Source organism: Rhyacophila brunnea, unplaced genomic scaffold (assembly GCF_057557595.1).
Source record: "Rhyacophila brunnea isolate RB1 unplaced genomic scaffold, BYU_Rbru_1.0 scaffold_4, whole genome shotgun sequence".
In the NCBI taxonomy this organism is placed as follows: domain Eukaryota; kingdom Metazoa; phylum Arthropoda; class Insecta; order Trichoptera; family Rhyacophilidae; genus Rhyacophila; species Rhyacophila brunnea.
The window spans coordinates 11,674,806-12,159,141 of record NW_028233068.1 but is presented as its reverse complement, the minus strand read 5'-3'; the positions used below and the strand labels follow the sequence as shown (position 1 = coordinate 12,159,141).

The window sequence follows — 484,336 nt, the reverse complement described above, 5'->3', positions numbered from 1 at the left end:
TTTTTCATTTATACGTAGATTATTACTATTAATTACGCTCATGAATTTGGAAACCCACAAAAAATACATGTTAGAATTATATAATAATTTCTTAAATGAGTCCCGTTTGGGATTCACACCTCGTTATATTCTTAAAGCATTACATATTAGTTAATTATGTTGGCAAAGCAAAATAGTATTATTTTTTATTTAGTTGAAAAGTAGACCATTCTAATGGACCATACCATAAATGTGTTTTTTTTTGTTGTCAATCAAATGTTTCCTGTGTCTTATATTAACAGTTTATTATATTCCTCATACATCAACCTAATGATTTGCCACTACATTATTTCTCGCTAATACTAAATGAAACCAATTTTATTAAAACAGTATTCTGAATTTTTTTTTTTTAAAACTTTATGCTTTTGATATCATTTTAAATTGATACAGCATTAAAAATAAAAGCATTGCCTTGATCTACTATATTAAAAAAATATTCACCTATATGTGTATGTTTTTCTTATTATTCAATGATTTAGAAAGTATTTTCTCAGTTGAAAGTAACACACAACCTTGTAAAAGTGAACCTGTGACATGTCTAAACTTTAATTTATCACAATTTTCCTTATATGCTGATAATATTATATATAATAATTATTTCCAACAAAATTTGACATTTCTTAATATGAAACTTAAATTTAAATAAAAGCCAAGAGTAGTGCTTTGTGATCTTGCCATACTGTGTACTACTCAACTGACTGAAGGAATTAATATGCCATGTTTGAATATTTAAAAAATGATTTCAACATAATTCATAATTCTAAATTTGGTTCATTATTCGTACCTTCCTACAGAGTTTTTTTTTATCAATACTTAATTGCAAATTGATTAAAGGAAATTTACAATTTAAGATATATAATATAATTAATATTTGTTTAAAATCTATGTACTTACGCGTCTTTTTGCCATCTGCCTGTAAAATATGGCAAAACTATTATGTTGATTTCTTGTATTAACCTTTATTAACTGTTTTTTCTTGTATTTATACTGTTTAAGTGAACTAGATTTCTCTGTTACAATGCTGTGACTTATTAATACATATGATATGTACATTTTTCTAGAGCTGTGTTACAAAAATAATAAATGATATGTTTACAAAAGTATTTAGGTATGTACATTAATGATTACCTTCTGTTTTTCTTCTTTTTTTTTTACACATTTTTGTAGATAAACTTATTATACTGTTTTGTTATATACATAAATAAAAATATTTTAAATTTACTGTTTTATTGATTGTTTTTCACCTATTATGAAACATATCAACGTAGAGACATAACATTGAGCATATCCATTACTTGTCTACAAAGTCGAAGCCTAGATGTTAAAAAAATGAATCATAATATTTGAGGCTTTCGAGATGTCGCTGTATCGGCGTAACATGAATATATTCTTGGGTGATCACGTTACCGATGAGGTTTTAAGACAAGCCAAGAACAAGCTATTGTTAAGCGCAGAACAGCTGCATACTTTGGCTAATGAGTCCGCAATGAAATTTGTGATTTCTAATGCAGAGAAAAGTAGAAGTCAGCAGAAGCGTATCTAGAAGAAGATTTTCTTGATCCGCTTACATTTATAATTGATTAAAATAATTGTAACTACTCTACAATTAATATGTCATTACTGCGATATCAGAATGCAATATGTAGTATAAAGAACAATGGGCGGTCAGGGACAAAGATATGTGTGTGAAAGTGCGTGGGTTTGTGAATTTTGTCAGGTCGCTCGTCCCACGTTTGCCGCCATAACCATAACGAGTAAATCTATTTTTCTATAACCAATGTGGTGCACTGAAATTTTTACTGAGCTTCCTTGGCCAAAATTAGGATCAACCCATATATTTTCAGTTTTTTGTTCATGAATTAAAATTCATGAGATATGAACATTCACAGTTTTCGTACTTCATTTTATATCCCGGAACAACAAAATTTTTTGGTTTTGATATCAGAAATATCTCAATTCAAACCTAAAAAGATAATTTATAGGCTTGGATTGACTTTTTCGAGAAATGCTCATTTTCATAATAATGTACCTATATTTAATTTCACAATAGAGACGGAGTGGGGTATCTTTCCGGAAACGTGGAAGATGTCAAAGATTACTCCAATTCATAAGTCATAATAGAGTGGTACCTACAGAGTCATCAGTACATAACTACAGGCCGGTAGCTAGTATCTTAGTACCATTAAAAGTTCTTGACATGATCATTCACAGCCTGATTTCTCCAGAACTTGAGTCATTAACAACGAATGAACAACATGGATTTAGAGCAGGTCGATAACACCAAGCGAATCTGGGTAGTAATGTAAATTTGAGAACACAAAATATTCTTATAAAATTTTATTGAACACTTGTTACAAAATAATACTATTATTAAAGTACTCTATGATATTCAATATGTGTAATAGTTGCTCATGTATTACTTGTCATGGTTATACTTATCTCTAATCTGCCTGATTACTTATGATAAGTTTAGTGTCTCTATGGCCATACAACACTCTCTATCCACGGAATATATACAGAAACTCTTGTGTAGATTCCAGGGATTCCCGGATTGGCACATCCTTTCCCCATCGACACAATTCCAATGATGGTGTATGTGCAGAATACATTGTCGTTCTGAATTTGCAGAGGACCTCCTGAATCACCCTGGAACAAATGAAAAAAAAATAATAACTGAAATAATAATATATAAATCAAACTATTATTATAAAGTCAGTTCAAGATGTCGTCACGTTTGTGTCAGGTTATTGAGTTACTAGTTACCTAGTTATTGATTGGTTTACCTGACAAGAGTCCTTGATTTCTATTCTGCTTCCATAACATATCTGTGTATTATTATCAATACCTTTTGAAGATTTCAGTGTTGAAGGATAAGCTTTGTTGCATTCTTTATGGGAAAATTTTTCCAAGGTCACCTAAAATAAGGTAATTTATCGATAAGTCCTGACAAATACATTTGGTAGAAAATTAATAATAAATGAAAAAAGTATGTAACAGCCTTAATTAACACTACCTGTTAATATTGATATATTTTTTGCAAAGTTATATATTTGAATATTATTTCTTATAACCAAAATACTGAGCGTTGTAAGGTCATAATGCTACTCGGTGACATAAATTAATTAATAAAAATTAAAATAGATAAACATTCACAAACCTCTTGAAGAATATTACTTTGATTTCCTCTGTTTGTTGTGACACCCCAGCCGGTCACGACAGCTGTTTCAACATTTGCAGGTCCAATATGAAGACATGCCGGTATTATAGATGGACCAAATGTTGCACTAGTGACAGAAAATTCATATTTGAGTAATCGAGAAAGGGTGTGAGAGAACAAAATATTTTTTGTATTCATTCATGAAATTTTTGGCATTTACAGGTTTGTTCCCGTTACAGATAATAAATTGGTTTTTGAACATTTTTATGACCAAAGCAAATTGCCACGTTTAATGCTAAGTAGCCACGCACGTTCTTGCTCGATGGTTTTATGCTCATTCGGACATGTCTCAATGTGTGTACCATCTCGCTCGATGCTTTTTTGTTCGATGCGAAAAAGATTCTAGGGCTGTAATTCTTGCTTGTTGTTTGACAGAAATTCGCTCGAGCATCTTTCAACGTTTTCCGCTTTGACTGAGCGTCTTGCGTCGAACTGCTCGAGTGTGTGGACGCAACGACGAGCATGCTTCCAAGTCAACATGTTCGATCGAGCAAGAACGTGCATGGGTACTCAGCAATAGCTTCCCAATTTTGGCCAAAACTAATAGCGGTTTTTGGTACGCGGATACTGCTCGGTTTAAAGACCCCCTTGCGAATTTACACTTTGATTGGTTTTAATGTTTAATTGATTTTTTACATTCAGATTGTGAAAAATGCATATTTTTTTTTAGATATTTGTACTTTTGATTTTTAGATACTGGCGCTTCAATAATAACCGCCACTACGCAAAGCATTATTGTCGAAGCAAGTCAAATCCAGAAGGATTTTGCATTTTTTTTATAATTCAATATAATCATACTCTCTGTCGAGCTGGAGCAATGCTAGATCATTGTATGTCTGTGGAAGGTCTCTGTCTGGATGCTCAACAATTCTGACGACATTAAATGTTTTGCTTTCGTCGATTGGGTCTTCCACGTTAGGTGAGCCAAGCCGCACAAACTTGACGTCAGTTCTGAAAGAATTTTGTCTTTATTAAAATAATTATTTTACAAATGATCACCCCAGTTCTAACTTATTGTTATAAGTTATACAGTACACTCTCAGTAATCCGCCGCTCGATTATCCGACAATTACTATAATCCGCCGATATTTTTACTAGTTGTAAGCACAAAATCAAGCTCTATAATTCACTGGTATTGGATTGTCAAATTCAGTAGTCCGCCGCGTACAAGTATTCAACGCAGATGAGATGGGTTTATTTTGGAAACTTCTCCTTCATAAACGTACGTTCATCACGAAGAAAGTAATGTACCGGGGAGGAAAGTGCCCAAGAACCGCATCACAATAAATTATGTCGTGCTGACCACACAAACTGAAGCTTTTGGTCATAGGGAAAGCCAGGAATCCTAAGCCATTCAAGAATATCTGCCGCACTGAACAACTGGTTGTGTCAAGTGATTTACTGTTTAATATTTAGTTAATAAACTTAGTTTATAAATATGTATAATTTAGTAAATAAGTAGGTACTTGATTTTGATTATAAATAAAACTGTAATTTGCTAGTATAAATTTCTCAAAAAAACTAATTTTACGAAATACTTACCTGTTTTAATTTTTAACATATTTTGTATGTATGCACTATAATCCGCCGCATTCATTAATTGGACACTTGTCTGGTTTTTGAAGTGGTGGATTACTGAGAGAGTACTGTAAGTGCAATTTATTATTTTTCAGTTAAGTCGAGTTTGAAGATTGAATGCTAAAATATGCAATGTTAATATATATCAGTGGTTTAAAAACTTTATGTTACCACGCCTCCCTTTTAAAAAAATATAAACTTGGCGCCTCCCCCCCCCCCCTTTTTTATTTTATTAATTAATACAGATACCTTTTTAAATAGCCAAAAATGTAGTAATACAAAAATGAAAAAAAAACTTATTTATAAAAATAAACAAGGTTTTACTAGTTATATATTATATTCATTTTTAAATTTATTTATTTTTCATGCGATTTATGTGCTTGTTTATTTACACAAAGTGCTCTTTTTCTACTAAACGGGATCGATATTATTTCATTGGACCTAATGCAGAAAATCTAGCTAATGTAGCAGTACTTTATTGACAACTTGCATTGCTTTTCTTGACAAAGTATTATATTATTCTTCACTTCGATTTAACCAAAATTGAACTAGGGTTTTTGTCTCAGTGAAATATCGCATGATAATATATAATAAACTGGAGTGCTAAATAATGTTCCGAATTTATTAACAATCTAATTTTATGTGTATTTTATAAAAATAAGTATGTTCGATTTTTTTGTTAAACGGCCTAACTAGCTCTAATGGTCAAATATTTTTTTCCACGAGACGTAGCGATAATTTAGGGATTTCATGAACCAGAACGGCGCTCCGGTCATTTCGAGCCCTGGTTTATTTATCTTGCAACTAGCATTTTTGACTTGTCTTACTGTTGGTCTATGGTTGTGATATTATGCCAGGTACTCATTAGCGAGTCGTAACTGTTACCGTTGCAGATACAGTAACCAGCATAGATGCCGAATAATTAGTTCGCGATCCTAATAAATAATTATTTCGCATCTAGAGTTCGTTTCAGTATCTGGAACGGTTACAGTAAGTTACAGCTCGCTAATGAGTACCCTGCTTACAGACACTCACAACTGATAATATTTATAATTCTTAATTACATTATTTAAATATGTCATTTATTTCGGGTCAACACTTTTTTGACACATCAAACGTTTTTTCCGCCAAATCTGTCCATTCAAACTGTATTTTTATATACACCCATTTTGATAAGTTGGATTTCAAAATTGAGTATGTTAATTGAGTAAGTATGTATAAAATATTACTCGGCCCTTCTGCTGTACAGGCAATGGGCTGCCGTCAACACCCATTTTTCACTGACGAGAGTACCTCCACACTGCCATAAGGCTGTCGCCAGTTCTCCGTATCCAAGGAGTGCCTAAAAGAATATCACGAACTTTACTATTTTGTATACAATGATCAAAGATTGCATCTAAAGCCGGGTACTCATTAGCGAGCCGTAACTGTAACCGTTCCAGATACTGTAGCCAACTCTAGGTGCGAAATAATTATTTGTTACTGTATCTGCAACCACGTCCTCTGGGAATGTCCAAGAATGTGCTCCGAGAGAAAAGAGATGCTTAAGTCGGTCCAACCAGCTGTTGGGCCCATCGGGCTGTCCGACCTAGTCTCCACAAAGACAGGGCTCGAAATGGACTGGAGCGCCGTTCCTGTTTTCACAAAATCGGTAAAATTATCGCTCCGTCTCGTCGAGAAAATAATTTTACCGTCTGAGCTAGATAGATAATAGAAAATCAAACACACTTATTTTTATGAAATATGCATAAAATTTGATAACTATGTAAATATCTTTAGAAAACTTTCGAGCGCTCCGGTTCGTAAACTTTTCCATTTCGAGCGCTGCACAAAGACCAATTATATCGTATTTTAAAAAATTGTGGCGTCTCATTGCGTACGTGAAGATCTCTTCACATAATTTTGTTTGTCCGTATTGTTTTAGCTTTGTTTTTCTGTATTTTATATATCATTAAATTCATTCTCCGTGCCTTTCTCTCCAACGACATTTTTTATTAAATTACGTCTTTCAGTAAACTCAGTCAAAGCTCACTTGAGAGCATGGCGATCTCAGTACTTGGGCATCTGCTCCTGAGACATTCCCTCGCGTAAAAAAACTGCTGATGCTTCACACCAAACGTAGGGCCTCGTGATACGCTTGATTAAGACCGAATATGGTGCGAGGCGGGTTGATTTGAAGGGGTCTATGTACATGTTGTATCTACAACGGTCATAGTTACGGCTCGCTAATGAGTAGGAACCCGGCATAATATGTATAATATTATATACTGTGATGTATTTTATTTGTCTGTAAACAATGACACAATATTAACACAATTTAATGGGTTTAATTGAATTTAAAAGCTAACAAACACTATCTACACATTATAGTCTTAGTTCAATGAAAACAAATACGTTTGACTGACAAAGTTAAGTGTGCACTGTGCACTATTAATTTATGTTAACAGCTTACCTCCACCATTCGCCACTGGTAAATAATATTATGTACTATTTACAAATTTCATTCTACAGTGGCACCATAGATATGTACGGCAAAAGCGATTTGCAGCTGTCTTGGTATTGGTTGCAAACATTGAAATTAAAATAGACATTGTAGCAAATTCACCAATACATCTGTGAACCATCCTTGGTGCCACTGTTATTAATAATTACATCATATACACATTTGGGAGCTGGGAGTTCCCAAAAATCTTCATTTCCAACCCTTACACGCCACGTAGACTAATGAATATAAGTATTATTACTGCTTACCATATGAGGAAATTCATTCGGGGTAGCTATATCACCACCAATGATAATGTCTTCTATGCTATGGGCACACAGCTCCACCCTCCGTCTGACACCATCAGAACTGTCCGCGCATGTAAACATGATATTCGCCAGGTCGATGCAATCTATAATTTATTATGAATGACAAAGGTAATTGAATATTTTGTTTACTCTCAACAAAATAAAATACTTGGTATGTACTAAAAAAAGGTAGGTGGCCAATAGGACACCGAAAGAGTGTGTGACGAGTTCTAACCATCGGGTCCTTGCTCAGGATCTAACAATCATTTAAACAGGGCTCGAAAATGACCGGAGCGCCGTTCTGGGTTGTAAAATCGGCAACATTGTCATTCCGTCTCGTGGAAAAATAATATTAGCGTTTGAGCTAGAATGGCCACATAAAAAAAATCAAACACACTTATTTTTATAAAAGACACATAAAACTAGATAACTATGTTATTTTTTTCAGAAAATTAACGAGCGCTTCGGTTCCTAAAATTGTCCATTTCGAGTGCTGCCTTTAATAAAGAATGTGTTATTTTGATCGAGCTACAGGATTTAACCCGTGAATAACTATTATGGTACTTACCTAATCCATTGCACTAATTTTTTTGAAAATAGGCTTATTCTAGTTTTCAGTTTCCTGAATTTTCTATGTCCGGAGTTTGAGTCAAGAATTTTTTGTCCGCAATTTTCGTACCCATAATAATCACCGAACCTTTAAATTATGTTATGACAAACTCAGATAGGAAGGTCATCCGTTCGAATACCGATGGATGAGTATTGCCCATACGTTTTTTTCAACCAATTTGAGTAGGTAGGTGCTCTTAGTGGTGCCCGTGAAGTATTTCTACTCTTTGTAGTTTTTAACACTTATATCGTTTTCTCAAGTAGTAGTTCAAGACTTCCTGATTGATGACCTTACCTTTCTATAATAAGATAGGTATATACCTAATATTTTATAACGGGGGATTCCAACTAGTTTTTTTTTATCAAGGCACATTTTTATGATTACGGAGTGGCTGACACATTATTTAATTAAGTTCCAAAAACTATCGTCCTTTCAAATGTTTTCAATAAGTAATTAATTTTGTAAGTCCAGATCACAGAACATATTAATATGTTCCTAGGCTTGGTTCAACAGTCTGATTGAATATTGAGACATGAGTTGAATTCTTAATTGATTCATAGATATTAGTTATTTTTGCATTGTGAAAACACACCGGTTTTGAATTTCAATATTTACATCGTACAAAATTGTGACAATTTTTAAGTACTTACATAGGCATGGGCATGGCCCCCACAAGGGGGGGTCTGACAGGGCTCTAGCCTGGGGGCCCGGGCTCAGGAGGGGCCCGGCGTGGCGAATCGACCAGATAAGTGAGGTAAACACACATCACAAATTTGCTTTAATAGCAAAAAAAATTTGCCTACGGCGCTATTTTCCTTCGAAAGTGTTATTATTTAAAAATATGTGATTGTACAATACAATATTTATTTGGATATCGATACTCGACACCTCCATAATTCAAATGGATGTATTAAAACATATAAAAAGTCACTAAATTTACACATTAATTTTACCGCGTACACCGTTTGGAAAACGCCACTGTAGAGCGTCACACTACCTTTATCTTTAGTGACAGGTAGGGCGGCCCGTCAAAGATCCTAGCCTGGGGCCCGCTTCGGGATGTGGGGCCCATGGGTATGGGACAAACATTATCATGAAAAAATATTAATTTTCATTAGAAATCACAAGATTTTGACAGGGATAAAATCTTTTTGGTAATAAAAAGAAAATTTTACACTTTTGCTCACATAACTGAGACTAAAAACAAGTCTAGATTAACATATTCCGATTTAGGTATATAATAATCATGACCATTTATTCTTTCTGGTGATTTATGTGTACTGTATTTGAATGGTGTCGTTTGTTCGTGGAGTAGAGTGAATAGAGGGATACATTCCAGACACAAACCTTTTGTGATGAAACTCGCACACTTGTTTTGTTTATTGTAGGATGGAGTTACATGTTACTCGCGCGCCAAGTAACCTTGTATTTTTTGGTGTATTCGTTATATATTGTAATTTCATTGTTTAACTGTTGTTACCCCTGCGGCGATCGATTTGGCACTGTCTGATGAGATGCCCAGAAGGAATTAAAATGTTAGGAAGGTGGAGTGGGAATTAGAAGAAATTGGCTCAACTACTTACTTATACCTTGCCGAATATGAACTAATAGTTGCTACATATACTTAGTTGGTAGGTACTCCTAACCAGGGTTTCGAACCGGAACTTAACCGAAAACCGGAAAAACCTTTACTATTCTCAGAACGAAAACCGGAACTAAACTGAAAAAAAAATCGGTTTTTTCGGTTCGGTACATATTTAACCACGCGCGTTAACATGATCTTACTCCTCACTGTAGTTGTAGTTCAGTTGTCGTAGGCGCAACCATCTACAAACAAGACAAACAAACCGACTACAAACAAATAAAAACATTTAAAAATTAATCACTCAGAGTTGCACCGAAAACCGAAGAAACCGTTATTTTTTTCGGAGCGAAAACCGGAACCAAACCGATATAAAACTTTGTTTTTACTTGAACCGAAACGAAAAAAATAGCGATTCAAACATTTTTTTTTTTAAATCGTGTATCATTATTTTGAAACGGATGCAAGCAAATGTATCCTCTGTTGAGAACCCCTGTTCTACGATGTGTGTTAATATTAATCGTCTCAATATTTTAATTATTTACACAATATGCTTTTTTGATTGTCCATGTTGTCATACCATATAATATAATTAACCCATGCAGGATCTATCACCTGAATATTCTCACCATGATTTCAAGTGAGATGTCTGTATCGTAGTAGTGAAATAGTTTAGTAACCAACTAGAAAAATCTCTGATATCATCACACTGTAGACGTCACTAAGAAAAGTGCCGCCCCAAGCCTCCAGTAGCTCTTTCCAACTTTTTTGGTTTCAATCATTTCTCACTGTTTATGTGAATTCTTTCACTACATACTAAAAACTGTATTATTTTAATGGATAAACGCAATAAAAATCTGATCTATATTGTCCATTAAAATTAATATGTCAGCGCCGCAGGCAAAAACATCTCGTCTTAACAGAATATATTCTAAAAAATTGCATTTTTTAATATATTTCTTACTTTGCCACCCTTTAGGATTTGTCGCCCTTCAGCAACGCCAGACCTACCTACCCCCAGAGACATCACCGGTCCGTATCATCGAAAAAGAGCCAATTTTCTCATTAAAATATATGTCATTAAAATATATTATATCATTGACATATAACATAATATAAAGAAAAGTAAAGTTCGCAATGATGTGCATAATGGGTAAAATCAAATCCTTTCAACTAACTAAATTTAAAATGTAGTTTTTTAATTAATGCAATAGGTATATTGTATATGAAACCAGTTCATGGGTGCAGCGGTGCTCTTGGACTTAGAATGCCGTCCCATTTCAGTTTTAGTCTCAAATTGAATGCAAATTCATCAGGTAGGCACCTACCTATATATTTTGTTATTTAATTTCGGCTAGCTATATCAAACAGCAATTAATTCAACAAAAATCTTTAAAAAAAAATGACATACCTACATCATACATACTGAGGATATATGCAATAATTTACGATACTCACTCGCAGACAGGGGTATTTTTAGATACGCTGAATTCTGAGGCGCTGACAGGTTTGGAGGCTCCCTTGTGAAATTTTGCCTCTGCACTAAATCCCCATTACTTAAGTAATACAAACATTGGATAAGTTTCCAGGATTTGTTATACTTTTATTATTATTAACTATAAAATTTATATTCGTCCCTTTATAGTGTGCCATCCTTAAGCAACACATGACCTGCACTACCCAGTGGCCGTTATAGGTAAGTGGATTTTGAGATCCCACATAACAAAAATGACCTGTGCGTTATTAAGCCGCCATTAGATTTAAAATATAATATAATATTGAAACAGTAAAATTACTATGCTACTCAGACTTACAATCCCAAGCTTTCTGGCCTGTTTTTTCAACATTTAAAGCCTTTTCTGGAAGGGGTGGACATTCTTCTTCCCCAGCCGAAGACCTAAGTACTGGTACTGGTGCTGCAGATATCTCCTCCAAGGGTGGTAAACCATCTTCCAGTGGAAAGTCTATGACGCAACACACTATCGGCACGTGCTTCATGTATGCACAAATCTTAAAGGAAAAATTTAAACATGTCAATATATCAGCTATAAGAACACGCAATCTTACTATGGTTAGCAATGTATTTTAATAGCAGCTAAAACTTTTGTTAATATAACTCCCACTCTGAGGATACACATTTGCTCCGCTTAGGAAAGAAACATACTTTAAAAATCAAGATTTCAAAACACTTACTCTGTTACTAAAAAGGTTTCAAATTATTAGTATGTTTTGGGAAACCTTTTGCGAATGTTCGCGGAACCCCGATTGCGAATCACAGCTATAAAGTCCTGGGCCAGTGTTTCTCAACCGCCTGTCCGCAAATAGTATTGTGCAATGCATTTGGACGCCAAAAAATCACGGAACACCAGAAAATTTCTGCGGCCCACCGGTTGAGAAAAACTGGTCTAGGCCGTTACACGACAAAACTTCCAGCGTGACATAGGCTGCCGACCACTGGTAAGGTACGACAAGGTAACCTTACTATATTTTAATAAGGAATATCAAAATACCTGTGGGTCAGAACCATTTTCTAAATCAACAGCGGCTGCTGGACAATCCTCCAGTAACAAACAGCATCCATGTGCTTTAGCGATGTGATTGAAGCAAGGGTCACCTAAAAAGAGGACATACTAGTAATAATTGAGTTAATCATGGGATTCGGTGCGGAAAGTAATTTTTGACCACGACGCGTTTTTTGACGCGTTTAGCGTTTTATCGATAGATAGATTGTGCATCCCTAAATTATTCCAAGATATTTAAATATTTAATATACCTATTCAAATTCTTTTTTTAAAACATACGGTGAAAATTATAAATTTAACACGTTCACAGTTGACAACACGACATTTAAAAACAAGGAAATTGTATTAAACAGTGTAAAGAAGAAATAAATATATGTATGCAGTGCAATGACATTATTCACAAAAACAGTATGAAAAGTAAAGTAAAAGTACAAAAATTATAAACTGTAAAGCATGGAAGCACACCGAACGAGCTAAGTGGACCCTATTTTAAGAATTTATAAAACAACGCCCATCTATACTCATCCTCACGTAGGTGGAATATATCAACATCCGAAGTGACGATAGTGAGTTGAACAGAGTTATTGCCCTCCCAATTGGCAACACCAATGGCAGGTTAGTTCTGCTCTTTGGGAGGACAAACAACTAATGCTCCCTATTTCTAAGATAGTTATCACAACTCAATACCACCATATTTCCGAATAAAATCATTTCATTAGTCATGGAAATACGCTAATATTATCATACCATAAACATATTAATACTGTTTACTGCACCTACTTAAATATTACCTGTATTTTGTTGCGATCGCTGCATTGCCATGTACATTTTTTTAAGTATCCAAATCCAACATAAGTTGGTATATATATTATATATAGGTAGCAGTGGCGAAGGGTGGAGTTAGGCTATTAAGATCCGACATAAATAGTACAAACTAAACTTCTTAACAGCCTACCTCCACCCCTCGCCACTGATTTCAAGTTCAATTACTTTAAACGACTAATTAATTTTAAAGAGCATACCTCATCTCAAAAGTCACCGCACGCTACTAGTAAGTACATTTTATTTTAACTGTGTCTATTGCATTTTCTCGGCTTAACTATTTATTATTGGATACCTACTTTGTAGTTTTAGTTGTACTGTGTATTACGACATATTGGTGAATCGCTGTTATTTCGAAATAGTACTGTATTTTCTGATAAATAAATAAATAAACAAACTAACAAACAAACAAACAAACAAATAAATAAATATTAAAATAAAAAAAAATTACCTAATTGATTTATGTTTATCAGTATTATACTATACTGAATGAAACAGAAGTCTACTTCAAATCACAGTGAAGCCATAATCCAACAAGTATACCATAATCCAATACATATTATATTATTTTATATTATAATGAAGTCTGTATAATGAATTTATAAACCAGCAGCAAAGCGTATTTGCTAGGCTTTTTATTGTTGAACATCTCAAAAATGAAACAATTTAAAATGTGTGTTGAAAAATACAATAAAATACATTTTTCTAAAAATTTCCCTTACTATGTTTTAATTTAAACAGCCGCGAAGTTCTTTTTTGCCTAATGTATTATTTGGATGCAATCTTTTAAACTCAATTAACACAAAACTAATAAATCGTATTTACGACATGTTAAAAATGGGATGTTTTGCAAATGTAATGTTAATATTATGTATAAGTCGATCGGTAATCAAAAATATATGTATATTTTAAAATCTGTCTTACCTTCTTGTGGAAGATGGTGGGCAGCTATCGAAGGAATTACCGCCAAAAACACTATCAACAGCATAATTTCACCAGTTTCCTAATAAAACAATAATAAGTGTAATTGACAGATTATTTTCCATCGTATTTATGAAGTAAATGAGCTGTTTTAACTATAATACTTATTTAATTTAAAAAATCATCTAGCTTCAATATATTTACAATAAAGTTAAACGTTTTTACCATGTTACCAAATGTAGCTAACTAACACGTTCGAATTTCGATCTCACTCACTTATCAACTAATTTTATTATATCCTGCACACACGTAAATAGCTGTTACTGAGTTGACGTCATACCAATATTTAAGACAAGTTTTTCCCATACATAAATTGTGTTTTAATAATAAAAAAAAACAATTGATGAAGTACTTACTGACTTATCATTCTCTTACATGTAGCCATGACTAAAACCACTTTCGAACTAGGAAGCTACATATTCAATTTATATATTATTTTTGCTACTGGATTTGTTAAATATAGTAATTATAATTGTTGGCCAAACTTTGCACGAAATCGTCGGTAAACAATATAACATTTTAAAAATAGAATCTTCGCATTGTCCATAGAAGATGTAGAGTTTCTCAAACGTTTGTGCTGTGACTTTTAATTTCATATTATTACAGGGGTTTCAACCAAGGACTGAACAAAAACGATGCATAAGTGCGAGTGAGAAAGTATTCGGCACCCTTATAATCTCTGCGATACGCGCTAGAGTACGGTAAAAGGTTTACAGATGTGTGAGATGATTTGCTGTGGTGTCAAATCTTTGTTTGTTTCTTAACTAAGCGTCGATAACTTGCTAAAATTGATATTTTTTGTGTTAAACATAAAGTCAGTGGTAAATATTTTTAGTTATTAAGTAGAAAATATGGTTCTGTGTGTTGTATTAAAATGTGGTAGCCGTACTGATAAACAAGAAGATTGTATTACATTTCATAGTAAGTTGATACATGTTCGTGATAATTTATTTGTATATTATTATATATTTTAATATCAGTGACCTAGGGTTTCTTTAAAATAACTTCAATTATTATGGATATCTTTACCTAATGGTTGCATTTTGACCGCTTAAAAATACTGTATACCGTAAAAAAATAGAAAATTATATTTTAATTCTGAGCGTCTAGTGCGAGCACTAGCGAAATGGTCTATGGTCTCGAACATTTGTGTACGAATGCGTTCGCTCGCCCACAAACCAAACGCACGCCACGTAGCTTCATTTAGCAATACAATGGGTGGCGTCTAGATGTATCTATAGTCTAAAGTTTCAACACTACCACAGAAAAAAGCCGATACAAATAATATTATTGGTATAAATGACGCTTAATACCAAATATAAAAAAGTTAGATCTAGAAGATAATATGCGAACAATGGCTTTTTTCTAAAGTTTTACATAATGACTACCTACTTGCACGTATACAGGAACATAATCTTTATATAAACGAGAGAACAGATTAATAAGATAGAAAATGTGAAAGCCAGTTGCCATGGACGAAAGTTTTAAAGCAGGGTTTGGTTTATTTGTTTAGGACTTAAGTCATGAAACCAAGGTACACAAAGTGCACCAACTATCCCCAAATATTGAAAGCGCGTTTCTTGTACGTAAAAAAACTATACTTAATGCAATTTATGTGACAGACGTAACAAATGAAAATAACACGTGTTTAAATTTATCGCATATTTGTCCACACTCGAGATCCATAATATGTTCTACCATACCTGATACAGTAAGCTTAATTTTGTGTTCCCTGACCAGTGATGCCAACCGTACTATAATTATAGTACAATACTATAATTTTAATTTCGCGAAAAATGTAAAATACTATAGTTTTATGCCAAATATGCCAAAATACTATAATTTTAAAGGATTCAAGACGTAAAATGTTCCTGTACCATATATTTTTCAGAAATACTATAATTTTTACACCTTTGTACTATAATCAGCATAAAAAGATAGCAACACTGTCCCTGATACAAACATATTATTATTATTATAATTATTTACAAATACATCATTTTACGCCGTGGGTCCCAGGTTCGAATCCTGGCTCTGGCAAGTACACATATTGTTTTTCAATTTGTGGGTGTCAGGGTATGGACCTAATAGGTTAACACAATCGCTGCGTAACTTTTAATTACTTTTTAATTACCGTATTTAAATAACATGTTGATTGGATCGATCGGCCGCTTAACGGGGACACGGCAGCCGTGTCATCCGCGTCGAATGAGTTAAGCAAGTGGCTGACATCCATTTCTCGTAAAAAAAACAAAATCTGTCAATACAAACCTCTACTCTGTGGAGGCCCATAATATGATCCTATTAGAATCGGACATGGTCGAACGAAAGAAGAATTTTGAAATCACTCAGAAATACACATACTTATTAGAAAAAAGTCATAGAGAAAAAAGTTGGTTTGAGTAAAACTCGAACATACCTCTTTCACTTTCCGGGGAGTGCTCTATCCATCCGTGGTGGATGTGAATTATTTTATTATAACTTAAAATAGCAGTAATGTACAAATTAGTATATGTATACAACCTCCCCAAAAGTTCTGAAATTAAATTAAATTAAAATGATGTATAAATTAGCGATGCTGAAAATTTAAAAATAAAATTCGAAGACGTATATAAAACACAATATACCCAGCGTTGTTAAATGTTGGGAAATTCTGTGTTAACTACATAATTATATTTTACTGTGAAGTATGTGTTGTGTTCAGTTTTTTTTCAAATAGGTATAACTACATACATACTCACATCTTAATGCCATTATTCGGTACTAACTCTGGAAGTAAGAATTGACCATCATTAGTGGAAGTTAAATACAACATTATTATGACCCAGTGACGTCCCTGGATAAAGTTCCGCCCTTAAATAGACCAAGAATGCCTTTCCCTGTTATTTTTAGTGTCGAATTGTCTACAAATTTGTTAGGTACCTACTAATACAAAAACTACCTTACCCTATAAAAATCCATACAATTAATGGGTGAATTCCTCATCAGAAACCTTAAAATAGTTAGAAGCGAACATATACTAAAATAATTACAAGACAAAAAGAACTTTTAATATACCTACAACGTTTTTAAATTTTCTGTTGAATCATATAAACTTAAAATAAAAAAAAAAATTTTGTACTTGATAGAAATACTGAATAATGAAATGTCATTTCATATTGATTTCCATAGTAACGAACGTATATATTGTTTAATAATTTAGTTGGTAGGACCACCTAGCAACCAATAATGGTATCGAAAGAACTTTTCATACAAAACAGAATTAACTAACAATGAATTCAATCCTACTTAAAGATGGCTAAAATAAAAAGATGCAAATGCATTTAAAAGATGCATTAAAATTAAATTAAAATTAAAAATGTTCTGATATATTCTAAAAGTTTCAAATGTCTAGCTAGTCGATAAGTTAGTTAAAAATCGATTGCAAGATTTGTACCGGACAAATAAGAATACGACCTAAGAAAAACGTTGTAAAATAAGAAGTTATTCTAACTTCTCACCGTGTCCGGAAATGTGTACGTATGAAGTTCGCCGTATCACACTTCACCGTGAAATGCTGTATCGGAAATATATGGTCGTATATTAAAAACCGTCCAACCTCTTTGGGTCGTATAGTCCTGAGATAAAATTCATGTCTAAGTAAAACACGGTTCTTGCCGCTTTACAGGAAGCCAGCGGCAAACAAATTTTGAAAATAGCCGATGTACTAACTAGGTTATTTGTTAGGTTAGGTTAGGGTAGGTTAGGTTAAGATAGGTTAAGTTAGGTTAGGTTTTCATCCTTGAACTTTTCCAAAATCGGCTATGAAAATTGAATTAATGTTCATATGGTATGGCCCCCACAAGGGGGGGGGGGGGGGGTGGCTTGCCAGGTCGACCAGTTTAGTGAGATAAATACACACCACAAATTCTGTAATAATTTTTTGTGTGTTTCCCGACTAATAAAAATGACAATTTATCAAATATGGCGAAGGGTCGCATGTTACATAGATATTACAAAATGGGGTCGCCCTGTCGGAACCCTGGAGTTTCACGGAATCCCATTTGGGGAACAGTCCTGTAGAACATTACAACACTGTCCTTAAGTTTAGCGATATTTGGGGGGGGGGGCAAACATCGTGGCCTGGGATGTGGGGGCCATGGTATACGGTCATTTCTTTCCGATAGAAAGCTTACGGTGAACTGTGCTACGGTGAATTGTTTTACGCAGCGCGAATCCGGTGTGAATAATATAATTAATAGTCTACGCAGACTTATAAAAAAATGTGTTTCAATTTTGTTTCTATAACATCGAATTAACCCAATGTGCAATGTCTCTGGAAATATGCGATGGCAAAACACAGTGGCGGCTCGACAACTTTGTAGGTGGTGGGGTTTAGCCATTGATTATTAAATACATAGGTAGGTACCTACATACTTTCTCATATTATACATTATGTACAAATCCACTTATAATGATATGATTTTATTCATGAGGAAATGAGTAATTTTACAGAATAAATCATATGATTATTTGAGTGAAATTTATTATAGATATCATTTTGAACAACGACATACATCGAGCGTTTTTACTCACCTAGGGGTCATTTGATTCGCTCGTATACTAGGTATAATGCTTCCACATAATTTATGTGGTAAAATTTGGATTCACAGTAAAATTCTGAAGAAAATGTGATGATAATATTATAATTAAACGATAAACCAAGAGTAAATAATGATTCTATTTTATCATTTTTTTCACTTTATTAAAATGCCTCTTGGGTGTCAGGTTACTTGGCTATTGCAAAAGGAAAACGCGACAAGAAAATGGTTGCAGCTTTGGTTGCAGTGCTGAACATGGTTCTAAATTTTATTGAGAATAAGACAATTATTGGTACATTTACAAAAATATTTTATTATTGAAGTTTGACCAAATTAATTATAGATAGGTAGGTACTAAAGTATTTACATTGTATGTATCCATATGTCATAATACCTCGCTTGTACAATATTGAGTTGTAGGCACACAACTTTTTGATGTATGTATGTATATTATATAATTTTCGAAATAGTAATAATAATAGATAATTAGGTATAGACAGATATTCTTGGTAACAATATGTTCGTTTGTCTGTATTCAATGTAAGCAATATAACTATCATTAAATATAACTGATTAGGGATAGTATTGGTAATATACAGGTACAGATGGGCAAGCAGGGCATTGTACTGACGGGCATGGTGGACAGGCTGGCGGTGGTGGTGGTGGTGGCGGCGGCGGCGGTGGTGGTGGCGGCGGCGGCGGTGGTGGTGGCGGCGGTGGTGGTGGTGGCGGTGGTGGAGGTGGTGGTGGTGGAGGTGGAGGTGGTGGTGGAGGTGGTGGTGGAGGTGGTGGTGGAGGTGGTGGTGGAGGTGGTGGTGGAGGTGGTGGTGGCGGTGGTGGAGGTGGTGGTGGTGGCGGCGGCGGTGGTGGCGGTGGCGGTGGTGGAGGTGGTGGAGGTGGCGGTGGTGGAGGTGGTGGAGGTGGTGGAGGTGGCGGTGGAGGTGGTGGAGGTGGAGGTGGTGGAGGTGGAGGTGGTGGAGGTGGTGGAGGAGGTGGCGGTGGAGGTGGTGGAGGTGGTGGTGGTGGAGGTGGTGGAGGAGGTGGTGGTGGTGGAGGAGGTGGTGGTGGAGGAGGTGGTGGAGGAGGTGGAGGTGGTGGCGGTGGAGGAGGTGGTGACGTTCCATCATTAGGCGGAGTGCATGGCGGCGGTGGTGGAGGAGGAGGTGGTGGAGGAGGTGGTGGAGGAGGTGGTGGAGGAGGTGGTGGAGGAGGTGGTGGAGGAGGTGGTGGAGGAGGTGGTGGTGGAGGAGGTGGTGGCGGTGGAGGAGGTGGAGGAGGTGGAGGTGGTGGCGGTGGAGGAGGTGGTGACGTTTCATCATTAGGCGGAATGCATGGCGGCGGTGGTGGAGGAGGAGGTGGTGGAGGAGGAGGTGGTGGAGGAGGCGGTGGCTGTACATCATTGTATGGTGATGGTGGTGGCGGTGGTGGAGGTGGTGGAGGTGGTGGAGGTGGTGGAGGTGGTGGAGGTGGTGGAGGTGGTGGAGGTGGTGGTGGAGGTGGTGGTGGTGGCGGAAGTAAATTATCGTTTGGCGGTGGTGATGGTGGAGGAGGGGGTGGTGGTGGAGGAGGTGGTGGAGGAGGAGGTGGTGGAGGAGGAGGTGGTGGAGGAGGAGGAGGTGGTGGAGGAGGAGGAGGTGGTGGGGAAATAGGTGGTGGGGTAGGAGGTGGTGGCGGTGGTGGTGGTGGAAGGGGAGGAGGAGAAGGTGGTAGACATGGTGGACAGAACGGGGGTCGAGGAACTCCAATTAAACCAGGATTGTTGTAACAGTAGTTGTATGGTGCCCACTCGGCTTGGTTTGGTCCAGGAACTTGCACCCAGGCTGCGAACACTCCCTGAAATAAAATAACATTCAGATATAATTATTATTCTTCACACTCACATCTGTAACATTGTATTTTTTTCAGAAATACCAGGACCACAATATAGGCACCAGAGAACAGTCAAAATTGTTTTTAACCAGTGGGTTTTCATAAATCTCTAAATATAAATAATTAAAAAAAAATACCCACCTGGACCACGAAGGTCAGAAAGAAAATTCTTAATATGGGAGACATGCTCGCTAAATGGAAGCAAGCAAGCTTCTGTCATTTCTTGACCATCTATCAGCTTTTATATATTTCGATTTGTTCCAAAATACTTATGAATTTCAAAATTCGCGCTATTTTATGCAACGACATACATGCTTGTCTGAAACGCTAGCTTGTGCATTTTTTATTCAAACAAATACAAACAGTAAATTGCACGAAAATATTTCCTAGAAAAAAATGTATAGATATTTGTATAAAATGTATAGCTACACAAATTATTGATTACGATATTACTGCTTAGGCTTAGATCTACACCTTCTCTAAACCCAATGTCTATGAGTTTTCACCATGGACCATTTCATTAAAAAACTACTTCCTCTTTTCAAAGAATATGCCAGATTTCGATAATAAATACCATATCTATGCTTTGTCAATTAATTAATTATTTTAAATAGAGCATTTCCCAATGATTCGAAGATCTATTGATTGAATTTTCCAAAGAGATCCACAATGCCCTCGGAAAATATATAATGTTGGAAAATCGCATTAGGTATGTATTAAGAAATAATATAATTAGGATAACAGAGGCCGAGATTTATTAGCATATTATGGGAGTCAGTAACGTCTCGTGGGGGTAGGCAGGGTGTGCCTTGCTTATGGGCGGCGATGAAGGAATGAATAGATTGGCGGTTTTCTATAAAGCTCCATTAGAAATCCTGACAACACAGATATTGTTGTATTATAATTAACCAGTGGCGATTTTTTTGACGGATATGACACAATCGATTGATCGTCAAAAGATTTTTTAATGGGACCTCGAAACAGGCCAAGCCAGTCATACACACGTATTTGTTCTTTCCTGATATTAAATGGCGATTGGAGATAACTCCTGATTGACTCCTGACCACTACACTAGCCAGTTTTTGACAGGTCATGGTGGGTCCGACCGGCATGTCCATGCGGCGGAGAAAAACAGGATGCAAACCATATCCTCTGGGAATGTCCGAGAACGTGCTCCGAGAAGGAAGAGATATCTAAGTCGGTCCAACCAGCTGTTGGGCCCATCGGGCCGTCCGACTTAGTCGCCACAAAGGCCAATTATCTTGCATTTAAAAAAAATGCGGCGTCTTACCGAGGGCGTGAAGATCTCTTCACATAAATTTTGCTGTCCGTATGGATTAGCTTCATTTTTTGTTATAAGTATATATTTAAATTCATTTTCTTTTTTGTTGGTTCCCTGTGCCTTTTCTCTCCCCGGCAGTTTAGAGTAAAATCAGTAAACTCAGTAAACTCAGTCAAAGCTCACCAAGACTTGGGTATCTGCTCCAGAGACATTACCAGTCGTAAACAACTGTACAGATGCTTCACATCAAACGTAGTACCTCGTGATACGCTCGATTAAGACCGAGTGTGTGCGGGGCGGGTTTGGTTTGGAGGACGTGTTTGTGTTATTAAATTATACAAACGATTATGTAAAAAAATGTGTATTCCTCAAAAATTGAGTAAGTATAATAAAAGCATAATAAAATCCCCTAAAAGTAACATCGAAGTTGCCTATAAAATAACCATTTACGAAATCATAAAATGTGCAATGTAAGTAGGTACCTTTATTAAGACATTATTAAATGTATAATATCAATTTTCAAAGCGATTCGATTATAAATCGGGATCATCATTAATAATTGTTTGTTCTCCCAAGGCGCAGATGTGATCTGTCATTTTCAATATCAATTGAGAAGACAATGACTGTGTTCAACCAAATCGCTTTTGATATTATATACACTAGCATAAAGATATTTTAAATGGACGTTATTTAATGAATTCTTAAGATACCTACTTACATTGCACTTTTTTATGATTTCCTAAGTGGTTATATTTTTATGATTGTTACATACTGCAGTCTGCAATTTAGAAGAGATCTTTATTTATACGAGGTATAACTGAGAACTCTGCCATTCTGGGCAGTGTTGACCTCTTCGTCCTTGATAACTATCTTAGTAATAGAAAGCATCAGTTGTTTATTCTGCTAAGGTGCAGAACCAACCTGCCACTTGTAACGGCAATTGGAAGGACGATTACTATGTTCAACCAAATCACTTCGGATATTGACATATTCCACCTGCGTGAGGATGAGTATAGGTGGCAATTGCTTTATGAATTCTTAAAATAAGGTCTGCTTAGCTCATTTGGTGTACTTCCTTGTATCTAATTTATATATATATATAATTTTTTGGTATTTCCACTTTTCTACTATTTAATAACTTTTATAATATAATACTGTTTTAATAATATTTCTTTTATTTCTAAATGTCATGTTGTGACCATTTTAAATTAATAATTTGTAATGTTCACTATATTTAATAAAAAAAAAATATGGTAATCATGGAGCCAGCGAACTCTCACTTCGCCCTGTGTGATTCCTAACATGTTACATCATACTTTGGAGAATATTATGAAATTATTTGGTTACAATAACTCAATTAGCTAGTTATTGACATTACCCTGAGATTCGATAGTTTTAGCACGAAACAAGAAATAATTGAACGGGCGCCGAGTGAGAGAAAGCACTGCAATATTATGCGAGATATAAGTACGGTCAACATAGTAGTATGCCTACATTTTCGCATGTCCCCTGCTTTACTTTTAAGGTTTGAGGGACACCGACGATTTATTCTAACGCGAATCGATTCCACTCGCCAGAAAATTTTAAAAGGGGGCCTCGAAACAGTTCAAACATTCATAGAATTATTAAAATATATCAAAATCTTAAAAATATAATATCGACAGCTTAAAAAAATCCCAACAACTAATATCAAAGTGGTCCATAACATAACCACTCAAACTGATACATAGGTACTTGTACATATAAAATAAACCACTTATAGAGTATACATTTTATAACTTTACTTTTTACTACACTGATACGCCTCTTTGCCTGATTAGGTACATCGCATAGAATTAGTTCAAATGATATTCACTTGTATTCATATATTATGTACCTAGTAATAAATAAATACATAGATAATAGGTATATGTAAAAAATATATTTTATATTATATTAATATATTATATTATAAATATTATATTTATATTAATATATTACATCGTTTTCATCCTAGAGCTGGAGTGCAAAGTTATGAAACATATACTCTACAATTATATGTATCCATTATCATCTTCGATAATATTTTATTAGTTTAAAGGTGTTTTTCTATGAAATATATAATTTATAATGTCTTAGGTCCCAGGTTTTAATCTTGGGCTTGGCAAATAGACATTATTTTTCAATGTGTGTTTAGAGTCATGGTATGGACCTAATAGATTGGGCAAGTGGCTAACATCCATTTCTCGTTTAAAACAATATCTGTTAATATGAACCTCTAATCTGTGGAGTCCCATCATAATATGATCTTCTTAGGATCGGAAATGGTAAAAAAAAATTTAACCACTCGGGTTTTTATTTTTTATTATAATTTTTTATATTGGATGGCCTTAAAATCGTACGTCCTCGGTACGTCGAACATCTACGTCCCTTAGGCCGCCACAGTTGAGAGAATTGCTTTGAACTAATCAAGAGAGAAGAGAGTACAAAATTAAGACACATCCACTCATGATATTGGGTTAGACCAGTGGTCGGCAAACCGCAGCTCTCTGGCCCCTTGAATGCGGCTCTTCCACAAATTCCCTCTGCCCTATTTAGCATGGCTACAAAGAAGAAGCAAAGAAATCGGAAGATGAAAACCGCGAATTTAAAGTTGAATGGACCGAGACTTTCGCGTTTATTCAAAACTTAAATGGCCTACCGACCTGTATTATCTGTCGGGAAAAATTGGCGCATTACAAGAGGTCAAATTTGGAGAGACACTTTACAACTAAACACGCCCTGTCACGTCATTTAGCACTAAATATCATGTCGGTGATGCAAGGAATAAAGCAGTTGAGGAACTTTAGATGAGTCAAGAAAAATCAATTTCTGTATTTAATTACTGAATACAATTCCAACAATGTTAATATTGCATGTTTTGTGGTTAGTACAGAGATTTCTAAGAGAGGAAATCAAGAATAAATTGAGAAGTCGTCTTATTGATGAGAACCTAGACTCGTGCTTAAAATTACAAACATCCACATACAAACCTGACTTACCCAAACTTTTCCGTGTCAGTCATTGTCGTGATTTAATTATATGGATGCCTTAATTATAATTTAATTTTTATCAATAAATGAGATCATTATTAAGTATGATATCAAGTTTTATTCAGTGTACCTATAGTTTGATTATAACTATAGTGTATTAAGTTAATAAACAGTGTAAGTACCTATATCTTATATAATTTCGGTTTAAGAAATTGGCTCTCAAAAGAAATCTCGATCGTTGTACTGTTGATATTTGGCTCTTTTGACTAATGAGTTTGCCGACCACTGGGTTAGACACTCGGAGAAGACGAGAAAAATATCCATCCAAATGGACATATCAAAATATCAAGAGTGTCATAGGTTTTACATTGACGAAAGCTGTGCGTGCCATTGAATGTCGTGGAGGATGGAGCAAAACCGTGAAGAAGGTTGTCAGACGGCCGAATAATCTGATCATGATCACGATCCTCAGTCATTAAGTCCCAACGAAGAAGAACAAAAAATACTGATTGCTGCTTTTTACGGAGGGATGATCATGATACAATAATTGATGGTCGAGCGGCTAGGCGTATAGATATTGTTTTTTAAATTGTTTTTGGAGTCTAATGGTCTGAACTGTCAAAACTGTCTATCTCGGTCTAAAATTTATCACAGCCAAGAGAGGTGTTGTTAAAACATAGTGCTTACTGTAACAATTCCCGACCATGTCCGATCCTAATAGGATCATATGGGCCTCCACAGAGTAGAGGTTTGTATTGATAGATTTTGTTTTTATGAGAAATGGATGTCAGCCACTTGCTCAACCTATTAGGTCCATACCCTGACTCACACACAAATTGAAAAACAATATGTGTACTTGCCAGACCCAGGATTCGAACCTGAGACCCACGGCGTGATAGTCCAACGCTTATGCCGCGCGGCCACCGTGGGCGTAACTGTAACAATTAATTATAACTAAATTATTGTAATTGTTACAATAAGTGTTAATAATTCGATACTTTCGTACCATATTTAGCTGCCGTAGCGGACCGAAAGCAGCATTGTGTATAGAATAGACCTGCTGATAGGTTTAGCAAGTGGTTACCATCCAATTCTCGTAAAAAAAAAAATTATCTACTAATACAAACCTTCACTCTATAGAGCTCCATATTATGATCTTCTTAGGATCGTACAAGGTCAAAAAAAAAAATTGTACCCACTAGGGTTTTCATTTTTTTCGGCCTCAAAAATCGTACGTCCTCAGTATGTCAGACCTCTGCGTCCCTAGACCCACCACAGTTGAGAGAATTGGTTTCAACTACTAATCAAGAGAGAAGTGAGTAAACATTTAAAACACATCCACATTGTGTAGGTCCATATGCTGAGTCTGAGTAGGAAAGATGTCGTATCTTTTGATAGCTTAATAATAAATTTTGAAAATACCATAATAAATGCTTGTTGTATTAGTAGGTAGGTAAATAATATGTCTATAGTATAAGTGCACGTGAATTACTGTCAGCATTTTTGCAATATTTTTAGTAATTAGGTATGGACCTACTTATTGCAAAAAAATATTTGTCAGCAAAATTTCTCTGATGAAAAATAATTAATAATAAAATTATTGAGTCATTTAAAGTGCAATTCCTTTCCTGAAAATAATGTTAATGTTTTTTTTGTATATATAATATATACTTACGTCTATTAATAATGCAGGCGCGTACACAGATTTTTTTTTTGAGGGGGTCCATTTTGAAAAATTATCCATAATATTATTTTATTGATTTTTAAAGAAAATGTAACAGGTGGCACTGCCATTTATTCCGTCTCGGTTCAACCGTGAAATACTGCATTTTTCAGGTACATTCTGTATACTCAGACACTCCGAACGTTGAGTTTAGATATAAACAACTAGCCCGCAGGTATAAATAAGGGTGTTCACCTAAGAGTTATTGCGAGCTGTCTCATCCGCAAGTTATCAAATGCGTGTGCTATAATTATTAGGATCGTTTGTGTCCGTTTGTGTCGACCACGCTGTCTTATTTTTTTTAGACTATATACAGTGTTTAGTTTTTAGTTTTTATCTTAGTCTTCCAGTGGCCACAGGCTTTGCGTGTCGTAGAATGCCAACTCGTTCAGAAGGCGACATCCAGGTCACCATCCTCAATCTTCAAGTCCTGAAAGTCCCAACGAAGAAGAAGAAACTGATTGTTGCTTTTTACGGAGGGAGGATTATGATACATTAATTGTAATTGCACCCGCGATGGCCGAGCGGCTTAAGCGCCTGACTATAGCGTCGTGGGTCCCAGGTTCGAATCCCAAGCAAGTACACATATTGTTTTTCAATTTGCGTATGAGTCAGAGTATGAACCTAATAGGTTGAGCAAGTGGCTGACATCCATTTCTCGTAAAAACAAAAAAAATCTGTTAATACAAACCTCCACTCTGTCGAGGCCCATATGATTTTATTAGGATCGGACATAGTAAAATGGCTATAGAGTGCGGAAAGTACACAGCTAGCCGGTACCACTGACGCGTTAATACTTACCGCACCTTGTTGTTGCCACCGTGGACCCCTGCACTCTCACAAGTACATTCCACATCTCCTGATACTTCGCATTTTGAATCTAGAGATGGACACGTCTTGGTCTACGCCTATAACCACTGGCGTGATATGGGTCCTAACTATTAAGACAATGGCCCTCATATGGGGGAGGCTGACAGGGCTCTAGCCTGGGGACCCGGGCGAGTCAACAAGCTTAGTGAGATAAACATCATGAATTTCCTCCGATAGTAAACAAACGTACATTACACTTTAGGTATGACTTTTTAAAATATATGATTGATATGTTATTACAATATGTAGAATTTTATTTTTGTACATACATAATTCTGAAAACACTCATGAGAAAATATAGCCAATAGAAAAAAATCTTTTTCGAAAAAAGTAAGACACCCGGCTGGAATCAGACCAGCGTCTTTTGGGTTTCGCGCCCTGTAGCATTACCACTATGCTACGACTGCCATGCCTAATTGCGACAAATTTTAACTATTGGCCTTATTAAATACCTGCTCATAAGCGATCTCTAAATTGAGTTACGGTAGGCAATCGATTTTATATTTTTCTGTAGCAACTTACTTGAACTTACCTACTAATAATTTTAAAAATTGTGCCACTGTTCTAAACTAAAGAAATTTATTGCCGACCTTTCTGTAGGGACGAAGAATTTAGTCTTGTATTTATTACAGGTCTTGATCCAATATCGTAGGGATTTGGCTTTACGAACGCGATGAGTTCTCCATTGATGAAAAACTTTGGAAGAATTAGTATAAATTTCAACTTCGTTATTATAACGTGTTTTCAAACCTTATTATTTGTGCCATGCCCCACTTCAACGCTTCAAAAATCTATATGCCCCCCTATCAAAATGTTATAGTTACCTAACAAATTCTGAAAAAACAATATTTGCTTCAAATAAAAAATACACATAGGCAATACTGTTTTTAATTTAACTTTCGTAAGTAAATTATGTTACATGTACAACTCGGAAGAAAATTAGTGCGGTCCACAGAACAGATTAATAAATAGAATTCCGATAGGTTATATTCAATACACTACATTTTGATGCAGGGTTTTAAATATGTGAGTGTCTTATGAAAATGTAACACGCATTATGCACGTGCAATGGTGTGTGTAATACATCAATATTAAATGAACGTCAATGCATAAACCGAGAGCAGTTGTCAGTATTCGACGTATGACGTATTCTTGACACGTGTTTAAGTTTATCCCGGGTTCTTCCTTACTCGAGATCGGTTGCTTGCTACTCCTTACCCGTTAGGTATTTTAGTTCCAATTACTTCTGAGTTCCCTGGTGCGATCCTTGTGCTATGCTTCGTCTTCAAATGAGTTTCAAGACGGCCTTTTTGCCCCTCAAAACATTCAAATTGCCCCCCGGTGGGGCGTAGTTAAAATCTTCGACGTTTCAATGTTTTTTAGCCAAGGAAGTATGGAAGGAAGATTTCGCGATACAAATCTTTCTGCAAACCAGTTTTATCAGATATAATTTATAGAATTTCTCACCCATAAAGACCCAATCGTTAAACCACATTTTTACTATTCATGGAAATTCATAATTTGGTTAGCTTAGGCTTTTCATCAGAATCAAGAAAATTTAATGACCCATGACCCTCCCCCCAGGTTGGATTTGTAACCCGTGCCTTAGGTACGTTTGATGCCATGATACCGATCCTAATAAGACCATATGGGCCTCCACAGAGTGAAGGTTTGTATTAACAGAGTTTTTGTTTTTTTACGAGAAATGGATGTCAGCCACTTGCTCTACTTATTAGGTCCATACTCATACACAAATTGAAAAACAATATGTGTACTCGCCAGACCCATGATTCGAACCTGGGACCTACGACGTTATAGGGCAGGCCGACGCTTAAGCCGCGCGGCCATCGTAGTCAACGTAGTCAGCAATAAATTATACGATGTATAATTTATCAGTTAAAACGGTTAAGTATACTGAAATCATTCTACAATGGCACTCAAGAATATAGTCAACTTCGAGTGACTCGAAAGTTTATTGGTATTGTTTGGTGCAACTTGAAAACAACTCCAATACAACTGCGAATCACTGTTGCAGTACCCATGGCACTCTAGAATTATTCCGGTATAACACTAACGAAAAATTTAAAGAAATGAACGACGCTTATAGGAAAATATAATCATATTTCTAACGTTTTTCTTTCATCGACAATGACCGATGATCATATTATTTGGATTTACAATTATTACCCCAACATTATGTGATCTACTTAAAATCTCCGGGTACCTGACGTATAATAAATAATATTGGTTTACTTAGGTAACGTTAATATTGTCCAATATTTTGAAAAAAATTCAAACAGTCATCAAAACAATGAGAATAATGCGGAAAAAATCAAAATAAACAATATAAATAGTTTCATTTCACAACAAATAAACAAACATAGAAAACAAAACGTTTTGTTTCAATAAATTTAAGCAGTTTTTTTATACATGTACATACCTACATATCGTAATCACATTATATTTTACAGTTGTTTTAGATGCAAATATACGTACCTAAGTAGTAGCTATAAATGTTAGACGCTTTTCAAAAGAAGCATCAGACTCCTAGGGCGTCTTGAAGTAACATTGCCTGATAATGTTTTAAATTCAAGAATAATTCTGAAAAATATTCATAAGACAATGGGTCGTATCCTCGAGATATTTGTCGTTGCGTTGGCTGTGCAGGTAAGATTGTGATCATTCAGAATATCTTAATACACGTGTGAACTTGAATACATAGTCGAACCGATAACATAACATTGTTTTGTTACTGGTTGGATTTTATTGTGTTTAAATAGGTATATGATTATAATTAATTATATTATCGCATAGTAAAATAATATTACTGTTTACACTTGAATAATTTCATGATGCTATGAAATAAGGTAAATACAGAAAAGTGATTTTTTTTTTACATATTATATTTTATTCTATCGGAAAAACTGCTTTTGGAAAACAATCATGCAAAATATTTTAAAAAAACCAGAAAATGATCGATGTCAATTTTCAATTATTATCAAAATTACATAATTTTCCCCAAAAAACTAACTAAAAAGTAATGGTACACTCTCGTAATGCTGGTTCGTTCAATTAATATGCTAATTACCTATAGCTATACTTTGAGATAAAAGTTTTGGGTGCAGTTCTACCTAACCTAACCTAACCCAAATTAACAAATAATCCAGTATATCGGGTATTTTCAAAATGTGTTTTCCGCTGTGTTCCTCATAACCGATCTGTACCAAGTTTTGTTTTTAAGTATATTCTAATTAGCGTCCCCATTATGAATTGGACAGAACGTCGGTCGCTAGAGGCGCGGATTGCCGGTTCGAATCCCGCCTTTGAACATAACTCACATGTTGTCTTATTCATTGTATGATGCAAGATCCTTCTTATCTTAGATAACAATCATTTCTCGTCTCACTCGTCAGGGGTACATAATAATATGATGCTCTGTCTTCGAACAGTAATGGATAAATTATCTTTATCTGAATATTTAACATGAACAAACGTGTGTTGATGTCAGATTTAATTAAGAAATTAAATAGTATGATATTATGGTAATTGTAGAATTTTATTAATGAATTACTGTCGGGAAAAAACACATTTAAAACTTAAACACATGTGTGATTAATGATTATATATATAATATATATACTATATACATAGTATGAAACTCTTTAGGTAAAAAACAGATCTACTTATTGATGAAGGTAATAATAGCTGTGTTCTAGAATCTAGATCACTGTACCAAATGTAGGTGCCTACTTTCCGTTCAGTACTAGGGATAATAAATGAATTATGTTTTATTGCAGGGCGCCTATTCCGCGTGGATACCTTGTGGCACCTGTTCGCCGTATCCTTGGCAGTGGGTCGCTGACCCTGTTGCAGTGGTACCCCCACCTCCACCGCCGACTCCTGTTGTTGCGCAACCACCAGCTCCTTGTCCCAGCTCTCAAACACCGCAGCCTCCTCCATCACCGCCCCCAGCCCCGTGTAGTCTGCCGCTTTCACCTCCGCCACCACCGCCATCCCCTCCACCTCCACTTCCGTGCCCTTACTCACAATCCGCAAAACCTTCACAGCCTCCCCCTTCAATACCACCACCACAATATGTAGTACCTCCCCCGCCAACATGCGGTTGCATTTCTAAGCCTCCATGTGCATCTTCACCACCACCTCCTCCACCTCCTCCACCTCCTCCACCTCCACCACCTCCACCACCTCCACCCTCTTCACCACCACCATGTTCCCAACCATCACCGCCACCCCCTCCATCTCCGCCATGTTCCCAACCTCCAACGTCACCTAGCAGTGCTTCACTCCCACTTCCACCTCCATGTGGATGTCGATCACCCTCTCCACTCCCTCCACCACCTCCACCACCTCCACCCCCTCCACCGCCTCCACCTCCCCCACCACCTCCACCTTCATGTGGATGTCGAACACCCCCTCCACCCCCGCCACCACCTCCACCTCCACCTTCATGTGGATGTCAACCACCCCCTCCACCACCCCCACCTCCACCACCACCACCACCACCTCCACCTCCACCACCACCACCTCCACCACCACCACCACCACCTCCTCCACCATGTGCCCAGCCCACTCCATCTCTTCCCTATGGAAAATCTCCTCAGCCGCCCCCTCCCCTTCTACCGCCATCTGCATGTACATGTCGTCTGTGTCAACCACAACTTTATTGATTTTGAAATTTGATGATTGTCGCAGATTTTATACCTACGATAAAGTCATGGTTACATTGTTACATTATTATAATATCTTCTGTTATAAATAATACTTACGTATATTAAATTTAAATATTAAACTGACTTCTTTTATTATTGTACAAATTGACACATTTAATATACCTACTAGTAGTTGTACCCAGAGGATTGTTACATAAAAAAGATCCATCTCAGCTATATTTATGGGATTTGGATTTGGATATGAATTTTATTTTATCTTCAATATTATACTGAACATAAAATATTATATTTAAAAATGTTAGGTGTTAGTAAACTTTCTTATATAGCCAGAGCAGGGTAGAAGCGTAGCGCTACGGCCGCTACGGGCTACGCCGCGTAGCACGTGTATGTCGCAAGAGTTTTCAGGCGTGTCTCGAAAGAAGAAGTTTGTGAATCTTTGTATTCTGCGTTATAGTATATTTATTTACGTACATAGTAGTGCAGTATTTTCCATCAGTTGATCTAATGTATAGGAGTGAGTCCTCAATCGGTACACACGTTGCATGAACAGTGGAAGAGGATTTATGTAATATAACCTGAAAATTAATCCTGTAAACCAGCGATTTCCAAACTGGGAGGCGCGGAGTGTTGCAAAGGAAGGCGGGAAAAGTTTAACACAAATATAACCACAGGTTTGCCGTTTGCAAATGCATAATTTATAAAGAGCCTGGGGCCCGGGCATAACAGACATCAAAAATTGAATCTAATAGTTTAAAAAAAGGCGCTATTTTGTTTCAAGACTATTAAATATTTTAAATATGTAGTTGAGCATTGCAATTTGATGTAATACCTATATGATAATTGCTATAGGTATTTAAATGATAACTCCCGTGTATAATTTAGGAAACACTACTTTAGAGCACTACACTGCCCTTAACCTCAGCGATAGGTAGGTGGGCCCGCCAAAGATTTTGGCCTGGTGGACCCACTTCAGGATGTGGGGCCCATGATAGAATCCATTTTGTCAATGAACGATGATGAATTTGGATTGACTACTATTGAAAAGGAAAAAAAAATGATAGAATTATCATGCGATAATTCATTGAAACAAAAACCCTAGTTCAATTTTGATTGAATCAAAGTGAAGATAAGGAAGTGAAGTAAAGTAGGTAGGATCATATGGGCCTCCATAGGGTAGAGGTTTGTATTAAAAGATTTTGTTTTTTTACGAGAAATGGATGTCAGCCACTTGCTCAACCTATTAGGTCCATACCCTGACACACACAAATTGAAAAACAATATGTGTACTTGCCAGACCCAGGATTCGAACCTGAGACCCACGGTGTGGTAGTCCAACGCTTAAGACGCGCGGCCACCGTGGGTGATTTTCTGCATTAGCTGCAATGAAATCCAAATATCGACCCCGTTTAGTTGAAAAAGAGCACTTTCTGCTAAGAAACAAGCACATCCATCGCATGAACAACGAATTAATTTAATAAAAGTACTTAAAATTAAAATCTTGTTTATTTTTATACTTAATTAGGTTTTTTTTCTTTGTTGTATTAAGTAGTACATTTTTGGTTATTTAAAAAGGTGTCTGTATTATTTAATGAAATAAAGGGGAGGAGGCGCCAAGATTAGATTCTTTTAAAAGGGAGGCGTAGTAACATAAAGTTTGGAAACCACTGCTGTAAAAAGTGAACTGAGTCTTTGAATTTTGAATGCATATCGTCGATTAGTTACTACAGCCATTTAATCTCTGTTGTAGTTCCTTCGCGAATAAGATTATTCTGCGTTCATGAAAATGAAAAAAATGGAAACGATTACAGCTGGTACCTATATGAGGAGTTAATTGTTTATCTAATTAAGAACCGCGAATTGACACTATTCTTTCTCAAAATCAATTGCATCCTTCTGTCAAAAAAAAATATTATAATTATATTACAGTGCGTTGGGGCGGAGCTCGGAGCAGGACCACGGAGCAGTGGAGCAATGTGGTTAATGGCAGTGGCAATCCGGAGCACTTAAAATTTGTATTCCTCCACTGCTCCGGATGTTTTTGTTATAATTCAATTTTCGTTCTAAAATCCAATTAAAATATTATATTTGGCATTTTGCAATACTTCAATTATTTGAAATACGGCAACACTGCCGAGTGATAAATAACCTCACTTTTTGACAGAAGATAATGAAAGACGATTTGCTGTCGGTTTTGGTTAAGTAATAGAATTAATAATGAAGAGGACGAATAATAAACCTTATTTACACAACAGTACTTATTTTTTAAACATTTGTATACATATAATACCTATTGAAACTTTTTACCCGGAGTGGAGCAGAACCTGGAGCGGAGCTGGAGCAAGTATTAGGTCCCGGAGCGGAGCAACTCAAAAAAGGGTCTCTGATATATTACTATCTATCTATCTGTATATAATATAATATATTGATAAACTATAATAATATTTTATTTTATTATAGGAAGATTCTAGATAACGAAGATTATTTTTGTTGTGCCAAGAAAGAAATTCTCCTTTCTGAATGTACCGTCAGCTAAAAAAATGGCAAACACCATCATAAATGTTCTCGTACGTACCTATTGGAAATAATATACCTCTAAAAATTTGAAAACATCATAAAATAATAATATAATGATATGATTATATTAGTATCTAGTAGGTTTTAAATTAAGATTAAAAATAAGCTTACAAATTTAATAAAAAAATATATTAGTCGTAGAATACATATTTAGATAGTTATTTTTTATATTATTTAATTGGTTTATTTTAGACTAATAATTTTATTCTTTGTGAAGCATCTTTGCTGAAGAAATAAACTTTCGCAAAGCTGTATCTATTTTCCAAACTTGGTTTTTCCATAAAGAATAATTTTATTTTTAACACACTAAAATAATTAAAAAAAAAAATCAACCTGCAAGAGTAAGAACTTTATTCAGGCTTGCAGAACGTTGGTGAGTCATGGGATGGATTTTATGTCTAAGTGTGGTCCTGCTTGAAAAAACTGCGAGATTGACTTGTAGCTAATTTAATCAGTAGGCCAGAGGTCTTCCTTTTGCTTCATTTTCATTATTTTAGTACTTACCATCTCTATAGTAGAAGGTTTTTCTTCATCATCTTTGAGTGGCACATATTCTCTTCCATGCCGATATTGAAAATTCTAAAATTCTACCCACCATTAGAACCCTAGTTAGAATTCACCTTCATTCTCATATGTTATGCATCAGGATTTTAATTTACAATATTATCCAAAATTAACATTATTTACTTTTAGGTACGAGTAGTATGTAAATATTACATTTATTGTGAATTAATGAAAATGATTTCTATAATAAGAATCTAACATTCACAAGTCATAACATAACAACAGTGACGAAGGGTGGAGGTAGGCTGTTAAAATCCAAGATAAATAGTGCATACTAAACTTTGTCAGTGAAACGTATTTGTTTTCATTGAATTAAGACTACTATGCGTAGATAGTGTTTTTTTAGGTTTTGTGGAGGTAGTGGAGGTAGGCTGTTAAGTTATACATAAATAGTGCACACGAAACTTTGTCAGTCATACTTATTTGTTTTCATTGAACTAAGAATACAATTTGTAAATGGTGCTGTTTAGTTTTTAAAATTCAATTAAACCCAGCCCAATCCAAGTCATACTAGAATATAATAGTCAAAAAGTATTCGTTTATCTATAAAATATCTAAAATTATGCCATTAAACCATACATAATTTTAAATATTTTTAGATAGAATAATATTTTTATCAATTATGGTTTGGTTTAGACAAGGTACAATGGATTTTATAAAACTAACCAACACCAACTGTAGTATGTATTCTTAATTTAACGAAAACATATAAGTGTGGCTGCAAAAGTGTGCACTACTTTTTGTCGGATCGACCATAGCATACCTAAACACGTTACGGATTTCTCCAATCGGACGTCGGTTAGTAATTGAAGTAGTAGGTACCTACTTTGATTTAATAAACAAAAACCAATTGCCAATAATAGCATGATTTAGAGAAGCGCTGATGAGCAGGTATTAAAAGGCCAATAGTTAAAATTTGTCGTAATTAGTATGTCACCTCGTAGCATAGTGGATAATGCGCGGTCTGGGCGTAAACACAAGATATGCAGGTTCGATTCCTGCCGGGTGTCTAACTTTTTTCAAAAAGATTTTTTCTATTGGTTATAATATATTTTCTCATACGTGTTTTTCAAAATTATGTATGTTCAATAATTAGAATGGTACATGATTAAGTCTTGCGAATTATTCGTTGAATAAAAGAAATAGTTTATTAAATATTATGTTGTGGTGACGTAGGGTTTAATTGAATTTTAAAAACTAACCAGCACCATTTGCAAATAATTGTATTCGTAGTTCAATGAAAACAAATAAGTATCACTGACAATGTTTCGCGTGCACTATTTATGTCGAATCTTAACACCCTACCTCCACCCCTCGCCACTGCATTACAGGTGACGCATCAGTGAAACGCCAAATAATTTTCAACTGTACGCGCGACGAAATTTTGGACTCGCTGCCATTCAGTGAGAGAATGTTGACCCAGGAACACGTCACTTTGCTGCGTGATGGCGACGGGTCAATTAATTCTAAAATCGTGTAAAGATGACTAAAAACGTTACCCATTTACTTTAAAAAGAAAACATGTCAATGAATATATTATTATTGTTACTAATAGAACAATAAACAGAACATAAAATGGACGTATGTTGGATTTATATGACAAATAATATTTCGTTTGACAGGCGTCATTTTCACCCGCCACCCGCAATCCGCGCATCGCCTAGAAACGATCTTTTTAGACCGTGCCTCAACTAATGCATGGCCTTAATTTAAATTTAAATATTTAATAGCTAATGAATAAAAAAATATTTTTCTAGGTAATTAATTATAAAAGGATTATAAGCGCAAATCGTGGCGTAATGTATGACCATAGTATTTTGAAATTATAATAATTTGTGAATTATTTTATTTCGAGTGCTAACATTATGTGTCAGCATTGCAAGGCAGGTGTGCAAATCGAATTTTGCAATGTTGTATTAAAATGCTTACATGCTTACGCGTATTATTTTATAGTGCAGAAAAACGGAAAATCAACACGTTTGGTAATTATGCAAATCAGCCATACTTTTGATAATGACATTTACATATTATTAAAATTGGTTAATTACTTAATCTGCTATGAATATTTGATCACTTATTTAAAAAATGTATAAAACTGGAAAAATCTAACATAAATTTTAAACTTTCAAACCGCTTGGCGAAATTAATTATTGTAGGTAGTAATATCTACTACCAATACCAGTATAAATGTAATGCATTATGTAACAGTGATTATATAGAACAGTGCTCCGCAACTCTTAACCGGACACGGTGGTTTTGCCTCCAAGCTCTGTCAGCTTGGCCTAATAGAATCTCCGACTTGCTTATGTGGCGAATTGCAGGATGCCGATCACATCCTCTGGGAGTGTCCCCATATGTCGGTTGAAAGGGAAGAGCTCGGTCCGACCCTCAGTTGGACCGGTCGGCCATTGCGACTTGGTATCTACGAGGGAAAATTTCTCAGCTTTTAAAAAGTTTGCGGCATTATACGGCGAGCGAGAAGGTCTTTTCTCGTCGATAATTGACCGTAACACATTATATGGAAGTAGGGATCACGCACACTCTAGTGCACGCCAACCAAGGTCTTGGGAAATTGCTCCTGGGACACTTTCGGCACAAATTTGAACAGCGCCTATCGTTCGTTACGCCACGGTATATGCCTGCATAACGGGTGTGAAGACGTGGCGGGTGGTGGAGGGAAAAGCAAGTGCTCCGCAACCGGTGTGCCGTGAGACGATGCTAGGTGTGCCGCGGAGCACTGCTAAAAAAAACACAACTAATTTAGTATATTATACAATACTTACTTAATAGCCAACTTTGCGTACATGACTGGTAATATATTTGAGCACCTGCATGAACTTAATAAAACAATGCAAGGTCAGAATCAAAATAATATATTGACGTGCTCTGATAAATTAGAAGGAGTTAAGACAAGGATCTCTACAAAATGTACCAAATGTAAACAAACAATTAATTTTGGATCCTTCTCAAAAATATTTAACTTTGCTGCAAGAGAAATTTCATCATCACTTTCATGCAATCAATACGACTGGCTTCGAAACCCTTTTGCAAACAATGCCGAAAATTCTATAGAAGCGCTCTCCCTATAAATTCGATAGGAATTGGTTGAATTGAGAAATGACGGGACGCTAAAACTGAACTTCGCCGATGTTCCATTGGCTATTTTCTGGATTTCGCTTAATAAAGATTATCCTCGGATTTCAGACAAGGCTATCGCAATTCAGCTTCCATTTTCAACGACATATCTACGTGAGCGAAGTTTTTCAACTCAAGTTATAATTATAAATAAAAAGCAGTTTTGCTTGAAGCGTCTTGATCGAGAATTTTTGCTCTTTCAAATATCAAGTCAAAATATACATATAAAACTTTTACGTTCATTGAAACAAGCTCAGTTAACACATTAATTAGTCATTATTGATAGTATACATGGAAACATGTGCATTTAGTTCTTCATCGTATGTTATGTATATTTAATTACGTATCAAATAAAAAAAACATAAATTAATGTAATTTTGGTGCATGGCCCCCAGAAGGGGGAGCTGACAGGGCTCTAGCCTGGGGGCTCAGGCTCAGGGGGGCGGCGTGGAAAGGCAACCAGATAAGTGAAACACAAATTCCAAATTTGTTCTAATAGTAAAAAAAGTCGCCTGCGCTGATATTAATATTTTAAAACATGCGAGTGTAGGATACAATTTATGATTATTATGTCAATACTCGTCAAATTATTATTCTTAACCCGACAACTAGCCATAATTTAAGTACCTAGATGTATTAATAAATAATACAAAAAAATCGCTAAACATGCAATCAATACCATTAATTTTACCTCGAATATCATTTGAAAAACGCTATTTTAGAGTATCACACTGTCTTTAACCCTAGGGATAAGTAGGGGGGGCAAATATCCTGGCCTGGGGTCCCCCTTCAGGGTGTGGGGTCCATGTTTAGGTGTATAAATTGTTTTACTTGTGGTATGCCGCAGAATTCTGTGAAGACCTTTGGTGTGCCGTGGGTGAGAAAAGGTTGCGGAGCACTGATATAAATATATCTAGAATATAGATAAACCATTTTGATTGTAATAAAAAATGTAGAATAATATTATTATCTTAACGTTTGTCATCTCCCTGGTTGTTCAGGCGCATGCCTGAATGTGAATATTATACCTTCTTCTTTCTGTGCCATATCCAAGAGCCGCCCTTAAGCATACATAGTGTCATCCCCTTACATTGTTAGTTTTAAATTATGTGCAATTTCGTTCTTACGTATTTTATTGTTTATCTTCGGCTACCTTAAAACGACGAATATACACAGAAAATCTTTAAATTTGCATTCACACCATCGAGTATTTCCACGAAACCTACTCTCAAACAATTGTGTTTTCAGGTATATTGAGGTTTGCTACGCTGGCAGGTTTGGAGGCACTCTTTTGGAAAATTTCCATTAAATCCGAAATTAAAATATATTACAATACAATAATTTACAGGCGTGGGCAAATGTGGCTCTTCGTTGGGTTAAGTGCGGCTCCCAATCAGTGACGTCCCTAGACAAAATGCCACCCCTAGGCAACGCCAAGATGTCACCTCATTTTTATACAGTATTTTTTATCATCCTTTCACGACTCCAATATCTAAGAAATGTACACTAAGTATGGATACATTACTAACAAAATATATTTATACCACTAAAAGTTTTACGAATTATTAAATCGATAATCTATGGCACGACGCTTCGATAAAGACTAAAATCGTGGACCAGAAGCGGCAGGTGGAACTCTGTGTAAGATGGGGGTGCATCTTTAGTTTCGACGGTCAACGCAACTTCCGCGCGCACTGGTTATTAAGTCAGACTGTAATTACTACTAAGTTTAGGTAGGTAGCTATTTCTATATACTTATATCAAATGATTTTCCTCGATTTGCCGCCCTTTAATTGACTGCCGCCTCCAAGCGACGCTCAATCTGCCTACCCCCACGGGACGTCACTGCTCCCAATATCTCTTGATAAAAATATTTTCTTTTCTCATTATACTTTTATTTTCGCGAGTTTTACTTTCTAAATGGTGAAAGTGACATTTTGTGTATTTAATACTACGTGAGAACGTGACTATGGTGTGGCTCTTTATACATATAAAAATCCCAGCTGAATAATAGTTATGTTATCAAGATATTTTTTGCTTCGATTATTTTTTAAACTGATGTGCCAATACTTTCAAATGATGCGACAGCATCGCCTGTTACAAAGAAAACTGCCAATGTTACCGAAAGTCGTAATATTTGTTTTTATAATGTACCGCCCCTATGCAACGCATGATCTGCATACCCCCCCCCATGAGATGTCAGTGCATAATTCATTATCGGACGTCGGGGATTATTTCGGCCATCTTTTCCCGCTGTTCTAAATATAGATGAAGTGCTAAGCTCAACATAGTACGATATGTATTATAATATTATTTAATATAACCTGTCTAAAATGGTAGTTAACAATTAATTGTGCAGATATATGTACTCAGATACGTAGCAAAGTATTTTTACACCGGAGGCAGTAATAAGAAATGCGTCCCTTGCGTGATTCAGAACTTGTACCATAATATGCATATTTTTACCTTTACTACCAATACATAGTTCGATTACCATTAAAAGATTTAAATAAAACGGATTAAAATAACTCATAATATACTGCCGCCTAAAATTGAAGATTCAACTCAGGGATCTCCGATTTTTTGTTGGTATAAAAAGTATAGCACTATTATATTATATACTTGCGTATAACCAGTCAAAACTGCTAAATAATCAATAAACGAAAATCGAGAACATTTTTACAGATAATAAATACTTCGGCCAAATAATAAAATCATAAAAAGAATCATTCTCCGCATAATTTGGTAATTTCATGATTATATTTTCCTTTCACTATTTCCGTTTTCTACTCCCAAAAATTTCCGCGATCTGGAAACACTACACTGATGTTTATGTACAATTTAGGATCTATAACAGTATATTATAAAGGATGGAATCAGGGAACTCAGAAATAATGGGCACTGAAATACCTAACGGGTGTGGATAAACAGGTAACCGATCTCGAGTGTGGAAGAATATGGGATAAACTTAAACACGTGTCAAGAATACGCTTGTATTTCGTTTTGACAACCTCGTTTTATGCACTGACCTATTTGAAGGTTGCAACACACGCTATTGCACGTCTATAATAATACGTGGTTGATTTTCGTAGGACACTCACACATTCAAACCCCTGCGTCAAAATGTAGTGTATTGGGATATAGAGTATCGGAATTCTATTTATTAATCTGTTCTGTGGGTGGAATCTTTGAAGTGGAGGGGGGCGTGCCATCATTAGCCATCGTTTGATATCAATTTCACTAAACACAAAGATCTGACTGACGTATTTTCGTAGTTAGCACTAACTGAACAACTATAAACTGTGTTAAATTATAAATATGAGGATTATGAAAAAAATTCTAGTAGATTAATCGTCAACTTTTCTTCTGAAAAAAGTTTTCGATATCAAGTTTTATTTTTTACGTCGAATTAAACTCCATTTCTGCGCCCCCACCCTGGACTGCGCCCGGGGCGGCTGTTGCAGTCGCCCAACCTTTACTACGCCACTGTATCTACTCGTAATTAGTTAATTTTTAATGGAAAACAAACACGTACAAAACTGTATTTAACCATTGCCGACTCAAGTAGAAAGCCGATACATTCACAACGACTGGTCCTACTTTTTCCTCCCCTCCCGTTGTTGTATATGTATGAACTGTCATTGCCTGTCATTGTTTTATAGAGTGCTCATACTGACGGGTCTGTCATGTTGGGAATGGTTTGATTTGAATAGATAAGTTACATGATAAATAATACACTAGCATTAACACACCTTTTACAGTAAAATTAATATAATGCATAGATCAATGCTACATATTTTTTGGAAATCAATATAACCACCGGTTTTGTGTGAAGGACTAGTCTGACTTTGACAGTGCTGATGAATAACAGGAATGCATATTATTTATTAATAACACCGATAGTTAATATATTTGATTTGAGATTTTTTTATAATTCAATTTGAAACGAGAAAGGGCGAATTAATATGTCAAGCAATCTGGGATCTGATTTTGACAGCTGAAAAGTGCTTGTGCAAAAAGTTATTCTCAGGCTTTATTAAGGCTTTACCTCAGTTGAGGCATGGTCTAAAAAGATCGTGGCTAGGCGATGCGCGGGTTGCGGGTCGCGGGTGCAAATGACGCATGCCGAATGAAATATAATTTGTCATATAAATCCAACATGCGTCCATTTAATGTTCTGTTTATTGTTCTACGGCTGTGCATATATGACGGGTGGTGGTGGGCACTATTATTGTTCTATTAGTAACAATAATAATGTATTCATTGACATGTTTTCTTTTTCAAGTAAATTGGTAACGTTTTTAGTCATATTTACACGATTTAAGAATCAATACCCCCGTCGCCATCACGAAACAAAATTACGTGTTCATGGCGGTGATTTAACATATTAATTTTTAATAGATTCATTTGTCGTGCATTTATAAACGTTTATTAAAAGTTCATTTTCACTTAAGTTCGCAAATATTGCGATGTATAGAAAATTTAATAGAATGTGACCAAACATGCTGACATTTTTTACCTTCGAAAGAGTTTTTAAAAATCGGCACGTAGTTTTTTTACGAGACTTTATAAAAGATAACTATATTCTTTACAAGTTACCATTAATTATAACTTCGTGTTGTAGAAGTCGCGAATACGATGGGGTCCCATAAACCTCAAATAGTACGTTTTATATTTTTAGTACCTGTTATTATTTTATTATCTGTTCATGTAAGTATTAAAACCATTTTAATGTCCCTTTCGAACTCTGGCGATTTAGTATTAATAATTAAGTACCTACTATTTATTGTCCGGTGGTTGTTTATCCAGTACAAATCTTGCAATCGATTTTTAACTAACTTCCCAACTAGCTAGACATTTTAAACTTTTAGAATATATCAGAACACGATGCCAATGCATTATTTTAATACTTTTAGCCATCTTTAAGTAGAATTGAATTCATTTTCAGTTAATTCTGTTTTGTATGAAAAGTTATTTCGGAAGAAATCCGTAATCCAATCCACTATTATTGGTTGCTAAGGGGTGGTCCTAGCAACAAAATTATTAATAAATAGGTACGTGCGTTATGATTTGATGCGTTTGGAAATCAAAATGACATTTCAGTATTCTATATTTGTTTGTGCCTTATTTGTCCTAAATTATTAATAGGTACATAGAATTGTCAAGTTTATATGATACAACAGAAATTTAAAAAACGTGGTATAGGTAAAAAGTTCTTTTTATCCTGTAATTATTTGTTTCTTAGTTTGTAGGTATAATATGTAGACTTTATAGAAAAGATGTGGTTATATGTCATTATTGTGTCCCAGTAGCGATGGGTGGAGGTAGGCTGTTAAGATCCGCGACCGCCATAAATAGTGCACATTAAACATTGTCAGTTAAACGTATTTGTTTTCATTTAAGTAAAACTACAATTTACAGATCTGATGGTGTTGGTTATTCTTTAAAATTCATTTAAACCCTGCGAAACCAAGCCATGTTAGATAATAGTAAAAAAATACTCGTCTATCTATAAAATATCTAAAACTATGCAATTAAATCATACATAACTTTGGATATTTTATAGATAGAATAATGTTTATTTATCTATAATAGTTTGGTTTAGAAAATGAACCAACAACAAATAAGTATGAATGAAAACGTCTGCATAATTTTGTCGTATCGCCCAAAGTATACCAAAACTATTATGGTTTGGTTTAGGCAGGGTTCAATTGATTTTAAAAAAATTAGCCGACATAATCTGTAAATAATATTATTATAGTATTGGTTTAATAAAAGTTTAAAAAATGTGTTTTAGGAAAAGTAGGGGATGCTTAAGACTAAAAGTGTTTATATTGTCGATACTTTCGAACTAAGCAAATACATCGTCTGCTTCACAGAAAACCACAACTGCTCTAATGAGTTGTAATATTCGTATTCGTTTCTTAATTTGCCGCCCATAAGCAGCGCGTGGCCTACCTAACACCACGGGATGTCACTGCTCGGCACTATTCTATTTAGCACTACACCACTGTGCATGATGCACGAAATATTTTATCCGCTAATCCCTCGTAGTCCAGTCCTTAAGGTGCTGGCCTCTCATCCGGGGCTCCGGGTTCGACTCGGTGAGGTCACAATATATTTATGTGATTTTTTCATAGTCTGTGTGTATGTGATTGTTTTACTTTCATTACTAACTATACTACTGTTTCACTATAGTACTGCCATTGGCCTGTTATAGTGTTAAAAAAAAAGAAGAAAGAAAATAATATAATATAATATGAGAATTATAACATAACATAATCCTACTAGTGTGAAGTTATATTCAGGCTAAAAAGATAATAATAATGATACCTATAATTTTATTGTCTAGCTAATTTTTTATTCGCTTTATTTTCAGTTATCAGCTGTCAACGGCGACCACCAAAATGAATGGAGAACTTTCGTGCTAGCGGATGCGAAGCCGCGTGTCATGTATATACCAGAATCGTGGCTCCAGTACCTGGAAGGCATGCAAGGACAAAGTCCAAAGAATTCACAACCATCACATGGTTCATCCACTACAGATGGGATTGTCTCAAATAATCCTGGTGTAGCTCCAAAGATTGAATCTTGCGAAGTCGGCAAAGATGTCGCTACGCGGGTACCTGAAAATTCAAACGATATTCCATTGATTGGAGAAGAAAAGCCATGCTTAGATTTGGTACCACCTGAAGATCTGTCTTTAGACGAAGTTGGCGATTCGGAATTATATAAAGAACTTGAAACTGTACTTTTACAAAATCCGTCTTTATTAGCGGATATAGACAGTTCGGTCATAAATGAAGAACCAAAACCAGTTCCTTCAAATATCCCTCTAGAAGAATCGCCGAAGAACATAAGTAAATCAGAAGAAAAACTTCATGATAAACATTTTAGTGAACCATCTTTGCCGTGTCTAGACGAAAGGTTGCTTAAGGATCATCCAGAGCCTTGTCCAAATCTTCCTCCGAATGTTATATACAATGTACAACCTTCAAAGAACGAATGCCCGACACCAGTAATTGACCCAATTCCTCCGCCACTGTGTGCATCATATGTTCTGCCAAATGATCCAGCTACTCCCGAATTACCTTCTTTAGATCCAACATTCACAAGTCCTTGTTTTCCAACTGAAAATTTACCCACTGAAAGTTTACCATTACCAGGCAAAGTGAATTCAAACCTACCTGTACCCACAGACGTTTTACCATCTTTAAAACCAACAAAAACTATTGGACCAAATATTTACCCATCTTCGCCAAGCGTTGTCTTCCCTAAACCGCATCCACCTACACATGTATTGCCGATTCAAATGCCAATACCAACTGAAGTTTTACCATACCGTAGTCCAACTTTTCCTTATCCATTGCCGCCAGGTCAAGTAATACCGGAAGCTTTTCCAGTAGGAATACCACCAAATCAACCATTCTCACTATTTTCCCCGCTTCCCAATTTGCCACCCTATCAAATCAATCCCCATCCTCCTATGCCCCCGATATTCAACCCCCCAGTATGTCCATTATCTCCAGTGAATCATTTCTCACCATATCTACCGCCTACGCCATATTTCCCAAACTACCAGTCTTATTACTCACCTTATTGCAACTCTCCAAGACCAAATAATAATGTTCTACCGCCATTTGCACCGTGGTACAATTCATTTCCTCAATGCTTTCCCCCCAACCCACCACAAAAACATTGAAAATAATTAATTTAAAATTACTAAATTACGTAATTAAATACAGTGATTGGCTTTTAAATTTATTGGATATTTAATTAAACCATAATATTGTATTTGTTATATAATAATATAATACGAAGTGGCACATAGGTATACTATACATTATTTTACCACGTTTTTATTAGTTCGTATTCTTGTTTGTCCAAGATTTGTATTGGACGATTGAAGATTTTTAACTAACTTCCCGACTAACTAGACATTTGAAACTTTTAGAATATATCAGAACATGATTACCAGTGACGTCCCGTGGGGGTAGGCAGATTGAGCGTCGCTTGGGGGCGGAAGTTACCCAAAGGGCGGCAAATCGAGGAGAATCATTAGGTATACATAGAAAGCTACCTAAACTTAGTAATAACGGAAATATTATCTTTCATAAAATATCGTTGGAAACAAAATATATTTATTAGGTACCTACCTACAATAAAAGTTTTAACAGGACTTTATTTTTTTGTCGGGTTCGCGATGTCTAGTTTACATCCGTTGTCCATGGACGTCACGTTCTTGGTGAACAGCAATGACACGTGCATACCTAATTTAAAATTTATCCAAATATGTTTGCCAGTCACTCGTGAGTTTTGGAAGTTGTCAGGTGTATTTTTAAATGTACCTATCACCTATATACCTATATACCAACAAAAAATTTAATAACGTGGTATATAAAAAGTTTTTTTATCTTGTAATAATTATTACCTATTAACTCTAACTGAAATGGGTCCTAGTATAATGGATGCAGCTTTATACGAAATCGATCCAAGAACAGTGAAAATCAGAATACCTGCCTAGGTATTGCTATAATTTATTTCTAATTAAGTATCAATAAATAAAAGAACTGTTAAAAATATGATATATATCGCTTTTTTATTTGTTTCATTATCTGTGTTCTTTTAACCAGTGGTGTGCTGAACCGGATTGCGCCTGGCGGCTCTCTGGCACTTCTCCAGTTTTCATCCATACAGCGGTCGAAATTAAAAATTTTACGAACCGGAGCGCTCGATAATTTTCCGAAAATATTAACATATTTACCGAATCTTTAAAAAAACTCTAGAAGGCATTGCCATTTTTTCATGAACAATCTACCTGCAGGGGTCTATGAGAGCCTGATATATTTTTTTTTTAATAATTATGCAATATCTATATTATTTTAAGCTTAGTAATCAATAGGTGAAAATTCTAGAAGGCATTGCCATTTTTCATAAACAATCTACCTGCAGGATCTTATGAGAGCCTAATACATTTTTTTTTTTTTTTTAAATATTGTCGTTGATTCTACAATACCTGCTGAGTACAAAACCAAATTGTCTAGGAGACAAATAAAACTGATTTAAAAAATCGGAATGTGTCGTTAGAAGTTATACTTCTTTGGCGTAACAAAACAAAAACAAAACTTGTGATAACCTAGATTCTTCGACTAGCTCTTAATTATCTTGTTAAATTACACACTCAAGAAAAAGGACCGCTTATTGGAACGCTGTCGGTTTATTTCTGCACACTTTAACTTATATTACTAAATTTTATAATTATTTATCGTTGTTTTTATTTTTAAAGTAACAACTGCCACTATGACGTTTAATAGTTGCAAGGAATTGCAAATGGCTGACAATAATAAATTTGCTGCCTAGGCAACGGAACAATTCTAAGCTACAATATTATACCGTATAATCGTCACGATTGCAGTGTCATACTGTGGCGTAGTGGTAGTGTGTTCGGCTGATAACCGAACAATTGGTGGTTCGAATCCAATCGAGTGCGATTTTTTTCGTGTGGAAAATACACAGTCACATGCCAAAAATACACTGATCTGATTTCCCAAAGGTGCCTAAAGAAGTATAACTTCAAAAATTGTCAGTGGTCTCAAGCTGGAGATTGCTTTCATAGAAGAGTCGGACAAGAAGAATGGAAGAGTTCTTGATGAATTGTATAAAAAAGGCAACTATGTACTTATAAATAGGGACATGAAAATATACGTGTCTTAAATATATTTTTACCAACATCTAATACAATAATTATAGGGATCAAGTTTATCAGAAATATATTATAATAATATGCCTTTGATTAATATACTATTGCCAGAAATATAAATAATGTAGATATCTTAGATTACGAGTACGCTGGTTATATTTTATTACACATAACCCACTACTCCTTTTTGAGACATTTACGTCATACATCAAATTTTATTGAGCTCTTATTATGCTTTTTTGTGTAGGGCAAGCTTTGCCGAGTATAAACGGGAGAGAAGTGTAGATGTCGTTAGTAATTTTTAATAATATGCTTCTGCCATCTGTCGGTTTAAATGTAAAGTTAAGTCCAGAACTCAAAAATAGCTAACGGGTGAGGAGAAACAAGCGACCGATCTCAAGTGTGGAAGAATATTGGATAAACTTAAACACATGTCAAAAATACGTTTGTTCTGACAACTGCTCTTGGTTTATGCACTGGCGCTCATTCAATATTGGTGTATTTGAAGGTTGCAACACACACTGTTGCACGTCTATGTGTGGTTCATTTTCGTATGACACTCACACATTCAAAACTCTGCGTCAAAATGTAGTGTATTGGATAGCCTATCGGAATACTATTAATTTGTTTTGCACCTTTACCCGAGTGTAGGAGTTTTATTTACCTGCTTTACCTTATACAGATGATGCCTGCGGTGGAGTAGTAAATATAAATTTTGTCAGTGGGTCGCGGGTTCAAATAACCCTTAATGTGGTAGCTGGCCTGGGTAATATGATATAATAAATCATGTATTATACGATAACTACCATTTTCAGTTCAGTCATCTGTTCTTTTTGCATGTTTGTTATATTTATATTTCATATTATACAAATTGTGAGGGTGGGGGGGGGGATAATAAGTTGAAACGCTGGTACCTGTATCAACATTTGACAGCCATTTATTTAAATAATAAAAACAAAATAATAATTATGCAATTTTATGAAGAAACAAGTATTTTATAAATACATATTATGTTACACAGATTACAATCATAATATAATAATAATTACAATAAATTGATATTTTTTTGTTGTTCAAAAGTTTTTAAGTTGTTTTACAATGCAAGAGGACTGACTAAATGAAAGTTGAATTCCCAAGATACAGTCTTTTAGTCAAATCAAAAGCACAGTGTCAGGGAATAGGAATAAGTTTAAAACACCTTTATTGTTTGTCCATATGCATTTCTTCGTAACATTACAGACATTTGAAATTGTTACAATTTATTAATGCAACTATCATATTATAAAAAGACAAGGGAAATAATATTAATTGTAATGCTACACGGTAATGGAATATTTTCGTGATATATTAGCATCGTCGAGGTCCTGACGCGTTCAGCCATTTTGATTTTAGGCAAACATTGTCGGAAGCAAAATATAACAAGAGAAATAATTAAGACAACCCAAACCGAAACTGTAATTCTATTAATGAGGTCATGCGGTCAGTATCAGTCCCCGGATTATTTGTTTTTCAATTAGAACTTGTCAACAATTTGTAATATTTATTTTTGTTAAGATTAGGTTAAGTTAAACCCTTGTTCAAACCCATGAAAGAATTTGACAATTCTGTTTTTAGATGGACAGTTTCGAGTTGGAAATTAACTTAACTTAATTTTGCAATTGACAATACAGTATATAATAACCATTATGAAATTTACAAAGTAGGATTGAGTATATAAAATTCTCTACAAAAATTCTTAAAAAAAATATACCATTTCTCGTGAAAGTTGCTTCCTACAAAAATTATAACACGGATGGCTGTTGTTTTTAAAAATCTAGCACCATTTTTATTTCATTCAAAAAACCTTACACAAAATTTAAAACCGAACCAATCTTTTTTATAAATATTTTTAATAATCACATTATTCACCGGGTGACAGCGAAAAACAAAAGTTCACGATGACATTCTGTTTGTATTAATCTTATTTTCGGTAGTTAAATCATATTCAGCCGAGAGATTCCCTCATGCGCCAATGAAAATCATTCAAAATACAATATTTATAAATAAAGTTGTCATTGTGTTACATTTTTTTTAATAATTAATATTAGATATATTTTTAACCTAATAATGCCAACCTGAAAAGAAAACATGCTGCAATAAGGATACTTTTGCTTAAAATGCCAAATCTGAAGATTACTGTCAAAAACTAAACACGCTAAATCCCTTCTATTCAATTAGAAATACTTCAATTTCTATTCTATAACAATTGTAATTATCACTGCGGATAGGGCATAGTGAACTTTTACTAATATAAACAACTTGAATGCAGCATAGTTATAATTATGTCAATGTTGAATTATATATGTCAATAGAACAACTCAGAAAATGCCATCTTGACATGCGGGACAGCAAGCTATAAAAATGAAACATCAAAGTGTGTACATATTACAGTATATCATTGCAGCATGCTTGTACACTTCAGTTAACGTGACAGGCATTTAATATATAAACATCGTAATCAACAGGTGCATAAAACTACTTGTGGATCCCACATCGGGTCCCACAAAAAGGCCTATCGTGTGTGACATATATTATATATAATTTTTTCCTAACATTCAAACGGCGCGTCAAAACATGAATCCGAACGATTCGCTAATCGGCGTGCACGCATATAATTTTTTGTTTTGTTTGATGCCGTCGATACGTAAAATATCGATCCGAATTTTCTACCTGACAAACGACGATTCCGTACAAGTTATAATATTAAAATTTAATTAAAAACAAGGCAGTAAAAATGCAGCAGGCAAATAACCAATCTGTTTAAAAATGTATTGTTCATATTTTTGAGCATATAATAGTATTTCCCACTCTGAATTACATCTATAGAATTCATTTGATTTGCTAATTTTAAACGCATTTATTTAGTAGATCTCCGTTATAATAATATCTGATTCTCACCGTTACACAATTTATATTCATACTTACAACAAATAAAACTTTCATCAGAGAATATACATTTCAGGTATGCCACATTATATTTAAATGTCTTTGTTTTTTGCACACGGCGAGTGCCCATGGAAAGAATAAAAAATAAAAATTCACAACACCCAAATTTATAAAAATAAGAAGAGAGAAAGTTTTCCCTCGCAACTCAGACAGGAAAGATTACGTTAACTATTATTTTTAGGTCAATCGAAGTGACTAAAAAAAATTGGTATAGAATGTGCTGGGAATGAGAATACAATAAATAATAATTTATCGTTCAAAAATAATTTTAATACATAACTATTCACACGGAATCCACCCTGATTTTATTATAGAAATGTACATATTTGAAAAATAAACTAAGCTCCGTCCTCGACATCTAAAATTTCCTACACTTAAAACCACTTTAATACGATGAAGAAAAATAAATTACACTTTTTAAGCTTACAGAATAATAATCGCTCCAAAAAGAGTACAACAGATTACGGCGATGTCGAAATCGATTCAAATAAGTAGATTAAATAAAAAATAACACCGTTGAGTCAACTGGTATTTGGTACTAAACTCCCATGTAATATAAAATTCATCAGGTTATAAAAATAGTGACGTAATTCGAATTGGCAGTTACACTTAATATAATATTGTCAAAATGGAACTAAATTATCATAAGGATCAATGATAAAACCTTTCGTTTGACAATGATAATTTAGTTACACATAGACAATAACGCTAACACAATCTTGCTCGCTCTGATATAGTAGAATTTCGATGGCAAAAACACCAATAAGGAAGCTTGCTACGGTACATTTAAGATTGTGCACATGAGCTGAATAGGGTGACAGAGTGGATTTGTGTATGATGTTGGATATTGACTACATTAGTTGTGTGAGGTTAGCTTAGTTCTTGGGCATGTAGGTGATGTCGTCCCATGGGTGCCGGTAGAGGGGCTGCTGCAGCCTGTTCTGGTCGAGGTAGTGGCCGATGAGACCGATGCTACGGCCCAACACAAACAGAGCGTTTATTGAGCCCATACTAATGTACTGCTCAGCCTCTTCCCTGGAAGACAAATACATAACATGTTCATTATGTTTCATTCAATATTGAAAATATGTATCAATGTAGCCATTATTTTTATTGTAATTAATACATTAAGTTTTTCCGGCGTGCGTGGCAATGTAGCGCATGCCAATTGGGAGGGGAATGACTATGTTTAATCAAATAGCTTCAGATATTGATATATTCCTCATACGCGAGGTGAATTTGGGTGGACTTGTTTGTGAATGTTCATTATATGTAAAATAAATTTGAATTTGAAAAAATGAAACCGAGACGATTGGAATCAACTTGGAGAAGCCTTCGTCCAGCAATGGTTTAATCCAGGCTGATGATGACATGACTTTGAAAAACCTCAGAAACAAACCTACATATTAGAAAAAAATCTTAGACCGAGTCAGATTCGAGCACATAGCCTTCGTTTGCTGGGCATGCTTTATTCGTTAAGCTTCCAATTGTATTACAAGTCATAATCAGCTTAAATCAATCCAATGATGGAAGGACACACTTCAGAGTTGATTCTATTCCTCTCAATCTTATGGATTGGGTTACCACAACATACTTCTACAGAATTTATGAATCTTGTCGATCCAGCGGCCTGTAGGAGATCCTCTACCCCTCTGGTACCACTGGAACTGAATAACTAGATTTGTACAGCGATTGCCTTTTCCCGAGCTATATGCTTGCCCTCTTTTATTTCAAGTTTTAAGGTAACTCTACCACTTGACATACCCATGTTTATTACCATATCCCAAAACAAATTACATACGTTTTATGATGTATTATGCCCGTTCAAGCTAACGTAATAAAAGTTAAAATGTAGAACAGTTTACCCCATGAAATGAACACTGAAATATTTCCAATTTAACTGAAATCTGAATAGAATGTGAAAGATTGAATGAACTTAAATGATTGTGAATGAATTGAAATTGATTGAATTGAAGTGAATAGATTGAACACATGAAAAGGGTAAAAATTGAAAATTACTCACTCTGAGAACTGTCCACTGTGCCTGAAGAGGTCCACGAAGGCGGCGGCGATGAGACCGTCCACGTTGAGGATGAGGTTGGGCTTCTTGCGAGTGGTGATGGCCTCCACAGCCAACGCATAGTCGAGTGTGGGGTGCTTCTCGAAGCTCCTTTCCACATAACCCTTCAAACTGCGGACTCTCTCATCAGGGTTGTTTATCGACTTCACTCTGCAGAGGAAAAAAACTATTTTTAGATTCTAGGTTACCAGTTGTTTTCAATAACAAAGGATACATCGATTGTTGTCAAATTAAGAACTTTTGTTGAATAATTCATGACAAGTATTATTCAATGTTTCCATCTTCAGTGATCTGATAACTATTATCCACGCAAATCAGGTCAGGTGTGAATAAACTATTTTTTATTCAATGATTTTGGATAACGGTTCCTCAATTGGTAAAACACATTAGTCAAAATCCGACGGATGTAGCTTCAAGTACTTGGGTACAAACTATGTATTATCCAAGATTTGTCAAATGTACCCATCATAACACAAAAGTTGTATGCATTCTGCCATTAGGCAAGTGCACAAATGTTGGTAATCCACCAGCAATAGATTGTAAAAATGTGTGACAAACCTGTGACCGATTCCCATAATAAGTTCTCCCTTGGCTCTCTTCTCGTTGACAAAGTCCATGGGATGTTTGCCGGCAGCACACGCTGCCGAAAAGTCTACCGCCGCTTTGTCTAAAGCTCCTCCAAATCTGTCACCCTGAAAATGACCATTTATTTCATTTACTTGTATAATATGTTCTATGTATTCAGATAAACTATCCACGAGTTTTAAACCACAATATGAGTGGCTAATAATAATTAAAACATGATCTTACAATCGTGAGTAATCCACTGACGAGTGAAGAAATGAGATCTTTTCCTGCTCTGGCACAGACCATGGTGTTGTGAGCTCCGCTGACGGCTGGACCGTGATCGGCGGTGATCACCAAACATATTTCTAAGAACCTGCATAGGCTCGGAGGCAACTCTCGCTGGAACCTGAATGAAATTAATAAATATTGTATTATTACAGTTATCGTAATATAAATATTTGTTTTATCAATGTAATGAGTATAATTTAGTTGGCCAAATGCAGCATTGTGCATCTTTATTAAATTATGCATGCTCCTAAAAGTGTTTATTAGAATCTCCAATATCTATCGGGTATATTTATTTAATACAAAGATATCATATTATTTGAAATGATATATACAAGAAAACTTCAGAGTTAAAATTATGTAAGAATTGTAGTTGATTCTTTTTACAGACATCCGCTGAATTATATATCAACATATAATTTACTGTTATGCCTACCATAGAAGACTGAGTGAGAGTCCAATTCCATATTCCCTTTCGACGAGTTGACTGATTGGCACTCCGCTATAGCACAACTCTTTTCCTCTCTCGTCGCAGATTGTGCTGATGAAGGCTGCCGGTTTCCTGATCAATCCCAGTTTCTATAATGATAGATAAAATAAGGGATATGAGTTACCTTCCATAAATTCATCTTTATCACTTGAATCTTACAAAACTAATATTATGTTAAATTGTAAATGAATAATTGATAAAAAGATGACCATAGTGTTGAAGACGTATTCATATAATATCTATACTAATTCCTTACCATGGCCCAATCATAATCCATGGGCAGCTTCGGTGGCACGACGTCAGGCTTCGGAGTGACCACACCCGAGGCAACCAGTTGCCTGTAGACGTTGCCAACCTCTGCTCCCAGCACGTCGAAACTGTCTGGCACGTACGCGCCGTGTCTCGCCAACAGTGTGTTCTTCGCCCCGGCCTCTTCCAGTTTGGATCCCGCGCATGAGCCCGCATGTCCGAATTGCACTTCGGATGTGAACATGGCTGCAAAGAAACAACACATAAATTTAAGTGTCACATAAAGAAAACCAGGGTCGATCCACTAATTACGGATCTAATCCACGGATTAAGACCTCCTCATAATAGCTTCCTACATTCCTCTCTGTTCTTGATTTTTCATACCCTTCTGCCAAAGCTAATCAGTTGGTCAATTCAGCGACTTTGAGGCCACCTCCATTTAAGTGCCCCTTGGTTAGCACAATACGACGATAATAAAAATTAGGTGGCTCTCGTGGTGCAGTGCGTAAGGCGCTTGCCTTCCACCCGAGAGTTCCTGGGTTCGATTCCCGGTCAGGACACACAATATTTATGTGTTTTTCTCAAAGCCTGGGTGTTTGTGATTGTTCAAAATTACTAACAACCACCTTGTACGAAAAAGCAAGGACATGGTTATTAATAATTCTAAAAAAAATAAAATTATTTTGTTCATTTGCCGAGTGACATGTCCAGCTCATTGCCTCAAGGTAACATTTATCACAATCGCACAACCTCGTCTACTTCCTTATCTGTTCGTTTCTCTTGTGGTCTTTCCGCATTATATCCAACAGGAACCTTTCTATGCCACGTTGCACTATCCTTAATTTTTCGATCTCCATGTTTCTCATTCATATGTGAGCACTGGCAGCATACATTGATTCAACAATAAACAATGTGGAGATCACATTTCAAAATCCTGTTCAAGTGCCCCAATACGCCTCCCAGTTTGGTTCTCATACATAAATACCCTGTCTATTATAGACTTATCATTACGCAAAAAGAAAGATAATCAAGTAACAACAAAAGTAATGTTTAAAAACAAAACAGTTTTGAGCTGCTGACCTGAGCAAGTACCGATGCACCAAGCTACCAAAGGTTTTGTGATCTTCCCCTCAAGCATCGCTCGGCAGACATGGTATTCTTCCACTCCTCCAACTTCTCCAAGAAGCACCATCATCTTTACATTGGGGTCTTTTTCATACCTATAATAAAACAATTTAAGAAGTGTCAGTAAACCAAGCAAGCAGCCAGTTCTTTCTTTGACATTTGGCAGAATAATCTTATTTTTAATTGTTTGGTTACATTGTTTATAAGTGTTTGGTTACATTGACACGATTTCATAGGATTAACTAAATCTTAGGAAAAATTCTTAGGTTATATGAAAAAAGTATCGAACACAACGTCAACTTTAACACATTTATAACCAAAAAGAGGATTCGCCATCTGCATAATACGACAATAATACTTCAATAACAATTTATGAAATTTGTCTGTTTCAGTAAATCTAAAATTGTGTTTGGTTGATATAGATCCACACTGCGTAATGCTAATTTAAACAGTAGCAATTAGTTTTATTTCTGCATCACTTTTCTATATTTGGTCTGTCTTATAGAGAAGGCATCCATCAATGTCTTTAGTATTATGTAACACATAAAAAATAATTGTAATTACCTGATCAAGTGGTCGAGGAAAGTGCTGGCGGGGTAACGATCTCCACCGATTGCCACACCCTCGTACACTCCATCCGTCTCCTTCGAGATGATGTTGTTCAGCTCGTTTGACATGCCTCCTGACTTCGATACATACGCCACACTAAAATGCAACAGAAATATTACACATGTAATGTTTGATCATTTATTATGATTAATGTAATATTATTATATTTTTCAAATTTCAAAATTCCTAGTTTAACAATAATCAGCTTACCTCTGCAATAAGCTTATCTCTAAATCGATATTTTTGAGTTGTTAATATTTTATTGTTCAAATCTCATTAGCTTCCCTATCACTCGACCCATTTAAATTCATTGTCGAACATCTCTTGACTTGCAGTGGTGGAAGAAAAGTGATCCACCCGATGCAGTTTTACAACATAAAATTAAGTAGATTGTGTTTGATCTGGGAAACGGGGTAACCTTAGTGCCCATATGCACTTGCGGCTAGGCCGCCTATCGTTTTTTTGTATGCAAAGTGCGATATGCGGCAGGCCGCTGCGGTTAGCCGGCATACAAAAAACGATAGGCGGCCTGCCGCATGTGCGTATAGGCACTTATTGTTAAAAGGGTGAAATAGATATAAATATACATGAGCCAATTATTCTTACCTGCCGGGCCTGTACAGTTTTGATTCCAAGATGTTGTCGATCATGCCGGCCGTGTTGCCGATCTTGAAGCAACCAGGCTTGATGCCTCCCACCGTAGCTGGACCAATGATTGTTACCTGAAGTAATACAAACCTATATTTAATTTATACTTAAATGCTTAAGCCTCAAGCGTCACTTAACCGTATTAAGCCGAAATCGGTCGCTCAAGTGCTAATGACACTTAGTGGCAGAATTGAGAAACACAAATGACAGCTGTCAAAATTATTAAGTATGTCATATACAGAAAAAAGAATTTAGTTTGGGATAATAATTTTTTTATTGAGTAATGATTACCGATGTTAATGCATGTTTGTTGTAGTGTCATTAAAATTTATATTGCACAATTTTCATAATTTTGCCATTATATGTAGGTATATGTGAGTCATATACAGTAAAACCTCGTTAATACGAATTCCATGGGACCGAAAATCGAAAAAAATTCGAATTATGAATTATGAAATGTATGGGGGAAAAATAATAAAATTTTGAAAAAAAATTTTTTTTTTGATTTTCATGAATTTTGTTTCCGATTATAGATGTACCTGTGATGTGATTATAGATTATTTTTATTACCTTATTAAAATATTTGATTTTTGATTTGATTTGATTGATTGATTTTATAAGAAAAGTCTGTCACACTTTTCAATGACTGGCTCATGAAATAGTGTACTTTATTACGATTTATTGAATATTTTTGTATGCCAGGGACTCTGAAATCATTTCGAATTATCAGTGTTATTACTAATGAGGTTTTACTGTGGTATCAAAAGTAGATCTGTGCGTTATTCATAATTTCAAGAGAATGACGAAAAACGTTTTGTTTGGTTTTTTAGTGTTATAATAGCATGAAATATGTTTCTACATTTAGAAATTAGAAATTCAATTCAAATTCAACAGTTCTACTTTTGTTTCCAAAGTATTGAACAGTTCTAATTCTGATACCAAGCCCTATTTTCCATCACAATTTTATATCACACAGATATGATTTTGATTCGAATATTATATTGCTAGTCGTACATTATGGTCATAAGAATAATTTGGCATACTTAGTTAAATTTCGATATATTTGCGACAGTTCTACTTTTGATCCTATACGACTCATGTGATCAATTAAAAACTATTTAATAAATTTATGGAAAATAGGAATTTTAAAGATGGTAGCACATTGGATTGCATGATTATTAGCAAAGATGATGGAGAAGAAAATAAAGAAACATACCATTTTTTCATCAGCAGCCTTGATGAGTTTCCTGGTCATGTTCTCGGGAATTCCCTCGGCAATGATAACGACAGTCTTGAGAGTTTTGTGCTCCATAGCTTGGAGGGTGGAATCGTACGCGGAACGCAGGGATGCAAAGTTGATGAGGACAGTAGCCTCTGGGTGGTTTCGGAAACCGAGATCCAAGTCACTGTACACTGGAATAAGTAAAGGCAAAATAACATTATTATCGCTATGATAAAATATAACTATATCCTACACAATATATTATAATATACGGTGACTGTAATAGCTAACCAGTCAAGGGTCCCAAATTGATATTTTCTTCACTGTTCATAGCAAATGATGTGAATTTATATTATAGGTAGAGTGAGTAAGTAGCTAATTACCTGGTACAAATATCTCTCTGTTTCCGAAGTAGAATTTCTGCTTATGGTCGGATGTGAATGGGTAAACCACGGCCACTACTGACGGCTCTTTGCGACTGCACACATAGTCAAAGTCCAACATATTCTGTTAAAGAGAGAATACATCCATGTAATACATTACCATGTTAGTATCAAATTAAACCCCAGTTGAAAATGTCCCTCTGAGGCGGACGAAACCGGTCCTAATCTATTGATTAAAAGTGAAATAAGTACTACAAAAAAAATTGCGTTTTATTAAATAAAAACAACAATACAATGCAGTTCCACCATGAATTGACAGTTAACAAAATAAAAGAAATTAAACCCTAAGGTTCTCTAATGGAACATATTGTGTCGGTACTCTTGTGTGGATATGAAACATGGAGAATTAGAGTACCGATCACGAGAAGGATAGAGAAGTTAGAGCTCGAGTGCTACAGGACAATTATGTGAATGTTTTGTATTAATGCGAGTGACCAATTAAGCTAGCCGTTCTGCACAAAATAAACACTGAAATAACCTCTCTTAAAATAGTGAAAAAAAAGAATGAATCGTCTACATCGGACACAATATTATTATTTGTTAATTTCTATTCATTCAACATAATTTATTTCTTTATAATCGTAAAACGGTAAATGAAGTTGCCCAAAATAATAAAGGCAATACCTGTATGGCTCTGTTCTGCATGCCCCAGACGATGCTCTTGGTTTCTTGAGTGAAGAGAACTTGCCCAGTCGGCACAGGCCGGTCTCCGTCTCTCTTGCAAATAGCGTCCAGTTCTTTCTTTGTCATCGGCTTACCACCGCTGATATCATCAGTCTCCATCTGTGAAATGCCGAAAGAGCTAATTAAATTAAAAACTGTCCCAAATTCTCATTACATTTGTCATTTAAAAATTGAACAAAAATAAATAATGGCAATTGGAATACTGTGTACAATGGTCAGATGATAAAGGTAATACTGCCGTATAATCAATCATCAAGATTTGATATTGATATACCATAGAATGCGAAAGTTACCTTTGTAGGGGGAGGATTAAGTTTCGGTAGCATCTTGGGAGCTCCCTGCTGTCTCATATCTTCAGGTACAGGTTCATGGCCTAGAGCCAATCGGCAGATGTGTGTCATGTGAGCTTCCGGACCAAATACGTACAGGGGAATACCCAGTTTTTGACCGACCTCTCTCATTTGTCTGTAAAAGATATTTGGAGAATATTAGTAAAATAAGTTTATCTTAATTAAAATGGTTAAACCAAATAGGCTAGCTCCAGATAGTTAATGTTTTAATTCATAACATGACCTGATGAACATTAATTTCCACTACATATCGGCATATACATATAGTATCAATTGTCATAGCAGCGCAGCGTCCACAGTGACAATCATCGTAGGAAATTACAATTTTTTTCATGCGATTATCAATATTGAGTGAATGTTATCAAATAGCAGTTGATGCATTTGCATGCATTCTACATTTTACTATGAATTTTGGCAGAAATATTGAAATGCCATGATCGCATTCAACCAAATTGAATGTGTACAACCAATTCACATTGCAGGTGCATGCATTATAATACAACTGCTCATTATTACCTATACACAAAAATTCAGCAGTCGCCTTGAACAAATAATAAAATAAAAAGTTCAAATCACAAATAGAATCAAATATTTATTTAATCGATTAATTACCTTAGACCTTCTTGGTAATTAGGACCACCTCTCCTGACAAAGATTGTCACGGCGTGCTGCCGTAGACGGTCTTTGAACACTTCAATGGCTGCGATGATCCCTCGGAATGTGTCAGCCACATTTGTGAAGTTGGCAATGCCACCACCGATAATCAAAACCTATATGAAGAAACGATAACATTTTTTATAGTGTTTCGGGCATGGATCCTGATATGGCACTCAGGTTGCAGAAAATTACATTATCAGAAGATACACATTGGCTAATTTATTTCAGTTTATTTTAGCTGCTGGATAATTTGATTTAATTGAATTTGTGTAATTTGATTGAATATGCTATTGAAGCTTTATGAAAATCAGTTTCAGGATTATTTATTTCTGAGATGTGTTAAAAATTAGCTTCAAAAAGATGATTCCAAATTGAACCAACCGCATAATTCCTGAGATGGTTGTTGACTCATCAAATAACCTCACATTTCACAACGTTAAAGGCATTTTTTGTTTCATCATAAAAAAGGTATCTGATGTAAATTAATATGTTACCTTTCCAAGCGGATGTGGGTTTCCCGTGCACATCAGTTCGAAGATAGTCTTAGCATATGCGGCGGTCTGCGACTCGGTGGGTGCTCCGCTGTACTCTCCGTAGTTAGCCAGCTCGGCCGCCCCGCCCAAGTCACACAGCGTGTCTGTGTATACTACTGACGCTCCACCTCCTGCCACCATCGTCCACACGCGCCCCGATTTGTTAAGAACTGTCAACTGTAAAAAAAAAAAGAATCGAGTTAATTTGCAAATTTTATAACATTATCCCCAGTGTAGAGTAATTTAAGATTAGTATTGCTAATTGGGAGGGCAATGGCCGTGCCATGGTTCAACCATATCGATTAGGACAGTATTTCTTAAACAGTGGTCAGCAGAGATTTTCTGGTGGTTCACGAATTTTTGGCGAACAAATGCCTATGCTGAAAATTCCAAAAAAATCTTCAAAACAAATGCACCTTCAAATGTTTGTCCATCGTGTTTTTGATCTTAAAAAAAAATTTATGGTTTTACGTGACAAACCCAACGGCGATCAAACGTTTTACTTGCATTTATTGTTTTGCAATATAGTCGTTTCATACCACTGAATTGATATTTTTTATTTTTACGTTAACAGCCCGCAAAACATTTTTCCTATTTTCAGTGGTCCTCAGGTGTAAAAAGGTTGAGAAACGCTAGTTTAGGACATTAATATGTTTCTCTTGCATATGGGTGAGTTTAGATGGATATTATTTTAAAGATCCTTTACATAGGGGTCCTCACATTTAGACTCAAGCTATACACCCTAGGAACAGATTTAAGAAAAAACACGAAGGCTGATAAATTCAGTTGACTAAATCATCACTTAATCTATTTAATTTTCTATTGGCTTTATAATCCGTGATCGTATGGATCAAATGAATATAATGAATGTAAGCCACTTGGCCAATCTCACGGTCTATGATCTATAGTTGTAAAATACAGTGGAAAAGATGATAACTTAATATACATCTCTTTGAAGAATTGTAATTCACTTGGTATTCCTTACTTTCAAGCTAGCCCCACTCTTGGCATCCAGCTCAGCGATATATCTCTCCTCGGCGAAGGCGTCCCGTCCGAAGGGTGGCGGGAACTCGGCTCCCTCCCACAGCTTGGCGCAGGCAAAGTCTGCCGTCTGGTCCAATTTTGCCGCCAGATCTAGCACGTAGATCTTATTGCTTGTTACGACCAGGGGGTTTATTTCTAAGTAGGTGAAGTGAAGCTCTACGTACACTCGGTATAGCTCTTCTATAAAAGGGAGTAGCATTCTGTGGGAATAGATACAAAATAATTAATAATAATGACAGCCTATGTTTTGCTTCTATAGATAGAATGCACATCAAAATATTCAGATCCAAAGTTTGGAGATGAACACTAACTATGTGGCGGTTCCACAACATTTTTAGTATAGGTAATTTGTTGATGGCTACCTGATGGCCCATTTTATTGTTATGTTAGAATGTAGGTACATGATAAACAATCATTTGCCGGCTCGCACATCTAAGCTCGTCTCATCTGCAACGTGTCGAATACGTCGATGTGACATCATTGTTATTCACAAAATACACATTGCCAAATATAGCTCCGCTCCGCACATCGGTGGAATGCGTTATTTTAGTTTGAAAAGAACAGCTTGAGTCACATGCACTATTTTCACCCGACATGCAGCGCGCAGGGTATAATCCCGAAATGACGCACTTCATCATCCGTTTTGGATTACCGAGTGACATCACTGTGCTCGCACGACCTTGCCTATACTCACATAAGAATGTTGCATGTTGCGCACAGTTTTGATTTATGATCATTATCCCAGTCGAGACAATTTTCAATCTTAGCCTTTTTGTAAATTTCAGTCTTCGGTGAGATCCTTTAAACAGGATTTTAGCAATATAATAAATCGTGTCCAGAAATTTGTACGTATGCAGTTGGCCGTGTTACACTTCACCGTGAGATATTGTATCGGAAACGTATTGCCGTACAGCAACTAAATCAAATTTATGTCTAAATACAACGTTTAAAATAGTTACATAATAAAAACCACCAGAATACAAGGGAAAGACGATAGGATAGAAGGATAGAAAATAGTTAGGTAAGTAACTTAAAAATACAACCATATCGTATTATTCATGTAAAATTCTAGTAGGTGCCCGTAAGTAACAAATCGTACCTCTAAAATATCTGATAATGATAGAGTTATTGTCAGATATGTGATACAAATCAAATGTTTCCATGGAATCTAATAAAATTGGAACATTACTGTCTGAAATGCTCCACGAGCAACGCATAATTTTTTGATCTGAATGCTATATGAATATGGCCATTTCTTTCCGGTAAGACAGCTCACAGTTAACTGTGCTACGGTGAAATGTAATATGTACAATTTACTTGTAACCATAGGTAATAAATAATTAATATTGCAGACTTTAATAAATCACCATGTCTTTTAAAGAGATATCGAAAAATGAGAAGCTTATTACAAGGTATGAATTAGATTATTCCAAATCAAATTTAAAGAGATATCGAAAAATGAGAAGCTTATTACAAGGTATGAATTAGATTATTCCAAATCAAATTCTTTATCTACACATGGAAGTATTTTTCTTCCAAAAAATGAGATTTTAATAATTTAATAATAATAGAATGTGTAAATTATACTAACTTTCTTTTATCCGCAGAAACTCCTTGAAGGAGTGACTTTTCGGTGAGGGCGGGGTTGATTTTTGTTCCAGTGGGCACTGTGTAGGTGACGGCCACTTCGTCCACGTCTCCGATGTCCACTCCACCGGCCGGGTGGAACAGGATTGTGTCGCCACCTCTGCCGGATGCAATGCATATGTACATTTCTTCTGACTGAAAATAAGTCATCAAGTTAATGCCGATCAATACCTTTCCGTGTAATAATGAATTTTGCCAAGTTGATACAATGTTAATAACAAACACAATATGTAAGGTGTATGTCAAGTACACATTGACGCAGCGATTAGGGCGCTCGCGCAAAATTTCTACAAGTGGCGCGTAAATCGTCTAAAATACAACGTAATCAAATACGCCAGCGCACACTGGATTTGACGACGCCTTGTGCTCCGCCTGCCGCATGAGTCACCGTTTTTCGCTTCTCAGCGATACGATTTAACGAAAATACAATGGAGTCCATTCATTGAACACAGCAAGCAAAATCACGCTCCTCGAAGCGTCGTCGATAAGACGGGCGAGAAGCCATTATTAAGAACAGTGTACGCTTTGTTTAGTTATTACGTGTCCGATATTTAATTACAAGCCCCGAGAAATAATATAATATTTTTATTGCTTTGTTATGAGAGACGCTGTAATAATAATTATTTTGTGCTTCTTGGGCCCCTTATTACATAGGTGAATGGTAATGCGCGGCAAGAGGCGTGTGATTATGGTTATGAATATACGCTTCTTACGCCGACTGCGCCCGCTCGTCCGTCTTGATGGGCTTTATGCCTTAGACAGATCGCTCAAGAAGATTACTCTTGTTTGTTCCCTGTCTCAACAAAAATGTGTATTTCTCAAGCATTATTAAAATGAACCAATACCTATATATATATATACCTATATATAATAATTAGCCCCTTCCACTTTTACAATATATATTGAAAAGGCGTATGTAACTTTTAACCTCCTATGCAATAATAATCGTGCAATTAATGTAACCAAAATGCTCTGGCGTAATAATTACAACCTGTTTAAAAAATTCAATGAATAAATCTAAATCATGTGTTTTCTTCACTTTTACTACTAAATAACCATGTGATGCAAGTCCCTATCGAAGCCCCTCTCCACTCTAACCCCAAAAAGAAGGACTCCCTAAGCATCCCAGCTTGGAAGAGTATCAATAGATATTCTAACATTTTGTGATGTGGACTTTATTTTATTGCTAAAGTATTTTTGTTATTATCCTGACATGTATATAAATAGTTATAATTTTATATTTAAAAAGGGCAGTTAGGATTATTGTATTTAAATAAGTTTTGTGAGTTTTAAATTTAAGTGACATGCAATCTCGGAGGAAGCCCAAGTGTCCTTATACTTTAACCAACGAATGGGTATAAATAGAAAACAAGATGAATTTCGTTAACAAACCTGTTGGTGAGGTACAAAAGGTTCTATGATGAAGTTGTGTAGCCGTCCTGTGGTGGCACCGACCTGGCACTCTTTGCCTGCTCGGTCTCCGATCCACTTCTGTACTCCCGCCAACTCCTCGCCCACACACACCAGACCCATTTTGCCCCGACGCTTGATCAGCTGATCTGCTTTTGCTACCAATTTTTGACCCTGGAAACGTTAACAATGGATTGAGTATTTTACAATATAAATTGAAATGAATGGAATATACAAATTGGTTGGAACTGAAAGAAACTTTACTTTAAATTAAATTTACGTATTCATTATTCTAGATGGAGCCAGTAACAGTTTCCAACTAGTGACATTAAATTTACGTATTCATTATTCTAGATGGAGCCAGTAACAGTTTCCAACTAGTGACAAAGAGTCTTCCTTTAATAAATTAGAATTAATAATAATATTATTAATAAAATCACACATTTTTCTTTCATTCAAAGTGCGTTAATGGCTTAGAATGATTCTTCGTAAAAATGGCCTGTTAAAATAAGCATCACTGTGTGTGGAGGCCAATATTCTATTCTCCACTCAACTGTGAATTATTGGTGAAAGGACACTGTTTTAGTAAAAGATATTACCTATTTAATTATTGATTAATATGCATAGTATATTATTTAATATATTGTGTTTTAATTTTAATTAGGACAAAACACATTATGGCTAATGTTTGATTAAATTCGAATGTTATTTTATTATACTTGGATAGAATTTCTTATCATTTAAAATACCAGCAATTATATAGGACAGTGGCAAAGTGGCAGTGTGTTAGTTATCTAGTATCATACAAATTTAATAATGCCTACATAATGCAAATTAAAATTATATAGGTAAATTAAGCATATTACATGGACACTTTAAGAGATCATTTTTATGAAGAATGATGGATCAAAACATGCATTGAAAAAATACAAGTGTATTTTATGATTGTGGAACTTGCGACACATGATTTTGTGCAATACTTCGCTATTCGTAAATTAATAAATATTTATCCCAAATTTGAAAGAATAAATTTTTACGTGAAAGGAAAAAGGAGATACGTCTAAAATCTTTACATTTTAGGAGAGCCAAAAGAAGATTGAGTTTTGAACAACTTTCAATAAGAATTTCTTTTTCTCTGTGAAAATCACTAAATCAGAGGCATTGATTCGATGAGTCCTTTATGCATTATAGATTATAGGTTAATTTGGCATATTATTCAACTCATTTTACTTATTTTTAGACTTGTCTCTCTTTTTCTTTGAAACAGAAAAATATCTCCTGGTATAATTGGTAAATATGTAGAGCCATAAGGAAACCTAGATCACTAAAACTGATACCTATCGTTGTATGTTATGATTCTCAGTTGGTTAATTAGTGCAATCTTACGAAATGTTGTATAGGGTTTCTAGCATTAATGCGATTTGCAAGTCTCAGTTATTCCCAGAGAGCGAGCCGGAGAAGGGTTATTGCGCGCTTCTGTGATTCTATGCCATTGGAGCTTACCTACTTCCAGGCCGGAGACAAATATTTGAATTTTTGCTACGTACTTATTTGAATACAGAATTACTTTAATTAATAAGACATTACGCCATATGGTAACACTATATAATAAATGTTTAAAACTCTCATCAATTAGATTTAATTCAATTTCCATCAAGTATTTATCATCAGATAGTAGATGTAAGTTTATAAATCAATTACTTAAAAGATACACAACATATTTTAGCTCTAAATTTAATTCAAGGGATAAATCTATATGTATAATGATAATAATCAAAATAATATAATGATTTGTATGTTCACAAAAATTAACTGCCATCAAAAAATTCATAACAGACGAAAAACTATATTTATATCTTATCTGTACCCGAAAGCAGACTGCCTTATCCTCAAAAAGAACACTTTCGGGAAAACAAAATTTAAAAAAATTCATGGCCTGTAGTAAATGTTTCAAGAATTTTAGGTTTTTCTTAAGAACAGATTAAAAGTGTGAATTTGGCACAACAGATAAGATAAATCGACAAAGGGTTCCGAGGTACAGATTTTTATTATTCATTTCTCTATTTATTATGATTGGTGCATTATGCATTCATTATTCAGTAATGGATGGAATTTGAATTATTCAAAATGTCAAGGGAGACATGAACATCCCAATTATTAAACATTATTTGTGGTTAAATGAGGACAATAAACATAATTAATGTTTTGTTCATGTGATAGTGATTATCATATTCATCATTAATGCAGTAAGTATAAGTATCTAGGTATTTAATTTTTAACTCTTTAATTAGGAGTCTGAAAAAATACTTAATCCAGGTAATAAAACAAGGCACTTTATTTAATCAATCTAGAGTTAAGATAATCTAATATGGAAATATATACACAGCCCAGCTATTCTAACATATCACTTAACATCCAAAAAGAGGTAATTGTGATAAATGTATCACATTTATCACTTAACATATTCTGGCAGTCAATTATATAAAAAAAGTTGACCGTCTTAAATGTCAAAAGGTGTTATCTTTTAACAGCGCCTCTGTTGACCATGCTAACATTAGAATGAAACAGAGTATGTCAATTTTACATAATATTGAGAATTGAGCTGCAAGATCCGACAGTTTTGCTGCAATCGCAATGACATGACTAATAGAATTGTAGGTTATGTTGATATGTCTGACGTGTATGATATTGTTCTTGTGTTCGGCTCATTGCCAACTAGATGGCGCTCATTCGGCTTTATCCGCTTGGGTTCGGCATTATGAACATATCCGAATTTGACCGACATATCTAATTTTTTTACCATATTATGAATTGGAGATAGCCGCCGCTAACCGTCTATTGTAAAGAATACATTTTGTGCTAATTTGTATAATGGAAACGTGCTAAAGTGATAACCGTTAAGAATAGACCTACTGGAGTTGCAACGCGTTGACGCAGGTCTTACTTGATTCTAAATTCATCCGATTAGAAACTCCAGTTGGATAAAAAATTCCGATTAAAAATTTAAATCGAGTAAGATCTGCGTCAATACGTTGCAACTGTAGTGCTGTGTCTGCGCCCTTATTAGTTTTCAAAACGGTAATGTATGAATCCAATGACACATAAATAAATTTACATTGAAAAACCAATTCTTTTATTCAATGAATAATTCACAAGATTTTAGAATGTAACATTCTTTATTGAACATAAAGAAATTTACATTGTGTTCAAACTGCATATAGGTAGGTACTTGATACTTTTCATAATGAAAAAATCTGGAAATATTTCTTTATTTCTTAATTTATTGACAGTGTATGGTGTATATTTTTATATCTCATGGAGGCTCACTCACCCCCTAGGCAGAATACACAGTAGAAAAATTCATATGAGAAACTGATCTGCGTAAGTATGCAGTTAGTGGGACAGGGACACACCTTCGTGAGATTAATACACTATACCTAATATTCAATAATTTCAATTTTAAATATTCCCCCTTAAAATATTAATGTAGTGGTATTGGGAGCCAGTGATGTTTATGTTTGCAAGAACCGTTACATGGATAAAGTTATGCGGTCCCAATCGGACGATTAGTGACTAACATCATACATTTTCCAGCAAATTTGAGAACAACGATGGTGAATGTTAAAATAATCAAGTTCCGTAGCAGTGACATGCGGTCACCATTGCTTGTACTATAAATACTATTGAAATTAAATTTGGAGGTGCCTACCAACTAATTGCAAATCGCTATCCTAGCTCTGCGATATTCCAATAATATTTATATAATATTAAAAATTATTAGAACCTTCTGAAAAAACATAGTTACACAAAATTCCTCATACAAATTGCACCTGCCACTTGTGTTTCTCAATTTCGTCACTATTCGACTGATTTCAACTGCATAAGTTAAGAGGCACACAAGATCACTTATATGACTATACATCTGGCCCATAGAGCACTCTTTTTACACTTGCAAAGTAAGCTACCTTGTGACACTTGCTGTCAAATACAATAATAACCAATAAGTAATATTATGACCATATAATTTATCATCTGGGTCACCGTTACAGTAAAACCTCAAATTTGTAGACTCCAGATTGGACAAAATTCCATTTTGTATTCCTCATGTAAACAATGTTCGGCACATGTAATCTAACCTGTCATCGGAGATGCTAATTGGGAGGGCAATAACTTCAGATGTTGATATATTCCACCTGTGAGGATGAGTATTATAGATTGATGTTGTTTTACAGATTCTTAAAATAGGATCCACTTAGCTCATTCAGTTTACTTCCATTTTATAATTTATGTAACTATTTACTCTTTATACTGTTTTTAATACTGCATATTATATTATTTTGTTCTTTAAATTTGTAATATGTAAATAAGTAAAAATAAATAAATTTTAGTCCGCAGTTTTAAATCTTGTGACCGATGATCTGACTTGTAAATAGGATTTTATTTGTGTTTATTATAAAATTTAAGTACATTGTCTATTCCTTATTACATATAATTTTAAACAGGCAAACTAACTTCACTAGTTTGACAATTTTTTATCATAAGCATTCGGAAAAGTTACTTTAATGTTTAATATAATATAATGGACTTTTAGCTTTAACTGACACTATATCAATAGAATTAGTCTATTACACGGAGGTTTTTTTATTGTACATGAAAGTTGAAATAGACTATCATATTATATTGTATAATCATTTAACGAATAAAGATTCTTTTGCCCTAGAATAATCATTAATGTGATCACTTTCTCAAAATACGAAGACTAACTAAATAATAACTAAAAAGTCTCTCACCTTTTGTTTTAACCATGTGTTAGCCTCGACGACTCGCGGCCACTCTGACCCTTCACCATATGATGCACAGATGCAGGGAGCCATCGCTGTGCTGGTGCCCATGTGCCTGTCCAACAGGCGTTTGCCCGACACTTCACTGATTGCCTTCGAAGACATATTTGATTATTAACGTATCACTAGCACAATTTAAAAACACACTAACTTCACAACGGACGGTTCGTAGTAAAACTGTTTCGGTGACAACTCTCGATGATTGTTTCCAAATCAGTTTAAGAGTATTATTTTAGATTAAGCTAATAAGTCACTGGTGTCTGCAATGCTGGGAGGGGTTATCGGTGACTCTGCCGTGGTATCATTTGTTCTTGGGCTTTGTATGACGACTCTCTTGTCGGGATGTTAGTTTCCCGGGCGGCTAACCGCTGTACTGCCTCTGAAAAGATAAATACATCAAATCAGTATTGATTGAAAGTAATTATACCGTCAATTTGTTACTATCGATAATGTTATTGCAATTTTTCAATTAATATAAGTTTTTTACTATTTAAATTAAATATACAGGAAACGCTGCATATTGAATGTAATGCAAATGCATCGGTGACCAAGTTGCGTAAATCAACTCAATTCAAAATTCTGTAAATGAAAATATCATTCTCAAATGATTCTTTATGTTAAGTAATTAAAATTTTTCGTGTTAAGTAATTAAAAGTCAAAACATTCAAATTATTAATGGTGACTATGAAAATAAGGACATTTTATACACCCATTCATGGGATTTAACTCCACGGTTGGGAATAAAAAGCGCTTATATATTTTCATACAAAGTAATTATGTACATGTGAGAATCCTATTTAACACAAAACTAGGTATGTGGTGATGTGAAAACTGCTTCTAACTTATTTTTTAAATATATGTCACCTGTACTCATTCCATCCTCAGACAGATCCATAGAATACGCACATGAAGGATAAACATGTTTGGGCCACCTTTTGTGCAAATATTGTGTAAAAACAAGTATTGTTATACCAGTTATGAAATAAATTATAACAGTTTATTGACTAAAGGAAGATAATACCAATTGCATTATGTAATTTGTAAAAATACTATTCTTTGGCAGAATTTTTTTTATTGTTATTATATATATTACATGCAGGCTTCTTATCGATTATCAACATTTCTCAATACACTTTGCTCCTATTATTTATTGTCTTTTACTTTGGAATAATACAGCATAACTAATAAAACTTAATTTTTGTGAACCCTGAGTACGGAACATAGTAAGATAGATAGGAAACTGATTTAAAAACTAATACAAATATCCCAGCACCTCGACTAGACTAGGTGCAATTTATTTGATTTGAGTTAATTGAATTTGAAGATCCAATCCAAAAATGTGTGACATTGATACAATATTTTCAATAACTACCGAAGAGAAACCAAAACTACATACATCTATTATAACATAGATAACTTACTGATCATTTTTTCCCTATAAAAGTGACAAATGGGGTAAGGATATTATAATCAAATTATAATCAGAATTCGACACCACAAACAGCTTAAAACTTCTCATAAAAAAGTTTGACTATTTAAGCCGCAAAACATAACTATAGACCCCCTCCAAACCAACCCGGCCCACACCACCAAGCATATCACAATGTCGTACATTGAAGCTTCAGCAGTTTTTTACAGTCCTGGGAATGTCGCAGGAGCAGATGCCCAAGACTGAGGTCGCTACGCACTCAAGTGTGTTTTGACTAATTCATTCTACAAACATTTAAATTTTTTTTAATATCCCACCGTGGATAGAAAAGCATGTGAAAATGTACCCACAAACAAGCAAGACAGTGTGGCCATATTTTGGGAATAATTTTTAACCATTTCATCGGTAGCAGTGACGAGTGATCTTCTGGAATGAGGTTTTTATTGAAACACGATTATTTTACGATGTGGACTATCCAAACTACATTTAAGTCAATAGCAATGTTTTCAGGACGTGTGGATGTGCGTTGTATGTCAAAACTTTCAAACTAATTACTGTGGATGAACATTTGAGTTCAAAATTTTTTAAATAATAATTGTATTAATCTGTCCATGTATCTTGATCTCCACTTTATAATAAAAATTATTATTATTTATTGCAGAAAAGAGTTGGTACCTATATCATTCTCGTCAATTAATATCGTCGATCGCGCGGTCCAAAGTTTCAAGTAATGCAAATTTTTAAGTCTCACAAAAATCAAGTGTCAGTTTTTTTTCTTTACAAAAATATAGCAGAGTTTGCAACTTTGAACTCAGCTTATTCTTCTCGAAGACTACAAATTGATTTTTTTATATTTAGTAGTTGAAAAACAAATAAAAGCCGCATTAAAAAAGAACACGAATGGACCTTTTACCCGGTTTAATCATTCCTACAACGGAAACGAACACACATTGAAAAAATGATAGTCGCGAGATGTAGTTAAGTAGGTACTATTGTTTGTAATAGTGGGATCACTCTTGACTTCTTAATCGCGAAATCGGTTTTATCTGTTTACCAAAGAAACATAAATATAATTTAATCTATAGAATTATTGATGTAAATTCATTTTATTAGACATAATTTAATATTGGTTTTTTACTCGTCAAAAATAATAATAGTGTTTGCAGCTTGAAAATTTTATAATAAAAAAAACGCCTAAAATTAATTAAAATAATATTGCGTAGGTACCTATTTATTATCTTGGGATTAGGGGATCGGAGCCTACAAAACTTCTACAATATAAATAATAAAAAAAATGTCTTTAAATGGGAAAGCTGTTTAATATAAATTTATTTATTCGGTTATATTATAATATGGGTTTCAACAATCACACTACTACGTGATCGGCATTGAAGATCCGGGATTGCCAATTGTATTAAACGCGCACAGAACAATCTTTCGATTTTATAATACATATAACAATTAATTGAACATACATAATTTTGAAAACACTTCTGAGAAAATAAATTATAACCAATAGAATAGCATCTCTCGGGTATCGCGCCCATAACTAATGGCTTTTGATACTCACTGAAGCGCTTTCCAAATTGAGCCACTATTAGCGATCGGCTTTTGTATTTTAAATCAAAGTAGGTAGACAATTACTTTAATTACTGACCGACGTCACGGATCAATCCAAGATTTTTTGTTGTAACTTACTTGAACTTGCTAATAACTTTTAATGAACTATAATTTTATTTAACGAATGCTTCACAAGATTTAAGAATGTAACATTCTAATTATTGAACATACATAATTAAAACACCCCTGAGAAAATATATTATAATCAATATAAATTATACACTATTTATGTCAGATCGTAACACCTTACGTCCACCCTTCGCCACAGCTATCTATTTACCGACTTCTTCTTTAGTGGTTTTCCATTAACGGAAGGTGTGCATGACATTTTTGATTGCTTCCTTATTCACCGCGCCCTTAGACTATAAATACATCACCGGGCCCCTGTAAATTGGTGCTTTTGTTGAAACAACGGCAGAGATCAGTTAAAAAACAGTATTTAGTGGTATCATACTGAGTATGAATTGATTCGCATACTGTGGCCAAAGACATCGATTTTCGTTTCAGTTACGGTTCAATAATTAGAATGTTACATTCTCAAATCTTGTGAATTATTCGTTGAAAAAAAATAGTTAATTAACAATTATATTTTATTTGTCCTGTTTTCGGCCGGAATTACTGCGTTTCCGAATTACTGTTTATATGGATAACAAAATAAAACTGTGATGTTATAACCTCACACCGATGAATGTCAACATAGACGATTCACACGCATTCCACCATAAATAACCATCAGAATCAGTATTTCCCGCGACGAGTGAGCGTCGGATCGCATCGCGAAGTTGCTTTGCCTGCCTATTGTGTCACGAGACGGAGAAGAATCAAATCAATCACTGCAAGCAGAAGCCGCCGACCTCGACCGGCACTCGAACTGTGAACCCAGCCGTCAGCCATACGAGTGTGTACAATAGGTTTAATTTATAATTCAATAAACCGCAAATAAAAATGCATCTACTCGTTACAATAATAGCAATCGCCGACAAGCTACTGCTAAATGAATAAACAAGAATCTTAACAATCCGAGAGATCTATACTTAAAAAAATATTAAAACCTGAAATAAATAAACCAATCACAGCAAACAATTCCATATGGTGCCACTGTATACAGCAGTAGCGAAGGGTGGAGATAGGCTGTTAAGATCCGCACTAAATAGTGCACATTAAACTTTGTTAAATATACGTATTTGTTTTTATTGAAATAAGACCACAATTTACAGATGGTGTTGGTTATTTTTTTAAATCAATTAAACCGTGCCTAAACCAAACCATAATAGTTGTGGTATATTTTGGGCAATACAACAAAATTGTGCACACTTTTTCATTCATACTTATTTGTTTTCATTGGATTAAGAATACATACTACACAATTACTGTAGGTTCATTTTTTTTAAATTCATTAAGTCCTAGCCCTGCCTTAACCAAATTATAATAGATAAAAAATATTCCATCTATAAAATATTCAAAGTTATGTGTGATTTAATTGCATCATTTTAGGTATTTTATAGATATACGAGTAGTTTTTGATTATTATCTATTATGGCTTGGTTTCGCAGGGTTTGATTGAATTTTAAAAACTAACCAACACCATCGGTAAATTGTAGTTGTATTTCAATGAAAACAAATACGTATGACTGACAAAGTTTAATGTGCACTATTTATGGCAGATCTTAACAGCCTACCTTCACCCTTCGCCACTGGTATATAGATCTACCCATAGCTATGACAACTTAATAATAAGTAGGTACCTATGTCAATTTCGTCAAATCAATAATTTACAATTGTTATCGTAAATACAAAAAAAAAAATGTCAAAAGAAACCTCCAGTCACCTACCGAATTTACAATGTCAATGACCAATAATAAATGAATGTTATTTCCTTGCACGTTTAATTAAAAATACACTATCGCGTCCCTAATTATATGCAATGAAATTATCATAATACAGGTAAAATTAGTATGTATAATATGTAGTAGATACGTAAAGGCTTGCACGCACAGACAAAAGAGTTGGCAGCCGAATAAATTAATAATACCTACACGTCATAATTTTATTACGGTCAATTATTTGAATTGTTGCTGAGTTAAGTTAGCGACTTTTCTGTTACAGAAATAATTGACGAAGCTTCATTTTTATTGTCCCTTTTTAAGATTTAATAAGAGTCAATCTGTGCTGCCCATTGTATGATGTTGTCAACTTGAGTGAGGTCACTACTTATAATTATTTATTATTCATGCTACAAGATCACTCACTATACGTTTTTACGCAACGGTTATATTGTTACTTTCAATCAATAATAATAATAATTATCGTTGTTTTTTTAATGTACCAATTAAATAATAATAAATCACCGTTGGCATTACTAAAATCAATGTCAAATAAACAAAAAAAAAAAACAACACAGGTTAAGGTCCATTAGACATTAACTGGCACGTGCAATAATTTAAAATGTATTGTATCCTACATATTACTGAAGTTTTATTATTTGCGTATAAACCCAATGTCTGCTGGATTAGATAAATTTGTCAAACATTCATATGGTCATAGACCAGAGTTATCATTAGGGCCCGGATTTGTATGCAACAAAAAACATGGTTATATGCATGCACGTATGCACTTAAAATCAATAAAATATGCACTAAAGCCGAAGAAATATGCAGTTGAAAATTGTCATTTTTTGTGGGAAAAATTGTAAATACCCACTTTACCCAATATTATTGACAAAAAATCGAATAACTAGTTAATAATTTTTCAACATAATACGATATCAGAACAAAAAACACAAACGAAGAATATAAAGTTAATCAATTACAATTTTCAAAACAGTTTTTTCACAAGTCCCTACAAATAATTGAATAATAAATGCAATGTAAACCAAACATAACTTAAAAAACAAAAACGACACACTTAACTATTCCTAAATACTATTTTCTGTTTTTTGTCCGAAAAAAAATTACATAATTTTTTTCAATATTATGCTCTGGCATTAAATTTTTCCGCATAAGTATCTGTCAGTATTTTGTTTATATGCGGAAAACTACCTCTCAACGTCCACTTGGGCAAATTTTAAATAATAGTGCCCGAGTTGACTTCACTTTTTCCACTGATAAATCCACAGCTCGGAGATGGCATTAAAAATGCAAGTGCATCTAAACTATCTTCCTTCCTAACTTAGTTATATTTCGATAAAATAATTTAAAAAAAACTAAAATTACACATTCAAAAGCTCTAAAATATGCATTTAGTTATAAAATATGCACTAATGTCTCAAATATGCTCTAACGTCTCAAATATGCATTTATATGCACAATAAAATTTTATTTTTGGATTCTGTGTCTTTCAAAACAGATTTCTGTGCAACTCTCATAGCTGTGCATACACCCTAACAAAACATGCACTAGCATATAAATCCGGGCCCTAGTTATCATTAACCAACATAACAATTAAGCCGGAATCAAGAAAAACCTTTATATTCCATTTGATTATCTGACGTTTTATATTAAATTATTCTAGGTAGATACCTACATTAAATTTAATACAGGAGCCAGCTGCATTTACAGTAATGTATTTAGAATATCAATTTGCTTGGTGATTCGCGAGATATACCTACTAGCGGCCACAGATTCTCAATAACTTTACTGGGTAGCCGCGCGTTCGAGGGCGCATACAATGACATTCGCGTCACAAAAATAATAGGTATAATAATATATAACTACTGTCTATAACCATTATTTTTACGTTACTTTAATATATTGTTTATTAATTTTTATTATTATAAATTATTTTATAAAATAACACATTTGAGTATTGTTGTAAAATAAGGTTACATGCAAAAATAAGGAAATTGATAAACGAATATGACATAATGTATATTATATTATTATTAATTATTGTATGTATAAACCAAAATGATCAGTCATTTTATTTCAGAAATTCTATTTTACTCGACTAAATGAAATCTTTAATTAAACCCTAATATCCCCAAATTGTCATTAGCGTTTACTATGATTTTAAACTCACGGTGAGATATGTATGAAATAATGTTCGATCTCGTTCGAATCAAACATATGAATATCGTATATATTTATGAATAGAATTGTCACTTTCATTTAGAGTTGCTACTTCATAAATTTGCACCCCGGCTCTAGGATGAAAATGATGTAATATATTCTAAAAACATTTGTTTAAATATATATATTATCTATTCATTTTCTTATTACTATATATTTTATATCAATACAAGTGAATATCATTTGATCTAATTTTATGCGAGGTAATCAGGCAAATAGGCGTATCAGTGTAGTAAAAAGTGGGAAAAAAGTGCAAAGTTATAAAACGTATACTCTCACTATAAATATAACACAAAACCTAAGTAGATGCCAATTGTTTATATTTTTATAAACAATAATTCGCTATATTGGAGACAATATCTTGAACTACAGTATTTTATGTAGGTATGATAGGAACGCACAAGGTTTATTTAACTGTACCTAAGTATATTTATTTACCCACGATGGCCGCGTGGCTTGAGCGCCGGTCTATAGTGTCGAGGGTCCCAGGTTCGAATCCTGGGTCTGGCAAGTACACATATTATTTTTCAATTTGTGCATGAGTCAGAGTATGGACCTAATAGGTTGAGCAAATGGCTGACATACATTTCTCGTAAAAAAAATCTGTTAATACAAAACCTCCACTCTGTGGAGGCCCATATAATCGTATCAGGGTCGGACATGGTCGAAAAAAAAAGAAGTATATTTGAATTTAAGAAAATATGTATTATTGTTTTTGATCCAGTAAAACTTGAAAACACAATGTTTCAGTAATTTTATTGTATTTAACTGTGTCTCGTAATTACGCCGTTCGATGTATAATACCACGACCGGCAACCCCGTAACAGATTTTCCTTGGATAATATTTTGGACAGCGCGACCCGCGGATTGGTGTTATCCACTGTCAAGAAAGTGCGTATGGCGTGACTTCGCCGGCCGCTCTGATTGGCCGCTGAGCATCGCGCTACGTCCAATACCTCAGGCGGCCCTGTCTCCTGTCACGGTTAAACTCTCATAAAATTTACAAACTATACCTACACTTCTTTTAATCTAATTAGTAATAAAAATAACCACCTACGTCCTACAATATGAGTTTTGATTTATGTAGGTACGTCCATGTTGATTACTTCAATTTCCAACTGATTTGTTCGAGGCCCTGGTTACACACCGCGACAAATTCACAAATAAATACTCAATTTCCCATTCGCCGTGAAAATGATAGCTGTTTGTATTCTTTCGGGAGCTCAATGCATTCATTGTCAAACTATCATCCTACTATTATGCAAAGAGCCCACTGCGCGACGGTGAGAGTAAATTACGTCTCAGTTGAAAGCGCGGGGATTACTATCTTATTATTCTATAACCCCTGCGGCATGCCGTACGTGATGTAAAACGACTCGAGTGATACGACAAGGTTACGCGGGCTTCCACGCGGTTAATTTAAAAACGGCTTACAAGCAATTACAACGAAATCATATATTAGATGGTGGGATCGACCACTGCTGGACATGCCTGGTGTACGTTATTCTCCATCTTCTTATCTCACATACAATATGACGAACAAGATTTATTGTTTGATTTTGTATTACAAAAAAAAAAATGTCAATACCTTAACATTAAGCCGAATAAACGAAATTGCACATCCGCTTACTCATAGCAATTTTGATTTTGTATTACAAAAAAAAATGTCAATACCTTAACATTAAGCCGAATAAACGAAATTGCACATCCGCTTACTCATAGCAATGCACTCACTGCAATTTTGAAGAAATCTTTATTTAGCTACGTATTTTTTTCGACTTATACGAGGTATAAATGAGAACTCTGCCATTCTGGGCAGTGTTGACCTGTGTGTCCCTGATAACTATCTTAGAGATAGAGACCACCAGTTGTTTATTCTCCCAAGGTGCAGAACCAACCTGCCACTGGTAATGCCAATTGGGAGAGCGATAACTATGTTCAACGAAATTGCTTCGGGTGTTGATATATTCCACCTACGTGAGAATGAGTTTAGGTGGATGTTGTTTTATAAATTCTTAAAATAGGGTCTGCTTAGCTCATCCGGTGTACTTCCTTGTACCTATCTAATTTATCTACTGATATATCTCTTTTTCATGTAATACTGTTATATTTATATATCTTTGTTTCTAAATGTCATGTTGTGAACGTCTTGAACTTATAATTTGTAATGTCCACAATATGTTAAAAAAAAAAAAAAATGAATTGAAATATTGGCGTAAAGAATATTTTTTACGTATGAAATTAATATTATTACAACAAACACACACTATATGACATAATCGTGAACTTGACTAAATCAGTCATATTTCTTCTTGCATAAAATATAGCAGACCTTAAATGTCATTTTTTGTCTGTTTTGAGCACTGACTGTGTTAAATAAGTAATGATTTTTGATGTGTATATGTTTAGGAAAACACATTATTTAAACTAATCGCTCAATTTTATATCGTCAGTTAGATAATGAAATTTCATCGATTTACTGTGACGTTATTAGTGTGTACCTATTCAACAGTAGCAATATCGTATTATCGTCTTATTTACCTTAAGTATACCTGACAATTCGGCCTATTTCTCTGCAAAGGTTACCCTTCACCACCGCTAAATACCGTGATTAAAGGTGTTATTATGTATTAAATTCATTAAGTAAGTTCATAACTGTTTCCACTGTAGTATTATTAAGTATTTGGGGTATTTATTACGCCTAAAAAATATCAGGAGTGAAAGAAAGGGAGGATCCGTCCCTTCCTGCGAGTTGAATTACATACGCTATAATACGCATAAGTTTGATAATGGTGTGACAACTGAACTAGCTATCGACTAATAAACCAACATGTAGAATTTTATATAACTAATTTAGATTATCATTTTGTAAAAAGGAATTCTACGAAGAGGTTGGAGGATATGTATTAATATATTTATTATTATATCAAACAGAATATTAAAAATAGTATAATGGTTAGCATACCTATGCACGTACTGATTCGTTTAAAATAATCATCGGAAAACTGCAGAGCTGTTTTATCAACATCCCAATCCAAAATACGCGTAAATGTAAATGTAAACAAAAGTGCAGAACGTGCCGTCCAACTGTACTTTTATTATTACTCACTGTGTGCAGCGCGAAATTGCACAAAACTGAATTTCAAGTTAAGTTATGGCGGCGAATAATATTATAATTATTATATCAAAATCTGTTTAGTAATTTCCGCACTGACACATTCAACAACAACAACAAAAACTCTCAATCCAACAAAAAAAAAAAATAACGCGCGTCATCGATTTATACGCGAAACTTTGAAATGTCTGGTTTGAAGAGACACGAAAATTACACTGAAGACTCCCCACAAACACAGTAATTATATATGCGGATAAAACGATGAAAAAAAAATGTTCAAGTATGTCGTATTAATACTATTAATAGCAAAAAAAATATATAAAGATGTTCCAGAAATCACATGCCCGTTTCGTAAAGGTCGCGTCGTTTTGGCGGGAGAAGTGAATTACGGAGAAAATGATTACCTAATAAAATGTTGTACGAAGTATTTTTAAAATGCGTCCCAGAAATTAATGATATTACAGCTACATTTCACCAGATTAAATCATTTTGAATGGAAAACAATTTTGTGCTAAGGTATTTTTAGAAATACATTTCAGGAATTGGTAGCCCCATTTCCGAAAACATACCGTAGTATGGCGAAGTGATTCATGTATGAAATCCTAACCACTGAGCTAGAAAATTCTGGTCCGCATTTGCCATAATATAGATAGAGAGAGCAGTAAGCATGGCCCCCCAAGGGGGGGCTGACAGGGTTTAGTCTGGGGGCCCAGGCTCAGGAAGGGCCCGGCGTGACGAGTCGACCAGATAAGTGAGATATACATAGATCTAATAGTAAAAAAAGACGCCTGCGGCGCTATTTTTCTACAATAACATTAATAATTAAAAATATTTATTTTAACTGTATTTTAATGGATGTACGTATTAAGAATACAAAAAATCGCTAAAAATACACCTTAATTTTACCATGTAGGTACACCATTTGGAAAACGCTACTTCAGCGCGTCACACTGCCTTTACCCTTAGCGATAGGTAAGGGGGGGGGGCGCCAAACATCTTAGCCTGGGGGCCCGCTTCAGGATGTGGGGCCATGGCAGTAAGTAGGAGTTTGCTAAGAACGTGTGCGATCTATAATAGTTGACAACGGATACGTTAATTGGTGACAGTCGTTACCAATGTATTTTGCACTGATTCTTGAAAATGACTAGAGGGATTGCGAAATGAATATTAAAACTATGACACGACTTGCGCGTTTCACTTCGCGGACATTATTATTATAGTTTGAAACAAAGTTTGCATTAAAAAATCAGATCGTGAACAAACGTTTGCTGTTTAAATTATAGGTTTATAGTTATATTTGGATCGTCCTCACGACGGGCAAGTAGGGTAAGTATATGGCCTGAAACGTCCATCGGTTACAATATGTAAACTGTACATATTATTACATTTCACCGTATCACAGTTCGCCGTGAGCTTTCTTATCGAAAAAATTACGCGTTGTTCGTGGAGCATTGCGGACAATAATGTACCCAACCTAACCGAATCTAACAAATAATCCAGTATATCGGATATTTTCAAAATTTGTTTGCCGCTAGCTTCCTGTAAACCGACAAGAACCGTACGAATAAGAACAGACATCGTAACGAAATTTTAACAACATTAATATTGTTATATTAAAAAATATTCCATCTTACCAGTATAACATATTGGTTTCAAGTTATAATCAAAGTCGTGTGAAAAGCAACCGTATTTTGTATGGCATTTCACGTAATAAGCCAAAACTATATCATGGTATCTATACACAGCGAAGGGTGGAGGTACACTAAACCTTCAAATTCAAACATATTTGTTTGCTTCGAACTGGAACTACAATGTGTAGATAGTGTTAGTTTTTAAATTCAATTAAACCCTGCCTAATCCAAGCCATTGCAGATAATAGTCAAATAATATTCGTTTATCTATAAAATATAAGTACATATTAAATTATGCCATTAAACCGTACATAATTTTGGATATTTATAGATAAAAGAATATTTTTATCGATTATTGTTTGTTTAGCAGGGTTTAATAGATCTAACCCATTGGAGACAAGAGTAAATTTTTGAGGATCACTTAAAAAGGCACAATGATTACTAAAATTGATATAAATCATTTAATTCAAAAAAATCCTTCAAATACTTGTAGGTATTAAATTCTTATATTATTTATTTATATTTTAAGTTAATTTTGTGTATAATTGGAATCAAGAAAACATGTCAAATATAGGTTTTTGTGTTTTTTAGCCTTTTTTATACAAAATGATAAACGAAAAAAGTCTATGATAGAAGTAAATGATAAAGAAAGATGTACTAAAGCTGGAGCTAAATATAATACTCATCAATATATTTAGAAGATAGAGGGCCATTATATGTTTTTTACTCACTCAAACACCTACATACCTACCAGACCGATCATTATTTTGACAGATTTAAATAAAAATAGATTTTATAAATCAAAAATTTCTTTAAAAATATATCGGACTCCATACAACTAACACCATAAAATGATAACTACATCTATTGTTAAGTAAGTTCAACTTAAAAAAAATCAAAATATGATTAAAAATATTTGATTTTCATAATGTCCCGCACCCTGTATCAGCGGCGCCAAATTGGCGCCGGTTGTCGCCAATGGGTTAAAAAGAAAAACTAACCGACACCATCAGCTATAATATTACATAATATTCAACGAAAACAACTAACTATGATTGGAAAAGTGTGCAATATTTTTGTCGGAACGCCCATAACATACCTAAACTATTATGGTTTGGTTTAGGCAGGGTTTAATTGAATTTTAAAAACTAACCAGCGCTATGTACCCATCTGCTAAATAGCTAAATGGATTCTTAGTACAATGAAAACAAATATGTAAGTATGACTGACAAAGTTTAGTGTGCACTATTTATGTCGAAACTTAACAGTCTTCGTTCACCCCTCGCCGCCGGTGTATAGAGCGTAGAGCAAATCTCCGCAGTACAGAGGGAAAAACTAAACATAGATAAATTTAATGATATACCAGTCATCTAATGATGATATTGTGAGTAAATATAATATTAGGTATATTGTATGACAAAAATTCGTTTTAGTAATTATAGTCCCATTTCGACAAGTAATCTTTCATGAAATTAACATGATGGCGCGTCCGAATTAGCATTCAGATTTGAAAGCGGTGCCGTGTCACTTTCGTACAATAATTATTGTACGCCGCATTGCATAGTAACGACAAAGTGAAAGAGATAGCTGACACTGTCACTGTGTTCATCCAAATTCATTCAATGAATGGTAAGCAAAGAATGAAGATGGTGATAATGATACGGGGCCTAAGCGACTTTTGAGTATTGTTATCCCTCCCTGGCACTATAGCTCACATGACACCTCCATTCAGCCCGGTCATCCAGACTCCTTGCAGTCAGTTATTTAATATCGCCGATCAATATGCTGACACCAATGACATATTAAATGGACGACTCACTTCATACCCGGCGCGCACGAGAAATTGTGCATGAAAGTCATTCACAGATGTATAGGTAGATGTCACGTGACCATTGACGTATCCGTTTCCATTATGCGATACAAGCTTCGAGAATTTATAGTAATATAACCTTTATTGTAATGGCGTATTAGTGTCATGACTCATTGCGTTAGAAACAGATTCTCGGTTACTTACGACTTCTCGGAGATTAGACGCAAGTGAGCGCAGCGAATCACAGGCGACTGACTGTCCAATGGTTCCTGTCATTCAATTGCATTGAATAAACATTCATCAATATCTTAAAATGGCATTTTATAAATAATAAATAATACTAACACATGCAAAGTGATATCCCATTTTTCTTGGAGTGTTTAGTAGATTTTTTTACAATTTTTAACTAGGCACATTGGCATTTTGTAACACAATAATCGGTGGAGCAGTCAGAAATTTTGTATGGGCAGACCCAGCGGTGTCGCCAGACCGCTTGCAAACAGAATGTTCATTTGAGCGTAGGATACCGATATTAAAATATGAATTTCGCCATCCGGCAGACCCGACACAAAGTGAGTGTCATTTTATTTTCTAGATGCTTCGTCCATATTAATGTCATTGGCTGACACGGATTGAGTTGTTTATCCCCTTAAATTGTGTTTTATCTTTTTCATGGGTGGTGCCATAATAGGCACTATGGGCAATGCAGTTACTATCGGAAGCTGTATAACTTTGGTTGATGTTATTACCTACCACTGTATAAAGTAATATCGGAGGACTTTCGAGGGTGTCTGACCAGTTTCAGTCAATGGGGAGAAACGACTGATAATAATTACGGTCGACAATCAGATAAACAGGTAGGTATCTGAATTGTCATGAATTTACGTATTTTGAATTAACAGTGTATATTCTGGTATATTAAATCGATCGTCCAGTTTTTATATATCAAACTGGTATTTATAAAATTGAAATAAATCATTATTTAAAAAAAAAACTATAAACACGTTTCTCCATACGTTTATGACGTCAAATCATACTTGGTTAAAATAAATACGTACCTACATACATACATCACCTATGTAGGTACGTAATAATAAATATTTCAATTGAACGCAATTGTTTGACAAAGCAAATCCGTTTGTTCTCTCTGTTAAATACAAGACAATATCTTTTGGAAGTCCTAGGCTATAAGGGCCCAAGAGAATTATGAACGAAATATGAACAGGAACAATCAGACAGTTTGCAAACTTATACAGCGTGTGACTTCACTTATTGAGCTTTTGCACGGAAGAAAAATCCATCACCGATAACAGCTGCAGGTTCACTACACGACGTGCATTCGCTGCAATAATTCGCTGTCGTATCTATTGGTATACGTGGCGTACAATGAAACTGCGATTTTCCAGGAGTTGGGTAATCTGACAGAACTGGCCCAAGACAAGGAGATGTGCTACAATTTGGTCGTCAACCTTCCACAGACAATGGCATCGAGATATAAACATGTAGCGGGTGTCGGACGAAATCCCGTAGGCCGAAATCCCGAATGGCCGGAATCCCGAAAAATAAAAAAAATACAATCATCAATAATTGCGCAATTTTTACAAGAGAGACAAAAACCATTTTTTGCTGAACAAATGGGTTTTTGTCTCTCCTGCAAAAAATTGCACAATCCTAACACTTATCTTGAATTGCGCAAATTTTACAAGAGACAAAAACCCATTTCCACAAAAAATGGGGTTTTGTCTCTCTTGTAAAAATTGCACACTTCAATATTGCGCAATTATTGATGTTTGTATTTTTTTATTTTTCGGGATTCCGGCCATTCGGGATTTCAGCGTTCGGGATTTCGGTATTCGGGATTACGGCTTTCGGGATTTAGGCTTTCGGGATTTCGGCCATTCGGGATTTTAGCATTCGGGATTTCGGCCTTCGGGATTTCGACCCAAACCCCATGTAGCAATACATTACAATAATTACATATTATTATTAAGTTTGTTCATAAGTCAAACTTTACTGGAGACAGGGTCGACCCGACTCATATCGGAGTGAGTTGCTGGGCGGAGTAATGTAACAGTAAAATAACTGGATTCGCGTCTAGTGGTCAGTGGAGCATAGTCTTCAATATTTTTGGGGGTCGAATAATTGAGTCGGGCACGGCAGATGAAACGTCGTAACTCATCCACCGCACGCGTGGACAAAATACGCCCGAAAACACATCACTACAAATATTTCATCCGACAATCAAACAACTAGTTCCCTCGTATTCCGGTGGTTTTTATTGAGTATTTTATTTAGACAGGAATGTGATCTCAATACTATACGACACGATGGCATGGACTAGGGAAGTATTGATTTTTAACAGACACTTCAGTCTATTAGCATTTTTTTAAATACTCTCCAGTCTCTTCTCCGTCATTGAATCGGGTCATGACTGATCATATTGCAAATGTCACGTTACTACACTTTAACCCTGTCGCACATAGAGACTCGCTACGACTGCAACATGTCGAATTTTTTGATGTGATTTTTTTGTCATTTGCAAAACACATGTAGCTTAATGTACTGCTGTACACAGCGTTAGTGCGATATTTTTGAGAAAAAAATGCTTGTCTGGTCACCAGACATTTGTGCCGCAGGTAGAATAACAAAATCTTACATCGGCACATGTGCAAATGCTGTTTTTTCATTTATTTCGGCTAGCCACGCGACGTCATAGTCCCGGCATGATCTCACCTGTGCGCGCGCGCGTAAGGCCTTGTCCACAGTGCGCGTTTTGACTCGCGCGTATTCCATGTACATGTGACCTTATTGAGTCATCCCCGTGCACTCGCGCGCGGTCGAGGTAAAGAAGACCTCATTGAGGTGACCACATTCACTCGCGGCGAGACACGCGCCATGTGGACAAGGCCTAAGATTTGCAACATTGCGGCGGTTTTGATTTATGACCAAGACTCAGGCGAGACTGATTTTCTATGTGCGACCGGGTTTAGGTCAATCAAAAGTGAATATAAATTATTAAAATAATAATTATCACGTCATAAATGTTAAACATCTTTGATTGTTACCGATGAACGTTATCGTGTTTCTGTGAGTATAGAAACTTTCTGTATCCGATCGCCGATCGCCGATCGCCGAACGCATACCTACCGATCAAGTTATCTTATCGATGTGAAGAGAGAACCAACAAATTTTAGTATGCTGTGTAAGAGCCCTACATTCAAATTATTCAGTGAGACGAGTTTCATAGTAGAATAAAACCGGTTGTAAAAGCAAACAAGTGATCTCCCGTTTCTGAGTCAAGAAATCCATTGAAGTTTGAATATGCGATGGAATTTGTAATATCATATTACATACATAATACTTGAATCAAGCAGACAAGAAACCTTCTTATATTATAGCATGAATATATGAAAGTGAAACAGAAAAAAAATGTTACCAAGGTTAACTATGTCAAGATTAAAATAAAATCACAGATAGCAGCAAAAAAAAAAATAAAAAAAAAATAACTTGATTAACCAAACTTCCAAAACCAGCTTCCAATGTCAATCAAGCGGTCATTCGAAGATGTTAAATTTTCTTCAAGATCGTTCTGTGATTTCCCTATAAAAATCACTGAAGGGAATTTCAGTTTAACGTAAATTGCTCCTTTTGTATAAAAATTAGTGGTCCATTATGCCATCAAGGTTTCTTCAACGTCTTGAGAAAAATCTCATCCAATCAATCGTATGAAGAGCTTTTATATCAATGAGAATATGACGTTGAAGTTAAAATTATCTGCAAATAATTTCAAGCTCCGGGTAAATTTAATTTGAATTGAGGCGAACAAGCCCAGCCAAGATCGTGCCCCTAGACTAGGGATATTGTCCCAACAAGCCACTAGTATGACTATGAAATACATAAAAATTAAAAAAAAAAACTACAACAGAAGTACGCCAGAATGATCATTGTTTTGATAAGTCCTTATCAACGTCGTTATCGTCCACTATTATCTCATGATTTCATAAATTGTTTTCATATCAGATTGTGCGTACCCAGGTAATATTAATTACACATTTATTAAAAAAATCCCCAACCGGATTAATCATGGCACAACATTGAAATACTAAAGAAATTCGTAACGTCAAAATATTACACGCTGATAATTTTTGACGGATATAAAAAGTATGCAATCACCTGTTATCGCGACTTAATTAGATCTACAGTACCTTACAGGTCTTTAAGCAGAGTTTACGACCGAAATTATTCTGTTCAATACTTAACTAAATTAAAATGGCATTGTCAAAATTTGGTGGGGCTACACGGCACTAAATGTGGCCTAGTCGATAGAGAGCCCATCTCTAAATATTGTAGCCGCCAGTTCGAACCCCACGTGTGGCAAAATTCACACGTTTCATCAAAGAAATAAATGTATAGGTCTGAGTCTGTTCACCCAGTTCACTACTTATTACAAATTGAATCGGTGATGCAACCCCGCGGTGGAGTTGATAAAATAAAGTTTTTCTGTAACTGTCCTTGTGTTACATACTGTATGTCATAAAATGTATGTCAATATTACATACGTAATAATATCATCATCAATCCATTGCTTACGTCTCCGTACGAAAATAATATGCAAAAAAAATGATGATTCGAGATCAAAAGAGAAAAAGACAGCGGTCACATTTACTTTTCACTTCGGCGTAAGAGGCACGGCACGTGCTTCGTATTGCTAGGAGGCACACCTTACTGCAATAATTATTGTCCACCCATAGACATCGCTATGTCCGATGTACAAGTACATACAATGTGAAAGTTGTTGTCTTACTTTTATTTACTAATGACATGAATAAATCTTTTCCACATATTCGTTTTCGGCGAACGGTTATTTTCAGAAATATTTATTAAACAGACCACGTCGTAAAAATATTGACTCCATCGGTTTTCTCGCCAGTGTGGAGGACTAACTGTGCGGAAAATTGCTTTTGATTGACGAATCACGGAATCTTTGATGTTTAAAATTGACCGGTTGTTTTTTATTAATGAATTGAGTACGTATTTCGATCCAGCGGCGATCTGCGGAACTAAAACCCATCACTCGTTTACGTACTTATCTTACCCGACCCTCGCTTCTGTCTTTTACACTAAATACAGAGATATGTAACCACAGTCATGATTTGACTATTCGGCTGTACAATATGAGGCGCATTTACTGTTATTAAGGCTCACTATTGATTAAACGCGCACAGAATTTCTACATGGCTTAATGGATACATAATGCATAACTAGATAAAAGTGACATTTTAACGAGTTTGCTCATGATATACCTACTCTGTGTCTAATCGAGTAATAATAATCTACCTCAAGCTGAAAATTAGGATTTAACCATTTAAATGTCAATAATTTTTTTTTTTTTTAAAACTCACGGTTGAAAATGTTTGTTCCCAAACGCGACTACTTGATTAAACCATAATTTTTGAACGCATCGCCCAGCGACTCACACAGTTGGATGGCAATATAATAAATAGTACAAGTTCTATAAAGTTATACTCAATACATTAATTCATATACAATTAGTTATTTAAGTAGGTAACTCAACTTACTGGCCGGCGGTGTAGTAGTGCTAAATAAAATAGTGCCGGTCGTAGTTTTAAATGTCCTAATCCCCCCCCCCCCCCCCCCAACCACCAAGTTTTCCAAGGCCCGTGTTTTAATATTGCGGCAGATGACAACGATTATATCGATAAATTGAAGCGACGGGAAGTATTAGCAAAAGATCATTATATTTTCGCAGATAATCACGTAGAAATTGAACTGAATAATCGCTTCTCCCGCAAGTTTACGCCCAGTTCACTGGATCGCGACTATTTTCAAATTAAAAATAACAGTTATAGGTATAATTCTCCTGATCCAACTGAATGAAAATTATTGCGTGCAACGAGAACTGTCTGGAGAAATGCCGGAGCCCCGACCGGGACAGTATAAGCATAAACTATACAGCATTACACGTCATATATTATTACGCTCTTCCCTCACAACGAAGATTACCTTAGTACAAAAAGTCATCAAGCTTGAAAAGTGTAGCAAATTTTATTAGTATTATGGTGCACACTACAATGACGTGTGACGTGTTGCAGAGGGTGGGGAAAGCGGGGAAAGACGAACAGTTGGTACGTCAATAATATTATAAAATAGTGGCAGCTAATGGATGACCCTGCGACCCGTTATAATAATTATTAAACATCGCTTCCGGTCATTAATGTTACTTTGCAATGGCAGTTTTCAGTGTGCATTAGAAAATCTAAGCAGCGCGGAACGATTTTTCGTATCCAAAACTCAACATTCTAGTATCCGTGAAACGAAATACTTTTATACTAATACATTATTTTCCCGGGGTCCCAGAGACGCTGCTGTCGGGGATTTTTTGTATTGGTAACTTGTGTGAATTAGCTACAGAATAACAACCCCAATTAGATGAAGCTCGCATTAAGAACAGCATTTTTACCAGACGGTTACTGTCACCCGTGTAATCTGACTAGATATGTACCAATTGTGTATAGGTACCTACATATCGTCGGTGTTTTGTAAAAAGGGCGAATTAACCAAAATGCTACTTTACATGAGGAGGATTTTTAGCTTTTGACATTTATTTGTTTTTTACCTGTAGATGATTATAAATATCTAACAAGTTTATAATAAAGCTTAGAAAGAATACTGTCATTATAATAGGTATTATTATATAATATTTTAAAAGGCCTAATACCTATGTCACATTTGCTTTTTATTTTGTAATTTTAATTAATTTTATTTTAGTCGATTATCGTTTTTAAGTACTTTCCTATAGAGATAAAAATTCGCCGTTTTTACAGAACAAAGCTAGTGGGGTACATATTGTATTTTCATTAAAATCTCGATTTCGCCAAAATGGTTGATTCGCCCTTTTTACAAAACACCGACGATATTATGTTATATTAATATAAAACAGGTAAATAATAATTATTGACATGGATTGATCTGCATACATACACCTGCTACCTACCCAAGGGCACTAATGACTAAACGCCCACTGGTAGGTACGTTCTAAAGAGCTCATAAAGTTCGGTGGATATACGTGGCAGCAAAGAACTAGGGACCGATAAGAGTGGAGAGCCAGGGAACCCTTGATCATCATTGATGATGACATACACCTGCCTATACCTACATAATGACGTATTAATTATTGAATTCAAAATAATCACAAAATAAGGAATTAAAATTTAAGATACCGAGGTAAATATTGTATCTGTTTATTGATAATATTACTTATATGAAACGTTATATGCGGCGATTGAAATATGTATGACAGATTGGTAAAAATCTCTGAAGTATGCAGAGTTACATAAAAAAATCGTTTTTTAACATTCACTATCTAGAAATGATATTTGTGAAGAAGTGCTACTCAGTGTAACGATTTTGTGGGCATGTAGAAATCGAATCGAAAGTGACAGACAATTCGTTCTACAAAACTTTTAACGTAGGTATAACGTAGACCTAAATAAGCGATCAATTATTATTAGTAGGGATTCCAATCCCGGGATCCCAAGCTATTTTTGATACATATGAATCCCGGGATTAATATAAACATAATCCCGAAGCTTTCGGGATTTATTTTTTTATCAATTTTTATAAAAAATAAAATAAAAACGAAAATATAACAAAAAATACATTTAATAACAAATAACTACATTAGAAATAAACTGAGTTTGAATGAAGTTTGATTTATACCCATGTAAGTTGCCGATTCATTTTATTTTTTCACATGAATTAATAAAAATGAGAAAGATTGGAAAAAAACAATGCTTCGCACTATTAACAAAGTAATTCCACCATGATCTCATACGTTTTACGGCATTTTCATAGTTGGCTGACTAATTAGATCTATGAAGCGGAAAGGCCATAAGTACACCATGATTTGCTTTACTATCAGTAACGGCAATCTCATATTAAATTCACATTATTATTGATATTACAATATTATTTACTCCATTAAACCTATGTATTTCCAAGATTGAACGTATACAATATTAACAATAAATGTCTTAAATAGTATAAATTATACTAGATTTATTTTTGACCGATTTTATCAATGTTATTTGTAAATATAAATTTTTTATATTAACAATGGAAAAAAAAACCAATCCCGGGACCAGTCCCGGGATTGTCAAATTGAAATCCCGAAATCCCGGGATCAGAATTTTGGCTCGGGATTGGATTCCTTAATCATTAGCCAATTGTAACGAAATTATGTTTTTTCCGGTATGGTATTGAATTTTATACTTATTATGAAACTATTTGTCTAATTAAAATGATACGGTAGTTAACCTAGTTTCCTGAATTACATTGTGTATTTAGATACTTAGCGAGATATAGTTACGATAGATAACTAACGTAAATATGTTGCTTACAATACCTATTAATTATCAACATTAAGTAATAATCCCATGACCACAGTTGTAACTATACACTATACCTACAGCATAGACAGGTATAGATTTATAATATCAACAAGGCACAACCCTCAGTCTGCTAAGCACGAAGAGAAGCAAGAAAAACAAAAGAGACATAATTTCAAATTGTTCTGGATACGAGGGTGGGGACGTGCTCTCCTGAGATAAAACAATTTATTACAGTTACCTGTAATTTATACGTATCTATATGTTACTAAATTTATTATATACCATGAAAAGAATACTACCATGACAGCGACGGTTCAACCACACTCTTCGCATAATATGTTTTGGTTTTTCTCTAACAGCTGGTAACTTAAAATAGCCGAAGACATTAACGTTCTAGTTTGTAGGTTAATAAATGAAGAAATAACCGGCCTTGATTCAGACGGAGAAAGAAGTTCAAGGTGACAGCTTACCCAATTTTTGAAATATCACACACAGTAGTGTAAGTTGTCTGTCCTACGAGAGAAATTTTTAAAGAAAGTTGCTCGGAAAATGTATTTAGTAGTAAGCACACATTTGAAATTAGATTATAAAAATAATTATAACGTTTTATACATGAGTTTTCAGTAGAAACAGACAAAACTGTGTAAACACAGAACATCAACATCACAAATTTGACAGAATGAAACCAATTGTCATCCAGTAACCAATGCCGACTATATTCAGGCCGTGGCACTTAATTCCGTATTACGGCGGTGGTTCTAGTTATTGATTATCTTCGAATGTAATGCGGCACCTGTTCGCGATAAATGAAGCTTTCAGATCGCATATTTCGTTCAAATTATTACCATTTATTTCAATATGCAATAATCATCTTACATTGCATTCGAAGTAGGAGCAATAACTAGAACTACGATCGAAGTTTACAGTTTCGTGTCGGCATTGTCCAGTAACTTATAAGTTTATAACTTATAAATGTACATTATTATAAGTCATCCAGTATTACAACATTCCAATATTATTATTTTTAAATAATCACAATTCTGGCTTGTGTGTTTTTCTACCCTTCTTTACAGTGGTAGACAACTTACTTCATTAAAATCTTGTTTGAAATATGAATAACATTTTCCAAACAGCATTTGACTTTTATGTGCTTATACACAAATGTACGCATTCTTATTGACTTATTGAATCAGTAATAAAATGAAAAATATTATAATTTCATGACTTATGTTATGTCAAGTGGCAAAAGAAATATTAAGTAATTTATATATTTTTCGTGCGAATCAGGGTATAAACCGGACATACATTTCTAGACCAATCGGTGTTGTATGATGTTAGACGTGATATAATCAACTTTTAAAGTTTGTAACAATTATTTAAGGTTATACCTCAGTTGAGGCACGGTCTAAAAAGATCGTGGCTAGGCGATGCGCGGATTGCGGGTCGCGGGTGCAAATGACGCATGCCAAACGAAATATAATTTGTCATATAAATCCAACATGTGTCCATTAATGTTCTATCAGTAACAATAATAATATATTCATTGACATGTTTTCTTTATAAAGTAAATGGGTAACGTTTTTAGTCATCTTTACACGATTTAAGACTAGATTTAAGATTTAAGAATTAATACGCCCGTTGCTATCACGAAACAAATTGACGTGTTTCCAGCTCGACGTTCTCTCTCCGAATGGCAGCGAGTCCAAAATTTCGTCGCGCCTATAGTTGAAAATTATTTGCCGTTTCACTGATGTATCACCTTAATTAATGTAATGAAATCAGTGCCAACGCGCAAGGGCCGATGCCCTTGATTAGATATTATTTCAAAGGGACCCTAAACACTGGTTAATATTTATCTATATTAAACTTCAAGCGTCTATTCCCCACTTTCATTCATTATTTACATACTGTGAAATATCGCTTGATCTGTAAATACATAATCCGGTATAACTAGTGTAGTTTAACTTCGTTGCTATCGACCTGTGGGTCACACGTGCTCTACAATGCATATAATTGAATACGTAGGTAAATACCGTAGATACATTATTTATGTTTATGATATTTTACAATTTACATTTTTAATTGTGTGAATAATAATTAGACAGTAAAAAACTGACGTTAGAGATTCTAATGTGAATAGTAAATATATAAATTAGCCAATGATTACTGCGAAAAAAAATCATACTTTTCCGAAATTTGAAAACAGGTAATCTTTCGAGGAAAATGACTAGTGAAATATCTACAGGAAAATAATATCTTATTTGGAAATTATGCCAAGAACAATGTGCAGTTAGTTTCAAACTTGCAATGCCAAAAATGGCTCCGATTGACTCCTGAAAATAAACGATATAATTCTATGTCGTTATTGAATATTGTGGTTGCAAAATTGCTGATTGGATTTTCCACTTGAACTTTTGCGTAGTGCATTAATCGTATCCCTAGTGGATTTCCATATCCGAGCATGAGAGGTTGCCAAAGTATATACAAAATGAACTCGAACTGTACGTAGGGACCATAAATTTCAAAAAGCAGGACGGAACTAAACTATTATAACAAACTAAAAGAAAAACAATACAGACGTGGTGAGTAATCACAATCAGTGTGTTATCAAATGCATTCAGTAGATAATAATACATAATAACGTTCGCAATATGTTTAATAATATTCAGTGACTTTCAAATTTCATAATAAACGAAACATGTTCAGTTTATATTACATATTATTTATATAGAGACAAATAATTATCTTTGATAATTCGTCAAAGCGGGGTGCCAATATAAAATCAAAACTATCATAATAATGTAATAATAAGTTAATTTGTAAATTAATTCTTGATTTAATAGTTAATAATGAATAACGTGTTATAGTGATGCAACAGCCAGTGAAGCTTCAAGGCATGGTCAAGTAGCTACCTCAAATATTTTGATACGAGAAGTAGGTACGATACCAAAATCCGTATTACACGAGAAACGAAATCACTGACAGATCCGACCGAGAAAGGTGCGTTGCCGATCGCAACTCTGCAATTCATCCTCTCGACGGGGTAAGAAGATACAATTTTGTTCGTGCATATTTCGTTTTTGGTAGAACTGTTAATATATTCCGACGCAAATTTAAAAAGTAAATGATTGCTTTCGCAAAAAAAACAGTCGGTATCGGTCAATTCCCAACGACTTATTCCAACAAAAATGTTACAAATCACGACCAAGAAATAATGTCAAAAATGTGTTTTTCTTTTGCATAATTATCAAATTGCGCGCACCGAACTACACCTTTATTATTGGATCTAATTTGCTTTCAAGTGTTTGAGTGTACAAATTAAATATTGATTCATCCATTATTGGCCGATATAAAATTACAACGGGTAGGGGCCATACATTATGATTAAGATTATAATAATAAACGTCCATAATATCAAAGGAATTTTACTAAGTAAATTCCAAATAAATAACTGGTTGGAAAGTAAATACAAACTTCACTTTGATTAATATAAATTGGCGCCCAACGCCTCAATGATCACTGATGATGAATAATTCATCGGTATGTAGGTACCTACCACACTCTACAGAGTTTGCCAAACGATGAGCCAAAGTGTACAGCAAAATCACAATCGAGTTTTTAACAATTTGCCACAATATCACTGTGAGCAATATTTCTCTCCGATGATCACTATTCAAAAAGGTCATCCCGGCGTGACGGGTCGATCAGATATGTGAGATAAACCCCCATCACAAATTTGCTCTATGGTAAAAAAAAATCGACTACGGCGCTATTTCATAAAGGGGGTTATTAACATTCAAAAAATGTGCCTGTAAGGTGCAATTTTTGATTGTTTTGTGTGGATACTCCGACAACTCCATAATTCAAGTATAGTAGATGTATTAAAACTACAAAAAAATCGATAAAATACACTGTAGGCCCTTACTTTTTACATGTAACACTTTTGAAAACACTTCTGTTGTGCATCACCATGCCATTAAACTTAGCGATAGGTAGGGGGGCCCACCAAAGATCTTGGCGGGGGGGGGGGCGCTTTAGGATGTGGGGGTCATGGGTGTGGCTGTTTGTATTATAATATATGAAAATCCAGAATGTGGCTTTCGTTGACCTCATGTATGCCCCATGCCTGGTATATGTTTCGGATGAAAAAAATAAAAGCATGAAAAGGTTGGAAATCACTGCTTCAAAGCGACAAAGAAAGTGTTTGTCATTTAACATAATACTGTTAAGAGTGAAACGAACCATTAAGTTAATTTAAATCCAGCTGAACTCCAACAGGACGGTCAGTATTTTTCCCACCACAATTAGGCACTAGGAACTATCACGAAACAAAAAAAAACGAATGACACAGGCACAATTTGACGGCAAGATCCATACGAATTACACACAGTCAGGGAAAAAATATGAAAGTCACTACATGTTAAAAATTATAATACGACACGGTGGGTCATGCGCACGACCGGCACTTTCGCGACAGTAGTGATCGTGTGACGTCACGATCGCACACAGTCGAAGTGTGTGGAACTGTCACTTTGGGCGGCCGGGCCTGAATGGCAGCGGACCGAGCGGACTGTGTAGTACTGACTGGACGACCGGAACACTACTGGCCGGCCGATTGACAGACGACGTGATACGGCTGCATACATTCGGAATATTAATTATTTACACTCTTCAGGATCCGGTCCAATTTTCCACGGAAAGCTAGAAAATAATTATTTGTGGCATTATAGTCTCGGTCAATCTCGCATTTGTGGGTCTAAGTACGTGGAAGCCCGAGGCACTGACTGATTTTGAGACCCCCCACGATAAAAAAAACCACAAATTCCAATTACCGACGTACCTAGTAAAAATGTCAATGGGGATGACACAATAATATTAGTGCTATATTTTCTGTGTACAAATACGTATATGTTTAATTAAATGGTTACCTTTTGGTAATATTTTATATTAAATTAGTAAGAAACTTGAGTGAAAATATTTTATTATAATTTAATAATTGTACGACTGACAGGCGGCTCTTGTGGTGCAGTGCGTAAGGCGCTGGCCTTTCATCCGGGAGCTTTGGGTTCGAGCCCGGTGAAGACACAATATATTAGTGATATTTTCAAAGCTTGGATGTTTGTCATTGTTCAAAATTACTAACAACCACCTTATACGAAAAATCAAAGACATGATTATTAATAATTAAAAAATGACTATTTTGAACTGTTTCGGGGGCCCTTTAAATCTCTTGACAAATCGATTGCGTCATCTGCGTTAAAATGTTCAAGCTATCCGACGCACGCTTAATAATTCCATCACTACTAATACATCGCACTGATTAATGGCACTACCAAAATGATAAATTCCAGGTTGCACCAGTTTGTGACCTCCAATACTCCTTCACGATACAAATTTAAACTTACAGGAAGTTAATTTACAAAACTTTACATGTTGACATTATAAGAGAAATGAGGATACCTAGCTTCGATGACGTCCCATATGGCTACAATCTCGTGCATTACTTGAGGATGGCAAATTAAGAAAGGAGTCCGAATATGTTGAGAATAGATAGAGAATAGTCAACAAAATTTTCGCTCGTGGTGCAAATGGTTTGAGTATGTTCGAATTTTAAAACTTTGCATATTATATTCCATCATATGAAAATAGTGAAATATGGGGGTTAATTTTAAGTCTACTTAAGGGTGACCATTTTGCCTAGGTATGTTACCTACTGCGTAGTTGTGTCGACTTCGATTCCGAGGTTCAAGAACAGCAGGGCTTGTCCGTCTCAGGTACCTAATGGTATTTTTAGGGCACCGTGAAAATATATAGCGCCGCTTTAAAAAAACATTTTAAAACCACTGTCATAAGCATTTGGCCCTATATAGTATAGACGATTCCAACCTTTCGTTACGCCTCGGTAGACGCATTCGTGAGTAATTAAATTTGGGTTTGAGAATTTCGTTTTTTAAGTATGCGGAGGGTGGTTCTCAAAGTGTTAAAAATGCTAAACATACAATAGGGAAAGCGCGTGTATAGGAAGTCATCGAGTACAGAATAATTACATTTATACTGACATACGTCGGCAATCTTTGGTGTTTTACTCGTACTAATCCAATATCACAAAACAGTTTACTAGAACAGCCGATCCCAAGCACAATATGTCGATATGCATATTATAAAAATAAGGAATACAAAATAACTGTTACGATTGTAAACTGTAGGGACTCTAAGGCATAAAGCCCACCAAAAAAGCGTTCGGTGCGCTCACTACTGAGTAGGCCCCCTCCCACCCGAGCATTACCCATCACCAATGTAATAAGGGGCCCAAGAAGCACAAAATAATTATTATTATCAGCGTCTCTCATAAAAAAGCAATAAAAATATTATATTATTTCTCGGGGATTGTAATTACGCAATAACTAAACAATGAGTTCTCTGTTATTAAATAATGGCTTCTCGCCCGTCTATCGACGACGCTTCCAGAGCGTGATTTTGCTCGCCGTGTTCAATGAATGGACTACGTTGTATTTTCGTTAATTCGTCCGGCTGAAAAGCCACACAACGGTGACTCATGGGGCAGACGGGCACAATGCGTCGTCAAATCCAGTGTGCGCTGGCGTATTTGATTACGTTGTATTTTCGACGATTTACACGCCACTTGTGAAATTTTGCGCGAGAGCCCCACTCGCTCCGTTAAGTGGGTTTTACGCCTAAGACTTATGTCGTAATGCAGATTTCCTACCTGCAAATGTGAATGACAAGGCTATACACTCTCACCGAAACTATACACCGCTACATATATATATATATTAGTCACCCGCGCTGTGTACATGACAAGTATTGTCTTTGTACTTGACCAGGAGACCTCCTTAGATTAAGTACAATATATTATTATTATAGAGAGCAAGAGTTTGCTGATTAAACTAGGTAAAAAGACGGTAATGTCTCGAAGTCCTAAGTAATAATAAACTACTTGACTGACATGACAGCATTGATATACTACAATGCATGACAGTCAAAATTATCGGGTCAACTACTACATCTATCTCGAACGTGCTTCCACTGATAGGGGTGAGACGAGATTGAACCAGAACTAAGTACTGACTAGGTAATACCGAATACCGGTAATACCGAATGAAAATTTCAATACCGGCATTTGTTTAAAAATACAGAGCAGTGTAAGATTTGCAAGACATCTGAAATGTCAGTCCGCCTATTGTATACCTTTTTCATAAATTGAAATTGCAGAGTAGCTTGTACTAGAAATGTTTGCGTCTTGACAGCACAGAGCTTTAGCACCAAATTTAATAGTAAATAAAGTAGAAAGTAATGAAGAACCAACATTAAATTCGTTTTCGAAAAGAGGAAACACATCTCTTTTTTGAAATACCGGTATTGCAATCCCTAGTACAGACACCTGAATCATATTGACCTTTCAATGTACCCAAAGCGAAAAGTCTTTAACCAATGTGTGGATGCAATCATGCATCGTTCTTATACGCGGAGAGTCTACAAAAAAGTCTACAAAAGAAACCAGTTAATAAGGAAACGTATGTGATATATGTTGCCATACTAATAAAATGTCACTCAGAGGATGTATAGCCGCTGGAAAAGGACAGTCACACTGAGCAGTACCTATGTACCCAGTGGACCGACAAACTGATTATGTTTGGCGACGATGCATGGTAGCATTAAAGTGAGAGATCAAAGAGGCTTTCAACTAGCTTCCGATCGACTCTGGAATATAATATATAATATGGTGATGATTTGTTAATACCAAACTTCACCATTTTTCGTGTAAATAAGATACCTGGTTTTAGGTTAGCCATTTTCACCCGTCATGTACCTATGTTAAGTATAATGAAGGGAAAATGTTGACCATTAATGACTCTATCCCTCCCCACGGATCATATACGTAATATAACGGCTAGCTCCGCCTGCCTAATTAATAATAATAAAGCCGATATGAATAATTTCCTGAATTTCAATAAGTCTAGTGTGACATTTCGCTGGAAAGGCCATCCACAGCGAAGGCCGAAAGTCATGTCACAATAAAATTAATAATCTATCGGTATTGGATTGATATTTCTACCGACGCATTGCCCAACTAAAATTTGTGTCTAGGCTACACAAGATTTGGAAAGAGAGAACAGTGATGAAAAGAATCTCTGAAAATGCGCATAATTTGATTAAATTGAACCAACTGAAGACAAGAAATTTTGGTGTCGAAGTTCGAATTCCATATTATTATGCACGTACGTTATATGTACGTGAATTACATTGTCTCTCCGGTTAGGCACCGATGTCATCTATAATCATTGTTGTAAAATATCAATGTAATATATCAATGTCTTTTCCCAGAGACAGGGTTTCCCAAACTATGTTCCGCGGAACACTGGCGTTCCGTAGAACGTGAATAAGTTTCTCGTGGAAACCTGGAATGGTCTTATAAGCTACAACAGCTGCAACAAATTCAAACAAGTTTTGTATATTGACAGGTGACGCAGGGTTTTCTTATTATGCTGCAACGAAGTCAAAGTCCAGGAACAGACTCGACGCCACACCAGATAAGATGAGAATTCAACAATATTGTGTCTGATATCAAGAAGATTTTCAATTCAAGGACCGAAAATCATCGAAGACATTAAGAACTTCATTCATTTATATTATGAACAACTTTGAAAATGAATAAGGTACAAAATAATTATTGTTTTTTTTAATTTTTTTTAAATTCAATTGATTATGTATCAATAGATTGCAAAAAATGCGATGACACGCCTTACCACTATATGGAAGGATTGGGGAATTTCGATTGCCACAAAAATAATGCTTGTGCAAACATTAGTGTTCTCGATATTTCTATACGGAGTCGAGTCGTGGACCCTGAAGGCAAGAGAACGGAAGGCAATTGATGCCTTTGAGATGTGGTGTTGGCGCCGAATGCTTCGCATTTCTTGGAAGGAGCACAGGACGAACCAGTCAATTATCCAGAGACTGAAGATAAAGGAACGGCTCTCGACGATATGTCTGAGAAGAATTCTGCAGTTTTTTGGACATATTGTCAGGCGCAGACCGGACAACCTGGAGAGACTGGTAGTTTTGGGTAGCCTCCAGGGAAGGCGAAGCAGAGGAAGAGCGTCTGCGCGATGGAGCGACTAAACGAAAGAGCTGACTGGGGGCACCACCCATTCTGCCCTGAGAGAAGCGGAAGATCGAGAAGGATGGAAAGTCTTGGTCGCTCAAAGGATGGCGAAATTTAAATGTGGTCACGATCCTCAGCCATGAGTGCGCGACCAAGAAGAAGATGTATCTATTATTTACCTATTCTACAAAATAAACTATGTGTTTCGTTAAAATTTCAGAATTTGAAAAGTCTTCCATCGCAGGAAAAGTTTGGGAAACTGAGTGTATGATCATATTACCGAAAATTGTATAATGTCATTCCAACCATCAATCTTGTTCATGGGATCAACCACACCACATAGTTAGTTCAACAGATGCTCTTTAATTAATTAACTAATGCGAGGATTGCTTGGTGACGATGTTAACTGTTTCCAATCCTAAGTGAAGCGTTTTCTTCAAATGTCACACTAAATTATGTTAGCCATATCATTAAAGATAAAACTGATAACATAAAAAAATGCTACCGAGTGAAATAAAGGGTTGCGAATGCCCTTTACTAATGCCGATTAATGGATCCAGAATAAGCAATGTGTCAGATTCTCGATACGTAGAACTATGATAACTTGGAAAGGTTTATTTATGTTCGTAATAACTGGTCACCAGATTCGCATAAGAGTATGGGGAAAAGATTAAAGTAGCATGCGTTATAATCCTGAATCCCATACGAACCGTTGCAGAACACCTCTACCGGTGGAGGAATGACAAGGACGTACATAATGACCAATCATCGAAAATACAACGTAATCAAATACGCCAGCGCACACTGGATTTGACGACGCATTGTGCCCGCCTGCCCCATGAGTCACCGTCGTGTGGCTTCTCAGCGGCACGAATTAACGAAAATACAACTAGTCCATTCATTGAACACGGCAAGCAAAATCACGCTCCTGGAAGCGTCGTCGATAGACGGGCGAGAAGCCATTATTTAATAACAGTGAACTTATTGTTTAGTTATTGCGTGTCCGATATTTCGCTGGTAGAATGGTGTCACCGTGAATATTAATTACAAGCCCCGAGAAATAATATAATATTTTTATTGCTTTGTTATGAGAGACGCTGATAATAATAATTATTTTGTGCTTCTTGGGCCCCTTATTACATAGGTGAGGGGTAATGCGAGGGTGGGAGGGGGCCTACTCAGTAGTGAGCGCACCGAGCGCCGCTTTGGTGGGCTTTATGCCTTAGGACTGTCTACAGAACACACGGATAGCGAATGACTGGGAAGAGATTTATCAACGTATTCCTGTCAAACGTGATTGACCATAAGCAATGAATAAAAAAAATGTACACCATACGTATAAGTACCTACTGATATTACTACATTGTATAGTTGTCTTGATTTATCAGTCTGTCTGTAACGCATGAGCTGTCCCTCTATGATCCACGTAAATTTGTATGCGAAATATTTTGCGTATTTGTAGCACGATCTCATAAATAGAACACTATCCCTATCTTGCGTGCTGCACTTTAACCGTTTAGTCACGTATAAGCATTTCGCTCACACGTTTCTTAACCTATTCACTCATGAAACTCAAGTAAAATACACCGGCTTTATCAAAATAGATACCTACAAAATTTATATTAGTTTGGTTATGATATTATTGTTATTGAACGCACCGACGATAATGTTGGCAGGCGACACCGCCATTTATGCAAGTAACGATCAAACATGCACCACAAAAACACCAATAAAATCACCTGGTATTGGAATGTTTTTCCATTGCAATAAAATTGTCATTATTTTAAAACAATGTGCAAGTTATATGTTTATATTTCAAACAATAGGTACTAGCTAGTAGCTAGCCAATATCGACCTTGTGCAGAAGAAATCTGTCCAATCATGGTCCAATCAATCCTAAACGTCGATTTACTTTACCAAGAAATATTGCGGTGAAACAAAGGCCAGCAATTAAACAAAACATTCGATATTACAATGTGTGGAAAGAAATAATCAATCAGTGTACTAGCGACATATTATTAAATTATGGAATAAATTCAACAGGTAGGTACCTAGTTAGATTACATTGTGTATCTAATTGACAATGCAGTTGATTTGATATACGACGTTCTGTATCGTTCTTATATAAAAATTCACAATATGACAACATTTATTATGCATGTACCTATTAATACTATTGACCCAGGGTACTTGGTGGAATTTGATTTTAATTCAAATGGATTTAAGTTTTGTACTATTCCATTTGAGTCGTTTTTTGCGACCTTTCGGCATCTACAAGCACTATGCGCACTCACCAATGGCAAATACACGCTGACAACGAAGACAGTTAATTCGATAAACGATAGTGGCTAACCTGCCGGCAAAAAACGAGCTATACTCATTTTGAGGTTACGGCTATACCTCAGTTGAGGCACAGTCTAAAAAGATCTGGCTAGGCGATGCGCGGATTGCGGGTCGCGGGTGCAAATGACGCATGTCAAACGAAATATAATTTGTCATATAAATCCAACATGTGTCCATTTAATGTTCTGTTTATTGTTCTATCAGTAACAATAATAATATATTCATTGACATGTTTTCTTTTTAAAGTAAATAGGTAACGTTTTAGTCATCTTTACACGATTTAAGAATTAATACGCCCGTCGCCATCACGAAACAAATTGACGTGTTTCCAGCTCGACGTTCTCTCTCCGAATGCCAGCGAGTCCAAAATTTCGTCGCGCATAGGCGAGTTCATATAGAGTTGAAAATTATTTGCCGTTTCACTGATGTATCACCTTAACCGATTTTCACTACCTGTCAAATAGTACCATAGAATGACAACATCGCGTCTCGCTTACTTTTGAAAAATGAGATTGGAGAGACAGTCAGCCAGAGTTGCCATATTTCCAAACTGGTATTATAGTTCCGAGAGCTTCCAAAATTATAGTATTTTGGCAAAAAATATAGTAGGCGTTAAATGATCAATACCTATTTTTCTGCATTTTCAAAAAATTGCGCGTAGGGTAATTAACGTCACCTTCTTTTTTTAGACAAAAATTCAAGTGTAAAGTAATTAACGTCTCGTTTTTTTAGACAAAAGTTCAAATTTAATGTTAGGTGATTAACGTCTCGTTTTTAGACAACATTTCAAAAACGTAGGTATCTTAGTTCTCCGGAGCAGCTTTAGAGCTATTTATAATCTATTGCCAACTTTTATCCGAATTTTGAAAAGTATAGTATTTTGGGCGTACTATATGTACAAAGTACGCAGACGAAAATTATAGTACAAATACTATAATTATAGTACGGTTGGCAACACTGCAGTCAGCACTTTTACGTGTCAACAGTTATTGTCACGATAGTTTAAAATACGCACCATTGCTGCCAGTTAATCCATGCACGTGTACAGGCACTATTAAGCTATGGAAAAACCTACTTTAAAAAAATTTTCCGCGCGGCTTAAGCGTTGGACTATCACGCCGTGGATTCCAGGTTCGAATCTTGGGTCTGGCAAGTACACATATTGTTTTTCAATTTGTGTCTGTCAGTGTATGGACCTAATAGGTTGAGCAAGTGGCTGACATCCATTTCTCGTAAAAAACAAAATCTGTTAATACAAACCTCTACTCGTGGAGGCCCATATGATACTATTAGGATCGGACATGGTCGAAAGAAGAAGAAAAGAAAAGAAGAATAATATTATAATGTACCGAATTGAAATCGATATTTAATTTGAAATTTTGTTTACCTAAAATTTTTATTTTTGTTTATGTAAACATTACGTGTCTCCATACCTAAATAGGAATTTTTGTTTGATTTGCACTTTCTGTACCGTTCTTATAAAACGAGAAAGCTTATTTTTGAATGAGCATCACCACTACCTCTAGCAGGTGTACTTAAAGAAATTATTACTTACGACGGTGTCATAAGAGTTTCTAAAAAATACTATAAGGTAGTATATATGTAGGTAAATTATTGATTAAAACACAGTCTCATCAACTATAAGAAAATGCCATAGTTTAATATAGACATAATTTGGTAGTTTTGATCAATCTAAACATATTCAAACTTTACTGAACTATTAGTAAGTATCAATTATGACAGATAGATAACGCCAGTACTCAAAATTCAATTATCACAGATAAAATATCCATCCAATGTTTTAATAAAGTATTTTTTATATAGCACTTCAACTAATTACATTACATACACATAATGTAATCCAAATGAATCTCAATATAACAATATATTGTGCCTGAAACACAAATATTTAAAAAAAAATTCAAGAGAATTAAAATTAATTTATATCCCCTATGACTCATTCCCAGAAAAACATATTACCGACTTAATGAATCGCCCTAGGTGCCTCCTACTAGGTTTTGGTCACAAATCAATTTAAGTTCCCTGGTATAAAATTTTGCAAGCCCTGGATACCGCTCGATATACAGGAGGACCTCGACTTTCGCACATAATTGGTTCCTGAAAAGGTGTGCGAATGTTGAATGTTCGAAAGTAGAGGGAAGTAAAAAAAAAAAATTGTGTGTATTTTGAAATATGTATTTATCAAGTAAATATAAGATGTTTAAGAGACATGTTTAAGTGGGGTTTGCGGATGTTTCCCTTAAAAAGTTATCAAGAGTTAACTGTTTGCCACTCTTCTTTTTCTTATTTTAAATGGTAAATTATTAACTTTACAATATTGCTTAACTGCTGGCACGAAATGTAAAGTGAACCAATCTTTTAATATTAACGCAGTAAACCCAGTTTTTTTAAATCTTTATTTGATTACTGGAAGCAATTCTTTATCCTTCCCTTTCAATGCCCTGGGATTTTCTGGTTGATAAATTAACATTGGCATCAATTTTAAATCACCAGCCAAGTTTCCACCAAGAAGCAATGTCAATCGGTTTTTAGAAGGTTTATGCCAAGGGGCAACTGATTCTTCCTTAGATAAGAATGTACGACTAGGCATTTTTTTCCAAAATAAACCTGTGTCACCTACATTAAATATTTGGCTAGAAGAATATTCTCCATCTTCAATAATTTTGGATAATGAGGAAATAAATTCTCCGCGAAAATCAGCTGATTCTCCAGTGAATTTAATATAAACCAATCGTTACTTACTTGAAAAATCGTGTTAGAATCTTCTTTTAATCTAGCCTTCCAATCTTTGTGCAAACAAAGAGCCTTCGCTTGAATAATTGAAATATTCAGAGGGACATCTTTTTGATGTTGGTCGTCGATCCATGATGACAAATATTTTTTTTCAAAATTGAACATATCGTAGTAGACCTGTTTGTATCATACGAACGTCCGATTGAAGAAAAAGATTCACCGCAATCAGAACGTCGTGTGAAGTTTATAAGTCCTTGATTTCTCTTTGTTCGTATCAACACTGCAGTTTTTCTGTTTCTCATTCTTGTTTATAAATCTTTAGGGTGAAATATTTCAAATGAATAAAATTAGCAAAACGCACAACATAACACGCCCGCACGCGCTCCTGCGTAAGATAAAACCTATCCTAGCTAGCTCACAAGCAAAGTGACGAGTGCGAGCAGGATGCAAGTGACGCAAGAAATGCATTTGCTTGTGAGCGAGCGAGAAGGGGATATCTTATCCCCACGGCCAACGCGACGTTTTAAAAAAAACGATTTTTTTTGAAATGTGCGAAATAGCGAATTGTGCGAAAGTCGAATGTTCGTAAGTCGAGGTCCGCCTGTATTCAGCACGAACTCGGTTTTAGGATTGTTTATATTAGGTATACCTATATTTTTTTTATTTGCCAACGTAAAGAAAGTGATTCAAATCGTTATCAATGATCAATGGCAAAATAACACCGACTTTATCATAATTAAGATTTTACTAGACACTTATCCTAATTGATATTGCTTATATTATAATATAATATGTACGTATAAATCGCGAAACATTAGTTTTAATCATAATTAAATATGGTTTTAAGATTATCCGTTTTGAATCAGGCATACAACAGATTCATTTTCCCGGGGTTACTAAGCCAGCACTGTTATTTAAATTTTAACATATCCATAAAACTCCTCATAAATTTCCTACTCAATCATAATAAAACGTCTCCAGATATGAAAAAAAATCAAAGGTGTTGGATATAAACTTATACGATATAGATATACAGTATATCCACATATATACATATATCTTGGTAAAAATGGTATTTATAATAGGTATATTGAAAAATCCCAATACAGGAATTTGAATTGCAGGTCAACGTCTATAGAAAAAAACAAATTTGCTTAGTTTAATTGGGACTCGTTATTGATCACGGGATGAAATTACCAAAACAAAATATATTACTTATATACCTATAATAAATAAAAAAAAACTATGCATACATTCCACACGGTCATTGACTTCGCATAACGAAATAAAAAAAAAAGAAAAACTCGGGCCTGCCATTTCGGAAAATGTCACTCGGGTATGTCATTAAATATCATATAAAATGTTCTTCAATATTGATTTTATTATTATAAACGGAGATGTTATAAGGTCTGCATCGGATTGACCTTCCATAAGTATGACCTTGCGGCGACCTTGTGACGATGTCACAATAACCTTGCCCCTACATCGGCTTATATTGAAGATAACCAGCGTCGTGAACTCGGCAATGTCAACACTAGTACAATAATTCAAGTATCAATGGTTATGCAATGGGGTATTAAATTTATTACATAAGTATAAGTGAAGACTGTGAACAGGTAGCACGCGCGTGATGTGTTGCAATAAAAATGAAATAAGCGGCAAGTATTAAACTTTTACTGGCACACAAACAATGTATGTTAGATACGTAAAACCATACTATGAAAGTAAATCTTTCTTCCGCTGTTTCAGAACCGGTGCTGAGTGAGCAATATCGACGAAGCCATACAATTACAAGAGCGTTTATGCAAGGAACATAATTGCCATAATACATTTAGTACATTTTCAAGTACAGGTAAGCTGCAAATATTGAACTTCGAATGACAAGTTGATCCAGGTCACACTCATAGAACAGATCAACATTAAAGTAGACACGTTAGCGATTTAAAGAACCCTTATATTGTAAATAGAATAATTATTTTTTTCAATTACATACAAATATAGTATATGTGATAATAATAGCTATGCAGGCCGCATGCAGCAGCGTTAGCAGAATAGGACAACAATCCTGGTTGAGACATAGACGCGGATTTGCAATAATGACCCCACATTTAACTATAAGCAGAGTTCATTTTCCAACCACATTCATCTGTATTTTATATTTATAGAAAATAATAGTAAAAGTGTACGATCGAACCAGATGTATCTGAGCAAAATCTTTTACAACGACCATTTAATACTTCACATGGGGCTAAGGCAATGAATATACAACTCCTTACGGGGTACACATCGTTTTTAGAAGCACCATAAACGCTGGCATACCGCGATCCTCGAAAAGTTGCGCCACTTTTTGTCAACTATGTATTGCATCATATCTAAATGGCGCTTCTAAAAAACGCTAGTGTAAGGGTTCTAAAAGCAAGTATGAATAAGCGACCTTTGGTTGCACAACCTTAAAAATCGGATAAACGATCGGGGTGTCCGAAGAATCTATGCGTTTGCCACAGGGCGACGACGCGTACTTGCGTCAATTCAGACTCTAACCTTCCATTAGAAGACGATAATGTAAAAATAGTGACAGCCACGACAACATCAGCTGTTCAACAGCTGAAAAGAGCCAGTACACAGGGATCAGTGAACCGGTACACTCAATTAGTGGCGGTCAAGGGTATCTCGAAAAATGAGAGGTACTATGTCATCCCTATAGAATAAATCCAAGTGGAGTCGAGGTCAGCCAAGTGGTAAATAAAACTGTACAATAAATCAAGCAGTGAGCAAAATTTAGAGATTTAACGCTGATTATAATAACTATTGGAGAGAGTTTAAAATTCATAATCTTGGTTCGAATATATCACCATTCTTGAATACATCTTAATACGTCCAGGACAGGAAGGTGACCTGATAGCTGACGCAGTATCGATACAACTTGAGCACTTAATTCACGTGCGATCAACCTTTGGACAATACTAAGAATGTATATTCATACGAAAAAAAACAAACGAGGAAATAGTACAGAACAATTTGTTGCTTTTTAATTAATATCATAATCCTATTACGAACAAGTATTAGGTACGGATAATTTAAATAATAAAAAAGTTGTTTCTATTACAGTAAAATGGGCGAAAAAATATCCTAAGTATAGTGTCTTAATAACCGATATATAAAAATAATCATAAATAAGTGAAATAATATATTTGTTTAAAAACCTCACCTGTGGTATCCAAAAACTCACTGCCCAACAGTGGGCCACTTTCAAAGAAATGAGCCGCAATATTAATACTATTGCCCCGAATAACGCAAAGCAATAAAACCCGTATGATAATAAAAATATGATTAATAAAAAATGCTAATATTTCTATACGAGAGAGAGAGTGGACCGCCTTGGACGGTCGACTTAAACACACTGACTAAGTAAGGAGATTTTTCCCCTTCAAAGTTTAGAACTTTAGATGAATAAGTGTTATACTTTTTAGATTCAGCATGTTATTGAATAAATTCATTGCAATATAATAAATCTAATGTAAACAAGATACATAAGAGCTGATTAATGAGGAAATCGAGCGTATACAATTTTTCTGATTAAGGAAATAATCACAGTGTAATGTTATGATTTATAAAATAAATATGATTTATAAATAATCCCACAATTATTCAGTCGTTGGTTAATTCGTGCCCTTCACTATAAATTTATTAGAGCAGCTCACAAAAAAATAAACGTTAATTATAGGTACGATTAAATTGTAATCTTTTGTTTATGAATATTGGCAATACAAAATATTCATGAAATAGGCGAGTTATTACCGTTATGAGTAGATTAAAACTTGAGATTCGAGATAGACTCCTCGTAACTCTTAAATTTTGGTCATATAGCACACAGAGAAGATGACAACCTGGAAAAACTCGTGATATTGAGTCAGGTGAATGAACTCCCTCCAGATGGACAGACAGAATCAAGAGTATTACAGGTTTCACATTGGGGAAGGACCTACTGAACGCCGACAGGGACGGAGCAATGACGTGGAGAAGGTTGTCACGGTCTAAAGGTCCTTTTGGATACCAGTTCTATCACGGTTTCCGTTTTGGTCAGTTTAGTTTTGAAACGGCAGTGTATTAAGACGATCAGTTTCATTATCCTTTCAGTCTCAGTTAACGGTTTAGCTGGGAAACGGCGATGTATATTTACGTATCTTTTATACTAAAAATCATAGAGGTATTAAATAAAAAAAGGGCAAAGAATCGGCATTCTCATACAACTGAATCAAGCAGGTCAACAATAGCCGATAACTTACGAGTAATAGCGACGCGATATCAGGGCATCACAGAGGATTTACTTTGGTCATTATAATGTAGGGGAGCAAGGGGGAATTGGAGTCTACTAAGGAAATTGTTGAAAAAAAGTAACAAAATGTTCTAATCGTTTATTATTAAGACTTGAAATGAGTCCTTTGGTTACATAGTAATAATATTACTTCAATTTCCACTCAAAAATTCTATAACTAAGGTACAAAAAAAACGTTTTCCCAAAAAACACATTTGGCTCCAATTACCCCACATGTAGGGTAATGAGAGCCAAAAATTTACCAAATATGTAATGAGAGCTTCATATTTTAATATGCTTACAAACACTTATACACATTATAACAGATATAGGTACAATAAAATGTTAAATATTTACTAATGTAATTCAACAAAAATATGCTCTAGTACTAAAAATATCAAAAGAATCAACACGTCATGTTATGAAACTAAGCAAAAAACACAAATATAATCTTTCTGGTTTCGGAGGGCATTTTCCAACGAAGTCACCGTCCAACCAGCCTTGAAAGTCGCCAGCTTTCTATTTCTGGGCATCTGGAACAATTAAAATCTTTTCTACTAGTAAAAGAGGTGTGAAATTTATATAGGGGTAAAGGGAGCCACCTAGGCTCCAATTACCCGAATGTCAACCACTTTGAAGTTTGATAAATAATGTAACCAAACCATTTTAAACCTTGATTCTGAAACTACTAAACAAAAATACATGTATCTGGCTATACAATGGACACAAAATATGATAAAATAAGTAAAATTTTAAGTACTTACGTTGATGTTTATGTATTGTAAATTGATATAAGCACCTAGCCCAAAACACACTTCCACTCGCCACGCGCGTGCATGTGCCACTAAGCAGCTGACAGCGATCGACGGGGTTAGCCGACGATTGACGAAGATGTTTTGGTTATTTCCGAGTCATTTTAGTGTTAGATGGTACCTGTTTTGCAGTCGCTCCCATTACCCGCAAGCTCCCATTACCCCACGCTCCCCATCTCATATAATATAATGTTAACGTGGAGATTTTGCCGCAAATTGATTACCAACCTGCCCCATCATACTTTCCTGATTCACCATACTTTCATATAATCTGCCGCCTCTAGCTAAAAATGAATATTATTTTTTATAATAACATTCTAAACATATTGTTGGCTGGTTGGTACAATACAGTACCTACGTTTGAAGAAATAAAAACATTTCAATCGAAATTAGAAAAATAGTATGAAAAGTACGGATAGTATAAAATAGTATGAATAATTTACACGTAAATTTAACTGGCGACTCTAAGAACGGATATATGAATACTGATGGAAAACCCATCCTATCTCGTTTCCGTTTCGGTTTCAGTCGGCCGCTTCAGTTTTGCATTTACACGTGACAGCTCGACTGAAAGAGAGACTAATCGGACAGCAAAACTGACGGTTTAAACGTTTAAAGCACCTTAATGTCCTGGGTCACGATCGTTGATTGGTGCCTACCCCCGCTACGTGCAAAAACGTGTTATATACCGCATATCGGAACGAGACTCGGGGTCTCTGTTACAATTCAGGAGGCTTTGCAGGATCTGTTCAACCCAAGCCAGCATTATAAATGGAAGATAAAACAGCAGTAGTGACACGTTTTGAACTACGTCAATTATTTATCTGTAAACCTAAATATCGCAAAAAAAATTAACCTACATGTACCTACGTACCTACGAGAAATGACGGAAAAAGCCTTGACAAAATGAAAATGTAATACCTAATAAATATAAATTTAATCAGAAATGTGCCCGTTAATAACAAAGTATTACTGATAAGGTACATTTTATCTCTTTCATAATCAGATGGATTATCAGTGTAGCAAAATTCCAGGCATGCTTTCAAAAAAAACCTCATTATGTTAAAAATTTCCTACATAAAATATTCGACTGGCAAACTGAAGGGGACTTTTTTGGTTCTGGAGTTAGAATTGGATTTTTACTTGAAGGAGCCATGGGCTAAACTCAGAAATAATACCCAACGGGTGTGGAGTAACAGGCAACCGATCTCGAGTGTGGAAGAATAAGGGATAAACTCAAAGACGTGTCAAGAATACGCTTGTCCTTCGATCTGACAACTGCTCTTGGTTTAACCACTGACGCTAATTCGATATTGGTGTATTTGAAGTTTGCAACACACTATTGCACGTCTATAATGTGTGGTTCATTTTCGTAGGACACTCACACATTCAAAACCCTGCGTCAAAATATAGTGTATTGGGGTAGGTACTTATAGCCGATCAGAATTATATTTATTAATCTGTTCTGTGGCTAAACAATATTGGGTAGGTATATATTTTAAAAAAAAAGTGATGCTCGAAGTTTCTTTATGGATGCCTTCATTATAATTTTCCAAAAAAATCAGCCTGAAATGCGCACTGGTTTTCTGCGCAGTTACGATTTTAAAAACATTATTTTGAAGTCAATACAGATGAACAAAACAAATGAAAATATCGTTGCTGTCGTTCGCATTGCGCATTGAAAAATGTTATTAATTAAATTGTAGTGGTTTTTATAATAATGGTGAACATTTTGCAACACATGAAAATAATTTATTGGACGGTTTAAGAAGAGACATTTTGGATGATTTATTGTGGAAATAATACTTTCACGTGCGAGTACTCGACACTGGGGTACAAGGAAACCAAGTGCTAGGATTCCCGCCAAAAATACCAGTGGACCAGCTGTGATGTCGGTAGCCATCTTGTGAAATTTTTCCGAGTGTCATTCAGGAATATGGACGCTATTTGTCATAATTCCGCCACGAAGACATTTTCCTTGGGAGTGGTAAAAAAGATTAGGCAAGTAGATACCTATATCTACCAACTTCATTTAGTGACAACAGGCAATCATATTTTCTGTTATTTTAATAATTAACAGGAATTTAGATATTTTTCAAACATCCTGGGATGGCTTTCCAACTATGTACTAAGAACCTATATATAATATGTATTGACGTCCGTACAACTAGGTACTCGATAAGAAGTCATTGTTATGTAATATTTAGAGCAGAACACAAAGCAGGAACCATTTATATGCAGTCTCTAGTGAGTGCAGTTAATGATAAATAATATATGCAATTGTATCTATCATAGTAATAATACGTAGGTGTATTGTCAAAAAACTTTAGCCTTTCAAACAAGAACAAACCTGTTAAACACGTTACGGCTTAAAATAATGATAACGGAGTAATATCCGGTAATCACAGATACAGTGGGTACAGTGCAATGACGAAGACTACCTGTTAGACGGAGGTTAACTACTATAGCTAACAAAAATATAACAGTACACACTTAGTAACGCCTGGTAACGGTTGACTAGCTCGACTCGGAAATATCAGAATAAACTGAATATGACGTCTAGTTTACTTTTTTATAGAAATTGTTTTTATAAATTATTATTCAAGGTGAGGTGCTAAATACTGATGTTCATACTAATGTTAGTTTCGATCACAGATCGAATAATATCGTATTTAAAGGTGTCGCTAGTTTCTCACTGTGGATTAATATAACGACAATCGAACGGGATAATCCCGTTCGATTAATACCTCTATGGAGATAATAAACCAATTCGCGCAATTGTGTTGTGACTGTTTTGAGTATTATGGTTTTTTTTTCTAGGTGCCTTTATATGTAATACCTTGCCTTTACTATCAAGGTCTCTTTTGAAGGGTTTTGGCACGCAAAGTACTAACCTACTTGATACTAATATAAGGGAAATTTGTGTTAGTTGAAAATAAATCGCTATTGAAAACAGGTCGTCTACCCGCATCGGGTAGTGCTGATTTGGATTCGGTCACGGCCTATGAAACTACCATCTAGCAAGAACCATTGAAAATTCTTTGTAGCGCAATGCTGAATATTAGTTTAACGTTAAACAATCACTTAGTCGCGATTAATCGCGACTCGCGGCAGTGAATATAGTATACGATTATTATCTGGCACGACAAAATCTGAGAAGAAATAACATGTTCAAATATCCTTGATGTAAATCAAGTTGGGGTTCATATTATGCACAGCTTACATAATTATTATTGAAGTGATTGTTTCTGACCGTTGTTTCTTTACATTACATACAATGATATTGTACAATGTCATATAATCAAACGACCTAAACAATATAATTAATATGCAGACATTGTGCGCTATAACTGCAACTTTTACTTCATAGATATTGACATCATTACTGTGGTGGACATAGACAAGAGGTCTTGGACACTTGGATCACTTGGCGACGTAACATGCGTGAATGAAAATATATTTTAAGATAGTACAAAATATTTTATCAAGTTTAGTGTATTCGTTAGTTAAATTACAAGTAGTATGTCAGTATAATATGTACGACTAGGCCAGCGATGACAAACCTATGGCACGCGAATGTTTTATTTTGAAGAGAAAATGAAATGAAATGAATGACGTCAGCAAAACGGTTATTATGAGACAAACAATATATCACTCCTTGAAAAAATCAAGGACGAATAATAATAAAAAGAATTTATTGATCGGGCAATTAAAAATAAAAATATTCCATAAACAAACCTAATGAATTTTACGGCAGTCAATCAAATATAACAACTGCTTGTTCTTTGGCTCAAACATAATCGCTAAAAATGGATAACCATTCAGTGATCTCTTTGAAAATTTTGAAAAAGGAAAAAAATATTCAAAGGGCTGGAAACACGGTGAAAGATAGAATCTCAAGAACTCAGTTGTAATTTAATAGAATTTTTAAAAAATATTTTTTTCATTTTCCTCCCCACAAAAAACTGCTCAGCACATCACGGTATAATATTTGGGAAATTTCTTAATACTCTCTAAATTTGGCACGCGGGTCACGGCTTTACCATCGCTGTACTATACAAACAGTATTAATTATCCTTTTAGTTTTTAATAAATGTATAGGTTAAATCACGGGTTCCCAACTTTTGTCGAGTGTTATAAGTATCCTACGGGAACAGAGATTTAATGGCGTAGTCAATCGAGTATATCGACTCCAAACCAAAATTCACAACATCAGAAAATAAGACTATTCGAAGACAGGATTGTGTTTTTCTCTAGTCTGTTAAATTTTCTTCCACTGCCAACGTCAGTTATATACTGTCGTATCTTGCGAACGGATTGATGACCCACCGGTACATTTGACAATCAAGTAGTGACGGCAAATATTTTTTTAAAATATGCAGAAATCTTTTCTACTGTCTTTTACACATTTATTTAAATTTATTATGAGGAAACACGTCTACGCCTGGAAAGCAAACAAGCTGCGAGTTTTTTTTTTAACTTTTCTGGTCCACAGTTCTAATTAATCGAGAGGGAAAGATTTCCATTTACCCGTAATTATTGCAAAATATGTTTCTTCTTTCGCGGCACACCTGTGACCTCTCGCGGCACATGGTTTGTTAGACACTGCTCTAAACTAAAGATAAGACTATAAAATGAGCGAAAAATTAAATAAGTATATACGTAATCTCCAACGTCAAGATTAGATAATAATTATTTTAACGCAAACAAATAATTGATGTAAATACATATATATTAAAACTATAAAGCAGTATTCTAGGACAGAGAACACTTATTTTTTTCACGTGCTCGTTCGTAATGCACGTAATCAGAATATAAGTAACTCATAGTCTGCTAGCATCGTCAAATAAGTAGATACTCGAAATTAAGAAAATTGAAATAATTACCTAGGTACTTGCATCCACAAGTTCAGGAACCGTATCAAGATAGACATGCAGTAGCTGGTTCAATGAAGGTATGCTGGTTTTGCTAGCGCAGTTAAATTGCATATTGTCGCTTCTATAATAATGTAAAGCACGCTGACTACCAGTATGTTATACAGTAGTGCATATCAGTGGCACGCGAGCATGGGTGCGGACCTTAACACGCTCGGTACCGCAAACGAGAATCCTCGTTATATCAATAATTACGCTGAGTACCGCGCGCGAGGATCCTCGTTTTGTTACGCGTTTTTAAATAAATATGTTTACTGTGACATCTATGTACGAGGGTGGGTCAATAATTCCTTAGAAAAAAGCATTAAAACAGTTTTTATTTTTGTATTTTTTTTTTATTTCTCAACATAATCTCCTTGGAGCTCAATACACTTGGTTAGACGTTTCTCAATTTTTTTTAAACCGTCAGAAAAATAAGTTTTCGGAAGGTCCTCAAAATAAGCATTTGTCCGATCGATGACTTCTTCATTTGAAAAAAAACGTTGTCCACTTAGCCATTTTTTTAAGTTTGGGAAAAGGAAAAAGTCACTGGGGGCTAAATCTGGCGAATACGGTGAGTGGTCGACCAATTCGAACTTAAATTCTTCAATTTTAGCCATTGATCGTAAACATGTGTGAACACGGGCATTGTCCTGATGAAAGAGGATTTTTTTCCTGTTTAAATGAGGCCGTTTTTCTTCAATTTCGTTTTTTAGCTGGTCCAATAAAGATGCATAATAATCCCCTGTTATTGTTTTTCCTTTTTCCAAATAGTCAACGAAAATAATTTCACGTGCATCCCAAAATACAGTAGCCATAACCTTACCAGCTGATTTTACGGTTTTCGCCTTCTTTGGACATGGTTTGTCTTCGCAATCCACTGCTTTGACTGTTTTTTCGTCTCGGGAGTATAGTGGTGTATCCATGTTTCATCTACAGTCACAAAGCGACGAAAAAATTCATCCGGATTGCGTTGCATGAGAGACAACAGGGCTTTAGAGGCCACCACCCTATTGCGTTTATTGTCGACTGTGAGCAAACGCGGCACCCATCTTGCAAAAATATTTTTCATGCCCAATTTGTCATGTAAAATAGAAATGACGCTACCTTTTGAGATCCCTGTAACCTCAATTATCTCACTCAACTTTAATCTTCGGTCACTTAACACCATATCGTGGATTTTATTGATCATTTCTGGTGTAGTCACCTCTACAGGACGTCCTGAGCGTGGTTCATCCTTTGTTGATGTAAGACCACGTTTAAATTCATTTAACCAGTTATAAATAGTTGCAAGTGAAGGAGCAGATATGCCGTGAACTAAATCCAACTCATTTTTTATTTCCTTTGCTGTTAACCCTTTTATATTAAAATGTTTAATAACAGCTCTAAACTCAATTTTCTCCATTTTCCATTTTTCCATTTTCCACAAGCAAATTTTTTTTTTAAATGTACGAGAAACACACAACAACCCGACCAATCTGATTGAAACTTCGCAGCATACTGAATCGGTAGTGCCGCTGCATGAAAACAAACCGCTTACAGTACTAGTCGCGCCACCTGTCGGCTTTTCTAAGGACTTATTGACCCACCCTCGTATTTTCAACGAAAACATTTGACATATCCTGTTAGATTATAAAATTCAGTACCGACTGGTATAGATAAAATATCGATATCTGTTTTACCTTCAGTGATATTATTAAATAAAAATCACAATTTTATTATTATGAGACGCCATTTTTGATCATTCTCTCGTGTGACTTTACCGAATTATGTACTGATTTTGGAGACGAAAATTACAGTAATAAGCAATAAAGGGATTCAATAAGGTAAGAGAAATAATTTATCTATGATATTTTATATAAATATTTATGGTTTCTGGCAATATAAATTAATTTTACATGTTTCTTCATTCACGTAACTTTACTGTCAAAATTTCCGAATGCAAAGTTTGAATGTTCTCATTATTTACCAATCCCTTGATAATGTGCCGATATATTACTTTATAAGCTTAGAATATTGAATTATTATGAATAATCTATATAATTATATGTGTTTAAACGAGTATTTAGTTGATTTCACGTATTTTTCCAACATTCAAAATTTGTTGACTAATGGCGATTTCGTTGTTGTTCATAGGTGTTCCAAACCAACCGATTTGCCTCCAGAGGACAAAAATGACATAAATAAGCAAAAGAAAGATTGAATAAGGTAAGATAAATAATTTATCTATGATATTTTATATGTTTATTGATGGTTTCTAGCAATTTAAATTAATTTTACGTGTTTATTCGTACACGATACTTTACTGTCAAAATTTCCGAATGCAAAGTTTGAATGTTCGCATTATTTGCCAAATACTTGATTATGTGCCGATATATTACTTTATAAGCCTAGAATATTGAATTATTATAAATATTCTATATAATTATATGTGTTTGAACGAGTATTTAGTTAATTCCACGTGTTTTCCCAACATTCAAAATTCGTTTACTAATGGCGATTTTTTTGTTGTTTACAACTAATGCAAACCAACCGATTTGCCACATTATATACGTCACAAGGTAATAATTTATACGCAAAATATAATTTATATAAGATTATCGAACATTTTGATAAAGCCACATGTTTCCCAAGAATTAAATTCTGTTTACTAATGTGGAATTTTGTTTTGATTCCAGCCTATTGTCACTCATTGAAATAGAGGCCTTTGGAACAGACGACTCTGAGCAGGATTATGCATTCGAGTTATTATATGACTCTGATTGAGATGTTCTACTGGATGCCACCACCGATGTCGCAGACATCACCGATTTCACCGCCGGCCACTCGAGCAACTTTAAGGACGACTTCAACGGTTTCATTGACCGCATTGCAGAGGTGCTAGATGAAACCAGTATGGTGTCAGGAGTCGACACGTCCGAGGACCTACTCCCTGGCCCATCTCGGACAGAAACCAGAGGTCGAGCGGGTCGACGGCGTGGAAGAGGAAGTAGAAGCGGTCGTCCCAGAGGCAGCCGAGGAGGACATGCGAGGTTTAGTGCCAGTGTTACTGAACCGTGGTCAACAGAAGACTACACTCCAGCACCTGGACCGTTTACTGCTGACCCAAGTGTAAAAGTGAATGTTGACGTTCAATCAGTTCATTGATTATTAAAAAATGTAACCCTAGTCGTAAGTTAGAATTTAAAGATTTTTTAGTAGAGTATTCAATTTCTTTAATGTCTATTGGTACCGATGTCTCGTCTTCTCCGGCTCTGAGGCGTCATGTGACGCTAGATTCGCCTGTAAGATTATCTGGAGACATGTCCAGACATACCTTACAGGCGATTCTAGCGACGCAGAAAAAGGCATATCCAACAAGGCTATGCAAGGTATGTGCCAAAGATAAAAAAGGGGCGAGACTCGGTACGTGTGTAAAGAGTGTGATGTTCCTCTTCAAAAAGGCATCTGCTGGCAGAAATATCACACTATTCGTAATTATTAAACTGTTTTTGATTGTTACTGAAATTTTTATTTAAATATTCCCACAAATAAGCCAATAAACCAAGATTATATCATTTACTAGAAAAAACCAATTTCACTCAAATTTGTCCGGGAATAGGGGTAAACTTTATAAAAACCTGCCGGGGCTGAAAGTGTTAAAATGGCCTGATAATATGGTTGTGAAGCGGGCCCAACGTCGTGTCACAGATGCCACTTTTCCAGAAAAGGGGAGGTTTTGAAAGAATTTGTCGGATACTGTATAAATGAATTCTTAATTCATCATTTTTTTTTTAACTTTAATTTTATTTGAACAGTTTCGTTTTACATGTCTTTTTTTCTCCTCTGAGACTAGGCCCGAGGTGCCTCCCCCACCTTAGCCGCCCTAATCAGAATCTTCCACTCGGCCCAGTCGGATCTCGTATGGTGGCCGTTCCTAGACCATAAAACGTGTACCATTTTGTAGGTATTTGTAGTTCAACGTAGGATTTTGACGATTAAAGATTATAGAGAGCCATTGCCAGATGCCATCCTCACAAATCGAACCAAAGATCTTTCGCAAGATTCCCCGATCAAATACATGTAACTCCTGGGAATCACTGACAGTTTGGATGCATTCGTTATTTGGTGCGAGGTTGGCCTATTCTTGGAGTTTACCAATGCATAGAATTTTTGTGGTTTACGACAAGATAATTTCATATGTGAAGGCCGAAGGGATTCTATACCAAAATACATTAATAAATATTTCATTTAAAGTAAGATACGTACGAGATTTTTTAAATGCAAGATTTCGTCGTCCCACGTAAAGGAATGTCGTGTCAGTGGCCTATTAATAGGATTTATTCCAAAAGAGTAGTCGACCGACATTGACACAAGTAAACAACGCATCACTATGCATGCCAACAGAGATAAAAATATAAATTAAATATACTCGTAATAGTTTAATGTATAATAATTTAATCGGTGATACGAGGGTAAACATGTTATGATATGTTTACTTTGTGTGGAGCACAGATAAGAAACGGTCAACCGTGCAAAACGCGAGAATCGGATGCAGTTTGTGGTCCTGGAGAGTGACGCAGAAGAGCATCGACATTCGAAGACCTCTGCGGAGAAGTACGTCAGCATCAGCGTGCGAAAACAACTGCAAACTTTATAGGTCAAACGGGGCGATAAAACCGCTTACGCTATAGGTTATCAATATTTACACGAAACACTTATGTTTAATCCGATTAAAACTATAATCGATATTATAATATTATTATGAAATGCATTACATAAGTAATGAACAGTGTTATTTATGAATTACCATTAATATTTCGTATTGAGTCAAAAATGTGAGTTTTATTATTTGAACTAGGTACGTAAAAAAACATACCGACCCATCAGAAAAATGGGACTTTAACTCACATGCATCGTATTATGGACGGTGAGCTTTCCCGGCTACCGATACATTTACTGATCACGCAGAAATTTCTTAACCATTCGTTTGAGGTAGGTATATTGTAATTTTAAATAAATGTATTAACTTTCAACTACTAGACGGCGTCCAAATCTCTCGAAATACAAGTATTTTTTTTAATTAAACTAATATTAGGTTTTTTGAAAGACTTCTTTATTCGAGCTAAAAAAACAGTATCTTCTGGTACACCTTTTCTCAATTAATCTTTTTATGCCATGTTCGCGTTACCAAACGACGGCGATGATTTTGGCAACTTTTCCCCTGTCTGACGATGGTCTGAACAGGGATTTTCTTCTTCGTCGCTATAATATATATCAGTGGGTCTATTCTATAATTATCGACCGCTAAAGTGATACAGTGATAGATATTATCAAACTTAGGGTTGGTTTTTATCAAATATTAGCACTTATTATAACAATTATAAAAGTTGGTTGTAATACTTGTAATTGTTGCAATAACTGCTATATTTTAACAGCAGCAAGACAGGTGCTGTTAAAATGTAGCGCTTATTGCAACAATTACAACCAACGTATTGTAATTGTTACAATAAGTGATAATACTTTGATACAAACCAGTGGCGAAGGGTGACTTTTGGAAAGAGGTAGGCTGTGGAGATATGATAAAAAGAGCACACTTGTCAGGTATACTTACGAGAATAGTACGATATTTACTACTAATGAATAGGCACACACTAATAAATGATAACGACACACTAATTCAATGAAACTTCAAAAACTCATTGACGACATAAAAATGAGCGATGTGTTTAAATTACGTATTTTTCAAAACATGTATACGCATCAAAAATCATTAGATAAAATTTATTTTTATTTTTAAAAACAATCTATACTTATTTATTAATATTCGATTAAACGCCGTTGAAATTATTATTTTAATTATCTAATTATTAATGATTTTGGACAAAGTGCGCAGTCGTGACAACAATATTATGCGCGAATGTTTTAGGCTCTGCGAAAGGAGCTTGCCTCATTTCGTACAAATCAGCAGACTTGCTGAGGTTACGAGACGTAAAGTCCATACGAAAAAAACTCAGAATTATTCCAAACATAATCGGAAATTTATTTACCGAGAAGTCGCGGCGCGGCGTTTATTATTTAATTTACGGCGCGGCGCGCTGTGGTTTTTTTAATACCTTTGCAGTTGTTTTGTAAACTGTGTAATACTGTAATACATTCCTACATATGCGATCTCGTTGGCAAAATAAATTATTGTTATATAACATAAAATAATGAAGTGATTAAGTATATAAATATGTCAATATGCAATTAAAAAATATTTTTCTTAAGAAGGTAGGCTTTAAATAATCGCCTAGTATGGAGTCTTCGCCACTGATACAAACCTACCCTAAGTTTGAAAATATTTATCACTTCAGGGATCGATAAGTACAGAATAGACCCACAGGTAGTTTTAACATTTAACAAAATTAACGTTTTGACAAAGTGTGAAAAATGCGTTACATTCATTCCCCCTTCCTAAAAAAATAGTTTGTGTTTATTAAGCAAAAAAGCAAACATGTGCTTTCTCGGATCGCCTTCATTCATCCATATAATTATGGCATTCAACAAGATCCCATAATGTATGCCTCTGCGATGACGGGATAGGTCGAAATGGATTTGACGCTATTTGAAAATGAATCTAGATGGATTTGCCGACGATCGAAAATTAGTCACATATTTAGTAGATAGTAGAGTCAAGCACTTTCGAGAGTGTTCTGTAATCGCTATCACGGGTTGGAATACAAACACTTCGTAATTCGTATTAACCTCTATCTATACCTATGTCATAACTTATAACAGTTAGGTATAACAACTCAGTATATATGTTTTCCTTAATAATACAAGGCTATCACTCAATCTACCATAGACGACCAATCGATATCGTCTATTTATAAACTGCCATACAAAATAATATGGGTGAATTATAGGTAAGTAATAATAAAACTCCTACGGACGAGTTAAAGCCTTACGTTGATGCGTTAATCGTATTATTCAATACCAATAACAATGAAAACCGCAAATACGCAAGACAACAAGATTAGATGCAATACAATAACGTTAAAAGTATCACAAAGTCTGCCAAGACTTACACATATCTCCATAGTTAATCGGCACAGGATTATAGGTCAATCTGCGAGTCACGCAGAGGTGCGCACGCAGGCACGAGAGCCGCCACGCAAGATTTCGTAATACTCACTAATAACTAATGATAACAGTATTATCAGGCCGCTGATAAGTACGAAAAAACTCAACACCCAACCCAAGATCTGTCAAACAAAAATATTGTATCAATTATTTATTTATATGATGGGTTGCTGTGGAGGCTTAACATTTGTATCTTTTTCCAATGGTCGTGAGTTCGATCAAATCCACAATGAGTATAATGCCGGGTCCTCACTAGCAACGTGTCGCGCGACAACCTCGTTAAATTTTACGATAATTATCATTAGTGCTTAAGAAATTTTACGATAATTATCACACTTATCGTAAAATTTAACGAGGTTGTCGCGCGACATGTTGCCAGTGTGGACCCGGCATAATGTCTCATGGATCCAGATCTCTTTTCCTAAATTAATCTGTCTTTAAAATCCGTTATACGTGCTCTACAAAAGTTTGGCTTACCATGACTCCTTAATAGAATATATAAAATAAAACATACTTAAACCCATTCACTGCTGGCCAGATAATTACCACAACTCGGTCAGTGCTAAAGACACGCCTGGCGTGTAGCAATTAGCATGGTAATTAAATGTGGTAATTAACTGGTCAGCAGTGAATGTATATTTATCTAATGGCCACACGCCAGGTGTGTTTTGAGCACTGGGCGTACTAATACAGTTTTATGTTATTTTTTATATTGTGAACAAAAAAATATGCACAAACTTGTCAAGAGTAAGTAATTGGTTGATTTTTCTTATCGATGTCTGGAGCAGCAGCCATCTTGGATTCAGGATGTCACATGGGACATATGCCAAGATTTTAAGCAAAACACCCGCTAAGCCGTTATTGTACGTGATATGTACATAAGGAATGTATTTAAGGTACTCTATGACAACATCTTCTTGGCTACGTGTTAAAACTGTGAACTAACATGCTCCTCCCACTTTTAACCGCACTTCCATTATAAACTAACAAGCTCCTCCCATTTAGTCGACAACAACGCCTTCCTTCACGTAGCCAAGAAGATGTTGTCGTACAATAGTCATTCAATTTCTCCATTGAAAATAACAAGGACTTTTATTTAATTGCATTTTTCCCAGGACTGTCGATTTGTAAATATAATATCATCACAGTAAGTAATTAATTGCTTAAAAAATAGGTACAGACCAACAAACTTATCTGAAGAACGGGATGAGGGAGCCACTGTCGAAAACTACCCAATCAAGACTCGTATCTGGACAAAATCTGACATTCGAATGAAATTTTCAAAATGGCGTCCTATTCGTAGTTTCATTTTTGGCCATTCTACAGATAAGTTTGTAGGTACACAACGTTTTTCATTCATAGTTGATTGGATCTACATAGGTATTAAATTACGGATCGTTTTACTTTTGATTCAAAACAACTCATATGCAAACTTATGGAAAATGAAGATTTTCTCTTGAGGAGATGTAGGTAATTGAAAGAGTTGTGATAGTGTGCAATTAAAAAAAAAATCGCAAAACAATAATTATTATTTGTCACCGCACGGTGTCAGTGAGCGAGCAAGGAGTGCATGTGATTACAGCACTACATTATTGCGTCCGGGGTCAATACAAATTAAGTAATATCATCTCCGGTAATCGCACGGAATTTCTTTCGCAGAAATTACACAATTTTAATTATAAATAAATAAAAATGTACATATAGGTATTCCTGGAATTATAAGGTGATGCTGTTTCCGTGAGCATTCACATTTCGCGATGCGGTTAAAATATTGCAAAACAAATTTTTGTATAAATGGTATTATAAACTAGGCATGTTCAACGCGCCGATCGTACAATAGGAATTATTGAGAGGTGATAATGTAAAAAGCGTAATATACTTTATGACGTTACGACCTTCCGTAGGAGTGAGAGAAAGAGAATATGTGAAACCCATCAAACTGACAACGTAATTTAGTCACATGCCATTCGTCTGGGTAACCGTAGGAAGAAAACGTGTCAGTTAAAACCAAAGATTTTGAATTAAATATATAGCTTATCTTATTTTCTATAAAAAAAAAAATCATTGAAGCAAAGCACTATTGTCCGTTAACTAAGAGAAAGGGGGGTCCTAGCAATTAAATTGTTATATAAGTGAGTTACTATGGAAACCAATATGAGATGTCAAAATGACATTTCGGTTCTTCTATGAAAATTAGTGGCAGGTTCGAACTTATTTTTGATTATTCTTTGTGTTGTTATTTTCGAGATACAAATTATAATTAATTACATATACTTTTAAATATTCACCTCATTTATCGAATAAGCTGAAAACATCATAAAATAATACGATTATATTACTAGTAGGTATTTAACTCGGATTAAAACAGAGCTTATAATAAATTGTTATTCTTTTAATACATTCAAATATCTACTTATCTCTTATATAAGTATGTTACTGCTTAATTATTTAATGGAATAATTTATTCTTTGTGGACGGCGTCTTTCCTGTAGAAATAAACTTTCGAAATGGTACACCTAATTATTTCCAGTTTTGGATTTCTAGCAAGGAATGATTTTCTTTTAAATCTAAATTAATAAGAAAGAATAGTTTAAACTTTGAGGTTTAAAGGATAAAACTACATAATATTCAACATGAAACGTTGGCAAAACATGAGCTTTATTTAGTGCGGTTCTGTATGGAAAAATTGCGAGATTGACTTGTGGTTAATTTCATACATGGACACCGGTGGTTATTTTTTGATTCAATTTCATACATTTAGGCTCTATCCCTACAGAGTACTTATAGAAGTTTTTTTTAAACATATTTGGTTAAAACTGGATTTTTTATCGAATTATGTGGACGGTTCATGAAAATAAACGATCCACACGGAAGCGAAAATGATGATTTACTTTTTATAAACTCAACTTAAGCGAAGTTACTCGACTCCTATAAAGCTGCCAAAATATTATGACGTGTAAGTATGCACGTACGCTGTGGGGTGCTATTAGCTGGTGGTAGGTATAACAAGCTACGCGAAGAAATCGTGACTGGGGCGAACACTGCGAACAGAATAGCAATGACCTAACCAGCCAGCCACCCTTTCACATTCTCGCTGCGATCGAGAGGAATGATAAAAATCTAATATGGGTCAATGACGCAAGACGGTGTCGATCAATGCACCTCACAGCCGTAACACAGCGGTTGTCCACCTTTTGAATACAATAATTCAGGTCCAGATCCGTAGATAGGAAAGGTATTTTAACTACTTGCCTTATATGTAAATATATAGGAATGTCAGTTGTTTGTGAAGTTCATGAAGATTATAAATATTAAACATAATCCGGCATCTAACCAGGCTGAGGTTATTAAGTTCAATCTTGTTGGAGATGAGACCTTCTCGACCTACCATCATTAAAAATAATAAATAAATAATTACAAGATAAAAAGAACTTTTTATATAAGTATCGTTTTTAAATTTTCTGTTGAACCAAACGTGACAATTCTATGTATTAATAAAAACTTTTTATTGTACTTGATAGAAATACTGAATAAATATAGAATGTTGAAATGTCATTTTGACATTTCATATTGATTTCCATAGTAACGCACGTGGTTGACCCTTTCAAAAGTGCTGTTATGCACATTGAAAGTGTCACATGTTCCGCCTAGCCCTCTGATTATGATCATATAACTTTTTCTCACAATAACGATGGGTCCTAGTGTGTTGTCGTTTTCCTCAAGATCCACAAATATTTCTCTGACATCATTTTCATTTCGAAATAAGAAAGACAGAAAGAGAAATAACGCAGGTACATAGGTACAAATCTGAATTATTCAAAAGTAGGTTAATAAATAGGCGCAAGTCCTATCAAATACCTATCTGATTTAAACTAAATACGTAATAATTGCAAGATATAAAGAACTTTTTATAGGTATACAACGTTTTTAAATTTTTGAATTTCTGTTGAATTATTATGCTCAAATTTGTACTTGATATGAAGTAAATAAAAAACCAACAAACAAATATAGAATACTGAAATGTCATTTTGACATTTCATTTTGATTTCCATAGTAGTAATCTAGTTGCTAGGACCCCTTAGCAACCAACAATAATAACTTTCCATACAAAACAGAATTAACTGAAAATGAATTCAATTCTGCTTAAAAATGGTTAAAAGTATTAAAAGAATGCATTGTCGTCGTGTTATGATATACTTATTCGAAAAGTTTCAAATGTCGTTAAAAAATGAAGTTTCAAATGAAGTTAGTTAAAAATCTTCAATCGTCCAATACAAATCTTGGACAAACAAGAAAAAATTGTACTGGACACACAAGAAAAAATGTGTACTGGATAAACAAGAATACGAGCTAATAAAAACGTGGTAAAAAGACAAATATGGTGTACGTTTGTCAAATGAATGGAAATCGGAGAAACTTTGGCCGTAAACGATGTCTTTTTTGTAAAACTTATGAGAAGACTGATCGAAAATTTGATTCCAAAGTGTACCTACTATACATTGAATAATTTTGTTTTACAACTCTTAAGTATTAACATTTATTTCCATATAAGAATTTGTAGAATATCTATGCCTAATGTAATAATGTCCTCGTCGTCTAATCATCAAGGCAGTGGCTTCTCTTCCGAGGACTCCTGGAAATTTCCGGTGAGGTCACAACTCAAAACACAATACGTCACAATAGGTCACAATACGTCAGTGTGATTTTCTCAACGCCTAGATGTCTGTGTTTCTTTCATTGTTACAACTACATAACTGTTTCACTCACGGAACACACATAACCTTCCGGGTGGGGTAGTGAAAAGGTTTAATTCTCAAGTGTGGTGAAATATGGAATATGCATTGATTAAAGTTTACACCCACGTTGGCCGCGCAGCTTAATCGTCGGCCTATAGCGTCGTGGGTCCCAGGTTCAAATCATGGGTCTGGCAAGTACACATAATATATTGTTTTTTAATTTGTGTATGAGTCGGAGTATGGACCTAATAGGCTGAGCAAGTGGCTGACATCCATTTCTCGTAAAAACAAAATCTGTTAATACAAAACTCCACGCCCATGGTGGAGGCTGTTACACCCCCGTATGGTCCCCATTTGGGGACGTCTTTGTGTATCTGGAGAGGCCCGAATCGGTATCGAATCCAACAAATAGTAACGGCTGATTGCGAAAATAATTAAATAATGTTTAATATCTGTCTAATAAATATTTGACCGGCAACATTGTCAAAAAAAAAATACGAATGGCAACGCTGCATTTTTGCACGGCTCGCAAGTGTGACCGTTTGTTTTGGCGGCAGAAGCTTCTTTGACAGCACGCAGAAAACACTGTTCGCTCGCGCTACGCATATTTCGTCATCCGAAAAATAAAATATATAAAATGTAGTAATCTAGTATATATTATCATCAAATAAACTCGTCGTTTCCGAAACAATTCCGGTGTGTTATTGTCCACCTCCAAATCCTAAAATGCAGACGAAAAACCAGATACTAAAAATAAAAGTGACAGTTTGAAATTCTCTTACCAAAATGGAGGGAAATGAGAAGGCCCATATTATGATCCTATTAGGATCGGACATGGTCCGAGAAAGTTTGTCAATCACAGAACGCTCATTCAATATTGGTCATATTTAAAAACATTCCAGAAGCTTTGCACTTTCGTGCTATTGTCTGAACGTCAAAGAAAATTAAGCCTTATTTTATGGCGACTGGCTTTGCATTTCTATTCTAATAATTCTGTTCTGTGGTTTCACTACTAGTAGGAACACTCATTGAGGCGCTGCATGAAAAATGGGGAAATCTACGGGTTATAATTATTATATTAAAAATAATAAACTTTATAATGATAAATAACGACAAGCAGATACAGTGGGTTGTTTTCAATAAATTCATAAGTTGTCGATTACCGACTGATTCGCCAATATTGTAATGTGAATATTGAAATTCTTGAACAAATGGGTTAGTAGGCATTCGCCTACGTTTTCAAATGTTTATTTTTATACCAAAATACAATGCAAACTGTACACGTCACGTGTGTTAGCTAAACACTTAAAAACTCGTATGATTAATAGCTGTGAAGTATTATTGAACATTATGTATAAGTTAATGATTCAATCTTTTACTAGAAGTAAAATTCATTGAAGTAGGTACCGCAATCAAACACAATATTATAATATCTAAGGTAAATATCACAACATTATGTCAATGTATAATGTATCACCAAGAATGGTATAAAATAAATAAGTATTACCCGAGTACCCAGTGGCGCACCCAGGGGGGGGGGGCAAGGTGCCCTGGCACCCCCCAAACATGAAAATTATCGGAATGATTTAAACATTGAAATTGAAAGCCAATAAACTATACCTATGGGCTTAGACAAATAAAAACACGGCAAAAAATGATTTGTAATAATTCTCCAGCATCCTTTTTAGAAAAATCTCTTAGATTTTAATTTCTATACAAAATTTCGAAACACTATTGTCAGGTTGTTTTAGAAACCCAATCCCTAATGGAACTGTCGAAAAATTCTCGGTGTCCACCCGAATTCCGGAGTGGTGTAGGTCATGGCTAGGGAGGGCTGACAGGGCTCCAGCCTGGAGGCCCGGCGTGTGGGATTGACCAGATAAGTGAAATAAACACACATCATAAATTAGCTTTAATAGTAAAAAAAAGTTGCCTGATTATACTTCATGGCCATGAACATTTTCAATTACGTATATAATTGTGAAATATATTTTATATGCTCAGATATACTATATTTAGATACTCGACAGCTCCATTATTAAAGTAGATGTAGAAAAATCGCCAATCATTCACTGTATAAGTACCCTTAATTTGAACAAAAACACAATTTGAAAAACCTTTAATGTAGTGATTCACACTACCTTTAATCTTAGCGGTAGGTAGGGGGGCCGCCAAATATCCTAGCCTGAGGGCCCGTTTCAGGACATGGGGACCATGGTGTAGGTACACCGAGTGCAATAGACAAAAGACCGATAAACGAGAAATTAGACTGTGAAGAAGACAAAGAGCCTATGAGACTAATTTACATTCTCCTCCTTGGGCCCCCACCAATATTAAATCCTGGGTGCGCCACTGCGAGTACCTACCGATTAGGACAGCGATGAGCAACCCGTAGCATGAGATGCAGGAGACATTTTTTAATCGAATGATGAGTAAGGTTCTGTTTTGTAAAATAATCGATTTGGATAATTGTGTAAAATTACGTGTTATATTTCGCCGTATCACACTAAACTTAATTGTGAGCTATCGTACCGAAAAGATGGCCGTATAGCAATGAGATTTTAAAAAAAATGACGCGTTTTTTGTGGACCATTTCGGACAGTTAGTAAGTAGTGCTCCACTCTTATATAGGTATCAATTATAAGAATTATCTGATAATAACACTGTCATTAATATCAGGTAGGTATTTGATAGGTGGTATATACGACTTGATACTTACGAGCACCTACCAAAATTTTATATAAGTAGGTATTACTTAATTATGATATGATCGTATGATCTATATCACATTTACTTGCCTAGGTAGGTACCTATTTTCTTCTGTCTTTGTCTTTTCCTTTTTACAACGTTTTTATTAGCTCGTATTCTTGTTTGTCCGGTGGTTGTTTGTCCAGTACAAATCTTGCAATCGATTTTTAACTAACTTCCCGACTAGCTAGATATTTGAAACTTTTAGAATATATCAGAACACGATGCCAATGCATTCTTTTGATACTTTTAGCCAGGGCTTTTTTTCCATTTAACGCGGTGGAACGGCGTTCCGGCACCTTTTTTCACGGTTTTATTTCAAAATCAATTAAACGAAAAAATATTTGCGCTTAAGTAATTACAATAATAATTCGTTAAAATGATAAAATAAGGTACAGGTGGAAGCCATTTTGAATGTTGGCGTGTTAGTGTTAGTGAAGTAACCGTATAGTTTAAATAGCAAACATGCGTATGTAACTAGCTTCATACGTATGCTGCGTATTATGATTTTGACAGTTTGACGTTTATCGCATGGCAGCATCTGCGTATATTGTTATTTACGTTTGTTTAGTCAGTTTGTGTTACGATTACGTGTTGTGCAACTATTTTATATATTATTTAGTGCAACCCCAAGTTTAAATATGAAAAAAATTTCCTGTTACTTCTCAACCACCGGCTGCGGCGCCGATTCCGCAAATAAAAAGCTCAAAACAGTAACGATGACAGAAGATATGGAAATATCGGTACATGTAGATGTTCCTGAATCATCTCTAGCTGATCTCGGGGATCAAGGTCGAACTCAAAACGATTGGCCAGACTGCTGGTCATTAGATCAAAAAAACGATTTTTGCTCAAAAAACGAATGGTTGAATGTACACAAAATGAAACTTGGCTGCACAATTTGCAGAAACGTTGGAACTCTTGGAACTGAAACGACAATGGGAATGAAAATATCCAAAGAATGGGCCAATAATGAAATCACGTATTCTGGGAAAGAAAGGAAGCTACAATTGGGGTCACTTCGAAAAAAAATTTTCGATCACAGAGGATCTATTGCACACAAAGCAGCGTTAAAATCATTTCTGAAGCCAAAAAAAAGCAGATTGAAAATACTTTTTTAAAATCGTTATCTCGCGAAAAAGTAATAACAGCAAACATTTTTCGAACTGCATATAAAGTAGCTAAGGAAAATCAATCATTCAATATGTTTGAAAGTGAAATTAATCTCCAAGAACTAAATGGGATCGAAATGGGTCATATTCTACATTCCACTAACGCATGTGTTAACATTGTAAATCATATATGTGATGAAATGAGAAAAAATGTTTTCAAAGAAATTGTTCAATCGAAAAATATAATTTCTTTGATAATTGATGAGTCTACCACCATAAGCGAAAAAACCACCCTCATTGTGTATGTTCGATGCTGTGTCGAAAGTGTTGGAATGAATTCACCAATTAATTTGTTTTTGGATTTGATTGAACTTAAAGACGTAACGGCAAAAGGAATATTTGAATCATTACTCCAATCTCTTGATTTATATGGGATGACAGAAGAATATTTAAAAAAATATTTAGTTTCGGTTGCATGCGACGGCGCTGCTGTGATGTTAGGTTCTAAAAATGGAGTGAAAAAATTGCTGACAGAAAAATTTCCTTCAATTATAGTTTGGCATTGTACTAATCACAGATTAGAATTATCAGTAAGTGATGTTGTAAAAAAAATTTCAGGGATCAATAGATTCAAATCATTTATTGATAAACTTTATGTTTTATACCACGCGTCGCCGAAAAATAATAGAGAGTTGCATTTATGTGCAGAATCACTAGGCGTTGAGGTACTGAAAATCGGAAGAGTTTTAAGTACCCGATGGGTGGCATCTAGTTTTCGTTCAGTTTCGGCTGTGTGGAATAATTATGAATCCCTTGTGCGTCATTTTGAAGAAGCGATGAATGACCCTACAAGAGATAAAAATGACAAATGTACTTACAGTGGCTTAAAGAACAAAATAACATCAACAGCATTTTTATTGGATCTAGCATTGATGTGCGACGCTCTCCAAGAAATGTCGGAACTTAGTTTGGACCTACAAAATCGCAATGTGAACCTTTACATTGCAAATCGAAAAATAAATGAACTCGTTCAAGTTTTTGAAGAAAGAAAACAGAATTTTGGACCCTATTATAAATGTGCTGCAGCTGCTATAAGCAATCTGCATTTTCGTGGAGTTTTACTTCACGAAAAAGTTTCTAAAAATGATCCTCCTATTGATCCGAAAATATTTTATTCCACGTTGAAAACGTCAATTGAAAAAAGGCTGCTAGATAATAAAGATGTTGAGTTTGCACTTTGGGCTCGCGTACTTGACCAAAAATATTGGCCTGAAGACATTGATAATCGGTTGACATTTGGAGAGATGGAAATTAGAAACATTTCGATCAGGCTACAACTAGATGAACGAGAAATGATTCGTGGATTTCGCGAATACATTCTCGAAAAGACATATTCTGAAAAACTCTTGCGTTTGGTATATGCTCTGAATTCTATTCCCATTTCTTCAAGTGAATGTGAACGGGGGTTTTCGCAAATGAATCTTATTATTACCCCAACAAGAGCTTCGTTAAACACTAAAACAGTTTCGGCACTCTTGTTCATCAAACTCGTGGGACCACCCTTGACACTTTTCGATCCTTCAAAATATGTTGATAGGTGGTTACTTAAAGGAAGACATTCGGCCTTAGACTCTAACACTAAGAAAAGGAATCGAGATGATGTATCAGACGAGAATTGGAAAAAACTTTGGAAATCACTCTAAACTTTTATTCAAGTTCATAAATAAATACATTACATATGTATTTACAATTATATTTTAAAGTTAGTCTTATTTAGTCTTATTTGTACAATATATTTCAAATATAATGTATGTATTTTATTGTTTCTGTAGCTTTGTTTTGACTAAAATAAAAAATTATCGTAAAAATCAACCTTTTTTGTTCGCTTCGTGGCATAGCTCCTTTAAATTTCATTTAAGTGACATTTGAATATAATTTTATTTAGTAAAAAGCTTGACATGAAGTGAGTTCCGGCACCTTTTTTTTTAAAAAAAAAGCCCTGCTTTTAGCCATCTTTAAGCAGAATTGAATTCATTTTCAGTAAATTCTGTTTTGTATGGAAAGTTATTTCAGAAAAGTCCGTAAAAAGTAAGACTATTATTGGTTGCTAAGGAGGTGGTCCTAGCAACTAAATTATTAATATATAGGTGCGTTACTATGGAAATCAAAATGGAATGTCAAAATGACATTTCAGTATTCTATATTTGTTTGTTGGTTTTTTATTTACTTCATATCAAGTACTAGTTTGAGCATAATAATTCAACAGAAATTCAAAAATTTAAAAACGTTGTATTTACCTACCTACCTATAAAAAGTTTTTTATATCTTGTAATTATTACGTATTTAGTTTAAATCAGGTAGGTATTTGATAGGACTTGCACCTATTTGTTAACCTACTTTTGAATAATTCAGATTTGTATGTACCTGCGTTATTTCTCTTTCTGTCTTTCTTATTTCGAAATGAAAATGATGTCAGAGAAATATTTGTGGATCTTGAGGATAACGACAACACACTAGGACCCATCGTTATTGTGAGAAAAAGTTATATGATCTTAATCAGAGGGCTAGGCGGAACATGTGACACTTTCAGTGTGCACAACAGCGTTTTTGAAAGGGTCAACCATGTTGTATACCACCAACCTGTGATCCTCCCCATTCACAGCGACAGTAGCCTAAAGAGAATTTGTGCAAGGCAACAAAAATGATGCTCGTACAAGACTGAGGGATAGTGTGGAGTTGAATTTAAAGGCCATGGGCCGTCAAAACTGGGGACAAGCAACTTTGTAAAACAAATTTAATTGCAGAATAAGGGGGCAATACACAAATAGGGTTGCAGCGCCAGAAAGGAGAAGAATATATTAGTATTATTAATTTGGAATACCTATTTAGAATTAATTTTATTCTAAGCCTATGTATAAAAAGTGTAGTTCAAACACGGTAAGTAGTTTTTATTAAATTATTTACTTTCATTGGGTTTAGAATGAAATAATAATATCAATCAAATTGAACTGTATCGGAAGATACAGAAGAAAACGATGAAAGCCTTCTCAACTCTCCCCGTGCGTCATAAAAGGGGTATTGACATTGTGCATTCTACACCATTTTGTGTGGAGATTACGTATTCGTAGTAAAATTACTACGTCTATTAACAGCTTGTATAACCACTATAAAGTCGTAGCCATCAGCAGCTCTAGATTCCACAAATTCATAATTAATGTTAATTATGTAGCATAGTAATTAATTTAAATTAAGTAACTATTGCTTGCTGAAAATTCTGTCAGTAACAATTAAGTTAGGTACTTACAAAAATGACTGATTAAGTATAAAATATAAATAATACACGGTAATTATCGGACTGAGAGTTATGCAAAAAGTTTTCTGCGAATCATCCTCTGATTTTGTGTGGTGAAACGCCACAATAACGGAGAATAACACAAGAACAATCGAGCGGACGAAATTTGCACCTCGGAGTGTGTACTACTTTATACCGTGTTCAGAAGTAGGTTTCTCATTATTCGCACATGAAAATGTACGTCAAACAATTTGAACAATAATTACGACGTAGAAAGGTTATCATAAGACACTTTGTCGAAACGGGATATGACCTGTATAAGCAAAAAATCTACAAATAAACTCCACGCATAGTCAATACATTGTTTACATGTAACCTGGACAGGTCATGGTGACGAAAAATCGACCGGCACCTTGCAATCTACGTAAGCAAGTGATCATGATAATTGCAATGAAATTTCACAAGAGACCGCCCAGGAATGAATGATAATACGTCAACTCACCAATATTCTGGATGAATTCAGCCGAAAGGGGAGAAAAATGCGTAAACGTAATTAACCGCGCACGACCGATGGGTCCAATTTTTCGACTAAAGCATAGACTAATAAATTATGCCGGCCATGTTGGAACTTGGAACCGTCAACATTGCCCAAAATAATACCAAGATTTTCCGTACATTCAAACTCCGAAGTCCGAAGTATGAAACTAATTATTATAATACCTACTGCAAAAAAAAAACGTTTTAAAGAAAGTTATATGAAATTTTATCATTTCCACAGTGTCGATTTATGAAAACTGTTGTCAGCAAAGAGATTGGACGCTTCGATTGGAGTCTTTCAATCTCTTTGGTTGTCAGTATGTAAAGTGTCAAGTGATTTTTTATAATTATTGTCGAAACATTCACATCATCGTTTACAATTTACGTGGTAGGCATAGGTACCACCGTATTATTGTTTTTTTTTCTGTACACAAGTTATTAAATTATTTTACCAATAATTCTGACCTCCTATATTATTTCTATTACATTCGTCTCTGTTCTGGCAGAACACACTAACTGGAGAATACTAGTTTTGAGTAATTTGACTTTGAAGTCGTTAAAATGTTTGAAATAATGGTTTATCATCTGAGTTTAATCGTATCGCATAATCGTAAAAAGAATGACTTTAAAATAGAGACTGTTTATTTATTAAAAAGGTTTCCAGACGGTAAAGTTTGAAATAAGGAACATTTTGGTATAAATCAATATGTAATTTTTTCGAATTAGTATCTTCTGCCAGAACAGTGACGAAATTATATTCTTTTTACAAAATAATCTTTCAATAATTTTAATCCTTTCCAGTGTAAAGTGTAAAGTAAACTGATTACTGGCAACTTTCAATTTTGTTGTTTATGGTTAATTTGACTCTCTTGAAGGCGTCAAAAACTTCCGGAGAAAAATAGTTGCGGAAAAAATTAAATTCTCTTGCTGAATCCTCTGAATTTGTGTTGACTATAATATTTACCTCTGGTAAATGTTATAACAATGGATGACGATTACAACGATTCGCAGGATTCACAGGCGAATGAGCGGCAGAGTGAAGATGAATCTCGGGCGAGCAAAGATGTCGGCGGGCCGGTAGGAGACCGAAATCGCATGGATGATAACAGCTATCACGATAATGACTATCAGGAAGAATGCTACGACGATGATTACAGGCAAAATCGAGGAGGAGGAGGCCGCGGGAATTTCAGGTTTGATGATATTAACCATTTTGCAGATATTTCAATTTTGATATTTTAGGGTTAGCAAATAATGGTTACTATCGATACAATGTTGTTGACATTGACGTTACAAACTTACAAAGTATTTCAGTAAAGTCCGTCATTTCCCAAACCATTGCCGTGACCTAATATATTTAATTTTTTTTTCTCAAGTTCGTAAATAAATAGGCTTAAAAATATAGGTAATTTTATCGCATGTGTGCACACATTCATTTTTATTTTACTGTAGAAATTAATAGTTTACCAATAAAGTCACTTCTGAATCCTGTAGCGCTCCAACATCAGAATGAGGCCCCATTTCTCTTGGTCAATCGCAATTTCAAGACATAAGTACAATTATTTCTAGTTTTAGCAATATGGTTGGGCCAATTGTGGTGGTTGTCATTCCTTACTTTCCCACCTGCATAGAATTCTTATTTATTTTTGACGCAAGACCACGCGACCAGCAGTCACGGGTTATTAGTTAACCATGATTGGAGTTACATTCAGTGACATCAAAAAAGCGGACGCGTGCCTGCTTATTATAGCTAAGCCGTCGCTAACTGGCACTTGCGAATTGTTCGAATAACGCTGTACGTATTCATACTCGACGTTACAAGGAGTTACATCTAGACAACGGGCATGTGTTGGCTTGTTACAGCTAAGCCGTGGTTAATCACAGGGTGACTCAGACAAAACACAAACTCTCAACATAAAAGGTCAGTGTATGGCATCCTGTTAACCCCCCCCTAGATCTGTAATCCACCAACATCTTCAAATTACAGTCCACATTTTGACAGACGATGTTGATTATCTTCACATAGAAACTTACTACGAGAAAAAAGCTCAGTTTTATACTTAAATTTGATTCGACAATATTTAGTAAATTTCTGTGTTATTGTTTTTAAATAATTAGATGTAACACATTACCATGAGGTTCGATTAGTTTTGGAGTGAATTAAGACATAATCAGAGGCGATGAGTGAGAGAAAGCAATACAATATTGTTGATGTGAGTAGAGTACAGTCGACGATAACTTCTGTGGCATTCACATCATCTCTGTGCACTAGAATAAATCGCGTTTGCGCAAATTAGTCCACTACAGAGACGAGACAATAATGTTATTTTTATATTATGTCATTACGTACCTACGTTTATTGTTTATATTTAAATATACTATATTTTATATCTTCGATTGTGCACTTTAATTAGCTTTTTTTTCCCCATTCATTTTGTCAATATTATACCCCGTTTGCACATGCATGGATTTACTGCTGACAGTACATATCGTCGGCGTTTTGTAAAACGGGCGAATCAACCATTTTGGCAAAATCGAGATTTTAATGAAAATACAATATGTACCCCCACTAGCTTTGTTGTGTGAAAACGGCGAATTTTTATCTCCACAGGAAAGTACTTAAAAACGATAATCGACTAAAATTAAATTAATTAAAATTACGAAATAAAAAGCAAATGTGACATATTAGGCCTTTTAAAATATTATATAATAATACAGTATAACCCCTATTTTACGTTTTTTAAGGGACTGAAGAAAAAAAACCTAATTGGAGGGAAAATGTAAAAGGGGGGTATTGAATAAAAGAACATTTAAATATTATGTTTCTAAAAAAATATCTTTTTATTAAAAAACAAGTCAATTAAAAAAATTATTGAAATTTTTTTTATTTTTTATTAAAAAAATCATGTATATTAGTTTGTTGCATTTTTGTTTTTTTGTTATGTAAAGACCAATCACCGTGCGCCATTCTAAAGACACGGAGTTATCCCTCCAAACACCTTACGCCGTTCGAATGTCGTGACCCAATCATTGTCAAGCGCGCGTAACTAGCATATTTTGAATATTTCCGACGTAAATCGCAGGAAAGAAAAATGTAAATGCGGGTATTAAATGTACTGAAATACATCGGGACTGAAAAAATTACACGCAATTGCCGGGAAAACGTGATATCCGGGCACGTAAAAACGAGGTTATACTGTATCTATTATAATGACAGTATTCTTTCTAAGCTTTATTATAAACTTGTTAGATATTTATAATCATCTACAGGTAAAAAACAAATAAATGTCAAAAGTTAAAAATCCTCCTCCTGTAAAGTAGCATTTTGGTTGATTCGCCCTTTTTACAAAACACCGACAATATTATCGCAGCCATAACAAGAAAATGTACGTGTAAACATGTATTATCCTGTGGTTGCAAGCTTGCACGCATGAATCAAATAAGTTCAGAAGTTTCTGAATTTTCATGCAACAGTTGGGATTTTTTCGATTTGCGCCTGCGCAGTAGAACAATAGTGGCGAACCTGCCGACAAAAATGAACTACACCGGGCAGACTCATTTTGAGGTTAACCGATTTTCACTACCTGTCAAATAGTAGCATAAAATGACAACATCGCGTCTCGCTTACTTTTGAACAATAAGATTGTAGAGACAGTCCGCACTTTTACGTGGAAACAGTTATTGTCATGATAGTTTAAAATACACACTATTGCTCCTAGTAAATCCATGCATGTATTCAGGCGTTATTAACCCTTTAGCTTGCATAAGCCCATTCCGGTTACATATGTAACCACCTGCATTATGGGTCATATTTTAACCAAATCTGTATGTAACGTCACCCTTATTGTTTAAAATGGCTCTGCGGGAATGCGCGCAGAGCACAAACGTGCGGAGTGAAGTTAACCTTAAAACAAATTATGACAGTTTAACGCTGCCGGCTACATTTGTATCCTTGAACTTTATTGTTTGTGTCATACAAATGAAATAGTTAACGATGTTTATTTTGTTTTTTTCTGTATTTTATAATAGATGATAATGGTAAAATTATTTGTATAACATTATTAAAACTCATTTAGTGCTTACAACGTTACTGGCGCGTTTGCGTTAGTTGCCCATTAGATATAATTAACATGATATTTAAAATTATCTGGTCAGCAGTGATTGTGTTAACAGTGGGTTATCTCAGACGTCCCACTGTTGCTTTGAAGTTACAGGACAGTTTTAATGAACACAGCATTGGCATTTTTTTTTTTAAACTCAGGCTTTGGAGCAATGGATTGGCATACTTATCTCAAAATTGACTTTTTTCACCTTATCTCACTGTTGCCTTTAGGCACTGATAAGTAAAACATGAGGGAGAGATTTTAATTTTTCTACGAACAATGTGTGCAATGCTGCCAATGCAGGGAATATTAATTTTTCTCTTATTAATCCCACTGTACTAAAAATACATGAGTATCAAAGTGTTGTAATATAATACTATTTCCCCCTCTATTTCAATTCATAGTACAAACTTTCTGTTTCGAGTATAATTTTTGTTCTGTATGCTATAACCTAACAGTGTTTTAACGAAAGGCCCACTGCCTTTTCTTGTTTAAATAATCCACATTTTGAATGCAAAATTAATTATTGTGCAGGGGCAGAGGCCGCGGAGGACCACCTCCCGGCTGGATGGGACCAGGTGCCAGGTTTAGAGGTCGCGGTTACGGTCCCGGAGGCCCTCCTGGTCCAAGATCTCGGCCCTTCTTTCCCCGACCGCCACATCGTCACATGGCACCGCCTCCTGGTGGCCATCCACCAAGATTTCCACCCGATCACCAACCATGGGGACCTCCAGGTACGCATTATTTTTTTACTGAAATTAATTGTATTTTTACATTACATCACCGTGTACAGAGTGTAAGTTGTATTATCAAATTTTTGTTTTTACGAGAAATCAATGTTAGCCACTTGCTCAATCTATTGAATCAGACCTGGGATTCGACTCCTGGATCCATGACATTATAAGTTAACACATTACCGCTCGGCCATTGTGAACATTAATTTAGGTCTATACGACCAATTACATTCAAAAAACTTAAAATTTAATGATTGGAAATGATATTGATCATAGTCTCAGCCACTCACGATTGAGGAAAAATATTCCTAACGATTATATTGATGATTTAAAATGTGTTGGGCAAGGTTCTTTACCTGACCCCTCTTTCTCTTCTCTCTGTTATCTTCATAGTATAATAATGTATATGTTGGTTGTAGGTATGATGGGAGGGCCAGGGCCTTACGGACCTCCGGGGATGATGGGACCTGGTGGACCTCCACCGCCTCACATGATGGGACCCAATGGACCTTTTGGCGGCCCACCCAATATGGGACCACCACCTAATATGGTATGATATTGATTTTGTAAAAATTGCATTTTCTCTACTTTTTATCGCACCGCTTAGAATTAAATGCATTAGTAAAATTGCATTCAATATTTTCATTTTAACCTAATTTAAATATATTTAATGGTGAGGCTTAAGAAATAGTGTATTTTACAATAAAGCGTATTATGAAGGAAAAAGAATTACAGTAGAATCTCAATAATCCGGAACTTCAGGGGTCCGGCATTATCTGAAGACATGTTGGTTTTGTGTAAATTACGAGACTTTTTAACGATGGTTTGAGTGAGAAAAAAGAATCGTCAATAAGAGATTATTTTGGTAAACAATAGAAAAACACTATGTTCTACTTACTACCCATAAAATTTTAATGATTTTTTAAATTCATATGTAGGAAATATTTTCTTATTCCATACATTCCGGTAATCTGGCAACATTCGGTTTTATATTGTTAGAATCTATTGTAGGTTCATATCATTCATAAACGGACGGTTTGATTTGTTGGATTTGGGACCATTTGGTAGAATGACCACGGGAACGCTTTTGTGACGACTAATTCTGTGGCCGCGTGGCTTAAGCGTTAGACTATCACGCCGTGGGTCCCAGGTTCGAATCCTGAGTCTGGCAAGTACACATATTGTTTTTCAATTATGTACCTTATAGGTTGAGCAAGTGGCTAACATCCATTTCTCGTAAAAAACAAAATCTGGTAATACAAACCTCTACTCTGTGGAGGCCCATATGATCCTATTAGGATCGGACATGGTCGGAAAAAAATAAGTCCCTTTTTCTATTTTTTAAAGAAAGAAGACTGCATGTTCTGACAAACATATAATTTTATTGTAATAAAAAAAATCACATTGTATAACGCTAAAGTCACAAAGTTTACAATTGTTTTACATTAAACATCACCACTGGTTGGAGCCTCTTCCGTTGTGGGTAGCTTTACAGGGAGTACAGGCTTAGAGACATATCTATTCTGCCAAATTGAGAATTACAAAAATGGTTAATTATTAAAATTACCAAATATGATATATTATCATACATGTCATAAATTGCCTTTTTATCTGGGATAAAAGTGTAAAATTGTAGGAAGCCAAAATAAGTCACGTCATGACATATCATAGTTTTCCATCTTAAGAAATTCAAATAATGGACAATTCACATATTGACACAGCTTATTTCTCCGAACATATAAGACCTAGACATACCATATTTTGACAGCTTGTCGATCTCACCTAGACGAGTCTGGTGGTATACATAACTCTATTTGCCAAAAAAACGGACATATTGGGTATTGCCATCTTACTACAGAATTAGTGTTGCCAGTACTTCTCATACGTCTCTAAAACAGTAACACGTTTATTGAAATGTCAACTTGTTATGAAATTCTAACCCCCTACCGTCGTCTACAATAACACAAATTTATCTGTCGTATTAATTTATTTTAAATGTAGAAAATATAAATAATGCTTCATGAATAGGTAGCCATTTAGTTCATTTATAAGATTTATGGGTATGACAAAAGTTTTTAAAAATTACTTTTGCCCAAAGCTTTTTATAATCGCCCACTTGTTAGATTGTTTTCATGTCGACAGTATGATATTGTGACTTAGGCGACAATCGAACATAAATTGATTAAAATCGTTAGGTAATATAAAATCATTTCTGATGGTATGGTATCTTAGACAATAGATACAGATAGACGCTTCACATTGCCTTGGTACGTGAAGCTGCGTGCCGTGTGTTTGGTTGTGTGAGTGAGTGGACATATGCGTATACAAACGTTCGAGACCATAGGCGTGCGGGAGAAACGGAATATTATTAAAATTATTAATATTCATTGATGTTCATTGATGGATATCTTCAATATAATAAATACAGAAACTTCAAAATGTATTATTATTTAATTATCATAATAATATGGTACTTACATTAAAATTAACAAAGTAAATAACTAAGTAGGTACATGAGTATAATCAATATTAAATTGACAAATTATCATATTAATTTACGAGTATCAATAATTCAAAGGTATGAAATCACATCATGTAAAAATATATACCTACAGAGTATATAAATAGACATGCACAATAGCGAATCGAATACAAAATATGGATCAAAGAAAATCACTTTGAAAAATTCAGATTATTAAAACACAAGTTGAAGGACGTGCAAAAAAAACCTATACAAATTATAATATTTGGATTATATAGAACAGGTCTGGGCAAGCGGCCCGCCAAGTTTTTCTGCGGGACCCGCGAGTTTTAATCGTATTTTTGAAAAAAAATACTTTTTTCTACATTTAATGCTTTGTTAAAAATAAAATTTTATAAATACATAAATTGCACCGTCGAGAAGATATCTGCAAATTTTACAACACTCTTAATTCAGACAAATTAGAACAACTTAAATAAAGATTCTGATCGAAAAATGTTGGTTATTTCTAGATCAACTTATATAATTATGTGAACAAACAATTTCAATTAGGATGATTATCAATACAAACTCTTTACAATCAAACATCACTGATGAACATTTACAAGCAGTTTTAAGAATCTTAAAAATTAACATCTGAAATTAAAAGGATGTTGAAGAATGTAAAACAGTTCTTATTCATTCTTCTCATTAAATTGTTGGCTATTAAAGAATTATTTATTTTTTTATGTTGAAATTCTTTTTTCATGATAACGAATAACGTGTGTCTAGAAAATAATATTTTACTTGCGGCCCGCCGTTCATTTTATATTCCTAACTTAGCCCTTAATCCAAAAAGTTTGCACATACCTGAAATAGAACAACAAATAACAAAATACATATTATATTATTAATTATATATATTATTATATTACTATTATCCTAGAACTCTTTCCATTTTGGCAAGCGATACGATAGACCTTCTTTTTTATGTCCGATATAATATAATATAATTATAGACATGACAAAAAAGTGTTATTTGAGAGAAGATCTAGTTTTAAAATAATTGTCTAGCAATGCAGAAACTGCAGAACTTTTCAGTGCCTTTTAATCTGTAATCCATTAGGGAGCAACATTACAATAACATTCATAAACCAATTACATTTAGGAAATCACGAAGCAAAAATGTTAACAAACAGGGCACTAAATCGATTATTCCTCGGGAGTTTTTCAACATGTATACTAAATTCCATTACTTTAGCAAAGCAATAAAATGATTGCCTACTATAGGTAATCTTTACTAATATTTTTTTTCAGTTTTTTGTTACTTCAACTTTAACCACATACCCACTTTTTGCGGACGCCTATGAATAATCATTTCGCTAGTGCTCGCCCAAAGTGCTCGCACTAGACGTTCAGCATTAAAATATAATTTTCTATTTTTTTACATTATATAGTATTGTTAAGCGGTGAAAATGCAACCATTAGATAAAGATATGCATCATTAAAGTTATTTCGAAAAAAACACTAGGTCACTTGATATTAAAATATATAATAATATACAAATAAATTATCACGAACATGTATCAACTTACCTATGAAACGTAATACCATCTTCTTGCTTATCAGTACGGCTACCACAATTTAAGACAACACACAGAACCATCTTTTCTACTTAATTAACTAAAAATATTTACCACTGACTTTATGTTTACCACAAAAAACAGCAATTGTAGCAACGCGAGCTCGCGGTTATGGACGCTTTCTGAAGCGTTTCACCACGATTTGCCAGCGACATTGTTGGAAACTAACTAACACATGTGTAGACCTTTTATCTTACTCTAGCGCGTGTCGCAGAGATTGTAAGGGTGCCGAATACTTTCTCACTCGCACTCATGCATCGTTTTTGTTCAGGCCTTGTATGGAATGGTTTGATTTTCAATGGAACACTGAACCAAATGTCAAATCTCAAACCGTTTCCGGTTTACTTTCTAACCATACAATTTGTACGTATATTGTCTATGGTTTAGTTTGATTTGTTTCATTTAGTTCCAATATAATGAACCTTGTACTGTGTTTCATATTCCAGCCGGTGCCTGAGTTGTGGGTGGAGACTAAAACAGAAGAGGGGAAGTCTTATTTCTACCATGCAAGAAACCGAGAAACCACTTGGACGCGGCCACAAGAAGGTCCTCACTGCAAAGTCATCACGCAGGGCGAAGTGGAAGCCATGGCGCAAGGTCAGATGACTGCTCCCAATTGCGCCATGGGTCCGAATGGTCTAATGAATCAGAACGGTCCTATGGGACCCAACGGACCAATGGGCCCCAACGGTTCGATGGGACCCAATGGACCTATGGGGCCTAATGGCCCAATGGGCGGACCTATGGGTCCGGGTGGACCGATGGGCCCGGGTGGACCTATGGGACCTGGAGGACCAATGGGACCGATGGGTCCAGGCGGTCCAATGGGTGGACCTATGGGTCCAGGCGGGCCTATGGGTCCAATGGGTCCAGGTGGCCCGATGGGAGGACCGATGGGTCCTGGCGGCCCTATGGGTATGGGGCCAATGGGACCCGGAGGTCAAATGGGCCCCGGCGGTCCAATGGGTCCGAACGGCCCTATGGGGCCCGGAGGTCCTATGGGATCCATGGGACCTAATCCTGGATTTATGGGCGGTCCTAATCAAGGCCCGATGGGACCTGGTGGACCCAATCAGATGGGCGGTATGGGAGGCATGCCGCACAAAATGGATGGTCAGTAATTACATTTTTTTTCTTATAATCATGTCTATGTGTACATTATAATATGGACTTATTTTAATATTTTGGTAAAATGGATCTTCTTGCTTGGATGCTTAGGCTCTCATCGATCTGATGAGGAGCATAAAGAGGAAGGAGGCGACCGAAGCAATTTGGACAATGAAAACTCTCCCGCACAATTTAACCAAGGTTTGTTACTCTTATTTACCTCTTACTTTCTGTACAAATATTTTTAAATCTTATTCACAAGTCCGACCTTGCGATGGAAGAGCGGTTATGTATCTACCTATGATGTCTTGGGTTCGAATCTCTAGTCTGGCCAATTTATTTGTTGTTTTTCAATGTGTTTTTGGACCCAGCACATGGGCCTAATAAGTTGCACAGTGGCTAATATACATTACTCATAAAAACATCTTTCAAGAAACTCCTTTATGAGGCGGCCAAGATAAGACCTTACAATGAATTTTTACACGTTTTCCAGGCGGTCCTGTGTCGCAAAACAATGAGATTGGCTCCCAGTTTGCTCAACCACCTCCAGGATTCCCGCAGTGGGCTCCTGCATGGCCCCCACAGTGGGCCCCACAGCAGGTAAGGCACTATTGTTTCCAATATCAAATATACTAACTGTAGATTTAGATAGTGATAGTACATTCATAATAATAATTGTCTTTTGGCAGGCTCCCCCGCCCGAATTGGTGGCCAAAGCTGCCGAATGGACCTCTCACCGAGCACCCGATGGTCGTACTTATTACTACCACTCTAAAAATCAGGAGAGTGTCTGGGAAAAACCTCAACCACTCAAGGACTTAGAAGGTTGGCTCCGATTTTTTTTTATGTCTTCGAAAGTAAAAGATTTAAATGGTTTTGGCTTTATTAGATACTAGTATTATAAATAAATGAAACTACACCAATACATAAAAAAACAAAGTGGCAGAAAGAGGTCAATATGACTGTAATTATAAATTTCGTCTCCTGAACATTTTAACAAAACTGACATCCCTCTGTTTTTCCTGTACCCATCATATATTGAGACTTGCTATATTCTTACTGACTTTTGATTACAGAACATCCCGTTCTTTGTTTTTTTTTATGAATTTTTGTTTTGTGAAACCGTTGAAATTGAGTTTCTTAAATTTATGTGCAGCTTTCCAAAAAGGCCCTGGAAGTAACGGAGTGCCTCCGCCGGCCGCAAACCAATCACCTGTTCAGCCAGTCGTCTCTGCTCCACCCACAGTTGCTGCGGTCAGTAAATCTTTATTAATCACTATAATGTCATCTGAATGCGTATACCGACTATTGTACTGAAAACAAACAGAATCACATTATCACAGCATATTGACATCGATCATTGGTCTTCATAGCCTCCGGGTAACGTGGTCAATTTGTGTAATGGTGAGCCGAATCGATCGGAGCAATTCTTCCCTTCCTCTATTCATCAGAACAATCCTGCACGGGTAAGTGATTTAAACGACTGCTTACAAGATCACTTCAGTTATTCATACATACTGCGTTTAGTTCAATCTCAATTTCATTATGGGCTTACACTACTCATCATTTTTACAACAGATCTTAGAATTAAGCAGACAACTAAAATGACTACGTAATAATGTAATTTCACATTGATCAAATTACCATTGTCATTTCTTTTTAAACTTAGGCTGCAACCGCAAATCAGACTCCTGTATCCCAGGCCGCCCCGGGGATCATTCCTGCTTTGCAGCCTGCTGTGGGCATGGACGTAGACCCTGCAGTTCAATCCGGCACCACTGCATCGATTTCTAGCGCATCTGATATCAACGCAACCCAAGGTTTGTTTTCATTTGCCTCATCATCACTACTGAGTGGAAAATTTTTTCCTTCATATGGAAGTACGGTAGAGCCTGTATTTTTCTGATTTCATTTTGATAATCAGTTTTATATGAGATTCAGTAGAAGGCATGGTGAAATTTTCAACATTGTTCAAAAAACCATGTTCATGCTAGCAGTAAATATTTTTTTCAATATCTAGACTACTTTTATCCCTAGTTAAGCCAAATGATCAAGGTTCTAGTGAAAGTTTTTAATATATGTGTATTTTTTTCAGACGCCAACGGTGCAGACAAAGACCAAGACATGGAAACGGTTCGCAAGCAAGCTGAAGAAGAAGCCGAGAGGCAAAGGGAGAGGGAACGTGAAAGGGAGAAAGAGAAGGAGCGGGAGCAGCAGGCGAAGCAAATGGACAAGTCGCGACCTGTTTCCAGTACACCCATATCAGGAACTCCATGGTAAGTTCATTCGTTTTCTGCACTACGTAGTGCATGATTATGTGACGCTATACTCTGTTGGACACCTGTGAGTTTTGTGGCAAAGCCAACAACTAATCTTCGTACAAGAAATAATTGAAAGTAAAAAATTCCTCTTTTGCATGGCATCCATAGATGCTGTAGATGCGATTCTACATTTATATTTTACCAAAACCAAACAGATGATAAAAGAAGTCACATCACACCTTCGTATAACAACACTTCATACTGTATGAAATCAACAAGCACCATTGCAATTTTTTAGCTTTATTTATGTTACTATACTCTAATTTATCAAGTTAAATATTAAATACAGAAACCTGTTATGTACATAATAGGAATGCCCGAAGCAATATTCAATGTGTGTGGAATGTCTCACACTCTGAGCTGCTGTATTCTGACTACTGTGGTTAAAATGTAGCTCTCATTTGAGAAAATGTCTTGATCATTTTTTAAAAGATCATATTTTTTGTTCAGCATTATTATTAAGGACATTATTTAGTCAGGCATTTTAACCAACAGTATTTTTTTAAAATTACTTGTGTAGGTGTGTGGTGTGGACAGGCGATGGGCGGGTGTTCTTCTACAACCCGACTGCGCACTCCTCCGTGTGGGAGAGACCCGAGCAGCTGACAGGCAGAGCTGATGTGGACCGCGCCGTGAGCAACCCTCCAGAAGCCCTGGCTGACAGTCAGGTTAGGCATTCTTATTCCAACCGATATTATATACACCGCTGGAATAACATATTTTTTTTGTTCAAACAATTCAATGTGTACTGTCTAATAACAGTAAGGCGCGAACCAAATTGAGGTGCATGTCACGCTGTCGTGTCGAAAATTTAGTCTATGGTTTCGTCACTTTGCAGAATATTTTGAATGTGCACCATGTCCGTAAATTCACTGAAGAATGACACTGATGAAGAGTGCGGACTATAATGTATTAGTAATTTGAATTACATATTATTAATTATTCATGCTAATTTTAACAGTTTCTATATATAGATAATATTTTGAACAAAACTCAACCTGCAGACCATAGATAATAGACATACATATTGCCAACCGCTAAAAACAAAAAAAATCGTGATTTTGACATGACATTCGAAAAGTGTAGGCATGTGGAATATGATAAAAACGTCATGCAGGTGTCGATGCAGTGTAGTTCAACGTGAGGTGACCTCATTGTTGTTTTAGTGATTACGGCAGATTTTGCCAACTGACAATGTTTGTTTAAAGGTTCAAAATGTGCTACGGGATGGGAGCATCAGTCTGTTAACATTTTAAATACCAAGAACAACGACATTACACACTTCTTTCCCGTAGCGGCAGCACATGACAGTAGGCGACATGTGCCATAACAAGCACCTCAATTTGGGTCGCGCTTAAGACTCGTCAACTCCTGTTGAATCATGAAAATTTAAATGTTGGTACAATATGTCATGTAACAGCAACAGGCTACATTACTGGATAGAGATATATTGTCACAATCTAACATATTTATCACAGTGCGACAGGTGATATAACTATCTGGAAGTAGTAGTGTAGCCTTAGTCGAAGAATTAAAACAGCTAGCGATAACAAAACAAGAATGTATAATCATTTTGGAACCTGAAACTACAGTACGACTTTCATATCAAGTTTTCTGCATCACAGCACTGCATGCGCTTACACTGTAACGTTATGTGGTTTTTACGCACTTATACTATTTCATCATGTGCTCTTTACGTGTTGACTTTTACTCTATCTCTGGCATTATTCAGAAGAATTAAAAGCTTTTGTTTCCTTGTCTCTTCCTCACAATACTTCTACATTCAAAATAATGCTCTACGTCTGCTTATGCACGGGCTTAGGCATTTTAATATCAATAAAATTTCACGCAATATCGAACACACACTGAATAATTATAGGCGTGGGAAATGTAGTAGAGGAGGGCGGGTTTTGGTTCTAGAAACTGTAGTTACTGGAATCATAATAATTTTAATACCTAGACCAAACTCTAAAATGGTCGCTGTTCCACTTGTATCATTAAAATGTATAATTTTTCACCACAAATTTTCTCAATTTATTGTTAAAAGGGTCAGAAATAAGTATCCAGACCCTATGTATAAAAGTGGGAGACTTAGGTGGATAATATAGATGAAAAGTCACCTAGTACAGGTAAACCCCCCCCCCTCCGTTCATCGCGAGGGATAAGTTCTGGACATGGTCGCGATGAGCGAAATTTCGCAATCAACGGAGGGATCCCTTTGTTTGGCCTCTCTACGTTTATTGTACAAAATTTGCGATTACATAGTCAGGTAATGCATTACAGCCACGTTTAACAGCACTCACTCGCTCGTAATCTTCGTCCTTCTGTTCTAACAACTCCATGCATTGATTATGAAGAGAAAGGGCCTTTTCAATGGTTTTAACACTTTCGCACAGGAACAGGTACGGAGACGTCATTTTCTAGGGACATATGGCAGTCCATTTCCTACAGCTCTTCATTAGTTAAGGGTTCGCCGTGTGATTTTAACTAAGTGTGAATATCATCTACATCAACACCTTCGATACCTCCAGATATAGCTATATGACCAATCTCTTCTATGATATTTTGAATATCATTTTCATAATTGCAGTGAACTTCAACAATTTCACTGAACAACCTTTTCCAAACACCCTTCATACACGACTGGGTGACTTCATTCCACGCTTCGTTGATGTTTCTGATTGCTTTCATAATATTAAATTGTTTCCACCAAACCCGCATGGCATCTCTATCACCTCCATCAGTTTCTTCAATGAGTTGAGAGAAGAAGAATTATCCTCGATCGATTATTATCGGTCCTTGGATGCTTTAAATCCAAAAGCAGTCTTCTCCTCTATGTAAATAAACGGCCGTGTTGGCATTTGTTTCCAATAGAGTCCCGTCTCATCCACATTAAAAATTGAATTCGGTGGATAATTTCCCCTTTCCACAATTTCCAATTTTAAAAAAAGATCGCGATATAATGAATCCGCACTCGCCGGTGTCGCGATGAACGGGGGTACCTGAACTACATGTTAATCTGTCATAGACTTAATATGTGTTTTTGTAAACGAAGCTCGATGCTATGGCATGAAAACATGATAATATATGTAAATTTATAATATTCTTATACTATTGTATACACAATTTGTAGGCGGCCGCTGCTACAGCTGCCTCTCACATGGTGTCCGTGTCTTTGGCGTCGGCAGCCAACAATGCGGCGGGAAATGCCGCCCCGGCTGCCGCTGCAGCCGCTGCGTCTTCTGCTGCACTGACTGCGTCTGCCACTCAACCACCGGTTGCCAAGCGTGCTGCGCCACCTTCTGATGAAGACAGCGATGTGGAAGCCGTCCAGCTGGTGCACCCTACTCCCGTTAAGAAAGGACGTCCTCAAGACTCTATTGCTCCAGATGGTATGCTTCTCTCTTCTAAAATCCATTTAAACTGTATTTCGAAGTAGGCTTTATATTATAAGGATCTTCAACTTATCAAAATATCCAAGGGCAGATACATGTCACTAAAAATCCAATTATTTTCATGGTATGGAAGACACTGTATAACAGAGACTCAATCGAAGGCTTCATAGCATCATCGAACGTGTTCAGTGGCGAATTAAGACCCTCCGAAGTCCTTCAAATAATTATTCAGTGTTATGTTTTATTACTCTGTTCAATGTTAATCATATCCAAAGTAAATGGCCAGCTTTATATAGTCGAAGATCTTGTCAGTCACTGTTATCTTCTTCTTTGTCCATGTCTGCTCCCTAGGTAAAGCAATGGACACCACGCAGGTCTGCTTGCATCTTTCCAGGTCATGCCAGCATCATCCTGTAGGTCAAACATATATACTCCGTGGACGGTATTTAACGGCCATTCGATATGCGGAAATCTGGTCAGTTTCCAGGTTGAGACTCTGGAGGCATCTGTAACACTCAGCCGAGTCTTGTCCAACGTCCCATCTTCACCTGCGATGTGAAGAGGGGCTGTATTATAGTCTACCCTATTATATCCACATTTCTGATGAAACTCACACCACTGCTCTACCAATATCTGTCGTAAGCATTTGTTTTTGAAACCCAACATATCGTTGCTCTGGGTCACCGTAAGTTCGCTGCTTTAGTATAATATCTATTCACTAAACTGCATTACAAGTCAGAGGAGTTGAAAAAAATGGGATGATAATATGTCAAGCGTAATCTTTTTGTGGTGACTTTTCATATGCAGACAGTGAAGTGATTTAATTGGTTGTATTAATTGAAAGATACAGCGATGTCAAGCGGGGTGGTGGGCGTGGCAGTGGTGGAGCGCAAGCAGGGAACAATCGACGCGGGGAAGGAGGCCGCCATCGAGGCGGAAGTGCGGGCCGCCCGCGAGAGGGCCATGGTACCTCTCGACATCCGCATCAAGAGCTTCAGGGAAATGCTCAAAGAGAAGGAGGTACGTATATTCAATTGGGAAAAATATATTTTATCTAGTATTGCTTGTGTAGGGCAGTGAATAAAGCTTGCTTTAACCGCCAGTGAATGTATGTATATATTTTTCAATGGCAACATAGAAATGTTAAATTTGGCAGCCACTGTAGCTGTGTGATGATGCCAATGGCTCGTTGCAATAATTATGGAGTTAAAAAATAAATCCTCTTTGAAGTTAAATGCTGTACAAGGTACAACACAGCACTTGCCGAAATGATAATGCCGTTGATTGTTATTTCATCAGTTTTATATCTTTTCAGGTTTCTGCATTCTCCACATGGGAAAAAGAACTTCATAAGATTGTATTCGACTCTCGTTATCTGGTTCTCACATCTAAAGAAAGGAAGCAGGTGAGCTCATTCTATATAGATTATGAGATTATGACAGTAATATTGTCTCTGAGAGAAGATCTCACTGTTTATTTGCATAATGCAAGTAACTCTTCTTATATCACGATCCACTGCATACTGGGCATACATTTCTTAGTTACTTCTGAGATATTCCCAGCATCAGTTTGAAATACATTGTGAGAAATATGTTCTGTGAGAAGTCAGAAAGAAACCGTATAGAAGTGTAACAATGGTCTTTATATTTCTAATACATTTTTCTTTCGTAGGTGTTCGACAAGTATGTGAGAGAGAGGGCCGAAGAAGAGCGCAAGGAAAAGCGGAATAGACTGCGTCAACGCAAAGAGGATTTCAGGTCACTGATGGAAGAAGCTAAACTGCACGGAAAGTAAGTTGACACTTTTATATAAGTTAACTGAAAATGTTCGCAATTATTGAATAATATTATTGATGTCACCTAATATTTAATTTATTCATCGCAGGTCGTCGTTCTCCGATTTTGCTGCCAAGTATGGAAAGGAGGAACGTTTCAAGGGCGTCGACAAGCAGAGGGAGCGAGAGGGCCTGTTCAACGAATACGTCGTTGAGGTGCGCAAGAAGGAGAAGGAGGAAAAGGCTGTGAAGCGCGATCAGGTAATGTTACAATTTCCTCTATCGCCTTTTACGTTGCAATGCAATTTCTTTGCAGATTTACTCCAGAGATTGCGATTACTGGACCTTCCTTCGAAAGACAGATTTTTAGGTGGCGCGTGCTTATCGAAACGCTGCATATTATTGAAATTTATCTGATTTATAGTATTACATCACTCATCTTTTTTTATATAGGTCTTATGGAGGATTTTATATAAGAGTCTTATGATTTTTATTATTATCCTTCAGTCATTCATTCGATTCAAATGAAAAATCACCACTGTTGTGAAAGATACATTCAATAACAATCCAGACACTCGGTTGTCAGCGAGTAAAATCTGTCACAAAATCACAAAGAATATAATTAAATGTTTTCCCTTTTTGTTTTTTATTAATTTCACTTTTCTACAAAATTTTAAATGTTCCAAAGAATGCGGTTCTAGATTACCGCCATGATCGGTAGTCAGCGGTGATATTATTTATAATTTATTTTTTGCTTTGAATTCAATGAAAAAAATATTCCAAATTATTTATATTTGTAAAAATAATACAATGTATCGATCCTGAATTTGACTGATCCCGAAAACTGTATTTATTTAAAACTATTGCATACATAATTTAATTGTTTTTTGCTTAATGGAATTTGTTTGACAAGATTTGGATTATTCATACTGTAGGAATATTGACTGTCTTATTTTCAGCTCTCAGATGCGGGCGGGCACTGTGTATTCTACTCATTTCTACAAGATTACTTATTTAAACTAATTATGTATTTGAAGATTCATATTATTATGTATAAAGTGTTTCATATTTTACAGGTATATATTTAAAAACATTGTAATTATGTAATAAGTCACCATAGAATCTTGGTAATTTAGATTATGAATGTAATTAATTTATTAATTAATGTAATTAGCAGGGCTGCCAAGACGTGGTTCATAATATTTTTGAGTTGTCAGAAATCGACTGACTACCATTTTTTTTTTTATTAAACATTATGTTTATCTATCTATATATTATTAATTAATCAGTGATCTATGACTATTTTACTAAAATTGTTTTTTTTTCTGGTCTGGTTGTAGTCGAAGTCAATTTTTTTTTCAAACGTCTACATCCTTGGTACAGACCTACAAACTTATCTGTAGAATGGCCAAAAATGGAACTACGAACTACCATAGGATGCCATTTTGAAAATTTCGAATGTCATTTTCTCAAGTTACAAGTCTTGATTGGGTAGTTTTCGACAGTGGCTCCCCCATCCCATTCTTCAGATAAGTTTGTAGGTCTGTAATTAGATTGGGAAAAAATATGTCTTATCGTAAATCACGAAATCAATTTGTACTTTTTCTTGAAGCATTTTTTTTTAGCCATTTTCTAGATTGCCAAGTTTCCGGTACATGTTTAACAAATCTTACATGATTTCTTTCAGATGTCGTAAGATACCTTTTTATATTAATCTTATTGACAGTAACACAGAAAGTTTTGGCATGCAATGTATGGGTTTTATGACATCCTTTTTATACATTTTTAGTGTCGTTCAATAATACTAAATTTTTTGAACTAAAATACTAAAATATATTTAAACAATTTAAATTAATCACTGCAATCAAAAACACATTTATTATTATTGTATCTCATTTAAAAATTTTGAGGTCCGAAGCCGCGCTGTATTTCATCGATTCAGTTTTAGTATGCAACAGTTTCCGACAAGATCAGATAAAAATAAAGTGATCTTTTTAATATCTAATAATAATAAATACATAAAAAATGACTAGGGTTGAAGACATCAAGAAACAAGACCGTTTGTGATGGTAGGAGTTGTAAAAGTTGTGTTCGCAAATTACGTGAAATGAGCCACTTGTACACCAGGTTAATTATAATCAATAGAGATGGCTCAATTCATCCTGGCTCCTTTTTTGTAGGTATATTTAGATTTCTGCCATTTCCTGTTTTGGCAGCAATCCCAGGATGGATTCAAAATACATATATATTATTATTTATTTTTTTATAGATGCACCTGTTTTTTTAATTTTTTTAATAATGTTAGGTTATTGAGACAATCATTTCAATGGTGGACATGAGTCATAGTTACTATATAATGATCAGAAAAATATGGTAACTATGTTGTGTTGGTAGTGGAAAATTTACTAGTCGATTCGACTTTTATGGTATTCCTTGTGTGTAGTTGTTGTAGACATTTTTTATACGATAGCAAACATTGGTTGCATTCAACAAGTGAAATCTTTAAATAGTTTGACTTAGACCTTGGTTACGATGTGTACTAGTCATGAAATATAGATTATTGAAGACATCACTTAAAAACATGACTGTTTTTGGACTTATTGATGCTACCAAAAGTTGGATTAGCATAATATACATATTTCAATATTTATGAAATCAATTTATATTGTTTTTAGTTCCAAAAAGTCTTATTGAGACAATGACAGCTTATTTCTCTGCGGTCTGTCTAAATAAATGGCTGGATCTATTCAATATTCCTATTGTTTTCATAAAATATTCAAATAATATTAGTTGAAGAGGAACACAAGTTTATATTATAATATATAACTAAAGATACTGTATTTGTATGGAAATATATTTTTGTGTACCAATTTGTTGTCAATATTTCATATATTTGAATCCCAAACAAATTTTTAAAGAATGTAGACTGCCACTTTGACCAATGCATGAATTTAAAATGCCCGAATAGAACATATGAATGTAATACTACAAGAAATGATAGGTTCCTCGCCGTTATCCATCGGTTCATGCCAGAGCTGCTTAATGGTCTACGCGGAGATGCCGCAGAATTTTGGAGAACCGATGATTGACGCCCGACTGTCGGCGAGCTGCCTCGAGTGCAGCGCCCGGCTTCCGGCAACGTTCACTGACCCCGAGATTAGAAATACGTACGATATATGTAATCTATTTCATATTTTATTTCGGTGGCATTATGTTAACAACATGGTAGTGTTTTATGATTCAAAATTGACTCTGGGGGATATTAATGAACAGCCCCGAGAAGAAGTTCAATTACAGATTGAGTTACGATAGTAAGTATTCTGTGATGTGAGATTATCAACTAAATACCCGAGTGATATTAGAATCACTTTTTTACTACAGAGAACAGAATGTCGCTTAACAACAATAATCTTTGGAATACCTGTATTATTAGTACACAATTAAGAATATTTGTGGATATATTCAAAATGACTTTCAAAGCTTTGTCTACTCAACAATGATTTTTTAATTTAGGGAAACTATTTAACGGTGAATTAGTTTTTATAACATACCGTGAAGTGTGATTTTAACATCTGCTAATTTATAAAATAACTTTACACAACGTACATGCTTTGCATCAAAGCTTTTCTTGTCTAAAATATTTAACTATGAAGAAAAACTCCCACAGTTAATTTTTAATCATTACACTATGATAAACTATCAAAGTACTTATACTGTTTTCTAAACATTACTCACTCTTCAATAGGAAAGTATCGATTAAATAATTTGTAATAAAGAATTATAGGGAAATACAGTTGGATACAGCAAACATGGTAAAATTTGTGATTCATTAATTTATCAACAAAATAATTATTCTTTGACTTTCGGTTATCTCCAGAAATCTGGTGTTAATTGAAAAAGTAAAAATATAGAAATATGTATGCTACAATTTTAGTAAACCACTTAAATTTTGTAAATTAAATTATTTAAAATTCAAATTTAGTGAGTAGTTACTTAAATTTTACTGGAGTTTGTGTTTCAACAAATACTACCAAGTTTGCTCCGAGTATTGCCTAAAAAATCATTTTTGTTCATTATTATTTAAAAATCATTGAATAAAATTAGATTGTGTTCAGAAAATAATGTGAAAACTTATATTTAATTTAGATAAATAATCAGACTAAATAAATGAATTTCCCTGGTCTCATTATGGCGATACTAGCATCAGTACTCGAGGGTCATTTTCTGTAAAGCATAAAAAAAAATTACACTCGATGCAAAGAATTGACATTCTTTATTTAATTTATCTTTCCCATTAAATTGAGCCAAAATTCTTCCATTTTTTTTATTTTTCTTCGGTATCAGAGATTAACAAAAATTATTGTCAGTGAAGAAATGAATGCTACAATTTCTAGGGTCTATTTTTATTTATATAAAAATAATTTCGTAGTGATATGATTGGTATTGTATGCAAAATACCATATTTGGTAATGTATATTATGATAGCATGAAATGTGGGAATTATGACATTTTTATGTGAAAGGTGTGATGTTAGTGTCGCCTTAATGATTTCAATAATCTAATATATATTACTTAATATTTGTGTACCTATATAAAATTGTGAATATATACTTGGTTTATCTCAAAAGATAAATTGACCTAAATATATGATAAATATAGAAATTTAAAATATGCAAAACAGTTCTGAAAAAGTTCTGTATGATAACTGTAGCGGAAGGAAAGGAATCACATCTTTAATAAATGTAAAATGATTTTAAATGTATCATTTATCTGTTTGAAGTTAATTTGCCCTTCCACATTCCTGCGCGCGCAGCACACTTCTTATTAACAATAGAACTTGTAATTTGTTTTCAATATCAGCAAACTCTACAGGCAATCAATTTTGGCATATATCTAATAATGTAGTAATGTCTTTGTTAAAATTGAGTTAATTTTTAGAATCAAAATAAATAAATATACCTAGTAGTGCCGCGTAATATATATTTTTTTTTTGTGTGGTTTCATATCAATGGAGATAGCGGATATTGGAAATAGGTTACTCAAATGGAAGCAAATCTGTTAAAATAGACAGTATGCCATTTTCCTCAACTAATTGTGTAAATATATATGATCATTATTTCACCCGTAATAGTTCAAAGTGTCAATGTTGAAAAAATGTTAATTGAAGAATTAAAAACAAATTGAATTGTTAAGCATGAAAATCTTTTAAATAACACGAGAATTGTGTTAACAGAAGGAAATCCATCACCAACCATCCGCCCGCTTGATATTATGTCTGTTTTGCTTTACATAGTTTGTAGAATATGAAAAATCTTTTGGAATATCGCAGAAGGTACCATTTTTTTTTGAATCCCTACTGATGCCAGTATTTTATAGATGCAATAGCATCGCGAGACATAATCTGACCTCAGTTACCGAGGAAATAATTTTATCAAATCTTGGAAACAAAAAAATCAATGTTCGGCATCTCCCTCAAAGAGCCTACATAAATTTCTATCGATATCTATAAAAGTTATTTATTTTTACATTACGCTAATTAAATTTTGATATGAAAAAGTGATGCCATCTGCTTTATTGATATGGTAACTACCCTCTTGAAAAAATATATTTTTTAGATTAAATTGGAGTCGCTGATACCAACATGATTTTAATGTAATACATGTACATTGAATTTTTTACATTACACTACTTATTACATACCCATGTTGATTAACTCATTTAGTGCTGACAATGCGACTGGCGCGTTTGCATTAGTTGGCCATTAGATATAATTAACATGATATTTAAATGTGGTAATTAAAAAGTAGTGATGTATATTTAATGGAGTTACTATTCATGGGTTTGCCAGTGAAGCTTAGAGGCCATGTGTGACATACTAAACTTATGATTTTTTTCAAAGAAATAAAGTTTCACAAAACATATAAGGCATATAATATGTAAACGGATATGGTCAGTATATTATAAGCATTTAATCGTTTCCATTTATATACCATATATGTTTTGTGAAACTTTATTTCCTTGAAAAAAATCATAAGTTTAGTATGCCACTTATATGTACTTTGTGAAACTTTATTTTCACGAACAGAAATCATAATGTTTAGTATGTCACTTGGTACAAAATCACATGCGAATTTCTTATATGGATAGTGCCAAAGACCGTGACGTCGGTCCAGTGGTACTGGGATTATGAATTTGAAAAGTCACACTCGTGTGTAATTATAATAATAAGAAAACTCCTCTCCGCTTCTAGACAGGAATGACTCGTTTATAAAGTCAATATAGTGGTGAACACTGATAATTGAATGCGAGAATGAATGTGTCGAAAAGTATTGTCACATTTTATTTTATATAATTCATAACAATCATTAGACATAACATAAACTGCACACCGTTGAGCTATTGTGGTAACTATTGAGAGACCGTATATAGTAAAATGAGACCAAGGTCTCAGTTACGGCATTATTGAATTATTGCTATAACCGATGGCAATATGGCACAAAAGAAACAGGAAGGTAAAAAATACAGGCTCTAAGTTGCTAAGTAGCTTTCAACGGTCACAACAAGAAAACTCACATTTTCCAGCTTTACTGTCCTTATCTCGTCAATATGACATTAAAATTTGTTATGTTATGTACACTTTTGTACGTTATGCTTTAAAATTTTGTAATGAATTATGGAAAATAATTCAAATATTAAATCACTGTTTTTACTTTGGTTGATGGAAGTAATTTATTATTTTATTAGAATTTTTGTTGAATGTAAATGTGCTGTTTGTTTTAGAAATAATTTTAAAATCATTCCGGTCAATCCACACTCGCTGATATTCCTTCAATATTATATAATATTATAAATTCTGATATAGTTTTTTTTTATATTTTGTATTACAATACAACAGATTACATCTGCTTTATGCAGCTAAAATCACAAAGATTAAATTATCTTATGTTTCATATATTTTCACAACCTGTAGTAAAATTTTGTTTTATTATCAAATTTTGAAATTTACATGTTAAATTAAAAACAATAATTTAACTGCCGTAAAATATTGAACGAAGACCTGCGAGTATATTTCTCATACCTTGATAGATAATTAAAAATAATTAACCTTAATATTTTTTTCCAGAAATTAATATATTTTCTCACGATAATATTTCAGGATTTTTTCAGAATTTGTAAGCTTTTCTAGCAGTTTTTTCAGACAAAATGATCAAATGATAATTGACTTTGCAGAAATTTAATCTTAAAATTTATTCTAGCATCAGCTTGATGTTTCGGAGCCACTGTGCTAAAACAAATGAACTTTTTTTTAATTCCCTACCATTAAATAGCGAAAGCACTTGTCAGTACCATAGTCAGTATTATTCGTATTGGTAACTATAAAATCTATTCATATAAATTTTAATATCGAAAAAGAATCAGTCCATCTTGCTTACGCTGTTCGTGTGGAAAGTATTATGTGATTTATGATTTCATAAGATCTGTACCTACATATATTGAAAGTATACCGATGGTAGTAATTAAAAAAAAAATCATTTGTTAAAACATCAAAGAACCGGTTTAATCGTCAACCATCAAAACTGCTTGCATTATGTTTTTTCGTGTATCTAATTTGTGTATTTTTTCTTTTTCCAAACCTCGTTCCGACTGTCCCGTCTCTCGCCATTTAAAAATTCATCGATGAACAAATAAATGGCCATGATGCAAATGCGCGGGTGATCAGGTGAAGAAAGATTTCGTGGCGTTGCTGAAGGAGTGCAAAGAGGTGGACCGCCACTCCCGCTGGTCCGATGTGAAGAAGCGTTTCGACTCGGATCCCAGGTATAAGGCCGTCGATGGATCGGCCGTGCGGGAGGACTACTTCAGGGACTACGTCAAGACTTTGAAGGAAGAACGGAGGAAGGAGAAAGATAAAGGTCAGCAACTTTCTATAACTATAGCCAAGGATGTTAATGTGTTCAGGAAAGCCATTTAGTAAATTGAATCAGTCAGCGACATTCGAAATTAAAATATATTGTACTCTACTGTTGGATCAACTTTTTAATCAAAATATACACCGTGCTCTTGAATTGACAGATCGTGAATCTCGCGGCAGCAAGAAGGATAAGAGAGACAAGGAGCGAGACAGGGAAGACAAGGACACAGATAAAGAGAGGGAAAAGGACAAAGACAGGGACAAGGAAAGGGATAGAGAACGAGACTCCAAATCTAAGGGGAGAGACAGAAAGGATAGCGGCAAAGAAATCTCTGACGTAAGTAAAATTGGATAACATTAAAAATATATACGATTAATTGACACATCCTAAAGAAATGAATTATGAATTAGCTCATTCACTTGTATGGCGGCAAAGTGTACAACAGCGACTCTGTAGAGCTATTCAAATAAAACTAGTCTCAAACATTAAATCACATTGTTACAATGTCAACACTAAAGAGGCACCAGTAGAGCCTCAATCCATGCTAACATGTTTTCGTCAGCAGCTGATGCATGCAGCAGTATATGGCATGGAACCCACAGGCCAGGCATACATGACTAGGGATCCCGAGCTATTTTCAATACCTATGAATCCCGGGATTGATAAACATAATCCCGGGATTTCGGGATTGATTTTTTTATCAATTTTTATGGAAAATAAAATAAAAGCGAAAATAAAACGGAAAAAATACTTTTAATAAAAAATAACTACATTAGAAATAAACTGAGTTTGAATGAAGTTTGATTTATACCCATGTGTAGGTTGCCGATTCATTTTATTTTTTCACATGAATTATTAACCCGATCGCCGCGGATGGGACATATGTTGTTTTTTACATAAGCTCTGATACTGGGCGGATGTCGCAACTGTTGATATCGAAAATTGAAATGTCGGTAAAGTAGGAAATACTTCACGCATAGTATTAATTTTTGTATTGAAAAATGCTCTGATTCGTGTTCGTACCACCATATCGATAACTCTGTCAAAAATATGTTGTTTTAATTTCATAAACATCGATCTTTCGAACCCCTTCGATCTATCGAGATTCGCCGGTCCGATTGCATCAGTTCAAATCTACGCGGTATTTTTCGCGGCTGCGCAGTAGGTATACAAAATATATTTCATTCGAGTTGAGTGTGCGCCGAGTATTTACCGTGTAAAGTTGAATTCACCGCGATTTTTACATCATGTGCGGGAATACGAAAAAGACAACCAAAAAACGAAAAGAAATTTGTCGTAATATTTCTAAAAATGTACTTGAACTTGTGTTCTGGATTATGTCATTTATTACTCATGTGTCTCCCTAATTGTTTCAAAGTCATAAATCGAGCTCATTATTGAAAGTCGTAAATATTTAGTAAAGATGCGTCCACACGGAATGAAAAAATATATATTATTATATTTTAGAGGATTGCAATTTTTATAAATAAATTACGAATTACTATGAAGGAATATATAAAACGTATAAATTTTTGCTAAAAAAACACACACGGGTAGGTATAAAATATAAATCATGGAATATTGACTTTTCAACTATATTACATATTATCTTCGCGTACAATTTAATGCTTATAAATTTTTAAAACCTTACCCAAAAAAAAGTTTTTATAGCACTTGGAAAAATTTACGCAATTTAAAAAATAAATATTGTTTTTTTTACAAAACATAAAATGACAATCACTAACATAACACAATGCTCAATAAAACTGAAAAGTAATCTACAAAATCCAAGTTTCACTAAAAAAAAAACAAAAAAAATATTATAATATTTTCAATCAGTGTGGACTCACCTTTACGCTTAAATTATAATGGCCCATAAAACATGTAAAATGCTGACACAATCTATGCCACTAAATAAAACTGGTGACTACCATCCAATTTTAATGGATTTGTCATCAATAAAACTTACACTAATTAACAATAATTCATAAGTCACCAATAAAAGCTATTATTTTCAATAATTTTTATGGCATTTTTAAGTGTTTTTAACACGAGTAAAATAAAATTAGTCAGTGATTAATTGTCTTCATCGGCGCACTTGTTTTGAAGTCAAGTGCTTTGTCATCGAAAATGGCTACAGAGTTTATCCGAACAAAGCAATACAGTAGTTTTGTTAAAGTAAACACAGCTAAATTCAACACTCTATTATGTGTTTTAGTGTGGCACTTGGATCCTTATGTATCTAGGCATGATAACAGTTGTAGCCACAATTTTTAACTGCCGTATTTATTATAATACAGCGAAGAATAACATTTCGAAAAACCTACCGCGGACAGCACATCTTTTGTATGGAAACTTAACGCGCCGATCGGGTTAAAAATGAGAAAGATTGGAAAAAAACAATGCTTCGCACTTTCAACAAAGTAATTCTACCGTGATATCATACGTTTTACGGCAGTTTCATATTTGGCTGGCTAATTAGATTTATGATGCGGAAAGGCCATACGTACGCCATGATTATTTGCTTTACTATTTTAAATCTCGCTAATCCATTCATTATGTCTTTACTATCAGAAACAGCAATCTCATATTCAATTCACATTATTATTTATATTACAATATTATTTACTCCATTAAACTTGTGTATTTCCAAGATTGAACGTATACAATATTAACAATAAATGTCTTCAATAGTATAAATTATACTAGATTTATTTTTGACCGATTTTATCAATGTTATTTGTAAATATAAAATTTTTATATTAACAATGGAAAAAAATGTCAATCCCGGGACCAGTCCCGGGATCCCGGGATTGTCAAATTGTAATCCCGAAATCCCGGAATCAGAATTTTGGCTCGGGATTGGATTACCTATACATGACGCACGTTTCAACAACATGGCTTGGATTTCTACAAAGTCACATATAGGAGAGAGATTTAATCCCTGCTCATAAGAGGATGGTTTGCACAAAAGTCGATGGAGTGTAATCCAATATTATGAATAAAATATTTATTAGTTTTCATACAAAACAGAAGCATGTTTCAATATTTTCACGGTTAAATAGGTACATATGTGGCGATGTGAAAATTATTCCCAACTCATTTTTTATTTATATATCATTTGTACTCCTTCAATCCTCAGCTCCTCATTTTACCAATTTAAATACATCTATATCAATTAATGTTTATTTAGATTCAGGGAATGGGTGGGTATTTATAATGTAGTCCCTGTATGTGCTGTCTTAAAATAGGTAGTAAGTGTGTAACACTTAGTCGGCTCGCACATCAGAATTCGCCTCATGCGCCGCATGTCGAAATCGTCGATGTGACGTCATCGTTATCGTCATAACACATGCTATCAAATGGAGCTTCGCAGATTGGTTGAATGCAACTTAACAATAAATGTGACAGGTTGACTATCGACTCTTCTAACATGTTGGATGTCGCGAGCACCTAGAACATGCTAGACGTTAGTGCACGCACGCCGGTCACTGGGTGCTTGATGAGTTCTGCTGCGATAAATGATCCACTGTGCATGGATATTATGCCTAATAATTGACGGCTTAATCCAATATTTTCGCCTTCTGCTTAAAATTCTGCAGTACCAATACATATTAATCGCTGTTTGAGCGTCCGATGACATATATGCGTAATGGCGCTGGCCAGAGTACTTGTTATTTTGACGTTTTGAGACGCAAGTGTCTGTGACACTAGTAGATGTGCGCGTTCATCACGTGCAACAATGTTTCGTGCGGCTCGGAACTCGGTCGCGTCGAACTAAGCGAGTTTTGATATGAGAGCCGCCTAACAATCATTTACCACCATAGAGGACACGGAGAAAGCCAAGTTTTAATAAAGTTTATGACGATCATGTTTTTTGTCATTAGAATGAAGAAGAGATGGAAGAAGATGAGGAAGGAGTGTCGGAGAAGGCGGCCAGAGACAAAGCAGCGAGGACAGAGGCATCCATCAAGGAAAGGGAGAGGGAAGTGCAGAGAGCACTCGCAACATCTCTCAGAGACCGGGACAAGGAAAGGGAGTTTCACAAGCGGGAAGAAGCGGTTCAGGTATATTTTTTTTATTCTGTCATAATATTGTACCTGTCTTTTTATGTTATTTTATGTCATTAAATGCTATTAAAAATAGGATTGATGAGACTTCAGGAATGAAATTTAATATAATATTGAATGAGGACATTCAATAAAGGAACTTTTGAATAATTTGGGACAATTGAAAATGGGAACTCTACAGAATTTTTATTTTTGCTTAAATTGCAGCAGTCAGTATAAATTAATAGTATCACACAATATCAAGATTGCTAAGCCATAAGGGTGATAGTGTCCAATTCAACAATCCAACCCCATAAATAATTCATTTTAACCAAAACGCCTTTAGATCCTTCGTAGCAACCTTGATTATAATGGGTATAAATAACGAAATAATAACAAGTAGAGACGATTTGTAAAATGGAATCTAACTTGTTTATCAAATGAGTATTACCAGCTATATTAGTATTAATATTATTGAGTCTCAGTGAACACCTTTTTATTTTAGCATTTTAATGCTCTGCTGGCTGACTTGGTGAGGAATCCCGAGCTGTCATGGCGCGATGCCAAGAAACAGTTGAAGAAGGATCACCGTTGGCCCCTGGCTGATCTTCTCTCCAAAGAGGATAAGGAGCGTCTGTTTGGATCTCACACCGGTTCGCTGACTCTGAAACGTCGGGACAAATTCCGTGAGATGCTGGACGAACAGGGCGGAGGCAAGATATCACTCACCAGCTCTTGGAGGGACATCAGGAAACTGGTGAAAGAGGATCCCAGATACGCCAAGCTTTCTAGTTCTGATAAGGTACATTGGCTTCATACTATATTTTTCTTTTATTTAAGAAAGCTTGGTTGGGTGCAGAGGGAATTTTTTGAATTATCTATGTTTGCTTTTAGGGAGAACGTGAGTTTCGCGAATACATCCGCGACAAGACATCGGTAGCTCGAGTTCAGCTGCGTGCTCTTCTCCAGGAAACGAGAGGGCTCACTCACCGATCTCTGGCCACCACCAAGGAACAGCCGTCACACCTGGCGGAGCTGGAAGGCATCCTCAGTCAAGATGCTAGGTCCGTAATTAATGTGATATCTAAAAAATTTTTGGCAGCCTTCATAAGACATTGGCTTCGCATACAGGTTCAATTCCTAGTAAGGTTACAGTACATCTATGAGATTTTATGAAGTCTGGATGATTCAGTGATGTAATTCGGAATTATGGTATGTTGTGGTGTTTAAAAAACTGATTTTATTCATTTGTAGCTAAAATTCACACTCTGAGATTTATTTGCCAGGGCTGCATTGAGATAATACGTGTTACGATCAGCCATTGTAAATATTTATTAGTATCATGATTGACAAAGAAACAGATCCGATACCAGAGAAAAATCAACGTTGTGTTATTTTGATTGATTACAGATACCTGATCCTGGATCACTTGGCAGATGAACGAAAGCAAATGCTGATGACATATCTGGAGGAGCTGGAGAAGAGAGGACCGCCGCCGCCCCCCACTGCCTCAGAACCATCCCGCAGATCCGCCAAATGAATCGTTGCGCCGCCGCATTGACGAAATACTAATTCACACTTCTATGGTTATTACCAAATTTTAAGTATTTGAGGATGTTGATTTTTTTTATTAGGTATTATACCAATTGCATAAATTTTATGATGTTTACGTATAATTGTTCTGATCTAAATTTCAAATTAGGGATGTTTTATTTGGGGTATTAGGTAATTTAATTAAAACTATTATTAATGCTTAAGTGAAATTCACTTTTTAAATAAATGTCGGCATAATAAGTAATTTACTTTGCTGATATGTTAAAATTATTCTCATAATAATTTTCATCTGATTCAAAATCAAAAATGGCTCCTTTTATAGTGCATAGTTTTGCAGGTATTGCTAGTCATTTATCCGATGTCAATCAATTGGATTGAAGTGTTTTTTTTTTTTATTTGAAACTATGTATATAAAGAAGAATTATCCAATAAATTTAATTGTATTAAGTCTTTTCCGCTGACTGATGCTTCTTTTCTTAGTCCAGACATAGTGTTATAAAATGAATAGCGTGTATTTATACTTTGTTTCATTTCTTGGTTCGAATGAGATACGTACAATGTTACAAAATGAGTTGCGCGTATATATAAATATACCTTGTTTCATTTTTAATTTGTCAATTCTCATTCATATGTTATTTGCCTTCTGGTGTACTGTAAAGACTTATATGCAGATGATTTGAGTATAATGTAAAATGGTTTAGTCTGTAGTTCTACAGTAAAGCTCCGTTAATACGGACACGATTAATTCGAAATTCTTCCGAAATTAAAATATTCACCAAAATTTTTAAAATGTATTTATAGTGGGATTTCCACTTATTCGATGAATGAAACATAATAGTCACCACTAGTAATAATCTTAATATACATTTTGTAATTTGAATTTTTTTTCGATTTTCGATCCCGCTATTTTCGAATTAATGTGGTTTTACTGTACTTCACTCAGTCTGGAATATTATGCATAACTTGTCATTAAAATATGTATTTTGAGTTCTTTCAACTAAATTACAATTCATAAATATCAGTAATCCGTCAAAAAGGTAAGTCAATTTTTGTGTGAAATGCACTTTGTATTTGTGTGTTACTAAGGCACCAACCACTCTAAGATGTACTCCATATTGTATGAATTAAGTTCACAATTCGTATTCGGGGTTTTTTCTTACCACACAGTGTTGTTTTATAAATGGTAGCAGTCTTTTAAGTAGAAATGAATGAGTTTTCATATAATTGTGTTGGAAAAATAGTGAAGACACATTATTAATTGATGGTATTGATTTATGATAATTATATTTGAAAATGGTCCATTGCCCAGAAGTTTGATGTTAGAACTGTTGGAACTATCTGGTCAACAATTTCCATTTTGACTGCCCCCTATCGAGTCATTAAAATAATAAACAAGTTTAGAAACTTATAGAAAATGCAACCATTTTATACTGGACTAATCCTTTCAATTGAATGTATGCTTGTTTTAACTTACATTCATAATTATTACAAATGAATATTGTAACTCCAAATTTGACGCGCTTGCAAATTAATATTTGAGCACAGACTGTTCTTCTTTTGAATATAATTCTATATTAATATATTTAAGCTTTTAGACTAAATTATAGGAATAGTTTTAGTAAAATTAAGATTATTGATATAGGTATGTGTAGATTATGCACTTACTCTAGGTTATATCTGGATTCGAGAGTGTAAGTGAGAAATGCGAGATATCTCATTTAAAACACATTTGTAATTACTTATATAAGTACCAACCCATATTCATTGCCAAATAAACAAATAGTAAGAGGAATTTGTTAACGCAATTGAAAAAAACTCAATTCTCCTCTTACTCTCTAGTTTCCAGATTCATACTAAATTGACATATAAAAAAATTCCCACTGTTCACATTAGAAATGTACACAGTAAAGCCCCATTAATATGAACACTGTTAATTCGCATTTCGCCGTAAATCAAAATATTTGCTAAAATTCATAAAATCTATTTACATTGCGGTTTCCACTAATTCAATGAATGAACCATAATAGTCATCACCGGTAATCCTCTGAAACAGAAACAATGTTACAGAATTGCAACGAAAAAACTTATGTTTTACTGTTTTTTGCCATACATTTTGTAATTCGATTTTCGGTGCTGTCAATTTCATATTAACGGAGTTTTACTGTAGGCATGTTAAATTGACATAAAATCGTTTTCCCACACATCACTTTAGAATTTTATAATATTATACATTTGTATTTTATTTTGACAGACATAGGCGACAATCATCTGTTCATTATTAAGATTCTGTTTTAAAAATATAAGATACATAATTTATGTAGTTATGTCAGTCACTGGACTTTTAATAATATCTAAATTTATGTTTAATTTTTATGATACTTGGACTGTGTATTGCATTAACAGGCAAAGAGAGATTGATCGACATTTCTTAAAGAGAATTTTGAAATCAATGCCATTGATGTAAATGCACATCACATTTTAATTAATAATGAATACTTTTTATATTTACTTGCATAGTGTAAGAATTAATATTATATTCTTTGAACTTTAAGAATAATAATTATTGTTTGCACTTTCTATTACTAGACAACATGTAGTATCCTGAAATAAATATTTAGGTACATATTATTAATATCAAAATTAGATTGATGTTTCTACTTTTGATTCTCTATGACTCACATAATGTCTCAGGATAGCAGGCAGTCAGTCGCATGGAACGAATGGTAAAGTTTATGGAACTTTAAATTTGTAGTTTTACTATTGATTCCAAAGACCATTTCAGAAATCAAAATATTATGTAAAATGTTACTTTTAAACTGATTCATTTCGTTCATTACAAATGAAATTAACGTTTAACTGAATGGATATATTCTTATTTCATACTAGTTTACGTTAGTATGTATTTTTTTTTTAATTTGGAAGTCTACTGTTCTACTGCCATTTTGTGGAACAATCGATAATACATATTATTCTAATGAGTTTAATTAATATTAAATTTATTGACACTACTTTAAAGTTCAGTTATTCATAAGGTTGTTTGATAAATTAACGAAAACTGTTCTGATTTATCGTTTGTTTCATGTTTCATTAAAAATTGGCTACCGACTGGCGCAATGTACAACAGAAAAATATCCGAAAATGTAATGTTTGTTTTAGAAATCCCAATTTTAATAAATATGAAAATTTAAGAAGTTTTTTAATACGTCACCTCCCGTCCTTCCGCTTATAGGTGTAGAATAAGATACATTTTAAAATACATAATGTCCCTACAGGATTCCAACCCAAGAACAGATGTCAAAACATTTGTTTACTTTTCAAATAACCTAATCGATAATCCACCATCACCATTTCAGCTCTAAATGGAGCATATGGACATACTCGTGATGGATCCTAACAGATCGGCTGTTGGCCATTCGGTGTATATGTTACGCCGATTGTGCGAAATTGAATATTACATGAAATGTTCAAAATTTTGCCTAAATCATGAAAAATGCAAGCCCGTTACCTTATTCATGAATTAGACAAAATATCTGGAGAGTGCGTGAATTCGGCAGTAATTTTTCTGTCTAGTTCATGTCTTGGACAAATTAGATAGTAGCACTACGGTGGTATTTTTTGCAACTAAACTAAATGTATCAAAATGCTCGTGCATTGGTCAAAATGTACATATAATATATAATATTATTATCTATGGTCAAAATAGATGATCGCGCTCCGGTGGTATTTTTTGTAACTAATCAAACTAAACAAATGTCATTGATTATAATATAAAAATATACCAATCAATATGTAACTGCAATGACTTTCATATCTATTTGCTATGCGCAAAGAAATCTAGAACTATAATATGATAACGGAAGAATTTTATTGAAAAGTATTTTCGTGATTTGATGCGTGCTTGGTCGATTGAATGTTTGTGATAGTTTGTTGACACTTGATAGCTAACCTCAAAATGGACATTCAGTTGAATACTTTAATTCAGAATTACAAAACCAAACCTAACCTAATAATAATAATATTATATTATGTCCAATTATAACTAATAAAACCATCCGTATTAAATTTACTTTTTCTTCTGTCATGTTGACAGTTCAAGAATTCCATACCCTGGCGAATTCATGTACCCAGCAGAAAATTTACCTAATTCATGAATAAGGCAACAGGCTTGACTGTTACATGAATTAGCCAAAATTTTGGCCATCTCATGTAATAGTCAATTTCGCACATTCGGTGTAACATATACACCAAATCTAAACAAAGATACATATTAATGGAAAAAGCAACACATGTGAATTTTACTCTTGTCAATGTTATAAGATTTGAATAGGGATCAATACTATAGATAGGCCATCATATCATGACTAGGTACGAGGTAAAAATATGAACTAGCCACTCCCTCCATCGCGCTGCTACACGTGACTTCCGCTTTCAAATGTTTGACTTCTCAAGGTGCACAGTTCTCTAAAATGATGTATTTTCAACCTATTCATTATCGTTGGGGGACAAACCGTTTAAAGTACAAGGAATATTATTTTGAAAATATTGACTTATTGTGAAGTGGGAAAACATCCAATACTGAAAAGGGATACAACCCAACACTTGGATAATACCATTGAACAAGTAGCTGCAATGACAGATATAGTATTGCCATAGTATAAATTTTCTCACGCATTCTGAAACGGTTGTTTTAATGAATGTTTTATTATTGTGTATCGTATTGGTATTTTGTTACGTTGTTTAGTCTTGTTTACGAATGTTTTCATTAATTTACAAGGATGTCTCCAAGAACCATTTCCAGAATTAAGAGGGAGATGAACATGGCTGACACCACATATTCAATAAATTGTGACACCTGGAAAATAGAGCTTACTCATATTTATCTATTTTTATTAAAACATCCATTGCATGTTATTTATAGCAAGGCTTCCCAAGCGGGGTAGCCAAGGGTTTTCTGCGTGGTCACGGGGTGAAACAGTAAACATGAAAAAATATATTGATTATGAACCAAATCGCACGCCTAGGACATGGTCCTAAGTATGTATTGATATTCCATTTATATAATAAAAGAAAGTTATGTAGTATGTACCTACATATTCATTAAGTAAGATTCTTAATACCTTAATGACATTACACATTATTATGTCAGGGTTTATGTTCATAATATATACATTAACATTGAAATATTATTTCCCAATAACTGATTTTAATCAAAACTAGTTTCTAATGACCAATTTCAATTTCTGGTGATACTTGACAAAGTATGTACCAAGTCAGTCTTGTTAGTTCTATTTACTACAATGGAGATAAAAGAAATATTTTTTCTCATTTTCCTGTTCATTTCTTCTATAAATGCACAGGACTATGAAGATGGTAAGTTAAACTTTTTTTATATCAAAAATGTAGGATTATCAGATTATCTGTAAATAAATATATTTTCGTTTCTGAAATTCTCGTGAGCGGAAGGCCTTACTATAGTGGAACAATGTAACCTTGTATTTGCACAGTTTGCGATTTCTTGTGCGCAAAAATTACACTGAGTCAATTTAATTATTGTTACCGTTATTATTTCCGTTTTCTCGCGCTCAACTTCACACTTATGTGTTATGTTTACAACTATATTGATTGTTGGATAGGTGACGCACCCAGGGAGGGGGCTAAGGGGCCCTGGCACCACCCAAACATGAAAATTATCAGAATGATTTTAAACATTGAAATTGAAAGGCAATAAACTATACCTTGGGCTTAGACAAATAAAAACAAGGCAAAAAAATGATTTGTAACTATTCTCCAGTAACCTTTTTAGAAAAATTTCTTAGATTTTAATTTCGAAACACTAATGTCCATATCAAAAAATTTTCAGTGTCCACCCGAATTCCAGAGTGGTATAGGTCATGGCTGGGGAGGGCTGACAGGGCTCTAGCCTGGGGGCCCGGGCTGTGGGGGGCCCGGCGTGTCTGGTTGACCAGATAAGTGAGATAAACACACATAAATTAGTTTTAACAGTAAAAAAAGTCGCCTACGGCGCTATTATACTTCATGGCCATAAACATTTTAAATTATATAATTGTGCAATATATTTTCTGATTATCATGTGTCGATACTCGACAGCTCCATTATTAAAGTAGATGTATTAAAATTCGCCAATAATTCACTGTATAAGTAGATACCCTTAATTTGAACTAAAACACTATTTGAAAAACGTTAATGTAGTGTTTCACACTGCCTTTAATCGTAGCGGTAGGTAGGGGGCCCGCCAAATATCCTAGCCTGAGGGCCCGTTTCAGGATGTGGGGGCCATGGTATAGGTACACCGAGTGCAATAGACAAAAGACCGATAAACGAGAAATTAGGCTGTGTTGTGTTGAGTAGGTTTGTGTATCAGTTAAATGCAATAATACTTGTTTTGTCCATTTTCAATTAATATTTTGGAACCTCAATAAAAAAACCAAAAATCGACGATAAACATTCGGCGAAAAGAACAACTACAGTCGGTGGTGGTTGTAGTAAATCAAAAGAACATTTTTTTTCACTGGTATTCGTCATAAATATTGTAGCTCTCTAGACCAAGCGGGTAGCACAGCCGATATTATTTGAGTAATGTTTTAGCATACTAGGCGCACATGTCCAGCATGGTCGCTATTAGTCACTTCCAATCCGCCAGTCGCTAATGACACGCTCAACGGTTACCGCCACTATGCCTCAAATTTAATAAAAACTAGGAGAAACTGTAAAAATATACCGCTGTGTATTGTGAAAATATGTAAAAATAATTATATGAAGAAGAAAAAGAGCCTATGGGACTAATTTATATTCTCCTTGGGCCCCCTCCAATATTAAATCCTGAGTGCGCCACTGTGTTGGATAGTATATTAGAAGGGAAGGTAAGATTAGGATTTATAAAAACTGGCATGACATACTGCTTTTTACTATCTGTTACTTTCATCATCATAATAAAATAATTATAATATCCTATAATTCATGCAATGTGGTAGTAATGTTGGCTACAGCATTTAACGAATGGTTATGGTAAGCAATAGAAATGAACACTGATTTTTCTTCAAGGCGACAGCTGTGAAGATGATTTCACTGGAGCAGAAGGTCAGTGTGTCCACCTTGAAGATTGTCCCTCTGCCATCGAGAATTTGCACAGAGGAATTAGACCGCAGGTATACCTAACATGTATTCAAGTAGTGTGTTTATTGGGGTGAAAGCAGAACTGGAAAATTTTACGAACCGAAGCGCACGTTAAGTTTACGAAAATATTAACATATTTGTCCAAAGTTATGTGTAAATAAGTATGTTGGATTTTTTGTTATATGACCTATCTAGTTCAGACGGTCAAATATTTTTATCCACGTGATGGAGCGATAATTTTGGGTATTGTATGAACTGTACCCGGCGCTCCGGTTATTTCGAGCTCAGGGTACCCCAGTACACCCTTTTGTAAATTAATAAAGTAATATGTAAACAATATGTTAATTATGTACATAAATTGTATACATACATTACACAATATTTACAGTAAGTACATTAGACACATACTGTTACCGAAATTACATACATTGTTTAAAAAAAAAAGATTATTATTGTTAAATGTAATAATTCTACCTAGAAAATGCTGTGTCACTCAACATTTACATGAATTACCATAGCGACACGACCTCTACCTACCTTATATCATGTTCAAAAATTATGATAATATGAAATTGGTGAAAATTTAATGTACTGGTCATAATATAATTAGGTTAAGTCACCAAAGATCCAGGTGGGTGCTCTACAGATTAGGAGACCCAAGCTTGACGATTATGGTTTACACAAATGACCAACATAGGCTTTATTGGTTATACACAAAATATATACATTTGCTATACATATTTAACACAAGTTATAAATATTTTTTTTTATATTTAGTTCTTTATTAAACACCACAAGAGACCGTAAAGCCCAATTACAGTGGCAAAACTCCCAGGCTTGAAGAATTCACATATTATATTATGTAAATAATATATTGTGACCTCACCAGGATCAAACCCTGAGTCCCGGGTGAAAGCCCAGTGCCTATGGACTGGACTACGAGGGGTTATTAAATTAATTAGGTACACAAGGATTGCAAATAAAAATTAAAACAAATTAAACCATATTAGTAAATGAACAAAATCATTTGAATTAATATTGAGTATTACTTACACAGTCTTAAGTGAAATGAATCACAACTTTTTTTTAGTTTTAACTAATTCCTGAAAGGTATCAAGAAACATGAATGTTTCCTTTTTTTCATACCTACACCCAGTGATGGGATACAAAAATTTTAACAACCTGTTCGCCCTTAAACGCGAATATGCACACACTTTTTCACCGGTACATTTGCACAAGTTTCCTATGCAACACTTTGAATGTTTTCATACAAATGTTTCTAATTCCTAGTACAGACTAAACCAACGAAAATTCTATAAACATGCATCTTCTTTTTCGTCGAGACCTCATGACTGAGGATCGTAACCCAAATGATTTGGCCGTCTGACAGCCTTCTCCTTCATTCTCCGTCATTCAGTAGCACACAGGGCTTAAAGATCCACAAACATTGCATAAAGATTGTATACACCTCTGTTTTTTGCCAACCGTTTTGAAACATTTGTGCAGACCTGCTCATTCATCCGCAATAAACCAATTGTTTGCTGCCCGGACGATAATTCAGAGCCTGAAATGGATTGTACGGACAAACCAAATTTTGAGGGACGTTTGTTATCAGTGGACGGATGTACTCTCTCCCCCGGTGACATACTGGATGAAGATACAACTGGAACATTAGCAGGAGATTGTGAGTAATATTGAACAAGTTTTTAGAATGAATTATATTCTACAACCACCATAATATAATAGTTTTCCATTAAAGATATTGATGAAAATGTTCACTATGTAGACGTAGCCTAATAACTGATAATTATATAAGCTGCAAGTTATTTGCAGATTCTTTTGTAGCAAGATTCACACTGTTATCAACTGCATTTGTCGACAATTGCAAGCATTTCAAAATATTCAACTCTTGGATTCATTCAGAGTCAATTCCATAAAATATTAAATGTGCAGATACTGCTAAGGTATACCTACCCATACAGAATCTTAAAATGGTTATGAACTATTTATTGATGAAATTTCATTATTTAGATGAACAATTACATAAAATCGCTAAAACCATTTTTATACAATTTATCATTAATATTTAGAATAGGTACTTAAAAGAATTATACAAACTACTAAACTATTATGCCATTTAAATATTTTAACATAACTTTAAAATATAAACACAGAAATCAATGTAGAATTCGAGTGCTTAAAGTCAAACGTTATCTACAAAAACTTTTTTGAGATAACGTTATTTTACATTTCCGGCTACATGATAGTCAAACAACGTTATGTCAATCTTTTCTAATTTCTTCTTAAATCGTCAGTGAAGTTTAACGTTAACTACATAAGTTACCCTTATTTTCATATTTTTTAAAAACTATTCCTATAAATTTTAACATCATCATAAGCAATATAAATGTACAATACACAATAAATTATAAAATATGAACATTATGCCGGGTCCCCACTGGCAACATGTCGCGCGACAACCTTGTTAAATTTTACGATAAGTATGATAATTATCGTAAAATTTCTTAAGCAATTATGATAATTATCGTACAATTTAACGAGGTTGTCGCGCGACATGTTACCAGTGTGGACCCGGCATTAGGTTTTAAATAAACATTTCCCTTGTTGAGTTACAAGAATCTAAAATAACGATTTTTGGCTCTCCTGTAAAGTTGCACTTGTGTAGATAGTGTTGTTTGACATCAAGCCCTCGAATTGCCACCAAGTAATAAAATAATCAATATGAAAATTTTATATGACTGTGATACCAGATGAAGGTCTCCCACAGGAGACCACCTCAAAGGGCAGACCGAACCATCATATTTCCCAAAATACCACAGCCTACGTCCACTCTACGCGGTTCTCGCAACCCTTTGCCGAGCGAAGCCCGCCTCAAAGAATCGTAAATTCAAATTCTTCAGAATCCCGCCAAACACAGACGCGGCCTGTCAAAAACGGTCGCTCGCACCGCCACTAGTCGATTCGTCGGTAAAACAGAGAGCGGGTTAATGCCGGCAATCTGACAGTGGGACGCGCGCGAAAAGCTCTCTCTTTCCCGTGACGCCGAACCAACAGCATCGCCCGCAAAAGCTCTCTCTCGTATCAGACGTCGACCAACCAGGATCTCTGCTCGCCTCGGACGCGAAGCCAAGCCAGCATCCCCTATTCTCCAGCCAAAAGGACCGTGTCGGCGCCAAGCAAGATACCAAGCTAAAGCATTCCGGACAGCCAGCCAAAAAGACTGCATCGCCATGACCAACCCACCGCCACGACAATAACCTGTACCCACTTAAAATATACCAGCCTTGACAAAATACCCCGTGCGTTTCTGTCTCCCACCCCCGCTTTGGCCTTGACGTTATCACGGCCTGCCATCTCCGCTTAAGAGCGCGCGGAAGGCCGGTGATAACTGTTTAGATATAGGTAGTCTAAGATCTTGAAAATAATGTTGTTTTATTCCATTTAGATTGCAAAGGACTGGTAAAGACACTTTCAACATGCAAAAATGTGTTTAACGATTGTCCAAGAGAAGCAAGAGTATACCTACAAGTTGTTGGAGGCATGCCGGCCTACCGCAATGAATTTCCACACATGGTAACCCTGAACAGATTATATTCATCAAAATAACATCAATGGATTAGTGCATAATATGCTGTATGTTTAATTTTGTTTGCTTTCAGAAAATCAAAAGCGAAATGGACATAAGATGTTTTAAAACGATACAATAATATCTTCTCAAATATACTATTTGGATATACAATATTTTGGCATTTGTGTAAATAACTTAATTTCACTAAAAACTGAACATACAACATCTGTGCATTAACCCATCAGATTATACTTGGCATAATTTAGTTCTAATTAATATATATAACGAATTATTGAATTAATATTGCATAGTTCGATTTAAATTAGGCATTTCATGCATCTCATATATTGCTGTATCAAGGCACTTGAATATAAAATTTAGCTATAAATAAATACCTGTGGAAAGACACTCCCTTGTCAATTTAATGTAGGCAGCCAAAAGCAATACATTGACCATTATTTTTAAAATGAAGGTTGTGTGAACAAAACAACAGACTATAAACGAGAACACTAGCTGCCATTTTATTTTTGGGGCTGCCAATAGAAGAAGAAAATAATGAACTTGTTACCAATACAACCACACATAAAAATTATGTTGGATTCAAAAATCAACTACCTTCAAAATTCTTAATACAGAATATAAAAGACTCATTCTATCTTAAAGTTGGCACTTACCAGCTATTCACAATTAAAGATTTAAAATTTCTCACACTTTTATCCGCTCTTGTATTAATCCTTTTTTTACATAAATTATTATTTTTACATATTATTAAATTTAGAATTTAAACATTTTTTCCGAATATCAGATATTAAAAACTATATAGAAGCCATTTGTTAGTAAGATATAATGTACTAGATTTTAATCTAAACGTGGGGTTTTACTGAGAATGTACATAATATTATCTTTCGAAATCTTTCAAACCATAACACATAATTATAATCAGTTCTATGCTTTCAGTGAGTTATCTCACTCTACGAGGACGTGACATTTTGCAAGTTATCTCGTCCGACTTTAAACTTAAATTACTAGCCACTGTCGATTGATTTGCATAATCTAAAAAATTAAGCACGCAGTGACAATAATTATGAAATACTAAGCAAAAAATTATCGGTATTACAGCGATTGTGGTAAGAGCTTCGCTCTACATTTAATGTGTGTCATTAAAAGTCTGCAGTCTGTCAGATAGTGTCATATAGAGGTGAGTTGGAAATACTGTCACCAGTTTGTGTACTCGAGTATCAGATGAAACTACCCATACTTAGTACGTGTAACAAAATAAACTTGTTCTAAAAAACTTGTGATGATATCATCGCGAATCGCTGGCTAGTTGGTAGACTTTCAATACTATTGACATTAAATGCGCGCGAGTGAGGTAGCACTTGAATACAATTATATTTTAATTTATTAGCCTATGCATGCGAATGACATCGTCTTATGTATGAACAAATAGGTCATAAATTTTCTGTAGCAGCATATTATTCCCTCGGAAATGTGGTGAGGTGACTGAGGTGACGCAGTTTACAATAAAAAATCATTGTTATTCATTTTATGTTAACAAGAATATTATAACATAACATAAAAACAACTCATAAATTTAACATGTGTTTAAAATTTTATAATAAATGGGACATTTCGAAAAGCATTCTATTGAAGCCGATATTTCAAATATTTATATGGAGTTAAGTTTTAGTTCCAGTTTAGTATGAGACTTATGTCGCATACGCACGCCAACCGCTCTATATAGTATTCCACAGTGGCGAAGGGTGGAGGTAGGCTGTTAAGATCCGCCATAAATAGTGCATATTAAACTTTTTCAGACATACATATTTGTTTTCATTGAAATTAGACTACAATTTACAGAAAGTGTTGGTTAGTTTTTAAAATTCAATTAAACCCTGAGAAACCAAGCCATAATAGATAATAGTCAAAAAATACATGTCTATCTATAAAATATCTAAAATTATGCAATTAAATCATACATAACTTTGAATATTTTATAGATATAATAATATTTTTTTATTTATTATAGTTTGTTTTAGGCAGGGCTTAATGAAATAAAAAAATGAACCAAAAATATGTGTAATATGTATTTTTAATCCAACAAAAACAAATAACTATGAATGAAAACGTGTGCACAATTTTGTTGTATCGCCCAAATTAGACCAAAACTATTATGTTTTCGTTTAGGCAGGGCTTTATTGATTTTTAAAAACTAACTAACACCATCTGTAAATTGTAGTCTTAGTTCAATAAAAACAAATACATATGATCAACAAAGTTTAGTGTGCACTATTTATAGCGAATCTTAACAGCCTACCTCCACCCTTCGCCACTGGTATTCCAAATACTAGTAAGCATTTTGGAACAAGTTTTGACACTAATTATTTTTTTATACTGGTAGTAAGTATACTTAGTCTTCAAAGTCGACCAGTTTTCCCATCTCTAGTGTCATAGTAATACCGTGAGGCATAGAAAAGGTTAAGAAAATAGTTTAACAGTAAGAATTTACAGGCACTTCTGGGGTTTGGTGATACACCTGAAAAAGCGAGATGGGAATGCGGGGGATCACTCATCAGCGACATCTGGGTTATGACAGCCGCTCACTGCCTGTACAGCAGAACAGCTCAGTATAACATTTTTTATCTATTTGAATAATATTGATAATATTATTAGGTCCATACTGATATCTGATCCAAACACACATGTGATTTCTGCCGGACCGAGATTCGAACCCGGGACCCATGACAATATAAACCAACGCAATAACTGCTCGGCCATTGTTACGCAATAAATAATTATTAGAAAATTAAATTAAATTAAATTAAATAGCAATACATATTGTGTGAAATTACTCATAGAATGTGTAGTACCTGTGTGTTTTTTGTTAGATTTTGACTATGTTGTGGACTTACGGTTTTATTAGATTTAATAATCCAAATTGGAGTATCTCAATTGAATGAGTTACGTCAATTTCTTTTTATCGTTTTATGAATAACACAACCACAAAGTAAATTTAAAAAGTATCATAGAATCAAAAACAAAACTCAGTTTTTCATCTGCGTCAACTGTCTCCGGCGGTTAATATTACTCGTGAATCATAATACGTAACTATGTGCACATATTGTTTGTTTGCAGATCCGATGTGAAATATGTGCGTCTCGGGGTGGATAAAGTGAGTGACCCCATCGACAACAGCACGTTGTTCACTATCGCTAAGATCGTTGAACATCCGGACAGAAATCTTCCACAGAAATACAACGATATCGCCCTGTTACAACTTAGCAGAAAGTGCGTTATAATTATTTAGACTACCTTTATATACTACCGACTGCATTTAAAACCAAACCAATTGTCGTAACCCTCAAATATCAAATTGTTCAGGAAGTGAAAAAAACTGTAGGCATTGGACTTATTTTAATATTAATCAAAATTATCAATCATGTTTGTTTGAAAACGGACTTCAAAGCTCTGTTAAAGTTTACGCAATAATAGGATGAGTAGATATCTAACTATTAATGTTTTTCATAAAAAAATGAGGGTTACGGTACTTGGCTCGGAGCACTTTGGAGGAGTAATGTGCAAAAAATCAACTCATTGTGAACATTGACAATTCTATTTGAAATATTATTTTATTACAAATTGAGAATTGTCTTTTATTGACACACCAGTGGTTTACGTTTAGAGGGTTACAGCAATTTGGCTGAAATATTTTTTGTCAAGTTATAAATGGCTTAAAAATTAGTTTTGAATTATTTTGACATGAAATAATTTTAGGGATTTATGATACTTGGCCAGTTTGTGTTAGAATACCTATGCAATAAGTCCAATGCCATCAAAATGTCACTTCGGTGAAAAGTGAGCGTTACGACAATTGGCCTGTACTGTGATGAATTATAATCCTTGTATATATTGACATTAAACCTTTCATTATTAACATCATGTGCGAATAGGATATATTATATTATTAGTATGACTTTTCATATGGCCCTTACTTTTAATAAAATTGCACTGTCCCATAAAAATATTTAGCGCAATACCTACTGCTATTTTAAATAATCCGACCATGTCCGATCCTAATTAGATCATATGGGAATCCACAGGGTGGAGGTTTGTATTAACAGATTTTATTTTTTACGAGAAATGGATATCAGTCACTTGTTCAACCTATAAAAGCACTTCAAATTATTTATGCTCAGTAGTAAAATAAATATATGTATTTATAAAATTATGGTGTTCCTCAAGGGTTGAACCTGGGTCCTATGTTTTTTTTTATTTGGGAAGTTTAATAATAATCGGTTTTTCTGTTCAGAGTCACCATAGGTCCAGCGGTGATACCAGCATGTCTGCATACTGGAGTTGGTAAAACCACAAGTGGCATTATCACAGGATGGGGTGTGACAAAATCAAAAGGGTCACAAAGTGATGATCTTCAAAAGGTAATAAAGATATCAATGAATTATAAATATCATACCATTAGTAACCAAATACATCAAACTTATTGGTGGAATAATCTCATTCTATAAATTCCTCAAATAATTTGGCGTAATTTGACACAAGGTGCAAAGTAGAGATTATTAAAAGAATTTGTTTGATGAAACTAGGGCCCAAATCCACACTTAAATTCTATTGTGATGAATATTAATATGCACCTGTGAATGTGAGTTTGACATTACAAAATCATGGTTTTATTGACGATAATAAAATAAAACAATTAATACATCTAGGTTTTCATGGGTAATTTTCACTAGGTAATTTCAGAAAACTTTGCTTCGGTGTCCATCAAGGTGTCATTGGCATATAAATAAATGGTGGTATTGTGGTCATATTTTAAGATAACGGAGTATTCTGCTAATTCTTGATTATTAAATGAATCTTCTTTTATTCTAGTGAGTCAAATGAAATATGACGACTTCAGTATTACCATCTTATTACAAAAATGTAAAAATTATAGTCTATTTAATGGAGACATTTTTCGTATTGAATCCTTAAGTTATCGTATGGTTGGCGACACTATATCAGGCATGATTTCTTAATGACGAGGACCTTATGGATTACTAATGTAGGTGTTGTTACCAGGTGACTCTGTATGAAGTTTCTCATGAAGAATGTTCGAAAGCCCATCCTCCATCAGCAACAACTAGAATGGGAATCGTCAACAATACTCAAATCTGCTACAGCGGGGGATCAGAATACAAAGACTCTTGTCAGGTATGTAAACTTAATAGAATTTTTTGGTCATAATTGAAATGTATACAAATTATCTGTTCCAGTCGAAGCTTTAGGGGTAGATTGGTTCGGCAAGATACCAGAAGAAATTTTGGTAGGTGTTGATACTTCACCTCCCAGGTACTTCTTGAAAAGGGCAAGAAAGGAGTGAGTAACAGTGGCTCTTCGTCAAAATGGTATGGCACGTATTCAAGGCATTTTTTGAGAGAACCACTGTCTATTCTATTTAGAGATTATGTCAAAACAATCCAATAATTTGACATAATATAAGAGAAAAGGTAGCTTAAAACTTGGGTTCCCATTTCTCTAAGACCAAAAACACTGTTTACTTAGCAGGGTAGTATTAATGTAGCATAATTTATTTAGTTACACACCTCCTGGTTTACTCAGATACATTACATTTATTAAAAGTCAGCCTAATTCCTACTAAACACACAAAAGGTCTCGAATCCCTGAAGAGACAAGGATGGGTCATTATGATAAAGAGAGAATGCACATTGGCAAACAAACACATTAATAAACATCATTTTGTAGTCACTTTGAAACTAAAAAACGCATATTACACAGTGGGGGGATACTGATCTCTTCATCTGGTGACAGTGTTATACTCAATTATAAATTCCAAATGTGAAATCATAAAAATTGAACTCTTTTCAAAAAATCTTGGCGTCTAGCCGTCCTGTGTTCATTACTCTCTGTACCAACTTAATAATACGGTTCATTAAGTTTCATTTCAAAAATTTCGTCATCTTATCATCATTATCATAAGTGGCCCAACAAACCGAGGCGGATCCTAACCCCCTCCAAGAACTTCCTGCATCTCCCTCTATCCTGAGCCAGTGTCCCCCACATGTCTATAACAATATAAACAAATAAGTAATATTCACAATGACATTATCAAACTCACTTTATAATAATTCAGGTATGTTTTTATAGATGATTATTAATTTGTTTGTCCATTGATTTGTCTTTCAGGGTGATTCCGGTGGTCCAATCCAAACATCTAACATGGAGGACTGTATTTATACTGTAGTAGGAATTGTCTCCAACGGGAAAGGGTGTGCCATTCCAGGCATACCTGGAATTTATACGAGAGTCGCTTCCTTCGTGCCTTGGATAGAAAGTGTTGTTTGGCCGTCGGAACAGCAAGATGTGGATTATAGTGATTAATTGAATATATTATGAACCATTGAAACTACATATTTATTTTCTTTTCAATATAATGCAACATTAATAAAAAAAAAACCTGGAAATTAACCCCTCAAACCAAATGAATTGACCCCTCCATTTGAAATTAAATTATTATAAAATAATAATATAAAAAAAAATTAACAAGTAAATTGCATTCTATAGCAGTTCACATTCTCTTCTGCATGAAGCTGTCAGTCACAGTATCTGATACTGGGTGACCTTTTCAGAAATGGCTCACTGGCAGAACATTCAGGAAAAGTTGTTATCATCTTACACCTACTCAAATATGTACAAAAACATAAAATACTTACAAGATGTTAATATATCCGACCATGTCCGATCCTAATAGGATCATATGGGCCTCGCAGTGGCCGCGTGGCTTAAGCGTTGGACTATCACGCCGTGGGACCCAGGTTCGAATCCTGGGTCTGGCAAGATGTTAATATTATTACATATTAATTTAATAAGAGCTAATTAATCCCTGAAGGGGAGTCAATATAGTTGATGTTACTATAGGTAAATTATTATACGGTGACACCATGGGTACCGCAAACGTAATTAACAGTGTAGTAGTATTGTTTCCTAGCATTGAAACAGGCATTGCAGCGAATAATTCCAATACATACACTTATGGTGCGACTGTGGAATGATTTACCCATGGCCACCCTCCACAGTCCACGTACAGAAGCGGTCCCCCAGGTCATGACCTTTAGCGGGCCCTCTTACCTATTAATTGATAAGTTTAAAGGCAGTCTGATGCTCTACAGCAGTGCTCCGCAACATATTATACAATACTTACTTAATAGCCAATTTTGCGAACATGGATGGTAATATATTTGAGCACCTGCATGAACTTAATAAAACAATGCAAGGTCAGAATGAAAATATATTGACATGCTCTGATAAATTAGTAGGAGTTATTACAAGGATCTCTACAAATGTACCAATTAATGATCTTCCAGACCACCATTGAAAACAAACAATTAATTTTGGATCCATCTCAAAAACATTTAACTTTGCGGCAAAAGAAATGTTATCATTACTTTCATACAATCAATACGACTGGATTCGAAACCCTTTTGCAACCAATGCCGAAAATTCTATAGAAGCGCTTTTTGGTTGCTTGGAGTACATGTTCAAACACGCGCGTTTACATGATCTTACTCCCTACTTCATTTATTGTTTGTCAATTTATGGTTACGGCCGTATGTTGTAGCTGAGCCACGAAATGCCAATAGAAATGGCGTATTTCAAAAAAATACTACCTTATTCTTAGGTCAATAATTATTATAAAGCAAACATTATTCGTAGGATGTTTATCACATTTAGGTTTATCACATCACAAGACATAGCTTATAATCAGTAGGTATATTTAGAATTGTCTACAAATGTGTTAATAGTGCCCATTTTTTAATAATAAAATGCCTAATTCTTGACAAATTTTGGGATCAAAAAGATTATAAAGTATAATTTTTTATCGTAAATATGTCACTATATAATGTTAACATTAATTTTACTAATGGTTTTGTAAATGCGTTTAAAAATTAATAAATCTAAAACAACTTAACACCACTTTACATGGACATACTGAAATATGACTATATTCTAAAACATTGGAGCGAGAGGTTTAAAAGAACACTATTTTATGTAATAAAAATACTTTATGCAGTCATCAAATGTTTAAAATAAATATAAAGGATAATAAGGCTTCAAAATTATATTAATAGATTATCTACAACGTTTAAGGAATGTCCAGGGTTATGCTCTGAAAATACCATAAAAGCTTCATTTTGACCTACGCTGAGCATGTGGGCCGTTAAACATAATTTGAATACGACTCCGGCGGTGATATTTATAGTTGACATATATGGTAATAATGACTATGCGAATTCATAGAAAATATATGGGGAAAGTGTGACACAAAACAAAGGCACACTTACCCCACGCGTTTACTTTCGTGGGGGAAGTATGTCTACTCAATTAAAGCTTTAAAATGCTTATCAATAAGTAAAACGATAACAACACGTGAAGCAGGGTATCAAAACACATATACTCACCAAATTTTACAACCATAATGTGCAGATTTCCGTGTTTTAAAAAATAGTTTAGTAACAGCTACAGGTACCATCTCACTCGTCGACTTCAAAATGTCGTCTGGAGAATAACCCACGTAGTCACCTCAAAAAACATGGTATCGACACCATTTCTGATTATTTTTATAAATCGGTGACTTTGCTATCACCTTTCCATAGACGGCAACATCCAATTTGTAGTACATACTGAGATATATTAGTAGCTACACTTACCCCAAAGTTACACTTACCCCGACTCTCCTTATTTAATTTAATTGATTTGGTGTGAACGGAAACTGAGTATGTAGTAGAATGTAAAAAAACAAATATTTAAAGCTATAGGTACCTACCGCATTTTTAAATCGTAGTGCCAAAACCACTAATCATTTAGGTATAGGTAATAGGTGAGTAGATATAAGTTTATTACATTGTCGCGGTCACAGTGTACTCGAGTTTTAATAATATCGAGAAAACAAGGCATAATGATAAATAATAATATATGTCGACCCTTTTATGAATCGCTTGTGTAAACATATTACGTCCACACATAATACTTACTGCGATAATAGCAGCAACAGAAGTGAACTGAGGAAGCGGGCACGTTACCTATGCGACAGGTATGAAGGGCGCGAATAAAATGAATTACCATTGTCAAATATCCATATTAACCGTGAAAAATAAAATATCTTATTTGATTGTAAATCTTGCGAAAACAACTTGGCAGGTACGTACAACTTACACACAACAGTACATACTTACACATAACTTGTGTTGACGTTGTGATCGAGAAATTTTGTCACGAGAATTCTCGATAAATAATCAAAGAAAAGGCCAATCTCGAATCTCGAGCAATTAATTTTCCGAAATTTCGAAAAAAAAATCGAGAATTTTTCAATCTGACAACCAGAATTTAAAAAAACAGAATGGAGACAATTTCTCATTAAAATGGCCTCGAACGGATATTTTTAATTTTGTAAAAAAAAAATTGTCTGGAAGATCAAAAAAATAAAAAAAAAAATAGCAAAAAGAGGTAATCTCGAATACTCGGGAAAACAAATCTTCTCGATTTCGAAGACAATTCTCGAATCTTGATAAATTACAAGATTACATTAAGTTCTCATTAAATGTCATCATTTATGGCACTACAACCCTTGGTGGGTATTGGCCTCCTTGAAAAAAGCGCCGACACTCTCCAATTGTTTTGACTGAGCATTTTTAAATTTCCCGTGGCACAGTCCAGCCATCTCAATTTTGGCCGTCCAGGTCTTCTCTTGCCATTGGGGGTTGCGTACATAGCCCGCCTCGCCGGTACTCTATGCACGTGGCCGATCCAGCGCAGTCTCTGCATTTTCATATTTTTGAAATGTGTTTAACTGAAAATTCTTGAATATGACCTTATTACGTTACACCTGACTGATTGCGGCCATCCATTAAGAAAAAGGTTTCACTGTTATAATTTATTTATATTGATACATACTACCTACTTACAATAATTATTAGTACCTACTCATATCTGGCTGGCGTATTTATTAGATTTCTTTCTCTACGTGTTAACAATCAGCTGTGTACTCCCCACAGGGCCGCTCGTTTATTGAAAATTAGAAATAATGTGCACATGACTGTGCAGTGGCGCACCCAGGGGGAGGGGGGCAAGGGGCCCCAAAAATATTGAAATTGAAACCCAATAGCTTAGACAAATAAAAACACGGCAAAAAAAATGATTTCAAATTCGTCAGCACCCTCTTTAGAAAAATTTCTTAGATTTTAATTTCTAACAAAAAAAAATCGAAACACTAATATCGGGTTTTTTTAGAAACCCAATCTCTAATGGAAATGTCAAAAAATTCTCGGTGTCCACCCGAATTCCGTAGTGGTGTACACCAAGTGCAACAGACAAAAGTCCGATAAACGAGAAATTAGGCTGTGTACTGTTGGATAGGTTTGTGTATAAGTTAAATGCAATAATATTTTTTTTCCATTTTCAATTAATATTTTGGAACTTCACTATTAAAAAATTCAAAATCGACGATAAAAATTCGGTGAAAAGAACGACTACACCCACCACCATGGCCCATGGCTGCCATGGCCACCATGGGCAGACAGGGTTACAGCCTGGGGGCCCGGGCTTAAGAGGGTCCGGCGTGGCGGCTCGTCAAATTGTGAATAAACACACACCAGAAATTTGTTATATTGTAAAAAAAACGCATGTAGAGAGAGCTATACTACTTCATCAAAATTAACATAAAAAATAAATGTAGTATGATGAAAATATAATATACGTAACTACGTGATAATTCACGTGTATCATTTTATATTACAATTATTTTTAGTGTTTCTAGAAAAATAAAAATGGTTATTTTATCCAATATCGAAGGGTCGAATGCTACTTGGCTACCACAAGAGGGGGTCGCGACAAGTGATTCATAGTATGATAATGATCGATAATATGATATGAGGTCCGACAAATCAATAATCCACGGGGGCTATTTAAACATATAGATAAATCCACGGAATACCATTTGGGAACACTACTGTAGAACATCACATTGCCCTTAACCCTGGTGATAGGTAAGGGGGCCGGCCAAACATCCTGGCCTAAGGACCCGATTCATGATGTGGGGGCCATGCCCACCACAGTCGGTGGTGGTGTAAATTAAAAAAACATTTTTTTCGGTGGAATTCGGGATAAATATTGTAGCTCTAGACCAGTGGTTCTTAACCGGTGCACCGCTGGCTTGTTGCAAGTGCACCGCGAAAATAATGATAAAAGCAGAAAAATCTGCGAAATAGTGAAAACCGAAAAAGTCCTTCGTGAAGTTACGAAAGTCGATGAAAGATCTAATGTGATTTCGATGTTGCCGAATCGATCGCACGCATTTTCCGTTGCCTCGCAGGTTTTCGTTTCATAAATGAAAACAAAATAGTGAATCCAATATCTATGCTGCAAAGAACTCACCGAACGTACGACATGACAAGATGTTTTTGATTCTATTTCTTCATATTTAGAACAATTTAAAATATCATGGAGGAATTTGTATGGATGGTGCTCCGTCAATGGTAGGCTCATTTAAAGGATTTTTTAGCCTCGCAAGGACAAGAAACCCTAATATTATATCTACGCACAGTTTTTTTTACACATGGAATCTATAGTTTCGAAAACATTACCGCAGCACTAAAGCCTGTACTAGACCAAGTTGTAAATATGGTAAATTTCATCAAATCCAGACCTTTAAAAACAGGTATTTTTAAAAAACTTTGCATTTCTATGGAAGCTAAGTACGAATGTTTGCTTTTTCACACTGAAGTGAGATGGTTATCTAGGGGTAAAATTTTATGCCAATTCATAGAACTTAAGAATGAATTGTTAATCTTTTTTCCAAAATTAAGGATGGATAACAAAGTATGGAAGATTTTGTAAAACGTCTTCAGAATGATGATGATTGGTGTGCTAAAATGGCATATTTAGCAGATACTTTTAATTAAGTACTTAAATAACATTAGCACAAGCATTCAAGGAAAAGACGATTTTTTTTTAAATCTAGTGACAAATTGACAAGGTTTCGAAAAAAATAACTCTTTGGAAAAATCGAATAATAGGGAAAAATAAAGTAGATATGTTTCCTTCACTGAACGAAAACATTGCCGTGGGAATTATTCCCGTTATAACAGAACATTTCAGTTTATTGAAAGAAAAGATTGCATATCCTTAAGGGGGGACATGCTCGTCGTAGGTCAAAATTGAGTTTTACTCCCTACTTTAATTATAGTTTGTCAATTTATGGCTACGGCCGTATGTTGTAGCTTAACCACTGGGGAATGCCAAAAGAAATGGCGTATTTATAAAAAACACTACCTTATTCTTAGGTCAATAATTATTATAAATCAATCATTATTCGTAGGATATTTATCACACTTGAATGGTCAAAGACATAGCTTATAATGAGTATCTTTAGAATTATCTTCAAATGTGTTAATCTTGCCGATTTTTTGAATAATAAAATGCCTAATTCTTGTCAAATTTGGGATCACAGAGATTATCAATATAATTTTTTATCATGAATATTTTACTAAAATTATCTAGTCATAAATTATACTAATGGTTTTATAAATGTGATTAAAAATTAATAAATGTAAAAAATCTTAACACCACTGCACATTCATGTACCGAAATATGACTATATTCTAAAACATTAGAGCGAGAGGTTTAAAAGAATACTATTTTATGTAACAAAAATACTTTATGCAGTCATCAAATGTTTAAAATAAATATAAAGGATAATAAGGCTTCAAAATTATATAAATAGATTATCTACAACGTTTAAGGAGTGTCCAGGATCATGGTTTGAAAATACAATAAAAACTCAATTTTGACCTACGACGAGCATGTGGGCCGTTAAATATAGAAAATTATGACTGAATACGAAATCCATTTGCTACGATTGATACATCGAGTTTTGAATTTTCGTACCAAGAGAAGATGAAGAATTGGTCACCTTGTCGGATCGTACTCTGAAAATATTTTTTCTAAAATAACTACGGAGGAACTTTGGATTTCTGCCCAAGATGAATATCCAGGTCTCTACACGAGGGCACTGAAAATCTTGCTATAGTTTTCAACATCATGTTTGTGCTCGGTTTCTCAACAATAACTAATATAAAAACTAAAAACGAGAAAGTCTTATAATTTTAGATGAAGAATTCTGAAATCTGCAAAATCCGACAAGCTCAGGTATCACATTAATTTTATTGATTTTCACATCAAATAAATTCCATTTTGTTAAGGGTAATTTTAGTTACAGTTTTTCCATATATGTGTATATCTTTTCTTTAAAAAAAATTTGACTGTTATATAATCTGTTTATTTTGTAATAAAAGTTATGTCCGCATATTTTTTTATTTTCTGACGGTTTGATTTTTGTGCACCGCTTTTTTTCTTATGATGCACCGTGACTTCGAATAGGTTAAGAACCACTGCTGTAGACCAAGCGGGTAGCACAGCCGATATTATTTGAGTAATGGTTTAGCATACTAGGCGCACATGTCCAGCATGGTTGCTGTTAGTCACTTCCAATCCGCCAGTCGCTGATGACACGCTCAACGGTTACCGCCACTATGCCTTCAATTTAATATAAATGTTTTTCAATCCTTACCGACGAAACTTGTGACATTTCGACAACGCAACAATTTTCTTTGTGTGTTAGATACATAGACGATGAAAATAACAACAAAATTTGTGAACAATTCATTCAATTTGTTCCTGTAACAAGCACCACAGGAGAAAGCTTATCTGACAAATTATTGGAAAGTTTCCATAATTATGGAATCGATTTGTCATATTTACATGGATAAGGTTACGACGGTGCCATACCAATGAGCGGGAAGTTTAATGGTGTCCAATCTCATACATCCGCCATATATCCACAAGTTTTCTATGTAGGTACATTGTGCATCACAGTTTGAATTTGGCAATTGCGATAAAATGTGTGCAAAAACCAATAACTTTAAGGTTGAAATAAAAAAGCGGCGAACTACATCGAAACAAACATTGAGGTGTAATGTTCCAGCTGATTCAGTAGAAGAGTCTTTCAGAAGAACTGTCTTCGTTCCATTTATTGACCAAATATTAAATCAGCTCAATGAACGTTTCATGAGACATCGCGAAGTACTGAGGCAGTTTATAACTCTTCTACCAAACGGAAAAGATGCTCCAACCGAAAGTGCATTTCAAGAATTTCGTGAGCTGTGCGAATTTTATGACCGTAATATGCCTTCTACAAATCTTGCAATTTTAAATGCCGAATTGAAATTATGGTACAAAAAGTTCTATAAATCAAATACAGTCACTCCATGCAGAAATGGTGTTGATGCCATATCAAAATGCGACAAAACGATTAACCCCAACATCTTTTAAAATATGTGAAATACTTCCCGTCACAACATGCGTCAGTGAAAGATCATTTTTAACCTTACGCCTTTTAAAAACATACATAAAACAAACATTATATAAGGTGTACATGGTGACATACATAAGGTGACATACCATGACGTAGTCAAGATTAAACGGACTGGCCTTACTTTATATACACAGAGAGATTAAAACACATTGACTGCTGACTGGATAATTACTTTTTAATTACCACATTTAAATAACATGCTAATTATATCGAATGACCACCTTAATTGTTACGCGCTGGGCGCGTCTTTAGCGTCCAATGTATTAAAGTAACCACGGCCGAAATAATTCAAAAGCTTTGTAAAAAGAAAAGAAAACTTGATTTTGTTCTGTAAATAAAATTTTCAAATCCTACTAAATGTTTCTTTTTCATTTGCATGAAAACTATATTTAACCCTCCTACTTGCCCCCCCCCAATAATAAATCCTGGGTGCGCCACTGTGACTGTGATGAATAGTACCAGATCGAAGATTTTAAACGCCTAAGTAATAATAATACTCGTATGTTACTAAGCGCCGTTCTTTGGCAGTAGGCAACGTCTATTATGTACGAGTATCTCATAATATATCTGATCGTAAGATCCAGTTTAGAATTAAACAATTCTAAAACCATTTCAAATGTGTATTTTTTACTTTTCGCATCCCCAACACCCCTTATTGGCGCGTCCCTGACTTATCATACAAAATTTTGAATACCACGAATAAAGAAAACTTGAAAGAACAATCAACAGTGTCCCCGAATTCTTTATTTTGAATGCTGTACCCTTGCAAAAAATTGCCTTTGTGTTTACATAATACCTACACCAGGATTTTTTTTAAATATTTTATTAGTGTTAAAATATAAGATTATAATATAAGATTATGAATAATATTTTATGTGCGAAACTTTTGGTAGATTGACTGCCTCGTCTGCCAGCTCTGCCTATAGAAATATAAATAAATTGGTCCTGCCACTGCTGCCAATTAGACTGTTCTCTCGAATTACTGCCATTCTCGAATATACATAATTACACATTAGATGGAAATACTTGAATAAGATTCTACGTGTGATTAATATGATTGCATTTAAAATGCTTGACCTTGGAAGACTAAACTTGACAAGTTGCGTTGCGACTAGGGAATCCAATCCCGAGCCAAAATTCTGATCCCGGGATTTCGGGATTACAATCTGACAATCCCGAGATCCCGGGACTGGTCCCGGGATTGGCATTTTTTTCCATTGTTAATATAACAATTTAATATTTACAAATAACATTGATAAAATCGGTCAAAAATAGATCTAGTAAAAGTTATACTATTTAAGACATTAATTGTTAATATTGTATACGTTCAATCTTGGAAATACATAAGTTTAATGGAGTAAATAATATTGTAATATAAATAATAATGTGAATAATATGATATTGCTGTTTCTGATAGTAAAGACTTAATGATAGTATAGCAAATCATGGTGTACTTATGGCCTTTCCGCTTCATAAATCTAATTAGTCAAATATGAAACTGCCGTAAAACGTATGAGATCATGGTGGAATTACTTTGTTAATAGTGCGAAGCATTGTTTTTTTTCCAATCTTTCCCATTTTTATTAATTTGTGAATAAAATGTGAAAAAAAAAATCAATCGACAACTTACACATGGGTATAAATCAAACTTCATTCAAACTCAGTTTATTTCTAATGTAGTTATTTGTTAATAAAAGTATTGTTTCTGTTTTATTTTCCATAAAAATTGATAAAAAAAATCAATCCCGAATGTTTCGGGATTATGTTTACCAATCCCGGGATTCATATGTATCGAAAATAGTTCGGCATCCCGGGATCTCAGGATTCGGGATCACGGGATTGGAATCCCTAGTTGCGACCTAACAAAATTCACAAGAGTTAAATAAAACCGAAATTGCGGCGCCGGCATCGGAGGGCCAATATCCAACTCCGTCCCTGAATTTAATTATTACAAAAAAATATATATTATAAACTGTTATAGTAAACAAATCTTTCTCGTTGGGTTTTTCTACAAATTATTTTTTAAAAATTTCCGTATTCTTTGGCCTTCCGAGTGGCTGAATACGAAAACTTGTTTTTAGTGGGCATTCGAAGTGACGTCGGTGTTGACATGTACGTTTTCACCAGCCTCTAGTGATTTATAATTTTATTCATCACGAATGATACAATGTGTCAACAGCATCATGATGAAGATGACCAGTGTGAAGATGCTGTGCTTCATATTTGTGACAGCAATCATCTCTTCGATCAGCGCTGATATTTTAGAAGAAGGTAAGCCTTAATTACGATTTTTATTGGAAATATTAACATGTCAATATGTACGCCACAGATTCAAACTATGTCAAATAGGTACCTTTCACAATTTATTTATTAATAGAAAGAATTAAGTTCGTATATTTCGCGTAATAATTCGGCGTAATAAACTTAATGTAATACTAATAACTGGTAAACTACAGAAACATTAAAAGTTAAATGGTTAATTAACCGTTTATTCCTGACTTTATTTTTATAATTTTCCGATAGTACATACCGGTGGATTTATTAATATTACCTTAGATCTAAAAATATTAAACTCGCCATAATTCCTATATTAAATGTCAAAAACGTATTTTTCCCGTGATTAAAATAAATTAATAAATGTATATAATTGCTGGCGTATTAATTAAAATAAACCTTCTTACAAGAAAACCCTAAAAAGTCTATTAGAAGGCTTACTCATTATTTTAAATGATCCAATGAAATCCTCATACAAAACACAATCAAAAATAAATTAATTGGATTTAAAAGCTGCTTGTCTGGTTATCATAATATTGTCAGTTTTCGATACCTAACTGCGAATGTAAAAAAATAAATATTTTGATGTGGGTACCCAGTCACCCAGGGACTTACTACTTTCGGCTGGATATTTTTTTTTTTTATGTTCGCGAGAGGTGGCAAATCATCGTGAGGATGATATTATAAATAAAATCACTCGTGTGAAAAGCATACAGAGGATTTTAGCGCACAGGAAATACGTATTATTTCTATAGTTTTTCACCGAATTCGTGTATCTCCAACAAACCGCATTTTAAATCCAAACGAATTCGGGGAGGAATGAACACTGAGTATATTTAAAAATGGGTCATGGTCCCGGGTTCGAATCCTGGATCTGGTTAGGCGGCTCTCGTGGTGCAGTGGGTCCACCCGAGAGTTCTGGGTTCGATTCCCGGTCATGACAAAAACATTTATGCGTTTTTCTCAAAGCCTGGGTGTTTGTGATTGTTCAAAATTACTAACAACCACCTTGTACGAAAAAGCAAGGACATGATTATTAATAATTCTAAAAAAAACCTGTGTCTGGCAAAAGTGCACATATTGTTTTTCAATTTATGTATGAGTCAGAGTATGGACCTAATATTATGTTGAGCAAGTGGCTAATGTCCATTTCTCGTAAAAACAAAATATGTTAATACAAACCTCCACTCTGTGGAGGCCCATATGATCTTATTAGGATCGGACATGGTCGAATATAATAAAATACTTATTTAAAAATACAAATATTATATTTTTATTTATATAGGTAGTTAATCCAGGGCTCAAAATGGACCGGAGCGCCGTTCCGGTCGTGAAATCGGTAACATTATCGCTCCGTCTTGTGTAAAAAATATTTTGATCGTCTGAGCTAGAATATATACTTAATAGAAAATCGAACACACTTATTTTTATAAAATACACATAAAATTTGATAACTATGTAAATATTTTCAGAAAATTGTCGAGCGCTACGGTTCGTAAACTTTTCCATTTCGAGCGCTGAGTTAATCTATGACTAATGCAACACAGTTTTATACAAAAATATATAAAAGTTTCTACAAAAATATAAATTGTAAAAATGTAATGAAAGGTGCCAGAAAACATATTCATAAACGTACAAAATTTGAAAAGGGGGCAATTTTTCATAAGTTTGTTTCATGGTTAGTAAAAAAGCATCTTTTTGTACTTTTGTTCTGTCTCTGGCCACCTACATCAACCGATCACCTCCCCTCCCTCCAATCGATACATAATATTATTGATTATTTAAAATTTACTAATCAAATTCAATTCAAATACTTCAAGAATATTGAATATTTTTTATATAAAAATATGAGATTATTTTTGTTACTTGTAATCATTTTGATAAAAATAAAGTTATACACCCAAACATTTTTGTCCTAGATTTCCACTAAATTTCCATCTGAACACTTCTGCTAAATGTTTTTTATTTGCCCTGGGAATGGCAATTTTGGACAGGCACCCAGGCGGCAGTCACCCTTGATGGGGCCCTAATGTTTTCCCGTTATGGAGTCCATTATATGTGCTTCGCCTATAGCAAATATTATCTATCTATTAAATAGAAATCAAATAGATACCTACCTATTAGGTTCATTAGGTAGACCTTATTTTTTCTTATAAGAATTAAAATTAAATCTCATTCAACACTTTTAGGTGACAACTGCGTAAACGCGTTGACAAGGTCTCGAGGAAGGTGCCTTCGGTTCGGAGATTGCAAGTCTGCCGTCATAGATGTTAAGTTGGGTCGGAGACCACAGGTCAGTAACATATTTATAGTAGTATCCATATATTCTATAAGATATTTAGATATGAGTTGAGCAGTACTTGTACAGAACTTAGTTGAAACAGCAATTCGACTCGACATTAGGTACCTAATTAAAATTGTAGCTTTTATGTAGTCCAGACTAAGATACATATGTGAGTAAACAAATGAAACATTGTATAATTATTTACAAACATCTGTATGCACCAGTGGCGAAGGGTGGAGGTAGGCTGTTAAGATGAGTCACTAAACTTGTCAGTCAAACGTACCTATTTGTTTATATTGAACTAAGACTACAGTGTGTAGATAGTGTTTGTTAGTTTTTAAAATTCAGTTAAACCAGGGCTCAAAATGGACCGGAACGCACCGGATCGCCGTTCTGGGTCGTAAAATCGGCAACATTGTCGTTCCGCCTCATGGAAAAAATAATTTTACCATTAGAGCTAGAATGGCCATAATATAACAAAAAATCACACACTCATTTTTTATAAAACATATAAAATTAGATAACTATGTTAATATTTTCATAAACTTACCGAGCGCTCCGGTTCGTAAAATTCTCCATTTTGAGTGCTGAGTTAAACCCTGCTAAATCAAGCCATAATAAATAATAATTAAAAAAATACTCGTCTATCTATAAAATATCTAAGATTATGCAATTAAATCATACATAACTTTGGATATTTTATAGATAGAATAATATTTTTTATTTATTATAGTTTGGTTTTAAGCAGGGCTTAATGAATTTAAAAAAATAACTAATAATATGTGTAATATTATGTATTCTTAATCCAACGAAAACAAATAATTAGTATGAATGAAAAAGTGTGCACAATTTTATCGTATCGCCCAAAGTATACCAAAACTATTAGTAGGGTTTAATTGATTTTTAGAAACTAACCAACACCATCTGTAAATTGTAGCCTTAGCTCAATAAAAACAAATACGTATGACTAACAAAGTTCAATGTGCACTATATATGGCGGATCTTATTATCTTTTATATTATTATTATTAGGATTATCTCCACCCTTCGCTACTGGTATGCACACATTTGAAATGTTTTTATACGAATGACTTTTTTTTATAATTCAACGCAAATGAAAAACATCTTCAAATGTACTGACAAACAAGCAAGTGTGAGCATAATTGGGAGAAAGTTTTTTATAGTTTCATCGGAGGTAGCAACATACGGTCTCGTGGAATGTTGTTTTTATTAAAGCGCACAAATTTGTACGATGTGGACTGTCGAAACTACATGTAATTTGATGAATGTTTGCAGGTGTGGAAGAGTTTTGAGTTTCAATGAAATGATTGTGCATAAAATTATTTTTTGTGTAGTAGTAAAAGTTTACAAACAATAATTATATAATTTGTATGCAGATATAATATGTATCTAACTATAAACTAGCAATTAGCACAACACAGTTATATAATAACCAATAGAGGTTGACAACTTTTTCTGTGTTTCAGTTTAACGTTATGTTTGCACCAATAGAATGTGTAATTCAAATTTCATCTTCTTCATGACTGCACGGCAATTTTGATCTTTAATTGCATTGTTCGGCTCATATATAATGCATCCTTCACTGTTATTAAAATCAATATCCACAAAAATATCTTTACTAGGCGTTGGTACCTACTATCTTTGTTGCACTGGTAGTACATCATATCATCAGCTAAACAATTTATAGTTTCACAAATCACTGCTGAGATGTTGGCACCACTGTTCGTTCTAAAGCGTTGGCTCAAAGGAGTGCTCACAAGAAATTGATTGCCATATATAACTCTATCGAGTTAAAAACCTGTATAAGTATTTCAAATTATACAATACAATATTAAAACACAATTTTTTTTTTAGTATAAAGCCTTATTTATAAAATTAATTATTAGTGCGAATGACCGCTTCTAGTAACTTGTTCTATACCTATCTGACAATTTCAAACCACGTTAATTCATGATTTTTTTTCATGTCCATCTATGTTGCCGCACAAGAACCCTTTACAGTATATAGGTATGCAACATATACTTAGGGAGAACATTAATTTTGTTGTCACTCTCTAAGAAAAGTTATTCTGTAGTTGGGTACATTCAGCATGGCCCCCACAGAGGGGGCTGACAAGGCTCTAGCCTGGAGGCCCGGGATCAGGAAGGGCCCGGTGTGGCGATTCGACCTTCGTGATATAAACATACATCACAAATTCTCTCTAATAATAAAAAAAAAAGACTTTTTTTCTTCGATAATGTTATTATTTAGGATAATGTGGTTGTACGATACAATTTTTAATTGTGTATCGATGCTCGACAACTCCATAATTATTCAAATGAAAGTATTAAACTATACAAAAAAAACACTAAATATACACATTAATTTTACTACGTACACCATTTGGAAAACACTACTGTAGAGCATCACACTGCCTTTATCTTTAGCGATAGGTAGGGGGGCCCGCCAAAAATCCTAGCCTGGGGGCCCGCTTCAGGATGTGGGGGACATGACACTCAGTATACATGTTTACTAATTTAGAACTTCCTTGATATTATCTATCTTGTTTAATATACTCATTAATAATGTTTTTGTCGCAGATTTGTTCGTTTATTGGAAATGTATCAGTCGTTTGCTGTCCTCGAAATGATCGGGAAGATCTTCTAAGTATTCCGTCTCCAGCCATCACAAAATATGTGGCGACTCCATTATCAGTTGTCGGTTGCAGTCCACCTTCTGAACGAGCTTACAATAGAACTCAAACAGGAAGTAAAGCCAGAGACCGTAAGTAACCCAACATTTTTTTACTGCCTACTCTTGATATATGGTACTCCTTTTCTTGACAACATACAGATATTCAAAGAATTTAGCAGGAGTTGAATAAATTTATTTTTAGTAATTAGATTAACTATGTGTTATCACATTCGCAGACATGACGTCTACAAACGTCGTATTTTGTGAGATGTGATATGACAGGACATCCTGTACTGTGGAACGAAATACGACACGACGTTTATAGAAGTCGTATTTTGGATTAAAACCCTGCTACTTGTGGGTGCGAACATATTTCCATTAGATAGTGTCTTATCTTATATCTAAATCGAAAATTTAAAAAATTTAGATTTTAATGTGTCATATCACCAACATGTGTCCACAAATGTTTTAATTAATGCACCAGATGAAAATAATAAGTTAATAAGTAAAATAAGTTTTTTTTTTTTAATCTTTTAAATGTGATTTATTTTATAGATTGCATTGATTTGGTCAAAACAATTTTGAGATGCAAAAATATCTTTGAAAATTGCCCAAGAGAACAACAATTTTACACAAGTATTGTCGGTGGTAAACCAACATCCGTCAATGAATTTCCACACATGGTAAATATGAAGTTTATTTAATCGTAGACACAATTTTCTTTGCAATTGATTAAAACTAAGTCCTTGTCACGGACAAATAGATTAAATAATTTTTGACACTAATTAAATTGGTTGTGCAGCATTTATAATCAATAAGCGCTATATTCAAGGTAATGTGTTATATTTTTTCAGGCACTTCTGGGATTTGGTCAAGGGATAGAAACGGCATCATGGGAATGTGGAGGATCTCTCATCAGCAACAGATGGGTAATGACAGCCGGCCATTGTATCTACAGCAGATCAGTTGGGTAATATCAGCGGCGATTTTCTTCGACGCAAATGTCATAATTGATTTGTCAGAAAATTTGAAAAGGGCCTACTAAATAGTTCAAATCCGTCATAAAATTATTAGATTATACTGGAATTTAAAAAAATGTTTGTATTGATATCGATTCAGATTTCACAGAAATGCTCAACGCGCATTTAACAATTATAAGCGAATAAATTTAATTAAACGCGATTAAACAATGTTTGTATAATTTATACAAAATTTAAATAGTAAATTCTTCGAATACATGGATATATTTGCCAAATTAAAAAACAATTATTGTTTATTTAGGTTTGCAAATATTTCTGTTGTATGGACCAGGGCTTTGAACCGTTATTTTTTTTCATTTCAGTTTTCGTTCGGGTTCAAGTTAAAAATTATATATCGGTTCGGTTTCGATTTTCGTTCCGAAAAAATAACAGTTTTTCCGGTTTTCGGTTCAGCTCCGAGTTATTAATTTTTAAATGTTTTCATTTGTATTAAAAATTTATTTTCTACCGTAATTTAGAACATTCTATGGTACTTGTATGATAGCCCGGTGCCACGATCTGAAACCAACGGTTATATTTTTTTTAAATACTAAGACAACTGAAGTGGAGAGTAATATCATGTTATGGATTGATTTTTTAAATGATGATACGTGTTATGGGTGCAAGAATATTCGACAATACCGGTATGTTCTAAAAAACAAATTTTTGACTAAATATAACAATGAGGGATTTTATAATAAAGTCGAACTTGGTTATTACGAGGAAGATGGGACCGACTGAATTTGCTCGTTATATCAGAGAATAGGTATTTTTAAATGAGCAGTCACATTACACAAAAAGTCGAAAAAAAGTCGAAAATAAAATATCTGAAAACCATCATAAAAATCCCCGAAACAAGCATGGCATTCATAAACTACAAAAGAAGTTGTTTATTGTAATGAACGCTGGTAGGTACTGATACACCCCTGTTACAGGCGGGCTTCTCCCGGTGTAAAATAATCATTTAGTAGCTTAAGTCGAAACGTAACCCTGACCTCTAGAAACGGCTTCATAAAACATCTAATCTGATTCCTTGCTCAACCACGTAAGTATTTCTTTTTAATTTAAAAAGTAAAAATGATGATGGATGAAAGAGATAATTTTAAGACTAAATATAAGGATTTAAATATAATAAATTTTGCCGCGCATTGTGCGTGAAATCCTCGCGCGCCGGCGCCAGGGTCAGGCTCGTGATTCGCCGAATCAAAGATCACGCGATAAAATTTGGCCAATCACGAGAGCCCTTTTGCTGGACGGCGTCGGTACGAGGAATTTAAAAAGAAAGAAAAAAAAGGATGTTAGTAAGCGTCCCCTTTCCGATAGGTACGGACCTGACGACTACAACTGTAAAAATCCCAAATATAATTTGTAAAACTAAAAATTAAGAAAATATAAGAAGACCACGTTACGAGCACGAAAGACCGAGTTTTATTTATACTCCAACCGTTGAAATTACTTTTTTTGTGAATCCGGGGTTCGATGGACTCCTGAGCTAGCCGCTGGAACCCCGGGGATCTCAGTACCTACGGACTTCACAAACATTGGGTTTTTCAACCATATGCGTGGATACTTTTTCATTGTCGGCGAAACACCAATTAGGTAGGTACTTAGACACTTAACTAGTGTCATAAACGTAATCCGACCTGGCGGCATCATATCGGATTTTATTGCTTAGGGTCGAAATGTTTTTAAACAGTATTTTAGCTCGGTATATCCGATAAAATAAGTTGCTCGTTATAACAGTGAATAAATGTATGGAGAAAATCATAAACCAAAATGTCAACGAATGTTTCCTCATTACATCCGATATCTCGCTATGTCCGAAATCGTAATAACCAAGTTCGACTGTATTTTCTATTTTCAGAACGGACGTGAAATATGTGCGGCTGGGATTGAATGACCTGAATGAGCCAATAATAAGAAGCAAAGTGTTTCATGTCGCTTTGATTGTCGACCATCCGGACAGAAGACCTCCACAAAAATATGACGACATTGCTTTGCTACAACTTGACAGAGAGTAAGCTATAATTCATATATTCAATTATCTCATTTATAATTTTATATTAGGCCAAAATGCGCATGAATTTTATTAGTATCTAATTAGCGAGTACGTGGGGTCTGAGATTTTTTTTCTCGAAACCTCCCAAGCCAAGATTACTAAACGATTTATAAATAACATAAGAGAGAAAATGGAGTGAGAATTGAAGTGAAAGTGAAGTGCAAGGATGGAGTCACAATCTAACCAAATTTTCTCTTTCACTCACAAACCAAATCTCTCACAAAAAGTTTCACCATTCTTGTACTCCGACCATGTCCGATCCTAATAAGATCATATGGGCCTCCACAGATTTTGTTTTTACGAGAAATGGGTGTCAGCCACTTGCTCAACGTATTAGGTCCATACCATAGAGGTATTAAATAAAAAGAGGGGCAAGGAATCGGCTTTCTCATATAACTGAATGAAGCAGGCCAACAATAGCCGACAACTTACGAGAAATAGCGACGCGATAAAAAAAATTCAGGGCATCACGGAGGATTTACTTTGGTCATTATAACGTACCCATATAATATAATGTTAAGGTGGAAATTTTGCCGCAACTTGCTTCACCATACTTTCATATAACCTGCCGCCCCTAGGTCCATACTCTGACTCTGGGCGAAGGATGGAGGTAGGCTGTTAAGATCGGACATAAATAGTTCACATTAAACTTTGTTAGTCAAACATATTTATTTTCATTGAACTAAAACTACAATATACACTATACAGTGATTGGTTAGTTTTTAAAATTAATTAAAACGTGCGTAGACCAAGCCATTATTAGATAATAGTCAAAAAATACTCGTCTATCTATAAAACATCTAAAACTATGCCATTAAATTATATTTAATGTTTGATATTTTATAGATTTAATAATATTTTTTAACTATTATTGTTTGGTTTAGGTAGAGCTTAATGAATTTAAAAAATGAACCAACAATATTATGTATTCTTAATCCAACGAAAACAAATAAGTTTGAATGAAAAACTGTGCACAATTTTGTCATATCGCCCAAAGTAAACAAAAACTAAATGGTTTGGTAAGGCAGGGTTTAATTGATTTTTAAAACTAACCACCACCATCTGTAAATTGCAGTCTTAGTTCAATAAAAAGAAATACGTGTGACTGATAAAAATTAGTGTGCACTATTTATATCGGATCTTAACAGCCTACCTCTTCTTTTCGTCACAGCTCTGACTCATACACAAATTGAAAAACAATGTGTACTTGCCAAACCCAGGATTCGAACTTGGGACCCACGACGCGATAGGCCTTATATTCACTAATAATAATATATTTCTTATCATAAACACCTTTTCCACATTTGAACGTCTTTTCTTTGCAGGGTTGTGCTTAGTCCATCAATGATACCCGCGTGCATTCATTTTGGACCCGACAGTATAAATTCAGGAGTAGTTACTGGATGGGGAGTCACACAATCCCGAGGAAAACAGAGTAATATACTTCAGCAGGTGATTATTTTCATAGGCTCTCTCTTTCATTGTCGGATTATGTCTATACATGTCTGCGTAAAGGCCTCCCCATCGGTAGTGGCTGCACATAGGCACATAGGACCGTCAAAAACATATCATTACTTTTTTGTCAATATTGCATAATTGTATACTTTTTTCTTAGTAGGGATATTTAAATGGTGCATTATTTAAGGCAATGGTCTCCAAGCTCAATAAGGATGTGAGCTACTTTCAGAAATTGAAATTGTCTGGTGAGTTAGTTATACATATTCCTTCTTTATAATGTTTTATCATCGTCCTTTATCGTACCATACATAATATTATTATATTACTTAAAATAAATTAGGACATCGGACTTCCAATAAAACATAAAATGCGTACTTTAATTATTTATTTATAAACAAAATAATAATTACTACTAAACTTCTCTATTTTACTTTGTCTGTACGCACTGCCAAGAAATTCATATTACAACGGCATTTCATTGAAACTTAGTCTGAGAAATATTTTATTTCGGAGTCCAATAAAAAAATTTGGAGGCAAATATATAAATATGATAAAATATCCTATGCGAGCTAACGAAAATGCCACCGCGAGCTACCAACGATCACTGATTTAAGCCATAATATTCAAATGTATGATTGAATGAATGTATGTTTTTTTTTTTCAACATAGAATAATTCATCCCCATGAAGAAGACATTAATTTTTGTAATGGAATTGTGATTTTTTATGACACTTCTCTTTACGGTCAACTTCCCAGGAATGTGTCTTGGCTGTAAAGCGAAGTTTTAGTGTGCGTTTGTAGGTATTAGGCGCATGAGAGAGTATTATGTGCCTAATTGTAATTACTTATAACTTTATATTTATTGGTTGTGTAATGTGTCTTTTGTTAAGACAATGCCGACATAGGAACCACCCTCAGCCGGTGAGTTAATATGTATATGCTTTATAAGTTTGTCATGCTTGCTTTGTCGCCAGGTGACTCTTCAACAAGTACAGTACGAGGAGTGCACGGTAGCTCATCCTCCTTCGCCAACAAATGTGTTGGGAATCTACAATCGCACACAGATCTGTTACGGCAGCAGTCTTCAACTGAAAGATGCTTGTCAGGTAGTACATTTTCATCTTGTTGCAATAAATAAAAAGGGCTCTATTTCGAATTGAAGGGTTGAAAGTCTATAGGGTCTAAGTGCCAAAAAATTGTATAACAAGTTTTTTACTTCAATTCTATATGCCAAGCCTAATGATATTCTGAAGGGTCTAAGTTCCTAACTCTACCATTTTTGTCACACAAATACATTGGAAATATGGGCGGGGTCTATGTGTCCCTACATAGCCCTTCTACATAGAGCGTTTCAATATTGTCCATGTTTAAATATTTTATTCTTCCTTAGTTCATTTAATCTTTAGAATTATGTAAACTAATCATAAGTGATGTTCTCCTGTAACTTTGTAAAAATAAAAATGTAAGTTTTCATATATGCATGATTTTATTCTTTTTTTTTGTTATATCTCAGTTTCACATTTTTGGCACTTAGACAACAGACAACATAGACTTTCAACCCTTCAATTGACTTTCACTATTTTTTTAACAAGACTGTTCAATCTATCCAGTGCTCGAAATGGAAAAGTTTACGAACCGGAGCGCTCGACAGTTTTCTGAAGAACAATACATAGTTATCATAGTTAGAAGACATAGTTATCAAATTTTATGTGTATTTCATAAAAATAAGTGTGTTAAATTTTCTATTATATGGCCTATCTAGCTCAGACGGTCGAATTATTATTTTACCGATTTCACGAACAGGAACGGCGCTCCGGTGCGCTCTGGTCCATTTCGAGCCCTGAATCTATCACATAATTAAAGTATGCTTAATTAAATTAGTTCATAAATCTATTGTCCTAAATTAGGAGGGATGACCTATTACGTCTAATTAAGTCTTAAAATCAAATGGAATTCAATCAGAACCCCGATTTCACATTTTCCCGCTATTTGAATGTAGTTTCTGCATTCTTGTTTAATTTTAGGGCATTTAAGTCATAGTTTTACATTTTTATTTACAATTTATTTCTGAAATGTTCAAAATTCAATTAAAATGAAAAATCCAATTTATTTGAACACATTCAATTCAATGCACGCTTTTCTATTTATACGCCTGCAGTACCCAAGATCAAGGTTACACAATGTGACAGTATTTTTTTTTGTTTACGTAAAGAAAAACATAGTCAGTACAAGAGAAAAGGAACATTCTCGAAAAGGTCATAAATATGCTCGAAATCGATTTGATTAAAACAAAAAAAAATTAATTTACCCCTCAATATACGCTTTCCATTATTTAGGTTTATTTGTCAATCCTTTTAAAAATGTAATGTCAGGGTTTTGTTTCGCTCTAAGTGTTTATATAATATAGTTCTGTGGCTATTTGGCAGAAGCAGATATGACCATTTCACCTACTTTTCAGGGGAGCAATTTGAATGTTGTGTGTCTTCTGATAAATCCTATGTATTTAATTATGAAAGAAAGTTAATGAAATAGTATGACGACATGAACTGAATTTTAATTACTTATAAGCATTTGTATTTAAATAGTATAGTTTTTCTTAAAAATCACTTTAAAGAACATATCAGGTTTTGGCAAATTCAATATTAAAAATAATGTACCATATCTCACACATATCTAGGTTAGGCATATTATTATTTTAAAGTTACAGGTAGCTTAAAAATAACATCCAGGTTTTAATCGTCTTCGCTGGTTTCAGCATCACCATAATTGGGTACAGAAGGTTGCGTTTCAAGTAAATTATAGAAAGTATGATACACGGGATCTATCAAATACATCATGCTCAGTAAGTCCTTCTTTTTTTGAGGATTTATTGGGGCAGGTGCCATATGAGTCCTCGGTATTATAGGAATATGTGGATGCCCTCTGGAATTCCTTAATAACTGCATTGTTCTGAAGGGCTCCTCATCATTCAGAGAGTATTTGAATTTTTTATCACCGACTTGTTTTTCATACCGGAGCCACTTTATACTGTGCCAATTGATCGGTTGCCCTTTAGTAAGTCTGAATAAGAGAGAAAAGTTTCTGCTGACATTTCCACCACATTAAACGGATGTTTGCCTCGTACAGTTCGTACAAATTGGTACCAGTCTTGTGGGATGTTAATGTTAAGTTCAATAGATTTTTTAGCTTTTTCTATGCGGGCATGATCTGTGTCGCATTCCATTCTGGTGTGTCCCACTTCCAATAATTTGTGGTCTATAGAATGCACGTGTTCAGATTCACTGACAAAATAAGACAATGCTGAAGAAAAGTTTGTTTTTGTTTTGCCCTGGACAGGAGTCTGAATAGGCTAGTATATTAGTTACTGTTTTTGGAAGATTCTGTAAATGCTGTACGAAGCACGATGCTATTTGATCAGATCCCCGACCAGCAATCCCTTCATGCCACATGTAACAGCTTGCAGTATCTGTTTTACAATCTCTAATTGTAAAATTATAAGTCCACAGTTGCCTTTTATAGTTGTCGGTCTTTCTTCTCGCAAATCCGATTATTTTTATGCCCATTCAAAATTGAATTACGTCACCTGGCTTGTTCACTCTCAAATTAAACGCGTCAGGACACAGTAAATTTCGGCGTCAGGGACGCGCCATGCGGGGTGTTGGGGGTACAAAACACCAGAGCGGCTGGATTTAGGGGGATACAAAACTCCGTTTTTTTTAAAAATGGTATAATTATAAAATACGATTACATAAAATGAACCTTTCGACAAAATACACAATTTTCTTCCATGTCATTCATTATAAATTCGTGGGTCGGGATGTGTAGTCAGGTAAGTCACAAAACAGCAAAAATGAGATATGAATGCCACTATACTAAAAAAAAAAAAATCTTTCATTCTGTATAGTCAGATAAGTCGTACGTCTCACCATTAGCGAGATGCATTTTCAGTCTAAACATATTTTTTATTTTACGGGGTGTGTACACAGTTAAGTCACATGAGTAGTCAGATAAGTCAACGTTTTGTGTGACTTACCTTACTACTCATGGTTGGCTTATCTTCAAACGTCATACCTACTCACGACTTTTTTAAGACAACGATTTTTTTAAGATATTTTGAGAAATTTTGAAAAAAAAATTACAGAACGTTAGTAAAATAGTCATATTTTAATAAATTATGTCTTATATAAATAAGTATGTGTATTATTAGTAAATTATAAAAAATATACCAAATTTATCGAATTTGATTTATTTAAATCTAAAAACACGTAAACAATATCCAAACAAATAATCTTGCTTCTAGATTCAACCACATACTCCAATAACTTGTATGTTGACGATTCATAAAAGATCCTGATATTAATATTCAAGAATTATTAGTCTAATTTACCAACATTGAAGAACCACACCCATCATGCTTAAATAATGCTTCCACGATTACACATCACAACGTTGTTTTAAGCTATGACCCTCGTTCTCGATTCAGAAGAAATAATCACCAAAAACGTAACTTAAAGGATGATACAAAAGCCTCCAGAAATGATAAAGAAGTTGCACGAATTACTGGCAAAAGTAAGAATGTACCTATAATGAAAGTTATGAATATGGAAAAAGTCGTATCAGACAAAGCGAACCAGGAAAACAACATTTTTGCGAAGTAACAGTTCAATATTACTTGACTGTTGTACTGTTACAGAAACCAATTTGTAAAGGTTGTACATTAAAAACATTAAGTGAAAGTCACAATTTTTTTGAACATGTTTTGAAGAAAAAAAACGTGCGACTGTTTCCGGTATACTCATTCAAGAAGATGCAAGAGGAAAAATATCCCTAAAAACAAAGATCTCGAACAAGATAGGCAAATAGCAAAGACACATTTGTGACTGTCAGAAAATACTTACCGCCACATTTGACAATAACTGTGATGTATTCTCAATATTTGAAGAGTATTAGATGTAATCCCATCAATATTCGTTTATACGCAGAAATATTCCATGGCATGAACTTAACATTGAAACGGCTAAATAAGGATACTTGCCAAACATGCGATAAACTTATATACATGTATACAAATTAATAATTCCACCGATGATGAAGAAAGAAATAAAAATCGTGAGGAATTGAAAGAGCATCATATCATGACGAAGCTGACTTTGCATATTCAGCTAAGAGTTGTGATAAAGAGTACTTGCAAGATTCCTCTTGCCAAATTGTAACATTTGACATGCAGCAATGTATGCCCATACCAGTTGTTGAAAGTTCCTTGGCTTTTACAAACGACATTTTGACAGTGCATGATTGTGATAATAACTAGGGATATTGCTTTGTATGCCATGAGGCTCTTGCTAATAGAGAAGCTAACATAGATGTTGAAGCTAACGATATCGCTGCATGCCTGTTCAAATACTTAACCAAGGGGATACATGGTAATATTAAGCATGTGATCATGTATTCTGATAGATGTGCGGTTCAAAACAAAAATAGCCACGTAGCTGTAATATGCATGATAGCAGTAAAACATTCTGAGACTTGAAACAAAATTGATTAAAACATTTTAGTCCCTGGCCACACACATATGGCGTGCGATAGTGACCATCGCATAATTGAGAAGAAAAAAAAGACATTTGGTGGAACGATCGAACATCCTCATGATTGGGCCAAATCAATATGCGAGACTGCAAAGAAAAATCCTTTTCAAGTCACTAAAATAACTCGTGCAGATTTTTTTAACTAGGTACTCGTATCGTATAGACACATATGGGAATAAGTTTGTTTGGAGAGATGTTAAGTGGCTTTAATTCAACAAACACGAACCGGGAATAGTGAAATTTAAAAGAACTCTCGACGAGACGACTGCATTTTAACAAATTTCATACATAAGACGAGACAAGACGAAAGATTTGATAGACTTACTTCCATACATTTCAACTTATTATAGAGAATTTTATGAGTCACTTGAGACATCTGAGACAGTCAGGGATATTTAACCTGATACAATTGAAGAAATCCGTACTGAAGTTTAATGATAACGATGAACCTTTATAATATTCAGGTTTGTGTGCCTTTTCACTACTTAAATAACATTAAAGTAAAAATAAGTTATAAAAATTCTAATTTTAAATTTATATAATATTTTGTTCAATAAACCAATAAGATTTATGTATAAAATGTGTGTTTTATTGCTAATATTAGTCGGATTTACATGAAAAAATGATAATTTTGCTTTGTGCGTAGTAAGGTAAGTCAATCATTTTTTGTGCAAATCCAGGTAAGTGAATTCCCTTTTTTTTAAACCAATTAAATTTTAATGAAACAAAATAGTTAGAATACTTCTAGGACATATAATTGAAAGCCAATTACATGTATTTTGATTTGTTACTCATAAAAAAACATAACTATAATTAGGGGAATGTGGGGAATTTTTTGAACTTTGTTTTTGCTATATCTCAAAATGACAATTTGTGACTTATCTGACTTCACATCCCGACCCACGAATTGTGCTTACAATTCCATGCTTCATTCGATATAATATTAAGATATTATCTATCGATTTACAACGCTGTTACACGTAAAATATTACATACTTTTTGTTGAGTAAGTATTATATAATTTAATAACAATAAAATATTTTTTTCGACTTTCTTTGACTTCTGTCTTATTTCCACGTCATATCAAAGGCAAATCAGGGAAGGCGTTGGCAGGCATTGTTGCAAATCAAGAACTAGCATTCGAGTGGACTGACTAGTTTTAGATAACAATTTGTCGTGTTCTTTCTTCTTATATGATTCATCAGCCTTAGCCAAGTGTTCGTTTTTTTTTCATTACGTTCAGCATTCCTTTCTAAATCATTTGTACACTTAATCTGAATGTTATATGTATCACATACTTTACAAGTGTCTATACTAGGACTTTTAAATTTGTAGCCTAGTTCACGAAAGATTGAAGCATATTTAGAATATGTAAAAGGTATTTTCTGTTGAGAAGTCCGTTCATTTTTATACATATTATACATCTTTGCAATATTAAGTTGCGGAGATAAATAAAGCTTGCGTGTATGTATGTCTTCGGGAGTAGTGACTTTGGTTTTTCGGAAACCTGTTAATATGATTAGTTACTTCAATTTCTTCAATGTTATTTTTATTGTGTGGTTCGTGACGCCCTCTTTGGTCACCGTCTATGATTCCTGTTTCCGAGCTGCGTTTTTTCACAATTGCGACATCAATTTTATTTCGGGATACGCCAAAAACATTCTGAAACATCTTCTTGCAAACTTTTACTGAATTTACTTTATAAATAGCTGTAATCATGCGTTCTTTTACTTGACCACATTTGCCTCTTCCTTTCCTCTCTATTAATTTGTCATTAATGGTAATGTTGTCTGCGAGGAATTGGTCAGCCGTGTCTTTACTATTCATTCCCAGAATTTTTGCGAACATATCCTTCTGATTGTTTTCACTAAGCATGCTAAAACATTTATAACGGCAACAGGACTCTAATGGAATAAACAGCTTTTCAGGTTTAGCCACACCACCACGAGTTTTATACTCTTTGCCGCAGTCTTTCAAGTTCTTCATGTACCTTCTTTTATTCTTGATTTTTTCTTGGGATGAATTCGTGCTTCGAGATGTAGATGTACACGGATTATAAGAGCTGTTAGCAGAATTTCTTCTAATCTGTTGAGCAAGGGGTTCGTCATCCGACGAGGCAAAGTTTTGTTGAGATTCGGTAATTTGAATATCATAATCTGCTTGCGACACAGACATTGGAATCGCGTGTTCTGTGGCTTGCTCATCTAGTACTGCATTTTCGCTGCGCCATGTTGAGGATAGAATATCAGAGTTGTCAATTTCAGTTATTATAAGACATTATAATAAAAAAACTGTTCCTACAAAAAACAGTAACTACCAAAACAGCAGCCATATCTTGTTTTGGCAAATAGAATACATTGATTATATTCAATACTTATTATTTTGCCAGAATCAGATATGGTACCATAACTTGTTTTGGCAAATATGACTTGCTTAATTTTAAACATCTCTGAAACTTGTTTCGTTGATTATGAAGTCAGTAGAAGAGATAAGCCATATCTGATTTTGGCAAATAAAAATATAGACACAGAAGAACAAATCTGCATTTAAACCTCAAAACACCAAAAATCGACATATCTGCCTCTGCCAATAGCCACAGAGTTATATTACCATTAATTTTAATGAATTTATTTTTTTACTTTTAGGGTGATTCCGGTGGACCCCTGCAAATAGTTAACAATGATGACTGCGTTTACACAGTTTTTGGAATAGTATCAATCGGGAAAGGTTGCGCCATCCGGGGAATACCGGGAATTTACACGAGAGTCGCTGCCTACGTTCCCTGGATTGAGTCCATCGTCTGGCCATAGAATCAAGAATTACTTGAACTTGAACGAGATCTCATTACATTAATTTATATCATCAGTTTGAATACCAGTGTACTTTTAGATTTTCTTCCAAAAATATTGAATATTTAAATAAAGTGTGTGATAATATGTAACTTAGTTTTTCATTTCTTTGCCGGGATATTTTAATATCGTTGGTTTCATTATTCAGTGGCATTTATAAGATAATTGATTAATCTCTGAATATTAATTGTTAATTTTTAGCTGCCCAATGACTCACAAAAACCCGCCGTTTCAAGAGTGAGAATGAGCAGGAGGATGCCTGGCGTGTGACGGGCTAGAAACGGCGAAGGTTGGAGGTAGTCTGTGGATATCCGACATAAATAGTACAAACTAAACTTTGTCGGTCAAACTTATTTTGTTTTCATTGAACTAATACAAGTTGCAGATGGTGTATGGTGTTGGTTAGTTTTCCTATACGAAATATAATTTCACTTGTCAAATTTTGCTTTCTTTTCTAATTTTGACATGTGCTACGATCAATCTGACTTTCCTCGAGTTGGTAGTTCAGGGATTTCTTTTATGGTACCGATCCTGGCCAAACTGAGACAGTTGACAACTCTTCAATCATATCATCGGTGCCCTTTGGAGTTCTACAATTTTTTCACATACCAACACAGTTTTCGTGTATACCATAGGTTCTCTACCGCTGCCCACATAACCATCATTTATAGCTTTGGTATTTAGCAACCTTCAAGGTTCAGACAAAATTCTGAATAATAATGCCATTCTTGTTTTGAAATACTTTATTTAAATGTAATTCAAATCTCTACATGTATGTAAATGTTTAAAAATTTATTTTCCTTACAATTAATGTTTCAACAACAAAATGGGCTAGTTTTAATCAATAACTCCAGGAAAAATTCAGCAAAAAAAAATATTATCCATAACAAAATATAATAGTAATAAATCATGTACTATGAAAAGAAAATTATGCCCAACCTGAGGATGGAAAGAAAACAGGTATCTGCTTTATTTGACAAGTCACAAAAGGTCGACCACTAAGAAAGGAAATAACTGTTTCACTCCCAATCCCGAGGTTAAACGTCAATAAATTAAACTTTGTTTATAAAGTTGATATAATATTTTTCTTTAAACATATTTTTCAAAAATCATACATAAAGTACAGTTGACAAAATAGTTTATTATTATTTATACATTTCAGAACAGAAAAAAGAAAACAATAAGGAGTTTAAGAAACATCACATTTTTGAAAACATTTTCTGATATTACACCGATCATGACGGGTATTAAATAAAATTATTGTATTTTGATTAGGAAAAAATTTCTTATTGTTTTATTTAATATATAGTATATAAAAAGCAGTGGGTTACGTTATTAACAAGCTAAGGCACATTTAAGAAGTTTAATGTTAAGTATAATAATTATAATAAGTAACTAAAAACTGAAATAAACTAAATTTGGTTCAAACTCTGTTTACAACGATTATTAAAATGCACAACATAACAATGTTAAATATTACTTTTTACCTGCTGTCTTTATATTAAAATATACAACAGAAAGGAGTCGGGGATTATTCAAATGCAGAATCACCTTTATATCCATTCCATTAATAACCGCATAACAAGGTTAGGTTAGTCAACTAATCGAAATATCTTTATATTCATGTTGAGGTCTTTTATGTTAATTGTCGGACTTCATAAACAGAATGACGGCATTGCGCGCGAACAAATAAATATTCTGAATGTATCGAAACAAATGTGTTTCGTATACAGTGTTGTTCTTAAAGACTAACGTATTATAAATAAAATTAAGATTAAATAACTTCTTAAGCATCTTGTAGAATGTTGCAATGATTCCCTGCATATATTATTATTCAGATTTCAATGCGACTTGCAACTTTTCAATCGACTGAAACGATCTCTCTTACAACTTAAATTTTGACTAAGAATATCAAAATATAATATGAATTTATATACATCTTTGTATAGTTTGCAGGATTCTATTGAAGTACATTATTATAAGTCATTAGGATACCTTGTCAGCTTACTGATAATTACTATTAAAATTCTTCCTCTGATTTTAACAGTAAGAATTATTTACCATTAATAATTTTCTGAAAATTTATAACATTTAAAAACCTAAAATTTGTAAATTGGTCCCGAAAAATACTTGTTTCATATTCAAAATATTATATACATTAAATATACACAATTTTTAATATAATTCTATAATATGATAGAACAATAATAGTTATATCAATTTAAGTATTAATAAGTACAAAAAATATATAAATTGAATGCTTAAAATTATTATTACAATAATAGAAGCTATTCAAAAAATAAACAAAATATAGATAATAGCAATCTGTTAATAAAACAATTCATGATTTATTATAACGTAATAATATGTAATTATTTTCTCAGGCAAAAGTTGTGATTTGCACAATTAATATGGCCGTAGTGCTGTCCTTTACCATAATATTTCAGTTATTCAGGACATCATATTATATATTTACCGATCGTCAACATGTTGGTAAATTAAGTACAACACTTTCGAGGCAGTTTAAGTCAACAAAATTGATATCAAATGATACCATGTCACTCCGCAACCTTCAAATTTAAAACAGATGACTTTAAAATCTCGTGTCAATTTTGTAAAAATACGTTGACATGAAAAGGGTGGGCGATGTACTCAATACCAAAGTGCAGTAAGGCAAGACTCGTCAGGTTACAAATTTGAAGTAAGCACCGTTTATACAAAATGATTTAAAAAAAAAATCGAGAAAAAAGAAGTATGTAGCACTTGAACCGTTAGTAATGACAGAATTGCCGACGGTCTAGTGCGAAGATATAAATTAATAGTGCCTTTACACGTGCATGGATTTACTGGCAGCAATAGTGCATATTTTAAACTATCGTGACAATAATTGTTTACATGTAAAAAGTGCTGACTGTCTCTCCAATCTCATTCTTCAAGAGTAAGTGAGGCACGATGTTGTCATTTTATGGTAATATCTGATAGGTAGTGAAAATCGGTCAACCTCAAGATGAGTATAGTTCGTATTTTTTGCCGGCAGGTTCGCCACTATCGTTCTACTGCGCATGCGCAGATCGAAAATATCCCTACTGTCGCATGAAAACTCCTAAAAAGCTTTCAAACTTTTTAGATTCATGCATACAAGCTTGCAACTGCATGATAATACATGTTTACCCATACATTTTCTTGTTATGGCCGTGATAATACTTACTGTCAACAGTAAATCCATGAACGTGTAAACGGGGTATAATGCTTCACTGTAATAATCAGCTATATTAGTGCAAATAAGTAAAATCAACATTTTAGTCGATGACATTCGATATGGTACTAAGTAAGTAACATATATGTTTACATATGCGAATTGGGTCTCTTTTTTCTGTTGAACAGTCCGTGGAAGACTCCTTTCTTGTCTTTCTTATCAGAAGTTCCGCTCACCGACAGCTCTGACTCTCCCGAACTTTCCGCGTTGCCGTGAGATGACGAACTTTGCATGTACGCTGCTCAAACAAAATAAGGTATTATTATACTATAATCCAATATAAAGGAATAACATATGCCTAAAACTAGGGTAGAATTAGGGGTAATAACTTACGGATGTGTCAAAAGTACCTTTTTATAAATACAATAAACATTACAATATACGTACATATAATATGTATTATTTCAATTTAAGTTCTCGGGTTAATATCGTAGTAAATTTTTGGGTTTCCACCGTGTGTCCTTCTTCCTTCTTTACTCGACGTTTCGGGCTCGTTACAGAGGCCATTATCAAGAGATGATATGTTTTATGATGAAAATGTAGTGAAGGTATATGAATGTAAACATTGCTCTAAGAATGTCGAAAGGAATCCGATTAGCTATGAGCAAACGTTGCTCAGAGTAATCAGTCAATCGTTACGACCAGAGATACCGGCTCGAATATTGGATTTTGCCGGAAGCCAAGACGTTTTTAACCATAATCCATCATCCCTATTAATATTTTCAGGGTTTTTATGGATTTCAATGGCCTCCTTTAGAAGGACACACGGTGGAAACCCAAAAATCTACTATGATAAAAAAACAACCGTGAAAGCCTCAAACATTATATCTCGGGTTAATGATTGCTATTTGATGTACATTTTTCCCCTTTATAATTCAGTATAGAAACAAATAAAATCGAGTAACCATTTAAGGTATAAATCATTATTTTAATTCTATACATGGTTGGTTCATTATTGAACTGTAAAATTTCATTGAGCACGGTTAAATTCTGTTCAGGATAAATAAAAATCTCTCAAAAATCAAGGATTGTGGTGAAATGACAATGTGTGCAAACATTTCAAATACTATCTTAAAATAAGGTTTATGAGTTGATTCTACTACATTAAACTGGGATATCGAAATGTAAATTGCTGGGAGGAATTTGAGGAAAAAAAATTCTATAGACACAAAAACCTTAAATTAAACTAAGTAGTGCAATGATTGACGAGTTTTGATGATATTTAACAAAATTACTTGGAGAAAAACCTATGTTAAATCTTAAAAGATGTTTTTGTTTATATTATAATATGTACATGGAAAAAATGTTTCAATCCTGAAAGACAAAAAAAATATAATATTTTAAATAAACTCCACCACAATACATGCTTTATTAAAGAGGGAAGATGCCTACAAAAACAATTAGACAAAATAATATTAGAGTTGTCAAATTATTTAGGTCTGGAAAAAATAAAACAAATTAATACAATGTACAGTAAAAACAAAACAATGATTGGGTTGGTCGATGGTGTGCGTATGGATGGGAAGTCGTACTAAATACCTGGCAGCCGATGAGCGCGTATTCGTACGTATACGTACGCATACAGTCCACGAACCGGATCATTGTTTTGTTTTTACTGCACATATTACTATTACCATTAATACTTTTTAAATGTGACATAAGTGAGTAATTTTATTATTCCATCATGACTCCAATTTCCCCGGTTGACTTTGGGCAATGTACAAATATTTATCCAGGTAGAAATACAGAGCTAAGATCCGAAACCGTCATGAGTTCTAGAATCTAAGGCCGTCGGCATGATTAATTTCAATAGTGACAGTGAAGACTTTTCAAACATATGCCAAAAACTACGCATCGAAGAAGTCATTCTTATATACGAGGAATGTGCGAGGTTACAAGAACAGAAAGGATTAATATTAGAAGGGTAAGTGTAGAAAACAACATACTCAGTGGAAGTGCTAAAAATATGAGAAAGCGTTCGATAGAGAAAGATGAAGCAGAGGTAATTATGAAAAACAGAGTTTCCTATATTAGACTCGTTATATTCTTTGAGAACACTGTCTTCCATAATCAAAGATTATAATCCCCCAATGGTGTCACGACAAAATCCTACAGAAACTGATAAAGTCATGCAGTGGGAATGGGCAAATCGATTAGCAATAAATACAGGCGTGAATAAGAATTATATAGTACGGAATCTGTAAGGGCAAAACAAGTTTCAATTAGAAGTCTCTCTTACATAAGTGTTGTAGCTGTGGAAGCCTACGAAACCAAATTACCGATCTCATGCTGTGAAGGGGCTACGCCAAATATTTCATACTCTTATTCGCTGAGAATCGAATTTTTGTGAATAAAATTGTCATTCTTCGTAACGAGAGAAGCTTCAGTACAAGCTTTTGCTCGAAGGTTTATATTTACATTTATTTTGAATTTTTATAAAACATACGAAAAATGAATGATTAGAAGATGTTAGTTTAAATTCGGCCAAAGAAACGTATCTCAATTTTTAGCAATTTTGAGATACTGGACATAAAATAAAAAATTACATTAAATGACAAAAATTCAACAGATAAAGATAGTTCAATATGCGTCGCTTGAAAATACTTTCTTGTTAATGTGCATTTGATATGTTTCTTTGATCTTAGGGGGTTGATTTGTGGCCTATCAGTTATCTGTAAAAAACATCATTCATTCAAAAATATACGATTTTCTCTGCGAAAAGTGTACAAGTTATGTTACCACCGACCGCCGTCCCGTTATCAGACTGACCGTTGCTGTAATCGCTGGCAGTATAGAAGTGAGCGGTTGGTGCGCTCTCGTTCCACGCGCCTCCGTTGTTGGCGTTGTTATCCGAGTGTCGCGACTGTGACTGTTTGTACTGCCACGACTCGCAAGTCTGCTGCGGCAGTTGCCCGCCCGCGTAATGCGCTTGCGTTTGCGAGCTTGTTACATTTCTATTGACAACGGAATGGGGATGATGGTGGCGGTGCTGAGACTGATCCTGATGATGCAGCGAGGATGCCGTCACGGGACGCCGCGGGGCCGGTGGGAGGGACTGTGGCAGGGGTGGCGCCATTCCGCGCCTTTCCATCATTGTCGATACTGTTTCACATTTCCCATATTATGTTAACGAAGACACTAATTTTATGTTTATTTCACTAATAAAAACTAGGAAAATTCAGCTGGCATTCAAAAAATATAGTATATTGAGAAATTTCTCCCTCTCATTTCATTCGCCCAAATTAACAATGGAAAGAAATAATAAGAATATCATAAAAATGGTTAAGAAAGAAATGGATGATACATCGATGACATTGCATATTACTCTGATATGTTATTATAGATATACCATCATAAATCACCCGGTGTTCAAATTTAGAACTAAGCTAATCACAGTATAAAAAGTATTGAACGATATATCAAATGTTAGCATGTGGGTGCCCTCACTCACGGATAACTTATACTGATGGATCTATAGTGACCTACACAAATTTTCTACCATTCCTACGAAAACTGGCCATCTGTATTCCGTTTATATGTAGAGATGAATAGATCTATTCATTGAATAGCCGGTACTAATTACAATCTTTAACTTTCAAAGAAAGTTAGTATATCGATCGTAATATTCAAACATTCACCATCATCAAAAAGCAAACCACACAAATCTAGGCTTACTAACAATCACATAATTATAATATAATCTACCCTAAGACAAAAAAAACCCTAATATTATATTAATATTATTAAATATTAATTAATTATCCAATAATAATGTTTTAGTACCTTGTTGTGAATCGATAAATTCTGAGTTGATATCTCTACGCCTGATGTACGGATTCTTTTCAGGCATGGCGAACTGCTGGTGCTGGCCCAAGTCGGACGCGGGCCGCGAACCGTTGCTCACCGATCGATCTGACTGATCTCCCGAGCGCCTGAACACACAATTAGAACAGATTAATAATTTCTTCGGTGAAAATATTGTACAATTAGCTGCCGTCCTATTAGACATTCTATTTACCTCAGTTGAACTTGTTCTGATAAGTTCGTCTGCGATAGTCTCGGAGGAACGGCAGGGGCTTCTGTAAGAAAAAAAAATCAATTGTCAAAATCTATCGTCAATTCTATATGTATATAAAGACAAATTTTATTGTACCTACACAATACATCCACATAATTTAAACAAACCACTTTTCTTTTTTTTCCATAATTACTTATAGTTAGGCTTATCATAATTATTAGACTCTTAACCGGGATATGAACAGGAGATAGGTCAATTTAACCAATAAAAATTGTTTTATTATTAAAAGTATATACATATAAAAGAAGTATTATGAGATATGAACGTATGATATATGATTGAGATATGATATTTATATATTTTCTGAACTACAGCTTGAATTTCGATTGGCAGACCATCCACAGGAGATTGAAGTATAGATATTGTGCACAATATGTGCTCCACATCCAATGCTGACGATATTAACACCAAGTTCTTGTTTGAGTCGGCTATAAACGTTATATTTTGTCGTTTTCTATCTACGCCTCCAAAATTCGTGTTACAATAAATTGTCACCACAAAATGCAGCTATCTTTTTATCAATCCCATGATGACGCAATGTTGAAATTATGTTTTCAATCAATATTTCCGATGTATCGCCGTGAATAAACTCAAAATCCAGTAGTTTTACGTTCACAGTGTTCACACTTTCCAATGGTAAAAAGTATCTAACAACAACTGGCGCTAGTTTTACTTATTTTCTATTTGAAGTGTCGTTAGTAACACTTACAAAATACGTCTTCTGTCTACCCGGCCAATCATGAAAATTTATTATTGCCAATCATTCATACGCGGAATAACAGCCGGGACATAATGCCAAACCGGCCGGGACGCCAGGACCAATGTGTGAAACCGGGACGTATGGTAAGCCTACTTATAATAATACCTGTTTTATTTAATGAATCTCATTAATTTAAATTCATGATAGTTTTGTGAAAACGTAATGTAATCAAAAAAATAGAACCAATCGTCATACAACGTCAACATGGTTTAATTTACTGATGAGAATATTACAGTAGACCAAAATATTATAATTACTGTAATGAAAATATTACATATGTAATGTAATATTCTTGTCATGAATAATAGACTTACCGGATTTTGTTGGTGTGTCGGGAATCAAGGAAGAGCGTGGAGGTGCCGGGGGAGTGCCTGGCGGTTCTGACGTCATCGACTGCAATAAGGTGAATTCGTTTTAAAATCATCATATTTATTTTATTGTAACTGGCATTGTCAATGTTCAAATGTTCAATGTAAAAGAAAGAGTGAAATAAAATTTGTTGTAATGAAGGAATAAATAAATACCTGTCGCGATGTTCTATGTTGCTGTAAAATTTCTGTCTGCGTTCTCAGCTTTGGTCTGGGTTCTGGCGTGGAGCCGGCTGACGAGCTTGAAGATCCATTACTGTATCATAAAAGAAAAAGTGGTATTAATAAGTAGTAAATAAGAGTGAAACATAATGTGGAATTTGGCCAAGAAAATATTCAATCACTTTATCAAATTATTATGCAACAGGTGTCTATGCCTTCAGCGAGAGGGAAATTTCGAGTTATGTCGTCTGACTTTAAACTCAAATTACTAGCCACTGTCGGTTGATTTGCATAATCTAAAAAATTAAACACAGTGACATCTGCTTGAATAATTATGAAATACCAAGCCACAAATTATCGGTATTACAACGATTTTAATAAGAGAGCTTCGCTCTACATTCAACATGTGTCATTAAAAATCTGCAGCCTGTCGGAACTGATAGAATTGACTGAATAGAGAGTCATCCTGGTGATTGTCGATTCTCTTTATTTACATGTTTATATACCCACACTAAATGATTATGCTATTGTCAAGCAATGTGTCATGTTTCGGGTATTAAAATTGGTTTGTTTTAATGATGTTGATTCATGACGTTATCCCACCCCAGGACAATAGTGCAGCAAATGGCCAACAACTAACATAACCGTAAGATAACACCCCATTTGTCTGGCAGTGAAAAGAGTTTAAGCAAGACAATGAAACAAGAATACTCACTGATGCAATTTGTGTCGAAGAGCAGCTTCAGTGTCGGCCTGTTCTCCGTAGCTGAGGAGCTGAAGACTGGGCGGTAAGCGGGCGTGGAAAGCCACTTTGGCCACCCAATCGTTTAGCTCCTCCGCACTGTTGCACGTGAATAGGAACTCTGCGCCGTCCGTGCAGCGCAGGCGAAAAACGTGCTTGCGCTTCGTGTAGTCGGAGGCTCGCTCACATTCCGCCTGAAATAAAAGTTGTAGTCTAAGTAAAGTAACTCGTATATCTATCTGCAAGAAATGTTTTTCTTTGAGCTTCTTGCTTCTATTGGAAGGAATGGACTGGCATGCATTATAGCCAGCACTGTGATTATTTATCAAACAGATGTTAAAAGTAATTATTGATAAATTGAAGATGACTTCCTACAATAACTCTTCTAGTATAAAACGGTTATAAATAGTAGCTGTGAAACACATATAATTTATTTATACAATAGATCAATGAAGTCAAAGAAAAAACAAAACTGCATTAAGCTAATTCCATACTTGATATATCTAGTAGTTTTGAATTTAATAATGAGCAATTTGAATACATAAAAAGTAAATTTTGGTAAATATACATTTATCTTACTTAACAAAACAATAATAATGAAATTACATTCTTCAATATTAAAACATCTGTATCTGGGCATACAACATGTCACAATGAAAATAATTCTGACGGCCAAGTAAAACAAAAGAAATTAAAATTGAATCCAGAATATCTAATCTTTATCTGTCGTGAAAATTCAAAATTGGAATTGGCAGAAAAGGTAATTTGAACAAATATTTTTGTATTTTTGTAGTAGAAATATGAATTGATGATAAACAATACCTTGAGGATGACAACTGGAGGTGCAGCGGCCTTGGACTGCGCAAAGTCGTATTCATCTCTGAAGAAGCAGAGGAGTTGTCCGCACAGAACCGTGTGGTAACCTCGCCACGACCGCACCGCCGCTCGCTTGCCTCCAATTCCCGCCTCGTGCTTTCTCTCCAAGTATCCTGCAAAGATTTTTTCAACATCACTATAGGAAGACATAAAATCAAAGAGCCACTTTTCAACATTTAAAGGGTGATACATTATGTTATGATCAAAGATACCACCTCCTTTGTGTGTATAAAATGTATAAGCATGTCGTTTATTTTAATAAAATTTGATTTTTTAATGTTAGAATAATTTATGTGTATACAGTAGAACTTCGATATAATGGACTAATGCCGGTGAGGGGGTGTCCGTTAAAGCTAGTCCGTTTTATAAAACCACAAACAAAATCCTGTTTATCCGTCTTCGGATTATATAATATCCAGACACACCCATTGTGGAGTGACATTAATGTTTGATGTCGACGTGCTTGCTTTCCTTTCGGTAATCTTGCTTTGAAAAAAGAATCAAGTTTTATTTGCACTTTTCAAGTCTACTACCTTTATATAATCAACACTCTAAAATTACGAAAATGCGTGTAATATAGTCAATAAATTTTTTTAGATTATCATGGGCAGAATATTGTTTACAAGCGGTGACACTTGGATTTAAACATATACAACATTAACGATTAACATTTAACGATTTCTCATTTGACTGTATATTTTGTCTGTTATATCCAAAGTTCGTTATATCGAGATTCTATTGTATTTTCATCTACTTAAGAAGCCGACACAGTTCTTTTAACTGTGTCAACTCCTTTCAAGTATTCATCTAAAAGCATGAAATATAACCAGATGCCCGTCAAATTGAAACTGTGACTTATTTAATGGCATGATTAAACGATGGGCGGGACATGTGGAGAGAATGCCTGAAGTTAGAGCGCCAAGGATCATGACGAAGTGGCTACTCCAACGGAAGAGACCGTCCAAGAAGGAGATGGGCTGTCGCCGTAGAAGTGGACTGGCTTCATATAGGAAGACCCGGTAACTGGAGAAGTGTGGCGAGGGACCGGAGTGAGTGGAGAGCTGTTGTGGAGGAGGCCAAATCCCACCCCGGGATGTAGCGCCGTAGAAGAAGGATTAAACGATGCAATGCTACATCTACAACAGTGGTCTCCAAACTCAATAAGGATGTGAGCTATTTACAGAAATTGTCTGGCGAGCTACTTATACATAGGTATTCCTTCTTTATAATTTTTAACCATTATTATTATATTACTTAAAATAAATTAGGAAATCGGACTTCCAATAAAACATAAAATGCGTAGGTACTTTAATTATTTATTTATAAACAAAATAATAATTGATAAATATCTTGAAAAAAGTGAGTAAAAGCAAAAATAATTGGTGAAAAGAATGGCATTCACCTTCCTCCACATCTTTTTCAATTCTCGGTGAGTACCTTACCTTGTCACTCCCACCCGAATGCAATTATCAAGATGTACATCTGTGAGTCTGTTTATATATTTACTTTTAACCACCTTCATAGTGGAAAACGTTGATTCACATAAGTAGGTATAACAAAACAATGCTCTCATTTTGAGCGCAGTTGGAACTAAAATTGGATAACTTTCTGTTGGGACGAAAGGCCATACAGATTCTACAGTTGAGGCAACACTCTTAAGCGACAAATCACATTCAAATTTATAAATATGATAAAACATCATACGCCAGCTACCGAAAATTCCGCCGCGAGCGACCGTTTGGCGATCACTGATCTAAAATAACGGTAAAATACCTTCGATTTCTACAGGCGGTAGATTGGGTACATCGCCTCGCTGCATCTTCCTGAAGCTCTGAGTTCGTCGCCTGGTTGTGAATGAAGGCGTCCTCTTTGGTTGTTTTCCCCCCACAACATCCTGCATTACATTACATAATAAATGAGAAAATGGGTCATAAGAGTCAATGAAACAAATAATTTACAAGGCTTCTAATGTAGACCGTTTCATTTTATTAATCATTCTTTAACCCTTTTACTCCCACGGGGCCGATATTTCGGCCCACCATACCTATGCGAAAACTCCATCTGGGCCGATCCATCGGCCGAAAGTTTGGAACCAAATTTACGATTTATTCCAAATTTTTTCCCGTCATATTTCGTTCATGTAGACGAAGCATTATATTCACTGTGTGTTGGGTGGTGACTAACATTTATTTTAGTGTCGGCATTGTTTATAATTATGCCATACCCTAATAACTCACAAGTCATAATTGCTCTGCTGTCGAACTTGAGACCAAAGAGGGTCATAAAAATAATAAAACATTATTTTTATGACACATTTTAAATTCTGATATTTCTTTTAGTTGTTTTATGATTCATATATCACATTACAAAATGAAATTTGTAATTTTTGAACTAACAATGGATGCCACTGTATTTTTGGTAAGATGGTGAAAAAATACATGAATATAAATAATATTATAAATGATTTAGTGCTTTGAGACTTATTTTTTGAAATTACTTCATTCCATATCAGTTAGTCGTCGATACTGTATCGAATTCTCTTGCGATTTCGTGAATTGAATAATATTCTTGAATACCTTGACACTATACGATTTTTTTTGATTACTTTATAAAAATTCTATTTCATAGAGAAATAATAATATGTTTATTTTTTTTTCTGTTACTACATAAGGATAGATTATATTATAAAATTTGATATATCAATTATAAATAAAAAAATGTTGTCACACTTGTTTTGTTGTTCAAACATAGTTTTATCCGTTCATTTCTAAATAAATATTGATACATTATTTTTTTCTTTTGTTTTATTGATGTAAACTATCAATATTATTAATTATTATTGCTTTATACACCATTGAGAACACACAAAAAAAGTTTCAAATTTTTAAAACATGTGTAGAATTAGTTATTTAAAAAAAACTAAATCGACGATTTGTTGTCAAAAAACGCTTGGGAGTTTTCGCATATGCTAGGCTAAATCAGCTGGGAGTAAAAGAGTTAAAATCAAGGAGGCGGTTAACATTTATACAATTTGAATGATGTCCAGTATATTTTTTTATTTCATCAGTATAAAAAAAATTATCCTTATAAAACAGTTTTGCAATGAAAGTTAAGAGTAGACCTGATGTTATAGAGTTAATATTATTTAATATGCTACTTTAAAAAAAGGTTACCCACCCGCATAAGTCCAATATCCATAAAGCATATTTCCCAATCCCATTATACCAAATATGACAATCTATATTCTACGAGCATATTTCAAACATTTTCTTAAAATAATGAAAATAAGGTATTAAGCGATACAAAAAATAATAAATGATTGTTAATGACAAATAGATTTACATAACCCATTAACAATTAATAATAGTACTACATACAAATTATGAATACAAACCATACAAATTAGAGATGAATATAAAAAATTTACCAACAGTTATCATTTTCATAGAGGACCACTGAACATTGGCACATTTGCCAATGTTTAGTGTCAAAAATAAAGGATGTAATGACAATAAATAATTTATTCAAACCATAAAAGTCAATTTATATTAATCGGCTAGGGTAGCGATGGTGAACCCTTTTCCGCAGATCGGTCAAAATTTTATTCAAAATTTGGAACTCCAAATCGTAGGTGAAATATTTAAATTTGAATTTAACAAAAAAAAAAATTGAATATACAAATAAATTTCGTTAAATTGAACTTATTAATCTATATCATAAAAATAATAATAAGCTCATAGCAAATAAGAAAAAAAAAATTTTTTTGAAAAGGGAAAATGTAAAAGGAAATCTGTCATACAGGTCACAGGTTCGCATAGGTCATATGATTTAAAGACCAGTAATATGGTGTAAAGTAAAACAATCCTAACAAATAATATAAATCGAGGTCAGAATACCTGGGAGCTATAAATTATTGTTACCAAAATTTTTCATAACAGAATTTTTTTTATCGTGGTAGGTGCTATTCAAATTCTATTACAAATTAAGGTTTGTAAATCATGATAAGGATTCTTTGGGCACAGTGCCTGACTATGACGAAAGGCGAAACCCGAGTCGCAATAAACGACTCAAATGGAATAGTACAACACTTAAATCCATTAGAATTCTTCAACTCATTTATAAATAGTTTTATTTAGCTGTAGAAAATAAATAATTTTGTCAAGTATAGTGGTGGAAGCATTCTGAAGTGAATAAGTATATGTTGAATGTTACCCGTTTGGGTTGACATCTTTCAAGCAATGGGTTATAATGTGTAATAATTGATATTAATTTGATCCATGCGATACCAATAGTACCTATTCGGTGCAATCTGTGGTACAATACAAGCACATCTTAAGGGAGAGGTGACATTAATATGGAGAAAAAAATGACCGATGTAACCATGAATACAAATATCATTTTTTCTCGAAATATTTGCGTAGCACCCTTAAAATATTTGTACAGCATATAGACCACCAAGTAAAGTGTGATTTAATTTAAATTATTGTATGGTGAAAATACGATTTAATGAATACAATAAATTATCGGCATGGTGTCTTGCAGTTAATGAATGAAGGTGTGATTGGAATACAGTAAAACATCATTGATTCAAAAATCCATTATTCGAAATTTGCCGTAATTCAATTTTTTTTGCATAATTTAAAAACTGACATACCAAGTATAAATTCGAAATGGTTTTTGTCAGTAAAAATTAATAATAATAAAAAAAAATCAAAGAAATGAATGTCTCAGATTTGCAAATATTTTATTATTATTTATCAACGTTGACTCTTTATTTTACATCTGCAATAAAAGGAGTATTTTGAATTATTAAAAATCAGTGAAAAAAATTTAAAAAAGCGAAATTGCATAATATACGATTTGTAATTTAGATTCTGATTCAAATTTTTGTCTATTCAATTTCGAATTAAAGAAGTTTTACTGCAGCCCATTGCCATGGATGTGATGATGATGAGAGGGTCTGTACCTTTCCTTGCTGGCTCACTTCTCCTTTTGACTCAGCGATCGGATCGGGCTGCATTGCAGACGGCATTGTCAAGCAGCAACGATATCACAAAACACAACAATATATAATATAATGGATGATAAAACATACCGAATTAACCCAAAGCCCACAAACAACATACGTATTATAATGTATATATATATTATATATAAATAATAGTCCATCGAATACAAGTGGAGTGCTGTTGTTATCTTTGTAGTAGAATTAACATACATGAACAATCAAAAGAACAAAGTAATTTCAAATTTGTACATTTGGTTTAAAAAAAATGTTAACTTATGAAATAGCTCAGATAACCAAAATGAGTTTGAATAACGGTATGCATTTCAGCAATATCTTGATATTGGCTATCAAAAAAAAATATTTGTAGCCCATCGTTAGCGTGAGCATTTACCAATATGACAAAGGATCCATTTTTACTTATTTCAGTGTCAACTTATATTCGATGTTCTACCTAATGTATAAATAAACAAATGATTAAACCAAAATAACATAATATGTGAGACAAAAAAATACAAATAACTAATTTAAGCAATTATTAGGCCAAGTATTAACACCTCTGTATAGGTACAACAACTGTGATTCAATATCACGCAGATATTGAATCAAAATCATTATATGTAAATGTAATTATCTCTGGCTGAATTTTCAGCATAATGCAAAATTAATTTTTTGCACATAATAAAAAAATATTTGGCCACACCGGTACGGGACTTAATGCTTATTGAAAACAGTTAATGGTTGAATCAATTAGAGGGAAAGACCAACATCTACTTTCAAACTACTCACATTGAACAAAGCATAATTAATAAAGGACATAATTTATATTGCCCGTAAATACAATGAAAACTGAAAAATCTGAAATTATAAAATTGTGATATAATAATATATATTGAAAAGTTTTTTTTTCTCAGTTTTTATTGTATACCTACAACATAACTTATGACAATTTTTTCTCTTGTAATATAATATATACATAAATAATATTATACAAGCATAGATAAATTATATTTCATATTATATTGAAGCATCTTTTTAAATTAAAGCGTCAACAAATTTCAAACAGTAATAATGTGAACAAGCTAAAAAAAAAACTCCCAATGAAAAAAGCTTTGGAATTAACCCAAAATAAAAAATTAAATAAAATGATCAGATTAACTTATCAATGTCACATTTCACTATTGGAAAATCTACTCACAATAAAAATGTAGCATAAAAAATAAACGTTAATCACAAGTGCGCCATCGTTTTGGATTGTAAAAATTCCATCAAATAATAAGTCATAACAGTAGAATATTGATAATGTAAAATTCATTAAAATTATCATCATTCTGTTATAAAATGAAATCTATCAATTAAATGTCATCTGAATCAGTAAACTGTAAGCAGTGATCGATTGAACAGGGCTGTTCAAAAAGTATCCGACCAATGTTTTTCCTACTCACTCACTTCTCCCCATTTGGGAAGGTGGTGGGTACCTTCATGGACATGCATGAATTTTTTCCCACTCACATAGAGCGTCAGTCGCTGGCAATCAGCCACTGAGTAAGGAAGTGCACTCAGCTTCTACACGATTTTCATTCCACATTCTGCATTAACTTTCTCTGTCACTTTCTGTAAACTTGCGGACAAGGAGCACTGATTCAGTACATTCCATTTCCAGAAAAGATTTGGATTTGGGAATCGAAGCCACAATTATGGAACTGAAGCAACTCTATCTGCAAGTATTGCGGGTTATAATACTGTACGGCACAAACGGCTCCTGACATGGCTGAAAATGTCACGGTAAGACCCGAGAAGGCATAATGTGGAATACGACGGCCGAGCTGTACTCCATTCCCATAAAGACATTTCAGAAATACTTCCAATAACAGCGAGACTGCTGGGAGAAGTTTGCGCAATCTCGAGGAGACTATTTTAAATGGGATTAGGATTTCGGACTTCCCTGTGAGTAATTGTATGTTTCCCGGCGAAAGGTTGGATACGTTTTGAACAGACCTCGCATGGAAGATTAAAAAATCCATCTGGGGCCTATCCAGTATGGTCTCTCATTCCGTTTAGCTCTTGTTTTAGCACACAACGAACAGGAAATACTAGGTGAGTTGGGTCAGGTGAGTTGAAAATGTCCCTTTGAGGTGGACGAAACCGGTCCTAATTTATTGATTAAAAGTGGAATAAGTACTACAAAAAAATTGCGTTTTATTAAATTAAAACAACAATACAATGCAGTTCCACCATGAATTGACAGTTAACAAAATGAAAGAAAAAAAATACTAGGTTTTTAATGGATTTGATGTAAGCAATTAGTGACCTAGGTTTCTGGTATTGAGGTCACGATATCTTCATATGTGTTATACTACTAATAGTTATTATTGGTCTAATCTATCTATTGAATTGTCAGATTGCTTGGAGAAGAATGAGTGCGTATAAAGTCTGACCTTCATGCTCTCGGCTCGTTTGACATTGGTGACCCTCCTCAATCTGTCACCGAAGGCTTGAGCGGCCGAGTGTGACTTGTGGATGGCAGGAGACTGTTGTTGTGGGTCGATGGCGGTGGCGGGAGACTGGCCACTCTGCTGTGGCGACTGTTGCTGAGCTTGAGGAGTGATCACGGCCGCGTTGTGAGCTTGCGTTATGTTGATCTGCTGTTGGTTTTTGGGCGCTTGCCGGTCTTGGACCAGAATTGGAGATACCGCTTCCACCTGGAAATGAAGAAACACATTCAAGAAAATATTATTGTCAGTTTGAGAGCGCCTATAATGGGTGTAATAATATTTTATTAGCCATCGTAACTGAACAGTACTGCATACTTAGCAATGACGCTGGATGAATATTTAACTTCACATTGTAAGGTTCATATGTTCCATCTACGAGTGGATATGGTGAAAGAAAAGTGCAGATTCTTTTGTTTAATTAGAAATTTGAGATAATAGTTATTGATGGAGCCAGTTTTAGAAGATATAAAAACCTGTTGTGTGTTATGTCTCTCTTGTTCCATCTTCCGTTGCTGTTCGATTCGCTTTCTTTCGGCGGCGCGCCTTCCTTCCGCTCTCTCCATCTCTTGCCTCTCTCTTTCGGCGCGGCGAGCTTCAGCTTCGCGATTACGCATTTCTCCGAATGCTTGCTCAATCTGACGTAAATAAATTTCAACATTTTTGAAAGTTCAATTACTATATTACGAGGGTGGGTCAATAAGTCCTTAGAAAAGCCGACAGGTGGCGCGACTAGTACTGTAAGCGGTTTGTTTTCATGCAGCGGCACTACCGATTCAGTATGCTGCGAAGTTTCAATCAGATTGGTCGGGTTGTTGTGTGTTTCTTGTACATTTAAAAAAAAAATTTGCTTGTTTACAAAAATGGAGAAAATTGAGTTTAGAGCTGTTATTAAACATTTTAATATAAAAGGGTTAACAGCAAAGGAAATAAAAAATGAGTTGGATTTAGTTCACGGCACATCCGCTCTTTCACTTGCAACTATTTATAACTGGTTAAATGAATTTAAACGTGGTCGTACATCAACAAAGGATGAACCACGCTCAGGACGTCCTGTAGAGGTGACTACACCAGAAATGATCAATAAAATCCACGATATGGTGTTAAGTGACCGAAGATTAAAGTTGAGTGAGATAATTGAGGTTACAGGGATCTCAAAAGGTAGCGTCATTTCTATTTTACATGACAAATTGGGCATGAAAAAAAATTCTGCAAGATGGGTGCCGCGTTTGCTCACAGTCGACAATAAACGCAATAGGGTGGTGGCCTCTAAAGCCCTGTTGTCGCTCATGCAACGCAATCCGGATGAATTTTTTCGTCGCTTTGTGACTGTAGATGAAACATGGATACTATACTATACACCACTATACTCCCGAGACGAAAGAACAGTCAAAGCAGTGGATTGCGAAAGACGAACCATGTCCAAAGAAGGCGAAAACCGTAAAATCAGCTGGTAAGGTTATGGCTACTGTATTTTGGGATGCACGTGGAATTATTTTCGTTGACTATTTGGAAAAAGGAAAAACAATAACAGGGGATTATTATGCATCTTTATTGGACCAGCTAAAAAACAAAATTGAAGAAAAACGGCCTCATTTAAACAGGAAAAAAATCCTCTTTCATCAGGACAATGCCCGTGTTCACACATGTTTACGATCAATGGCTAAAATTGAAGAATTGAAGTTCGAATTGGTCGACCACCCACCGTATTCGCCAGATTTAGCCCCCAGTTACTTTTTCCTTTTCCCAAACTTAAAAAAATGGCTAAGTGGACAACGTTTTTTTTTCAAATGAAGAAGTCATCGATCGGACAAATGCTTATTTTGAGGACCTTCCGAAAACTTATTTTTCTGACGGTTTAAAAAAAATTGAGAAACGTCTAACCAAGTGTATTGAGCTCCAAGGAGATTATGTCGAGAAATAAAAAAAAATACAAAAATAAAAACTGTTTTAATGCTTTTTTCTAAGGAATTATTGACCCACCCTCGTATTATGTAAATACATTATTATTCGGCCCCTTAACCTGGCACTCGCGGGCTATTGTTGTATGACGAATTCACTCTCTGGGGTTTTTGTTTAATTTAACTTCTGTGTTTCATAATAAAAATGGTAATAAAAAATGAGTTTTATGGCTCTTTAGGCGCCTAGACATGTTCAGATTATTTTACAACATTAAAAAACCGTAATAAATCAGTCATAATGTCAAAAATATCCGAAGAAATTAATTCTATACAAAGACTCACCATTTAGAAGATTTCCGCCATTTTGTTTTATGTATATGGAGCACTGCAAGGCTTGTATTTTGTTATTCGTCACGCTCGTGCTTGACGCGAGTATAGAAACACTTCACAAATGGTAATAAAATCACACATAATGTTTTTTCCCTGAGTAGGGTCGTAAATATAGCACAATAATTTTAGACTAAACAAACTTTTAGGCAGACACTTAAACAGCTATTAAATATTATTACTGAGTTACATATTTATTTTTACTTTTCACATTTAAAATTGTTTTGAAGAGTGGTAGATTTTATAACACGGACTGAGACATAAAGCCACATTGCAAATACAACACATATATCTAGATAGAGATGTTTTTTTTTTATTAATTTTTGAATTTCCGCACACATGACAGCGTCTTCTGGGCTTTTTATTATTTTCCGTGGGCGGAATGTGTTCCGGCAAATGATCTGTTAAAGTTCTAGGTAACAACCTCAATGGATTTTCACTAGTCGATGGTCTGGGTTGTGGAGTTTTCGTGATTTTCACAGCGTACTTAGCAACTAATTGTTTTATCACGACTAACTGAAATTCTCCTAAAGTTTTTTTACTACCAGTAACAGATTTATACATATAGAATGAATTTAATAAATAGAGGTCAATCATGTGAAATGCTACTTTTTTGTACCATTTCACAGATTTCCTCATGCACGACAAGCTGCTGAGCATCATGTCGGCCTTGTCGACAGTCCCCATATTTTTATTATACTCTAAGATGCACTTTGGCTTCATAATGGGTTCTCCGGTTCTAAAATTAGTTTTACCGGTTGGACCGAAGGAGTCATCGTGCATGGTTGTAAGCATGTGGACATCTCTTCTGTCACACCATTTGAGAGCCAACAGTGGGCTTTTTGACTTTGCCTCTGTCTCCCCCTTTTTCAGCTTTTTGAAGCATGGCATTTCTTTGCGATTCTTACGTACAGTCCCACAAGCATTGGTTTTATTTTCATGGAGGTGTTTGAATAACTGTGGACCGGTGTACCAGTTATCGCACCACAACGAATGCCCTTTGCCCAGATACTCGGTCAGCAGCGTTGTCACAACAGCTCCGGAAATTCCAAAGTTTTGGCTATCCACTATGTCTGTCCCGTCACCACAATAAATAATAAAATCTAAAATATAACCCGTCATAACGTCACACAGCACGAACATTTTGATACCGAAACGATGACGCTTCGATGGAATAAATTGTTTAAAAATAAGTCTCCCTTTAAAAACAATAATGCTCTCATCGATACAGAGATTTTGATGCGGAATCATCGTGTCTTTGAAAATTTTGCGTGTATGCTCTAAAAGTAACCTAATTTTATTTAGTCTATCTGAGGTAACACTTGTTGGATCGGAAAAATGGAGCATTTGGAGCAATAACTCATATCGGTCTCTAGGCATTGTCTGACCGAAAATGGGTGCACTTAAAAAACAATCCGTACTCCAGTGTTCTTCTAGTGACAAATGTTTGTTTCGTGTCATGAGCATTGACACCGCAAAAAATGCATATAATTCTGATACAGTTGTATCGATCCAATTATGAGAACGTGATTTTGGTCCAAGTTCTTGAGTATTATATTGATAGTGAAAAAAAATGTTTGTTTGTTGGACTACCTTCAACATTATATCACGGTTTAAAAAATGTTCAAAAAAAAGACACTCAGGCGAAGTCTCAGTCAAATCGCTGTTTGCTATGCCGGATTGAAAATCATCAAACTCATACACGATCGGGACATGGGGTCCGGATGTCCATGTTCTCAAGTGTTCAATTGGCTCTTCTGATATATCTACATCACTGAGGTCAGATGGTTCCAATTCTTCTTCAGACATTTCGTAATCGGAGTCCAATTCCTCACTTAAACCAGCCATATTGAAGTTTGAAAAAAGTTTTCAACCAAACACTCACACGATAACAAAGGTAAAATAGTCCAAAAAAATATAGTCAAAACACCTTATAACAGTTTAATACACATGAATGGAATAGTTAAAAACACATAAACAATAACACAGACAAAATATTTATAAATATTATAATAGTATTCACACAATAGATCGCGTAAAATACGTAATATTTTGTACGGAAAAACGACAAGAGCGATTCCTTGCACAGTCCTCTCACAACAGTGATATTACGCATACTGCGCAAACGCAGTAAAGTGGCGCGATGTTTCAAGCCAAAATTAAATGAGCGTAGATTGACGGCCTGTCGAAGGCATGTCAAACATCGAAGTTTTAGTATTGTAACATAATTTATTTGACAATATTATATATATGTCACCGTTGGTAATGAAATAAGGCAAATTATGGTAGAGATTTCAAAATCATGCGTCATGTATATTCTACATAATCGACCGGCGCATTTTTGCGTACAACATTGGCGACAGAAGCGCTGTAGCCCCGTAGTTTTGCGCAATTTCGCGTACTACTTTCGTGACAGAAGCGGGCGCCGGGTTAAGAGTCAAAAAAGCCTATCTTAATTTTTAACAATTTTGTGTTACGTATGGTACTGGACATTAAATGACATGTTATGTTAAGTGACAAAGAAACTTATCAAAAAATTCAATGGATAAAAGATAAATCAATACATATCTCCTGCAAACACGTTATTGTCAATGTCTGTGTAATGTAAACTTACTAGTTTTTGGGGTATCCTGTAAAGTAGAGAAAAATGAAATACATTTCATTGACTCTAAGGGGCCGTAATTATGAATCAAACACTTAAGCTATCATTAACGTCAGTCATCTCACCAGAGTGATTCTCTTGAGAGCATTGAATCTGTCTTGCTGAGCTTCAATCGTCTTTTGGAAGTCTTCATGCTTCTTCAGCAGTTCCTCCACTTGAGTAATGTTCTCTCCCACTTTTCCATCACGCAGCGTTGGTTCTCTGAAAATATAATCAATCAATATGACATCAAAAATTCATAAAACCTATTTCTAGCGATTTCGAATCAACGGGGTTTTACTGTAGATTATGAACAGCCAATTGTTAGACCCAAGGATGCAGTAGAAAAAAGGCTGGACACTGTCAACTTCGATTCCTTTGATATAAATCAAATACACGTCAAGTTTCTCCTAAAATATAATATTATATCTTCCGTACGAGGTTGCCTTTGCTAATAACTATAAGCTAAAATTGATGGGTGATTGATTACAAGTCAAAGCAATAACTACCTGTTGATGATCCAGTTATCGAGCATGTCGGCGTCTCTCTTGAAAATGAGAGTGTCTAGGTGCTGTTCATACACGGTGTGTCGGCGCGACCATGTCTCCTGTAGCAAGGCGGCCCTCATCTTCAGCGCTGCGATCTTGTCATTCAGCTCAGAAGCTAAGAAATGCTCTTCCGCAACCAGATCGTCACCTATAGATAGAAATGCGTAGAAGCGTTAGAAGAAGGCATACATCGATACTGAACATTTTTAACACGTTGGACGCTGAAGACGCACCGTGTGCGTAATCGTATACATTGGTAAGGCGCTGATTACGAGACTGGTGCGTCAGACGTTAGTATGGGTTTGTATGGTAAAAAATATTCGTCAGCGTGTTACAAATGAACACATACACATGTAGCATATCATATACGTTCATTCCAATACCTTTCGTCGACGAAATCGGGCGTTTCGCGTGGCTTCATAAAAAATCTAGATAAAGGTGCATTCACACTCTCGGTCGTAATATTATTTAGAGCTTTTTTTTATAAACTTATTTACGGTTCTTTACAAACATAAACATTGAGCAGTGAAGATAAACAACGTGAACATTTTACATTTTTTTTACTCTTTATCATTTATACATAGTCTGCTACTGTTTTTTTTATTATCAAAATGGATGGTCCTTCAAATTCTAAAAGAGCAAGGGTTGAAGATGACGATAGTGACGGTGAATCTATTGACATTGGTGATGATAGTGACTTTGAATTTGAGGTACATAGTGAATCGGAAACAGACTCAGGAAGTGATGATGGGGTGATTAGACTGGCACGGTTGCCACCCGATCGCACTTCAACATCGGGACAGGATGATTTTCAGATCAGTGAAACACCTGAATTATTACGACCATCAACTTCTGGATCCACACAATGGTCGAGTACGCGAAAACCGGCTAAAAATATACCATTTTTGGGAATACCGGGTGTAAAAATTGACATCCCAAGCAAGGATCCTGTAGATATTTTCAATGTATTATTCAATAATGACTTTTATAATTTAGTTATAAGTGAGTCAAACGCTTACGCAGTAGAGGTCTTGGCTCAATCGGAAGGAGAAAAAAGCAGAATAACTCATTGGAAAGATATTACTGAGGAAGAATTCCGTGTTTGGCTAGGGCTTTTGTTTCATATGGGCACTATCCGCATAAATAGGATAAATGATTACTGGAAAACAGATGAGCTGTTCAATCTCAAAATGTTTTCGAAGTATATGTCTAGAGATAGGTTTTTATTGATAATGCGTGCATTACATTTCAATAAGAATGTCGAAAATAGTTCTACATTGGATAAAGTAAAGCCGCTGATAGATTTTTTCAACCAACGAATGGACACTATTTATGCACCTCAAAAAAATTTATCTATTGATGAATCTCTCATGCTGTGGAGAGGCAGATTGATTATTCGTCAATACATCAAGGGTAAAAAGGCCAAATACGGGATAAAATTATACATACTGGCGGAATCGAATGGCCTGGCTTTGAAAATGATAGTTTATGGTGGCGCCGCTGACAAGGAGTTGGGTGGCAAAAATCATACAAACAAAGTGGTTTTCAAACTAATGAATGGGAAAACTGGATACGGTCATTCATTGTTCATGGACAATTTTTATAATAGCGTAGAACTAACAGAATCTATGCTAAATGAAGACACGTTTGTAACTGGAACACTGAGAAGCAACAGAAAAGAAAACTCAGTAGATGTTGCAAATAAAAAACTAAAAACGGGAGAATCGATTAGTCAATATACAGAGCACGGAGTCTGTATTACGAAGTGGAAGGATAGAAGAGAAGTTCTATCAATATCTTCAGAATTTGACGGCGAACTTACGGAAACAACAAATCGCTTCGGGAAACGGGTTACAAAACCAAAAATGATAGTGGAGTACAATAAATTTATGGGTGGCATCGACTACCATGATCAAATGATGGCATACTATCCATGTCAACGGAAGACACTTCGGTGGTATAAAAAACTCGGAATACATATTTTTCAATCAATGTTGCTAAATTCTTATTATTTATACCGAGAAACTTGTGATAAAAAAGCTACATTATATGATTTTAGGCTAGCCATTATCAAAAAATTGTTGCATTCTACCACACCGTTGAGTTCTACTCTACCATGTAAAATACATTTACCCATTTTATTAGAAAAGGGGAATAACGGGAAAAAAAAAAGAAAAAGGTGTAAATATTGTTTGGATACTCTCAATAAACGCTGTGATTCCATGTATTGCTGCCCAGATTGTTCCGGAAATCCCGGATTTTGTCTTGACCCATGTTTTAGGTTGTTCCATAAATATAAGTAGTGTGAATAATAACTTTTATAAAGCTAATTGGATATAAACATGGTGTAATTTCATTGATTTTTCTAATACATAAGTAGTTTTATATAATGTAATAAATACATCGATAATGTTCGAAAACCTATAATAATAAAAAAAAAAAATGTAATAAAATGAGTGAAAACAATGTGAATGTAAACAATGTGAATGCAAGATAAGATTAGCCTACATTGAGACGCCATCACTTCCAGCATAAAGTAAAAAATAATAAAACGTAAGTTATGTGTAATGTGTGAACGCAGCTTTAGTCGTCTTGAAATTGCTTGTTTCATCATTCTTTGACGACGTGCTGTGAGTCACGCATCCGGTAGATGCGGCGCGTGTTGTTCGCATTCTTCGAGTCAAATAGTCAACTGACGTTTTCAATTTAACACTTTTGAATATTTCATATTTTTGATAGGGTTTTCGGGTTTTGAAAATTGCCATTTTTTCAGCATCTTATAATGCTCATGATAATGTGTACGCAGTGAATGTGTTAATAGTGTGAAAAAAAATTAAAAAGTAAAGTTAAAAAGTGTTTTTCGATTATCTGGATTCATCATCCAATGGAAAATCCAATGAGATTTTATTTTCTCTCCAAGATCATTGACCACTCAACTTGGACTTTACGAAACAATAACGAAATAAAACCTCACTCGCCACACACTACCTCATACCAATAATTAATTATTGGCAACCAACCACGAAATGTCAAAATCATTTATAAAAATCAAATATTGTCTTTACCAGATTTATAGAAGCTGTTAAAGTCGTCTTGTCTTGCGTCAATTTCCGTTTTGATTTCCGCATGTCTCCCGAGCAGCTGCTCCGCTCCGGAAACATCGGCAGCCAGTTCAGGGGCAGTCACTCTGGCCAACATCTCACTCGTCCAAGCCCTAAACAAGTAATTCATCATTATTTTCACTTCTCAGATGCGAGCCCAATCATTAAAGCATGTTGTCCATTATATACACAGACAAATATATTTAGAATAATGCAACATGTACTCACATAAGTTCTCCGTATTCATCAAAGAGAGCCTGAAGTTTGCCCGCCTGCCGCAGCTTCCTTTTGCCCAGTGCAGCTCTCTCGAGGAGAATTCCGAAGGACTCTGACACTTCATCTAGTTTCACTGACACATGCTCCTTAGCATCAGGGAACGCCTGGCCGAGTCTGCAATGCACATTTTCAATTTTCACATATTATGTTTAGATGTACTCAGCCCGGTTAGCATAATTTCAAAATCACGCTATGTGATAAATTAAAAATACAACAAAATAAAATTGTTACCTATTGGCCTCAACACTGAGTTGTTCCACTTGAGACTTAACAGCAGCTGTATCGGCTTCCAAAGAGTCGTGTTTCTTCACCAAGTACTGAAATTATCAAACATTTGATTGAAGTTCTGTCTCTTCTTCTAATCTGTAGTTATATTATTACCTATTAAATTCAAAGGTTACAACAAATCTGTGTTCAATAAAACTATATTCTACAATTAATATTTTGTTTTGACAGTTATTAGGGCCTTATATGCATAGTCTTCCTTATTTAAATTGTTGGGTTTGTGAGTTATATAGCTAAATTTGGGGCGCATAAGACATCACAGAGCACGCTGCATATAAAGAATGGCCTACAGGATCTTTTTTCAAATCTAAATCGCAGAGGCTGTACTCAAACCTACTCAAACAAAAATTTAAAAAATCCCATGTTGCTTATTGTTTAGCTTTAACTTTACAATGCATAGGGTTGATAATTAGTTGGTTTTGAATAACATCAACACCTTTGTATTTGACTCTTAGTAATCAATTATTTTCCTAACCTGAATAGCGTGAAGATCATGGTTTCCACCGTAGCCGGGTTCAGAACCAAGCGCCGAATCTTTCTCTGCGATCCATGATATCGTCTCGTCGGCAGTTCTGTCAAAGATGTGTACTTGACGTGCACCAGCTAACGCCTATTAAAATAAAAATTATTAAGCAATGTATTTTTATCAAGCGAATGCTGCCAAACCTAGAAATATTTCTTTTATAAAGAAATTAAAAGTTTTCACATCATACCTCTTGTCTGGCATTGGCGAGGTCCCGGAGATCATCCCAGAGTGCTCTGGTGTCAGCGACATGCTTCTTAACCCTCTCCGCTTCGGGGGTTCGCTCTTCTATCAGTCGTTCACCAGCTTCTGCGATGCCTTCTACTCGACCTTCGTTAGCTGTTGAGAATAATTTGCTTTAAACTGGCTATGCTCTGAGATTTCTCTTAGGTTTATGTACAGTTTCACCTTATATTTACAATGCATAAAGAAAATCACATGTGTATATTACCTAAACAACTTAGGAACCCAAACTCTGATTAAAATTTAACGAAAGTCCATTTTGAAATGGTTGATTGTTATTTTTTACCTATCAATCCAGCGATGAAATTATCAAAGGCCTGAATAAGGATTTCGACATGTTCCACATCCATTCCGTAATCTTCAGAGGCGGCCACCGTCGTCTGGTCGTTGATCCATTCATGGACTTCTTCACATTCTCGGACAAAACTAGAAGAAACAACAAAAAGTCGAGTTAATGTGATAAATTTATGAAACCGGTTTTCCAAAAAACATTAATAAAAAAAAATTGGTGAGGTTTTGAAAAGGTATTCATGTCCAACCTGAAATATTTGTCACTGTCCTGCAACCTCTGCTGCCTCTTCGCTCCGAGCAATGTCAGTTGATGGAGTGCTTTCCTCAGCGCGTCGGCTCGGGCGGCGGCCTCTTCTCCGCCTTCAGCTTTACGAGCCGCTAACGCCGCTCCCAGGGTCTCCAAGCGAGAGGCCGTTTGCTTTTCGAACGTAGCAATCTAAAACAACACAAAGTTTTCATATCATACAAGCAACTGACCAAACACTAAGCCCATCATAATGAATGCAAGTATGGGATAGAGGAATTTCTAAAATGTAACATGATGTTTTCACTGATGAGTAGATGTAAACAATCCATACACTTAATAACTAAAATAATAGAAAAGATGCAATTTTAGTGGAAATGAAAAATTACTTTTTTCAAAACCATTATAATGGAGCTCTACCACATAAACGCCAATTCAATTAATAATGAAAACAATCTACATACGGTTTTTGGGCAAAATAAAGCATTATTTAGATGGTAACACAATTGGTTGAAGATAACACGTGTATAAATTTTAATAAGAATTTTTTTTTCATGCCGAAAAACTGAATCAACACGTTTGCATGCAAAGTAAAATACAAATTTAGAGCTATGTATCCATAGTCTATAAATTGTGGATAAATTAGATAATATTCACTTTCTAGGAAAGGCGTTTTGAAATAGGGAATGTTACCTCTCGTTGCACAGCTTCTAGCCTTCGCTGAAGAGCTCTGACAGAGTCCTCATCACGGCCATATTCTGTGCTCGCCAGCAGCGGTTGTCTCTCTGCAATCCAAGCCTCAGCTTCTGCTGCTTCACCCAAGAACTAAGTAAAATTACAAGAATAACACAGTCAGTTTCGTCTCTATTTAAATTTTAGTAAATAACCACAAGCTGTAGAAATCCAGGATATTTTATTTTTTTCTTCTCCCTAAAGGAACATAATATTATTGTGTACCATGCATGGTGTTGCCCGACTGACAATCACCTGCTGTCGGTTCTTGCTCCTTTCAAGTCATACCAGCATCCTTTGAATACCAAAATATCATTTTTAGAAGAGAATGTAATCCTCCCACAAAGTACTTATTGCTTTCAAAAAATAATACTTGCAATCGTTGAATGATAATATTGATTCCAAACTTACGATATGCAAATCAACAGCATCCTGCAGCCTCAACCTTCGATTGGCGGCTTGCTCCTTCAACAGTCGGAGAGCGTCCTGTAACTCAGCAGCTTGCTGTTCCAAGCGAGAACCGGCAAAGTGACCGCGTAGTTGCATCTGCGCCGCGCGAGCCGAAAGACCACCAATCACTGGCTCCCTGCAAACCAAACAAATTAATAAAATCAAAATGAAATAAAATATTTGTTCCTAACATGAAGTAGTAAAAATGTCACATTTGCCAACCCCTGAAATATTATTTATGCTGGAAGTTTTGACGAATTTTTAGATGTTGAGAAATGTATTTAGAGATTGAAAAAAATTACCTCGAAAGAAGTTCAGCTTCCAAAGCGGTGTGTTTCTTCTGAGCACTCTGAGCATGCGTGAGGGAGTGTGAATTGTTGGTGGGGGCGGAAGAGAGCGGTGCCCTTTCCTTGAGCCACCTCAGTTCTTCACTGGCGTCCCGGCTCCACCTTTGGAGCTCAGCCGCGTCTTCCAGATTGTCTCGTCGGATCTGCATCGGTTCTTGCAGTTGGCGATAGCTTTGAAAAAAACGTTTACATTTCAATAATTTGGATAAATTAGTATTATACAGGAGCATGTTGAAATTAATAAATGACACAATTCTGAAAAAGTCTGAAAAGATCGTCAAATTTGAAAGTCATAATAGTAAGCCGTAAGTAAGTTAAGTAAGTAAGTAGTCATAGTAATAACATAATATGGAAATTACCTGGCGAGAGCCGCATCGACCTTCTGTTTGATATCATCAGCCATGAAGTGTTTGGCGGCGGTGAGATGCTCGGCGGTCTCTCTGAGCTGGGTGGCCTCTTCACCTCTCTGCGTGACCTCCTGCTCGAGGCGGGAATGTCGGGCCAGCAAAGCAGCCACGGACGCCAGATCTTTGCCGTGATCTTCGCTCTGCAGCTGAGCTTCCACATCGTCAGCCCAAGCCTTGAAGTCATCGAGGCCTCGGAGGAACACTCTGGCCTGGTAAGCGGCGGCCAGCTTCTCTCGCCTTTCGGCAGCGGCCGCCAGCAACGCTCTCCACTCGCCCTCCAAACCGCCTGTGTGCTCCGATATTTCAGTCGCGGCGTAATGTTCAGATTCTGCAAGAATGCAAATCATGAGACATCAATTGCATAATACGAGAATTGTTTATTTAAAAAGTTCCATCAATATTCAAAAGATTTCAAGATGGTATGGAGAATTGTATGTGCATAACGCCATAGATTAGAGTTACGGGTCAATGGGTTTAATACAGAAAAAAACTAAAAAGGTATTGGGTCCAATACAAACAGTAAATCTGTTTTGTTATGTATTTCTAAATTAGAAAGAAACAAAATGTTATATTAGGTAGAAAACATGACTACATATTTCAATAATATCTATATAAATTTATGTACATTTAGCATGGCGGATGAACTCAATTGGATTGGTAAAAAATTCCAGCACAAATATACTAACTTATGAGTTCTTCTCCATTGGTAACGACATTGTGGATGCGTTCTTGGTTAGCTGACAGCTCTGATTCAAAAGCGGCATGGCGTTGGATTTTGCTCTGAAGATTGGAAAGATCCCTGAAACGATTATGAAAAATATTAATGAACTGTACATATCAATACATTTTTTTGCATATTGATATAAATATTAAACCATAAAAAAATTATAGAAACAATGTAAAAAAATCAAATTAAGATTCCTACCATTGCAATTGAATAATTCACATGGAAAGAAAAAGGAACTTAACGGAATTACTACTGTTGAAATAAACAAACATCACACTGTATATAAATATAAGTGAGTGGTGAATAGTGGTGTTTACTTGTAGTTGTGATCGTTGACTTGCTGACCCTTGAGCGCCAGCCATTCATGTTCGTGGTACAGGTCTCTGAGGAAGAGCTGCAGCTGTCTGGACTGCTGCAGGAGCACACCGCGAACCTTCGAAGCTTCCTACAATACCAATAATATATGCATATAGATAGACAATTAAGTTAATAACACATCTTCCCCTTATCTCTCTCTTGACAGAATCTGGGTAACAACACGCCTATTTATAGTTCATCGAGGTTGGTTGCTGCATGATAAAATTCATGAGAATTTTCTATGTTTTATTGTAGTTAACTTTTCCAATCATACAGTTTAAGAAATCTAGACCAACTTTCACCATTTAAATTGGAGTTAGCAACAGTCATCAGTTGTCATGAAATCATATTTTTAAATAAGGTAAAATCCTAAATAGAAGTTGAATGTAGATTAACATTTTTGCTTATAAGTGAGGAACACAAAGAATGGAAGTTAAATTATTTTTTTTTTTTACGAGGAATCATTATTAATCATTCGACTAGATTTTTGACAGCACCAGAGACATGCATGCTCTGCCTACTAGGTTTCTGACCAAGAATCAAATACCTTGAGTTTATTGAGTCGTGTTGAGACAACCGCCGTTCTCCTCTCGATGTAATCTCGGTCTCGGTGTCCTTCGCTCAACAAATCCTCAGCAAATCGACCGAGTTCTTCGGCTTTCCCCGCTTGGGCTATCACCAATTTTTCAAACTCGGCGTGTTTCCTTATCAACGCTTCCACAGCTGTAAGCACAAAGAAGAAACATTTCTCACAATGATTATAATTCATTTGACCCAATTAGTCAAGAATGATATTACCTACTGAAAAATTATAAAAATTAAAACTTCATTGAAGTATTCCATTCCTACAGTCAAGCTTTCGATAACATTTTTTCGAATACAGGTGATATGTAGCAATAGTAAAAATACAATGTGATCAATAATATTATCGGTACTAGTCGGTTATCGTGGATACAGCGGCAAACACATTTTGAAAATAGCTGATATACTGAGTTATTTGTTAGGATAACCTAACCTAACGTAACATAGCCTAAACTAACCCAAACTAACAAATAATCCAGTATATCGGCTATTTTTAAAATGTGTTTGCCACTGTATCTAGGATAAACGTATAGAACCATATTATCTTAATGAAATGGTTTTCTCCCAAAAAGTGTTCTAATTTTACAACATTATATAGTATGTACACTGATACTATAAAAATTAAATATTTGGAGGCAACGCTTTAATTTCATATAAATATACACATTACCATAAAATTACCATTAGCATTTTTTTGCAATCTAGTGATTTAGTCTTTTTCTAGTGATTTGCAATCACTAATAGAATAACCATTTGTTACTAACTTCAAAAAAGCTCTTTTCACACGAAATATAATCAAATCATTAATAACTATTGATTAAAGAATCAACATCATTCCGAAATACTGAAAGTTAAAAGTTGACCGTACCAGGCAATGAATCTCCAAGATCGTCGTTATTAAGGAAAGCTTCCTTGGCAGCCAACCAGTCTTCCGTTTGACGGACTTGCTCCTTGAACATCTGAAGTTGATGGGCCTAACAAACAACACAAACAAATCAGTAAAAACAATAAAAACAGGCGAAGGAAAGTATTTTATGAACAAATATTAATTGATGTTAAATAAAGTGGAGTCTTACCTCTGTCAAATGTCCCTTCCTCTGGTCCCAGGCTCCGTGAAGTTCTGTTGCAAGCTCAGCCAATTTTTTGGGTCTGGCTTGATTGTCTTCACCTTCCGGAAGTGGCAATTTTTGAGCTTCAGATTTCAGACCCACAATACTGCTTTGACGGTTATCGATTTCGGCCTATAAAAACAGTAAGATTCCATTACTTGGAGACACATTTTTGACATGTGTACATACTGAGTATGAAAAAGTTACCAAAGCATAAAATTATTATAGATGAGATTAGATATTATGGTAATTGTAATAGGTAGGTAAACATTGTAATAAGGAAATATTAATACTGCTTAATGTACTGACCTTCCTCTCATGATGCAGTTCCAAGAGTGCTTCGGCATCGGTGACACTTGCTGGAGGCTCGCTGCTCTCCAGTTTCTTGACTGTTTCACTCACCCAAACTTCCAAGTCCTGTATTACAAAATATTTTATGTGAACGATATTCAAAAATTACACAAAAAAAAATGTTATGACACAAGCCAACAATAAAATTTAAGTTTTACGAGAGGGACAGTTTAATAAAATTATTTATTCACTCCCAGCATAAAACCCAGTTAATACGAAATCGACAGTATGGAAAATCAAAAAAAAAATCAATTACGAAATACAAAATGTATGGCAAAAAAATGATAAAACTTGAAAGAAAGGTTTTGTTTGATTGCAATTTTGTAAAAAATATTTTTGTTTCAGATTAACCAGTGTCGAATATTATGGTTAATTATTTATCCAATTAGTGGAAATTTGCTATATACTTACAGATTTAATGAATTTTAGCAAATACATATTTAGATTTATGACGAATTTTGAATTCACCGTGTTCGTATTAACGGTGTTTTACTGTTGTGATAATAAATATATGTAAGGGATGAAATTGAATTTTACTATAAAAGTAATATTCGTACTCGCATCGGAACAATAACAAAATGTCGCTTAATTATGGTATAAAGAAAATAACCTTAAGATCAACATCGAACTTGTGAACGGTGTGGGCATTGTCCAGAAGTTGTTTTCTCTGGTCCAACAGATGTTGCAGATGTTGCCAAGCAGTCTCTAACTCTTCAAGATGTGCTCGAATAGCCTTTGCGTTAGCAGGGTATCTATATAATTAAAAAATGAACATTGTAATCATCAATGTACGATTGATTGTATCAACACAGAATAGGCAACAACGCATCATATTATTATCAAAGTATTTACAGTTTCAGGTTACAATTGAATGTGAATTAAAGACTTTTTTTAGAGAATTTTTGCTTACTTTTTCGAAAGTCGATCGGCTTCTTTCTTGTGCAGGTCCATCTTGGCTTTGAGGGCGCTAGAGTCACGATGCAGAGCGTCTCTTCGAATGCGAAGTCTTTCCACATCACGCAGGTCACGGCCTGTCTCCACGCCGCTCAGAAGGGCTGCTTTTTCGGCTGTCCTTTCTATAGTTTCTTGGACATCCCTAACAATAAAAACATATTGATTATTATCCAACCGATTCCAATCATATTTGAATATAATTTGTATGCCTCAGTATCGTTACCTGTTGTATTGATGGATTTCTAAAGCCGCAGCCAAGTTGTCTCTGTACTGTTGGAGAGCGCCACTTAACGCCTTCCATTTGCTGAGGAAGGCATCACGGCGCTGAGCCACAGCGGGACCTGATGTGGGACCCTGGAGAATAACATTTCATCATTATAAATCTTCAATCCCGATGGCTAAAACAGGAGCATTATCAATTAGTAAAATATTAATGCAGCATGAGGCAGCATTAATTAAGGGGGGACATGCTCGTCGAAGGTCAAAATTGAGTTTTTATTGTATTTTCAAACCATGATCCTGGACACTTCTTAAACGTTGTAGATAATCTATTTATATAATTTTGAAGCCTTATTATCCTTCATAGTTATTTTAAACATTTGATGACTGCATAAAGTATTTTTGTTACATAAAATAGTATTCTTTTAAACCTCTCGCTCTAATGTTTTAGAATATAGTCATATTTCGGTACATAACTGTGCAGTGGTGTTAAGATTTTTTACGTTTATTAATTTTTAAACGCATTTATGAAACCATTAGTATAATTTATTACGAGATAATTTTTGTAAAATATTCACGATAAAAAAATATATTGATAATCTCTGTGATCCCAAATTTGACAAGAATTAGGCATTTTATTATTCAAAAAATCGGCAAGATTAACACATTTGAAGATGATTCTAAAGATACTTATTATAAGCTATGTCTTTGACCATTCAAGTGTGATAAACATCTTATGAATAATGATTGCTTTATAATAATTATTGACCTAAGAATAAGGTAGTGTTTTTTTGAAATACGCCATTTCTTTTGTCATTCCCCAGTGGTTAAGCTACAACATACGGCCGTAGCCATAAATTGACAAACTATAATTAAAGTAGGGAGTAAAATTATGTTAACGCGCGTGTTTGAACATGTACCTAACCGAATTTTTTTTTATTTTTTTTTAAACGGTACATGTTCAAACACGCGCGTCAATATCATTTTACTCCCTACTTCAATTATAGTTTGTCAATTTATGGCTACGGCCGTATGTTGTAGCTTAGCCACTGGGGAATGACAAAAGAAATGGCGTATTTCAAAAAAACACTACCTTATTCTTAGGTCAATAATTATTATAAAGCAATCATTATTCATAAGATGTTTATCACACTTGAATGGTCAAAAACATAGCTGATAATAAGTATCTTTAGAATCATCTTCAAATGTGTTAATCTTGCCGATTTTTTGAATAATAAAATGCCTAATTCTTGTCAAATTTGGGATCACAGAGATTATCAATATATTTTTTTATCGTGAATATTTTACAAAAAGTATCTCGTAATAAATTATACTAATGGTTTCATAAATGCGTTTAAAAATTAATAAACGTAAAAAATCTTAACACCACTGCACAGTTATGTACCGAAATATGACTATATTCTAAAACATTAGAGCGAGAGGTTTAAAAGAATACTATTTTATGTAACAAAAATACTTTATGCAGTCATCAAATGTTTAAAATAACTATAAAGGATAATAAGGCTTCAAAATTATATAAATAGATTATCTACAACATTTAAGGAGTGTCCAGGATCATGGTTTGAAAATACAATAAAAACTCAATTTTGACCTACGACGAGCATGAAAAAAATTATCAGTAGAGTTAACTAATAAAAAACTCAAATGAAGTTGACTTTGTGTTGACTCTGAAGATGTGTTACTGACAGAAACGTTCCTTGTCACAACTTATTATGTATGTTTCCTGAATGCATTGTCCATAAATCCACGTGGTGGCAACACAGTGCTCAATGCCAACATTAGATTTTCTTGCGTATATTGGAAACATCTAGTTAACCTTAATTTTATAAAGGATGTATGGATGTCAGAATGTTGACATTAACATGTCATACATGGCAGTGGGGTAAACATGATAATTATTATCTAATATGAATTATTGTAAACTCATTTTATGCTAACCTGTTGCAACAGCTTGTCAGCTAACGCGCAAATGGTTTTGATTTGTTTGTCGTCAACTCGCATGTCACTGTCAAGGTCGTCCAGTTTCCTCAGCAGAGAGCTGCAGTGCTCGTAATCTTTTCCGGTATCTGCAGCTTGGACCTACAAATAAAACCATTGTCAATACCACTGACACTAATTTATCTGTTCTGTCGATTTCCAAGACGAGGTGCCAATTCTAATTACATACTATATAATTTCGATGTAACTTACCATCATTTCTTTGACTCTTATCCACGCCTCGATCTTATCAAGTTGATTATTGAACTCCAACATATCTTGGGCTTCTTCCAATCCACGACCTTAATGAAACAAAAAAAAATTAGTACTCATTCATCCAATTCATGAAGTCCAGTATTTTATTGACAGACGAATGAAAACATGATTGAATTGCATAACACAAGGTTATCTTTTCTAAGCATCCCACAAAATAATTGTTGAGACGATCCCATGATCATGAGCACCAAATGTCAAATGCATAGTCATATTTAAGCGGCCGTTTTACGCCGTTAAAGCGCTGACTTAGTGGTAGTGAGAAAATTAAGCATCGGGTTTATAATAACAACGTTTAAGTTAGATGACGACATCGCTGCATTTGGACACAAATCATTAATATTACTCAATGACTACAACAGTAATACGATAAAAATCTGAAATGCAGTTGAGTGGATAATGAAATAAAATCAATATAAAAGATGCAAACCTCTTTCGTCCACCTTCCTCAGCAGATCGTCCCAAGCTTCCTTGAGTTGATTGGCCGCGATGGTAGCGGTTTTGGTTCCCTTGCCAGCCTTCTCGTCTAGGACTTTCGCTTTCTGGCTCAGCTCCTTGACCCGGCCACCGTTGGCAGCCAACTCAGCCTGGTAAGCTTGGTGTTTCTGTAGCTTTTTGATCTTGTCTTCTAGGTTGGTCACCTCGCCACCTTTTAGACACATTTAATTCATAAATACAAAATGTACAATCATTTTAAGTCTGTAGAAATAATAATTGCAGTAATCAATATTAGTTCTGGATCAATGGAATTGAAATGTACCTTGATCCGCTTCTAGCTTCTTGCTCTTGTCTTGGATCCAGTACTGTGTCTCCGCAACGTCTCTCGTGAACTGAGCATGCAGCAGGGCATCAGCCAAGGCTTCGCGTCTTATCAGACACAATTCACGCACCTGAACAAAAATAGTAACCGTTACCATTTTGTGTGGAAGTAAACTTAAATTAAAGAATTTTTTTCATTATTCATTAGATCATTGTTTTGGAAATATAAAATTAGTATTGTCACCTTCTTTCGCTTGTTATTGACTCTGCTGAGTTCCTCAGAGATGGCGTTGCTATCGGGATGGTTCTGCTGCAAAAGTTTTTCACCGTGACTATTGAGGGCAATCACCTTCTCGTCCTGAAATTTAATATTAAAATACGTCAAAAAAAATTCAATAACTTCTCCTTCAACGGAACCTCAGTTCAAATCTAACATTGATCCATTTAATAGTAATACTTCTTACAGCTAAATCTCTCTCTGAACCACCACAGTCAAGGTTTTGCTCTATTTTACAGTATTTGTTTTGAATATTATATTTTAAAATGATAACATGGCTACACTGTCAATACTGCACTGTCAATGTTACCTGAGTGTTTAGGAGCCTCTCAAAAGCTTCATGTTTCTTCAGTTGAGCGTCGACCTCTTCCACACTGCTGGTTGGAGAAATATCTGTTGAACCTGATGAGAAATAATTGAACATTCATCATTATTTTTTATTCAATTATTTGGTGTTAAACTGGTGGAAATATGTACTTACATAAAACATAAAAATAAATTAATGTTCATGATTTTTATATCATTTATATACCATGAGATCACATATTGTGACTTTCAGCTTAAGTTTGATGTTGGTCAAAGTTTAACAAATTTAGTTAGGAGACAATCAATATCGATGAATGTTGGTTGCAGTATTATAACCACAAATTACAGAATATTATAAGAGTCGAGTTGACAAAGACAAAGATGGCGACTCACCTAGGGCAGCTTCGTGAGCATGACACAGATGCATCAGCTGTTTGGCGTCTCGCAAGAAGAACTGTAAGTCGATTAGCTGGTCGAGGGAAACTTGGCGTGCTTGCCACGCGTTATGGAGACGTTGGCGCTCTTCCAGAAGTGCACTGCATTTCTCATCCACTTCCTGTAGAGAATTTATAAAAAATAAGACATCGTGAATGGTGGAAGGGTTAATAATATTAATAATTCATCTTGAGTTTTATAGATTTCATAAAGAATTGCAGCATTCATTCATCATCAGATAGATTCCCATCTCTAATAACCAATGTATGTCTCAACTGATTTCAAAGGCTTTTAAAATAAATATGAGGCGTTGATTCACCGCCGATTGATCTGCTAGGAATGATAAAATTAAAATGAAAGTGTACCTGTGCTGATCTATGCCCGGTCTGAACCATGGCACGTCCCATGTCCACAACAGCCTTGAATGACCCTTCTCGAGCTTCCACTTCTGCCTTTGTGGCTTCGTGGTCGGCCTTGAGAGCGGCGGCAGCAGCCACATCTCTCGCTCGCACTTCCGCCATCATTCCGTTGCGCAGACTGCTCGACCATGATGTTAAATCTCGAACCTGAACAACAAACAATAAACAAAAAAATGTAGAACCTTATTTAAAAATAGCTTAATGTATTTACTTAAGATTTCCCAACTGTCATCAATTCAAAATTGGTAAAGCAGTGAAATATCTTTATTAGCACATTCAAGATTCTCATTTTAATTATGTCAATTAATATTATGAATATTTTTGTGTCAAAAAGTTTTTTATAGTCTCTGTACTTATGTTTGGAACAAGTGGACAGTAGGGACAAACCTGGGCCAAGAACTTGTGCAAGTCACAAGCTGCGTGAAGATGCTCCTTGTGATCAGCAGCAGCCGTTCGGAGGCGGTCCCAGCCATCGGCCAGTGCTTGCTGCTGTCGGGCAATGTGATTCGCATTTCCACCGGGGTACAGTTGTTGGAGTCTCACAGCGTCTTCCGTTAACACCTGCTCACAATAACAATGATATAAAAATTCATTCTCATTAAGCTTTTTGTATTGCTAAATATTTGATATTAAAGCTGACAAAAAGTCTATGTAACAGTTGAAGAGAGAGGTGAGGTTAGAATAGGTTAGGTTACATATTATGAATAAATAAATTAGATACATTTTACTATTTATAGAATGTAACCATTCAATAGTATATTCCCACATACAAATTACATGAAACAATAGCAAAAACACACACATTGTAGGCAACACCTATCTAAATGAGGCCATATCTGAGCAAATAAAAAAATATGGTATATTTCAGAATTTAACAAAATATAAGATTACTGCTTTCCTTTCTTAAAAATAAAGCCTCAAACCATTGATATACAACTGGATGAATCATATGCTTCTTAAAATGACGCCCGATTTTCAGCGACTCGGCCAGTGTTAAAACTTACTGTTTTAATATCAGCGGACTTAACTCGATAGAAGCTCACTTAATATTTGTCTTGAAAACAACCTGGCAATAATTATGAGTAAGCCCGATCTAGCTTGCATCTTACTCTAAGTAATAGTCAGCGCATGACAACTTGCTCTGTCCGCTCAGACAGAATTTTTGGTAGCTTGCAAGCTTTGGGTTGCAGACACCCTTAGGGTCACTATTTCAAGAACGCAAATTTAGTTTTACAGCCAGGGCAATACGGGTGAAATTCGGGAATCCATGTTAACGGTCTTAACGCATTATACCTACAAGAAAATATTATAAGACGATATTCGTAATATCTTCTTTTGTGGTACATTTTTAAAATGACACTTGTATGGGAACTCCTCATCTAGTAGTATATCAATGCCTCAAACCCACATCATATATTGTTTTTGATAAGACGTGTTGTGCAACCTCAATAATTTGAAAGAATAATGGCAACTTGGGAATATTAACATCGACACGAATGAATGTTATATCGGGTGTTGCAATTTTGCAGTTAATAATGGATTGCTAAATAATATCTATAATAACAATCAACTAAAAATATGCATTTAAAATTTAATAGATCAGATTCAAAGATAGCTTTCCTATCATTTGAACATGAACACATTGATTCAATGAGAAATCACAAAACGCAAGCATAAAATAACTACGAGCAATTACCTGAAGCTGAGTTTCGAGTGCCAGAAGGTCATTTTCCAAGCCTTCGTGTCTTCTGAGCAAAGCCAGAGCGTGGTTGAGGTCTCTCGGAGGCTGCGGTCTCTCTGGCAGCTGTGCGCGCTTGTCCTGAACGCGGCCCAGTGCTTCGGCAGCGTCCCGGTGGAATCGGTGAATGTCTGCGGCGGCTCCCAATCGCTGGGCTCGCCCGCCCATCTGCTCCACCAGCCGTTGCCATGATTCACTGCAATTTTAAATATTGCTGTTAAAAATTGAGGCATTGACATGATTTAGATATAATTCAATATGTATTTACTTCAAACTTTGTATAAACTAATTAAATATTTGTCCGGATTCCTTTTAAACAAATCCAACAAGTTTTGTTGAATATTAAATTGAATTAACAGTATTATGAGAATGATAAGCTTATACATAATTGACAGCCAATAGATAAAAACAGCTTTCGGCGTTTCTTTGAACACAATGAATAAATACATAACAATGGATTAGTACACAGATACTGTATCTCCAGTATTTACCAAAATTAAGTTATTATACAAACGCCTGACTGCATCATGTTGCTGTAAAAATATTGTACAACCAAATTGAACAATTTCTCCTTTATTTTTTATCGACTCAAAACATACAACATCTGCGCACTAACCCAACAAGCAGTAATTTTGTTATCAATATGGCGACCAGCAAAACGTTTCAACAAAAACCAAATATATGAGTATACAGTATCACAGTGGTCAGTGGCGCGTTTACGGACTTGATTTTGAGGCACCTCCTCATGAATTTTTTTTTAATAAAAAACATAAATTGTATGTACATACCAGTGGCGAAGGGTGGAGGTAGGCTGTTAAGATTCGCTATAAATAGTGCACACTAAACTTTGTTAGTCATATGTATTTGTTTTTATTGAACTAATACTACAATTTACACATGGTGTTAGTTAGTTTTTAAAAATCAATTAAACCCTGCCTAAGCGAAAGCTTAATAGTTTTGGTCTAATTTGGGCGATACGACAAAATTGTGCACACTTTTTCATTCATAGTTATTTGTTTTCGTTGGATTAAAAATACATATTACACATATTGTTGGTTCATTTTTTTATTTCATTATGCCCTGGCTAAACCAAACTATAATAAATAAAAAATATTATTCTATCTATAAAATATTCTAAGTTACGTATGATTTAATTGCATAATTTTAGATATTTTATAGATAGACATATATTTTTTGACTATTATCTATTATGGCTTGGTTTCTCATGGTTTAATTGAATTTTAAAAACTAACCAACACTTTCTGTAAATTGTAGTCTTATTTCAATGAAAACAAATATGTATGTCTGAAAAAGTTTAATGTGCACTATTTACGGCGGATCTTAACAGCCTACCTCCACCCTTCGCCACTGGTACATACATAGTTAAAAATAACATTGTAACTCTTCCCTATCTTATTATTATTAAAAATTGCAGTGATGACACATAATAATATTGGTGGTTTATATGTTTGTGCAAAAGTACATATCTGTTGGAGTGGTTTTGTTATAAGCCCTTTTGATATTAGTTGCATGAATATTGTGGTGCTTTGTGCATCTAATATTTTATACAAAATTTGTGAGAACTGTCTTTGATTTGAGATTTGTCTGAGATTTTTGATATAATTTTATTCAACGAATAATTATTTTATTAAATTATTAGCAAGTGCACATTTAACTAAAAATTTGAAATGATCCGGGCGTCGGTTAGTAATTAGGACAATTAATGACACTTTAATTTAAAACACAAAAAACGATAGTCAGCATTAACGCAATTTGATAAGCATTTCATGAAAGAACTACGTCGTCGTAATTAAATAGGACACCCATAGCTTGGTTAAAGTACAATGGCGCGAATCCAGTAATTACAGGTTATCCCGATGTCATCGTATTTTTTCAAGAAAATTTTTTTCTAGTACTTCGGTGTATATCTGAGGTGTTTTCAAATTATGTATATTCAATAATTATTGTATTACTGGTTGGAACTGTTTTAGGCAGCCTTTTACGAATTTATTGCATCGATGTTTCTGGAAAAATAAGCATTGCTTTTACTGCAACCAATATGATGAAAGATTTTACTTGAACAACCTTTTCCTAATCTTTACAGTCTGTGTTTTAGCCAAATAGACTTTTTCAGTCACAATGTACATTTTCTTTACTAAAAAAGCCCTTTGATGATAAAAAATTAACAATATCAAACATCGATCTCAAAGATGTTTTCTTCCTTCCCGATTATATAGTGGACAATCTTCAATTGCCTTCGGTGACAATTATTAATTTGTAGTAACCACATGGATAAGACAATAAATATTTACATTACATTATAAACTGTCACAGCACATTTTTTAATGACAATGAATTGTTATTGAAACAAATAATGACTTTGGGCCTGATGCATAGAATGTCAACATTATGTAAAACCAACTAATTATGATCCCAATGCATGGCAACATCTTAATTAAGCCGAAACTATATTTACTAGATTTCAGTTAATCAACGAAATTGTATTTTCAATGCATTAGACACGTTGAAGCTAGACATAAACATGGACAAATGAAACATGAAGTAGACGGCACAACTCAAAAAGAACGGGTCTGTCTGAACATTTTTTTGAGTTACCGCAGAGCTTTGTGGAGGACAGAGACTTCAGCCGTCACATCGGAAGTGTTCTTTTGCTCCTCAGTCAGCTTGCTGTCTTTTCTGTGCATTTTCAAGTACAACCATATTGTGTAGATATAAAATAGTATAAAATAATAATAATAATATATTATAGTCTGTACATGAATGCACTGTGTTTTATATTATAGTTGTGATAGTATATAATAAAATTATAAAAAATATAAGTGATTTTATTAGAAAAAAAATGCACTAATATTTGTGAGGGGAAAAATTTGTTTCCATTATAAAACAGATTCGTAATATTACAAGATTGAGCTGTTTCATTTGGATTTTTAAACCTTTTTATTAAAGATAATAATATGTCGCTTGGCATGCAATTTGGTTTTTGTCGTACTGCATACCAAACGACAATAAATAAAAAATAATATATAATCAAAATAATAATATAAGTAAAAAAAAAATGGTTTAAGTCAACATGGTTGACAGTGGAAGATAATAAATCAGTTTTATAAACTAACCCGAGTTGTTCCTGTCTTTTTTCAATGTCAGGAATGTAGGGACTGTCTGGGGCAACCAGCTTTCTCGCCAATTCCTCGCATTGATTGAATCTCTCCGCACCGGATTCCACACGGTGACGCAGCTCTTCGAATTTGGACCGCAGGATCTGGAAATGCACATTATAATTTGATTTTCACATTCACCACAGAAAATTTAGATTGCAATGGCAACTGCAGGTGATAACTTGATTGAGAGAAGATAGAAGCCAGCGTAACTAGTACGAAACTAATGATGAGAAATAGATTAACGTTGATAATATATAAAATTTGAACAATGTTCACGCTAATCATTGACACTCACTTGTCGACTACGATGTCTGAGCGATTACCGCATCTTATTACGGCAAATTCACATATTGTTTTTCAATGAATGTTTCGACCACAGTATGGACCTAGTAGGTTGAGCAAGTAACCAACATCTACTTCTCGTAAAACCAAAAATCTGTTAATACAACCTCTACTCTGTGAGTATTTTATGATCTTCTAAGGATCGAACAGTAAAAAAAAACATTGACACTGATTTAAGGGAATCTTGATGAGTGTACTCACCAGAAGATGTTCATAGTCCTGGCCGTAGTCTTCACTGGAAGCAGCAGCCATTTGCTCTTGAATCCATTGTTCCAATTCACTGCTCTCCGATAAGTATTCGTGTCTAAAAACAAAGCGAATTTAATAAACTTAGTAATCAACTTCTTTTAATAATGACAGGAAAAACCTCAAGTGTAGGAAACCTGTCTAACATTGAATTGTTGCTATCATACTAATAAAGTAATGTGACTTTTCGTTTGAAAAAGAAAATAGAACGAAAGTTAACCTGCACATGCTCTCAACGAGAGCCCTCTGTCTGAGAGCGGCCAACTTCTGCAGGGCAGCCAACGATTGGGTGAGTTGCGAAGTTCTTTCCAACATGGCCGCCGAGTCTTTGTTTCCGGCAGCAGCCGCAGCTTGGGCGGTGTGGCCCATTTCTGACACAATGGCGGAGTATGTATCCAATTCTAGCTCGATTGCCTGAAATAGTAACGATTTGTCAGTGGATCCATTTTGTCAACAGGTTAGTACTTCTACTTAGTGGCGCATAACCAGCGGCCCTCCACACCATTTGTTGCAGCCATTGACTACGAAATATTAAGCAAATATTTTCAAAAAAAAAGTCAAGAGGAGGAATTAACATCTATCTATACATAATTATATATAGTGCTATTTCAATTGATTTACTGACAACTAGCTTTATTGTGATAACACTTTTTTTCCGGAAAAGAGCTCAAAAATCACCACTAGATAATGAAAATGATGAAATGAAGGACAGACCTTGTGTCTAGTGAGCAATTGCATGGCATGGTCTCTGTCCCGGCCATAGTCAGTGGATGCCAAAGCAGCTCCTCTATCGGCCAGCCATGACTCCACATCGAGGGCGTCTTGCAAGAACTGCTGGGTCTTCAGAGACTGTTCCAGGCGGCTTGCGCGTCCGGCACCTGCTGCTTCCAATTTTGCCCACGCCTCTTCCAACTCCTCGCACAGCTTGGCGACCTGAAATTTTCGATTATATATTTATTTGGTTCAACAATCCCTACTATATCAAGATTATCAAGAGTAACTACATAACATTTAGGGATGTCGCGGCAACACTTATGATGCGGCAAATTATGAACGTGAATTATCAAAGACATTTTTCTCTACGACGTAAGCCACTCCGTTACATTCAACAGAATAAAAACTTTGTATTTAGTCTAATAAGAATAGTTGAATATAGTTTTTGTGTTGTGAGCCAGATTGATTCATTTAACAAGAGTTAAAACAAAATATTGGCACAACTTCAAACCTTATCAGAGTCAGGCAGTTTCTGCGCCATCAGCTCCTCCCCTTTGGCGAGCACCCTGTCGACTCCCGGCCTGTGGCCTGCAATCTCGGCTAAGAGTTTGCCGTGCTTCTTGTGGAGGCCTTGCGCCGCGTGCAGGTCACCGCCCAGCACTTCGGATCCCGCCACTCCCATGCGCTCTGCAACCCACTGGAGCTCCGCATCAAGTGAGAATTTGAAGTTGTAGAATCTGCAATGAAACATAGTTAGTTATTAGGAAATCAGTTTTACTTCTGCCTTAAAGTGGTACTTTATCTAGAGACGTAACTGAGATTTTTTTTATACGCCGTGACTGGAAAATGTTTGAAAACCACTAACTGTAACTAACAGTACAGTGTACTGTTAGAAACTGTGAATGTGAAAATATAATACCTGAGGCCTTCCTCTAACAGGGTTCTCCTCTCCATAGCGGGTGCTTTGAGTTCTTCTAGAGCCTTGGCACAAGATTTGCACTCGTGCTGGACACTGTCTGCATCGAAATGCCCCTCTGCGGCTAGATCAGTTCCTGCAGCTTGCAGTTCGCGGATGCGCTGCTCCCATACCTGGGACACTTCCAATTCCAGGGCCTGTGAAAAATAGTTTTCATTAATTAAAACCTGATCACTTATTACAGTTAATATATTCAGTTTCTAATATAATACTATTTACATTGTTGGATTTAAGTCAAATCAGCAGATTGATAAATAGATCTCAAACAATATAATATGTCTATAGATTATGTGTGATGAAATTGTCAAGTTATGTGAATAATCACTGACCTGATGTTTATTCAGCAACTCCTTGCAAGTTCTGAGGTCTCTCCCGGTCTCCTTAGCTCCCAGGGCTTTCTTGAGGTCCATAAGTCTGGCTCTGGCGTCTTGAGCGTTTCTGGCATGCGATCTCTGAGCAGCGGCCTGTCGGAGGTTTTTAGCTCTCTCTGCGGCCGCTGCTCTCAGAGCGGCCCATCGGGCACGGAGGGCGGCTAATCTCGCACCCACCGCCTCGCTGCGGGCAGGCTCCGATGACACCAGGGCTTCGCCAGTCTGTAATCAATTTGTCGACATTAAGAAAACAGAAAAATACACTACTTGTAGAGTTATCAAACTTATTTCAATTGCGTCGCAGAATTTATTGACAAATAATTGAGATGGTTCATATTTCGCTTACTATCTGAAAATTTTAAGATTGAAGACTAGTGCAAATATATATCGTAACTATCTTATGTATGAAATATCGATTTACATTTGTAACATTTCTGAGTTGGCCTTCGTTGGCATGAAGTTCTCTCTCGAATGCCTCATGCTTCTGCAGTTTCCTCTCCAAATTTGTCAAGTCCCTGTAAATGGAAAATGAAAATATTTAATTTGACATTTTTGTTTATCAAGTTTATATTTTGTATCGGATTTATTGAACTTCTGATAACACACCTGTATGACTGATCAGTGGCCATTCTCATCTTGTCCTGGATGAAGGCATCCAAGTCATCGGCCTCAGCGCTGAAGTGTCGGTAAGCGAGTGAGGCTTGCAACGCAAGCCTGCGCTCGGCAGCCAAAACTCTCACTGCATCACGTCGAGACTTCACCTGCTTTTGACGGGACACAATCCTAGAAAAGAATTTTAATATTATTAAAAACACTATTGGTAGTATTTCAACAATACGATGATAAACACGAGTATTATGAAAAGTAAATTGCCATGTTCGCTCCTAAGAGAGGCACAACCACCACAGACTGGAGATTATATGGTGAAACCGAACTTTACATTTTTGAAAGAACTGACAAATTGACAAAAAAAAAACTGCAACTGCCAAATTTGTTAGGAGCATATTTTGTTAATGTGCTGTTTTACCTTTTCGATAAAACGACAATCTTATACAATCGCATTTTGTGTAACAATTGAACAAGCATGGTCTTGGGCACTGCAGACATGACGTCCGGAATTCATTTCAATTATTGTCATACATTGAATTGAATGAGTTCCAATAAATCAGAGTTATAATTTTAATTCCTAATTTGTGATTGTATTTTGAATATTTCAGATGTAAATTGCGGGGAAATACAAACATGAAACTGGGAATTAAATGTACTAAAATGAAACGAGACTGCAGTATCTACACACAAACAGCAGGAAAACGTAAATTGAGATTCCACTTTATCAACAGTTGTTTTTTTACAATAAATGCACAACTGTTAGCCATTCACCCATTGGATCCTTGTACTGTATCAAATACACATCGTTAAAAATGACATGCGTTGCAGCAGACCACAGCCTCGGAGACGGCCATCCTACCAACCAAACCACCGTGGGTGGATTATAATTACTGGAAAATATGGAAAGTAATAAATAATAATGAAAAGAAACTAACTGTTCGGTGGCGTAATGCTTAGCTTTCGCCAAAGCATCGGCCTGATTGCAGAAAGCTCTGAGACGCTCATCTTGGGCGGCCAGGGTACTCTCAAAGTCTTCGTGGCGCTTCACCAGAGCCTCGACGGCTTCCACAGACTCCTATAAATAAAATAAAATCAGTAAACCTTGCTATCCCACATTGTAGAATTATTTATGGAAATATTTTCATACACAAGTAAGTGTTTTTAAAAAAAGGTGGATAATAAGTAGTCACAAAATGTATATACTCAAAAATCAGCGCAGCAGTACTGTTTATTAAAATTTTTGTGGTATGTAGATCTTACCCCAAGATCTTGGTATTCTAAGAAAGCTTCGTGTGCACCGCTTGTGGCATCAATTCTATCAGCTTCGCGGTTAAATGACTGCAGTTGAAGACACTGCGTCAGCATTTCTTGCTTGTGCTTCCACTCTGCAATGCAAACAAAACGATTATTAATACACCCAAAAAGACGCAGTCCATAAATTATCATATTGAAGAACAATGAATAAAGTAATACAAAAAGTTAATAGATGTAATTATTTACGTTGGTCAACTATCTTCCTGTCGCTTTTGAGTGCCGTCACCTTATCAGCGACTTCTGTCAATGCAGGATTGCCCTTCACCAATTTGTCTCCGAGTTCAATCACTTCATTCAATCTAAAAAATAAAATTACAACACAATAAAATAGAAGTACATATTATTGTCTGTACATACCTACTAGTCAATCAATGAAAATTAACATTATGTTTGCATATCAGACTCGCATTTTTGATATTTATCTTGCTCCTACTAGAGATTTCAATCTTGGGACAGAATTTTCACGTATATTCTTATCCGATACCATATACTTCTTTACACCTTTCTGTCAACCTATCTGTCACAAATTAATTGTAATATTGAATACTTTCTATATACTCATTACATCACTGTAAGCATCTGTCAAACTATTACGAGAGTATCCTATCATTTGTTTTCTTTTACGACCCGATTAAAATAATATAATATGATTCCTTTATTTCTGTATCACGTTTAATACGTCTTCTCCCTATCTTACTTTCTCTTACACATTTCTCATGCGTTACAGATAATTCAAGACAAATATAATACAATATTATACGGTAACACTTTTGTAATTGACAAAAAATGTTTTCTTTTATCAATAATTGTATAAAAGGTAACTCCGAAATATTAGTAAGTACTTTGATATTTTCAATCCCAGATTTTTGGAATCAAGAAATTGACCATGATCTCAGGATTGCAAACCCCAGCTCATACAGTCCCTTGCTCAAGTCACTCCGGAAGAGAAATCTAACAGGATGTGTCTTCCAACAATCTCACAATTTTACATTATGTAAAGCCAATTTTCAGTTGCAAATTTTACACATAAAAACAAATAAATATTTATACTGACTCATCACGGTGGGCATTGATGTCATCCAAAAGTTCGTTGTGCTGTTTGAGGAGGTTTTCAGCGGTGGCCACATCTTTGGCCTTGATGTCTGCTGCAAGTTGATCTTTCACCACCTGTAATTGCAATTAAAATTTTGATAGGTAGATATCAGTTTGCGTAAAACATGAGACAGGTGTGTAAACTTTGGTATCAATTAATACTTCAATCGTTCGGATGAGTGACATTTATGAACATTATTTTAAAGCTTTAATAATACAGTGTCAACCTTAAGTTGCGTTATAAGCTGTCCTCCCTGGAAACTGACGCATAAATAGAGATTCTTCCTTGTACTTGTAATAGTCACGGGTTATACTGTCAGACGCGATGTTGGTACATTTGAAGAGGCAACATTAACCATTCCTATTTTTATTTTCTTAACCGGTTTAGATGAAATTCATTTTCAAATTAACCACGAAAGAAGCCTGTATGACCTCGTCCTATCAAATGATTTGTGTTGCATCACTCACGACATGCCGCAGCAATGAAATAGAGATAAGATGTGCGCGATTTAAACTGAGGCAAAATTTTCACTTATGTACTGTCGCACAGTAGGCTCTTTTCTTTTCTATGACAAATGAGTTATTGAGTATTTCTTTTGTGGTAATAACAGACAATTTATGCTATTGTTTAGTGTGGAATGCCTTAAGTTCAGAAGAGTGTGGTCATCAGTCAGTTTTGATACTGGATACTTGAAGTTGTACAAGCCTGCCAGCTGTATATCAATAGTACTCCTACACAAACGCACCATTTGCATATTACAATTTGCAACTGTACATCAGAGAACAACAAAGAGTAAAACCACCCGTTAGTGTATGCCTTCAGGGAATATACCTCGAAAATAACTATGCAGCAATGGGAATATGACGATTTTCATACCTGTAACCAACTCAAAAGGCTGGCACTGCTTCTGATGAAGATCTGGTGTCCGACAGCACTTTCGAGTCTAGCCCGTCTCTCGTTGGCTTTCTGTTGGCATTCTTCCCACATGGCTTGGACTTCTTTTTGGCGGGCGTCAACGTTGGCACGCTCGTTAGGGTAAGCCGACTTCACACTGGTAACGAAGCAATCATTATAAAATTAGAAATTATAAAAAAAAAAAAAATAAAGAATTAAAAAATTTAACTACAATAAACATATCCACAGACTGAAGATTATAATAACACTTAACATTTTATGAGGATTGATTGTTGGCTATTCACTCAACCTATTGGGTCCTTGCTCTGGATCAAACATTAAAAAAATAACATGTAAATTTGAGCCAGCCTTGGGGATTCAAACATGCAATAGCGAAATACTTGTGTAGAATGCTTGAATAGTGCTTAATCAAAAAATGTAATTTTACTAACCTATCAGCCAGCAAATGTACTCTAGCCACTTTGTCTTGCAGTGGAGCCAGTTCCCTTTCGAGTTGGGCATGTCTGCGCTGCAAAGCTCTCACGGTGTGCAGGTCGGCACCCAGCTCTGCGCCCTCCAGCTGACGACTCTTCTCCAGCATCCACTCCATCGCCTCCATGCACGTCCGCTCAAACAGCTCCACACTAACAAAGAATAATAAAAATGATGTTAAAATGGTAAAACTCAAAAGGACATGAACTATTCTGTATGTTGGCGCATTGAAAGATTGCGACTATAAACTCTACTGCTAATATCTTTAATAGAATGTTTTGACATTTTTGTTAAACTATTGACAAACAAAGAAAAAAAATGATAAACAAATATATTTATACCTGGACGCTCCTTCCAGACTCTTTTCCTTCTGTTCTTTGAGTCTGTTGAGGTTATCCCAGAGCCTTTGAAGAGTGTTGGCACGTGCTGTTGCCCGATCAAGTTGGGCATGTTTGGCTTTCGTCAGTTCTTGGACTCCAGCGTGTACTTTGGCAAGGCGGGACCGGCTAGCTGATAAGTCCGTTACGAATTTCTGTAAACCATTGAATAGCTGTTATTGTAGGAAATCTTGAGCAAGTAGTCTCATGAAAAATAAAAACAAAATAATATCTACAATAATTTTGATATACGTAGTAACAACAAAATATGCACTGACATCAAACATTGACTGATAGCACTTGGCCACAGTGACGGGCGGGCAATGGCGTGTACAACTCAAACGTATAACCATGTGTAATATTAATATGTCCAAAAAAAGACACTGTCTATGAACATTTCACGCACGGTTATACGTTTGAGTGTGCGCACGCCGCCGCCGCCCGCCTGACCACTACACTCTTGCACATAGACATTCAAACAATGATAAAGATTCTAATTGATTTACGTTTTGTGCTATTCCATGTAAGTAATTTTTTGCGACTCGGGTTTCTGCCTTTAGGCATCTTCAGGTAATATGTATACTCGCAGTGGGTATGAATTAACCATTGGTGAGTGCACATAGTGCCTAAAGATGTCGAAAGGTGAAACCCAGGTCGCAAAAAATTACTCAAATGTAATAGTACAAAACTTAAATCAATAACATTGATGATAAAGATGTTACAATACAATATGGCCAAAATCCACATTGGATTGTGGTCTCTAGAGCAAATGCCTAATTAATTTATTGATATAAACATGTTTCCATACCTCATACTTTCGCTTGGCATTATCGACAGTGTCAGTTGGTTCATCTGTCCTCAGCAGTTTTTCTTTATCCTTGATCCACCTTTCGAGGTCATCGCAATCTCCGTAGAAAGCGTACAGTCTGATGGCGTCTTCGAGGGCAGCGTGGCGTTCGTTGGCCATTTGTACAAGGCGTTCTGTTATAATAATTAATAGGCATTACTCAAATTATTCTTTTTAATTTATTCACGAAACATTTCAAGATGTGTTCCTAAATTTTAACGTCTTAAATTTATATTATACTCGTTTCTTATGATCCAATCCACAGAAAGTCTCCATGTCATCTGGATATCGTAATAATATTTGTGGTGTTATGATTTGATTATTGATTGTAAACGATTTGCGTAATTCTCTTTCAAGTGACAGACAACTATAAACACTTTAAAACCATAAATTCTCACCATAAGTGGTGTTAATTCTCAGTTTCCGAGCATCCACACTGTCTCCAGGCTGTCCCTGGTTTGTGGTGGCGGTTGTCGGCTTTGGTGGTCTCCAAGGAGCCCTAGCTCCACCCTTGTTGGGGGCTTTCACGCGCACCACTTGTTTTGTCAACACTGTCTTCTTTACGCGTTGCACTGAACGAACCTTTTCTGGACGCCGAACTTGTACCTGAATTATAACATCAAATTAGCAGTGAAAAACTATTTCAATCGAAGATTGCATTATTATGACATAAGAAACAATTTAGGAGAGTTTACAAATTGAATAACAGTGTGTAGGTATAAGAAAGCATCACACTCAAAAAGTCAGTAAAAAAAAACAAATAGAATAATTATTAAAAGAAAAGACAATCAATAAATAAAAATTGCCTACATAATAAAACTACAGATTTAAAAATGGAACAAGCACTTGCATTATTTAATATGTCAACATTTCAAAATATACATTTTTGTTGGATATCTTAGGATAACTCAAACGACAATGTTTTAAATAAAGTGACAGGTAGGGGGCCATAAGTATGTACTTGGAAGACCTTGGAATATTTTAGTTTATCTGCAGATTGTGACTAAGCCGCCCGCACCTATGATATAATCTTAAATAAATAGTTTTCAATTTAGAAACCAAAATAAACATTGATATGCATTAAAATTATTAAAAATAATAAACAGAATCCAACCAGTATGCAACAGAACAATGGCAGTTTTCATTATATTTTGACCATTGACACCATCATCCTACATTTGAAAGTTAAATTAAAAATTAACCGTAGATGTAGTAAATAAACAGATGGGGTATTTCCATACAGAAGTACTACTGTTTAATTTAATGGCATCCAATATGAATCATGTTACGATTGCTTAGACCGTTTTAATTTTCAATTTTGATTGTGTTGCATAAAAATTTATGTATTATAAAAGTATGTAAGTACTGTCCGACAACAAGAAATCGGCGATAACAGGAAGTCGCTGTAATCACATATAGAAAACTTCTCAATGGTGTACCTGTCAAGGCGGCAACGCGCGCTAGAGGCGTGTTTAAATAATGTATCGGCTCTCCTTTTGATGCGATTTTTTTTCTTCTTCGCAATCTACCAAAAGAGTACTAATAATAATTCTAACATGATCTCCTGATCGTTTTAGACATATTTTTATTATAAGAAGCTTCAAATTACGTAACTTGATGAAATCCGTACACCACGAGAGTGTAAAATGAAATGATAAATTTGGCGGCGTTCCTCATTTGAAAATGGAAGTACTATTACCAGCATTGGAGGGGATTGTTAGTTCACAGTTTTAACACGTGGACAAGAAGTTCTTGTTCGACAGTAGTCGAGGTAAACGTTTAGTTTCGGTTTGTTTTTCAAGATTTTTTTTGAATATGGAATATTGCATATTTAACCAGGGGTGAAACATTTACTCACCGGAACTATCCTTGGTTCGATTTCCTTCACGTAGTTGGCTGGCACAAATCCGTCGGTAGAGTCTGCCTTGCGAACTGACCACCAATCAGGGTTTGTCTTATTGATCAGGAACATCACCTCGCCTTTAGACATTGTCATTCCTTGGCCTGTGAATGCGTACAGGGCTTTCACCTGGACAGACACAAATATACATTTATTTGTAAGTCTTCAAAACACATTAACCGACATGCCAAAATTCATCAACAGAGGTTGATTCACAACTTGATAAAGGCTTCCCATGGCTCCTTACATTTCTCTCGCTCATTTTTATAAGCAGCGAAAAAATAGCTATGGTTGTCATGAAATAGGTGGAATGTTAATTTAAAATGTCTACAAAATTTTTTTTAACACCACCTCTAAAATATTTTTTTATCGAAAGTGCGGTCGCAAATAATATCACCAAAGTAAGTAACCAAGGTAAGCTACCATTTACATTTTTTTTTAAACAATGTATTTAGTGTTATCAATATAGAGAATATTAAATTTTCTATAAATATCAAATCAATCATACTAATAATTCTGATTCACTATTAAGTGTGTGTAATATAAAAAAAATTGATAGGCTCTCTCTTCGCTGGTTCTGTGCCAAAGCGAACATGTTCGCAGATATGGCTGAGCGTACAGTGCCGGCCATACAAAAAACGCGAATTTATTCGCCTGTCTTTGAAGACAGAATGCCAGTCTCAGGCGTTTGTTTTGAATAATTTTAAAATTCGGAAGAATACTGGTCCAATAATGAGACATTTAGCATATGATTGGTAAGTGTTTATGATAAACTTTCAATATATTGTTAATATAAAGTTTTATTTATGCTAAAAAATTCACGGCCTCTGATTTGCCGCCATACAAAACCTTCCGGCACAGATCAGGTTGATTGTCTAATAAAAATATGAATAGTAAATTATTACCTGTGGCACACTGCGTTCCTCAGTGACAGTTCGATGTTCAAGTCTCTCGACCGGTTCCTCTTCCCAGACCTCGGTAGGAACAAGTCTTGTCTCATTCACCCATTCTTCACTGACTTCAGGCTCACCGGGTGCGTCTGGTTCACTTACCAACTGTAAACGAAGATTTCTAATCAGTCACAGTTATACCCAAAGATGAATACACAATTTTATATTGTAATATCGCAAAGACAATTTTATTACTAATGTAGCAGTGGGTGAGTTTACTAAAATTGTTATAATGTATTCAAACCTGCAAAGAGTCAATTCCCTGAGCCAAAAGTCTATCGGCTTGAGCGTTGAGGGTGCCAAGCTCGGGAGTATAGGCGGCTAGTTCTCCCTGGAGAGCACGGTGTCGACTGAGGAGGGCTTGGGCTGATGGCTCGTCGCTGCCAAGATCTGCAGAACCAGCAAGGGACAGTTTGTCCTTCAGCCATGACTCCGCTTCGTTAGCATCTGCGTAGAACTGGAATTCAAATTCACATTAGCCGACATTGTCAAGTGTGCATTATTTTTGTGTCCATATTTGCATAGTTTTATATACAGATCTTCGTGAGGGAAGTAAAATAACGATTTTTAAGATAGAAATGTTTTAAAACACTGTTGATGGTGTATGAATAAAATACCTGGTAAGCTTCAGCAGCTTCTCTAAGTTGTTTATCCCTAAGATCGGCCAGTTCCCTGAGTTGGTCCCAGAGTCTCGCCAAACTTTCAAGGCGACGACTGATGTCAGCACTCTTTGGATGCTTGTCTTCAACCAAACTAGAAAAAAAAGGAAATTGTTGCATAATATATGTTACACTAACATAAGTTTCTATAAACTACATCGAGAATTTTCTGCATGTGAAAACTAGTATCCTACCAAGCCACTTTTTGGTTGCAAAGACACAAAAAAATTACATAATATTAAGTAAAACTATAATACAATATAAATTAGACTCTATTGGGATCCTTTACTACTATTACTTTGACCAAGTTACCTTTCTTCAATTGAAATTTGAAAATAAGATGACAAAACTGTTCTTACCTGTTTCCTTTGGAGTTGACTTTGGCTGTGTGTCTTTCGCGAGCTCTCATCTCGTGCCGCAGAGCCGTATGTTTCTGCTGGTGACTCATCACAGCTCGAAGGTCTTTTGCGGTCACTCCAGTTTGGCAGATTCGTTGTCTTTCCGTCACCCAACCTGATAATATTAATGAGAGAATGTTATCATTGCGGAAATAGCAAATTAATATCATTTTATACTGTACAAATATTATACAAATTGCATGTGGAAATTAAATTATACGCTACATTCTTACTAACAAGCACAAGTTGGAAATCAGTAAATATTTTGTATTTGAAGATTTGATACTCACGAAACAAAAATAACAAGTCAGTGAACGGTATACATAATTTCAAATTATGTTAAACACATATAATTCGAAAAGATCTCATGCATACTCGCTAGAAAAAATCTTTTTAGAAAAAAATTATTATTCGTTGAAATAGTTTTTCAAACATGTACTTACTCTCTTCTTCTTCATGATCTTCAATGAACTGATAAAGGTTTCTGGCTTCCTCGATACGAGCTTTACGTTCTTTTGCCGCAGCTAATAAACTGTAAAATAAAAAAAATCATTAACCATTATGATTTGAGGATTCTGCAACAAAACGTAACTAGAAGTTAATAATGACGAGAATAAATTATGCTAATTTTTTTTGAGAATCGACGATTCATCGGGAGTGCAATTTTAGTTGGGTGCAAAAAAACTGTAAAAACACATAAAAAACACAAGCGCAATAGGTGACAGTCGTCAATTGTCACTTTCAATCTTTCAATCCCACACTATTTCTGTCTTGCTCACATGTCTTAAACGTGTCCCAATTAAACCCATTTACTAAATAATTTTAGTCCCCATTAAGCGGATTCCAATTACCCTCGGATAAGGAGGACTCCCTGTATACAGCAATCATTGGTAGCTGCATCTAGTCATTGAATATGTGCCTTGCCCTTCTGTGTCTTATTGGATTACTTGACATTACTCTCTTTGCCGATTTTTTATTGTTTATACAGTGCACATGACCTAGTCACCAGACTCTTAATTAATTGATAGAACTACACTGCAATTTGCATACAAACTGTAGAGCTCAGTATTGTATTTTCTCCTCCATTTGTTGCCGTCTCTAATTGACTCATAAACACTGTGTTCTCATCATAACCGTAAACTAATAAGACAAAACTCACTCATCGAGGTCTTCTTGGAGTTGTTTGAGCCTCTGGTCCAACAGATTTCTTGGTGCAGGCGGTGATGCGGAGACAGCTTGCGGTAAAGCCGCTCCCTGTCTTGCCAACCTTCTTCCTGTCTCTCCGAGAGCACCCAGTTGAAGTTCTTGGAGAGCCAGACTTTGGGCGGTTTCCTCCACTCCTACCAAATGTGGCCCGACATCTTCAGACACTAATTGCGACTGAAATAGCAATTTGGGAATTAATACAAATTTATTTTCTAATGACAAGCTAACTCAAAATCAATAATATTTTGTTGTTAGTGTTTATGGCCTATAACTTATCTGATAAAGTAATTTAGTATTGCATCTGAAGATTATTGTGTGGGCTATCATTAATTTACCTGTATGCGGAAGAGATTTGGCAATATATAAAGCAATCACTCAAATTAACAGGATGTAATAAAATAAAATAAATTAACAAAAGAATATAAATTTATGTCTTTGGCAAACATGCTCTCTTAGACCTTTCGCTCACGGAGGAACTAAAATCCGACAAACTGGTTGCTGATGAAACTCATAAACTGGTCAATGACTAATGCTTCGCACACGCCGCTACATAAACCCGCTTACAATAATAATCTCATAACCTCAAACTGTCAAACCCATTGTCCTTCCTACTTCATTCTAAGCTTTTTCTGTAATATCATTACGGGAATATTCTGGCAGCCTGTAATTATACAGGCAGGAATATTTCTCAACATCTGCCACATATCTTAAATTAAAAATCGGTTCGCCCATCTTTAACTTTAAACATCTTGACTTGTTATTGCTTGTTCAGTTCAGTGCTACCAATTTTGGTAATAAAATATTATGATTTTTCATCGCATCTACTGATATTGGTATGTACCACTGTTTTATGGGTGACAGGAAACTGAGAGACTAAGAGAGTAGCATGTCGCATCTCTTCGGTTTCGGGCGCGAATGTTTTGAGAGATTCCAGCCTTGGCGTCAGCGAGCCGCCATTGAAATACATTAGCTAGATACTGGCTGGAATTTTAGTTTCAGTCGCGTATTTTTTGAGTATTCTCATGAGCGGATGGCCTTAGTGAAAAAATGTATGTAAAAAATTACCCTTAAATGTGCTACAGATGCTAGGGCAGCGTCGACTTCTCGGAGAAGTGCCATCAAAGCCGATAGCCTCGCCAAAGCTTCTTGGTGTCCTCTCAAAAGTGCCAAGAGCTCTTTCCACCCTGCAAGGACTCCTCTTTCCGAAGCTTTCACGGCTTCAGCTCCGTGATAATTCTCACGGACGAGTTCTTCGGCCATCGCTGTCAAATCGTCGAATCGTTCAGTTCTGAAAACCAAATTAATCAAATTCTTAGATCCCTTCATCCAAAAACTATGTCTTCTACAATGCTGAGAATTTAGTAAATTACCATGTTTGCTTCTAAGCAGACCATACGGGCCTCTACAGGGTATAGGTTATATTAATAGACTTTTAAAAAGAGGAATGAATGTTAACCATTTTCATGGGTCCTTAATAACTGGATCAAACACACATTGAATAAAAAGCATTTTTGCGAGGACTCATGATTTTAGAGACGACCGCTCTAACTAGACCACAATGGGTGCAGTAATAAATAATTAATAATAACTATTGTGACCCTTTCGAGTATTTTAGTCAGTGGACTTAAAAAGTGGGCACTAGGAAGTAACAATTCTTTTACTTCAAAACATAAAAATACCCACATAAATTGTCCATTGCTAGAATTTGAAACTAAGCCTTCACAGTACAAAATGATATCCCAAATGTTAGCATGTAGAGAATAACTCATACTGGTTTACCACAACAACAAAAATATACCTGGCAAGAATATCTGCAGAGATGGCTTCATGTTTCTTGACTGTGGCATCCACCTGAGCCAAATTGGAACCATATCTTGGATCGGAGAGTACTTGGATCATTTCCTTCAGGTAAGTCTTTCGAAGGACAGCCTGTTTAGAAAAGAACAGTATTAATCCATGATTACACTTCTAAATACCATTACAGGGTGTTAAAACAAATTAGATTTTTGTTGGTTAACATTTAACATTGTGTCTAATGATTGAATGACAATTTTCTATAATATGTATATTAAATACCTTAGTATTGAACTTATAGTTGAGATGCTCCAGCCTCTGCTGCCTCAGGAGTTCCTGTCGAAGAGCGATCTCTCTCTGATGTTCAGCCGCTTCTAATCTTCGCCAGGCTCGTTCAAGTTCGGCGGGGCGTTGCCACTCCGCCGGGGTAAATGCCTCACGAGACAGAGACTTGGCAACGGTGTTTATGTGGAAGAACAGAGCTTCTATTTCGGATCTCTCCTTGTACCTGATAAAAAAAAGAATTTTAGCAATGGATTAATAATTATAACTTTGTTGCATCGATGAGGTGCAATTATTATTGAGAATGTATTACAGGAGTAGGGAATCCAATCCCGAGCCACATTTTTGATCCCGGGTTTTCGGGATTACAATTTGACGATCTCGGGATTGGCGTTTTTTCGATAGTTTATTTTTTTTTATTTATACAAATAGCATTGATAAAATCGGTCAAAGATATCTAGTGTAATTTATACTATTCAAGACATAATATTAATATTGTGTACGTTCAATCTTGGAAATACATGGGTTTAATGAATATTGTATTGATAATAATGTGAAAGTAAAGCAAAAGATAACATTCATAAAATTCGGCGTAGAAACAAGTGTCTGCCTGCACGTCCGTGGCACTGGCAGTTTGACCCCGTTCCCATGCCAGAATGTCAGTGCTAGCTGGTTAAATAAACGAATTTATTATTTTTCTAATGTTGTTACGATTGCATATGACAACAAAAAATGATTATTTATTATCCGTGAGCATCCGGCGAATCACCATGTGACATGTGCAGGTACATAACATACACTCCACGAACATAATTTTGTACACCATACTAATTGATTGTGACTGATAAAAAAATCAATCCTGAGGATTTCGGGATTATGTTGACTAATCCCGGAGATTCATAGGTATCAAAAATTGTCCGGGATTGGAATCCCTATACAGGAGCAATCTAAAATCGCCAATGGCAAAAAATTTCAGCACTAGGCTATTCTCATAAAATATGTACATATGTGTCATCATCACAATACCAGTCATCAGCCAGGGTCGATCCACTGCTAGATGAAAGCCTCCCCCATTTCTTTCCACTCTTCTCGGTCATTCAATACCACGTATATTTGCATCCACTGAATTTTATGAGATCGTCAATTCAATTGGTTTTAGGGCGTCCATATGGTTGTTAAATGACCTCGGTTACCACTGTATCAAGGTATTTTTCCAGTTATTGTAGACTCACCGACTGACATGTCCAGCAGATTGCCTTTTTATCTGCTTGGCGACCTCAATCACATCACATACTCTTGTATATCTCCTTATACATACATTGGTATCTTTTGTGGTCTTTTCGCTTTATACCCAAAATGCACCTTTCCATGCAGTGTTGTATCAGCAATCAGCATAATATATTATAAAATATAAACATCTATTTAATTTTAGAGACTAGTGATAGGTTACAAGAAATATCCACTGTGTGAGCGACCTGTAGTATTGAATATGGAGGCCTTCATCAATGTCAACGACCGTATAATTAAGTTACAAAATCAATATGAATGATAAATAACTTACTTGGGAGGTTTTTCGACGGTTCTGTACTGCTTGAAGGCAAGAAGAAGCTTCTGAATCCCATCCAGAGAATTAGGGAAGTCCCTGTCTCCCAACTCCTCGATCTTCAAACGGATCCACTCCAGCAATGCGGTGACTAAGCGAGCGTAGTGTAACTTCTTTGCATCGGCATCCATCAACTGACCGACAATCTGAAACATTTTGCATCATATTAAACACACCATTTGATTTTATATTTGAATTACTATGTATAGTGAACTGCGCAAGCTAGTGAGAATCAGTATTCCCTCCAATCAATGATACCTGTACTTGCATATGTTACACCGAATGTGCGAAATTGACTACTACATGAAATGGGCAAAATTTTGGCTAATTCATGTAATAGTCAAGCCTGTTGCCTTATTCATGAATTAGGTAAATTTTCTGCTGAGTACATGAATTCGCCAGGGTATGGAATTCTTGAACTGTCAACATGACAGAAGAAAAAGTAAATTTAATACGGATGGTTTTATTAGTTATAATTGGACATAATATAATATTATTATTATTAGGTTAGGTTTTATAATTCTGAATTAAATTATTCAACTGAATGTCCATTTTGAGGTTAGCTATCAAGTGTCAACAAACTATCACAAACATTCAATCGACCATTGCACGATTGATACTTTGAAAATACTTTTCAATAAAATTCTTCCGTTATCATATTATAGTTCTAGATTTTTTTTGCGCATAGTAAATGGATATGAACGTCATTGTAGTTATTGATTGGTATATTTTTATATTATAATCAATGACATTTGACACATTACTTTAGTTTGACTAATTGCAAAAAACACCACCGGAGCGCGATCATCTAATTTGTCCAATACATGAACTAGGCAGAAAAATTACTGCCGAATTCACGCACTCTCCAGATATTTTGTCGAATTCATGAATAAGGCAACGGGCTTGCATTTTTCATGATATAGGCAAAATTTTGCCCATTCGGCGTAACACATACATGGAAAGCTCTTAAAGGAGAGTACATAAAAAATTGATTAGCATACATAAATAGCCATATTTGTGAAATTATAGGCATACATGGCAACCTCTAGAAAGTTTTAGTGGTCATCTAAGAACTCTGACATCTAAATTCTGTCAATATTACTGAAGATTTTTTTTCAACATCAATTTAGGTGCAATATTTGGGTGATCCTACTAAAATTATTGCCATGGCACATTGAAATATCAACAACATATTTTTGTATTAAATTATTAGGTGTCAATTTAGTCTTTGAGCATTTTAATAGATACTTGAACTAACGTTGGCAATTCTGCGTCCAATCTTCATTTCGTTCTTCATGCGAGCAAACGTATGGTAGTAACTGGCGACGTACGTTATCACGGATTTCTCATCGGGCCTGCTGGTGTCGACATCTGAAAAAGAATTTAAAATATATTTTCTATAAACTTGTGTCAGGCCGAGAGGTGAACTATATTAAAATCATTACACATCAAAACAAGACATGAAATGCCTAGTTTCAAAATCCCCTAAAACGATTTTTAGGTAATTATGACAAAAATGAGAAAAACTCATATCTATTAAATCTGTGAACTTTATGTATTTATCATGTAATTCGTACATTCTAAAAAGTATTTTGGCTTATCCATTTTAGGGGTATTTGAAAAGCACACCCAACCATTTTAGCGGGTTTTGAAATTCACCCTAATTTTTGATCATACATATTGACGGTTTTTGGCGTTTTTTAAAGTTCAATCTTTGGCCATCATATAAGTAACAAAAATATCCATCTAAATACATATCTAACACAAAATTGTTCAAAAACCGTGGAGATTTGAAACTAGGCGTTTCCATCTCAACTGTAATCAAATTTGTTGGATCTGATTGAAGATGACAGAAATTCAAACTTAGTCAAATCCACTATGTTTAAATGACATTAGTTGGTCATCTCAATTGACACAATTTTAATTCAAAAAAATGTACATAATGAATGCTAGTGAATTTGATTGTTTTAGTGAATATTGATTTAAAAAAAATTATATTTTCTCTATTTTACCTTCAGCATCCAACAGCCTGGGAATTCCCAGCTGTGTTTCGGATACTCTGAAAGCATGTTCCAAGTTGTCCATATTTGGTGCACCAGGAAGTCTGGAATAGTCGAAGAGGTCAGGTCTGTGGGAGTGGATGAGGGCGTTGAAACCGAGACCCGATCTCCATGAGTCTGTGAAGTTGGTGATGTGGACTCCTTGGTATCCGTTGGTGCGACGCTGGCACCACAACAGCAACGCATCTTTAGCCGATTTTTTCTCTGATGACTCATTTTCTTCGTCCTGGAATTGTGATAATATTTAACAATAATTTAGATACTTTGGTAACTACTTCATATTTTTAATGACTCAACAAAATGTCACATATTGTAGAACAGTGTTTTTCAACCAGTGTGTCCCGAGGAGAACTCCTACTTTTTATGTGTCGCGAAACTTTCACAAAGTGCCACCTGAACTGAACCGAAAACCGATAACCAGAAAAACCATTATTTTTGTCGGAGCAAAATCCTGAACCAAACTGAAAAAAAATAACGGTTCGAAGCTCTGGTTGCCACGTACTTTTACAGTATTTATCATTCACCTTGATCCAGCAGCATCCAGTTCTATATTTCGGATGTTTTCTGGTTATTGGATACCACTGGACTACCCTCATCTATTATCCTATCCAATTATTTCATTTTTGTTGTTGGGTGTTATGCCAAGGGTGCATCTCTCCATAGCATTGAATGAAAGATGAATTATAAAATGGTTACCAGCTCATTCTTTTTTGTCCCAAAATGGTAAAAAGTTCTAGAGGAACATCTAACTGGTTAATGTATTAATATACTCACAACATCGATTTCTATCTCTTGGATCTGGAACCGTAAAATGATGGTCCAGATTAAGCCGAGGATGAGACGAGGGTTTCCATCAACAATATCTTCAGCTCCAATGGATTCCAGGCGCACCTATAAATTGGTAATAAAATGAATTAATTTTGGACAGAAACATATAGGTATTCTTATTTATATATCGAGGGTATACTGACAGAAGTCAATAAAACAAGTTCTGAGATAATCGCAAAAAGCGTTTTCAAAGCGTTCTTCCACGTAGATTTTTTTATGATTTAAAAACATTTTTTCTACATTATGACTAACCTTTATGGCAAACACAATATACGACATGTTACAAGTCCTGTATTTTGTATACGCAGAACGCATTAGGTCATTATCATGCTTTCTTCTATCAGAATAAAAAAATAACAATATGATTTAATAATGTTTCTATTTTCTCACCATTATATCCTATGCCTTTGTGCGTTTTACCAGGACGTAGAGCGTAAAATTGTATACATTTTGGCATTTAAAACAGAAAAAAAGCAAAAAGTGAGTTAATGCGTTCTGTCAGAACACCCTTGATATTAATGTATGACGAGGTACCAAACAAAAATGTACTTCTTTATGTCAGTTATGCTGAGCACTCATGAAAACCACTTGGCAGTATGACAGGTCATAGACCAGGTGTTTATTGCAGGGATATGCGAGATTTGTTGCGGGGAAATGTGGGGGTCCCACATTTTGGCAAAGAAGCATGTATACGGGCGGGCATACGTCACACTTCTTGCAGCTTGCCCTAATCGACGATGTCAAATTGTTTGTAGCCAGGTTTAGCATTTTTGAATAACAAAATTTGCATCTGGCGTATGGCGATAAACATAGCATATTTCGACACTCCAAACAGATGCATAACGTGGATCCAATTATAATATTGTTACCGAAAATAGACACTGACCTTGGTGTGCAAGAAGGCAAGACTCTTGTTGACGTTTTCGATCTTGTGCACTCTCATGCGGCCGCTGTTGGGTTTGGCAAGCTTTTCTCCCGAGATGATCTCCAGCAGCTTGAGGAGTTTGCGACCATCTGCCAGGTCCACAAATAGATCCTCCACCTCCATCCGAGCCTATAACACAAACGCAAATGAATTTACATAGACACATGTATCTGCAACATGTGGATACCGAGCATAAGAGGATTGCTACATATGTTAACTTGGTTGCAATGGCTTTCATATCTACATTTTCTGTGTATAATTTTTTCCAATAGGCAAAAAATGTGACTGTACTCAAATTTAATTTAATTAAACTTGATAGGAATAAATGCCAATATTGCCAATAAAGGGTTTTCTGCCAAATTGAAATTGGCATAGTATTCTACTTTTCGATTTTGATTATTTAATTTTTCCCATGCTAATGGAGAACTGTAGGTAACGAGACATAAAGTTGTCATGGACAAACAAAAAAATACAATTAATGTCTTTGAATTACACCATATGGAGATAAAAACTAACCTTCTGCAGGAAGCTGTTCATCCATTTTGTGAAAGTTTTCTTCTGTATGTGTAATCTTTCTTCCTGGAGCGCTTTGATGCGGCCCTGCTCAAATTTGAGTACATCCTCGCGCTGCGTCATGCTGCGATTCTGCGCCTGGTTCGAATACCCGCCAGGCTCATACTGTGGCCCTGATCAAATAACACACATCTACATTAGTTACCATTAACATTTAAGTATATCACAACTCGTTAATCATACATCCTATCTGTATATTGGATCAGAACCAATAATCAGACGATAGTATGACCAGATAAATAGTATGTTTTCAATTCGCTACTCCATTACGACAATTTTACTAGAATCTGATAAATTATTTCATTATCTAAACTAAATAATACAATCAGCAAACAACTCAAAACTCAATGGGAGGGATAAGGCTTTGAAAATGGTAGATATCTTCCAGTGGCGTACGGTCCATAGATGCTATAGATGCAGAGCATGCCCCAAAATATTCAATACATTATATGAGCCGTCTAATTACAAAAAGCGACAAGTCCACAATTCAATATTTTCGGGAAACAATGTTTTTATGTTTCAAGCTTCAATTATTTGTTTTAACGTGAGATTATTTTTTCCGTTGTATTCTATGTCGAAATTAGAACCAAATGGCAATTTGTGTCAGCCGATAAACTCTTAAATGTAATAAATATAGGCAAAATAAAATTGGACATATCGCTATTTGTAGCTCACTTTTTAATTTACTCCGCATAAAGCACATATTTTCGTGGCACTGTCATGAGTTTACCTGATACTACACCATGGGAGACGCCCTTTTCAATATTGAACGTTCCCTTATTGGTTGACTTAACCACGCGCGTAATCAACCAAGCTTTAAATAATATGAAACATGGACTTAATGTAATAAATCGAGACTTAAAATATTTTTTTTCGTAGGGTTATGTCGCGTTTTGGAATTGTTGGAATTGATGTAAAATTATACAAAGAATACGTGCATATTTTTTTCTCGATTTTGACCAAATGTGGACTTATCGCTTTTTGGAATTAGACGCCTCATATAAAAATACTACGTATTTATTGTGGGATTAATGGTAAATTTAACTTTACTTTATGTACTTCTTTTAAAGGTTCGATATAGTTATATATTGCTTGATTATTGATTAAAGATAATAAAACAATGATATCGCAAAAAACAAAAATTCAATCAGTATTCTAGTCATAACTCAAAAATTACGATTCTAGTATTTAAATTAATGTTGTGGTTTATTGTTCATGTTCTAAATAATATATAATAATATGTTGAAAATTCCGGAGAGCCCGCATAACATACGACCCATCAATGTTCAATTAGTTACAAAACTCTAAATCGATTATTGTAAAAAATATTAGATTTTATTTCAATAGCACCTCTACAAACAAAAGTCACAGCATTCCCAAACAACTAAACATCTATACCTACTAACAATAATATTTTGAGAAATCTTGTTGTTTACTTTTGACATTTACAAGATAACTGAATATTACCAAGAGACATAAGAAAGACATAAGTACTATGTAATTCGATTTCCCAACAATATTAAATTTAGTTGTGGTATCGAGATGACGAGTAGATACTTCTATTTGACACTTATGTGTATACTGTTTTATAATATAATAATGTTACTATAAAGCCGATGAAAAAGATAATCTTGGATTGGCAGTAAATTAGATTTACCTATTGTAATTGGTTAAACTACATAATTCGATAAATTTTGTACTTCATTTTCAGATATATTTTGACATATACTATTATTATGCATAATACTGAATAATCAACCACGAAAGCCTCAAACAATAATATATTATATAGATCTTTAATATGAAGTATAGGTAAATATAATTTACAATACATTTGCGCATTAATTACATATTATAGTAGGTTATCGAATATTGAAAGCATCTATGGGCAGAATGCCATTGCTATACATATAATATAATTGAACATACAAAAGTATTGTCAGCATAATATGATACAATTCAATCTGTAATACCATTATCAAAAGCTGTGATGAAAACAAAACAGGTGGGACAACAATAAAATAAATCCATGCATAATGAACACACAAAAAACAGAGGACGTCACAGCATAACATGACTATGTAAGTATCTAAAAAAAAAGTAATTCAACATAACATACCAAACAATAAAATTTTGTATAGAACTATGCTTAAGATTCATTCCAGAAACATGCGTAGTGAAGAAATAAAATTGATTATGAATTCCTGTTGAAGATGATGTCTCATAATATGAATACGTGTATTAATTAAGGCGCTAAGTACCAAAAAAATAAAAACTGACATTTTTATAGAAAAAAGTTCTACATACCAACGACAATAACTTCAACTATAGTCTAAGTGCCTCAAGCAAGTCAAAAAAATACAGCAAAATAATGAAACTTGTAAGTCCGTTGGCGTGTTTTATTTATAATGGTGTAAGTATCACTGCAATGGTCAATGGCATTCAATATAAAATAGCTGACGATGGTGAGTTGACACTTGCGAGTTCTTAATACCTAAAATTATAGAAGCTGCCGTGATTGCTTCACATTGTAAAACTACATTTTTCAAAAGGTCTGCTTCATGAAATTATACTGCAATGACTCGGTATTTTGTAACTACAGGCAATACTACTTTTTGGTACTTAGAACCTTATTTAATACACGTATTCAATGTGAAATGGTTGCAATTTCTAAATGAAATGAAATTATTGATTGGATTGGTGTTTATGTGGTAGAACTCCATTATAATGGTTTTAAAATAAAGTTTCTTTGTTAATTCTACAATAATTGGGTTATTTTATGTTGACAGCTTGCTCAAGGTATGAACCAAAAAAAAATATTCTATAGAGATGCGAGCTCTGTAGCAAAGATGTTGAAGCAAAAAACCACCTCTGCAGGCCTATTCTAACATATCACTTAACATCAAAAAAGAGCTAATTGTGATCAATTTACGTATTCTGGCGGTTAATTATGTAAAAAAGTTAACCATCTGAACTGTCAAAATGTGATATCTTTTAACAACCCCTCGCTTGACCATGCTAACTTTGAGAACGAGACAGAGTAGTTATGTCAATTTTACATAATATTGAGAATTGAGACACAAGATCCGACTGTTTTGCTGCAATCGCAATGACCTGACGTGTCAAAACAAAATTCTTATGTTCGGCTCATTACCGACTAGATGACGCTGGTTTGGCTTTATCAGCTTGTGTTCGGTTTTATCTGCTTGGGTTCGGCAGTATGAACATATCCGAATTTGACCGACATGTCTACCAACCTAAATTTTTGACGAACTACGAATTAAAGATTGCTAATCGTTTAGTGTAAAAAATACCTTCCGTGCTAACTTGGATGAATGAAAATTATGGAAACGTGCTTAAGTGATAACCGTTAAGACCTAATAGACCTCCTATTCCACTGATTAAGTTAGCTACAAGTGTTTTTACATTGCAGGTTCATTTGCAGAGAATTGCACAATAATGCTAAAACATTAATTATTTGCCATTATTTAGTTGAAAAATCATGTAAAACCGTTTTGAACTTCACTGGCAGGGTTTAATTGAATTTTAAAAACTAACCAGCACCATCTGCAATTTGTATTCTTTGTCAATGAAAAGAATTATAGTATGACTGACAAACGTTAGTGTGCACTATTTGTGCTCCCATCGCCGATGGATGATGGATTGATAGCCCAAAACAATCATTGTACAATTAACCAAAAACTTTAATTCAAAACCATTATAATGAAATTATTTTGTAAGTGATAATATGCATATGAATGATATCTCTCTCTTCTATATACCATTAACAGTGCACAAAATATTAAAAAGAGAGATCTGGTAGTAAGAAGAAGAAAAGCATTAATTACCAAACCTTATAAGATGATCTTTCAGAAAATATATGAATCCATGACCAAAAACCATGCGTAAAGAAGACAAAACAGTTACAAAAGAAATGATAACATGTCACCATTGAAGAAACATACTAAATCTTCATGTACTTATAACAATTTGCGTGAAATATCTCTTTTACAGATGTACATACACCATTTAACACTATAATAAGATAAATATGGAAATTTTATATAGATATATTTTTTTAAATTAAACTATTCAAATGAATAATAAATGCAAGATTTAAGAATGCAACAATCTTTAGAAACATATCAATTAGTAAAAATATTTATACCGAACGGGACTTAAACCTACCTTCTGGGTAATGTGGTTTACCAATTAAGCGACCGGTGGAATACTAATCACAAACAAAATATGGTCGCCAGTATTAGAGCGGGAATACACGAGCAACATCATGTTGCTGCTGCCGGCAGTCGCAACTCGGAAATCCCCAATTTTTCATACAAAACTCATACTGGACGCCCACACAGCAACACACTGCTGTCAACCACGGCAGCTGCTGTCGACGAGCTGCCCGGAACCGCCGAGTTGCCGCAGTCAATTTGCTGCTGCGTCAAACATACACTGGCAGTGCTGGCTGCCCGTTATAGCAACAGCCCCTCCCACATCTCTCTCCGACTAGTCCTGCGCACCGTCATTCCAATCCGAAACACACCCGCTGACACATTTGCTGCCAATCACAGCAACATGAGCTGCCACATTGTTGCGTTGGTCGGCTGCTCGTTTGCTGCCAGCAGCAACAACACGATGTTGCCCGGATATTCCCACTCTTAATGGAAATTTAATTTCCACATTACATATTGTTAGGAAGTTTCTTAGGTTGCCTAATTATTGGTAAAGTATATTTGCCCATAATGCGATTGGTGCAGGAGTCCAGCGCCTTTATTCCATCGTGCACCCACTGCGAGTGCAATGTATTGGGATAATTGAGTTGTTATTACCTTGGTTACTTTATACAATTGCATTGAGTAACCATGGTAATAAATTGCAGCTCAATATTCCCATCACGATACATTCCACTCGTGGTGGGTGCAATGGAATAAAGGTGTCGGTCAGTCAGTACAAATATGTTTTATAATAGTTATGTTTCTGAGGTGTTATTATAATGAATGTAAAAATGTGCACTAGAATAAAATATACTGTGCCAATATTAAATATTATAGGTATGCTAAGTTATTTTATACATTAAACATTTTAATACCCGATGGTAATTTTTTTAACCTGAAAGTATGTAGGTAAGTAAGTGTAAAATATAAATAAACGGGAGATAAGCAATCACATATTTATCTTACGATAGCAAAAATAGTATCATGCATTCATTGAAAACTGAAACGGAAATGCCACCAACAACCAAAGATGACAAAAGCATGCCAAAACCACGATGCAGAAAGAAGACAGAAGCACAAGACACGTGGAAGTGTATGTGGAGTCGGTTTACCCTGCTGCTTCCGGGAGACTGGTTGGAACTCCTGGTAACCTGGGTTGCTGAGTTGTTTCCCAAACATGGCGTCGGTTGAAGGTCATTGATGGCCGGCCGTGGTCTTTGGTAGTTCGCCGTATCACCTGAAATTGGCCCAGTCGTTGCAACTTAAACTGTCTTAGCATAAATTCATCTTCCATTCAAATAACCAAAGGCTGTTCCAAAAATACACACGATACACCTAAGTCTTCTGTGACAAAATTACTTTTATTACATTTTTAGTTATAGTGAAAATTTTAATTGAATTTAATCGAACCATAGCTTATCCTACAAATCAGTGTTTTACAAACTTACAACATGCCTCTGTACCTCTGTATAATCATAGTTTTACTGGCACTGGCGTAGATAACTACTAAGTTTTGAGAATTAAAATTTCTCTCTAAGTCAGATTCGAGACATTTTCCTAAGGTTCTAAGGTCTGACTTACAGATTGAGTTTTATATTATTTTGGCGTACCTAATATCGTACATCAAATCAAAATTATAGTACACATACTATAATCAATGCGGAATCAAATATTTTTACAAAAAAGATTTAACCGCATATCCCTTTAAAGCTTGCGTGTACCGTCAGGGGTGCACATAAAACAATTTACCGGAAACACTGTCATACATAGACATACATTAAGCAAATACACAATAATTGTCATTTGCAAATAGCTAGTAAAACTTTTGAAACAAATAATTATAAAATGCATTTTGAATCGTGCACCGATAATCGAATACACAATTCGAAAAGACAACACTTTAGAGGGGTGATACGCAATTTCTGCACACTAACAAAGATTTGTAAAATAATCGGTTTGGATAATTAAGCGAAAAAAATATTTTTAAAATAAATGCAGTCAATATTTTGTAAAAATATTTTGGTATCTATATAGCCCCTGTTTGAAAATAATGGTTGATATCATCACTGCTTTAGAGGCAATTATCACAGTTGTGATAAAACGTTGCTAGGTCAATAAGCAAACGCTGAACAATTTTGTGGTTCGGGGTAAAAGTTCTTATATACCATACCTATGAAGTTTTGGCGAAATTAACATTTCAATCGCAGTGACGGTAAAGAACGCTACGTCGCTACTGCCATTTTGTGTGCATCACAGATTTTATCAAATGTTTAATATGCATACTCTTTATAATTATTCTAAAGAATATGTAATATTTATCTATGCAAAAGATCGGGATAAAAGTTCTTATATCAGTTTTGTTACAGTTTTTAAAACGCTTTAGTTCTGAATTTATTAGTTGTGTATCATTTTATTCTTGATACTATGTGAATGCGTACCATTATATTAAATAAATTATTTAAGATAAATTTCGACGATATATTAGTCGATCAGTTAAGAATAGGGATTGCAATACTGGTATCCCAGTATTTTTCGATACCGAAATACTGGTTTTAAAAATCAGACAATACCAAAATAATCGGTATTGAAAGTGGAAATGTATTAATTAACATAAAAAGCTTAATAGAAATGTAAATTTTGTCAGGTTACGCGATGTCTGGTTTACTTCCGTGACCCTTCATTATCCTTGGTGACCAGCAATGATATGTGCCATAAAATATTAATATTTTAAAGAGAGATATATATATATATATTGGTAGACACTACTGTTTTGTTTCCATATATTTCACAAATACTGGTATTCAATATCAAAAACAGAAATACTGGTATAAGTATTTATTTTCATTTGGTATTGCAATCCCTAGTTAAGAACATTTACTTGTTGAAAGCATTGTAAAATTTCTACCAAGAACTGAGGTAGATATTGATATTTTTATTATCAGTAAACAAATTGAAAATTGCGATTGAATAAATCAGTTCTTTCTAGACCCACTAGTATATGAATAGGTAGGTATATGACTTCTGTCAAATAACAACCAAAGGAAACAGGCAATAGTAAGTATATGGCTTTATCAATTGTATATTCTTCTAATCTAATCAGGTTTGTTCTAATATTGTTAAGTGATAAGGAATCCATTAGTTCACCTACATGGTTTGCCTTTGCATAGGTAAGTACATTCCTAATATGTCTGATGTTATGTAAACTGAGATAATGACTTTTTTGCAATTTGGGCGAAATATTTCACGCAATATGGTTTTGTCACGGATAAAATTAATTTCAACTGATAAGCGCCCGCCGGGGGTAGTGGCAGAACGTGCACCAAGTGAAAACGGTGTAATAGCTAAAATTGTCACTGACCAAACCAAGTAACCGAAATAATAACAAATCAATGAAATTATTAGACTTGTTGATGAGTTCTGAGCATGGCCCCCACATCCTGAAGCGGCCCCCCTACTTATCACTTAGATTAAAGGCAGTATGCCGCTCTACAGTAACGTTCCAAATGGTGTTCGAGGTAAAATTAAGATTATTTATTGTATTTCTTAGCGATTTTTAGTATTTTTTAATATATCTACTTGAATTATTGAATTGTTATAAGTATCGACACACAACAAAAATTGCATCGCATAACTACATTTTTTAAAAGATAATCAACATTAAAATTTGAAGTAAATAAAATCAGGGTCAATTAGTGATGTGTGTTTATCTCACTTATCTGGCCGACCCGCCATGCCGGGCCCCTCGTGAGCCCGGGCCCCCATTTTAGAGCCCTGTCAGCCCATGGTCCTGAGGATTGAACATGCGATAACTTATAGCGATAACATGCCACAGACATGAGACGTAGCATCATGTGTGCACACTATTGTCGATTCTTGGAATTGGCCTACTACTTTAAGGCTAAGGCACACGATGATGCAAGTTTGCATCCAATTGTCTATGCCACAGATTAATAGAAATGCAAAACCAGTCGTCAAATACAAAGACTTTAAAGCCGGGTTTTGATTATGACTTAATGAGAGCGCGCATTACGGTTACGTGGCAAACTTTAATCATTTAATGTACCTACCTATACAAGCGTAAATATTGTAAAGAACACGTCATGATTTGGTTTATCTCATATTTCTCCACACTCGAAAATTAAACATTCTTACACACAGAAGATAACGCAGTATCCATTATTTCTGTGTTTTATTTAGACATGAATTTGATCTTAATACTATACGGCCATCTACTTCTGATAGAATAGCTCATGATGAACTGTGATCCAACTGCATACATACAACTTTCCGGACACGCATTTTAGGTACAAAGCATTGTTGCCAACCGTACTATAACAATTATACTTAGTACAATACTATATGTAATTTTGAATCTGCGAAAAATGTAAATTACTTACTACAATTTTACGCAAATATGCCAAAAATGCTATAATTTTGAAGGATTCGAGACGAAAAATGTTCTTGTACTATAGTTTTTTTCAGAAATACTTTTTACCCTTTTGTACTGCAATCAACACAGAAAAAGATGGCAACACTGGTACGAAGCCACCATTTCGCTAACCGTGATGTTTGCAAATCAAGTGCAACAGAACAAAAGTTCTATTTTCGAAAACATACCCATTTTCAAACTGTGATTCAACACGTATTTTCGCCATACTGGGAACACATGTTAATTTTATTTATATTACCTACTGCTTGCAGGGAAGTAAAGGAAGTTTAGAAGTTTACGAAAAACCAGATGGTTAAACCAAACATGTTGCTCACGAGTAACGAAGCTTCAATAAAATTATCATTCATCCTTTTCAAAATAGTCTCAGAATATAATAATTGAGAATCCAATAAAAAGTCGTAGTTATAATTTTATTTTTGAATATTAACTCCAGTTCAAATCAGGGGTTATAGGAGAGAAACACATTGTTCACCGCGAGCTGTTGTACCCGAAATAAATGGCCGTATAGCATTGAGATCGCGTTCTTCGTGGTGCATTTCACCGTGAGGTGACGTACGTTATAACACCGTAAACAAAACAATGTTGTATTAGTAATTGGCGATTTTTACAAGTAGGTAATACGATGTGCAATTTAATGGTGTTAACTGTCCAGTATTGGTGGGGAAACCATATAATAAGAATCAAGACAGGTATAAGTAGGTACCTACTTAAGTTAGTATTGTTTTTACTTTATTTAAAACTTTAATAATTAGTGTTTATACGTGTTATAGGTATAACAAATATTTTTTAATCTATAAACGTGTTGGTATAAATAACGCGATCTCGATGCTATAGGGGCACCTGTTTCCAGCACAGCAGCTCACGGTGAACTGTAATGCGGCGAACGGCATACACAAGTATGAACTATTCGTAAGCCTTCAATATAACCTCGTTTAGATATATTGTCCTCGAAGATAACCAACCACTCAGATCATCCACAGTCCACACGACAAAAAATGTCAGCCCCAAGGAAGTCAGCGTTTAGATGCATTCTTGCGACTCCCAATGACCCAATGCCCAAACCAGATCACATCGACAGGACATCGACGTTCCTTCAGAAATAAAACTTTGACAAAAAAGCGGGCTAAAGCCATAGATGAAAACTGCATAATGGTGTGAGATAATGATTTCTGTTCATGGAAATATATTTTTGGCCGCGCGGCTTAAGCGTCGGCCTATAGCGTCGTGGGTCCCAGGTTCGAATCCTGGGTCTGGCAAGTACACATAATATTGTTTTTCAATTTGTGTATGAGTCAGAGAAAGAATCTAATAGGTTGAGCAAGTAGCTGACATCCATTTCTCGTAAAACAAAATCTGTTAATACAAACCTCCACTCTGTGGAGGCCCATATTATATTAGGATCGGACATGGTCGAAAGAAAGAATTAAATAAGCGTCTCACCTAGGGAACTCAGAAATAATGGGAACTGAAATACCTAACGGGTAAGGAGAAGCAGGCAAACGATCTCGAGTAAGGAAGGATACGGAATAAATTTAAACACGTGTCAAGAATACGTCATACGTCGAATACTGACAACTACTCTCGGTTTATGCATTGACGCTCATTTAATACGCTATTGCACGTCTATAATGCGTGGTTCATTTTCGTATGACACTCGCGGCCCACTGGGTGTCAACTTGTGGCCCGTGGAGCAGTGAGAAAATAAAAATAATATCAAATGCTGCCACTAGTTGTGGTAATTTCGCAAATTGAGATTCGATATTGGCTCAAGATTTTAAAAAGCACCGTGTGCTTTTTGCTGCATTTGCAACGCCATTATCCGTAGACGTGAATTTATTACCGGGAAATTTACAAATGGAATATTGCGAAATATGTTGCGATGAACAGTTAAAGGAGAAATTCTATCAGGTTGGTTTGGAAGAGTTTTTCAAAACATCTTTGGGCAAGGAAAAATATCCTGCATTTTACAAACATGCTCTAATGATGACTTCCCTATTAATTGGAAACATTTACACGTGTGAACAGCTTTTAAGTCGGATGAAGCATATCAAATCCCGAGTGAGAACACGAATCACTGATGTGCATTTGGAAAACTGTTTGCGTGTAGGAACAACCTCACTCGATATCGATATTGATGGACTTAGTTCTGCCACACAAAATCAAACTTCTCACTAAAATTTATTATTTTGTTTATTTTTTATTATTAAAAAAGGTTCTAATCTAATAAATATGTTTGATCCTCATTTTTGTTTTATTTTATTAATATATATTTCTTTTTTGTTTTGTATAATAAAAAATCGGTTGTGCGGCCCGGTAGGAAATCTCATTTTTAGAATCTGGCCCGGCTGCTGAAAAGGTTGGCCACCCATGCTCTACATTAAAACCGTGCTTCAAAACTTACTGTATTGGTATATAGCCGGTATCTGTTCTGTGGCCTGACCGTATTCGTTTATTTATTATTATTATCGAATACGTCAGTGATTCTCAACCAGGTTTCGCAAAAATATCTACATAACATTTTTGGTTTAAATTATTAGTTGTATGTATATTGCAGTGACGTGTGGTCCATTCATGCAGTGGATGCGGAGCATGCCCAAAATATTGTGCAATTGGGTATTAAGAAAGAAAAACATAGATAATTTATTTAAAACCTTGTTTCAAGATCCAATAGTTACGAAATTCTGAGTAGTATAAGTAGAGTAAGTAGACAATAATATAGTAGGTAGAGTATTTATGTTTTTACAACGTTTTTATTAGGTCGTATTCTAGTTTGTCCGGTGGTTGTTTATCCAGTACAAATCTTGCAATCGATTTTTAACTAACTTCCCGACTAGCTAGACATTTGAAACTTTTAGAATATATCAGATTCAGAACACGATGCCAATGCATTCTTTTAATACTTTTAGCCAATCTTTAAGTAGAATTCAATTCATTTTCAGTTGATTCTGTTTTGTATGAAAAGTTATTTCGGAAGAAATCCGTAAAAAGTAAAACACTATTATTGGTTGCTAGGGGGTCTGGGGTCCTAGCAACTAAATTATTAATATATTACGTGCGTTACTATGAAATCAATATGAAATGGCAATATGACATTTCAGTATTCTATGATCGTTTAAGCTAGTCAAGTCAAGTTCATATGATTCAACAGAAAATTTATAAACGGGTTATATGAAAAGTTCTTTTTATTTTGTAATTATTTTGACAGAATGTCTGATTTAAAAAATACCCAATGTAATATACCTACCAGTTGTTGACATCTTCGATCCGATGCTGGTGCAATCACGAGTACGTGTTACCTCGATATTTGCTCAAACAAAATCGACAATGCATCCTGATGACGACGCGTATACTATACCAATCTTAGATATTAAAAAAACTGAATAAATTTCTATGTACCTGTAATACATATTGGTATTATGTAATATTGTAATATTAAGACGTTTTATTGTTTGATGTCCGTGAAATTCATTCGATAAGATTATCGATAACGTATCTACGCAAGATAGGTATGTGACATAATATTAGCTATCGCGTTATGTTGTGTATATGCTATAGATCCGCCAGTATAGATTGTCCGCTGAGTGAGGGCGCCAAATTCTTACATTTTGACATATCATTAAATACTTTTATACTGTGATGAGCATAGTTCTAAATTAGTAAATTCGAACACCTGACGATTTATGATGGCATATCGATAGAAGGGATGAGCCTTTGCATATGCACTTAAAACAAGAAATAATAAAATTGTAATCCAAATCGTTGAAGCATAATATTACATATTATGTAAGTTGATAGGAATGTGTAAATCTCAGATTATCATAATCTGTAGTCTATGTACTTTGGTTATTTTTAAATAAAATGTAATAGTAAAAATTCAAGGAAGTTTTTTTTAATGTGGTTTGATATGTACCTCAGAATATTTTTGTGTGCCTACCTGTTTATCTGTACAATAAAAAAAATGGTAAGCAGCCGCACAATTTGTTGAGCGGCGCATTTAAATTGCTAAACCTCTGAAACATCAGCTGATTAACGAGGCACGACATTCGATAAGTAGAATTGGATGTTTTTGGCAAGATCATCATCAATCTTGATTGCAGCACGGTGAAATATCTCCAATATACCAAATGCGGAATTTAAAAGGAAATAACTATCGCAATTTGGAAGCATTTTACTTTCAACATATTTGGTTAAATCCAGAGCTTTTTTTAAATAATGAAAATGACGAATAATAAACCTTCTTTTAAAACTATTTATTTAAAAAAAAAAAAAAAAACATTTGTATACATATAATTACAATACATATTAAAACTTTTTACCCGACGCGGAGGAGCTGAGCGGAGCAACACAAAAAAAGGGTCCACTCCCGGCTATACTCACATGGTTAAATCATCATTATCTACATAACTAGTCGAATGGTCAATAAAACCCAAAACTTATCCAATTTAAAAAAATATTTACATTAATCTCCGATAATTATATCTCTGTCTGCGCGAGTTAAACTACGGTAGGTCTGAATGAGGTGAAATTGAGCTGCGCTATTACCATGTTAAAATTAAATTTTTCGTGCTCCATACGATTATAAATATGTAGCAGCAGGAACTTCCCGTAGGGATTGGCACTTCATGCATTGCTTATTATAAAGGACAGCAAATGAAGGAATGAATACAATCATTACAACATTAATTATCGCACGGACATAGACGATGCGGTCGCTTCATTAGAATATACAGACATTATTAGTTAGTCAGGGAAAGATGTTACGTCACTTATGTGCAAAGTCCCACTAGGGAGGCAAATTCGTTTTTTGCGTCAAAATTAAGCATATATTTTATTAATGATAATCTCAGGCAGGCACTGTAAACAAAAATGCTTATAAATACATTGATAACCTCCAATAATTCCGTAATTAACAGCAGCCGAAATATGAGGAATATACTATTAAGATTGTTATAGGTATTTACCGGAGGGATTTTAGTCAATCTCTTTTGCCTAACTGGACGTGGAATTTTCGAGAATTGCTATAGATAAATCAGTATACAGTGGCACCATAGGCTATTCGCGAGTGTATTGGAATTGTTTGCTACAACACCTGTTTCAATAGTAGCAAATAATACCATTACAATAATTGTAAGCCGTTTTTACAGTGCCACTACACCCATACATACGGATGAATAAGTAGTAATCCTCAAACATAAGACATGATTAACGTGTGTAAATTGTACTTGAGTGTTCATAATATTGTAACGTAAACATAACCTATAAATCTGACGTTTGAAAGATAGGAGTAATTGCATCGTCGAAAGCAGTGGTAATCGTTTCATGTTATTCGATGTCAGGTTGATAAAATGTTTATTATTACACGCGCGTCGAGTAGTGAGAAGTGAGTCCTCGCCGCGTCCCTGAATGGTCATACTCATGTTTTAGTCGGCGATGCCGTAATCGTAACGTGGATGACACAATGTGCTGAGAGCAACATCACGTCTCTTCTAAAACTGTGTGTGCATTATTAAATTTTTATGATTAATATTATGCACACCTCAAAAACAATACATGCATGTAATTTAAGTTGAGTTCGTTCAGCGACCGCTTTAATTTTTACGTGGGTAGATTCATCTGCATACCGGTATATAGTAACTATGTACGGTTGTGCATTTTCTCGAGAATTTTGAAATTGGTTTTTTGATATAGGTAAGTACCGAGAATTCCCGAGATTCGAGAAATATTTTTTAAAGTTACAGAAATTAAAAGATTTCCCTTGCTTAAAATATTGTATCTTCCTATCAAAATCAAAAGTTAGGACTATTTAACCGCCAAAAAACAATGCCATCTGAATCCTCCTGGACAAAGCTGGGTACTTTCACTTGAAAGAATATTTCAATGAATTCAAGAGAATCGAAATAATAAAAGTGCGTATACAAAAAATTAAATTGTGATTATTGCACTGTCCGATATTTTTATAGCAAATAAGGTTTTTGTGCTTACTTAATTGTGACCGATTTCTCGAGACAAATTTATAATTATGAATTCTCGAGAAACAAGATTCAGAATTATTATCCTTTGTATTATAAAATATTATCACTCTAGGTATGTAGTACTACAAGAATATTTATATTTAATTCGAATCACAATCGCGATGTCTATTTTATGAAGTCGATAGAAGACAGACCATAACACACTATAAAGAATAGTATAATTAATCATCATTGACGTTCGACGATATCGCATTTATCAGGTAACTCAGAAATAATGGGAACTAAAATACCTAACGGGTGTGGAGAAGCAGGCAACCGATCTCGAATGCGAAAGAATACGGGATAAACTTAAACACGTGTCAAGAATACGTCATACGTCGAATACTGACAACTGCTCTCGGATTATGCAATGACGCTCATTTAATATTGGTGTATTGAAGGTTGCAACACACACATTGCACGTCTATAATACATGGTTTATTTTCGTAGGACACTCACACATTCAAAACCCTGTACTGTATTGCGATGTAGCCTATCGGAATTATATGTATTAACCTGTTATGTGGTATTTATGGACCTCCAGAACGTGGCGCCAACAGACTGTTTACGAGGAATGTCAGATAAGAGTCCATCCAGTGGAGCGTGGATCCCTTACATAGGATCCAAATACACCACCACAGATAATCAAGTGAAGTAGGTATGAATTAAGTTTTGCTACTCTAAAATACGATGACTTGGGTATTTTTATAAACCATGCAAATCAAGGCAAATTAAACAGTATATTATAAAATTAGGTATATTTAAAAAATATTATTGAAATTTTAATAGCGTGCAATTTAAATTATAGGATGGATCATCGTTTTGGAATCAGATTTAAGGGTGATAAACGTTTCAATTAAATGCCGAGTTAAGTATAGCGAGCTAATTATTCAAAAATATACAAAAATTAAATTAATAAATGATATACATATTAATAAGTTTAAGATAGTAAGCTTTGACATGTGACATTATTTTTATGCAAAAAATGAATTGAAGTAGTCTTTACTTAAAATGCTACCTGGTTAGCGGTAGTAATCAATCAGTGAATAAATTGTCATCAGTAAACTGTTATCATTTTTGTTATCACTGTTCTTATCAAAATAATAATCAACGTAGATAATATCAAAGAACAAAGTTGATACCTCGACAACTGAGTGGTTAACAGCTTTGTGAAATTCCTGAACACTTGAACACCTGAACACACAGAATCACAACAATCACATAATCACAATCATAAGCACAAAATATCTAATTGATTGCGGATATGGATTTCATTTCAAAGTCTATGTTGCATTACTAATATTTCGTGGTACCACGACATGGCTTGAGCACAGTTATATTATATTTATTTTATTATAAATTATAACCAAACATGCGAAGAGTTTCTAAAAGATTGAAAAGTTTTTGAACGCCGCCGTGCAAAATGCCCCCTTCCCCCAATAGGTTTTTGAGTACATGTTTTTTTTTAATATGCGTAGGTAATTATTTATAGGAGTGTTTCCCATATTATTTTTGTCCATAAATAATTGACTGAGGAGGTGACTCTATGGTGACTGTTTTATTCAAGAACGGATAAAAAAATAAAACTCAAGTAAACTCGGAAAAAAATAGTTGATTTATAAATTATTAGCAAGTGCAAGTACAAGTACGTTAAAACTATTTTTTTTATATCCTGACGCTGTCTATGAATTACATATAATTAAAAACAAATACACAAATTAATTATGACACCCGATATTAAATATTTTAGATAATAGTGTGTTATTGGTTAATTTCGTCGTTATTAGGTATGGTGCAGGTGGCAAACTTGGTATTCAATAGATGCGGGTTCGAATCTCTCCAGCATCAATATTAACTATTTCCAATGGGTGTTTCAAAGATGTTCCGAATAACATAATATTATGTGCATTCGAAATAAATTTGTTGGACAGATATTTCGATCATCTGTCTTTAGGAAGACGACGGCGTAGGAGTACATAGGAAATTTTTTTTTTCTATTTTTAGTAACTACTGTTTCAAAAATAATTATACCTATTTAATTAATACGTTTACCTGTGCTACACAGTTTGAGAGGCTCCATGATTCCGTCATTACAAAATAATGACATCACACCAAACTTCTCGATAAGTGCAAATATGTAAACGATTAGTAATTTTGATTTAATTGAAGGAAAATATAATATTATAAATTCCGATGTCGTCAATATAATAATATAGTATATCAGATTAGTTGATTATTATCGAGCTAATCAATATACCTAAGTGGGCAATTTAATTTAGAACATGGTTCTGCTATTGTCACGTGTGCTAAAGAAAATGAGTTCAAAATATGAGCATGACTAGATTATATATTTATATATACTTAGAACTATAATTAAGTAGCCAAAGTAAACGAAAGATGTATTAATAAATTTCGTATATTCTTATGCCGTGTCCACACTGGCCAACCTCTTTAAAATTTACGATAATTATCTTAATTGTCGTAATCCGACGAGGTTTCCAGCAACTTGTTGCCTGTGTGGACACGGCATTAGATTGACTTCAATAATCATCAATATACTGGGATCCGGCAATCGGTAGTCAATTATTAATATTGCCAATTTGCCTCCCGCGGTTGGGGCTTTCCCCGACCCTTTCCCTGCGTATACTCTACCACTCTAGCCCACATCTATTCACTTCATCACCCACTTTTAAATTCTAGTTTTACACCGAGAAGTTTTGTGCATGCGCCAAGGAGAGGCATTCGTTTGGCTGTCTACATCTATCTGTTCATCAAACCCTTCACTTAGTCAGGTCTAATCTATGGTCAAATCATAGATAATACACGTAAATTTAGGTAGAGTAGGTATACGTTTTATAACTTTTTACTACACTTGCTGATTACCTCGCATAAAATTAGATAATAATTAAATAAATAGATAATAATGTGTATATCTAAAAAGTATTTTTAGAATATATTATTAGGTACTTACATCATTTTCCTCCTAGAACCGGAGTGCAAAGTAAAAAGCGTAATCTACTTGATACTTAATGATAAATATTCGGTGTTCTTATATGAAATAAACGTCATCTCTCAAAATAAACACTGATATACTGATTATTTGGAGAAATATGACAGCAAACTTTTAATTTTATTTTTTACACCTAGTACCTACTGCATTGTCGTACTTTTTGATCGAAACCGCGTATGCACAATTTCTTTATAATTTAGTTGTATAATCATACGAGGGTGGGTCAATAATTCCTTAGAAAAAAGCATTAAAACAGTTTTTATTTTTGTATTTTTTTTTTATTTCTCAACATAATCTCCTTGGAGCTCAATACATTTGGTTAGACGTTTCTCAATTTTTTTTTAAACCGTCAGAAAAATAAGTTTTCGGAAGGTCCTCAAAATAAGCATTTGTCCGATCGATGACTTCTTCATTTGAAAAAAAACGTTGTCCACTTAGCCATTTTTTTAAGTTTGGGAAAAGGAAAAAGTCACTGGGGGCTAAATCTGGCGAATACGGTGGGTGGTCGACCAATTCGAACTTCAATTCTTCAATTTTAGCCATTGATCGTAAACATGTGTGAACACGGGCATTGTCCTGATGAAAGAGGATTTTTTTCCTGTTTAAATGAGGCCGTTTTTCTTCAATTTCGTTTTTTAGCTGGTCCAATAAAGATGCATAATAATCCCCTGTTATTGTTTTTCCTTTTTCCAAATAGTCAACGAAAATAATTTCACGTGCATCCTAAAATACAGTAGCCATAACCTTACCAGCTGATTTTACGGTTTTCGCCTTCTTTGGACATGGTTTGTCTTCGCAATCCACTGCTTTGACTGTTCTTTCGTCTCGGGAGTATAGTGGTGTATCCATGTTTCATCTACAGTCACAAAGCGACGAAAAAATTCATCCGGATTGCGTTGCATGAGCGACAACAGGGCTTTAGAGGCCACCACCCTATTGCGTTTATTGTCGACTGTGAGCAAACGCGGCACCCATCTAGCAGAAATATTTTTCATGCCCAATTTGTCATGTAAAATAGAAATGACGCTACCTTTTGAGATCCCTGTAACCTCAATTATCTCACTCAACTTTAATCTTCGGTCACTTAACACCATATCGTGGATTTTATTGATCATTTCTGGTGTAGTCACCTCTACAGGACGTCCTGAGCGTGGTTCATCCTTTGTTGATGTACGACCACGTTTAAATTCATTTAACCAGTTATAAATAGTTGCAAGTGAAGGAGCAGATATGCCGTGAACTAAATCCAACTCATTTTTTATTTCCTTTGCTGTTAACCCTTTTATATTAAAATGTTTAATAACAGCTCTAAACTCAATTTTCCATTTTTCCATTTTCCACAAGCAAATTTTTTTTAAATGTACGAGAAACACACAACAACCCGACCAATCTGATTGAAACTTCGCAGCATACTGAATCGGTAGTGCCGCTGCATGAAAACAAACCGCTTACAGTACTAGTCGCGCCACCTGTCGGCTTTTCTAAGGACTTATTGACCCACCCTCGTATTTATAGGTTATTTGTATAATCTCGCTACGCAATTCATAATTATTAAGGCTATACCTCAGCTGAGGCATTGTCTAAAAAGATCGTGACTAGGCGATGCGCGGATTGTGTAAATGACGAGAGCCGAACGAAATATAAATTGTCATAAAAACTCAACATGCGTCCTCTTTATGTTATGTTTATTATTATATTCGTAATAATAATAGTATATTCATTGACATGTTTTCTTTTTCAAGTACATGCGGAACGTTTTTTAGTCATCTTTACACGATTTAAGAATATATTCGCCCGACGCCATCACAAAACAAATTGACGTGCAAACAGGTCGACTATCGCTCTCCGAATCTTAATAATCACAATACGCTCTTAATAATCAAACTATATATCCAATCTGGTTGACTATTACTAGGTATAGACTAAAATAAATATTGTGAATACGAAGTTGATGGGGTGTTAAACAGAAAACCAAGGCGGTCGGATCTGCCTGCGCTAGTACTTTCATCACAAATAACGGCCATTTTGAAACCGATTTGAGGCTCGGAATGCGCAGATGACCGCATGCAATGTGATGAATTCGTGAGACGAATGGACGAAGTCCCGTATGTGGACAGGGCTTATGACGTTCGTGATAAGTTGCACATTCAATCTTTGAAGTGTAATTTGGCGTTTCGAGGGTTGCCCAATAACAAAAACGTTATGCAGAGATGGAGATTTAGTTATGAAGATGAATATGGAAAGAAGGTTACCAAGGCTGATGATTTAATTGGCTATACCATATTTCGTTTATTTTTGTGATCTTGTGGTAGTGCTTGTGTGTGCTGTCGACCACATGACAATAAAATTAGTAAAATTTATAAAACAATATTCAAATATTATTACGTAACTAAGTTGATATCAGTGATAGTAGGTAGGTATATTGTAACCTAACCTAATACATGTAAGTAATTAAATTGATATTATAATACGACACAATATATTTTAGACGTGAGTTCTTTGAAACCACAACAAATTATTTAACATTTATATATAAATAAAAGTATACATCATAATTTAGTAGAAGTGTTAATGAAAAAAAATGTGTTAAGTATAAATTTATAAAAAATATAAGTAGTCGACTATGCTGTTTCAAAAAACACTTCTGTAAAATATTTCAAATGTGAGTTAGAATAGTTCTGCGTTCAGCTTGGTTACATGTCATCATCATCATCATCATCAGCCGGGGTCAATCCACTGCTGGATGAAGGCCTCCCCAAGCTTTCTCCAACTCTCTCGGTCCTGTGTCGTTCGCTGCCACGTATTTCCGCCGAACTTTACCAGTTCATCAACCCAGCGGCTTTTAGGGCGACCCTGTTGCCGTTTCGTACCCCTTGGGTACCATTGGATGACGGCATTTGTCCAGCGGCCGTCCTTTCGGCGAGCAATGTGCCCTGCCCATCTCCATTTCAGCTGTTTGGCAACGTCTATTACATCGCGTACTCTTGTCTGCTTCCTAACCCATTCGTTTCTCTTTCCGGTCTTTTCGGGTGATGCCCAACATGCACCTCTCCATGCCTCGCTGTGTGACTCTGTGGTTACATGTAAACCGTACATATTATATTTCGCCATAGAACAGTTCACCGTGAGCTGCCTTACTGTAAAGAGATGACCGTATAGCAATCAGATCAACTGTAGACAGTAATGTTCCTATTTTATAAGATTCAATAGGAATATTAATTAAGTACTTACTTAGAATCACTTAGCATTTTTTTTAATTAGCTACCTATTTTCTTCTGTCTTTTCCTTGTATTCTGGTGATTTTTATCAGGGTTTCGAACCGGAAAACCCGTTATTTCTAACGGAACCTGCATACACACAAATTTCCGTACATACATAATAATATTACGTAGTTAGTACCTACTAGGATTGGCAGTTCAACGATCATCGCTCCAATAATATAATATTATAATACCCACAGAACAGCTGATAATAAATAGAATTCCGATAGGTAATATTCAATACACGTCATTTTGATGCAGGGTTTTGAATGTGTGAGTGTCCTATGAAAATGAAACACGCATTATGCAGTGCAATAGTGTGCGTAATACACCAATATTAAATGAGCGTCAATGCGTAAACCGAGAGTAGTTATCAGTATTCAACGTATGACGTATTCTTGACACGTGTTGAAGTATATCCCGGATTATTCCTTACTCGAGATCGGTTACCTGTTACTCCTTACCCGTTAGGTATTTCAGTTCCCATTATTTCTGAGTTCCCTTATGATACCCAAAGAACAGCCAACATTTATGTATTCCCTGATACTTCTGTTCTTAACGTGTCAGACTTTGAGAAGATCAAAATTATTATCGGAAGATAAATTATTGAATAATAATCGAATTCCAAAGATAACACATTTTTGCAACAACAATCTAATTTTACGTAAATTATTTTTCCAATATTCGATTGTATAATAAGTATTAAGATTACGGCAGTTGTAAATTTAATGCTCATACTTATAGCGATAGTAAATGGAAGATTCGGTAAGTAACCGATGAAATTATTTATATTTAATCGATGTTTATAAAGATATAAATTGCACAACTTTAATATCCCAATAAAGATAAAAAAAACATATCTTATATCGTAAAATAGGTATATTAAATAGAAAGTAATATGCCTATTATTGTTGATTTTACTTGGGTATATGATAAGATTGATAAGATGTACTCAGTGGCGAAGGGTGGAGGTAGGCTGTTAAGATTCGCTATAAATAGTGCATAGTTTTTAAAAATCAATTAAAACCTGCCTAAGCAAAACCATAATAGATTTGGTCTAATTTGGGCGATACGACAAAATTGTGCACACTTTTTCATTCATAGTTATTTGTTTTCGTTGGATTAAAAATACATATTACACATATTGTTGGTTCATTTTTTTAATTCATTAAGTCCTGCGTAAACCAAACTATAATAAATAAAAAATAGTATTCTATCTATAAAATACTCAAAGTTATGTATGATTTAATTGCATAATTTTAGATATTTTATAGATAGACATGTAATTTTTGACTATTATCTATTATGGCTTGGTTTCTCAGGGTTTAATTGAATTTTAAAATCTAACCAACACTATCTGTAAATTGTAGTCTTATTTCAATGAAAACAAATATGTATGTATGAAAAAGTTTAATGTGCACTATTTATGGCGGATCTTAACAGCCTACCTCCACCCTTCGCCACACTACCTATACTATAAGAATATATTAAATTTAGTCAAAAATGTTATGCTAAAAAAAGTATTAAGGGTAACTGTACTGACAAAATAAGTAAGTGTCGCCAACTTTGTTATTAATTAAATTATTATAGGTAACAGCGCGAGGTCTTGTGGAAAATTGTTTTGATTATATCTCGCAAATTTGTACAATGTCCAAAATATATTTGATTCAAAATCAATGTTTGAAAGTGTGGACACTCTTTGGGTTTCAAATAAATGATCGTCCACGTGCTGTATAGGTACATAGTTACGGGGGTGTAGCGTTGAAGCTACAATCATTTCCCGCCCTGTACTTTTCGTGTATATTATCGCCTCAAGTAGACGAATCACAAAACGAAAGTGCGTCTCTCTAATTATGAATACGGATTCGATCACAGCAACCGATACAACCACAGAACAGATAATAAATAGAATACCGATACCGCATGGTGAAGCAGACTTTTGAATGTGTGAGTGTCCTACGAAAATGAAGCACGCATTATGCACGTGCAATAGTGTGTGTAATACACCAACATTAAATGAGCGTAAATGCATAAACCGAGAGCAATTTTTAGTATTCGACGTAAAACGTATTCTTAACACGTGTGTAAGTTTAACCCGGATTCTTCCTTACTCGAGTCGGTTACCTGCTATCGCCTTACCCGTTGTTCCCATTATTTCTGAGTTCCCTGGATACAACAGTATATCAGCAGCAAAATGCAACCAAGATTAAATAAATATTAACCTGGATATAGGTATATACAGTAGATTGCAATGTACATGGTAGCTTATTATTCGCAATGTATTTTGTTGTATCTATATCAATTCAATATGTACCTTCCAATGTACGAAATACAATTACCATTTACCACCGACATATGTAAGTACACTAAAATTGCAGGTAAATTTAATTGTAATCGTGCATACCTAAGTGATAAACCGTTTTGCAAGATTGTATATGTCTAAAATCTAAAATAAGATACGAATATTATGTCATTAAGTATTATTTATTGGACAGAAGTTCACAGTGTAAGTGTACCAAAAACACTGGCCAAAATAATGTTTGCGATATCAATTATTATGAAAAGATAAGATTTCACTATTCATATGACCAATAAATAGATAATTATTATAAATTTCGATCATAGAAATAAACCAAGACAGCCAGTCAAGCAATATAGACGATCAATCATATTTCTCCCACAGACAATACATAGTATTTTTCTTTTAATATTATTTCCAAAGTTTTTTTTGAGTTACGCCAACACTTAAACCGGCGATTTCGAACGAACTTTCTCCGTATTCCTAAGATATAAAAAATAAAATATATTCCAATATTCAAACCAGGGCGCGGAGTCCATTAAAAAGACATTCCGACTGCAACGACAATTTTTTTTTATATAAAAGAGTTATAGTAAAAAGTTGACGTTACATTACAATAACATCACGATGTTTGATCCTGATAGGATCATTTATGGGCCTCCAGCAGTGATACCAACCGTACTATAATTATAGTACAATACTATAATTTTAATTCCGCAAAAAATGGAAAATACTATAATTTTACGGCAAATATACCAAAATACTATAATTTTAAAGGATTCTAGACGAAAAATGTTCCTGTACCTACTATATATTTTTTAGAAATACTATAATTTTTTTGCCATTGTACTATATTCAGCATAGAAAAAGATGGCAACACTGGCCTCCAGGGAGGTTGTACTTCTATACTATACTTCAGCTGAGGCATGGTCGTGACTAGGCGATGCGCGGATTGTGCAAATGACGCGAGCCGAACGAAATATAATTTGTCATAAAAATTCAACATGCGTCCATTTAATGTTATGTTTATTGTTATATACGTAATAATAGTTTATTCATTGACATGTTTTCTTTTTCAAGTACCTACATGCGGAACGTTTTTTGGTCATCTTTACACGATTTAAGAATATATTCCCCCGACGCCATCACAAAACAAATTGACGTGCTCACACCTCCACTGTCGGTCTCCGATTGGCGACGACTACGAAATTTCGTTCCACCTACTGTTGAACATTATTTGCCGTTTCACTTATGTATGCTCAAAACGGATTTTTGTATTTCCGAGAAATAGATGTTAGCCACTTGCTCAAACTATTAGGCCCATTCTATAACTCCAACACACATTTAAAATCAACAAGTTTAGTAAATTTGCCAGAAACGACCAAGACATTATAAGTCGACACGTTACCGCGCGGATGGCGTAGGCGTCAAAATACTCATAGTTGGTCGATATTTGACGAATCCTTCCTTCTTCACCAAAATGATCCTACATCACGACTTCGAATTTTACATTCGCAAATATTGTGAATTATTCGTTGAATAAAATAAATGGTTTATTAAATTATAATTGCAAGTACGTTATGTCCAACTAAAATCTGGAGTGATCCGGGCGTTGGTTAGTAATTCGGGCAATTAATGATACCTTAATTGACGGGTGTATTTTCAAAGAGAACTTATTCCACTACTTGACGTAAATGAGTTATGAATGCCAGAATTTAAAGGATAAAATTTTGCACAGGTATTTTTTCTATAGAAGAACCTAATACTAATAGCATTCAACCCAGTGGAAAAATCAACTTCAAAATCGGTGTTTGTTACAAAAGCAATTTTTTCCAATACCAAAAACATAATATTATGTAACATCAACACCGTCAACAGTTTTTTGGCGTTTGCCAAAAGCTTGTTGAAGCGGAATAAGTTTAGTTCACTTTGAAAATATACCCCTCAAATTAAATCACAAAAACCGATGGTCAACATTAACGCATTTCGATAAGCATTTCATATAAGAACTAATACTAGTTAAACTCGTCGAAATTAAGCAAGACATCCGTAGCTTAAAAGATAAAGCACATTGGCGCAAATCCAGTGGTTACAGTTCGAGATTTTTGCTAATAGTAATTACCTAATATGTGAGGTGTTTTCAAATTAAGGATATTCAATAAAGAATAAATATTCAAATGAAGTAAAATAAAATTCAATAATAAATAGCATTTTTTTCCGACCATGTCCGATCCTAATAGGATCATATGGGCCTCCACAGAGTAGAGGTTTGTATTAACAGATTTTTTTACGAGAAATGGATGTCAGCCACTTGCTCAACCGATTAGGTCCATACCCTGACTCACACACATATTAAAAACAGTATGTGTACTTGCCAGACCCAGGATTCGAACCTGGGACCCACGGCATGATAGTCCAACACTTATGCCGCGCGGCCACCGTGGGCGATAAATAGCATTAGGTAATCCAAATCAAAATCGATAGCATGACAGGCGACTTCAACTGATGCACAATGAAACCTTGCACTCTGACAATTAATTAATGAACTAATCAAATCCATTGGTGTGGAAACACAATTAAATCACGTTTCAATTAATACTTACAGTATCAACAAATACTATGAAACAACTTTTTTTAGATCACTGCCACTTTAGGTAATAAATTAAAAAAAAAAAAAAAAACTAGGAAAATGGAAACGCCCAACATCAGCAAGATCCCGACGAGCACTGATAAGAGTGATAGTACAAATTAACCGCAATAATCTGATAAGTGATAAACACACCAGTAATGTCGCCGACTCTACAACTGAAGTTATTTATCAGTACATATCTAAAAATGTGGACCCTGGTGTTAGTATATTTCAGTGGTGGCGAACCTATGGCACGCGAGATGATATTGCATGGCACGCGTTTGAAGATAATAATAAAGAAAAAGTATAATAATAAATTACAGATCGCATTGTATAAAAAATAACAGGCAAATACTCTTCGAGAATAAGAGGCGTCCAGGGTGGACGCGTTCGGCGGAGCGTTGAGCGGCGTGCGAACCTCTAATTTTGACCGATTTACAATGCTTGTTGAGGTCACTGCAGCGAGAGAATGCCTCATCTGATCGGAGCATTTCTGGTGTCAATTTGTGCACAAAGAAGTAAACTAATCAATACATTAACAAACAATTTATTTTCTATCCACAAAAAATAGCTGCACTAAATAAGAAACAAAAACTTGGTGTAATTCTGGCAGACGGTTTCAAAATTGGTGGACCAAAATGTATGGCATAATTGAAAAAAAATGATAAAGCTATTTATAATATGTGTGCTATGTTCTGTGAGTGATATCTAGAACATCATCATTTTAAAATAGGATTCTTAAAAACTATTTTTTTCCCATAACAAACTGCTCGCACGTCAGACAGCCGAAACATAATATATGGGAAATTTTGACACGCGTACGTAAAAAGGTTCATCAACCCTGATATATTTGATCGATAGTCGAGAAGATAACTGAGAGTTACTCAACGATATTCACTATCAAACATATACATAAAATAATATAATAATATGTAGTTCAATTTTTGTTTGTTGTATATTATATGCTGCGTGTGACCTGCAGGGAACACAGAATTAATAGAAACTGAAATACCTAAGGCCTTTTGCTCATGAAACTAAAATCTGACAAACTGATTGCTGATGGAACTCATAAACTGGCCCAATGACTGATGCTTCGCACACAGCGCTACTGATACCCATTGTCTATCCCACTTCATTCTAAGCTTTTCCCGTAATATCTTTACGGGAATATTCTGGCATCCTATAATTATACAGGCAGGAGTATTTCTCAACTTCTGCCACAAACTTTAAATTAAAAATCGGTTCGCCCATCTTTAACTTTAGACGTCTTGACTTGTTATTGCTTGTTCAGTTCAGTTGTACCAATTTTGGTAAGAAAATATGATTTTTCATCAAATTTACTGCTATTGGCACCACTGTTTTATGGGAGACTGGGAGCCTAGCATGTCGCGTCAGTTGTCAGAACGAAGGACACGATTAGAATGACATATTCTCGACACGTGTTTAAGTATGTCCCATATTCTTCCACACTCGAGATCGGTTGCCTGTTAATCCACACCCGTTAGGTATTTCAGTTCCCATTAATTATGTGTTACCTGATCAGTACAGATTAAATATGCAATCGAAAATCTTCATGTAGTTTTAACAGGTCACCGCATTTCATTCGAAGGATAAACAATAACTAGCACGCTCGGAACTCGTTCAGAAGTTCGTGCAGCGGCCTAACTATTAGATGGCATTAGGAGCTAATAATTTACGGGAGACAGGATTTAAAATTACAAAATTGTCTCCTTTTCGCCTTCTTCTCATCTATTTCCGACGCGGCGATTTAACAGTGGTTAGCCGGCTCGCACATCACAACTCGCCTTGTGTGCCTGACGGCCATAAATCAAAACTTCCGAGACCGCCGGCGAATGTTGCATGTTACAACCTCGCACATCTGCCTAGCGACATCGACATTCGCGCGTAATCTCCCGAAACGTCAAAATATACTCTAGCTAGACGACGCCATTGCGCAAATATGTCATCAGACGCGGAAACAGCGATTATTATGTATTGGTACCGGAGACATTTAAGGAGAAGTCTCTCGTCTGCCATTTTTATTGTGTTGATTGTATGAACAAACGTCAAACGCGGTGACCAGCGATGAGCGAGCAATGACAGTGTAGACAAAGACAGAGACAGAAATGGCCGATTGTGCGGCTGTGCGGCTGTGCGCATGCGCGGAGTCGACATTTTTCGATATCGACATGCAGGCTCTAGCAAACGCGATTCGTCGCATGCAGGAGCGTCGCAGTTGAATCGGCCAATCTGCGAAGCTCCATATGATAACGTTTGTTTCTTGGTTTACGATGACGTCACATCGACGAATTCGTCGTAAGACGCATGCGGCGAGATCTGATGTGCGAGCCCTTTTACAGTTACAACACAAGAAACATAAATAAACGAGAAACAATAATAATTATTGTCAGTACTCAGTAGGTATATTTATTATAAATCAGAAATCAAGTAAATATAGTATTGAACGCCGTTTTACTTTTTTTCGAGACAGCAAAATTGTATTGAGTACCTATCTACCGATAATCGACGCAAACTGGCATTATTATATTATGTATTCAAATGATTAAAACCTGTTTTGACATTTTTATATGCATGAGTCAACTGACACTGTTAAATACATACATTCACGTAGTATTTAAATTTTAAAGATAAAGACACTATATCCCCGGTATATTCATGTATTCAAATAAATCAATGATATCACCAGTAAATTGTTTCAATTTTATAATAGCTATTAATTAATTTATTATGCAGTTTTCGTGCGTTTATAATTAACTGTAAGTATGTCATTTAATTATATTTATATTATCAATCGCCAAATTACATAAAAAAGACATGCACACATCAATGTTTAATGACAGATGCGGATGTATAACAGAGATATTTTATTAACATGGCAATAACATTCGTATTTTATCAAAATGGGGTCTGTTTCCGTTTTAGATGCCTCAGTAAAAATAATGTAATATAAGTCTAATTTAATATTACAATTATTTCGTGTTTGCGCATTGAATCAAAACTCAAGATAGTTTTATTTTATCAGAAACAACTACGTGATATTCACAAGTATGTATTTAATCTTAAGCTATGGTTACAAAATGACAGCTGCCAGATTATCAGGTTATCAGCGGAGAGTGTTTACATTTCTGCGCTACCCGTTAAACACCCGATACACGGCGAAATAACGATTCGTGTTATTCCACGTATCACGTTCGTAGAGTTTATAATTAGGTATATTATTATTATTAGTTATTTTTCATAACATCGACAAATTTGTAATAAATAATACTGCCAAAAGTTGGTAAGTCTAGAAATGCCATCTAAAATCAGACATGACGCTAATTTCTTTGTACTTTATGTGCATGTTCTTTATATCGGATGACCTTGAATTTTTTTCTAGCACACATAATATTTAGGTATATAATATATAAACATAATCTGCTGTCAACTCTAAATACCTCAATTATCGACTTACCAACTTTTGCCAGCAACCCCTAGCTCTTTAGAAGATTATATTGTAATGATCGAATCAGGTAATAATAATTAGCACACCCATTACTACTGACTACACATTCCTATCTACACGTGTATATAATAATTAACCTAATCTCAAGATGGCATAACTGTAGAAAGGACGAAATATTACGGTAGCAATCTACCTACAATCTGGTCCGTGCATAGGGGATGACTTACTGACAGAAAATACCTACTCACAAAACGGCTTGTTAACCATATTATTATCTTAATACAAGCTGACATTGTAATGGTTCATATTATGCTCGCGTGGATTAGAATATGTATTTAAAAAATAATCTGTATCTATAAAGTCGTCGTCATCATCGTCCCAACCACTATTGATCCACTGCTGGATTTGATGCTGTTTCCACTCCACCTGTCTTTAGTTTTTCTTGGTAACGTACCTACTTCCGCAAAGATTATTTATTTAATCAATCCGGCGAGCTCTTGGTCGACCTTTAAATATTTGCCTGTCTTCACTTTATGTTTTATCTTTTACTAATATAATGAATCATTATTACTATTCTAGATACATCTTATAGGAATATAAGTCATATACTTATTATTTTTGACGTCAATAAAAATGTTTGGAAACAGTTTGAGAAGCCCATCAAGAATGCAGTGCGGAAGCCATATTTTGTACAGACATTTTTTGTTACACAGCACTAATCGTGGGATTATGAATTACTCCGGTGGCTCTCAAAGCTTTAGGACAGCTGAATCAATAAGTAGATGGACTATGTTTATTTTAAGATTACATAATCAAATAATTAAGATATAAAGACAGTTCTGTGATTGGCGTCAATGTGAAGGCTGCAGAAGCAGAACACAAGGGTTACTTGCGGCGTATTTGTACTTTAGGAAAGGGCGACATTTTATGAATGGGTGGTGCATTTTAAGAGGTAAAAAAGGCTAAAAACACTTGGCCACGAAGTTACTAGAATTTATGGCAAACAAACCCTACTTCGGTTTACAGAGACACTTCAGACTAAGACTCATTTCAAAAAAAAAAATACAACTCTGTTAATCACTTAACTCCAAACTCAATAATATAAGTGATAAATATGATATGTCGTATTCAGACAGTTCATTATCTCGGGATATGAACTGTCAAACGTGATCTTTTTCAACGTGGGCCCAGATGACCGCGCTTACGTACTACTTATAGCGAGATATAGGATGGAAATGCATCTTGAGATGCGGAAATTTAGAAAATGCATACTAACATTGCGACAAAACTGTCACCGCGCAGCGTCGCCAAGCCAGATTGTGTGTATTACACGCCCGCTAGCAGTGAAATGCCGTTGATTACGCAAAATATTTTTAACAAATTGATAAGGCAATGTATCTTTGTATCATGTAGAATATACAATGTAATGTAGCTGATATATTGTTATAGACGACATATAAAAACTAACTGGAGACGGAAAAAACCCACATTGGGTTGTAGTACCGGTGATGATCATGACCTCAAACTAAACAACGCCTGCATAGTATATACTCGACAAAATTATGTTGTCAAAATATTAAACATAACCCAGGTTTGGTTTTAGGGTAGGTACGTGGGGATGGTAGTTAATTTTTCAACTATCGATCCAAAGATGAAGATATGTTACCGAAGACTTGAATGAGGATTCAGAGGCGGCCATGGTCATCTGAGTATTGGTCCATTCGTGCATTTCTTTACAGTCTTAATCAAAACTAGGATTAACAAAAGGTCGTGTTCGTGTTGAATAAGTGGATTGAAGATAACGAAATTTTCTTTTAAAAACAGTACGGTTAAAGTTAAAACTGATTTGTCCACAAAATTTCTAAATTATAACGAACTTATTTTGTATTCTGTCTGAAGATGTTCGCCATTCGCACGCTATGGCCTTATTCTCTTACAACAATGGCTGCTATAAAATTCTGACTATCACCTCAACTCGCTATGAATAAGTAGGTATACCATTAATACATGGGAAAGTAAGACATAAATAACTACGAGAAATAATTCAAATAACGCCGTACAGCATTTAGCTAAGTATGAGAATCGTTGATATTAATTAAGTGAACAATTGTCTCTTTATGCATTTTTCACAGAAATCTTATCTACTCGAACTAGTAATAGCAATTCCGGAATTCTCGATTCCGGGATTAGTGACAAAATTACAATAAATACATTAGATAATAGAATGATCCGTACATTTAGAACCAAATGCGCCTAGAATATAAAACTAAGTAAGTATTTACATAAAATAATTTAAAAAAAAAACATGGCAACATCGCCATCGATGATCAAAGGTGGACATTTTTTTAAATAATATATTCCGTAAATTATTAAAATATTTTTTAATTGTCATACCAACAGTGCAGTGGTAAGGCTGAAAAGTATGAAAAATTAACAATATAAATTGAACAACCATAAATTAATATAATACACTTGCACCGAGGATACAAGAATCAATATGGTTTCATTCGTTTGAAAAATATAATAGGACATGATTAATACTGCTAGTATTTCGTGTTTGCATAGATAATTATAAGTGTCTATATGTAGGTAGGTACTCAAAACAATTTTAAGTTGTCGGAAAGCTATGACAGCAGCGCTGTCAATATTTTTTCAATTTCGCTGCTATGGACGCCACCACACAACAGATTAATAAATATAATTCCGATAGGCTATACCTCAATACACTACATTTTGACAATGTGAGAGTGTCCTACGAAAATGAACCACACATTATAGACGTGCAATAGTGTGTGTTACACCAATATTGAATAAGCGTCGGTGCATAAACCGAGAGCAGTTGTCAGAACGAAGGAATGACATATTCTTGACACGTGTTTCCCATATTCTTCCACACTCGATATCGGTTTGCCTGACCCCACACCCGTTAGGTATTTCAGTTCCCATTAATTCTGTGTTCCCCTGACGCCACCTATTTCTCGTCGTGTTATTCATTATTTTTCGTATGCGTCCGACAATCGACTGACATACGCATAGGCCCATGTATTAAACCGTACGCGGTTTAGAACCGTATGCCATACTAAACTTATGATTTCTGTTCATGGAAATATATTTTCATAAAGTATAATATTATAACAATCTGATCGTATCCGTTTATACCATACACTTACACGTAAAAACTTAATAAACACATATTTTCATGAACAAAAATCATAAGTTAAGTATTGCACATGGTTCTAAACCGCATACGGGTTCAGTCCATGGATGGCCCGTTAGTATGGATTAGGTCTTCAGAATAAGGCAATGAAGAAGTATTACAGTCAAGTAAGAGGGTCCACCCCACCCTCTATGACCCTCAACTATAATGATTAATTTTTCAAAGCAAAATACCTACCTGGTCTTATCTAGATTATTTTTATGTAATACGTATGTATTTTTATCGAGAAATTTAAGTAGTCTCCGATAAATAACGGGCTTATATTCAAGTAATTTATTATTAAATCATTTACCATTTACAAGTAATACTATTACAAGCACTTTTCCGATTATAAGCTAACGTATTTAATAGATTAAAATAACATTTCCTCTTTGGTTGAATTCCGCGTAAAAATATATTACATAATCATTTAAAAATCTAGGTGAGGCTAAGTAAGCGAATATTATATTATTATATGCATTTTAAAAAGGTGTAAAATGGTTCGGGTAAATATAATAAATACCAATACTTGTGCAAATTTACAATGTTCACTTTTCATGACAGCGATGAATACGATTAATCATCATCCGACGAGCCTTCTTGTTATAAAATTATCTATACCAAAGTCTCCACTAAAATATATCCTAACCAGCGCAGCACAATATTCAAATCACAGCATTTTCACGGCACACTGAATAATGCTTACGTAAGTATATGTATAACTGTGGCGAAGGGTGGAGGTAGGCTGTTAAGATTCGACATAAATAGTTTACACTAAGCTCTGTCAGTCAAACGTATTTTTTTTCATTGAACTAGGACTAGAATGTGTAGATAGTGTTTGTTAGTTTTTAAAATTCAATTAAACACTGCCTAATCCATGCCAGTCATTTGTGTTTTTCTTGCCAGATCTAGCATTTTTAATAGACACTTAGCTTGTACATTAAATCTAGTGTTTTTTGACAACGCAAACAGCTTAAAATTTCTCATAAAAAACTAGAATAATACAAATCTCTTTGAAAATCAACATGGTCTGCCCAGCTGATAATCAATTAGTCATTAGTTGATAAAGGTCAAAAATAATTCGTCTATCTATAAAATATCTAAAATTATGCCATTAAACCACACGTAATTTAAGATATTTTATAGATATAAGAATATGTTTTAACGATTATGGTTTCGTTTAAGCAGGGATCAATGAATTTAATCATCGCTATCTGTAATATGTACCTATGTATTCTTAAATCAACGAATACAGATAAGTATGACTGAAAAAGTGTCCCATTATTTTTGTTGGATCGTCCATAGCATACCTAAACTATTAAGGTTTGGTTTTAATTTAATTTTAAAAACTAACCAGCACCATCTGCACATTGTATTCTTAGTACAATGAAAACAAATAAGTATGACTGACAAAGTTCAGTGTGCAGTATTTATGTCGAATCTTACAACAGCCTACTTCGCCACTGATGTATAATATATCGAATGGCCCCCATTTGGGGATGTCTCTGTGGATCTAGAGAGGCCCGAATCATTATCGACCCGACAAATAGTAAGGGTTGATTGCGAAAATAAATAAATAATAAAACTGACAATGCTGTAATATGTAATTTAACAAGAATGGCAACACAGCATTTTGCGCATTGCTTTCTGCGCCGGATCTTGGCGCGCATGCGCAGCAGAGCGAAGAAGGATTTTGACAGTAAAATTATAAAGACGTGTATTTCGATCTCCGCAAAAGATTGAAATTATATCAAATGTAGCCCCAAATATTCACGTAATAAACCTCGCCGTTTCTGACTACAATTCCAGTGTTTTAATTTGTTCACCCCCAAGTTCATACACAGACGAAAACACCATCAAAGAGAGCGAGGAGATGAATAATGCTTCTCCTCGCTCTCGACTTGGACGGAGATGACACTACCTATCTATTTTTCAAATCTTTTAATTTTTCATATTTTGTCGTAGATACTTATGCTTGGGAAGCTCTGATATTTACCTGTTTTATTTCCACCCAGTACTGAATACTGTGCTGATTTAGGAAGTGGACTGAAATCCGGTCCATGTACGTCAAGCGATGGCAAAATGATGTCTATTGAGTATTTAGTGACCGGCGGAGCGACATCGCACGCTCTCTCCACTTCCTGTCTGCGATTGTTTTAATTGCAACACCTGGGAAGCTGATTACCACCTGTATACAATATTTTAACCGTAGCCTGTCCGCCGAATGCCTCTATTGAATTCAATCAAATCTATACCGACAGGTTCACGACAGATTGTCTGGAAACTAGATGCATAATAATAGTACTGTAGATTCAATTTGTCTTATCGAATAAGCACTGTTTTACTGAACACGAAATAATATGTCTTTGAAAGGAACCATTCATATACATACTTGTTTACCCTTTGCCTATTTCATGTAGCCCAGGGACTAAAATATCTAATGGGTAAGGAGTAGCAGGTAACCGACCTCAAGTAAGGAAGAATCCAGGATAAACTTAAACACGTGTCAAGAATACGTTTTACGTCGAATACTGACAACTGCTCTCGGTTTATTGGTGTATTACACATACTATTGCACGTGCATAATGCGTGTTTCATTTTCGTAGGACACTCACACATTCAAAACCCTGCATCAAAATGTAGCGTAGAGAATAATTATAGCCTATCGGATTTCTATTTATCTGTTCTGTGATATAGCCATAATAAACGTTTGCTCTAAGATGGAGTCTTGCAGACGATGCACCAATGGTAGAGACTATACTAGAGTGAAATTTAGAGCTGCGCGCGCACACCGTTACGAAAGTGCTGTGTAAAAGTGTAAAGTTAGCTGCGAATCAGTCAACTGAATACAAACGCAAGTTTGATAGTAGAATTATTCCGTTGCCTAGGTAACGAATTTATTATTGTCGGCCATTTGCAATTCCTTATGTAAACAAACGATTAAACGTCAGTGACAGTTGTTACTTTAAAAATAAAAACAACCAGAAATAATTATATAATTTAGTAATATGAGTTAAAGTGTATAGAAATAAACCAACGACGCTCCAATAAGCGGCTCTTTTTATTGAGTGTGTAATTTAACAAGATAATTAAGAGCTAGTGGAAGAATCTAGGTTATCACTAGTTTTGTTTTTGTTTTGTTACTATTCCTTTCATTGGTCCACTGGTATGTCCATCAAAGAAATATATTATCTATATATTGTGGGGTGGAATTGAAATTAGAAAATATGCAACAGTTCTGAGTTCTTACTACTGTCGATATCACAAAGCATCAAAGCAAAGCACAAGTGAATAGGTACATATTATATGACGTAACTGATTTTGCAACACATTTCTTTAACGTGTTCACCGTACGGCCTCCAATACATACAATACAAATTGTTTTATTTTCTTCTAAGAAATCGCCATAAAGATAAAGCGAACCTCGAGCGAGTGTTTTGAAAGAAAAAAACAGCACGTAACTTAGGCTTTAATTCGCTGCAGCTGTAAATATGCATCTAAATTTTGTTTATTAGAAAGTCACATAATCAGAGGCCTTCACTTAGCAGCGGATAGGCAACGGATGTACCCGAGGTCACTGACAGGTTACGCCCTGATCGTGATTCGAAAATAGGGCCAAGAATCAACGCCGTACTCTTTTTGTAGGCCTTTTCTCTCGTATACATATCACTCGCATACCTACATAATAATGAATGTGAAACGAGCGTCAGTTTTGCCAAGTCTAGAGCCTACCTAGCCCAACTCTCTTGGCGATGTGTTGTCTGGCCGCTGCACTAGGAGAGATCGCCCGCGGTCAACCGTTGGAGGTGGATATGGGTCATTTACTAGAAAATGAATCGAGTCACCCCGAGTCGTTACGGTAAACTCGATTCAGTTAACGAGTTATTTCAATGAGTCTTTTTTGCCCATGCCTACACAGTACACACTGAAAGAACAGAGATACGATTTATCTCTGTGTCTCATTCTTAATTGCTTTGACACAGGTGAGTTATTGCTGTTGATAACTCAAAAACGAAGAGCGACTGTGACCTTGGCAGAGTGCAAGAAAATTAACGTACTGTCGAAAAATGAAAAGGTAATATTTTAAAAATTGATAAATGCTAATTCGGTGTTTTAAAAAGTCTGAGAAAACAAAAATATATAAACGTAGGTATTTCAATGTCAATAATAATTGTACATGCACCTCACCTATCTCAGTAGTGTTGCCATGTCTACTGAAATTTCAGTAGATTTGCTGATATTTTTTGCCAATACATATACTGAATTCATGATTTTTTTTTATGAAATCTAATGATATTTCTGCGTTCCAGAAAAATTCTAAGTAAACTGATGATTATGGAGTCCTCGTGAATTATTTTTGAAGTTTCAGAATCTGTCTAAAAAAACGAGCCGTCTGTGGAAAAACGACCCCACTGTGGCCCACCGCGGAATTTCAGTCTAGATAAAACGAGCTGACTATGGTCCACCGTGTAAAATCCCCCCTTGGCCCACCGCGAAATTTTTGCCTAAAAACAACGAGTACTATCCAGAATCTGAAATCTACTGATATTTTTTTTTCACATTCTACTGAAATTTAAAATTTTGACTTGGCAACACTGCTTCACTGTGAGCTGTTGTAACGGATAAATTACCGTATAGCATTGAGATCAAATGCATGTCGAAATAAAAACACTTTAAAATATAAGGGAAAGATAGAATAAAATAGGTACCCAAGTAAGTAAATTGGAAATACAATCCTATCGTATGTAGGTATATATTTATATAGAATTCTGAACGACTCAAACATATAGGTTAGCAAATAAATGCTCGCGTAATGCTTCCCGAACAAAAATAAATAAATAAATGTTTCCGATACAACAGTTCACAGTGAACTATGATACGGCGAACTGCATACGTACAATGTGATCCAATGTCATAGGGTAATTTTCGTTCACTAATAATGTACATATTAGCGCAGTAAGGGTACCTACGGATAACAAATGGGGTGGTTTCTAAACGAGGCAATAATCCGCAATGAGAAATGTGGGCTACTTCAGCTCACTCCCTTGGCTACCCACACAACCTCTGCAAGTGGCTCACTGTCCAATGCGTTGGTGATTAGAAACGACTGGTCCAGTCTAAGGAGATTACTGCAATTATTTCATTATTATTGATTTATAATATAAAACAACAATTTGTTAGGTTGGCTTAGTTAAGGTTAGGTTAGGTTTACATTCTTGAGTTCATGAATTTTGCCAAAATCGGATATGACGATTAGCACAGTTGCCGTCTGGCTTCCCCATTCCTAGAGTTGGGTTTCGGGAATTTCCCGACGGGAATTCTCGAGAAATTTTCGAGATTTTCCATCCCGAATCTCGAGACTTGAAATTTTTAACATTTTGGGAAATCCCGGATCTCGAGAATCTTTTCTCGGGATTCGGGATTTCTTTATTATCAAATATTAATTTAAAAAAACGATTTTCTATATGAAAAAAGTGGACAGTAAATACAAAACGTTCAAAGACTGATCGGGGCATTAAACACAACAAAGCAAAATGAGCGCAATTTTTGCAAACGCAGCGATTGGCAGTCTGTGTTTTTTGAAATTCCATTTTAATAAGTAATGTTTTTAATTATTCTTCTTTTCCTACTTCTATCTTGTATGTCTTCTTACATAAATATAAAATAATATCATATTTTTTTGGAATTTGTCTGTTTTTAACACTGATTTTAGGATTTTTACAGGTTTTTTTTAAATTTCCCGATATCTCGAGAATTCCCGAGAATTCTTTTCTGGAAATCCTGAATCTCGAGATTGAGATTTTCTCGGGAAATACCCAACTCTACACATACCCGACTTGTACCGAAAGACAAGAATAAAATGAAGAAAAACAGTACTACACGACTCTAAGAGGTTGGACGGTCTTTAATACTTTGGACGCTGAAGACGCACATGCGCGTAATGACCAGGCGGCCGATCGATGTAATTAACGTGCATTTTAAAGGTGCTAATTAAAAAATCATTATATAGTCAGCAGCGAATGAGTTAATATAGCACCATAATATATTTCCGATACAACATTTCACGGTGAAGTATGATACGGCGAACTGCATACGTAAAAATTTCCGGACAACCCAATGTGTACCTATTTAATAATATTTCTCTATGATGGAAAGCATGTCTTTGGTTTTGATGTGTTTACGTTTTGGTATATTAATTGCTGGGAGTCTGACCACACTTGTATGTACTAAACTTATTCGGTGTTAGATACGGCATGTTAAAATAAATAAGATAAAACATCACGGTGGTAATATTTAACACATTTTCCAGTTTTTTTTATTCGATACAGAGATATGCAATTACCGATTTACTCTAGAAAGGTTACACCGCACCTTCGCTGTGTTGTTTTTTGTTTATCTCTGTCGCTCGATTCAGTCGTCTATGAATTTGGTCCATTCAATTATATATTATGCAAAAAACTAATGAAAAAAGTTAGTCTTGTGCATCGCTGTCGACCATAGTAATATTACTTCTTGGTTTCTCGGCTGCGCGCGCCAATGGAGGGGGAACGTTGAGGTAACTCAAGACCAAATGAACGGCAATCCAGTATGACAAGTGAACGTAAACCTTTTTATGAAGAGTAAAATGATAATATAAAAGAGCGATAAACACGCAATCACCTAAGCGTAAAAAAGATACATCTAGTTACTATATTTATGATTTTACGCTTAATTGCCTAGTAGATTCTAGTAATACCAGTAATAAATCATCTGAAATTCAATAAACAACAGTTTTTTGTAGCAGAATTCGAAACTGGGCTGTGGAGGTAATGATTTCTTGTTTTTTTTATTCTCGAAAATTTCATATAGTTTATTGATTTTTCAGCGTGCAAAAAACGCATCTGGCGTGTGGCGTTTTTGATACCTCCAACAGCTTTAAACGTGTTGAAAAAATGCTAGATATTTAGTTTAGTTATGTATTTTTATGCGCATCAAATTTCTGACTATCGGATACTTAATGCAGGTAGGTCCGTTACCTATTTTAGTGCGAAATAAAACACGATAAAACAATTTCGTGCATAATTTAATGATTTTATATATTATTCCGAATCTCCGCGTATATAAAATGATAATTTAACAATTATTTATTTTAACCCCTTGCGGCCCAAGTTCCCAAATTATTCAAATAAACAAAAATTAAAAACGGTTTTATAATAACATGTTTTTATTAAGTATAAAAAAGTAAATAAAAATTACGCATAGTTAAGTTTTTAGGGTGGTTAGACGTATTAACCACTTGGAAACTAGAACAAACAAACATATTATATTTAACAATAGCAACGAATTATATTCAATTTAACACAATATAATGAATTGAAAGGACTTTTATTGAGTTATATTTACTGTATATTATTACATAATATAAAAAATACTTAGAAAGACTTACCAGACAATATTTTGATGTTTTAAATATATAGTGTAATTTTGCTTCAAATCTCTTCATGTGTCCACTCAAAATATCTAACTTCGGTACAATCATTTAGGTATAAATCTGTTGTAACCGTTTTTAGATCGTGAACTTTATTTGTAATACATAGATGACTGTATAATTTATAATTATAAAAAATGTGGCTACTCAAAACTAGATGGGGATGGCAGCACAAAAATAAAGGCGGTTGGTTTCTCAGTGAAACCACTGGGCAACAAAGAGTTAAGGGTATATTCTTTAATTCTCTGTCTGTCCTAAAAAAGAAGCTCTTGTCTTCAAACATGTATGAACACCGTTGACACAAAATAGGTATTTCTTATCAATTTTGAAATAAGTATATTTCTGTAAAAAGGTGGGTTTTTACAAGTATCGATATTTTCCCGATCTTTCTACTTTTTTTCGATACGCGAAATCAAAGGTATTGACTTCGTTCTTAGTAGAATAAGTAAATTTACGTTTTTTCCTGCCAAATAGCTTGTTTTCATACCCCGTCTGGCATGTTTTCGTCAACGACGGTTGGCAACACTAAGAAAGTAAGAAATTTTATATAGCGCTCATATCATGTGGTAAGACGAAACACCAGTCGCTTGTTGAGAATCACTGCGGTATGGGAAGTGTGTCGACCGGTGATTGCCCGCTAGTATAAAGCGATCGACAAACGCCACAATGAGAAAAATAACATATTAGCTATTAATACTAGCAATAACATATGTTTGGTACTATTTTGTACCAATGCAGCCATTTCGTTTTGGACACGGTTGAGTTATAGCTAAGAACCTATATAAAATTTGATTGTTGAGTTTTATAATCACGAATACATCACAGTATAATAAAAAACTACATATTGAGTATTTATCGATAATCAGTGTATATATAGATATACCTACACATTAATAGTGGCGAGTTAGAAGTGTGGATTTTTTTCTCTTTCCATGCCACGTTGCGCTACTGATATTTTTTGGATTTCTCTTCCATGAAGAGTCAATTTTTCACACGTTAACATGAGCGTTGGTAACACACATTGGTACAACACTTTACGCTTAAGACCATGGGCCCCACAAGGGTGGGTGACAGGGCTCAGACGGGTCGATCAGATATGTGAGATAAACACACATAACAAATTTGTTATAATAGTAAAAAAGTCGCCTGCGGGGCTATTTCAGAAGCGGGACAATAACATTTAAAAAAATAAGGCTGTAAGATGCAATTAGAGTGTTTTGAGTTGATACTAGACAACTCTATAATTCAAGTAGATGTATTAAAAATACATAAAAACGCAAAAAATTAACCGAAGGCCCATACTTTTAACTCTTTGAAATTGTGTTGAATTGTGCGTCACACATGCCAACTTAGCGATAGGTAAGGGGGCCCGCCAAATATCCTGGCCGGGGTGGGGGGTCGTTTTAGGATGTGGGGCCCATGCTTAAGATACAGTAGGAGGTCACTTAAGAAGATGGTATTCAGGTGCCCAAATGCACATGCACACCAAATGACAGTTTGATTCTGGGAGCAATCTTGTCATACATACCTACCACCCGTCAATTGACATTTTTGCCGAGTGCAATTTACTACATGATTTAGACGTAGTGAATAGTGATAAATGAATAGACAAAATATATTGAAATACCAATATATTATGTAAATAAATCGTTCGTCTTCTAAATTATTATTTTTCGTTCTCGAGCGAAGCATTTATTGTCCATTGACAAAGCGGAGTCTATATTCGAAAACTTTTTTATGACAAATGTTTGTTCATATCCCAAGACCTATATAGTTAGGCCGTGATACGAAACTGTAAGTAAGGCCTTGTCTAGATGGCGCGAATTGACTCGCGCGTAAGAACTCGCGCGCATTCCAGGTAGGCACAGGTGACCTCTTGAGCCGTCCACATGTAATCGCCGCGAGTCACTTCTCTCGCGCGGTCGAGGTACAGGTGACCTCATTGAGCTGTCCCAATGCACTCTGGACAAGCTCTAAGCTTCAATGGTAGTGTTAGTTATTGCTCATACTTAGAATGCAATGTGGTAAACTGTTAACTAAAATAAAAAATGATGATTGTTGCATATTTAAAAAAAATGATAATAATTTTAACGACATAATATCGTCTCTGTTCTGGCAGAACACATTAACTGGAGAATACTAGTTTTGAGTAATTTGACTTTGGAGTTGTTAAAATGTTTGAAATGGTCGATCATGTGAGTTTATTAGGTAATCGTAAAAAGGATGACTTTAAAATAAAGACTGTTTATTTATTAAGAAGGTTTCTAGACGGTAAAGTTTGAAATAAGGAACATTTTGGTAAAACTAACTCAATATGTCATTTTTTCGAATTAGTGTCTTCTGCCAGAACAGTGACGATATGTACTCTCTGAATCAATAGATTTAGGTATTAAAAAGAATAAAGATGATGAATTATGTCTGACGAGGTGTTCCAAGCAGTGACCCACATCTTCAAAAGCGGAGACAATTACAGAAACAATTAACAAATCTACTGCTCATCGGATAACGTTCAATATAAAAAAAAACAGAATTAAATTAGAAACACTGATTTAGTACAGTTTTCGTTGCAATAATTTGCAACGCGTACCTATGGTAAAAGATTCATTCCACAGACGGAATGTTTGTTTTGAGGACAAGTGAATGCTTCTGGCAAATTCCGCCGACATGATGAGGTATTTCCTCGCTCCACTGCCGGATGCAATGAAGACAGCTGTTCATAATAAGAATAAAATAAGTAAATTGTAAGACACGTAACCAATAACATCTAACGTTATATTATGATGCAGTCACTGACTCATCGAAATTTGAAGAAAAATATTACTCTTATAATGATTATTGATTAGGTATCTGCCAAAGTCCGACTGTATCGTCTTCAAGGAATCAATGAGGCGAGTCATTTTGATTTAAGTACATGGCTTTATAATATCATATAGAATATATTATTCTTTAAGAGTAAAAACCTTTGGATAATTTAATGGCATTATGCATTTGTAGCGTTTGGCATTAGCCTGAAAATTAATGTTACTCCCTGATCCAGATCCATAGTAAGATATACGAAAGGGAATGGATTTAACCAAATACCACCGGTTCAACCTAGGGGCGGCAGGTTATATGAAAGTAGGGTGAAGCAGGCTAGTATGGTGAGGCGGGCTGGTAATCAATTTGTGGCTAAATTTCCACGTTAACATTATATTATATGGGTACGTTATAATGACCAAAGTAAATCCTCCGTGATGCCCTGAATTTCTCGTAAGTTGTCAGCTATTATTGTTGGCCTGCTTCATTCAGTTGTATGAGAGAGCCGATTCCTTGCCCCTCTTTTTATTTAATACCTCTATGGGTTCAACGCTTAATAAATGTGCTGCTTTATGGTAACGAATCGTGTTACCTGACGATGACTCCACACCACTGGCGAAGGGTAGAGGTAGGCTGTTAAGATCCGACATAAATAGTGCACACTAACCTTTATCAGTCAAACGTATTTGTTTTCATTGAAATATGACCAAGTACAATGTGTGGATAGTGTTTATTTTTTTAAATTCAATCAAACCCTGTATAATCCAAGCCATAGTAGATAATAGAAAAAAATATTCGTTTAAAATATCTTAAGTTATGTCTTTCAACCATACATAACTTTAGATATTTTACAGATAGAAGAATATTTTTATCGATTAAGGTTTGATATAATATACCTAAAGGCAGGGTTGAATTAAAAAAACTAACTTAACACCATCTGTAATAACATTTGTAACCTTAATTCAACGAAAACAAATAAATATGAGTGAAAAGTGTGCATTATTTTTGTAGAATCGCCCATAGCATACCTTAACTATTAAGGTCTGGTTAGGCAGGGTTGGATTGATTTTTTAAAACTAACCAACACTATCTGTAAATTGTAGTCTTAGTTCAATGACAACAAAAACGTATGACTGACAAAGTTTAGTGTGCACTTTTATGTCGGATCTTAAAGACTACCTCCACCCTTTACCACAGCAATGCACACACACAAGTTGACGACATCATAAAAATGATTTTAAATCTCGGGAAACGATAATAAAAATGAAGTTAAATTATGATTGATTTAAGTTTTGTACTATTCCATATGAGTCGATTTTTGCGACCCGAAATTTCGCATTTCCGTATCACCGGGCACGGAGCATAAAAACGACTCAATTGGAACAGTACAAAACTTGCATCAATTAGTATTTAAAATCAAATTCCATCAAGTACCCTCGGTCGATAGTATTAATTTTCTAAAACAGACGTTGTTATCACAGTTTATGGTAAAAAGATAATTACGATAACAATTCGAGTGCTTAAAGTCAGACAACGTTATCTACACAAAATTGTTTTTTTTTTTTTTTGAGATAACATTATTTTACATTTACGGCTACATGATAGTCAAACAACGTTATGTCAATCTTTTCTAATTTCTTATTAAATCGTCAGTAAAGTTTAACGCTAACTACATAAGTTACCCTTGTTTTCATATTTTTTTAAAACTATCCCTATAAATTTTAACATCATCATTAGCAAGATAAATGTACAATACACAATAAATTATAAAATATTAACATTAGGTTTTAAATAAACATTTCCCTTGTTGAGTTACAAGAATCTAAAATAACGATTTTTGGGTCACCTGTAAAGTTGCACTTTTGTAGATAGTGTTGTTTGACACTAAGTCCTCGAATTACAGTAAATAGTATATAGTACTACTGAATGATGTTGTCAGCCTGTACAAAGCTTTATGTAAATATAAATTCTACGAAAGTCTCATTAAATGTAGCTACCATATTGTGAGCGAAACAATATCACGGTTGTAAATGTTATTATTAGGTTCTTAATAAATAATAAACAATTTGCATTGTTAAAATAATCAGCTCGTTGTTAAATTTAATAGACATGACTTTGTTATCAATTATCATATTAGTCATTCAAAAGTATTGAAACAAAATTGGTATCACATCAGTAGGTTTAGAAGAGATGCGATGACCCGTGAAACATATTATTATTATCAACTATAAACATGATTTGATTTAAATTAAATTTATAAATAGAAATTGGATCATGACAATAAACTAGTTGCATGGCAGTGACAACATAAGTACTGTTAAATTGTTTTATTAAGTGCCTATTAGAATATCTGTAACTATAATGCAATTTCCACGAATAGTGCGCATTTATTTATTATCTGTAGCAGTGGCGAAGACTCCATACTAGGCGATTATTTGAAGCCTACCTTCTTAAGAAAAATATTTTTTAATTGCATATTGACTTGTTTATATAATCACTTGATTATATATTTTATAAAATAATTTATTTTGCCAACGAGAGATGCCGTATGTGTAGGAATGTAGTATTACACAGATAATTACAAAACAATCTGCAAAGGTTTTAAAAAATATACCACAGCGCGCCATCTGTCTTGACGTAAATAAAGGTCGGATTATGTTTCAAATAATTCTCATTTTTTTTTCATATGGACTTTACGTCAGTCTATCCCAGTCTATTATCTATCGAATTGTATGAACTAAGGTAAGCTCCGATCGCAGAGCCTAAAACCGAAAAAAAAATCTATGGTGTTCAATTGAATATTAATAAAATATATAGGTAGACTGTTTTTTAAAGAACTTTTATTTAATGGTTTTTGATGTGTATGAATGTTTTGAAAAAATACGTAATTTAAACTGATCGTTTAATTTTATGTCGTCAGTGAGTTTTTGAAGTTTCATTAAATTAATGTGTCGTTGTCATTAGTGTGTACCTATTCATCAGTAGTAATATCGTATTATCTTCTTATTTCTCATAAGTATACCTGACAAGTGTATGTATTGAAATTGCTCCACGAGAAATTAGCAATGTATGTGAATAGTATTGCAATGGAAACGAGTAAGTGTAGATTGTATGAAATTAATCGTTCCATAATAAACACCCTGTGTAACTAAAAGCACCACAAAACAGAACATGATAAAACAGAACATGAAGAAACAGAACGTTGACAAAAAAGAACATGAAAAAACAGATACGACAAAGATGAATGTTTTATTTTTGCCCTGGCTCTGTTTTTTCATGGAACCGAAATTAACATTTAAAATAATCGAATAAAAAAATATATTCTTTTTTAACACCAAAACAGGCAATTGGGCCAATGACAGTAGTGCAGCTAGTGATTGAAGTGAAACAATGACAAATACGTAGACTTCGAGAAAATCCCATAAATATATTGTGACTTGATCGGGAATTTAACCCAGAGCCCGGATGAAAGGCTAGCGCCTTACGCACTGGACTACGAGGGCCGTCTGAGCTGTATAGGTATCTACCTATTGGATATTTTTCGAGATACCGAATAAACGAATAATTAACACCAACTCAGTACTGTCAGTCATCGCAGTACATATGTAAGATCGAAACAAACAGTCTTCGTCATGGGTCCGTATGAGATTCTTTAATTCAGAAATCCCAGAACTGAAAATGTTGGAATTACTCTACCCATAAGGCTATATTTCAGTTGAGGCATGGTCTAAAAAGATCGTGGCTAGGCGATGCGCGGATTGTGCAAATGACGCGTGCACAAACGAAATATAATTTTTCATAAAAATCCAACATGCGTCCATTTAATGTTATGTTTATTGTTATATTACTAACAATGATAGAATATTCATTCACTTGTTTTCTTTTTTAAGTACATAATACGTAAAGTTTATTAGTCATCTTTACACGATTTAAGAATATTTTCATCCGACGCCACCACAAAACAAATCGACGTGCGAACACCTCGACTATCTGTCTCCGTTTGGCGACTAGTGAGAAATTTCGTCGCACCTACTGTTGAAAATTATTTGCCGTTTCACTGAAGTACGCTCTGATGGAAAAAGGCAAGTTTTCCACAAAAATCAATGAAAAAAAGTTTGTATACGGATAATGTTCAACGTGACGTTCTGAACCATTTGACATAACGTCATATGCAGTATAAAAATCGACAAATTGTTCTTATTTTTTTTTTCGCGAAAACGGTAGTTATTCTAAATAAGAAGACAGTAAGTATAGATATTCATAAGCAAAAAGACAGCATCGATTTAAAATATACTGTTTTTCGCTTATACCATAAATAAATCAAAAGATTTATCCAAATTATTGAAAATTTACATAAAAGTTGAAAAAACGTTTAATGTTTTATTATTTTAAAATATGATGTTGGCAAATAACCGCCTTTTTGCTTATGGTCCATGATATTTTAGTTTTAGTATTCCAATGGTATTACCGGAATATTAAACAAATTTAAGCTATCCAATAAGCCGCCTCTTTTTTAACATATTATTATCATAATCTAATAGTAATATAATATACATATGTAATATACCAAAAGTATAAACAAAGTAGCATGTATGTATTAAAAAAAATTAAATTGCTATTATGTTTTTTCGGGTAATATAAATTCACAGTAGGTACCTAGGTATATTGGTACCAGACACAATATAATATATATAATACATAATATGTATTTAAATCATTTCTCCCGCAATTGCAAAGTACTAACCCCGGAATTGCAATATATTGCCCATACTAACCAATGACATTATTAATGGACGACGCACTCAATACAGTAGCTTGCAAGTAAATTCGCATGTATAGGTAGACGTCACGCAATTTCCATTATGCGATATCACGCATCGGGAATTTATAGCAATATGACCTCTATTGTAATGGCGTTAGAGCAGTGTTTCTAATGCAATGTTCATTTGAGCGAACCCGTTCGAACCGAACCATTCGGCAGACCCGACAAAAAGCATCAGGAATTTATAGCAATATCACCTTTATTGTAATAGCGTTAGAACAGATTATGCCATTCGGCAGACCCGACAATAAAGTGAGTGTCATTTTCTTTTCCAGATGATTCGTCCATATTAATGTCATTGATACTAACATGGTCAGTGTCAGAGCGCATATGTATTACTATAACAATGTATTCCAATATTCATTTAAGAAATCAGGGTGGGATTTTAGAGAAATAATGGAATATAATGGGAAATAATGAATGACCTATCCGTCACTTGCTAACTGATAAAATATGAAAAAAAGTGTTTAAATTTTATTTTTGTACGACAGGGTCAATGTATGGCTACATCTGTTAATTAACATAGAAAATTAATAATAGTACCTATATAAAACGTCGCATTATCTTAAAATATTCACAGCAGACATGCGCTAGTCGAGAGAAAGAGCTTCAAAATGGGTAATATTGTTGTTGTATTGAGTAACCTCTTCAATGGGAAGAACCTTGATGTTTAAAAATTATAATAATTAATGCAAAGAGATGTGCAAGGCCTTGAAGCAAGAATTTCCACCGAATACCTAACCAATACACGGCGCATCGATTGAACACTATTCTACGCAACTAATCGACTTTGAAACGCCTCCACAATCAGTGTTTTTACGACACAATAAATTATCTGAGTTAGTCAGTTAATTTCTAATTGATTTAAGTTTTGTACTATAACATTTCAATATTTTTTGCGACACGGGTTTCGGCTTTCGGCATCTTCATGCAATACGCGCAATCACAATGACACAAGATACAGTTAATTCTCGTTTATATTTATATAACAAATTAATATATTAAAATAACGTGAAAACTTTATTACCTACTAAATAAAGAAGCAATACATATATAAAAAGCAGTGTTTGGAATAATCCGTAACTCACTATCAATATATTCAGTAAGGGAATTCAAATCGTCACCTCAATACTATAACTAGATAACTTTGATTTGGTCATTGTTGGTAAAATGAGATTAAAATTTAAACTTTACTTGATTAACATAAATCTAGGCTTTAATTATTATTTAAAACGAAAATGGAAAATTGTGCTCTGTCTAATTGGGAACAATTAAATAATACTTATTCAATTAAATGAAAAAATATTGTAGATATTTTATTGTATTTTTAATGCATTTATGGTTTTAAAGTTATATAATATTTTCAAACACAAAATTAATACAGTTCCCATTAACTTCTGACTAACATATTTTTATCATTTTGTAGAGAAGGAAATGTAGAATCATATTCGATAGAAAATAGAAAAATAGTTAAAATCAAGTTATCTAGTTGTAGTATTGAGGTTACGAAGTGGAATAGTACAAAACTTGAATCAATTAAAATTGAGTTATTTAGTAGATATTTAAAGTATGTACCTATGGTCTAATAATAAAATCGCACTAAATAAATATTTAGATTTAAATCGTCGGAACATAGGAGTAATATTATTAAGTGTTAAAGTTAAAGTGTAGGTATAATATTTATGTGGTCTTTTTACTTTCGAATAAATCACGTATCAGCTCACCGATCACCTTGTAGATTTGGTAAAAATATTTATAGCCATATAAAATCTTGGATCAGAATGCCACAGTACTTTTTCACGTAATAATTACGTGTATCGGCCCATAAATCACCAATTGAGCGACTAGAATTAGAGAGATCCAAACTCCATCTGCCACAGACATTTTTTTTGCGTTTGGCCCAAGTCATTCCAAGTTAACCCGCGTCCCCAAACTATCAAGAAAAACGGTACCCAATAATTTATTCTGACGAATGAGTACAAATAAATTAATACAACTGGATCAAATCGATTGATTATTTAATGAGTATATTTCAAAAAAATCTACAAGTCAAAACAATATCTACCACCATTAACATTAAGTTGATTATTTAATGAGTAAGTATATTTCAAAAAATCTACAAGTCAAAACAATATGATGGAGATCCAACGAATAATTTTAATATCAATATACGCACATATTCCACATATAAATTCAGACAATTAATTAATAATTATCCATATCCTCCAAAATCCGTCAAAAACATACGGAAACTTAATAAGATAAGTACATAATATAACCAATACTGAAATAGCTTTTTGCTTATATTTATTGCATTTAAAGGTTTATTAGCTAATAAAAATGGGCATATTGTGTGAAAATTTAAATACAGGGTGGGAAAAGAGAGGTTAAAACCAATCATTTGCACTTGAAAAACAAAACCGTGTTTACCTATCACAAATAATATTGAATTGTAGGTTTATCGATTTTTGGAAATATGTAGACACTTAATATATTATTAAATTGCTTGGCTACAAGAGATGGCGAAGTCGGGAACTTGCTCCATTTTTTAAAACTGAAATTCCAAGATTGAAAAAATGGGCGCATAGGTATAATGACTTTGACAAAAAACATGGTTTTGTCAATTATTATTAAAAGTGAAATTTAAATTTAAATTTAAAGAAAGGGGTTAGTTTACTAATAACAAAAATCCCCTAAATCTTATGGAATTACGGGATCGAAAATGATTTTTATAGTTGTTAAACTTCGTATAAACTACCTAAATGTCGTAAATCATCAATCAACATAAATGTACGATATCTAATAGATTTTAATCTTGGCCAAATTTCACCGTTTTATCCCTAATTAAAAGATTTCGGGATTCAAAGAATATTAATAATCCCGGGATTGCAATTCCTAGTAAATAACAAATTGTACTCCTAGACTAAATATAAATACTTAACATTAGCGAAATTTTTGCATTGAAAGTGTTAACTTAATATAAAAATTAATCATTTCAAAAATCGTTATTCTTCAAAGAAATAATACAATAGCATAAAAAGCGCTTCAGATTACAAATTGTTTCCCGGAGAAACTCAATCTTGTATAATGCGGGAGCCCTCCAAATCAAGATTGAAAAATTGCTACGATGTGTGTACCCATTTTGCCCACTGAAGAAGGAAGCCGATACATTACACGACTGGTCCTACTTTTCGCCCCTCCCGTTGTCTATGGATGACCTGTCATTGTCTATAGAGTGCTCATACTGACGCGTGTGTCGTGTTCACTTGTCGGAGTATTCTTAGTTTCAGATTATTTTAACGTATCTTAGAGACCTTGGAGTTCATCTGATTTAGTGTTTATGTGTTAATAATAATTGGAAGTGACGATCAAAGTAAGTAAACTTCTTCTGTGTATAATAATATCATAATACACTAGGACGTTTGTCAATGTGACAATCGATTCTAAATGACAATAACTAACAACTTATTTATACTCTTCAGTCATTATAGAATACCAAGCTCTGCTTGCAAGTATGTTATCAATGTATGGCAGTGGACCACTCGTTGCTTGTGCAAAAAGTTATGCTCAGGCTTTATTAATCTAAAGATGGCGGTGGTGTACACCATGTTTAAAATATATTATTGTCTCTATCAGCAATAGCAACAAAATTGTGACCACGCCTCTAATTTTATCTATATTTTTGTAATGACATTTTTTTCCAAAACGACTTACCTTTCACCAACATAATCTACATAGGAGTGACTTCTGTCAACGACTTTGATTATGTTATATATCTATTATATCTATATCTGTCATTAGTGACATAAATATGCATGATAAACAGTTTAAAAGTATAACAAAAATCAGTCAATTACCGTCGTTGTTAAATATTAAGAGTGGTGGAACGTGGCACGTGAAACGTTTAGGCATAACGCGGAAAGATCACGACTGAAATTAATGAATAAGGAGACATAGAAGAGAATGTGATAGAGATCTGTGGTATGCTCTGATGATTCCACAAACTGCGAAGAATGTGGCAATGGGAAAACTGTATAACACAATATTATGATGGTTTGTCCGCCTTCTAAGCTACCTATACCATAGGCGACATGTAAATGGCGGAGCACACTGCAAGAAGCCGTGTGATGCGCGCACTAAGCACCACGCATCGCACGCCCACTCGTAGTGCGCTTTGGCTGTTAAGCCGGCGCTCCATTGGCACGCAAGTCAGACGATTTACAGTCTTCGAACTTTTTTTGCGTGGAGCACCCCAGATCTGCGGACTTTTTAATCCGCAGACCAGGCTCGTTGGATTTCAAACATGTTTGATATTTTACTCTCCGAGTTGCCAGACTCGTCGGTCGATCGCTATACAAATTCGATTTGACATTATACGCGATCATTCGGATCGAAAAAAAATCTGTAATTGTTTAAACATTTTCATTGATTAATTTGTTAATTTACACATTATAAAATGAGAGATTTATCAATTATTTTGTTATTTGTATTTATGAAATTCATAAAAGAAAACGTAAAACTTGTGTTGTTCACTGCTATATTATTTTATGCAAGTCTAAATATAAATAACACAAAATTATAGGATTATCGGAAGACATTACGATAATCGCAACTTTTCACTTTTGACAGCTCGACTTTTTTATTCGTTCGTTGATCAGTAGCGGAGCGTAGACAAATCGGACGATTTATTGTCCTCGGACTTTTGGCTCGCCAATGGAGCGCTGACTTTAGAAATCAATGGAGAGGTAGTGTAGTGGTCAAGGGTCGGAAACATTTAGGTGCATCTATCACGCAAAATACGGCAAAAGAAGCTGATGATGACGATACTAATATAATATCATTTTCGTACTTAAATGAAGTATTCAAAAATATATTTTTAAAGATACCACAGATACCACAATGACAAGTCTCGAGCGGAAACTACACCTGTGGTTTCCGGCTCACATCCAACCGGCCCCATACAACCTGTCTAGTTGCCATTTTTATTTGCTTATCTAATATAAATAAAATTGTTTAGAGTCAGGCGGTAATAACGTAATACTAATACATTTATCAGGCACTCTTGATGAGTGATTTTCATAATACATATTCTAAGTAAGGATCGTTTGAGTAAACAACGATAGCGAATGGAAAGGTTGAAGAATAAATACTACATTTATAAACTAAAATGGGTGACGCGACCAGCGGTGCGACCTGCGACTCATATCAGCTGTCACAAACAAATAAATTATGCCTTGTAAACTTCCTGACCAGCGTTGCCAACTTCGAGTTTTTCTTGCCAGATCTAGCATTTTTTAATATACATAGCTTGCGAAATATGCATCTGCCATATGGCGTTAAATCTAGCGTTTTTGATAAATCAAACAGCGTAAGATTTCTCACAAAAAAAGCTTGAATATTATACCAATTTGCTTGATAATGTAACGTATTATTACGATATTTAAATGATGACCAAATTTCGTACCTGATTAATAATCGTCATTCAAAGAACAAAAACAGATGTCGCTACTCGAGTGTAATTTTTTGTTTGATTCGAAACTTGACTAATTTAAACTGTGATTATATTTCGGTTAAATGATATAGGTATGTGTAACTTGCGGTACAATTAATTCTCCTTGACAATGCTCATAATTTATTATAATTGTATCCTTGAAGTGAATTTTTGTTAATTATAAGAAAATCTAGCGTTTTCTTCTGCTAACAAGCTTATTTTATTACCCTATCTGCCATATTTTTGTCAATGCCAGTTGGCAACACTCTTTCCGACGCTCAGAAAACCGCTCATTTTAAATGACATCTGCATTTTTGACAGTCGCAGATCCTGCCGCTGGAATGAAGGCCACACGATCGAGCTACGCAGAAACGACTACTAGATATTGCGACAAGCAGTGTTCATTGTAGGGATGGTCTTTACATGGGGATATGATGCTTGGACATGCGGGGGGATATATTAATAATATGTACCTGCAAGCAGCGTGGTGGGCAATTTGATCAGCATTCGCCACGCCGCTTCCCGTGGGCTTTGCGTCTAGGACGTTCGCATTCATACACCCAGGGGCGGCTCTGCCTTAAGGGTTCGTAGGGACCATCCCCACGTCGTTAACATGTCAAAAATACACGTCCGATATTTTTATCATTGCCTTAATATACCTACGATTAAATGAACTATTTAATTTATTTTATCCATCTAAACCCGTCCCAATTTTATAGAGATATTTATTATTATTATACAAATAAAAAAGCGATGATTGTAAATTATATAATAACATAATAATGATTACGCGTTATTATAATAATTAATTTAATTAAATACGCCCTATTTCACGGTGACACCTATGTACAAATTAAGAAAGCAATGGCGTTTATTTTTCGCTGACCGGGTGGGGGTCACTCGGTCCCATCCCGTCGGTACAAAAATCTCGTTATACAAACGATGTGAATGCATTAGTAAAATCATATTATTATAAGTAGCTTGGTACATAATGTATAATATGAGAAAGTGTGTGTATTTAATAAATTAATGGCTAAACCCCACCACCTAGTAAGTCGTCGAGCCGCCACTGCATACACCCAACAGTACACTTCACTACATTATCTTTTGAGAATCTGCAACTCTCTCAAAACCTAGAGTAAAAGGAGGAAGAAGAACACACGATGAAAGTCCAAAAATCAAATGTTCTGAATCCATAATAATTATTGCCAAATAAAATATTAAAGTCTGTAAACCACCTCAGTCAAAAGACGAGTTATGTTGCGAGCAGTAAAATGGCAATCACTAACGGCAGCGAAGCCTTCGCGCGAGTTTTGACAACCTCTGACCGCAGGAGGCGGCGAGTTCGAATCGAGATATGACGTCACGATGATGTCACCGAATAGCATTGTTAGCGCTGGGCCCCTAGCCATGCCATGGTGCTTGTGAAGTCTGGCTATAGATCTACCATCATAAATTGGCATTTCAGTGAGGGCGCTAGTATGACATTGAGAATATTACCATAACTAACAAAAAAATGGTAATTTATAATTTTTTATTGGTAGTAGATTTCTGTACAAATATTATGCAATCTATAATTCGAGAAACATGTTGTAAAATTAAATGGCATTTGTAACAAATTTATCCTCGATAGACAATTTTAGTTTCAAATTCGACCGGCTGCCAACTTACGATGGTAGATCTTTAACTAAATTATTATAAAAATGTTACTTTTTTTTTCATGGTGTGCGCAAAAAACGCACAAACGGTCTCTGGCACTTGGAGAAAAACCGACAAAATTTAATTATAAAAAATGAGTGTGCGAAATAATGTCGCTAATTGGTGATGATGATGGGTGATTGTGGGTATCAACAGAATTAATAATAATATACTGTAGGCGCTTCCATACTTTTAATATTAATACTTGAACATTGCCATAGCTGTAGGAAGCAGGCGAATGTTGAAAAATTGATAACGTTAGAATATGTTTTTATATCAGTATTATTAATACAATATAATAGGCAAGATGTTTTGAGACTTTGACGGTTGTTTATCGTGATAGATTTTTGGGTTTTCACCGCGTGTTCTTCCTCCTTCTTTACTCGACATTAGGGCTCTTGAATATGACCTATGCAACAAGCCCGAAACGTCGAGGAAAGAAGGAATAACCCAAAAATCAATTACGACAATTATAAGCAGTTTCTTTTTTCAACTTGTACATACAAATATAATGGAGATGGGCAATATCATGATGGATGCAGAGGCTGAGTGACCGGCTGTGGAGAGACAGAACTCGGAATAGAGATCTTGGATGACGGTTTTGCTGTCGGACATAGACCTCTAAAGTCTAAATGGACTGCGCCAGCCTAAGTAAAAGTAAATAGGTATTAACAAACCGCCCTTTTGGGCTCCGAAGATAAAGACGAGGAATGCTTTTGGTGGAGGATAACACCCTCTTTTTATGACGGCGCCCTTCTGCATCTGTCTCCCACCTGCGCGAGCTCGTAAAAAACAATTAGTCACCGATTTCTGCTAATCATTCCCAGAATCCATTCGGCATTCACCGGTATGAACTGAACAGTGTTTAAAGTTAGTTGCGGCCTCCCTGTCAAACTAAGAAGACGTGTTCTTCAGCACACGCGCAGTGATAGAACAATTATTATTGTACTTACTCATATCTATAATCTCTATTGTATCTCAATAAATCAATTCACTTTCAACAGTGTTACTCCTGAAACAACCCCCCCCCATCAACATTTCAGCCTTCTCTTCTACGAATCCTCCCCGTATTCGTCCAGAGTCAAAGAACGGTTTGTTAGATGGTATGTTAGGATGAGTTTTGATGAACTGATTTATAGACACAACACAAACATATACCCACCAAACCAACCCGCGCCGCACCACACTCGGTCTTAATCGAGCGCATCACGAGGCCCTACGTTTGATGTGAAGCATTAGCAGTTTTTTACGACTGGGAATGTCTCAGAAGCCGATGCCCAAGTCTTGGTCAAGTGAGCTTTGACTGAGTTTACTGAAATATATAATAATTTAATAAAAAAAATGCCGTGGGAGAGAAAGGCACGGAGAATTAACAGAAATAAATGAATTTAATGATATACATATAAGAAAAACATATAAGAAAAACAGCGACACCAGACACCAACACAAATTTTGTCATTAACAGCGAACCAATCGAACGTGTGACCCATTATAAATATTTAGGTACATGTGTCAATGAGAAATGGGACCAGTCTCAGGAAATAAAAACTAGAATTGAGATCGCAAGGAGCGCCTTTCTCAAAATGAGACGCCTCCTTAGCAATCGAGATCTTAACCTAGGTCTGAGACTGCGTATGGTACGTTGTTATGTGCTCTCAATTCTTTTCTATGGTATGGAAGTATGGACGCTAAACCAAGAGATGTCACGGAGACTTGTAGCTTTCGAGATGCGGCTGTATAGACGCATCCTCAAAATTCCTTGGACTGACCGGGTGACAAATGTTGAAGTTCTCAATCGAATGGGGAAGGACCGAGAAGTTCTACGTTGTATCAAAACCAGGAAACTACAATACCTCGGCCACATTATGAGAGGACAAAAATAGAGCATTCCCCAACTTGTCATTCAAGGAAAGATCAATGGGAAGCGTAGCAGAGGACGGCGCCGCATTTCGTGGCTTAAGAACCTCCGTGATTGGCACGAGTGCAGCTCCACCGAACTGTTCCGGGTAGCAGACGACAAATATAAGATCGCCTTGATGGTGGCTGACCTCCGCTAGGGGATGGCACAATAAGAAGATATAAGATACAAAAAACAAAGCTAAAACAATACGGACAAACAAAATTATGTGAAGAGATCTCGACCAGGTCGGACGGCCCGATGGGCCCAACAGCTGGTTGGACCGACATATATACACAGTAGAAAGTATAAAGATGGCACAATATTCTCCACACTCGAGAGGGTAAGCCAGTTCCCAATAACGTTGCATTCTCTGATTGCACCCCTAATAACTATTATGATTGCCAGTTAGCTAAGATAAGAGAAGTCGAAAATCCAAATCAGAGGGTATTAAAATAAAACAATCAAAAATACATCATGACATCTGAACAGATTGGATAGCGACCAGCGTGATGTGCATACTGCTCACGTACTGGCGATAAGACACAACACTCTTCGTTCACTTGGCGTAGCACTACCAAGATAAAATGATAAACATTACTTATTGCGGCACACATTTGAAAATTTGCAACATAATAATTTTATTACCAAATTATTTTACGCGGCGGTGATTTCACTTTTAATTTGTGTTGTATATGTGCTTGTGTAAACACGTGAAGAATTTTAAGATGTCAGCTAATTTAAATAATTATTACAGTATTACGTTATTACGTAAGAGTCTAATTTTATGCAAGTGCTTCGTTGAATTGTTTACAATTTGATTTATATACTCAACTGAGAAACCACTTTCGATTCATACTGGCCTCACACCTTTGAAATTTCCTTATTTTTTTTTCTATGTGCATAGCAACCGAAATTACCCCTTTCAATCAATTTATTAAACTATGCAATGTCTGAAGCACACATCTACGCATCTTATATTCCGTGTTTTGCGATTATAAAAAATCAATATACCTACCTAATAATAATATGTGCATAGATATTACAATGTATGCTCTTCTAGTTAGTATGTACTGCAAGCATTGTGGGTCTCGGGATCCTGCAGAATCCGCCTTCAAGAATGGTAGATTTAAAAGTTGTTTTTTTTTCAATTTGTGTTCGCATTCAATGAACAGGGCAACTGTCAAAAAGTTTGTTAATATAACTTCCACCCTGTGGATGTAAAGATGTAGGATCGCAAAATGCATTTTATTTATTTACTTTCCATATAATAGATCGAACCTGTATCTCTCGGGTATCGCGCCCATGCACATAGACCACTATGCTAAAGGCGTCATACTTAATGGCGACAAATTTTAACTAATGGCTTTTATGGCAGGTTCGATTCCTGCGAGGGTGTCTTACTTTTTTCAAAAAGATTTTTTCTATTGGTTATAAGTTAGGTATCTATAATATATTTCCTCAGAAGTGTTTTCAAAATTGTGTATGTTCAATAATTAGAATGTTACATTCTTAAATCATGTGAATTATTCGTTGATTAACTATTAATAATATATTTGATTTAGATTGATTTTAAACAATTAATAAATTAGCTATTATTGTTTGACGTTTGAAATCTATTTGTGTGTATGCCCGAGTTTAATTTAATTGTAAATATTATAAATACGCCGCACTTCCACTCTATTTTAATGGACTAAGCTCTATTGTGAATAATTGTGGACAGTGATGGACGAAATATATGACAAATAAAATGACACTAAAATTTTAGTCTGCCGAAATCACCTTATACAAATTTTATTCTGAACTCTACCTGCATTATAATAAGGGTTGATTTGTCAACTGCGTTAACATTTGCTATACGTCAATACTTTTTTCTCCCCAATTCCAGATGCTAATCTTATGAATTTAATACACAATGACCATTGTAGAACTATTTTAACAAAGATTTAAAATATTTTAGAATAGTGTTCTTTGAAACAACATACTAACTAAAATTATTTATTACTTGTAAGTATAGATAAATGTACATATCGCACCGTGAGTGTAAAACCAACGTATCTGCAAATTTTTCAATTTCGAGATTAAATGCAAAGCAACTGCAGAAGTCGTGAACCTGATCATGTAAAAGTGAAGTAACTGAAAAACATGCAATATAATGTAGATATAAATCAAATATTATGTTTTTTTTTTAGAAAATCTATTTCTCCTAACAAAACGAAGACTTCAAACCCTAATATATCCAAAATATGTCTTTTGCAGATGCGTTGGTCTTACACTCACGGTGCGATATGTACTTACACCATATTTTGGTAGGACTATTGATGACAATAATGAATTCCTGTAAAATATTTCAAATGCTAGTTAGAATAGTTCTGCATTCAGCTGACATACTATATACTTACAAATAAACTGAACCTACATTGCAATAAGGTCGATTCTTACATTTTGAGTCGGATGCCTATAACCTGTTCTGGAAGAAACGCCAACTTTCGTGGAATGATGCATTTTGTACCTATATCAATGACTGTGGTGCAATTATTAGTCTTAGTAAGTACCTACTAAAGCTATACATTTACACAAAATATAAATATATATCTTAGTGTATCAAGCTACTTAAAATAATTCCTTCATTGTATGTGCAGCCATTGAAAAATAAAGCATTATTTCTAAATTCGGAAGTATTACACTATTACAGCATTCGATGCGAAAAAAATTGCAAAATGCAACAATAATAATCACCTACATTAAAATTTGATACAGCTCGTAATGCATGCTGGGAATCATGCGCCGTGACCGAAACCGAGTGGATTGTTTTGATTTCGAGTGCAATTTATTATTGCGAGATTACAAGACGCTTATTCAAATGGGCGTTGCGGCTCCGTGGCTAAAAGTTTTAGCGGCTGACCGTTTCCGAGCTCGAATCCGGATGAAGTCACCGAAAATTGGCATGCGGGCCTGGGCGTTGGATACACCAGCACCGTTTCAGACCGAAAAGGTGGTCATTAGTGTTCTTGCTCTGAGGTGGTCATTAAATTTATTTATCTGAAAACTTTTCGTGTCCTATACATTCCCGGCGGAGGAAATAAAAGCCAAAAAACACGTATCTAGTAGGTAGTCTTAAGTGTATTTTTATCATACATGACGTGTCAATGAAATCTGCTCGTCCGGCTCTCACATCAAAACTCACCCTCCTGCGACGTGTCGAATACGTCGATGTGACGTCATCGTTATTCAGAAAATACACGTTGCCAAATTGGTCGAATGTGACTTTTTATTTTGAAAAAACATCTAATGTTGCAATCGACAAGTTGCACGCTTAACGTGCTGCGAGTCGAAGACGCCAGGACGCATACAAACATTTAAGAATAATTGGTCATTCCTATACCAGCTCGCAGATCGCCACATCCAAATATCGAAGTTCTTGGAAGGTTTGATTTATGGCTGTGCGACAGACGGGCGAGTTTAGATGTGAGAGCCGGCTTAGAAATAGATTTTACCGACGTATGCCAAATTTATGGGCAGGTTCGGTCGTTAGATGCAATGAATCCAGAGTGTTAGACATTGTGTGAGATAGAATCCTAGTAGACACCCGACCGTTGGGCCGCTCCCAGAACAGATGGGCGAGGATACTGAGAGGATGAGTGTGACAGATCAGAGCGAAATATCGGGACATAGTTGCCAGGAGAACGCTTCTAAAGTCGGCAAAAGACCTGAATGGACTGTATCATCAAACTAAAATAACAACCCCACGTTGAACAAAATAATTAGTATTATGGGTGTACAGTTAACTGCTTTACTTGTTTGTTCATAATAAATAAGAGGACAAATTAAAAAAAATTATATTACTTACGTATCTAATTGTGTTAATTTAAACTACTTCTTTAATGCATGGGAAGAAATTCCATCAAATTCACTTATTACAATTTGTGAAACACTGATCTACGCACCTAGGTCAGTAGTTGTATTTTCGGAACCTCAATTATGGTTTGAATTTAAATAAGTAGGTTAAATAAGTACAAAAATCACGTTGGATTATCTCACGTGAAAATTGAAAACTTGATATCGGCCTAATCCAATAATCTCTCAACGGCACCACACCACGCATGCTGATCTTGAATTAATAATTACAAAGGTACGTTAACATTTACAACAATCAGGCTGCGTGAAAATACCTGATAGAATATGCTAAATACTTAGTAAATAAATGTAACAAATGATATTATGAGGTACCGCTAGCGTGCCTTACAAACTGTACGAGCACCCATGGAAGTGTGTATTCGAGAATTTTATTGAGATATAGTCAACCATTATTTTTAAGAAAATTGAAAGGGCATGATAAGTAAGATAAACACACATCACAAAATTTTCCCTAATGGGGAAAAAATTCGCGGCGCTATTTTATTTGTAGTCTTGAATATACATCAGTGAAACGGCAAATAATTTTCAACAATAGGTAGAACAAAATTTCGCACTCGTTGCCAATCGGAGAGAGGTAGTCGAGATGTGAGCACGTTAATTTGTTTTGTGATGGCGTCGGAGGAATATATTCTTAAATCTTGTAAAGATGACTAAAAAACGTCAGCATGTACTCGAAAAAGAAAACATGTCAATGAATATATTATTTTTATTACTAATATAACAATACACATAACATTAAATTGACACATGTTGAATTTTTATGACAAATTATGTTTCGTTCCACACGCGTCGTTTGCACAATCTGCATGTCGCGTAGTCACGATCTTTTTAGACCATGCATCAGCTAAAGTATCCATAACTCTATTATCATTTAAAAATGTAGAGTTGTGTAATGCAATTTTTGATTATCGATATTCGACAACTTCATAGGTACCTAATTCAAAAGGATTTATTCAACAATACAAAAAATTCGCTATAAATGCACCTAATACTCTTAATTTTGCCTGAAACAACATTTAGAAAACGATTTTGTAAAAAGTCCCACTGCCTTTAACCCTAGCGATGGGTAGGGGGCTCGCCAAAGATCCTGGCCTGGGGCCCACTCCAATATCTCTATTTAAGAGTTTCCCTTTCAGATCATTAAAACAATGATTATGGAGCGCCAGTCTGGCAGGCATACCGTCGTGTCAGAATCCCTGTCCAACCTCAGTCTACCGCAAAATGGGATGGGCCGTGCTCACTAAGGCAATATTTTAAAACATGTTGGAATGTCTCGACTCTCAACATTACTTGCTTATTTTATCGGCTGGTTGGTATGATTGGCGATTGCACACAATAGGTGCTTGTATTTTATAAATATAGTTTATGACTATTTTTATCCATACGATATATTAATAATTCAATTTTTCTCCACAAGAATTGCATTTCATTAGCTTACTCGACATTAATTATTATGCACTTACTCACCGCCATCTTTAGATTAATAAAACCTGAGCATAACTTTTTGCACAAGCAACGAGTGGTCCACTGCCATACTGTTTATTGATAACGTACTTGCAAGCAGAGTTTGGTATTCTACAATGACTGAAGAGTATAAATAAGTTATTAGTTATTGTCGTTTAGAATCGACTGTCACATTGACAAACGTCCTAGTGTATTATGATATTATACACAGAATAAGTTTACTTTGATCGTCACTTCCAATTATTAATAACACATAACCACTAAATCAGATGAACTCCAAGGTATCCAAGATACGTTAAAATAATCTGAAAGAAATCTGAAACTAAGAATACTCCGACAAGTGAACACGACAGACGCGTCAGTATGAGCACTCTATAGACAATGACAGGCAATGACATGTCATCCATAGACAACGGGAGGGGCGAAAAGTATGACCAGCTGTCGTGTAATGTATCGGCTTCCTTCTTCAGTGGGCAATGACTTACTTCATCGGCCGAAATGGTTGCACACAACTTTATAAATTAATACCTATAGGTAGTTTCATGACTATAAATACGCTCCTACTCATTCCATTTTTCTCCACAATAATTATATTGTATTAGCTTATTAACTAACTATCAGTTACAATAGTTCACAATAATAAATTAATAAATATTACAACAACAACACTAATTCATTTTATTCTACATCACTAAATCATCACTACGTTCACAAGGTATTGGAACAACGAAAAACTATGGATTCGAGAGAGCATTTTCATTAGCTAATACATATTATTGAATGTGAAAAAATCCCTGTAAAAAGTGCAGAGAATGTTACTTGATGACCACATGACAGATTATTACTGTTACCATAGTCCAAAAATCGAGAAAAAAAGCGAGTTTTGCTTTACGAGTTGATAATAATCAGACCATAAAACTCAAAAAATACAAAGTCTCCAGAATGTCCTCAAATATTACCAATATATTTTTGGTTTCGTTTACTTGATAAGCGTTATGATACAGAATATTTTATAACACGTACCTATTTAAGTTTACCTACTCGAGAATTAAACCTTGTATACGCCTCACCTATAAGGGAACTCGTTACTTTTGTGTCCCCTGTTGAAGACACTACCCCCTTCCCTAAAAGTCAATATCATTGAGAATTTAGTAAAAATTACACAATACTTTATGATACGTGTAAAATGACACAATTATCCACAAAACAACGATCATCAATGACAATTATGTACCTACTTGTGACAGGTTATCATCTTATTGTCATTTAAACTGCATAATACTAATACCCAGTATTCCAGTTCTTGGTGTTTAAAATGTTATCAGACGGATGCTCCCATCCCGTAGCACATTTTGAACCTTTAAACGAACATTAGCAGTTGGCAAAATCTGACGAAATCACTAAAACAACAATGAGGTCACCTCACGTTGAACTGCACTACATCGACACCTGCATGACGTTTTGAACGTTTTTATCATATTCCACATGCCTACACTTTTCGAATGTCATGTCAAAATCACGTTTTTTTTGGTTTTAGCGGTTGGCTCTATGTATTTTCGATGTCTATTATCTATGGTCTGCAGGTTGGGTTCTGTTAAAAATATTATCTATGGATGTCATGCCGCAAGTATTTTAACGTACGCACACGTAGAAACTGTTAGTGCTCAACCGTAGTGGCTTGGCGGGCGCGGCGCGACGACGTCTTGCGAAACTCAAACGTATAACCGTGTGTGAAATGTTCGTAGACAGTGTCTTTTTTGGGGCATAATACACACGGTTATACGTTTGAGTTTCGCAAGACGCCGCCGCGCCGCGCCCGCCAAACCACTACGGCCGAGCATTTAGTGCAAGAACGTAGTGGTTGCGCGGCGGCGTCTTGCGAAACTCAAACGTATAACCGTGTGTAAAATGTTTGTAGACAGTGTCTTTTTTGGGGCATAATACACACGGTTATACGTTTGAGTTTCGCAAGACGCCGCCGCGCCGCGCCCGCCCAATTACTACGGCCGAGCACTTAACATTCATTGAAATTAGCATGAATAATTCATATTAATTCAAACTACTAATACATTATAGTAGGCAAGCTTCATCAGTGTCATTCTTCAGTGAATTTACAGAGATGGTTCAAAATATTCTGCAAAATGAAAAAACCAGACTAAATTTGTCGCCGCGACAGCGTGACAGTAGGCGACATGCACCATGACATGAAAAGTCCTGTCATTTTATCACGTTTTGGTCCTTATAAGGTAAGCGTTTTGAAAACATGTTTTTTAATGAGTTATTTTTAATTTACAGTATTGACTATGAACACGGGCCGAGTCAAGTTTCATACCAAATCTGTAGATATTTAAGATGGACTGTAGAGATATTAGAGACACCTAGTGACGTGACGGAGATACGATACGTGGAATTTAATACAATTGATTGACGCACAGGTACCTATATCATGAAACAAAGATTATGATCTAAGTAGCGAAATCATGTGGGATAAAATTAATTATACGAGACAATTTGAACTATGGAATTTAGATACTCAAATTAAATAATAACACTTAACTATAAAAACTATTTCAAATATACCTACATATCAGTAGCGAAGGGTGGAGGTAGGCTGTTAAGGTCCGCCATAAATAGTGCATGTTGTATTTGTTTTTATTGAACTAATTTACAGATGGTATTGGTTAGTTTTTTAAAAATCAATTAAACCCTGCCTAAACCAAACTTTAATAGTTTTTGTATATTTTTGGTAGTACGACAAAATTGTACACACTTTTTCATTCATACTTTTTGTTTTCGTTGGATTAAGAACACATAGGTACCTACCTATTAGAAATATTGTTAGCTCATTTATTCGCAATATATTCATTAAGCCCTGCCTGACCAAACTACAATACATAAAAAAAATATTATTCTATCTATAAAATATTCAAAGTTATGTATGGTTTAATTGCATAATTTTAGACATTTTTTACTATTAATCTATTATGGCTTAGTTTTCGCAGGGTTTAATTGAATTTTAACAACTAACCAACTCCATTTATAAATAATTGTAGTCTTATTTTAATGCAACCAAATCCGTATGACTGAAAAAGTTTAGTGTGCACTATTTACGGTGGATTTTAACAGCCTACCTCCACCCTTCACCACTGCTACATAATATGTAAGTACTAAATAACTAAAATATCGCCGAAACATTGGAGCAGATCATTAGATTATCGGTAAAAAGGTAAAACAGTGTAGGTACCTATTTACCAGACAAATCGGTGTTCTTTAAATTTAAAAACATACCCCATTAGGTAAGTATGTATTTTTAACGTAATTTACAGTTAATGTTTTAACGTAATCAGATTAATGTAAATACAGATTAATTAATTCAGTGCCATGTATTTACATACGTTCAATAAAGGTAGAGGGTCACTTTTCCCGCCTTTTCTGCATGTTCAAACCTACCCCACTTGAAAGTGATCGTATGGCTTGGATAAGACCGTCATCTTCCTATGGATAGCATAATTATTATAGATTTGGTTTGGAAAGATTTATTCATAATCACATTTCACATTTTTTTGGAATACCTACTGAAAAAAAAATGTATAAAAATGACTAGTGCTTTACGAAATCGTGAGGTTTATGACATAGCCGTAAAGGAATGTTTAGTGTGTTCATGTTTGCATTCAGATATTATTTTATACCTACTTAAGTATGCGCTTATATTTACCTACCTAAGTATTTAAAAATAGTTTAAGTATTTCCTTATCGGCGTTTTATTAAAAGCCAGCGGCTACTTATTGAACAAACTTACTCTATTTAGAATTCTATTAATGTGTTATCAATATTGTTTACTGAATGAGTTAATCAATTTACTTCAATTGCTTGATACCAACCTATTTTCTGAAATATAATATATTATTTTCCTTTACATACAGATACACAATGATTTCCGAGATGATTAATTATTAATATAACTCGGGTACCTAGGTATGAGTATTATTCGTACAGTAGTTTCATGAAAATATATTTCGTAATATTTATACAGGTGACAGTTGCACAAATACATAGCGTGTCAAACTGACAGAATATATTATTACGAAGTAAGAAGGTACTTCATCTGACATAATAGTATGTATTACCATTATTAATCTATTTTAATTCTGTGAGTATTACAAAAATAGATAGGTATCTAAGGAATATCACGAGAATGACCATAATTAAATTAGGTAAGACAACATGGTTTATAAAAATATGGGAGAACAAAATAAATGTACTAGCTGTTTGTAATTGAAAGGTTTACTTAAATACGTAATACATTAATTTTATTAATTATCATTTTAAATCTGACAATAATTAATCTTATTTTGACCGAGAAACGTGGTACATACTTATGTACATACCTACTGTCAAAAATTACAATAATAATTGTCATTTCTTTGAATGAGTAAATATTTTATAAACTAATGCGATTACTTGTGTACGTATTTTTTAAATGTTGACAATTTGATTAATACTATACCTACTCATTGAAATTACAGTTTATTTAAGTATTGTAGGACACAACAATATAAATAGCTACAGGTATCAATATTTTGCAGCGTTGTTGTTAGAAAAATACAATTTTAATTTGGAACACAAGAAAATAGTTCGTTTCGTTTAATCGGTACTGAATGTTGAAAGTTACGCTAAAATAATAAGAAATTCCGGTTGTTTTGCCGTATCAACTCGACGTAGACTGGTTTTATCGGAGAGTGGATTGCTCGTAAACAACGGTTAATATTATTGACAGCTTTTGACATGATTGCATTATTATTGTCTGCCGCACATGAAACTTCAAAAATACACTATAAACAAACCTCTACTCGGGGAAGATATTTTGCTGTCGGCCAATTCGACGGCGATGTGTGAAAATGTTGTTAATCCAACTGTGCAAGTATTTTGACACTGATCCACGCCGGCACACACAAACGACAGTAATACTAATTAACTTTGCAAAGTTCACAGTTACTAAATTTTAAGATACACATAGATATTTGGAAAAAGAATGAACTTAGGCTAAACTTTGATATTAAACGCGGCAGATATCGGACATTATAACTAAAACTTAACGTAAATATTCCACATTATTATTCCGTTAGAGCTCGCCTGCCGTTACAACGCACGCCTATTGCTGAGGAATCTCGTTTGAAACTTTTTATTTTTTTATTCGCCCCACCAATAATTAACAATGGCCGACGATGGAAACTGTTTTACCGACAGAATTGATACCATACAAGTCACCAATCTCAAAAGGGCGCCAAGTTCAAACGTTGCATAAGTGAAAAATTATTATTGATGTGCAAATATATAATATAATCATATTATTTATTGTAGATAATTTAATATCACAATTGATAAGCAGATAAATAATCGATAAGGAAATCTAAGATAATCCAACATGACATCTATTTCTAGGTATATTATTCACTCACTTAATTTAACCCAGGAGAAACTACATACTTACATTTCTTTGGAACTTTATCTTTATTAACATGATAGGATAATCCTTCATATTATTATCGTAAGAATTTAGGTTACTACCACACTAACTTCTTGTTTAAATGCCATGTTGTTGATATTTCAACATTTTTGCTTAAATTTATACACTGCCGAAATATCTTCAGATTGAATTGAGCATAATATGTTTCTAATTAACTATTTCTTTTATTCAACGAATAATTCACAAGATTTATTATTGATTATTTGATTTGGAAGAGCGCTGATGAGTAGGTATTAAAATTGACCAATCGTTAAAATTTGTCGCAATTAGTATGTCACTGCGTAGCATATTGGTAAATGCGACGGATGGGGCGTAAACCCGGGAGATACAGGGTTCGATTCCCCGTCGGGGTGGCTTACTTTTTTCAAAAAAGATTTTATTACTATACTATTACTATTGGTTATAATATACTCTCTCAGAAAGTGTTTTTCAAAATTATGTATGTTCAATTATATGTTTCGGCAAATTGATAATAATTACTGAGATATGCAGAGATAATATAACTGGCCGTCGTCAGCTGCCTCTGCTTATAAGTTTAAACATGCTTATAATAAAAACTCACTCCTAAATCATTAACTAGACGTGGATGGTCCTTTCTTCGGTGCAGATGGAACATTTATACGTGAAATCTAAGCTGAAATAAAGGTCACTAAGGAAGGCTATTGGTTAGATTATTTGCAAATCATTAGATTCTTTAGATTCCCAAAATTATTTTCTACACAGCCGCCTTCTCAACAAAAAAATATACTTAACGCCTCCTAGAAAAATATCTTCTTTAATCTAACATACTATTGACGTATTATTTTATAACACTTAGAAAGTTGCAGTGACAAATTAGCATTCTTTTATTGTATATTTCCACCTGCATAATGTTTTCAAAAATATGTTATTGTAAATTGTGATAAAATCAACCAAAGTAACATACGCATTAAATACAGAGAATCAAGACAACGAAACATAATTTTTGATCCTAATGAGAAATTAATTCTAATAAGAAAGATTAAGCTGATGCGTTGCTGTCAATTTATAAATATTCATCTCCATTTTTGTCAGCAGCATTCTTAAATCTCCATCAATAGGTTATTTTCAGTTGGATTCCTTTTTCAGTTAACAGATTTGAGACCACCCTGAAGGCACGTTCCGCTAAATTTGATAAAGGAAATGCAACTAAAAACTTTTAAATTATAACTCATAATCAATTTTGTATGTTAACTTAACTAGGTACTTACATAGGTGCGAAAAATTTTTGAAAAAAAATGCTTAATTTTTGCTTCCACCATCCCTTTATTTATATTCGATGCCCCTCAATTGCTTTCGAGGCTCCTACCGCCCCCTGAATTACTCCAACAAGGCAGTATCCATCACCTAAATTTATTGTAAATAACAGTAGGTAGAATGTTGTCAGATTCTTGTAGCAGTGCAGGTGACTCATTTCGGTATTGGTATCGTTACTTTCAAATGACATTAATACAGTTCTAAAGTGATTTCGTCGTGGCCGCTATGACAGAAGAATCTGTCCTTCCTCTACCTATATATTATGTAAATAACCAAAGAAAGTTTACATAATGAATACAAATTGTAAAAATGACTTAATTACAAAATAAATAATAACCAATATAACAAGAAAGTATGTGCTGATCAGATAATTACCACATTTAAATAAATACCACATTTAAATATCACGCTAATTATATGTAATGGACAGCTAATCGTTACACGCCTAGCGCATCTTTAACACTGAAAGACTTAAAGTAAAATGATACATAAATACAATTATAAATTTAACCTATTTAGCATGTCCACAAACATGATATAGTTTTATGGTTCCATCAAATAAGTTAATCGCACAATACACAGCATCATGTAACATCACATCCGTCCTGCGACGGTGTATCACGAAGACCATACTTGTCATAATATATTTTTTATTTACTAACAATGTATAAAATCTTTCTAATGTAAGGAATATAAATTGTTATACAGTTACCAAATCAACCTTAATGTAATAACCATAATGTGTGGGCGTATTATAATATAAATAAAATTTACTCATATTTTCCAATTTTCAAAGCCTGAATGATGCACACGTCTTCTGCGTTTCCAATTTCAAAAACATGATTTTGAAGTCAAATGATGGCATAACAGACGAACATAACAATTGAAAATAGCATTGATGCATTCTCATTATGCACTGAAAAAATTATTGTTCATTAAATTATGGTGGTTACTTAAAAAAAGCAGAACATTTTAAAAAGCATGCAAAAGATTAATTGGAAGGTTTTAGAAAACATCGTGGTCATCAGGATGACTTCATTAAATATTAATTGTGGAAATAATACTTTTACATACTTAGGCTAGACATTTTCATTGGCAGTAATAATGAAATGGGATTTGGAACCGTGGGCAATATTTTTCTTTAGATATTTTTTCATTATATCATATTCAAATACCTACTCACCAATACCCTTTCACACAAATTTCTTTCAAGCACAATCACACTAATAAATTATGTAGATAGTGATCTCCTGATCTCTTATCATAACAACATAATTTTTTATTTATTTTCAACATATTATTTATACATTATTTCGACATCTGTTCATAATTTTGTGAAGCTATTTAGGATGACTACTGACATCTATATTTGAAAATATTTTCATATAAAAACAGAAACTTTTTATAATATAACAAAGATGTCACTAATATAAAAATGTTCTGGAATTCAAAATAATATTATTGTAAAAATGTAATTACGCCAGCGTTTCCACAACTGTATGTATTCAAATGAAGGGTAATACCAAAAATGTCCTACAATGGCCCAGTGGGTCTATTCTATGCTTATCGACCGCTAAAGTGATAAAGTGAAAAATATTATCAAACTTAGGGTAGGTTTGTATCAAAATATTAGCACTTATTGTAACAATTACACGAAGCCGGTTTTTATTGTTGCAATAAGTGCTATATTTTAACAGCACCTATCTTGCTGCTGTTAAAATATCGCACTTATTGCAACAATAAAAACCGGCTTCGTGTAATTGTTACAATAAGTGCTAATATTTTGATACAAACCTACCCTAAGTTTGATATTATTTATCAATTTAGTGTTCGATAAGTATAGAATAGACCCACAGGATTTGTTTGTTAATTGTGTTTGTTCATTACAATTCTTTCAAAGATATCTAAATTGTTTTAATTGTGTTGGTGGCTGATATATTTTTATAAGACAAAGACGTAGGTATACTTATATTGGTTTGGGATTAAAATAATAATTGTCGAGAATAAATTACACATTGCAACAATTATTTTTTATTGTTGAAATGTTACTTTTATAACTTTTGGTTTGGTTTATGACGTCATTAATTTTTCTTTATACATATTGGTGCACAGCAGTGGCGAAGGGTGACTTTTGGAAAGAGGTAGGCTATGGAGATATGAGAGAAGAAATATACTTACTGGCAATAAGAAGATAATCCTATATTACTACTGATGAATAAGTACACACTAATGACAATGACACTAAATCGATGAAATTTCAATAGCTCAATAACGATATAAAACTGAACGATGAGTTTAAATTATGGATATCCCTAAACATTCATACACGTAACATACGCTCTCAATATGTCATCATCGAAGAAACCCGTTGTTATATTGTATCTGTTCCACAACAATTTCACAATTTTACCAGACTACCTAGATATTTTCAAATACTTATATTATATTTATTTTAAAACACTGACGAATGACTTCGGTACAATATCAGATAATTTATCCACATTCAGAAAACACACGCTGAATTTAGATCAGAAATCAAAATAACGTTAATGAATATCATCAACTGACTACTGCCATCGTCTACTATAATACTGATACCATACTGATATCAAATTGTGCTAGTGAACTAACTGATAAATAAGAATCACGAGATACAGTTATTTTTTTATTCTTAAAAACAATTTTCAATTAGGTATATCTTATTGAATCCAAAAGAAATTATTTTTTTAAATCATCTTATGTACTTATTATTTGCTTAAAGCGACAGACATATACAATAAACATATTCCTAAAGAGTGTAGGGCCTACAGTAAGCGTATTATGTAGCGCTTATAGATTCGGTTCAAATTTACAGACATGCTTGATGTTATGTGACGTCATAGCGATATAAAATGTAGTTTGGATTCTGTCAATCGGAATTCGAAGCTAATTCAGTTGAAAATAGATGGCGCTTGTGGCCACTTATTATTTATTCGAAACTCAACTAAATTAAACGGTAAGTATTCTAAATTCTGACGATAGATGACTCTTAATTGTTTTATATTTTTTATTTACCTATTTTAATATAAATTAAATACTTGAAGATATAATTTTCTTAGAAGGTAGGCTTTAAATAATCGCCTAGTATGGAGCCTTCGCCACTGGTGCACAGTGACAAACATATTCGGAGTCACCATATCTAACTGCTGAAAATGACGACATCTACTCATGAAAGTTCATTATTTCCCTCAACGATCAGTAGAAGGCTGTATTTCTTGATAAACGAGTTTCAACATGGACTACCACTCGTACTCGCGCTGAAGATGAATCACGGTCAGGATGCAAAATTGTAGTAATTTGAAGAAAAAATTTTGAAGAAAGAATTACTTTGATACTAGCGTATTCAATAAAAAATAAATATTAAACAAAATATTAGTTTAATTAGTTTATTATTAAATAATTTTAATTAGTTTATTATTATTATTTTAATAGTATTATAATAGTGCGTATTTTAAACTATCGTGACAATAACTGTTAACATGTAAAAGTGCTGACTGTCTCTCCAATTCATTCTTTAAGAGTGAGCGAGACGCGATGTTGTTATTTTATGGTACTAGTTGTCAGGTAGTGAAAATCAGTCAACCTGAAAATTCGTTCGTAGTTCATTTTTTTGCCGCCAGGTTCGTCACTATCATTCTACTGCGCAGGCGCAGATCACAAAAATCCTACTGTCTCATAAACATTCAGAAGCTTTCAAACTTTTTTGATTCACGCATGCAATCTTACTCCAACTGCAGGTTTATACATGTTTACCCATACATTTTCTTACTGTCAACAGTAAATCCATGTACGTGTAAACAGGTATATGAATATACTAATAAATTGTGGGCGCTGGATCGTCTAGGATGGAGGAAATTAAGGCAAAGACCCACCAAGGGTTGTAGTGCCATAAATGATGATGATGACTAATAAATTTTGTAATTAAAATTTCTTCACTAAAAAAGATATAAGTAAGTATAAAATAATATTTTGAAAAATATAATTCGTCACCTAAATTCTACAACTAGATAACTCTAATTTGGTTATAGTTGGGAAAATAAAATTTAAGCTTTACTTGATTAACATAAATCTAGGCTAAACTTATTATTGAAAATAAAAATGGAAAATTAATTGTGCTTGTCTAATTGGAAACAATTAAATATAGTAGATATATTATTATATTTATTTAATGCATTTATGGTTATAAAGTTATCAAATATTTTCAAACATAAAATTAATACAGTTCCCATTAACTTCTGACTTACATAGTTTTATCATTTTGTAGAAAAGGAATGTAGTGTAGGTATATTCAATAATTAAAGTTATCTAGTTGTAGTATTGAGGTGACGAATTTTTTGGTTCAAAAAAATGTCTTTCATGAAAAAAAACTTTTCAAACTACCCTCCTACCTATCACAATAGCTAGAACGTATCACAATTATTGATACCAATAAATTATACGATGTCGATAAAGATAATAATATATTCACCATTCATATATTTATTACTATCACAGGCACATATATATTATATTATAATTATATTGTATTAGATATACACAGAGGTGTAACAAGGTGTTTTAGCACCCAGAGCAGTAACAAAAATTGTGCACTTTACGTTTTACATGACGTGTATCTATACACCAGTGGTGAGGGGTGGAGGTAGACTGTTAATATTCGACATAAATAGTGCACACCAAACTTTGTCATTCATACTTATTTGTTTTCATTGAACTAAAAATACTATTTGCAGATGGTGCTCATTAATTTTCGAAATTCAATTAAACCCTGCCTAAATCAAACCATAATAGCTTAGGTACACTATGGACGATTCGACAAAAATAGTTTTTTTTTAATTCTGTGGGGTCTGCCTAAACCAAACCGTGCTAGATAAAAAATGAATGATTTAATGGCATAATTTTAGATATTTTATAGAGACAAATATTTATTGACTATTATCTACTATGGCGTGGATTACGCAGAGTTTAATTGAATTTAAAAACTATAAAACACTATCTACAATTCTACACAGTTGAATGAAAACAAAAATACTTTTGACTGACAAAGTTTAGTGTGCACTATTTATGTCGGACCTTAACGCTTTCGCTGCTGAATAGATAATGAGATTTTAATTGCCCCCTTTAAAATGCACGTTAATTACATCGATCGGCCGCCTGGTCATTACGCACCGTGTGCGTCTTCCGCGTCCAAAGTATTAACAGCCTACCTCGACCCTTCTCCACTGCTATACACTATATAATTATAAAGTCATAGAACACTTCATATATTTACTGACGAATGAAGATAGTGAATTTACAACATAAAATTTAATGAACAATAATTATTGTCTCAAAATTATTTTATATAGAAAACAAACGCTAAAGATGTTTGCGCTGCAGAAAGTTTTTTTGACAGTGAAACCTTATTTTTTATCATAATCATGAGAAAGATCGTTTTCCCCATAATTTGATCATTTCAGGACGAATGTTGTGTTTCGCTATTTCTTATTTTCTACTCTTAAATTTCCCGCGATCTAAGAACAAACACTGCACTGATGATTAGGGAAAATTTCAAAATCTATCCCAAGATAGAGAAGGCGGACACGAAGATCTAATTTACATAATATTTTATTTAACCAACGTTTCTGAATATGTATGTGTTACACCGAATGTGCGAAATTGACTATTACATGAAATGGGCAAAATTTTGGCTAATTCATGTAATAGTCAAGCCTGTTGCCTTATTCATGAATTAGGTAATTTTTCTGCTGAGTACATGAATTCGCCACGGTATGGAATTCTTGAACTGTCAACATGACAGAAGAAAGGGTAAATTTAATACGGATGGTTTTATTAGTTATAATTGGACATAATATAATATTATTATTATTAGGTTAGGTTAGGTTAGGTTAGGTTAGGTTTTGTAGTTCTGAATTAAATTATTCAACTTGATACCAGATGAAAGTCTCCCACAGGAGACTACCTCAAAGGGCGGACCGAACCATCAACTTTCCCAGAATACCACAGCCTACATCCACTCTTCGCGGTTATCGAAACCCTCGGCCGAGCGAAGCCCGCCTCAATCGGAAATTCAAATTCGTCAGAATCCCGCCAAAACAGACGCGGCCTACCGATAGCGCCGCCACCGGTCAATTTGTCGGTAAAACAGGGAGATTCGCGACCGAGAGTGGGATGACGCCGAATCTGACGGCTGAACGCGCGCGAAAAGGTCCTTGTTTGATTGGCCGCCGGACAGCGAGCATCATCTCTGCTCGCCTCGGACGCGAAGCCAAGATACATATCCCGCCAAAAGGACCGCGTCGGCAGACTTCTTAAGCATCTCCAGGAAATAAAGGACCACATCGGCAGCACGCCAAGCCGCAAGCCCCGATCCTATCTCCCATCGGACAGCGAGCATCGCCTCGGATGCCAAGCATCAGCAGCTAGGACGCAAAGAAGCCACGTTTGCAGCCCGCCAATTACCGACCGACCGCCATGACAATAACATGTAACGACTTAAAATAAACCAGCCTTGACCAAATACCCCGTGCGTTTCTGTCTCCCACCCCCGCTTTGACCTTGACGTTATCACGGCCTGCTATCTCTGCTTCACACGCGGAAGGCCGGTGATAAACTGAATGTCCATTTTGAGGTTAGCTATCAAGTGTCAACAAACTATCACAAACATTCAATCGACCATTGCACTATTGATACCCAAGCACGAATCAAATCGCGAAAATACTTTTCAATAAAATTCTTCCGTTATCATAATATTATAGTTCTAGAATTTTTTTGCGCATAGTAAATGGTAATGAACGTCATTCAAACCAATGACATTCGACACATTTGTTTAGTTGCAAAAAACACCACGGAGCGCGATCATCTATTTTGACCATAGCTAATATAAATGTACATTTTGACCAATCCATGAGCATTTGATACATTTAGTTTAGTTGCAAAAAATACCACCGTAGCGCTACTATCTAATTTGTCCAAGACATGAAGTAGGCAGAAAAATTACTGCCGATTTCACGCACTCTCCAGATATTTTGTCTAATTCATGAATAAGGCAACGGGCTTGCATTTTTCATGATTTAGGCAAAATTTTGCCCATTTCATGTAATATTCAATTTCGCACATTCGGCGTAACATATGAATTTACTTAGGTACCTACCACTAACAATTATTGTTCTCTTACATACAAAAATTGTATTTATTTTTATTTTTGCACATTCAATAAACCTTCACTTCTGTGCCCCGACCCGGGCAGCCCCCCTCGTCTATCCCTTGCTTCGCCACTAGGTATACATGTAAATATTTAGATGGTATTAGTTATTTATTTAACTATAAATAACTATGTCGCTTGTGAGTTAACGACAATCGTAAAGTTAATAATAATCCATTTACAGGCAAAATGTAATCAATGAGGTATTTTTTAATAATTTTACTTCGCGCCCTATTTAGATTGCCGCCATGACGCATTTTTATTGAGTCGGCCAATAAGCGTGCCGTCTCGTAAAATATGGCCGCCACATATCAACTGATATAATGACAGATAACAGGATAAAATGAATAATTGTTAAAAGGTTACGTCTGCTCCAGACCGAACGGAACACTTACATTACTTGTAGGTACCAGGTGAAATTGTTATACTAGGTTAGGTAGTTGGCCATTTACTCTATCTATACCATTAAGGTACTTACACAAACGCGAGTGCTAAAGATGATGAGGATAAGAGGCCTTGGTGCCTCGTATTATACCTATAGAATAGAAGAAGTCTAGTTGTTGCCCGAATGCTAGTTCACATACCCCCCCCCCCCTCCGTAGAATGTAAACAATGCCGTGAAATCAATACGTACAGTACTTACAATATTTAAATTATTATATATGATTTAATAGTTGGTGAGAATTTAAATATCCACGCGTAAATAATGATTTAATCGTGCATATGTTTAAGTTCCAACGAAAAAAGAGTTTTTTTTTATTTTATATAAAGCCTTAGGCATGGTAATTCTCAATCCGCAGTAAAAAAAACATTGTGTTAAGAGTAAAATGAATTAAAACTAATAAGTAGTAGATAGAAACTGATTAAAATTCCTCGTCTACGTACTGTATACGTCTCTACGACAGCGCGGCGTCCAATTGTCCTGGCGTCCAGTTGTCCCATTCCCTGTAAAACAATGTTTACACTCCGTGGTTGTACCTTCCTGGTACTGTTCGGTTATACGGAATACAGCGGAAAACACATTTTGAAAATAGCCGATAAACTGGATTATTTGTTAGTTTGGGTTAGTTTAGGTTAGGTTAGGCTGGGTTATGTTAGGTTTGGTTAGGTTAACCTAACAAATAATCCAGTTTATCTGCTATTTTCAAAATGTGTTTTCCGCTGTATTCCGTATAACCGAACAGTACCGAAAATAATTCTAATAGGAGTAAAGGTCAAACAACACTAAATAAAATCGAATCCAAAATATGCAAACGTTATTAATAGTATTAATATGCAGTAAAAAAATTCGAAATTGGATGGAACAAACAAACAACAAACTTTGTATGTTATATAATACTAATTTAGAAACCTTCGCAGGTGTGCGCACAACAGCTGACAAAAGTTTCATCGCAATCGGATTAATGGTATAGAAACGCGTATGAATAAAAGAAGAAGATTGTTTTCTAATTCAGAAATCTTCGCGGGCGTGCGCACGACAACTCACCAAAGTTTTATTGCAATCGGATATATGGTATAGGAACGCATACGAATGGAAGATAAGAAGATGGTTGTACTAAATCAGAAACCTTCGTGGGCGTGCGCACAACAAGTGATCAAAATTTCATCGCAATCGTATGAATGGTATAAGAACGCATACGAATAGAAGAAGATAGAATAGAAGAAAAAGATGAAGAAAATAGTTGTACCAATTCAGAAACCTTTGCAGGCGTGAGCACAAAACTTGATCAAAATTTCACTGTAATCGGACGAATGGTATAGGAACCATACGAAAAAAAGAAGATATAATGAAGAAGAAGATGGTTGTACTAATTCAGAAACCTCCGCGGGTGTGGGCATAACAACTGCCGAAAGTTTCATTGCAATCGGATGAATGGTATAGGAACTATATGAATAAATGAAGATATAATGAAGAAGAAGAAGATGGTTGAACCAATTCAGAAACCTTTACGGGTATTACCACAACAACTGACGAAGGTTTTATCGCAATCGGATGAATGGTATAGGGACCATACAAATAAAAGAAGATAGAATGAAAAAGAAGAAGAAGATTGTTTTTCTAATTCAGAAACCTTTGCGGGTGTGGGCATAACAACTGACAAAAGTTTCATTGCAATCGGATGGATGGTATAGGAACCATACGAATAAAAGAAGATAGAACGAAGAAGAAGATGGTTGCATTAATTCAGAAACCTTTACGGGTATTACCACAACAACTGACGAAGGTTTTATCGCAATCGGATGAATGGTATAGGGACCATACGAATAAAAGAAGATAGAATGAAAAAGAAGAAGAAGATTGTTTTTCTAATTCAAAAACCTTTGCGGGTGTGCGTACAACAACTGACGAAAGTGTCGTCGCAATCCGATGAATGGTATAGGAACCATACGAATAAAAGAAAATTGAATGAAGAAGAAGATGATGATTTTTCTAATTCAGAAACCTTCGCGGGTGTGCATACAACCACTTTCCAAATTTTCATCGCAATCGGATGAATGGTATAGGAACGCATACGGGACAGACAGACAGACATTCTTTTCTATATATAAGATATAGCCTATACTCTTCGCGCAAGTGCAAGCAATAAGTTGACAAAGTTTTATCGCAATCGGATGAACGGTATGGCAGCGGCAACACACAAATATTGATTTTTATATAATTATATTATATAAATATACGCACAGCAGTGGTGTGCGGTCAATACTGCGGTACTGTGATGGCAGACGGTTATAACTGCAGTTTTTTTCACTTTTTAAGTTTTCTTTCATAATAAATATGTTCCAAATTGTACATTCTCTGATATGGCAAAATATTAGAGCTGCAAAATTATTGGTCACAGAGTAATGTTAAAAAATATCTGCATCTGACCAAATATGAAAAAAATATAATAAAAAATATGAAATAAAAATAATATATATATATATTAATGGAAAGATATTCTCGTTGTTACCAAGTGTAAGTAGCTATTTCTATGTATAGGTACCAAATGATTCTCCTCGATTTTCCGCCCTTCGAGTGACTGCCGCTCCCAAGCGACGCTCAATCTTCCTACCCCTACGGGACGTCACTGTATTTCATTGTAGAGATTTTTAATATTAGCAATTTTCCTTTATTATTTGTGAAAGATCGAAAAAATATTCTGTTATCGTTATTGACATTGAACATGGGTCAAAGAGATTTACTTAGCTCTAGAATAGAGGCCGTGTTATCTTCACCTATTACTAATCTTTACATGTTAGAATATTTAAAATCACGCAATTATTTGTGGCAATAAAATAATAATTATATGTCAAGTAACTATGGCGGTATTATATTACAAATAAACGTTATGAATTAGAATAATTAGAACCAGTTATTAGCGATTATCTTTATCAGCGATTCGAGCCATTGTAAAACCAATAACTCCCGAGACGGTAAAATTTAAAAAATGTTGTAGGTATTAGTGTATTATCAAAATATCAAAAGACAAAGCTAACAATATTATGTCAAGCACTAAGGGGGGGAGGTTTGATACATTCTGAGGATTTCTGACGTAGGATAGGTTCTAGATTGTTTGACATCATAAAAATAACAAAAAATAATCTCATTTTCATCTGAGAATAATAAATATTCCTCGTGAACATTTTACCGAAATCGATTGTTTTTAACGCATTCGTTTTTTTTTAAATAATGGGGGTGGGGTGTTAAAAATATAACGTAATTTGGAAGGGGGGTAATGATAAGACATCTTATTATATTGCAACTTTATATTTGCAAAGATTATAGTATCTATATTATGTATGATAAAATTGTACGTGATTATTTTTTGCATAAATCCAGCGTATTTGCAACGTTTGTACTAGGTACTGAACCCAGAAATAAATAAATAATTTATAATATAAAAAACTTGGGGCGGAAGGTTATATGAAAGTATGGTGAAGCAGGCAAGTATGATGAAAAAGTATGGTGAAACAGGGGTAATCAATTTGCGGCAAAATTTCCACGTTAACATTATATTATTATATGGGTACGTTATAATGACAAAAGTAAATCCTCCGTGATGCCTTGCATTTTTTTTTATCGCGTCGCCATTTCTCGTGAGTTATCGGCTGTTGTCGGCATGCTTCATTCAGTTGTATGAGGAAACCAAATCGTTGCCTATCTCTACTTGTAATACATCTATGATAAAAAAAACTTCAATCCTCTTAAAAGAATTTTTGTGTTGGAATGCTAATTCCGCTTATTTTGATATAAAATACTTCAAAATATCTTATCAACTAACTTGTTAGAGTGATTTCAAAACTTTATTTTTGCTCACCTGTAAAATTGTGTAAAGAGCAGTTATAACCATTTGTCATCACCACAGTACCATTGATGCTGTAGGTGCGGATAATCCCGATTAATAGTAAATAAAGTCAAATATTATATTTTCAGAATATATTAGAGCTACTATTTCATCGGTCACCTGCCAAGACTCAATTAGATATAAAATATGAATGTGTGTCACAGCATCCCGATAAACAAAAGTCACCGCACGCCATTGATATGAAGCCTTTGGTAATAATTATTACAGGGATCCAAATGTTATACAACACTATGTAAAGTAAATGATCTCTTATCATTATGATCGTCATTATCATAATAATAAAAATGACTAAACTTGCATGCATAATAAATAGTTAGGCACATGTGCAGATTATTTCCAATACAATATGACAATAAGCTTAGCTTACTTTCGATTATAGCTTGCTATATAAATAATAGCCTAACGTTTCCAATCCCGGAATTCTTTGATCCCTGAAATTCTGGGATTTAAAACGCCAGGTTAGCGTTTAAACGACTTTCATCTGAAGTATTTTTAAAATATGTAGATAATATTAATGTAAATAGACAATTTTTATCTACATTTTCCGTTTCAGTTTGTATCACAGAACCAATGACGTTAATATGGACGAAGCATCTAGAAAATAAAATGACACTCACTTTGTGTCGGGTCTGCCGGATGGCGAAATTCATATTTTAATATCGGTATCCTACGCTCAAATGAACATTCTGCTTGCAAGCGGTCTGGCGACACCGCTGGATCTTCCCATACGAAATTCTGACTGTCAGGTTTCGACTCCACCGTTATTATTATGTTACAAAATGCCAATGTGCCTAGTTAAAAATTGTAAAAAAATCTACTAAACACTCCAAGAAAGATGGGACATCACTTTGCATGTGTTAGTATTATTTATTATTTATAAAATGCCATTTTAAGATATTGATGAATGTTTATTCAATGCAATTGAATGACAGGAACCATTGGACAGTCAGTCGCCTGTGATTCGCTGGGCTCACTTGCGTCTAATCTCCGAGAAGTCGTAAGTAACCGAGAATCTGTTTCTAACGCAATGAGTCATGACACTAATACGCCATTACAATAAAGGACTTTCATGCACAATTTCTCGTGCGCGCCGGGTATGAAGTGAGTCGTCCATTTAATATGTCATTGCACAGAACAGATTAATAAATAGAATTCAGATAGGATATGCCCCAATGCACTACGTTTTGAAGCAAGGTTTTGAATGTATGAGTGTCTTACGAAAATGAAACACATTATAGACATGCAATAGTGCGTGTGTTGCAACCTTCAAAACACAAATTTTTGAATGAGCATAAACAGAGTCAAACGCAGGATGAGCTAAAATGACGTATTGTTGATACGCGTTTAAGTTTATCCCATATTCTTCCACACTCGATGACCCTGCTACTCCACATCCGTTAGGCATTTGAGTTCCCATTAATTCTGTGTTCCCTGATTAGTACGGATTAATAATATTCAATCGAAAATTTTCATGTATTGTTAATAGGTTACTGCATTGCATTCGAGGTATAAGCAATAACTAGTACGATCGGAACTCATGCAGGTTCGTGCCGTGGCCTGACCAGTGACGACCCAAGACAAAATGCCGCCACTGTCTAGGCAGCGCCAAACTGCCGCCCCATTTTTTTTATATAGTATTTTTTATCATCCTTTCATGACACCAATATCTAATAAAAGTGTTCTATGGATACATTAGGAAAAGAGATATATACCACTAAATCTAATTTAAATGCCATCTCTGCTTCAATAGACAATATTGCGAGTCCACGGTTTCAGATACATTTAAAAATACACCTGACACTTCCAAAACTCGCGAGTCACTCTCAAAATGTATTTGGATAAATTTTAAATGAAGTATGTACCTACCTATAATTCAATTGTAATTCCCAAATCTCCACATGTCATTGCTGATCACCAAGGACGCGGCGTCCAAGGACAATGGAAGTAAACTAGACATCGCGAACCCAACAAAAAAATTACAGTCCTGTTAAATCTTTTATAGTAATTAATACATTTTGGTTCCAACCAGTAAGCAGATATTTTTAATGGAAAGATATTTCTGTTATTACTAAGAAGCCATCCATTGACTGAAACCGTATGCGGTTTAGATCCGTGTGCCATACATATGATTTGTGTTCATGAAAATATATTTTCACTAAATTTGTAAGTGTAAGTGTATGGTATAAACGGATACGATCAGATGCTTATAATATACTTAGTGAAAATATATTTCCATGAACAGAAAAGATAAGCTTAGTATGGCACACGGTTCGAAACCGCATACCGTTTCAGTCCATGGATGGCCTATAAGCTGTTTAGGTATCTATTTCTATGTATACCTATTGATTCCCCTCGATGTGCCGCCCCCAAGCGACGCTCAATCTGCCTACCCCCACGGGACGTCACTGGGCCTGACTATTAGATGGCCATGGATTGAGCTAATAATTTACGGAAGACATCATTTAGAATGAATTCTGATGAAGTGAGAGTACAATATTGTCTCCTTTTTCGTCTTGTTCATCCCATTTATTCCCGACGCAGCTATTTAACAATGGTTACAACATAACACAGCAAACATCAACAAACAATATAATACTTATATAAAAATATGACATTAAGCATTTCATGTAACAATTACTAGTTTAAATCATAGTAATTTGGTAAGATACCACATAGCTTAAATTGGAAAATAATACTGCGCGAATCCAGCAGATAACTACAGTTGTTCAAGTTCCGTCAAGTGTCGTATTTTTTTTTTCTACAAAATGATTTTTTCTAGTGTGTTATATCCATGAGATGTTTTCAAATTATGTATATTCAGTATCCCGGGATCCCGACCTATTTTCGATACCTATGAATCCCGGGATTGATAAACATTCGGACAGAAAAGTTCAAACTTCAAACAGAAAGTTTCGGGATTGATTTTTTTTATCAATTTTTATGGAAAATAAAATAAAAACGAAAATATAACAGAAAAAATACTTTTAATAACAAATAACTACATTAAAAATAAACTGAGTTTGAATGAAGTTTGATTTATACCCACGTGTAAGTTGCCGATTCATTTTATTTTTTCACATAAATTAATAAAAATGAGAAAGATTGGAAAAAAAACAATACTTCGCACTTTTAACAAAGTAATTCCACCATGATCTCATACGTTTTACGGCAGTTCCATATTTGGTTGACTAATTAGATTTATGAAGCAGAAACGCCATAAGTACACCATGATTATTTGCTTTACAATTTTAAATCTCGCTAACCCATTCATTAAGTCTTTACTATCATAAACAGCAATCTGATAATTGAATCCACATTATTATTTATATTACAATATTATTTACTCCATTAAACTTATATATTTCCAAGATTGAACGTATACAATATTAACAATAAATGTCTTAAATAGTATAAATTATACTAGATTTATTTTTGACCGATTTTATCAATGTTATTTGTAAATATAAATTTTTTATATTAACAATGGAAAAAAATGCCAATCCCGGGACCAGTCCCGGATCCCGGGATTGTCAAATTGTAATCCCGTTATCCCGGGATCAGAATTTTGGCTCGGGATTGGATTCCCTATTCAATACCTATATAGAATGTTAAATTCTCAAATCTTGTGTCTTATTCGTGGAATAAAAAGAAATAGTTTATTAAAAATATAATACTATTATTATACGCCCTATTTTTGATGACACTTACATTCTAACTACCCTACTTACAATGTTTTCAAGTTTTCCGCTGAGAATTCAAAACACGTACTGAAAACAACCCTTGTATGTTTACAAATCTGAAACAGAATATTGCCAGTAAACAATCTTCAATATTTAACCTTTTACTTTGTATTGCAAGATACGTAAGCTATGTATTTAATATAACCGGGAAAACATCAAGGTTTCATCATCATCATCAGCCTGAATCTATCCACTGCTGGATGAAGGCCTCTTCAAGCTACTTCCACTTCTCTCGGTCCTGTGCGTTGCGTTGCCACGTACTTCCGCAGAACTTTATAATTTCATCGATCCAGCGGCCTCTAGGTATACCTTGCGGACGCTTTGTACCTCTTGGATACCACTGGATGACTAAATTTGTCCAACGATTGTCTCTTCTTCAAGCTATGTGTCCAGCACATCTCCATTTGAGGCTTTTAATTAACTCTATCACATCGCAAACCCTTGTCTGCTTCCTTATCCACTCATTCCTCTTATTGTCCTTCCGCGTTATGCCCAGGATGCACCTCTCCATACCAAGTTGTACTACTCTAAGTTTCTGGATCTCTCTTTTACTTAGGGTCCATGTTTCGATGATTACGGGAAGCACACACTGGTTGAACAATTTGCGCTTTAGGCACAGTGGAATGACACTTTTGAAGACATTATTCAGGCGGCCAAAAGCACTCCAGCCTAGCTTTACTCTGCGAACAATGTCATCAAACATACATCCATCTATAGACACTCGTTGTCCCAGATAGATGTAGTTTTTCACCTGTTCGAGCTGATAGCCATTGATGAGGTTTATGAGGCCAATACTTTTACAATAGTACTTTCTAATGAAGCGACCGCATCGTCTACTTTATGGAAAACCACCGATGCCTTCAAAAGTTGTAACAATCGTATTCGTTCCTTGTCGGGATGTCATTGAGATCACGTGAACTTTTAAATCACGTCTCATTCGCAATCTTGAAAATTTTAAATTAAGTTTGTCAGAGTGAAGATAACACTGTTTTGTTGTTTCAGAAAATATGAAATATATTATATTATCATATGATTTCAATTAAGTAAGACATACTAAATTATTATAGGTATTTAGGTAAGACTTCCTATAATTTACTTAAGTATATTTTTGATTAACATGATTATCGTGGAGATACAAGAGTTGCCTGGTAAAATGTAACAAAAAAATTACTGACAGAGGGCATTTAAATCATTAAATTGACCAAAAGTGGACTTACGAGATTTACTAATTAAGGTGACGTATACTCGCTAAATCTAAAGACATAATCTCTAAATATGCTCTGTCTATTTAGAGATTATGTCAAAACAATCCAATAATTTTACATAATACTTATAAATGAAAATGTAGTTTAAAACTTGGTTCTCATTTCACTAAAACCAAAAACACCGTCTTTTTTCTTAGCAGGGCATTATAGGTATAACAATATGTTATACCTATAATGCCCAATTTGACCAATAAACCAGTTGTTTAATTAAATTATTAAAAAAGTGTGACAAGTTTTCTTCCTCGCTGTTCTACGTGACTGTCAAAGTACCAGCTCTCGATATGGAAGATTTTTCGAACCGGAGCGCTCGTTAATTTTCCGAAAATATTTACACTTAAGTATGTATGTAATAATTAAATGTATTGTATAGAAATATACCTGCCAAGCTCAGACAGTTAAATGGAGTACCTAAATGTTATGTTGCTTAAACGTGTGGCATGCAATTAGGGCATACTGTTTTCGGCGTCACAGACGAAAATCGAACTTTTTGTCACGTCATAAATACTTTGGTTTCGTGTATATTTAAAAACAAAAATACGTAAGTATAAAGATAATTATTTTTTCTTTTTATTATTTCACGAACCGGAATGCAATATTTATTTTTTCTACGAGACGGAACCATAATCTCCGGAATTTTACGAGCTGCGCCTCGTACTAGTTTAAAACTAGATTAAAATGCAAATTTTAAATTCAAAAAAATAATGCTCAGATCTTTACCTTGATTGAATTTTCAGCAATATTTATTTTACTATTTAATTATTCGTAGGAGCAAACTTTTTCTTTGCGCTTTTGATGTTTAATTCTGTTGATTATCTCGCTTCAAAACTTTTCTCAATTGATATACACTTGGTGCATTTTGATCGCTTCCAGAGATTCTCAACGTTACAAATAATATAATAAAATTAAAGATATTACACTGATATAATAATATACATAATAGTTAGTACATATACTATAGTACGGAGTAGGTATATGATATACTATCATACAGTTAGTAGCTACTATATAGGTACTTTCTTCACGCTGAAAGTGAAGAGGCGATGTTGGACCTAACTCGGCCACGTGCTGCGGACGCCAGAAGAAAACTTCAACCTGGCTTGCCTGTTCTTCAAGCCAACCATATTCTGGTGTCTTGGAAGGCCAATAAACACTACATTATATAGAGCAGCGACATATCAAATATGTTATAATAATGACAGCATTGACATCGTTATTGTCAAATGTTTCATACCAATCAATTTCAAATTAGTGTTATTATTGAATATAATAAAATTGGAACATTACTGTCTGCAATACTCCACGAACAACGCGTTACTTTTTATGTCAATTCTATACGGCCATCTCTTTTCGATATGACAGCTCACGGTGAATTGTGCTACGGCGAAATGTAGTACGTCCAATTTACGTGTATTGTTATTAGCATTTTTCAACAAATTTTGAACAGATAACATACTTTAAACTTGTAACATTATATTCTCAACGTGGCTCTAGCAAAAAATCTAAAAGTATAAGCGTGACGTTTCCTTTGAATGAATTTGCATTAACATGCAGCTAATTTAATTATTAGCCTTAGTAACCCTTTCATACCAGATATTATGTTATACGATGAACAATCATAATTTGGAATATTTAAATGAACAGTAATGAAAAATACGTATTCCATAGTTAATAATATACTAATTTATATTATTCATATGGCGATAGAACAAGAAGAAAACATTTAATTGGAAAATAAAGAGAAATATAGAAACGTCAAAACAGTTGCCTAAGATAAACGATAAATTTATGGTCACCATATTTCAATGCGCCAACGTCCTAAGCAGAGCATGTGAGCCTCCACGGAATGGACGCTAAAAGTTAATATTTTTTATGAGGGATGATTGTTAGAACATTTTAACGCTTACAATGGAGGGAATTCACATTGAAAAAACCGTAAGTAAGTACGGAATATTAATTTTATATGGCTATCAAATCAACCTCACAGAAATACAACAAGTTCACAAAACTTGCATTGTTATAGTCAAAATTCTTTAGAAAATTCAAAATCTGACGATCGATAGGTTAGATAGGATAGGATAGATCAAATAGGTTAAGACCGCAGAGCAATTAGCTGTGACTAGTACCTGTACATAATTACAATATCATTTCCTAGATTTCTTCACTAAACTCGTCATCTGATAACTTCAATATCTACAATAATCAACATGAGTTATTATTTATTCGCGTATTTAGATCTGGCATTAAAATACGTTATCTCAGTTTGATATTATCTGACCATCGCACGCTTATAAATGAATATGAGCCCTTTGCAAATTTCTCAATCAACAGGTGAACCTCCAACCTGACAGGTGAGAATCGATAACATAACTGTGCTTATAATAAGGTATCTATGCATTATCTTTATTTTAATTAAAATAGAATAGTCCATATGATGTCACGGTGTGGATAATTATTTTTCTATAATTTACTGTAGATACGTAGAGGAAAAATCGTAAATAAAATTAATAATACTTGATCATGCCTTTAACAGTTCTGATAAATTTACTTTCCGTTTTCAGGTTTTTGTGACATCACTACAATGACAAAACCTGCACTTATATCAATTTTAATCGGTAAGCATAACATTATCTTTAAATAATTATTTTTGTTTTAAGGTTCGGCTTTAAAAAAAAACTTAAAATCAGCGAAATTTTAGTTAATTATTTGCGGTCGATATCAGTGAAACGCGTGTGTAACTACTAAATATAGGTATATTGTACATTTTATTATCGTTCTAACAAACTTTTTATTTTTACAACTTTCGATAACTCTTTCAATTTTTATTATGGAGGTTTTATAATAGGTTTATTAAACACTAGTAGTAAAAAATATGGAAACGTATGTAAATGTTAACGTATTTTTATCCATCTACATTCTACGGTATCCTGTCGATAAATTGTAAAATTCGTTTATTTGGAATCCCCAAATGACTATAATGAAAGATTTACACGAAATGGGTCGCAATTAATAGCTAAAGATGCAATGTCGCATTTGGAAATGGGAATGGGACAACTGGACGCCAGGACAATAGGATGCCGTACTGTCGTAGACACGTAAATAGAACGTAGACGATGAATTTTAAACAGTTTTTATCTACTACTTAGTAGTTTTAACCCATTTTACTCTTAACATAATGTTTTTTTATTGCGGATTGAGAATTACCATGCCTAAGGCTTTATATAAAAATAAAAAACTCTTTTTTCGTTGGAACTTAAACATATTCACGATTAAATCATTATTTACGAGTGCATATTTAAATTCTCACCAACTATTAAATCATAATATAACAATTTAAATATAAATAATAGTATTACATATTTTTCTCTAAAGTACGTATAAGTACCTAACGTCTATTTATTTTTGAATTGAATTGTCCCGGCGCCAAATCGTCCTAAACCCATGTGAAATGAATGGCAGAGGCATCTCGACGTTGGCTAAAATCCATCTTTTTCATGTCTTTATGGAGCGGAAATATTTATCATAATACCTAGTATGAATAGAAAAAGGATCGATGCTTTAGAAATGTGGTGTTTTGGGGCATATACTAGCCATCAAAGAGCTAAGGATAAAAAAACAAACTCTAATCTGTCTGTCTAACGTGAATTCTTCAGTTCTGTAAGAGTGGGAGTGGGGAGGTGACAGCTTGGAGAAACTGGTCATCTGCTGGTCATGATTAGCAGCGTAAATGGTAAAGAAGGCGAACATTCGCCCAATCGACTGATCAAACTAATGGATGCAACAGGATCTTCACCGGTGTCATTGTCGACAACTGAATGAGAATCTTGTTCAGAATTTGTGCTGAAAATGACGCAACAGTCAAGAAGAATTCCGCACAGGACTTTATTTTCGCTTCCATACTTCAAGTCGCAATTGCGGTGGTACAATGGAGCCTTTTCATATCTATGATCGGGCCAGAGCGTCACCCGGGCCATGTTTCTAGGCCAGAGCACGTTCCGGTACTTCTTCAAACAGTTGTCATCAATATTACGTTTCCCATAATGATTTTGAATCATACCCAGTTGTTATTTTTACCTCGTTTTTATTAGCTCGTATTCTTGTTTGTCCAAGATTTTTAACTAACTTCCCGACTAGCTAGACATTTGAAACTTTTATAATATATCAGAGCACGACGACAATGCATTCTTTTGCATGCCTGCATGCATGCCATCTTTAAGCAGAATTGAATTATTTTTTAGTTAATTCTGTTTTGTATGTTTCGGATAAAAATCGTTGAAAGTAATATTTGCTACTCACTATTATTGTTTGCTAAGTGGATCCTAGCAACTAAAGTATTAATATATAAGTGCATTACTATGGAAATCAATATGAAATGTCAAAATGACATTTCAGTATTCTATAATATTTATTCAGTATTTCTATCAAATACCATAAAAAGTTTTTATTAATATATAGAATTGTCAAGTTTATATGATTCAACAGAAAATTTAAAAACGTGGTACTTATATAAAAAGTTCATTTTATCTTGTAATTATTTCACTTAAACCTGTGTATTCATACTTAGTAGCCTGGGTGTTAGACGGAGAGAACTGATACTACGAGTTATTGCAACCTGTCGCATCCACGAGTGGTTATCGGACCCGAAACCCTTGTATGCGCGTTTGGTCCTGATGTTTGAACTTAATAAAAATAATAATCAAAATGAACAATACACACCTGCAAACATTACTCTAAAATTAAATGTAGTTTGGACAGTTTACGTCATACAACCTTTCACACTCATCAAAACAATATTCCATGAGACCACGCGTTGCGGCCTCTAAACATTGATACACTTTTGATTGTTTGTTAGTATTTTTGCACGTCATGTCTTCCATATAAGTAGGTACTGAAGAATAAAAATAATCCTAAACATTGAAATTGTCCACCACCATACTATTATTATTAATTTACCTCGATTTGAACTGGACATTATCGTGAAACGTAATAATTTCTAGAAAATTATACATAACGGGGGAAAAATCTATAGAAATGCATTATAAATCGGAAATTCGATTTAAATATTATTAATTATCTGTCATTGTCGTCGAGTTACATTCATTTTGTTTATGAAAATACGTTATTTATGATAAACAGACTCGCAACAAGTAAATTTCGCAATTTTAGAATTCCAAAATATTCTCGAGAAAAGATAATCAAAATTATTCTTGTTTTAGTATTAAAACATTATTATAATATCTCGAGAATTCTCATGACGAAAATGCAATTCTAAATATTTAATTAACTATTTTTTTATTCAACGAATAATTCACAATAGAAAAAAGTAAGACAACCCGCAGGAATCGAACCTGCAGCTCTCGGGTATCGCGCCCACGCACATATACTACTATGCTAAAGGAGTCATACTTAATTGCAACAAATTTTATTTATTTTACAAGTTTTTTTTATTCAACGAATTATTCACAAGATTTAAGAATGTAACATTCTAATTATTGAATAGACGTATTACTTACTTACTTCTTACTTTTTTCAAAAAGATTTTTTCTATTGGTTATAATATTATATTTTCTCAGAATTCTTTTCAAAATTATGTATGTTCAATTTTAAATATGTTCTAAATACAGACGTTTAATTCCAATCTCTCACAGAGTTCCATGGAACAGTATTTTTTCAAAATATTATTTTTCCAATTAAAAGTTTTTGTATATTTTGGCATTAGTAACATTTTTTTTGATTCGACGCTTAAGAGTGTACATAAGTGAAACGGCAAATAAATTTCAACTATATGTGGAACGAAATTACGGCCGCGTTGCCATTCAGAGAGCGATAGTCGAGGTGTCTGCACGTCGATTCGTTTTGTCATGGCGTCGGATGAAAATATTCTTAAATCGTGTAAAGATGACTAAAAAACTTTACATATGTACTTAAAAAAGAAAATATGTCAATGAATATACTATTATTATTACGAATATAATAATAAACATAACATTAAAAGGACGCATGTTGAACTTTTATGACAAATTATATTTAGTTCGGCATCCGTCATTTGCACCCGCGACCCGCAATCCGCGCATCGCCGAGTCACGATCTTTTTAGACCATGCCTCAGCTAAGGTATAGCCTTAATCCTAATTTGCAGAGCTCGAAATGGACCGGAGCGCACCGGAGCGCCGTTCCGGTTCGTGAAATCGGTAAAGTTATCGCTCCGTCTCGTGGAAAAAAAAATTTGACCATCTGAGTAGATAAGCCATAATATAACAAAAAATCCAACACACTTATTTTTATAAAATACACATAATCGGTATCTAACTATGTTATTATCTTCATAAAATTTAGAGCGCTCCGGTTCGTAAACTTTTCCATTTCGAGCGCTGCAGTAATTTGTGAACTATATCAAAGTCCTCCAGCGTATGAAAATTTTATTTGACTCCCATAACAATATATGTATTAATTCGAATGTATTACTCAGACCTATCATAATTTTTCAAATATTTTTTTGATGCCTTAATGTATCTATTTGAGAAATAAATCTTATTCACAGGATATTGAAAACAGTTATGTAGAAATTGTAATCGCATATTCAACTTTGAATTCAATTTACTCAACTTGGTTATTTATATACAAATGGATCCATTTAATCCTCAACTCCTCAATAAACCCATCCAATTAGTGTTGATTTTTGGTCATTGTGCTTGGATTACAGTAGGCTGTGCAATGGTGGTGTCCACACTTCGGTGCGACGAGTGTGGCGAGGAGTGCAGAAAGGCCTGCGGGACAAAACAGTTCAAGACTTGCTGCTTTAATTACCTCAGGAAGCGGAGCATGCCAGACATCGGACCTGATCTCCGGGTAAGATAGAATTCGCTAAGGTAACCAATGCGAGTGTTGACACCAAAAATATTGAATAAAACCTTATTCTATAAGTAGATACATATAAAGTCTAACTATATGAAAATGAAGCCCTCTAATTTAGACTAAACCAAACCTAACCTAACCTAACCTTCTCTACCCCAACCTATAATCTTATTTTGTGATAATGATGCATCTATTATAATTGTTTACATGGAATAAACTGTTGTCGTAAAAAAAAATTATAAAAGCTCATGCGGGCATCTGCGGCATAATTATTACCAAACAATGAAATGAGAGAGTACCTACTACAATATTTCTTCAACAAAAATAGTATTATGTCAAATTTTAACTTGCTTCAGTGTTTCCATCTGGAAGAAGAATCAATATATTTGGTTAACATTCGATGTTACTGAAGTTATCACTCTGAATCAGTGACGTCCAGAAGGGCAATTCACGAATGAAGCAGTTAAAAACACCGCTTTAACTGAAGCACGTAAAATTTTTAGTTTTACAGGAGATATTGTGTGTATAGAGCTTCGAACGAAATGGATACGTGCGAGTGAGAAAGCATTCAGCATGCTTATACCTTATATCCATGCGTTAGAGTAAGATAGAAAGTAAACATGCCAAAACGAACCGTTTGTGAATTTCATGGAAATTAAATAACATTTTTATCCATTTTGGAAATGACGTCATATTTAATCAGTAATTACCGTTAACGTTGCATGATTAAATCATTCATTGTGAAGTACGTAGCCAATTAATCTTTAAACAAGCTAGTTACGTCTCCAATATAACAATATTACAACATGGAATTTCCGTTGTATTTTGCAAACAAACATGTGTGTTTCTGTATTACAAAATCACAATAAATATTTAAGTGAGAATTTAAACACAAACTAATACTTTCAGCGGTAATAGTTATGTAAAAGATAGAAAAAAAAATAGAATAACAGCCTGTTCACTACGTACGAATTTTTGACGTTTAATAATATGTCAAACGGAGAGTTGCTAGCGCCTCTACCGGCAAAGCGTGTATACTTAAATTGCATACTGTACTCGACACTACCGGTCGACTTTTAATATACTTCGTTGAAGTAGGTTTGCGCTTACGTTGCGCAACCGGTCATACTGCTTCATTCGTGAATCGCCCTCCAGTAGGGGTTGACAGATAATGCGTTGCTTACGGGCGGCACTTTATAAAGGGCGGCAAACGAAGAAACGAATATTATCACTTTTGAGAGCAGTGGTGGTTTTTCGTGAAGAAGGCGATGCTGTTGATAAAGTGCTGACATCTTGATTTAAAAAATAATGGAAGCATAAAATAATCCTGGTACCTAATCTATCTTGGTAGGTATGTATTTATATTTTTGTATTGTAATAAATGCAATGGCGGTTTATCACACAGGAAAAATGTTTATAGCTGTGCCTCCAAACATGTCAGTGCATCAGACCTCCACGTACCATGTTTGAAACACCGCTGTTTGTGACTATGTTTCGTGGAAATTATTTAATCCTAACTAATAAATTAAGTCGTTAGGTACCGAACAAATTTGCATTCAATTTGAGACTTAAAATGAAAAGAGATGGCATTCTAAGTCTGCTTATGGGCAGCACTTTGCCTAGAGACGTCACTGTTCTGAATCATATCGTCACCCCAGCTCTAAACGTTCAGTTAACTACCTAGTTTTAGATTAATCTAGTTTGAAGCTTGAAATATATCCGATGTGAGTATATATGGATATTATAACATATACCTTCTGGGTGAGGTTGTAGCAAGTTTTAAATCTCGATTGTGGAGAAATATGGGATAAAATGAAACACGTAAAGTTTGTTACGTAAACGAAACGCTTATTCAATATTGATACCCGGTACCTAACATTTGAGGACCGCGCGCTTTATCTTTCTTATTTTTCTGACCGTCATAAAATAATAAACTGGGCCAAGTTTCAAAACCTTAGTCCATTGCGGCTGGCTTTTATATTTATATTTTATTAATCTGCCCTGTCGGCACACTAGAATTATAATTCTTACCTACTTATTAACTAACCGATTAAAATTTTCGTAGGTAAGGTACTTACTACTATTTTAATTATATAAAAAAAATGTTCATTATAGTAAACATTATTGTAATAGTTATAGTATTTAAATATTGGTCGACTTGTTTACAAAGTGATCTCATTTCGGTACATATTCATATCTCATATGCGATCAATTTTATACGAGCATACCCACAATCCATTTTTATAGACACATGATATCAATACAATAAATTATTGGTCATAAACCGAACACGGCGATAAAACATATTTTATATGGTAAGTTTTTTTCGTATATATATTATTTATTTATTATCTTTATGATTCCAACAGCTTGAAGTGTCACTGGCCAACTCCCAATTCAGAGCTTTGGGCCTGCCGCCCTACGAGCCGTACGCCCCCTACCCGCCCTACGTGACAGGACCTCGCGGATCCCAGCCCTCGGAACCTACTACTGACCAGGGAAGGCTCCAACTGATATACGACAGTGCATGACTACAAAAATCACTGCGGAAGAAATTCTTGGAAGACATGCTGAAAAGAAACGCCATTTATTAGAATCATCACGAAATCAACTACAAAAAATGTTATGTTATGATTAGTAATAGCAACAACAATTATACTAAAACATCTTGTACACTTTTTTATTCGTTATAATTATTATCATTTTAAACTGATTATTTTAAACATTACTTAAACCGTAATTCTCATGGTAAAATAAATAATAAACACAATTCACAGAAAACAATACAATTGATTGTAACATTCTATACAAAATATCATTTACTATGGTTAAATCCGTGGCTGAGGATTGAACTAATAGGCATTTTGTGTGAGAATGATAAGATTAATTAATTACTATATTACAGTCTAAACGTAAGCTTAGGGATCGTTTAGTTATGTATATTTTTCGAATCCCATTTCCTCCATTGTCCCAAAACTATACAATTTATTATCTTACCTCCCTGTCTAATTTCACACATTTTCACACCTCATTTTTTAAACAACAATTTAGTTGACAATGGTCGATTTCAGTATATGTTTACTCTCAGAAGAACAATACATTATATTTTCATTTTTTTTAACGTCACATTTTTTTTAAATGCAATTCACATCGTCATATGTTATTAGATCCGCCTCTCATTTGAGCGTAAAGTCATAAATGATCCCAAGAGGATATACTAAAAGTTGTGGAAATGTCATTTGATTATTAGTATTATTAATTGTTTCTTCATTTTTTTTAAATAAGAAAAAATAATTATAATTATTATGTGTTATATAAATTGTGTAAAAAATGCTGCATAAATTCAATAAGGACAAAACTCTTGAATGTTTTCAATTGTTTTATTATTATAATTATGATATGCATAATATATATATATATATAGCTGGTAGGTATATAAGTATCTATTACCGTAAGAATAAGCCACAAAGTGGTGATTATTATAATATTATCTACAAGCACAATAAACTGTTGAAGACTACACATGATTATTATTTTTCTGTGCATAAAACTTGACAAGTATAAGAAATAAGGACTAAGGGCATTCATATAGTTCCAGTGAAAAGTTGATGTCAAAGTTTTCAGCGAACGTCTTCAGTATCCCTGATGCTCCACTCCAATCCAAAACAACTTGAAAGTGTGATTACTGCTGGTCTACTGCTTTGTTCATTGTGGGCGTTGCATTATTTTCCTAGCAATTTCTTTACAGAAATCCATTATTACGCTCCATTCAAATGCTATTTGTATATTTTGTCGCATATTTTCAACATATCGTCAACATAGGTCAACACCTAAATAAACCGTGTCCGGAAACTTGTACGTACGCAGTTCGCCGTATCCACCGTATTCATTATAAGTAAATTGTACGTACAGCATTAAATTTCACCGTGGCACAGTTCGCCGTGAGCTTTCTTATCGGAACGAGATGACCGTATTCTATACGGTCTCCAATTTTATTAGATTTAGTATGAACATTAATTCAATTTTCATAGCTGATTTTGGCAAAATTTATGAATTCAAGAATGAAAATCTAACCTAACAAATAATCCAGTATATCGGCTATTTTCAATAGTTCGTATGCTGCTGGCTTCCTGTAAAGTGTAAACCAACTAGAACCGTGTTTTATTTAGACATGCATTTTATGTCAGTACTATACGACCCAAAGAGGTTGGACATAATATATTCTGCCCCCATAAGCAAAAAGGCAGCTATTTGCCAAAGTCAAATAATGAGACTTTAACAATTTGTCAACTTTTCTTAATAAATTTTTAAATAATGTGGATGAATCATTTGATATATGGTATAAGCAAAAACCAGTATATTTTCAATCGATGCTGTGTTTTTGCTTATGAAACTCGTTATAATGTCTTTTTGTTTAGAATAACTACCGTTTTTGTGAAAAAAAAACGAAAAACAATATGTCGATTATCATACTGAAATAAATTTTATACCGCTTTTGACTTTATGTCAAATGGTTCAGAATTTCGCGTAGAGCATCTGTACACTAACTCAATTTGTGATTTTTGTCGAAAAGCTGCCCTTTTCCTTATGAGGGCAGTATTTCTGATACAACATTTTAAGGTGAAGTGTAATACAGCGAACTGCATACGTACAAGTTTCCGGACACGATTTAGAATAGCCCTGCTATTGTATTCAAATTAAATTTGTAAATAATTTTAGTATATGCAGCGGTAATATAAAGTGTAGAAGGTACCTACATATTATGTATATAGTTTCTACATGTGCTAATCTGGTACCTATCGTCATTCCATCTGTTGGCAAGATCGATAACCTTGTAAACATCATAATAAATCAAAACAACCTTTTTAACGTGAAATTAGAACCCGTTTAGTTGTTGTTTAAAATACAAATGTAAATTCAAAAAACGAAATAAAGAACGAATTATCTATAAAAAAAAATGACAAACTGATTGCTGGTATTTAGGAGGTTTGTAATTTATGTTTAATGGACACAATTTTAGAGTTATTTTTTGGATTGCTTTCCGTAATGGGTAAACACATAGAAGTATTAAATAAAAAGAGGGGCAAGCAATCGGCTTTCTCATACAACTGAATAAAGCAGGCCAACAAAACCAGACAACTTACGAGAAATAGCGATGCGATAAAAAAAAATGCAGGGCATCACGGAGGATTTACTTTGGTAATTATAGCGTACCCATATAATACAATCTTAACGTGGAAAATTTGCCACAAATTGATTACCACCATGCCTCACCATACTTTTTCACCATACTTTCATATATCCTGCCGCCCCTAGGGTAAACATCATATTATGTATTGAAGAATCCTACACAGCGGAAATTGTACCATGATAACGTTTTCAATAAAAAAAATATTAAACGATTTATGAATTTTAAAAGATAGATTGACGATATAAAATTTACACCATAAGAAGTAGAACTGTTTAAACTAAAATCTTTGTATTGTTTTCCGATGCAGAATGTATTTTCTCTCCGTCTCACGAATCACGACATTTCTGAACATTGACTTTTGTGTGATTCCTCATCTTTGTTGTCCTTTGAATTGTGTACTTAAGCCGGCTCTCACATCAAAACTCGGCTCGCCTACAACGTGTCGAATACGTCGATGTGACGTCATAGTTATTCACAGAACACACTCCGCAGATTGGTCGAATGCGAATACGCGAGGTCGCATACGCACACCTACGAATTGGTAATAATTCCTATACCGCCTCGCCGATCGCCGAATTCTAAATATATCAATACGTTTCGAAGGCTACGCGCGACTGTCGCTAGGTAGACGGGCGCGGTATTCACAAGCAACACTGGATCGCCGTTCTCAGAAGGTTTGATTTATGACTGTGCAGCACACGAGGTGAGTTTAGATAATAATGCCTTAGCGACATAATACGAAAAAAGCAATGAGACGGTACCATTAAGACTAAAAATGGAGAATACCGACGTTATAACCAGTATAACAATGTCGAATACAATTAATTGTATTCTTTGCATAATATTAATTCACTCCCACATATTATTATCGAGACATAGTCAAACCAATATATTAATTATCTTCCTATTTATGATTTAAAATGAAAACCATGGCAGCCAGGTGTTAAGGTAGGAATACCACGAGGAATCCCAGCAAAAAATCTAAATGGTTTTATTATATGATTTCAGGGTATCTGTGATACATAAAGAGGCAATCCATGGACTGAAACCGAATGCGGTTTAGATCCGTGTGCCATACTAAACTTATGATTTTTGTTCATGAAAATATATTTTCACTAAATTTGTAAGTGTAAGTGTATGGTATAAACGGATACGATCAGATGCTTATAATATACGTTGTGTTAATATATTTCCATGGCCAGAAAAGATAAGCTTAGTACCTATAGCACACGGTTCGAAACCGCATACGGCTTCAGCCATTGATGGCAGTGGCGCACTCGGGGGGGGGGGGGGCAAGGGGCCCTGGCACCCCCCAAAAATGAAAATTATCAGAATGATTTTAAACATTGGAATTGAAAGCCAATAAACTATACGTTTGGGCTTGACAAATAAAGACACGGCAAAAAAATGATTTGTAATAATTCTCCAGCACCCTTTTTAGAAAAAATTCTTAGATTTTAATTTCTAATACAAAAATTTCGAAACACTAATGTCAGGTTTTTTTAGAAACACAATCCCTAATGGAACTGTCAAAAAATTCTCGGTGTCCACCTGATTTCCGGAGTGGTGTATGTCATGGCTGGGGAGGGCTGACAGAGCTCTAGCCTGGGGGCCCAAGCTGTGGGGGGCCTGGCGTGTCGGGTTGACCAGATAAGTGAGATAAAGACACATCATAAATTAGCTTTAATAGTAAAAAAAGTCGCCTGCGGTGCTATTATACTTCATGGCCAAGAACATTTTCAATTACTTATATAATTGTGCAATATATTTTTTGATTATTATGTGTCGATACTCGACAGCTCCTAAAGTAGATGTATTAAAAATCGCCAATAATTCACTGTATAAGTACCCATAATTTGAACTGAAACACAATTTGAAGAACGTTAATGTAGTGTTTCACACTGCCTTTAATCTTAGCGGTAGGTAGGGGGCCCGCCAAATATCGTAGCCTGAGGGCCCGTTTCAGGATGTGGGGACCATGGTGTAGGTACACCGAGTGCAATAGACAAAAGACCGATAAACGAGAAATTAGGCTGTAAAGAAGAAAAAGATCCTATGGGACTAATTTACATGCTCCTCCTTGCCCCCCCCCAATATTAAATCCTGGGTGCGCCACTGATTGATGGCCTATTAATCTGAAATTGTCTCGTGTTGCTTCAGATGTGGACAAAGGGGTATTCCAGGGGTCTACTCAAATGTGGATTCACGAACAGCTCATTAAGAAGAACATTAACATAGTATGCTCTCTAAATAACTAACCCTCAATTATTGTTATAACGTTTTTCTGATGCTTCTTGATGATGCTCTGATGATGCTGAGTGCTGGTTTAACCATATTAATTAAATAAATAACACAATTTTCTTGATTTCATTAATAATTATTATTTTCAAAATTACCTTCTATTTTCAAATGTCTTGTATCTTCCATTTCCTCTCCAATTATTAATTTGTGGCTAAAAAACATGTAACTGAAATTGAAAAATTAAGAAAATGTATTTGTTTTTTTTAATACAGTAATTATTACTGATACTACCCACTCGGGGTGAGCAGGTGACTTCAAGAGCGAACTGTCGAAAAATAACCTTTAGTTATGTTTAAATCAGTCGACCTTGAAACCGAACCCACGTTTGTCTAAAAATAGAGATTTTGCCATCTTCATAAGATATTATTTTTGCTAGGCAGTTTCGATTAATAATTATTAATGTATTCTTAAGGAAATGTTCGTTCTTACGATTTTAAAATCGAATAAATCAATATAATTACACTCTTATAATTAATTACTCAACGGGTCACTGTGTTTGTAACGGGATCGTAACAGTGTACCCCTCAGATTCGGTAATAGTATACTCTTCTTCTTCTTTCACACTGTCACGACCCAGCATTGGGGCATAGGGCAAGCACAAGTTCGCGCCACTTCCCTCGATCCATCGCCAACTCTTGCACCTCCCGCCATTCCAGACCTCCAACGCGTTGATCGCTTTTGTAGCATAGCTGCAGGGTGAGGGAGGGCCGGCCACGATGATGGAACCCTTGAGGCTGTGCCACGTGTCCCAGCCACGTAAAACGTTTATTCGTGATAACCTCAGTCGCCGAAGGCTGCTGTGTCTTCTCACGAACTCGGGTGTTTGTAACGCGGTCGTACCAGTGTACCCCTAAGATTCGTCAGAGACATCGATTCTCAAAGCTCAAAAGCCGAGACCTTTGTAGCTTATTAAGATGCCATGTCTCACAGCCATACACGAGCACTAATAATAATCATTATATAATATGTACCTACCTATAAGGGTTTCGAAATTCGATTCAACGAAATGTCCACGCATTTCAGTCAGTTTTTCAATAATAAATTAATTTTTATTCTTGGATTTCAATATAGATGCATTCAAATACCAAAAATCAACTCGACAACTTACTGCCAGTGAAATATAATAAACAGAATTTAATCAGGTAAAGTATAAATTAACCGATGATTATTAATTTGAAATAACTCCGGATGCGTACATATCTAAATATATTACATAATACATATATATACTTGTATATATTTTTTAAAGTAGGTAGGTAGGTACTATAGTGGTTTGAACAGGCCCTGTGGTTTGAGGAACTGTGGTCTGCAGTCTGAGGCCACTGTGAGGAAGTAGTGATCATCCGGTGGTTATGTTACCAGAAAAAGCGAAGTATTCAGTGAAATGGCGAGTTTATTTTCCAGATAATACAAGTGCCGCACCACCGTACCACCTATATATAGATGTTGAAAAAAAACGTTTTTCTATACCAGCGTTTCTTAACCATTTTCATCTGCGACCCAATTTTGGGTAATAATTTTTATTCGCAACCAAAAATATAATAATTAAAATACCACGTTCTGACAGTCTGCATCTCAATCAAAATCCTGTAACGTAAAAATTGTGTATACCCGTTGCACATTTCCACATTATTTCATTAATAGTAAAAAAAAGTCGCCTGCATTAAATATTTTAAATATGTGGTTGTGCGTTGAAATTTGACGTGATACGTAGATGATGATTGATATGTCAGTGTGGTGCTCTATATCAGCGTTTCCCAAATGTTATTCTGCGGAACTCAACCGAATTTCTACGACTGAATTAAATATTTTTTGTACACGTCGCCTGTAAAATAAATATTGATTTGTATGACTGCAGTCATTTAAAAACTGCGTGCACGTATTGCTGAAATTTATTATTTTTGTCTTTGTCTTAGTTAATTTAGTAGAAAATATGGTTAACTATGTTGTGTGTAAATTTGGTAGCCATACTGAGAAGCAACATGATGGTATAACGTTTCATAGTTAAATTAATAATAATAAAATTGAGGTTCTACTGTGCGTTATACGCAAGAAATACGGCTTCATTTTGCTGAATAATATACCAACTTGCACATCTTTATATTATTACTCTGGTGTTTCACTACAAACGTACAGTGAATATTGACAACTTAATGTTATTTATTCCGTGTATGGCATGAATACGTTGATAAGTCTAAACACATAAATTATCAGGGCAGCTATTTGTATACTTGACTTTCTGTATTAAATCAGATTAGAAATATGTTTTTGGATGTTTTTAAATTTTATTAAACCGATTGTAAATTCTTAACAAACTAAAATTTAACAACATTCTTGATTTACCACAGAAAGTCAAACGTACAAAAATAGCTTTGAGAATTGATGTTGTTAGAATTTTCAACATATTCACGTCATACACGGTATTTTAGTCTTCGGCTTAAATGATATAATAATATATGTATTATAATATTATTTTACCAACAATTATTCTATAAGTTCCGATTAATTAATTCTTAAATAATTACAAGATAAAAAGAACTTTTTATATACTTACAACGTTTTTAAATTTTCTGTTGAATCATATAAACTTGACTTGACTAGCTTAAAAAAAATTGTACTTGATAGAAATAATACTGAAATGTCATATTGATTTCCATAGTAACGCACGTATATATTAATATTAATAATTTAGTTGCTAGGACCCACTTAGCAACCAATACTAGTTTTACTTTTTACGGATTTCTTCCGAAATAACTTTTCATACAAAACAGAATTAACTGAAAATGAAATCAAATCTACTTAAAGATGGCTAAAAGTATTTAAAAAATGCATTGGCATCGTGTTCTGATATATTCTAAAAGTTTCAAATGTCTAGCTAGTCGGGAAGTTAGTTAAAAATCGATTGCAAGATTTGTTCCGGACAAATAAGAATACGAGCTAAGAAAAACGTTGTAATAATAAAATAAAATAAAAAATAGTTTACAACTAGGATTATACAAGATAAATCTTACATACTTTTATCTTGACGTAAAAATCTTAATTTAAATTACACGATCGATATAAAAGTAAACTTTTTACATTAACAGTCGCATAAAACTACTATTATTTTTGCAGCCAACTCTGAATATACCGAATATAATACAGCCAGAAATTAGTCACAGACATTTTTCCTAAAGGGGAGGAATTAACCCCTTCGGGGAGACACCGTTTGGAGGTGTTAGTATTAATTACATCTACGTTGAATAACGCACGTTATTAACAATGTTAAATTAATTATTATCAAATTATAATAATACAATAAACATAGTTCACTAAAATGTTTTATTGGTGCTAAATAATGCATCTTAACTTGGTGTTTGTTTTGTATGTTTGGAAAAAAACTTGTTTTGGCGGTTTACGAACCTGTCTGTTTTTTATCAATATTAGGTATACTGCCGGGTGACCTTAAAGTTCAAGCTTCTTTTAAATATAGGTAGGTACATAAAAAAAACTTAATCAAATGTTTTTTTTTTCAATTTGATATACGTGTTTAAACATAGGGTAGTTGAAAATAAATATACCTACCTACCAGTGGCGAAGGGTGGAGGTAGGCTGTTAAGATCCGCCATAAATATTGCACACTATTACATACATGTTTTCATTGAAATAATACTACATTTTACAGATGGTGTTGGTAGTTTTTAAAATTCAATTAAACCCTGCGAAAACCAAGCCATAATAGATAATAGTCAAAAAATACTCGTATATCTATAAAATATCTAAAATTATGCAATTAAATCATACATAAATTTGGATATTTTATAGATAGAATAATATTTTTTATCTATTATAGTTTGGTTTAGGCATAGCTTGATTGAAAAAATGAACCAACAATATGTGTAATACGTATTCTTAATCTAACGAAAACAAATAAGTAAGAATGAAAAAATGTGGACAATTTTGTCATATCGCCTAAAATATATCAATACTATTATGGTTTGGTTAAGACAGGGTTTAATTGATTTTTAAAACTCAACCAACACCATCTGTAAATTGTAGTCTTATTTCAATAAAAACATATACATTTCACTGAAAAAGGTTAATGTGCACTATTTATGGCGGATCTTAACAGCCTACCTCCACCCTTCGCCACTGCTACCTACAGTGTAGTGCAGGAATGAAATAACAATATGCGAATAATAATACGAACCGAAGCGATCGATACTTTTTTCGAAAATATTAATATTGTGTGTTCGATTTTTTGTAATCTTGGATGAACCAAATCGACAGAATATTAGGTTAATGTTATCGCACGCGAAAAAATCTAATATTTATGAAATATAGTGCCAAAATTTCATTTATTCTCTTTATCTATTCTCTGTTTTACCATCCATAAGTAGTGCCTGATCTTTGTCAATCCTATGTAAGTAATTATAAAAAATATATCGTTTACAAACGTTTAATTGGTTAAAATATAGATACACCAGTATAAGTTCTCTGCTTAGCGAGGGCCCCAGTGGCGAGGGGTGGGAGGTAGGCTGTAAAGATTCGACATAAAAAGTGCACACTAAAATTTTTCAGTCAAATGTATTTGCAGATGGTGTAAATTAGTTTTTAATACCCATAGTAGATAATAGTATAAAAATATTCATCTAACCACATGCTAACTTTAAAAAATTACATATCATATACTTTTTATACCGTAATGAGCTTAGTTTTAAATTCGAATACCTGATTGTTTTTGATGGTATATTATATATATATATATATATATATAGTAAAAACATACAGTCTCTTAAGATTTCGGAAGGCGATATCTGGATGCTACACCTAATCCTATGGAATAGTAAAATTACTCTCATCACTAGGATTGTATTATTAATAATATTAACATACGTCTATAAGTGTTTTTTAAGTTCGATATAATTGTATTTCAATAAGTCGATAGTTGTGGTCGCCGTATAGCGCGTATCGCCATCCTGTTGAAACCACATTTCATCCGGATCAATCTCATCCATATTTACTTAAAAAATATCATTGATCATGACCGTACCGCGAGCCCCGGCCTCATTCTTGAAGAAATATAGTCCGATGATGCCACCAGCGTGTAAACCGTACCAAACGGTGAATCTTTGTGGTTGTAATGGAGTCTGAAAGGTCTCTTCTGGATTGGTCTCTCTAGATAAGCGGCAATTAAGTCTATGGCGGCAATATTGTTTATTAACAAATCCGTTAAACCAAAATGAACCTAATCGCTGAACAGAATTTTGTACAAACGTGACTCTATTCACAGCTCAGTAAGACTCACACAGACTTACAGTATCACAGCTCGGTTTGACAGTTAACCCTTTCGCAAGTTCTAAGTAAAAATAGCACCATATATCATGTTATTTTTAATTGACCATTAATTATTATTACTCGCGTAGGCAACACGTTTAACACGCGTTGATGTACTGCCCGCCTAGTTTGAAATTGTGTTGTAAGTAATTTGTATTTTATGTTGATATACTTCCCTGCTATTGTATTGCTGTAAGAAATGGGGGGAATAGGACAACTGGACGCCAGGACAATTGGACGCCGCACTGTCGTAGACACGTAAACAGAACGTAGAAGAGGAATTTTAATCAGTTTATATCTACAACTTAGTAGTTTTAATTCATTTTTCTCTTAACATAATGTTTTTTTATTAGGAATTGAGAATTACTATGTCTAAGACTTCATATACAAATAAAAAACTTTTTTTCGTTGGAACTTAAACATATAAACATATGCGCGATTTAATCATTATTTACGTATGCATATTTAAATTCTCACCAACTATTAAGTCATAATATAACAATTTAAATATAAATAATAATATTAAATATTTTTTAAAAATTACCTTTAAGTACCTAACGTCTATTTATTTTCAAATTGTGTGGCGTCCAGTTGTCCCGGCGCCAAATCGTCCTAGACCCGAAATGGGGACGTGGAAAGAACCTGGAACGCTGGAGCCCCCTGAAAACGGTGACAATAACTACCAAAAGCCAATCTTTAAAATACGATAACTTCTTCAGAAAAACATGATTGAAAACCCAACACGACGAAGAAGACTAAAAAAACACAGAAAAAATATGAGAATCGTAAATGTTGGTTAGAGGGTAGATATTACTACTGTTTCTAATAAATTTACATTACCCAATACCCATTCATTATTATTTTGAAAGTCATTGGCCAGAACGCGTTCTTTTTTTATTTACCCGCGAGATGGTGCGATAGTCTTGCGGATTTCACGAACCAAAGTTCCGGTGAATTTCGAGCTCTTTGCGAAACATAATTTAATTTACCATTTTTATCTATCTGATAACCTCAGAGTATATTGTTATCATAATCATTTTATAATTCACATTTTTTTAAAATATAAAAAACATGATTTACTTACGTAATTACTTTGTAGTCTCACTGTACTGAAATAAAAATAGGCTGACCAAACATAACAATCTCAAAAACAGTATGAGTGAATCATTAAATATTATATATCTGTATTCTATTAGGAGCGGATATGGTCGGAAAAAAATCATATGGTAGCAGTTTGTCAATGAGAAAAAAAAAATGAAATATTGCGGTGATAACCATAATTATCTGAGTATATTAAGTTTTATAAGCTAAACGACCAATGTGTTAGACGCTATCAAATTGTAAAAACACGCCTCCGTATTTCAAATAACACTCAGGCACATTTAATAATCTCTGCCAATCAATGAGGGCAATTATTTATTATAGGAGAAGTATCTCCATTTGCATTGACTAGGTCATGACGTGTACTACTTACCTAATGGTTACCTACAAACCAACCCGTCCCACACCACACTCAGTCTTTATCAAGCTTCAAGACGTCCTACGTTTGGTTGTGAATCATCAGCAGTTGTTTATGCCTGAAAGTGTCTCAGAAGTAGAAACCGTGCGGAAAACGTACAAAAATAAACGATTCTAATTGATTTACATATTATAAATTGTAAAAATCAATATAAAACAACACGGACATACTAAACTATGAGAAAAGATCTTCACGTCCGCAATAAGATATGTTTATAGCAGATAAGCAATTTTTTTAAAGTAATATAGTTAGCCTTTGTGGCGACCAGGTCGGACGTCCCGTTGAGCCCTACATCTGGTTTAACTGACTTGAGCATCTCTTCCCTTTCTGAGCATATTCTCCAGACGATGTGGTTTGCATCATGTAGTTCTCCGCCATATGGACATATTCAAAGAACAAAGACAAACTCAAAGAGCTTGCTAACGAATTTACTGGTGTGATGGTCAAACTGGTTATCTCCAGTCGCCATTTGACATAAAGAAAGAACAAAAATATGTATCTCCCCTTGGTAAAGACATCCCACTTTCGCTGCCAGATCTTCGACGCCGTATCCAGCGTTATTTGACGTATTGTCTGCTTCCTCAGTGATACTTCTTCAGCATCAAATTTGGAGGCGTGGCAAGATAAAAGTCACCAACAACGGCCTTCTGTACTGTACATTACTGTCGTATGCTTGAGATACTGAACTGGAAAATAGGGATAAGTGTAAACGGATGTTGGCGAAAGCCATGATCTATTCCGTATCCGGAAACTTGTAGTATGCAGTTCGCCGTATCTCACTTCGTCGTGAAATGTTGTATCGGAAATATATGGTCGTATATTAAAGACCGTCCAACCTCTTTGGGTCATATATATTACTGACATAAAACGCGGTTCTTGTCGGTTTACACTTTACATGAAGGCAGCAGCAAACAAATTTTGAAAATAGCCGATATATTGGGTTATTTGTTAGGTTGGGTTAGGTTAGGTTTTCATTCATGAATTCCTGAATTTTGCCAAAATCAGCCATGAAAATTGAATTAATGTTAATATTGAATCTAATAAAATTGGAGACCGTATAGTATACGGTCATCTTTTTCGATAAGAAAGCTCACGGCGAACTGTGTCACGGTGAAATGTTTCACGTACAATTTACATGTAACCGAGTTAACCATCTCGGACTGTCGCATATGACGCAAAGAAAAGACAAGTTGAGTTTTGTTTAAATTTCAATATTGTCGATTTCGCGTGGTCTTCCTAGTCTAACATAGGTAGGTACATTTGATTTTCGTTCTGCATATATTTGGCGGTCATTGGACAAAATGTATTCAACTCCGAGATTCTCTAGGACGAGTTAGTTCAAGAATAGCTGCCGACAGGTATGTTAAGTATTTTTTCTCCAGTTTTCATTTAAGTACTTAATATATTATATTTACAGTCTATTAATTGAGAAACTCCGTATTAAACGGACCCCTACAAGTGACAAATAATTTTAAAATATGTGTTAATTGTACGTATTACATTTCAAAGTAGGATAACGTGAGTTGTTGTGAGGTATTGCAAACGGTAATGTTTCAATTGTATTAGATTCAATAAGTGTATAAAATATCTGATAAAAACACTCATTAGTCATTATTATCACTCAATTATCAGATATTTGATAGGTACGACTTGATACTTTTGAGCACCTAACAGAATTTTATATATCTAAATATACCTATACGATATGATTGTATTTCTAATTTACTTATACGCAAAATATTTTCTTCTGTCTTCTCTTTATATTCCGGTGGTTTTAATTGCGTGTTCTGTTTAGACATGATTCATGAATATAATCTCAATGAATGACAATCGGTGATAATACAATGACAATTACAGCTATTATGTGATACCAATCAATATCGAATTAATGTTATTACCTATTTAATCGAATACCTAAAATTGAAACATTACTATCCGCTATGCTCGACGAACAATGCAATAGAGTCATTTATTTCTAATAAGACGGCCCACGGTGAATTGTTGTACGGCGAAATGCAATACGTATAATCGACGTGTAACCTTTTACAATGGCCCAAGTCAGACAAATATTCTCGCCCTTTCGTGCATGTTGAACACCGACACTGTGTCGATAGCCAACGCAAACGTCGCCCTCTTCACTTATTATGAGCACCACGTGAACGCAAAAATTTGTCGGGTTTGGGCCACCGTGAAGGCCAGCGCAGCACATGCAATTCGTATAAATATTGGCCTGAATTGTATCCATCCAAACACCAATAAACATAAACAAATGTTAATATAATGGTATGGCATTTCTTGACCAAGTCTGATCTTAACGGCCCACATGCTCAGCGTACATCAAAATGAAGCTTTTATGCTATTTTCAAAGCATGATCCTGGACATTCCTTAAACGTTGTAGATAATCTATTTATATATTTTGAAGCCTTATTATCCTTATTAGTAATTATATCCTTATTGATAATAAGGCTTCAAAATTATGTAAATAGATTATCTACAACGTTTAAGGAATGTCCAGGATCATGCTTTGAAAATAGCATAAAAGCTCCATTTTGACGTACGCTGAGCATGTCCCCCCTTAAGAAGATCATATATGGGCCTCCACAGATTTTTACAATTAAAATGATATATATATTGAGAAACATAACTCTTTTGCAGAATGTTGAAAACAGTTATGTTTTATTAATTTATTGTAATCGCGTAGGTATTTAATTATGAAGTCGTCCAATAAACTTTATTGCATAAAGAAATGGACTGGGTACCTACCTATATTACTACTCATCTGCCGGAATCATTGCTATATTTAATTGTACAAATTTGCTTATCACTTGGCAGATATTTTGCAATGCTGTTTATAGTGGTTTTAGAAGTATTATTGTAATATCACTTCAGATATAATAATATATTTTAATATCAATAATATCGTAGGCCTCAAAGACCACTTTTATTAACATAAATACACATTTTTTGAATTTATTAGCATTCGCTGGAGATTTCAACGCAATATGTTGAAATAAAACAGTTCGAATTTTAAAATTCAATTCTTTTACAAAAAATAGAGCACTACCCATCTGTCAAAAAATAATTTTAAAGAAGTTTACTATCTTTTGATACTTCATATTTTTTTCTTTAACAAGATAGTATTCTCATACATATATCAAATAAATATAGTATAATAGACATAAAAAAATATAGAAAATGTTTTTGTATTCGGCCGCAGATGGAAATCGATCGGAAAGATCGGAAGATCAACTATGCATTATGTGAAAAAATATTCTAATGAAAACAAGGAATCTTGACTTCGTTTGTTTTATAAAGACACTACATTAACTCCTTTTCACTACATTATTTTAGCGCCTGTTCACGTGCATGGATTTACTGGCGGCAATAGTGCTTATTTTAAACTATCACGACAATAACTGTTTACACATAAAAGTGCTGACCAGGGAACTCGGAAATAATGGGAACTGAAATACACAACGGGTAAGGCGATAGCGCAAGGCGATAGGCAACGGAACAATTCTAAACTATAATATTATACTGTATAATCGTCACGATTTCAGTATCATACTGTGACGTAAAGGTAGTGCGTTATGGTGATAACCGAACAATCGGTGGTACAAATCCAATCGAGTGTGTTTTTTTGTATGAAAAAATAAATTATGTGTTATACGCCAAAAATACACTCTGATCTGATTTTCCAAACGCGCCTAAAGAAGTATAACTTCAAAAAAATATTATTCAGTATTTAACATTTTTATATTGCTGTAAGTAGGTACCTAAATATTATTGTTTTTTTTTCAGTAAACAAGATGCTGCGAACTGGCTTCTTCTTTATGACCCTGGCCCTGATCGGCGTATTGTCAGTATCATCAGCCGCCACAGCAGAAAGCAACGCAAGCGGCAACTGCGGGAAGAGGAATGTAGGAGGTGTGTCTGCTGTAAAGCGCCAGGGGGTAGACGAATCTGAATTCGGAGAGTTTCCATGGACGACCATCGTATTCAAGTAACTCACCGTCCTTTGCGGTATTCATTCAATTATTCGAATCGCGTTTATTACGTTTAGTATACGTCAAAAATTAATAAGAGAATATTGTCGTAAACGATATAATGCTTGATTTTACATACATACTACACTTATTGAAGAATGGGTAACTCTTACCATGCCAGTGGAATGACCGTGCGACGATTCGTTCCTAGTGTGGTCACAATACCAAAACTCGAATCTATATAAATAAAAAGGATATCACGTTATACCTACGCATTTATATTTTCTAGGTGTTATTTAACTATTTAACTATTTTTTTGGTACAGTTCGGTTATGAGGAATACAGCGGCAAACACATTTTTAAAATAGCCGATATACTGGATTATTTGTTATGTTAACCTAACCTAACCTAACATAACCCAATCTAACCTAACCTAAACTAACCCAAACTAACAAATAATCCAGTATATTGGGTATTTTCAAAATGTGTTTTCCGCTGTTGTATTCCTCATAACCGAACTGTAACATTTTTTTATTATACGAATAATTCAAAGTAACATTCTTTATCGATCTTTAACATACATAATTCGGAAACATATCATAATTAGAAATAATCTTGAAAAAAAATCCATCAACATTCGAGCAATGTGTTTTACCAATTTAGCCACCTACACGACCTGTCACTTATTACGATGAAATTAACTAATAGTCATGTAACTGAAGCGCTTCTCAAATTGCGTAAATAAAATAAATTATACAAATATACATCATATTTTTTCTAATAGTCTGAGGTGTTGTCTAATAATGTAGGTACCTGTGTATGATGTTATTTGAATTTAAAAAATATATCTTAAAATTTAAAATATTGACAAATAGCCTCCTACAGCATTCGTGAAAACTTATTAAACCACATTTTATTGATATAAATATTATATACTTAATAATAAGATGAATTTATTAATAGGTAGTACAAATACTGATGCACATGTTTTTTATATTGTTAGTTTATTTTTTAATTAAAAAATTCTTTATAAAATTTTTGAATACGTATTGATTATGTATTTAAAATATAATATTGAACTGCAGCTTTTATATTGAACAAATTGAAAGAACGAAACCAGTCTTTGATTAATAACACTACTAATAATAATAACCTGGGATGGCCGAGCGGCTAACTCGTCGGCTTATAATATTGTGGGTCCCAGGTTCAAATCCTGGGTCTGTGCAAATACACAATATAGCTGTTGTGTTTCAATATGTGTTTGGAGTCAGAGTATGGATCTAATAGGTTGATCAAGTGGCTAACATCTATTTCTCTTAAAAAAATCTGTTAATACGAACCTCCACCATGTATAGAGCCATATTATTATCGGACACGGGCAAATAAATACATAGTACAAAAAATAAATAATCATAACAGTGTTTCTTATATCGCAAGTCCTTACACCAAGAAATATCAATGAAAAAATAATAAAACAAATTGTACGATTTTTAAAATTATTCATCCAAGTGGGATTTGAGCACGGGATAATAGCTGTTGTTATTTATACTAATTTGTTAATCCTTAAATTTTGCTGAACATGGTTGTGAATTATTAATACAAACAACATTTCCAGTGAAGTAATAATTTTTGTTCCCTTTTCAGAAGTGAAAAACGCTCGGATGGTATTTTCACAGAATACCCATGCGGGGGTTCCCTTATTCACCCCAAAGTGGTATTGACCACTGCTGCTTGCGCCCAGAACCAGCCCAAGAACCTCACGCATATGACTGTGAAAGCTGGTGTCTGGAACTTTGATAATGCTGATGAGGATATCCCTTCACAGACTCGTCACGTGGCCGAGGTCGTCATCCATGAAGATTACATTCCCGGTTTGTTATAATAACTACAAGTATTATTACTAAGAATGACGTCAAGTTATTGAGATAATTGATTTTGATTTGGTCTTACATCGTTAATCCATTAGGTTCCTCTTCTTCAAATTCAGAAGTTTTTTTTTCAATTGCTATATAATCTGATGTGAATCTTGGCAAACTCTAGAAGAGGTTTTCAAGCAGAGAAATGAATGTTAGCCACTTGCTAAGCCTGTTGAGTCCACGTTCTGAATCCAAGAACATATATTATAAAAACTTTCCAGAGACGGGATTCGAAGCCATGACTCTTCAACTTTACGAATACGGTACCACTCGTTCATCGCGATTCAGTTTGGCATACGTTATTAACGCCCACGGTGGCCACGCGGCTTAGGCGTTGGACTATAACACCGTGGGTCCCAGGTTTGAATCCTGGGTCTGGCAAGTACACGTCATATTGTTTTTCAATTTGTGGGTGTCAGGGTATGGACCTAATAGGTTGAACAAGTGGCTGACATCCATTTCTCGTAAAAAACAAAATCTGTCAATACAAACCTCTACTCTGTGAAGGCCCATATTATGATCCTATTAGGATCGGACATGGTCGAAAGAAAAGAAAGAATTAATAACGCGGAAAGTAATAAAAACCAAATTATGTCATTATTTAAAATTACTTTTGCCCTTAGAATCACCAGTGATTTTATTTTGTCTACCTGTTACTTATGTTCATATACCCTTAAATTAATTTACATAGGTACCTACCTAATATTATTACAACCCTCGCGTTTCCTTTTTTATTGTGAAAAATAATGATGTGACCTCAACTCAAACTCCATAATAAAGGCCTACCAAGCATCTTCTATCAGGATCCTGTCTATGTCGGATCTACCAATTTTATCAAAACAATTTTCAGGTAATCGTGGTTCTATTGAGAAAGAAAATGATGTAGCCATGCTGATACTGGATGAAGAATTCAACATGACAACGACAGTCGGCGTCATTTGCCTACCCCCTGCAGGAATAGATGCTCCACAAGGAACGTGCATCGCCACAGGATTTGGTCTTCATCCATCCTCACAGTCGCCAGAAGTCATGAAAAAGGTAAAGGACACACACTATTCCTATTGGATATTCCTTTGACAATATTATGTCAAAGTAGCCAAAATTTGCAGCGCAATAACAGTATGTATTTTTCTTAATAATATCTAAGATACATAACATAATAACAAATAGAGCTCGTTCGATTAGTCTCGCTAAGCACTCGTATGTTTTCGACAACAGGCAAGCTTTTACCAATGTACGGCATGTTCACACTTCTACAGTTAGTACGTATACGAAGTACCTTCACAAGCAAACTTGTTAAGATTAATAACACTGGAAAAGTGATGCAAACCGAGTCTATTCATGTTATACAATTTGTTAATAGAAAAGTAAAAAATTTGTGGAAATCCATTGAAAGAAAATACCAAGAACAATGTACAGACATGTACTCATTCGTATATATACATAACAATTATTCAAAGGCAGCGCCGTAATTAGGGGGTCTCACCTCCGAAGGGAAATGTGGGAGATATTCTCTAGAAATCGACGATATTATGAAATTACCACTTTTATTTTAATTTTATAGATCTTCCGGCAAAAAAAAAAGTTTCGATCAGAATTAAAATCGAGACCTTTTTTAGCTCTACCGGCCAAAAAACTGGGTATTTGAAATATACGTCGTGATAGAAGAAATTCTCTAAAAGCATATTATAATAATATGTAGGTAGGTACATTCAAAAAACAATTAGGTATGTTGTAAAAATAAATTGAATTCAATATTATAGTGCCCGGGGTGTGTACTTTGTCGTAGTGTAGTATATTATCTGTGTACACAATGTGTGGTTGGATCCAAAGTATTTATTTACCTTTTAGGTTGAGCAAGCGGCTAATAACCATTTCTTGACAAACATTTTTTCAACACACCTATTCAAGATCCTCACTGGATTATGAAACAAATGGGAAGAAAAAGCACTGGGTTGCGATTTTCCGATCATGTCCAAACCTTATAAGATCATAAAATATGGGAATCCATAGAGTGGAGGTTTGTATTAACAGATTTTGTTTTTTACGAGAAAATGGATGTCAGCCACTTGCTCAATCTATTAGGTCCATACTCTAACTCAAACACAAATTGAAAAACAATATGTGTATTTGTCAGACCCAGGACTCGAACCTGGGATCTACAACACTATATGACAACGCTTAAGCCTACGTTTTACAAATAGGTTGTTAGAAAATAGTTTTTTTTAGTTTTTTTTTAATTTAGTAAGGGTGTCACGTGTAGAAAAACATGGAATTACCTGATTAAATTATTTCAAATAACCACATTCATATTATGCATAATATATTTGGATTGTTTATAGTTGGAGTTACCGATTGTTGACCGAGCGACTTGTCAAGAAAAATTGAAACCGAAGAAAGAAACGATTGTTGTTGGGAATTCCTTCATCTGCGCAGGGGGCGAATATTTGAAGGACATGTGCGAAGGAGACACAGGGTCACCTCTTGCCTGCCTCGCTCCGGTTAGTATTAATAATACAATTGTTTTATTCTGGCTGATAAGATTAGTAAAATAAAAATCAACGATGTGGAGTCAATATTCTCCATAATAAAGATGGCAGTGATAAAGCACAGGTCATTAAATTACAATTTAACATTATTGCTGTAAACACAATTCTTTTATTTTTCGTATATCATGTGATTCTCAATAGTCATGGCATCATCTAGGTCAGGGTTGCCGAACCTTTTTACGATCGAGTGCCAAATTTTCCCAAATATTATTTTTCGACTGTCTGACGTGCCGAACAATGTTTCATGAAGAATAAAATAGTTTTTAATAAAAGAATTTTTAAAAATTACAATTCAGTTTTTGAGATTCTATCTTTCACCATGTTTCTAGCCGAAAGCATATATTTTATTCTTTGAATATTTATTTCCTTTTTTTCAACATTTTCAGAGATCGTGTGAGCATTATTTTAATCACGCTTCTTTCATATATTCTCCATCACTGAACGGTTTTCAATTTTTAGCACAAATATTTGAGGCAAAATAACAAGAAACTATTATATTTGAATGATTGCCGATAAATTGCATTAGATTTGTTGATTGAATATTTTTATTTTCAATTGCCCAGTCAATTAATACATAAAGTCTAAGAACCGATCTGTGCAATAATTTTATATTTATAATATTAAACGTACAGCATATTTATTTTTTGAAGAGTATTTTCCTGTTATTATTTATACAATGTAATCTGTTGGACCTAATTGGTTGAGCAAGTGGCTGACATCCATTTCTCGTAAAAACAAAATCTGTTAATACAAACCTCTACTCTGTGGAGGCCCATATTATGATCCTATTAGGATCGGACATGGTCGGGGAAAAAAATATGTTATATTATTTTATAGATGAATTTCGTAGTTTTCGTTTGCTCATCGATTGGTAAATATTATTTTAAAAAAATAATATTAAAACGACAGAGAATACGCATGGCTATGTCGTCATTATTTTTTAATATTATATATATATACATATATGTACTTATATTTAATTGTAAAACTATTTTATAACATAAAATATTTTTTAAATCATTATACGTAATTTTTTTCTCTTCTAAATAAAACATTCGCGTGCAATGCAAAATCATCTCAATGATCTAGATATTTTTTGAATGACAGTCAAACGTGAAACTAGTGTAGGTAGTTATTTCTATTTTATCACGTTTTTATTAGCTCGTATTCTTGTTTGTCCGGTACAGATTTTTTCTTGTGCAGTACAAATTTTTTCTTGTTTGTCCAAGATTTTTAACTAACTTCCCGACTAGCTAGACATTTGAAACTTTTAGAATATATCAGAACACGACGACAATGCATTCTTTTAATACTTTTGGCCATATTTAAGCAGAATTGAATTCATTTTCAGTTAATTCTCTTTTGTATGTTTCGGAAAAAAATCGTTAAAAGTAATATTTACCACTCACTTTATTTATTATTGGTTGCTAAGTGGGTCCTAGCAATTAAATTATTAATATGTACGTGCGTTACTATGGAAATCAATATGAAATGTCAAAATGACATTTCAGTATTCTGTATTTATTCAGTATTTCTATCAAGCACAAAAAAGTATTTATTAATACATAGAATTGTCAAGTTTATATGATTCAATAGAAAATTTAAAAACGTGGTACATAAAAAGTTCTTTTTATCTTGTAATTATTTAAATTATTATGCCAGAAAAACTAATTGGTTATTTTGTAAACGATTTCAGGGCAAACCAGACAAATATATGCAATCTGGAATTGTGTCGTGGGGCTTCAAATGCGGACAAAAGGGAATTCCAGGAGTCTACTCGAACGTTGCCTTCATGAGGCCATGGATTGACGAACAGCTCTCTAAGAGGAATATTGACATGACCCCATATGCCCTCTAATCATCATATTGTCATCCCTTATCGTTATAATGTTTCTCAAAATTCTAAATTAATAATAATAAAAAAAACTTTAAATTATGTGGTACTTTTTGTGTAATTTATTAATTTTGTTGATTTATTACAACGTTTTTATTAGCTCGTATTCTTTTGTTTGTCCGGTGGTTGTATGTCCAGTACAAATCTTGCAATCGAACTAACTTCCCGACTAGCTAGACATTTGAAACTTTTAGAATATATCAGAACACGACGGCATAACACTTTTAGCCATCTTTAAGCATAATTGAATTCATTTTCAGTTAATTCTGTTTTGTATGGAAAGTTATTTCAGAAAAATCCGTAAAAAGTAAAAGACTATTATTGGTTGCTAAGGGGGTGGACCTAGCAACAAAATTATTAATATATACGTGCGTTACTATGGAAATCAAAATGAAATGTCAAAATGACATTTCATTATTCTATATTTTTTGTTTGTTTGTTTTTTATTTACTTCATATCAAGTACAAGTTTGAGCATATTGAGCATAATAATTCAACAGAAAATTTAAAAACGTTGTATATAAAAAGCTCTTTTTTATATTGTGATTGTTTAATAATTATTTTCAATAAAAAGGGATCGTAAATTCTTTACTCTTGTTAATTAGTGCAGGATCCCATAGACTTGTCGTATACATAATATGCGGAACGCATTCTGACAATTGGAATAGGTTTTAGGGGTCACCAAGATATATAATGTCGATGTTGCCAGGCGATATTAGTGGTCAATTTTTTTTTATTGAGGTTTTAATTTTTTTTCTTATAACCCACCAAAAATTGTTCTGAGTTCTTCAATAAAACCAATACGGGATCAGGGATTGATTGAAAATGCAATAATTGTACCATGCCATCGGCATGGTCGTAGAACGGTCCGTCCCGTTTGAAAAAATAAAAATAGCGGGTAGTGAAATGTGTTCAAAATTATCGATTCTTAGGACCCTTCTTGGCTTAAATTATTTTATTTAGTAGCATTTTTGTATATAATCACCTAAATTGGTTTCTTTGCTATATCTATGCATATGACATTCGTTTTAGTATTATGGTTAATCCAGAAACAGTGTAGGTTGCATATATAGGTAGGTGAATAAATGAAATAACGATAACCACTAACCACACTAAGTACCTACACATTTATTAAAAAAAAAGAAACAACAAGTCAAGTGTTCAAACTCCTTTAAGTATCATGATCACAGTTTTTACAAACACTACTTACACATTTGCACAATGATATACATGTCAAAGCCGATTTCTTATAACTACGTGATAATGTACGGCAGTTAGAATTACATTTGCATGGTTTAATTAAATAATTTGGTAGAGGTTCATTCGTCATTTGTCTTGGATACGAATTATTTTCTCGTAACTCATAGTCAAGTTGTAGGACATCAAGAGGCTCAAATAGTGGAACATATGAACTTTTCCATAAATAAACTTATGCTGAAGGCTTTAAACAGTGTAAATACAATGAATTATATGTGCATATCACTCTTGACAAATTTAAACTAAATTCAATATTTTGGGAAATAAATTTATGCCGAAGCTCATTCGCTATTGGTTTTTGTTTATATAATAAGTAAGTGCAAACTTTTTCCAGGTCTTGAAACTGCTGTGGTCTCCAATAAACCATTTCCTAAAGCTGAAAGTGCATCCTGAACAAAACTCGTTGACGAGATGGTTAAAACTTGTTTCTTTGTACATATGCAGTCACTAGTGGTGTCGCAGCCGGTTAAACAATGTAATGCTGGTATAATATTACATGGCATTCTAAAACATGGAATTTCTTCTGAGATCCCTCAAACCATAATCCATGGCAACCAATCGTTGCAAGTTTATTCCAGAAATGAATGCCTAAAATTAAAACATCTGTATCGGGACTGTGATAATCTCCAAATTTTGCATTTTTACAGCATGAAATATATGACAGAACATTCTAGACTCCAGAGTCTGCTTCTAAATGATTTTGATTTTAAATCAATGGCGTCAGTGAAAATTGATCCCTGCAATTTAAACCATTGTGTGGGGTCGTCAAATCCACCACAATGTACAGCTCACTTTTTCCGTTGATTTTTGCAAATGTGGGAGCATTTTTGCAAATACATTTAACAAGCTGTAATTTATTTTGAGGGCTCACAAAAAAATCTTTGCAATTAATCCACCACATACCTACTACATACACTAAGGGACAATCTCCAAGGCTTAGATATTATAAGCATTTACACTGTTTAAGGGCTTCAGCACAAGTTTATTTATGGAAAAGCTCATCTGATCCACTATTGAGCCTATTGATTTCCTACAACTTCTAACAATTATGAGAAAATAATTTGTATCCAAGACAAATGACGAATGAACCTCTGCCAAATTATTTGGTTAAACCATGCAAATGTAATTCTGACTGCCGTACATTATCACGTAGTTATAAGAAATCGGCTTTGACACGAATATCATTGTGCAAATGTGTAAGTATTGTTTGTAAAAACTGTGATCATGATACCTAAAGCAGTTCGAACACTTGACTTCTTGTTTCTTTTTTTTAATAAATGTGTAGGTACTTAGTGTGGTTAGTGGTTATCGTTATTTCATTTATTCACCTACCTATATATGCAACCTACACTGTTTCTGGATTAACCATAATACTAAAACGAATGTCATATGCATAGATATAGCAAAGAAACCAATTTAGGTGATTATATACAAAAATGCTACTAAATAAAATAATTTAAGCCAAGAAGGGTCCTAAGAATCGATAATTTTGAACACATTTCACTACCCGCTATTTTTATTTTTTCAAACGGGACGGACCGTTCTACGACCATGCCGATGGCATGGTACAATTATTGCATTTTCAATCAATCCCTGATCCTGTCTTGGTTTTATTGAAGAACTCAGAACAATTTTTGGTGGGTTATAAGAAAAAAAATTAAAACCTCAATAAAAAAAAATTGACCACTAATATCGCCTGGCAACATCGACATTATATATCTTGGTGACCCCTAAAACCTATTCCAATTGTCAGAATGCGTTCCGCATATTATGTATACGAAAAGTCTATGGGATCCTGCACTAAATGTATTATTTTTTTATTTTAAAGAATAATAATTAATATTGTCATAACTAAAAAAAAATGAATCATAATGAATGAATGAGGATATCCCTCCACAGACTCGTCACGTGGCCAAGGTCGTTATCCATGAAGATTACATTCCCGGTTTATATGTTGTAATAACTACAATTATTACTAATAATGACGTCAAGTTATTGAGATAATTGATTTAGATTTGGTCTTAGATTTTTAAACCTTTAGGTTCCTCTTATTCAAATTCACGAGATTTTTGAAGTTATACTTCTTAAGGCGCGTTTGGAAAATCAGATCAGAGTGTATTTTTGGCGTGTGACATGTAACGCATAATTTTTGAAACGATTGGATTCGAACCACGACAAAAAAACAACGAGAAATAATTAAATAATTTATTTAGTGATATAAGTTAAAGTGTCTAGAAATAAACCAGCGGCACTCCAATAAGCGGCCCTCCTTTATTCTAGTTTTTATTGATATGGGGCTATTAAAACGTCAATTATATCTTATATTACTCCTATATATTATTATCCTAAGAGATTTTGGAAAACGCACCAACTTTTTTATTTAAATACCGTTTTGTTGATTATTAAAGGAATTCACTTCAATTTTTGCAGTCCCGAATCTACTTCCATTTGAATCCGGCACAATCTGATAAAACTCGACACAATCACAGATAATATCGTTTTTAAATAGCGTTTTATATCCGTCACCATACATTTTCACATCTTGCTGTCCGTCTACCTCAAATTGATTATATTGTTGCTTAATACTTTCTATATAACCGATATTTCACAAATCTAAATTAATATTCCACAGAACTATTCAAATCTGTAAGCAACACATTGGCGTACTAAGAAATTTAACAAGAATTAAATGCATATTTCCTCACTAATTACTACTAAAATATAATCTAAAACCACTTCACTGCCACTTATCTATCAAACTAATAGACTAATGATTATCATTTGTTTTCTTTCGCGAGCCACCTAAGACAAGCTCATTCGACGTGTCAGAATTCAAATTTAGAATTTGCAGGAATAATCGAAAAATGTGACATTTCTATTAGCACCCATAAATAATCAATTTCAATCAAGACATTTATTGTAAGATGAAGATAATTTTAATACTGCTATCAGTAAATTGAATAATTTCAGACTTAATAAATAAGAAACTACATTATATCGGTACATATCACGCTCTTCTCAATATTATAGTAAGTCGATGGTGATCTGACAATAGTATCTATCTGCAGTTTTAGCGAATTCTAGGTTATTGGTGTATTTTGTACAAAATGCTGACGGATCGAATGTAAATATTATTGTTTTACGAAAACAATTCTAAAATGCTCAAATTTGACGTGGAAAATGGTGTCTATCTGCATCGAAGTGTCTAGAAACTAAAAAGAAATATTATCTATCCACTTGATTTATTTTATTATGATATTACAATTTCTTAATTATTAAATCATTTCACTTGAAAAATAAAAATAATACTTATACTGATAAAATTGACTATAAATGTCAGATATACTATTGTCAGATCAACGTAGAAGTATCACATACTTCCATATAAAATAGATAGGTAGTGATCGTGGTTCAGTAATAATTGTATTATTTTTACATTTAGGTAGGTAAATGAAATTGATGTGATGTTTAATACAAGTAGGTAATTAAAAATTAATGATGTGTATATATTTTATAATAATAATTATTGTATATAAAATTACAGTAACCTTTCATCTTAGTAACTATATCATTAGTAACTATTAATACCTACTCAATAAAATTCCAATAATGCTTCTTATTATGCATGCTGTTTGCTATTTTATCATTCATCACTTATAAGTGAAATATAATATACTTATAGTGAAATATAGTCAATTATGACATTTTTAATTACATTAATGACATTTGACAAGTACAATGTGTAAGTAGATACCTGCTACTTTTTCACTTTTGTACATGATAAGAATAATACTTTTTTTATTTCCCCACCCAGATAATTTGTTAAATATTAAATTTAGCATGTTGGAATTTATTCATTAGTATATTAAGTACTTTAAAGAATTTTAAAATAAAATACCATTTTTGTTCCTAAGCAAAGCATATGGACACACCGCTTCAGGGTGGTAATTACGAGTATCTTAAAAGACATTATGAGAAATAGTTTTTACATTTCTTAAAAATTTCTTCTAATGGGATCTTCCCCCATTGAAAAAATAAAACGTATTATAACGCAATAATTTAAATGTATGAAAAATTAGACAATCCTGTAGTGGCGATGGGTGGAGGTAGGATGGATCCACCATAGATAGTACAGACTAAACTTTGTCAGTTATACGTATTTTGTTTACATTGAACTAAGACTACAATTTACAGATGGTGTTGGTTCGTTTTTTAAAATTCAAATTAACCCTGGGAAACCAAGCCATAATACGTATCTGTCCATAAAATATTTAAAATTATGCTATTAAATCATACATCATTTTGGATATTTAATAGATAGAATAATATTTTAACTACTATTGTTTGGTGTAGGCAGGGTTTAATGAATTATAAAAAACTCACCAACAACATGACGTGTAATGTATGTTCTTAGTTCAACGAAAACAAATAAGAATGAATGAAAAAGTACAATATATAAACATATTATATTCTATTAAAATTTCAGTGGTAGCAATCGGCGATTGCCAGCTGTTCTGCTAGGTCTATCAATCTGAAGTGGTATCAGACGGTATTGTGAAGGCCAGACTCCGGAATAGACTACGCATATGACCCCAAATTTATATTGGCAGCGACGACTTGCGAATCGTAAAACTGACAAATCGGCGAAATGTCAAACTGTCTGAGGTGAATGAAAATCCATCCCGAAGGGAAAACTATGGTGCCGTCTATGCATTTTTCACAATTATATTAATATCCAATACCGCCAAGCCGTCTGCAAGACCTAGCGAGACAGACTGGCGACCGCCAGCTGGCTCAGCTAGTACTTTATTATTTGACAGATCTGAAACATGACGTCTCGCGCAATGATGTGATCATAGCCGACCATAGTGACCATAGAATAAAGAATATGAATATTTTGCTTGGTGAAAAATATTCTTTCGCGTTGTGAATTGTACCTACTACTTCTTATATGTGACTAGCTGAAGTACCCGGCTTCGCACAGGGTCGCTTCGTGAATACATTTATCTTAGATATTTAAAAAAATAAATAATTATCTTTTTAATATTAAAATATCTGTGTGGTACAATATGGCAAAATGAAAATAATTCTAATAGGAGTAAAGGTCAAACAAAAGAACACTAAATAAAATCGAATCCAAAATATGCAAACGTTATTAATAGTATTAATATGCAGTAAAAAAATTCAAAATTGGATGGAGCAAACAAACAACAAACTTTGTATGTTATAGAATACTAATTTAGAAACCTTCGCGGGTGTGCGCACAACAACTGACAAAAGTTTCATCGCAATCGGATGAATGGTATAGGAACGCATACGAATAGAAGAATAAGATGGTTGTACTAATTCAGAAACCTTGCGGGCGTGCGCACAACAACTGATCAAAATTCCATCGCAATCGGATCGGGATAGGGATCGCCTACCTCCGAACTACCCGTAGTACAACCATTTTCTTCTTCTTCTTCTTCTACTTCTTCTATTCTATCTTCTTTTATCCGTATACGTTCCTGTACATTCATCCGATTGCAATGAAATTTTGATCAAGTGTTGTGCTCACACCCGCAAAGGTTTCTGAATTGGTACAACTATTTTCTTCTTCTTTTTCTTATATTCTATCTTCTTCTAGTCGTATGCGTTCTTAAACAAACAAACAAATATTTATTTTTATATTTAGATTAGCTGTCAAAACTAAGCTTAATATTTTTAAGTGTGATAGGTACGTTACTTTTGTTTGGTATTACATATTTAACTGTTTGAATATTTTTGGTTGATGTGAATTTTGACTAACGTGGTGTGCGATTATTTTATTTTGTTACGCCAAAGAACTAAAACTATACTTTAGTTTTCAATGGCTATATAATCTGAAGTGGATCTTGGCCGAGTCCAGAAGAGGTTATCAAACAGAGAAATGAATATCAGCCACTTGCTCAACCTGTTGGGTCCACGTTCTGAATCCAAGAACTGATATTATAAAAACTTTCCAGAGACGAGATTCGAAGCCATGACTCTTCAACTTTACGAATACCGTACCACTCGTTCATCGACATTCAGTTTGGCATACGTTATTAATAGCGACCGGATTTATATGCCAGTGCATGTTTTGTTAAGGTGTATGCACAACAATGAGAGTTGCACAGAAATCCATTTTGAAAGACGCAGAATCCAAAAATATTTTTTTATTGTGATTAAATAAATGATTATTTGTGATATTAGTGCATATATCATAAATAAATGCATATTTTAGGCCTTTTGTATTTATAATTTTAGTTTTTTTTTACAAAATTAGGTAGGTGGATAGTTTAGATGCACTTGATTTTTAATGGTATCCCCGAGGTGTGAATTCATCAGAAAAAGTGAAATTAACTCAGGCACTTTTGTTTAAATCTCCTCTGTGGACGTTGAGATTTATTTAAACAAAATACTAACAGATATGCGGAAAAATTTAATACCAGAGCACAATATTGAAAAAAAATATTGTAACTTATTTTTTCGGACAAAAAAAACACCAAATAATATTTAGGAATAGTTAAGTGTGTCTTTTTTTTAAGTTGTGTTTAGCTTACATTGATTTATTATTAAATTATTTGTACTTGTAAACAAACTATTATGAAAATTGTAATTGATTATTTGTGTTTTTTTTTTGTTATTGTTTTATATTGATTAAGATTGTTAATTTATTATTCGATTTTTAATCAGTAATATTGGGTGATGTGAGCATTTACATTTTTTTCCATAAAAAAATGACAATTTTTAACTACATATTTCTTCGGTCTTAGTGCATAATTTAATCATTTTAAGTGCATGCATATAATCATCTTTTTTGTTGCATGTGAATCCGCTCCCTAGTTATTAATAACGCGGAAAGTAATTAAAACCAAATTATGGCATTATTTAAAATTACTTTTGCCCTTAGAATCTCCAGTGATTTTATTTTCTCTACCTGTTACTTATGTTCATCTGCACTTAGAATAATATACATAAGTACCTAATATTATTACAACCCCCGTGTTTCCTTTTTTATTGCGAAAAATAAGCATGTGAGGAAAATCCCCTTAGTGGCCCCAATTCAAATTCCATATTGCATACATTGTTTGCATACCATGCATCTTCTATCAGGATCCTGTATATCACTACCAATTCAAAATAATTTTCAGGTAATCGTGGTTCTATTGATAAAGAAAATGATGCAATGCTGATACTGGATGAAGAATTCAACATGACAACGATAGTCGGCGTCATTTGCCTACCCCTTCCCTGCAGGAATAGATGCTTCCCAAGGAACGTGCATCGCCACAGGATTTGGTATTCATCCATCCTCGCAGTACTTTTCGCATCGCTGTCAATATGTGGAATATGCGGGGTGTCGTCGGGTAACTTATTCAGGTGTTCCTCAAGGATAAAATCTTGGCCCAATTATGTTCCTTATATTCATTAATGACACTGTCAATGTTATGAATGGAATCCAGTTTTTGCTCTTTGCAGACGATCTAAAATTATATGCGTCAATTCGCAGTGAATTAGATTGTCACATATTACAAAATAATCTCAGTTCAATTGAAATTTGGTCAAAAAAAATAAACTCGAATTTAATTCTGAAAAATGTGTGTGTATTAGCTTTTCGAAATCAAGATCTTCAATTAATACTAGGTAAACAACTATAATAGGTATGTCAAATAGATTGCTGAAGCGTCAATCAGAAAATAAAGGTCTTGGCATATTGTTTGACTCACGTTTATCATTTCGCTCACACATCACTTCTATGGTATTGCGTGCGAGCAAGCTTCTAGGATTCATCATGAGACAAGCCAAGCCATTCAAGAATCCAACTGTTTTACGTACACTTTATGTGTCGTTAGTACGGAGTATAGGTCCATTATCTGGAGTCCTGATGAGGTTTCCTGTAAGCTTGTTTTAGAGTGTGTTCAGAAAAAAAATCTTCGTCATCTTTATTTTAAAGTTTACAAGTATTTTCCTTTTGACAGCTTCTCAAACGAGTATTTACCGCCTAAGCCCGCTTTCAGACGGGATACTGGTGTCGAGCCACCGGCGTGGCTCGATTCCGCATTAACACATAACTAAATGGGAGCGTTCAGACGGAAGACACCCGTGTAATATGTATGTTTATACGACATTTCTCAGCGACCCATATTGTTTGATAAATATTGTTTTAAAAAAATGTATTCAGTTGAAAATGTCCCTCTGAAGCGGATGAAACCGGTCCTAATTTATTGATTAAAAGTGGAATAAGTATTTTCTCCAACAATTTATTATGACAGCGATCATTATATATTTTCAGTGTGGTCCTGATAGGTACCTATCTACGCAAAAACTATTAATAATTATTAAAAAAACGTAGGTTTTCTAAACCCTTTGTATAAATAGTTCACTATTGCATAATAACCAATAAACAAAAATGAAATCTAATATTTTGCCGCTACCTACTAAAATAATAATAATGTGTTTTTTTTGAGCTACTTTAATAATAATGTGTTTTTATTTATGAAGCTTTGATAACTACAATGTAAAATATAAAATTTGTCATTGATAGGGAACCTTTTTTTAAACATACGGTAGGTGAATTTTAAACACAGCAAATTTTTCTATGATAAAATTAGGCAATCTCATAATGTATATAAATCAGTAATTTAATAAATAAGTACAAATATCACCAATAAGTTAGTATTAATTCAAGTAAACAATCGAAGCCGACGTTCTCCTAAAAAAAATTTTATTCAATAATATGTACCTGTATTTTTTACTGTTATCCAATTGAAAATTTACGCTAGGATAAAAGCGCTTAGGTATATCAAAATTATGAAATAAAATTTGGAAAAAGTAGAAAAAATAGAAACCTTTAAAGTGTTTTTTGAATGAAATATGTAGCTAGATACCTGCCGTTGCATGTCATGAATCATGTGTCTTTCCACTTTATATGTATTTAAATCAAACAATAATACCTCAGTAGCGAAGGGTGGAGGTAGGCTGTTAAGATCCGCTATATATAGTGCACACTAAACTTTATCAGGTATTAGTATTTTTTTCATTGAAATAACACCACAATTTACAGATGCTGTTGGTTCGTTTTTAAATTCAATTAAACCCTGCGAAAACCAAACCATAATAGATAATAGTCAAAAAATACTTGAAATTGATTGAAATTGATTGATGATACTTGATTTTTGAAAATTGACAAGTCACGTAACAAAGAAATAATTAATAAATAGTCTCAGTTTGATGAGTATCGCGAAATAAATGAAAAAGTGCAATGTTATATCAATTTTTAAGGTTGTTCCTCTCGCATTAGCCGCAAAAGGACTCATATCAATACCATTCTCCTTAAGGTTCTTAACGATCCACGACGTATGATGAGCAATGTTGGAGTAAACGTCTGGGAAGCCTTTACCGCAAGAAAAATTAAAGATAGGCCCCATGAGGCCACTTAGCATGTATCTGTCACTATTACACTGAAAGAGAAAACAACATAATAAGTATATATAAACTATGTGATACCATAATAATAAATATGTACGATAGAATTTGTATTAAACAAAGAAATTTTAAAATTTTCGTAACACTTTTTTCATGAATTTATATTATGGTTATGTGAATAAAAAGTATTTTATTACATACTTATATAATATTTGTTTATCTAACTAATTTTCTGGAATTAATTTAAAACCGAACGCAAAAAAACATCAAAAGATTGTGTTGAAATATTAAAGAAATAAAATCAGTAATTATCTGATTTTTTAATGCCTACTATATCGTAATAATATTTAACTATAGATTAGCTGTTTTGTTTTTTGATTTACTTTGAAATTACATAGCTAAACATAAATTATTACATTAATTTATTAATTATTACAAAATGTCAGACAATACTTGTAATTATTACCTAATTATATAATGTGTAGCTACCCGACTTAAGAAAATATCAAAAAAATTGATCCATAGTGTAATTACCAAGAAACTTAACCCTTAGAATGCTACGCAACGATATATCGTTGTTTTTGATATTGGCCACAACGATCGTCGTTTTGCATTTGATGCCTGAAATGTTAAGTTAATTTTGGAACATACTACTGCTTCAGCGGTATGAAACATTTTTGATATATTTAGTTTTATTGTTGTGTAATATAACTTGATTTATATATGTTTTGTGACTGGGTAGGGTTAGAACTTATAACTATTGTATTTTTTTTCATCGCATCAGCATTTTTATAATAAAAGCATTAATTTCAAATACAAATTTCAGTTTACAATATAAACAAAGTTCGTTTTTTATTTGTTTACAGTCAAATTCTGGGTGGAATGACAATTTTTTATTTAATATTATTATAGCATGACGATCTTCTGGTGTTTTTGCTCCCCTATAGCAAAAGAATGACGTACAGTAGTTTGAGATTGAATCCGAGAGCATCCAAAATTTTATGCCCCACTTATATGTTTTTTATTTGGCAAGTATTGTAGAAGTTCTGTATGGTTTTTTGTACCAACCAGGGATTCATCAATGGAAATATACTGATGCGGCGTATAATGATGTCGGAAGAGAGTATTGGCATGATCAACTAATGGCTGAAATTTTCCACAAGGGTCATATTTTTGATGATTTCGAGGATATAAGATATCATTATTTGTGAGATGCAGAAATTTTAATAACAGTAAAAACCTATCTCTAGCCATCATTTTCCTAAACCACGGAATGCACCTAGAGTTTGTGGACCAGTATGCTAAAATATTTGGTCGTATTATTAACCCCATCTTCATGATAATAGCCACAAAAGCCTTCATTTCTCCTACTGTTGTCGGACGCCATTTTTTTACTCTTGAATGAGTAGATACGGATGTAGAAGTTATATATTGTTGAGCATATCGATTAGTTTCCAAGACAATAAGTTTCCACAACTCTTCCGTAAAAAATAACTCAAAGTATGATATTGGCAACGCATCAGTCGGTGGTGGATGTTTTGGGCCCGGAATTTCTTCAAATGGTGATATATGAGTATTATAGGCAAAATCTTCATCTAAAAACACTTCAGAAAATGCTTCTTCCATTTCAGGTTCACTATCAGAGTCATATAAAGTGTTGTCACTATCACCCATGAGTTGATTATTATCGGTATCGTTAAGGTTCAGAATCGGTAGAGCTGCTAATTCTTCTAGGCCCTCGAAAAGCTGTCATTATTTCGCTATCACTTTCGCTGTCCGTAATCATTTTGCAGGAATTCAAATTATAATCCAAATGAGGAATTATTTTCTCAATAAGATGTTATGGGGAGTACGTGTCGTTAGCTAACGCAATCGAATGGAATTAAAATAATATTTTGAAGCAGCCGATTGTTTCCAATAGCTGTTAAAAATAAAAACTCGATAGTTCGTTTCGCTCGCACACGTGGTCGTCAGTATGATAGAGCGAGAAAGAGAATTTCAATTAATTTTAAAGGCAGACGAAGCGGGGGATATCTAATAGCCTCATTATCTATTCAAAACGATGAACTAATTACAAAATGTGTTTTCAAAATATTTCGATTTCGCAGAATCAATTAGAGTGGTAAGGTGTCTAAAAATAATACAATACTGTAATTTATCGACAATTATTGGTAGCAATCTTCGACCGGATTTCGCACAACATCGTAGCAGCCAAAGGGTTAAAAATATACTGACATGGCCACGAAATGCACGCCTTCAGCCGGCATTTCTTGCGATAACTTTTCGACGTCACAGCTTTTCAGTCCGATCGTAAATGTCGATTTTTGTATGAAATTGCGCGGCCTACCTCTAAACAAAGCTATAATGAATATGTAATGAGTCCCTTAGTACAGTCTGAGCAACTTACAGCCACTCAGAGTGAACTATGGATGAGTTTCTTTCAGGTAGACCGAACGGTCTTGTAAGAAAAATGTAAGTAATTAAAATGTCTAGAATTAAGGTTAAAAATAAATAATAATATGTAAACGACTTATGTGATATCATTTGCTAAATGTTGTAAACAAATGCCAATTCATAATTAATCCATTTTTGAATTATATAAAATCAAATTTTATTTACGTGAAAGGATTTGAAATTGTCTTAAACGAGTTTAGTACCTACTTTTATAAAAAGTAGATAAAGGAATTTCGAGAATCGAAATTCTAATAATGTAAGTCTGAGGACATTATTATTTTTCTAATTTACAAATAAAAATTATTTCTTAGATCTGTCAATTAAGCTCTACAGATCATTTTCAAATTGTAAAAAGTTACCCTAAACAGGTAAATTTTAAACCTTATAAATCAATACTAGTCGTAAGAATCTCACTTGGATCTAAAACCAAATCTCAAGTTTAAAGTACCTCATAAATGTAACTATATAAATTTTAATCGTACCTACCCAGTTGAGTAGAACCGGCGCGGAAGATACGGGTATAAAATAAAAGACAGAATTAAACTTTGACTCATTCCTTTTACACTGACATACCAGAACAGTTAATTTTGTTATTCGTATTATTAACGATACGCACCGTTTTGAACCGAGAGTTTTTCATTTTTCATAATCGCAATCCTGATAAATGAATCAGAAGATATTTAGCCAATCTGTGTCAAAAGTACCAGAGGGACTTTTGCGATTGTTACGAAACTTGTTCCACCTACAGATACCTGTAGGCCGCTTATTTTTACCTAATCAAATATTCATAATTTTCCGGAAAAGCCGGGAAATAAACTGCTTTTCTGTTATTGGTCCAAGAGTCATATACGGCCTTTTCCTATGTTTTTCTGTATTTTAAGTTAATAAAATCCATATTTCAATGACAAGTATTTGAACCCTTACGCGTAGACATAATTTCTTAATCAAAATTATGAAAGATTCTTTAGATAATCGATGAAAACATAAATTTAGAGTGGGGGAATTTTATAAAATAGGGGAGGGGAGGTTAATAAAATAATTAAAGATCCTGACGTCAACCTATTACTAGGTGGCGATTCTTTTTAGACAATTAAATAAATAATATTGTTACGGTGTGTCTAATAGTGTCGAACAGAACTTTAGGTGACTACCCCCTCCATCTTAAGGCTGAGCTAGCTTAAGCAAAGGTTCTCAACCAGGTCTAAGGGCTAAGCCGGTTGAGGATATAGCGCCTTTGTAGTTATACCAGGGTAACGTCAATACCCTATCGTTTACTCTAAAGCAAAAGGTAGATGGAAGTTGAACACTACTAATACAAAAGCTGCAGAGTGTATATTTTAAGCGTGAATAATTAATTGTTGTGCGATTCATTGCCATGATGTTGATTCAGCGCGATTGTTTGTACACGATTTTTTACTCGCCGAATAGAAATTATATTGAAGGAATATTAGTCGTAATCGCAGTTAATCATATGTTTTTCATATTCAAGTAGGTACTTAATCTATTTCTAGTTTCATTAAGAAAGAATACATTATAGTAATATAATCCAGCAATAATATGTTCGCCATTGTTTCTTCTTTGCGAAAATGATGACGTAGTTCTGCAGTCGAAGCTAGTCCGCTTAAATGGTAGAACTTATTTTGCGCCACAATAAAATATTCATTTGATTGACATAAACAACATCGATAGGGTAATGATATTATTTTCACCCTTATTTATTTTATCGATACTTGTTCGAACATTCGTTAAGTTGCAGGCTTTTTTGCAGATAAAAATAAATATTGAAAAACATTTTTTTTAATCTTTAATTTTTTTAAACCTAAAATTAAAACAATTTAAAAAAGCAGTCGTACTGCAATTGTGAACAAATTAAAAATTTTGAAATGGAAGTTGGAGAAATACAAACAAAATGATAATATGTTTGCGAAATTCCTATATGGTGGATGAGATAATATTTTATAACCTAACTCGGCACCTTTAGGAGGATCAATCGTGCAATGTGTGAGCGCGCACTGTCGTGCAAGAGAAATGGACATTTGCATTTGATCAGTGCGGGGACCAGACGTCGCAGTTCTTGGCGATTTTTGTTCAATTAAAAGAATGTCGCCAGTACACAAAAAATGTAACAGCCTTCAACTGAAGAAGGACCCAAATATCTTCTCTCATCTATCTCGTCTCCATCTCGTATTGTTGGCACCACCATTGCAACGTCAAATGTGCTACCATTAACAATACCGACACCAAGATGATTGTATAGTTTACAAGCAGTTCCTACTGCTTTACCAACGCTTTGAACTCATATTACAACTCTTATTTGCTTATTTTACATCTTTGATTCAACAGCCAATTGCCATTTAAATGAAAATTAATAATAAAACCGAATATGATACAAAAATACAGTCCGAATTATACACTTCAAATTTAAATATAATACGAGGGTGGGTCAATAAGTCCTTAGAAAAGCCGACAGGTGGCGCGACTAGTACTGTAAGCGGTTTGTTTTCATGCAGCGGCACTACCGATTCAGTATGCTGCGAAGTTTCAATCAGATTGGTCGGGTTGTTGTGTGTTTCTCGTACATTTCAAAAAAAAATTTGCTTGTGGAAAATGGAAAAATGGAAAATGGAGAAAATTGAGTTTAGAGCTGTTATTAAACATTTTAATATAAAAGGGTTAACAGCAAACGAAATAAAAAATGAGTTGGATTTAGTTCACGGCATATCTGCTCCTTCACTTGCAACTATTTATAACTGGTTAAATGAATTTAAACGTGGTCGTACATCAACAAAGGATGAACCACGCTCAGGACGTCCTGTAGAGGTGACTACACCAGAAATGATCAATAAAATCCACGATATGGTGTTAAGTGACCGAAGATTAAAGTTGAGTGAGATAATTGAGGTTACAGGGATCTCAAAAGGTAGCGTCATTTCTATTTTACATGACAAATTGGGCATGAAAAATATTTCTGCAAGATGGGTGCCGCGTTTGCTCACAGTCGACAATAAACGCAATAGGGTGGTGGCCTCTAAAGCCCTGTTGTCGCTCATGCAACGCAATCCGGATGAATTTTTTCGTCGCTTTGTGACTGTAGATGAAACATGGATACACCACTATACTCCCGAGACGAAAGAACAGTCAAAGCAGTGGATTGCGAAGGCAAACCATGTCCAAAGAAGGCGAAAACCGTAAAATCAGCTGGTAAGGTTATGGCTACTGTATTTTGGGATGCACGTGAAATTATTTTCGTTGACTATTTGGAAAAAGGAAAAACAATAACAGGGGATTATTATGCATCTTTATTGGACCAGCTAAAAAACAAAATTGAAGAAAAACGGCCTCATTTAAACAGGAAAAAAATTCTCTTTCATCAGGACAATGCCCGTGTTCACACATGTTTACGATCAATGGCTAAAATTGAAGAATTGAAGTTCGAATTGGTCGACCACCCACCGTATTCGCCAGATTTAGCCCCCAGTGACTTTTTCCTTTTCCCAAACTTAAAAAAATGGCTAAGTGGACAACGTTTTTTTTCAAATGAAGAAGTCATCGATCGGACAAATGCTTATTTTGAGGACCTTCCGAAAACCTATTTTTCTGACGGTTTAAAAAAAATTGAGAAACGTCTAACCAAGTGTATTGAGCTCCAAGGAGATTATGTTGAGAAATAAAAAAAAAATACAAAAATAAAAACTGTTTTAATGCTTTTTTCTAAGGAATTATTGACCCACCTCGTACATACACAATAAAATTATGTTTCCATTGAAGAAATATAATGCAATTCTTTCCTTAGCAAGGAACTCTTTTTGTGAATCCAGTTTTAAATTGAATGCCATTCTGAATCCCTCGGGCTTTGGATCCGCTAATTCCCACTACAATGGCCTACAGAATCTTATAATAATATAGAAATGATGGCTGGATGAGATTGATCTGGATCATTGAGACATGCGGAGATGTTCCAATCAATGAAGGTGGCAAACATCTGATACCCAGTTACTGAAAATCTATACTAATGAGTGAAGTTTTTATCTCCCTATCTTTTTTTAACCGAAACCTTGTGAGGCCTGAGAGACAGACCTCGATTTCTTGGTTAATTATTTGTAGGTCTAGTAAGTACATTAATGGCGTTTCCCAAATGAACCCAGCTAAGGATTGAGCTGTTGAATTTTCATTTACCTTCCCTTTCGAGGGAAAACAGTTAAGTATAACCCTCTTCCGAATATTGCCCTCATGGGTCCAACAAATGAAAAGGTCATCCTTTAACGGGATATTCGGCTTGAAGTTCCGATCTTGTTAGGATTATTTGACAACATCAAAAAATGTACGCCTGGTTCCTAGGGGGTATGCCCCGTTTCTTAATTTCTACATGTAAAACTTTTGCTTGATGGTGAGAACTTACAGAACTTGTTGGACAAACGAGCGGTGATCCAGCATTCCCACCACATGTATCCAATCCTTTTACTCCGCGAGCACAAATGTGCGATTTGTCCAGTTCCGGCAAAATTGTACCCATAACGTAATTTTTTTTTAATTCTTCTTTGCACTTTATTCTGCCAACAATCGGTAGTTCAACCTATAAGAAGTGATAATTACAAAAATATTAATATTAATAATACATTATAATCTCAGATTACAGAAGATTATAGTATAATATCACACTGGGACTTATGGTACCTACTTTATGGTTAATGGCAGAATATTAGATGACTTCGATTGGCGGGGGCGAAATGGTTCATAATAATTGATATTAGGAACTTCATTTACGATCAGATCCGACCAACCACATTGATTTTGATACTAATTTATTTAAACATTCACACGGTTATGGAATTATTTTTAACTTATTGAAAGGGGTTCAAGAGTACCTACAACACGCTCTTATGCCCCGGTAAAAACCAATCCTGAGGAAGTTACATTTTAAGTCATATGTTGAAAGACGACTGATCCTCTCTCGGCTATATGAATATGAAAGAGTCTATGTTGACCCCTCTCATTGAATCTTGATAAAATTTAAACAAAAACCAAACTGGCTGTGCTTTTGTCAATTAATCACGGTTACAATAATACATCGGTTCGTACGTTTTACTGGTTTATTATTACGATGGTAACAATAGGTACCTACGTTCATGATTCTGAAATGTCTCAAAAGCATAACTATTAGAGAAAATCTTGAAGACATGCGACTGAAGCGTTTCTCAAATTTCGTTAATAATGACAACCGACGTTTATGAGGTATTTCCAAATTATGTATGTCCAATAAAGAATGTTAGAATCGTGTGAATTATTCTTTGAATAAAAAAATAATTCCATAATATATATTATATACCAATTAAATTCTTTCACATCTGAAGGGGGTGTGCTCTAAATACGTTCAAATTTAATAAATTCTTGGAAATAATGCCAGAATTATCCATAAATTATGTATCAAAGATAGATATATCTATATTACGAGTATAATACGTGCAACCCATCCAGCAAATGGTTTAACAGAAAGTAGTGCAACAATGCTACGCGAATTATTTCGATTCGCTTGAATAAAGCAAATGCCTTGCAGCCACGTGAATTACATTCTTTTTTTTTTCTTTTGACCATGTCCGATCCTAATAGGATCATATAAGCCTCCACAGAGTAGAGGTTTGTAGTGACAGATTTTATTTTTACGAGAAATGGATGTCAGCCACTTGCTCAACCTATTAGGACCATACTCTGACTCATGTACAAATTGAAAAACAATATGTGAACTTGCCAGACCCAGGATTCGAACCTGGGACCTTCGACACTATAGACCGGCGCGTAATCCACGCGATCATCGTGGGTGTAGTGTGTACAGTTCAATGTAATTAAAATACTTTTCATTTTGATTGGATTTTTGCACATTTATTGAACTTATTCATTTTGAGTATTCATTTTAACTTAATAAAAAACTGAATTTAATTCAGCTAATAAGTTAACACAAGATTATTGATTCTGAGGCGGTACGAAGTTCGCCGGGTCAGCTAGTATATATATATATATATAGATAATATTATCATTATGAAATATGTTCATATTAATAAACGTTAAATATACATAGGTAATACTGACATAAATAAAATATGTTTATTGCTTATATACAATGGTAAAATCTTAAACATTTTTATGTTATTATTACATTACAGGTGTAAGACGATCTGTATAGGTACAATAATTATTATTGTCGGTTTTATTGAACAGATATGATATTATTAAATCACCACACACCTTATTTTAGTATTATAATTTGTATATTGGCAAATATAGATCGCAAAAAATTGCAATTTCTTCAAAATGGGAAGTCAATTACAAACGCCAATGGTAAGAGCTGAATATATTTAGTAAACATTATATTAAATGTATACGACGAGTTTTATCATGTTGGATAACTCGCGGAAGATAATTACCTTTTGAAGAAACCAAGATAAGCCTTGTGAGTTGTCAGACGGCCACCAACCTGACAACAGACATCTCGCATGTGCTTTTTCGAGTCCTGGAGGAGGTAAACAGATGACTCCAATATTGTTGGCTTCTTCGAATTCCTCTTCAAGAATCATCAGAGCAATTTCATTTTTAAGCGTTTCAAGCGTCTGTCCTAAATGAAAATAAATATTTCAATGTCGCTGTTTACTAGTAATTTTTTTTTAAAATAATATTTGCTCATCCCTAGTAATCCAGTAAAGTTTTAGAAAAAATGTTTGATTTCAAAGCATTCAGTTTCAGTTTATTAATTGGTACTGTACATTTCTTCTAGTTTCTTGAAGATTAATTATTATCTTATTTACCGTAATTGACAGTTTTTTGCTGGTTTACTATATTTTACTAGTAATTTTTAAATTCTCTAAATTCTGTTTAAGTCAACGAGATGAGTATTCGTAACTTCCGGCTTCAGAGGCATAATTAAAAATAAAAAAAACAATATTTCTTTATAATTTAACTTCAATATTTCTGTGTGTCCAAATTAGCTGAAAGATTTGTAACAAACATTATTATCTCGCCTTTGAAAATCTGGAAAATCAGGGCACATCTGCAATCAGCGACGTCCTTAGGCAGTGATGCCCTTAGATAGACTTGATAGATAGATCGCACATCAAAATTTCGTCTCGTCTGCAACGTGTCGAATTCACAAAATACACGTTGCCAAATGGAGCTCCGCAGATTGGTCGAATGCGACTTTTTATTTTGAAAAAAAAACATCTAGTGCTACTATCAACAAAGCGCATGCGTCTCGGGTTGCGAGGTGAAGACGCCAGATCGCATACGCATTCCTACGAATTGGCCATTCCTATACCGGCTCGCCGGTCGGCGCATCCAAATATATATACGTGTCAAGTGGTGACGCTCGACTGTCGCTAGGTAGATATGCGCAGTCTTCATATTACGCAACATCGAAACGACGTTCCTAGAAGGTTTGATTTATGACTGTGTGGCAGACGAGGCATTTGAGACGATCTGTTAATACAAACCTCCACTCTATGGAGGCCGATATGATCTTATTAGGATCGGTCTTGGTCGAAAAAAAATGATTTGTTAAGTCGGTACTTTCTAACGAATTGACCGCATCATCTACTTCTACTTCATGAAAAAGCCACTGCTTTCAAACGTCGTATGTTTTCATTCAGTTTCCGCCATTTATAACTTGCCACCCCTAAGCAACGCATGACCTACCTAGCCCTACAAGACATCAATGCATACCGCCCCATTCTAATAAAAAAATCGTGTGCGAAGCAACGGCGATGGTCGACAGAGACGAGAGAGGACGTTTACACATCGTATAGACAGGTAAATCATTCTACAGTGGCATCATGGGCGTTTTGCGCATGTATTGTTTGCTGCAATAGCGGCCTTTACACGCACATTCGTACATGCCAGAACTCGGTATTGAACGCGTGATTCACGAGTGTCAGATGTCTGCTACTAAAATTTACATCTCAACTATATCCTGCGCGATAGCACAACGTTTTGAGGAACGCGCGACGGGATTGAGCGTCTAAAGCAGCGATACTCAACCTGCGGCCCGCGGGCCACATGCGGCCCTTTAAGCTTTTATGTGCGGCCCGAAACACATTTATTATCAGGAATTTTGTATATCTTGAAATTCGTTTCGATTTTGACGCACAGATAGTGACACCCGAAGAGGATTGTCATTATGGTCCACATCAGATCTGGTATAAGAGTGTTGCTATTGCACACGATTAATTAAAAAAACACGCATAATTTTTAAAATCTCAAAAATGTTTTGTAAAAAAGGGGGGGTTTCATGATTTTTTTCGCCACACCAGTAGTGATGCGGCCCGCGTTACTTTACAAATATATGTATTTGGCCCGAAGAAAAAAAAGGTTGAGCATCATTGGTCTAAAGGCATATCGCGCGTTCATTACCGCGTGATCCTGGAAGTTGTTGGAGCGTACAACAATTCAACGGTTTTAGCAGGAGTGTGTGATTTTATTGTCTTGTGAACTAGTTTAGTTTTATTTTTATACAAGAAGGCATCTATATACGCTTGATTTGTACATTATAATGGACATACAAAGGATATACTTGTAGGTATGTGATTGGACGGTACACTTTATTTGTTGAAATTTAAAAAAAGAAATTAGATGAAAAACACCACTTTCCCACTTTAAATTTTAGCGATCAAGATCGGTTTCGTCCATAGACGGACATTGTCAACTGATATCAAGAAATACAAAATTACAACTATTTATAGTGACATAATTGGTAAAATTAAAAATAAAAAAGAGTATATTAACAGTAATCATCCATAAAATTCTCTGAATAATTACATCAAAACATTTCAGAACTTAATAATACATCTGGCGGCGTACGCTCATGAGCACACGGTAAATTATGTGCGTGTAAAGGCCGCTAAAAACGATTCGACGCGTAGCACGCATGAAAGATTGGACAAGACTAACCTCACTCTTTCCGTTGTTCGCTACGCGACTTTAGACACACGATCTTTCCCGCACGACATCGGGCACACTACGTTTTCACGCAGAAAAGATTGTGTGTGTGCAGGCCGCTAATGCCTGATTTAATGCTAACAAACAATACCACTACAACTGCTTCCGTACCCATGGCGCCACTGTAGAATTACATATAACTATAGACTCCCAGTGGTGTAGTAAGAAATATTGGGCTTCTATTCAAAAATCATGTAAGACACCTCCTGCTGAGGGAGGTCTTTTTTAGATACACTGGTATCAAAGCCTGTTGCTTTTTTTTGTATTTTTTTTGTGGACGGAATATTATTAAAAAATAAAAAAACATTAACAAAAATCGGTCTAAGATTTGGGCCCCTTTGTCCGGCAGGCCCCAATGCTTTACTTTACATACTCTTGCGATGGGGACCCGTCGATAGCTAGCTCATTCAGATCCGGCGTGTTCCCGAAAACGTTCAGGCGTCTGTGTTAAACTACCTACATGAATATTGTAAACTATATTGGCTTGAAATAAGCACCGCTCTCCGCTACAACTCTTGGTCATTAAACATGTCCTACATAGCATCACAATAATAAGATACTGACTCATTAAAATTGACGTATCACTAAATTTACTAAAATAATACCAGGTGGCAGTGCCACTAGACTTGTCAACATTCTTGTCGATGCGCTCATAAACACTATCAAAGCAATAACAAACAATATTCATAGCTAAAGATCGCGTCGATTTTAATAACAACGCGTGTGAGCGTTGCTAATGATTAAGTGCAGCGAGGGATGCAACGTGGGTATTCTATTTGTGCGATCGCGCAACAAACATGCGTGTGTACGTCAGAAATAGAGAGACAGAGAGAGAAAGAGAGACAGCTTATGCGTTACAAACAGACGACAAATAAATCAAAACATGTACGTCATAATGTAATGGTGTAACGATGTGAATTGTAAAATAATTTTCAATAATTTCAAACTACAAGAAAAACAACGCCTTTAAATTAATGTCCGCATCTCGAACCTTAAACCACCAATATTTATCTTTACAATGTTTTAGTTAGATACAATAAATAAATTCTTAAACATTAAAGATTTCATAAAGAATTGATACAAAATATCTTACCGTTTCCATAATCTTCGTGAACAATGATTTCGGCTATCTTTCTTTGCTGGTGTGGGCGAACTACATCTGCCCAATCCATAAGGCCGGCTATCAATACCTTCACCTGAATGTTGTTGGAGTCATAGGCACACCATACAGTTGTTACAGCAACCCTTGGATGTATAAGGGAAGCTCCGCAACGTATTATATTATAACCTGCTGGATTAGGATAAAATCTGAAATATAAAGTGTAAGAAATCATGAATCTACTATTCACTCGTAAAGCGGGAGGGTGTAAATGGGATTTGGAGGAAAGTTGACGTGAGGGGAACTCGGGGCCATTTTGGTGACGAATGACGCTTGAGATAGTTCGTGGCGTGCATTTTTGAAGCAAGTATTAATAGACAAATTTGAAAAGTTTTTAAATAACAACTGTCAGAATTTTAAATGAATGGTAAGTATTTATTTCAAAGTATCGGTATAAGCCCGCCAGTTTTAATGTTGAATGTAAAATAATGGTACAGCAAGAAATAATATTCAAAAAAGTAGTAAAAATAAATAATCATTATTTAAATGACATGGGCCAATAGATAAAATCAATATCCATTATTATTTTGATAGTATGAAAAGTAAAAAACATTCATTGGGGCGCACGGCATTTTAGGGTTACCATTATCGCATATAAAGTATATTAGTCTATGCATTCATGAACATCGGTAAGAACAAACTATTTATGAGTATATTATTATTAAAAGAAGATCAAATAAGAAGTCGCAGAGGTGCAGAAAAAAGAGCTAGATGGACATTTCACAGAATAAATGCGAATAACCTCAAAGATTAAATTAATAATTGATCAAAAATATAGGTTCTCTAGGTAGATACTAAAAATATTACAGAAATCATTTTTTTAAACTAAGTACATTTTTATTACCTATTATTATCTAATTTTATAAAAAAAAATGAATCTCAGTTTGGGTACAACAATAATTAATAATATGATATTAAATTTATCTCAATTAAAATTGTATGCTAAATTAATTAGTTAGGGTTCGTGGATTTTTTATATTTTACATGTTATCACTACAAAAAAGGTTTTTTTCAACGTCTTTTAAAATTACTAATTTAAGTAAGTATCCTAATTATTTATATAATATGTATATTATTATTTTTACTATTAGAGTAAATGCCGAATCAGATAATAATTTAATATTGTTAATTTATTACAGTATGTAATGTAAACAAGACCGTGAAACGTATTGCCATTGGTGAGCCAAAAGTCCGAGGACAATTAATAAAAGGCCTACCGCGCATGAACGATTTACTATCGTACGGTCAACAATCGAGGAGTTGTAACCATCGTATTGCAATGCAACCCCGCGCATGGACGATCGAGCGAACGGCCGAATTGAAAATCTGTGTTCAGACACAAAATTTTACACCGACTCGAACCGGCCGGTGGCCCATTGGCAATGCTTTCAAATGAGAGCGCGCGCATGGACTATTGTTTCGCCGGCCGAGTGCACTCACACAAGCGCACCAAGTGACGCATATGGTATGAAGCGCACACATACTATTACATCGAACCGCTATGAAACCACATGGCACATGACGGCATCATCGATGCGCATCGGCATCATTTCATTATTCGTCGTTCCGTGCACGTGTTTACTGGCTGCGTGCGCATTGCCTCCGTCCGATATAAATCGGGCCATGCGCGCTCAAACATGCCGGCCAGTAAAAAATTGGATCATGCGCGGGCAAACCAACGATTGGCCGAATGCGTTCGGCCGGTTATGTAAACGTTCATGCGCGGTAGGCCTAAGTCGTCCGATTTGTCTATGCTCTGATACTGATCAACGAACGAATAAAAAAATCGAGCCGTCAAAGGTTGCGATTATCGGAATGTTTTCCGATAATCCTAAAATATTGTGTTATTTATATGTAGACTTGCATAAAATAATATAACAGTAAAAAAAACACATATTTTATGTTTTCTTTTATGAATTTCATAAACGTTTTTAGTAATAGGTTGTACGTTATTGAAGGAAAAGATTTTTATGTTATCGTTTGACTGGGTGTGTATTCTAGATTATCATTTTCAATCATTCACATTGATCGACATCGGTCGTCTTTAGTAATAGGTTGTATGTAGTTGATATATCATTGAAGGAAACGTCTTATTCTGTCATATGTTTGTTACAATTGATTATTATTGTGAATTTTTGAACACAAGAAATACATTTATTGTAAGCAACTGAAGTTTGTCTTATTATTTAATTCTGATACTGAAAATAATATGTAATAAGCACTATACAAGTCTGAAGTATGTCTTGTTAGTATTGCAAAGTTGAAAATGTATATAATAGACACTACAATTTATTTAACTCCGCGATGAAGTAGAGATTAAGGGTTTGAATCTCATAAGGTAAGGTTAGATAAATCTTTGAAGTGCGCTTAGATCAAGAGTGTATGCCTAACAGCTACCTACAACTGGTGGTTCGGAAGGTGCAGTTAAGTTAAGTTACAGCTGATAGTTAAAATGAAATAGTATCTTAAAGGCACTAGAAGCTTGCTCAGGAGACTCGCATTGCATCATTGAGCCATTTTATAGATACACAAATGCTGCTACACTAAATGGGCGTAAGGGATGAAATAATAGAGAAATACCATTCTAATAGTACAATCTGTTCTGGAGAGCCAGATAGAAAGAACAATACTATCCTACTAAATTTAATATAATAAGGAAGCTACTAAATAAGTTATTTCTGTAAAAGAAAAAATCTGTCCAAAAATAGATTTTATTCTGACAAATTGATATTTATACTGAATACTTGAAATAATTCCCAGAAATTGTTTAAATAATTCCCTATCATAATTTAAATACTTCCATTGTTATATTATAATACTTACCAATAATCATTTTTTACTTGCTGTTCATATTAAATAGTTCCCACCTTTTAATAAAATACTTGCTCGATTTTTTATTAAAATACTTGCTGTTAATGCATATATACTTACCAAATAATTTGAAGCCATAGTTCGTCCGAGACTTGGCAAGACGGAGTGTGTATTACAAGGTGACAGGACAGGCTCGAGTGAGTTATTTTGTTACATCGCGATAGCCTTTTATTGAACCCGTCACGATGAAAAATGCTTATACTCACTATCTCAGGCATTTGGTGAGAAAATACATTTATAATAAATATCGCTCAGGTAAACAAAGTGCTTACTAAGTACGGTCTTTCGAATGTGTGAAAAATGTATACAAATAAATTACACGTAGGTAGGTATTAAACAATAATTAAATGAATAACATTAATTTGAAAGCGATTCGTTGTATTGTAAATAGATGGCCGTATAGTATGTACCTACTGAGCTCAAATTCATGTCAAAATAAAACATTTACAAAATATGTAATAAAAAACTACCTTAATACACGGGAAAGACAGAAGAAAATAGGCAACTAAGTTAGTTAGAAATACAATCATATCGTATATATTCATATAAATTCTGGTATGTGTTTGTAAGTGCTAAGTCGTACATATTAAATATCTGATAAAAATGACGGCGCTCAATGAAATAATCAAATAAAATCGGAATATTACTGTCTGCAATGGTCCACGAACAACCCCTTTTATCTTAATGCTATACGGCCATCTATTTTCGGTAAAACATCTCAAGGTGAACTGTGCTATGGCGAAATGTAATATGTACAATTTACATGTAACCCATACGATGAGATACGAAGGGTAGGTACACATCAAAAACAGACTCATCCCATTTTTTTCATTTATGAGATTTAAATGCCAATTTGTTCAACAGAGGAAGTGCTCAAGAATGGTACATTAAAACCACCAAAATCAATTTCATTGCTTCATAAATGAAGGGAGAAGAAAGTGTTATCAAGGCAAAAATCAGTTCATTGTTTATAATATACTGCACAAAAACGTAAGATATGTTTTTATTCCTTTTTTCACTTGTATTATATGTATGAAATGTATGTCTATGTATGAAACCTATTTTCCAACTAATAACGTTTATATTATTCTTTTTACTCTCCTGCACAATTACCATTTTGTCGATGAGCCTGTTTTTGCTCAGTTTTGTTTCAGTCAGTAACAGGGAACTCAGAAATGTCAGTAACCACTAACGTAAAGCTACACTCAAAGATTTAGAATCTTATTCCCGACGGACAAGCGTGTACACAGAAAAACGATATGGGGAAGTCAGTTTCGAAAAAAATTCATAATAATTTATTATAGATTTTTTTAAGGCGGCGAGAGAGGGCGGGGTCGAAAATCCAGAAGGCGCCACTGAGGGAATTTACGCCGCCTACTACTTATAACTTCTCGTAACCTCAACTGCCGACATTCTTACTTATCCAGGTACATTACTCATACTCAGGCACTCGGCTATTTGAGTCAAGCGATTAACAGCTATAGCTACGCGTGCTCAACTATGAGTTATTACGACTTATCGCATCGACAAATAAATGGTTATACAATACGTGTTGCCAATATATATACGTATGTTTATCTGTGTAGCGGGTAACCTAGCGGTCATAATTTATTAGAATCAATAGTGTCCGTTTGTGTCGTCCGCGCTGTTTTCTTTTTTTTTTCCATACCGGTTCATATTATTAAAGCAAATATTGGAAGCCCAAGATGGTTTCACACAATGCTTGACTACATGGTGACAGGGCTCTAGCCTGGGGGCCCGGCGTGGCGGGTCGATCTGATAAATGAGATAAACACACATCACAAATTTTCAATAATGGGGGAAAAGTCGTCTGCGGTGCTATTTTATTCATAGAGTCTTAACATTTTAAAATGTCTTGTTGTGTGTCGATATTCGACAACTCCATAATTCAAATGGATTTATTCAATACAAAAAAATCGCTAAAATTACACCGAATACCCTTAATTTTACCTGAAACAACATTTAGAAAACGATTCTGTAAAAAGTCCCACTGCCTTTAACACTAGCGATGGGTAGGTGGGCCCGCTTCAAGATGTGGGGGCCATGCTTGAGTGCCACGTGTCTGCCATTCTATTTGCAATCCCAAATGTGCTTGACGATTTTTTGCGATAATCTCAAAATGGCAGAATATGGAAGTTTACGACTTTGAAACAGCCTCAAATTATTGGTAAGTATAATATTATATTATTAGTAGTGTTTATGATTTTTATCATCTGAATTTATTTCGATAATTTATTCAACTTTCTTTAAAATTCTGAGCCAATTTTTGAAATAAAGCGCAAAAATTATAAAAAATAAGGGAAAGGGGGGGTGGGTTACATATTTTGAGATTTTTACCTCCCCCCCCCCCCCCCCCTGGCGTCATGCAGTGAGAGTGGCGTGGAGTTAACCTGTCGAGAAGGCTGTTCAACAACCAAATTATCCGGGTCACGTCACGATCCTCGTGAAGATGAAAAAGAAGTAATATTTTCTAGATTTTTAGTTCCTGGGAGGGGGGGAAGGTTCCGGAATAATAATATGGAGAGAACATTGATGATGACATGTTATAATTATTACGATAATAAAGACTATATACTTACCTTGGTTCCGGAATACCGGCCACCCAAGGAAACTCTACGCCATCGTTTCTCCTGTCAATCTGTGATGGTTCTACACCATTTGATTTCATCTGCCCGCAGCCTCTCCTCTTCCAACGTGTCCCACTATTGGTCGCCCTCTTCGACAAGGCTTTGCTGGGTAGCTGGTCCTCAGATGTTATTGAATCAGCAGGGCAGCATAACTCATCATAATTCTCGCACGGTCTCTTATACTCTTCTGCGACCCTTGAAAAAAATAGCATTGAAAGTTTTAGCTAATCTCGAGTAAAGATGTTGAAGATAACTTTCTAATATTATGCCTTCGTAGTTTATTGGCTTCGGGTTCGATCCCGGAAAGGTCACTTTTTTGTGACACAAAATGTGATTTTCTGAAAGCCTGGGTGTTTATGTAATTATTGTTTCACTTCTGATATTTGGATTTTCACTTCTGACATTTTCTGATCATTGGAATGCATGGTCTGAAAATGAAAGTATATGAAAGTCAATGTGAAAATGGTTGCTAAGGCTAATGATATATTATTTCGTGTTTAGCAAGATTCACACTTGTGGTCTTACATTTAGATAAACTCCGTCTTGCGCGGAGAATATTTGTTCTGTATTTATCAATAGTTATAATCAGGGCTTCAAACCGGAACTAAACTGAAAACCTGAAAAACCGTTACTTTTTTCGGAACGAAAACCGAAACCGAACCGATCTACATATTTTACTTAAACCGTAATGAAAACCGAAACGAAATTAAATAACGGTTCGAAGCCCTGGTTATAAAAGTACAAACGTTCTGGATTTATCATGTGTTATAATAATTGTAATCGAGCTACCCTGAACCCTAGAAATCTGAAACCATCTTAATTATTTTGAAACCAGAACATTTGTTATGAACCCCTAATCCCTTAAAAATGTAACGGTCGGCGGTCCTAGAGGTTTCAACCAGTAGGTCTTTAGTTTCTACAGATTATGTAAATTATGATTATTCTTTTATTAATTTAAAAAAAAACTGTTATTATAAAAAGGAATGATTTTTTATATTTGTGTGCCTATTTTCAAATAGAGTTTTGATGCAGTCGCAACAAAGCCCGAATCTATATAAATAAAAATACGATGTACGATATTCCAATAAACGTACATTTCTAAATCGTAAGTTTATTTACTAACATAAAAATAAAAAAATCTCTTTTATGTTTTAAGATACGAATTGGTTCATTAAAAATGAAAATTAACAATGAAATATATCAATAAATTGAAGTTTTCAAATTCACTCGCGGAATCATTACGATCATAATTCGAGAGATTGCGTTTATCAAAAATTGTTCTTTTTGGATAAAAGATACACAGATTGTTTTCTCTTATTTTTCTAATTCCATGTTTTTAGTATTCGGAATCAAGGGCTTCTTTCCGGTTCCACAATATGACGTAAAGAGTTTTCATCGTTTGACTCCGGTTTGGTTTCCAGCACCCTCTTATTGCTCCCTTTATTGTAAAAATTTTAAATCTTCGCCCTCGGGACAACGCCACGATATTCCTCGATATATTATTCTATCTACATTGGTGGAGTTTGAATACTTACAACAACCCATCTGTATCTTCCGCGGAGCATAGAAAGTATGGTGTACATACACCCGGCATACCTCTTCGGGTTTCGCAATCTATGGAAAAACACACCAATCATTAATATTGTAATGGAATTAAATACCTATATTTCGCTTGAAAAACATTATCTGCCCAAATATTCAATAGATGTACATGTTAACTATTATAAGCTTTTTGATTTGTCCGTCCAATGTAGTTATATAAAAATATGAACACACATCGAACACTCTGGGTCATAAGATTCTAGATATAAAAACTATAAGTACTTATTTTAAATAAGTGTTGAGTTACCCAATTCATATGAAGACCCAACATTGTGGGTAAAACAAGGAGGCCATGCCGACCATGGGCATATTTAAAAATTTAAAAATGGATAGCCACCTTGACTATTTTCCTGATCAATTGTTATTAATAATTCATATAAATAACTCAATGCAGTATGTTGTAAATTTTACCTTGTTTTTCTGGCTGAGGTTTGACAGTACCAATGACAGATGACACTTCATTGGCCACAACGAGGAACAATAATATTTTGCCCATGCAATGTACAAACCCCTTAGCTCTCATGTTTCTGAAAAAATGTATATTCAGTACTACCTACTAAACAAAAATTAAATAAATAATTGAACTATAGTCAGAAAACAAAAAAAATGGCGACAACAGGAAGTCGCTGTAGTTGCACATAGAAGACTTCTTAGTGACGTATCTGTCGTGGCGGCAACGCGCGCATGACAGGCGTTCTTAAATAATGTAGAGGCTCACTTTTAGCCGGCTCGCACATCACAACTCGCCTTGTGTGCCTGACGGCCATAAATCAAAACTTCCCAGACCGCCGCCGAATGTTGCATGCTACAACCTTGCACACCTGCCTAGCGGCAAACGTCAAACGCAAAAAAGGATAAGTCTCTCGTCTGCCATTTTTATTGTGTTGATTGTATGAACAAACGTCAAACACGGTGACCAGCAATGAGCGAGCAATGACAGTGTAGACAGAGACAGAAATGGCCGATTGTGCGGCTGTGCGCATGCGCGGAGTCGACATTTTTCGAAATCGACATGCAGGCTGTAGCAAATGCAATTCGTCGCATGCAGGAGCGTCGCAGCGTCGCAGTTGCATCGGCTAATCTGCGAAGCTCCATTTCATCGCTATAGGATTTGTTTCCCGAATAGACCAAATTGCAATTTTACAGGAGACGAAAAACCAATTTCATTGTCGTATATTTAAATATCAGTAGATGTATCAATCATTCTTTCTACACTGTATGATTGCAACATTATCTAAGAATAGATTCCAAGAATAATATACTGGTATAAATCATTAAATGCACAGAAAATGCGTTTTATTTACAAGTACTCACTGTGGATATTCGGGAAATTTTTAGTGCTCTCTCAGAATAACGGATATTAGGGACAAAACAAGGACGTTCGGGATTTAAGACCGTAGCGTATTGCTGCACGGCCCACGGTTTACTGAGTGGTCAAAAAGTACGCGTCTCAAATGTTATATTTATCTACACGATAATTGTTAATAATTACTTCTACTATTTAAATACTTAATGATCGTAATTACCCAAGTTCGTATGTAATAATAACATGCGGCAATCGCTTTTTCGGTTTTTTTCGGATTAAGTGATAAAATAGTTTTTAAGTAATTAACTATTTTTTTATTGAACGAATAATTAACAAGATTTAAGAATGTACCATTCTAATAATTGAACATACATAATTTTTAAAATCACTTCTGAGAAAATATATTATAACCAATAGAAAATATAATTTTGAAAAAAGTAAGACCCCTGGCAGGAATCGACCCAGCATCTCCAGGGTTTACGCCCCAGTCCACGAATTATCCACTATGCTACGAGGTGACATACTTATGACGACAAACTTTAACTATTGGCCTTTTAATACCTGCTCATCAGCATTCTTCAAAATCAAGCGACTATCGGCGATCGGTTTTTGTTTATTAAATAAAAGTAGGTATCTACTACTTAAATTACTAACCGAGGTCACTGATTTCTCCAATATTTTATGATGGTACTAACTCGTACTTGCTAACAATTTTATATTAATACTTTTTCAAAAAAAAAATCTATGTACCTATATATATCTGTATATTATTATATCTATATATTTCTATAATTAACAATTAAACTTATTACAAACCACCAAATAATATTATATATTTACTATTGTAAGGAATAACAACACAAAATAATAGCATGTATAAATTAATTACCTTTTGGCTGCTAATATTAGCATATTAGTATATAATATTCACCAAATAAATAGTTACTAACATACATATTAAATTAAATTAACTATCAGCGCATTCAAAAATAAATAATAGCATCGCTTTTATTTTCATAGAATCACCTAGATTAAAAGTAAAATAAAGACAAACAATGTTTGATTAATAATAATTTGAAATAATAATTATTTTTACGTCATAGTAGTTGCCGGGTCACACTGTAAAATTCATATAACCGTTGGGATTTTGTGTCATTTATCAAAACAAAATGCAGTTATTAAGGTTAAAATACTCACTTCCATAACCCTACTGTAAGTTCAGGACGAACAAGTGATGTATCAGCTATGAATGATTACTATCACTATTAAAACAATAGTAACTTTAAAAACAATATCAATAAGACGAAATTTGAAAGGACGGCCGAAAAATATGAAAGTGGGCGTGATTGTTTTAGAGCTAGACAGCGTGAATGTGGGAGCGAGATGCACGGCGTCAGCGCGGTTTGATTGGCTAAAAGTCATATTCGGGAAATAAAAACTCAGTCAGAGATCTTTTTCGACCGAAATTAACTTGGATATTCAGGTACGAATAGTTGGACATTCGGGAGCACACCACGGAGTAATTGTTACTTAACATGGCGTATTCGGGTTTTTTTTTTAAATGTCTCTGTTCCTAGATAAAAATATATTGTTTTTATAAATGATGTCGGTAAAGAAATTGAACTGCATTAAAATGTCGATTTCGACAAAAATGGATATTCGGGAAACAAATCCTATAGCGACGATTTGATAACGTTTGAAACTTGGTTTACGATGACGTCACATCGACGAATTCGTCGTAAGACGCATGCGGCGAGTTCTGATGTGCGAGCCCTCTTAGATGCGACTTCTTTTATTCTTCGCAAGAAACCAAAAGTTTACTAATAATAAACAGAATGAGACTTGAATTACAATCCTCCATACAAACCCCATTACAATCTGGCTATACCAATTAATCTACAACCTATGTTACTCACGTCAATATGTTTTTGAAAAAAAGACCATCTCCGACATATTCTCTATAATGAGCACCAACGTTCATGATAATTGTGATGCAGAGGATTGAACAAATACAGTCGTTTCATCGATGACCTTAGTTAGAATATAATGAAAATCAATAACATTCAATGTCGATAGTATCTTAAAATAGTCTAAGCTCTAAGGTACCCAATACAACTTTTATCACTTTCAAGCAACTATGTAAATAACAATAACATCATATTTTAATTGTACCGCTGCAAATATCATGGAGGATTTGACGAGTAGTTTTAAATCTGAAACAATTTCTGCTTTTCTCTACGTTGAATGACACATACTGGTGAAAAACCATATTAATACAATGTTTGCTCAGTGAAATGCTTGCGGTCAGGAAATTACAAAGCACATAAAAACCTATTATTTTAGATATACATACATCTAGTGTACCTACTATATAAATATACACAATAATACACGTACTAAAAAGTAAGTATAAAAAATAAAAAGTAAATGTTTCAAACTAATTTAGAGTTAGTCCCAACTAGGGATTCCAATCCCGGGATCCCGAACTGTTTTCAATACCTATGAATCCCGGGAAACATTGATTTTTTATCATTTTTTATGGAAAATAAAATATAACGGAAAACATACTTTTAATAACATTTATTATAACTACATTAGAAATAAACTGAGTTTGAATTTAGTTTGATTTATTACCCATGTATGCCAATTCATTTTATTTTTTCACATAAATTAATAAAAATGAGAAAGATTAGAAAAAATCAATGCTTCGCACTTTTAAATAAGTGATTCCACCATGATCTCATACTTTTTACGACAGTTTCATATTTGGCTGACTAATTAGATTTATGAAGCGGAAAAGGCCATGAACCATGATTTACTTTACTATTTTAAACCTCGCTAACTTATCATTAAGTATTTACTATCAGAAACGGCAATCTCATATAATATGTAAACACTAAACACAATATTGATTCTATAATATTTTTTAATTGAAAGTCGTTTAGATCTGTAAATAGTTTTAACATAAATTAAAAATTCCACGTACGATATTATATACGATTCAGGTAACATCCGTGAAGCAAATTTGATAAAACGTACGCAATATTAACAATAACGTCTTAAATAGTATAAATTATACTAGATTTATTTTTGACCGATTTTATCAATGTTTTTTGTATAATCTCGGGATCGTCAAATTGTAATCCCGAATTCCCGGGATCAAAATTTTGGCACGGGATTGGATTCCCTAGTCCCAACATCAAAATCTTACATCTTGAAATCTTAATTCGGAGAGTAACATTTTTAGTAATACCTAAATACAATTTAATACATTTTACTCATAATATTCATTTTAAATAATAAATACACTTTTTAAAACATTAACATATATTTTTTTAGTTAAAAAATAGACTTAAAAAACTAAATAAAATGTGCATTTTTGGAAAACAGATATTTATGGTTCGGTGATTATTCCGGACACAGAAAACTCCTGACGCAAAAATTATGGACACAAATATATTATATTCAGATTTTAAAAAAATAGGATTGGATTTTGGCATGTTGAATTTTCTAGAAAAGATCACAAAAGTACCTACTCACCCAATTATTAGTATAATATTAGATTATTTTTAATGAAAATTCCCGCGCAGAGGCATTACGATCACCCAACTGAAATAGCAATCAACTAACAAACCAACATGTGGAATTTAATATAACTTTTGTTATCATTTTGTCCAGCATAATAGCGCATGTACACTCGCAAGGATTTAATGGCACCAATTAATAGTGTGTAAATTCAACTATCGCGATAATAATGCTGTCTCGCACATCTCATTCTTCAGGCTTCAGCGAGACGCATATTTGTCATTCTATAGTGCAGTGTTTCCCAACTTGAGGCGTACGCCCCACCGGGGGGCAATTTGAATGTTTTGAGAGGCTAAGACTTAGGCTTAGACTATAGATACTAGATTTGGTACATTTTTTTTGTTGTAGAAAAACGCATTTTCGAAAATATTTTTTTAATATTGCAACCATGACTTTCCGAGAAAATTACTGTTGCCATTCCCATCATAATATTTAGTTGAATGCGGCGCTTTAGCGCAGTAAATGATTTGTTACTAAATGAAAGAAATTGTTTTGATATCACAAACTGTGGAGATTTAAGATTAAAATAGACCAGACCTTACATAAAAAACTCTTTGCAGCTCACATCAAGCATAAGGATCACGCTAATGTTCTTCCTACTGTACGACAACATCTCCTTGGCTACGTGTTAAAACTGTGAACTAACATACTCCTCCCATTTTTAACCGCACTTCCATTATAAACTAACATGCTCCTCCCATTTAGTCGACAATAGAGCCTTCCTTCACGTAGCCAAGAAGATGTTGCAGAAGAGTAGTATGTTTTACATCTAATATAATATACATAGGTACTTACTTACGAAAATTAAATTAAAAATATTACTGCATCATATATGCATTTTTTTATTTGAAGCAATTCATTTTTTTCAGAATTTTTTAGTTAACTATGAAATTTTGATATGGGGCGGAGGATGCAAGATACGGCATGGAGATTTTTTAAGCGTTGACATGACACAAATAAGGTCGGGAAATACTGCTATAGTGCTATTTGATAGGTTGTAAATATTTGTAAACGTCAAAATAGATACTCCACGCGGTGTAGTTCGTATTTTTTCCGGTAGATTTGGTCACTATCGTTCTAATCCGAAGGCACAGATATCGTACAAATTCCAACTATCGCGTTAAAATTCAGTAGCTTCTGTACTTTATGTCCATAATACGTATTCACGTGCATTTTCTTGTTATGTCCGCGTTTATACGTACTGTCAGCAGTAATTCATGCACGTGTAAACGGGCTATAAATGCTTACGGAAAACGTAACTATAAAGAAACAGAAGAAAAAAAAGAGTTATCAGTAAACCAACATGTTCAAAAAAACTTTGTGTTGAACTGACCAACAAAGTTACTCACACATTAATCTATCTATTATATTATTATTTCTCGAGGTTTTCCTTAAATTAATATCGCGTTGGGTGTATTAATTATTAACACAGGAGATCGCAAAATATTCATTAGCTATTGGTATAATATTTGTTTCGATAAATTAAGAAAATTAGTGAGACACGGGAGATATAGTTTAAAGAGATATCGAGTCCGAACCAGCCCCATTTAGGTGAATGCAATATAACTTTATCTTTTTCGTCAGGACCTCATGACTGAGAATCATCATCCGGATGATTTGGTTGTCGAATACCCTTCCTCTCTTCTCGGCATCCAACGACATGCAAGGCCTTTGTCAGTGGAAGACCCGTGACTCATGGCACTCACGAATTAGTGCAACAATCTGGGGTATCTAATGTTTGCTTTATATTCTGACGTGGCATGTCTAAAAGACAAGGCCGCGCGGACGATACAAGCGAACACTAATTATCCTAATAATTATGAGCGTTAGGTCATGCGCCTTCGACAATCCCCGTCATTATAGCTGCAGGCTAGGTGTACCACATTGGGACAGAAAAATATAAGACTCAAAGGGGTGCCAATGCAGTAGCGAAATGTGGAGGTAGGCCATTACGATCCGCCATTAATAGTTCACGTTATACTATATTAGGTATACGAATTTGTTTTTATTGAACTAAGACTACAATTTGAATTTACAGATGGCGTTGGTTAGTTTTTAAAAATTAATCAAACCCTGCCTAATCCAAACCATACTAGGCGATACGACAAATAATTGTGCACACTTTTTCATTCATACTTATTTGTTTTCGTTGGATTAAGAATATATATCACACATATTGTTGTATTAAATTCATTAACCCTTGCCTAAACCAAACTATAATAGATAAAAAATACTATCATATCTATAAAACATCCAAAGTTATATATGATTTAAGAGTGGGGTGAACAGCTACAAGGTCATTCATAGTTCATTCAGAGAGTAATCTCAGCGTTGAAAGGACGTCATTTTAATTCAGTCTAACCTCAAAAACCTCTAACCATCGGGGATTTATTTTAAGAGATGGAATAATTATTAATTATAATTCTCGGTCGAATCAATAATTATTATTAGTAGTATTATTACCGTCAAACATAACATATACGCGATGTAACGCTGTCGCCCGCCGACGGAATGCAGGGCAGGGCTGTCAAAATAATATCAATCTAATGGTTACGTTTTAAAGAGTTACAATTTTTTAGTTAAAAATAGCATATGGAATAATTACATATTTCCAAGCGTCAAATGGCATACAACATTCTAAAATAATTATTTATTAATTTAAATTTAAAGTAGATAAATTTAATACTATAGATTATATTTAAGGAAAAATCACGTGAATGAAGATAAATAACAAATATTATACAGCTCATTGGATAATAATGGATGACGTATACTGAGTACATATCTTATTCGCTGAACGCAAATTGTCAAGTGGACGCAATTTATACAGATAAGTCAAAGGGTTTTGATCGGGTAGATCATGATATTCTCATAGACAAATTAATTGCAGTAGGTGGATCTATAAATTTTATCAACTTTTTCAAATCTTACTTTTCGCATCGCTGTCAATATGTGAAGTATGCAAGGTGTAGATCTGACGTCTTTCAAACTTATTCAGGTGTTCCCCAAGGATCAAATCTTGGCCCAATTATGTTTCTTATATTCATCAATGACATTGTCAATGTTATAAATGGAATCCAGTTTTTACTCTTTGCAGACGATTTAAAATTATATGCGTCAATTCACAGTGGATTAAATTGTCACATATTACAAAATAATCTCAATTTAATTGATATTTGGGCGAAAAAACATAAACTCGAATTTAATACTGATAAATGTGTGTGTATTAGCTTTTCGAAATCAAGATCTCCAATTATTTTCAACTATAATATGTCAAATAGATTACTGAAGCGTCAATTAGAAGTTAAAGATCTTGGCATATTGTTTGACTCATGTTTATCATTTCGCTCGCACATCACCTCTACGGCATTGCGTGCGAGCAAGCTTCTAGGATTCGTCATGAGACAAGCCAAGTCATTCAAGAATCCAACTATTTTACGTACACTATATGTGTTGTTAGAACGGAGTATTCTTGGGTATGGCTCCATCATCTGGAGTCCTTATGAAGTTTCCTATAAGCTTGTTTTAGAGCGTGTTCAGAAAAAAATTCTTCGTCATCTTTATTTTAAAGTTTATAATTATTTTCCTTTCGACACCTTCTCAAACGAGTCTTTTCCGACTAACTTTCTTCAAGGCATGCTCACCTTTCATTCATTCTCTTGAAGCTCGTATGTCACTTCTGCTCTTAAAGCATTTTTCCCTGCTCTCACGTGGTATCATTTTCAATCCCGACATTCTAGAAAATATAAATTTTTACACACCCGTCAATTACATGCGTGCAGCCATGACCTATTTTAGGTGAAAGCTGTTTCCTCATGTCAGGCTCACCAGGCACCAGTAGCGAGGGCTGTGCGGCTGGTCAATGCACTCCCTAGAGATGTAGATATTTTTGGCGATCCATTATATATTCTATTTTATTGTTTAATTGAATTGTTTTTTTGAATTATTGTTGTTTTTTTTTATTTTATTTCTTTTGTATAAAACTATTTTTGCTTTCTTTTTTTTTCCTCGACCTTGTTTTTTCTGATTTTCTGAACTGATTACTTGTAATTTTTATTCTAAATGTCATGTTGTGAACGTCCTGAGTTAATAATTTGTTATGTTCTCAACGTGTCTTTTTCAAATAAATAAATAAAAATAAACAACTGTCTACGCAAAACACGTCACCGAACCGCTTCAACTGAAGCTCGTAAAATTTTTAGTTTTACAGGAGATATTGTGTGTACAAAGCTTCGAGTGAAACGGATAAACGGCATATAAGTGCGAGTGAGAAAGCATTCAACATGCTTATACCTCATGTCCATGCGTTCGAGTAAGATAGAAAGTAAACACGCCAAGACGGCACTATTGTCAATGTCATGGAAATTAAATAACATTTTTATCCATTTTGGTAATGACTTCATATTTAATCAGTAATCGAACTTCATAAAGTATTATTATTACATAACATAGTATTCTTTTAAACCTCTCGATCTAATGTTTTAGGATATAGTCATATTTCGGTACGTCCTTTAGAATTATCTGAATAATGAAATATGACTATATTCTAAAACATTAGAACAAGAGGTTTAAAAGAATACTATTTTATGTAATAAAAATACTTTATTCAGTCATCAAATGTTTAAAATAAATATAAAGGATAATAAGGCTTCAAAATTATATAAATAGATTATCTACGTCGTTTAAGGAATGTCCAGGGTTATGCTCTGAAAATACCACAAAAGCTCCATTTTGACCTACGCTGAGCATGTGGGCCCTTAAGAATGTCCGTGATTAGTACGAGTGCAGCTCCTTCCAACTATCCCGGGTAGCAGATAAGGCAAAGATGGCCCAGATGGTGACCGATCGCTGTCAGGGGATCGTAGGACAAGAAGAAGATTAAACAAAACTCATAAGTAATAATCATACATATATTATAAATGTTTTTTTTATTATAAGAACATACTTACTTGATTAAGGTATAAAAATTAAATATATTTTATGACAATTCAAAATATTAATTAAGAAAAATTATTAAGTACATATCAATATATCTAAACCTTAACCCAGGGGTAGTCAACCTGCGCATCTATTCTATACACAAGACTGCTTTAACTTGCTGTAACTCTGATTTATAAATTTTATAAAGTAAAGTAACTTCCCTACTTTATAAATCACCATTACTGTGGAACCAGTGGGCGGTTAGAAAATTTTACCACTAACAGAGATATAAAAGTGGGTGGTAGGTATATAAAGGTTGACTACCTCTGCCTTAACTTATGGTAGGTATAAATATACCATCTTAAATCGTCTGGTGTTTGAATGTAGAACTAAGCTCATCGCAGAATAAAAAGAATGGAATGATATGTTAAATGTTAGCATATGGCGCCCTCACTTAACGGACAACTTATGCTGGTGTGGTTGTTTGGCATACATATAATTTTCAAATAAAACAAGTAGACGAATAAGTGGGTATGTGAAGAAAAAAATATTATGATGATAAACACTACAGTTTGTATTTTATATCCAAATGAAAAGATTACTGGAGAAGCAAACAAAATAGTTTCGCAGAAGGCTTGTAAATTCAATATTTAGAAAAAAAGGCTTAAAATATCATCTTAGAGATGCAGATATTAGTTTTATTATTTTATAATGACATATTAAAAGGCGCGAAAGGAGTCATATCTATATTATTCTCTTCAAGTTTAGCATCAATCCACTCTCTATGAAAGGCAATATTGGAGTACCCTGCTGGTAATCCTCTTCCACATTCTCCGTTCCCCCACGAAACAACGCCACTTAGCATGTATTTGTTTAAATGTTCCTGAAAACAAAATGAGTACATACGTTAATTTAATCAATCACCTAACTCAGTTACCAGAAGAGTGGGGAACAAAAACGATGCGGCCACATCAGTGACGTCCTTAGACAAAATGCCGCCCAATTGTTTTATACAGTATTTTTTATGATCCTTTCATGACACTAATATCTAAGAATGTGTTGTATAGATACAACTAACAAAATATATAGGTACATACTTACCACTAAATCTAATTTAAATGCCATCTCTACTTCAATAGACAATATAACGAGTCCACGGTTCAGATACATTGAAAAATACACCTGGCAACTTGCAAAACTCGAGAGTGACTGGCAAAAATATCTGGATAAATTAATTGGGTAAGTATGTACCTAGGTACCTATATTTCAAATATAATTCGCAAATCTGCACGTGTCATTGCTGGTCATCAATGATGTGACGCCCAAGAACAACGGAAGTAAAGTAGACATCGCAAACCCAACAAAAAAATTATAGTCCTGTTAAACCTTTTATGTTAATTAATACGTTTTGTTTCAAACCAGTGAGGTAATTTTTTTAATGGAAACATATTTCCGTTATTACTAAGTTTAGGTACCTACCTATTTCTATATATAGCTAATTATTCTACTCGATTTGCCGCCCTTCGAGTAACTGCCGCCTCCAAACGACGCTCAATCTGCCTACCCCCAGGGGACGTCACTGGGCCACATAATCCAATGCGTAAGGCACTGGCTCCTCATCCGGTACTCCGGGCTTAATTTCCGGTGAGGTGATAATATATCAAGTAGTTTTCTACAAGAATTGGTAGTTGTTTCACTGCTAATATTACACCACTGATTTACTACTACCACGGTACTGTCATTGGATATCGTGGCCTGTTGGTTGCAGTGTTAAAGAAAGATTTTCGACTTGTTGTAGTTACCAACTAAAACTAAACAACATAACCTCTCCGATATCAATGCTCCTCAGGACAGCAGAATACACCGAAGAACACTTCAAGTCGTTTATTCTTGTGACCTGCTAACTTATACCATCGATTATCATGAATACATGCTTTTGTCTTGACCTCCCGGGTGGATCGTTACGAAAAAACGCACAGGCGTAGCGCAAAATTAAGTCACAAAAGTAGCGCGGCCCCGAGAGACTCTAGTCGGCCGCGAACGGCGTTTCGGGAATGACGTCTAAACTCGCGCCCCACAATTTATATTATTTTATTTTCTTTCGAATTTGGACAACCAGCATTCAGAGAATCAGTAGGCAAAGCATGTTTCCATGTTTAATAATTGTCAGTCCGGGTTTAATTTTTTTTTTAGAATATGTTTTTTTTTGCTCATAACTAATAATAAATTATGTATCTGTATTCTTGATTTAATAATTCTTTCTGAGTGTTTCATTTATGTTGTATATTACCACGTTTTTCTAAGCTCGTATTCTGTTTGTCCGGTGGTTATTTATCCAGTACAAAACTTGCAATCGATTTTTAACTAACTCCCGACTAGTTAGACATTTGAAACTTTTAGAATATCAGAACACGATGCCAAAGGTTGCTAAGGGGGTGGTCCTAGCAACTAAATTTTTAATATATACGTGCGTTACCATGGAAATCAAAATGATATTTCAGTATTCTATATTTGTTTGTTTGTTGCAAAATAGCAAAAAAATGATTTGTTGACAATTATTGCCTTATTTGTCCTAAATTATTAATTCATAGGATTGTCAAGTTTATATGATTCAACAGAAAATTTAAAAACGTGATATATAAAAAGTTCTTTTTATCTTGTAATTATTATATTCATCAACATCATATTTCTGCGATTGGTCCTGTATACATTATTATGTATAAAGTCGCAATGTGAATAAAGAGAAAAGAGAACAATGTTTATGAAATAAAATGAACTCACAGCATAAGGGCAAGCGAGCGGTGATCCAGAATCTCCTGGACATGAATCAAATCCTCGTTCTCCGCCAGCACATATGAACGATTCGTCAACCATTGTACTCGTAGCAAAACTACTCAAGTTTTTTTTGCACGTCACTCTGTCGACAATTGGTAGCTCAACCTTGAAAAGTGATAATCAATGATCAGAAACATACATATAAACTATATAAATATATAGAAACGTGTTTGGACTAAGTTGGACCATAGCATTGCCGGTACTGTCTGGGTGTTGTATCAGTTGTAACAATATATCGTACGTTGATTAAAAGTACGATTGAAAAGACATAAAAAATAATCTTAAAATAACTTCATTTTTTATAATACTTATTATTATTATTATTGTTAAATGTCTTTGATAACACACAAATTTCTTACGTAAAAATTAAATCTCTAAATTTTAACCATTTACTTCGATTTTATGCATTCCGGAAATTTAACTTCCGTCACACGCCAAATGCGTTACATCGGCTTCACACGCCAAAAATACACTCTGATCTGTTTTCCCAAACGCGCCAAAAGAAGTATTACTTCAAAAAAAATGGGTGATAATGGCGGCACTGGATACGTTTTCATGGGCTACAAAAATTCCAATATTTTTCTAATTACCTACTGAGTTTTTAGAAACATCGTGACCAAGAACACCAAGCTTGACACAAAACCAAGTAAGAGAGTTGCTTCTGCTAGTAGAAAAATAAAATTGCCACTGTAAAATTATTACAGCACTAGCAGCCGAGAATAGTGTGCAGGAATCTACTTACCACTTAGATACACCCCTGTGATATTTCGATGAATTATTACGGTTTTACCAACAGAGGTTTTATTAATAGATTTTTTTACAAGAAATGGATGTTTTTTGAAACGGTCTATTTACCTCAATTCAACTAAAGTACAGTTAGCATATTATTGTTAGAATACCTCCCAATGGAAACATAATCATGAACTTAATCTCCCAATGAATTGCAGATTCTGGGACACTGAAAATCTTAGGGCAATTATCAACGTTAATTACCCACCCCCAGATGTACTGCTTGCTTTAGTGTTATGGTATAAAAAAAAGTTATCCAGAACCCGCCAGTGTTCCGTATATAACTATGATTGATAACTTTTTGCGACTGGCAGTCAAGAATAATCTGAAGATATGGTTTCAGGAGGATTGACTCACTGCACACAGTCAAAGCAACAACGGAGCGTCTACGTGAACATTTTGATAAACGACTCATTCCAATGAATTCACATTTCCTTTGACCTCACCGTCCATCAGATTTGATGGCCCCTGACTTTTTTGTGGGGTTACTTGAAAGAGCTGGTGCACGTCAAGAAGAAAACCCCTCAAACAATAACTACCTTTTTAAGAACATCAACCGGAAATCTCTGCTGAGGAGTAGTCCCCCAACCTGATAATAAACATCTCGTAGCAGGTGCCTCGGGTCCTGGAGGAGGTAAGCAGATGACTCCGATATTCTCAGCTTCTTCGAATTCATCTTCCAGGATCAACAGTGCCATGTCATTCTTTCGCCCACGTCGATCTGTTATCATGAAAAAAAAACCTTTGGATCAATTTTTATTTGTCGGTTAGAAAACTTAATCTGAGCCCAACGAAAATTTTCAAAGAGTGGGTAATGGCTAAAGGTTGTTATCGAGAAATATTCAGGCATGGTTTATCTCGAATCTCGGGAAATAAATTTCACAAAATTTCGAGAATTCTCATTTTTCAAAAGGTTATCAATGATAATCTCGACAGTTCGATTCAATTTCTCGGAAAAAATAAGTAAAAAGGGGAATGCGAGACGAATAAAGAAAGAAGCCGACTTTGGTATGAAATGAAAATCCTTGAATTTTCTGAGGAAGAAAAAATAGTAACTAATTTTGATCGAAAAGGGAGTTTTGTAATTTTACTAGTGAAAATTGTTGTATTAATAAAAACTAAGAGAATGTCTCGAATTTTATCTCAAACAGAAATTTGGGTCGGATGAGTTCTCGAGATATCAATACACTAATGTCAAATTCGCGAAAAAAGAAAAAATGATTACATAAAATACTTAACTATAGTGTTTTTTATATTTAGATATTGCACAAAACTGTTTTTAAAATATGGAAAACCTTCAATAACCGAAGACGGATAGACGATTTTTCCAGAAAAATTAATTAACATTTTGGAGCAATTTAATAAAAGAATTTAGAAGATGATAAAAAGTCTTACTATTTTCGTAACCTTCGTGGAAGATGACTTTAGCGATCTTCTTTTGCTGGTATGGAAGAGTTTCGTTAATGGCTCCAACGTTCCAATCACCGGCTCTCAAATCCTCATCTTCGTCAAATACGCATCTTCTTAGTGTTACAGCAACTCTTGGATGGATAAGCGAAGCTCCGCACCTCATTAATTGTGAAGAATTTGAAGTAGATAGTCTAAAATATAAAATTCATGTGCATATCATGAAGACGCAGTCAAAAACGACCCACTTCCAGGAGTGTAGATGGTTAACGATCTTTCATTACATACACGGCACTGGCGAAGACTCTATACAATCTATATATACGGACAATGCCCTACCTTAAAATGTTAGTGCCCCATGGTGCCCCACCTCAAAAAGAGCCAACATACACTAATATCCCACCTTTTGTAAGTTTTACCTGGCTTACGTGTCGTTTACGACATTTGGACATTTGAATGCAATCACGATACTCTGCAATGTGTTTCCCAAAGTGTGGGATTTTCGAGGGCTTTTTTATTTATGTACCTACCTCTTCTGACCAGAAATGCTAAAAGGCGAATTCAATAAATTTCATTTTAACCCGTCAAATTAAAAATTCAAAGGCTGTTTTAACCTTTTTTTCTTGGTTTGCCAGATTTTCTTATATCACAAAATTATAGTACTTTTCATCAATCTTATACATAGTACGAAATATCGAAATTTTAGTATTTATTTTTCCGATACCTATTCAAAATTATAGTATTTTCATCGTACTATACCATTATTATATCGGACATAGTACGCGGACCAAAATTTTAGTACACATACTATAATTATAGAAAAGTTGAGTGAGAGGCACAAAAATGAAGAATAGTAAAGTTGTTAATTTTTCATTCACTCGTAGGCGCGACCCTGTACTTGCCCTATGCTCCAATACTGGGGCGTTACAGGATGAAACGTAGACATCCAAATGAAATGGAAACACATAGAAAATACAAACGCAATGTCACTGCGGGAGAGTGCAATGCTATCAGGGATACTTGGTACCTACTGGAATATGAAACATAAAAATTAATACAAATTACTAAAATTTTACATTTAAAAGTGTTTTAATTAATCTGTATAATATACGCATCTGTCTAAAAATCGTGTCCGGAAATTCGTACGTATTCAGTTGGCACACAGAACAGATTAATAGATCCTCGTGTCAAGCCTATCAGGCATCATTAGAGAGGGGTTAGTAAAAGGGAAGATTAGTGAATGCGCTCCCTAAAGACATAGACATTTTCAATGATGTACTTTGCATTTTTCTATATTCTATTCTTCTCTCTTGTGAGGGTAATATTTGACTTATAATGTAAATCTCATGTTGTATACGTCTTGAATTTAGATTTGTTATGTCCACAATATTTTGTATTCTTAAATAAATAAATAAAGTACATTTTGACGCAGAGATTTGAATGTGTGAGTGTCCTACGAAAATGAACCACAGATTATAGACGTTCAACAGTATGTGCTGCAACCTTTAAATACAGAAATATTGAATCAGCGTCAGTGCATAAACCGACAGCAGTTTTCATAACGAAATACAAGCGACTACGACACGTGTTTAAGTTTTTCCCATATTCTTCCACACTCGATATCGGTTGCCTGTTACTGCACATCCGTTAGGTATTTCAGTTCCCTGTGTTGGCCGTATCGTTCACCGTGAGCGGTTTTATCGGAAAAAGAACATACGTAATAAAATCCACCTGAACACAATGGAAAGACAGAAGGAAATAGGTACCTAGTTAAGTAAATTAAAAACACAATTCTGGTTGGTGCTCGTAAGTGCCAAGTCGTAAGTACATATATCAAATATCTGATAATAATGAAAGTGTTCTTATCGGATATTCCATACCAATCAATAACAAATTAATGTTGTTATTGAACCAGGAAACTAAGAAATAGTGGGAACTGAAATACCTAACGGGTGTAGAGAAGCAGGCAACCGATCTTGAGTGTGAAAGCATACGGGATAAACTTAAACACGTGTCAAAAATACTTCATACGTCGAATAATAACAACTGCTCTCGCTCTCGCAAGACGCTCATTTAATATTGGTGTATTGAATGTTGCAACACATACTATTGCACGTCTATAATGCGTGCTTCATTTTCATAGGACACTCATGCAATTAAACCCCTGCGTCAAAATGTAGTGGATTGGAAAACAACCTATCGGAATTATATTTATTAATCTGTTCTGTGTATTGGACATATTAAAATCTTGGAACAATGCGAATTGTTTGATCTCAATGCTATACGGCCATCTCTCTCCGTTGACACGGCTCACTTTGAACTATGCTACGGCGAAATGTAATACATACAATTTATGTGTAACCTGTAAAAATATTTTTTAAAGAAACGGGGGTAGACATGACATGGTGATGCGACAAATGTTGAAACGACAAGACATATTATAACTAACTAAAAGTGTTGTAATAAATTACACCTGCGATGACTATATTATGCAAAATACCAGTGGCTTAGGGTGGGCGTAGGCTGTTAAGATCCGCGATAAATAGTGGACACTAAACTTTGTCAGTCATACGTATTTGTTTTCATTGAAATAAGACTACACTTTACAGATGGTGTAGATTAGTTTATAAAATTCATGTAAACCCTACGAAAACCAAGACATAATAGATAATAGTCAAAAATACTCGTATATCTATAAAATATTTAAAATTATGCAATTTAATCATACATAACGTTGAATATTTTATAGATAGAATAATATGTTTTATCTATTATAGTTTGGTTCAGGCAGGGCTTAATGAATTAAAAAAAAATTAAACAACAATATAAATGCAATATGTGCTCTTAATCAAACGAAAACTAATAAGTATGAATGAAAAAGCGTGCACAATTAGTTGTCGTATCGCCCAAAATATACCAAAACTATTATGGTTAGGTTTAGGCAGGGTTTGATTGATTTTTAAAAACTAACCAATACCACCCGTAAATTGTAGTATTAGTTCAATAAAAACAAATACGTATGACTAACAAAATTTAATGTGCACTATTTATTGTGGATCTTAACAGCCTAACTACACCCTTCGCTACTGCAATATACGTACATTGGAATGGCGGCCATCCATGGAAACTCTCCAAATTTTGCCTGGCCATCCTTTCCCCCGCCAATCTCTGATGGTCCTACACCATTTGGATTCGTCTTGCCGCACCCTCTTCTCTTCCATTGTGTACCATTATTGACTGCCCTCTTCGACGTGGACTTGGGTAGCTTGTCATCAGATAGTATTGAGTCAGCAGGGCAGCATACATCTAAATCCTTCTCGCAAGTATGCTCGATACTTGAAAAAACAAAAATTGTTATTTAAAACCAGCCTTTCCAAGTCAGTGATCGCGACAGTGTCAATTCAAAAGCCTACTCTAACGATACTGGTTGCGCCAGATTGTGGTGACCGTAATCCTTACTTCCCACCTCCCTCAAATCCTAGTAATATTGTCACAAGACCAAGTGACCGGCAGTCACGGGTCATTATACCCATATGTCACCAGACAACCAATGAGCAATTACGGGTCATGAGAGACCGTGTGGCAAGGAGACATTCAGTTACTACCAGCCAGCCGACACGAGCGGGCTTCTGACAGCTTACCGTGGCTAGCAATTTAATTAAAAATACAGATTAACTCAGGAGTCACCCAAAACACATCTGAAAGACATTCGTTCAATAATACATACAAATCATTATCATCCATCAATATCATAATCTTCCAAAACAAGTGCCGCTGACAGGGTGACCCAAAACAAACTAGTGCGTGTATGTATGACCTGGGACCAGTGCCAGTGCGCGCCAGCCCTCATCTCATCAAAAGGTCAGTGCCTCGTATTCTTGTTCATCACCCCCTTCCCCTATATCCGGAATTCCCAGCATCACCTTCAACCAATAATACAGTCCACTTGCGAAATGCTCAACCAGGCAGCGGACGTGGGCAAGTTGTTGAACTTTACCGTCGTTTCCTACCTATAGCGTGATTCAAAGGTTAACTCAAAACATATCTGTTCAACCTTCATTGCACTAAGTCTGTTGCGGTTTGAGTGACCGTCGCGTTCATTATTCATACAATCTATCATCATCATTCATCAACCTCATATCATCCAAAAACAGTGTACCGTCAAGTGCCGCGCACCGGGTAACCCAAACAAACAATATCGCGCGAGTGATATTGCAACTAGACCACAGAGCCATCATCAGCATCATAAAAGGTCAGTGTCTGGCATCCCGTTAAATCGCCCCCACCCCTGGATTCGGAATCCACAGCATCCTTAAAATTACAGTCCACTTGCGAAAAGCGCCGCCAGATGCATTGAAACAAATATACAATATTCAAAAATATATTCTACTAAACTGAAGTGCCGAGCTTGAATACTCACAACATGCCATCAGTTCGCTCATCGTGACATAAGTAGTATGGTGTACATACACCTTCCGCGCCTCCTGAAGCCACGCAATCTATAAAAAAATACAAATGACATCAATATTGTAATATGATCCGCTACTACTAATATCACGCATAGGGAATCCAATCCCGAGCCAAAATTCTGATCCCGGGATTTCGGGATTACAATTTCACAATCCCGGGATCCCGGGACTGGTCCCGGGATTGGCATTTTTTCCATTGTTAATACAAAATTTTTATATTTACAAATAACATTGATAAAATCGGTCAAAAATAAATCTAGTATAATTTATACTATTTAAGACATTTATTGTCAATATCGCATACATTCAATCTTGGAAATACAGAAGTTTAACGGAGTAAATAATATTGCAATATAAATAATAATGTGAATTTAATAGGAGATTGCTGTTATAGTAAAGACTTAATGAATGGATTAGCGAGATTTAAAATAGTAAAGCAAATAACCATGGCGTACTTATGGCCTTTCCGCTTCATAAATCTAATTAGTCAGCCAAATATGAAACTGCCGTAACACGTATGAGATTATGGTGGAATTACTTTGTTAAAAGTGCGAAGCATTGTTTTTATCCAATCTTTCCATTTTTAATAATTTATGTGAAAAAATAAAATGAATCGGCAACCTACACATGGGTATAAATCAAACTTCATTCAAACTCAGTTTATTTCTAATGTAGTTATTTTTTATTAAAAGTATTTTTTCTGTTATATTTTCGCTTTTATTTTATTTTCCATAAAAATTGATAAAAAAATCAATCCCGAAATCCCGGGATTATGTTTATCAATCCCGGGATTCGGGATTCCGGGATTGGAGTCCCTACACGCACCAGTCAGAGACTAGTAACGCAATTTTGTCTAGCCCGAGTCCTACACATTTTTTCATGTCAACCCTGTAGCACCTGGGCTCGAAATGGACCGGAGCGTACCGGAGCGCCGTTCCTATTCGTGAAATTGGCAAAACTATTGCCTCGTGGAAAAAATAATTTTACAGTTTGGGCTAGATAGGCCACATAACAAAAAATCTAACACACTTATTTTTATAAAACACACATAAAATTAGACTATATTGATATTTTCAGAAAATTAACGAGCGCTCCGGTGTGATGCTGTCCTGTTAGACATAGTATTTGACCATAGCTCAAATGTGTTGATGTTTTTAATTGAGTCCCCGATTGAGAACTAGAGGTCCATTGGGAAGACGCGACGGTGTTACATTAAACAATTCTTTATTTAATAGAAAAAATACCAGGTGGCAGTGCCACCTGTCATCATTCTTAGATCCGGCTTAGTTCTGCAACATAAATTATTTAAAATGTCAATTTTTTTCAGAAATCGACATTTCCAGAAATATTTTTCAGAATATTTTTCAAAATCGTGTTTCCTATCCGACCATTGCCCGATCCTTGCCATTGTACACAGTGACAAAGATTTGTGTGTATACGCAACCGTATAATTGTATTAGTAAATTCCAAGATTGGTTTATTCATGTTTTAATTCAAAAAAATATATTCCAAATGGCAAGGGTAGGTGGAGGATACTCTACTTCTGTGTATCTCTCCATCAACCTGTTACAAATTAATTGTAATGCGTTTAATATAATAATTTATTTATACTCGATATTATGCTAGTACTGCACTGTAAGCATCTGTCAAACTATTATGAGAATATTATCATTTATTTTGTTTTCTTTCAAGATCCGATTAAAATAAACGATTCCTTTACTTGCTGTCACTTAATTTTTCAAAATTAGTATTAGCGTTTACGTGTATATTTTCTCTCACCTAAGGCTGCAGACACACGGCATTGTAGTCGACGTGCGTAGACGTCGATGTATGTAGATAAAACAAATCCAATTGGTGATTCTAATCGGATGCAATTGGAATCAAATATGACCCTGCGTCTACGAACGTCCACTACAATGCTGTGCCTCTACGTGTCTCGCGTTGCCCTGCACATTTACATAATTCAACTTTGGAAAGGAAAAAGGGCATAATCCACACAAATCAATTTTTATAGGAGGCACAAAAACGTTTTTGTTATGGATTTCGGCCAAAGTTAAAATACAATAATTACAAGATAAGAAGAACTTTTTATATACAACGTTTTAAAATTTTCTGTTGAATCATAATATAAACGAACAAAAAAATTTGTACTTGATAGAAATAATATTGAAATGTCATTTTGATTTCCAAAGTAACGCACTATCACCGGCCTTCTGCGCGCTCTGAAGCGGAGATGGCAGGCCGTGATAACGTCAAGGTCAAAGCGGGGGTGGGGGACAGAAACGCACGGGGTATTTGGTCAAGGCTGGTTTATTTCATCGTATTGCAGGGTAGTCGTTACAGATACGATACAGGTTATTGTCGTCGTTGGCGGTCGGTTGGTAATTGGCGGGCTGCAACGTGGTGTCGCGGCTGGGCTGCTGATTGATTGCTTGGCATCCGAGGCGAGTCAGTGCTTGCGGCGTGGCGATCTGCCGATGTCAGATGTGGTCTTTTTGGCGGGCTGTCCGGAATGCTGGCTTGGCTTCGCGTCCGAGGCGAGCGAAGGCGAGAAGAGATTTTGCGGTCGATGCTGTTGGTTCGGCGGTTGAGGTAAGAGAGCTTTTTGCGCGCGTTCAACTGACAGGCGGCGTCATGTTCATCCGTCGGTCGGGAACCTCTCTCTTTTACCGACGGATTGACTAGTGGCGGCGCGAGCGGCCGTTTTTGATAGACCGCGTCTGTTTTGGCGGGAGTTTGACGAATTTGAATTTCAAGGAGACGGGTTCCGCTCGGCCGAGGGTTGCGATCACCGCGAAGAGTGGACGTAGGCTGTGGTATTTTGGGAAATATGATGGTTCGGTCCGCCCTTTGAGGTAGTCTCCTGTGGGAGATTTCCATCTGGTATCAAACGACCTCTCCGGGAAACGACCGAACCGTCGTCTTTTCCATCAGCCTACCGTCGCTTGTCCTTGAGGGCCGGTTCACCTCTGTGCAGCTTTGACGCGTCCGATGGTCTTGGCGTGCTTGAGGCTCTTTCGTGTCAAAACTGCTGAGGTTTCCACTTCCACATGGTGGTTCCCTCGAATCGACCAGCTCATCGCATCCTTGGGCCGTCGAAGAGTGAGGTGGGACCTGTTGCGCCTGCTAGTCGCCGCCATTGTGTGACTAGAGACCAGGGCACCAATCTCAGCTTCCTCGTGAGGTTTTCGCGGAGGTGTCAGACATGTCAGTCAGGGACACTCCGTGATAGCGCCGGTTCCAAGAATAGACGTCTGGTGATGGGGTCTGGTGTTGGAAGTGGGACCTTGAGTTCTTGAGCGTCGTCTTCTCGCACGTCCAAGGCGTCGAAGCGGTTTGGCCATAGGTGTCGTAGTTTTAAGGCGGGCGTGACATCCTCTCTGGCGTCGGATGTTTGTCTTGTTGGTCGATTAATGCTGGGGGTCTTGCTGCGTTCCTGGAATCTTGGCTTCCGCTTCAGTCTTCTTGGTCCCTCAGGTTGCAGATCCGATGTAGCCTTGGGCCGTCGGCGATTGAGGCGGTGTCTGATGTATCTGCTGGTCACCGCCGGTTGGGCAACCAGAGACCAGGCGACCAACCTCGGTCTGCCGTAAGGTATATCATGAAGGTGCCGGGCGTCGCGCCGGGGCACTCCGTGATAACGCCGGTGCCAAATGGTAAGCGGCTGGTTATGGGGTTTGGTACTGAAGCTTGACCTTGGGTCTTTGCGAGGAGTGTCGTCTTCCAGTGCGTTAAGACTCGCTAGGCTTGATAAGGCTAGTGGTTATGCTAGGCGAGACATCCGCGCTGGTGGCAGATGTTTCGCCTGGGTTTTGAGGTACGAGCGCCGTTGGCTGGCACCTCGCTGTGCTGGGTGACGTCGGTCACGAAGAGCGTCGGCGTCGGTAGCCGGGGCATCTCCGTGTAGCGTCGCGACGCCGTTGGCCATGACATCTTACGTATTCCTCCGTGGGCCAGGGTCGACGGATGATACCGCTGGTCGGAGGAACATAACGATGCTGCTGTCACGTCTTGCGATGGAGCCGATGTCCATGATGCTGTTGTCGGGCGCCACTGGAGTGCTGATGTCCAGGTTTCGGGACCACGCGGTTTTTTGCGCGGCCCCCCAGCAGTGTCTGGCTATGCTTTCCACATCGAATGAACTTGCGGGAGTACGTTCCGCGCGATCTCGTGTGTCATTTCCGCTGCGAGGAACGTATCGCCGCGTGTCTCGATGTTGCGATTGCACGCGCGAAACAAGGTCAATTTGACATTGTAAATACCGGCCGTGTGTTTCTCCCCCGGTAGAGTGAGTACTCGCAAATGTCACTGCTTGAGGAAGTTCACAGTTGTACTCACTCTGCTGGCGTATCTCAGGGTCGATGCTGGCTCCGGTGGACACAATCCTGCCCACAAGCCCCACGTTGACGGCGATCAACTTATCACCGGCCTTCTGCGCGCTCTGAAGCGGAGATGGCAGGCCGTGATAACGTCAAGGTCAAAGCGGGGGTGGGGGACAGAAACGCACGGGGTATTTGGTCAAGGCTGGTTTATTTCATCGTATTGCAGGGTAGTCGTTACAGATACGATACAGGTTATTGTCGTCGTTGGCGGTCGGTTGGTAATTGGCGGGCTGCAACGTGGTGTCGCGGCTGGGCTGCTGATTGATTGCTTGGCATCCGAGGCGAGTCAGTGCTTGCGGCGTGGCGATCTGCCGATGTCAGATGTGGTCTTTTTGGCGGGCTGTCCGGAATGCTGGCTTGGCTTCGCGTCCGAGGCGAGCGAAGGCGAGAAGAGATTTTGCGGTCGATGCTGTTGGTTCGGCGGTTGAGGTAAGAGAGCTTTTTGCGCGCGTTCAACTGACAGGCGGCGTCATGTTCATCCGTCGGTCGGGAACCTCTCTCTTTTACCGACGGATTGACTAGTGGCGGCGCGAGCGGCCGTTTTTGATAGACCGCGTCTGTTTTGGCGGGAGTTTGACGAATTTGAATTTCAAGGAGACGGGTTCCGCTCGGCCGAGGGTTGCGATCACCGCGAAGAGTGGACGTAGGCTGTGGTATTTTGGGAAATATGATGGTTCGGTCCGCCCTTTGAGGTAGTCTCCTGTGGGAGATTTCCATCTGGTATCAGCACGTATATATTAATAATTTAGTTGCTAAAACCATCCGCTTAGCAACCAATAATGGTGTCGAAATAACTTTTCATACAAACAGAATTGACTGAAAATGAATTCAATTCTACTTAAAGATGGCTAAAAGTATTTAAAAAAAATACATATCGTGTTCTGATATATTCTAAAAGTTTCAAATGTCTAGCTAGTCGGAAAGTTAGTTAAAAATCAATTGCAAGATTTGTACGGGACAAAGAACCTTCGGACAAATAAGAATACGAGCTAATAAAAACGTTGTAAAATAGACATAACCTTTTAAATTCCTAATTTGATATTAATCATTCAGTTAATTTATTTAAAAAAAACTAACAAAAATTATGGGTAATTGGTTTTTCCCATGTCATTTCATTCTTTTTTTTAAATTGCTAGCTAAATTTAAATATTAAATCTGTACCTATTTGCAGCTTACATCCCTTGGACATGACGTGTATTTAGTCGTGTACTACGTTATTATGCAAATACACATATTTTTTTAAACTAAAGGGTCACGCTCTTTTTCCTTTCTACGGTCGAATATTTTCCCTCGTGCATTTCAAATAAATCAAGACGAATATGATATCTATAATTTCATCAACAGTACTTATCAGACGAAAAAAATAATGATTGACATAATATAGGTAGATATATTATATTAGCGGTTTCTGTGTCCATAATCAAATAAAATAAGTGATAGTGAAAGCGTAAGAATAACATTTTGAAGGCAGCATTTTTCCTATCGCAGCATGTAATTTGTGTGCGTTAATGTGATATCTTGTGCCCAATCCTATGTTATTTCATTTACTTATTTTAATCAATGACTTTGCGTATTAGGCTCGAAATCCTATTGAGAATAATGGTGGAATTTTAATTTACATACTTTCTTTGGTTTCTGGTTCAGAAGATTTGACTGTACCGGCGTCAGATAACACTGCAGTAGCCACAACGAGGGAAAATACTGTACCCATCCATCGTATAAATCTTGAAGTTAACATGGTTCTGTAACAAGATTTTATAGTCATTTAATTATATATTTTTCTTAACACTACAACAGGTCTAGAGGTCCAATGAAAGTAATAAGTTTAACATGAGTGTATTTAGAAATATAGGTACGTGAAACAATCTCAAACACCCAAGCTTTGAGAAAATCTCATAATTAATATTTATCGTGTCCTCACGAGGCTCATTTTGAGATTAACCGATTTTTACGACTGTCAAATAGTACCATAAAATGACAACATCACGTCTCGCTTACTAATGAAGGTAAACGGTTATTATCGCGATAGTTTAAAATACACACTATTGCTGCAAGTAAATCCATGGACATATACAAGCGTTATTATTCTAAGTTCTAATTTGAAAACTACAAATTAATTTATATTTTTTACTTGACGTTGTACTCTGTTTATCCTGATACACCACTCACTAATGCACTCCGTTCGCACAGTTTTAGTTACTAAAACATTTACTGGTAAGTAAATCATTCGCCACTAGACTAAAATACTTACATAATCTCAACTGGGCTTTAGGGCAATTGAACCGATTGGACCGATAAAACTTTTTTTATTGTATGAAAATTTACACAATCTCCAGTCACGTCGTGCTGAACGTATTTTTTGTTTTTAGTGGTTTGGAAGATATCTACTAATGACAGATAATTAACACAATGTTTTTATAGGCTGCCAATTTTTATTATCGAATAGCATGTGAGCTCACATGACGTGTTTCTAATATTGCTTAGTAATGAAAAAAAAATGTTTATTTCAAAACGATTTAGCGTAATATCCATACTGCATTATCATAATTTTGGGAAGAAAAAAAGCAAGCGAGAGAAAGCGATGCAATAGACTTGATTTAAATACATTCAACAATAACATTCTTAATCACACCAGTGGGTCTATTCTCTACTTATCGACCGCTAAAGTGATAAAGTGATAAATATTATCAAACTTAGGGTAGGTTTGTATCAAAATATTAGCACTTATTGTAACAATTACACGAAGTTGGTTTTTATTGTTGCAATAAGCGCTATATTTTAACAGCACCTATCTTGCTGCTGTTAAAATATCGCACTTATTGCAACAATAAAAACCAACTTCGTGTAATTGTTACAATAAGTGCTAGTATTTTGATACAAACCTACCCTAAGTTTGATACTATTTATCACTTTAGTGTTCGATAAGTATAGAATAGACCCACAGCTCTGCATAATTCCTTCGCAAGAGGAAAAGTTGAATATTCGCATATTAATGGTTAGATAGTTCCACCATAGTTTCAACATAAAAAATCTCGCAAAAAACAGAAACAATAATAATATCATTAAGTACATACCAGTTAACAAAACTGCTTCACTAAGTTATTTTATCAATAAGCTTACCTGTTCGAAAAAACCTTTGTATTGAACTGACCAATAAAGTGACCTACGAGGTACTTTATTACTTCCAATTAATATTAATATTTTCCTTAACATAATTATTATCTTCTTATGCATGAGCTGTCGTTAAACTGTCGTGCGTGCTGGAGACACGCGAGAGGTGTATTTTTTTTGAACATACTTAATTTTGAAAAACACTTCTCAGAAAATATATTGTAATCAATAGAAAAAATCTTTTTGAAAAACACCACTGCACATGGATGTATTGAAATATGACTATATTCTAAAACAGAAGATCGAGAGGTTTAAAAGAATACTATTCTATGTAACAAAAATACTTTATGCAGTCATCAAATGTATAAAATAAATATAAAGGCAAAGGATAATAAGACTTCAAAAGTATATAAATAGATTATCTACAACGTTTAAGGAATGTTCAGGCTTTGAAAATACCATAAAGCTCCATTTTGACCTACGTTGGGCATGTGGGCCGTTAAATAAAATATTATACAAAAATTATATTGACATAATTGCGACAACATGCCTACCTATGCGAAACAGCATTTTCCTCATTACTGGTAATAAAAAATAAACACAGGTCGTGTCTTTCAACCCTGAGAATTAGCATTTATTTTCAAATATTGTACTGGATATTGATTTATTATGTAAAAATATGCACTCATACCCCTCTCATTAAATTGTTTTTGTAGGCTGTAGCTTTAATAGTTTTGAAACTAATTTTGGTTTTTTTTTAAATTTTTGTTTTAGAAACGAAATCTTTTATTATTTTTAATAAAAATGTACCTATAATAATAATTAATGTTCTTTTCGATTTAAGGGAAGCCAGCGGCAAATAATTTTTGAAAATAGCTGATATACTGGATTATTTGTTAGGTTTTCAATCTTGAATTTATGAATTTTGCCAAAATCGGCTATGAAAATCAGCGCGGTTCCCGCCTGGCTTCCTGTGAACCGAATTGTACCATAATTAATGGTAAATAAAATACTGTTGGTTACTTAAGACTAAAATGTTTGGGGAGGGGAGCCTTGGATTTTTTTCTGATATCGGGGAGACCGTGGTATGAAAAAGTTTGAGAAGCACTAGTTTACTCTATAAAAAATGTTTCCATATATTAAATTATTATTATACTCAAGGTTCTAATTCAGACTATACATAATTAATAGATAATGATTATCATCAGATTACTGAATTTCTGCATAATATTATGCTATTGAACATTTGTTTTAAATCACCAGTGGTGGACCACGTCACGACAGTCTGTGATGTAGTGCAAAATAAAATAGTGCCCAGTCAGTGTATTTTTTTAATCCTTATTTATCACTCCCCCTCCATCCAACTTTTCCTTGAAACTTTTATGATAAAAGGACATCAATCGTATGCTGCATAATTTTCTACCAAACTGCCACGTGTGCAGAACCCCCGATCTATGTTCAAAACGTCACTGTGCTGAACACGTGACTTGCAACGTCTACTAGTGGTTCTAGTGTACTGATGGAAAATACGTGGCACGCGTGCCCGACTTGACACGCTAAAAGTTTTCGACGGCACATCAAAAAATGAATTCCTTTTATTTTTCAATACTCAAAACGTTTATAGCGGATAAATATAAAATAAAAGCAAATATCTGAAAAGTAGCATTCTCGTTGTTGACCATTTTCTCTTCCACGTACCTACTCATGTGAAAGTATTTTTTTCTATATTGAATCATGTACATTCTAAGACTAGAAATAGGTTGGCAAATGAAGATTCAGCAGCATGTATTAATTTGCAATCAACTAAATATTAGCCTGATATAAAAAAAACTCGCAAATAACATGAAACAAAAAACCTCAAACAAAAATTAGTGTGTTAGTAAATGTTTTTATATTTCCTTATTTTCTTATATTCTTATATACTATCAATTCCCTCCATTTTCGAATGTGAATAGCAAGCTGTCACTTTTATTTTGTTGTCTGGTTTTTCGTCTGGATTTTAGGACTTGGAGGTGAACAAATAACACACCGGAATTGTTTTGGAAACGGCAAGGTATATTTACGTTAATATTATATAACAGTTACATTTTTAAAAATTTATTTTACGGAGGACGAAATGTGTGTGAGTACTATTTGGCTGTTTTCAGCATATTACCTGCCATCTTGTGTTTCGCTTTCAACGAGAGCGGCGACATTGCAAATATTGTTCAACTTATTATTATTATTATTATTATTATTTATTTTCGTAATTAGCGCTTTACTATTTGTTGGATTTGATACCGATTCGGGCCTCTCCAGATACACAGAGACATCCCCAAATGGGGACCATACGGGGGTGTCACAATACTTATAAACAATATAGTTATAATTATAGGTACCTAATTGTTTTTTTTTATATCTTATGGCACGCACCACGAATTTTAAAAAAATCGGCTTATTTTGGCACGCCGTTCAAATACTATTTGCCATACCTGTTCTAGTGTATGCATGGCTGAAGTCAAAAAAGGACATATTTTCTTATCAAGGCTTGAACATAACAACAACAAACGTATAGTCTCCGCAATGTGCATTAGAATAATATATAAGACATGTATAATCGAATTAGTGAAGCTAAAAGTGAAGACGTTAAATTTTTGTTTTAGGGCAAAACCGTTGGTACGTGTTGCTAAAATATACAATTTTTTATGCGAAATATTATAAAGTCAATATTTTTAGTTAATTTAGTAGAAAATATGGTTATCTGTGTCGTGTCTAAGTTAAGTAAACGTACTGAGAAGCAAGATTATGGTATAACGCTTCATAGATAAGTAATTAATAATAATACCTGTGTGCCGTGAAAGCCTCAAGGTGTGCCACATAAGAAGTCTGTGAATTCTTTCCAGGCGTAAACGATTACTCAAACAAATTTTTAAAAAAATCAGAAATGCAGAAGATAACTTCTCTGCATAATTTTCTACATATTTTCCATCATTTGATTATCAAACAGAGAACTCAGAAATAATCAAAAGTGAAATACCTAACGGGTAAGGTGAAGCACGCGACTGATCTCGAGTAAGGAAGAATACGGGATAAATTTAAACACGTGTCAAGAATACGTCATACGTTGAATACTGGCAACTGCTCTCAGTTTATGTATTGAAGCTCATTTAATATTGGTGTATTACACACACACTATTGCACGTCTATAGTGCGTGGTTCATTTTCGTGGGACACTCGCGCATTCAAAACCCTGCGTCAAAATTTACTGTATTGGTATATAGCCTATCGCAATTCTATTTATTATCTGTTCTGTATTATCAAATGACATTAACAGTGGAGAATTTTTATAGATTTGAAAACACTCCTGTAGACAAACCAACATTTTCTAAGATGTCAATATTTTGGATTTCGGTTTGGAGTGAATGAATGTCCTCGATTACTGCAGCCATTAGTCCCATCGTAAGTGTTGATGAAACAATACAATTATTTTATAATCAACAACGTATGTTTAATTTTTACGAGGATTTTCATTTGTTATGTCACGAAACAAATTCCCCTTCTCCAGTGTGCTGTCAGGTGAAAACGTTTGACAAACACTATTAAAGCTGGAGAATACCATATCTCTTTAGTCTTTAGTATTATTGCTATGAGGTTAACGGAAACGTGACCTCGTTGATCTGACCAAACAACTAATCTATATTACTTTATCCTTAAGGAAAATTAATATCAACCATATTATGTAGGTATAATTATCCTTGTTATTATGAATCATGGTGTAAATTATAATAGACTGAACAAATGAATATGTTTTACATTGTTTAAATTAACTTCGTTTGGGCTATAATTATATGCATAGTATAAAAGTGACGTAAATGTCATCATCAGAATTTAAAAAAAAATTATAAATTATAGTTTTTTTATATGAATATTTAGTTCTTATATTTTTTAGTCGTCAATTTCAAAAAATAGTTCTGTGCACTGTTAGGCACGCAAACAGGAGGGAGGGGGGGTTGGCTCCGGACCTCAGAGTAGAAATAAGTAGAATTACAATAACAGTGGCGAAGGGTGACTTTTTGAAAGAGGTAGGCTGTGGGAGTAACCATGCATGTCAGATATATTTGTGGGAAATAAGAAGATAACCCAATACTACTACTGTTGAATAGGTACGCTAAAACGAAGAAATTTCAAAAGCTTAATTGGTTTGTTATAATTAGTTCATAAAAATAAGCAATTAGCTTGAATTACTTATGTACTTTCCTAAACATTTATAAAGGTAACATACGCTCAAAATATATTACCTATCATATAAAAATATCCGTTGTATATGTATTATGTTCCATAACAATATATAATTTAACCCGTAAAACTAGACATTTTAAAATACTTCTATATTTAAAACACAGACTTAGGTAGGTACAATATCAGATATCTAAATTGTCTAACGAGTGAACTAATGAATAAATAAAAATCACGAGATAAATTATTTTATATTTTTAACAACAATCAATACTATTTATGTGATTTAATGCCATAGAAATAATTTTTTTAAATTATCTTTTTATTAATTATTTTGAATAAAAGCGCTCTCGCGACGCAAGCGCTAACGAAACAGCTTGTACATTTGTATGCGGGACGCCAGACATTTTGAAATTATGAGAAAAAAACTTCATATTGAAAAACCCGTCGATTAACGCAAAAATAATCCTATACAATATGTAAAGCGAAACGCGGCGTGTTTTATTTTTTTAAGCTTTAAAGAGATGCCATAGATGGTGCTTATTGAAATATGGGAAAAGATCGTAAAATTATGACAATTATACGATAGATGTCTTTGGGGCATATTGAATATATTATTATTTGTGATTATATAAATACGTTAATATGAAAATAAAAACTATTTTTCTTAAGAAGGTAGGCTATAAATAATCGCCTAGTATGGAGTCTTCGCCACTGCAATAAATCATATATAGGTATTTCAACAGTTTAATTTATTATTTATTCACAAACAGAAAACGCTTTATTACAGTAAATAATAAAATAATGCTTCAAATTTTCGAAAGTCAATCTTTGACGATTTGATCTTAGCAAATTTTTATACATGGAAAAACTTCTTTTCCGTGTATAAATTTTCTTTTCTTGGGGGGGGCGGGACCATTAGTCAGTCGGTACTGATGCAGTTAGTAAAGAAAATGTCCACTTTATTTATGCGATGACGTATTTACGATGTGTTGATTAATTATTGTTCTAGATTTAAAATGTAGGTATGTATGAATTCTAAGTCTCCATAAAAAGTATGTTTTTTTAAACATGTTTTTTATCTAAAACTAAATTCTAATCAATTTTATGTAATACTATGAATAGTTACTAATTACCTACTAGTTACTAACATAATAAAATGAACATATACACTAGAGGTGAGTTGGAAATACTGTCACTAGTTTGTGTACTCAAGTTTCGGATGAAACTACCCATACTCAGTATGTGTGGCCCAATAAACTTATTCCAAAAAACTTGTGATGATATCATCGCGAGCCGCTGTTCTGTGCACTCTTCAACACTATTGACATTAAATGCGCGCGAACGAGATGGCACTTGAATATATGTATATTTATTAGTCTATTGCGTTCGAGTATATGAATAATAGGTCATAAATTTTGTGTCTCAGCACAGTGGTGAGATGACGCACAGGCTTAGGTTTGTTATATGACCGCTCAAAACATGTTTAAAATTTAAAAATAATCACTGTTATTCATTTTTGTTAACAAGAATATTGTAACCCAACAGAAAAACAGCTCATAAATTTAAAAATGTGTATAAAATTTTATAATAAATGGGACTTTTCGACAAGCGGATCTCAGCATATTTTTAGCGATTCTATTGAAGCTGATACACAGTCTGAGTTCCCTGAGCCGATACGTATTTCAAAAACTAATATGGAGTTGGTTTTAGTTTCAGTTGAGTATGAAACTTTTGTCGCATACGCACGCCAAACGCTCTATATAGTATTCCAAATACTAGTAAGTATTTTGGAACAAGTTTCTATACTAAGTATTTTTTATACTGGTAGTAAGTATACTTAGTCTTCAAAATCGACCAGTTTTCCCATCTCTAATATACATAATAAAAGAAGTAAAACAATTAACTATTAATAACAAACAATATAAAATGAATATATTTTTGATTTAACAAAAATATTTTACAAAACTCTGAAAACTTCAGTATTTAAAATATATTCTCAGTCCTGATACCTCAAGAGGACCCAACATGGACCCAATACATCTATCGCACAATCCCTTTGGTGGCACTAATCTTTTCTGTCAACTAATCGACGACAGATCTCCGTCAGGGTCCTCAAAACGGAGGATTCCCATGAAATGCGAACCCCTGCGAAGCGATATGTGGCATTACCGAGTACCGACTCAGGCAGTCCATTGCGGGCTTCGGTACAGTCAATCCGCATACTTACAAGTCATACAAAGTTCTCCTCCATGGTAACTCATGCGTTGATAAATTAACATCTTATATACCAGTATAACCAACCCAAATAAAAAGATGTCAAGAATTTATAAAAATCCCACAGATATAATTTGGCAGCCGTATTTTTTGGCTTTGTAAGCCTCAGCTGAGAAAGTTGATGACGACTGATATGTTCAGGTTCTTTTTCCTTGTGTCAGATCTTCAATATCTACAATGTGTCGCTCCAGAAGTTGGCGAAGACCATTTTCCACGGATTGTAGGATCTCGTCGAAATTACAATTATGCGAGTTGCGTAGTCCAGGGGCCAGACCAGACCCTGGGTGTGTGTGGTTAAGCTCCCCACGTACTGTCGCTTAGCTTTCTCAAAATACTGTTCCTGGCCGTTGTCTTCATTTTAATGTTAATACAGTGTTGGTTTTGGTTATAGGAGAGTGTCCGATCAAAGGTGATTCCCAGATAATTTATTCAAGTGAGATGCCACAATTATGTCCACCACAGTGGCATCCTAAACAATATCGCCCCATACTATCGTGGATCATCGTGTTCGACCGCTTGTCATCTTATGGACATACTCCAAGAGGCTTTTATCTTATCACAATTCCTATTGAAAAGAGAGAGCGGCAAATCACGCCACATTATGAATCAATTATATTTTATTATTAATTTTAAATATTTATTCATTCAACATAGTTTTTTTCTGGATCAATTATTGTTGAGAATTATAAATGATAATTAATGGTGGGTTAGTCCACAAAAATTATCAAGCAGTGGGTTTTTTATTAGTTTGTCAATTTGATTTCCAGAGATTGTTAAACCGTTCATTTTTAAATATTTATATTATAAATATAGGTACATATATTGAATAAAAACAAATGTTTTATTTCTTATTAGATAACGAGTTCTCTTTATCAATCATAAAACGCACGTGTACATACAATTGTAAATATAATATTTAGTGTGAATATTTGTAAAACAATATAATTTTCATATTAATATGGTAAAACAATAAAAAATTGCCTTTGCCTTGGCTATAATAATATGTTCATTCAATGGAAATTGAAGTGAAACGAACAAATTTTAATGCGAGAGGCTTATTACGATGAAAACAGTGCACTAGCGGAGCGGTATCAGCCAGTCGGGACCGCAACCAGAGAGTTGGAGCGGACCCTTTTTTGAGTTCCTCCGCTCCGGGTAAAAGGTATTATATTATGTAGGTATACAAATGTTAAAAAATAAGTTGAAATAAGGTTTATTATTCGTCCTTTTCATTATTGATTCAATTTCACAAATCGACAGCAAATCGTCTCTGTTCATTCTATATTATTATTGCTATATTATATTCATTATTTGCCTCTTCTGTCAAAAAAGTGAAGTTATTTATCACTCGTCAGTAGTGCCATATTTCAAATACTTCCAGTGTCAAATATAATATTTTCATTGGATTTTAGGATGAAATTTGAATACTTAATAAAAAAACATCCGGATCAGTAGAGCACTACAAATTTTCGGTGCTCCGGGTAAAACCCATTGCTCCACTGCTCCGTGCTCTTTACTTTAATTATACACTTGTTAAAATTTATACTCACGTTTTTATTTATTATTGTCTCTATGCATCCATAGAGTGGCGCCCTTAATCCCTCTTGTATTTAAATTACAGCAGAAACCAAATGACCGCATGCAGACCGACAGGTAGCTTAGGCTTTGGAGCTATTTCAAGTTCTCACTATCCTGTCCCTTCTCATGCTCTGCCCGCTTTGCTATCCATTCCATTCCTTTCCTTTCCTATCCTATCCATCCTTTATCCATATCCACATATCCCTATACCCAGGTGCACCTACCTTCTTTCGTAATTCCTACCCGTCATAATCACAATCCTACCCAACCTCCAATCCTACATTTTCTTTACGTTGCATCTGTTAGAATGTAACGTGGCACTGAACCAATGCAAATTCTGAGAAACTGTACAAATGCTGTTTTACGTTGTGCAAATATTTATTCTATATTTTTTATGTTATAAGATATGATATTTTATCGCGTGGCTGAGTCGATAATGATCAAACCCTGGGGCTCCACGAGAATTCGGAAAAGCTCACCCTAAAGATAGGTGCATCTTGAAACCTTTTTGGTAATATACCTACTGAAAGTAAGGTTTAACATGACATGCATTTATGCAGTGGAGTGCATATCGATATCCAACTTCTATAAGGAAACAACTCAAAATACCTTGTTCTAAGATAATGGCGTTTTAAAATTTTGTTTTCAAATAAATTTTCATCTCAATGTTAAAGCTTTGATTTTTTCGGCAAAAGTGTTTATTTTTTTATTTATTTCAAATGAACTTAACAATGCACAATGAAATTTTACAGTTTAACAAATAATCAACATAGATATTCCCGTTTATAATTGAGACCTCCTCTGCAACAACACTGTATATCGATTTTAACAAATGTTGAGTTGTTTGTCGAAGTGGAGTACCGATATTTAGAAAATTGATATTGTTTAGGTTTACACATCGCATCATGTTATTAATGACCTAGATCGAATTCCACTTCAGAATTATTAACAAGAACAGGTATCATAGATGGGCACGTAACCACATTTCTTAGACATCGAGTATAGTGGAGGGATTTTCCAATATGCTGTCGTCAAATAATATCATTTGTTTTAAAAAAAAAAAAATCACATGCAAAAATATGAGATAAGCAGTTGGAAAACCACTGAGACAAGTACTTAATTGTATTACAGTAAGTAAACTCAAATGCGTTATTTATTTCATTAGTGTTTCTGGGATCTTAAGGTCAATAAGATAAAATAATGATAAATAAAGTTGTGAATTTTAAGAGAATTTGCAATAATTCAACATTAAATATTTTATCTCAGTTTTTTAAGGCGGATTATTGGCATTTTCTTTTCAATAATACCTACATCTAAAATTATGTACAATCATATTACCTATACTTTTAGTTTTTAATTTCCCGTAATAAAATAGTGTATGTGAAATAGTGGATTTGTAATTAAAGTAATTAAAAGGATTACAATGGAAATAAAAAAAAATCTATGACAGTAAATAAAATGCAGTTTGTTTATCACCATTGTTTGGTTTTGCTGATGTTTATATGCACTTGTAGTGGTCTGTCTCAAGATACTCGCAAGGAGTTCGAAAATGGTATGTGATTTTAATGATTTTTGTTATTTGTAATTATACCTTGAATACCTACAGACTATTTTTAACATTTAAATGGATCTGAAATAAAGATGTTGAAGAAAATATTCATAATATTATATATAAATGGAGCCTAAACATAATATTGCATTGAGGCAAAAAAAACTCTGGGAATATTGGATAAATTTCTTTTAAAATTGTTTTGATCTAGTTTATTATTAACACAAAAGAAGGCTCCATCTGGAGGAATATCAATGGCGAAGGGTAGAGGTAGGCTGTGGAGATCCGGTATAGTACAAACTAAACGTTGTCAGTCATACTTATTTATTTTCATTGAACTAAGAATACAAATTACAGATGGTGCTGGTTAGTTTTTTAAATTCAATTAAACCTTGCATAAAGTAAACTATAATGGATATTAGATAAAAAAATATGTAAGTATATTATTATCTTTAAAATTGTGCCATTAAATTATACATAATTTTAGATATTTTTTAGATAGAAGAATAATTTTATCTAGTATAGTTTGGTTAGGCACGACTTAATGGAATTTTAAAAACCATCTGCATTTTGCAATGAAAACAATTCAATGAAAACAAAATAAGAATTGACTGACAAATTTAAGTGTGCAATATTTATGTCGAATCTCTACAGCCTACCTCTACCCTTCGCCATTAAGGAGTATGTATTATCTTTGGGTGTAATATGCAATAAATATGTAATACACCAAGGCCCACTTTAGTCAGCCCATCACACGAAACAACAAACCTCGATCGTAGTGCTATTTGTTGCTCATACTTCAAACTCCATTCAAGAAAATTGTACTTAATATCTTCAATTGGAATAAGAATGCTGATGGTTTTCCCTTCATATAAACTAAATTGCTAGGACCGACCGGTTCACTTGAGAGTCGGGCCGACTTAATAAACTCTCTCCAATCAGCCTTCATTAAATTTAGGGATACTCACAGTGGGCATGGCAATACCGGGTGGTTATGGGCGTTATGGCAGTACAGAAGTGTGCACACTTTTTCATTCATCCTTATTTATCTTCGTTGGATTAAGAATACATATTACCTACACATATTCTTGCTTCATTTTTATAAATCCATAAAGCCCTACCTAAACCAAACTATAATAGATAAAACATATTATTCTATCTATAAAATATCCAAAGTTATGTATGATTTAATATATAGACGACTATTATTATCTATTATGGCTTGGTTTCCACAGGGTTTAATTGAATTTTAAAAACTAACCAACACCATCTGTAAATTGTAGTCTCATTTCAATGAAAACAAATACGTATGACTGACAAAGTTTAGTGTGCACTGTTTATGGCGGATCTTAACAGCCTACCTCCACCCTTCGCCACTGGGTTATGGATTACTCATTCGAAGTTTGCATAGTTGTCTGATTTTGATTTTTTTTAATGTATGATAATATATTATATTATCCAGGTGCATTAGGCAGAAAAAGTGCCAGGTGCACGCGGCCTGATGGCACTCCTGGAAAGTGTGTAGACCACTACCTATGTGATGACGACCTCAACATCATCACGGATGGAAGTGGCCAGATATACTCCAGGTATAATTTTGAATCTCATTCATGCTTAACGTAGGTACCTAATCGTAATCATAGCATCAATCTCAAAACATCAAAGATACGGCCGGTCATTGTTTTTACTTATTTTAATAGTAAATATTATAAAAATAATTATATTTATACATAACCTTTATGATCAATAGATATTTTATATAAAATACTTTAATTATTACAGGACCACCAATCCAATCGAACAAAGGATATGGTAAGTAATTTGAACTAGTTTTCTAATATTAAGGCTAAATAGCTTGTAGTTGACACAATAATTGCTCGATAAATTTACTTATCCAGTGGTAAATGCTCCCGGCTCTCGTGGTGCAGTTCGTCAGGCTTTTGCCTTCCACCCGAGAGTTCCTGGGTTCGATTCCCGGTCAGGACACACAATATTTATGTGTTTTTCTCAAAGCCTTGGTGTTCGTGATTGTTCAAAATTACTAACAACCACCTTGTACGAAAAAGCAAGTATTAATACCAAGCAAGCAATAATTTAAAAAAAATGGTGGTATCAAATGGTAGAAAACGTTCGAAGTCAGGCTTTAAAAACCGCGCTGGGTTAACGATAAATACTTCAGTTCTGTGGAAGTACGTGACGGCGCAACGCAGCGTAATCAGCTTGGAGATGCCTTCCTCCAGTAGTGGATGGATCCCAGGTTGATGATGATAATTAAGTTAAAAAAAAATACAATTATCAACTTGACTCCTTCCAGATTTCTTCACTACACATTTGAGTCTGTTTTAAGCCTAGACTAAGTATTAAAATTAAAACATTGTTAACATAAATGTTCAAGTTGTTTTGTATTCCGCCACGACTAGCAAACATTGCAAAATGCATTGATACACTGAAACTTATCCATATTAGCCTTAGTATCAGCTTGATTTTAATACACAAAGAATCTCCCTAGAACCCGGGTTCTCAACATGTGAAATATAGGTGGCGATCGATAATTCTCGAGAAATAATCAGAAAAGGACAATCTGGAGAAATTAATTATCCGAAATTTCGAGAATTCTCATTTCTTGATAAATCATCTATGAGATTCTTCAAAAATAAATAAATAGTCTTTAGGCTAAGCTTTCGACTGCACGGTTGCAGAATTTAAAAAATACTGAAGGCCATTTTTCGGAAATTCCTCGGTAAAAAAAATTGGGAAGAAGACATGAAAAAGCTTTCGACTTAAATTTTAAACGGATTTTATTTAATTCCCCTGTTTTTTTTTCAGATAGAAATTTCTTAATTTGTCGGTAAAAAAATTTTGGCCGATAGAAATTTGTCTGAAGATCTAAAAAGAGAAAAAGCAAGAAGAGGTATTTCCGTCGTAATGTCGATTTCTCCATATTCTAGAGAAATCAAAAAAAAAACAATTTCGGATTCTCGAGTAAAATGTTCTTGATTTCGAAAAATAAAAAAGTCAAGAATTCACAAGCTGTGAACTGAACAAGCACAAACTCTACTGCGAACTGAAAAAATATTTAATTAATAAAATAAATACTATTATATATGGAGGGTGCATAATATTTTTTTTATAAATTTCAGGTCATTCGGCGTAAATGGTTTATGTCCTTTAATTTCCAAGTGCTGCTCCATTAAAAGCATCGAGAAGTCTGCTCCAGTAAACCCAAGGAAACCCGACGATGAAACTATGCCGAGTCCAGAATATACCAAGAACTGCGGCAAGAGAAATGCAAAAGGCATAAACTCACCAGGACTAGACCATGTCTCCAATAATAATGACGTAGCAAAGGTTGGAGAGTTCCCGTGGATGATTTTAATAATGCAGTAAGATGATTTCTATATTATAGGTTTACTCTGTCACTAATAATATATTTAGACTCATTTTAAAATGTATAATGCCTAAAATTCCAAAAAAATCGTCATTCAAAAAAAAATACCATGTCCGATCTTTTGGATATCACTGGAAGAAGAATATTCATATACTAGTTACAAAGCCATTAAATTATTGTCTGCATTTTTAAATACCTATTCATGTGTGAAGAATTTTTCGGCCGTGTAAGTAAAAAAAACGAAACAGAGAAACCGACTTGATGTCAATACACTTAGTTTCTCCTTAGTAATACTGAAGCCACGATTATCAATAATTATTCTAGTCATAAAGATGCAGGCGATGCAGCGGTAAATTTCGCACAATTTAAAAAGGTAAATTTTGCTTCCTGAAAATTCCAGATCTTAATTTCAGATTAATAATATAATAATTTATGATCGTTTTCTAATTATTTCCATTAGTTTTATAATTTTCATTAAGTATATATATTTTTATTATTCACATTCAGAGTGTTATAATATTACGTATACCAGTTATAATACTTATAATATAAGATTTAAAATTTAAATTTAGTTCTTCTGTTTTCAACGGTCCGCAGGTGTAAAAATGTTGGGAATATATTTTTCAGTGTTAGGCAGTGTTGCCATCTTTTCTATATTGATTATAATAGTACAAAAGGGTAAAAATTATAGTAGGTATTTCTAAAAAAACTATAGTACAGGAACATTTTTCGTCTCGAATCCTTCAAAATAATAGTATTTTTGGCATATTTGCGTTAAATTATAGTATTTTACATTTTACGCGGATTCAAAATAATTATAGTATTGTACTATAATTACAGTACGGTTGGCAACAGCATACTTTATTCTTAACTTAAATTCGTCACATAAAAATTAAAATGCTAAGTTGCTCAATGCTGTTATTAAAAGTGAAAAAATTCAAAACATGTAAAAATCGTAAGTAGTTAAAAAATAATATGCAGGTATTATTAATTTATTAAGACACAAGAAGTCCGACCACCGGAGGCCGACTAGATTCTGTATTACCTATTATATCCGCATTCTTTCGGTGATTCCCAACCACGTTCTGCGAGAGTTTCACTTAGGAGCAGTGTTTCCATCCTTTTCTATGTTGATTATGGTACAAAAGGGTAAAAATTATAGTATTTCTGAAAAAAATATAGTATATATTACAGGAATATTTTTCGTCTGGAATCCTTCAAAATTACAGTATTTTACATTTTTCACGAATTAAAAATTATAGTATTGCACCTACATATAGCACGGTTGGTGACACTGCGTTGGGAGGGGAATTTTGATAAAGCGCCGGCTAGACGCTCATGCTTTACCACAAGCTTACCTGCGTAAACCGGTTTGTATCGGGAAGCCCGTGTGTATGGACGGGAAAACTGTAGCTCGCGCAAATCGAAAAGCGCTGTAAAAGTAGTTTGCACAAACGATACAGCGCAGGCAAGTCGCCTCCGTCTAGTCGGCGCTATAAGGAATGAAAATTGAATAATTGAGTTCAGTAATTGGCGTGCACACCAAGATCTTGTGCACTAGCTCCTGAGACACTCTCAGCACAACTTTGAAGGACGCCTGACGTTCGTTACCCCACGGTATACGCCCACATAACGGGTGAGGAACTATCAATATTTTATAATAATAAATCTGTTACAGGTATCATAACAAAACGGAAGAAGGTGAGATTAGTTACATGTACCAGTGCGGTGGGTCTCTGATCCATCCGAGAGTGGTGCTTACCTCCGCGAATTGCGTTGCTGGCAAAGAGATGTTGAGCGCCAGAGCTGGCGAATGGAACACCACTTCGAAGAGAGAGCTGATGCCTCACCAAGATCGTGAAGTTTCCAAAATAATAATACACGAAGACTTCAACCCAGGTAAATAAAACAATATTAGTAAGTAATATATTATGGTGTATGTACCTATGTATTCGTTTTTGCAAAACTGTAATACCCCGACTTACGCGAACTCTGAGTTACGCAGTTTTTAATTTTTTTCATTTGGCAACACTTCCATCATAAAATCACATTACAATAAAATTGCTAGCTTGGCAGAAGCTCTCTGCTCAATTGAAAAGGGCTTCAAAATTTAGAATTCAAAGACTCCAATGAAGAACGCGTTATTGCTATAAGGTGTTTCGTTCTACAGGGACACTGTTGTACACTAAAAACGATTTGCAGTTGTGTTGGTGATCTTTGGTAGTATTGACACAGGGTGTGCATGAAGAATTACGGTAAATAAGCATATTTTTATGACTTATTTTTTTAATAAAATATGGAATAAAAATGCGTACATTAGACAATAGGTACCTATATATTATTTACTTATACTGATAGTGACAATTCAATGAAAACATCGTGTATTATCATTTATTTAGTTGGGATTGGGAATATACAATGTTTTGGACACTTTACACAAAGCAAGAAATAAAAAAATATTAGCTTGCTACGAAGAAATTTTGCGTGAAAAAAGATGGCATTTAGTCGTCAGACGAATTTGTTAGATTTTATGAAGCCATCGACATCGAAAGAACTTTTTTACGTAACTCATTTATTTTTTTAATATTTTGTACATATTAATAATTTTGTACAAAGAACTGCAATTATATTACTTAAATATTTTTCTTCTTTACTAGTGTTTTTGTTAGTCGTTGGTCCCGAATAAACAACATTTATATATATTTATATGCAAAGTTGTACCCCAACTTACGCGAATTCGACTTAAACGATTTTCGTCGGACCCACCTATCGCGTAACTTCGGGGTATTACTATAATTGGAAAAATGATAAATATTAATTAAGTACTATTTAAGAGCATTTTCAACTATAGGTGCGACGAAATTTTGGACTCGCTGGCAATCGGAGAGCGAAAGTCGAACTGTAAACATGTCAATTGGTTTCGTGATGGCGACGGGGTATTAATTCTAAAATCGTGTAAAGATGACCAAAAAACGTTACCCATTTACTTGAAAAAGAAAACATGTCAATGAATATATTATTAATGTTACATATAACAATTAACAGAACATTAAATGGACGCATGTTGGTTGGATTTATATGACAAATTATATTTCGTTCGGCACGCGTCATTTGCACAATCCGCGCATCGCCTAGCCTCAATCTTTTTAGACCATGCCTAAACTGAGGTATAGCGTTAAAAACGGAACTATTCGTCAGTGACGTCCCGTGGGGGTAGGCAGATTTAGCGTCGCTTGGAGGCGGCAGTTACTCAAAGGGCGGCAAATCGAGGACAATCGTTAGGTATATATAGAAATAGCTACATAAACTTAGTAAAAACGGAAATATCCTTTAATTAAAAAATCAGCTCACTGGTTGGAAACAAAATGTATTAATTAACATACATGATTTAACAGGACTGTATTTTTTTGTTGGGTTCGCGGTGTCTAGTTTACTTCCGTTGTCCTTGGAGGTCACGTCCTTGATGACCAGCAATGACACGTGGAGATTTTTGAAGTATAGGTAGGTTATCCAAATATTTTTGCCAGTCACTCGCGAATTTTGGAAGTAGTCAGGTGTATTTTTAAATGTATCTGAAACCGTAGACTCACAATATTTCTATTGGAGCAGAGATGGCATTTAAATTTGATTTAGTAGGTAGTTATTTTGTCGGTAATGTATTTATACAACACATTTCTTAGATATTTTAGTCATGAAAGGATAATGAAAAATACTGTATAAAAAAACGGGTCGGCATTTTGGCGCTGCCTAGGGGCGGCATTTTATTTAGGGACGTCACTGCTATTCGTACTGAGACGTTCCCTGGGCGTGAGCGCTGGTACCCAAGGCTATAATCTGGAAGGACAAAATGTTCACATAGGTACCAGGCCCTAGGGCCTAGAATCTAGCTAGATCGTGACCTCGGTGCACTGTGCAAAAAAATATTGCTTGTCGTTTCGCTTGACCATATTTTGTTAGTGCAACTAGAAAACATTATAGATTTTCGATCTGTAGATATATATTTTTTTTTGAATTTATCGTATTCATTCCAAAATTATTATAATTACTCCAATTGGTGAAGGTATTCTTCCCACCAAAAAAACCCTCGACGTTCAAATATGTATAAAACTATTTATTTTGTTTTAATTTCGGCAAAAATCTTGTATAGTTATTTAAAATAAAGTGCGTGTTTGAAAATAAAAGGCTTAAGGGCGATTACATCAAAAGTGGCGATTTTATAGATACATCTATTAACCGAATTACGAAACTAACTCCCCACTAAAAAAAAATTGTATTATATTCTAATACGAATACCTTCGAACACATCTTTACTAGATGTCGCTGTGTTTAAAATAATTATTTGTTTCTTAATGATTGGAATGAATGTATTATAATGTCCTAAATATGAATATTAATTCAGGGCTCGAAATGAGCAGAGCACACCGTAGCGCCGTACCGGTTCGTGAAATCGGTAAAGGCTCCGCTTCGTCTCGTAAAAGAGCGTCTGAGCTAGATAGGCCATAATATAACAAAAAATCTAGCACTCATAAAAACACTCTTATTTTTATAAAATCAGCAGTCAAATTGGAGAATTTTACAAACCGGAGCGCTCAATAATTTCACAAAAATATTAACATTGTTATCTAACTGTACGTATATTTTATAAAAAATAAGTGTGTTAGATTTTTTATTATATGGCATATCTAGTTCAGACGGTCAAATCAATATTTCCACGAGACGCAGCAATAATTTTGGAGATTTTATGAACCGAACGACGCTCCGGTGCGCTCTGGTCATTTCGAGCCCTGTAAATGAAATACACATAAAATTTGATAACTTTGTTAATATCTTCAGAAAATTATCGAGCGCTCTGGTTCGTAAACTTTTCCATTTCAAACGTTCTATTAATTATATCAATTTATTATAATATGTAACTTATATAAATTTCATGACTATTTATTGACTGTCATGTTACACAATCATATTAATGTATTTTATAATGTGCCATGCCAAAGCCTAAAATAATGACGTTTACAAGACATATTCAATAAGTTTAGTGAATGCATATTTACCATCGACGAGTAGTCACTGTACCTACAATAAAAGATCTTTCACTCGGGATTGATCAACTAAACCAATTTTAAACGACTAAAATGATTATGCTGATTTGATTGATTATTCTGGTTTTAGATAATCTTCACAATGATATTGCTATATTACTGATGGATTCTGAATTCAAAGAAGTCGATAACGTCGGGGTTGTTTGTTTACCCTCCGCAGACATCCAGCTATCAGAAGAGAATAAGAAAAATTGTTACTCTTCCGGATGGGGCACGGACGCCTTCCAAAATGGATTCTACCAAGCTGTCTTGAAAAAGGTTTGCTAAAATATTACTATTTATACATACTGACCACGATTTGTAATAGGATTATTAACCAATAACCATTAATTCGAACATAGATGTTTTTTTTTAATTGTGAAATAATTAAAGGTACATCATTCAATTGTTGCATACATACCATTAAGAATCATATTCCAAGGTTGCACTCCCCTGCTTTTTAGTTTTTCTTCGCTACTGCCAGAGGCAGTGACGTCCCGTGGGGGTAGGCAGATTGATCGTCGTCTGGGGGCGGCAGTTACTCGAAGGGCGGCAAATCGAAGAGAATCATTTGAAAAATATAGAAATGGCTTCCTTAATTCATTTAGTGCTGACAACGCGACCGGCGCGTTTGCATAAGTTAGCCATTATATATAATTAACATGATATTTAGATGTGGTGATTAATTAGTAATTATATGGTCACGTAATAACGAAAATATCTTTTCATTAACAAATTCAGCTCACGGGTTTTTTCGGGTTCGCGATATCTGGTTTACTGCCGTTGCCCTTCGACGTCCTTGATGACCAGAAACGACACGGGCAGATTTGCGAATAATTAGTCTGATATTTTGTTAGTAATGGATCCATACAGCACATTTCTTAGATACTGCACTCATGAAAGGATGATAAAATTACTGTATAAAAATGGGGTGGAATTTTGGCGCTGCCTAGGGGCGGCATTTTATCTAGGAACGTCACTGTGCCTAGGGGCGGCATTTTGTCTAGGGACGTCACTGGCCAGAGGTCTCTAAAATCGTGGGTGCTGGTAAAAAATAACATGTAAATATTTTCAATGCGTATCTATTCGATCCAAAGTAAGGACCTGACATGTTGGGCGACTGGGTAACAATCAATTCTTTTAAAATACCTGCTATTATAACCTATACTCTGTATAGTGTGGAAACCATTATATTAAGCAAAACTGAAATTTTGTCTGTTTTTCAATTGATCCAGGGATGTATAGGGTTGAGTGCATGGCTATCAACGAATACTCGCAAAAGCGTGTTTTAAGTACTAACATAATGCAGGTCCATTTTTTTCTTCACTAGGAGCAAACTTAGAAATTTACTCTTTTAACAGGTTCAGTATTTACTTGGTGATAATTATTAATGAGTTATCACTTGGTATTCACACATATTATACTAAACGGTTACATGTAAGTTGTACGTATGCAGTTCTTCGTGGGACACTTATTCGTGCGCCGCAGTACGTGAAACATGAGTTCGTGCAACATTTTCAAATGACGAGTTCTTCGTTGAACATTTCACCGTGGAATGCGTATTCTACAACATGTGGCGCTAGTTTGCTGTTCCAATTAGATTCAATACGAATTTTATGAGATGTCTTTATTGGTTTTAAATAATTTAATGTTGAAACTACATAAATAATATACCTAAACGATGTGATTGTATTTATAATCTACTTACCTACCCATTTTTTAATGTGTGTTCCTTGTATTACGATGGTTTTATTACGTATTTTTAGGTGTTTTATTTAGATATTAATATTGTACTAGCTGAGCCAGCTGGCTCTCGCCAGTCTGTCTCGCTAGGTCTTGCAGACGGCTTGGCGGTATTGGATATTAATATAATTGTGAAGTATGCATAGGCGGCGCCATAATTTTCCCTTCGTCATAGATTTTCATTCACCTCAGACAGTTTGATATTTCGCTGATTTGTCAGTTTTACGATTTGCAAGTCGTCACTGCCAATATAAATTCGGGGTCATATGCGTAGTCTATTCTGGAGTCTGGCCTTTACAATATCGTCTGACACCACTTCAGACTGATAGGCCTAGCAGAACAGCTGGCAATAGCCGATTGCTACTACTGACATTTTAATAGAATATACCTAATATGTTTATATATTGCACTTTTTCATTCATTCTTATTTATTTTCGTTAAACTAAGAACATACATTACACGTCATGTTGTTGGTTAGATTTTATAATTCATTAAGCCCTGCCTAAACCAAACAATAGTAGTTAAAATATTATTCTATCTATTAAATATCCAAAATGATGTATGATTTAATGGCATAATTTTAAATATTTTATAGACAGATGCGTATTATGGCTTGGTTTCCCAGGGTTTAATTGAATTTAAAAAACTAACCAACAACATGACGTGTAATGTATGTTCATAGTTTAACGAAAATAAATATGAATGAATGAGAACACTATCTGTAAATTGTAGTCTTAGTTCAATGTAAATAAATACGTATAACTAACAACGTTTAGTCTGTACTATCTATGGTGGATCGACCCTACCTCCACCCATCGTCACTGCAGGATAGTCTTATTTTTCATACATTTAGATTATTGCGATATAATACGTTTTATTTATTCAATGGGATCACCTTAGATTGCACCCACTATTTCTTATAATAAGTCTTTTAGGATAGGTACTCGTAATTACCACTCTGAAGGGGTGTGTCCATATGCTTTGCTTAGGAGCAAAAATGGTACTTTATTTTAAAATTCGTAAGTTCTTAATATACTAATGAATAAATTTCAACATGCTAAAATTATTATTTAACAAATTATCTTTGTGGGGAAATAAAAAAAATATTATTTTTATCATGTACAAAAATGGAAAAAGAAACAGGTAGGTACTTACTTATTGTACCTAATTGTGTCGTATAAAGGTCATAATCGACTATATTTGACTATACGTATATATTTCACTTAGAAGAAATAAAAGATGAAATAGCAAACAACATGCATAATATCATTATCAAAAGAATCATTATTGCAATTTAATTTTTATTAACATTAATAGTTACTAATGATATAAAAGAAGAAGAAAGGTTACTGTGATTTTATATGTAATTATTATTATAAAATATATACCTAAACATTATTAATGTTTAATTACTTGTATTAAACGTCACATGAATTTCATTTACCAACGAAATGTAAAAATAATACAATTATTACTGAATCACGATAACTACCTATCTATTTTATATGGAAGTGTGTGATACTTCGACGTTGATCTGACAATAGTATCTATCTGACATTTATAGTCAATTTTTCAGGGGGTTCAAAAAACTGTTTTTGTCGGTATCAGTATTATTTTTATTTTTCAAGTGAAATGATTTAATATTACTCGTAGTACTAAAACAGTCATTTAAAGATGTATGAAAATTGTAATGTCATAATAAAATAAATCACGCAGATAGATAATATTTCTTTTTAGTTTCTAGAGACTTCGATGCAGATAGACACTATTTTCCACGTCAAATTTGAGCATTTTAGTATTTTTTTCGTAGAACAATAATATTTCCATTCGATCCGTCACCATTTTGTACAAAATACACCAATAACCTAGAATTTGCCAAAACTGCAGATAGATACTATTGTCAGATCACAGTCGACTTACTATAATATTGAGAAGAGCGTAATATGTACCTATATAATGTAGTTTCTTATTTATTAAGTCTGAAATTATTCAATTTATTGATGGAATTATTAAAATTATCTTCATCTTACAATAAATGTCTTGATTGAAATTGATTATTTATGGGTGCTAATAGAAATGTCACATTTTTTCGATTACTTATTCCTGCAAATTCTAAATTTGAAATCTGATACGTCAAATGAACTTGTTTTGCGAAAGAAAACAAATGACAATCTCAGTCTATTAGTTTGACAGATAAAAAGCAGTGACATGGTTTTATACAATATTTTACCAATTACCACCAATAGCTGTTGATAATTTATACCATTAAAGTGCAATATTACTTACTAATATACTAATACTAGCTAATACTAATATATTATACAGGGAATTATAAATATAATATTATTTATTTATAATATTTAATAAAATATTGCTATTTCGGTAACTTAAAATATTAATGTCTAAATAAAACACTTAAAAATACGTAATAAAACCATCATAATACAAGGAACACACATTAAAAAATAGGTAGGTAAGTAGATTATAAATACAATCACATCGTTTAGGTATATTATTTATGTAGTTTCAACATTAAATTATTTAAAACCAATAAAGACATCTCATAAAATTCGTATTGAGTCTAATTGGAACAGCAAACTAGCGCCACATGTTGTAGAATACGCATTCCACGGTGAAATGTTCAACGAAGAACTCGTCATTTGATTAAATGTTGCACGAACTCATGTTTCACGTACTGCGGCGCACGAATAAGTGTTCTACGTTGAACTGTTTACGTACAAATTTCCGGATACGATACTAAACACATAATATTATAGTGTCAGCTATAAAGAGGCAATTAAAAAAAAATTAACACAACAAATACTCTCAAATGTTATAATATTTTCTATCGTTCTTTCATTTGCAACCTCTAAGCAGTGCATAAACTGCCTACCCTCACAGGATATCACTGGTGCAATCTCCTCTCATAGTGTGGCCAAAGTAGATACTGTATTTTTATAGTTACGATACTACTCAGAACTTCTCCGTCCTTTCACAGTCCCATCCTAGATATGATAACTAATGTAATAGTCCTGAAATCTAAGAATTCTCACATATATATTGTTTAATGCTTCCAGATACAATTACCTATTGTTGACCACAACCCCTGCCAAGAAAAATTTAGAGGTCAATTGGGAGTCGATTTTGTTTTGGATAAATCTTTTATTTGTGCGGGAGGAGAACCAGGGAAGGACACTTGTAAGGGAGATGGCGGATCTCCATTAAGCTGTCCTATGCCTGTAAGTGATTCTTATGTATGAATGATCACAAGTTTGCCTATAAATTTGTCATTAAGTATCATTTAAAATTTCCGGAGTCCGGAGTCTGCCTTCTGTCTTCGCCGATGGTTTTCCGTGAAGCACATGAGGCGATTGGTAAGACATAATGTTCCAAAAACTTGCATATTTTTCACAATTTGAGGTTAAATGTAAAACATAATTATTACAGCACAACTATATACTGTATTTTCAACATTCAGTGACGGTTCATCGCACAGGCTACACGATTGGCCTTCACGATACATATAGCGAACTCAGTTAAGATTTGTGAAAAAATATGTTTTTTTTAACATTAAAATCAATTATACATAACTGTAGTGTACGGAGGTTCTAACATTTGGATGTCGATATGTGCGTCCACTGAATGGAGGTACAATTGATAGTTTTTTTAAACGAGGAATGTTGTCAACTATTCTCCCAATTAGATCAATAAACCCAAAACCGAATCGGAACAGAATCCGCTTGCTCCTGTTTTCAATTCATGGTACCGTTGAACTCCATATTATTGAAAGATTTGTACTTTGTGCACACTTGACAAATAACGAGCTACTTTCTTAAAACTTGTTAACGTGTCGATCGTTTAAAAACATTTCGACCCTAACCAATAAAATCCGACCGGACAGGATGCCGCCGGAATCGGATTACGTTTATGACAGTAGTTAAGTATCTAAGAACCTACCTAATTGGTGTTTTCGCGGACAATATTGAAAAAGTATACACGCATATGGTTGCATGTAAAAAATCAAAGGTTTGTGAAATCACTAGGTACCTACCAGCGTTCATTACAATAAACAAATTCTTTTGTAGATTATGAATGCCATGCGGTGAAAAATTCCAATTGTGTATTTTTGTTTGAATTGCGACTTTTTGTGTTATGTGACCGCTCATTTAAAAATACCTATTCCCTGATATAACGAGTAACGCTTATAAAGAGCAAATTCGGTCCCATCTTCCTCGTAATAACCAAGTTCGACTGTATTAATTTTGCTCTCATGAAAAATGACCAAAGGTGAGTTACTGGTCTGTTCGTAGTGGATGTTGATATTATGCTCTGCTTAAAGATAAAGAATTTAACTTTTTTATTTTATCTTTCCAGAACAATCCAGGCGTATATATACAGCTGGGAATAGTATCCTGGGGCATAGATTGTGGAACGAAATTCCCATCCGTAAACGCGAATGTGATTTACCTACGCCGCTGGATCGATAAACAGCTCTGTTCAAACAAGATTGACATGCAAAAATATATTTCACCTTAGACATTTAAATATAAATTGGTGCATAAAAAGCGTTTACAAAACGTTTACCAAAGAAATGGGACTCCAGAACAATAAACATACTCGTACAGTGTCTTCAAGCAGGGCCGAATCTACTAGTACTCTGAGGGAATAAGACCCCACCGCGTTAGCAAAAGCGACCCAAATTTAAAAAAATTACAAACATATTGGACAAAAATAGCCATATCCTTGGGAGACATAATATGGTTCTCTATTAACGGCTGCAGAGATCTCAATGGCTAATTTCTATAAAAACATTTGTTGTTGAATAAAGAAAATAGTTTTCGAGTAATGAGGGAGGATACACTATCTTTAACAGAGTTTATTGATAATCTCGATAATGATTCAAAAGACAAAATGCAAAAAACATTAAAAAATATTTGCTTCTGAATGATTTTTAAAAAAAGAACCCCAATTTATTGTGAAACCAATTAACACCATCTGTGAAATGGACCTCTAAAATAGATTTCATGTCTAGAGGTGAAATATGAGAGCGTTACGTGCTCAGTAGATATTGCTTGAGTCAAGAACTGAGAGTATAGTTAATATTAATATTATATACCAACCTAACTACCTCCCGAGAACTTTAATTTATGTTAAGGTGACCCGCACTGATTTAGAAGACTATAAAACTATTTGGCGACAAAATTCAAATGAAAATTTGCATTAATTTAAAGTAGTTTAATTCAATACAATACAATCGTTTAATTTATTAAATATTTGAATGAATTATTAATGAGTAAAGAATAAAATTTGATAAAACCCAAATAAAATAAGATAAAAATATTTTTGCCATCTATATATGTTCTGAGAAAGTTAAATTATATATTGTGTGTATATTATGTTACGCCGAATGTGCGAAATTGAATATTACATGAAATGGGCAAAATTTTGCCTAAATCATGAAAAATGCAAGCCCGTTGCCTTATTCATGAATTAGACAAAATATCTGGAGAGTGCGTGAAATCGGCAGTAATTTTTCTGCCTACTTCATGTCTTGGACAAATTAGATAGTAGCGCTACGGTGGTATTTTTTGCAACTAAACTAAATGTATCAAATGCTCATGCATTGGTCAAAATGTACATTTATATTATCTACTAGCTGACCCGGCGAACTTCGTACCGCCTCAGAATCAATAATCTTGTGTTAACTTATTAGCTGAATTAAAATACTCAAAATGAATTAAGTTCAATAAACGTGCAAAAATCAAATCAAAATGAAATATATTACATAGTTTTGGTTGGTTCAGATTTCGAAGCATGATAACTACCAAGTCAATCTTCAGTTGTAAATTGTGCGGTGGCAAGCCAGGCAGATCCAATAAATTTAAAAATTCAGTTGGATAGTTGGTTGCTTCTTCTTCGTTTATTATACAGTCGATAGATTTGAAGGAATGCATTGGACCAACGATTTGATTTTGAATTGTGGAGTTTAAGTGATCCACATCTTTGTTCTTTGCCGCAAAAATTGGTCGTTCACTCAACCAATTGTGATTTTTGTGGTTAGCAATGACGTTCGGGAACACTTTGTTTATGAGGTCGTCCTTCGCTGAGACGAAATTTCAAAAATTCGGCGTAAACGAAATCAATCCGTACGATTCGTCGACAGGAACACGGCAGTTACCGATAGTCAGCAATTGCTTAGAGAAATCGTCGGCAGATGGATCGTTTAGCAATGCAACTCGCATGTTCGTCGTCAGCCGAAGTTTCTTCACATAGCGCCACAGAGTTTATGATTTGAGGCGAGCGTTCATTTCATCGGCAGCGGTTAATCTTGGAATGACTGGTAGTGTTTGGCAGAAATTGCCAGATAGTAGAATCATTGCGCCACCAAAACATCTTGAGTAATTGCGCAGATCTTTCATAGTTCGATTGAGTGCTGCCAATGCGCATTTGTGCGCCATTGTGCATTCATCCCAGGTGATGATTTTACTTGCTACCAAAACTTTGGCCATTGCTGAGTGTTTCGCAATACTGCTTGTCGGTGTTGCAGTCATTTGAAGGTTTAACGGCAATTTCAACGCTGAATGAGCCGTTCGGCATCCTTCTAACAACGTGGCCGCTATCCCAGAAGAAGCAACTGGTACAGAAATTTCGGATCTCGCACAAACAGTGGCCAAAATCAATGTCATGAGAAATGTCTTCCCAGTTCCACCAGGCGCATCGAGGAAAAATAAACCACCATTTCCATCATCAATTGCCTTCATTAACGTATCGTACACTTCCTTCTGTTTGGGGTTCAACATTGGTACATTCGATCGAACCGATAGGTTCAATGCATCTTGATCATATTCACGTTCACGTTACAATTCTCGATTAAAAGCGTCATTCATTCCACGATCAGGCGTTGGCATTCCTAACTTGACTAACAAACTGCCGCACATAAGATAACACATGTCTTCGATCAAAAGCAAAGCCTGGTTATGTATTTCCTCGTTCACTTCGAGATCAGGATTCTCTGAACTGACACGAATTCGATGTAAAATGTCTTCTGACATGTCATCCTTGTACTTGTTCCACAGCTCAGGTGGATTTGATGGGAAGCATGTCGAAATAATGATAGCAAATAATGTGCGTATCTGACTTGGAGATGCAGAAACAAATGCTTTAGCGATTGTCATGTCCCAATGAGTATCATTTTCAAGCAAATTGAGCTTTTGACATGCAGCACGAAATGTTGGGCACACTACACCATTGACAGTTCGAAGTGATTCAAATGATGTCGGCCCACGAACATTTACCAGCAACAACCGCAAGTAGAATCATTCGCCATTCTTCGGATGAACTGTGTAAATGCGACCAAGATCATCAGTAGAATGCACATCCGGATGATCAGGAACCGCATCGCCTTGCTTCCGACGTTAAAATTTCTTCAATGAAGCGTTCCAAGTGTAATAACGTGGCATTTTAGAGTAGATCAACGTTCGTGTAAACGGATCGCTTTGGCAAATCGAAAAGAAACTGGTCAATGTTGCCGCTGGAGATATTTCAGCACGTTGAGCAACATTTGATGCGTTGAAATAAACTTGTTGACCATTCTCCAGATGCACCGCCAAATGTACAGCAGTGGGATGACGTTCATGAATGGGGAATGAGAGAATACGCCAAATTGCTTCATTGCAGCTCACATATCGACCAACTTGATAGTGCGTGATTTCATCGTTGGTATTGGGAGTTTGAACGCCAAAAACTACAATATCGCTGCCTTTGGTGACATATTTGCAGATGTATTTGATGGACTTCACTGAATTGCAAAACTCCACATTGCAATGCGCCTTGAATGTTTTGGAAAAAAGTGGCGAATACGGAACAATCCAAGTGTTGTCGACCACGATATCGTTTCACTTCATTTTCGTTGTGATAGTTCTACCGTTATCATTGGGTGATCGACGCCGATACAGTGGATAACCATCATTGGCAGTGATAGTCTCCGCCGTTAAACTTCATGGATAACGCTTGGAACACTTGCCGTCGACCATGCATGGTGATTGGAGGTTGATGGCGCCACACTGTCCATGAATCATGTGAGTAATTACAACATCATGCAGGTCTGGATCGGTTTCGGGATCAGGAATCTCGGCACATATGATGTCATCTTTTTGGTCTGGTCGAATTTTTTCGACTCACCAAATACGAATGTGGCACGATGCGGCAAGCTTCGTTTTTGTCATTCAATCGAATACATCCAGCATCGAGTATCCCCAAAGACGCGATGATTAACAATGTAGTTCATCAGCGACAGGATTTTTTGTTTAAACACACGTGCGGTGATGTCGTGCCGATCACTTGATGTTTGTCCGGAGTAGCAGTTGAACAATTTCTATTCATTTCGGATTTCATGTAAAGGTGATGAATAGATCTGGACGACCGTAATAACGAACATATTTCATTGCATCTAGCGCATATTCATGCATATGACGTGGGCTGCCAATGTACATCGCCGATAGAATAGTCAATCGACCAACATTAGCTGCATCCCCTACGGTGCTGATTGCATCGCGTAAATGAATATACTCCTCCGATCGCAGTTTGGCTTGGTTCAACCGAATGAAAGTGAGGCGCTCCGTCTCGATTTTAAGCAATCGACGAAATCGCAGCAAATAGTTGTCAGCATTTTGACGAATCATCAAATGATAAACACTGGAAAATTATTCACATAATTCAAAATTACATAATGAAGCAGTTATCGATGCACACACAATTACAAATTTGATAACCTCACAAAGTGAACATCTTCGAAGGCAACTTACCGTTTGAAAATCACGATCGAAATAGCTATTTGCTCACCTAGCTGGTAATCGGCTCGATTATTCACGTAGATCGATTGTCGAATGAAGTTCGAATGATGGTTTTTGAAATTGGTAGGTAAATAATGAGCAATACCAGCAATGAGATCATGTAATTTTATCCTTGGCTTTATTTTTGGACGCTGTCGAAGAAGTAAAAAAGATTCAGGCAGGACAACTTCCTCCAAAATTCGCCGGAGTATACAACAAAGTCTTTCGGGATTATCTGAGGATAAACTGAATCAACTGTCAAAGGATAGATAATGCACACAACGCCTTTCATTTGTTTGTTTGTTTCTTGCATAGACTAATATACTATATACTAGTTTCTTGTTTATTCTTTCTGTCATGTATCGTTGTAAATGGATTTAAATTTTTTGTGATTTTCTTTTATTTTCGAATGCGCGAGATTCATTGTTCAAAATGTCAAAATGTATGAGAAAATGAATTTTCTTCATAATTCATTTTTTCCGTGATTTATCCGATATTTTAATAGTTATTCTGCTATTCCGGGCGGAGACAAATCCAACAAATCAAAGATTATAAAAATCGGTCCAGCCGTTCTTGAGTTATAAATGGTGTAACTAACCCGACTTTGTTTTATATATATAGATGGTCAAAATAGATGATCGCGCTCTGTGGTGTTTTTTGCAACTAAACAAATGTGTCAAATGTCATTGATTATAATATAAAAATATACCAATCAATAACTACAATGACATTCATATCCATTTACTATGCGCAAAAAAATTCTAGAACTATAATATGATAACGGAAGAATTTTATTGAAAAGTATTTTCGCGATTTAATTCGTGCTTGGGTATCAATTGTGCAATGGTCGATTGAATGTTTGTGATAGTTTGTTGACACTTGATAGCTAACCTCAAAATGGACATTCAGTTGAATAATTTAATTCAGAATTACAAAACCTAACCTAACCTAACCTTACCTAATAATAATAATATTATATTATGTCCAATTATAACTAATAAAACCATCCATATTAAATTTACTTTTTCTTCTGTCATTTTGACAGTTCAAGAATTCCATACCGTGGCGAATTCATGTACTCAGCAGAAAAATTACCTAATTCATGAATAAGGCAACAGGCTTGACTATTACATGAATTAGCCAAAATTTTGCCCATTTCATGTAATAGTCAATTTCGCACATTCGGTGTAACATATATAAAAACCTACACATTTCCTCTGTAATCGATCGATTATTATTTTTATGTGTAAAATATTTTGTATTATCAGAGCATATTATTATAATAATATATCCATATTTTGAGGGGACGATCAAAGTAAAACAATAAAATTGGATTATAGTTGATTTTTCATTTTTGTTATTTATAGTGACATCTATGATATTATACTGTTAACTATAATATTATATTATCTCGCTTACAGTTTAATTTATAAACTTTGTTTAAAGACATGCCCAAAGATGTCAATCATGTGAATAAATAATATATTGGATAATGATAATTTTATTTTATTATTATTTGTAGCACCGCGATTTCCTACTATTTCGAAGAAATTGAAATAAAAACCTCTACAAAGGTATTTTATAAACGTCCTTGGTGTATTTATTTATGTACCTACCTACATAATATTAAATATATTAAAATAATACTCCGGTAGGTATCTGACATCTTTAATAAGTACCTACTTACTTGCTGATAAAAAAAATCGAAAGTGGGTAACGCATTAGGTACCTACCTACCTACCTACCTACATTACAATTTCTGTAATTTTATTTGAGGCAGAAAATAAAATTATGAAGGCAGAAACTACTCGATTCATTAAAAATCTTACTTTCGTGAAATCATCTGAGGTTGAAGAGTGTAGAAGGTAGAATGTAGATGTTAGGTACTTAAAAGTGTTACCAGATGCTTGCTTTTATTCATTCAATACAGTTTTTTTTAGTCGGCAAGAAGTAAGTCCGCTTCGTCGAATATGGTGGATAGACAGTTTCTATATTCTACGAACTTAGTAGGTTTTGCCTCTAAAACAAAAAAACATACATTTTAATTAAATGGTACTGTTCGGTTATTAGGAATGCGGAAAACACATTTTGAAAATAGCCGATAAACTGGATTATTTTGTTAGGTTAACATAACCAAACCTAACCAAACCTAACCTAACCTAAACTAACCCAAACTAACAAATAATTCAGTATATCGGGTATTTTCAAAATGTGTTTTCCGCTGTATTCAGTACCAATTAAATAATCAAATATGATTATTTAAATGTCGCAATCGCGAAAACATTAAAAAAACAATGTAAGTCGTCACATCACTCATATCATCGATGCAATAACATACAGTGTCATACTTTAAAATTGATGTAAAAATCAGGGAAAACAAAAATAATGGGAAATGGGTTATCTTCTTGGTGAGGCTGAAGGTTTAAAACTCGAGTGTGGAGACATAATAAGTGAACTTAAACACATGTTAAAGAATATGTTGTTTTACATATCGTTATTATATTAATCTGTATTAAATTTTATCACATAAATGAAACCCGCATTCAAGATTAGTGATATTATGTGAAGACACGTTTGTGACTTTTGTGTTTTTTGCGTTTTATGGTATCTGACCTTCGTAAAGTAATAAACTGAATTCTAATAAATAAATTTTAAAAAAATACTTACCAGTGATACATTTATTGTAAAAATAAACATTTATTGAATAATAAAAACAAAAAAATTCCAAGAAATACAATTAAAACTACTTTGAATCCGTAATAGGCGTTAAGTGCACACACTGCACCTGTATTCGTGCAATGTCCAGCAGCTAAATTAAAATGAAATATATTCTAATAATTATGGAGAAAGGTGTGCAGAAAGTAAAGTGCTTATAGAATATAAAGGTTGGAAAATAACCAATTATATTTTAATATGCTATAATTAAGTATGTAAATATTTTCAATTAACAAAAATGTAATAAAACGTCACCAAATTAATTAAATAATACTGAAAATCGACTGGCATGTCACTCGGTGAATGGATAACCATTGGAAGAATTCAGTAGTGCTAAGAAGTCTACTAAATGAAACTAAAGACCATGGACCCACATCTTGAAGCGGGCCCCCAGGCCAGGATCTTGGGCGGCCCCCCTACCTATCGCTATGGTTAAAGGCAGTCTGACGCTCTCCAGTATTGTTTTTCAAATGGTGTTCGAGGTCAAATAAAATTCACTGTAAGTTAGCGATTTTTTAACACATCGAATTATGGAGTTGTCGAGTATTATTCAACACGTCCCAACAACCATATATTTTAAAATGGTAGTAACTCCGAAGTAAACTAGCGCCGAAGGCGACTTTTTTTGCTATTAGAGCAAATTTAAGATGCGTATTTATCTCATTTATCTGATCGAGCCGTCACGCCGCCCCCCCCCCCCCTGAGCCCGAGCCCCTAGGCTAGAGCCCTGTCAGCAGTGACGTCTCTAGATAAAATGCCTCCCCTAGGCAGCGCCAAAACGCCGCCTCACTTTTTTATACATTATTTTTATCATCCTTTCATGAGTCCAATATTTAAGAAATGTGTTGTATGGTTACATTACTAACAAAATATCAAACTAATTATTCGCAAATCTGCACGTGTCGTTTCTGGTCACCAAGGACCTCGAAGGGCAACGAAAGTAAACATGATATCGCGAACCCGACAAAACCAGTGAGCTCAATTTTTTAATGTTAATATATTTTCGTTATTACATACTAAGTTTAGGTAGCTATATCTATATATTCTAAATGATTTTCCTCGATTTGCCGCCTTTCGAGTAACTGCCGCCCCCAAACGACGCTCAATCTGCCTACCCCCACGGGACGTCACTGCCTGTCAGCCCCCCCCCCCCCCTGTCGGGGCAATGCTA

General features: G+C 34.7%; 11 protein-coding genes across 20 annotated transcripts; 5 read left to right on the top strand and 6 right to left on the bottom strand.

Moving 5' to 3' along the window:
- Positions 1–2,362: 2,362 nt before the first annotated feature.
- Positions 2,363–14,366, bottom strand: LOC147066906 (trypsin-2-like). Its single transcript, XM_085955028.1, has 10 exons — positions 14,315–14,366; positions 14,085–14,163; positions 12,327–12,430; positions 11,631–11,826; positions 7,586–7,728; positions 6,064–6,176; positions 4,055–4,207; positions 3,197–3,323; positions 2,823–2,954; positions 2,363–2,685 (listed from the first exon to the last, which is right to left on the bottom strand). The coding sequence occupies exons 2-10, from the start codon at positions 14,146–14,148 to the stop codon at positions 2,518–2,520; spliced, it is 1,200 nt and encodes a 399-aa protein (XP_085811154.1). The 5' UTR covers positions 14,149–14,163; positions 14,315–14,366; the 3' UTR covers positions 2,363–2,517.
- A 2,538-nt stretch (positions 14,367–16,904) lies between these two features.
- On the bottom strand, positions 16,905–31,490 carry LOC147066905 (uncharacterized). The gene is given in 4 exon segments (XM_085954523.1): positions 16,905–16,910; positions 19,353–20,033; positions 20,253–20,460; positions 31,306–31,490. Coding segments are annotated over 4 exon segments (1,080 nt in total).
- Positions 31,491–50,237: 18,747 nt separating this feature from the next.
- ATPCL (ATP-citrate synthase) lies at positions 50,238–135,998 on the bottom strand. Of its 2 annotated transcripts, none has more exons than XM_085953717.1 (20): positions 135,851–135,998; positions 69,959–70,388; positions 65,151–65,342; positions 63,703–63,893; positions 62,053–62,311; positions 61,029–61,244; positions 60,490–60,647; positions 59,821–59,992; positions 59,468–59,626; positions 58,784–58,907; positions 58,395–58,591; positions 57,137–57,252; positions 56,486–56,626; positions 55,877–56,016; positions 54,804–55,042; positions 54,494–54,636; positions 54,016–54,178; positions 53,764–53,897; positions 53,149–53,355; positions 50,238–52,160 (listed from the first exon to the last, which is right to left on the bottom strand). In XM_085953717.1, the coding sequence occupies exons 2-20, from the start codon at positions 70,112–70,114 to the stop codon at positions 52,001–52,003; spliced, it is 3,267 nt and encodes a 1,088-aa protein (XP_085809843.1). In that variant the 5' UTR covers positions 70,115–70,388; positions 135,851–135,998; the 3' UTR covers positions 50,238–52,000. The 2 variants fall into 2 exon arrangements, with proteins under 2 accessions (XP_085809843.1, XP_085809845.1); XM_085953719.1 differs by lacking the exon at positions 135,851–135,998 and adding an exon at positions 109,525–109,718.
- Positions 135,999–136,729: 731 nt separating this feature from the next.
- On the top strand, positions 136,730–168,914 carry LOC147066903 (uncharacterized). 4 transcript variants are annotated; one of them, XM_085954083.1, is made up of 23 exons: positions 136,737–137,078; positions 140,523–140,722; positions 141,142–141,272; positions 145,273–145,939; positions 146,045–146,134; positions 146,427–146,533; positions 146,623–146,758; positions 147,090–147,187; positions 147,307–147,399; positions 147,603–147,753; positions 148,029–148,209; positions 148,775–148,922; positions 151,388–151,646; positions 152,500–152,669; positions 152,965–153,054; positions 153,321–153,439; positions 153,534–153,684; positions 161,144–161,336; positions 161,497–161,672; positions 165,224–165,403; positions 165,891–166,187; positions 166,280–166,449; positions 166,796–168,914. In XM_085954083.1, the coding sequence occupies exons 1-23, from the start codon at positions 136,870–136,872 to the stop codon at positions 166,923–166,925; spliced, it is 4,146 nt and encodes a 1,381-aa protein (XP_085810209.1). In that variant the 5' UTR covers positions 136,737–136,869; the 3' UTR covers positions 166,926–168,914. The 4 variants fall into 4 exon arrangements, with proteins under 4 accessions (XP_085810211.1, XP_085810210.1, XP_085810209.1 ...); XM_085954082.1 differs by having other exon boundaries at positions 152,494–152,669; XM_085954085.1 differs by lacking the exon at positions 147,307–147,399 and having other exon boundaries at positions 136,730–137,078.
- Positions 168,915–177,073: 8,159 nt separating this feature from the next.
- On the top strand, positions 177,074–184,130 carry LOC147066902 (serine protease snk-like). Its single transcript, XM_085954488.1, has 7 exons — positions 177,074–177,354; positions 177,540–177,667; positions 180,174–180,289; positions 180,798–180,950; positions 181,972–182,098; positions 182,739–182,870; positions 183,864–184,130. The coding sequence occupies exons 2-7, from the start codon at positions 177,635–177,637 to the stop codon at positions 184,056–184,058; spliced, it is 756 nt and encodes a 251-aa protein (XP_085810614.1). The 5' UTR covers positions 177,074–177,354; positions 177,540–177,634; the 3' UTR covers positions 184,059–184,130.
- A 10,054-nt stretch (positions 184,131–194,184) lies between these two features.
- LOC147066901 (venom protease-like) lies at positions 194,185–213,752 on the top strand. 2 transcript variants are annotated; one of them, XR_015071479.1, is made up of 10 exons: positions 194,185–194,376; positions 196,569–196,672; positions 199,263–199,446; positions 199,912–200,039; positions 200,211–200,326; positions 202,240–202,392; positions 203,760–203,886; positions 204,867–204,998; positions 212,123–212,760; positions 212,835–213,752. XR_015071479.1 is itself a non-coding variant. In XM_085954090.1 (9 exons), exons 1-9 carry the CDS (start codon positions 194,265–194,267, stop codon positions 212,285–212,287), a joined length of 1,221 nt encoding a protein of 406 aa, XP_085810216.1. In that variant the 5' UTR covers positions 194,185–194,264; the 3' UTR covers positions 212,288–213,493. The 2 variants fall into 2 exon arrangements, 1 of the variants encoding a protein (XP_085810216.1); XM_085954090.1 differs by having other exon boundaries at positions 212,123–213,493.
- Positions 213,753–214,705: 953 nt separating this feature from the next.
- On the bottom strand, positions 214,706–344,852 carry kst (spectrin beta chain, non-erythrocytic 5 kst). Of its 5 annotated transcripts, XM_085954075.1 has the most exons (80): positions 344,517–344,852; positions 282,910–283,034; positions 277,521–277,690; positions 276,966–277,133; positions 276,026–276,142; positions 275,204–275,477; positions 274,450–274,562; positions 273,150–273,337; positions 271,589–271,814; positions 271,311–271,441; positions 270,578–270,800; positions 269,466–269,686; positions 268,750–268,838; positions 268,268–268,421; positions 267,867–268,002; positions 267,494–267,706; positions 267,205–267,354; positions 266,258–266,428; positions 264,798–265,005; positions 264,361–264,533; positions 263,517–263,707; positions 263,136–263,327; positions 262,666–262,840; positions 261,751–261,863; positions 260,883–260,995; positions 260,643–260,767; positions 260,318–260,457; positions 259,380–259,556; positions 259,195–259,288; positions 258,732–258,995; positions 258,346–258,539; positions 257,938–258,163; positions 257,427–257,645; positions 256,933–257,126; positions 256,668–256,770; positions 256,080–256,225; positions 255,562–255,642; positions 252,904–253,141; positions 251,595–251,768; positions 251,154–251,354; positions 250,747–250,909; positions 250,358–250,449; positions 250,015–250,128; positions 249,772–249,901; positions 249,442–249,660; positions 248,952–249,040; positions 248,700–248,840; positions 246,745–246,875; positions 246,478–246,663; positions 246,178–246,319; positions 245,526–245,633; positions 245,184–245,348; positions 244,976–245,081; positions 244,073–244,248; positions 243,486–243,613; positions 243,128–243,240; positions 242,394–242,769; positions 241,990–242,205; positions 241,649–241,823; positions 241,199–241,330; positions 240,510–240,697; positions 240,257–240,396; positions 239,918–240,066; positions 239,680–239,814; positions 239,151–239,236; positions 238,872–239,033; positions 238,608–238,756; positions 235,504–235,690; positions 235,081–235,216; positions 230,542–230,703; positions 230,012–230,275; positions 227,535–227,582; positions 224,342–224,462; positions 222,515–222,681; positions 221,666–221,886; positions 220,945–221,044; positions 220,735–220,813; positions 219,601–219,661; positions 219,366–219,514; positions 214,706–215,820 (listed from the first exon to the last, which is right to left on the bottom strand). In XM_085954075.1, exons 2-80 carry the CDS (start codon positions 282,974–282,976, stop codon positions 215,672–215,674), a joined length of 12,507 nt encoding a protein of 4,168 aa, XP_085810201.1. In that variant the 5' UTR covers positions 282,977–283,034; positions 344,517–344,852; the 3' UTR covers positions 214,706–215,671. The 5 variants fall into 5 exon arrangements, with proteins under 5 accessions (XP_085810201.1, XP_085810202.1, XP_085810203.1 ...); XM_085954076.1 differs by lacking the exon at positions 227,535–227,582; XM_085954077.1 differs by lacking the exon at positions 255,562–255,642.
- Positions 344,853–385,548: 40,696 nt separating this feature from the next.
- Positions 385,549–394,631, top strand: LOC147066899 (phenoloxidase-activating factor 2-like). Its single transcript, XM_085954308.1, has 6 exons — positions 385,549–385,601; positions 388,046–388,247; positions 389,875–390,101; positions 390,997–391,184; positions 392,489–392,647; positions 394,392–394,631. Exons 2-6 carry the CDS (start codon positions 388,054–388,056, stop codon positions 394,551–394,553), a joined length of 930 nt encoding a protein of 309 aa, XP_085810434.1. The 5' UTR covers positions 385,549–385,601; positions 388,046–388,053; the 3' UTR covers positions 394,554–394,631.
- Positions 394,632–403,471: 8,840 nt separating this feature from the next.
- On the bottom strand, positions 403,472–433,533 carry LOC147066898 (phenoloxidase-activating factor 2-like). Its single transcript, XM_085954762.1, has 6 exons — positions 433,523–433,533; positions 423,338–423,580; positions 417,801–418,015; positions 414,148–414,335; positions 412,128–412,301; positions 403,472–405,309 (listed from the first exon to the last, which is right to left on the bottom strand). Exons 1-6 carry the CDS (start codon positions 433,531–433,533, stop codon positions 405,040–405,042), a joined length of 1,101 nt encoding a protein of 366 aa, XP_085810888.1. The 3' UTR covers positions 403,472–405,039.
- Positions 433,534–435,352: 1,819 nt separating this feature from the next.
- Positions 435,353–451,825, bottom strand: LOC147066897 (phenoloxidase-activating factor 2-like). Its single transcript, XM_085954073.1, has 8 exons — positions 451,801–451,825; positions 450,304–450,422; positions 444,250–444,328; positions 442,931–443,164; positions 439,818–440,023; positions 438,962–439,143; positions 437,580–437,738; positions 435,353–435,681 (listed from the first exon to the last, which is right to left on the bottom strand). The coding sequence occupies exons 2-8, from the start codon at positions 450,416–450,418 to the stop codon at positions 435,505–435,507; spliced, it is 1,152 nt and encodes a 383-aa protein (XP_085810199.1). The 5' UTR covers positions 450,419–450,422; positions 451,801–451,825; the 3' UTR covers positions 435,353–435,504.
- Positions 451,826–460,975: 9,150 nt separating this feature from the next.
- LOC147066896 (phenoloxidase-activating factor 2-like) lies at positions 460,976–476,841 on the top strand. The gene is made up of 8 exons (XM_085954072.1): positions 460,976–461,413; positions 462,873–462,999; positions 463,193–463,222; positions 464,551–464,793; positions 466,477–466,697; positions 469,968–470,155; positions 474,697–474,858; positions 475,994–476,841. Exons 1-8 carry the CDS (start codon positions 461,305–461,307, stop codon positions 476,153–476,155), a joined length of 1,242 nt encoding a protein of 413 aa, XP_085810198.1. The 5' UTR covers positions 460,976–461,304; the 3' UTR covers positions 476,156–476,841.
- Positions 476,842–484,336: the final 7,495 nt, after the last annotated feature.

What these genes read in the sequence shown, in the direction of transcription:
- LOC147066897 (XM_085954073.1), bottom strand. Translation starts at nt 450,418, where the DNA reads ATGTTAACTTCAAGATTTATACGATGGATGGGTACAGTATTTTCCCTC. An exon ending in TGGATGGCCGCCATTCCAAT is followed by an intron (nt 440,024 to 442,930) that starts GTACGTATATTG and finishes TTTATATTTTAG; the next exon opens with ACTATCTACTTCAAATTCTT. An exon ending in CGCTCGCTTGCCCTTATGCT is followed by an intron (nt 435,682 to 437,579) that starts GTGAGTTCATTT and finishes TTTTGTTTTCAG; the next exon opens with GAACATTTAAACAAATACAT.
- kst (XM_085954075.1), bottom strand. Translation starts at nt 282,976, where the DNA reads ATGTTTGGGAAACAACTCAGCAACCCAGGTTACCAGGAGTTCCAACCA. An exon ending in TTGCCTTCTTGCACACCAAG is followed by an intron (nt 276,143 to 276,965) that starts GTCAGTGTCTAT and finishes ACCAATTTATAG; the next exon opens with GTGCGCCTGGAATCCATTGG. An exon ending in CTCTCAAGAGAATCACTCTG is followed by an intron (nt 230,704 to 235,080) that starts GTGAGATGACTG and finishes TATTTACGTCAG; the next exon opens with ATTGAGCAAGCATTCGGAGA.
- LOC147066902 (XM_085954488.1), top strand. Translation starts at nt 177,635, where the DNA reads ATGCCGGCCTACCGCAATGAATTTCCACACATG. An exon ending in GCAATGAATTTCCACACATG is followed by an intron (nt 177,668 to 180,173) that starts GTAACCCTGAAC and finishes AAGAATTTACAG; the next exon opens with GCACTTCTGGGGTTTGGTGA. An exon ending in AATACAAAGACTCTTGTCAG is followed by an intron (nt 182,871 to 183,863) that starts GTATGTAAACTT and finishes TTTGTCTTTCAG; the next exon opens with GGTGATTCCGGTGGTCCAAT.
- ATPCL (XM_085953717.1), bottom strand. Translation starts at nt 70,114, where the DNA reads ATGTCTTCGAAGGCAATCAGTGAAGTGTCGGGCAAACGCCTGTTGGAC. An exon ending in AATTACCAAGAAGGTCTAAG is followed by an intron (nt 59,993 to 60,489) that starts GTAATTAATCGA and finishes TATCTTTTACAG; the next exon opens with ACAAATGAGAGAGGTCGGTC. An exon ending in CAGAGAGATATTTGTACCAG is followed by an intron (nt 58,592 to 58,783) that starts GTAATTAGCTAC and finishes TACTTATTCCAG; the next exon opens with TGTACAGTGACTTGGATCTC.
- LOC147066899 (XM_085954308.1), top strand. Translation starts at nt 388,054, where the DNA reads ATGCTGCGAACTGGCTTCTTCTTTATGACCCTGGCCCTGATCGGCGTA. An exon ending in TGGACGACCATCGTATTCAA is followed by an intron (nt 388,248 to 389,874) that starts GTAACTCACCGT and finishes TTCCCTTTTCAG; the next exon opens with AAGTGAAAAACGCTCGGATG. An exon ending in CGCCAGAAGTCATGAAAAAG is followed by an intron (nt 391,185 to 392,488) that starts GTAAAGGACACA and finishes GATTGTTTATAG; the next exon opens with TTGGAGTTACCGATTGTTGA.
- LOC147066903 (XM_085954082.1), top strand. Translation starts at nt 136,870, where the DNA reads ATGGATGACGATTACAACGATTCGCAGGATTCACAGGCGAATGAGCGG. An exon ending in CCAACCATGGGGACCTCCAG is followed by an intron (nt 140,723 to 141,141) that starts GTACGCATTATT and finishes TGTTGGTTGTAG; the next exon opens with GTATGATGGGAGGGCCAGGG. An exon ending in AGACTCTATTGCTCCAGATG is followed by an intron (nt 151,647 to 152,493) that starts GTATGCTTCTCT and finishes ATTAATTGAAAG; the next exon opens with ATACAGCGATGTCAAGCGGG.
- LOC147066901 (XM_085954090.1), top strand. Translation starts at nt 194,265, where the DNA reads ATGATACAATGTGTCAACAGCATCATGATGAAGATGACCAGTGTGAAG. An exon ending in TTGCTACAACTTGACAGAGA is followed by an intron (nt 202,393 to 203,759) that starts GTAAGCTATAAT and finishes TTTTCTTTGCAG; the next exon opens with GGTTGTGCTTAGTCCATCAA. An exon ending in AACTGAAAGATGCTTGTCAG is followed by an intron (nt 204,999 to 212,122) that starts GTAGTACATTTT and finishes TTTTACTTTTAG; the next exon opens with GGTGATTCCGGTGGACCCCT.
- LOC147066898 (XM_085954762.1), bottom strand. An exon ending in GCCGGTATTCCGGAACCAAG is followed by an intron (nt 418,016 to 423,337) that starts GTAAGTATATAG and finishes TTTATATTTCAG; the next exon opens with ATTTTATCCTAATCCAGCAG. An exon ending in TCACGAAGATTATGGAAACG is followed by an intron (nt 414,336 to 417,800) that starts GTAAGATATTTT and finishes ATTTTCATTTAG; the next exon opens with GACAGACGCTTGAAACGCTT.
- LOC147066896 (XM_085954072.1), top strand. Translation starts at nt 461,305, where the DNA reads ATGACAGTAAATAAAATGCAGTTTGTTTATCACCATTGTTTGGTTTTG. An exon ending in ACACGAAGACTTCAACCCAG is followed by an intron (nt 466,698 to 469,967) that starts GTAAATAAAACA and finishes TTCTGGTTTTAG; the next exon opens with ATAATCTTCACAATGATATT. An exon ending in CATTAAGCTGTCCTATGCCT is followed by an intron (nt 474,859 to 475,993) that starts GTAAGTGATTCT and finishes TTATCTTTCCAG; the next exon opens with AACAATCCAGGCGTATATAT.
- LOC147066906 (XM_085955028.1), bottom strand. Translation starts at nt 14,148, where the DNA reads ATGCTGTTGATAGTGTTTTTGGCGGTAATTCCTTCGATAGCTGCCCAC. An exon ending in CGAATGAATTTCCTCATATG is followed by an intron (nt 6,177 to 7,585) that starts GTAAGCAGTAAT and finishes ATATTCTTTTAG; the next exon opens with GCACTCCTTGGATACGGAGA. An exon ending in CTGTACAGCAGAAGGGCCGA is followed by an intron (nt 4,208 to 6,063) that starts GTAATATTTTAT and finishes AAATTCTTTCAG; the next exon opens with AACTGACGTCAAGTTTGTGC.